This window comes from Patagioenas fasciata, chromosome 5 (assembly GCF_037038585.1).
Source record: "Patagioenas fasciata isolate bPatFas1 chromosome 5, bPatFas1.hap1, whole genome shotgun sequence".
Lineage (NCBI taxonomy): Eukaryota > Metazoa > Chordata > Aves > Columbiformes > Columbidae > Patagioenas > Patagioenas fasciata.
Genome location: NC_092524.1, coordinates 63,587,689 through 64,164,404, shown reverse-complemented (window position 1 = coordinate 64,164,404; position 576,716 = coordinate 63,587,689). Strand labels below are relative to the sequence as shown.

General features: G+C 41.5%; 7 protein-coding genes and 3 long non-coding RNA genes across 25 annotated transcripts; 3 read left to right on the top strand and 7 right to left on the bottom strand.

The window, feature by feature from the left end:
- The first annotated feature begins 8,958 nt into the window (after positions 1–8,958).
- RHOJ (ras homolog family member J) lies at positions 8,959–68,928 on the top strand. Its single transcript, XM_065840107.2, has 5 exons — positions 8,959–9,794; positions 55,382–55,440; positions 61,362–61,526; positions 62,779–62,874; positions 64,075–68,928. Exons 1-5 carry the CDS (start codon positions 9,617–9,619, stop codon positions 64,219–64,221), a joined length of 645 nt encoding a protein of 214 aa, XP_065696179.1. The 5' UTR covers positions 8,959–9,616; the 3' UTR covers positions 64,222–68,928.
- Positions 68,929–79,012: 10,084 nt separating this feature from the next.
- Positions 79,013–84,122, bottom strand: GPHB5 (glycoprotein hormone subunit beta 5). The gene is made up of 3 exons (XM_065840152.2): positions 84,103–84,122; positions 81,334–81,538; positions 79,013–79,456 (listed from the first exon to the last, which is right to left on the bottom strand). The coding sequence occupies exons 1-3, from the start codon at positions 84,120–84,122 to the stop codon at positions 79,268–79,270; spliced, it is 414 nt and encodes a 137-aa protein (XP_065696224.1). The 3' UTR covers positions 79,013–79,267.
- An 18,732-nt stretch (positions 84,123–102,854) lies between these two features.
- Positions 102,855–182,299, bottom strand: PPP2R5E (protein phosphatase 2 regulatory subunit B'epsilon). 4 transcript variants are annotated; one of them, XM_065838111.2, is made up of 14 exons: positions 181,697–182,299; positions 178,753–178,916; positions 137,825–138,021; positions 124,701–124,802; positions 122,538–122,630; positions 117,304–117,434; positions 117,160–117,219; positions 116,405–116,513; positions 115,627–115,680; positions 115,479–115,529; positions 114,585–114,704; positions 112,408–112,535; positions 109,936–110,037; positions 102,855–107,396 (listed from the first exon to the last, which is right to left on the bottom strand). In XM_065838111.2, exons 2-14 carry the CDS (start codon positions 178,907–178,909, stop codon positions 107,297–107,299), a joined length of 1,404 nt encoding a protein of 467 aa, XP_065694183.1. In that variant the 5' UTR covers positions 178,910–178,916; positions 181,697–182,299; the 3' UTR covers positions 102,855–107,296. The 4 variants fall into 4 exon arrangements, with proteins under 4 accessions (XP_065694183.1, XP_065694185.1, XP_065694184.1 ...); XM_065838113.2 differs by having other exon boundaries at positions 109,951–110,037; XM_065838112.2 differs by having other exon boundaries at positions 178,753–178,913.
- Positions 182,300–182,410: 111 nt separating this feature from the next.
- LOC139828145 (uncharacterized) lies at positions 182,411–184,084 on the top strand. Its single transcript, XR_011739454.1, has 2 exons — positions 182,411–182,571; positions 183,113–184,084. It is a non-coding gene; the product is annotated as an uncharacterized lncRNA (long non-coding RNA).
- A 27,942-nt stretch (positions 184,085–212,026) lies between these two features.
- On the bottom strand, positions 212,027–231,026 carry WDR89 (WD repeat domain 89). Of its 10 annotated transcripts, XM_071809737.1 has the most exons (8): positions 230,900–231,026; positions 230,541–230,624; positions 229,396–229,596; positions 225,176–225,285; positions 222,213–222,353; positions 220,526–220,689; positions 219,266–219,472; positions 212,027–213,680 (listed from the first exon to the last, which is right to left on the bottom strand). In XM_071809737.1, the coding sequence occupies exons 7-8, from the start codon at positions 219,310–219,312 to the stop codon at positions 212,480–212,482; spliced, it is 1,248 nt and encodes a 415-aa protein (XP_071665838.1). In that variant the 5' UTR covers positions 219,313–219,472; positions 220,526–220,689; positions 222,213–222,353; positions 225,176–225,285; positions 229,396–229,596; positions 230,541–230,624; positions 230,900–231,026; the 3' UTR covers positions 212,027–212,479. The 10 variants fall into 10 exon arrangements, with proteins under 10 accessions (XP_071665838.1, XP_071665831.1, XP_071665837.1 ...); XM_071809730.1 differs by having other exon boundaries at positions 229,396–230,624; XM_071809736.1 differs by lacking the exon at positions 230,541–230,624.
- Positions 231,027–240,141: 9,115 nt separating this feature from the next.
- SGPP1 (sphingosine-1-phosphate phosphatase 1) lies at positions 240,142–261,848 on the bottom strand. The gene is made up of 3 exons (XM_065838833.2): positions 260,960–261,848; positions 249,098–249,187; positions 240,142–246,493 (listed from the first exon to the last, which is right to left on the bottom strand). Exons 1-3 carry the CDS (start codon positions 261,575–261,577, stop codon positions 245,942–245,944), a joined length of 1,260 nt encoding a protein of 419 aa, XP_065694905.1. The 5' UTR covers positions 261,578–261,848; the 3' UTR covers positions 240,142–245,941.
- A 21,102-nt stretch (positions 261,849–282,950) lies between these two features.
- Positions 282,951–299,919, bottom strand: LOC139828143 (uncharacterized). Its single transcript, XR_011739452.1, has 3 exons — positions 299,454–299,919; positions 284,048–284,107; positions 282,951–283,088 (listed from the first exon to the last, which is right to left on the bottom strand). It is a non-coding gene; the product is annotated as an uncharacterized lncRNA (long non-coding RNA).
- On the bottom strand, positions 290,397–296,809 carry LOC139828144 (uncharacterized). Its single transcript, XR_011739453.1, has 2 exons — positions 296,264–296,809; positions 290,397–292,206 (listed from the first exon to the last, which is right to left on the bottom strand). It is a non-coding gene; the product is annotated as an uncharacterized lncRNA (long non-coding RNA).
- On the top strand, positions 299,171–495,923 carry SYNE2 (spectrin repeat containing nuclear envelope protein 2). Of its 3 annotated transcripts, XM_065838731.2 has the most exons (118): positions 299,171–299,287; positions 318,879–318,994; positions 329,329–329,390; positions 330,351–330,446; positions 330,715–330,792; positions 330,884–330,976; positions 332,180–332,361; positions 333,990–334,186; positions 334,657–334,757; positions 335,558–335,659; positions 336,411–336,548; positions 337,603–337,767; positions 339,642–339,754; positions 340,415–340,571; positions 342,267–342,363; positions 342,507–342,694; positions 342,857–343,021; positions 344,251–344,424; positions 346,198–346,347; positions 346,574–346,747; positions 347,420–347,554; positions 347,710–347,865; positions 349,044–349,255; positions 349,363–349,438; positions 350,723–350,841; positions 351,429–351,552; positions 352,390–352,547; positions 352,942–353,089; positions 354,278–354,876; positions 355,743–355,922; positions 356,937–357,087; positions 359,474–359,632; positions 360,330–360,491; positions 362,630–362,731; positions 364,042–364,242; positions 365,478–365,643; positions 366,381–366,493; positions 367,251–367,453; positions 367,787–367,906; positions 368,002–368,287; positions 368,982–369,151; positions 371,181–371,493; positions 372,246–372,410; positions 374,769–375,125; positions 375,612–375,746; positions 376,537–376,698; positions 378,059–378,205; positions 381,561–381,716; positions 382,099–382,364; positions 383,506–385,615; positions 387,037–387,359; positions 388,319–388,463; positions 389,175–389,390; positions 389,755–390,020; positions 390,801–390,957; positions 393,693–393,848; positions 396,545–396,685; positions 397,017–397,199; positions 397,516–397,653; positions 399,084–399,269; positions 400,841–400,963; positions 402,958–403,140; positions 406,864–406,989; positions 409,477–409,671; positions 410,250–410,324; positions 411,650–411,769; positions 412,421–412,528; positions 416,693–416,917; positions 418,765–418,932; positions 419,961–420,086; positions 421,028–421,140; positions 421,786–421,927; positions 422,783–422,914; positions 423,489–423,641; positions 423,899–424,108; positions 425,248–425,349; positions 426,192–426,311; positions 426,481–426,681; positions 428,449–428,622; positions 429,191–429,322; positions 431,363–431,559; positions 432,170–432,302; positions 433,181–433,363; positions 433,815–433,961; positions 436,456–436,632; positions 438,368–438,523; positions 440,102–440,251; positions 442,563–442,733; positions 444,530–444,663; positions 444,953–445,157; positions 447,185–447,364; positions 449,408–449,536; positions 450,081–450,235; positions 450,581–450,728; positions 451,909–452,003; positions 453,124–453,358; positions 454,766–454,960; positions 455,712–455,837; positions 457,577–457,732; positions 461,349–461,507; positions 462,916–463,082; positions 475,080–475,242; positions 478,565–478,752; positions 478,915–479,065; positions 479,547–479,729; positions 481,056–481,193; positions 482,102–482,296; positions 483,135–483,417; positions 483,777–483,845; positions 484,634–484,770; positions 485,673–485,799; positions 488,674–488,882; positions 491,598–491,798; positions 492,165–492,293; positions 492,803–492,979; positions 493,671–493,760; positions 493,978–494,024; positions 494,821–495,923. In XM_065838731.2, the coding sequence occupies exons 2-118, from the start codon at positions 318,916–318,918 to the stop codon at positions 495,044–495,046; spliced, it is 21,012 nt and encodes a 7,003-aa protein (XP_065694803.1). In that variant the 5' UTR covers positions 299,171–299,287; positions 318,879–318,915; the 3' UTR covers positions 495,047–495,923. The 3 variants fall into 3 exon arrangements, with proteins under 3 accessions (XP_065694803.1, XP_065694805.1, XP_065694806.1); XM_065838733.2 differs by lacking the exon at positions 483,777–483,845; XM_065838734.2 differs by lacking the exon at positions 492,803–492,979.
- A 1,861-nt stretch (positions 495,924–497,784) lies between these two features.
- ESR2 (estrogen receptor 2) lies at positions 497,785–535,538 on the bottom strand. 2 transcript variants are annotated; one of them, XM_071809726.1, is made up of 9 exons: positions 535,309–535,538; positions 531,474–531,943; positions 524,769–524,944; positions 521,953–522,069; positions 515,136–515,435; positions 509,475–509,613; positions 506,986–507,119; positions 504,522–504,696; positions 497,785–502,481 (listed from the first exon to the last, which is right to left on the bottom strand). In XM_071809726.1, the coding sequence occupies exons 1-9, from the start codon at positions 535,309–535,311 to the stop codon at positions 502,292–502,294; spliced, it is 1,704 nt and encodes a 567-aa protein (XP_071665827.1). In that variant the 5' UTR covers positions 535,312–535,538; the 3' UTR covers positions 497,785–502,291. The 2 variants fall into 2 exon arrangements, with proteins under 2 accessions (XP_071665827.1, XP_065696183.1); XM_065840111.2 differs by lacking the exon at positions 535,309–535,538 and adding an exon at positions 533,180–534,225.
- Between the last annotated feature and the right edge of the window lie 41,178 nt (positions 535,539–576,716).

Genomic DNA, 576,716 nt, shown 5'->3' with positions numbered 1-576,716 from the left:
TCAAATAATCAGGTCTGATGCCTGCAGGGTGCAGAGAGACAAGAAAGAGAATGGACCTCTCTGATTGCCTCCTAAATATGTGCTGTAACAAACAGCAACCTGGATCTATCACCAAATATGTCATGAAAACAGCAAAGAAATAATGTTGGAGTCAAGCTCAGTCAATAATATCAGTAGTTCACTGGGAACTGATCCCCATATTATTCACTGTAGCTGTAGTCTACATCACATTTTTTTTGACAGAAACAATTATATTAATGAGATTCTAATGACAGAAAAGTCATTGTTTCCATTGTGACTGGAGGGTTCTGTATGAGTTCTTAAAATGTGACACAGTGCTGGCCCTCAGCGGTGCCTGTGGGAAGAGGCATAAAAAATACATATGCATGGCACTTGAATGTACGTTGAGACAGAGGAAAAGGCCAAGCTGTGTGGTGTATCTGACCACAGAATCACAGAGCAGCTGAGGTTGGCAGGGACCTCCAGAGGCCATCTGGTCCAAACCCCCTGCTCAAGCAGAGCCTCCTAGAGCTGGTTGTCCAGGACTATGTCTGGACAACTTTTGAATATCTCCAAGGATCGACATTCCACAACCTCTCTGACACATTACAGGACCTTTGACTCCAATGAAGGCAAACAAAACTGGAGATTCTTAGGACTCAATTTTTCCTGCTAAATCTCTAGAGATATGACCATTGCAAAATACACTTAAGACAATATGATCTCAAGTGCTTCTGAACAAAGGAAAACAACCCGCAGGGAATCCTGCCATTTAACAGTAGACACTGGAAGCAAACCCAGACACGTCTGAGATGGTGGCAAATGCGCAGCCAGTTTCATTTTACATGAATGTGCCACTGTGGGAGAAGGGGGAGCAGAGAAAGGGAGCCCTGACCCTTAAAATCTCCATGGGGCTGCATCACTTGATCACAGGACAGTGCAGAACACAGCACCACACTGCAGTATTTAACAGTCACTGCTTCCGAATGATACACTATACCTAAATTCCACAAATGGCCAGTGCTAAATAAGCAGAGCTTCCTCCTGAGAGATGTCAGAGTCTCCTCAGAGGAGGAATGAGCCAGACAGAGATGAGAAAGAGGAGGCACAGATGTAATGGTTTCTAAATCAGCCTAGAGAGCCAGGAACGCCTACCATGGTATGTCTGCAAAGCTGTGACTGCAGCTTATGCCACAGACAAACCAAACACATTAGCACAGGCACATTAACAGCTGTGCTACCTGCAGCAGAAGCTTTGCTGAGCACTACAAAGCCCACTCAGATCTCTTGGAAAGCACTGGGGTGTATGCTGTAGAGAGCACAGAAACACATCTCCCCAACACAAGCTCAGCAAGCCCAGGCTGTGGAGCTCAGTGCAATTTGTAAACTCCTGAGAGGTCCCTGAGGAGGGATGCAGGGCTGTGCTAGTGTGACTGGTCAGTACCGTGAGCATCCATGGAGGAGAGGAACTGAACCACTGGGACCTGCTGACAGTGATGACACCCAGTTGTCCCCTCTGCAGGGAGCTCTGGAGAACCACTGCAACCACTCCCTGAAGTTCTCATCTGGCCCTCTCTGGCAGTTCAAGGTACTTGATAAGTGTCTGATGGCTTTTGACCACAAGAAAATCTTGGCATGCAGTTCCGTAGAGCAGAAAGATATCACCAGTCACTGAGCTGATTTATCAACCCATCCAGACACACACTCTCATCCCTCTTTCCCCCAGTGGTAAACTACTAAGAAGTCCCTTGCATTTGCTGTGGCTGCAAAAGTTACCTGCAAGTAGCCAGCAGACACTGGAAATTAAGACTTTGACTTTATTCCACCTCTCCCACCCCCTTCCATTGCATGTTCAGGTACTTGTAGGTCCTAAGACGTTGACCTAATGCTCTAACCTTAGGTCTCATGCCATTTTCGGCACACATTTCAGCAGCCTAGCTAGGGTGCCCACATTCCTCACTTATTTTACCACCACACTCAGGCACCTTTAAAGAAAGAGGATGATTTGGCGATGCAAATAAAACCTCCAATTGCTACAAAAGTAAGCTACTGCTGCCAGCACTCCTCCCGTAACTCTCTCACTGGTGGAAAGCCAAGCTGTCCCTATAATGATTTGGGGGACTTCAAACAGAGGAAAATCAACATGAAGGGGGGGAAAAAAAAAATGCAGAATCCTATGCATTTTCTCCTCTATGAAGCTCACTATGAGGTAAGGCCAAACACTTTATTGGTGATAATCAGCAAGTTAAGCTGGTTTAGCTCTGCCATGGACCCACACCCTTCGAACAATGCAGGAGTTGATTCCCTGCCCTGAAGATCAGCGGTATAAATAGACAGAAAAAAAATCCTATTTCACATAGGAGATAAGGGCATTACTTAAATTATCTTCTCTGCTTGTGCAAGTCTGAGCGGCAGGTTTGGGTGCTCCCGGGTCTCATTGCAGTGCCTTTACCACAAGGCGTTGCTGAGAATAGGCTCAGCAAGGAGACACTGCAGAAAACCCACCCATTGCAATCTTGACATCCCTTTGCTTTCCACCATGGTCTCCTCCCATCTGCCTGCTCTTGGAGTGTGGAGGCAGCACCAGCCTTCTGCTTATTTTTGAGCAGAGGCAGAAAGATCACATGAAGCACAAAAGCACATTCCCTCCTTGGAAGCAGCCCGCTCACTTCTTTCCAAGAGAGTAAAAACTCTGCATGAATGTTTTATGAATCAGCCATGTGTTCATTTCAACGAGAAAGCCAGCCTGGCTATTTGGCCTGAAAAGGGGGGAGCTGAAAACATACGTATTCCAACTGACACGTTTTTAGACATTAACTTTTTGCCCCCATTGGATACATTACATTTGGTCACATCTAACTCAAGGAACTTTCTCTGCTTTTAAAGAAACTGAAGATTCTGCCCCAAGCATTACTCAGAGTTGAACAAAACAGGTTTGTCCCTTTAATGACTTCACTGAGTGGATGCACGCATGGTGCTAACTGGCCACAATTTTGGTGCCCTCAGTGCAGCTTGATTTCCTGATTGCAGCCCTTTTATATTCCCAGCAGTTCACCATCTGCAGAAGCAAATTCCATTTCAAGATGCAGAAGAGGCATAGATGAGGTTCCCCCTTGTTTAACCTCCTGCTGTACTGTTCATCCTAAAATAAATGTAATTCAGAAAAAAAAAAAAATCCTCTATGGAAAATACAATGTGCGGGGCGAAGAAATTGCTTAAAGTGATATTTTTCCTGCTATGCTAATCCCATGCTGAACGTTTACCCAAGTCCACTTCCCTCCACCATCCTAAGGGGAGGGGTAAACAGCTTTTGAGAGTCATCAGCTCTATTCTAGGGACAGGAGAGCAGAGAGAGGAGAGAAGAGAGAGGAGAGAGTACAGAGAAGAGTAATGAGACAGCTGTGCAAAAACAAAACCAGAAAGTAGTGAAGGCAAAGGCAACAGCCAGCAATTTTCTGGAAGGAGAGAACCCTGATGCAAACAGAGGGATACAGCAATGTGCCAGATGCACAGAGTCTACCATCCAGAGACAGCTTTCCACACCTCCAAGGAAAACTCTGCCTCAAAGTCCAAAAATAAAATATTCATGAACAAAACAGCTGAAAATACAGACCCTGGACAAATACCTCCAGCTGTATGGATGGGTAAGAAACATGGCACTGTCTGCAGTCAGAGATGCAGAATGGACTGTAAGGTAACAAGCTGATCACCACCTCTCCTCGTTGAAAGCAGCCCTCCTCATTCACAAACACACAAATACACCATGTGCAATTCTCATTATATAGCAGCTGTCTCTGCGAAGCAAGAGGGTACTCTGATGGACAGGACATGAATCATCTTTTGCTTGACCTCAACTCTCAAAAGTCATTTGTTTTATAAACTTATCTTTCCAAAGGGAAACCAAATGACACTAATTGTATCTATGGCAGCAGCATGAAACAGGGAACCTCCTGCTTGTAGCATGGGCTACCATGGTGGTGGTGATGGTGGCAACATGACTGACAGTGTGTGGTGGCTGTAGAGAGGCTTTATCTCACTCAACAGGCCTCAAAGCAGAATGTCAGCACCTGCCCTTCAGCAAGCTACTTCTAAAAAGGCTTCACACAGAGAAATTCCATGCCTCCTGTGGTCACTGTCAAACTTATTTTTCCTCTGTCATTTGATGCTTCTGCTTTTCAATGTATCAAATTCACTTGAGGTCTCAATGATCATTTCACTGGGGTGGGGGACTGATGAATGGGGCTTCCAGCAAGGAAAGGGACGAGGGGATGGAAGGAATAAGGTTAAAGTGCCCTCATTTCAATAATTCTTAGCACAATGTGGAGGGCCATACAGACAACCCAAGAACGAAGAGGAGCCACCCCAAGGCTAATCTGTCTAGGATGAGAGATCCAGAAGGCTCATCTGATCTGGTGGTTGTAGGGAGGTCTTGAAGTCCCAAATTCCCTTAACTGAAAGGGTCTTTCTCTTACTGTATCACAGACCAGGGAAGGTCCTGAATCTGATAGCCAGTGAAACTTGGTTTTGAACAGCACAGTGAAAGGCTTAACATGGTCTGCTATGCTCATCCCAATATGCACACAATTCTTGCACTAAAAATCTCTGACAATCTAAACAGATTAGACAAAGGACAAGAAAAAATGTGAGAAAAATTTCCTGAAGTAAATTTACAGTTCAGTAGCAGTGCCAGAACCTCATTCTCACATCACTGGTAGGTGGAAGGTGGGAGGCTGGACAAGGCTGTTTCTGACAGCGAGAGGTGGAGAGGAAAGTTTCACAACATTACAGTCACCCTCAAAATCTTCCACTCCATGGACCTTCATCTTATGGGTAGAATGTAGTGACAGATCTGCTCAGTTTAGGGCAGGGGATGATGAAGGAGAGGGTTCAGGAGGACAAGACCTGAGGAAAGATGAGAGCCCTATCAAATACAGGTGGCCAAGTCTGGTTAATGAAGAAAATTCCTCTGGCTTCCAAGTTTTAAGTTCATAAGGTTGCCCAAAAGAAGACCACTGCATTATAGGAGGCACTGGGGAGAAATATGGGAGTGGCAGGGTGGGCCAAGTGAAGAGGAACGGTTTGCCAGAGAGGTGGTGGATGCCCCATCCCTGGAGACATCCCAGGCCAGGCTGGACGGGGCTCTAAGCAACCTAATCTGGGTGAAGATGTCACTAGTCATTGCAGGGGGTTGGACTGGATGAGTTTTGAAAGTCCCATCCAACCCAAACAATTGATTCTATGATTCTACAATTCTGTGATTCTATGAAGAGAGCAAGGAGAGTGTGATACATCATCATGGCATTTTTTTTCTCTCCACAAGCCTGCAGAGAAATATAGAGTTAATTGGCAAACATATTGCTTATTGCAGAACTAATTAACAAATTACAAAGTCCTTCTTCTCCTACAGATCTTCTCACCAAAATCTCTTACATCAGCCTTGAACTTGCTAGTCCCCCAAGGAAGCAGCTCCAGGGACCACCCTGTCAGACCTGCACTGCTGAAGATGAAGCTGATGCTTCCACACAGATGTGTGGGAGTTGGACATATTCTACAGTCCCTGGAATAGATCTACTGCCAGAGAATTTGTTAACTAACAAAAGGTCAGAGGAACTTCAGTTAGAGCAGAGCTCTTTGCTTGAGAGATGTTGCTAGAAAGTGCCTCAGGTGCCATCTTCACAGTGTTAATAGCACCTGCCTGTATCTATTATAGGTATTTAGCCTCCTTTCTTGACATGGCGGTCTTGGCTAGAAGCTTGTAAAATAAGTACAAAATAAACTGGGTTAGATACTGGAGAATGACCTGCATTTAAACAAGTTTTCCAACCATTCAGACTAGTTGGATTTACTTTTTTACTTCAGGCACCTCTTTCCAAATTTCATGGCTTGGAACCAACCTGCTCTTATTGGATTTGTGAGATGGGAAAGGCTGAGATCTTGTGAGGAAATCTGACCATTTCTAACCTGATTAGTGAAAAAGCAAAAAAGCCCTGGATCCAGATTAAATCACCAGACCTTCTGAGCTTTGTTAATCATCACTGATAACCCTGGGATTTCCACGCTGGGGCTTATAGGCAGCTCCATTGTGTAGAAGGAGTCTTAGGGGAGCTGAAACTTGCACAGCAACTGCAGAAGGGTCAGCTTAACCTAAAACATTGCCACTTGCAATTTGCAGGTTAAGAAATCTTTTGTAAAACCTAACAGGATTGTCTCAAACTCTCTTAGGCTGCTAGATCACAGGGCTGGCTGTTAATTCACACAGCAGATTCAAGGCCAGCTTTGCAAGTGAAAAGTACAATGCCGAAGTAGCAGAAGCGTTGATGGCATCTCAGTGAAAAGTGTAAAACAAAGTGATTATACTTTGTTGCAATTAAACCAGCTCTTAAGATGTTTTGATCCAGCTGATCTGAATGATGCCAAACCAAATTCAAGTAATGAGATTGAACAAAACACGGTTTTAGTCCAGATACAGGTCTTACTTTACAACTTTGTTATAACTCCTCTAAAGCTGTATGTATCATCTATATAAGTAAAGCAAAAAATGTAGCACCAAATTTGAGTTGTACAGGAAAGATGTCAGCTTTCCTCGCCTTCAAGATAAACTTATCCTGTTGTCATCTTCCAGGCAACTCTTTAGATAGGTTCTAATAGCGTAGCTGCACTGCCATTATGCATGCTAAGTGATGTAAGTTATTCTATTGATGCATCTTAACTAAAATTGATTCCCTACAAATCTTCCCATATATCAGAGCTTAGAATTGAAAGGATTTACAAAGACCCTCTGGTTCAGCCCCTTGGTAGTGTGAGCATCACAAAAGCTAAACCCTTTAAGCAATTTTGAAAGACTCTTGAAATCTGAAATACTTTAAAAAAAAAAAAAGGCAGAAAGGAGAATCAAGTATCTTAAAGCCTCAAGAGATACAGCAAAGGAATTTCGTTGTTTAAACTGTTGCAAAAATATTGCAGTGGACACTGTCATGCTGAGACTTGCCTGGCTTTATGGCCAGCGGGATTTTGTTGTAGGCCTAAATCTGGCCTAACTAGCATTAAGGCTTGCCTTAACGATGATATGTCTGATGTTGAAAAAGGTTGCAGGTAGATTATGCCTGTGTAAAATGTGAAGTGAGATAGCTGTTGCTTTTGTCTGATTGATGCAATGGGGAACTGAACTATGAATTATTGATTTTTTTTTTTGCTTCCTCAGCCTCTTTTGTTACCTTGCAACAGCATGCACTTATATATTTGGCAACGAGGTCACTGGGTTGATAAGCAAAGGCAGAAGGGGTATCGGTACATCTACTCAGCTATGTAATAACCAAAGAGAGGCATGAGCTTGAAGTTTGGCCCAATGCAACAAGAAAGAAGCTTAAAGAGCAAAACCCTGTAACACTTGATGCCCCCCAGGATGACCCCAGCTATGCTGCTAACGGTGGAAAAGATCAGCAGAGTGAATGCTTGGAGAACGGTGGTTTAGATACCCAGAGCTCACAGGTTTTCTTGGATAAACCTCAGCCTTGGGCTATAGTTTTGAAGCTAAGAGGATGCTCCCTGAACTCTAAACTGGTGAAACCCTTTAGTGGTGCCCTGTGACAGCAGGTGTGATGCTGGACCTAACACTGCCTACTAAAATCCCTGTTGTCAACAGGGAGGAGGACATGAAGGAGATTAAGATGGTGCATAAATTACCGAATGACCAAGACTCCTGATAAGCGATGGCAAATGGAGCCCTGGGGATCTCCAGGTAAACAGAAAAACCTTGTTCAACCTTGGTGACATGTTTTATCCATTTACCACCTCCTGGGGAGGTGTTGAGAGCTGATCCAATATACATCTATACCCCTGAAGAGCTCTGACACACACGAGGCTTGGCCTGTCCAGGCAAGACTGCAAATGGCTCTGCTGAGCCCTTACACTGCAAACATCAAAGGACATCCAGTTTAGGGCTAAGGAAGTTCATTATTAAGGCTGAGTTTGTCTTTATTCACACAGTTTGGGGCTAAGAGTTCATTTTTAAGGTTGTCTTGGTCTTTACACTTCCAGGTGTGCATCACTTTGAGCCTGCGTGTGCTTTGGGGAGTTTCTTTTCAGCCAGCCACAGTGGGGGATGCATTTAGCATCAACGTGCTTCCCCAGTTGTTTTCCCCCTTATTGTGGAAGGGAAGTGCAGCCATCAGGATGTGCTGTGCTGAGGTGCTGGGGTTTTTGTTGATGTCTGGCTCACTTCTGCTGGAAATTGCAAAACCTCTCCTGTGGAAGGAGCAGGGAGTTTGGCCCTTCATGTGAATATAGACTGTTACATATGCAAATTGAAAGAAGCCTTAGAAGTCATGTGAAACACCAGAACAAAACTGATGAGAAGGCAGGAATCATACAGTTCAAAGCTGTTTTTCCACAGACTGCTATGCAGTGGTTTTATTTATTTTTTTTCCATTTTTTAATTTCTCTAACTTTTAATTCATCTTTTTTTTTCCTCTATGTATCTCTGTCTGTGTTTACATATTTACATATTTACAGTAAGGCAGGGGGAAGTCCCTCTTTTTCATTTTTTGGGTGGATGGGGGGAAATTCAAGAGAGTGGAAATGCTTGAATTGAAAAAAAAAAATCAAAATTATTAAAAAATCAATTACTTATTATTCCTAGCGAAGTGCTTTGAAGAGCTATAGACACAGAGAAACTTGACATTAATCTCTACCTAACCACTACAGCTCCGGTCTGCATTTCCACCTCCCACCTTCCCCTCCCAAATGTAAGAAAATACCGATCCCGAGATCAGAGGAAATCGTGCCTGGGAACAACAGACAACCCTGACACACGGACACAGCTCGCAGCCTCCCTGGTCGTGTAGGTCCAACATCCGTGTCTTTCACGGTCTCCCCAAAATCCTCCTCGCCGGTCTCGGTGCCGGCAGCCCCGAGAGCAGCTCCAGCACAGGATGGAGCAAGAAGCCTAAAAACTTCATTCTGCAGAGAGACCTCTAGTGTTTTTCTTTCTCCACGTCCTGGCAGAGTTCCTCCAAAGTACAAATACACACAGAGCTCCCATTGTTTGCAGCCCTTCACAAGCCCACTGATCCTAATATGGAATTCAGCAGGAAACCCATGATTTCCTGACACACAGCAAGCTGGAGAAAGAAAGGAAAAACTCCATTAAAAACCTCCAGGCTCTCCTCCATGTTAGAAATGAAATGGAAAATGGAGTGGATTTAACAGGAATCCCTGATTCCTGCAGCCAGGCTGGAGGAAGGGAGACGCGAATCAAAGCCACAGGCTGCTGATATTTTTTAAGTCGCAATAAATACTGAGAACTCCAGGACAGGATGAGGATTTCCTGACTCGGACGAACAAGGACGGACAGATCGCACTTTTTTATTATATTCCTCTCTGTATATTTAATTTATTCACCTCGATGATCCTCTTGACTGATCTGGCAATTGTTAGAAGCAGCTGTGACAGCCTGGAAACATTAGTATGATTTCCTGAGTTTCAGATTTGCTGCACCACCATCCTTCCCCCCCCCACCTCCAAACTCAGGAAAAGTCAATACAATCGCACTTCATTTTTCCTTCATGTGCACTTGGAAGTCCTGGGAGCAGCAAGAGCAGCAGCAGCAGCAGCAAGAATGAACTGCAAGGAAGAAGATGACAACTGCACTGACGGGAGCAGCAATAACACGAAGAAGATGTTAAAATGTGTGGTGGTTGGGGATGGTGCCGTCGGGAAAACCTGTTTGCTGATGAGTTATGCCAATGATGCCTTCCCAGAGGAGTATGTGCCGACAGTGTTTGACCACTATGCAGGTAAGAAAGTGCTTTAAAAGGAATTTAATTGGGAGCTGCAGGAGACCCAGGTGGGAGGTAAAGGGAGATCAAGGAGAGGAGAGGACATTTCAAAGGGGATTCATGGGTTACTTCTTGTCCAGGAATGTGATTCAGGCCTGGATGGTAGCCAGGGCAGCTTAGATGGCAGCTCATACAATTGGGGCAATGCAGGATTTATTCAGAGAACTTATTTGTTTGCTTCTGATTTTTATTGTGGTTTTGGCGAATAAGCAGCATTAGGGATGCAATTAAATCCACTGGATTTTCGGGACAACAAATATAATTCAGCTTCCATTGGGTTATATTCAACTACTTAATTTGTTTTTGAAATTCTGAAGTTCTGAACTTTGCAGGCTGCAGTTATGATGGAGACTATATATATACACACACACATATATAAAAATATGTTATCAGTGATCTTGTGCTCCTTGGTGAATGATGCGTAAATTACAATATTTATATCCTAAGGAGTAATCTTTGAGAAAACCAGCATATTCTCTTTCAGTGCTTTCAGAATGTAACTCTCCTTTAAGAGGCATTTGTTACTGGTCTATAAATAGAATTCAATGCTATAACTTAATGGTATGGAAAGCAGAAGTGGTGACTGATTTGAATGCTTTATAGTGAAGGAATTTGTAGTATAAGAAAAAAAATACAAATATAATGAAGATCATTGGTGATGTTCACTGTGTCCTTGTGCAAAACAGACCCACCGATTAAGTATAATATTCACAGGCCTCTTTTTGTAGCGATTACTTACTCTACCCAGCTGTGTCCGAAGTTGTGACACAGATGGGTTGATAGGCTAAAACTGTTGCTCAAACTTCTTAAATTTTCCTGTCCTGGATTCTGCTGTTTTTTTCCTCTGCCTGCTCCTTTGGCTTATGGTTGTTATTGTTTATGAGATCCCTGAGAAACAGGTTCTAGAAGCACTGGAAAACTCATTGCTTATCTTGCAGCAGCAGTTGGAGTTTCCTTCATTCTCTCCCCACCTCCTTGAAAACTGAATTTTCATGGCGTGGCTTATCATAGATTTGGTATTCTGTAATGGGAAAATGTCTGTTTTCGTTCTGGCTTGGTGTCAGGTTTAGCAGATGAACTGGCCAAACAAGAAAGCTGTGTAATTGCAGAATCTGATCTGTGGAGATGTGAAGAACTTTTCCTCCACAAGAGTGGGCAGCGTCACTTCTAATGCAAGCAACACTCTCTTTTCGCCACTCTTCCCACCACACAGATTAAATGACCGCTTTAGAAAAAAACCTTTACCCTGACAAGATAAAAGAACAAACAGTGCGTGCTGTAAATATATGCTTCTATGAGCCAAAAATCTTAAGGAAGCCTCATTGCGTGAATTTATGCCTTATATTGCAACAGCAACCCCTTTTCCACGATAAGCTGAGATCTGCTCGCCCCCCAGCAACACGCAGGTCCCAGCACCCACCGCCCTTCTCTCCCTCTCCCATGCCCTGCAAATACCTCTGTGTACAGAAAAAGCCATATGACAGCAGGTATCAGAGCACATGCACATCAGCCCATGGGCTGGGGTATTTGGTGTGAGCGTGGGGGCACTTGTGTGTGCACAGGGGCTGTGGGCACACACAGGTGCTGATGCCAGCCGGGCTGGCACTCTGTCGGGACACCACACTGACTTTCTCTTCCCTGCCCCAGTGACTTGCTTTGATTTTGTTTCTTCTCTGTCAGAAGGGGTAGAAATGGCCAATGGGCTCAGAATTTACTGAGAGAGAGGAGGACTGGGAGAAAGAAGATGAAGAGTGGTCTTGTGTGATCCTTATTTCCTTAGGGCACCAGGTAAAAGCACTTTTAAATCAAGCCACATTTTCATGGTTTGAAGATTTAGACCTCTAAAATAACTACTGCTAATCTTATTTGTCTTCTTAACTATCTTAGCACATAAATGTAAACCAGGAATGTTTTCAACGAGAAAGTCCTGAAAGATAAGGGGAAAAATAGCTCTTTGTATTAACATGCTATTCTGAGACAAACCCTGTCCAGTGGCAGTGGTCAAAACTAGCATTGATCAAAAATGGAATTTCAGTTTTTTGAGAAAACCCATGATTTATAAAACCAATTTCACTACAAAACTGCACACAGGAGCAGTGGGAATGACTTCTGAAAGCAGAGTGCTGAAGAAAAACCAGCTCATATAACATGAAAATATTACACAACAGAAAGTATAACATAAACTTATTTAAAATACCATGGGGATTGACAGAGAAAAGAGATCACTTTGGGCAACCTTACCCCTGGGCTCACAGCCTTTAGGATATTCTGTGACAACAGCCCCTTCCACATCTATCTGCGTGGCAACCCGTGGGCAAGAGGAGAGGTGACACAGCAGGACCACAGGCATGGTGGTACCACAGGCATCACGGCATTCAGGGTGGCTTCACATGCAGACAGATCCTGCAGAATGGTTGAGGGTCTGCAAAATCCCACTTGAATTTACCCCAGGGAACTTGTTTTCTCTGCCCCTGCCCTTGCTGTGCCGAAACCAACTGTTTCAACTTTTCCTAACGAGCTGAAACCATTTGATTCAGTTCTCCTGTGCTGGAAATGCTCAAAAACAATTATTTGCTGCAGATTTTTGCAAAGCTGTACTTTCCATTGAAGGTTTTTCACCCAGGCATTATTACTCGTAGTGGTGTGTTAGCAAGTGCTTCCTCTTGCCTCACCAGGTCACAACCTGGTTGTGAGTCCCAGGGCATTTACCGATTTCCTTCTTTCTAATGGAAAGCATAGGAAGAGGGGGAAGCGTTAAAAAACAAGGATTCCAATGGTGATCTCAGAGCAGTTTCTCACTGCCACGACTCCAGCGACTCAGGGAGACAGTGATACTATCCAGCCCAGTGTTGGGAAAAGCTCCAGATGCACCAGAGCCGTGGCCAAGGCGTTAACTGTTCGTGGCCCCGCAGCACCAACCACGTTTACTTGCCCCGCTGCATTCTGTCTTTTTAGTTCCTTCCCTGGGCAGGATTTCATGGCACAGGTGAACGGAGTGACAAGGGTGGCCCAGAGGAAATAACCACCACTTCAAAGGGCTGAGCTACAACAGTATTATTAATACACGGTATTTATTTGGTGTCTTTCATATGACAGGGCTTGAATCCACTTTATAAAATTTGGGCCCAACCTGCCTCCAGGAAATCAAAGGCAATACATGGATTTCACCCTGGGAAGGAACAAGCTTCCTGCAGGTATCTCACACAGCATTTACAACTCAGATATGGTGGTGCCTGGGACAAAAGGCTGGTGGTGTTTCACCATGTATGCAGCTGCCCTGTAGGGAAGTCCAAACTACTTATTAGTTCTCCACTAGTAAAATTCTGTCACAGAATTCACCCGCAGTCCACAAAAATGAATTTTTTCAGGGCCTGTTGCCAGGGCTGAGATGTGATGGATGTAACGTAGGATCAGAGACAAAGCCACACAGAAATTTTTTACTTGTATATGAAAAGAATTTGTTTTGTTGGATGTGTGGCAGTTTACAAGTCTCTTATTTCTCAAGGTATTTTGAAGAGGGTTTGCTGAAGACCAGAGCCCCAGGTAGGTTTCCTCACCTTTGGTGATTTCCAGGTCCCACACTGAAAGGGTTTAGCCACAAGGTAAATTGCTATTTCTAGGGCAGGCAAACCAAAGTGCTACCCCAGTGACAAACAGGATATTACTGGTAATAACTGTAACAATAGGGACTGTTTGGATAGTGAGTAGATGCTTAAGCATACTGATTCCATTCTGTCTTTTGAACATCTAATGCTTATTTTCCATGCACAAAGGTCTCTCAGCCAGGGTGACTTGCATTGTGTCTAGCTATGTGAGTTTATAAATGTTTAATTAGGGCTGAGGTTGCACCAACAAAAAAAAAAAAAATCAATTAAACTACTAGCAAAGTTAGTTTATTAGTACCAAAATTAACTGGCTTGCTCTATGAAATACAGAAGGCAGAGATGTGTCATTTGTTATTTAGGCAGCCACTGAGCATCCCATTTGATATTCATGAACCCTAAAAACCCAGCAATTTTTAACGTGAAATTTATTTACCCAAAAATTTCTATTCAGGCTTCCTAGAGTGGTGGTTGATGCCTCAAGCCTGTCAGTGTTAAAGAGGCGTTTGGACAATGCGCTTAACAAGTTGCTTTGACTTTTGGTCAGCCCTGAAGTGGTCAGGCACTCAGACTAGATGATCATTGTAGGTCCTGTCCAGCTGGAACTATTCTATTCTATACTATTCTAAAAACCTCAACGACTGAGGAGTGGTACCAATGCCAAGAAACTAACGTGGCCCACTGTGTAAACAAAGGTGAATGGACTTAGATGGTTGAAGTCTAAGAAGAGGATGGTGAGTCTTAAACTCTCTGGTTCAGGCATAGCACATAGATGAATGTCATACGAATAGCTTTAGGAGCCGAAGTTGCATCTTTAATAGATGAGAGAGGTCAGTTCCTCCAAAGGAGATCTGAAAAGCATCTGCACTAAAGACATAATGTAGATGGCGTAATTATGTTCCTCCCTCCCCTCATGTGTCGGCACAAACTGGTGAGCATTTATAAATAGTGAATCCATTTGAAAGAAATTAGCAGTGGCATGTGATCAGCTAATGAACAGCATACAGAATAGTTCAGCCATGAGTAAAGCTCTGTAAATTAAAAGCAATGTAGAAGAAGACAGCTGCTAATCACTGTTAGGAGGCACATTTTTTGTTCTTTAGTGATGGTTTAATCTAATCTGTCTGATTTTACACTGAAGTGAGCTGGGGCACTCACTGGTCTTGCAGAGCAATGATCCCAACCTTGCTGGCCAGGCAAGCCATGTGGGAAGGAGGAGTCTTCTGCTCTGCCATTTTTATTAGCACTGAAACTGCACTGCTTTTCTTGCCCAGAGCACTCAGCTTGTACCTGTGCAAAGCCACAAATCTTTCATATCCTGCTCGTATACCACAGCGCTGACTCAAATTCCCGTTCCTCACGTCCTTCCACGAAAGAGAGAAGTTGGAAGTAAGCTGTCACTGACCATGGGTGGCCACTCTCAGTCCTGGGACAGGCAGGAGCACCCAAGGGAGACTGGGACCACCCTGACACTATCAACAGGCCATGCATTGAGGAGCTTTGCCTTGTAGCCTCTCCCCTTGGGGGAGGAACCACCAGCCAAGACATGGTAGAAACCAGATGGGAGCCATAACATCCCAAATTTCTCCAACTACAGGCACAAGAGCACATCTGTCCACACTTTTGCTGTGCCAGTTGTTTTTAACTGATTGCTGATGCGCACTGGCTTCGAACCATCTCTGCTTGCCTTGGTGTATATGCCATGGCTTAAACCCCACACCATCATGTTTTTTCCCCTGTTGAAACTTGATTAGACAGGAAGAGACTGCCCAAGGAGATCTGCAAATTCTGCATGGGTGCTGCCGTGGGAGTCTTCACACTATCACATTCTTGAGACAGTTGTCTCCCATAAACAGTCTGGGTAGCACATGAGAGAAATGCTTCATGAAATGTTTGGGGTCATTAAACTGAAAGAGCTATAAATAGCACTGAAAGAGAGCTGTGATGTTTATTTGCATGGATGTTTGCAAGTTGTTGGGGTTTTTTCCTTTTAATGTTCATCCAATTTTGATTGTACAGATTTGAACTTTATCCTCGAGACAAGAAAGCATTGACTCTTTTAAGATCTGACTCTTTAGACCAGCAGCCACAGAATAGATATGTTCATTTTGCCTCTCAGGAGCTAAAAGGACTTTTCTGCCAATTTTTCTGGTATCATCCAAAATAAACCAGGGATCTCAATAAAACCTTCAAGGTATGACACAACAGAAATCTACCAGTGCAATTCAAAGGTTTTCATGGCTGGCTTTTTTGAAGATAAATTTTACAGAGCCACTTAATTCTTAAACTCCCTATGAAAGGTTTAATTCTGTGTTCCTGTGTCACATAAGCCAGAGGAGATCTAGTGATACTCATGCTTTTTCACGTCCAGGAAGCCTAAACAGCCTTTATACCGAAAAGGTGCTTTTCGGCTGACTCACCGTGGTTATTCCACATGCAGATGAAACAGACACCACATACACCCCCCAAGCATCTTCAGATCTTTTCCTTCTGCAGATGTTTTATGGTATGTGAAGACTTGAGATAACTATCACTCATATCTCTCTTCCTCACTCACATCCCTGTATTGTCCTGCGGGTGCACAATCCACGTGAAGCTGATGGAGACAGAGGTGTGTGCATGCTCTGTGATCCTGTTCATGCAGGATGGATTACTTCTGCAGCAGTGCCTGAGAGCTGTGGTGACAAAGTCCCCATTGTCCCCTGGCTCTACTGAAAGGCAGCTGTGGCTGGGGAGGAGCCTGCAGCACCTGAGCTGCTTCTTACCTTTGCCTCTGGCTCTGTTATACAGCTTCTCTTGGTACTGTTGCCATTCCTAGTTTGATTTTACATGTACAAAATCTTTATGCTACAAAGAAACACAAAAGAGCCCTGCACCAATCCCTCCCATCCTCAACAGCATCTTGCTGAATCACCCAGAAGCTGCTGCAGCCCCTTGCAGAGAACTGATTTCTTCATCGAGTATCAGCAGTCAATGGATGTTCTTGTGCATCAAGCACAGCAGGGGACAATGCTGCACCATGAATAGCATTTAAAGCCTAAAAACTAGACACAGAGAATAAGCAAACTGCAACACACATCAACGATAGTGCCGGGAGTTAGAGAAGTAGATGAAGCATCCACCCTAAATTCCACCTAAGCCACTCTGTCTACTATTTCGTATGATCTTTGTGGTGTTTGAAGGGCAATAGGAAACATGAAGAATACTAAGCAAATAATTAGACAGTTTGAATGTGTATTGGTGGTTCAGAAGTGGAATGATGGGTTTTTTTAAGGTCAGGCACAATCTTGAGGGAATGAGTTGGAAATATGACAAAGTCAAATGGCTTAAATATTTCTTTGCATGATATGTAATTAACCCAAGGAACTTATCATTGTACGGAAGTTATAGAGGACAAAATTTTAACAAGGTTTGCAAAAAGAAAGGTTGGACCAGATATCAGGGAGATCGAGTGCTGCCATAAGCTGATGAAAAAGACTTCTGCAAGAGATAATAAAATCAGACCTGACACCACCTTCTGTTAGAGGCCAGGGTAAGACCTAAATTTGGTCTGATGAGTGGCAAATTATCTTAAATCTGCTCACTGCTACATCAGAGATGAAGACTTGACTCCTTGGGCTGTGAGTTTGACCCAATCCAGCACTCTGGTACTCAGTGCTGTAGAAAGGGACTTTTTGGAATTATTCTTCTCATGTATGGATAGGCAAATAGATTTTGAAATTTTGCTTATGCGGCAATGGACTGCTCCAAAGAGGCGTGGAGGGATTTGTCTGGAGCATGAAAAAGGTTAACAGTGGCAACGGTGAGAAAATGACCCTTCTCTTTTCCACTACTCCAAGACAGTCAGCCTTAGTCTTTCCCTCCCTTCCTAATCAGTGTAACATTGCAGGAGGTGACATCAGCTGAGGAAACCAAAAGTGAAACTGTGGCCCCTGGTCCCTGAAGGGCAATTTCTATGGCTTGAACTTGAATCATAGAATCATAGAATCATTTCAGTTGGAAGAGACCCTCAGGATCGAGTCCACCATGACCTAAGCTAACTCTAGCACTAAATCATGTCCCTGAGAACCTCATCTAAACACCTTATAAACCCCTCCAGGGATGGTGACTCCACCACTTCCCTGGGCAGCCTGTTCCAACACCTGACAACCCTTTCTGTGAAGAATTTTTTCCAAATATCCAATCTAAACCTCCCCAGGTACAACTTGAGGCTATTTCCTCCTGTCCTATCACTTGCTACTTGGAAGAAGAGACCAACACCCTCCATGCTACAACCTCCTTTCAGGTAGTTGTAGACAGCAATAAGGTCTCCTCTCAGCCTCCTTTTCTCCAGGCTGAACAGCCCCAGTTCCTTCAAGCGCTCCCCATCACACTTGTGCTCCAGGCCCCTCACCAGCTTTGTCGCCTCCTCTGCACTCTCTCTAGTATTTCAATGTCCCTCTTATGATGAGGCGCCCAAAACTGAACACAGTATTCAAGGTGCAGCCTCACCAGCACCAAGTACAGGGGAACAATCAATTCCCTAGTCCTGCTGGCCACACTACTCCTGATACAAGCCAGGACACTGTTAGCCTTTTTGGCCACCTGGGCATATGCTGGCTATATTCAGCCATCTGAAATCACATCCACTCTCTTAAAATCAATAGTTGACTCAGCGCATGTGGCCAGCCATCCACACCAGAGGTAAAACCACTTACAGGTGATGCTAGGCCAGGTGCATGTTGACAGACAGGCAGATGCTTCTCAACAGCAGATGCTCCACATGTAGAAAAGAAAAACAATAACTTTGCAAACTCTAAGCAACTAAGATTTTTAAACGTGTACAAACCTCTTCGTTTCGGCAGGATGTGGCAGTGTTTTTAGTAAGCCATCATTATGATGACTTAGTTACCGATTAAGCCAATGCAAAATAGCTGCACTGAAACTTTCTTCTCCCTTTGTGTTGTCTCGATAAACTATGATACCTTGATGTCTGTACTAGTAATACACATCATTGCTACCATGCATCACTGTGTATATTTTGCCCAGCAGTCAGTGTCTTTCCTATGTTCTAACTTTCCACTTGTTATGGCCAGATCTAATGACATCATGGAAATGGCAAGGGATGAGGAAGAGCAAACATATTTCCTTCAATTGTTCTGTTCAGACAAAGTCATTAAACAGTAATGACATCTCCTGTCAAATTATTATTTGTCTTTGCAAAGAAAAAAAATCCTAGTTATTATATTTCTAGTCTGCTTTTAAGAGTGATCACTCACCAGTCTTCTGTCAGATATATTTTGCTTGTATCCCAGGCTATTGATCTTCCAGCTACATCAGGGAATAAGTTACTGAAGAATGAAAGCTTCATGAATTGGCACCCCAAGTTTTATCCAAGAGCCACTGAATGAATGAATTCTAGACTGGATTTATAAACTGGTATTCAACTCTTTTCCCCAAATAAGATCAGAGAAAATGGACTTTAGAAGATGTCTAATAATTAAAAGCAAGAATTATTTGCATTCAAACTCAGCAGTTTCTCACCCAAGACCATGCTACCAGCAGCCGTGGCTGAATGTGGGGGCTAGACTTTACATGTAATTTCTACATGTGCTAAAATGCTCAAGCGTCATTCATCAGCCAATGACTTTTCCATGTAAAGTGAACAGGAAAGCTCTCCGAGATCAGAGAATGAATCATTACACCTCACTGTAATCCCAAGCACTATCCATCATGTCTCAGCAGTGAGCACACAGCCAGGTGAGCTGAGGAAGGACCCAATGACACAATCCAACCATGTGCTCACTACCACCTTTGTCTGAAACGGATGCAGATTTCATTATGCAGTGATGGCTTTTCCTTAGTATTTGTCCTGTAGCATATATATTCATTTATGACCAAGAACAAAACCTTCTTCTTAAACAGATATTGCTGTTGGCATGGAAAGTCATCACATGAGAGTAAGCAAGATGGCTTGGAAGGGTCCCAGGTGGCACAGTGCAATCTGCACCCTGTGGAGCTTGCTGGGAAATGGTGTCCCCAGCTAGTCCCCATAGACAAGTGGTGAATTTGGGATCCCAGTGAAGGGCAAGGCATGTAAGACCATGAGAGCTTGGTATTTCAGCTAGATAGTTCCCCAGATTTAGTGCTGGTCCAGTGCACCAGCAAATCCATCGGTGGGTAGGCCCATGTTTGCTTTTCTGCCTGGGGACTGGCACAGTAGTGAATCCATAAATATGTAACATGCCAACCAGCCTCAGGGGAAGAGAAGGCTGGAAAAACCATTCACCAACAGGAGAGACACTATTCCCAGGCACAGTGGCAGGGGAGGCACAGTCAGGAGGGTGATGTCTTGGCAGCAGGAGAGGAAGAGCAGCACAGTGCTGTACCGGGATCCTCACTCCTGCTTTAGGACAGTGTGGAAGTGTATCATGGAAATAGCAGTCCCAATGATGAGCATAGGAGCCAGGACTTCAGCATCTGAAAGAGTTAAGGAGACTGTGCAGAGGGGCTGGGCAGAAAGGTCCTGCCACAGTGCAGGAGGATGCCTGAGATGACTCACTAAAATGACTTTCCAGCCTCTGCAATTCTGAGGGGACAGAGGCCACGTATCTTATTAAAGACTCTTTGGCACAGACATCCTGCTATAACTTTGAAGTAATGATCTTAACAGTATCTGCTAAAGCTCGGCTTTTTGCAGACTTTAAGGAAAAAAACAGCTTCAGCAATGAGTGGGAAAACATACATGTTCAAACATAGCATTAATTTTTATCCCCTGGGAGATGGGACAAAAAGAGCATCTATTTACAATAATAATGCTGCTTTGCTGAGAACAGACCGTGAGGAAAATCCCATAAGGTTGGAAAATGTGTTTCAAGTTCACAAACTGTCTCATGCTCCAGCTCCAGAGCGGGCAGCCGTCCAGCTGCTGCGAGCAGTTCTGTCCTCAAAGGCCAGGCCCTCCCCATCTCGGACACTCTCTGCTTCTGAGCAATCTTCCCAGCTCCATTTCAGAACTGGTTAGCTTACGTCAGCATGTTTTCCTTCAATAACCATGCATTGAGTCAACATATTTTTCTAATTTTGGGGGGCCCAGTTGTTTGAGACCCTGTCCACGAGCAGCAGAAATGGAGAGTCCTGATTTTTCATTTAGAAGGTGAGGAGTTTCCACCAGGGAATCTCAGCCCTGGAACAAACTCACTCTGAAAATGCCTCCTGAGACCATCTATTTTATGCTACATATAGCAAGAAATGGCATGTGGAAGTAATGCCCAGGACTTTGTGTAGTCTATTCAAGCTGCTATTGACAGGTTGGGTTGTATGATTCTGCTTCCCAAATGGCTCCATATGGGCACATAAACTTCACTGAGGGCTCAGGGTCTATCTGCATATAGATGACTAAATACCTCTAGAGAGGTGCTTTGTAATTGCGTCTTTTATTTTTGTTTAGGTATAATTTCACAGAGACCTTTTCAGCTATATGAAGCGCAAAGGATAATGTAGAATTGCTTGTATCTAGTTTAATCCCATTATTGCTCTCTGAAAACTTGCCATTAGGATTTTCAGCAAAAGCATGAACAAAATTTAAGAGGACATTTGCATGCTCTTATTTAAGCTCTTAGAAAGACCCTTTACCTTCACAGTGCTGCTTTGCTTTGTTCTGTGTATGTAACCAGTAAATCTCAAAAATCTAGCACAAATTCCTTCATCTCATTGCCTTCTAGTTACTGCTCAGAATATTTTAAGCCTATTCCAGGAACACAAGGGAATAACAACTCTCATTAAAAATATATGTGAAACACAGCTTTAAGAAAGCCATTTTCCAGGAATACTGTCCATGAAAATGAGATCAAACTCAACATTAGAATAGAAGTTCATATTCCAAAAAAATTTTAGTTAGTCTGCCAGAAACCAGGCCTTACAGAAGAATGCCAAATTAGCTAAGCTAGTTCATTATAACATTAATATGGAGAATTTCCCTTGCCATGCGTAGAAATATTCTCTGATGGAGTTTCCCATTTGGAGATCTGCTAGGGATTTACCTAAACCATTCAGTTTGGTTCAAGTCCAGAAGGATGAGGTTACTGTGATTCTTGTTATTTTAATATTTGAGAGTGTTAAGTGTATTTTCTCCCTCTACTCTCCCTCCTGGGAAACTGCTAAAATGGTGGAATAATTCATTCTTCCATTATTTGAAGCGTAGTGCCCAATTTATTTATTTTCCTGTAAAGAGCGCTTCATAGCAATACCATAAGTCTCTTATGATGCTTGCAAGGAAGGAAGAAGCAAGGAGGAGTGTGAGTACAGAATGAGGTCCCCAATCTGAAGTAATGTTTGACAGCGGAAATCTGTGCCAAGAAAACAGTGCAAGAGGAATAACTTGTGTTGTCTCCATATGGTGCTCCCAATGGAGTTTCTCTCCTCCTGCCCTCTATTTAAATTCATGAACATGAGAGATTAAAAAAAAAAAAAAACAAAAAAAAAAAAACAAAAAAAAAAAAAAAACAAAAAAAAAAAAAAAACAAACAAACAAAAAAAAACCACAACAACAAAAAAAGAAGTCTTGTGACAATTTTGTGAGGAAAATGGTATTTTGAGACTAAGCCCAACAGGGTGGAAACTCCTGAGGACACAGAGAAACCTTGTCCCTGGCTGAGCGCATTCACAGTATGTCATGGTGAGGTGAATGAGGGAATTCATACAAAGACAGCATGACTAAAGAGCACCTTGCACCTTCCATCACATTAAGTCCTTCCAGTTCTGTATCCTCTTTCTGCAGTTCCCTCCATTAATATCTCCATTTCCTTTTCTTGCTATTTATTTTCCACATCGCCTTTTTTTTCTCAAAGAATAGGGTCTTCCCACCTGAAATGTTAGAGAAAAAAATGGTTTGTCTTTCCAAAGTGTGCCTGAGTGCAGCATGGGGCATGGAGCTGACCAGAACTAGATACAGGTCCTGCAGAACCATCTCTGAGCCAGCAAACCACAGACATTGCAGGCATAGCCGCTGCCCCACAAGCACTGGGTGATAATTATTACCGTGTGGCTCTTTGGATTTCATCAGGCGCTGCTGAGCTGGCAAGGACTACACACAGCTAGGGCATAAGAGCAGATGTTCTTGTCTCCTGACAGACGTCAACTCTGCCTGACGGAAAATGCCATCCGAGATGAATGAAAACCAACAAGCAGCCAGACAGGGCTTTGCAGGATGGTGGTGGGACCACCCCGCAGTGACCACTATCCGTTGCAGACACCATCCAGCAGACACCTCTTTCCTGGCAAACCACTGTCACAGCATACCAGAAAAGCACTATCTCAGCATTGCTTCTTGTGTGTAACCTAGGGAAGGTCTAAAAAGCCACGCAGCTGCATGAGAAACAAACAAACAAACAAATGCCCAAGAAAACAGGAGAGAAGAATTGAAGGAGGGTGGAAAACAAATATACGTTCTTAGAGGATGGAGGGGAAAGGTAGGTTTAAGAGAAGACAGTCAAGAAACAATCCATAAACCATAAAACAAGTGATTTGTAACAACTATGTTCTCAGGGATATGACTCATGATTTTGAACTTCTAGGGTTAGCAGAAGTTCTGGCCAGAGCATTTTTCAAGGACTATCCCACCAAGGAGAAAACGCTGATTCATGAAAGTTGAAGCATTTTTCAAATACTTGGAAGGACAAATTCTTGAGGTCCAGGGCCCTCTGGTTATTTCTGACAGTGCAGCAAGAAAGACCTAAATTGAAAACAAAATATCTGAAGGTTTTATTTTCATTCCATTGTAAAATAAAAACAAATTGTAAAACCTCAGAAGTTGTCACAATGCTGAATTATCATCCCCTGGCCAGTTCTAGTTTGTTACTCTTATTATCCATTTAACAGTTATTGTATTGTAATCATTATTACTCAAAGGCACACTTACTCCTACTTCCTCTAAAAGAAATATTTGTGCAACAAAGACCAAAATTTCCAAAGAAGATGCCTCAAATGGCAGGAGCTCAGGTGTGGTTTTGGGCTCTCTCGATATGAAGAGCTGTAATGGTTGTGGGGAGAGGTTGGCAATCTTTGTGAACCTTGGCAAACCTAATGGCAGGACCAGGCAAGCGCTTAGGAGAAAAGTCTTTGAACTGTGTCACTCTTTGTGTCTTTGATAGCTGTGGTACAGGGTACCTGCAGAGGGTTTTTTTCTCCTCCTTTGATGATTTTTCTCATCTCATTACTGTCTAATGAATCCACAATTCTAATTAATAAGACCATATAGGTTTGATTTCCAGAAGAAGTAAGTTATCTTGAGCACTTTCAAAGATTTTCAAAGTATGTCTTCCCTCTGTCAGACACAATCTTGCTCCAGTTAGTGGTCCCCAAAGTTAGTGATGCTGGGATAAGGACTTCAGATGTGATGCCCAGTGTGCCTGGGGGAGGTGTCTGGGGCCACATTCTAGTGATGCTGCTTGTAGATTATGGAGGAAATACACAGTAAAGGACCTGATGGGGATCTCATGCCATATTAAGTTAGAAAGGACACCACCATGGTTAGGGAAATTAGGTTGTGTGCAATTAATCTGAGCTTAAAATCCATTTTATATTCCAGCTCCTGAGATCATTTACTGTCAGGCCACTTTCAGGATCCCCCCCACCCTGCATGGCTGCATTTCAATTATCCGTCACAATAACAAACTAACTGCTTGATAGAAAGGATTCATTCCATTGGCAAGAAGTTAAAAAGGTCTATTCAGGAGCTTCTCAACAGAGGTTTCAAAATCTTGTCTTAATATGAATTACATCTGACCTAAGGAAGTTCATTTGCGGTGTATGAGGACCACCAAATTTCACATTTCCTATATGGGCAACCCTTTGTAATGTGCTCCTGCTGTGACCTGTCAGGCAAGAATAAAATCAGAGCCATCAGAGGCAATGAAAAGGCACTACCAGCAGTACCTAATGGATTTTCTTCTTTAAAAGAGCTGGAAGCAAAATCTGTAGCAACAGGTTTCATTTTCCAGTGAGCGTGGTGGGTGTGGACAGCTAAAATTAGATTTAGTCTCTCTTCGTTGTAAATATTTATGCCTATTACCATAATACAAAGCTTTTAGTCTGGTGATTTTCAGTACGAGGAAATCATGGTAAATACATTTTTATACTGAAAACTGAGGAAATAATAGATTTTTAGGCAATTCTTTTCCAAGTTAGCTATACTCACACAAATTGCTGGGTTCATCTGGTTTTGAAAGACTCACAGAGCTGAAGCCAAGCAAATCTAAGTCAGGAAACCCTTCAAATGAAGGAATGTGTGGCATACAATAAAAAGCCAACAAGCAGATGAATAAAATAAGTGATAGATGCAGATAATTTCCTTAATGCATTTCTGTGCAAACTGCTAAGCTCCCAGGAAATCAGAACAAAGATATGCATGACACAAAACAGAGAATTTCTCAAGAAGGAAGTATCAGTTTTCCCCTGATATATTTGCAGGAGATGTAAGGAAATGTTCATATAGTTGTGTGATTTTTTTTTTGTCAAATAAAGACGTATTAGATTACGAAGAAGCCATATGCTTGGGGCAAACTTTCTCATATTTTTTTTCTTTATTGTATTCATTTATATAAGTAGTTAGAGTAGTTCCTATAGTTTCCACTTCAGAAAATTTTTCTCCAAATCATTTGCACAGATGCCTCTTGCTAAGCAAAAACAACAGTCCTAATGTACTCACCATTTTACAGATGCAACCCCTGTTAATTATGGGGGCTAGTAAATGAGCTTTATTCTTCTACATGTTTTAATAGCATATAGAGAAAAAAAAAAAAAAGGAGATTGATCAGCAGGACAATACAGATGCCATCTTGTCACGGGGCAGGGCCACTTCAGTATTGGAAAATCTCCCAGATACCTGCTCATAGAAAGGCAAATCCACCATAATTCTGGTAAGGGCTGGAGTTCACCAGTAATAATAAAACAGTAACAGGAACCAGAAAGTCAGGGTAGATCAGGCAAAAAAAACACTAAGTTGAGAAAACATGCAAGGCCCAGAAGGAACTTGGACCTTGGCATTTGTGCTGTACAGCAGAGTGGTTTCTGGGGGAGAAAGAATGTATCTGGCTGGAAGACTCTTTTCTCTTGCTGGGGCACTTCGGGCTGTGGCCAGATGTGAGAGGATGGAAAGTATCTCTCTCTCACTCACTTATGAATACTTAAGTTGGAGGACCTCATTCAAATCCAATTTGAAAATAAGCATTTTGGGTTCCTTGGAAAACCCCCTCTTCTCATTTTAATTCTCAAGATGTTCAAATTCCCTTGTTTGTCTCCCTGAGCTGCTGAAAGTTCCTTGTTCCTTCGTTGCCCATGGTCTTGTTACAGGCATCAGGGTCTTCTCTGCAGGATGGCAGCAATCCCATCCCTCTGCACCCACCCTCTCAGTTTATAAAATGGCTCATTAAACCTTTGACTATGGAAACCCAAGCACTAAGTAGGGGTCTTGGTATCAGAGACTTGTAGTAGCTGTAGAAGAAGATGTTAGACATGTTGCAATTTTTGCAATCACACATTTGGAGGGAAGACCACGAATTCCCTTAGCTCAGCAAAAATATATGGTCACTGGGCGACGATCACTGACACTGGAAGTGCAATGGATAGGCTCCAGATGTCTCTTCAATGTCTACTGGGAGGTATATCCTCCCATTGACAGATGGGAAACTTCAGTTACAGAAAAAGAAAATCTATGGGCTGAGTTTACAGTAAGGTAGCCAAGACCAGAATTTCTCTCTATTTATCTGTCATGTTGCTATTTCTAGAAATACCTCTCTCTGCCCTCTTGAAACACCAGAGTGTATATTTCCCAGACATGGAGCTGGCTTGAAAGAAAAGAGATCTTAAACTAGGAACGAGTAATCCTATGGAGATCAATATGTCTGAAGGCACAGGGGTGGGGAAAACTCAGGAGAAAAATGTTTGTGAAGGAAAGCAAATTTGCTAAAAAATGACTTTGTGGCTTGCCATCACCCACATATCCTTGAGTAAGGAAATAGCTTTTTCGAAGTGAACACAGGTATACATCACAACACAGGCTGAAGGACTGTTCAAAAGGATGTGGCCCTGCCACTATTCTTGAAAGTATTGCGTCACCTTTTTGAAGAATTACAGAACAAGTAGACTCATAGAATAGCTACATATGTAGGGTAGACATTGGACTTGGAATCATAGAATCACAGAATAGTTTGGGTTGGAAGGGACCTTCAAAGCTCATCCAGTGCCACCCCTGCGATGAACAGGGACATCTTCGCCAGCTCAGGTTGCTCAGAGCCCCGTCCAGCCTGGCCTGGGATGTCTCCAGGGATGGGGCATCCACCACCTCTCTGGGCAACCTGGGCCATTGTCTCACCACCTTAATTGTAAAAAATTTCTTCTGCATGTCTAGCCCAAATTGTCCCTCTTTTGGTTTAAAACTATCACACCTTGTCCTGTTGCAACAGGCCCTGATAAGAAGTCTGTTCCCGTCTTTCTTACAGGCCCCTTTTAAGTATGGAAAGGTTGCAATAAGTCCTCCCCAGAGCCTTCTCTAGGCTGAACAACCCCAGGTCTCTCAGAATAGCAAACTTGTGATGATGAAATGCTACATAAGATCAAATTAACTTGTCCCCAGTGTTTCCCTGTGATTACAAGAAGCCATATATTTTTTTCCATAACCATCCCCCAGGTTACTTTAGCACTGAGTTTCTGAATACCAACCCATCGCTGACCAGGTATATCCTGTAAAGTGTCTAACTTATCAATCTCTTTGTTAAACAACAAGGAGTGTTCTCAGACACCCCAAGCTGCATTATGAACATAGCACTAACAATTTAGCATTTTAATGCAAGCAAAGGAGTTTGAAGACATGTGTAAGCATACGTTTCCTGGCAGTTTTCTCATCTTAATTTCTCCAGAGGGTTTCAGTAGTGGTAAAAGCATCCATTTTCCAGAATCTGGACCCAAACTGAAAGTCTGAAGATCCTGTGTGTACAGAGGAATGTTGCTGTTCAGAAAGGGCAGAGATTTTGAGAAACTGCTTTCACAGAATCACAGAGTGTCAGGGATTGGAAGGGACCTCAAGAGATCATCCAGTCCAATCCCCCTGCCGGAGCAGGAACACTTAGATGAGGCTACACAGGAGCCTTTGTTCTGAAATCCTCTTAAAATCAATCCAAACCATTTTCTTCGTGGTCCTCAGTGGTGTGGTATGCACGAGATTTAAGTCTCATGTATTTGCCATTTGCTCACTGCTTTCCTAATGGAAATGGCATCAGCTGGCCATTATTTCACACTCTGGAGGGTTCATCAGCTCTCTGATTCTGTGAGCTTACTTCACCAAGAGCAAGAGAGATTTCTCGGCTGTTTGGTCAAAAAAAAACACTTCATATATGACCACAGCATAACAATGCATACACTGCCTAATACTAAACAATTCATTGCAAACTATGAATGCTTAAAAATAAAATGAACCACTGTTATTTTAGATGATCTTGATCATTAAAGCCCTGCAGGTAGCAGGCACCACAGCAGTTAATAGTAACAATATTTAATATCAGGGAGTGGGATATATTAAGTAAAAATTTAGTTCAACCCATAAACAGTCTCTAGTATAAGCACAGTAATACATGAGAGCTCATGGGTTTTATGTAAAAGTAGGTTTGTGTCAATACTCGCAGTTTATTTGGAGGGAAATACTGGTATTGGGAGGGTCACACAGCTGCACGGCAGGAATCAAGGCCAAATCATCTGTGTCATGGACCAAAGCTTACCCAAAAGTTGCCCCCACTACCAGCTTCTTTTATTTTTTGCCTGGAAGAGTTCAAGGTTTAGGCCCCATTTCCTTTGCCAAAACACTTCCCAGCCAGCCATACACATCCTGATTGCTTCTTTCTTTGTTTCAACCTCTGTTCATACCCATGGATTGAAATCTGGTTTGCTGAAGGCGATGTGTCTATTGTCACAGATGGGACAGGGATTTCATCCTCTGCCCCAAAGCCTTTCCAACCGGGCAACCAGACTTTCTGTTTACTCCTCTTCAGGCTGTTTGTCACAGCCTGGCTATGTCCGTGTCCACACGAGGGATGCTGGAGACCACTCAAATCTGTCCTGAGGAAAGGAGCAGAAATACAGGTCAACAGACCACAGGCCATTGCAGATGCCTTCTGGCACCAACACCCACCTTTCATATCTACTTGTAAGATTTCATTCAGCCCCCGTGCAGTTGTAAGCATATGTTTGCCTCCACGCATCTCAGGAAACCCAAGCCTCACGAAAGTCCTTCCCGTAAGTGCGTGAACAGACATCTGGGCTTAAACACCAGTTCAAGATAAGCACACGCTGCTGTGTTTAGCTGAAACAACCCCAGAATGAGGAAAGTCTGAATTACGCAATATGAAAATAATACTCTCCATTTATTAAGCATGTCTTGACAGTACATAAAAAAATTCTGGAGCTTTCCTCTCGGCCAAATATTTCTCCCACTTCATACCATAGGTATTCTCCAATTGTGCTAGGAGCAGAATGGCAATATTATGACTCACTTTATATTGTAGGCTGGAAGCACCATATTTTGTTCCAGAAAGAAATAGATTGTAGGCATAGGATTTTAAAGGCAGTTTTTTCTAAACTATACTCCAGTATATTCTGGAGCACGTTTTGACCTTTACACCACCCAGTCCCTCTTCAGCTACAGCCCTGGCTGTACTTATTTTTAAATCTATAACTGTGCTGGGAATACAGCATGTCCAAATTAACTTCCAGTGGTAAGTGAGGAAGTTAAATGAATATTTTGTGTTTCCTTCCAGAGCAACTCTCGCGGCAGTAATTGTTGCCACATACTTTTACCGTCAATTCAAAGTTGTGTCTGTGCTGAAGCACTCAGGCACAGATGAAATGATGCTGTTCTTGTGTCTCATCAGGGCCCATTAAAGCGATCCAAACCTTTTTGTTTGTTGGCTATCAGGGAGTGGAAAAGATCATCCTCCCTATTTGGTTTTACACAAATTACACAAGGTTTGTCCACCAAGACTACCATGGACTGAAGGTTTAGACATAAGTTCATTTTGGTGATGGGGTGGAAGTGAAAAAAAAAATTCCTGGTGTTTAACAGGTGGTGCAAAATCCCTTTGCTGTTTGGTACCAGCAAGTTTCATCTGTAACAATGCAACCAGCAAGTTTCATTTGTAACAATGCAACCTCTGCATGGACTCAGGCACCACTTAACATCACTGGTCCCATCAGGCCTGACCCGGAAACTTCAGAAGGGCACATGGCAACTTCTAAAAATCATCTGCAGCATTAGAAACAAACCCTGGAAAACAGTATCGTGACTTGCAACTTCTCCCACTAGGACCAAAGATTTTTTGAATAGCAATGTCATGTCTCAAAATCAAAGGCGTGTGGACCGCTGTTAATGTTGACACTAGAAGTGTCCTAAGCACCAACTGTGTTTTCTACTTGTGACAGACAAAGACCATTGGCATGGCCTTGTGAGCCACAGCGGACAGATATGCTTTCTAGGGTTTGCCTTTTAAGGGACTGAATCAGCATACTCGTTTGGAGCTCAAATAAATAGTGTAAAATGTTGGAGGTTCCCATATAACAAGGCCCGGTGCCTGAAAAGTGTGTTTCCCTTTTGCAACTTTTTATACCTCTGGTTTGTGTTTAACCACCAAAACCCCAGACCACCCCCTGCACACCTCGGTGACCGTGACATACCAAACGAATGGGTGCAGGTAGGACAGTGCTGAGAGCCTCCAGCCTGCCTTGCCTTGGCTTCAAGCCATAAATCCTTCCACCCGCCTTGACCAACTCAGCCACTCATAAGCCCTGAGCTTTGCTGGGATCAGCTGCACCTGACGCTTTTGGATCAGGGCCGAGTTCCTCGAGGGAACTTGGAATCCCTGAAGGATCTACTCCAAGAAGATATTTTTTCCTCTTAGGAAACCAAAAGTGCAGGATACAGGAGACTTCCTTCAGAAGATATACATACAGATAAAACCTTAAAACTGTTGCTTATGTAGAAACAGTTGCATGGCAGACAGGGGCATTTTGCTTTTGGCGACAGCAACCTCACTAGTCCAGAAACAGCATCCCCCATCTGACTCTGCATGAGGAAGGACACTTCAGGGTTAAAAAGACAGGGTGTCAGGGTGGAAACATGTGTCCTGTAAGACCAGGTTGGAATTATTTCACTCAGTATAGAATCAGTGTTCTGAGGAACGCTCCTGAAATGGAGAATGTCCCAGAAGGTCATGAAAATAATAGAAATTTTGGAAAATAAGATCCATAGGAAGAAGCTTACAGTGTTGCAAATATGAAGGCTGCGGGTTGTGTGGAAAAAATAATACAGAGCAGTAAGGTAACAGTCCAGGAGGACTAATGAGGAACAGAGAATAGGAAGCTCAGGGCAGAAGAAAAGAACCCCTTTTTTTCAGGAGTCCGTACATACAAAATAGCCTAAATGAACTCCAACAGCCAAAAATTCCTAATATAGTTTTTTTTTTAGTAAAACATATACCCTAATATGTGGTCCAGTTGTAAAACTGAATAAACTGCACTGTGAAATTCATGTGGCAAAGTCATTGCGGTTACACTGTTCAGAGCAAGCCTGGCCAGGATCGAATGCTCGTCCACATGAACCAACAGCACGCCTTTACCTCCAAAAGTAATACTATCTGTATTCATTCTGTTTATCTGGTTTAATAAGAATCTACAATAATATCCAAAAAAAGCCATTATACCCTCAACATACTGTGATTGTTGGAGAGTGCACAGGCACAGTAAAACACCCTTCACAGCATCTCTCCATCCTGAATTCAGTGAAAGGCTCAAGTGGAAGGGCATGTCATTGATATCACATTTGCTGTTGTTATAGTCTCTGGTTTTAGGTTTTAAACCTTTTAATAGTGTAATAATGAGCTCTCCATTTCTTTGCTGACGTGGCTGATGCCTGCAGGCTATTGAGCTTAAAAGCCAAAACACACAGACATAGAAAATTTGCGTCAGGGTTGAAAAAATATATATCCTATTGGAAGGGTGGGACTTAATTGGCTTTTGTTCTCTTTAATCTCACATAAACAAGCACACTCAGACATCTCCCAGTACAAGGCAAGAGAAATCAAGAGTGCCTGTTCGAACTGGAATCTTACTAGTCCCTGGGGGGTGGCAGGAACATATGTGCAAGTTACAAGGCTTGAAATTTAGGACTTTCCTTCACAAAATGTCCACATGGATCAGATGAGAAATCACCACTCATTGAAAGAAATGTTGTGCATTGTGCCAGATCCTGACAGCTTTAATCACCTGGGCCAGGATTTGACTGTCCTGGGACTGCAGTTGTGTTTGTGGTCAGTTTGTGCATCAGGATGTGGCCTAAAGCTATTTTGGTCTTCAGCTGTATTATTTACCAGTGAGTTGTTCTCAACAAATATATAGCAACAACCTGCAGAGAGTGATGGGGAAAAAAAAAAAAAAAAAAGAAACTAAATAAAACAAGTAATTTCTAAATGCTGCAGTGAATAATGCTTTATGAGCCATGAAATAGCTGTAATTAAAAAAAATAAAGAGGATTAAAAGAGTTTCTAAAATAGTGATAATTATCCATATCACTACATTGTAACCATATGATTATACACATATTTTGCCTTTGCAAAACTTCTGGTGTCATTTCTCAGCCATTCAAAGCAGTCATTACATGATGCCAGGAAACAGTCCACATTGTCTGCTGTGTTGCCTACCTCCTCCCCCTCTGCTTTTGTGTTTTCTTCCTCTCTCCTTCTCTTCCTCCTCCTCCCAATCAGGTTCAGAACCATAAAATATCACAGCCTGCCTCAAACTGTGGAAACTGGGAGAAATTCCACCGAAATCAAACCTGGGGTAGGTGGATCTCTTCAAACAGTGAGCGACCCTCATGGTCAGAGAAGGGGTCAAAGCCAACTTATGGCAACAACCTCAGTGACTATGGCCCGTAAAGTGAGCACGGGAAAGTGTTGTTAATGATGCTGGTGAAAATGAGAAGAGAGTGCTGTAAGTCTGCAAAGTCTGTCTGTCTGTCTGAAAGCCTTTACGCGGATGTGAGTATGTGTGAGTCTATTAAATACCAGTAATTTTATAATGCTAATTATTGGTACAAATGAGACCGCATAAGAGCATCAACAAAATATGAGGATAACCAGATGCGTGGTAGATCCTACAGCAGATTCTGTTTTGCCATATTCAGGAGGAAACACAACAGGCATTCATATCTTCATGAGATGTTATACCTGTGAAAGATGTTAGACCTTGAATTACCTGTCAACACATCTGGAATGTGTCTGTCATCCGCCATTTTTCTGTTCCTGATGCCTTGCCTTCAACTGGCAGGTAAAAATGTGCTCAGGAGGCTTCCTGGGACCCTGTTTCTACTCTACTCCTTCTCATGTACATACCTGAAGTTCTCTTTCAGCCTCACATCGTTCTCTTTAGAGAACCCTGTTGTGCAAGCTAAGAGCTTTCTCAGTGTGGCACCAAAGGCATTTACTTTCATTTAAAGGTTATTAGTCAAAGGAACAAGGAGAAAAGATAATAATTAAATCTAAAGAGACAGGGAAGAGAGAGGAGAGCAAGTAAATTATGACAGCTTCCGCCCCTTCTTGTAAAAATATGTGCAAATCTCCTCCGTGAAAAACAATTTATATCTAAATATATATGGCCAGATGGGTATGGTAACTCATTGCTGCTTGAGTCACAGAAACATTACAAGAAAAAACATTATTAAAGCAGGCCTATCCAAGGACTGGTTTCTGATTTTGGTAGCTGTTTTAAATGATGTTCTGTTTTGCTTGATAACAGAGGATCAAAAGTACAATTGCATTTCCGAAGCAGCACTTACCTCTTAGCCAAAATAATGGAAAATTTTCAAAAATGCTTGGGGTTCATAGAAAAGCTCACCACAATGCTTTTGCTGTCATCACTCACTCTGTTTTCCTGGACAGCTGATGGAGGCCTGTTCCACTGGAGGTGGAATTTCAATGAAGGACTTAACATTTTAGTAAGTAGGGACTGTAAGAAAAAAATCGTGGAAACAAGACAGCCATATTCACCAGATTTATGAATTCGCATTCAGGCTGTGCCTGGAAAGGACAATGCAGTCTTTTTTATCAAATAGGGAAAGCTTGGCAAAACAAAGCCATTTTCCTAACTGTGTTGTACACAGTGGAAGCATTGGCTGGGTTACACATCGTGCAAAGTTCTGTCTTACTATACTCCACAGACACACTTCCCGTTATATTCCAGATGTAGTCGGTACAGCGTATAGTGCAGAGTCACCTCCTTTCTGAAGTGGAAATGAGTCTTTGCTTTCTCCAGCACTTAGTACTTCTGAAAGCTTCTTACTGAGGAGTGTTGGTTTTTTCCCTTTTCCCAGCTTCCTTCGGCCATATATATGGGATGAACAACATTTCTTGCACCTGGGCTGAAGCCAGCAAGATCAGCAGCAATCACCGTTATTCATCATTATGTGCAGCCTGTAAGCTCACTTTCAGAGCAAGGACAAACTCTGTCCTGGTGATCTGAGAGTTCAAAGCAATGTCCTAAACTTCAGCTGTCATTTGATGTTGGATCACACCAGCCATGTGCTACTTGAGAGTTAATTTCTATATAGCCACAGAAAAGGCATCAGCCCATGTCAGGCAGCTACCTAATGAGTATAAAGCTGCCATAATTTATTAAGGGGACTGAGCTCTGAAGGAGCATTTTTTCTGGTTTGGCTGACCTCAAGTACCAGTTCAAAACATCTGATGAGACTTATGAGGTTTTTTTCACATTCAAAGCGGCAGCTCTTAAACCTTCTGGGCAAAGTATCATTACTATCTGAATGAAGGATCTCCAAAACCAGAGCATAATGGAGTACAGAGGGAATATATACACATTCCCACTTTGCACACTGATTTCACTTGAAGAGTGACAGTTAACCCTCATTACTAGGCTGTTATTACCCCTCTAGTTGCATATGTTGTGAATTATATTTAGTGTCAAGTTTAGACTGGGAAGAGAGTCTTAAAAACCAGTTACTGCTTCTAATGCAGTCAACAGGACTTTTCCATTGAGTCACTGGGATTCAACCAAAGAGAGATTTCAGAATCACTGAAGAACAGAAAACATAACCGAAGTGATAGGCTGGATGACCTGGGCATATATACAAAGGTCGCTATAACAGGAGAAGAGCAGACATTAAATTTGGTAGCAAAGTTGATGGAATTTCTCTGTGTTTTTAAGCTTACACGGTGATGGAATAAAAATAAAATTAAGAAAAAAAAAAAGAAAATAAATTCACTTAAACTCAAAGTGTGCTGAACAGATTGTCCTACTGTTTGCTGACTTTTAAGATTTTCAGGTCTCTTGTTGAAGCATGACCTTGGAAAGCCTGGAAGGGAAGAGATCTTTTGGGAACAGACGTTTCTTGAGAGCACAGCTCCTACATGTATCACTGACTGAAGGACAAACAGCCTCTTTGGCAGGACAAACTTATCGGGCATTTTCTAGTAGCAGTATCTTTAAAAAAGAAGAGTGGTGTGTTCTCCTTTAAAATTCACTGTCACAAACCTTATAGGAAATGTGTTCACTCAGTTCTTGTTACTGCCAAGAAAAAAACTTGGGTGCATACACACACCACAGGTCCCAAAATCTGAAACTAAGTGTTCAGCTATTATTTTAATGCTTCATTTGCCATTAAAAAGATTTGAGTGAAAATCAAAATTCAGTTAAATGTAATTTTATTTTTAGAAAATTTATTTGATTTTGCATCCTGCAAGGTTCGCTGCATATGCAACACGCTTTTACAAACCCCATGATATCTGTGTATTTCCATGCAAGGCTAATCCTTCATCTGATCAATGTCTAGTTGGTTGAAGATGGGGGGGTTTATGTGAATAATTGAGAGCAAAATTCAGGCCCCCATGACTGGTAACAAGGTAGGATTTAGTGGGATGGAAGAGTGCAAATGTTTGGAGAAAAAAAAAGTGGAAAATTAGAAAGAATTAGGGAATATTTCTTAAATAATAGATTGGCATACAAGTATCAAAAGAGCCAAAGTCATTTGTGAAGTGTGGTTCTTAGTGAGAATGGGTGGCTTTGTACTCTTTAGTCATTCAGCTACTTTTCAAAATCCCTCAATAAGACCCTATCTAGCTAAAAACTCAAGGCAAATAGACTACTTAAACACCCGAGTCCTCTCCCGGCAGTCAGAGAGGCTCTGCAGGAGCACACGCATCTGCCCACACACATCCAACCACAAGATTAGGGCCGAAGTGCATATCAGTGGAACCTTACCAGAAATTTTTTTAGATCTGTTTGCATTAATGTCAACACTGGCTTCTAAGCTTTTCCACAACTTGACCCTAAGTGACATTTAAAGGGACAAAAGATCTTTTACAGAGAGTGCAACATGGCCAGTCACACAACTGTGAAGACTGTAGTGTAACCACGTGAATCCAGAGACGCAAGCACCGTATCCACTCAGATAAATGCTATCATCTCTTCAGTCTTGTGCAAGGAAAACACGTGCCTGTCAGATATGTTTCGCTGTCTTTTAACTCTCCTGTCAGCACAGTTCTAAAGTTTATGCCCGTAGAAGCAGTTTGCTGATGAACTGGGTTTGCACTGAGTCCACAGCCTGTGTCACAGGAGGATGAAAACGTTGTACATCTTCATCCGGGACCAAAAGATGTTCTTCCTTCCTTCTGAGGCATTGAGAAATTGTGCTAGCCACAACTCCCAACAGAACTGATTAAAAGCAGGCTTCTTTTTTCCTCCTATAATTTTATCCAATTTAGTGTTCTCCAAAGAACCACCTAAAACCCCCCCTTTATCTATCTTTAGGAAAGAGTAACCAACTTCACCTTTCAAATACAACACTCCCTTTTATAGACTTTCATTTAAAAGGAAATTTCATAGGAAATGGTCATTCTTTTTAAAGAACGTGTTATAAAAAGCAAGTGTAAGACACAGGGAAAGATTTTTTTTTGACCATTCATTTGCTGTGTTAGTTTTGGTGCTCCAGGAACCTTTTGGGTCAGAGGAACTTAGAAGAGACATTGCCTGAAGAGGATTGTATCAGACCAAGCCATATGCACATTAAACACCTCCCTGTTTTCCTCTCCCTTTTGCACACAACTCGGTCGAGGAAGCCCCGGAGTTATTCAGAGCACTTCAGCTGCAAGCTGCAATGACAAACAGCAAATCTGACTCATTGTTGATGTACCTCCATTAACAGTGTGTCTAATGAGCTGATATTTTATGGGTATTTCCTCAGCACTGTAACATGAGTCCTACAGATCCCCGTGCTGGAAGTTAGCCCACTGGTCCCTAAACACAAGCCTCTGTGTCACAAGCCAGCATGGAGCAGCGGAGTTTGACAAAGGCTGGGTTGCTGCCACGTGGGTGTGCAGCACGTAGATAAGCGTGGTGGAGCAGGACAGAGCTTTGCTCCATGTTGTTGAGTGTGGAGAGGATGCGATGAATGAGCAAAGCCCATTTCTGTTTCCATCTGGTCTCTCCAGTCCCACTGCCGGACTGACTCAGACACAGGAATTCTGTCCCTAGCAGGGAGGGGTGCAGGTCAGGGCGGTGGGAACCACCGGAGCAACATCAGTGCTGATGATGACCCCATAGGGAATTCGATGGGGGGAAATGAGACACCAGCATTTGAGGACAAACCTTCTCAGAAGGGATTTATCAGACCTTTCCTGGTAATGTTTTGAACTGGGAACAAGCCCAGGGGAAGTGTGTCCCCCTCCTCCTCTGTACCCACATCATGAGATCAGTCCCTCTGAGTGAGGATCCCAGAGCAGTGGTAGGATCTTTCCCCGGCCAACAGAAAGATGGCCTTTAAGTCACGATGCAGCAAGATTCCTGGAAGAAAAAAACTGCCACTGACTCAGAGAAACAATTGGCCTCTGGCCCTCAGCTGCCTTTCAAGCAGAGACATCTCAGCTCCTCTTCGAGCAGCTGCTTTGGATTCCCTGCAAGCACCAGGCACAGTCAGGGGCCAGCAGCAAAGTTCAACTATTAAATCATGCTGTTGACTCTTCATGGACCTGTGGAGCTGGATGATCTTCTAATAGCCAGATTAGAGGCATGTTACCTTTTTACATTAGGCAAGGGAAAAGACACAACAGTGAGAGTGTCCTAAAAATAGAGTGTATAGAAAACAGAACCAGAACACCTCGCCAGCATGTCCAGACACACAGAGTAACAGCAGGTTCCTGTTCTCCAGGCTGAACTGCTCCACAACTGTTTAGGATGGCAGGAGGGTTACCAATATGTCAATATCTAGGGCGAGGTGTTGTTCCTTTGCAATGGCACAGGCAGCACTGCCTTGCAGATATCTCACTGCATGTGGACTAGAGACGGAATTAAAAACAGCCAGCAAAGGGAGAAGTTTGGACAGTTAAGAGGGAAAGAATTCAAGAATATACACCAAGTGGCAGTGTTTGCCATATGAGGCCCAGCGGTGAGTTGTGTCATTTTGCATCAGACCAGACTCATCACTGACCATGCAGTTAAATTGCCAAAAATAGCACCATGTATCTCAGCTAGCGAGACAGCTCCATCCCTCCTGCTCCTATGCCAGGCTGCTCTGTTGTAAACCTGTGCCACATAGCTGCTCTCTCCTTTGGGTTCAGGTAGAGGGATTTCCACCCCTGCTTGTGATTCACGCTCCTCATGCTGCTTTTACAGTGATGCCACATGGTGCAGTTACACCAGCTGACAGGAGGAAATTCTGCAGTTCTAGAAGGCTGCAATCTTACCTGTGCTTTCTCTTCTCCGTCCTCATCCAAATCCTGATTCTGATTTACAAAGGATCCCTAATCCTTACATGTTTCAACAGTTACTTAATCAATTACTTAACATGGACATCTCTAGCTCAAATATAAGCTACCTCCAAGGATGAAACTGCCCAGAATGCCACTAGCACACTTCTGTGTCCAAATGATCAATCTCCAGGAAGATCAAGAAGCATTTCAGTCTCTCCACATTTATATTCACTGAAAGAGCTGCTCATTTGCACTAGAATCCCTCTAAGAACCATAGCAAAATGAAATTCAGCCCTGCCACTCTGGTATAAAAGTATGAGTGTCAAGACAGAGAAAGCCCTGCTCTCCATGAGTATTCTCAGTGTTATTTAATAACATAGGTATAGCTCCCAGATATTACAGCTTACTTTTTGGCTATGGTGATAAATGCTTCGAAAACAAACAACAAAGTGGCTGCATGCCAGAGGGGAAAGTGTTGAACAGCAAGTTTGATTTGTACAGTAGGAGAGGGCAGCAATTGCAGTGCATTTATTGCAGCACAGATTTGATTTATAGAGGAGATCAAATTGTTAGAAATGGGAGCTGTAAGCATATGAGGGGAAAAAAAAAGAAGAGCTTAGGGCTGAAACCACAGTTGTTCAAACAAACAGGCTAATGGCAGCCTCGTTACACACACATGCGCAGGTGCAGGCTGATCTCAGCCAGCATCTGTGGAAAATGTCACTTGGCAAAGGAGCACGTCACGCGAAAGCAAATGCTGCGTGTGCACGCTGCACCAGGAAAGGGTCCTCTCTGGTCTGCACTGCATGGTGGCTTCTCAAAAGGGCTGTGTGACGTGTTCACTGCTGGGCAGCGCTGGGTCAGTTCGGGTATGGACAGAGCTGGTTTACCTGACACACAGAGGGGCTCTGACTGATGGAAAGCCCTGAGGCTGAGCCTGGAATAAATGCCCAGAGCAGCACCTTCCTCACCCTTTTGCTCCATGCTCCCATGTTGCTGAGATTGCACAACTCTTTGCCTGCGTCTGCTCCCTGCATGGTTGTGTAAAATCTGCAGCAAAAATGTAGACACCATTCTATGTACTGGTTTTATTGTGCTTCTGTTGTTATTGTGGGAGCTCTGGACAACCACGATGTTAGAGGAAAAAGGTAGAAAGACAGAGAAAGAGCACCAGGTGAAAGCAACTGAAGTTTTTCTACCTTTGGCATTTGGTAGAGTGAAAATCTTTTATCCAATCTCCCTGTGACAAACGTTAGGTTGAAACAAGAACAGAAAAACATAGACAGAAGGAAAAGAGAAAAGATGCTTTGCTCAAAGCACTAAAAATATCAGCAATTAAAACAAAAATTATGCCTTTTTTTGTTTGTTTTTCTTTTAGCAGTGTCTTGAGGTTTTTGGACAAAGCTCCGTGGCCCACACTTGCTTCCTCTTTCCTTCCACTGTGTTTCACCACAAGCCATAACTGAGCACGTGAAGTGGTCACTAATTGCAGAGCAGAGCGCCCCATTGCATTAGAGCATTAGCAGGCAGCTGGGCAGACAGATTTACACATCCCAGAGGTACAGGTTGCTTTCCCCACCTCATGCAGGCTGCCTCCGAGAGGGTTTAAAACCATCATCACCCTCCCCCTTGCATTTCTCTCCCAATGCAGCTCGGTGGCAACTTTCCTTATATGGGTGAGTTTGAAGGCAGCCAAAGAGACATCCTTAATAGCACCAGTCTGTGGTGGCAGCAAAGAGCTCTGAAATCAAGCCTAAGCTTGGTACAGGAGAGCCCTGGCACCAATATGACCCATGCAACCGTGAGCTCCCTCCCTTGCAGCTCTGCTAAACCAGCGCTCGGCCCCAGAGCTTGTTCATGCCTGCCGGTGTGAGCGAGATGCGCAGCACAAAATGGGTAAACCCACCCAAGAATCTCACCATTTGCTTTTACCTGCCTTTATTTTGGTTTGTTGGGGGTTTTTTTTGTTTACTTGTTTGTTTTTTCCCCTGGTTTTACCGTAAGGATATTTATGGTCATGTCAAACGCTGCTCATCCACTCCTATAGGGAACTGACCTTATGAATTTGCACTTGCTCAGCCTGGTTTGCTTCTGCCCTTCAAACAGCCACTGGTTCTTTGCTAGACTGGGTCTGAAATGCAGTGTGCTACTTTGTTCATTCCCTTTTTTTGGCATCAAACAAGAGAGTTGAGTGTTTCTCAATGTTTTCTAAATTGTGGCTATGAGAATGCACAAAAATGTTCAAAACCCTTTTATACAACCAAAAATGTGCAAGAAAAAAGATGTTGTCCATTACTCAGCTTTTTTCCATGTGGAAGAGTCCACTTCAGCTGAGCTTAGAGATGACTGAGTTAATATCTGTTTTGCTTAATCTTGCAGCCTGATTTCTTGGTGGATGCACTTTCTGAATGAATTGCTGGGAATCGGTCAGACACATTACTCTGACAGGGAAGGAATTGGGAAAAAATGTTATCTGATGAGTTTGGCTCTGGATGAAGTCAGTGCAAGACACTCAGGTGCCTTTTTATACAAGCATCAGCACCGTTTCATTAAAAATCAATGCAAAATTACAGCACACCTGAAAACTCAGCAATGTCCCAGCCACTAAAGAGAAACAATCCCTGCCAGGCAGCTGCGGCTGAGACAAGTGCTTGCCCTGTTGATATTCAAAATCAATTTCCAGCGGTGGGGATGTTTAGCCACTCTAACCTCGTTGTCTGGGAAATCAGCTCAAATGAAATATCGCAGGCACTCTTGCTTTCCAAAACCACATGTTGGCAAAGCGCCCTGTTCTCTGCTGCTCTGTGCACCTGCAAGAGCAAAGGATCCGGGACTGTCCCCCAGGGATGAGCAGGACACCATGGCCAGGCTCTGAGCATCACCTGGGGGATGCAACAATGGCCAAACCCAAACACTTCTCTGTTTTGAGACACCGCTACAGGCCAAGGCTTGTGGGTTTTGTACCCAGGCTGTCTGACATGTCCCTGAAGAGCCATGTCCCCTCTGAGCACCTCGTTTCCCTTTGCTGCAGAACAGGAAATTTTCTTTCTCTACCTTCATTGTTGGCGTGTTTGCTCTGCAGAGCCGGTCTGGCCTCTGCCCGCCAGTTTGCACCGGCCTAATACAATGGAGCCATAATCCGAGGTGTTGCCATCGTAAAAATAGAAACGGAGAACAATGTCTTCCTTAAAAACAAGGCTTTTCATGTAACTGATTGTGCAAAATAGGCTGCTTAAATCCATTTGCTGTGCTAACCAGTAGCTCAAATCAAAGGCACAAGTCACATCATGTTTGGTAATCATTCGCAGGAAGTAACTGTGGATTTTCTACCTCAGTTCCTTTCTCCTTAGTTTGCAATATTCTGTGATTTTTCTTCAAAGTCTTTTTCCTCTGAAGTCAGATATGATCCCCGTTAGTGGCACTTCCATGTAGCTGAAGAAGTGTATCAACATTTTCTAATATAGATTAAAGCTCAAAAAAACAAGGGGGAATGAACTGCTTGGCTCTCGGGAGAGCAGTGTGAAGTAGAAAAAATTACCAGACATGATGTTTAAAACAATCTGTCCAGATGCCTCTTTTCAGAGCTGCGTGTTTCAGTCAATCATCAAGTAAATACAGCTTTAAATAAAGCTAGGTGGAAAACACATACTACTTCTGCTACTTAAACAAAAATTTGCAAAGATGCCCAACTTCATATTGGCTAATATTTTGATTTCATAATTCAGATATCTGCTGCTATCCTGTATTTTGCTGAGTAAGTTCCTTTCTTGCTTAAAGAAAGAAAGGAAATGTTATAAAAATAATAATTTCATCCTAAATTTCTGCTCTTCTGCAGTTGTAGTGACCGTTGCTTTTTAAGATCAAAACATTTTAACAGAAATATACATAGAAATAAACACTGTTTGTTTCAAAATTAGTTAACTTTTTTTTTCCAGCTACAAGACATTATGACAGATGTTTCTCCCACCCAAAAGTAATTCCTCTGAGCTCAGCAGAGCTGTCTGTAATGTTCACGAGGTGGAAGAAAAGCTGAATTAAACCTAAAAAATCTTTTCAAGAGCAAATATATTCTAAAAAGAGTCATAACTGATAGGGAGTGCAAGACATTCCTGGAAATTCAGCCAATTAGAACATTAGATTTGATGCAAAAATTGTATGATTAGGAATTGAATGATTAACGAAAAAGTTTAATTAATCCTAACCTAGGAGTTAGAAGTTTAAAGAGTTTTGGTTAGAGCAGAAACCCATCACAAATTCCTGTCCCTTGGAATAGCTACATATTTCAGAATTAATTTTCATAGTACACGGGAATGAAAGGTCAAAAATTATAACATTTTCATAAGAGCATACTTTCCGCAAATAAAAAAGTAAGGAAATGGATCTAGTGGAAAAACTCAACAGTTTCACTACAAAGCTTTTAAACCATAGTGGTGGTCACACTTCCCCATGCCAACCTTAGGTTTAATGCACTTGCAACAACCTGAAAATTTTGGACTCTACATAAAACCTTGTTTTCACCATGGTGAAAAGCAGCTGACAGACCAGATCCAGGTGCCTGCCTTTTGCTCCCTGTCCAGGCTGCGATGCCCATTGCCCAGCAAACGGTGCCCGCGGTGCCACCCCGGTGTCCTGGCTCTGTGTGGCTGCATCCCCCGCGGGGGTGACTCCTCCTGGTGCCGGAGTTAGGGCACACAGCACGCGTTACCATTGCACAAACTGTTCAGGTCTTTTCAACAAAGGCAACAGTTCAGATCAGGGTCAGTTATTTCACATCATTTCACTTCGTTTCTCCCAGTGGAAACATCTGAACTCTTCTGTTGAAAGCGACAGCTTCCCATGAAAACTTCTGATTCTGTAGAAATCACATTTTCTAACTGAAAATTCTTGTCCGGCTCTATACAGGAATTTGGATTTCTTTTTTTCTGTCCAAAGGAAAAAATACTCTGGCTTCAGCTCAACCAGGCACATAAGCACCACTTCTGTACATCCAGGGCTGGACTGCAGCCAACATGCAGCTCGCCTGCAAGACCCAACCTGCGCTGAAAAGGCCACCAGATCATCCTTTCTTAAATCACAGCAGCTGGATCATGCTCTGCTGCACGGGTGCAATGACGCTTGAATAAAGGATATCTTATGCTTAGGTTTGCACTCACCATCTCTCCCTTTACATGAACACACACAAACACACAGAGGGTTAAGAGCCGGCATTTCATCCGCCTGCAACTGCTGCTTTTTTCAACATTACAATCACTTCATTGTCTGCAGGGGCTGCCACACTGCAGAGGAAAGTGAAAGGTTTCTTAGCAGGACATTAAAGCATTAAGAGTGTTTAAAACCTTCATGTTAGCCAAGAAAAACCCTAACTTCAGAGTTGCTTATCAAAAAGTTTAAGTATTTCCAAGTTTTTTTGTTTAGAGTGTTTAATATTTCTGCTCCGTAAGTAATATACGCTTAGAGTTGCTGCACAAATGTTTGGGTAATCTCTGAAAGCTGCAGGGCAAACAGCAGCTGAGATTTGGTCCCGGTGCTAAGTACAATGGGTCTGATTCCGGTTTCGGGAAATGCAAAGCAGAGTTTCTGTCCTGGTCCTCCTTGGGGACAGGAACATGTACATTGTTTAAAAGCCTTTTTAAGCAATGCTTCATGGAGAAACATGGACAGGAAAATCAAGCATTAAGGTCAAACTTAAACAAGATGCAGACAAAGCGTCAGAGAGTCTGGTGTTGGAAGGTGCCTCAAAAAATCATTTAATCTTTCCTCTGTGCAAAACAGGATTGATGGTATGTACAATGTCAGCTATGGAAGCACTGGAGTTTGGACAAACCTCATGCTCCTGAACTCCCGCACTTACCTTAGCATGTCATGCAATGCAATAGGCTGGAGACAGCTAGATTCAGTTCAACGTGCCAAATGTGACCCTGCTTCAGTGGTTCACAGCTCAGAGGAGCAGATGCTATTTTAAGCTACGCTACCGTAACTCTGGAATGATGCCCAAGGCACCGCTTTGCTCTCGGATTCAGAGAGCCTGTCTGACTGTAAGTGTCTTGCTCAAATGCAGATGGCAGTGCCTGGGACGCACACACACGTATTCCATGGTCTGTGCCCAAATGCAGCACCCAAAACACCTCAGGCCATCACTAGCCATATCTTTCCATTAGATAGAGCAGCTAGCTCAGGGCAAATTTGGTCAGCTTGCCTGGCACCTTGATGCAAGCAATAGGAAACCTGGGCTCTTTGCAGAGATTGTAGCCAAGTTAGTGGCTGCTTTTTCAGTTTGTATCATATATCCCCTAATATCAGGCTGTTATAGAAAACACACTCCTGTCCCTTTCTGTGTACATCATAGGTAATTTTTTGCTCCTTTCTAGCTTTGACATCTGCACTTTTTGTTGAACATGCTGGTAAACAGATAATCCATTTCTCCTCTGAAGCACATCCAGCAGCAGTAGGATGTGCCATAGGGTGCTGCAAGCTGTAGCACTAATAATGCTGCTGGGGGAACATGTCTAGCCCCCCCCAGCCCAGTATCCAGGACAGGTCCATCTTAGCTCCATGCCCCTCATCCCTTGGCTGTTCTACCACAATTCCCAGTGCTGACTAATGTGGGGTGATACTGAGAACCAGCATGGCCAGCACAGACCATCTGCCCAAGAGGCCCCTTGGCCACTCTCAGCCAGTAACTCTTCAAGAACATGAGAAACAAAACCTCCCCAATTTGTCAGCCTCAAAATCCTCGAAGAATTCAGTCCACTGAAGTTGCAGCTGCTGAAGATTAAAATGCTCTTGCTGAAGCCTCTTTCTCACCAAGTACCTGGGACCACTGTAAAGTTGAGAGCATAGCATAGAAGTGTAAATCACTGTGAAACAGCTACTCCAGCAATTGAAGATCCACCCCGCAGTGAGGACAACCTGTCCACTGCAGAGCAGAGATTTCATGCCCCTCTATCAGCATTATGTCTTCCCACTGCAATCTAACCCAGACGAAGGCAGATCCCCACAGTTTTTAGGAAGACACTGTTACAGCAAAGAGCCAGTGCTGTTAGGCAGTACTACCTCTCCAGATTGCTTTCCTCTCTCTTCCAGGTTTAAAACAAGAACAAAAACAAACAAACAAACAAACAAAAATACAAGAACAAAACCAAAACAAACAAACCCCACAAACACACTAGCTCTGATCCCTGAACAGTGCAAAAAGAGAAGTAGCAGAGAGCTGCCTTAATTCTCCTCAACCATGCTGAGAACCTTGTGGATTGCCTGGACACATTTCAGTGAGATTTGTCTCATTTTGCCACTAATCTTTCATTTATTCTGATGCTATTAACCATGTCTCATGTTTCCTTGATAACCAGATGCTTGACATAACTTTGGAGATAGTCTTTTCCCCAGCACTCAGCTGTAGTTAGAGGAATGACTTGTTGCCTTACACGGACAGAAGAGGGGAGCTAGGCAGATGGTCAAAGGTGCCCTTTATTCCCACTTTTTTCTCCTTGTAGTAAAATTCACACTCCTTGATCTACCACGACCTCATCATCACTGTTAGGCAATTCCAACACATCCTTCATAGAAGTGGGTTTCAGCAAACAGGTGATGTGAAGAGCATTGACTGACTTTATTTGTGTTAAAATAAACTAAAAATGCCATAGCATTTAGCCTTTTGCAGGTCATGTCAGCACAGATAGTTAAAATACTGGTAAGATTACTTTAAATACCAGTTACGCTTTAATAATCTCAGGGCTCTACGAACTCTGCTGTTGACTTGAGCCCAGCTTTAGATAAACATATTCCTAGATACTGTGCTATGGTGATGGAAGCTTTAAAAATATTGAGAAGAGCTAAAAATATAGATAACAACCTACCTTCTGACTTTCATATTTTGGATAGGGTCACATTTCAGTCACAGTCAAATTTTTGTTCTTTCATTCATTTCAGTGTTACAAAAAAATACGTGGTCTCAAGAAAGGTGCTTCCCTTCCACCAGGATTAAGATTTCTAGTATTCTTCTTTGTTAAGGAACAATCCTAATATTTTAAATAATGTGATCAGCTTCTATCTATTTATATTACTTAATGCTACATTTGTTACTCTGTCTAGCTACTATTATACTTCCAGTAAAAAACCCTCAATTAGAGTATCATCGAAATGATACACATCAGAGTCTATTTGCCTACAGATTTAGTGCATTTGCCTAGGCAGTTATGATTAGTTTCTAACTCAGGAGCAGAACTGCCCTCCATGGGGGTAGCTGATGATGCACAGTGAGCTGAAACACTCAGGAAGCACCTTCTGCAGTGCCCACCCTCTATTTAAGACAGAATGAAACCTAAAAAAACCTTCTCTTAGACACAATGCCAATTGTTCTTCAATTCCCCAAGGACCATAATCATGTTAGCCTTTTCCATCTAGCACAGCTTTGCACAACGCTGAGGTCCCGAGAGGTCCCTCAGGACTGTATTGCTGGAGAAACTGGGCACAGAATCCTCGCAACCAGAGACCCCAATGTTCCTTGGACTCTGCTATTGGTGAAGTTGGATTTGTTCAGGGATTGAGAAGCACAGCAATAACTCACTGAAATGCAAGGAAATCCTCCAGTGCTGATTTTACAAACAATGAGGTCAATGATTCCAATCAATCAACTTCATTCATACTGTCTATAAATAAGTAATGTCCCAGACTGGGAAGAAGCTGGCTCATGTTTTTGTGTTGTGCTGGTTCCGAAAGCTTTGGGAACTTCCATTCTCTTTCATCCATTTCTGGACCAGATTCATTCTGCTTGATCTTCCTAATCCATCTCCACTGCTTTTGTGTTCTTTGTCATGTAAGCTGGCCAATGCTGAAGTCTGACTTCTCAATGCATTTTGAAGGATATACAGTATTTCATATCAGCTGCTTGAATAAAAATGACTGGTAGACTGGTACATCTCTTCTGTTTGCTGTCCCTGCATAGCAAATACCCAGCTGCGAAGAGCTGTAGCCTTTTTCCCCTCAAGACGTTCAAAAAACCACATAGTACAAGTCATGAATCTTCCTATAGGATGTCACTGTCTAGACAAATCTATTCCTGTTGCAGAAGGGGACAATAGAGCTGTCATTTTGTGTCTGCTTCCCCAGCATGGCTGTAACACAAGTCAGAGTTGGGCATTTTCCCACCAGTTCCACTGGAATCCTCAAACACACAGACGAGGCAGAGGGGAGGGGGTGCCCCTTGTCACACACTAGAAACAGGAGTCCACATTGAAGAGCAATCCCTATAGGCAGTGGAGGGATGTCTGGGAAGGAAACATGTTTAGAAATTGCTTCTCTGATGCCTCCAGAAATACCTGAAATGTCCTGCTGAAAAAGTTTATCCCTATATAGTCAATCTCAGGTTTCCAGAAGTCCTCAACATTGACTTCCATACCATGAGAGCACTGCAGGAGTGTGAGATGCCTGCAGTGAGTATTTCAGCTACAGTTCTGAATTTTCCATGCAACTTACAAATACAAAACCCAAGAATGACTTGACTTTGGCATTAAGAATAGCATAAAGTACTGCAAGACTCATTAAATTACAAGAATAATCAGCCAATGTGAGGTCCAGATGAGGCATGGAGGGATGACAGGTAAAAATAGGAAAGTCATGTTACCTCTGGCTAGATGGTTAATGAAACCATCACTAGACCACACTGTCTAATCCTAACGACTGCTTGAAAAATAATCTGGAAAAGACCTACAAGAATGATACAAGAATGAGAAAATATGCCTTGTAGGAAGACATTAGATAAGCTATTTAGAGCAGAATAAAGGATGCTATGAATCCTATCTGGCTTTAACATCACTACATATCTGTGGCCTAAAGACAAAGCAGCAAATTCCTCACCACCTCATTAGACCAAGAGCTCCACTGAGTGAAATCGGCTGAATCCCGGCCCCGGAGGCCTCTCTGTGCTCCCACCGCGGGGAGCAGACTGGAAATGTTTTCAGATATTGTAAATATCAGATGGGCAGAAGTATTTGCTCAACAGAACATAGATCTCCTCCGTTGATGAGGTGACAGAAAATTTACTCAGAGACCATCCTTTGAAAAGTGCTGGCTAACAGAGGCCTGTACCGGATAGTGATAGATTATTAGAGGAGCAATTAAAGAAAGGCTTATAGTACAATTTGCATCTGAAGTGAGGTATTTAGGCCATTTACACAGCCAAATAACACATTTTTGATTTTTCTTTCAGAAAAAATATAGTTAAGCTGCATGATAAGTCTGAGGTAGAAAATCAATTTGGCTGTACTCAAATCTTTTTTGTCATGAAGAAGGAAATGGGGGAACATGCTACAGCAATGTGTGACTCCATTTCCTGGAGATGACCCTCACATGTGGAAGTGAAGAGCCCAGACCTGAGTCACAGGGCACTTGCGGACCGTGGATGAGCCACAGGTCCTGTAACACCAGCTCTTATCTGCCCTGGGTGTGTTGGCCACACAATGTTGTAGCATTGCACCCAGTCAAATCGAAGGTAATATTTCCAAGGAGGAACACTACAGGGAGTGGCTAGAGCTCCACTGAGTGTAACATCTCCTGAAGATAGGTCCACAGTAGCTAAAATACAGTTCTCCAGACACTGACACAACCCAAATCAAAGCAGCATGTGAGAAATTAATCCCTGGCAGACCATACAGAAATATGACCCGAAGTAGGACTCATAAATGCACCTGAAGCACTTAGAGGGTGCTGCAAAAATGAACTGCCCACATTTACTTTGTTTTCATGTTGAATATTCAAAGTTTCTTAAAACCTCGGATATGTACTTGCAGTTCAGTTACTTAGATACTTGACCATTATGGGAACCAAAGCAAATTAGGGATCTAAATGTCTTTGAAGCATGTTTGAGTTTCACCCCTACTTGAAATGTATTAGGGATCTTAAAATTTAAGCTGTAGAGACCATTGATCAGGAGCTATGAGGTACAAAAAGAAGGCGATTTATAAAAAAAGATATTTTAAAATCGTTCTTCTTCAAACACGCTCCTACAAAAGGACTCCTGTCCTGCCAGAAAGGACCAGACAACTGTGAAGAGGAGGGGGATTTCCAGTTCTTTACAAAAGCTTTCACAAAACTACACTCAGGAAGGAAGAAAAATGTTATCCAGCAAGCAAGATATCAGCTGCTGGAGAACACAGCACATTCAGAATACCAATAACTTCACAGAGAGAATTCTGAAGGTGTCAGAGGAAGAAATTTAAGGTCCCTGAGACTCTCTGGCATTTTCTGCAGACCACAGACAATGCATTTGCTCTTGGAGAGATGGTCTTGAGTCATGCCTCACAAAGATGATCATCCTAATAAAACCCCTTGGGCAAATGATTGACTGGTTTCCCCTTCTGATGGGTTCAACTAAAACCTCAAATCTGTGACAAGGAAAGCACAAAAAACCCACAAAAAAACACCCTCTTAATTGCCGTTACACTCTATATGAATGACTTGGCAATTATGCTGGTAAAGGGCACAAAGAAAACTAGGAACGAATGGTTCTGGCATTGCTGAAAATGCTCTGATTTTATAGGTCAGTGTTGCAGCAGATTTAGGGCATACTCACAAGGGTTATCAGCTACTTCATAAACCAAAAGACCTGTGAAGAAGAAGATCAGTTCTCACCTCCTTGGGAGGTGCTCCAGTCCCTCAAGGTGACACTGTGGTTCCAATCCCTTGGACTGAGTATGGAGCCATTCACCCATTATTTTGTCAATAAGGTCTATGTCCCTTTGTGAATTTGAATCCTTCTCCTTTCCAAATGTCCTTGGCATGATTAGGCTGCCCCAAGTCAAGGCAAAATATTTCACTCTACAACTGAAAGTTTTGTTCAAGCAGAAACTGGAAAAATACATACATACATACATGTATTTTACATATATTAATAAGCGTGTGTGTGTGCACAATGTATTTTAAAGACAAAAATACTGCTTAGTTTATTTCTCGTTGCTGTCCCCTCTCCGTAGTACCAGAACTGTATTTAGCACTGATCAGAACCAGTTATAGTTTCATGTAGAGCTTCACCCAACAAATATTAATACATGCATGAACAAAGAAATTTGGTTTGAAATAGTGTTGTGAAATTGGGCACAAGCTGAAGCCGGGAGTTTAAAACAGTATTGGTCCCTCTTGAGTGAGGCCTGTATGAACAAACACCTTTGGAACTGAAAGAAAAGCTATGAGGCACATATGTAAAGAGCTTTCTATCTATCGTAGAAATGAGAAATTTGGCTGTCTACCCATCCCTCACAGCAGTAAGAACCCAAAATTTCCACCTAAACTCTACTGCAGCTGACCAAAAAGTGCTCTTTTGTCCATCTTCTGATTTTACCCTCTTTCCCAGCTATAAAAGAAACAGACTTGGGCATTTTTACTGCCAGCAGGGCAATGAGAATTGCAGTTGTTTTTATACTGGTGGCTATTAGTCTGTGTTAAGTAACATGCATCTGGTACATATAATAATGGTAAACAGACAAATGCACAAACTTAATAGTGAGAGTTTGCTGATAAGGGCAGAAGATGGCGCTTGTGAAAGTTTGAGGTTTGATGCAGATTAACTCGTCTCGAAAAATTAAAAAGCCCTTCCATCCAGGCAAGTGGTACTATCTCTGCTTGCTGTCATGCTCCTGGCATCTCTCTCCAAAGCAGCTGGACCTTAATTTGTTGGCAGGAAGGCACTAGAATAAATACATGTCTTCTCCCATGTGGTATCGCTTTAGACATTTCCTAAGCTATCGTGTATATTCTGGCTAGTGATTTTACAGTCATTTGGTTCTGCAAGCACTTCTTCACAGGCATGGAAAAATTCCCTGTGATGTGCACATTCACTCTCCTGTACCACAGCTAAGAGCATCCAAGCTATCACATCCTAGTCTGGTGTCAAACCAGAGACTTACGTGCTGCTTTGCGCTATTAATCAAGGATAATAGATTCTCGGAGGACAGCAAACAATTTACATCCCCTTTCTGTCAGTGCAGACTGTGCATGCTGCTGTTGTGAGGCTGAAGGGCTCTTCCAAGGGAAAATTCAGTCCACAAAATCAACAGAGCTTTGCTGTGAGCAAATTAAATACAAGGGGAAGAGTCTGGCAAAGACTGATCGTTGACAGGTGGATCTGGGGCGACCTGGGCAACAAGAATATCAACAAAAATTGTCATATATTCCCCAGGAACATAAACTAATCACTTATTTAAAAACAGAGCTTCCAGCTCGGACCTGGTGATGGTCCACAAACCAGATTCAGCCCACACAATAACTCCATTTAGCACCTTGTCTTTCTGCAGTGGCCTTCAAGCAGGACAGTGTGTTTCAGAGTTCTGTGTTGAAGCCCATTAACAAAACTCCAGGCACACAGACTTGCAACAAAGCCCTGGAGTCGTCCCAAAATAGTTACTCAAATTGTAGCAAGAAATAACCAGCCCATTTGTGATCTAACTAACATTTTAAAAGCAGTGTTTTACACATTCTGCATTTAGTCAAAACCATCCAGTGAAAGGAGGAAAACATCTACCCCATCGCATCATCTGCTACAACCCAGACTGGAGCCAAATGAGAACCAGGACTGCGCAAGCATTCAGCCACATTTTATTGCATTCCCTGCTGCACTTAGTGATAAAGGCCATGCCATTTCAGTATTTAATTAATATGTCAATATGGCCAGTAAATGGCAAGGAGAGTTTGTATTTATCTTGTTACTCCAAGACCGCTTATAAAGCCAAGTTCACAAGCCCATAAAGGAGCCTGCATAACCCCGACTGACTGGGAAGGAATTCTGTGTTGGCTTCCCATAGGCTTGGCCACTGAGAGAACAGGAAAAGATAGTAACAGGGTAAATAAAAGTAAACCGAGATAAAGCCAAAAGTAAGGCCTACAAATCTATCAAAGCAATCTCAGCTCATAAATACGACCTACCAAGTGGACACACCGAACAGCCATTTGCCTGACAGAGGCAGACTGATAAACTCTTCATATAAAAATACCATGATGTTGTCACAGGCAAAAGCCATTTGTTTTGACATTTGTTTTGCTAGCATGAAAGCGTGGTGGAAATTTCAGCACCAATACATTAATCTAGACATTGCTGTTTCAAGAGCCAGTGATTATTTGAATTGTCAGTGGGAGTCTTTTGGTCCGCTCTGCATCTGGAGCCAGGAATCCAAAGACAGCAGTTTGTCTGCTGCTGAAGTTAAACCAACAAGACAGTTTTGCTGGGATGGTGGATATGAACTTAGAGAGGTGATGCAGACAGGAAGGATATCTTCTGATGATGAAATAGATTAGAACAATCAGCAATGAGAAAGAAAACATAAAGGCTGATGGGGAAAAACATAGGAAAAGAAATTACTGATGCTACACAGAAATTCACAGCAGGACACATAGGAGGCAGGGTGCTATAAGGAGAATTAAAATCTAATGTGCAAGTTGGGTAGACTTAGGGTGTATTTTTCCAAAAAGAGTAATGGTAGTTCACCACCAGCCTCTTTTTTCCCCCTTTGCATTTCTCAGAGGTCACCAAGAGCCAAACCAAACTGCACAAACTATCGATAACTGTTCATTGTGTGTGGCTCCACATATCTCTTGCAATATATTCACCATGACTTCATGGACCACAAAGCACAGATAAGGGTTTAGGAGTTGTTGCAGCATATCCTTCTGGCAAAGCACGGTGCACCACAAACGGACTGAACCTCTGTCCAAACAGATTATCTCCAAAACATATTAACTACTGGAAAAAGACAGCAATTCGTACCTGCAGCAGGGCTTTTTGCAACTGTAGTTCTGTCTGTCAGATACCACCAAGATTTGGGCCAGCAAACCTTCACAGCAGCCTGAGCCTGGACAGAGTACATTTCAGAGTGACTTTTAAGTTTTTAAAACACTGAATATTTGAGCTGATATTTTGCAAGCAAGGGGCAGCTTAGTTTGCTGGTGCTCAGGATCAGCCAGCATGAGAGGTAAAGCTGGATAACTATGTTATTACTGACATATGGCAAATGTCTCTTTGTATTCATCACACACATTACATCACTTGCACCTCCACACACCCCGTGGTCACACAGCTGCTATATGAGAATTCTGCTTTGGATGTGCTCTGCAGACTCCATATAAATTCAACCAAGGACTGACAGTGCGACTCAAGCTCACGTGCAGTCTCAAACACCACCTCGGCCAGCTGAGCACTGCTGGAAGGCTGGAAAATTGCCTTCAGCTGAAGGGTACATCTTCCCACAGTCGATCCTTAGGCTGAGTAAAATCAGCAGAGCAGGTCTGGCTCCTGTGCAGTGGCAGGTTGAAGGCTGGCTAAGATTGCAACTGGAAAAAAACACTACACCTGGCTGCCTCCAGTAAGTTGTGCAGGAACATCTGTGGCCCCACTGCTTCTGAGAAACTGCATATTGTCAGCAGACTTCTACAGTTCTTGCCTCTACTGGGACATTTTGAGACTCTATACACCACAGAAAGTTCCAAACCAGGGCTCTGGGGAGGTTTCATTCAAATTAGTTTATTTAAGTCAGGTTGAAAGAAGGGGACGGGGCATCTGGACTGTCTTCTGTTTGCATTGATACCCATCTCCCCACTCTGGTACCTCTTCCCTGGGCTCTTCCGCCTATGGACATCCATACTCAACAGCTAGCCCCACGGGAGCTGCAATGTGTGTGAGCTACCTCCTGAACTGAGGAGCCAGAGAAGGGTTCTCAGCCCCTTCCCATCTCCTCTTTCCCCTGCACATCACAAGACAGCCCCAGCAGCGGGTGAGCATGGCCCATCCTGCTCTCATCAGCAAGTCTGGTCCTTGCTGAGCTGTTGTACTTTCAGGATGTCAGTTTTGTTCTGTTTATATGCTAGCAAAATTACCGTGTCACTTTGCAAGCAAGTAAAGCTGCTGAATAATCGGTCTGTCCAACCACACTGACAGAGACTTCAGGTCTAAGAGATTTCAAACAGGACATTGCTCCCCAGTGCAGGAGCTATTAACTTCTATAAACTGGTAGGTCTTTTTCTCCTACAAAAGTCTTATCACTTTAAAAAAAAATCAGCAAGAAAATGTGTGATGTTTTCAAGCCTCCTCTTTGCCAAAAGCAACTATTAATCTTCCTCAGCCCTCATTAACTGCAAGTTGTGATCAGCCGATGGGAATCAGTCTTAGCCCCCCTCTGCCCCAGCCACAGCTTTATGTTCATCCCAGTCGTTTGCCCTCATGCTTCAAAAAATTAATAGTCCACGGGCTGCAAGAATATCACTATTTTGAGCAAGATCCCTGATGAATGTTTGAAGTCTTCCTGTTGACTAAAGGGTGGAACTGGATTCCCACCCTTTCTTTCCAATTGAGTAGTAATGATTTAAGCAGATTAACTGGCTAACTGTCTTTAACACAGATCATATCCTTTATAGAAAATAATACTTGTTACAGTGATCAGTTAATAATGGGGTTCATCCAAAGGCAATGGGAAAACATTTTCATTAATGGGCTCAAAATTAAGTACACAGTGAATTCTACTAAAGGAGTAAATGTGCTGTGTGTGATCAATAAAATAAGCCATTCTTCCGTTCATTTGCAACAGAATCTGTTCAACAACTCTGCAAATACCGGTGCTCCTCTTCCTCCCTGTCCTTTGAAGCAGCCACTACAGAGCCCCATATATTAAGCGTGGCCACTTGACCTGCGATTGCATGACACAGGACAAGACAGGTTGCCCAAGAGGCAGCGCACCTCCACCAAGACCCATCGAACGTCAACCACTTCTGGATGCTTCATCATTTCACAGCCTGAAACAAACAAACAAGAATAATAAAAAACCTCTCTCAATGATCCATGACAAACCTATTCCAGTGCTCATGGTGGGGAGGCAGGAATCCTGTACTTTCAAGTCCCAGCATTTCATGGGGATCAGCTGGTGGCTGGGTCCTTGGTAGCAGCGGTGTGAGCAGTTTATCACTCTTGGCTGTCTGTGAAGAAATAAGAGCTTGGCATAAATAATTTGCTTTTGTTGTGACTTTAGCTTGCCTTCAATTTGGGTTGAACAGATGTGCTTGCTTTAGAGTGCACATTGTAAGACACGTGCTAATGTGTCTAGCACAGGTGTGTATTGGCATTTTAGGATTAAAACACATAAAAATCAGTCCACTGGCTTATGCATAAACATCTCTTGTTTCTTTCTTGCAGTAACTGTGACTGTGGGAGGACAACAACACTTGCTGGGACTTTATGACACTGCAGGGCAGGTAAATTACCACAAAATATTTATAAGTTTCCTTTCTCATGTTTTGCTTGTTACTATCACCTACTGGGCTTTATTGTTCAAGCTGTTTGTGAAGGTTTCTTTACAAATATTAACGATCAGTTGTGAGTTGTAATGGTTGAACTGTTGACCTTCTATTTTATTTTCTGCATAGAGACTTCATTCATGTTTAGCAAGTTCATCCCTAAGACTGAACTTTGTCTAAGCAAAACCCTAAAGCCTGATCAGGTTTTTCACCCTCCCGTGTATCCACCTCCTACTGCAAATATGATGTTTCATATAAACTCAATGTTTTCTTACATTTACCACATGGTGGCATTGAAGATAGAATAATTCCCATTTCCAAGATCAGAAAACTAATGTAATAACAGCACCAGCCTATTGATCACCAGCTATTGACTTTTTAAATTGTAACGCAGCCAGGCTGGCATCCAGCCTAACATCCTTCTCCCAGGACAAGGGTGTCCATTACAGGAGATGCTGTATCCCATACTTATTTACGTTATGTTTTTATTGTTTCCACTGTCTGCGGTCTGATACAGTGTGCTTGCACTAAAAGTTTGCAGAACAGCTCTGGTCTGTGGGCTCATTTCAGCTCCTGGAGATGAAGGGAAAATATTTCTCACAGCCTTATTCTGCCAGTAGAAGAGCAGAAAAGGGTTCAGGGAACAACAGCTTTTCATGGCGAAATTTCCCTCTCCTACCTCCAGAGGCCAGTGACTGGCAGACTAAAGAAAGGACCACAATCTGCACAGAAACCTTGCAGAAAATCAGCTGTGAGAGGGGAGGGAGCAGGTCCCAGGTCCCTCCCAGCCTGGGAAGGTTGGAGCCCACACCCACCGGTTGCTCCAGTCAGAGCTGCTACCTGGAGGCAGCAGGAAGGGAAAGCAGATTTGGGACCCTGCTTCACCCTCTGGCACAGAGGAGCTCTGGATACTGAGCTTTGCTTTCAGGAGGACTTGTTGGCTGTGGGCTTTTTTGACCATGACTGACTGCTATGAAATGCAAAAACAATGCACAAGGAGACTCTCCTGTCTGCAGAAGGCCACTTATTACAGAAAATACTTTGTGGCAGTATGCAAGAGGTCAAAAACCACATCAGGACAAACTGTCACCTCTGAACAACCTGTGCTCAGCAGGACTGGGGCTTTTATGCTTTGGGTCTCACTTTTTATTCATTTTATTCCTATCACACGTCTCCAGGAAGCAACATTCACTTCATAGCTAGTTTGGTGTCACAGTTCACCTAGCCTTTCTATTTACAAGGTACAAACAGACATCCAGAAATCAGTCCCAAAATATGACCCAAGTGCTTGTCTCTTGTTTAATGCAAGTTCAATTTTCTATTCTGTGCTCTCAAACACAGAGCTCGGAGCATGTCTGTCACAATCCGGCAGCACTGCAAGCCTTTGCTAATGAGACTGGAGTTATATTCCGTTCTCAGTCAGATTTTATCCAGTGCCTTAATACTTCCACTTGTTTTGTAGGGTTGACAGTTCCACCTGCCATCCACATCCTCTTAGTTGTTTTTTTTCCCAGCCCAGAAGAAACACAAACCAGCCTCTCTGGCAGAATTCACCCCTCCATCCACTCCTCCACAATCATTTTGCCATCTCCCACTTCCAGCTAGTCAGAGCACCAGGTGCCTTCAAGCACCATTTCTAACTCATCAGGCTCATTTCCCTTTCAGACCTTGGTCCAGAGGACGTGGCCATCTAGTCAAAACTCAGAGCATGAATAATTTCTTGATGACTAGATTGCATCTCAGTGGAGGCTGAAAGGATGATGCTTCCCACATGCTCAAGCTATAACAACACATCATCTGGGTTGTTTCCTCCCTCCTTCTCCTTGTGATGTGTGGCTTTCCAAAGGCATCGGTGTGAAGTCATAGCCAAAAATAGCACTTGACATTACGATGCTATAAAACATATGCTAATGAAATAACAATTGGAAAATGTACTCCTGCAGCAGGACCCTATGTCAGCCCGAAGGGAGAGCTGGCATAGACCCCAGGTCTGGGGTATCTGCTTTTCTGCATATCTGGTACTAACAGTGTTGAGAGGAAAAAAACAGTGGTCTTTTTTCCCCAGGTTGGACTCCTATGCAGAGTGCTTTAACAGGCTGACATGGCAGGGAGCGTACATGAGATCAGCATGGCAGTAACATAAAAAAATCAGGTTTTGCTGTACTTTCTGAGCCTGAGTGCTGCAAGCCTACTGGTGGCGAGAGAGCATGAAGGGACCAACACCCATCAATGCCTCTCAGCCCCAGCAAGCCACAGGCATGTAACCCAGCAAGGCAAGGTCTAGTGCTGGTGTTTCCATGCCAAGCCAGTGGCCAGGCAGTGTAACTGGAAAGCCTTGCACTCCCTAAATAAAAGGCAGCAAAATGCAAGCACAAGACAAGGAAACAAATTAATTATGATCTACAGCCCAACTCCATGAGGACTCACGTCCCTTCCCAAACACCACAGTCACTAGCTGCAGCACCTCTGGATGTACCCTGTACTCATGCAAATGTCCAGTTCCTTTTTAACTCTATTTATTTGCTTGGCTTCAACAACCAGCTGTCTCTGAATGAGAAAGGATCCCAGTGTGCCATATCTCATAATGGCCCACTGCAAGGTTGCTATAGCCCTCTCCTGGAGGCCAGGTATGAACAAAGACAGGATCCTTGTCTGATGTGGTCTGCAGGTTCCTGCCAGCCTGCAAAGACAGGGAAACATGGGAGAGCTGATTGCCTCTTACCCTCGACATTTGTGCTTGTGCTTTAACACATCCGTGCAAGCTTCTGTGTACCCTGACAGGAGATGAGACCTCTGCTACGTGATGCGTGGCTGTCCCTCCCTAGGGTTTATATAATGCTCTGTGCTGCTAACACAAACTGGGAACGGTCCTCCCGAAAAAGCATTTTCCAGGGGCCACAAAGATACAAACAAAATAAAATGAAATGCACAGCCCAGTTGCTGTCACTGCAAGGCAGCACGCTCATGGATTTTAGTTCATATTTTTAATGGTACAGTAAGTTCCAGACCCCTTAAATAGGCACATCTGGAATATTTAAACTGGTCATTTTTAGCCAGTTTCTTTCCAAAAATCCTAAATCACCATTCCTCGAGGGCTTGCTGCCACCACGTGGCTGTTTTAGGAGGCTGACTTGCAGCAATTAAACCGAAAACACACACACAAAAAAAGACCTTTGCCAAGCATCTAGTATCAGCCCATGTTGACTCTGGCACAATGTTGGAGAAGTCACCAGTTTTGATGTTCTGGGTTAAAATAATGTCACATAAACAGGTAGGCACCTGGCCAACACTCCCTCACCCACAGCATCTGCATAAACCTCAGCCATCTCTATAATGCATTTACTCCTTTGCTCCCACTGTGTTGGCATCCACTTTGTGTCTATTGACTCATCTGGTTCCATCCCCAGAACCTCCTATAAATCTCTTCCCAACGACTTCTTCATGGCCTGTATTGCTGATGTTTCCACAATGTCTTCGAGTTTCCTTTCCTGCCATTCCTTGAACAGGGTGAATCCACTCTTCCTTCACTTGCCATGTCCAAACACCCCTTCTTGTTATGTAAATCCTTCTTCAGGTCAGTACTATCTATGACAGTGGAAAAACACAGGTCAGTTGACAAATACTCTGGCTTTGCCCCAAATACTGGGGCTGTGGGACTGGAGATGCTAACTGGGCATTTATTCTTCCTGTTGAAGTGGGTTTGGGACAACGAACATTCGGTTAGACAAAACACTTCGTTTGTTGTTTAGGATGTTTCTTTAAACTTCTTTTTAATGAGAGCTAATTTTGGACTCATACTTCCTTTCAGAGTAAATAATTAAGGTTTTTGTTTAGAAAATGTTGGAGCAGCTTGTTTTTACATAATCCTTAAGTTTTTTACAGAAATGGGTGTCGATTCATAAGTAGTCTAGGTCATCTTATCATTGCATACTTAGTGAGCAAAAGACTTCGGAAAGAATATTTACCAGTCTCAACTCATAATTAAGCCCTGTCATTTGTTGACCCACCAAAGCAAGACAGATGTAAGGCTGAATTAAGACACCATCTAATCTGAGCATGCACTGATATAGTCCTGCATCAGTTTCTCCTGCAGGACAGACAGCAGCTGTATTGCTTCTGCCTCTAATGTGGGTTTTCCCTACCTCAAACAAGTGTTCTCAAGTCCAAGCAACAGCACCTGGATATCTTTTTTTTTTTTATAAATTTTCATTGAGTTATTAACTATTTCAGTATCTGTAAAGCAAAACTGCACCAGTTGAAGTTTCAGACAATTATAAGCAAAAAAAAAGAGACTGCAGAGATCTGAGGCTTGCCTAGAATGTAGAAACTGTACACTGAAGACTTAGGTCTCTATCAGGCTTGACAGCAACATGTATTATCATCTCCTATGCTACAACTTTGTGTTCCTTTCCCCTTTTTTAATTCTGGACCCTCCAAAAACATCATCCAGAACAGATGTATCCCCTCTACAAGCATCTGTTTTGTTTCACTGAGATTTTCTAACAGGTTTCATTGAAAAGTACCAACCAGACACAGCTACATACACTCTCACTACCACAAAGAGCCAACCTATCCCTTTCACACATCTTGCAAAACCTCTGCTCACTCTCAACATCTGAAGGATGAAAACAGACCCAAATTCTTCCTTGAAACTCAGCTATCAAAGCCAGATCACAACACGACACAGCTGCACTTTGAGCTGTTTGAAAATTCACCCTCTTCACAACTAGCACAAAGAGAAGACATCTCTCCTTCCCCAGTTCAGGGCCTGTGGAAACACTAATTCACCCCCAGTGATTTACCCAGCCACTGCAGGCTGGATTTAATCTGCTTTGTGTTCTCAAGACGTGTGTCTTCTGCTGACTGACACGTTGCTGCATACCATACATGACTGCAATGGCACCAAATAGCCTGGAGGCCCGTATTTGTTGTATATGGTCATGTCTATAATGTCTATTGGGGAAAAGAAAGCCCACAATATTAACAGAAAAGCCTCTAGACATGTGTGTCATCAGCAAATATCAGCTAGCAGTGACAGTAAAATACTTCCCAGGATAGTATCACATTGCTGGAGGGCTGAGGTAGATACATGCAGCCTCAAGATCAATTTTTATTACACCACCAGTGACGGCCACTGTTTAGCGTTGCCCACTACACCAGCATCACTATGGATAATACACACACAAACAAAATCATAGAATCATAGAATATTTGGGGTTGGAAGGGACCTTCAAAACTCATCTAGTGCAACCCCCCCTCCATGAGCAGGGACATCTTCACCCAGATCAGGTTGCTCAGAGCCCCGTCCAGCCTGGCCTGGGATGTCGCCAGGGATGGGGCATCCCCCACCTCTCTGGGCAACCTGGGCCAGGGTCTCACCACCTTCATTGTAGAAAACGTCATCCTCATTTCCAGCCTGATTCTCCCTCCTTTAGTTTGAAACTGTTTTCCCTTGTCCTGTGGCAACAGGCCCTGCAAAAAGTCTGTCCCCATCTTTCTTATAGGTCCTCTTTCAGTACTGAAAGGCCACAACAAGGTCTCCCAGGAGCTTCTCTTCTCCAGGCTGAACAACCCCAACTCTCTCAGCCTGTCCTCCCAGCAGAGCTGTTCCATCTCTCTGATCATTTTTGTGGCCTCCTCTGGACCCTCTCCAACAGGTCCATGTCTTTCCTGTACTGAGGAGCTCTTTTGAGTAGAGATGCTGATTGAACAGTATCCCTGGCCCATGAATCTTGGTTCCTCGCTCAGCAGCTGCCCGGAGGTTATAAGTGTTCATGAGCATGGAAGGACGGCATTCAACAGTTCATTGAGAGCCAACATGATGCCACATCATCATTTATCCCCCACCCTATAATGCATTTACTGTTTTCCCCTGGCAGGAGGACTACAACCAGCTGAGACCCCTGTCCTACCCCAACACAGACGTGTTCTTGATCTGCTTCTCCGTGGTGAACCCTGCCTCATACCACAACGTCCAGGAGGAGTGGGTGCCCGAGCTGAAAGTCTGCATGCCCAATGTGCCTTACGTCCTCATAGGAACACAGGTAGCACCCATCTGGGGCACCACATGGCCAGCAAGGGGGCTCCTGTTCCACCCCACGGGTGGCTGGAGGCTGAACTCTGTGGAAAAGGTTCCTATTTAACATCTTATGTGATATGAAGCCATTAGAGGAAAGCTCAGGGACTGGGAATGGAAACCAACATGCAGATGTCCCGTCATCCTAGTCCTGACTGGCAAAACTCATCCCATCTTTTCATTCAAATGTATATTAATGTGTTATCAAGGAATAAATACCTATAGGGGGAAAAGATTTCTGGCAGGCATTTGGTGAGCGGAAAAAAACATTAAAGTCTGTGGTTAGAGACAGAAGTCAAACTTCAAACTAAACGCTAAAAATGGGAATAATTAACCAAATGACTTAGTAAAATGGAAAGGAAATATCCTTCCTCATGTTTTACATCAATATTGCATTTAGTGACTCACCACCCTGCTTGTGTTAAAGTGGATGTTAGACTAAACAATCAAACCACTTTATTTTTGCCTTAAAATCTATGAATCTATCAATCAAATAAAAACGCCCTGAACATGGGGTTGCTTCCAAAGCACAGAGTGGCTAGACACGGTGAGAAGTAGGAATATGAGTCTGGACAATGTCCAAGCACTGGACAGTAACCTAAGCCAAGTTAGAGAAACAAATCAAAACCTGGTCAAAACCAAAATCTTCTTGCCATACGGAAGTCAAATCATGCAAACACTGGCTTTGTTTTCCACATTGGAATAATCTAAAATGCCGATTTTAAAATAGAACTATTATCCTTTGGATCACACACTCTGAAAATGGATGGGTTTAAAGTGCCAGAATGCTTCACGTTGAAGTTTTCCATGGAAATACAGGATTTTGTTTCAAGTCATTCAGACTGAGCTGTGTCTTTCTGGCCTGTCAGGGTGTTTTATAGGTGATGCAGTGCAGGGTTGCAGCAGCCTTCCCTTCCAGCGGGGCTCAGGCTTCCACCAGCACGTTACAGGACACATTGTGAGAGCCATTGAGAACCTCATCTTTACTGTACAGCAGCTATATCTGAGCTGTGGCCCAATAACCCACCAGTGAGAATTAAGTCACACTAAACAATAAGAAAAAAAAAGGGAAGGGAAAACACATGCAATTCATTTATGATGTATCATCTGAGGCTGGAAAGGCAGATGCTCATACAACAATATGACTGTGGGTTTGTAAACCTGTTTCAAGAATTACAGCAAGGTGTTACTGAGCACGGGTTGTCTGTATTTTCTATTAGATTGATCTCCGGGATGATCCCAAAACTTTGGCTCGGCTGCTTTACATGAAGGAGAAACCACTCACCTATGAGCATGGCGTGAAGCTAGCAAAGGAGGTAATAGCTTTTCCTGAGGTCCCACAAAATCAATTGATCACAGCTTTCCAATGGGTTTGTTTCATTCAAGGTGAACTCCTCTGGGGTGCATTGGTTGTTCCCAGCTAGAGATTAAAATCTCTGTTCAAACAAGCTAGACCCAAACAGACTGCAACTCCTGATCCTGCTGATCTGTTGCAATACCCAGTCGAGCTCCATGCAAAGCAGCAAGGCGCACAGGGCAGCATTTGGTAACTGGGCAGCAAAACAGATTTTTCTGCTTACTTTGCCTGAATCAAGGGTTTCTCGTTCAGGAGGTGCATGTGGCAAACTCCTCTTGTTCATGCTTCTGCCAGGGGGTGCATGTGGCAAACCCCTCACTGCAGTCACCTCCTGCCAAACTGGCCCCTATCCCTTACAAAAGTACAGACAACTTGGTTCTCACAGCCATTGCACTTCAAGCAGCATAGAAGGAGCTCCCAAGGCTTTCATGCTATTGTACTTGTCTCCTGAGAAAGTAGGGGGATAAAAGTCCTTTGCAAGCCCTGACATGTAGGTGTCTGGACCCCAGCCATTTCCACCTTATATGCTGCAGGTGCTGTTACAGGCTCTGGCAATTAGCCCAGGGGTGTCAAACTCATTTCACCGGGGGCCACATCAGCCTCGCTGTTGCCTTTAAAGGGCCGAATGTAATTTTAGGACTATATAAATGTAACTACTCCTACAGTCCTAAAATTACATTTAGCCCTTTGAAGGCCGATGTGGCCCCCAGTGAAAATGAGTTTTACACCCCTCCATTAGCAGAACAAGCTAAATAAGCCACAAGGTTGATGAAAAAGCTGAGGCTTCTTTCCTGGGCCACTGTGTGTGTTTGTGTCATATCAGCATCCCCAGGAGACTCTCGACAGGAGACCAAGCTTCTGGTCCAGCCCTCGAACATGGGTTCAGGTCCCCTCTCCCTCTGGATGGTCACACAGGGAATTCCTGCTTTCCATTAACCCACTGTGGTGAGATACTGGTGTTGATGCTCATCCTTGCCCCTTCACTCAGGATGGTCACCTGAGCTTGTCCCTTGATCTCACAGGGAAAGAGCTGATCCCTTTTCTGAAGATCTAGTCTTCCCTCTGTGGCAGGACACGTATGCATGTAGAATGATGGTGGAACAGGATCGCTCTGTCTCTCCCAGTAGTGGGTACTCATGTTTTCTCTCTTCTCTTTCAGATTGGAGCACAGTGCTATCTGGAGTGCTCAGCCCTCACACAGAAAGGCCTTAAGACTGTCTTTGATGAAGCAATCATGACCATTTTCCACCCCAAGAAGAAGAAGAAGCGTTGTGCAAAGTGCCACAGCTGCTGCACCCTTGTGTGACATCACTTGGAAAGAAAAGTGAGACGAGTTCAATGAAACCAAGCAGGTTAGAAAGGCAATGAAGGTCACATGCAACTGAAATGGGGAACATGACCAGAAAAGGGTCCTTCTTGCCCAAATGTAGGAGCCCTCCATTCTGTGAAGCCTCCAAGCTGTATCACACTAGGCCAACTCATGTCTATGTGCTTTCCTAACCCTCCAGAGCTGTTCCCACTCCTTCAGACTGCCCTGAGCCAACAGAAACCAGGATTCCTGCTCCTGCTTGACTCCTCTCCTTAGGAATAAGGTGAAGGTGCCATGTGGAAAAACAAAGAACTAAAGGTGGTAAAAGAAACAAGAGAAACTCCATTTGTGGCCTTAAGCAAGAATAGATCAAAATTAGGAATTTGCAGTACTTAGGAATTGAATCTGAATTGACTGAAAGCACATGGAGGTCTGTAGAAATCTAATATGTAAGATATACACTATAGGTAGGATGTACTTTTAAATTACTTTGCTTTTATAAGACTTGCTGGTTCAGGGTATACTTTAGTTTGTTCAAACCACATGGAAGCGAAGGTGGAGTGGTTCTAGTTTGTTTTCACTTGATGGTGAAACTTCACAGCATGAGAATCTTGCTGCACCCAAGCTATCAAAATGGATCAACATTTACCTCCAGACTTAAGGAATGTTCTTACAACAGAAAAATGCAAAAAAACTGTATTTTTACAGGGGAATGTTCAGGCTGAGCCACGTTTCCATAAGCTGGGAAAGGAAGAACAGAGTTGTAGCATTAATGTACTGAAACAAAGAAATTCTGCCACCAAAGAATATTGACCTAGACATGAAATAGCAGCGTGGAACAACCTCCCTTCCAAACTGAGAACATGAATGAGTCACATTGCCATGGCAACTGAAAATTTACCGTATAGATCAGCTGGATTTCCACATCTTACCCAGCAGACAAAAAAAATTTAAAAAAAAAAAAAGAAAAAGAAAAAGAAAAAAAAATAGCCAAAGGTCGTACTAACTTCAAGTGCTTTAAAGTGATCCACTTGCCTTAAGATTTTTTTTTTTAATGGAGTATCTCATATAAAAAAAAGGTCAAAGTGGAGTTGTACACATGTTGATTTGTTGTAGTCTCCCTCCTCCCATTCATTACTTCTTTCTTTGCTCCCATTTTTCCATCTTCATTACTGTGAGTGCTGTTTAAGTTGCAGTGTGGCTGCAGTCCTCAGAAGTGAACTTTCATACGAGTGGCAGATGATGGGCAGCAGCCGACAAAACAGAGATGGGATGTCCCGACCTTCGGAGAAGGTCTGATGCCTGTCAGCTCTTTTTGCTGTTGAAAACAAATGTGCCTTTTCACTAAAGCCTCTCTTGGGAGCCCGTACTTTTGCACATCACAACAACATGGATGCTCAGAGGTAAACTCAAAGGGCGTCTTGCTACTCGCATCTGCCATCGGGTACCCTGGCAATGCCAAGAGACTGTCTTGTTATGGATTTCATAGCCCAAGCAGAAAATCATGGTGCCAGCAAATATAGATTTCAAGATCTCTGATGGAATCCTTGCACAAGCAGTGTCTGTAGGCAGCATTTCCCAAATGCAAGGAATAGCAGTGCACCCTCCCAGCCCAGCGACACGTGCCCTGCACCCCCCGCACCCCACGCCAGGGGTCTGCTCATGTGCCGAGTACATACAACGACCAGAAAAACTCTTGTGATTAGCAGTGAATTATAGACCCTGTGTTACTCAGAGCAATTAGAAGTTTCAGCAGGGCCACCGGACCTGCACCATTGGTGCAGAGAAGGGAACAAGCGTGATGCACTGCCCAGTCCTGCAGTCACTGGGGGTCATGGATCCAAGCTCCTCCTTTAGCGCAAATTCAGTGTACCATGCACACCTACAAAACCGAGATCCGATGCCTCAGAATGTTTCCAGGTAGAAACCAACAATTCTCTCAGACAGAAGCGACCAAATTTGAGGCTAACGCCTTGTTGCTGTTACCCAGCTGGCTTTCACTCTCCATCTCTTTCCCGCTGCACACAAGCAGGGATGAAAACAAATTTGTGCTAAATCAAAGACAGCCAAAGGAAATATTTCCTCACTGCTAGCATTCTTTATGCCTATTTTATATTAGGTTTAGTTATGTCCCAGCCATTTGCTTCAAATGGACTGGCTGCTAAAGCACAGCTCGGAGTGAGGACAGTGCTGGAGGCTGGTGAAGGAGCTCTTGTCATGCCACAGAGGCTGTGTTGCCATCCCCAGGCAGAGCAGTGACTCGTTGCACAGCTGGGACAGTGGCAATCAGCCGAACTATAATGTATAAAGAGATATTAGGGGAGTACAAAGAAAACTATGAGTGGATTAAATATATTAAAATTTAGGGAATGTTTTGGCTTATGACATGACTCGAAGACCACTGAAACCAAGAAAAGAAAAAGAAAAAAGCTTTCAACAGGTTTCAGAGAAAATTAGTGCTTCACTGTGCTGCCCGTTACTTCAGTGGAAACAAAAATAGGATGATTACTTTGGTTTAGCTTATGTAGGTTGCTGTAGAGCGCTAACCTATATACAAGTGTCTGGTTAAAGTATGTGAAGTCTGTTTAGCTGAAGTGCAAAGCAAAAGCTCAGGTTGGATCTGCCAGATATTCTTGAAGCTTCACAAAATACCAAGGAAATAGAAATCCAGACTGACAGCTGAGCGTATCATAAAATAATGAGCACACTGGGAAACTGCAATATAGGATTCCCAGCGTGCACCAGAGAAAGCAACAAATAATCAAATGATATTTTTGTGTGCTACCGAGTATCAGGGGCATCTATTAATACTAATGGGATGGCATAGGATAGGTATATAAAATCAAAAAATCAAATAGGAAGTTGTAGCATTAATGTAACTGCACTGGTTTGAGGAAAATTACCTAAACCACCATCTGGTAATGTAGAAGCTAAAATGCTACTGTCTTAATGTATTAAACCACAGCACCCTGCACAAATCATTGCATAGCAGTGAAAGCAGATAGAAAAATATTAATATGCATACAAAAAAATGTTGAGACTAGAAAGGGTTTTATTTGCATTTAAAAAGCCAAGCACAACAAGTTTGTGAGGCAGTAAAATTTCAAATTTTTCAAGCTGGTTGTGACAAAATTTGACATCTGGGAGCTGCAAGGAAGGGGGAATGGTCACAATCCACTGAGAAAAAGCCTCTGCTCTCCTTTTATTTTTAATTTCTCTTCCAACAAAAATAAATGTTTTTAAAATAGCCCTGGTTAGTGCAGGTCCCATAAACATTATTCCTGCGTTAGGTTATCCATGCAACATGGCACTGACTCCAGGATCTGCCCTGTTACACCATTATTTTGAGGAGGCAGGAACAGTACAGGCAAACGGGCTTCAGAAAGGAATTGGAGGCAGATTAAGGAGACTCTATGTGGCAAGTCATACCTAATACCTTTACTAAAAGCCAACAGATGGTGTGTGAACAGGCGGCAAAGCTTATTTTCAGAAATAGCAAAACACCAGACTCAGTGCAAGCAGAGCCATAAGGCACCAGATAGAATCTTCAAGTTATTTTCAAGCACCATTAGTAACAAGAAAAGAAAATCGGTAAATGATTGCCAGGTGAAAGGAGACAGGTGTTCTCACTGTAAGGTGAGCTAGATAGAAATCAAACCCTGATTTAACCTTCAAAGGAACACCATTAGGAGAGTTGTAAAGGCTATAAACCATCCCAGGAACCTATTTGACAATGTGCTCTTAATGCAACAGATGTCAAAACCTTTCCTGACAGAGCTGCCTTTGCTAATAGTCCACTACCATTTCAAAAGGACTCACAGCTTACAAGAAATCTGCTGAACTCTGTAAAACTCATCTCCTTTGGCCTCTTCTCAAACCTTAATGTTCTTCCAGGAGTTGTTAACCTGAAGTTGTAGTTTCAAACATAGATCCCAAAGGGTTTTCATGCAAACTCCTGCAAGGTGATATTAGAGACGTTAGGTATTAGGGAGATATCTCAAGACATGGGAGAGTTGTTATCACATTAAAACAACCTAGAGAGGCCTCTCCCCTTCAGAGCGCTGCTAAAACAGCAGGCCAGTGGGACTGGGGCAATCCTGTGCTATATCGCCATTTCCAACACGAACTGAAGGAGGTCCCACAAAGACTTCCATAGTTTGGCTCTCAAAGCTCAAAAAAAGATAGCAAGAATGCAGAAATGAAGCTTCAACCCCCAGCAAGTCCATCCATGAGTATTTGTTGAACTAGGTGTAAGTCCTGTGTAGTTGCATACTGCAGGAGTAATGAGTGACAAGGAGCAGTTTTCAAGATGATCTCCCTTTGGCTGTCCTATTTGCCAAACACTCCCTGACCTTCTTTCTCTGCCCTGTAAAAACCTACTGCTGAAGCAGTATGCAGTTTATGAAAAAAAGCCAACTACAAGCTCTCGTCTTGCATTGCCTTGAATTAAGCATGATGTGGATCCCTTGACTTCCACATGGGCTAGACCTGACACTAATCTTCTTGACCATCAACATGCTGGGAGATGGCTGGACATGGAGGGTTAGTGTAGCAGAGAAAGGAGGCTCCTCTCACTGGCAGGAACTGCAGAATTCACTCAGAGTCCAGCATGACAATCAAAACAATCATTTCAGCAGCTGCCATTGATATTTCTTACCCTTTTTCTTTTTAAAGTATTGCCTCAGTTAAAAAAAAAACAAAACACAGGATTAAATATAGCTCTGCATCTTAATATGCGCTAAAAGTTATTCCAAATACTTTATGTAAGGGGCTGGATTTTGGCAATCTTCTTCATACTGAAGGGCATCTTACTTCACAAGGAATTGTCTCCAATTTCCTCACATCTCATTCAGTCCCAATGACACCACTCATGTAAATGAGGGGGTATGAGTATGACCATTGGTGACCTGCCCTTGTAGCTAACGTATAACAAAATCTCTTCTAGCTGCTGTAGTGTTTGTGGCCTGTGTCCTCAAAAAGAAGTGATTTCCCGTTCCCCACATGCTGTACAAATGACCTGGTGTCCTGTCATGCTCAGCACCACTATCTGTCTGGTATCTGCCATCTCTAAGGAAATGTGGTAGAGAAGAAACAAGAAATTAGTTGGGAAAGGAGTCAAGCTTCAGGCATGTTGCTATCCAAACAAAGCAGGACTCACCCAGAAACCATCACTGCAACGTAACATTAGGCAAGTGGGTAAAAACTCACCCTGAGAGTGGGAAAATCACAGTAGCAGAGAGGAACAGGGTACAAACACTTCACTACTGGTGACTGTCTGTTGACAAGGACGCAAGATCCCATCCAAGATCTTGTCCCAAGACTCCAGATATCCAATTTAAGAACCCTTTAGAGAAACTTGGGAAAGGTTACCGAAGTTCTTGAAAAAAATTTCTGTTGCTGCCACCCAACACACACAACAAACAATACAGTGGCCAATTACTCTGATTGACATGTGTCTAGCAGATGTATTTTCACCGTGCAAGCTGCCATGTCCTTTCAAAAATGTCTCTCTAATTCAGACATGAAAGTTGCCCATCTGCTTATGTAGCTTATTTACAGCCCATGACCTTTTTTGTACCTTTTTTGCCTCAGTGACACAACAAATGCTTCTCAATTCACTACACTGAAACTTCGGCTGGATTGAAAATAAATTGCAATGGCACCAATCCATTTCAAGCCAGGCTTCTTTAAAAGCACATTTGCCTTCTCCAGTGAAGCAATCAACATATGCTCATGTTTGCCTTGGGACCATTTGCTCAATAAACAGGTAGAATGCAGGAATCTGGCTGCACGTGCCTTCCTCCTTGTATTTTCCTTTTCCTGAGGATTTGTAATATATTTTATCCTACGTGAAAAAAAAAATATGGAAATAACAGAACCTTTTCTTGGTTCACAACTTGATAGAACTGGAGGAGCATCTGCTGTCACAGGAGGTGAGCATGGAGTGACCTACGTCAGAAAACTTCTAGACACACTTGAGCTCTACGTAAAAATGAAGACAAATCTGTACTATAAATGTTTATTTTCCTCTTAGTGAATAAAGACCCTCTGAAAGCAGGAAAAAGCCTCCCGCTGGTTTCAGTGGTGGCTTGTGATCCCAGCTGTCTTCACCTATCAAAACAAAACATGAATAGAAATATTTTTGTATCAAAAAGTTGGGACAAATACACCAATTAGAAGTAATAAAAGCCATAGAACAGCTTCTACACTTCTGGTTTGAAGGACAGCTGCAAAATCAGGGCTTAGAGCCACAATTAATTTGTTTGATTCTAAAACTTAAATTTCGTTTTAAGATGTTATGGGGACACTCATAACTAGGATGAAAAAAGGCCTCGAATTCTCTTTTCTTTGTTTCAGTTAAAGCTTTCAGAAACATGTGAACAATAATCTATTTTTCCTGGGCAGTTACAGGAACCCCACCAAAAGAGCAAAAGCCATTGTAAGAGGAAAATGAGCTCACAAACCTGTATTTCTCAGATCAAAAAGCAAAAATCATATGAATGGCTTTCAATGGTGAAAAATCTCTTTGATGTTGAAAATACACTAACAAAACTAACTCCGAGCATGATCCTCACTCCTCTTTCCAGAACGTGCAGACCATAATGCAGCGTTTGGCTGCTTCTTCTAACTGTAATTTTAGGGTGGGATTTTCAAAGATGCTGTATGTTGGCTTTGTTTCAATTCTCATGAAGACAATGGAAAATTTCAATGGGGTCCACACATGACTAATGTGGAAAGTATTTGAGAGTCTTTACATTTCCTCCTTTTCTGCCCTTTATTGTGTCTGCCCAAGCTTTGAGCACACAGATACACTGAGCCATGCCCAAGAATCTTTTATACCTTTTGGCTGCTGGTTGTGGACTCCCAAAAGAAGTTAGGCATCTGGAGACTTCGCTGATCTGATCTTTAGCTTGAGCTTTGGAGACTGGGTTTGTAACTCCTGTTTTCAACCACTACCGGGTCTGAGGATGAAAATGATTACACTAGCAGTGTAATATTCAAGACAAACAGGTATCTTTGCTGGGTTTGACATTGCACTCATTGCTGTCATTTAATTTCATCTCATCCCATTCAGGATGCCAGATTTAATTTCACATTTGGTTTTGCCAAAGGTCAGTGTGTGCTCTTGCTGATACCAACTCTGGCAAATTTTGACTTTGAGCGAAGGTTAACGAATTCAGAGGAAACAGCTGTCATCAGTCTACAGTTTCCAGATCTTCCAGCACAACATTTATTTGTACTGATAACATGTAGAAATTTTTGTCTGATGTCTGTCAAAGTAGTTTGGGTGTGAGCCATATCCATAGTATGACTGTCATATTGTCTCTCCCAACACTTTTCCCCAAAATAGGCAGCTGCTCCAACCGCGTTACAGAACTGACAGGCACTGAACTGCCTTGTCAGTATGGAGTAAATGAGCCCAAACTTTCCACAAACTTGTAAATATTAATTCATTAATAAGCAATAACACAAAGTCATGTAAGAGGGGAAAGACACTGATAAAGTCTTCACTCATGAGTAGAAGTGATTTAAGGTGGTGAGCCTAGCTTGCCAGGTGGGAAACGCTACAGAGCAAGGCATAACCTGGTGTCCATGGTTGCCCAGCAAGTGTGGCTTGAGCGTGGCCAAAGGGCTTGGAGGTGCCTCCGTGGAGCCATCTGGGGCTCAGCAGCACCTTGGGACTGGGAGGGCTTCAAAGGTGGCTGCAGAGAGGAGCAGGGAGATGGACCTGAACGGTCCTTGAGTGCAAGGAAAACTGAATACAGTTTAACCAGTTATGATGTTGATGCACTCGTCAAATACAAGCATTTCACTGCAAAGAGATTCTCTGCTTCCCTGAGAACTCGAAGACGAGAAAATTTCTTTCCTTTCTTTTTTGCATAGTACTTCAGCAATGCTTAAAGTAGCAGTGCAATGAGTGATTCTAACTGAATTTGTGAAGCAGGTGTAATGATTTCAGCGCAAATCAGGACCTAATACATCATCAGCCAGTTCTTAGCAAATGAAGAAAAAGAGTCATTTACTTTACTTGATGTTAACAACTGAATTTTTCTCTCTTGAAAGCTGCTTTGTGCAATATCACTGGACTATGGGGCTGGTAAAACCAAAGGATGAGTACTAAAACATTATGTTTGACTTTTGAGTGCTATGTCTTTTTTTTTCAGAGATTAACCAAATCTTCAAAATTCCTGTCAAAGCAATAAAATTTCAAACCAATAAAATTCAACTTTCCAGCAATTATGTTTTGCATACTTTACAAATCATGTAAACAGTATTAGTTTTCTATTTACAGCACATGATTCTGTACTCTTTCGCTTATCCTCTTTTAAACATGTAATTATTGTATATTGCAACTGCACATTAATATCATCTATTGTACATAGTTTATTTTAACAAAATAAATGTATTACTGAGTATTTTGGCAGTTTCATTTTGAGAAGGTGTGGTGCTCTGTTTATTTTCCCAGATGCTAATCACATATACCTTGCAGGACATTTCAGGTAGCAAAAACACATGCTAATATATAGGGCTGCTTATGGAACTGCCTGCACCTTCCAGTGTCCCCTGCAGAAAGTCAAACAGGAGGTGACACCGCAGAGGTTTGCTCATCTCAGGCATATTCCTTTTGGGAAACTGATGACTGGAAAGATGGGAGGGTGGTGATGGGGGACCTGCAGGTCTGGCTCCCTGCTGGCACTCAGTGTCCCATCTTTCACCAATATTAGGGTGGTTGGTTGGTTGCTCTTTCAGATAGAACTTCTTTTTTATTATACTTTTTAATAAGGGGTTATTGGTATTATTGGCTGCGGTCTCCACTGCAGTATCATAGCACCATAAAAGGATTTTTTTCTCCCGTGAGTGAATATTTAAAGTGTTTTGGAGAGAAGCCAGCATGCAGCAGCCTAGCAGGCACTGGGGCTTTCTTGGTAAAGCAGTTAGGAAAAGCATTATCCTGAGTATTAGGAGTTTTGAGGGGAGTTTGTTACTCCCTGATAAATCTAATACAAGGATAACAAAACTCTCTGACAATCCCTTACTGATGGCAAGGAGGATGATGAGCTGTGTAACCTTCGGTCCAGCAGCCAGGGCAGGGAGAGGCAGGGGAGAAAGTTTTCACTTTCTTAATGCTTAAAGTGCTGAACAAGTTATGAGGAAAGACAGCCCTTAAATGCTGGACTGGAATCAAGAATATGACTGGCTCCAGTCTTCCAGGGATCCAGTGTGGAGATGTAGATTTTATTAAAAAAAAAAAAAAAAAATTAAAGTTTAAAAATAACAACAACAAAAAAAGTGTCTTTGTTATGTATCTCTTCAGTATAATTGTTTTCAAGACAATCCCACTGACCAGCTGGTCTGGTCTTCAGATTAAGACTATAAATCTCACCATTCCTGAACAATGACTCTAATACAGATTGGACTACATTAATTTTCACCAGAGAAAGGATCTTCTCATGTTCCCACAGCTAGTGAACCTCAGCAGGCTTAACCAGCCCCTGCCTGGAGCACTTACTCTCAGAGCAATGATGAAAGGTGGCAAGGTCTCTTCCCAATAAAAAGGCACTGCACCCCAAATCCCTGGCTGCATCTTAGAACAGCTTGGGTTGGAAGGGACCTTCAAAGCTCATCCAGTGCCGCCCCTGCCATGAGCAGGGACATCTTCACCAGCTCAGGTTGCTCAGAGCCCCGTCCAGCCTGGCCTGGGATGTCTGCAGGGATGGTTCATCCACCACCTCTCTGGCCAACCTGGGCCATTGTCTTACCACCCTCAGTGTCAAAAATTTCTTCCTCATGTCCAGCCTGAATCTCTGCTCCTTTAGTTTAAAACCATTTCCCCTTGTCCTGTTGTAACAGATACATCTCCAGAGGAGCCAGGACAATTCAAGAGGTAACAGCATGTGGCCTGGAATATATTTGATTTACCTGGCCATGGAGGAAGTGGGTATTAGTCGCCAGACTTTATCTGGGAAGAAGCAGCATGGAGGACTCACACACCTGGGGTTAACAACAAGATGCTGAAATGCGTCCTCCAGAACAGAAACTTCCTACACTGCTGCCTGCTAAAGCTGGGTCGATATAGCCAAGGAAGAACACCTCTATACAGCCATGGTGCTTTTACTTTTCCGTGAGCATCCGCTGCTGGCTACTGTCAGCAGCAGGATATTGGGCGAGACAGCCCTTTGCTCTGACCCAGGGCAGCGGTTCCGATGTTTTCATGTGAGTACAATGAGAGCAGGAGGGAGCTGCCTGTCCCATCCCCAAACAGAAATTCAGGCAGTGCAGGAAACATGAGTCCAGGGAGGCTTCCTGCCCTCATCTCACTCAAACTCAGGTTTGAAGTCAGGGTAAAGTATACTGATTTCTGATTAGCTCAGTCTGGTTGGGCACATCAACTACAGCATGGGAATGAGGAGACCTGAACTTCAAAACACAGTGGACTTTTGGAACCATCCTATAACAGGAAAGTATTGTCAAAAATCAAAGCACTGCGTGACTGTGACTATTGCAGTTCAGGTTAAAAGAGCAACAACAAACCTGAGAAAGCGAGTGCCGCACAGGATGCAGATATAAGCCATCGCAAGGGCCTTACAGCCTATAAACTGCAAAACACACGAGGGAGGAAAAAGATCAGCTGTATCATCATCATTCCCAGTGGCCAGAGGGGAAACTGAGGCACAAAGAAATCCACTGATTTGCCTCTCCTCACCTGGCATGTTTATGGCAGAGTCAAGTACAGTCCCCAGTTCTCCACATCTGCACCTTCTCCTTCCTGAGCAGGCAGATGCCGTTGTCTCCCATCTTCCAGAAAGCCTTTTACTGCAGCAGATGTTTCCAGCTGGGGCTGCAGAGCTGTGAATAATTCAACTCTGAGGCTTTGTAAAGGAGTTTCTCCCTTGCTCCTTGCTTTCCAAGTACAGTTCTCCCAGGGAATTTGACACAGTCTCCTACAGCATCCTTACACCTAAACTGAGGGAGTGAGGTCTGGACATTGGTTACGGAGGTGGGCTGCGAACTGGCTGAAGGAAAGAAGCCAGAGAGTCCTGGTCAATGGGCAGAGTCCAGTTGGAGGCCTGTATCTACTGGAGTGCCTCAAGGGTCGATACTGGGACCAGTACTATTCAATATATTCATCAATGGTTTGGATGATGGAATAGAGTGCACTGTCAGCAAGTTTGCTAGTGACACCAAGCTGGGAGGAGTGGCTGACAGGCCAGAGGCTGTGCTGCCATCCAGAGACCTGGACAGGCTGGAGAGTTGGGTGGGGAAATATTTAATGAAATATAACAAGGGCACTTGTAGAGTCTTGCATCTGGGTAGGAACAACCCCAGGTTCCAGTATAAGCTGAGGAACGAGCTGTTAGAGAGCAGCGTAGGGGAAAGGGACCTGGGGTTCCCGGTGGACAGCAGGATGACCATGAGCCAGCACTGTGCCCTTGTGGCCAGGAAGTCCCATGGCATCCTGGGGTGTATTAGAAGGTGGGTAGTTAGTAGGTTGAGAGAGGTTTTCTTTCCCCTCTACTCTGCCCTGGTGATACCACATCTGGAATATTGTGTCCAGTTCTGGGCTCCTCAGTTCCAGAAGGACAGGGAACTGCTGGAAAGAGTCCAGTACAGAGCAACAAAGATGATGAAGGGAGTGGAGCATCTCCCTTATGAGGAAAGGCTGAGGGAGATGGGGCTCTTTAGCTTGGAGGAGAATGAGGGGTGACCTCATTCATGTTTATAAATATGTGAAGGGTGAGTGTCAGGAGGATGGAGCCAGGCTCTTCTCAGTGACAACCAATGATAGGACAAGGGGCAATGGGTGCAAACTGGAACACAGGAGGTTCCACTTAAATATGAGAAGAAATTTCTTCTCAGTGAGGGTGACAGAGCCTGGCCCAGGCTGCCCAGGGAAGTTGTGGAGTCTCTTTCTCTGGAAACATTCAAACCTGCCTGGACACCTTCCTATGTAACCTGATCTAGGTGTTCCTGCTCTGGTGTGGGGATTGGACTGGATGAGCTTTCGAGATCCCTTCCAATTCCTAACATTCTGTGATTATTCATGTAGAGCAAAACATTATTTCCCTTGGTTTTAGGTAGTGAAAGTCATGCCAGGTTAAATATGTGGTGGCAAATTACACTTTTAAGAGGTCCACACAGCAGTCTGGTCCTGATGGCCAGTGTCCAGGTGAAGGGGGTAACCAACGTGCTACAAAATAAGCAGTACAGGTTTTCATAGGAGAGATAACACATCAAATGTTACAGCCTCCATGGCAAATACTCCTTGTAAACTTCTACACTGAAGACCAAAGGGCTGTTTAAGTGCTTTGCATGGGTGGGAAGGTAAGATTTAAATCTGGGGCTTTAAGGAGCATTAAAGTGCTCTCAAGGAGATGAAGGTGGCCTGGGAAGGGGCTTCTCATGCTCTGAAATAAGTGGGATATTTTGACTGCCTGCAGATTCCGAGCAGGACATAACATCCCAGTTGCAGTATAAAGGATGTGAAAGTCAAAAGACCTGGCCACAAGTATCAAAATTATTGCAAATTCAACAGAATAAAGACATAGTAGTGTAAAAACTTCTGGAAAAAAAGCCCCAGATTTGCAATTAGCAGCAGCAGGAATGAAGCTGGCTCCTTGAAACTCACTGTGGTGCCTGCTTGTGGGAGCCGAACAGAGCTGGATGAAGACGTGTGTGCGCCAGCCAAATGTGTCAGTGGGCTGTGGTCTTGGCTGTACTTTTGTCACCCACAGCATCTTCATTCACTTTTGGTCTCCTTCTTAAAAGACTGTCTAGAAGTGTTAGCTTGCTTTCAGTCAATACATCCTTCCCACTCTTCCTTTTCCACCTCCCAGTCTGGCTGTGACTGCGTCAGTCAAAACCCTCCTTCACACCCCGCGGGGTTTCCATCTGAACCCTTGCTGAGGTTTCTACTGTCTCACCATATCTGGGTACAGCCTGTGTTTCCTGTTGGCTGCAAAGGAAGGAAGTTTGCCACTTTCTAACCCTACCTCTCATCCCGCGACGACAGCACAGCCAGACTCCGTGAGAGAAATCCAGGGAAGGAAATGACTTCACCTCAGCATTGAGGAGATGTTTTGCAGGTGTTCACAGCTCAGGCAAAGAGTTTGTAGGAGTTTATACATATTCTACACATCTACACATAAATAGAGGGACACATGCTTTCATACTACAATTTCGGGGTTTATTAAGGATACAATATAATTTGCAGGTTTCCCATAATAGTTGTGAGGCCAGTTAGGACAATAACAAGATCAGAGAGCCTGTGAGATGCAATTTGAAAAAGCACAAGGACTTTTTTTAATGGCAGTTAAACTTCCCATCAGCAGAAAGCTGCTCCTGCTGCTGTTTGACACAGCAGTCTCTATTCAGAAATACAGAAGACAGAGTGATAAAATCACCTCTTCCCTACTCAGCCACAGTGCAGATTTTACAGTTCCACAGACAAAAAGAAATGGCAGCAACTAATAAATTACAGCTTAAATTAAATCTGTCTCAGTGAGGACAGGACAGCTGGTGAAGTTTCAAGCATGCATCCCTAGAAATGAAGGTGTCTGCATCCAGAAGACAAGACACTTAACTGATGGGAAGGCAGGTGCAGATATTATTCTCAGCAGCAATTCTCTCTTAGTGAGTATCTGAGAATGTGTCTTTGTTTTGTAAGCTCCTATGAGCCTCTCCCACTTAGCAAATCTTCCTGCTTTCACATAATTTCCTATTTCATCCAGGGGAGAAATTAGGGATGAACATGGATCTCTCCCCCTCCAGGTGGCGACCAGAGGACAAAGGCACTTATGTGGCTGCGGTCACCAGGGGGCTGTTGCAGCAGCTCCCAGGTGTGCCCCAGTTTGTAAATAGTGGGTCTGAGAAGGTGTAAACCATTATTTCGCATGTCAGCTCTCTTTCCTGTCCTGAGTTTGTCTCGCCTACATTGGCCACATTGCTGGCCACTCCGCTGCTTTCCAGCGAGCACGTCTGGCTGCCCCCCAGCACTGTGAGCATCCTCAGAGGGGCAGGTCTCTGTGGGACCTCAACAATGCAGGGAAGTGTGGGAACACCCTTCATAGCCCCCTCTTTCCCACCAGCTCAGCCAGGGACTTGCTGAAACCAAACCACAATCGTTGTGTTTTGGCTTGGTCCCTCTAACTCTGGAAATTGTCAGGAGAGACTCCTTGGGCTCCGCAGAGTCTCGCTGATCTTACGTGAAGTCTGTTCCCCTTCTACTCCTGGATAAAAGCAGATGGGAAGACACGCACTTTTGTTTTTTCAGTTTTAATATGTTTCTCTCTTTTTTTCAATGAATTGTCTGTTATGAGGCTTTTTCTCTTCTCCAACAGAATAGCTCCAATTAAGTAAATCACTAAAATATGTCCTTAACTGTAGAAGCTCAACTGATATTAAGCAAAACAATCATGAGCCTAAGTACTTCACTGACTCAGGGCTGAGTACGCATTCACCCCAATTTCAAGGTAGCATTTTGGATACCTATTTCCATTTTATTGGCCTTAAGGCCTTTTCTTTGGCTGTTATTCCTGAGAGACGTCAGAGTAAGAAGAACTAATGGTGGTGACAAGGTGGCAGAAATGTTGGCAATTGCATTTACACTACTGGGAAGGCGCTTAAACCCAACGTGAATAATAAAGAGGCTGTGACATGGGCTGAAATGCCTCTGTGGCCTCTTTCCATCCCTCAGTGACTCTTTGGTCCCTTTGCGCTTTATGCATGAAGAAAGGTCACACAGTGTGAAAAGCCTGTATGGAAGGGAAACTGCATCGGTATTTATTTATTTATTTATTTATTTATTTTCCCACAGAATTTGTGATTATAAGACTGTGTACTACATTTCTACAGCAATAATGCCTTGAACATCATGGGGAGGGGGAATTAACATTTGTCTGCCTAGAAAAATCAATTATTTGGAGCCTTACAAAGTGAGATCAAACTCTGGACTGACTTGCACCCTCTATAATGTTGGAGGTACCAGGGGTGTGAAGTCAGGGAAGAATTTGGCCCCTCCTCGCCTGACCTGGGAAAGGAGAGCTCAGGCAGTCTCGCATTGGGTCGTGGCCGTGGAGCAGATGTCACAGTCGCAGCGAATGGCCACCGGGTAGGTGTAGAAGGGATTCACATTGGGGGCACACTTAGGGAGCTTCACCGTCATCATCTTAGTCTCATTGTAGGTGCAAACACGGTGGTAAGTCTCAATGTAAGGTGGTTTCAGCACTGGTCTCTGTGGGGGAGAAATACTGGCCTTAGGCAAGAAACAAGAGAAATATCTGGAGTCCCAGTTTCCTCAAGGGGACTTAGTCTAAATAGAAGAGCCAGTGGATCAGGTGGAAGGGGCCATGGAAATAATTTTTAGGTTGCATCCTTCAACACCTGCCTCTTGGAGCCCTGCCATGGAGGGGAGTGGGTGTACGTGCGTCTTTCTGTTTGTTTAAAGCATAAAGATCCAATTTAACCTGCTTGAAGGAAGTCAAAAGCCTATCCGAAAAAGCTGATTTTCAACAGTATGCTAGTGTTTCGACAGATGCATGTTTGCCAAAAGCAGCTGCTTTCATCCAAAAGCATTGACTTTCCATTAAAGAAAATGCATTCTGCTGGAAGCCCTTCCATGTGCACAAGCTGCCTAAGAGCACAGATGCCTCCAGGTGCCAAATGGCTGGGTTTTTTTCCCAGACAGACCAGTCTTCCCAGTCAGGCTGCATGTCCCTCAAAGCCCAATGGATGTACACATCACAGCAGCCAGCACAGCAGTCTGCAGTTCCTCATGAGAAAAACAGCTTGCCCAGAGACCCCAGCCAGCAGAAAGAGATGGGAGCCTGAAGGCCCTGAATCCCACACCCCCACGTGGTATTAGGGTGGCATTGCTTTTGCTGAAAAAGGGGGTATTTACTCGACATGAGTGCCTTTTTTCCAAAGATTGCAAGAAGGGGCAGCACAAACAGGAATGGGAACCCACCGTCATGCTCTCCCTTGTGCAGATAGGAAATAGCATAAGGTAACACACCCAGGAGACATTTTAATTTTTTTCTTTCTTTCCCCCTGTGCTGTGTAAAGAGCCATGCCCAAGTACCAAGAATGATGGCATGGAAAAGAACAGATGCAATGTTTCAGCAAGAAGATATCCAGACAGCCTTCCTCTTACCAACACCCCCATCTAAGTACATTGTGGTGCTTCCTCGAAGCTATTGAGCCTGCAACCAGATGCATTCAGCTTAACTACATCCCAGTGGTATTGCAGTACAGCAAGAGAGGCTGCAAGGTCAGTGCTGCCAGAGGAACTTTGGGGTGAGAGGAAGGAACAGGGCAACAAGAGGTTCCTTGAAGGAAACTTATTCCACCAGGAAAGCTGGCAACCTGTGGCCTTTCTCCTCATCCCACCACAAAGTGAAAGAGGGTGGTGAGAGCTGGGAAACAGACCCTGCCTCCTCCTCTGCTCCCTTATACAGAGCCCTTGTCTTAGTGTGTGCAAAATCCCTCTGGAGTTACTTGCAGCTTGAATAAATTAAACTGGGACTGGTCCCTTGAGCCTTCTAGTGGCAGAAAGAAGATGACAGTCAGAAGCTTGTTCTCTGAAGTGTGTGTAGACACATGTGCTCTTTCATCCTCCCCCTCTATTCCCCCAAAACATAACTACTTCACATTTATACAGGGCTGTGGTTTAAAACAGGATCAAATTAGAAACAGACGTTTTCTTTGGGATTTGCTTTTTGGAAGAAAATATTACCCATCAATTGGGAGCTCCATCCTAATCTCAAAAGAATTTTTCCATTAAATAATAAAGGCTTCCTCTCCTTAAGTGGTTAAGCTCTAAGAGGCTTTTAAATTGCATAATAAGAGTATTAAATAAGCGCTTCATTAATATCATCACACAATGTGCATCCCCCTTTGAGGCAGAGGAAAGAGGGAGGGAACAACTTATAGCAAAGTGACAGTGGTAGTGAGGGAGTCATGGAGTGGGACACAGACCTTGCCTGTTTTGTAGACAGCTGCAAGCTATTTAACATTTCTTTGGGTTTTTTTAGGGCTTTTCTTGGAGGAAGGAAGCATCACCCAGGGATGTGGGTGCCAGCCAGCCACCCGCAGCCCCAGGCACAGCCTCACCTCCCAGGTCTCGCAGCGTCCCCAGCACGCATCCGTCGTGATCCGCAGGGCCCTGCAGCCGCGTTTCCTGGCCAGGAAGGTGAACTCACGCACAGCGCAGCCGATGAAGGTCCGTAGGTCGATGGCAGAGGTCTTGGGTGCACCATCGCAGCTGGCCAGCAGCAGCAACAGGAGAGGCCCCAGGATCACACAGTGGAGCTTCATGCTGAGGCAGAAGGGAGAGAAGCAGAGGGCTGGGAGAGCCAGCACAGTCCAAGAGGAAAGAAGTCCAAGTGCACAGTGACAGCTCGAGCTGAGACAGCCCTTCCTCCCCACAGACACACTGGTCCCCATCCTCATTGACAACCAATGACAGGACAAGAGGTAATGGGTTCAAAATGGAACACAAGAGGTTCCACTTAAATTTGAGAAGGAACTTCTTCACAGTGGGGGTAACAGACACTGGAACAGGCTGCCTGGGGGGATTGTGGAGTCTCCTTCTCTGCAGACATTCAAACCCGCCTGGACACCTTCCTGTGTAGCCTCATCTGGGTGTTCCTGCTCCAGCAGGAGGATTGGACTGGATGAGCTTTTGAGGTTCCTTCCAATCCCTAACATTCTGTGATTCTGTGATTCATTCAGCCACAGAGAAGATGGCCAGATATACAAATGAGGGGTCATCTGCTCACAGAAGGGTAAAGTGAAAAGGTCTAACAGAAAGCAGCAGCATGGAGACTTTCCCTGCAGAGCAGTGGGGTTACCTGGAAGATAAAAAGTCACTCACCAGTGCCTCTGATCTCCTGGAATCTCTATATTGTGAGTTCACTTTGCAGTGAATGCCCTCCTACCACTTCAGCTGGGTTGCCCTGAGCTTGCACCATGCCAGCAGCTGGGTAGGCGTTTGGTTGCTCTCTCAGTGCACACATGCATTGTTGGCTGAAGTCCCTGACAGTATCGGCCCTGGCAGGGTCAGTCTGGAAGGGCTTTGTCTGTCTGCCTGTCATGTACAACTGTGGGAGGTGGCAGGTTCGCTACTGTGCTGCATGGGGAGAAAGCAGCACAGCTGCAGCTCCGTTCATTAAGCAGGGCTAGGTCTGCCAGTAACACCAGCATTTTGTTGAGAGCACTTAATCCTGGTTTTCTCCTACTTACCTTTTAGAAGCCAAGTGTCCCTGAATTTTTGCTATGATCTTTGGAAAGAGATCAGCATCTCCCAAAAGCGTTATTGGAATTGCCATTACCAACACCCTGAGCACTGGACTTGGGCTGCAGCCAGAGAGACAAATCATAGAATCATTTCAGTTGCCAGAGACCCTTCAGATCATCAAGTCCAACCATAATCTAAATCTACTACTAAACCATGTCCTTATGACCCACGTTTATACACCTTTTAAACCCCTCCGGGGGTGGCGACTCCACCACTTCCCTGGGCAGCCTGTTCCAAAGATTCGCAACCCTTTCTGTGAAGAAACATTTCCTAAAATTCAATCTGAAATTACCCTGGCACAACTTGAGACCATTTCCTCTTGTGCTATCACTTGTTACTTGGGACAAGAGACCAGCACCCTCCATGCTCCAATCTCCTTTCAGGTAGTTGCAGAGAGAGAGAAGGTGTCCGCTCAGCCTCGTTTTCTCCAGGCAACTCTTGGTTGTCCCTCTTACAAACTCTGGCCTACCAGCCAGCTCAGACCCAACCAAGCTGGGAGGAGTGGCTGACACTCCAGAAGGCTGTGCTGCCATCCAGCGAGACCTGGACAGGCTGGAGAGTTGGGCAGGGAAAAATTGAATGAAATATAACAAGGAAAGGTATAGAGTCTTGCATCTGGGTAGGAACAACCTCAGGTTCCAGTATAAGTTGGGGAATGACCTATTAAAGAGCAGCATAGGGGAAAGGGACCCGGGGGTCCTGGGTGACAGCAGGATGACCATGAGCCAGCACTGGGCCCTTGTGGCCAGGAAGGCCAATGGTACCTGGGGTGGATTAGAAGGGGGTGGTCAGTAGGTCAGAGAGATTCTCCTTCCCCTCTACTCTGCCCTGGTGAGACAACACCTGGAATATTGTGTCCAGCTGTGGCCCCTCAGTTCAAGAAGGACTGGGAACTGCTGGACAGAGTCCAGCGCAGGGCCACCAAGATGCTGAAGGGAGTGGAGCATCTCCCGTGTGAGGAAAGGCTGAGGGAGCTGGGGCTCTGGAGCTGGAGAAGAGGAGACTGAGGAGTGACCTCATTAATGTTTATAAATATATACAGGGTGAGTGTCAGGAGGATGGAGCCAGGCTCTTCTTGGTGACAACCAATGACAGGACAAGGGGTAATGGGTTCAAACTGGAACACAGGAGGTTCCACTTAAATATGAGAAGAAACTTCTTCACAGTGAGGGTGACAGAGCACTGGAACAGGCTGCCCAGGGAGGTTGTGGAGTCTCCTTCTCTGCAGACATTCAAACCCGCCTGGACACCTTCCTGTGGAACCTCAGCTGGGTGTTCCTGCTCCGGCAGGGGGATTGCACTGGATGAGCTTTTGAGGTGCCTTCCAGTCCCTGACATTCTGTGATTCTGTGAAGGCTGCTTAGCTGGCGAATGAAGTTGGTTAGACAAGGAGGAGCATGGCCAAGGTGACCATAGGAAGCTTGAACTCCTCACACCTTTGAAGCACCCCAGTATCAGCCAAGTCTCTCTGATACTTGCTGCTTTTCTGTCTCAGTGAAGAAAGCAATCAGACTCTCTGGAAAACTTCCTCTGTCAAAAAAGAGCTTGGAAAGTAGCTCTAAGCCACAAGATCCATTTTATACCTCACATGCTGGCACTGCATTTAAAAATGTCCACTTAGAAACCTCAGACTTGATATTTAACTTTTGAGAAAGTCAGCTACTGCATTGTGCACAGACCTGTGTGCACTGCACCGTGTCCTCTGCTGGATAGACTTCAGTTAAATTAACTTGGCCTGCCTTATGCCTGACTGATGGTTAAGTCTTTAGGCTCCTGTTAAACCAAATGCTTTAAACTTGATAAATCAGAATTTTAGATCAGCACATGAAGTTTGCCATAGTCAACCCCTCATATATGTTGCCATGAATACACTACAGTCTTATATGTGATTATATGAGTGCATGTGTATATATATGCTTCAACAGAGGAAAAAAACATGTATATATACGTATATATAACTCCTTATATTTAAAAGCAGACATTTGAGAGCAAAAGAGAGAAACCTCAGAACAAATTGAACATTTATTCTCTGCCACTTTAGCAAAACCTGATGCTTTATTCATGAGCCAGAGCCATGACACAGAGCAAACACAGAAGCACACTCACCTGACTTGCTGGAGTCAGATCTCCTTTTGCAGTTTTAACTTGCAGATGGTGTTTCAGAAGTCAGAATGAGCAGCAGGAGACCTGCACAGCAATCTTTGTCAGCTTTGTGCTCACCAGATCTCCCTAGAAGCTGCTACCGTGCTGCTTAATTGCTCAAATTTATAGAAGGAGTCTTGTCAATCAATGCAAGACAGAGGCAGATCCTTACTTGAACTACTCGAGGCATCAAAGTCATTGGCTGTAAAGCAACCCTCTCCTTTCCAACAGCAATTAGCTTAAAGTGTGTTGTTTCATAAGATCAGCCCTGAAATAAAAGGAATATCTTGGTGAGCGAAATAATGAGTGTACACTGAGGTAAAATGGATCTTCTTTTCCATAGCAGAATTTCAACACCTTTGTGAGGAGGTTGGAGGTTGGGTCCAAAATCATCATTATTTCCCTAATAATTAACAAGCCCAGAGTAAACACCCTGAAGGGAGACTTTTCAAATATTTGTGTGAATAAAACCCTGAATTTTTGTCAACAGCAAAAAACCTTTTTTTTACTTGATTGCTCTTTACAAGCAAGGGCAAGGGATGGCAGGAGGAGGAGGTGTGAGCTTGCAAGAAAAGTGAATGTTCTCTTGACAAGCCAGGCAGCTGTCAGACAGGTAAGCACCACTGCGCAAAGGAAATTTGGTAATTGTGTCCATTGCCTTCGCCACACAAACACAGGTTTCAGCTCTCGATAGGACAGAGAGAAACCAAAGAACCTCAGTGAAAAACTTGCTGGTCATTGAGTTCATAAAATATGAGCAGGTGAGAGAAGTGAAGCCATAAGCTCAAGCAGTGACCTGGTATTTTGTTAATTTGCTTTACAAATGTATATGTATACTTCTCATAGGTTTTATTCAGCCCTTCCACTACAGAAAGCAGCAAATAGTCATCGGGGAAATGTGGTATTGCAGCATTCAGGACAAAATGAGATATTTTACGTAGGTGCTCACCTGTTTTCAGGGTGGATAACCTACGTCTCAGGGCCCTTGTTTCACTTCCAAGGTCAATTGCACACACTTGGTGCAGCAGCAGGACTCATGCTGATTCCAACACCTCCCGGGAGCCCACAGAGCACTCACTGCACTTGCTTTTTTAGCTTGGAGCAGCCACTGCTCCACGTTTTTCTTTGCTAACTTGTGGCCCTGCTATTTCCCTGGTCAGAAAATCACACTAGTCACATGCACGTGAGCTGGCATGCAAAAGGCTGGTTATTCATCCTCAAGATTTGCCTTTTCTGTCTAAATTAGGAAAGGGTAATTGGAAGAAGTGAAAGAGGGAAGCAATTGTTTTGTCCACAGTCGAGCAAGACTTGCACTGACACCTCGGGACATTTTGCATAACCAAGAGCCACTGACTATTTAGAGATGACACAGGGCAGCAGAGCTTTATCTGAGCTTAGAAGTGCTTGTGTCCTAACTTTTCTCATCCTTTCACCTTTTTCCTCCCCAGGGTTTCTCCTCTTAACCACATACTTCTAATGTCCCTGCCAGGACTCAGGCTTTATCAGCCCTACAAGGACTCTGCCCTGAAGCCTGTGGTGAGGGCTCTAAGCCCTGCACACTGAGCTGGGAAGGGACCCAATTGCCTTCCCAAACACCTCCCAAAACACAGAAAAGCATCAGGCATTAAGTGCTATTACCCTCATGATGTAAGAAGCAACTGCTTCAAAAAAATTGTTAAACGTACCAGAAAACCAAGCCAAAACAAAACCTACCCAGCCTCTAAAAAAGAGGGGAAGGGAAAAACAAAGGAAGGAACAGATTTTTTTTACTAAAAATCTGAAAATTGTCCTGAAGTTGGGTGGGAGAGGATGTTTAAGATCATTCTCAGTATTCTCACTCATTATTACTCACAGTCTGGCTAGCAGCAGAGGAGTCCAGCTTAAGTGAAGACTTATTGGGTGGGATGTTAGAGGAGGAACGCTGAATGAAGATATCGTAATAGTCTCCAGAGACCTGATCACCAGACATGCCCTGCACATCTTTTTCTCCCATTGTAGCCCATGGGAAAAGCAGGAGATGCAAATCCAAATCAGATCACAGGGTGGTCAAGAGGAACAGCTGAAGTCTTGCCACTGATCTAAAAGTATCAGCAAATTTCCTTGAAATACACCCAAATCTTATGCTGTAATATTCACTGACCAAAAGCCAGAAAAGAAACCTTTAAAGGCTTTTGAATAAATGTATAGTTTAAAACTTCCTAACACGCAGAGATAGCAGGTAAAAGTGAAAATATTGGTCATAAGTTCCCTTTATTTAATTGTGGAAATGTGCCAGCAACCATCAGCCCAAGATTAGAGACAGGTACAGGAAATAGATGCCAGATGGCAGAAGAACCAGCTTCAACAGATCCCTTTTATTCTATGGATTAGAAAAACAGGTGCTGGACTTACAGTTTGTATAATTCAGTTTGGATTCACTGACTTCAGCTAACTGAGATTCTGTTCTCTTGTCTCCATTTGTACTGAATAACCTCATAAAGTAAAATGAAAGACAAATTGCAGACTCCGATTTATTTTCTCTTTTGAAAATCCCGTCTATTCATGGGACAGACACCAATTTCTGAAGGATTTGCCTCATGTCTCCTGAAAAGCATGAGAGTTGGCTTTTTCCCAGGCAGAGTTTTGTTGGCTTACTGTTCTGTGGGTGTTTCTTAATTGAAGTCAATTAATAAATATACCTCTTACATGTACACTTGGCCTTCAGTGTCAATCAGACGTTAAAAATATGCAGTTTTTTTTCTTTTCCTGGATCTTTTAAATTTATTTGAAACAAATGGCGACATACAGAAGTAATTCTAATGTATCCACCATTTATCTGTCTGCTCCCTTTTTGAGACGCACAGAAGGACAGAGAAACAGATTGACCAGGGGAGCACATCTCATGGGGATTGTGCATCCACTCATCCATTCAGGTTGGTGTGGCTTTTCTTCTGAATCCTGAACAGGCAGGACACCAAGTGTGATGTTCAGGGTGACAAGGTTATAAGCATAGATAACTTACGGCCTTGTCTGCTCCTCAAGTGAATCTCACAGGCTTTGCCCTGGAGCTGCTGCAGCCCTCCACCATGTGTAACATCAGTGGATATACGGTATTTGTGGGTTTAATCCAACTGATTCCCAGCAAATACTGAGAGGCCTGTGGGTTTCTCAGCTAATCCTGAGAGCTCCCCTTGGGCTCCCGGTGACTCCGGTTGCTCTTGGCAGGACAGCACCATTCCCAGGTGCATTCCTGGGAGGCTTGGCCAGCAGGGAGGATGCTTTGCTCCTGAGCTGGCCCCTTCCTGACCTGTCCTTGGCAGAGGACCCAACATACAGCCCGTGCACTCCAAGAAGTTTTCCGAAAAACAGCCTCTCTTGTTCAAAAGACCCCTGAGCTCTCAGCTTAAAAGACGGGTGACTCCATAGCTGCAAGAGACCTTGGACATGCATAGGTTCTTCACTACCTTCTGGATGTGGCTTCATGCTGTCTTTCCGTGTCTCCTCCCCCATGCACTGAAAACAGAACAACATCGGGTGCTGCTCACTTCAACACCACATAGAACTGCCAAATTAATATTACCCAGAGAGACTAAATAAGATGAACACCCAAATTTTCAGCCATACAGGGAATTTTTAATTCCCTCCTTGTCTTTCAATGATAAGCCTCTCAACTTCACACATGCCCTAATGTTCTTTTCCTAGTATTAACCATCTATGAGAACCATTTATGCTTCAAGATATTCCAGGTACTATGAGCATTCCATCTGTATCCTGATTAATTCACAACCCACAAAGAGGGAGAAACAAATGGGAGGAGGGGGAGAAGGTGAGAGCTCATACACAAGCAAAGCAATACTGAAAGTGATTGGGTTAGTGTTTTATGTAGCATTTGGAGCAGGTTAAAAACATATTAGCACTATTTAAAAGTAAAAAATAAAATAAAATCAATTTTTTTTAAATTAAAAAACCTCAATCGCCACACCTCTGTGTTTTCTGATGAAAAATTACTGCTTTTCGTATTAGATTTAGATTGAAAACACAGAGTTTGTTCGATGTTTTTTTCAATCTAGAATTAATGGGTTTGCCCCAGATACCTAGGTCTTTCTAGCACAAGTAAAATTTCTCACAAAATTTTGTGGAGGAATGAATAAAATGTTAAAAACATTTTGATGTCAGCTCAGTGCACCTGCTTCTTGTGAACATCAGCAACATCACTGAGTTTGGAGAAGGAACTGAAAAACAGTTTGTGGAGGTCTTACAAATGCTCTTCTCAAGATGCCCTCCAAGTAAAGGAATGGAAGAGAGCGTGGAGGGGAGAGGATCTCAGACGGCTGAGGTGACATTAGTGTGCAAGCAGAGGTTGGAGGAGGAAGACTATATAAGTAGACAAGGATGTACATTAAGGAATGGGGAGTTAATGAAGTTTGAATTAGACTGGTCATGAGAAAGCAGCTGACATGTGCTATCTAACAAGACAGACTGAGTGAAATAATAATAATGTTGAATAGTTGCACATAATAAGTTGTACAGTGAACCACATAGACAGCCAGTAGTCCAAGAAGAAACTGGTGGCCATTCAGGCAAGCAAAGACAATGATGGGACAGGAGATATTTAATGAACTGCACACAAGAGAGGTTGGGAGGGTGGCTGTAGGTTCACAAGTAACAGCAAAGGACAAATGGCTGAGGAAATGAGGCGGTATGGGTTTGCTGGCCAAGTTCAAAGGAGCTGGCATGCAAGAGATGTTAGGATTCAGGTTAGAACAGAGCAAGCTCTAAAACTATCAGGTAGGAGATGAAGCTATGTGTGCTTGATTAATTTGATGAACTTGTTGAAAAACTTAGCACCGGAGTCACTTTTCCCTATACAAGCTGACATCAGACTTTGCCTCTATAAGTTGTTTACTCTTTGCTGGTAGTTCTGAAAGATAATCTTTATGTCCTGAAAACAGCATTACAAACAAGTAACATTAAGATTCTTTAATCCATCCCCACAGCTGCTGCATTTTTTTTTTGGAGCGTGATTTTCTGTCATTTGCTAAATTTCTAAAGAATGTGAAGAATCCGTTTGGAAAGGGGCAAACAAAGTAGGTTTAACCTTGAAAGGCTGATCTGTAAACTAAAATCAAAGGAAGCAAGTAAAGCTCACAGAAACACTCTGACAGAAATACTGCGAACTGTAAGTACAGAAAGCACAATGCAGCAATCAGGAAATGTATTCTCAGATGGTAAATAGATAAACATGGACTTTCCCAGCTAACAATGGGACACCAGTCCTGGCTGAACGTCTCGGGCTAACAAAGCCACTCCTCCTGCTTTAGACTTTGTGCTCACTTTGCTTCCTGAGCTTAACACAACACAAACTGGCACCAGCTGAATGAACGCTGGGGTGAGATGAAGTCAGAAACGAGGGTTTGTTGAGGGTGCTGTGGAAGTAAATCACAGCACACTTAAGGAATCACACCTCTTGCCGAAAAGATAATTACTGCTTGCTGGTTTTGGGGGTACCTGTGTTACAAACCACAGAATGGTCCAGGAAGAGACCTGCAAAATATAACCTAGGGGATCCAAATTGCTGTGAAAAAGGACTGCGCTGACTGCAGCAATATCACAGCTGCTCCAGTGCAGACACTGCCTTACTGCATTGCTGTTGCACGAAAACTGTCAGACACTTTTCATCTCCTCCTTTTCCGTCCAGACTTGGACAATGAAGTCTAAGGGTGAGGTTTAGCAGTAAGAAAAAAACATCAGTCCACAGTTTGCTTGACACGTGTCTACCATGGTGAGATAAAACTATTCTGCTGAAAAAGGCCTGTAGCTATGATGCATTCCATCCAGGAGAGATGTACTGACCATGCTACAGGCACTAGAAGAGCTGGAGCTTCTAAACCTCGGTAGTGAGCATCTCTAATATACAGGTATTGCACCCAAACCAAGGGAATTCCAATAAAAATAAACCCATAGTAGAACTGAAGGTTCAGTTCAGCTTCTTGATCATAACATGATTTTATATAATAAGAACAAACAGTCTGTGTTATAGTCTGGATACACTTACTAAAATGTGTGGTTTATGTGTTTATTATGTATGTGGTACCTCAGAAAATGAATTTCTCAACACTGAAATTCTGAGCAAGATGTTTTGGAACAAAAACTCAGAAGAAAAAAAATGTAAAGGCAAATAGGAAGTTAATAACCTACATGGTCAAGCTTTCAACAAAATACACCCTGACCCAATGGTGCAAGGATAGCCTCAGCAGACCAGTTTGCCTGATATCTGTCCCAGTCTTAGTGCAAATATTGATTCAGAAGTCCCGCTCTGCAGTGTCAGTCACTAAGTTGCACATTTCAAAGACTAAGAGCTGTTTAAGACATATTTCTCAAAAACCAACTGCCAGGAAGAATTTACCTGGAGCAGGAACATACCTGGGGAGTTCCCTGAAGATTTAGGAATTGTAATACAGGGATATCAGGAAAAAAGAAAGCCGCATATCTGGAGTGGATGAGGAGAAGAGTAAAGGCACAACCTCAAGCCCAGTCTGTGGAACCCCTCAGTCATGGTCCTTAGGAACATAAGGAGACTCCTTTCTTAAGACTACTGTATCTTTGCTCTGGAAAGGTGTATTTGTCAAGCATAGTTTCGAGTAAAAAGGAATAAAATACTGCTAATTAGGGGGAAAGCAGATTGCTCTTCTTGTTTTGGCAATGCCAAAAACATTATATTATCAGATCTTGGGAAAAAAAAAAAATGAGGGAAAGGTATCAATTTAAGACTTGGAAAAAAAAAAACAAAAACAGGCTCTGAAAACAACAGCCACCACATAAACTTAAAATCAACCATGTCTGACTATCATGCCCTGAAATAATGCAAAAATGGGTATAATTAATGCAAAAGTCATTCTCAATACAGAGATGTGCAAACTTTCCAAGAGAACAGAGCCTTTCGCTTGGCATGAAGTCCTTGAGTTAATCCCTAGCTCCTGCCAAGTTTTGAGCCCTTCTGATATCTACAAGGCAAGGCAATAGGTGGCTGAGTGTGAAAATAAATGCCACCCTCTATATGACAGCTTCCAAGATTAGCATTCCTCTCTGTTTAACACTTCACCCTGTCTCAGGAGAAACTCAACCAGGAAAACAACCTGAGGAACACATGCAGAACTCCAGCCAAAGGAAGCCACCCAAAAAGGCAAAGCAACCGCTGAGATACACAACCATTGATGTGTCGTTACGATGCAGGAGGGGAAAAACATTAACTATCTTAAACCATTTTTAGCAAAAAGGGGTTTCTCTATGATCACCGAGACATGACATCTGTGCCTCTGTGTGTGTGTGTATCAAAACCAACACACGGGTCCCTCAAGGCTGGTAGGGGCTGCAACAGCAACGCAGCTCTTGCTCAGGAGGGCAGCAACATGGACATGTACCCACAATACTCATAACACCTGAAAAATGCTAAGTATTATCATTCTGTTAAATCTGCTATAAACAGCCAAGGAGGTTGGTAGAAATAAAAAGAACTAAGGTGAGTAGACTGATAGGTTGATATGCAATACACTTTTTTTTTTTAAGACAACTTTGACAAAGGGCTGTAATCAACAGAAGAGTAGACACTGACTCTGAGATGACAGCACTGTGTTTCACAAGCTTTAAGCACTGCAGCACTTTACTCCTGCACCTTGTTTTTGCCTTTATCAAACCTGTACTAATTAACCGACTGTTTATTGCACACTATGGGTAATGTGCTCCTCAGTTTTCACAGCCACTCTTGAAAGCATGTGTAGCTTTACACCATCGTCAACCGTGGCCTGTTAAACAGTTTGTTTATGGTGATGATGCTGATCACATTCAGCCCAGTGTAGTTCAAATCCAATGGAGTTGGCTAAACATTGATGTGAGTGAGAGCTGGTCTCCCTAATTGCACACCATGTAAGTGCCTGGGGATCTGCTCTGAGTTCATTACAACATGAAAAAGATTCTCTGATAACTACAGATGCTATGTAAACTATATGTGACCAACAATAACCAATTTAACTCAAATCACTTCTGCATCCCACAGCTTTCCTCTAACGGTCTTTTGAAAGGACATTTTAGGCTTTTATGACAGACTAGTGGGCAATGACATGGCTCCATTAATCCTGTCCTCTGTCCCCAGGAGTTGAACCTTCTTAATCAAAACTGCAAAAGGTCAGAGATACATTAGTTTAATTCATTAATTTCCCTATTGTTCATGTCCAGTGCCCTGGAAAAAAGACACCTCGCTTTGAGTGCTAATGTTGCATTTCCAACATTGCCTTGCTGATGAGTGAAGTTTAAGAATTAGACAAAGCTAGAAACGAAATATCGTGAAACAAAGCTACTGTCTCTTCCTCTGAATCTCTTAGAATAAACACATGGAACTATTGAACTAATCAAAATCCAGCCAGGAGGATAAATGTGATGAGAGTCCCAAACCCCAGAAAGGCACTTGGCCAAACCAAACCTCGGCACAGCATAGACCCAGAAAGTAACAGGCAAGAAGGTTCAGCAGCAGACAGAACCGAATCTTCCAGTCTGAACTCTTTTTATCCTCTGGGGAAATGTGGATCTCAGCCAACACTTAGGGTCCTCAGACTATTTCCAGTTTAAGTTCATCACCCTCTTCCCACTGATTTTAACAAGCTCCTTGTGGGCACAGAGTCATTCCGTGTCACGAGCCCAGCAGAGCCCACAGAAACACAAGGTTTCACAGAAAAATGGGTTCCAGCAGGCCTCTGAGAAACAAATCCTACCACCATACAGAGACAGCTTAGGTGACCATAGGGTTGCCAGTTTGCTGTTGTCTATTTTGGGTCACCAGCCTGTCGGCAACTGAAGAATTACATGGGGAGGAAGATGAGAAGAGTGTGAGATGACAAAGCAGCACATTTGAGCATCTATGAGCATCACTGCCACGGCCACATCATTCTGTAACTGTCCCATTGCAGTCATGTCCATGTCCTTTCTGCAAGGGTCTCTGTTTTAACTCTTCTGTAACAGATCTGGAGAGAGCTAAGCTTGTTCTTTGTGGAAGGAGACCATGGAGGCCATGCTGAGAGCGCATACAGCACCTCCTTTCTTACAGCTATCATCAAACAATCCTGAACACCATCTCTTAGTCACAATCCACCTGAAACCCACCAAGCCAACAGCAGGCACGCTGTTGCATAGCAAATCAGTCATGCTGTCACACATGCCATGAACTGGGAAATGCCACCTCCAGCAGGAACAAACAAGTGACTGAACTCTGGCACAGAACAAACATGGGAGGATGTTGGTACCTACAGGGCTTTCTGAAACACAGCTCTGCACCAGAGGCCTCTGCCATTGGGAACACACCACTCATTGTAATTTGTAACTTGTTCACAAATTCTGGTATCACAGTAGTAGCAATTCCGTACTTTAGCTGAAAGTTCAGGTCGTAGCCTGTAGTCTTCTGTAAACGGATTATTCGATATAGATTAACTGAAAGAGTACCACAAATTCAATTTCATGGTGCTATTGCTACACACCTCTGCTTTTCTTCATGCATGCTTTATATTCAGCAGTCTTTATAAGCTATGTCTACTTTAATTAGATTAGACAGATAAATCCTAACAAAACCAAAATGTTTTTGTCATTTAAAGACGCTTCTGAACCAGAAATTAATTTGTAAAGATCCGACAGTCTAATAAGACAGGTTTCATCCTCCACAGGGCTTCATGCTGTATTTGATTCTGACAAAGTCTGCTCTATCCTCTTATGCTCAAAGGTCAAATATATAAATCATGGCCCAGTATAATAATTTCTTGCTTTGCTGGTAGCAGATGCTGAAATCCAGCTGTTTAAATCCTTGATCAGCTATTTAATTTGAAACCCAGCAGTGAAACGACTAAAAGGTATGTTTTCAGAGTAGCGTGCCAAACTGTACCCCAGGGATTCCCACTCAACTTGAAATACTTAAAGAGTCTGAACCCCTTCGATATGTAAAGACTACAACATACAAATCACGCTTTGTAAGGAAAATGCATTACAAGTGACTCATAGATTAAGCTGGAAAGATAAGGAAATGTTGGGTTTGACCCTAAACATAAAGCTAGAAAATTAAAGTTAATGCTTATCTCTTTAATTAGTGTCAGTGATGACTGTATGAAGGGATCAGATTTACTACAGGCTCCAGTTGTATGGAACTGAATTTCTGAACCCATGGCCCTTTAGCATCATACACACTATAGATAAGTTGTCCAGAGTTCAGCAATGGCCAAACCTGCACTGGCACTGCAAGTGGAAAACTCTGCCAGCCTTCCTTTCAGAAACCGCACCCCACAGAGATCGCGCCCATGGTGCTGGAAAAGCATCAGTATTGGTACAGTCCAACACTATCAATTTTTCTGCTTCAAGTGATAACCTCTGCACAGTGTGGAGAACTGTGGTGGGACTAGGAATGTTCTCTAAAGAAATCGGTGAAAATGACAGCTTCTGTACATCACAGTTTCACAGGGTTTTTTTAACTGAGAAATCACCTCTTCTTTTTCCTATTTTTTTTTTTTTTCTTTTAATCCAAGGAACCACAGTATTGACAGACTGATTAGAATTGGATAATCTGTTCTTTTCCCCTAGTTCGGTTGTTGGATTGCACAGGGACTGTGTCCATGCAAAGGTTTCCCAGACCTCCGTTTAACACATAGCAGCAGGCAGTGACTCTAGACTGAGCAACAAAGATTTTTCCCACTGAGTCTCCCTGGCTGACCCAAGAACAACACCGGAATGACAAGGATTCTCCATGTCACAGGAATGTGGGGACTTCGAACCATGGCCAAGGAACCCTGCGGTGGGCTTTGGTCTTGTTATCACTGTTATCGAAGGTGTTTTATCACAGAAGCCATTGGGCACTGAATTTTCATATGTGCCTAAAGAAGGCTCGTGGCATTCCATCCACAGGTGGTTTTATTCAGCATCTCTCCTTTGGCTGATGGAAGCAGAAAATGTCTGGAGGTACTAAATACAGAACTAAATACTAAATACAGAACCTGTTTGGCTCATGGAAGCAGCAAATGTCTGGGTTCACTAAATACAGCTCCCCGATCTTTCTGTCACGTGGCCTTCAGCACCAAAAAGAAAGGCCCCAGCTTCTCTAAACCCCACACAGAGGCCAGCTTAAAAAAGTCATATTCAAGGACAGGTAACTTCTCAGGGTGCCCTACCTTCCAAATTCCTACCATATGCCGTGACATTTCATTAGGTTTACTGTTGGGGACATGCCAGATGCACTAACCCTGCATCAGCCAAGTGCTCATCCATAACCAAAAAATTGCTGTCCTGGGAGACAAATCGGTGGTGTCCAACAAGTGGAACAGCTCAGGCAGCCAAAGCAAAAGGTCCAGACTCAGCCTTTGACTGACACGGCTACAACAACCCTGTACTGACACATTGGGGCAATTGGAGTAAAGCATTGTCCTAGATGCAGATAGATTTGACATGTTCAAAAATGACTTGTTTCCCTAATTTCTTAGACATCTGATCATCCCTGAAGGAAGATGAATGTTGGAAATGATTTTGCCTCATCTTCGTTTTAACCTCATTTCACTCCCAATTACAGAACTACATTCCAAACTCACATTTTTCCCCAGCGTCCCTTCTCCTCTGCAGGTGTGGTTAGAGCAGTGTACTTCATGCAAACTGCCTTCTTCCATGGCCTACAAAATGCCAGTTCACTTCCATTCTGGGGTGCCAAACCAGGCAGTACACACTTTGCTTCTCAGCATCACACTGATGTTTACTGCAGCCTGTACAAAACACCTCTCCTGTGTGTGTTTGGTATTCTCTAGAGAAAGAAAGTGAAGCTACACTGCTTCATTTCCATCTTTTGTCACATCAGAGACTAGGCAAGCAGATTTTTCCCCAGACAGCATGTCTTCGGTAAGTGACAATAACGGGGAGTCTCTGAGGAGAAAAGACATTATCTTAGTAACACTGGTCATGAAATGACAACTGCACCAGCAAAGGGTAGTTCCCTGCCCTTGAAAGCAAAATAATCCCTTTCTATTTCCCCAGCAGCAGAATATCATCTTTTGAACAATGATGCCCTGTTCATAACCAAATTCTTTTGTAAGCAGACATTGTGTCTAGACAGTCTTAGAAAAACTGCCTCTACTTAACATCAAGGGCTTGGATTGTATGTGCTTAAGTGTTTAACTGCACGCTCCGTTCACAAATAATGCAGCATGAGTTTATTCAGCTTTTCCCTGGAGCTGATGGGCGCATCACCATAAGACCAGCAGGAAGCAAAGGGGGATAGCACATTCTCTCTGGAGCTCATATCCATAAAATCTTCCTAGAGGTCACTCAGTTAACATACACAAAAAAGTAGACGATATTCACAGGATAAATTTACTGCAGGAAGAGGAAATGAGCTCACATCACTCCTGTTAGTACTGACCAGTTTCCCGTATAGACACAGCAGATTTGTCCAATCTCCTCACAGATCTTTATTTTACTTTTGGTGACAGCAACAGGACTTCCATCATTGAGTCTGGCAGGAAGGGAATTAAGTCCTGCAGTTTACGGAAGAGCTGGACTTAATCTGTCTCATCATGTTTCCGTACTTAGAAGAGGGAAGATCTCCATCATTCAAGCAAGTGTGAGTGCAGCCAAGGTAAAAGAAATATAAAACATTCTAAAAAAAAAAACTCAAACAACAAACCAACCAACCAAAAAAACCCAACCCGTAGCCATAGATAGGAAAACATGGGGTTTCATTTTGAGATTAAAAGAGAATCCCCTCCTGCACAGGGCCAAATTCTGCTCCAGACTAACACAAACATTTTATTCTACACATTCTCCCCTCTAAGCATTGTATTGATTTTGGGTCATCGCTGGCTTGGTATGTCCAGGTGAGAGATGACGACCTGCCAGGGGGCCCCAAAGCATGATGCTATTGAGGGTATGAGCTCTGGAGGGCAGAAGGAGAAGGCTCAGAGAAAACATCTGGATCCTACATGAGCTCCAGGTCAGAGATGTAGTTTGGGCCCGCAGTGGATTTGGCAATAAGGAGTAAGAGTTACACCTTGAGGGAGAGGGAAGAGTTCAGGAGAGGAAGAAAGATGATCTCTGATAAGAAGAAGGAAAGGAAAACTGAATGAGGGAACACGGCAGGTTGGGGCAAGGAGGGATCAGAAGGTGTCTGGTCACTGAGACACACAGGGAAGGGACTGGGGATCCCATGGGGAGAGAGTAGGGGTTACCCCACAGCCCTCTCACCCCAGGATCCGGGGCAGGGAGGAACCAAACCCGTACAGAGCAAGTACGTCCTCCCTGCATTACTCACGCTCCATCCCACCAGCACGGGATGCCAGAAACCCTTCTGCTCCTCACCACCTGCCCAGCCCTCTTCTTGCAAGCACAAAGATAACCACCACAATTCTGCAAAGGGATGTTTCCAGACAGTAAGACATTGCTTGGAAAATGTATTATCATGAACAAACTGATGAGGATAATGGATGGGAATGAAAGAACGCAAACACACGGAAAAAAAATTCAAAGTTATACTAAAGGAAAATACATCTCAAAGATGTGTTTTGGGGACTTCAACCGCTGCCAAGTCAGGCAGCACAGACAGAGACAAGTCAGTATGGAAGTAAGGTCACGCAGTTTTAACAGACTGCTAGGATTTCCACAACAAGCTTGAAATCACTGCTTCTAAGCCTTACCTGTATTTTCCACATCCTGGCCACTCAAAAAGATTGTTGTAAGGGAAATGCATCCCTTTCATCTGATTTTTCTGTTTTTGTTCTGCTCGATAAAGCACTGAGATATAATACTTTTCCCAGTTCTGCCTTGCAACTATCCTACCATAATGAATGGAAGTTCATCAAACATCCCATGAAATCAAGCCTATGCAGAAACGACAGCTTAAGCATTGAAAACTGAGCTGTTATTTATTACTGCAAGGTCTGGATTTTACGCTAACACTCCCTGCTGCAATAATGATGCAACCAAACCAGAATATCCTACGTCAATGACTAATTGAAGCCCGGTCAAAATAAAATACCAGTATGACATTAAATGGCTTATTTATATGTTCTGTTTTCCTAGACAATGAATCCAAGCATTTACATTTAAATATTAGATTTCAAATCCAAATAATAGGTTGGATAGTGTCCCTTTAAGTTATGTACTGCATATATTTCGTTGCCAAGCATTTTAAACCAGTTTGGTAATTTAGAATAGGAAAAGAGAAAGCAGTTTAATGATGGTGGATTTAGCAGGGATATAAACTACACTTGATTGAAAGGGGAAAGAAGCAGGGGGCATGTCTTAACAGTCTAACTATTTTAGTTAATCTCTTTTTCTAGGCACTGAATTAATACATCAATGTACACACCTGATACCTGCTGCAGGATAGCGTGCTACTGCATTTAAATGCTATGGCTTCTTCTTAGTTTGGTCAAGTCTGAAACACTTGATATAAACCAGGGGGCTCTTGTTGGAATACCATTTCTCATAATCCAGGCAAGAAGCCTACTTATCCCTGTATGGTAAAGTTTCCTATGGAAATATGTTCTGTGCCATTGCCACATGCACCTGACCGCTGGCAGCTCCCCCCTCCACAGCTTCTGTCCCAGTTAAGTTCAACCCTGTGTTAGGCTTGACCTTTGTTGCTATAGTGCAATTGGGCCGCAGAAAAAGTGACTAACACACTCATTGTGACAAAAAACGAGGAAAATTCAGAGAAAAAAAGAAGTAAAAGAAGTTTAAAGTCGATGGACTAAAACGCCACCGGACAAACAGCCCCTTCTGCGCTCTCTAATTCTGACAGAAACCTGCAAATTGGCCAGAATTTGTGCTTGGCCTGTGTAAATGGTGTTAGCAGAGTAATCAAAAAGGCTTAGGCGGCCTGGGAGGATCTTTGCAGATATCGATCACAGATGCCCCGAAATTGAGGTGTTGCATCTCCAGGAGCTTTGGGGGACAACTGGACACTGATTTCCATGTGAAGATGGGGGCTTGAAGGAGGAGTGCTGGAGGTTGTGCTGTAAGGGGGACTTACATGGACCTGCTCTGGGAGCAGAGCTCTTCAAAGCAGCTCCTTTTCTCTCTCTTTTGGCTTCTGTGCTGCACATTTTCAAATTTACCATCAGCAGAATTAGCTCTAGAACGAGAGAAAACAGAAATAGGTCAGGTAGGGGAAAAAAAAGGGAAGGTTCTTACATCAGGGTGGCAAATCAAAGCCCTTATCCCCTGTACCTTTAGTTCTGCTGCATTGATGGCAGAAGGATTTCTAAATATTGGTGCAAATTTAGAGATTTCAACATTTTCCGAGTACTTTACCAACAAACTCTGAAAAATCAAGTAGATATCAAAGGGATTTGAAGCAGGGGAGGGGCTTCTTAATGATTCACGTTGGAAATATCAGGGGGATTTAATAGATTGAAGGTTGTTATGGAAATGGAATTTTGTCTGAAAAAAGCTTGAACAGAGTTTCTGCTAAAGCAGAGTTTCACTGTGAGGTCCAGTGAGGACCTCTCAAAAAAACACGTGGAAATCAATTTGCTTAGATAAGGTTAAAATACCGTCCGGTTCAACATCATCAATCCTGTCCCCCTTATGACAGTTTTGAATAGAACACCACATTTTGCCTAAATCCAGCCCATTGCAAGCCTTCACGCTCGTATTTGCAGGGCCTTGTTGCAGGAGGTTGCACAAGGAGAAAGGGGAATGGTGTGGGGCACCGCTCTACCGTAGGAAATATTCTTTCCTTTGTATCACTAGAGGCATTTTTGGCCAGAACTGACATTCATAATCTAGTGCATAATCACTAACCATGACAATTACTGTCTGCTGAGTGTCACGGACAGCAAACAGCGATAATATCCCTTCGAGTTTGTGAAATAGTCTGTGGACTAATAAACTAATTACCACATTTCCTTGCTCCAGAAATCAAGAGCGTGTTACGTCAACTTATAGTTGACTCTCTCAGCTACAGACTTCAACCTACTGCCTCCAAGATGCCTGAAATAGAAGACTATATAATGCAGATGCTCTTCTTGGTTTGCGATAGTTAAGTGTATGGTGTATTTTCCACTTATACACGTTATCTATATAGCCAAAGTAATTTCTGGAAAAGCATGGGAGTAATCAATATTCTTAGGAATGACAAACAAGCTGTAGTCCTACCCAGTATATTTCACAGAATTAATATTAGAAGATACCCAAACCTGAGCTGGACTGTTTGACCAGTTTGCTTACACAACTAAACCATGTTCGCTTCACCAGGAGGCGAAGATACAAAATTGACCCAAGGCTGTTCAGTTCACAAAAAGGTTTGCAGGTACCCTCTGCCTGCTGTTGCTGCAGGTTCTGCACACATCCTTCTACAAACACGACGTCTTTCCTTCCTTGCTGTCAGTGCTGTTTTAGTCAAGCTTCCTCCTGCTCTGGCTGCCAGATTGGCACCCGAATCCTCAGAGCACCACTCGCTCTGTAACTAACGCCCCTTGGGTTGTTGCTTTCTCTGTTGGTGATGTGCAGAGGCTTTGCGCACAAGCAAAAACCTGCCCCAGGTGATAGCAAAGGAAGAAATTCAAAAACAAGATTCAGAAGCTGGGTAGAATATCCTTTTCTCCCTCTCTTTTTGCAAGACCTTTCCAGATTCAGGGATGATGTGAGACAGGCTCCCAAAGACCTTCCAGTGTGTATCGAAGTTGTGAGCCACTGTCCAGCCATACAATATATATATACATTTAAATGTATCGCAAGCTTGCGGTCCTTCCAGAGTGACCACTATCTGTTCACACCTTGAGTGATTTGGGGGTGGGGGTTGGAAATACTGAATAGACAAAATTAAAGGGGGAGCCGGGGTGGGAGGGGCGCGAGGAAGCACACAGAAAAATAGTAAAAGAAAGTTTCAATACGACAACTTTTCATGTGATGGAGACTTCCAGAAAAGCCTGCACTCACTACTCACAGCGGGTTAGTACACTTTTTTCCAAGGTATTTACTAACAAATTCAGGATATCCGCTTTGCCTGCAGCATTTAATCTTTAAAACCATGCCAGCTCCAAACTCATAATGCAAGATCTCGTATCAGTTTCTAGTTTAATACCCAAGATATTGCTTTACTGTACATTGAAGCAATAATTGAACACAGATTCGAGAACAGCCTCTACCTGCGCACAAACTACTTGTGTAGGCCATGGACTTGCGATCTGGGGTCCAAGCTTAATGCAAGGTAAACTCAGCACTCGGCTATTATATAAGAAACCAAAACACTCCCGAGAAGGAAAGACAAAGATGAAAAATTAGCAAAGCAATTATCATTACCAGAAGTAGGAAACTAATTTTTCACTTTCAACCCTTTAAAGGCTGTTTTCTAACTTGCAAGTACTGAAGACAAATTCTACCCTGAAGGCTGACTTACTGTGTGTTCTCAATTTTTTAAGTTCTTTGGAAAACGCTTGCCTTGCAATAAGTAAAGAGACATGAGGTTGTTAAGCGATCCGAATATTGGCTTACAAGGACTTAAAGAGATTTGCGGTAATGAGTTTTTCTAACCAAGGCACGCGAGATCCAGCTGCTGAGAATCGAATTTGGAAAAAAATCAAAATGGAAAGATTTTTTAAGAATTAGGCTACTGGAATAACTCACATAGGAAACTGATACTTTAAAATCAGAAGTAGGTTCTTAATACATCTTGTCTCCGGTTTTATTGCAGTATCCCCATCTACTGCGCTTCTGCTAAAGCCGTTCAGCAGCATTGCCCCTTCCTGGGCTCCGTGTTCTCTCCACAGGGTGTTTTCCATCTACAGAACCATCTTAATCTTCCAAACCACAAGGCAGAGCAGCACGAGGAGCGAAACAGTCAAACGACGCTGTAAATGAAGTTATTTCACCAGCTGCAAAGTGTAATGCTCAATGGTTTATCTAACGCCTCTTTTCTGTGCCCACGGCTCTCTACCTCCCTCACGGGCATGGCTGGCGGCACTACGAGGATGCTCATCATCATGAGAAAACCTTTTAAAAATAAACTTAATGCAAAGTGAGCCTTTACTACGGTAATAATGGCAGAAACTTGAATTACCACCTCAATGTTGGGGTTTTTTCCTCAAACAAGTGTCCTTACATTTAACGCAGGCGAGTGGGTATTTGACGGCTGGCAGTTCACTGTTGAAAAGCTATGAAGTTTAGATGGGAGGAGGTGGAAAGAAAAGCCAAGCACCTGGAAAACACTTCATTGCTTCTTTATTTAGATGCACCCACAGTACAGAGCCTCTTGAGCATGTGCAAAAGAGGAAGGTTACACATTTATAGCTGGGAGCACCATTGAGTTCGAGTTTCTTTGATACCATTTTTAAGAAAGTAAACTGTTTCCAAAGAATGACATTTGAATCCAAGAGCTTAAGACCTGCTTGTACTTTCTCCAGAGGTGGAAGGTATTTTTCTTTTATTATTACTTTGATGTAGATTAGAAGACATTTTCACAGTCTGGTTGGACCAGTCTATGTATTTCCATATGCACCTTTTAATATATATAAAAAATGTTTCGTTTTTTTGCCCCCCCTTACCCACAGATAGTTAAATGCATCTAAGTTTAAAAACAGTAATGGACCAGAGCATTCCTATGGGGAAAAATGAACTTTTGCTGCCCTCTCCTGCTTAAACAATGAAATGCTAAAATATTAAGATCTATGAATCTAATGCTAACCTTGAAACAAAAAGCATGACAGGTCATTCGCTATACTACAATCAAAAATAGGACAACAACAAGAAATGTATCGGTACTATTTATATTTGAAAAGTTCCTCATGGTTACATGAGGTTATGAGTACAACATATTTACAGTAAGTGATCCAAATAACAAAAACTTGTATTCGGGGAGGTCATGGTAAGATGCGTGTGCTTCTGTGCATGGGAAGCAACACTCAGATGAAAGTTTTCAATCAAAATTAGTTCTGTTCCGTTTCAAGATATTGGTTCGTAGACTTCAAACTGAAAAACTGGGCTACACAAAATCTGCGGCACATATCAACTAGAAAAACTAACCCATGGCTCACTCCAGAGCTGCGAAGAGAAGCCGGCGAGCCGAAATTAAAAAGCCACATGTAAATCAAAACATTCTTCAATCTCACGCATCGTCACCTTTGTCTTGTTTACGGGCAACTGCTTTGGGAGGATGTTGTTACACAATTAAGAGAAAAGGCCAGCTTTGTTTGCCAAGGCAGAACTAAAAGCAAATTATATCGGCTTTATTTGGGGTGGGGGAATAATCTCGTCTTTCCCCCTCCTCACAAAACAATACAAAGGTTTTTAAAGCTCCTAATATATTTTCCTTTCTATAGATTAAGAGAGCCCGAGGCTGTACTTACACACCTATAATGTAAGTACAGCTGCTGCATTTCTTACTGAAGCAATTCTTGGCTCTAACATCCTCATTTTTTCCATGTGTAGGAGGAGATTAAAAAATAAATTAAACCCTTTCATTTATGCTAAGAAAACCAAGCTTAAATTTACTATAACCCCGCTAGTGAATGCTCCAAGGGCACTAGAATACTTTCACTTAGAGCATTCCAACCTTTGGAATAGAGACAAGAAACACTCAAAAGCAATGAAAGGAAAACAATAAGGGAGACTTGCAAGATGAAGAAAGCGTTGTGTGCTCAATTTGAAGTATATACGAGAGGAACTTTACTTTTATACTTGTTTATCCCCATGACCCGATGCAATGCCCTAGTATTGAAAATGCAGCTCTTCCCTTTCACCAGAGACCATTGGATCCTTCCTCCTGACACCAATATGGCCCAGGACACGAGCGACCACCCAACAACCGCTGTCCCAGCAGTTACTTAAAAACATTTACACACATAAAGGTAGTTTCTGGAACTCAAGAAGCAAACGAAAAGCATCATTAAATAGACGCACTGATCACACTTGGGCCCATGTGCTGCCTTCTTCTTTGCCTACAGCTCCGCCGATAGCGCCGGAGCTCTGCGGAGCGGCAGGACATCGCCTTGGGATTGCGGCAAACAGCGGGTCCCGGGGGGACGGTCGTATCTTTGCGGCAAGTGCTTCTTCACGGCTATCGCACAGCACGACCTAGTGCCCGATAAGCCTTTTAGAGTCAAGTGACTAATATCACAGCGTCTCATTCAAAGAAACGTTCCTTCTCGGAAGTGATAAATCATCTATAAACTTTAGATACTCCCCACTATCCCCACAGCAGAGGTAACATCAGAGGTTAACAAAATATTGCAACCCATCAGGTTCTCGTCAGTTTTGTATGATCAATACCAGAATGTCATGGCAAAACCAAAGATAGTTATGAACAAACAACATTCATCTAAACTCTAAGTACAGGACAAGGTGCTTTTTCTCATTTCACATTGTTGTGTTTTACTCCACCAGGTGGAAAACATGATTTTTTTTTCCTCCATTCTATCTCAGCTTTTCACAAATGAACAAAGTCTTTAAGTATGAGCTTAAGTCCACTCTCTTGTAAAGCATGATCATTTCGCACAGAAATCACACTAGCAGATATTTGTTGGTAACAGAAATAAAAGACTGTCAAAATCAAGGGGCTAAGGGACATGATTTGTTATAAATTTATTTAATCTTCAGTATTTCAGCTTGCACCTTTGCTTCAGCACTTCAAAATAAAATGTTTCAACTCCGACAGTAACTGCCTAATTTACATTGTGTCCCAGTCAGTGTTCTTAAAAGAAGCTCATATTAATCCCATTAAACTACGTTGTGTTTGGTGTTGCGTATGACTAATTCCACGTGTTTTTCCAGAATTAACAGTGTCGAGTTTTTACAAAATCCTTGAGTTTACAGCATTTGTGTGTGCAGACCCAGGAGTACAAACTGTGACCTGATAATCCTGAAACAGTCAGTAGTCTAGGAGGGAATTATTGTTTTACCTCTTTTCCGTGCCTGAAAACATGAAAACTTCAAATCCTACTGTATAGTTAAATGGTAGGAAGAAAAATATACAAGCTCGTATTTATACTGTATTTCTATCAATGGCAACAGGTCATAAATTCATGTTTGCAACTATCACAAAGACTCATGAACACCAATTCAGTTTTATACTGTAAATACTGCTGGATTGATGGTTTAGGATTATCAATTCACTGTTGTCATATGTCTATAACAGTTCAAAAGCATCCTGGAGAAAAATCCTGAAACACATACCTTTCGGTATATAATAATGCAACTGCATTAGCTAAATATTTACTGTACATAAGTCTTATCAGCATTTTACCTACCAAAGATGTAAGATTCCACTTTCAAATACAAAGCAGATAGCCAATAATGTATACTTATAATACAGCCCTCTTATTTGTTTTTGTATTTTTTTTTCTTTTGTTTTAAACAATTTGGTCACAATGCACCTTTGATATAAAAGCATTTTAAACTTTATTATTAATACTCAGAACATTAGGATTTCCAGAATTTTTTTCAGTAGCATTTGTAGAACCACTTTTGGTAACAAATACAGTAGTTAGGAATGAGCATCCAGATGAGAATGCAGAAGTAGATTATCCAGAATCCTTTCCAGCTAAGACCATAGGGCTGGTACTGTGATGAGTAATAGTACTAGAACCACAAAAACACTAGGGTATGTTTCTTAGAGGCTACATCCTCTTTTGCTGGAACACTTTATAAATACATATTAAAAAGTAAGGCAACAACTCCAAACAGTCCAAACTGCTACCTCCGCCCAGTTTCCAATCAGATCCATGCCCACTGGGGATCAATTTCATGCTTGCACTGTTTAGTGTTTGTCTATATTCTTTCAAAATGGTCCAATAAAAACATACTGTAATAATTTAGCAATTAGTATGTCTAAAACAACTCCAGTACGTGTGTCCAATGCTCTACCACTAATACTGCTTAGGTACCAAAGTCCAGGGTGTTACCATCGCCCGTTTTTAAAGGATTGTGGACACTAATTTGGGTTTGCAATAAATAGGTGCACGAATCCAAAGCTCCCTTTCCTACTATGTTTATCACCTACTTGTTTTTAAACTCCTAATGTTCAAATTAAGGAAGCACCAGAGACAGCCTGGTACTAAAAAAATGCTCACACCAGTAAACAAAACTTTTATTCAGGACCCATGTTTTTCATGGCCCTGATCTGAAAGGACATTCAACTTATGAAGATGTGCAAAAGGAAAAGAAGTCAAATTACAGTAAAGTTATCCAGAGAAGGAGGATGTTACACAAACTCATAAGGAAATGACAGTCTTTTTTCTCTTTTACTATAAATACACTTAACAGTTTAGCAGAAAGACAAGCTAAATTTTAAGATTGTTCACATTTGAAAGTTGTGTTATACTCTCTGCTAACGATAAATAAGGAACAGGTCCTGACAATGGAATTTGACATCGCAATTTTCATCAACAGATCTTTGAAGACTGGTTTTAAAGAAGGGTTAAAACAATGATTATGTTTGCAAAGTTCTGAGAAGTCCATCTGCTGTCCAAACTTTGGATTAAAGTCCTTATTTTTTTCCTTTACTTAGAGACAGGTATATACAGTGCTGTTGTAATAATGAAACAAATGTGAAATCTACTGTAAAGTTGCACAATACAGAAAACTGTTGCTCCATCTTCTACTACATAAATGTGTGACTCCACAGGTTAATAATGCGGTTTTGTTTTTGTGTTAAGTTGGGATTATTCCATCACGTCTAAGACCTCTCTTTAATTCCAAATCCTCCAGTTTTTTCCACAGTTCTTCACGCTCTTTCTCTTTCTTCTTCTCACTGACAGGTGAAATAAAACAAAGAGTTAGCAGGAGAGAAGACTCTACAATATTTATGCTAAATAATATATAGATGACATTAATTAGCAGCACTAATTTTGCTGAACGCAACTGCAATTTCCCTAACAGATATTTAATTAATTTTTTCTTTTCTTTTTGCTACCTACATAAGTATCACTAAACAAAGCAGTACAAGAAGAACATCAAATGTAAGCTGAACAAAGTGTTCATAGACACTAATTTGTAACGCTAAGGAAAGAAATGCATTGGACTTTTATTGTGGAACAAACATATCATGATTATAAAAATGAACATTTCAGGACTAACTCCCACGTAATTATTTTGAAGTTTCTTTATTTAAGCAAAGTATTTTTTAATCTTATGAGTATCAGCCACTTTTTAGAACAAGCATTCCCTTATTCTTTTAGAATGACTGTTCTCAATTACATTGACTGGTTCCTTCCATACAGCTTAGGCACCTGCCAAGGGAAACTTCAAGCTACAAGATGTGCCTTTTCTTCAGTGATTTACTCTTTTTCCTTACCAAATTCCTACAAGATCTATGCAGCATTTGCTTTAACAACCTGAACAGCTGATTCAGTGAAATGAAACAATTCACCTAACATCTACTTTACCTGCATTATTTGCTTTCTAAATTTCCTGTCTCTGCCACAGTTTTCTTTGAATACATCTCCTTGATATTGCAAGGTACAAAATGCTTCTAATTTCTACTAAATTACCCTGTAGATTCAGGTGAAATTGAAATCTAACAATTCAGATTCTCTGTTTCTCTGTCATTCATTAGAAACACTCCTACACATCTTGATTCGGTCAAAGTATCAACATCTGGCTCATTTATTTGAAGCTTTAATTTCCCAAGAGTATTTTAAACATATAAATAAAATACAAACAACTTTCAGATAAATCCCTGAAGAACACGGTTGGGCTTTCTTTTTGTTTTGTTTTAGAAAAACAGCTCACTGTTACTAGGAAGTATTCAAAATTAAATATAAGTGAAATAGCCTGACATTTTCAGGCTATTTACCAGCTTCTAATCGTTATGAAATATACGCCTGCTTACCTACAAGACTGTTAGAGGATGATCACCTCATCCAACTTACTCATGTGACCTATCACAGTCATTAATATTGAACATCTTTCTCCTGAAACTTTAATGATATCAAAGCGACCCTTTTGAAATGCAGTCGTATTAAGATGCTAAACATTTCCTGTAAACATTAAGGTAAATATCCCAGTTTATGCATGCAGGGATTTACGTGTTTGGAAATTATAAGTAGTAAATAAAAATGGTGAAACGGTTGGGACCAGCCTCGATAGGAGATACAACACCAGTAGGTACAAGAAAAATTCTTTGTGCAGTTCAGTCAATAAACCTCACCCATGACCCACACCCAGGACGTGCTACTGCAGTGCCTGGTTCTGTTCAGAGCAGAGTTCCTCGTCTTATGGGGCAAAGTGCAGCTGCAAAATTGATTTAAGGCACTGAGGTCCTTCAGTCAATGGCTGGATTAGAAGTCCAGTCCTAAAATTCTCTGCCTTTCCAGGCAGCGTTGTCTCAGCCGCCTGAGCACACACCTATCAAGAAGTCATTGAGCATCTTAGCTCAAATATAGATCTAAGTCTCTAAAAGCTAAATGCTGTATTAATCAGGCTGTTATTTTGTGTATAAAGCTCACACAATTAAAGAAGTTTGGCCTCCAAGAGCCTTTAGAGACTAGACAACCCTAACCAGCTCTGCTGACACCAGTTTGGCCTCCAAGAGCCTTTAGAGACTAGACAACCCTAACCAGCTCTGTGCTTTGCGTGGGGGACCCTGCATCACAGAACGGGTGTGACTTAAATGAAGTTGCAAACTGTTCAGAGTTTCTGAAGTTTCCTCATTTTTCTTCACCTGGTGCTTTGGATAAGATGGAACTTTTGAGAAAAGATGCCGCACTAAAATTGGAAAATGAAGATCAAGGAAAACAGGAGAAAAGACAAAAAGCACTTCACTGGGGTGGAACTAATGGTCGTATGAATGGTGTAAGTAGTGGATCCTGCATGCTAAAGACTCAGATACAGCACGAGCTCTGAATAAGAAAAAAAAGGATTGAGAGATGCTCTAGGACCACATCCAGCCTAAGAAAAGGAGTTTGGAAAAATCAGATCTTAGGGTTTTCCCTTCTATATCTTCCTAAACCTCAGTGAGACTTTTTCCAAGTCTTTAACCCTTGTTTTTCTTTTTATTATTGACGATCTTGATTTATTTAATCTTCAGGAATGTGGCATGAGAAGGAATTCCACAAGGAATGTGGATTCCCAAGTAAGGCAATGGATACTGTACTTCGTAAGGAGAAAAGAAGAACCTGTACATGATATTATCTCACATCTTGCAAAGAGAAGGCTAAGGAGCGTGCAGGGAGATAAATGAGTCACCTTGTCTATTATGTGTGAAATTATGCAATTGCACCTGAGTTCAAGGGAAAAACTAAACAGCAGGCCTTATGCACAGCTGACAAAAAAAAGCTTTAAAAAGTTACCGCTGACGATCTGACTTGTAAGTGGCTGTCAGCTCATCAAACATGGTGCTGTTCATTTCCATAAATGCCTTCAACACGTTGTAGACTAAAGCCACAATAGCCCTGTGAAACATGAAAAGAGAAGAAGAGAAAGGAGTCTATTAGTGACAGGTGAAATCAAACGTGAAATAAAAGTGTCTTCTCTTACCAGCATTTCTGCGACCAATTCTGCTTTTGCAAGTATGATAATGTAAATTCTTTGATTTCAGTGAAACTACTTTCAATTAACATATTTAAAGGTAAGAATCAGCTTTCATGTCTCTACTGACTACGTAAATGGAGCAAACCAAAACTCCAGGGTAAAAGGTAACAACAGAAAGCTATTACATATAACTACAGACTCTTCCCTTCATGCTGTGGAGCAATTCTGAGTGCAACTCCAGGGATTCAAACCGTGAATGCTGGCAGAAGGAATAGAATTTAAACACGAAATGGGAGTGATTCATACTTCTTTATGATTTTTCTATGAAGCTGAATATTCAGTGCATCTATGCAAAATACAAGGCTGTATTTCAAGAGCGATTTCCTTGTACTCATACGTTTCATATTCGTTTTCACTTGGGTACAAGCAAAAAACTCTTTGAAAACCCACAAATCCTTCAGACAAATGCCGCAGTATCTGTGTAAAACTGTGTGTGTATATATATATTAAATATATATATTATATACACATATAAAAATTACTAGTCTGTCTCTCTAACCTCTGCCTACTTTTCTTATTACTGTTCCTGACCTTACCCAAGAACCAATACACCACTGCTTATTTGATTTAGAGTTGCTTAATTGCATGAAACATGACAGGTATGATCTGTTCATACAGGAAGAAATTATGTAGAATAATACTAATCCTAATAATACTACTACTAATAATAATAATTTCAAAAAGGCTTCAAAGGCATCCTGTCCCACAAAGGTTAAAAAAGGTACAATCAGTTAACTTTCATCCAATTTGACTGGGTAACTAACATAGAATATACTAGAATTGCCAAAGTAAGATGGACCTGCTAATAGTCTGATTATCTGGAGGTTAAAATTCCTTTGTGGCAGAGTTGAAGATAAAGAAACAGCAAAGCAGCTGAAAAGGGCAAAGGGAAAGAACAAAATCTAAAAAACTTGCAAAGAATTTTGAGTATATTATCAATCAAGAGATCCCAGTTCCTGATGCTTGTCATATACAGGCATGGGGCTGCTCAAGAAACAGCTCTTCAGCCAGGAGGCAGCAAAATCAAGGTTACAGGTGCCAGGAACCTTTGGAGAAAACCTCTATAGCACACAAACTATGTGCCATTTCTCACACTTTACCCCAATCTATTATTCAACTCTCTTGATAAACTTTGTTGCCTGCATTTAAAAATGTTCTGATAAATATAAAAATTCTTTAAACACCTTATTCATTTTACATGTACCTTAGCCTGGCTTGTGTGTCAAAGGCACAACATTCCTGTGGGTATGAAAACTCTGAGAATGGGGATACTGGAGCACTCATTGCCAGAAGCATCCCAGTGCCCGCTATAAAAGGCTGGGCAGGTTGGAGCCTGGTAACACGTTACTATGCCACAGAAAATGTCTTTTTGTGACAAGTGTTAGTTCAGTTACAGAACCTTTCCAGTAGCATTAGATTCATCACAAAAAACACAAACTTTATGTTTGGCTACATACAGAACAAAAGGACTAATGTTTTTAAAGATGGAATGTTTCACAAATACTTGACAGGAAGGTCTTAAAGCAACTGAGACCTGAATGTAGCACAGATCATTAAAAATACTGGATTTACCAATCGGTGAACACTTTGACTTAGCTAAAGTTTAGAATACATGGCATCTAACAGTGTTTTCCATTAAATAACTCTCGAGAAGGTCATTCAGTTTAAGAATAAAAATTCCCAGTTAACAGGATATCAATATGAAGCAACCACTCCATTACTGTGTGTAATAGAGAACAGCTGTATTTCAGTAAATTTAGAAAAAACAATCCAACCTAAGAATATACTGATGTCTCTGTGCTTCACAGCTAGTACCAGAAGTATCAGTATCACCCATGATACTGCCACAGGGCTTTACCAACACCACAGGATATTATTCTAGACAATTTACAATCAGGTTGAAGACGTTAACCAGTTTATAAAAAACTGTGTAGGAGAAATGCCTGATGAGCAATGCTTTCTTCAATAACAATGTAACATCTAATTTCTCTTTTCTCCAACTTGTGAGAAGGTCTATTTTAATCCCGTAAGGTACTGATTTTTGTACACATACCAGATAATTAAAAACAAGTCAAGTACAGACTAATTCATATTGGCATTAATGCAGTTGCACCTGCTCTTGCCAGCGTTGAATTTGGATCTCTCCCGTTCGGATGTTCTTCAGCAGACATACCCTAAGTTTATCAGTGATACATCAAACGGTAAGATAAATAGTAATGGCAAAAACTTACGGATTCCAGTGTTCTTTAGAAATCCTATAAAGGCTGGAAAACATGATGGGAAGTATAACATTTGAATTCTCCTCTATCAAACTCATTATGTATTCGTTATTCCAATAATACAACGCCCTCTCGGCCACCTAAGAGTCAAAGGAATAAAATATTAACAGGAATTCAGATACCTATAATTCTGTCATTTTCTGAAGGAAAAACAAATCACTGGGAAATTTGACAATGATGAATTAACAGGAATCATTAATTTGGAAATAAAACTCTAATCAGCAGCACAACATGCATTGAGTGCACCCTTACTGAGTTTGCAGATGACACCAAATTGGGTGGGAGTGTTGATCTGCTCAGGGGTAGGAAGCCTCTACAGAGGGACCTGGACCAGCTGGATCTTTGGGCTGAGGCCAATTGTATCAGGTTCAACAAGGCCAAGCGCCAGGTCCTGCACTTGGGTCACAACAACCCCAGGCAGCGCTACAGGCTCGGGGAAGAGTGGCTGGAAAGTGCCTGGCAGAGAGGGATCTGGGGTTGTTGGTTGCCAGCATCTGATCATGAGCCAGCAGTGTGTCCAGGTGGCCAAAAAGGCCAACAGCATCCTGGCTTGCATCAGAAATAGTGTTGCCAGCAGGACCAGGGAACTGATTGTCCCCCTGTACTTGGTGCTGGTGAGGCCACACCTCGAAATCCTGTGTTTAGTTTCGGGCCCTTCATCATAAAGAAAGACACTGAGATACTAGAGAGGTGACGAAGCTGGTGAGGGGTCTGGAGCACAAGTCTGATGAGGAGCAGATGAGGGAACTGGGGCTGTTCAGCCTGGAAAAAAGGAGACTGAGAGGAGACCTTATCCCTGTCTACAACTACCTGGAAGGAGGTTGTAGCATGGAGGGTGTTGGTCTCTTCTCCCAAGTAGCAAGTGATAGGACAAGAGGAAATGGCCTTAAGTTGCACCAAGGGACGTTCAGATTGGATATTAGCAAAAAAACATTTCTGGAAAGGGTTGTCAGGCATTGGAACAGGCTGCCCAGGGCAGTGCTGGAGTCACCATTCCTGGAGGGGTTTAAAAGGCATTGAGACGAGGTTCCTAGGGACATGCTTTAGTGCTAGAGTTTGGGTTGGACTTGATGATCCTGAGGGTGTCTTCCAACCAAAATGATTCTATGATTAGCATAATGAAATTTTTATCCTATAATTCAGATCCCACAGCATCCACTCTTTCCCGAGCGTTATGCCTTTCCTCACTGAAGACCAGGTGCAGATGCCACATTAACGCTGCAGCTGTAGAGAGGATGGGGGACCAGCCAGTATCCCCATGGCCCCTGTCCCTCATTCCTGTGACTGCAGTCGAAAGGACAAGAGCAGCGCTGGGATACTGGAGGAAGGAGACAGGGAAAGGCCCAGCAGCTGGGCTGAATAGGGGAGATCTCAAGCGTGGGGAAGGTACCAATGATAATAATCACCTTGGGGAAGAGCTGGTGAGGGTGTAAGAGGGGAAAACACCGATCTAAATTATGCTAAAAACAAATGTAGTCCAAGGAATAGCCGAAAACAGTCACATCAGCTTTTGTGCCTATCTCCTCTTCACATGTGATTCAATTTAAATCCTGTTCATTCCCCTTCTTTCTGTTACGCCATGTGAAGAAAACAGGCTATGGGTTCTCCCACCTCTAACCAGACATCTCCTTACAGAATGAAGGAAATGGGAAAACAAGAATGCTGCACAATATTGTGCTAAAAAAGATAGCAAATAAACCCTAGGTGGCCTATCAGTCCACAGGCCATGTGGTGAGTACCCATCACCTGCAGTCAGAAGGGCTCAAAGTCTCAAAGTTTAAACCAGGGAGATCAAACTCAATTTCACCGGGGCTCACATAAGCCTCATGGTTGCCTTCAAAGGGCCAAATGTAATTTGTAAGAGTAGTTACATTTAGTAGTTACATTTATATATTTATCCTGGTTTAAGGCCTTATGGGGCTTAGAAAGGCAAGTTCTGTGCAGTAACCCCAGATACATCTAATAATTCATGGAGCTCAGAACTGAACTTCCACTGCAACTCTTCCATAGAAATCCAGAAGACAGGTATTTAAAATCACATAACATAAAATAATATTTACATTTGGGGGTGTGTTATGTTTGAAATTGAGACTATACATTCCTATACAACGATAACTTCTACCACTGACCTGAAAATGAGGGCTAGAGACACACTTGGCAATTTGTTTAAACAACGGTTCCTGGATTTTGACAAATTGTGATGGTTCGATTACATCCAAGATTTCCTCCAGCTCTCCTAGGAACATGACCTAAAGACAAGGAAGGAAGCATTCAATATAAAACCTCTGAATCACCTTGATCAGCAAAATGCTGATAACCCTCAAACCACTTGAGGGAAAACTGGAAACCTCACTAGCTCAGAAAGACCCTCTCGAAAATAGGATCAGTTCCACCCTTAGTGGTTTCTAGATTCAGGCTCCTTAAAGGAGGATGAGTGTGGGCAAAGGCTTTATTTAAAGCAACAAAATTTGGAACAGCACCGGTATATCCATGCTAAAATATCTCTTTATTTTACTTCATTTTTGGAAACAATATAGAAAACAACAGTTTTGTTTTGTCACAAAATCTCATTAGGGAAAGTCAGATTTGCATCAAGAATTTGAAATAAAAATGAAAAGGTGTAACTACATCATCTACATGCTTAGTGGGCAAATGCCAGACAATAAAGTATCTTTCATCCTCCCTGGAAAAATACTATCCTCACATATAAACTATTCCAAATCTGAAAGAGTTTCCAGTCTATCCTCAACTATGTTTATTTTCTCATTTATAAAACAAAAAGAAACTTCTCTGCAGAAAAAATGGTGCTTATTTTGTGAACAGGAAACGTGGTTATTAAACCTTTCATAGTAAAAACTGTCCAGAAACTCATAATTCAAATATGGAAAATCACCTATAAGAATTAATACCAAGATCCACCACAGCATGTGCTATCTACCTGGAAATATCTAAAGATTCCCTGCCTATTATATTGTAGAACAAAATAACACTTTTAAGTGTTGTTAACACTAGCTACCACTTACCTCTTTCTGACTGCATGTTTTTGGCCAGAATTTCATTAAACCTCTAATGACCTGGAATAGAAGGACAAAAAAAAGTTACATTTTTTACTTTTCTCTCAACAGGGTAGATAAGCTACTTATGATGCAAAAGTATGAAAGAAATAGTTACCGGCTCTGTGAGTGAGGGGTCCTTCTCCAGAAACTGTACTATGCAATACGCCAGCTGTGAAGAGGTAAAGATTTAAGAAAACAACGTTAGAACAATGTTTTGAAGCTTCTGTTACTCTCTGAAACTGTATTTTTCTACACATTTTTTACATCGTCACAATCAAACTCTCACAAGATGAGCCAACACAGCTAAAGCCTGGAATAACATTTAGAGAGCACAGCTTTATCAGAATAAGAAAGACTGCACCATGTGAAAATCAGAGAGAAAGGCAAAAGGTATCACTTATGGGAGGAAATATTACGTCATTAAAGCTAGATGTATAAAAAGATATATGAGAGCATAAATGCAGAAAGAAATCTGTGACTATGCAAAGATTAATCGAAGATGACACAAAAATGTGGGTATCCATATTGAGGAAACTGCCAGGATGAAGAAGAACCTTGACAGTACCAGACTAAGGAAACCCAAACGTCGTCTTGGGAGAGGGAACATGAGAGGCAAACTTGTGAGAATGGGAAAACAACAGAGAGGAAAAGCTAAAGAGAGAGTTTAACTACTAAACAAAATCCCCCAAATTAGAGATGTATGTCACACTTTAATTATCCAATCAGAAGACAATTATCATACAAACGACATTAAATTATTGCATTTTTTCCACATTTCAAAACCTTCCTTCCACCCTTTTTGTGCTACACAATTAAGTTTCCAAAGCAGCATTAAAAAAAAATTATCATTTTAAGTGAGTATAAAATACTGTTACAATGTTTATATCTTCTACCTGTGCATGGAAGAGTGATAAACTCCTGACAGTGTGTAAAGGGATCAGCACCTTCACCAGGAACTGTTTATGCTCTGCCTTGAGAGGTAAAGCAAAACCATTGATAATACTGGAAATTAAAAGAAAACATATTTGTTAGTGTTATCATCACAGAAAACATTGCTGAGGTCTGAACGAGCACTTTCCGGATTAATTTAGCTTAGCAGTCAGCACCTTTTTGCAAATAGCAGGCTTATGCCATTTGTAAACAGGTGCTGACTTTCGTCCTGCTTTATATTAGCTATGCAGTACATATGTAGGTAGCAATTCAGCTCCAACTTACGAATAATCATATAAACATCTGCACAAACCTGTTGCCAAACAGGTAAGACTTTGCCTATGTGGTCTGCAAATTCATGTGAGCAAGGTGTTCTTGAGTAATTAACTCACCAGAACTAGATTTACCCAAAATATTCACAGTGTTAGTGTGCTCAAAAAATATATATATTCTGCAGGATGTAAGGATGAAGTGCATAAAATGTAACAAGCACATACACAAAGACAAAATCAATCCAACGCTTTTGGCTGCAACTTGCAACCAGTTATATAGTCTTGGCAAAGATGTGGCAGAGATTTGCACGTGGCCTTAGAGAAGAGCACGCGTGCACATCTGTTTTCAGAATCAGGGCTTATAGTAATACTTTTTCTGAATCCAACACTATTCTGACGTGTCCAGAAGGAAGTTTGAGACAGATAATAAATAAAGACTGGTTTACCTTCCTAAAATTTCCAACAGCTCAGCTACGCCATTGAAGTGTTCAGTTTCATAAACAAATCTAAAAAAAGAAAAGTTAAATATAAGTAATATATCAGTTTCTTAAAATGTTCCTACGTGAAAAGTATCTTCTCCCACAACTTACCGTAGAAAAATATTATTAATCTGTTTTCGGATAAATGCTCTAAGACCCAGAAACTTGCCATAAATTCTGTGCAAGACTGTTTTTAGGTAGTCTCGTTCTCGAGGGTCTTCACTGTCAAACAGCTCCAACAGCTGTGTTTAAAAGAAAAAGAGAACTGAAACAGTAGACATTTGACAAGTATGACACACAGATTTCTATATAAAAATTAAATTCATGGAAGCACATGCACATAAGAATTCAATATCAATGTTAGCCAAGCTGTAGAAATAGAGTATTAAAAATAGCTGTTGTAACCTCAGCACAACATCATGAAACTCAGTTTATTAATTTTCACTTCTGACATAACAAAACTTTGGAAATCGTCAAAAACTAATAAACTTTTGATTAACTGGCTCCAAAATGCTGCCTTCCTTCTCCCCAGAAATAAATAAAATAAATAAATTCTTAGACGCTGTCATATCTACAAGATAAGACCGTTTGCCTCATACCATCCACCATCCCTTCACTCTGCAGAACTAAAAGGTCCTCATTTGCTCTAATATTTTGCTCTCACAACATGGTGTCAAGGTCACATTTTTCTAATTGCTTGTAATTTATATTATGAGCTCTTAAGCCTTGCCAGTGATTGCACGGCCTTCAGGCTCTGGAACGACTCGACAGTGAAGTCTATGCCAGCACTGGATCTGCTGTCACGGGATGAGCACACGAATCAAAGCATCGGGGGGAATTAATCTTCCAGGTTAAACAAAATGGTAAATTTAATATCCAGTTTAAAAACAAAACGAAACAAAAGCCACAAATGAAACCCTACAACAAACACAAACACACCCACCTTTACTAAGTAATTCTTAAATAAAACTTTAAAACAGCAAAACGATCATGTGGTACTTGTACTTCATCTTTTTTGGTGATGCAACACTGGCTATTCTGGCAGACTTTTGGAAAAAGTTAGAAGGTAAACTTTATTTAAAGCTAAAATCAACCAACTATAGCAACAAAAAACTACCAACCAAACAAAAACCAACCAAGCAACAACAAAAAAAACCCACAAACAAGCACAGGGCAACAAAGATGATGAAGTGAGTGGAGCATCTCCCTTATGAGGAAAGGCTGAGGGAGCTGGGGCTCTTTAGCTTGGAGAAGAGGAGGCTGAGGGGTGACCTCATTAATGTTTACAGATATATAAAGGGTGAGCATCAGGAGGATGGAGCCAGGCTCTTCTCGGTGACAACCAATGACAGGACAAGGGGTAATGGGTACAAACTGGAACACAAGAGGTTCCACTTAAATACGAGAAGAAACTTCTTCTCAGTGAGGGTGACCGAACACTGGACCAGGCTGCACTGGGAGGTTGTGGAGTCTCCTACTCTGCAGACATTCAAACCCGCCTGGACACCTTCCTGTGGAACCTCATCTGGGTGTTCCTGCTCCGGCGGGGGGATTGGACTGGATGAGCTTTTGAGGTCCCTTTCAATCTCTAACATTCTGTGATTCTGTGAAACACGTAGAAAATTGGAAAGTTTAAGGTATTAATCATAAGCAACCAGTAACTCTCTTGCATGAAAAAGAAAGCAACTGTCAACCAACTTGCAAAAGAAATGAAGAGTCTGCCAAAGGGGTCTAACAAACGTATAAGACGACGTCAGAAAATTATTATAGGAATGGTGGAAACCAAAACTATCTTGGATTCACAAACAGATAAATTGTAACTACCTATTATAAGCAGATACACCAGTGTATGTAAACTACCTGATCTCTGTTTAACTGCTACACAACTTCAAGGAGGTGAAAAAGAAAAAAAGACAGAAAAATATGATTAAAAGTGCTTAAATTGTCTGGGATTTTGCTTTCTAGCATCCAGGTTTAGGCCTGATGTACATATGCTACTTCATTGTTTTGAATGTTTCCATAGCTCGTAATGAGATCCCACTTCCTTCTCCTTGCAGTAAGAATCCATGGTGGGAATTTTCATGAGGAAATGATGAGGTTTGTGAGCTGCCCTCCGGAGGTCATAAACACATCGCTTTGTTCAATTAGTTCTACAGCTACATAAATAAATAGTCACCCCATCCTTCCCCAAATAGCAAATTTCACCCAAAGACAGCAAACAGCTGGAAACACTTATGTTTTTAAATTTTTTACTGGATTGCTTTTCGGAGCAAAATATTTATATTTCCAATTCTCTTATACTGATCCTCTATGGAAACATTGCTGAACTAAGACTCAGTCTCTCATTAAAAAAAGACAATTATTTTGGTATGTCCAATTTGTTATCAGGTTTCAACAATAAAGTCTTATTTTTAAGGATAAGCTGCAAGATGTCCATAATTTATTTGACTACTCTGACACTAAACATACATAGAAAAGGGAAATAAATTTTCCAAAATAGCAACCTACATAACACAGACACTTGTGGATATATTTTAATAGTATGTCTCTTAGCAACCACTGCCAACCATTTCAGACTGTATACAAGCTGGCTTTAGCAATGCACAGTTACACGCAAAACACACAGTGGAAAGCCAGAAACACAACAATATTCAGGAAACAAAAGCAAAAAGCAAACAAGAAAATGATGGGGAAATGCCCATTTAAAAAACAATTTTTTCATATAGGCATTCTTACTGCCAAGAAACACTTTATTATGGAGTTCCTCCAATCAAAATAAAATATAAAATCTTTTTTTTTAAAAAAAAAGGAGAGAAAACTGATTTCAAAGACTGTCACACTTGCGTGGTCAGTGTCATGAAACATCACTGAATCGACTGGGTTGGAAAAGACCTCAGAGATCATCAAGTCCAACTCCTGGTCCAACTCCAGTCCACTGACTAGATCATGGTACTAATGCCATGTCCAATCAAACATGTTTAAAGTTCCTAAGTCTCAAATTGGCTTCCAACCCTGTTTCCCCCAAAATAAAACCTACCCCGAAAATAAGCCCTACCACGATTTTTCAGGGTTTTTGAGGATGCTTGAAATATAAGCCCTAATCCAAAAATAAGCCCTAGTTACCGTTAATAAAAAGTAAATTTAAATAGCGTCCAAGCAGTAAAGAAGTAAGCAACTTTTGGAGCAAAAATTGTATAAGACCCTGTCATATTTTGGAGGAAACAGGGTATATTAGTGTCCGTAGTCACAGATACTTGGCTATTACTCTAGACACACAACAAAGACAATAAGAAGTGGAAGGACACCCCAGTTATACACACAGCAATGTATCTTCAACTGCATACATAAGGCTCAACAGAACTTTTTGTGGAAAAACATGAATTTTAAATTCACACACTGTGCATAGAAATATATAAAAACGCATCATCTAACCACGTGGCAAGAACTTAATGAATTCTTAGAATTCTTTTGAACTCTTATGTGTCCTGTCATACATTTTCAGATATGCAGGTTTCAAAGTCTCAGATTTCCCCTCTTCCAGTAGATATCATTCTTGCATGTAGTAGAATAGATTTATTAAAGATTAACACAATTAAGAATAATTTTTTTAAATCCTTGTTTTAGACCCATTCTCCTGTGTCAAACTGTAACAGGTTTGAATGCCTTGAGATGCGTGAGATGGCACCAGTCATGACCAAGTTCAGCAGCACATAAAATCTAGGAGCATCTAGGAATTACTTTCTCTAGATTTTGAAGCAGAACACAGCATTCATTCTAATGCAATCCTGCTATATCTAAAGAAAATAAAATCAGTCTGGAAAACCTGTCAAGAGTGATTATACCCCGCCCTGCATGTTCTTCCATCTCCACCAGGTACTGGATGATCAGATCAGTGTCCCTCCCTGTTCAAATTAATATTTAGATGAATAAAAAGGAAAACTCCACCACAGAGGTTTGATCCAGATGAAAAATGCTCTCAAAGTTAAAAGATGGATAAAACAAAAGCGTAATAATACTATCCCATTGCTTTTGTAGCGTGAAGAAAGTCTTGTGATATTAATAAGGAAACTGAAGTCCCTTCTTTAAATTTAAGGATAGAAATTGCTCTTTTAGCTATGTTTTTAGGTCTTCTTAATACAAATAACACACACGGACAATAAAAGCACTACTTTTCTTGTCCGATCACTGCAGAGAAAAATACAAGCTCCATGACAAAGGGGAAAGAGAAAAGTCTGCAGAAATGCTGAGTATCTCCTGCCACTTCTACTTTGGCTTTTCTTCAAGCCTCAGCCTGCAAGGAAACTCCCTTTTCTAACCAAGTAGGAATCTTTCTAAATTCCCCTGATTTCCCAAGCAAGCTATAGACAGCACTAAGCATGAAGTCTTTTCTGACTTTGCAGTTATACAAAAATTCATGATAGGAACAGAAAACCCAAGACAAGCTTTATTTCCGAAAGCTGAAGACAAAAGTCCTGCGTGTGGAGCGTCCTGGCTTCTCCCACAAAACATCTTCATTCAGCCATCTCTGTTGCGGGGTCTGTCAAGGCCTGGACAAAAATTCCTCAGCGGAGAAGATCAGCTACTGTATTTTCAAGCGAAATAACAAAGTACGAGAGAAACCAAGCTTGTAAGAGAGGAGGAGGAAGATGAAATATGTGGAAAATACCTGGCTACCAGCTGATCGAGTGACAGAGGCCATATCTGTTTAGCCGTAACGATGGCAAGCAAACTACACAAATAAAGCTACGCATTCTTTGGCAATGTTGCTTGTTATTGGTGCTACTACTTCTTCCATGCTTTTAATAGAGCTTGAACTTTATACGGCCTTTCAGTTTACTTCCTCCCCGACCACTATAGCGTCACTGTTTTCAGTATTGCACCGGGAATAGGTTTGTTAATGAACTTCTGCCCCTGTGGCCAGTTCTCCAGCAGAGACACAACGGAGAAATATTCTCCCCTTCCAACAGAAATATTTTAACAATATTAAGAGACATTCAAACTGGTGTTTGTCTCTCTAGATAGCAGCATTTTTGGACTACTTGATAGTAAACCTTTCATTTTTCAACAGTTACTGGTTTAGTTCCCTCCCATAACCAGTCAAATATTTTGATTAAGGTATCGAAACTGGAGCAAAGTCATCTATTGTATATATCTATAGCAACAGAGAGTGACATATAAACACACACACACCACTGCCTCTGCAGGCTGAAAACTTTAATTGTACATGTTTGTTTAGCCTTTTTCTGTTGCAAATAAAGTTACACTTTCAGATTCAACACAAAATCTTTTTAAAGGCACTTTTTTCAAAAGCAAAACAAAGTCTTACAGGAAACAGTTCAGCTTACCTGCAATACAAATTTCTGATCTATGTACTTTTTGGCAATGCTGGGCTGAAATTCTTGGCTTTCCAAAAATCGTATGAAAAACTCATATACAAGCTGTGGAAGGGGTAGAAAAAGAAAAAGTTAAGTTGATGACTTGATTACTCTTAATATTTTTAAGTATTTCCCTAAATCCTTTTGCTAGAAAATACTTATTTTTCCATGGAGCAAAACGTTAAAAAGATGAAAAAGACTCTTCTCCTTTATCAAATTGCTACCTTAGATTTAGAATTAATTACATGACCTTTTAAAGTCAGTTTTGTTCATTTCACTCCAGTCAAAGACATTTCATCACCAAGAACAGACAATGCCATGTTGTAACGCTTATTATCATCTTGTAAAGCTTCCTCGAGTAATTGGAAAGCCCATTTAAAGTGCCCTCTGAACTGCTGAAGTCACATCAAATACACACATTATGATTCTGAAAGGGCTGGTGAAACAGTTGGAAATATTTAAATTAAATTAGAAACTGCTTAGAGCAGCATTCTACTACAACTTGAAACGCAGAAGAAGAATACAAACTGGAATTTATTCAGAAGTTCCTAACTTACTGCAAAGATTAGCCTTGAGGCTGGAGAAAACCTGCTTATTTTCATGCAATTCCATCTCTGCCTAAACTATTCAGTGGGACAGCAACAGACTTTTCATGCAGTGGAGAAAAAGAAGAGTATAAAAACCAGGCAAAGGGGTAAGACAGCAGCTCTGATATATCCCTGATTAGATGAGGCACCAGCCAGCAATTGACTTTGCTGAACCTTTTCAAGAAGAGCATCCATTGAAAACTTGTTCCTTTCTGACTTCAGTGAGTGTGAATATTGATATACTGAAAGGAGAAAGGAAGCTAAAAATTACTGTTTAAAATAATTTTAAAGTTTTCCATGCAAACACTAATATTCTGCAAGACTGCTGCTGCTTTATGTCAGCGCTCTCTGACTTCTAAAAGGAAACAATAGGAAATCAAAAAGGGGGAGAGAGGTTTAGAACATGACATGGAAAAAGCGACAGCTTATATAACGAATATTAAATCATCAGGAAATCAATTCCATCAACTCTTGACAAATACTTTAGTGCCTTTCTTCCTGACAATGGTAAATCATCCACTGGCTAAGGAATTCCATCATTTCTATGTAAATCATGACTTCTAAAACTACAGTACTAGTGTCAATGAACATAACAAACGTGTATGCTTGTGCTGTTTCCAGGCAGGCAGAGCTGTTCAGAGCTGCCTTGAAGCTTTTAAGATTCTTATTTTTTGTGAAATTTAAATGTAAATGAGGGATGAAACCTACATTTCAACAGATTCTAAATCTGAGAGCACAAAAGAGTGAACCAAACTGCTCACAGGCAAGGAAGGACTGTAGACGCAATTGTCAAATAAAATCCTCATTTCAACCTGAGATCAACTGTGCTCCTTTGCTCACAGGAACTCCCAGACTCCACAAACTGTTACTCGTGCAAGCAGCTTCTAAATTTACTAGTGGTGTAAGTCATTGTCCTGACTCATACAGAGAGGATTTGCATCTATATTTTCTATAAAGGGACTTATGGCATTAGCATCAACGATGCTTTATCCAAAATTACTTTGTTCTTTGTTAAAAATACCTTGCGTTGACACTTGAGGTGCAGAGGAAGGGATGATACACGGTGATCATGCATCCTGCTACAAACACCTGGAAGCAAACCTCAACCCCTAGAGAGGAAGACTTAGAAAGGGATGTAGTTTCCCATTCATCTTTCTGATCAGCTGCCAACACTTTTGTACTTCTGTATCAAAACATTAACTACCCTTGGTAAAGCAAAACTGCTGGCAGTGTCATCCCCATGATACTCCTTTGAATTGCTGGGAAACACTCGTGAAGTGTGGAAAGCAAAATAATTTTTAAATTGACGAAAGAAAACAGGAATATCAGGGCTCCATCAATACAGCTTTGAAAGAAATCTTTAACATTTTGCAAATTTCACAAAGTACTCCCCCTTCTTTGTAGGTACTATATTATTGCCATGAACAAGATTAATAAACGTCAGTGTCTCGAGGGCTAGTTCCGACCCACAGATTGTAAAAACCTCAGAAAATTATTAGCTACATTAAGCACTGATAAGCATTTTTATAAGATAATGATCAAAAACCTGTAAATGTGGCCACGATGCCTCCAAGGTGGGCTCATCTTCTTCTGGATCAAATTCATTGCTGTCACTAGGTGGGAGAGTTCTGAAGATATTGCAAGATACCTGAAAAGTGAAAGAATAAACAATGAGATCTGTTTTTCAAATAGGTACTCGATTTCAGGACTCAGCATGTCTATTGCAACTCTGTCCTCCACCACATAACCAACATTCCTTTTGCCTGCTGTCTGACCAAGTTCTTTAGCGAGAGCACATGTGAAGAATGTGTCACTTTACAAACCACCAGCCTTAGCTTTCCCCTTCACCAGGTCTTTTTGTTTCTTCTTTCCACTGACATCCCAGCATTACCCAGTCTGCCACCATTTCTGGCCACCACGTTCCAGATGAGTCCACCAACATATAATTCCCAGTCCTCCTGGGAGCCACAACTGCTTTAGGAGTTGTGGGAAATGCCACCAACCAGTGTTTTCATACACCACCTGGGGATTTTCTTTTGCACAGGGAAAACATTAATATTACCTGCTTAAGGTCTCATCTGTTGGCACTTGTTAAGAGTTGCCAGCGCTATTCACACATTATATGCCTGGACACCTTGTGCCAAGAACAGATCTTGGTACTAAACGCAAGCAACAAATAGTATTTGCTCCACACTTAGCCTACTTTTTATTTCATGGTTGGTTCGCTTTGCTTAATCTTATTTAGAGGTATTTTGCTGAGACTGCCTGGCTTTGTGAGATTCATGCTATCAGCAAAGACTGAAGCAGAGTGCTTTCCTGGGTTAATTATAATGCTGAATGGAGTGTACAGCTTATTATGCAGCAAATCTGATAAACTGCAAACACGCTGTAGGGCCTTTTCTGCACTTTGAAGGCGATGTTGGGTCTTCTTTGCACTCTGCTACTGCGTTTGACCCATCTCTAAGCTGGTTAATCAAACAGCTGGGAAAAGCAGCATGTTATCTCCTAATCCCACCCGTACATGACCCCTTCATAGTAGTTCAGACAAATAAGCTGTTTTAAAAACAAAACTAGTATGTTCTTCAACATGCTTACTTATTTTTTCAGCCTTCTACTCCTGTAAAAGTGTTAAAAGATAGTCCATAAGACATGTTTTCAATACGCTTAGTATTGAAAGTATTAGTAAGTATTAGTATTGAAACTTAGTAAGAAAGGGCACTTTATAGCCAAGAGTTTAAAATACTGATAAAATCAGACAGAAACCGAGTGAAGTTTTAGAATTTGCAAGAAGAGCAGAACAGTTTCAGGTACTGTACAAACAGAAAGACGAACCAACAGAAAACTGTAGGAAAATGCATGTGGTGCATGGTAGTGAGGAATATGCACCGCACACAGGGAAAGACAGAGAAGTAAGAGCATAAGAAAGAGATCACATCACACGAGTTTCTGCTTGGACTTTTTCCTTCTTGCCACAAGAGGGTGTAATTCACTACAGTTCCAGTAAAACCACTGCTAAACAAGCCTTCACTGTACATGTCAGTCTCAGGTTTTCAACCTTAACAGCTACAGCACCTATTGCAGCCTGATAGACACACAGACAGACACAGAACTCTGCCTGCCCCGGATGCATTCCTGCCAAGCGATCACCAGCATCCATTAGGAGATTTCTTTTTCTTCCTTTTCCATCCTCCCCCCCCGCCCCAGACTCATTCACTTCTCCCAAGAGCCCTTCCATGAAAAGACTTGTCTGGTTGCATGAGGAGAAGTCAAATAACTGTTCCAGGAACACACACATGTTGTAGTTTGCCTTTCCTCGAGGATTCTTGAGATGCTCCTCCTATTAGCCCTGATAGGAAAAAGCAGGGAGAGGAGGAAAGGGATCAGAATTAGCAGGACAGAGTAGTTTGTGTATTAAAAAGCAGAGCAAAAAAGGGCAGACAGCCCAAAAGAATCCCAGGTAAAAGGGGGAAATGAACCCACTGGTGCCTCAGATCCAAACACCTGGGATTCTCCAATAGTTACTGAAGCATTTTTGGTTAATGCTTCACATTCAAAAATCCCAACTTTCTCAGGATTTGGACCAAAACAGGGAACTACCAAAACCAAAGGCATTCTGCAGCTATTTTTTTTTTCCTGCTTTAAACTTCATTTGAAACAAGAAAGGAATTTTTCTGCAAATTTAACCACACATAAAGAACTGAAACTTGCACCAACAGATCAGAGAAAACATAAATATTCATCAGTTGTTGTGTTTAGAAACTAGAACAAATATTGAATTATGGCACAAGCAAAACCTACAAGGAAAAGTACATGCTTTCAGAATGAAAAGTTAAACTAAGATAAATTCCTTCAAGATGTAAATTAAGTTAAACTAAGCCTCAAGCGGTTAGTGCCAGGGCCTTAACAACATGACAGAAGTGTGAAGGGTTCAGCAACAATCAGTTAAGTGCCAGTACTGACACCCAAATCTTGAGCTTGTAACAAACCCAGCACGATTTCTGGAGAGTGCCTATTAAAAAAGACCAGTCTCACAGCAACTTAAAAGCACGGGTTTTTTTTGCACAAGATAATTAACATGCGTGAATAAATGCAATGCACGTTAGAATAACATTCTAGTATACAGTCTGCTCTCTTTAATTTTCTTTTTTTTTTTTTTTGCTTTAGGAATAAAGATACGCTATCTGGAGCCAAAATGCAGAGATATTCTCCTGAGAAGAAGAGACAGAGCAGGTTATCTTTAAGTGATTTCCCCAGGTTATCATAATTTTAAAAGATAATGTGTGCCATTACAGTTACATTAATCACCACAACGCAGCACGATAGCTCATTTACATGCAGCGTCAATTCATAGCGTGTTTATCTAAATCAGTAGCCCATGGGTGGCTAATGGTTATAAGCCTCTAAGGGAAAACCAAAGGCAACAAGATCTTCCATGCATGGACTGCCCAGCTGTACATTAGAGACTCTGACAGCCACACAAAGATGGGAATAAGCCACATCAAATCTGGGAAGAATACTTTTTCTCAGATAGGCATAAGGTAGCTATTTAGTATTTCCCCCCGGGGCCGAGCAGCGTGCCAAAATTCCTTCAATTGGACAGCTGAATCATTTCTCTTCTGACCTCTGTTGGATCATCAAGCCAAAGGACATCCCTGCCAGCCTGCTGCTCCAGTCCCCGATGGTTCCGCTCCCATAGCCAACGCAAATGACTATTGATCAATCCTGACTTCCCTCTTCCACTGACTCGGAACACCGCCAAGCCCAGATGATATTTTTTGTAAAGCAAACCAGAACTCTAATATTCGAGAAAGTTGTATCATGAGAGATCTCCCCTATCACATCCTCAAAGACACCTGCACGCTGTCCCTTTCAGAAGCACGCACCAAACGGCGTGTAGAAAACCATCACTGCTCCCCTGCTACGTGGAAATTGAACATAAAATCTACCAATAGGCACTGAATCTAACATTTCCAAGATCAAGTCGGAAATGCTGAAATGATAGATTTTTAGATTGGAGATGCCCAGAAACCCCTAAGCTCCATGTCAGTGTGTCAGTCAGGCACAAGTCTGACCAGAAGCAAAATAAAAACACTTCCAGGCAATTACAAGTCAATGCCAATTCATCTAAAACAAACAAGAAGACAGTGAAGGCTGCTCTGATACCCCCACAAAGAATGAGCTGCAAGTTCTGAACAGATCTGCTGACTGGTGCCTGGCAATGCAGAACAAGGAAACTATGAAAACACAGTTAAAAGTAACAACCTTCAAGAAAGCTTCGTCACCACATCCATATTTGAAATAACTTTTAGAAAATCAAGTGCTAAGAGGATTAATTCTAAAGTCAGGACTAGTGTTCTGGGAAGACCTCTCTTTGTCCCTCACTGGAGCGCTATGACGATTCGGTAACAGAAACATTTCACGAATTCCATGTCAGTTCAGTGCTTCTACTCTGTGCTGTCCGAAACACAGATTTTTATTAGTAATAGTTTTCCTGAACGGAGCCTGAAATGAAAACAAACATACAAGCAGGGAAGCTTAATATATTAGCTATATAAAAACAGGAGAAGTGAATAACGGATTAACTCACAGGGAACACTTTTCTATTACAAATATGTGGAACCATGCAAACAAACATCATGTACATATGAAACTGAAACCGAGTATCTCTGCACACACAATGTTTAAACTACTGTGCATATTATTAATTTAAACAACATACAGCAACTATAAAATGTAATTAATCCATAACATAAAGCCATGCTAACTGAGAGACAACCATGGTCCCTGGAACAGGTACTCAACTTGTCCTTCTAAAATATATCTGCATATCTTTTTAAATATTGTTAACATATTTACATATTTTAGAGCCTCAAGTGACTTGGTGCAGTAACTCAGCTATAAACTCTCTATATAACCCACTGAATTGTTCCCAGAAGTTTGACCAAAGTACAGAAAGTAATCTCCAGTTTTCTCTTAGAAGATTACAAATGATTCCACCAGCTTTCTTCTAAAGTTTTACTACTAATTTAACTACAGCACTGCTTCTGATTTCAAGGTTGAATCTGCCTGATTCCCTGTTGGTTCTTGTTAAACCAGCAGATCTCTTCTAGATCTGTGTATATATATTTGCATAAGCAGTACGTATCTATTCATATATAGTGTTTATATAGATGTGACACATTTCAACCTCTGTGCTGCTAAATTGGGAGAGCTGCTGAAGCCAGACAGTTGTTGGTTTCTTTGGTTTTAATCCTGCAATTATTTTTGCTTCCTTCCTTTGAGCTCCCACCTGTGCACACCCAGTGAACTGGGTACGCATTAAAAGCCAGACCATCTCCCTCTTTTTTTCTGCACGTTGCTATTTTAATTTAGGAACATTCACTTATTTGAACAGTGCACTGTACCAGATACTCTATTAAGATATTTATGAAGGTAATCCACAATGCTCAGATCCTTTTCTGCACCACTTCTTGCCTGAATACAGTCTTTCAGGGCTTAATATTATACACGTTCTTTTTGGCTCAGTTGCCTTACTTTTGACCTGGCTGCATTAAAATGAACTACCTTGGACTGTGAACACAGTCAACATAACCTAGATCACAGGGTGGGGGAAAAACAGTGCTTCTCATCTTTTCTTGACCTTTAAGTCTTCTAAAAATTTCAATCAATAACCTGCAAGAATTTAGCTTTAGATCAGGGTTCCTAAACTTGTTAACTTACTTCACCCACTTCAGTGGTGGTAGCAGCTTCCATCCATAGGGATAAGCAAGAATCAGAACTGAGATGCACAGGCTGTGCTGCTGTTGGCAGAGAAACACAACAGTGGAAAGTTTGTAGAACTAAAGAGTCGGTGTTCAAGTGAGGGAGGCGATTCTGCCCCTCTGCTCCGCTTTGGTGAGACCCCACCTGGAGTTCCACATCCAGCTCTGGAGCCCTCAGCAGAGGACACAGATGGACCTGTTGGAGAGGGGCCAGAGGAGCCACAGGAATGATCCGAGGCTGGAACAGCTGGAGATGAGAAGGCTCTGGGGAGACCTCGTTGTGGCTTTTCAGTGCTTAAAAGGGGCCCATAAGAAAAACAGGGCCTGTTGCGTTAGGACAAGGGGTGATGATTTTAAAGTAGAGGGGAGATTCAGCCTGGACATGAGGAAGAAATTTTTGACACTGAGGGTGGTGAGAGCCTGGCACAAGTTGCCCAAAGAGGTGGTGGATGCCCCATCCCTGGAGACATCCCAGGCCAGGCTGGACGGGGCTCTGAGCAACACAGTCAGGTGAAGATGTCCCTGCTCATGGCAGGGGTTGGACTGGATGAGCTTTGAAGGTCCCTTCCAACCCAAACCATTCTGTGATTCTATGATTCCAAGTGCAAGGTCTGCCCTACATATGTTTGCAGGGAGAAGGTTCTTTTTAGTGATTTCTTGGATTGAAGCCCATTAGCAAGCTGGAAAGCACGAGGTACCCTCCTGGAGTAGACATTTTGTCCAAAAGGAACTGAATTTACATACCTAAGACTTCTCAATCACAAGCATCAAAGTGGAGTGAGAACAAACGGGAGAGCCACTTCAAGAGGACACTCACACCAGAGTCAGCAGGACCAGCACAAACACAACCCCAAGCAGCACTCCTGGGTGCACCTTCCGCTGCTGGAACCTGGAGCTCTGAAATCCCACTTGAGGTCACCTAGACCTGAACCATACAGGGTATCCTACCAGGAACAACCCCATTCATTGCCATCTCCACGTAACTATGTTTTGAGATGATCCAGCAGAATACTTATTTATTACATATGTGTCCAGCTAAATCTATACAATACAATCTAAAAAAAATCATAGTGGTAACTCGGGTGTCTTGGACACACTGAAGCACAGTCCCAGCAGAAAGAGCTCCTCATCTCTACGGCAGGCACTAGATGACGGGAAAGCCTGCCAGTCCATGAACATGAACTCTAGACAGCAGTCCAAAACTCGAACTGTTTCAGGCTCCAAACTGAGGAGCAACACAAAAAATTCAAAACCCAAGAAAACAATCACCCAGAAGAGTCACATTGTGCTTATCTACAGACACAACCCTCAAAAGGTAGTTAAGAAGATGACACAGCCAAAATAGGGGGTGGGAGTGGACACTTTAAAAAAAAAATAGCTACAGTTGACACAAGTAATTCTTGGAATAAAAATGTTTTACCAGTTTATATTTTGCTTTAGACCTAGTCACTGTACTATTATGCAGATGAAGTCTGTCAAATGAAAGGCCTATGTAACCAACAGGAGGAATAATGGATATGGGTAAATGTAATTACATACTGTCGGGTAAAATTATTAGGGACAACTACCGCAAGAGGAGTTGCCTCCAACTGATTTTTTGAGAGGAGTACAGAACAACAGAGCCTCTTCTTTTAATAAGCATTGTGGTCTTTGTATAAACTAGGTGTATAAAAAATGTGAATAATAAAAAGCATCTAAGAGAGGAATTTTGTAAATCAGGCATAAAAGGAACCAAAGTTACATTCTTTTCTTCTACAGAGTTGATAACCTTCACATTAAAGAAACAAGAACAGAATGTAAAATACAATGTGATTTTTACCTATTTCTTTTTTTTAAGTTTGATAGCATGCTTGCTCCATCATTGCTGCACCTACATGATCATTTCTAATCCAAGTCCATTCACAGAATCACAGAATGTCAGGGATCGGAAGGGACCTCAAAAGCTCATCCAGTCCAGTCCCCCCCTGGAGCAGGAACACCCAGCTGAGGTTCCACAGGAAGGTGTCCAGGCGGGTTTGAATGTCTGCAGAGAAGGAGACTCCACAACCTCCCTGGGCAGCCTGGGCCAGGCTCTGGCACCCTCACTGAGAAGAAGTTTCTTCTCAAATTTAAGTGGAACCTCTTGTGTCTCAGTTTGAACCCATTACCCCTTGTCCTATCATTGGTTGTCACCGAGAAGAGTCTGGCTCCATCCTCATGACACTTTCCCTTTATATATCTGTAAACACTAATGAGGTCACCCCTCAGTCTTCTCCAAGCTAAAGAGCCCCAGCTCCCTCAGCCTTTCCTCGTAAAGGAGATGCTCCACTCTCTTCAGCATCTTTGTTGCCTTTTGTTGGGGGGGCAAAGGGCACCGCATCTTCCTTTCAGCATTACAGATGGTTTCAAAACAGACTGTTCAACTTCTACTGATTCAAGCAAACTGTTAAGGTCTATTAATTCCTAATATTTTACAGAATTCCTGACATTATATAAAATTTATATTAGAAAAGAGACATTATCTGTCAACTCTTGTAAGAGTATATGACTTTGTTTATTTCTCTTAAACTCGAAATGACATTCCGTATTGTATTTTTAAATCTAATACAAGAACCAACAGGAACATATGCACAGGGCTTTTGTTAAACCAAAAAAGTAAGACTGAATATAGGTACATTTGCATAAAAATCTCTATCCAAGAACATATGAACATGGAAAACTCTAAACAGGATGAACACTTAGCAAGCAGGGTGGCACACTTAGTCATAAGCTATAGCTAAAGCTATACAAAATAAATTCATAATATCTATAAAGTCTAACAGCTAGCAAACGTCCTAAAAATAGATTACTTAACATGCTAAAAAACTCATTGCTTAACAAGATATTCTTTATATTTAAAAGGTCTATCATAAACAAACTCCTGATCAGACTCTGCTCTCACATCTGTTGAGACAAACCTACAGTAAAAGGAATTAAATCTCTCTAGGTTTATGTCAGAAAAAAAAAAAAAATCAAAATCAGAATCTGACCTTTCAAATGTAATTTTTGGTATTTATTTGGGTATTCATTTAACCAAGATTGTTTCACTGTGTTGCTCAACACAGCTTCTGAGCCACAAGACATTTAATATGATGTTTCATTTTGGCTACAGAGATCACAGTTTTATTTTACTTAATTTGTCATTACAGAAAAGATATAGACAACAACACAAGCACAAAGGCATTTCTGCACTTAGAAGAGAGACGACCAAAGTAATGTTATTCCATTCAAAACAGGTATAATCTCAAAAGGTTTCATTAGGCATTTCTTATGGGCTGACAACCATCCGCAGATGTTGCCTAAACATCATGGCAAATGTCAGGGGTTGGATTTGCAATTTTAGAAGCAGCAGGTAAAAGAGGTGAAATGTTGTTCACCAAAGATTGTTGCTCCAGATTTCTCAGTTTAACAGCTTGTCAATTTTTCCCATCCAATTTTTTAAATGAAAGAAATTAGCTTCCTCAATCTATGTCTCAATACCCAGGAAACACAAAAAGCTCGACTACATACACCCTTTAGGATACCACAGATAATAACAAACATTTATTTCACTCAACTACCATTGCTTAATCTACCAGCAAAATCAGCATCATTAGTTTAAGCCTCCACATTTTGCTCAGACAGGAACAAATTCCAGATTAAGTGTCCAATTATTGGCTCATAAAGTCACATTACTGGCATTTCCTTCTTAGTAGAGTGTGGTTTAATTGGCAAGGGCCTTTTTTTCCTAAGACCAACCTCATTCAAAAGAACGTCAGATGCCCTTCTGAACAACACATCAAACTGCGGGGGAAGCGCACTGAGCAAAACCCTCCTGAATAAATCTGGCCAGCTTATGGCCATTAACACAAATCCCAGCTGCTCTTCCCATCCGCTGACATTGATGACAGTGACGAGGTCACCGCAAGCTTGTTTGGGTGGCCATCAGTAAGTTCTATTTTCTTTTATTTTTTAAAGTAACCAATAATCAAGCTAAAGAGAGTGGTTCAAAGAAGCAGACATGCATGCAGGTTGACAAACAGCCAAGTGATTTCAAATTTAGCTACATACAGCATCATGCACTCAAGAGAACAAGACGAAAATGTGATATTATGGTTCGGGATTCACGATTTAATGGCATGAATTTAGGATGACTGGCAGTAAATATATCCAGGAGCTATTATGTTTGCTACCACAAATGACTTTCTCAAACCCTTAGATCATTACATCACATTTTAGAAGTAATTAAAATTTTGGAGTTTCTGAAGAATTTTACAGGCAACTTTTATCTATCTATCTATCTATCTATCTATCTATCTATCTATCTATCTATCTATCTATCTACCTACCTACCTACCTACCTACCTACCTACCTACCTACCTACCTACCTATCTATCTACCTATCAGTAAAAGGAAACTCCTTTTGGGTCATGAACAGAGAACACTAATATAAATATATGTTATAAAACTTTAAAACAAAAAAGGTACTTCCACAGATAGTACTTTGCTTGACACTTTAGATAATTAGGAAAGCACTTTAGCCATTATTCCCTCTTTATAAATATTAGTAACTTTTTAAATATCAGCTTCAGACTGCTACGCCTTTTTTTCTGCTCTCAAGTGATGCCAAAACTCACAAATCAGCTTCTTTCTTTTTCCCCTGTTTACAATACCTTCCTTCACCCCCAAATTACAGTAGCCCCAAAAGGCCAAGCAGGAAATATTAATTCCAGGATTCATAAACAGCAAACGTATCAGGGAGGACACTTTTCAAAGGGACAAAGAACACTTGTGCTCCACTTTGATCAGTTTTAAGATACTGGTTCTTTCAATCAAAACACTCCCTTGACAATTGTGACAAGCAGTCAACGGGGACACTAATTCGGTCAGGACATGGATGCTGTTCTTTTCTTCACTATCATGACAGGTCAGAGATTATCAACGTGACAACTCCTTCGTGAACACAGTTCAAGATCTAGACGAAAATTCTCAAAAGCAGTTGAAGGTGTCAGTTGCATCAAGCCAACTGTGTTTAGTTAAGTCTGCCTCAGTATACAAGAAGCACAATTTCGCTTGAAACAAGACCATGCACTTATTGCAAAGAACAAGTTGCACTAAACCAACATGCTTAAGGACAAAGTGACTAATGATGTCTCTTCACCAGGCAATATGTGCTAAAAACTTATATAATATTAGAAGTCTGTGTAAGAAGACTACATAACTGTCATCGAAAGTGATGGTGAAGTCTTGTTTTTATAGGCAAAGACCAGAAAGGAAAATAGCATTTTATCAGATACGCTACCTGTAAAGTACTAAACAACTGCAATGCACAAAAGCCCTGATGATGCGGTTTAGTAGAAACACTGCATTAGCATTTTTCTGTTTATCCTGGAGAAGAGAAGCTGAGAGGGGATCTCATCAATGTTTATAAATATCTCAAGGGTGGGTATCAAAAGGATGGACCAGACTCCTTTCAGTGGTGTCCAGTGATAGGATGAGGGGCAATGGGCACCAACTGAAACACAGGAGGTTCCATCTGAGTATGAGGAGAAACTTCTTTACTTGGAGGGTGGTAGAGCCCTGGATCAGGCTGCCCAGAGAGGTTGTGGAGTCTCCTTCTCTGGAGACATTCAAAACCCACCTGGACACATTCCTGTGCAATCTGCTCTGGTGAACCTGCGTTAGCAGGTGGGTTGGACTGGATGATCTCCAGAGGTCCCTTCAACCCCAACCACTCTGTGATTCTGTTGGGATGATCAAGACAAATCCATTGTGTGTGTGCCATGGATCCACCCACACAAATTCAATACCAGAGCACGGCATCCTGCTCACATGAAATACAACCACCACAGTGGTTTTCCGAGAGCACATGTACCACAAACACAGCTGGTTGCAACAGGCACAATTAGGGAACTCCAGCTTTCCAACACTTTACACCTTCTTCAAAGCACATGTGTCTCTTGCAGCCTAAGAGTTTCTTGTAAAATTTAAATATTACAACTTCCTCACAAAATTCTTTAGGGTGAGGAAACAAAAATCAAACCATGTCCACTTCACTAATTATTTAGGCAAGATGAAGAAGATGAAGATGAAGAAGGCTGTGATTGCAATGAAAGGGTCAGTAGAATACCGGAGAAAAGAAGATAGAACGGTTTTCCGTCAAAAATATCTGTGAAATCCACTGGAAAAATGCACACTGAATCTTTACTTCCAATGACGCCTTCATATTGTAGTTATATTTAGGAAAGTAACGTAAAAACATGCTTTTCAAACTATTTAGGCAAGGTCTCATTTCCTTAGGATAAAAACAGTTTGTGAACCAACATCAGTGACTGCAGGGACAGTAGGACATGCTGGCAAAGGGGATTTGCTTCATAGGTTATGATTTATGATTCAAATTGAACTTTACGAGCAGTTACTGATCAAATTCTTGCTTCTTGGGGTCCAACCTAACTTGCAGAGGCTTTATTCTACAAATGTTGCTGCAGTAAAACAACTACAGCCAAAGTCAATGCGAGAATATAACCTCAATAACAGAAACGCTAAAAAAAAATTACCAAATTCTCCCAGGAGGCGAGTTCGGAGGCATCTTCCACACACAGAAAAAGTACCCAATTTTATTGGAGTTATCTGTGCATCAGTGTCCTGTCTATACAAAGGGTACGAAATAATTTGCTTATCCCAAGGGATACAAGTAAGATTAAACTAACATTTGCAAACCATTTAGATGCTACAGTGCAGCACCAGCAGAAAAATTCAGCAAAGAACTAGTAATTCTATATTCAGAGAGGAATTTGTATGGTGCGTTAAGACCACATGCTGAACAAATCACACAACAGACTGAAAAGCAACTCATTCACAAGATTGGTCCTGTACAGAAGGGAGCAAGGGAGGGCAGGGGAGAAGGGGACAAACCTGATCACACAATTATAGGCTTTGTGACATTGCTTACACGCAAAGAAGCCACATTAAGATTTTTCCATGTACCCTTAGTTCTGTTTTTTCTTCACTATTAACTGCTTGATGATTCTGTGGCAATCTGCAGTTATTTTTAAATATTATACAAAAGAAACACAAGATATATGTGTGTCACAAAAGAAATAAGGAGCATATAGAATGCAATGTAAAATCTATTCATGTTTCTGTTCTTCCAGCAAAGAGCCAGTGGATTCCATGATCACACAGAACCATTAGGAAACCAACGTCACCAAATCTATATTTAACTAATTGCCTTCTCATTTAGGTAACATGTTATAAGGGGTCCGTATGGTAGCATAGAATAAGCATTTTAAACCAGTGATTGATTTTGCCAATTGCAATGAACGTTTTTCACCATATAGCCAGCATCTGGTACTGTTTCTATTTTTACATTGAAAACATTATATGGCTTTATAGTTCAGTAATCTTGCTCATTCTAATGGCAGCTTCTATGAATCCATATAATACAACCAGGAAATTTTCACACTGGTCCTATACAACATTTTTAGCATTTATTATTTCAAAATCATTATCCATGCATACTTTATCTCCACCTAAAGTACACACTCAAGAGGTTGGATAAAGTTTCAAAAAAGATAAGAAACTTGCAAAAATTATTCCATTATTTATACTGGGGGGGTGAGGGAGGGTAGGTGGGGGGGAATGTGAGTGACTGATTTTATCAGGAAACAAACCAGGTTTTCTTTCATACATTTGTGACACTATAATAATCATCATCTACTTGACTTTAATTAAACATATATAAAAGTTAATATTTTTGTCTTTGGAGAATTATCCCCCAAGTGATGTCTAGTAGAAAATACAAACCAAAGGCCTCATTTAATCCACCTACTCCGGGGTTCAATTTCGCCCACGATGTGTAACTGGATTTGCAAGTGGATTTAAAGAGACCATGAGAAAGAAGGAACTCACCATCCTAACTACTTCAGGGTAAGTCTGCTCTGTCAAACAGCCTCTGCTTATTGTAATGTAGTCCACCAGTTCATTAAGAGTGGAGCGCTTGTATTCTTTCATTTTAAGGTCTGAAAGCGTGTCCATGAAGTCAAAAATGACACAGCACTGTTGAAGTTTCTTTAGGAACAGTTCAGGCTGCTCTGAAGATGAAACGTCTGTGGAACAAGAAAGGAAATCTTTGTGAGTCTGGCATCTTATTATACAAAACAGGATTTCTTTTTGAAGATCAATTTCAAAGGAAACAGCATTCATATAATTTTTGTAAAAAAAGAGCTCAGATTAACAAACAAACCCCTTATAGGAATCACATTACTCTTGTGTGTTTGAGATCTTGAACAACATATTGTAGAAGTAATTTAATCAGCACCTGCCATTAAGAAAATACAGTTCACCAAGAAAGTCCAGGCTGAAGTGGTGGCTAAAAACACAACAGCATTCAATACTTAATTCTACAATACACGGCTCCTTTGATGGGAGGCTGACATTCACCGTTAACTCACACTCCAAAGAAGAATGGAAGAACTGTCAAACACATCAAGCTTGATTAATTTATATTTCTAAAAACACTGCATCATTTACAACTCTATATGAATACACATGAATATGTATAAAAATACACAGCAAGACTATAATTCTGCAAACAAGTTTTCGGATTCAATCATTACCTCCATGTTGACACTCTTCATAGCAAAATCGATTTTACTGAAACACAGGGAGGATTTTTTGCTGTGCTATGAACACATAACATGCATTAATAGGAACGTTTTCCCACAAAATAACGGTATGTGCTTGACCACTAGAGTAAGCAGAACGTACCACTTACTTAATTCTCAGCAGATAAAAGGCTTAAGAATAAAAGGAATGTCGACTTTTTAGTGGTTTGTTAGTTTACTAAGTGCATCAAAAGAGTACAGAGCTTAGTTTCTCGGATGGTCATGTACACAAGAGGCCAAAACCAGCAGAAAATTGCCAAAATAAAATACGCATTTTTACTCTGAAAGTATCCCCTCAGACTAGAGGGCACTTTGCTCATTTTGATCTGCTTTTGTTTTAAAAAGGCACAAACGTCTGTCAGCACCAGAATCCAGCAAATCACCTTCCAAAGCTACAATGTAACGTGTAAATGAAATAAATTTGCTGATTTCAAGCAGAAAAATTTGAATAGCACAGACCTGGTGTTTATTTCTTAAAACTTGGATATACCAGTAAAAAGCCAGCCTAAGATGGAACTTATTGCTGACACTAGAGTTAGGTCAAGTTAGGGAATACCTGGTAAACACTGGCAGCTGTTAGTAGTTGTATACTAGTTTTAAGAACGAAGTTTTAATTAAAGCCATGTACACAACAGTTACTGGTTTCAAGCTCGAAAGGCCTATGAAATATTCCAAGGTCACAATGTAGAGCTGCATAGTTTTAAAAAGTACTGATAGAGAAGCAAGGACCTCGAGGCACTTCATATCAACTCTGCATTGCTTAAACACTGAAAAGAAAATATATGGATTGCAGTACAAATAAAGGTGTTAGGCACTTTCTGACCTGACATGGTGAAGTAGAACAGTCTATTCAACCTTTTCAATAGGTTTGCAAACCTTGTCTCACCAAGAATAACCAAGATCTTGGTCAACCCTTAATTGATACCAGGCAGCACACACCGGTCTCATATTCATTAGGCTTGGGTAAGCTCCACAATAGCGGTGTCTGGAGCAAATTAAGGGGGAAAAGAAGTGGTGTGGTTATGACAGCATACTTTGTATCAACATAATTATTCACTCTGTGTTCCCACAGGCTTTATTCATCTGAGGCACAGAAGATGCAAGAAACACGGTCCTGCAAAACCCCAACAAGAAGAGCTAAGCAGGACAGTCCCAAAAAACACCTGAAGGTCCCAAAATCAGGTCACCAGGTGTCTCACAGAGTTCAGATGTCTCACAGCAGGAATGCTGAAACCTCAGATAAGCCAAGGGCTGAGAGAAAGTCATCAGACCGTTACAAAAATGACCACTAATATTAGCAACCTTTCTAAAGTTACAGCCTTGCAGGAGATAAAGGGCCTGAAGAAGCAATGTACTTGTGGCTGCTTTCCAAATTACCTGCCTTCAAATAATAGTAAAAATCAAAAATAAAAAATAAAAGGGAGATTGGACTTCAGAATTCAATGTTATAAACAAGCATGCAACCATTAATTGATTAACAATTGCTTCCAAAAGACACACTGTAAATACAGGCTGAAAACAAACAAATACAAAAAGATATAAAAGTGCAACTGGTTACTTTTGAAGAATGTTATAATTCTCACTTCCACTCTTTCTTTTGCTGTCTATAATTCCCCATACAACTTGAAGACATGTAAGTGTTATCAACAAAGTCTATGATGTTGCATAAACATAACAGGTTCTGGTTGCGTTGTTCTACTTGGCCTGCACGCTTGGCTGACAAGGACATCCCAGTCCAAGAGAAACAGAGGCTGAACTCAAATGGGAATCCATTAAGATACAATTCAGTGCAAGTTATAACCAGGCTCAAATCTCTACAAATAACACTCATTTTGAGGTAAGAAAAGTATTAAATAAAAAAATTAAAAATTACTAAAGCATTCAAATAACTAATAAAAGTTTATTTTCTCCTCCAGTTAAGTATCTGGAGGTGTGGGAACAAAATGAAAAAGATAATTAAGTTCTTCTCAGGAAAAACCACTCTAGAACACTACATGAACTTCATGCCAGCGTTACTATGCCAATGAGCCACGCAAACTATAGGGGCAAGCAACAAAACAACAAAACCAAACAAAACCCAAGACAAAAACAAAACAAAAAACCCCAACAAACCTACATCAAAACAAACAAAACCACCAAAGCCTCATTGAATAAAACCCCAAACCCCAATTGTTGTGGTCATATCTGCGTTTCTTTATTAAGCAAGTTGCTGTTCACGCTACAAAAGAAAATTGCAAGAAGTTTCATGCAATAATATCTTTCATTGTACTTGGGAATTCAAGCTGCTTTAGGAACAGGGTAACACTGCACGCTTAGGGGTTTTCTACTTGGAAAGCAGAAAAACATACAAGTTTAAATTTTAGGTGATCTTCGCATGTACAGCACAAGAAAAGGGCAGCAGAAAACAATAAAATTGGGGTTTCTTTGGTTTGTTGGTTTGGTTTTTCGAGGTATTTTCCCCAGCCACCCTCATGCCGATATCGGGGCAGGGAGCGCTCTGGTACCTGGGGTACAGAGCTACCGAGCTCCTTAATGCAGAGACATGAAATAACACACACAGTTCCTTCCAGACCTTCCCAGTTAGTTGATGAAAAACAACAAATCATTTTCTTCTCAGTAGACGCTCAGAGCTTTCAGTGAATTTTGCAACATTTTATTCCCGTGCTAACACGCAGCCAAATGTTTAGGTCCCAAACCTTAATAACCTGCAATATTACTGTTCTATCTACCTTCGGTTGAAACAACTGAAAATTGAGCAACTGAATGAATCTGTGTAAATACTCACAGCACTTTAATCATCTATAAGATAAAATCAAAATGACACTACTAAGTGGCACGTGTGATTTATGTCCAATGGCCAGGAGAGTATACATCAAAAAGATAAAGAAGATAAGCTTCCATCTGATGATGGTGAGAACTTTCTTCATTTTCAGAGGGTCTTTGCTACGAGTTGATTTTCAGACTTGTAAATTTTCTCTTTAGCCATTTAAAACTGTGCAAAGCTTTTGAAACTCACTGAGTATTCACAGATTGAAAGGAGACTGGCTTAGGGAACACAAGTACTAATACATCTCAACAACGATATTCGAGATAGAATTGGAGCCTGTAACAAAATCGAGTGTTTTATCAAGTTACCAGAAAAAATGACAAGTAGTACTGTATTTTTTTTTAGACATGGACCAACAATTGTTACCAGAAGGGCTGAAATTCTAATTCTAAAATGGCCAAAGCTATTCAGTTTCTCTTTCAATCGTCTTTTTCCAAAATAATACTAACCCAACCAGCCCATCCCTGCTCATCAGTCATCCCTGCAGTCTCTGCCTTCTGCATCCTTTTGTCAAATAAAGACATAAACACCTGATAACACACTTTCACCGCAAGTCTCTAACATATATAAAAACTATTCATGTTTATACTACATTCATATTTTAATTACAGCAATTTAAAAGTAACCCATTTTGAATCATAGCAAACTAAAACTATGCATCAGACCAGTAAAACTGCACCCAGAGAACTGGGCTATGGTTGTCCCCTCAGTGGTAGTGAAAAGCAAAAAGATGGGGAGATATTGAAGCCCTGGACCAGCTCCCCGATTCCCTTCAGCCTGCAGCTCTGCAATGAGGGGTATAATGGCAGGAGTGAAGAAGACGGGGAGGGATTTGAGCTGCTCAAACCAGCACAGCAACTGTGAGGAAAAAGTCACAGGACTGCAGACACAAGACAGTATAGGGCCTAGAATTAGAATAAAAGGAGACAAATAATGTATATTACATATCAAATACTAAGCAAAACTAGGATAGGCTCATCCGTGCTACCCTGCACTCACATATGTACTATCAGAACATTTATTAATAATTAAAATCAAAATGCGCTCAGAACAACTATTGCTCCCAGTATATCCATTACTGTTCTTAATGACCTTGAAGATGATGTTTGCATGAAGATTCAGTTTTGCAAGACGCTAACTTTCTAGTTTTTATTCAAATAAGACCAGCCTTTTGTTCTTCTTTGAGAAGTTCACTTCAAGAGGAGGTCTAGCGACACCCAGCTCAAAGCTTTGCTTACTCAAGGTCCTGTCGCACTCTGTTTCCCTGAAAATAAGACAGGGTCTTATATTAATTTTTGCTCCAAAAGATGCCTTTCTTTACATGTATAGCTGCCTGGACACTATTTAAATTGACTTTTTAAAAATGAACTGTAACTAGGGCTTATTTTGCGAGGAGGGCTTATATTTCAAGCATCCTCAAAAATCACGCTAGGACTTATTTTTGGGGAAACAGGGTACATATACCCCAGTACATAATGAGCCACATTTCTATAAGCCACTTCTCACAGTAGGATATTGGTCTTAAGACGCCAGGAAGTACAAATGTTTGCCCTCTCTTTCTTACACACACTTCTTGAGAAAAGTAATCACTATCCTGATTGCATTCATTTAATTTTCCTGACTGGCTGTCAATATTATGAATGTTTTGTGAAGTCAGTAATCATTCATTTATTAATAGGTGCTTTTTTCAAAGCTGTCTTCCCAACCCATTCTCTACACTTACTAATTATACAGCACGGCAGCAGTTAGGCATTGTGTTCTAAACACAAAAAGTCTAACCAGTACCAACACTATTCACACAGCAATCAACACAGTGCGACAAACTCAAGCTTTCACCAGTGAACACGCACAAAAAGAAAAGCACAACATTTAACATAGCATTAAATGCACGATTAGAAGCGTAACACAGGCCGTACTTCACCGCTTTTCCTGATAATCGGTGTCTCTTCAGATAATCAATCACAAAACTGAGAATTATTTCTCTGACCACAAATTTCTCCCTGATCAAACTTTAAAAGTTCTCACTAAGTGGGAGTCTCCTGGGTAGTTTTGCCGGTATCCTGGATATTGCAAATCCCTCCACTGCTTCCTAATACTCCCTGATCATTTAATAGTTTTTCAATAAACATCGTTTACTGGGATGAGTAGTCTGAAAGCAGCGTAGATGTAGCATTTGAGTGCCTTGAGTGCGTATGGAGTAGCATTATAAGCAACTGGGGATACTCCTTAATAGACGCACTCTTAGTCATATACACTGCCAAAATTTTATAGTGTAGGTATACTTTTAATATATTAATCAAAATTCTGCCTTTACTCACATATGTAAAATCTTAGGAGCTCCAGCCCCTTCATAGAACAGATGCATGGAGGGCTGTCACCTTCTTCATTGCAACACCAAGAATTAAAAACAAACTGACAATGAAAATAATTTCAATAAAGCATATTTTTAAAAAACATACTTTTAAAGTTTATGAAACTTCAGTTAAATTTTTTCTCTACTTCCACAGCAAGCATGGTGCAGGCAACAGTTTAAGTCTCCTCAATTTCCCCCATTTGGCTCAATTCAGAGCCAGGGCAGCCAAGGTTTCCATGAAAAGATTGCTTGAAACTACGCTTTGTTAATCTGGGACCAACACTTCACAGAATCACAGAATGTTAAGGATTGGAAGGGACCTCAAAAGATCATCTAGATTTGTTCATCCCACCACTGACTACACCAATGGTGTCCGTGCTGGCAACATCTCTCAGCTTAGAAGAAGGCAAAGATCACAAGTTTAGTCGTCAAAGCTACCGATGAGCCATAGCAAAACACAATTACAGCCATACTTGTTGCAAAAGGATGGTACTAGTGCAAATTAGCACCGGTTGTGTGTCACCCTCAAGTGACCCTTTCAGGGTGCCCTGAGTGTTACAAGGTTGGGTACTCCTACTCCTACTCATCACTAACATGATGAGTCTGCTGTGAAACAGATATATCAAACATCTGCGATAATAATAAGCAATCAAAGAAATACATAATGGACAGTGAGAAATCATGAGCAACTAATGGGAGACAAGATTAAAAAGATATTTGGGTGTATCAGTGGCTGTTTAAGGTCCCACAAAAATAGAGACTCACAAGATATTTGGTAGTACATAGTGTTTTAGGGCTAGAGTTGGGTTACAGTTGGACTCAGTGATCCTGATGGTCTCTTCCAACCAAAATGACAACATTAAAAAGTACTAAAAGACCAAGAGAAAGAGAATTAGTTAGAGCATGAGCAGAAGACTTGGAAAACACAGGGAGAAAAAACTGGTTGGGGAATAGGTAACACAATGAAAGTAGAATATTGTAAAAGGGAAAAATAGGAGTTTTAAGTGCTTAAGCAAAACAAGAATGAATGAGTTAGTAGTTAGGGGCTGGATTTGATTAAGCAGCTACATACCTGGAAGTTTCTGACATTGTGACATCTTTAATATATCCCTTTACATTATTTATGGCAAGTTAGTCCAGATATCAAACTAACACATTTTTTAGCCCCACGCTGATCACAGGTTTTGCAGGTTGCTTTCTCCCCCTCCCTCCCAAATTCTTATTCATATTTCAAAAACAATGATTAGCAATTTACTTCTTTAAGGGAAACAAGAAGGCTGGCAAAAATACACATACATATTACTTCAATTTCTTAAATTGAATACGTGGCATAAAATCCCAAAATAAGACAAAAATACTTCGCTGAAACACTTAAGTGTTATTGTGGCCAGTTTTCCTGGACTGACTCATGTTTCTTTTATGCTGGCTCAGAAAAATTATGCGACTTGTTTTAAGTAGCTTATGACTGAATTGCACTTTCAAAGTACCAGCCAACCTTCATTCCAAAGAGCTGGAGTCCTGGTTTGTTGAACGGTCACCACAAAGCTGCTGCCACCCAAGATCATTGACTGGGGTAGGGAAGAAATTATGAGGATGTCTTGGCCAAACACCTTCAGCCTAACCTTCTACCAGCAGATATTTTTTTTAAATTGTTGCTTTTCAAAGTCTTCTCCAAGAGGAAGGGAAAAAAAATTAGATGGAATTTTAACCTTCTTAAACATATATAAGATAAATAAATAAAAACCATCAAACACATACACTGTTCATCTGCTACTTTCTACATTTGTAGAAGTATAAGTCCAATTACAGGATTTGTGGTTGTTTGGGGGTTTTTTGTTGGTTGGTTCATTGGTGTTTTGTTTCTAGGCACTGACCTGTTAATTTACTCATTGTACAAAAAACAACCCAGTGCTACGCTGGGAGACAACACTAAAACCCAGGACAACCAGCTCATGCTTTGGAGCATCCAGAGCTGTGTTAGAACAACCTCCGTCTAAAAATCAAAATATCCATAAACAGAAAGATTTCTGAATTTTAACACCATACTCCATTATAAACACAAGAATGACTCTAGATGAAATAAATCTTTGCAGTTGGGTTTTTTGAGCCTCCAGGAGTAGTAAGTGTGCATTACTCCTTACACTTTGCTCAGTTCTAGCTGGTAATGCCTCCAGTGCTGAACCTTCCACTGGTTCCTTTCAGCTCTTACCAGGAGCTGCTGTACATCAGAATTAAAGTCAGGTTTTTCTGCAGATGTTTCAATAGTAAAAGTTACAAGTGGAGCAAATGCAAATCCAAAATAAGCCGAACTTACCTACTTGCTTAGCTCCTTTACCCTAAAACACATCACAAAGACCAGAGACAGGAACATCATGTAAACAGAGACATCAGTTTTCCAAGCAATTTCTCTCATTACAGATGCAGAGCAAAGCTAAACAAGAGTAACTTAGTGCTCCACTGGGTCACCCTACTGCCGCCTTCCTTTCCCTTCAAATCACTAACAGTCCCTCAGGTTGCTTTTAAGTGTATTCTTAATTGCCTGGTTGGTCCTTAGGACCCTTCCTAAGTTCTCAGCAGAGCGCTGGAATTCCAGATGTCAGCGGAGACACAAGTCTCAGCTCATTGTTTCAACTTCGTCATGCTATGCTCTTATCACCTCTATCTTTGGTTATTTTTAGAGAGAATCGTGGTTTACAGTGCAGCTTCCACTTTATCTTGCTACATCGTTTGCAGTTTATTTTTTTGTGTTGTAAATTATTGGCAAATATCAGAAAGTGGAAAGACTAGCAATTCATAATGAGCATTTCATGGTCTCCAGATTCCTTGGATGGCAAAAATCTAAAAACCAGAAAACTGTTTACAAGTTCCAGACAACTAAGAAACACCTTTGCAGAAAATAAAACCAAACAAGACTATGGCCTGCTGACCTAAGACAGAAGAATCCTTAAGAGGATTATTGTCTTCCTTTTGATAAGATTCTTATCAGATTACAATTTTTTTCTACATGACATTAGAAGCTTTTGCTCTGTAATGGTCATTAAATATAAAACACAAACACACCACAGCAATCTTGCAGTTACCTTTCACTCTAACTGCGGTCACAAGGCAGTTCAGGATTTGCACCAGAGTTTGTTTGATGCATTAAGTACCTAATGAAATCATGATAAAATTATACAGCTGTACATGCTTCCTGTACAAGAATTGCACACCTTGCTCAGTAAGTGCTCTGAAACTGCCAGGAGTCCAAATAAAAGCATGCAATATTCATTTTGCTCAAACTACAGAGTTGCTCTATGAAATTTATTCAGAAACACACGCTTGCAATAAAAAAAACCCTGAGCCAAGAGCATAGGAAACCCCAGACATAACTCTCAAGCAAATGAGCTCGGAACAAGTTGCTACTCTGCTAAATACTGACCCAGTAACTTATCCCAGAGGTCCCAAGAGAACTTCATTCTCCAGTGAAAGAATTGAGAGTTATTCTACATATACAACCCACTGCCTAAGAGCTCAGGTTTACATTTAAAAATATTTACATTCATTAACTTAAATAATATACATACATATAAAATATAGATTTCTATAACCCTGTTTATACATTTAGAAGAGTTTAATTGAACCATGAAAACACAACTTCCATTCCCCTCTCATTTGGTAGTATAAATTTAGTCAGAAACATATTGTACTCTTTGCTAATTTACAATAGACTCCCAGTATCTTCCAGTAATGCACTACGCAATCCAAGCATCCATCATGCGTTTGCTTCCTCATTCCCTCCATAGAGGGAGAACCATGTGTAAGAGTAAGAATTCGATGGAACCACACAGGTGTAAGATGCTACATTTGTGTAAGAAAAAGACAAGAATTAATAAACATACTCTAAAGTTATGATGTAAGATGTAGCAACAAGCTGGGAGCTCATTCTAAAGTCACCAAACAGAACCCCCTGAAAGTTCAACTTCTTACATACATTCCCTCTTTACTGCAGAAGCTCCAGCACGACAGAAGAATGAAATTACTGGGTTTGGCCTTTGTTATTCATTTAGTCTTCCAAATACTAGTTTTAGCACACTGACATCCTCCAACATCAGAATCGACACTTCAAGCTGAATCCAGTATTACACCAAAACCAAGCTGGGGCTGCAGGGGGAGATGCATCTGCAGCACTGTGTCCTTCAGGAACAGCAGCCCCGGGACTCATCGCTCACCTGCATTCCCGGAGCACAAGAACATCATCCCCACTACAGCCCGGCTGAGCCACAAGAAAACACGTGGGAAAACAAAACAAAACAAAACTAAACAAATTTTTTAAACCCCAAAACAAACAAACAAAAAATAAACAAACAAACAAACAAAAAACACACCAGGAAAAAACACAGGAAAACACAGTTCTGGGCTCCCCAGTTTAAAGAGGACAAAGAATTACTGGAGGGAGTCCAGTGGTGGGCCATGAAGATGATGAGGGGCCTGAAGCACCTTTCTTATGAGGAGATAATGAGAGAGCTGGGTCTATTCAGCCTGGAGAAGAGAAGCTGAGATGGTATCTTATCAATGTTTATAAATATCTCAAAGGGTGGGTGTCAAGAGGATGGACCAGACTCCTTTCAGTGGTGCCCAACAACAGGATGAGGGGCAACGGGCACAGACTGAAGCACAGGAGGTTCCATCTGAATATGAGGAGAAACTTCTTTACCGTGAGGTGCCAGAGCCTGGCCCAGGCTGCCCAGAGCAGTTGTGGAGTCTCCTTCTCTGGAGACATTCAAACCCGCCTGGACACCGTCCTGTGAGATCTGCTCTGGTGAACCTGCTTTAGCAGGTGGGTTGGACTGGATCTCCAGAGGTCCTTTCCAACCCCAACCACTCTGTGATTCTGTGAAAACCTGAAGGTACATCTTGGTCTACACACTGGGCTGACATTTCCTTGCCAACTGAGAAACTAGAAAGCATTGCTCAAAGGTGCTACGTGAGGACTTGGCGTCCACGTGCAATCCATGTGGTTTATTTGTCAAGAAAGGAGGTTACCACGTCATTCCCTCCTTCGAGACCTTTTCCTTGCATAAGACCTTCCAGTGCTTACGCTCAACCAGCTGCCTTGAGATATGGTCATCTGTGAGGCTCAGACCATGTTATTCAATAACATATGACAATAACTCATATTAGTCAAGCTGTTAGCTTAAGGGAACACCCTTTCTCATAATGCCAAGCCCAGTAGATCTGTCCAAATGACAGAAAATAAATCAATACATCTACTTGATTTTATTTTGCTTCTGCAATTGCTGTAGAGGTCTCCCACATTCCCTGTTACACAGACATATATCCTCATTTAGATAATTTATACAGCAACCTCTTGATCTTCAGGTTATTCAGGATGTGGAACAATTCACTGAGAGGGGAAAAACATGACATTCATATAATACTCCCCTATAAGCTGTGACATTAGTCTGTGTTACACCAGATATTTTATGTTATTTGTATTATCATGGCACATGCCTATGTAAAAATACCAGCTATCCTAATAAAAATAGGATCTTCTCCATCACAAAAAGGCAAGTCTCAAGTTATCAGTTTTAAAACAAAGTAAATGAAAGACTCGTTTACTAGTAATTATCATTCACATTTAGAGTTCACTGCTCTTGTTATACATAAATTGGATATTTTTGCTAAAACTTGAAAATCTAACTGACATAATGTATTAGGCCACTTTTCTCTCTTTCAAACAGTAACTTTTTTGTACTTTAATTCTAAATGGGATAAACATTTTATCTCCCAACACAAGGTTCTAGAGAGCAAAGACCTCCTTTCTGAATCTTTGTAACTGTCTAAAGAACAACCCTTATCATAGCCTTGCATTACCATAATTTGTGTGGACGTTTTCTCATTTAATTTTTACCTCTGACCTCTCCAAAAAACACTGAATGAAAAAAATGCAGTCTTCTTTGGGCAGAATTTATTTACCTGCTCACATGCTTATCAATCATAAGGAGTTTTTATCCCTCAGAAATGCCATTTGCTACTGCATAGACAAACCTATGTGATGATCACTGGGCCTTGGCACCTGAAGTGAATTTCACTAGACATTATTTAGCCCCTCTGCAATAGGACTATCAGTTTACGACAGTATATTACATTTAAAAATGAATATTTGGTCCATTACAAATAGAGTTTTGTATTAAGTTCTAAGGATCCATAAACAACTCCAAGGAAACTGAAAACTACACAGACAAGTTTACATCATGCAAATGATGCAACCAAAGGTATCGCTGTGCTACGCATCAAGTCACTTTGCAAAACTTCATTAGTTTAGACTGTTACAAATATTAACCAAACCTAATAGTTGAGGCATTAAATATAATTAAAACCTTTCCTCTGTGGTTATCAAACAATACCCTTCATCATCAATTCTACCCTCTCTACCTCTTCCAAAATCCTCGTTAGTTAAGGTGCATCTCTACTGAAGATGATAAACCCAACTTAGATTACCAACAATATTTATCCTCAGCTGTGCTGTGGTCACAAACTTCATCTTCAGTTGGCATCCTGGCCACACTGAAGTCAATGGGAGTGTTATGTCAGTTCAGTAGGACTGCAATTACACCTTTGCTCTAACTGACAGAAAGCTTAGTGCTTACTAATCAAGAAAATGAAAAGCAGCATAATCAGTTATATATTCCACAAAAAAAAAAAACAAAACAATACGAGAATAACTCAGCAGGGAAAGTGTGTATTTTGCAGGTTTATACATACATAGGTCAGTCTGAAAGCTCCTCTTCATAAGACAGGTGATTCAAATACTCTACTGGTGAATTAGCACAACTCTGAAAAGGCATTTTACAGTCTTTGCAGGTACAGATCACTGATCAAGAAAGAATGCATATTACTGCAAACATGCTTTGTATCTGCCATATGAAGACACAGATGATGCACTCTCCAGCTTGCCCACACCTTTTAGGTAGCAGCAGGCTCACTACCAGACCACTAGCAAGAACTCTTAACTTACACTCTTTGTATATTTAAAGATAGGGCTTCAGGTGCATCCTTATCTTGCCTTATTTTTCATGAAATGTCATTTAATAATGTATTAGTGAATTTGATAAGCGGAGCTTGCCATTTCCAATAAAAATGAGTATTTTATGTGATTACCTGCCCTGGAGTGAAGTTTATCAAGAGAAGGCAGGCAGTATTTTGTGTTCTCTTCACATTCAGGCTGTATCAGCGGGTACATATACAGGTGGCCCTTTACCAATCTAACAGCTAATGTGCAGTCAAAGTAGGTCAGTGAAAAACAAAAGAGTTTTAAACTATCCTAAGCCAGGGGCTGCAGTGTCCTACATAAATGAAAGAGAAGGACCCTCAAAACTGTTATGGTCACAGGCCAAAGTTGTAACTGTAAAGGCTAGAAAGCAAAATACCATTCCATGTCATCAAGTTCCCCTCCCTGTCCCTGGCATGTTATTAATGAGTTGTTCTCAGAGACTCCAGCATAGTCAACTAATCACCTTCAAGCGAACCTACTGAAGCAGCACTTGTGTGTGTCTCACTCCCTCCCCTGACAGAAGCATTAAAGTATCAATCCTTCACATAAGACCTAACAATCTAGTGAGCTTTACACCCACTCCTCTGGCTCCTGTCATTTTTGAGAGGATATTACAGCTTGTTTCATTTTAATATCAATGCCAACGTTCCCTCTCTTGTCAGAAGGGAGTGAAGAACCCAGTTCAGGCGTTCCTTCGGCAGCAGAAGCCCTTCAGTTTGAGTCCAATTTGGTCCATTTCTCTGGGCTGCTCCTACCTTCGCCTGTTCATGGAGTTTCTCACAATCATCTCTGTAATACCCCTTTCTGAAGCTTGTCTCTTTGTCTTGCTTTTCTCAGTCTTTTCTCAGACCTTCTCGAGAGCAGCCCCAGCTCCTCCAAATGCCATCTATTTTTACCCAGGCGCTGCTGCCGTCTCATTCCGGATGCTGCTAATTGGCCCCTTAGTCACAACTGGAAAAGTAACCTCGCTGAGTAACTCTTTCTGAGCTGCTGCGTTCAGGAATCCGTCTGCCTCACGCTCACATTAATTCTAACAAGGAAGCTTCCAGTACATTCGTTCCCATGCAAGATAAAGCCCAGAGTTTAACACAAATTAAGCAGATTTTAGCCTCTAAGACTCTATAGCAACCTCCTCGCATGCTTTTCTAAAAGCAACGACCTTCCCACACGAGAGTTTTATGCATTTAAAGTTCTAAATCCTGTAGGGAAACACCACATAAAACATGAAATCATTATAGCACTGGTGATCAACTGTACTCTATCTATTCACTGGTCTTGTTTCTTTTTTCACATAGGACAAGAGGAAACATTTCTTCATGGAAAGGGTTGTGAAGCATTGGAACAGGCTGCCCAGGGAAGTGGTGGAGTCACCATCCCTGGAGGGGTTTAAAAGGTGTTTAGACGAGGTTCTTAGGGAGATGGTTTAGTGCCAGAGTTAGGTTATGGTTGGACTTGATGATCCTGAGGGTCTCTTCTAATTGAAATGATTCTATGACTATCTAGACCAATCTGTGAGCTTGCAAGGATCTACTCAAAAGAAATGTCAGAAAACCCATGTAAAGTCAGATTTTTAAAGAGTAGAACAAGTGATGACAATACACACATACAAGCAACCTGTTCTGAAACAGGTGTTTTTCCACACAGACTTACTTCTTATATACAGGACACAAAGCAGCTGGGTTCACAATTACAAAATGATATTTCAGACAACTCAGTGAGCTCTGCTTGCTTCCTCATCATTTTGCTAATGAAAAGTTAATTTGAAGAAGCTTGACATTTCCTCCCAACCGTTCTGCTTCTGCATAGTTATCAATCAAATTGGTATAAACAGAAAAAGCAGATCATGAAACAGAGTAGTTAGGCAGCTTTTACTAGGAAAACACTGGGAAAAGTAAATAACCAAATGATCTAAATCCATTCTAAATTACTTTACAGTCATTGTAATACTTTATTATTCCACTAGAAAGGCAAATTTAAATGCCAAGTATTTAAAAACCATTACTTCAGAAATCTAGAACATGAGAAAATTACCATTTCATTAAAATAACCTGATTCATTTTCACTAATAAAGACCATGATCGTTAATACTAATATAATGAATCCCTTCTAGAAATTCTGAGATTGCCAGAAACAAACACAGCATGTGTCCTTGACAACATGAATGCAACTATCCGGTATCCTGAACATCATCAGTAAAGACTAAAAGCAGAGCTTTTCAACAAATTAGTAAGCCTGGATTCAGTTGAATACTGGCAGGATTAAGACTATTTCCTAGGCCGAAAGGAAGGTCCTGTTCCACCCCATAAAGACTACACAGGCTGCCAAGAGTAAAGGGAAGGGCCTTCAGCTGTAGATAATCAAGAAACAGCCATTTTTAATAAATGGGATGTTTTGGAGAGCACAGCCTCTGGTAAAACGGTGGGATATTTTTTCCATGTGGACTCAAAAGAACTTGAAATCATATATTCTGAAAATGAGAAACTAAATGCTTATATAATGGTTTGTTTTGCTGAGAAAAGAACTTCTTTTCACTAGAAATGAAGGCAAAAAGGATCTGCTCTAAATGCGATTCTGCTAAAAAGAATGAACACATCCAGCAGACTGCAAAATCCTTGCCCTGCAAACCACCACCACTGTCAACCCTGCACATCCCCACTTCCCACTCTCTGGTTTGGTTTGGGTTGGGTTGTATTTGTTTTCACAGAATCACAGAATGGTTGGGGTTGGAAGGGACCTCTGGAGACCATTTAGTCCAACCCACCTGCTAAAGCAGCTTCACCAGAGCAGATCACACAGGAAGGTGTCCAAGTGGGTCTTGAATGTCGCCAGAGAAGGAGACTCCACAACCTCCCTGGGCAGCCTGGTCCAGGGCTCTGGCACCTCACGGTAAAGAGTTTCTCCTCATATTCAGATGGAACCTCCTGTGTTTCAATCTGTGCCCGTTGCCCCTCATCCTGTTGTTGGGCACCACTGAAAGGCGTCTGGTCCATCCTCTTGATACCCACCCTTGAGATATTTATAGAAATTGATGAGAACCCCTCTCAGCTTCTCTGGGCTGAACAGCCCCAGCTCTCTCATTTTCTATACGGCTGTGTAAACTTTGGTCCAGACTGAGAACTCAAGTAATACAGCAAGAACTCAAGCTAGTTGTATGACAGAAAAGGCATGCACATCTATCTGGGTTCAAATGTATGGTGCTTCAAAACCAAAGAGGAATCTTTGCTGCCCATGACAGCACCACAAGTGACATTAAGTGTCTGGAGGGAGCGAGGGGTGAGCAGAGAACAGCAAATCCCATAGGACAAGCACAGCCCATCAGAGAAGCACCTGGGCCCTAGAACCCCAGCTCAAGAGCATCCCCCTCACTCTTCCTCCAACTCCCAAACCTCATGCTTGTTGATCCAAAACACTGGAAAAATGTAGGGGAGTTTCTAGCTGTGGGCACAACTGTGATGGGACAGGACACGGTTATTCCCAGTTACACACTCACATTCTCCATGGGATGTTCAGGCATGACTGAAACAGGTTTTGCACAGACCAAGTCCTGATGGTTGTTGATCATTTCACAGGAGGCTCCTCTCCTCCGATCTCGGAGGCAGATGTGGCAGGTGAGTCAGCCTCACATCTAAAATAATACGTGATGAGCCTAGAGACTCAAGGGATCTCTGATAGAACCCAGGGCCAATCACTCCCAGAGCCCTGGGCTGGGCTCAGCCGCAGGAGAGGACTTTCCATCCACCCAGCACGCTTCACTCCAGGCTTAGAACCACAGCATCACTTCAGTTGGAAGAGACCCTCAGGATCATCGAGTCCAACCATAACCTAACTCTGGCACTAAACCATGTCCCTAAGAACCTCATCTAAACACCTTTTAAACCCCTCCAGGGATGGTGATTCCACCACTGCCCTGGGCAGCCTGTTCCAACGCCTAACAGCCCTTTCCATGAAGAATTTTTAGACTCACAGGTCCCTACTGCCCATGAGGTTTTTCTGCCATTTCACTCTCACCTCCTGCACTCAACCAGGCCTACCAGAGATGGACAAGCTCTCCTGAGTTGTTTGTCCTCACCCAGATAAGGTGCAAAGAATAGTTCGGTTTGTCCTCTCTCACTAGTCACAGCCTTACCTGGACACACAGGTTTCCCTGGCCTGATGTGTTGTTTTGATCAGATACAGCAAGGCAGAGGAAATGAAAAAAGGCTGGTTGTGCAACCAAGAGGAAAACGGCAGGTTGTTCTGCTCTGGCCACTATTCTTCCCACTACAAGATAAGCCTTCCTTGAGGCATCAGCACCACCTTAGGGCACTCATCGTGTAAGTATTTACCCCCGGCCCTCCCTTCAATTGCTCACATAACCTGAAAAAAATAATAATACTCAAAAATGAAACCAGCTTGTAGACAGATGCAAGTTATGCATCAGTATTTTTGATTAAAGTACTTCTAAGGCAAATAAAACTGTAATATTTTACAATAATGTACTTCACCTGATTAGGAATAAAATTTTATTATCATCTCTCCACATCCTCACTATCTCCAAGTAACAGCATACAAAGTAATCCCTGCATTCTCCTCTTTTTCCAGTGTTCGGAAGTTGTCAAAGTTAAAAGAGTTGAGGGAAAAGAGGTTTAGATACTACAGCAAGCTCAGACACCACAAACAGCAGCCCTTCCCCCACCTCTTGCAGAAAAAAATCAGCTCAAGCAGAGTTGTCTCCGCTCCCCAGTACTCTGCCCTGTTCTGGTATTGGGGAGCTCCGATTCCACTGCCCTGCACCTGTTACAGCCCAAACTCCTCCAATCCAACAGGTCTGGCCGGTTCCTCTGCCGGTTCCTCTGCTGCCTCGCTCTGCCACCCAGCAACAACTTCCCTGGTTTTCCCCCTTCCCTGCTCATCCCACCTTTTCTTATCACCCCCCAGCAAGCCACCGTTAACCCTTTACACTTTTGGGTATATCTAAGATAACAATCACGGGGCAGTTTATCTCTCTGGACTTCCTGCACTTATTAAAAAAAGAAAGTTTTCTTCCTTAATATAAGCATTGAACTCATTGACATCAGTACTACGAAGAATTTTAGAATTATTTGATGACCAGAAGAAATGTATGAATTACAATAATTGAAACGCCTTCCACTTTCTACATGTTTAAAGGGTAGAATACACAGGCTAACAGGAGGCATACAAAATTCCTGCTGGACTGGTATTTTGAAATTAAGCTTCATTTTTATTATGCCTAATAAACAATGCCAGCCTCATTTCTTAAAGCAAACAGAAACACATATTTTTTCTCTCTATGGAAATATGTAAGAACACATGAAAACATATCAAACTTTCACATAAAAACTTGGAAAACTGGAATTCTAACTTGTCTTTAAAAGCCAATTTTACCTTTATTCTGCACATAATTCTCTACCTCCAAGTGGAGGAGAACCAACTCAGGCCCTGGCACGTTCAGTGACAACTTCAAAACTTGTCTTAATTTCAGCAAACGATGTGCAAAAAAATAAACTACACTGCAGTCTCTCTTTTGAATTAAAATACAAATACAGTCCCTTTTAACACAGAGATCAGCCCTTTCCTTGTTAGTGCTACCACAGAGCACACCAGCCAGAGTAACAGTGACATTAACACACATCTCCCTTTACTTGGCTGCCTTTTAAATATTGAACCTGATTCACCAATACTTAATTAGGTAAAGTGCTAATATAATCAAATTAGAGTTGTTTCTGAATGACACAAAAGCTGGTCTTAATTCTGAAACACAGGAAAAACTGTTAGAACATGGAGAGCGACCCTATGCTTCCTCACATCTTAGGGCTCTCAAGGCTGGAAGAATTCTGGATGTAGGATCAGGTTATAAGCTGATCCAATTTCCACTCACTGTCTCATAAAGCTCATCATACATCTGTAAATACAAGCGAAATAAAAATATCATTTAAAAAAATAAGGATCAGCTTTCCTCTGAGTCCACTGCTTTGCTACAGCATACACAGACAGAATATTTTAAAATTATACCCGTCAATGACAGTTTACAGCTGCTAAAGAAAGCACTCTCAGGTCATAAACCAAACCAAACAACGTGCTATTCAAAACTTAGAACATAAGCATAAACAATTAGAAAACGCAAACAACAAACCCAATAAAAAATCAAACCAAAAATCCTCTACACCTTGAGCTTTGATTACGCATCAAAATTTCACAAGCAGTCACTCGAAATAGTTTCTCAGGAAATCCACCTTTAAAGTACATAAGAAACTATCATGAAAAATAAAAATTCCTTATTTTTGAAGACATTGCCAACTTGTAGAACCTTACCTTCATTACATCCACAAGATGAACATTGCTCCTTTCCATCAACGGAGCACTCTCAACAACATCCCTTCTTCTAACGCGAGTGCTTACTGAAGGTACGTTTAAAAGTCCAGCACTAACCTATGGTCTAATTCACTTGCCTAACGAGTGAATTATATTCATAACTGGATGGTGATTAACACTAAACAACCCAATGCTCAGACAAACAGCACAGCAAATCATTCTTTACAAAGTGCCCATCGTTGAGGTCAAAACGTTCATGCTTTTAAGTCAAATTACAATCAACTTCCTCCCCACCCATTCTATTATTTCTTATTCATGCATTGACAAGAGTATGGAAACCGCTCCACAAAAAAAAAAAAAAATCACGGGTATTTTGGAAGAACCTACACTACTTAAAGATGAAACACCGTTTATAAACCAAGAGAAGGCAAAAGAAAACAAACTTATTTTCCCCTTTCATTTGTTTTAGATACTTCCTTTTATCCTCTCATCAGTTTATCTGTTCTAGTGCCCCCCAGCTACAACCACCTTCAGTATCGAGTCAAGCAACTGCCATCTATTCCAAAATTTAATAAAAAGGTCATCCAGCAATGCTGTGAATCACAGGCAACCCACAACATTCAGTGCCAGTCTGACAAAATGTTAGGTTTATATTTTAGAATTGTGGTCGTTAACAAAAAATTAAGGCAAAAAACCCAACCACTGGTTTTCTATTTTATTTGCCTTCAGATCCATGCTATAACCACTCTTTTTATTTCTAATCTATGTTAGCTTCCAAGAAACTGCTTATAAATAATTACAAATCAAGTATTTTCTCACGTTACAGACCTTCTTGAAATACTATTTTTAACAGCAGCAACAGCACACAAAACACAACATCGCTGACGACTTGTACGAGATCTCACAGCGGAAACTTCGAGCGCTCCCACTGACACGTTTCCGAGCCCCAGAGAGCCCTGGGTTCCTGCTCACCCGCCCTGGATCCCCGGGCAGCACGGGGCGCGGGACACGGCTCCGATCGCCGGCTCCTTCGCTCCGCTTCTCGTGGGGAAACACGCGCTGGCCGGGCCTTTCATTATCCGTGGAATCCCAGCCCCTTTGATTACTGGACTGTAACGCCGAGGGAGCTTTCGTTCCTGAATTATGGCCACACGGAACACGAGCGGGGGAGTGCCAAACAAGATGATTAAGCAGCAAAATATGACAAGGCATGAATTATATTATTAATGTTCCGGGGGGGCGGGGGGTGCACAGCCAACAGCAACTACGTGTAAAGAAAGCTCCTCCGCTTTGACACGCTTTCAAAATAAGAGCAGTTATTTATTTTGAGTAATTTTATTCTTGGGTTGCTTTGAGATTGAACTGTATTTTACAAATTACTTCCATTTTCAAAACAACCTTGGAGGAAGCCCTTCTTTTCAAAAGGCAGGCTCAAATTCCAATTCCTGATTTGCAGAGAATGAAAGCATAATCATTTTCAACAGTATACACTGAACAGCTTTCATTTCATCAATTCACTCCTTGTACTGAAGTATATATCCAATCTCGACAAATTTTGCATTCATCAGCATACTGTATTTCCCCAAATTCACAAGAATAAACCAAAACTCAAGTTTTAAGGAGGTTATGTAAAATAGTGAGGAAAAATCCTTTTCTTTATTTTTTTTTTTAATTTTTTTTTCAAATCACACCATCAGCACCTCTGAGGTTTCACTCATTTCTATAAGAGCAGCCATTCCATTCCCTTCTACTTTCAGTGATCTGCTTCACTACTTTTAAGACATTTGTTTGGAAACAGGAAGGCAGATGCCTAAGGAGGGCAAAAGTTAGTGTAAAGACATGTAACACATCACAATAAATTACTGCATGGTAGACCACAAAATCAGTGGAATAAACACACCGAAAATACACACATACATGAATGTTTTGGCGCTATAAAATATGACTAAACAGTATTAGGAGAAGTTATTCAAGATTCCCAAAGATTTTGACCTGAAAAAGGGAATAACAAGTGAACAGAAAAGGCGTTTGCCACAGAACTGTTTTCAGACAATAAAGATGGCAAATGCAGGTGGTACCTGAGTTGTCCCCATGGGGAAAGGGCAAACAGAGTTCTGCTCAGGGCAGGCAGAAGGAAGTGAGAAAATAGAAGAGCTTAAGAAGGATCAGAGTTTCAAACTATTTTAAATCTACAGCCCTACTTTAACCTGGCGAGGCTTGCTAAAATGTGCTAATGAGAAGAAATGGATCTGAAGAGGCAATAAAATAAATCCTGGATTTCAGTAAAAAATAGTGGAAAAACACTCAGCACAGTAGCCTTAGGAAGGAAAAATAATTTTGCATAAAGACATTATGCTTTATAATAATGAATTAAAAAATAATAATTCATTTAGAAGTTTTATTACTTTAAAAAAACACAACTGATTGGGATGGGACTTCACACTCAAGATGAGCCAATGAAGTGCCAGTGCTCCAGTCTGGATCATACCTGAATTTCACTGGTCTGCATCATTACCTTTAACCAAGACTTCTGAGAAAAGTTTATGACAGTCTGTGATTTTTGAAAACGAAACCAAAAACAATTCAATCAGATTTTTTTCTAATAAAATTAGAGCAATTTTTTAGTTACTTAGGTATAATAAAAGCAGTGCATCTTAAAGAGTTTGTATAACGTTTATTTGATTTTTATCTTGTTTTTCTCAAACCAAAGAAGAATAACATCTTTAAAGGCTGTCATATTTATGGGGCGTTCCTCACAAGATATTAATTTAAAAGAACACCGAGAAATAAAAATATTCCAATTAAAAGCATCCATTAATTTTCAAGGCCCAACCTGAGACATTCTGGATGTTTACTCAGCGCTGTGTAGTCTTCAGGACTAGTTCCCACCAAGTGCACTTGCATTTTGAGTCATCATCCCTTCTGTAAATCACAACCCGGTGTCTCAGGCTGAGCAGTAAAAAGCCCAAGCAGAGTATCATCCAAGGTACACAGAGCAAACAACAAAGTTTGATTCCTTCAAGGAAAGATTCAGCTTCTCTAACTCAAAGACTCACTTTGCTTCCCAAATTCTTTCCTGCCTTTCCTACAGACTTGCAAAGCTGCTGAAATGGGGAAAGCTGGGGATCTTACAGATAGTCTAACCTAAATGAAACAGTCCCTAAGCCTGCCTAACAAAGCAGCTCTCTGTGAAGTAAGTCTGGTAACTTGTGTTCAACCAAAACATAACTTTTCTAAAAGCTGTGACTCTTGATTTGGAAGCACACAAACAGAGAATTTAACATTCTCTGAGACAAAGAATTTAACATAAGAATTTAACATGCTCCTGGCAGCTCTTATTTTTCCTCATTAAATGCACGTCTAATTTATGGCTTTAGCCGACAGCATTAGTAGTTCTTGTATTTGACCAGTCTTTTCTGCCCATGTGACCCTGTGACCATATCTGCACTCAAGTTTTTTGATAAACTATTCAAAGAGATTACTTTTTTAAAAATTATATTGGGTAAGGCATTTTCTCAGCGTCTTCAATCATTTAATGGTTCTATATCTCTCTCGTTCTCCTATAGCTTCTTCAAGTAAGTCCCAGGCCCTGTGATCCATCCTAGTCTGATCTTACCAGAGCCACGAAGACAAGTGACATTGATGCCTCTGTGACAACTAAGAGGAAACAAATCATCCCCATCTGCTCTGTGAGGATGACACACGCACACTCCAGTTAATGACAGATGCTAAAAGCCTGATCATTCTTAATTATGATAACCCTATCTAGCTGTTGCACACAAAATAATCTTCTGCCATCTCAGAACTCTGCCAAATTTGGGCTGGTATTCACGGACAGAGCAAGAGGCTGATTCAGGGCACAAAAAACACCCTGATGAACAGTAAGGGACCACTAGAGAAGTTCTAAAGGAAACACCTGGCATAGCCAAAAGCACACTCTTTCAGAAATAATGTTTTTAGAAATTCTACAAGAAAATTTATGAAACTGTGTACTGAAATTTTAGCCATGTCATTGTATAGTGTAGTAACAAACAAAATAGTACGCGAGTGGCAAATAACGCACTTCTGAAAACTGAAAACCACTTCCTATTAAAAGCAAAACTAGTAGCCAAGATAGATCAACGCAGACCCTGTGAAAAAGCTCTTGCTATTTCTTTGCCTCACTTTAAAAGAGAAAAGCATTTTTTCTTTCAGATACATTGCAGAAATCTCCTAGGTTTTAGTTAAACTTGCCTACAATGAAATTATCATTTCTGGAATAATTAGACCATGGAAAACTGCATTTTCCATTTAGATTCAATCACGAGATTCTTGTTCTTTTTAATATTATTTTGCGGCTCTATGTGAAGTATGGGTGACACATACTGAAACAATTTTTTTTCTTCTCCAGTTTCTACAGCACCTGCTAGAAGCTTTAGGCACACAAAATTAAATCTATTCCAAAGGTACCCTGTTTCCCCAAAAATAAGCCCTACCCCAAAAATCAGCCCTAGCATGATTTTTCAGGATTTTTGAGGATGCTTAAATATAAGCACTACTCAAAAAATAAGCTCTAGTTACCATTCATAAAAAAAGGTCAATTTAAATAGTGTCCAGGCAGCTACACATGTGAAAAGTAAGCATCTTTTGGAGCAAAAACTAATACCAACCCTGTCTTATTTTCGGGAAAACAGTGTACAAAACATTAATCACCTCTTGACTGTTTTCCAGGTTAACTATCAAATGTGTTATACTAACATGTGTACAAAACTTGGCTTCTGAAACATCAATACCTCCCCTGATGTTAACTATTTAATAACCCTGCACAGAGATCCTGTAATCAACTCTCCCCATGGAACTGGTCATAAAGGGAACCGCACTTAGAAATGAATTAGAAGTTCATACTCCCCGCTTAAATTAACTACCCCGGTCCTGAGCAATAGCTTCCTTGGGACTTTTCTTCATGTTTAGTCACACAGCACAACAGCTTCACCCAACTTTTTAATCTCCCTTCTCCACCCGCCAAAAGGGAAAACAAACCAAAACTGCTGTGGTAGCTGATTTCACGCGTCCCACACAACATCCGACAGGTCAGAAATGATACGGCTAAAGAGTGTTTACAGTGCAGCTCAGCAACAAGGCGAGAAACCGGGCAGGGCAGCTCCCAGGACCATCCACCCTGCCAAGGAGGCCGGTGCGGGGATGAGGAAGGTGCAGATGAAGGAATCTTCCCCAGGTTCCAGTATAAGTTGGGGAACGACCTGTTGGACAGCAGTGTAGGGGAAAGGGACCTGGGGGTCCTGGGGGACAGCAGGATGACCATGAACCAGCACTGGGCCCTTGTGACCAGGAAGGCCAATGGTACCTGGAGTGTATTAGAAAGGGGGTGGTTAGTAGGTTGAGAGAGGTTCTCCTTTCCCTCTACTCTGCCCTGGTGAGACCACACCTGGAATATTGTGTCCAGTTCTGGGCTCCTCAGCTCCAGAAGGACAGGGAACTGCTGGAGAGAGTCCAGCACAGAGCAACAAAGATGATGAAGGGAGTGGAGCATCTCCCTTACGAGGAAAGGCTGAGGGAGCTGGGGCTCTTAGCTTGGAAGAGACTGAGGGGTGACCTCAATGTTTATAAAGGATGGAGCCAGGCTCTTCTCAGTGACAATCAATGATAGGACAAGGGGTAATGGGTACAAACTGGAACACAGGAGGTTCCACTTAAATTTGAGAAGAAACTTCTTCTCAGTGAGGGTGACAGAGCCTGGCCCAGGCTGCCCAGGGAGGTTGTGGAGTCTCCTACTCTGCAGACATTCAAACCCGCCTGGACACCTTCCTGTGGAACCTCAGCTGGGTGTTCCTGCTCCGGCAGGGGGATTGCACTGGATGAGCTTTTGAGGTCCCTTCCAATCCCTGACATTCTGTGATTTTGGGGAATCCACGCAGATCTGCACCCGGGAAAAATTCAGGCCTGGTCCCACCACTTTGCTTCTGGCCTCCTCATGGCGCTCTCAAAGGCTGCAGTGCAAAATAAACCCTTCAGGTGAATTTTCACAGCTTGGAAAAACATTACTAGCAGCAGATACACTGAGTTCCCTGAAAACTTCAGAAGACAACACTCCACAACTTTTGGTTTAACTTACATCATCAGAAAACAGATTACTCCCTTTGAAAATGAAAGCCAAAATGTTGCCTAAACTGACAGAGAAGAAGGGAAAGAAGGGCTTAGGGGGTTGGAATTTTTTCCCCTCACATCAACACCAGCAAAATATTTGTCGCTAAACTCTGCTTTTTTTTTTATTCAACATGAACAGCAAATTTTATTCAGACATGAAGTACATTTTCAAAACCAAAACTCCTCTGTCACATTTTTCTCAGCAATTCTTCTAGTCATTAAATGCTTTTTAGGCAAACCTACTGAACAGCTGCTTAATATTTTCAAGTAGTTTTGGTCCAGGTAGCATCTGCCAACCTCTTAGCTACATTTAGTATCCTCCCACAGCTGAAGCCTAACAGACTTCTCTATTGAGACTTAAATCAGCAGCCTCTTTGTCTCCATGCAACTGCTCTTTTGCTGAAAATGGTATGGCAGCACAGAAAGCACAATATGAATTTAAGCAGTGAAGCTGGTAGAAAACTTCTCGTTGTCTAGAAGGAAAAAACGCAAATTTCTGCTTATTTCCTCACTAGAAAAACACAACGCAGGCCTTTCCTCCCCGCAGCCACATGGACGCAAACGCAATGGCACATGCAGGTGCAAAACAGACACTTCAATTACTGTCAGTTACCAAAACATAGAGAAGCAACAGCAACTACTTGCATCTAGCATCTCAATCCTAATCTAATAAAATACTCTACCTGAAATTTATACACAAAAATAGAGGGTATAAATAAAGTTTGTCTGGAGTTAATTAAAAAAATCTTCTGAAATCTTGATGGCTGATTGTTGATGCCTGGTCTTTCCTTATTCTCCTACTTGAAAAATGCGGCTATTTTTTTCAGAAGATTTATTCCAATGGAGCAATCACAACAGCAGCTCTCTGTGCAATCCTTAACAAAACCAGCAAACCAGATTGTCAAAAACACAACTAAGCCATGCCAGGACATTCTCATTCTTTCACGAACACACTTCTAAACACGTGTGTGCACGGACACACACCCCCCTCTTGAACCCACACCTCAATTTGTTCCAGGTTATTTCATCCACTCAATCTCAAGTGCTCAGCACTAAGATACACGCACTCTGGTTTCTACCTTAGTCATGTATACCAAGGTAAACATTTTAAGTTCAATTCGACTTCACAAAATAACCATAAAGAATCAAAGGAAAATAAATCAATTCCTTTCCCTTAACGCTGTAGGAGATGTTTAAGATTAGCCAGGTGGTAAATTCCATCTTTCATTTTATCATATTTCCAGATATGAAATACTGTAAACCCTCTGTGTTACTTATGATTTGTTCACTCCACAGGAATGAAAATATGAATAGTATTTAGTTTTCTTAACTGGTCACTTCTTCTGTTATTTGCCAAAATATATCAACACTGACCTCAGAAATGGATCTAATCTTCCCAAACTTTATACCCTCGTATTCTATCTATCACACTATATTCTCCCCTTTTCCAAATATGTAGTTCTGTAGGAGATAAAGTGGATTAAAGACATGTAGAAGATTATAGATTATGTAGTTAGAACAAACATAGGCAAGTATTTCAAATAGCTGACCCTACAGAAAGGAATCACATTCTGTTCTCAAGATGATATACAAAAATAGAAAGTACATTCCACTAGGAAACTATTTACTTAATAATTTATCATTTAAGAACTACTACTGTACAAATTAAAGTACAAAGACAGCATATTGAAATCAATGTGAAGATACATACGCAATGATTACAATACAGCTTCAATTTTGGTTGTGATTGGATTTACGAAGTTTACTCCAGCATGAACCACACTTCTGTTTTCCCCAGGAGTCCTAAGTTTTAAAGCAATTCCAGCGTCTCTGGGTAGGAGAAGCTGAGAAACACAGTACTGCCAAAAAGTCTAGAAATAAGTGATAAAAATATCAAAGTATCCAACTGGAAAGAATTGCCAGTGAGATGTAAGAATCAATTTAGTCCAGACATTAATAACTTCCTTAATGATGTATATGATTAAAATAGCATATAGATAACATCTTCTGAGGATATTAAATAGGGAACTTTGAGTAGCAGTAAAGTCAGAAATAATACAAAGGAACCTAAGCAAATTCCTTACATGGCCAGAAAATAAAGTGAAATTCAATTTGGAAAAACACCAACTAATACATCTGGGGAAAATAATCCCAAATATAGATACTCAATATGGACAAGAAACCTGGGAAACAATAATGCAGAAAAACAGCATTAACCACAAATGCAACACAAGCTCAGGAGAGGGGGAGGCACTGCCGAGGCAGCCGCTGAACCTGGGAATGGGGAAAAGCTGAATTAACTTCCCTTTCACCCATTTGACTCCTCTCCCAAACAAAACTCATGTGGGTGGGCACTCAATTCAACTCTCTTTGCTGCAGCTCTGGACACGAGATAGGTCCTGTTGCTCGAGACATATAAGCTCCATGGGCAAAAATATTAGCAGGTACTGAATGCTTTATCTAAATAGACCAACTGTAATGAAAAAGTCTGCTTTATTATTGTATATTACGTGGTGGTGTAGAGCTTTTCTATTATATTTGAAGTATCAGGGGTTTTTTAATCTAGAAGTGCAACACTTATCCAAAACCAAATAAACATGAAAATATGTTCATTTCCAAACCATTTGCTTTTTATTGACCATGACATTTTCACACATTTGGCTACAAGTGGAAGAACTTTGAAGATGCTGGCTCTCAAATGAATTTTTGCTGCAGTGCAATGCCTGCTCCCGCTAGGATCAACTGTGTAAAACAAGGGGGCCCAACAGTGACACGGCCCCAAGCCTGACAGTGTTCAAGCTAAAACTGCACAGCACCCTCAGACACACGGTGTGAACTGTGGGGTTGTGCTGTGCAGGGACAGGAGTTGGACTTGATGGTCCTTGTGGGTCCCTTCCAACTCAGCACATCCTATGACTCTATGATTCTAACTTACTCGTGTCAAATGAGCTCACCTCAGAATCTATTCTGAAGTGCATTTCAATCCTCCTCTGCAAAATCCTTGATTAAGAAAGTTTCTGCAACAGGAATGACTGTTCCTTACCAAGCAGGAAATAAAAGAACTTGCTTAGAGATATTTCAAAACGTGCTTCTTGCCACTTTTGTTTCTAGATATTACGGCATTCCTTCATTAGGATAATATCTGGAAAACTTAAGAAAAATATTTTACATTTCTAATACAAATTAGAATCTCTCCAATTACCTTACAGTCACTCAGAACCAGCTCAGAAGCATATACAGAAATTCTAGCAATGATTTGGGGTTTGTGGGGTTTATTTTTTCTTTTGAAGAAGGGTTGCTTTGGTGTGCAGATGTTCCCCTCACGTGTGTTAGTTCATAGAACCATAGATGTCCTGAGTTGGAAGGGACCCACAAGGATCATCAAGTCCAACTCCCGTCCCTGCATAGGACAACCCCACAGTTCACACTGTGTGTCTGAGGGTGTTGTCCAGTCTCTTCTTGATAGCTGGTAGAATCTGTCCCACCTGAGATTTAGAGATACCTGAACCAAACATTAAACTTGGCCCCTCTTGCCCAAGACGCAAGGTGCTCCAAGTGCTGTTTGCTGAACTTGACTGTGCGCATCGTGGTAGTTTAGAGACAATGGGACACTTAAAGAACAGGAAGACGAACAGACTTGTCCTGGGAAATTCAACACACTTCTCCTGACTTTGGAATTTCCTCCTATTACAAGGAGACAAAATATTGAGATCACTGACTGTGGCTGTCTTTTTCTTACAAGGCTGCATCTACTTAATTTATGATTTCGGGCATTTATTTGTTATGTGGGTTTTCTTCCTGAAATTAAGGAAGAGTGAGAAATTTCACTCCATGACCTGAAATCTCACAGTTAATGAAAGGATGGTATAAACATAACCTCAAGCATTTTGTTCCTTTCTCCTTCCTTGCCAGAACTCCTTTTCACTCATCACAATGAAGTGTCTAGAATTTTTCCAGGAGCCTTTTCACCGCTCAGCTTACGCCGAACCCACAGTATGGATCCCATTTGCTCATTTCTCTAACACTAAGCGACTCGCTGCAGTTCTTTTTACTTGTGGCTAACAAGATTTCATCTGGCAGCTCAGATGATATTCTAAAGCAGTTTACAGCAACGGACTTTTTTCTGAGTTATGGTATCCAAAATATAGGCTAACAACCACCTTCATATGCTGTCTTTTCCTCAAAGTACATCTACAAAGCCCTGCATCCCAGCCCTCCCACATATCTAAGAGGTCTCCTCCCGTACCTTTGCCATCTAACCTGCCCTGTGACCATCTCACCGGTTTTCCAAGGGCCCAAGCCAGGTGCCAGAACTTCACCCACAATCTCCATCACTTAAGACAGATAATTCTGGAGCTATTCTTCTCGAAGGGCTAATAACCACTTCTCTCCATCACCCTTTCTAGTCCTAAAAACAAGAACTAGAGCGGCTTTTGATCTTGAGTAAAATATCTGTTAGTCTAGGTTTTGCCAAAAGTAGATACAGATTTCCACTAAGATGCTCTAATAGAGACAAATCACAGGGGTGGCTGTTTTCTTTCTCTTTGCATTGTCTTTTCACCCTTTTTGCACTTTTTAAAGATGAGTAGAAATTTCAGCCACTGCAGTTTCTCACCATTGGTGGGGAAGGAGGTTCTGTTGCTTCTAATGATAAGCAAGAGGGAAAAAAAGAAAACAAAAAATCGAAACAATCAAGAGAGTGCACAGAGGAGAAAGGACAAAGAAAATTATGGCATGAATACCAGAAAGGGAAAAGTGTCTTGCATTAAAGTTTGACTCCTGCAAAAGGGAGGACGGAGCTGGCAAGCTCTTCCCAGGGTGGATCTCCATCCTGATAGGTCCAGTCTTGTCTCCAGAAGTGCAGACAAACAACCACGGTCACACACTGATGGAGCTTAAGAAGATGAACAGATGATGTCTTTCTTTATCAATACGGCAAATTTTATTATAGCGAGATTTTCAATAACCTCTGCAACCCACTCCACCTGGAGTGCTTGTTTTCACATGTGTGAGTGAGTTTTATCACCCTCTTGTGGAAAAATAAGTGAATTGTATCCATCAGAGGTTCTAGGAAGAAGCAGAAAGTGGGACTAAGGAGGGCAGTGATAAAGAACAAGCAAAGAAGAAGAAATGAGAATTATGGGTTGGGTGGAATAAATGGACAGTGAAGGAGAACAAAGATGACTAGTAACTCAATACCACCTCAACCTCTTTAAAATGCTATCCCAAAAATGTTATTTGAAAATATCAACGATAACAAGCTGCCAAATTTACTCTCCCTTGGTAACACTGACAATATTCAACAAATAAGTTATGTTCTCTACAGTGATTCAAGTACTGTCTCAGTTGTAACTTCAGTCAGAAAACACTTGCTAGATACTTTCTCATTTAAAAACTCTGCATGTAACGTCTATGCCCTGCTGTTGGAATGTGAAAGTGCAGAGCACACAAACTAAGCTTGCAAAGAAAACTAATGGAAGTTTATGCATTCACATTACATCTTACTGGGTAACATGAAAAGAAAATCAGAATATTTAATTCCTCTAAAGTCTGGAATCACCCTTTCCTCAGTTTCTGACTATCCCCAATATCAATTCATAACATGAGAAGTTTAATTTGCAGTAGTCTACAACATAATCCATATGACAACGTATTTAAAACCTTGAAAGCAACAGACAAATTTACTGCCACTTGCACTTTAAAACCTGAAAATCCAAGTTTGCTACAAGCACACACACACAAAAAAAAAAAGCCAAGAATGTTGGGATAATTAAATCAAAATCAAGACACTGCACAGAGGCACAGAAATCCCAAACAAAGGGTCTACTCAGATCAGGAAGAGATCACAATTGTGGTGAAAAAATTAAGATATTTCACACAATGTATCCTGAAAATCTTTCAGGAGTCCCACAGCAAACAGCAGACTAAACCAAACACAAACCACAGTTATCTTAATGATACTAAACAATTTTTTCTAGTGCTCTTCAAAAGAGTTAGAAATCCATTAAAAAGAGCAATTTTAATGACAGATCTTCTTAACCTTATGATAACAGAATACCTAGAGAAACGCTTCCCTCCCATTACACAAACTACATTTATACCTAGCCCCTATCCACTCTGAAAATCATAAAATGGATCATTATGCAAGTTAGATTTATTTCATTGTTTTAATCAAAATTTGACAATAAAGCACCTCTCCAGACAACCTACAATTTCAGCTGTACCTTATTCACGAAGGTATTAGACTTTTCTGAATAAAAATTATTGTATCTAAGTACTTCAGCTCTATCTCCAACCGGGGAGCCAAGCCCTAAAATTAATACTTTTACCAGTAGATATGCATACCTATACTCATCATCCCTGAGATACCACCGGTAATTTACTTTAGCTTCTGCAAAATACCCATCAAGTAAGGAAGGTTAAGTCTGTGATTGATGTTTTGCGGCAGATATACCTTTTTAAATTCTTAAAAATCTTCCAAAAACCCTACTATGCACAAAGTTTTATAATCAAAATACCAAACTGCTTGCCTCCATCTCTCTTATAAATAGTTCAGTTCTGAAGTCCAACATGAAGTTATCAGAACAAGCTCATCAGATCAGGGAACACAAGAAGCTACTGTTACAACCTACCAATATGTCCAGTGATGTTCAACAGACTTTACAGCAATCTGATATTCTATTTCTTCTTTTAGGAAGCCATCCAGAAAGGATCCCTTTCTTACCTTCTGACCAGTTAACCAGGTACATCAACCCTGTTATACTCTGTCCCTTCTCTGCCCCAGACTCTTGTAAATGCTGGGGAAAGGACCATCTACTTTATATGCAAGGAAAACTACCACAGTTACGAACCTATCATGCAGATCAGAAAGGAAAAAATAGTTGTAACATTAATAAAGAGCATAAATGCTAAATAATGATTTTTATATAAAAATTTATTAAGAAAAACATCATAAGATGTTAAAGCATATTAAAATAAATTTCTTCAATTACATACTTGTTTTCAAGCCATACAACTTAATATAACAGAGTAAATATCAGACGTATTTTCTACAGGAGATTGAAAAATCATAGAATCACTTCAGTTGGAAGAGACCCTAAAGGTCATTGAGTCCAACCACAACCTAACTCTGGCACTAAACCACGTCCCTAAGAGTCCCATCTGAATGCCTTTTAAACCCCTCCAGGGATGGTGACTCCACCACTTCCCTGGGCAGCCTGTTCCAATGCTTCACAACCCTTCCTGTGAAGAATTTTTTCGTAATATCCAATCTGAACCCTCCCTAGTGCAACTTGAGGCCTTTTCCTCTCGTCCAATCACTTGCTACTTGGGAGAAGAGACCAACCTCCTCCATGCTCCAACCTCCTTTCAGGTAGTTGTAGACAGTGATAAGGTCTCCCCTCAGCCTCCTTTTCTCCAGGCTGAACCCCCCAGTTCCCTCAGCTGCTCCTCATCAGACTTATGCTCCAGACCCTTCACCAGCCTCATCACCATCCTCTGAACTCTCTCCATACATTGTTATATGAAATATACCTAAGATATACATTTTTGAAGTTAGGCACATGTTACTATTGATTAGAAGGGCCTACTGGTGAGAAACCTTCCATTACAGTATATCATTATTACTCCTGATCAAAACCGTAGCTTGACTTGAAGACTTTGCTCAAAACAGACAATTTTTTTCAATCAAGTGCAATAACTGAGTGCACAAAAGCATTTTACACCAGTTCTTTGGACAGCTGCCTTATCTTTCGAAAATGCTTGATGAAGATCCTCAGGTTGTAGCTGCAGTAATTTTTCTTTGCTTTTTTTTTTTAAGCAGAAAACCACACACACAGAAGCTACCAACCCTACGTAAAACTTGACGACCAGTTCAGTTCTGCTGAATCAACTGTTTCAGAGAACACAAAGATCAAGCACATCACTGAAATTAGGAGGAGGCAAAATGTTTTTCACAATGTAGTTTACGCTGTGGCCCCCCAGATTTGTCTCAGCACAAATGCAATGCTGTGCATGGCACTGGATGCATGGGAACTTCTCAAGGATTTGCCACCAGAAAAAACCCTTAAGTAATTGACACAACCAACCAGCGAGGTTTCAAACTAAAATAAGACTGCAGTATTTTTCTAACAGATTTTGCTTAATCTTTGATAATGTAACGTTTGCCTATTTGTTGATATTAATGAATTAAGACAGCTACCAAGATTACATGGTCACACCACCAACCCACAAATGCCCAACCCTACCAAAAGTCCCTGAACTCAGTGAGTCTTCTTGTCTGCTGCTTCTAAGGACTTTTGCCTGATTGAGTCAAAGAAACAGTAATAACTTGAATGAAAAAACTGTAGGTGAAAGGAAGTTACCCTGACCCTAAAAATAGTTTTGTGTCCTCCTCCCACTCCCCAGAAAACATAAATGAAAATGCTTTTTTCAGGGAGGCAGTAGCTTGGAATGGATGAACACAAAGGGACTGCTTCCTTACTATAAATCTTTACCGATGAACAGTACTGGTATCCCACTGTAAGTATTGCATTTTAAAAACAAAACAAAAACTAAATAAGCTCAAGACCTGAAATTTCTATATTATGTTAAATATACAACTTATTTATATACACAGATATAGATTATAAACATTTAATATATGCAGACACGGATTTTGTAAGTACACACATAATTCCAGAGATATGGAAAACACACCTTTCGCAAGAGTAAAGCTCCATATTGTAATCAATTATAAAGGCAGGACTATACTTCAATAATCATGTGTGCTCTACAGAAATAATGGCGTGGCTCAATCAGAATTTCTATTTGCCAAAGGTACTTTGGGAAAGGGATATAAAGGAGGTACTTATTACAGAAACAGGAGGTTCTATTACAGACCCACAGGGTTACACTTGGACATAGAAAATTCTAACATTATTAGAGAAATAAATAATACTGGGAAACATATCACAGAGACATACTGTACAAATACAGACTGAAAACAAAAGTTTCTGATGATGGTAAGGTCTAAAGATTCCTGCAGAAAATTATCAAGATTCTAGACTCAATCTTGTGAAGAGTACAGAAATATGTTTTACGGTGATTACAATTTACTTCATTTTAAAAATAAAACAAACAAAAAGAAAAGGAGGAGGTGGGCATAATCACCACTTAACACTTCCAGAAGATCGATTGAGAAATTCAGGGAGTAAAACAATTTATACTGAAGGCTTCAGGTTAAAAAACAGAACAAAACACAACAAACAAGAAAATGCCACCAGAGTGGCTATAGGAAAATCACCAGACCTAAAAAGACTTAGAAATAAAAGACAACAGAAACATTAGAAGCTCAGGGCTAAGCTGACAGCGTTTCTCTCCAACTCCAGTTTCACTAACACAGTTAAGATAAGGAGGTTTTCTTTTCCTATCACCTGAACTTCAAGTTAGTATTTCTACACGTGCCCATTCCATACAAATACAGCCCTACAAAACTGCATTCCACATTTGGAAGACAATAACAAGAGAGAGAAAATTCAAGACAGGATGTAATCACTGTAGGGTCCTTTCTAAACACCATTGAAAAAAATACTTTTTAGAAACACCCAGGAATCTTTGAGATGACGATGCTGAAAGAAATTTAAAAGAAAGTATATATTCAAAAAAACAACTGCCAAAAGCACAGGAGAAAGTGAAGGAATTAATTACATATTACAAGAACCCCATACATCTTAAGAAAAAACAATAAAAATAAATAGGATGAGTTCTTCTCCCATTTGGGGTTGTAGCCCTATTCCCCAATCTTACACAGAGATGGCCCATCATGTCCTGATTTATTTCAAGCAGAATGGGCACAAAATTCCTAGTAGTAGTTCCAAAGTTGATGCTGGATCCACTATTGATTATGTACAGCATAAACCAAGTTCCAGGTTTCTTATACACAATGAACACTGGATCAGGCTGCCCAGGGAGTTTGTGGAGTCTCCTACTCTGGAGGCATTCAAGACCTATCCGGACACCTTCCTGTGGAACCTCATCTGGGTGTTCCTGATCTGGCAGGGGGATTGGACTGGATGAGCTTTCAAGGTCCCTTCCAATCCCTGACATTCTGTGATTCTGTGAATGAATTAGGAGTCCTGGAATCTACTTCCAATAATGGAAATACAGTAAAATTTTATTTTGAAAAGCCACTATGACACTAAATTCCTGTTTATATATTCGGGTAAAGTATCTAACTTAGGTGCATTATTAACAGTTTCTTGATACCTGTAAAGCACTCCAAATTTCACAAATAGAGAGTAGCACAGAAAAGACAAGGAGTAAACCCCCAAGGAAGCAAACAGAAAAGAAAAGCTCTATCTTCCTTCTTCTACCACTCAAATCATAACTATTTCCCATATGTACAATTCTGAAGGCAGTATCCACAAGTTTGGAAAAAAACAGACTTTTCTATGATAAAGAATATATTTTTTAAAAAAATGAAAGTAACTGTATTTGAAAAAGAATGTGCACATCTAGCAGCTCTCAGTCAAAAATCTTTCAGAGCTGGAAGGATTTTTTGCTATTTCGGAAGTTCAGCATTTGACCTATAGATAGAATTCATAAGAAAAGCTTATATTATTTCCCTATAGTTGAGATTTCATTGTAATGATCAAAAGCAAATAGCAAGTAAAAAGATATTTTCTCTTTCTGACTATGCAATGCTCTTTTGTTGCCACTACAGCAATTCTTTAATGCCATGGAAACTATCTGATAAATGTACTAGAAGCTCAATAAATTTCATAATATTGAGGTAGAAAAGCAATTGGTATTGTTGACAGAGAACTTCTGTTCTGAGTGCCTATTTTAAGGCAGAAAAATTATCAAAAAAATAAAAATCATACTTTGGACTGGTTTCAATCAAAATATACAGGAGTCTTAGAAAATCTGAAAGTGAACTACACTAATTGTATGAGATCACTGGAAAATGGATGGGGAAAAAAACAGGCACACCTTGAAATTACAAAAATGCGATACATCGATTTAAAATTTAGCAATCTTACTTTTGGATGGTTCGCTTTACCTAACATGTATTTTTAATGAGGGTGAGGGGGGATGGGAGGAATACTGTGAATTACATGCAAGTTTTCTGTCCGGTTTCTCAAGATGCTAAACACGTATTCATAAAGCATATGATTTGCTTTATCATCTATACGTATGTCTTCATCCTCTGGACACTCCCCTACCAATACAGATATCAGTAGAAACACAAAGTAACTCCGCTTCCCCCTTTTACAAGTAATAATGAAATTACTCTGTTTTCACATGTTCACTGCGAAAATATGTATTTTTTTCCAACCTATTGCTCTCTAACATCACACTCCTACCAACCTGCCTCTAGATACTTCTACGTAAAAAGAGTCTCTATACAAAATGAAAGTAAACTAAGCCTCCAATAAATAATACACCTACCCAGTGCACACAAAATATTATCTTCCTCTACGGAACAAGCGTTATTTGAGGTATGGCGCAAACTGGGTTAACAAACTTGGGCTGGGTTTAAGTTGGGGTTCCACAGAGGTGGAACTACTCATTCCCAGAAAAGGGCCCTTCACCAGGACTGCTCTGCCACAAACCAGTTACTGGGGGGAGCTGCCGGCCTGGATGATACCCATGGCCTTTTTAAACATAAAGCCAAAATCAAAAGCCATAGTGCACTGCAGGAGACAGCAGGCAAGAGCAAAATGTTGAAAAATGTATGTGAGATTGAAACATATGAGTACACATATTGAAAATGCAAGACAATTTTATCACAACTCCCATATGCACTGCTCATCCCATTCCTCTACACTTGAAACAGAGGGGAAAAAGCTGGTTTAAAAGTGTTATATTGGACATTAGTCACACTAAAAAAAAGATAACTCCCAATTAGATTTAGTCACAACGCAATAAATAAAAATATAATTAAATTAATCAAAAGTTAACTGTTTACTGTAGGCAAACAGCAGCTTTTTGGCTTGTGGATTTTGAAAGTCTAAACTCAGCCCAAGAGAGCCTCAGAAGGCAGATCTTATTTTCTAAATACATTAAATGTTTGTTTACAAAAAGATACAACGCACACTTTTGTTAATTGAAAAAAAAGCCAAAACCAACCAACAGTAAAAACTTAATTTCTCCATACCTTTTTTTTCCTGGAATAAGCAATACTGAAAATTTCAGTTCTTATTACATTTCCTAAACGGTTGGTTATTCTTTAGACTTGTACATCGCATAAAAACATACTGTGTCTTCTACTTCTATTTCCTGAAACATTTTTATTACCAAATGAACAACAATGACGCTGACTTATCTGCTTTTGCAACGCAGGCATGTATGTTCACAGAAGGCAACAGCCTGCATTAAACCACTACCAAAACAAGCCATTTCACTAGATCTGACTCTGCCCCTGGGGAAAGGAATGAGAGCAGATAAGATGTGACAGATGTGTAGTCACGTCACTTAATACACTACTGGAAGGTGCTCAAATCATTATGGTGACAGGCGTAGTATAAAAACTTGCAAAGAATGGACTAAGCATTTATCTGGTTTTCTGTATACATGATTCGTGTCATCAAAAGGATACTGAAGTACATTAAAGTCCTATTTGAGAGAAGACAGTATGCAAATGTCAATATGCCATATAGTTATTAACAACAACAACAAAAAAGGAGGCACAGCATCTCTGTATTTGTCAACAAAGCCCCTTCACTGTGAATATGAAATAAGTCTAAGGTTCAAACTGAGGTCTGTCCTCTAAAACTTTCCTGTATTGAAATATTTCTGGAGGGGTTGAATTAAATTTGAAATTTAGGCAAAACAAAAATTTTAAATAAACTTAACAACTGCAGATCTCCAAACTGATCCCATTTTTCTGAGACTTTAAAAAGTTATTTTGCTGAAATCTCTGTTTTTGTTTGAAAGACACAAACAATAAGGATAAAATTGGAAATAATATGGTTACTGGACTGAAGTAACAGGACTAGTCACTTGTTTGAAGATAACTGTAAACCTAACAGTTTAAAAGATTAGGACTTTCAGGTAATTGGCCAATAAAAGTAAGAAAAATGCAGAAGAAAATTGTTCCCTCACTTCTTCCACGTTTAATAATCCTGAATATTAAAAATATTAATGTAGGACAATAATATTTCCAACCAGTAGCATGATTTTTAACTGGTAATGTCCCTTCAGCAGGGACCAACACCACTGCTGTTTAAGAACAATTCTTGGGCCTAAATCCTGCAAATAAATCTGCACAGGTAGATCCCTGTGCCTCCGGGAATCCGTATTAAGTCAAAGAGGGAAAACTAACTCACAGGATCAGATGCTTAATTTGAAGCTGGACCACTGTAACTCATTATGACACTAATCATAAATGTCTCACCAACACTCTCTGTTCCCCATCTGTTTGTTTTATCTTATTATAGTTTTATATCTCAGTCCATGGGACAAGCTGCAGTAGTCAAATTAAGCACCTGCATATGCCTGTGTTTCTGTAAGACCAGGTCCTCAGGCAAAGGCAAGGTTTTTTCTTATGCCTGTGCTCAAGCCTAGTTTATTCCCCGAATGGGACTAAACAATAGAATAATTATAACATAAATGTCTTCATTTTTACAAATACAAATCCCAATGCTTTCCAGTAATCTAGCCATTTAAACCAAAGAACAAACTTCATTAATCTTCTGAAGTGTATTTTTAAAGGAAATGACCTGCCCATCAAAATGACCTGCAGAAGTATTTAGCTGAGCTTTAACATTGTTTTAACAGAGCATTTGCTTTTTTATCATACTGTAACAAAACAAAAGGGAAAAACTCATAAAATAATACTCATCGTGGGCTACAAAGTCAAATCCAAGGGCAACAACAGACCCTAAATTGAGACAAGCTGAAGGGGGGGAGCATTCTGGTACAACACAGAAACATGCGTTGGGTTGGAAAAGACACTCAAAGCTCATCCAGTCCAACCCCTGTCATGAGCAGGGACATCTTCACCCAGCTCAGGTTGCTCAGAGCCCCGTCCAGCCTGGCCTGGGATGTCTCCAAAAATAGGGCATCCACCACCGCTCTGGTCAATCTGGGCCAGGCTCTCACCACCCTCAGTGTCAAAAATGTCTTACGTTTTGCCTGAATCATCACTCCTGGCCTCCTGCTCTTCTACTCTTCTCTATGCTTCCAGGTCGGTCACTGTCAGGCACGATGCAGTGTGGCAAGATGGACCTTATTCTTGACCATGCATGGCCATTTGTGCATTCTTACAGGTATCCCACAGAAGCAAGTCCCAAATCCTTTAATGACAACTCCACTAGAACTAATCTCAGAATCTTAGTTTTAATTAAAAGGCATATATGAAGGTGTGCAATTTTTTTTGCAACTTCTCTATTCCTATGAAGAAGCAGATTTAAGAACTAAACTGCAATTACACATTTATTACATATTTCAGTACTCTGATTAACAAATCTGTCAAACAGGTAGAGGAAGGAATGTTGGAAATATACTTGCCCACAAAGCAAAAATGGGACAGACATAATATTACATCTATTAAAGTTGCTATTTTCCAGAATTATCAGCACCAACCATGCTTGTTTCCACTACTTGTAACAAAACAGAAAAATGGCAATGAAAGAAATTCACAAAACCAAATAAACCATTGGAGAATTCAGTGTAAAAGAAACCCTTCTGGAAGACAATTCCCTCTTCCTCATCAGACAGCCATAATTCTGCGAGGTGCTTTTGGCCCCCGGATTTGTACTGAAATTCAGCGACAACTGGGATTTAGGGGAAGCATTCAAGATATTACAGAAATATTGGCATCTATTCCAGAGTAGTATGCTGGATCATAATTTTCTTTCCCAAATTAGAGGTTAAATCTGCCAGCAGAAACTCAACCAGAGCTGGGAAACGCAGGCTCTCAAAACAGTAGTGTCTTGCCTAAGACCTGACTGGCACCATCTCTCTTCTTGAGAGGCTACAGCTCATGGGACCTCTCAATTTCAAAACCCAGTAGAAGGCAGGAGCTGGGAGTTATCCATTCACAAATGCTACGGGAGAGGGTCCCATCTCCCCACTAATAACTTGCCACACGGCATTCAAAATATGCCTGTGGGCTGCATTGGGCATCACTGTCATAGGCTTGCAGATCCACACGTTACACGGCAAGACCCTAAAAACCAGTTTCCCTCTGCCCTTACCAAAATTATTGTTCATCTAGGTCAACTGTTGAAGATTCAGAAACTAAAATACTCACACATAGCCTGAGCGCCTTGAAAATTCAAGTCACAGTGCAGGTTAACATCAGCATTTAAAACTTTCAAAAGTATTGCAAACAAGTACCACACCCTCAAGTTACAGATAAAATATTTTGCAGAGCTTAAACACATACATTTCTGGCACAAAACATTTCTCATTGCTGGCAAAATTTCTCTCCAATTTCTGGCAATAGAATACTTTGAGTTTAGAAGTCAGCTGCAGAGTCAAATTGTATTACTTATCAAAAATCATCCTTGATCTTACCTTTTAGCAGAGGCAGGGGAGTTAACTCGATGGGCTTGCCCTGAGACCTGAACTGGGAGGAGCTTTGTGACCTCTTCTGTCTGGCTTTTCTGACGGACTTCCGAGAAAATCCGTCTACTTTATCCACTGATGGAGGAGTAGTTGGTGCTGAGGACATATCCCTACTGAAGGAAAACAAGTGTTACAAATGCATTCCAAATGGGTGTTATGCGTAAAGATTAACCTAAATTTTCCAAATATCTTCCTCTTTCAGCACCACTCTCCTGCTGACACCTCACCCAGATAGGCTGTTAAGAGAGCTAAACCACCAACACATGTACAAATTGTATGGAATAAACTTAATGGAACAGTGTAATAATTCTTCTTGGACGCTTTTTTATCTGTGTATCCCATTTGCCTAAAATCCTGCAACAAGAAAAATTCAGACCTAATGCTGACATCATTACGTCAATAGAACTTCATACACCTGTATATACACTTGACGTAGGATTGTAGCCTTAAACCATATGTTCTTTGGGACAAAGTAATTTCAAGTCATCCTGCAAGGCACCACGCATGCTAAAGAATGGGTATGCAAAAAGCTACAAGTAGTTTTTTTGGCATTAAAGTCATCAATATGCATAGGACAAAAAAAAGAGGATGGAGAAAAATACAGTTTATTTGCCACATCTACATAAAAGATTTTACAGAAATATAAGAAAGTACAGCAAAAAAGTATTGCTATGTTTCATGATTTCACTAAAACTGACAAAGTTTACATATTACTTCTTTATTCTCCATTTTAGAAATACTTAGTTCTTTTCTTGTGATTCTCCTTACATGTAGTTATTCCACATTCTGGCATTTCTGTAAGAATAGTAGTGTGGCAGCCATAAATGTTCTAAGGGCATAAGCCAGACAAGGTTTGCAGGGAAGAGGCAGAGAGCCAAAAAAGGTTTCTGCAAGCCAAAGTTTGTTTGTTTCCCAACTCTATCAGCTGGTCTAAGAAACAGGCATTGCTTCTTCCTATAACACTTGCCTTCATAATACTACTGTAGCTGACCCCATACTACTAAGAAATACCAAAAGGAAACATTTAAACAGTAAATTAATCCATCCAGTGATTGTATTTACCAGCCTTGTCCTGTCTGTTAAAGGCCCATCACATCTTAGTGAAATACATGAGTAATACTTCAGGGAAACAAGATAAGAGGAATTTAGGCCTACGTATTTCGGGCAGTTCTGTGTACAGTTAACTTCACCGGTGTGTGCACCTCTACGGAAATCAACAGAAGTATCTGCATTAATAACACAATCGGCAACAAGAGCAGCTCTGTTGATTCAGGAAGGCCACACGCTCATGCAGAGTTAAGCATCGGCATAAGCATTTGCAGGATCAGGGTCTTAGAACATGTCCTTGGAAAGCATTACTCATCCTCAATGTCTGTTGACTTCAATTACCAAAGCGACCGGTATGCTAAAAGAAGTTGATTCCACAATATACACGAGACTTTTGACTACTTGTTTTATTAAAATATTTGGTTACTCATCTCCTTCATAAATTATTAAATCCATTAAAACAGCTATTATTTGGGTTTGTCTTTTGTAAGACAAGCTTTAGAAAGTATGACTTCTTGCAACAGTGTAAACAAGTTCCAAAAGATAAGAACTGTTTAATACAAAATTACATATATATGCCCTAAATCTATCAAAAATGGAACTATAAACTCCATAGCTTCTTCGAGAGAGAGCATGTGCAGCACCCAGAAGCTGTACTGTGCAGCTGGCATTACAATAATGAAAAAATCTTATTCCATCTTTTTGATTTCTCCTGAGGTATTCTTTCACTATCAACTTATGCTTTCTAAATATAATATACTCTCAGCAACATGAACCTGTACCTTAAACTGGGTTGTTTATCATCTGGGGGAAGGAAAAAAATGCATCACCAAAGCATTCAGGCCCCAGTCAAGATTAATAAATAAAAAAGTCAGATAAACTGAAATAGAATGGCCTGTAGTTTAGCAACCCACTTCTAAGATTTCAACAGTCCACCAAAAACATACGAACATAAAGTTACCTGTTACATAAACCAAATTCTGGAAATACAGGCAAAAATACATTTGTAAAATGTGAATAGGCTGGCCCTATTTTCATCTCATCAAAAAGAATCCCCTCCTCATCACGTGCATCATTAAAGTGTAACCATCTCTGCAGAAACGTTTGCACGCTCTCTCAAAATTAAATTTGCAACAAAAATAAAATTTAAAAACAAAATGGACAGGGACTAAAGTAGATCACTTAAACTGCAGGATCATTGTGTCAGCAAGAAGCTTTACCGACACTTCTCTGCTGTAAATTTAGTAACAGTTTCCCTAACCTGCTTTATAAATTATTAAAATCTAATTCTAATTCAACAAGACTACATCCAGCCTAACAACCTTACAGTAAACACTGATCCTTTTTTCATCTCTCCAAATGAACATTCGCTCCCCCGAATACACTATCACGGGGCGGGGGAGGGGGGGGGAAGCAAGAGATTATTTATTGTGTGCGAGGGGGAACGCTGCAAATCCAAGCCACGGCTTCTCGTTCCTTTCAGCAGGGGATCTGGTTTTATTCCGTATTTTGGTAAATACGAAGCCACGCACACCAGATCTGCTGGTTCCCGGGAGTGGGGGGGCGAGTGGACGTGAAAATACCGACGGATCTCACCGGGGAAGGAGCCAGCGGCTCGCTCCCCGCCCGGGGAAGCTGAGATGTAATTAGCTGCCTCCCGCCTGCTGCTCTCGGCTGTCATTTCCAGAAGGGAGCCGCGGAGCACCGCAGCTGGAACATGTCCTCCCCGCAGCCCCTCACCGCCGCCCGGCCCCCCCCGCCCGCCTCGGCCCGCCCGCGCCTCCTCCCCGCACCGCCGCCGCCTCGCCGCTCCCCCGCCGAGCGACGGAGGGAGGGATGGAGTTACCTTGACCCTCCTGGTAGAGAAGCCGGAGACGGGAGGGAGGCGGCGACGGCCTGAGCCGGGCTTGGCGGAGCGCGGCCGATGCCTGGCGGCGGCGGCGGCCCGAGTGTGATACGCGCCGGGCTCGGTCCGTGCCGCGGCGGCGGCGCAGGAGCCTGTAGGCCTCGGCGGCGTTGGCGGCCTCCCCAGCGCAGGGCGGCGTTGGCGGCGGGTTCAGGAGCGGGCGGCTGCTCGGGCTCCGCTTAGTCCCATGCACTCGGCGCGGCCCCCTGCCTGCGATGGCTGCTGCCGCACTCACATTCCCGGCGGAGCCCTGCGGAGGGGCCCTGAGGAGGTGGGGGGGGACGCGGGGGGAGCCGAGTGCGGGCCGAGCCGAGGGGGAGCGGCGGGCGCGGTGCGGGCGGCCGCGGGGGGCAGGCCGGGCGGGCGGCGCGGCGGTGCTGCGAGGGGAGGGAAGGCCTCTTCCGCCGGCGGCTGGCTCAGGTGACAGGAGGGGTCCCGGTGGGCGTCGGGGTCGCGCTCCGGTTCGCTCCTATTGTCACTCTCAGCGGGCTCCGGCCATGGCACTCACTCACACACACTCACTCACAACCGAGCGTGCTGCCACCGCCCCCCGGCCCGCGGCCCGCCCCCCGCGCCCGCCCACTGGAGCTGCCGCCGGGACGCGCCGCCTCATTGGCGCCCGCCGCCGCCGCCGGGACAGCCGGGAAAGGGGAGCGCTGCCGGGGGAGGAGGTGGAGCCGGGGCCGGTCGGGGCTGCGCGCAGCGGCGGAGGCTGGCGGCTCGTCATCGCCATCGCCTTTCCCGTCCCTCTGCGGGGCGGAGGGGGGCGGGCGAGTGTGCGCCGGCCGCCACCAGAGCGAGGCCCGTCGGCTGAGGTAAAAAACCCGGCAGTGCTGAGGTAAAACCCCGCTAATACTGAGGTAAAACCCTGCTGATGCCGAGGTAGAGTCCCTGTCTCGCCGCACCGGGTTCTCTCAGCGGGGCCCAGCGCCCTCTTCCCGGGGAGGGCAGCGGGCGGGAGGGGCCTCGGGGCCGGCCTGGCTGTGCCCGGGGCCGCCGGGGGGACCGAACCGCTCCGGGTACGGCCCGCGGGTTCCTCACTTTGTAACAAGAGCCCCAAAGCAGTGGCTGACTTAGCGGCGACAAGGTTTCTGCAGCCCTGCACTCCTTGCACATGGGTTGCTTTAACAGTGTATGATTGCTGTCTGAATCATTTTGCCTTCTTTTTTTTTAATATGTATACATATCAGCCGGCACGAGTGCTTGGAAATAGAATTGTTAAATATCATAATTCTTGTTTAAATTTATTTACATGATGTACTGGTGGTTATTTTTTGTTTCGTTTTCCTAAAATATTACTATTATGCCTATTATGTTTGAAAATAACATCCACTGTCTGCCCTGTATTTCTGACAGAGAAGGAAAAAAAAAGCCTTATATGAGCAGCTCTTCTGTGTTGATAGGACCAAGACCTGCTGAGGTACTGTCATTTTTTTAGGAGATTAGTTCAAGGGCAGTTTGAGAGGTGGTTGCTCTGAGGAGTTGGCTGTGTACCCTGTTCATTCAGGTAGCGAGTGCTTGAACCCTCTGGACATCACTAATCCTATGAAGGATACCTGGTTTTTGTCCCACTCAGTTTACTCTCCAGATATGCAAGTACCCATCTTGGTATAATGGCGGGGATGGGACTGTGACAGACTTGATTTATAGCGATTTAAGATGTTGTGAAAATTCTTTCAAAATTGGTCATTTTCAGCCGGGTAAGTACACTGATCCAGCTCACATTGAGGAACGGGAACACTCTAGTTAAAATAAGAGCTCACTGCTACTGAAGTATAACTATAATGGACGTTTTTGCCTCTCGTCTATCAGTATGCCTCTTGCATATCATAAGAAATATGTCTCCCCTAATTTTTTCTATCTATAGACTAAACAATTCCACTTCGTTTCAATCCTTCCTTGTGTGTCATAGTTTTAAACCTCTCAAGATGCTCTTTTCTTCTCCCTGTGTTGTTTCAAAATCATTCGGATCTTTCTGGAACTACAGCACCCAAGACTGGCCACAGTACTACAATTAAGACCTCAACAACTCCATCATCTGCTGTCCTGCCTGTCACAGACTACATTCCTCTTTACACATGCCAGTAGGAATATTTCTGAGTCAGTATGATCTATTCACAATTTTGCTGACCTGTTTTACCCCCACATCCGCTTCTGCTGACCTCCCAAGCCTGTTATTTCTCCCTCAAGTAGACAGTAACGCTACTTGAGAAACGATTTACTGCAACTGCCCTAATGTTATCCCTTCACTTTGTTGCTGGACAGATGGACAATTAACAGTCAAGAGATCTCTTGAAATAAAAGTCAGCATGATTTTAAGCCAGAAAACTGCAGAGTTTGTCATCCTTTGTAGATCAATTGCATTTCTCAGAAGAGTTGTATTTAAAAAACAAAACTTAACTAAAATTGAACTTTGCCATAGTTACAGCATGGCTGTGTAACTTTAAATTTAGAAGGGAAACTAATACATATTTGTAAGTTTTTAAGCCTTTAAATTCACTTAAGCCATACCAACTAAAATAATCTACATGCAAGCAAGGGTTGATAACAGAGAATGTAGATCGGGCGGGGGAGTTAGAGCAATGGATGCTAAAATTGGGCAAAAACGGCGTAACTTGCAGATGCACGTTTTGCTTTGTTATATGTACTTAATTCTGCCAATTGTGTTTGTCAGTGACATGCTTCAATACTTAGATTTGTTTGCTCTCCTGTGTGCTGCTTTTGATCTGGATGGAGCAGTGCAATGAGCAGCTCATGGAGTGATTGCTGGAATACTCTGCAGAAGGGACGTTCTAGCACAGTCTGATGGCCAGACTGGCTTTTTAGGTGCAGCTGAGCATGTCATTTTACATGGTTGTGCTTTGGTCTTCCCAGTATGAAATTAAATCTGTCTTTGTAAAACACTAAAAATCTAAATCTGAAGCATGTGATGCAGGTATTTATTAAAATAACTGCCACAGAAGGGATAAAAAGACTCCTGTCCAGGTCCGCTGTCCTGTGCACACATGGTTTTTCTGCCTGTCATTCTGTCTTTGTGTAATAGCTGTAAAATTAGTCCTTCAGTATAGCTGAACAAACTGGTAATAAAGCATTCATCTAGTTCATTTCTTATACGAAAAATGCATCATGTGGTATGTGTTTTCTGTTTTGATTGTGTAAAGCATTTTTATGAAGTGTTTTACATCAGGTGATGTTTGTATGGTAACAATTCAAAAAAACACAGGTTTTATCAGTCAATAAACAGAAACTTACCTTCTCTTTATCACTTGGCCCCCAGAGTTTACAGAGTTGGCTTGCCTTTTATTTCTAAGTTGCTTTCTTTCTACTCTGATCAGTGTTGTCTCCATCTGTAGGGAGATTTAAGACCGCAATGTAAGACATGAATGTAAAACTGCTAGTATTTCAAAGGGACACTATTACTTGTCCCTCTCCTATTCTCTGTTTAGTCTGTATTTTGCAAAAATTTACTACTTTAAAAATGACTACATGAATTCCAAACAAAGATGGAGAAGAAGTATTACAGGTATTTTACAGGGAGTTGTATCTGTCTATATGTATGTATGTGTCTGTATAGATGCATATATATAATATCAATTTGCAAGAATAAAAATTGTCATCAGACAAAGTTCACATGGCCAACATATCACTTAAAAGTGTGTAGGCATATATATATATATATATATATATATATAAAAATATTCCTATGTTCAATACCTGCAAGCCCTCCTGAAGACCTACAAGCAATGAGTTCTTTTGGTCAGTGTTCCTCCACTGCTGTCAAAGGCAGAAAACAATCCTGTTCTTTTTAAAAGTTACACTGCCTTACTGTCCTACAAAAGGGATTTTTAAAAATGCCTTTCAAAGGAATTTTCAGCGCCAGCTTGTCACCAGTTAGGCAGTGTCCTTATTAGCACCCGAACAGTCAGAACAGCAGTCGAGAGTCCTCCAAAACAGAGATTTTTGTACCAGTGACTCAGATTTGTGCCACTTCACATTTTTTTGTGTGACTGGAGTTCCACTATAGCCCATCTGTTGTGGCCACCCAGGCAGGAATACAGAGCTCCCATCCACTTTGCAGTTCTGCTCTTTACACAGCAGTTCATGAAACAGGATTGCTACCTAGATACCATGGTGGAAGTCCTGCTCCGCTGAGTGAGAAACATAAATGAATCTGGCTGGGGCTTGTAAATGTTTGACACAGCCCATCTGACATGTATTTCTCTACAGTAAGGGTCACGTAATGCTCCATAAAGGATCTCCTGTATGTCAAAAGAAGCATTATCGGGGGTACCATGGGATTAGTTCAGACATTCGCTGTTCCAATACCAGTAAGCAAGAAAAGACTTGATCTCCCCGGAGAACTAATTATTCAGACCAGCAGGAAAAAGACCAGAAAGACAAAGTGTTATGGAGGAAGCAGAAGTGCTGTTTGAAGAGGCAAATCAACATGCGAACAAGGCTTTTCTGATAACATCTTTTAACAAAAATGAACACAGTGGAATACTGCATCAAAGTAACTGTCCTGCTCCATCCATTTGATTGAAACAACATAATTGGAGATTTTTTGTTTACTTTTGAATCAAATTCATGTGTAACAAAAAAAATCTGTTTAGTCTTTTTATCCTGCAGTTGACTTCTGATTCATATGTTTTACATTTTAGGGAAAATGGTATGTCCAGCTTTTGGGCCACATTTCTAATCGCAGCACCAAGTTTCTACAATAATAAGCAAGTGCTTGTTACTTGTTGCCTTCCGCTCCTCCTTGTACCAGCTCTGTGATAACACTGTCAGTGCCCTCGGGAAGCCAATTCCCAATGTGTGTGTGGGGTAAGCTTTTTAGGGTCATGGACACAGCCACCCGAGTGGGAACTAACCCTCCCTCTCTGTTTAGAGACACTTCGTCATTTGAAGTCTGTTTCTGGAGTCAACATGGCAAGATAAGCAGGAGCTCGCTGGCCTCTGCAGCTGCCCCCTCCTAGCACAGCGCTGCTTTCAGTTATTCCCCAATTCGCTTTTTTGTTGTGTTTTTGTTGAATCCTTCCCCTCCCCCAGGGTCTTAACTTGCCTTCAGGCCCCAGGCGCTCCTTTAAGCCCAGTTTTTTCCGAATATTTTGTTACCTTCTCTGTTTACCTCTGTGTTCTCTGGGCTTCACGGTGCCTTCCACAGCCAACCTCCTCTCTCCAACCGTCACTCCCCAACTGCCTCCCGAGGTTCCAGCCGCCCACGGGGCTGTCTCTGGGGCCCAAAACTGCACCTGGGGACACAGTGCCTGCCCGAGTGTTACTTTGTGCCCTGTGCCAAAGGGGCACGTGTGAATCCCAGGGGAAATAATAGGGTCTGTTCCGTTTCTTCACTTTGTGATCAAGTCTCCATGTTTCAGTTATCTCTGCATTTAATGCGTCGTAAGCCAATGTATACGAGCTTACGATCTCCCCGTATAAATCCATCCTCTTCAGATGAGCACCCTCTGCTGTGGCCCAGCTTTCCACATCATCACAAAGAAAATGAGTAAAACACCAGTGGGTGGTGAAAGTGTCCAGCAGTGCATGAACTGCTGCTCTCGTGATGCTTCCCACTTCTTCAGTGAAGGACCCACCAGCTCCCTCCCCAGCTTTGTGCCTCTCTCATGGTTAGAGCAGCGGTTGATAAACACTCGAGATTTTCCCCAAGTACAGAAACCCTGAGCGCAGAGTAGGCTCTCATAGAGGTATCATGTTCTCTTTGCTACAAAAGAGAACAAGCAAATATTTGTGTTGATTTTTTTTTTTAAGCTTGCTTTATCTTCTTTATGTCGTGGTACAGCTTTAGCTTACTAGATACTTTTAAATTTGAAGTTTTCAAATTCTGGCGAGTGAAAGTGTTTTTCTATAGCTTGTAAGAGCTCAGTTGTGGCAAGTGAAAGTGTTCTAGAGTCTGTATGAGCTCAGCATTGTAGGGAATGCTAAACATCAGGGGGATTCACAGTACTTAAGTTTAAAATACAAGTCCTGATGGGTTCCAAAGCCTGTGGTACAGAGCTGGGCAGGAGACGGGCTGTACAGGTGCCGAGGGCACTTCCACAAATCATAGAATCTTAGAATGCTAGGGATTGGAAGGGACCTGGAAAGCTCATCCAGTGCAATCCCCCTGCCGGAGCAGGAACACCCAGCTGAGGTTCCACAGGAAGGTGTCCAGGCGGGTTTGAATGTCTGCAGAGAAGGAGACTCCACAACCTCCCTGGGCAGCCTGGGCCAGGCTCTGTCACCCTCACTGAGAAGAAGTTTCTTCTCAAGTTTAAGTGGAACCTCTTATCTTCCAGTTTAAACCCATTACCCCTTGTCCTATCATTGGTTGTCACCAAGAAGAGCCTGGCTCCATCCTCCTGACACTCAACCCTTTGTATATTTGTAAATATTAATAAGGTCACCCCTCAGTCTCCTCTTCTCCAAACTAAAGAGACCCAGCTCCCTCATCCTTTTCTCACACGGGAGATGCTCCACTCCCTTAATCATCTTGGTTGCCCTATGCTGGACTCTTTCCAGCAGTTCCCTGTCCTTCTTGAACTGAGGAGCCCAGAACTGGACACGATATTCCAGATGTGGTCTCACCAGGGTAGAGTAGAGGAGAAGGAGAACCTCTCTCGACCTACTGACCACCTCCTTCTAATACACCCCAGGATGCCATTGGCCCTCTTGGCCACAAGGGCCCAGTGCTGGCTCATGGTCACCCTGCTGTCCACCAGGATCCCCAGGTCCCTCTCCCTCTCCCCACGAAGCTTTTGAACAACTTGTTAAGAGCCATCGGAAGCAAAGCTACTTGTAAAGAAGTGGCTGAGTGTTAGTCGCAGGTCTGAACACAAATCCTCCTGGGAGTCAGCTGCAGGAGCAAAAAACAAAGTCCTGATCTCCACGTTCCCTGGCTTCTGGATCCAGCAGGAGAGATGTTACTGCAGGGAACCACTGGAAGGGAATCTGTACAGATACTGCTGAAACAGGAACAGTAGGAAGAGAAAGGTTGTAAAAGCATATTCTAAAATCTTCCTGGATCCACCGTCAGGCTTAGACAAATAGGATCATTTCACTACTGGGAAAATTATGTGAATAAGGAGGCTTGTAGTTCTTTTATGACCATGTACAGGAATTACAGGTACCCTACAAGTGACTAGTAAGGCAGGACTTCGCATGAGACAGGAACTACAGTTTAAATCCAAAATACATAAATCCTAGAAAAAGACAGAAATTGATTAGAATTACACAGAAAATAGCAAAGAACCACCTATATTTCCTGACTAAGCAGACCCCACAAAAATTAACTGGAAAAAGAACAAAAACTGTTCTTCTGTGCAAGTGCTGGAAGTTTAAAAACTTAGTTGAAGAGATGAGAATGTCTCGCTTTAAAGGAGCACATTGATAGACCTGATTTTTAGGAAACGCTAAGAAGGAATGGCATGAAAACCTCCCCAGTCCTTGATGACAAAGACTAGAATGCTAAGTTTAGGAAAGGAAAAGCAAATCTAGCAGGAAACATCATTGCACCATTGTACAAATCCATCACGCATCCTGTCTTATCTTTAACTCTGTGTAATTTGGTATAGACTGTATTTAGGAAAGATAGTATAGACAAAGCCAGGAAATAGGATGGCTTGGTACCCTTCCCACAAAAGGAGAAGATTAATAGACTAGGGGTCTTGAGCTTGGAAGAAAAAGCTTCAGGCTGAATTTGCAAAGATCTGTGAAGGTCTTTGATGGAGCAGAGATGGGTGGATGAGTGACGTAGTTTTCAAAACCGCTTTGTATTATTTGCTCTTGTTTTATTTGGCAAGCTGGAACATTACAAGCTTTCACATCCTGTTATAGAGACAAAAGGTATGAACAGGTTCAAATACAACAACATTTTAAAAACCAGATGCCCAAAAGCAGCAAGGAGGTTGAATTTGCCTTGTATTTTAACAGGCTACCATAATTGCAACATACATTACATGTGCAGCACATTAATGAGTTTACGAACTTATTTGCCACTAAATAAAAATTAATCACTAGCAACTTTAAAAATCGGTTTTATAGAGAAGTCTGGACACCAGATTTAGGGTAAGATAACTCAGTAAATGTAGAGGAATTTGAGCCAATATAAAATCTGTGATATGTTATGGTAAGATTTGGCCCATTATCATTATTGAGTGGCTGCTTTGACATCCATGCTATCCAGTCCCCACACTTAGGGAATTTTCAACATTGTCAGGTGGGTTCTGGAAGAATTTATAGCAAGAATCAATACCAAAGACTTGAATGAGAGAAGATCAAAAATGGAGTTGAGATTTTCCTTTTTAAGAGGATACAAGGAGGAGATAAACACATGATTTGCTAAGACACCAAGCAGCACCACCAGACACCTCTGGAAAACTCATTTTAGGCTTTATTTAGTACATTCCAAGAAATCGTGGCTCCCACTTGAGCCATTTCAGCTCGAATACAGATGAAAAATAATCAGATCACATAGACTGTTCGCTCATCTTGAATAAATGAATGTTTAACAGAATCGTGCACTTCTGAGTCATGTTTAGTTCTAATATGTGTCTTTCTAGTTGAGCTCCTGCCTTTGAGAAGATTCATCTCTAACTGCAATTCTTTAAGTGTGCATCTGTGCTTCATGTGTTGAAGTCCATCAAAAATACACTGGACAATGAAATGCTAATATTGGAGCTTTTGATTACACAAATGACGAATGAGAGCCCTTCAAACAAGCTCTTCCTTGGAATCACAGAATCGACTGGGTTGGAAAAGACCTCAGAGATCATCAAGTCCAACCCTTTGTCCAACTTCAGTCCATTTACTACATCATGGCACTTAGTGCCAATCTCAGTTTAAAAACCTCCAGGGACGGTGAGTCCAGCACCTCCCTGGGCAGCCATTCCAATGCCTGATCACTGTAAAGAATTTGTTTCTAATATCCAGCCTCAATTTCCCCTGGCAGAGTTGAAGCCCATGCCCCGTTGTCCTATTGCTGACTGCAATATAGGAATAAGAACAGGAAGTTTGTTGTAGAATAATTCCGGTGTCTTGCAGTTACTGGGTTTTAATGATGGGCTGCTGGGACAATTATTTTAGTCCTGTAATCTTTGTAGGGCTTAGTTCTTGAAGTTTTGTTACCATTTTATAGCTTAAGTGTGCGGTACTCCTGAGCAACACTGTTCAATGCCTGCCTGGGTACCATTTTAAAATGTGATTTTATTTAATCTTTTCACTTATTTATATTTGTATCAAATTCATATTATGATCTTAGGTTCCTTTCTTGAAAACACACTGCAGCCTCATTTAGAACCTTAAAATCTTACTTAAGCCACATCCTGGAAAATATGAACATAAATTTTCCCCATCTTCTACACAAAACATCCTTTCTGAGTTACTGAACTTCCTTCCAAAATACACAATTTTGATCCCGAATTTCATGCCTTGACATTCAAACTGTTCTGATCCTGTCAAATGTAATTCCACACCCATCAAAACCCACCTCAGGCCTTTTGCCAATGTGATCCAGCTACTTTGGGGGGGCTGTTCTAGGAAATTACTCACTACCAGTCTGATACACAACACTGTTGAGATTTTTTAGATACTTTTTCATACTTCCTGATATCATTGCACTTAGCAAACTGGTTTGGCCCACATATGTAAGCAAATTAATTTGCCCCTTGTTCCCCACTATAACTCACTGCTTTGCTTTTAAAAAATTGATGGAATTATAACAAATATGCATAGCAAAGCTTTTGTATGGTACCATTGCCTATCGTCCCATTTGCATTGTTTCTTCGAGAGAATTACCATTTAGTGTCGGTCCTGCTGGTGATCATCTACAGGATATTTCAGCCAGAATGCCATGTATGCAGAATTCTTTATTTTAATTTAGTTGCTAAAATATTTGCCATCTGAAATGTTATCTGCTTATTCAAGCCATTAGACAGAAATATAAGTAAGGCAGTCTGCTTTCAACTGGGATTTACAAAAATAGTCATTACCTCCTGGGAAAAAAAATGGTAAAAGGCATTTGCAGAAAAAAGTAGGGCATCTATTGCTGCTACATGTTTAATTTTATTTGATTTACTATACTTAACTTTTTCCTTTGTTTGCAAAAACAACCTTGGCTGTTGCTAATGCTGTTTGCCAGCGTCTCCATCTGCATCTTTGGTTACTTCTTGGATTCGTTCTCATCGCATTTATTTGCAGAATTCCGCTTGCATCCTCCAAACTACTCTGGGAATTGTTCCCCCTTGGTGGTTCACGTTCACAGCGGCACGAAGTTATTCATGTTGTGGATGACATTTCCCTGTGGTCAAAGACACCTGAGCCCAGTTGTCCCTCCAGTTTCTCACATGGTCTCGGTGATGGCTGTCAATGACAAGGAACTGCCTCTGTCTCATGGTTCACACCATACGCACCCACATTTCAGTTCTGTCAGTAATGCCAAATTGCCTTTTGGAGAGTTTATCTAAACTAATCTCAGCTCATACTTTTGCCATGTAGGTTTATTTTGAAACTTGACCCTTCCTTACCTTGTTGTTTGTAGATTATTTCTTCTGGGAATGGTTTCCTTAAAGCACCTCAGAAAGCAGTCAGTGGAGTCTCAAAGTTAGTGCTCTATTTGTTCCAAATTTCTGTCTGTCCTGTTTTCTGCTGACCTTTCTTTAAATGATTATTTATATGCGTGTGTGCGTGTATATTTGTAATGCTTTCTGTCTTGCTCAAGTTCAATTTTACTACATAAACCAAGCTTTTTTCTTGACCATAATATCCCAGTTGTTTTATTAGTACTGTAACAAGTCTGCACATACAAGGCACATCCACTGCACATCTGAATAAAAGTAAACATCCTGTGTTTCTCAGCCTTCTATAAACCTCAACAGATGGCTGCTACTTTCACAAACTGTGCTGAGAAGGGTGGCTCACATTTCCCATGCAGCAGACTTATTTCTGGAATGCAAACCCAGGCTGCTTCTTACAGGTGGGAACACTGATCTCACCACAATGCAGTTTAGCCCAAATCAGTCCTGCGTGGAGACACTTCGTAGCTCAAAGGGGCATACCTTGTGTTGCCAATCCACCCAAATTTGGAGATAAAAGCTTCCACATGTAGGTCCTTGATCATGGAGCCTAAAGGTTCTTTGTGCAATACTTCTGGTTTTGTTAGAATCTGTGTGTGTTTATTTTCTCTCTGACAATAAGCTCTCTACACCTACCTGAAAGGAGGTTGGAGCATGGAGGGTGTTGGTCTCTTCTCTCAAGTAGCAAGTGATAGGACAAGGGGGAATGGCCTCAAGTTGTGCCAGGGGAGGTTTAGATTGGATATTAGAAAAAAATTCTTCATGGAAAGGGTTGTCAGGCATTGGAACAGGCTGCCCAGGGAAGTGGTGGAGTCACCATCCCTGGAGGGGTTTAAAAGGTGTTTAGACGAGGTTCTTAGGGAGATGGTTTAGTGCCAGAGTTAGGTTATGGTTGGAGTCAATGGTCCTGAGGGTCTCTTCCAACCAAAATGAGTACATGGTTCTATGATTCTATTTTTTTAGATAGATGGTATTTCTTAGAATGGCTGGATTTCACCTTAGTGCTCAGAGCCAGTCGCTGCTCAGGACAGTGCAGGATCTGCAGGAGATGGTGTGTGTTTGCTCCACCTCCGCCAGTGTTCCGGAGACACGATCCTTGGGCGTACATCTTCTCCTGATTTCCCTCCAGCAGCACTGCCCTGATATTCTCTGTGCTTAACCCCGTCTCTGGGATCACGGGCACTTCAGTGCCTGGGTGAATTAGCAGCAATGCCAACCTGAGGCTTGACCCTGCACGTGTTCGTGTTCAGGGACTCATTCCCACCTCAACTTCTTTCCTAAAAAGAAGCAACACAGGAGCTGTTTTGTCTGCCGAGTAATCTCTATTAAGTCTTAATGTTGAGGATGTTTTGTCCTGCGGGAGAGGCAGTTTGGGAGTGGGCTTCATCTTTTTTTGTTTAAAATTTTTCCCTGTGGAACAGGCTGGTCTCAGCTACTGATGTCCACTGCCCATTGCGTTAGAGCGCTGAGCATCAAAGGAAAAAGCTTTTGACAGACAACCTTGCGTCTTTTAGAACTTATGTACTAACTTTTTTTGCATGGATGGTTTCAACAGGCTACGCGTCTGTTTTGTTGCATTCAGAGGCTCTAAAAATGGCGGCATTTGTTTAAGAAGTAATTCTAAAGAATTAAGAAATTTCTGATGTTTCTCCTCCAAATATACCATTTACTAAAAAGCTGAGTGCAAGCTAGTCTAGCACTGGCTGTCCTTGTGTACCTTCATCAGCCAGAGCCTCTCTGATTCATGAAAACCTAATTACACACTAGGCCTATATAATGGGATATTTTCCTCTATCATACCAATGTAGAAAGTTCCCAGTGGCTCTCAAATGTGTATTTTCAGTACAGATCCAGTAGACTGGTCCCACTCCAAAACCCATCAAGTCTTTATTATTTCCTAAATCAAAGGTATTTACATTTCCAATTTCCTTCACATTTCATTGTTTTTTAATAAACTGGTGTTAAGCCCAGTTTCGTTGTATTTTGAGATATTTTGTACCATGTCCATTGCACTCTATCACTTTATCATTTGCCATTTTGCCCTTCCATTCACTATTTGGTCATTTCAGAGCAACCCAGGAAGCAAGAACTGTGAAACCAGAGAATTCACAGCATCCTGGTCAAAATGAGTGGGGTTTTTTATAACTCCCCATGATGGGAACATCATCTTGGAGTGGTTTTTGTCTGGGGTTAGACAGAATACACTGTTGGTCAAAAAATAGTTTGAGTAAGAGATGAGACTCTGTTCACTTGTCTCCCAACAGCAGCTTCTGTTCCCTTATGTCCATTTTGCCACTAATGCAACCAAGTGTCATTGGCTGGTGCGCACAGCCAAAGAGTTTCTTGAGATGATGGGTTTTTTTTACAAAAGGTTGTGCTCAGAAAAATCAGTATGATAGAAAAAACAAACAAAAACCCCCCAAAAATGCACAAAACCCCACAAACAAACAAACAAACAACCCCACTTATCAACATTCTCCATTATACGGAGAGCAGTTTCTATTTGCTTGATTTTATCATGTGTCCTGGCCACAGAAAGATAGGCATTGAAATCAAGTGGACTACCTGCGTTCATTGAATTCTGCCAATATTATGGTCAATGTTGCTAATTGCAATATTCCAGTTCTTGGTTCAGTTCTTTAATCCAGAAGAAAGATTTTAGGGCTGCTTGTACTGACCCCCTTGCAGGTGCTTTCAAATAAACTATGAACACGAAGTTGTATCTATTTCTTACCTCTTTCTTTTTTTGCAATTTTTAACCACAGCCACTTCAGCTTTTCCACTGAGGCTTTTGAACTCAACAAAATCATCCATGAACCATTTTCCCTACTACAGTAAGATGCATGTTTGGGCAAGTAGACTTCTCATCTGGGAAGCTGGACAATGATATAAACCAATGTACTACAAAACCAGACTAATTTTTCCACTTGTACAAAAAATTATGATTCTAGCACAAGTGTGCTTGAGTAAAAACATCAGGAGTGGTATCAGTGGTCAAATGAGACATCAAAATCACTTATTCCTCACACAGAACACTGGATTGAAGTGTAAACCAGGTCATGAGAACATATACCGTTTCTACTGATGTTTGCTTTATTAAGAAGCAACGGGCCACATCTACACAGAATCACAGAATGTCAGGGATTGGAAGGGACCTCAAAAGCTCATCCAGTCCAGTCCCCCTGCCGGAGTAGGAACACCCAGATGAGGTTCCACAGGAAGGTGTCCAGGCGGGTTTGAATGTCTGCAGAGAAGGAGACTCCACAACCTCCCTGGGCAGCCTGGGCCAGGCTCTGTCACCCTCACTGAGAAGAAATTTCTTCTCAAATTTAAGTGGAACCTCTTGTGTTCCAGTTTGAACCCATTGCCCCTTGTCCTATCATTGGTTGTCACAGAGAAGAGCCTGGCTTCATCCTCCTGACACTCACCCTTTATATATCTGTAAACATTAATGAGGTCACCCCTCAGCCTCCTCTTCTCCAAACTAAAGAGCCCCAGCTCCCTCAGCCTTTCCTCATAAGGGAGATGCTCCACTCCATTCAGCATCTTTGTTGCTGCACATGTACAGCCGTGCGGATTTTAAATGGGAGTGAAGCTTCATATGAAAATGCTCATTATAATCACAGCCTCAAACACGTGCTGCCAGAAACCTTTAGTAAACACACTCAGCCCCTCGCCTTCTTGCTCCAAACTCAGACCCTCCATGATATGTATCTCCTACATTTAGCTCACATTTTTTTTCCCTATTAATTTGTGACTCCTGTGCATGCCTTACAGCTGGCCAAAATATTTTCTACCCAGTCACAGACTACATCGCTGCTCAAAAGGATGAAATCAATGCCGAGCCCTTGGAGAAGGCAGCAACCTGCATGGCTGTTAAAGAAGGTTGCAGTGGGCTCCAACTGCTCAGGAAAGAAAAACAAATAACTCCTCATGAGCATAAATAAGGCGCATTCAAATGTGTTTAATTTTGTGTGCCTGTCTGAAAATCTGTCTCGTCATTCTTCGTTCTGTTTCTCATTCCGAGGGTCACTGGTGCCTGAAAGCACTGATACACCAAGGAAGCCCGTTCCTCGTGGGAGCGCGACTCTGCTCCACACAGGCATCTTCCCTTCTGTCACTTGGCATAATTCAGTGTGTGACTTGAAAATTCAAAACATAAACAAGAGAGAGGAACCAGGGCCAATAGCATTGCGAGCAGAACTCTAAAACCTTGAAATGAAAAATACCTCTCCTCTACAAATTCTCCATTCTTTTTAGCTTAACCAGAACTATTTCTTTGCAGCTCTTAACTTACGAGGAAATGGGGGCAAAAATACCATAGTCAAACATAAATGTATTAGACTGTAAAAACACACTGCTCAATGCCTGCACTGTGCAATACACGAATTTCTCTCCTCGTAATTCTCCTGTGAATTGCTTATTTCTTCTCACTTAATTTCTCAGCATCATTTTCTCCCATAACTTTGTCGTTCTTTAGCACCTTTTAAATATAGATATGAAATATAGAAGTATGTATTTAAATATATCTTTGTCCCTGCTGCTCTCATCTGTGTTACAAAAGTTAAAAACCTTCAGTGTATTTGAGCATCATTCTAAGGAGGAAAGAACTGTTCCCTATACTGTCCATCACTAGCTTCTCTCATTCCCATGTCCTGGGAAATACACAGTTGCTACAGCTTTGCGTGTTTTTCCTGAAAATTGATAAATTATATACCTGAGCTAAACAAATGGAAAATCCACCAAGAGCACAGACAGGCATATTTTGAAAGCTAAATTTGAGGTGTTACATTTCTTTTAGATCCCTGTTGAACCCACTGAGCGCTGACCCTCTCCCAGCATGGGGATGAACAGGAGCAGGCAGCAATGTTAAGGTGTCTCTGGAGTGGTTGCTGAAATAGAATAGTTTGGGTGTGAAGGGACCTTCCAAGCTCATCCAGTGCCACCCCTGCCATGAGCAGGGACATCTTCACCAGCTCAGGTTGCTCAGAGCCCCGTCCAGCCTGGCCTGGGATGTCTGCAGGGATGGGGCATCCACCACCTCTCTGGGCAACCTGGGCCAGGGTTTCACCACCCTTAGTGTCAAAAATGTCTTCCTCATGTCCAGCCTGAATCTCCCCTCTTCTAGCTTAAAACAATCACCCCTTGTCTTCTCATAACCTGATAATAATGATGAATCTTCTTTCTCCAGGTGAAGCACCTGGTTCTGCTCTGGAAGGTAAAAATGGGAAGTTTCTGCTTAGGGACAGAAAGTACCTGTGGAGATTCTTTAGTACCAGTTACGGCATCTTCCTCAGCCATCGCTTTGGTAATTGGAATCATAGAATCATTTTGGTTGGAAGAGACCCTTTAGATCAAGAGACCCTTAAGAGTCCAACGATTAACCTAAATCCAGCACTAAATTGCTCTTTTGGTACCCACCAAATCCCTCTGACATCCATTCAGAGCTTTTAACACTTTCACGACCTGCTGCTGTCAAGGCCACCAAGTGAACAGGGAAGCGGTTCCAAAAGCTCCTTGCTCCTTTGGCTCCTTCCTTTGTGCAGAGCAGCTCTTGCCCATGGTTTTATCATGGAAAGTACTCAAAAACTAAGACAAAGACACTAAACAAGTGCAACTCTTTTCAGTCACAGCATGGACCAAATCCACACAGTCCCGAAACAATCCCTTGTTGCTGATGGTGTAGAAAGAAGGTCAGGCTGGCACAGGCATCTTAAGGGAGATGGTTTCATCTTTTGAAGTGTTTGAAGTTCAAACATTTAATGCTTCAAATTAAGGAAAGCTGAGAATCTAAGGGAGCGTAGAGAACACAATGCCTTTAATAGACTTATTAAACTGAATTAACAAGAGGGACAATTTCTTAACTGGGGGGGAAGAGAAGGGACAAGAATTCAATGGAAGTTAATACTTCTGGCTAAAGAGTTAAAGGAATGATTGTCCTGCATTTTGTGGGTGAAATGAGTTTTCAGGAGAAAAAAGAAATATTTAGCAGTGTTTAAATGTGATGTTATAGTAAATAAGTAGTTGTCATTTCTTGTAAAGTAAATCCAGTGTTAATTTTAGTATTTCCATTGCCATGGTCCAGCAAGTTGCTAGAATGGCTCATTTTGGTGCCTGTGATTGTAACACACCTTATTTCTAATGAGTGATGTCAGCACCCAGGTGTGTTGATTATTGTAATAAAAGCCTATTATTACCAGATTTTCTTCCTACATGCAGTCATTAACTGAAGAGCAGAGTCTGTAGCACTCTCAGGCTGTTCAAGCAGGGAGATGCCGCCTCTTTCCAACCTCCTCTCTTCTTCCCCGTGGTTTTCTGCAGCACACAGGAGCGGTGAAGGACGACAGGGTCTTGTGGAGGAGAGGCCACAGTGTCGGGCTTGTGCTTCCTAGGGGATCATATTCAAATATAAGGTCCTGAAGTAGCACGTACCCCTCAGCACAGGGCAGACATCCAGTCTTTGGATGGCCAACACTCACCTGCGCTTTAGAGAGGCCATAAGCTTCCTATCGTTTTCATGTTACAGGGAAAATGATTCCAGAAAGGTTGAATTCTAGAATATACACATGTAAACCACAACGTGCTGGAAGGGAGACAGGGGTCACTTGTTTCTTCTCTACATTATGACCACTGCAAGGAAAATATTGATGAGTTTGGGCGCAGTCATCCCACCAAACCTGAATCCAGCAGTTCTCACAGGCATCTTGCAGTATTAGATGCTCACATTCTTGGCTGTTAATTGATTTTGCCACTAGTTCTAATTTATTCACAGAAGAATACATTACAATTTCTGTTCCAAAAGACATTTTAAATATGACTGAAGTCTGAATTTTATACATTTAACACTGGATATTTTTTAAATGTAATTAGATTTCAGTGGTATTCAAGCTCTATTATACATGGTACTTTAGTTCAAGTACCCTTAAGGTAGGGAAATGACAATTATTTGTAGAGTTCAGTCTGTTGTGTATATTTCTATGCTACTAACACAGGCTACGTTGCTATGCGCACATTTCAAGCCAACTAAGGATTTACAGCTTGCAGGTATGTGATGATATTGGCACTTACTCTTTGTTTCCTTATGGAGAAAGCAACAAATGTGAAAACTTCAATAAGAATGAAACAAGAGTAAAAGAAACATCAGGGAAGACATTGAAGTACATTTTTTTTACTCCAGATGTTTAGACAAAAGTCATGAACAAGTTGTCTAATTGAGCTAAGTTTAGATCTCAGTCAGGCTAAGTTAACTAAGGACAGGAAGAAATTGGGAAATCCTTAGTCCCAGATGAAAAACACATTAGGGAAGTTTATTTTACATGGTCAGTCTGCGAGTGTAAAATCCAGCCACAGATACCAGTACTGCACTTACAGAATGTCAAAAACTCCCTCAAAGCAACAGCATTGTTGTCACGATAAGCTGGTGTGAGGGGGGGTGTTTTGGTTTGGTTTCCTCGTTTGGTTGGTTGGTTTTTTGTGGTTTTGTTTTGCTTTGGTTCTGAGTTGTTTGTTGTTGGGGAGCGGGGAGGAGGTTGGTGGTTTTGTTTGTTTGTTTTAAATCAAAAGCACTTGTGTCCCACTGTGAGATCCGCCAGCTTGACCAACCCCATTTTATTTCTGGAAAGACTCATTATTTCATTTCCAGTGTCCCAGGACAAAGAGAACCCGTTTCAGTAAGCACATTTTGAAGCAGGATCATAGTGCCAGTGGTACAGTAACACCACCAGCTCCTTGTTTCACAGGCGAGTCTCCCACCACTCACCTTGCAAAGGGCCCCATCAAAACTGGCTCTGATGAAGGTGGCTGAAGCCCTTGGAATTTTACCAGCAGACTTTCGTCTCCTGATACACCCCCAAACACCCCAGAATATGATTTTGTTACAAAGCATTATAAACACAGAAGCACAGAATGTCAGGGACTGGAAGGGACCTCAAAAGCTCATCCAGTCCAATCCCCCCGCCGGAGCAGGAACACCCAGCTGAGGTTCCACAGGAAGGTGTCCAGGCGGGTTTGAATGTCTGCAGAGAAGGAGACTCCACAACCTCCCTGGGCAGCCTGGGCCAGGCTCTGCCACCCTCACTGAGAAGAAGTTTCTTCTCATATTTAAGTGGAACCTTTTGTGTTCCAGTTTGAACCCATTACCCCTTGTCCTATCATTGGTTGTCACTGAGAAGAGCCTGGCTCCATCCTCCTGACACTCACCCTTTACATATTTATAAACATTAATAAGGTCACCCCTCAGTCTCCCCTTCTCCAAGCTAAAGAGCCCCAGCTCCCTCAGCCTTTCCTCACACAGGAGATGCTCCACTCCCTTCATCATCTTTGTTGCCCTGCACTGGACTCTTTCCAGCAGTTCCCTGTCCTTCTGGAACTGAGGGGCCCAGAACTGGACACAATATTCCAGGTGTGGTCTCACCAGGGCAAAGTAGAGGGGCAGGAGAACCTCTCTGACCTACTGACCACCCACTTCTAATCCACCCCAAGGTACCATTGGCCCTCTTGGCCACAAGGGCACAGTGCTGGCTCATGGTCATCCTGCTGTCCACCAGGACGCCCAGGTCCCTTTCCCCTACGCTGCTCTCTAATAGGTCATTCCCCAACTTATACTGGAACCTGGGGTTGTTCCTACCCAGATGTAAGACTCTACACATGACTATAGTATAAATATCACAAAGCATTCAGAGCAGCGTTACACCAGGGGGGTTGTGCAATTTTCCACCTGAGAACCTCTCAAGAGGCGAGGTCTGCATTGGCGTGAGGAGGTTCCCCTGGGCTATTTAAGTATACAAGGGAGACAGGTGCAATATGCAACTTTGCTTCCAAGGCAAGATTTTTCAGAAGGTTTTAGGATTCGTTTCACATGTTTCAAAGCATTTGCAAAGCCTAAATATGTACTAAAATATATCTCCCACCTTCCCATGATGGAGGCTACGAGTGATCACAGCCACTTAAGACCTGCCCTGGTTTCTAAGCCTGACTTTAAATGGATTATCAGTGCCTTTAGTTGGTAAATACAACACTAAACTATTAGTATCTAAATAGACCCAGCAGGAAGGCTCATCTCCTTCCTATGTGTGCCCCACACTCACTGTTGATGCTCTTCCCTCTGGCTTTTTAAGGACAAAAGTACTTGTTGGAGCAAGTTCAGAGAAGAGCAATGAAGCTGGTAAGGAGTCTGGAGCACAAGTTTGATGAGGAGAAGCTGAGGGACCTGGGGCTGTTCAGCCTGGAGAAAAGAAGGCTGAGAGGAGACCTTATCGCTGCCTACAACTACCTGAAAGGAGGTTGGAGCATGGAGGGTGTTGGTCTCTGCTCCCAAGTAGCAAGTGATAGGACAGGAGGAAATGGACTCAAGTTGCACCAGAGGAAGTTCAGATTGGATAGTAGGAGAAATTTTTTCATGGAAATGGTTGTGAAGCACTGGAACAGGCTGCCCAGGGAAGTGGTGGAGTCACCATCCCTGGAGAGGTTTGGAAGATGCGTAGACGAGGTTCTTAGGGACATGGCTTAAAGGCGGACTTGGCAGTGCTAACAGTTGGACTCAATGATCTTAAAGGTCTCTTCCAACCAAAAAGATTCCATGATTCTAAATAAAAACCCAACAAGATTGCTTTAGTTTCAGCCATGGTAAAGAGCCTCCATTCAACTTTATCTCAGGTCTACTGCAATTAAATATTCTTTGCAACCTGTTGCAGCCCTGCATCAGTCACACAGGCAGGGCCATGTCTGCTGAGCTGCCTGGGGTTTAGATCAAGCAGATCCCACTTTGGGGTTCCCCAACTGTAAATTGCTGAACTGTGCAAAATAGGTGACTTGTGGCATTTGTGATGTGGGCTCAGAGGAGAGACAGCAGGACCAAGCTCTGCCATGTGTTACTGGGACAGTTTCTGCTCCAGCAACAAGACACGTGCACACAGGAGCAAAGTGTGAAGAGGCCTGAGGGTAGACCTTGGCAAAAATTCTTCCTTGGGGGAGAGAAGCTGAGCTAAGCACAAACATCAGCCCCGTGTCCCCTGTACCTGGCACAGCTGCCCGTGGGACTGGCACAAGCGGTTGCTTGTCCCTGCTCACCTTCCACCAGCACTTGTTAGCAGCTGAAACAAAGCTGGTTGAATAGAGCTGGCAGGAATCGTACCACCGCATTTGCTAAATGGATCTGTTAAAATATAAACGGAGATGACATCACAGGGCATCATCATGAAATACCGTGGGTGACAGCTGGTTCCCAAATAGCACCGTTTCCTCCTCCTCCATCCTGGTGCCTTTGACACTGCAGCCACCTTGCTGCTGCTCCTCTTCACATCTTGTCCGCAGTTATCTGCTTTTCCTTCTCTCTCTCCCAGTGGTTGCCCACTGGCTCCTTTGAAGGCTCCTCGTCACCCATCAGTCACCCACGGCACGGTGCTGCAGCCTCACACCCAGCAGAGCCGTCGCTCCGTCTCTGGCACATCTTTGGAGCTGTGCAATTTCTCCAAGTCTTTCTGCTTTAGGAAAATAGGACTCTGGAACTTTACTGTCCCCTTGCCGTGCTTACAGAAACCCTTGGGTTTGCAATTTAGCGTTGATGGAGCACAGGACAGGCCACACAGGTTACACCCGCCTTACTCCTGCCTTACTGATACACATCTAGTAGGAGCTCTTCTGACCTCTTTGACTTCCAAATGAATGCTTTCATGCTTTCTCCCCTGCTGCCACCCCTCACTCTTCCCAGAGGCTCTCAGGAAGCAACCACCAAACCATGACTTTGTTCTCATTCAAAAATTCTTTAAAACCTTGTGCACATTCCCCTCCCTGCCACCAGTGTCTAAAAAGCTTGGCAAAAATTGGCATGGAGCTGGGGAAAGGTCAGGGGTTTACAACTGTGACTGGGTGTTATCTCTTTACCCTACTGGTTTTGTTCATGTCTGGTTTATGCCCTCTGGTATATAGGGTGCATGCTCCTTGTCTCTCTGTCCTCTGGGGTTCTAGACTTCAACAGGGGCTCCAAAGCATTAAATTAAGTAAACAATCTCTGCAGGTAACATAATAAACCCCAGAAGAGGCCAAAGCAGCAGCAGCCCTGTGTCGTGCAGGAGAGAAGCAGGAATTCTCGGCTCTGGTCTGGTTCCGGCACAGATTTCTTACATGCAACTGTCTGTAAAATGAAAAACACAACATCCACTCCCTGACTGACTCATTTAAACTATAAACTCTGACAGGACAGTTCACTCTTTACCCGTACAGCACCACGTACAGGACATACAGAGCTATTGGTCTGCACAAAGAAGCCCTGGGCTCTGCTGGTGCCTCCAGCCACAATGAACTGAACAAGCAGGTAGAACACAGAGCAAGTAAATCAGTAGCACTCACTCAGGAGTTTCTTAGGGAAGATAAAGATAGATGCTGTTCTGTATCATTTTCTAAAAGCTGATATAATACATATAATGGTTTTCAAGACCTTGAAATGTATATAATGCTCTTGAAATGTATAATAATGAAACCATCTTGATGGAGCAGAATGGATATTATGTATTTGAAAAAGCTGCGCTTTTAGAAACCCAAATTCTGCTTGTGTTCCAAAGTTTAGAAGCTTTGATTTCACTCCTTGAGAATAACTGTCTAGCATCCCTTTAAAAATGAGCTGGTTTATTTTAGTTATACTGGAGATAATGGGGGGGAAGAAAGCTTAAATCCTGTCTAAAATCTGGGAAAAATCATCTTTGAATGACAGTTCTTCCAGCAGATTAGCAATAGTTTATTATTCCAAGTATATATTTAGACTATTCCACTTACACAGTTGCTTTAACATCAACCATATTAAAACCTTTCCGGTAGCTGATCACATTCCTCAGCGATTCCAAGCTCCTCCACGTGTTCCATTACACAAAGCACCATATTGGCAGGTGTGTGAACACACGAGGTCCCTTCGCGCATTTGGATAAGGTGGCTGCAACGCTCTGCACTTCCCACTCTTTTTTCAAGATACTGCATGAAAACCAGGAAGAAAAATGGTGCTTTTGGAGCACGAGCTCAAAAACATTCCTGCAGTTTGCGGAGTAAAAACATTTATTTTAAACCAGTACGTGTCCTGTTTCTCTGGTGCTGTCACTGTGCAGGACAGCTGGAAATCATCGTGGTAACCGTGGAGTTCAGCTTTGCCTAAAGAACGGGAATGGTCTGAGAATGAGAAAAGGCAGAGAACAAATACCTGGGGTTCTTAGAGAGAACTTTGGTAGCTCTTTCTCTTTTGTAGTAAGATGACCTGGGATTGCAGGGTACATTAAACCAATAAAAATAAATAAATATAAAATAAAATAAAAATAAAATAAAATAAAAATACAGGAAAAAGAAGGGAATGATGACACCAACACAGCAGTAACTGTTATTTCTAATTTCTGCTATAGGATAGTTACACACGCACGCTTTGTTCTCCGATACCTGGTATTTGAACTTGGCAGAACGCTCTGGTTTGCACCCACGTGAGCTGTCTGGAGCTGACCATGGCCTTTCTTCAAGGTTTTGTAGGAGGGTTCATGAACGTGGTACGCACGGAGACCTGCGATCGACAAGAAAAACCTGTGTTGTAGCTGAACTCGCCCAGCAGCGTGGAAAAAACGTTACAAACTTGAGGGTTTTTCTATTTTGCAAACAAAAGGAAGTTCATTTCCTCTGTTAGCTCACCGTGCAAAAACACGCCCGGAGCTCTTGAAATACCTTCACTTATTTCTGTATCTACCCAATTTATTTATAGAGCTATCTGGAAAACACTGGCTTTTCATTTATGAGATACTATGGAACTTTTCAAAATTGTTTCATAAACAAAGCTCTTTAAAAACACCCACACCTACAGAAATGTCAACTGTAATCAAGTCTCAGGACTTTTTTGTGTGTGTATTTGAGTATTGACAGGACAGTTAAAACTGCCATATTAATGCAATAACCAGGTAAACCTGCATGAGGTAACTTTACCATTTTAGTAAATATAGCCATCAGCAAATGTGTCTAATATATTAGACACCCCTGTAAGAAACCACAAATACTTCAGTTATTTTTCATTTTAAGACGTTGTGGGGGAATTCTAACAGTTTGCAAAATAAATGGGAGTAAACTCTTACATTAAATACAATAAACATGCAGGCTTAGAACATCCGGAACAAAAGAAAGGTGAAACATGAGTGTGCTGGGTGGCAGGTGAACACGTAAGGGAAGAGAAGCTCTCGCTGGCTGCACGTGTCACCGAGTGAGTTCATAGCCACCGAGGGTCACAGTTCCCTCACTGTCCAGGCACCCTGCAAAACAAACCCACACCAGCAACATTGAAATAACAACACAAATAAAAATCAATAAGGATTTGGGCTCATTTTAGCCAAGGCGTTTTAACCAAAAGTCACCATTTGTTCCTTGGCGTGTGGTGGGATGCCTGTGTGCTCCTGTTACATTCTTTAATTTCCTTCAGTTTTTCTACTATTGCAATAAATTCAATAAATTCAACCCAACTCTGAGAGTTGATTCCAACGATCATTTAATCTTCTTATTGCTCTAATGCCATATAGAGACAGAAGACTACACAAGATCTTCATGATTACCTTGTTAATGGGTCAAGATCTGGAGGTATTCCTTCTGATTCATGCACCATTGTATGTCTTCATTTAGCAGAATAAAATTATTCTAGAAAATGTTTATTTATTTCTAATATGCAGTAGGTTGTCTAGTATTGGCCTCAGCCAGACTGATTTTTGGGCTGTGAAGCAGAAATACCATCTTAGTTGATCCAAGACACCGTTGGCACCATGAGTATTGTCTCTGCAAGAATTGTAACGCACCATTTGAGATCTCCACGTATAAATAAGATTTCCCATCATCAATGTGTGTCATCCTCAATTACTTCCAAGACCCAGTGATCAGCTCACACACCACCCAGTACCCTCAGCAATTAATAAGCTGTGGCAGGAATAATTATACTTTAAGGTATTGTTACAAACACGTACTGGTTTAACTTTCTGCCTTCATCCTTCATATATCAAAGAAAAAAATCAGCACCACTGTACTGGATTCCTAGGCAGAGCTTTCCAGCACCTTCCAGAAGTCCCAGTAAAAGTTTAGTCACTTCCAGCTATTTTACCTGCTATTTGGGTATTCAGTATTTTTTAATCTAGATCTGCAGTAGTGAGTGTTGGCATCCATTGTACTCACAGGTACTTGATGTAGCTAGAAATTATGAATTTCTGTATTAAAACCACCCAGAAAAGTGAATTCTGGGTCTGTATCTATGCTTCAGCTTTAGTCTCATGTATTTCCCAGTATTAATAATACCAAGCACGCCTCCTGGGACATCATTGTCCTTTGGTGAGCCACTGTGTATTGTGGGCTCCCTGGACCTTCTTTTTTGTCCACTTTTATTAACTTCCTCAAATGATCACTGTAAATTAGCAGTGAGAACTCTCAGTATTTCTCACTGCCGGTGCTGAGGTCCTGGAGCAACAGGCTGCCCAAGTACCACCTTCGTGGCATTTTAGCAGCACCAAATCTTTATCCAGAACATGAGAGAATAAGACTGGAATTGATAAATTGAAAACATAGTCCCATAAAAATATCGGTGCCAAGATGTCAGCAGGAGTATATAGAATAGTATTTTCTGTCATTCAGTTTCCAGGAAAGTAGATATACTTTCAAAATAGAGATTCCAAAGGATCTAAAGGCACGAGGATGCGAGAGTTGAAGAAATGCATGTGAAGTTTGAGTAGGACAGAAGCCTAGAGCGGGAAGCTGAGGCCAAGCAGTCGCAGGCAGAACTGAAGTCACCTCCACTCCCATCCCAACCTGGGCCAGTTCACAAACTGGTGTAGAAACAGGAAACAAAACAAGAAGTTACCACAATTCAAGGCCAGGCTGGACAGGGCTCTGAGCAACCTGATCTGGGCATGTCATGTCATCCTGTTCCTGCTCATGGCAGGGGTTGGACTGGATGAGCTTTGAAGGTCCCTTCCAACCCGAATTACTCTGTGATCCTCACAATTCTGATAAGGACCCAAGGAACAGAGCTCTGTGCCATCACCTAACAGACAGCTGGAAGTTCACAGACTGAATTGTTGCTTTAGATGCCTTCTCCACATTCACTTTAGCTGTCCTTTTTTCCCATGGCACATGAAATCTCCAAATCTGCAGGTTCCTGCCAGGCAGAGGCAGCAGCCCTGGCTTGCCTGGTGGCTCTCGAACACCCAGCCCCTTTGAGCAAACACCTTCTGCCTCTCTTGCACGCTTCGCTGCCAAATTGTTCATCTCACAGACAAACAGGAACTGGCTTTCATGCTTGAAGGGTGTTTACGTCTTGCATAATTTATTTAAGGTCTTATCCTGCTTCCATCAAGCTCAAGAACAAGCCATTACACTTATTTCCAAGGTAGAGGGTCCGACTCCTTAGTCAAGGAGTTTCCCTGGACAGAGGGCTGGCAGGGGCCAACCTCACTTCTCCTCCCCATGTTTCCACCACCTGCTTGGTGTAATAAGAAGCGCAGAGGACAGGAGAGCTCACGGGGTGAAGGGACAGGGCTCATCCCCCTCCTGAAAAGCAGACATCAAGGCACAACTCTCTATTACCTGCCCAAAAAAAAGACGAAGAAGCCAAATAAGACCATTTTGAAGGGACGGCGAGACATCATTCCAAATTAACAACAGCACGTGCAAACGAGCTTTACGGGGTGGGACACAAGTGTTGGTTCTTTCAGGAGCATAAAAGCTCTGCTGAAAAACTGGCGCTGCCATTAAGTGCATCCTCACCGACCCCGTCAGGCTGGGGCCGGGCTCCATCCCAGACGGGGGTGTCCTGCCACAAAGCACGAGGTGCAGCTACGTAAGTGTGTAGGTACCACCTCCCAACACATTTAAAAGCCCATTTCCAAGTCAGCACTTCACATGACAATGTATATTGCTTCATATCAGGGTATGACCCCCAGGGCTACATAAGATCCTGGCCAAGAGAAAGCTGTCATTCAAAACCAGTATAAAACTTACACTTCATGTCTTTACAGTGTTTTGCTGTATCAGTGCGTTTGGTAATTAAGATGTTAATGTAGAGGTATGCAGTTATGTCCATTTCTATACATCGGACACATGCCATATATGATTTGGCCACAAAATGGCTTATGACTGACTACTGGCAAACTAAATTCCACCTAGAAATAAATTCACAGCTTTAGTTAGATTTGTCAAATAATTTTGCACGCAATCCCAAAGTGTGGGTAAAATCCTACACTTACTGAAATAATTGGTAAAATTACCCACCGACTACAGGATGTAATCCTGATCCACCTCTTACTTCAACAAAATGAAATACTAAACCAGCAATTCAGGAAGACGCAGCAAGGTTGTATGCACGGGGAACACACCTTCAACATGACGACTAAGTGTGCAAGTGTTGGATTTTACTTACAGAAGAAAGGAAAAAGAATCAAAGATGAAATTTAGGAATGTGTCGAACGCATGTTTATTTTCATATGTTCAGAGCCTTACATCTGGGTAGGAACAACCCCAGGTTCCAGTATAAGTTGGGGAATGACCTATTAGAGAGCAGCGTAGCAGAAAGGGACCTGGGGGTCCTGGAGGACAGCAGGATGGCCCTTGTGGCCAGGAAGGCCCATGGCATCCTGGGGTGTATTAGAAGGGGGGTGGTCAGTAGGTCCAGAGAGGTTCTCCTTCCCCTCTACTCTGCCCTGGTGAGGCTGCATCTGGAATATTGTGTCCAGTTCTGGGCCCCTCAGCTCCAGAAGGACAGGGAACTGCTGGAGAGAGTCCAGTGCAGGGCAACAAAGATGATGAAGGGAGTGGAGCATCTCCCTTATGAAGAAAGGCTGAGGGAGCTGGGTCTCTTTAGTTTGGGGGAGAGGAGACTGAGGGGTGACCTTATTAATGTTTACAGATATATAAAGGGTGAGTGTCAGGAGGATGGAGCCAGGCTCTTCTCATTGACAACCAATGACAGGACAAGGGGTAATGGGTACAAACTGGAACACAAGAGGTTCCACTTAAATTTGAGAAGAAATTTCTTCTCAGTGAGGGTGCCAGAGCCTGGCCCAGGCTGCCCAGGGAGGTTGTGGAGTCTCCTTCTCTGCAGACATTCAAACCCGCCTGGACACCTTCCTGTGGAACCTCAGCTGGGTGTTCCTGCTCCGGCAGGGGGATTGGACTGGATGAGCTTTTGAGGTCCCTTCCAATCCCTGATATCCTGTGATTCTGTGTGCTCAGAAATATTGTACGACAGGCTTACTATCTTCTCTGAATAAGGACGGACACTGTTGTCTCCACTTAGGTAGCCTATCTGGATTTTTGCTTTTCATTTACTGAAAAAAAATTTTATACTGTTCCCAGAATTAAAGCTTCCCTTGGGGTTAAACAATTCACACAGTGACAATATCTGAACGCCTGCTACTTGCACATCATTTCAATTACTTCAGTTTGATAAAGGCCAAATATGTTTCTTAGCAATGCTGAAGTGAACTTACAGACATCAAAACTAATCTATGAGATTAAATACAGTCCCACAAGTTAACCTGCCTAATTTCAAGTCTGTTATTATTTATATGATTACATACGTACTCTGCCCATGCTCTGTGGTCTACGAAATAGTGTTTGCAGTTTACAAAAGTAAGTGATGCTAATCACTCGTTAACATGTGGTTTCCATCTCTGTTTATGTGATGGATATTAACTTGACATTAATTCAACACAAAAGAAAAAAAATCAGGTATTTTCAGAGGTAACATGAGAGTGAGTCCCCTGACAGCTACTACACATTTTTACAATTTTAAGATACATATATATACTTTTCCCCTCCCATTGCTGTTGAAATTATGTATGTAAAAGAGAAAAAACAACTTTTCAGGGAAATGCATGGCTTTAGCTGTGATGGTTATCCATTTGTTATGTATCAAGCTAATTCAGAAACAAGATAAGAGATACAGATTGCAAGACTTCAAATTCTTTAGTACCAGAACTCCCACCTCTGCTGCTTTAATTCAGAGACAGTTGGCAGAACGCACCACAATCCCGCTCAGACACTTGCAAGCGAGCGGAGGCAACAGAAACCTCCCTCACTGTCTGTTTCTGTAGGCAGCACATAAACTCTCTTCAAGAAATCCAGCACCAGACAGGCCCGCTGACCTTACTGCAGGGAAAGAGTGGATAAACACCCAAAAATCATGTTACACATCACACTTGCAAGGCAACAGCCCTCAGAATAATCCTTTAGTTCCTCACCCACAACTACTGGCACTGAAACAAGCCAAGCCCGTAAGGGGACTGTGGTGAATTCAGAGGGGACTGAAGCTTTTGGGCCACTCAGTTATGAAACCATGAATTCCACAGAAATCAGCAATAGTGACCTGCGGGAATAAATCTTGAAAGGGTATATGATCCAGGTGCCTCATAGCCCTGATACTCACTGCCCCAGTGGTCTTAAAAGAGTACAAAGTAATTTGAGAAGCAACAAATAAGGATGTTGGGCATAACTTGATTTTGACACAAGTAATTAAAAAAAAAAAGTTGAGAGAAATGTGATTTTTAAATTGAAGCTGCACTTTTAAATAACCAGCAGTAAAAGCGAGTGAGTCATCTTAATTGTCACCCACAGGCAGACCCAAAACAACTACAGATGCGTAGTTGTGGCTGAAGGACTTTGACAGTTTGTAAAACACATCATGTGGAAACTCGATACTTCTGGTTGAATGGGATTTGTTTCTAGAGATGATTAAGACATCTTCAGCACAGCTGTAACTGTACATTAGAGATATCTGCTGTACTTCAGAAACCATTCCTGAACTCCAGTGTAATCCTCTAAACTTGACATTCAAACCTTGAAGGAACTACCTGCGAAAAAATAAGACCAACCCCTCTTAATTCCTTTGCCAACTGTTTTATAACATGGCAATTCTTAAATACTTTTGTGCTGTTTTCAGTTGTATCCACATATGTCAACTGCGGCTTAATTACCAAGCCCCGTGTGACGGTGACAGGCCTGGGAAGGCCGGAGGTAATCGTGTGTGCAGAGCCAGATGCGCAGATCATCGTCTGCCAGCGGAGCAGAAGCAGCACAAAGGCCCAACCGCTTTGGAAGCGCAGGGCAATTTTTGCAGCACTTAATAGGTATTTGATGAAGCACGGACACAAACCTGTCCTAGCGAGACGTCTAAGCTTAGAACCTCTCCGCAGAGAGACACATTTCTTAAAAGGACGCACGCTGACCTTTAAAAGGTCTTGTTAAAATCTCCGCGTGTTGGATTGTTACTCCACAACCACCGTCTCAGAAGGTGGGGCTCATTTTTAGCTTTAAACATTCTCACTTAGAATGTGATATGAGTTTATTTCAAATGCAGGATTTGGGATTTTAAGTATCACTGGTGTAATTAGACCTATTAATTTCTTTAACCCATCAAAGATCTCCCTGGTCTTCCAGATGCACTTACCCAGAGAGAATGAATTTGCTTGCAAAATTCTTGGATATTTCCACAAAGGAAATATGCCCTACATAATGCCAGTTTAACAGTTCTCATACACTCAAAACTTAGCTGCTTGGAATCATGTGTTCCTGTTTGGTTGAATACATTTGTATCTTTGCTGCAAAAACTGTGGCTCTATCAGCTGCTTCTTTAGGAGCTTGTTATAAACCAGTGATATGACAGTGCAAACCAGGACTCACGTTCAGCTTCATCAAGAAGTAATTCCTTCAGGCATTAAGATGTGACATAAAATCTTTTAATATACTGAGCGATTTCCTTAAGCTCTCTGTAAAGAAAGCAAAATACAGCATGAAATACAAAACCTTTTAAAACATGCCAGGGAATTTCAGTGGAAAGGTAACAAATTAGGCAAGCCACAGGCCTATATTACGCATTGAAAATGTTGGTTGAGACATTAAGCAACCACAGAAATGTTTTTATATAATGTGATTTAAGATCTATTGTTCAAGAACTTGAGAGCAAACATTTACTTTTTTCTGATTAATATCAGCAACTTGAAAAAATTAATTTAAAAAGGCATTCATCTGATGACTGCAATACATTCCCAGGTAGAATTCAAGCAGCGCGGCTTTCTCCTCCGAACAGAGCACAGCCACATATTGCCAGAGAGATTAAACTCCAGGAAAACTCTACACAGCAGAGATTCCCACTTTCAGATTCAGAATGTTACTTTTTCCTGCTTTTGAGGGAGCTGTTGTGAACTCTTACTCTCTTCTGCACAGAAGACGCAATCTTCAGAGATGTTTTCTTTGCGAGGGACCTTTCCACAGCTCCGGGTTTCCATAGCAACAGCTGAGCATCCTCTCCACCCGTCACCAGAGACTCATCTGCCGCGTTCCAGCAGAAGGAGCGAACGGTGGCAGAGTGTCCCCCACAAAGGGAACCCACCAGGCTCAGCCCATCGGTGCTGCAGCCCAGGAGGTGAATGTTTCCTGTGGATGTTCCCCCAAGAAGAAAGAGTTTGTCTGCCTTTTCGTGGTACAAGCCACCTACCAGGTAATTTAAGGTGTCGTTTTCAATGCAGACCGCATCTCTGACATCCAGAACGTGCGAAAGTGTTATTGATTCTTCAGTATCTAACTGAGCAATGTCCCACCAACAAAATCCCTCATCGTGTGTCACGCAGTAAACCTCTTTATAATCTTTCCCAGACCAGCCAATAAAACTTACTGATGAATCTGAGTTGCACGTTGATATCAAAGCATCATCTTCGTTATCCTTGTTAATGTCAAACACATTAACCAACCCATCCGTTGATCCAGAAGCCACTGAATTTGGTTTGACAGGATGAAAGCAAATTTTAGTGACATCATCATTGTGACTTTCCGAATAGACTCCCAAGGGTTCTCTAGTTGTGCTGGCACAGTTTGTAATGCCTCTTGCATCCCAAAACACCAGAAATGCGTCCTTCTCAACTTTTTCTGTTCCAGCACAAATTATGAGGTCATTGCAGCTGATATCAAAACTGATGAAAACGTTGGAAGGATACCCACTAAATACCTGCGCGGCTTGCTGAGTTGCTAAACGAATATCCCAACATCTCACCGTACCGTCGCTGCATGCTGAAAACAGCACGTTGTCACACGCGTGTGCAAATCTGACTCCATTAAGCACCCCAGGATGGCTACTGTACTCCCGCAGGAAGTTTAATGTTTCCCTGTTGTATACTCTAATTGACTTATTGGAACATGAAACTGCCACAAGGCGACTGCTTTCAGACTGAGTAGGGTTGGAAACGTCGACATCCAGTACGTAAGCAGGTTCCTCACTCAGCGCAGAACGTTTCGCTATGCGCAGGCTAGCGAGCTGCTCCTCTATCTTCTCCACCGCGGTCATCTCAGCCGCTGCTCCTGATGTTGTCACAAACCTGCAAGAAATAAAATCCAAGGTGAGTTTTAATTACAGCATTCTGAAATAATATTAGCTTTAAAAACTTGTGTGAAAAATGTCTTGCACGGGAGATGACACACAAAGTCAAAATTCAATTATCCTGATGTCCTGCCCACTGCAACTTCATTTACAGCTACAGAGAACTGGAAAGGGCTCCCTGAGTTAAGGAGTTCAGTCTTGTGTGACTCTAAATGCTACATGATATAATCCCCTTAAAAGATTAAATAGCCTGTTTGTGAATCCTGTGAAAGTCACGTAGCTAAATTTGCTTTATTATTTTTGTAAAGTAAATAGTAAAGTGATGTTCACCACGAGTGGAAAGAAAATGAAGTCATCACCACTACCCGAAGAGGAATACTTTTTGTTTTAAAAGGTTGCCAGCAGGCACAGCCCACAAATAGTTCCATCAGTACAACTGCAGGAGATCTGTCAGGTGAACTTTTCTGCTGGGGATGTGCAAAGGGCAGGCAGAGAACAAGACCAAAATTATGGAGAACTACAGCCTGAAATGGCCAGATGAGGTAAATGCTGCAAGTATTTAGGTGCCCAATGACACAGATAAACACCTGTCAGCACACCATGGACCACCAAAAGAGGCTACATGACATCAGTGGAATTCAATGGAATTAAGCACCTTTGCCTTTTCATCAATTCTCCTAAAAACCTAAATGGTTTTCGAGTCTCCTATAAAACCACATAACGCTGGCTCTTAGTGCAACCGATCAAAATCTTCCCTTCAGAAGCAATTCTTCCCTGGCACTGCTGAACCCTCCTAGAAACTTGTACAATTGCAGTGATGTACACAAGTTCAGATTTTACCAAGCAAAAACAACACTAAAAAATAGTCTCTCAATCCTCTCATACGTCGATTGTCTTCTAAAAAATGTCAAGTCCAGAAAAAAAATAGAGAGGAGACAGTTCTCCTTTCTATAACACAAAGGAAAATTCGATTGTGTAATTGCAGTAAAGCCTTTCATCAATTTAGAGTCAGACAAAGTACTGAAGCATTTCAGTGAGATATTTGCCATCATAAACAACACATCATTTTAGTGAGTTCACAAACTACAACCGTTTTTAAAAGAAAGATGTAGGTGGGGTACGTTAGGTAAACATAATAACCATCCACATGAATGACTTCTGTTTAAATTACAGGTTCAATCAGAGTACTCTTCTGTGTTTAAAACAAAACAAAACACAAACAAACACAGACCCCCAAACAATAAAAACAAACAAATATTGAGGGGTTTAGGGGGTCAACACGCCAGTGACTTCTCAATGGTACAGGCATTGCAGGTAACGCAAACAAGAGTAAAACAGTACTCAAAAATCTCCTTATTTCCTTAAGGACTAGGCCAGCACTCAATCCTAGTTATCTGTCCTGGTTTTGTTAAAAAACAAGTTTCTCTTTTAGTGAATTTGTCTTCGTATTAGCTGCATTTTCCTTGAGAACCAGATACATGTTTTGGTAAACATAGCAACGGAATGTGAAGTTCTTGATAAGCACGATGGACATCTCACGAGAGGGGCAACAAGAAACAGGTGACCAAGAAACTGACCAACTGTGTATAACATTCCATTCACGTGAATACTTCATATAAAAGTGGGAGATCACGAGGATCTCGTCCCTTTCCCTTTTTTCCTCTTCTTCTTTCCCTTTTCCTTATGGCCGACATTAGAAGAGGACCTTGCTAGTTGTCCCTGCGAACTGAGGCCTAGTGAGAGACTGAATCCGGCTCCGGTTGGCTGAACAGTCCAGTCCAGGACTTTGGGTACCAGCTTTGCAGTTGCTGAGACTTTCAAGATTGGTTTTGTATATTTTCTATTATTTTCTCTATTCTTATTAGTAGCATTAGTAAAACATTTTTAATTTTCCAACTCTCTTCTCTCTGTCCTTCTTTCCCTCCCGATCGCCTGTCCTGAGTGGGAAGGGGGAGAGGAGGCTAACAATACATCTGCCAGGGTTTTATTGTCACCGTGCAATCTAAACCCTCGACATTATCACATGCATGGAAGGACCACTTTGAAAAAAATGCACACAAAAATTGGGCAGCCCCAGAATGCAAGAAAATATTCTTATGCCTGTCTAGCTATCCTATCATATTTTTTTCTGGTAATTCTTCAGGTTGGATTTTTAGGGATGGAACGAGCAAGTTTCCAAGTATTACTTGGTTTAGGGTAATTATTTTAACGGTCTATGAGAGACCAGCAACAAAGGAAAAGCCACTAGGACAAAACCGCATTCAGCTTCTTTTTCTTTCTTCTTGGTGGTGTGTGTAGTTTCAGGGTTTTGTTTTCCCTCCTCTTATTTGGTACAGACAAATATTCGCGATGCCATGTGACAAACAAGAAAATTATTTAAACAAAACTTCAGCAGGCCACTCAAAATGCTTAATTCCCAAGTCACAAATAATCTCACTAAGCTATTTGCCTCCTGACAGTGAGGGCCCCAGGTTAATCTTCTACATCAAAGCAACGTTTCAGAGCACATCTACAAGTAATTTTTGCCATAAAATGCAGACATCCTGTGGAAACTCCTTTTCCCTCCAAAGAGAAGAAGTTCAACATGTTTTCTGGCATTAGCCTGTGTACAACCCAACCCACAGAGCTGCTCCTGACTTACTTTTCTGGGTATATCCTCAAAGGGAACCAGCTTTTACGAGAACTATTACATAAAGCGGACTGTTCTCAAACGCTGCTTGCTACTCTGCTCAAACACAAAACTATTCAACACCCATGCAAATTATTAATTTAAGAAAAAAAACACCATTATTAATAACTTCTACTTAATCCAATTTACTGAACTACCACCATTTCAGAATCACATGCTTACAGGTGGAGAAAGTTTTCATAAACCTGCTACCCTGTAGTGCTATGGTTACCAAAAAAAACTGGGTTCTCTGTAAACTTCTTGTAAGAAAAATGTAGTTTTCCAGACTGACCTGAATTTCAGGCTCTAAATATTCAGACTTTTTATACTCAAAAGGCCAAGTAAACTCAAACAGACATGTTCCTGACAAATGTCATCCATTTGGGAAGCGAGCTGCAGTTGTTTAAATATTACTGACTTTGATAGAGAATATTATTCAATGAGCAGTTTCTACAACACTCATGTCAGAGCTTTTACTGCTGGGGAGGGGAGAGCGAGGAGACTCTACAAGTACCCAGAAGTTGTAAAAAGCCAGAGTCTGCAAAAGCATGTTCATTCACATTTAATAATATTTTCTGGGAAATAAAATTAGCTCTTGAGCTTTCACCCCTGAATGACACAGGTACAGCTATTCTGAAATACCAAAAAAATGCCGTTCATTTTTCCAGACAGATGTGCAATTTATATCATCAGGAAGTTGGAGGGTACAGTTTTCAATTCTATTTCCACTGCAACAACTAAGAAGCCTTAACACAGCATCTGACTGCAGCCAGTGTTTGCTAAAAACTCAGTAAAATGTCTGCCCTAGTAAGAAAGTCTTCAGACTATTATGAAATTGCGATTGAAGGTTATATAAACAATTCATGTTCAAACTTCAGGGTGTAGCTGCCAGCCCTTCCTTTTCAGAAGGGGAAGTCACTGTTGTATTTTGATGGGAAAGTTTAAATGGCAGGAATAGGATCTGTGTTAAATTTATGAGACAAATAGGAAACAATGGTCTTCCAAACACAATGGAAGATAACTAAGCATTGGACTGCAGCCACCTACAAAGCACATGGAGCTCTGCACCGCAGAACTGAAGCACTTTTAGCTTAACTTCGACAAGACAGGTATCTGCTTGGTTATGGTCACCCAGAATCCTTTGGCAAAGTAACTATCTTTGAAACCTGACAGTCTGGATATGGCACAACAGCCGGCTGCGATGACCAGTGAGGAAAACTGCTCCTGCTGATGTGACAAACCATCTGACACAAAGACTTTGAAGGGGACAGACAATTTGCTCTTGAGCTGTCTCATTCTCAGGAGAAATGGCAGAGATAGCACTGGCCAAAAAAAATCTTTCCCCAAGGCACCTCCTTTGCTCAGAACATGAGGTAGTTAATTAAATTCAGGTTCTCCACTTATCCCAGCTCACAGCAGCCCATCCTCAGTGACCAGCTGTATGTTGCAGCTGCATCTCTCATCTGCATTCACATTTGCACCTTGAAACAAGGTAAAGCCACCTCTACAAACTAAGCCTGAAACTTCTGTGTTATGGTATCTAGTCCTCTGGAACTACCTTCAGAAATGAACTTTGCAGTTACAAGAACGCCCTGCACAACTCCTTCACATCACAGCTACCAGAAACAATAAGCTGCTTGAAGGACACTCAAAACTCATTACATCTTGAGAACTCAGAATTAATATAGTTCTCTGAAATAACCTAAAATATTTTGATCTGCAGGGCATCCCACAGGGCTCCTTTTACAAAACAAAACAAGCTTGATTTTTAGAGCAGAAGGCACGAAGCAGAAGGGATGCCAAAGAGGCAGGACCAGATTTTCAGATGCCTCCCTAATGGGGCGTGGAAACAACCATACAGCAAGACTAGAAGCAAACAGCCAGAGGTGCCCAAGCACCTTTCCAATGGCAGAGAAATGAAAGGTAAGCACCTATCAGCACAAACTAAACATTTACTATTCATAGAAGAGTTTGGGTTGGAAGGGACCTTCAAAGCTCATCCAGTCCAACCTGTGCCATGAGCAGGGACATCTTCACCAGCTCAGGTTGCTCAGAGCCCCATTGAGCCTGGCCTGGGATGTCTCCAGGGATGGTTCATCCACCACCTCTCTGGGCAACCTGGGCCAGTGTTTCACCAGCCTCAACGTAAAAAATTTCTTCCTCATGTCCAGCCTGAATCTCCCCTCTTTTAATTTAAAACGATCACCCCTTGTCCTATCACAACAGGCCCTGCTATAAAGTGCATCCCCGTCTTTCTTATCGGCCCCTTTTAAGCGTTGAAAGGCCACAATAAGGTCTCCCTGGAGCCTTCTCTTCCCCAGGCTGAACAACCCCAATCTCTCAGCCCCTCCTCCCAGCAGAGCTGTTCCAACCCTCTCACCATTTTTGTGGCCTCCTCTGGACCTTCAAGTACAAGCCTCAGCATATTCTGCTGGGCTCTTTGTTCACTGTTCTAAACATCGCAGTCTCAACTCCCGACGACAGGCTCACAAGTCCTCTTTAATCCAGCAAGTCATAAGTTATTTTCTTTCTCCTTTCAGTTGTATACACAAGATGCTGCCAAATGGCACAGTTCTCTTTTCCAAAAGGGAATGTTAGCTCAACAACATACAGAAACATAAAATTACCTCTGAAAAATATAGTGGAAAACATGGGATAAATGGAACTTTGCCTCAAAGATTTAATCAGTAACGTAAGAGTAACTTACAAGCAGGAGGGTAGAAACACGTAATAAAAATGAAAACAACCTGTAGTTTTGGCCATCATCTCCACAGAGGTCAAATACCAAAAATAGCAAGGGGCTTGAACAGCAGTAGATGAATCTTGTGCTGTTCTTTCCTACTATAAACAATGCAAACTGACCCTCCCTTTATTTTCACCATTATTAAAAGTTCAAGAACAAACTACGAACAAACCTGGAGCTCTGGGCAGTGGAAAGCAGTTCATGCATGCAACATGACATGTGGTTTGCATTTTAAAACAAACAAAAAAAGCGAAGCACGAGGTTGGTTGAGGAGAACGCATTAGTACGCTGCACTTCACTGATGCGAAATGTCTTTGGAGACCTCTCCTCACTGGCACCGCTTCACAGCAGAAGACAGATCAGCCAAATGATCTAAGCACTGAGGGGAAGCACAAAACACCCATCAGGCAGAATTTCTGAAGTATACAAACTCCTCTAGTCCATTTGGTTATTTTACCAAAGCAGAGAAATAAGGTGTTTTTCCAGCATTCCCACAAAGCCATTTTAAGGCAGAGAAAAAAGCGTTTTACTCTACCATACAAGAGGGGAATAAGATGCACGAGAGGCCACGGTGAAGCGCAGAGACAAGATGTAAACTGCCAAGAGAATTATTTCATCCTTTCAAATCAGCTACATCTAGTTTCCACACGTAAAGTGCAGCAAGAAAAAACATCATGTAATTCTGCATTTGCAGTACAGAGAAAAAATATTATATCAAGAGAGTAGAAAGGAGGAAAAAGGTAAAATACTGGCACGAGTGTCTATGGGATGAGCAAAAAAAATAAGTCTACCAAACCTCCATGAAATCAATTCCATCCTGCCCTCCCACCAGGACAGGCCTCGGGGGTACAACCAAGCAATGGAGAGAAGAGCTGTAGGTGGGACAGAGAGCCAGGGAAATGGCCTTAAACAATGGTAGAGGAAAATAATACAGTCAAAACGAGGAGAAAACAAAGGGAAAAAGTCCCAGGTGCTGGGTGCTTTGGTGTTCAATAATTTAAAAAAAGGGAAACCACAACTTTTGTGTACTCATCTTTTGGGAGTATAAGCAGGTGCTCATGTCAATACAGAAAGAAAACCTCTTTCTGAATATTATATCAGATATCCATAGAGACAGAACATAAAACCAATTTTTGTATTTGAGCACATGTAGCTTTAAATGCATAAATCACAAAAAAAAAAAAAAAACACCACACATATTGAATATTTTCATCAAAAGAAAACCCTTAAAAATAGTTTTTTGGTGCAAGATTTTGCATTCTAACTAGAAAGACCTATTCTGATTTTGCATCCGACACTGGAAAATATGGCAGAGGGAGGTCAAAACCACCAAAATCACACTCTGATGTGGAAAAAAAAAAAAAAAAACCACAAAAAAATTTAAAATAACCAAAATCACACTCTGACATGAAAAACTGGATCCAGAACTTACTTGTGAGGGGCAGGTTTTCCTAGCAGTGACCTCACCAGGTAGGAGGAGGTTGTTGCATGCAGGTATTGAGGTGGTCAGCCAATAAAGGAGACAGCAAAGTAATAAGAGGATAAGAGATGCTCTGTTTTACCCTCATGGCTATTCTCAGATCAGGCTGATAGAAACTGCAGCAGAAACAATCTTATTTTATAAAGGCAGATCTGAAAGATTCCCAGGCAAAGATTAAATTACCGAAGATACTGTAATGGGGACATTTATTTTCTAAATTCTATAAATTCTTCTTTATTTTGGAAATAAATACTGTATTTTAAAACCCCCTGCAAAAGGTATGCCTAAATTACACACTCACGGCCTCTGAACAGGTAAACAACAAACTGCACCCTCAGGTGGATTCTAGAGAGCAGGCAAGAGCTGCCAGGACATGGTTTATTGCTGGAGTTAGGTTGTGGTTGGAATTGATGATCTTGAGGGTCTCTTCCAACCAAAATGATTCTGTGATCTGTAACTGTTGCAGAGCTGGGCCTTGGCTTTGGCACTGGAGCAAGTCTGGGAGATGGGGGTCACAGATGAGGTTTGTACTTCCTGCTCCTCCCTTCTCCCGGGCCCAAAAAGTGCCAGACCTCAGCACACTAACAACACACAGGGTGAGGCATGCAGATCACCTTCTAAAGGAAGGGTGAGCACCGCCCAGGGGAGTCTCGGCCAGTTCTGTGACACTCACCCACTCTGTGACAAACACCTCCTCCTAGGAGGGGACCCAGGATATTGGTTAACACCCCCTCAAAGGACCGAAGGTGGACACTGCATGCACCCAACCGCTCCAGAAGGCTTCACTGTCCCAGTGCTATGCAAACATTCATGCTCACAACTCCAGCAGGTGCCAGACACCTCGCAGCTTCAGCACACAGCACCTTTGTGTCCCAGTGTCTGGCTGCCATATAACCGCAGCTATTCAGCCAACCTGCTGCAAGACTTGAAGAGAATCCAAGTCTCAGCCGTCTGCACTTGTGCTTATCTCATCAGACCACAGAAAAGTCATTTCCTTTCCCTTGTGAGCACCTCCCATCATAGACACCATATTGACATTACTTTTGTAACCACAAACATAAGAAAGAAGATAGAGAACTAATCAGCCTCTCAATTACGTACAGCCAGCAACTGCTGGAAATCAAACACACAGAGCACAACACTGTGTAGTATTAAGATTTTTCTCCATTCACATTTCCACATTATAATCATGAGCAGCTCTGAGAAGGTTCATATCTCTTGCTGAACTATTCCTCACACCCCTCCTGGCTAACAGCATTTTCTTTCGTTAAAAGGTCATACAGCTTGCTGTTTGACTTGGCGCTAGAGCTGTGCACCAAGATGGTCATCTCACAGGTAAGGAAGACAGAAATAAATCTATTCGTCTGAGGGGATTTGAACAAGACTCCGGCCTAGGAACACTTATGAGTCCTGGTTCTGGCAGAATGGCTTACTAAGTAATTCCCAGCAAGATGCAACATTCACTCTTTATTTTCTTAATCAGTGCAACAAAGACAATATTTGCCTAACTCATAATATTTGTGCACACAAACATTATTAAGCACAGTCATGAGCAGCCTTTTGAAAGAAAAAAAGCCTAGTTCTGAACATCTATAACACAAGATAAAAACGCAAAAGTTATAGTAGCGCTGCAACGCACCTGTGAGTTCCACCGTCAGAAAGTCCTCTGATGTCCTTTCAAGTCTGGGATTACAAGAAACGACTCCAAGAACGATGATTTTCAGGGCCATCTTAAGCTGAACAAAAGCACCACATGAATGGGCAACTCCAGTGTTCTACCCTAGAGAGAAAGGAAAAAATTACTTACGTAGCTGCAGGAATAATTTAGTGTCTGAAATAATACAATTAATTTCCTTCAATTTAGACATTGCCACTTGGTACCAACCTCCTCTAAGAAGATTCTTTCCAAATATTACTAAATTTTGGTGAAATCTCCCAAAAAATTTGTTTCTACACCACAGGAAGCCTGAGAAATTTCAGCCTAAATTTAGCAGCAACTGGAATAAAAGCATATAAAGAAACTTAGCTACAGCAGGAAAAATAGCTCCCACTACCACACGCTGGTGCCAAAATACCTATAATGAGATAAAATGTTCTATTTACCAGAATATTTTAGAAATTCTTTCACAACAGTAATTTAGCTTAAGTATACTTTGTTACCAGAGCTCATTCGTCAAAACACAAGACTATTATGTTTACAAGACTCTTTTCTTCCAAACTCAGGCTGAAATCAGCTACTATAGTTCTCATCTCCACTGGGGACGTTCCTGGTGAACAGATTAGAAGATATTCCCCTTCGTGTGCACTTGTGGCTCCAGGATTTTCCAAACACAACATTTGTGCGCTTGGCAATTTTTAACACTATGCAACCACCACTGCCTAAGCAACCCTGTGCAGTTCCAGATGTGCTGCACAAGCACAAACATCTGTCGAGCCTAAGCAGGGGAAGCAACTTCTCCTCATTTTCTTCCCCAGGAACATGGAGATCACTACGGTATCTTCACCAGTCACATCCTACAATAGCCTTTTTGATATTTAGATATTTTGATATTTAGCTCATCCAGAACATCACCAGGTTAATTTGTCAGACCCTCTCTAGTATCAAAGCAACAGGAGAAACAAGAGATCCTCATGTATCCCTGACAGTTCACAGACTATCCATTTCCAAAACATGCTCTTTGTGCACAGCCTGACAGCTGGAGGCTCTGCTGAATCATTATCATGCCCTAAGCTCAAGTTTCAATGCTTTGTAGCAGACAAAAGGAAAAAAATGTCATCTAAGTGACAACGGTAGGATAGAAGAGGCTAAAATAAAGCGGTTTAAAGCTATGTTGACTCTGTCCTGTTCAAGAGAATTTACCTTTCAATCTTCATAAAAGGTGCTGAAGCATCAAGGATGTGCACATTGTACCCATGCAAGGCACTCCCTTCAGCTCTTTGTTTTCAAGAGCCTTCAGACACTGTTTACACTTGAACCATCCTCAACACTCCAGCTTCATCCATGCCGTACACAGATTAAACAAACAAACCAACCAACCCCCAACATTTTTCACATTTTATAACATCCAAATGCACAGTGATTTCCACCATACTGCACTGGAAGTTCATGATCAATTTATTTTCCACTACAGAGTGATTTAGGACTCAGTCATAAGAAATCGAATGGTGAAAACGAGGGACAAAAGAGCAAGTATGTAGGTAATGATACTCTACCGCTTTCTGATCAAGACACCTACGGTATGCAGTACCACAGACGATCCCTGCTGACGAATCACAAGAACTATTACTATATGGTTTTGATAGCACCCATGAACCCCTAAGACCTGTGTGGGAAATGTATTTTTCTGAGATCCACAAAGACCTTTGCAACATCTGTGGCAGACAATGTTGCCCTTAAACAAGACGAGGATGAAAATCAAAGTTGAGAGCTTTAAGCATTTTAATAACCCTGCTCTCAAGCCATGTTTGTTCTCAATGCTTTAATCAATCCATATTTCGCAGGGTCATAGCAGGTTGCCAGTAGGGCCCTTTGCTGAAGCCAACCTCTTGATAACTAAACCATAATCAAGTGCAGAGGAGGATGGGTTAGATGATCCAGGGAATGGACTGTTTATTTTACAAGAAGTCGCTGGCATGCTTTGCCATGTATAGCTTGGCAAAGACAGCGACCAAGAGGGGATACGACTACTATCTACAAATACATCAAAGGAATAAATGCTGAGGAGGGAGGGGAGCTACTCAAGAACAATACTGGCACAACAGTTTGAGAGCATAAACTGACCATAAATAAAATCTAGAGCAGAAATTATAACATTTATATTTCAGAATAGTTTCCAGTTAGAACAGTGGAGGAAAAAACTTTGACTGTCTTCATCTACTTTTATAACCCCATCAGCCCAACACTGCCAACTGCACTCGCATGCAAAGAACACAAATAGGAAGGCAGACTGAAAAACAAGTAACTCCCTCATCTGGGGAGGAACAACTCCACGCACTAGTACAGGCTAGGGGCGGACATGCTGGAAAGCAGCTCTACAGAGAAGGACTTGGGAATCCTGTTGGACAACAGGTTGACCATGAGTCAACAATGAGCCCTTGTGGCTAAGAAGGCAAATGGTACCTGGGGTGCATTAAGAAGAGTGTGACCAGCAGGTCAAGGGAGGTTGTTCCTCCCCCTCTGCTCTGCCCTGGTGAGGCCACATCTGGAGTATCTGTGTCCAGTTCTTGGCTCCCCAGTTTAAGAAAGACAAGGAATTACTGGAGGGACTCCAGCAGTGGGCTATGAAGATGATGAGGGGCCTGGAGCACCTTTCTTATGAGGAGAGACTGAGACAGCTGGGTCTGTTCAGCCTGCAGAAGAGAAGCTGAGAGGGGATCTCACCAACATTTATGAATATCTCAAAGGTGAATGTCAAGAAGATGGGACCAGACTCCTTTCAGTGGTACCCAACAATAGGATGAGGGGTGATGGGCACAGACTGAAGCACAGGAGGTTCCATCTGAGTATGAGGAGAAACTTCTTTACTTTAGGGGTGCCAGAGCCTGGCCCAGGCTGCCCAGAGGGGCTGTGGAGTCTCCTTCTCTGGAGACGTTCAAACTCACCTGGACACATTCCTGTGCAATCTGCTCTGGTGAACCTGCTTTAGCAGGTGGGTTGGACTGGATGATCTCCAGAGGTCCCTTCCAACCCCAGCCACTCTGTGATTCTGTAACTACAAGATAAGCTGACTCATTATTTTTATCTAGAATATACCACATTGCCAGACAGACAACTGCAGGACACAGCACTTGCTTACTGCATAGTTTAAAAAGCAGTACTAAGGCTGTAGTAAGAGGGTATGAATGTGCACAGAGAGAACGTAACTTCTAGCTTAGGGTGGTTTCTTCTCTCCATGCCTCTGAAATTGTCAGGATAACAGCCTAAGGGCTTGAATGTGCCCCTCAAAGACTCACACCTTTGCAAAGGCTGGAAAACTCAATGCCTCCCTCTCAAGTTTGAATGTTCACCAGTCACTGCAAGGTGGAACCAAAGACTTTCTGTCCTGCAGTGACTGCATCCCTCTGTGCAACACAAATGTGACACCAGGGTAGCTGAGAGCACGTCGGTCAAGGAGACCCTGGGTGACAAGGGTGGCCCAGGGACAGCAGCTGTTATTCCATACTCAGCCCACTTGATGTCACCCGTGACCACCACTCCCAAGCAGAGCGATCGCTCAGAGGAGCTGCAGTCACAGACTGAGACCACTCCATTCCAAATGAGAGCACTTTTTTCCACATCTATATATTCCTCCACTAATTTTAATCAGTTACAATAAGTTGTCTCCTTAACAGAGTGGCATTCAAGGAAACAAAAACTGACAGTGCAGAACACAGTAAATAAGCCTAAAGCACCGTGAAGAACAGTATTAAGATACCAGCATTTATTTTTCCTTTTAAAAGCCTCAGATCCTCAAATCAGACTGTTAATCAAAAAATCTCAACAGTCACTTAGAACTGTCTACCACCAAAAACTGGAGAAGAAAAAACCACTCAAAATCAACAACACTGCAACTTTCTGATCTGTCGAAGAGTTTAACAATAAGTTACACACTCGTTTTTACATCTCATTTTTTCTGAATTCAGCTCAGAGCTTTTGATCTTTCAGACTTCATGACGCTGCAAGATGTGACTCTGGTATTTCTGTGCAATGCACACAGGGAACAACTGACTTTTGTGTTTGCTCTTCAAGCATTCAGCGAGTGTCAAGTCCAGAAACACCCACCACCACATTTTCTCAGGGAGGAGAGGGGAACAAACCCAATCCAACAACTAAGAAACCCTTCCTCTCTCAATCTGTTACACTCACGGATGGCTCTTAAGAACATTCCTGAAGCAGGAATGTTCAATACACATACATGGTAAATACTTACTTGAAACATTAAACCACTTGAATTCTTTTCTCCTTAACTATTTTTCCCCTTTTCAAAAGTGGGTCATGTACTTCCTTCAATATTTGACAGATATTGAGTAAACTAAAATCAACTTCACTCACCTCAAAAAAAATTCCTTCACAAACGGTATAAAAAAACTCTAATAAGTCAGGTTTGCTGGTAAAGAGCTGTATGTTTCTAAACAAGAACTCTTTTGCTTTCACAGCCATCTGCTTGTCCCTTCTGATTCCACAAGGGAACATTAACACTTAATTCCAGTTCTCTCAGCCATTCCCATAGTAACAAACATACACACCTGTTCCAGGTACTGCCAGCATTTAACTCTATCTAGCAAGCAGTTTGCCAATTTTAGTTAAATACTGTGTTGTCATTTACCACTTTAACTGCTTCCCAATTTTACAGTACTTCTACACCTTATTTTTAATTAGAAGTTGAGTAATAGTTTTGCCTAGAAATAACAGACATGGGAAAAAAGAAAGATCACAGTAGTTATAGTGAGCTGCAGAAAGGTGCAAGTGAAAAGCTATCAATTAAAAAATAATATAAATAAAATAGATTCTGCTGAAAAAAAATAATTGGCAGCAGTGGCTACAGATGTTAACAATATGCTCATTCATGCATCTAAAGGCAAAGTGAAATGGCAAGAAAAAAGTAATTGTACTTTAAAACTAACCTTTTTGAATCTGTTACTTTAATCCAGTATAAGAACTATGAGTGTTTCAACGCACCTGTTTTTCATAGACAAGATTCAGTTACTACATTAAACAAAGAATTTCCAGAACCCTTTAGTTTTGATTTTTCATTAAGTTTTCATTTAGCTGGAAAACCAGAGAATTAAAGAAAAATGGCAAGTGCCCTTATAAGCCCACAGGGAAGTCATATATAAAACAGTAAGTCTCAAAGAGCAAAAGAACGGGGACTACGAGGTTTTAAAATACTTTCATTCCTCTATCTGTTGTAACATTTAGTCTGGAACTAAACATTAAGATCACCTCGAAACAATTTTGACACTACAAATAGTGTAATAAAAAATAACAACAAAAATCTGAGAATGTTAACAGTCTGCAAGAAATGCCTCCTGATTAATATAAAAAGGGGAGATAAATATATGTATAAGTTTGTAAAGGGTATAAACAACAGTACAGCTGGTTTTCTTGCAAAGGAGATCAGACTAGATAATGCAATAGTCCTTCTGGACACCTGATAAAATGAAAGAGAATAAAAACATATCAGATTAAGGAGATTTTATGAAAAAATTAATGTGAACTTGTTAAAATGGACAGCGGTACAATATTTGCTTCTTATCACTACTTACAAACTATTTTGATTGTTGAAAACACTGAAATATCCTGTGGGGTCCAGAAACAGGCCAGAATACACATTATGTGCTGAAACCTTCAGAACAGCTGAATGAAACTTGTCGTGTAATTTGAGCATGATGTTTTCAGTGCTATAGGCTGCTATACTTTCTTTTTCCAGTGAGCTGCCCACCCCATCGCCTACTTGCTTCTCACTGAAATATTTTGTTGAAACTTGCATCAAAGTATCAGCTGAGGCAAAACCAGATCATAGAAACAATTCATCCAAACTACTGAAATTTAATCTGAAGGCAAGATTTCAGCATCAGCCGTCCTTCACTCCCATCTAAAGCTTTATCTACCAAAGCAACAATCTTCTATATACAATTTCACAATCCCTCCCATTTATTTTAGCAGCTAATACAACACAACCTGCTTGGTCACATCCATACACGAGTTAGGTCCACATCTGTTTAACTAACCAACCGTAAATTAAATGCTCTGAGCTCCTTTACAGACTGCATCAAATGTGTCCCATCTCTACACCAGCCCCACAAGTTAACAAAACATGAGGGGAAGAAAGAGGAAGGAAAAGGAGGTGGCAGGAGGAAAGAAGAGAGGACAATGCACCAGTATGGATTTATTTAGCACTTCTATTAAAGGAAGAGACAGTACAGAAACGTGAGAAGGGGAAGAGCTAAGGAAGAAGGGGATAGTGTGTCAAGCTAAAATCTGAAGAGGGCAAAAGCATGTTTGAAGTTGAACTTCCTAGCCCCAGGTGGCTATAGGCAACACGCTCTTTTCTTGCCTTTCTTACACCCTCCATTCCACCTGAACTACTCGCAAGCCACAAAACACACTCATGTCCAAAAAAAGGCCTTACCAAGTCTCCAATTCACAAGTCTTGAGACTTTTTTGACGTCTGGTGTAAAACCCACTAACAGGCTTGTCATGGCACAGAAGAAGCTGACTCACAAAGGTGTCTTTTCACTCACCAGATAAAACCAAACCCTAGAAATCTGCACAGGCAACTTTACATCAACACGGCTCATCGGCATGGTGGTGCCGATTTCCTTCTGCTTTGATTTTTTCCAGGAAAGCTCAGTAATCACATTATTTGTACAGTTACAGGAAAAGCGTGTCCAGGCTGCAGAATGCAGCTGGGAAATGCTGCCAGCACATAACGACAACAATCTGGTTTTACATGAGACCTCACACACAGTGGGATACAGACCAGACCCCACGGCTGCCTAGAAAAGGATCCTTGTCCTCAAGGCTGATGCAGTGAAAGAAAAATAAAAACCACCTTGTACTTAAGGCATTTAAAAAGACACCTCAACATCATCCATCATCCCATGTAGAGAAGAACTCTTACACAGCAAAAACAAAGAAAATTGTTTCCAAAAAGTCTGAGAACACACAAGAACCGACCAGGCCCCTTGTCACTGTCCATATAGGAGCCCTGGACCCACCTTCCCTACAGGGTTTTTCCCTGCATCCATAAAAAGACATTAGGAGGAAAACGCAAATAGATACATTAGCCTTTAACCCTAAACAAACAGAAATCAACATGTAAACTTCAGAGAAGCATTACCTAAATCAGCACCTAGAAAGCAATCCCTGGGATACACATCAACAGAAATCTTGTCAGTTACTCCGTTGACAATGACAGTTGGCTCAGAAGAACCGCTCAGCAAACACACTTCACCAAATCTGATAATTGTTCCTGTGCAAGGACAGGAGTTGGACTCGATGATCCTTGTGGGTCCCTTCCAACTCTGGACATTCTGTGATTCTATGAAATAAAAGGCATTAGCATAGCTTAGTTGTGAGAACAAAGTTTCTACAGAGCCAAAAAAAAAAACACAACAGTAAGAGAAGCCCTCGTGTTTCTGTGTTCTTCCAAATGTACAATGTATTTCTAGGGAAAATGAATTTGGAATTATACAATTATAAGCAATACACATCCTTAATATAGCACAGCATTAACAATTCCACTCCTCTAATCCATGAGGAAAAGTTCTCAAACACAGCACATTTTGAAATACATGGTTGTTACATAAAACATCATTTAAGGACGTGCGGTACTTTTAAGTATTTTTTTGTTCTTCAAAAACATTTTAAAAGTTTATTTTCACTTTTTCTCAATTGAAAGAAAAAAAGCAATCTAAAATAAAGAATTTATTTCTTCTCCTTCTGACTTCTCTAGATTTTCTGTTTCAGACTGTTAATATTTTTAAAAAAGATCCCCATCTTCACCAAACCTAGGCGAGGTCAGCTGGTTACCAGCGTAATTTCTTTAATAAACATATTTTATCTGCCAATACAGGTTCTAACTTTAACCCTGACAGCACATAAGCAGCCAGCCACAGCTCTAATCACATGTGCTTGCCCAAATGAGCAATATACTGATCCAACCAGAGGGTGCTGGACACTGGAACAGGCTCCCCAGGGAGGTGTCATGGCTCCAAGCCTCACAGTGTTCAAGAAGAGACTGGACAACACCCTCAGACACATGGTGTGAACTGTGGGGTTGTGCTGTGCAGGGACAGGAGTTGGACTCGATGATCCTTGTGGGTCCCTTCCAACTCAGGACATACTATGAATCCTCATTCCAGGCGCAACTCTAACTCACCATCAAAGCCAAGGAAGGGCGACCAGGCCAGTGTTAAACCCCCGCCAGCTCAGAGGCCTCTGAGGGAACAGCCCAGGCCTCCCTTAGTAATGGGGTCAACTCACTGTGTAAGCCGAGTTTTTATTCATGCTTCAGTAGTGCCACAGACAGCATCACTACCAGCAAAACAAGAGACACCGCAGTTCACACTAATGGTAAAAGACAAGGCAGTGGTGACAGAATTAAAGTTCAGGAGTCCCTTTTCTCCTCCCTACGGCACCGGGCACCACCCACCCCAATACACACCATACGGGGCAGCTCCAGGGTCAGGACAGCGGCACCGCCGGGCCAAACCACCCGCCGTGGGCCCCCCCCATCCTCCCCCAGCACCCCCTACCAAACCCACCGGACCCGCAGCCTCCACAGAGGAGAGGCCTCCCGCAAAAACGATCGCCCTCAGGGTCACCCCTCTCCCTGCCCTTACCCCGCTGCGGCCCCTCCAGGGCTCCGAACCGGCCCCTCAGAGCCGCCCCCTCCCGCCGGTGGCCGCCGCGTGCTCGTCGCCCCGCCCCAGCCATCCCATTGGCTGCCCCGGCCGCCTCGCCGGCAGCCATCTTCTCTCCCTGGCGGCGTGAGAAGGAAGCGACGCAGAGGAAGGGGATTGGTGCAGGCGGCGGAAGGGGGCGTGGCCGAGGAGCTCTATTGGCTGCCACGGGCGGCGCGTGCAAATCGGGGAGCCCCGCCCCCGTTGCCATGGTAGCGGGGCCTTCCCCGCCCGGCCACGCCGGCACCATTAACGGCCCTTAAAGGGGAAGGAGCGGGCGGCGCTGTGACAAAATTGCAATTTCTAGTACAAGGGTCGAATACGTACAGTTTACTAGAAGAAAGAAAAATAAGCAAATGTTATGTATGTTAAACTTTTTATTCAATATTGCCCAAAGTGTTGGAATTCAAACCTCCTGTTCTTAATTTACTGTTCTGAAGTTCGTTTGGCTGCAGTTGCAGTGTTTTGCATTAGTCTGTAATCCTAGATGGGTATTAATTCAGTGAGAAAAGTAATTTGTACCTTTATTTTTGTACCAGTTAAAATCAGATTTGTGCTCTTTTTCTGATAAATCCTGTAAATTGTGGTAAATAATTTTACCAGTATCACAGATAAATTATTTCAAGATGTATTTTTAAACACGGGAATGTTTTTGTCAGCTTAGTTCCCACTGCCATTTTTCAAGTTAAAATCTAAACATTTTAGCTGACTATATATTTTTCTAGGAAGATAAAAGGCCAGCTTTATCTAAACGGAATAATGTGGTCAAGTCATATGAACAATAACCACAGAACATTATAAAAACATAACTTGAACCTCAATTTAATGGTCTTAACTCTGACATCTAATGAAAGCAGAAAGTCAGTCAAAAGACACTTGAAAATACTGATAAATTCAGTTGCCTGCCACTCATAGTGTGCAAAATTTGAATTAATTTTACACGCTCCAGTAGTCCAGTATAATTACTGTCATTTTTATTACTGCAGTTATTTGCATGCCTACCAGCACAAGAATCTTTCTTTGAGTGAATACTCTTCTCTGGGATCACTCTGCAATACTGTGGCATGGTCACCTTGACTTGTATGTCACAGGTGTATTGATGATTCATGTACAGCTAAAAGTCTGCTCTCTAAATAGTTTATTAGGACCAGATATTAACGCAGCTCTTGGTATTTGTGAGGAGTCACAGGTGCACAGCTCACAGAAGCCCCTTAGCCAAGATGGTATCACAGGGGATGGACCAATTCATCAAATGTGCCAATTTTTGTTTATTTGTAATTGTTATAATTCTTAACAATTATTTTGGGGCCATTTTTTTCATGCATGGTGCACTGAAGATAGAAAAGTATCTAAGCAAATTATATCAAAGCACAAAGACTGACATGCTCATTGTTTTCACAGTAAATAGCTGCCTAGCATTTTTGTAGTGCCTGGTCCTGCTGAAGTCTATTGCCCAGCACTAACCACTGCTCAGATTGATTAGAGTTATTCTGAAAATGTCAATATATATTATTTCATTGGAAACAATATTGAATTTAACACAATATACATTATAATACTTAAGGCTGTAGTGTAAATATCAGCATTCCAGTGAGAAATATATTTAGTTAGTGTTTTTCATCCAAGTTTCCTGGGGTGGTTTGTATTGCTGCAAATTCAACAAATACCTTCTGTTCATTGTTCACGTAGTAAAAACAGCTGCAAGGTCAACTGGAATGACATCGTTATACAGGCATGGATTTGGTATTCAGTACTCCCAGATGAATCCAGCTATATTAACAGAAAGCACGATTTTCTTCATAGCACACCAACGCTGCTGAGTCACAGTATATATTGGGTAGAAATGCATCTGTGAAGTTCACACATTAATTGCCTGGCACTTGCTCCAGAGATCACCTGTAACTCTTGATAGTTTCTTTACAGACAAAACTAAAGATGTTTTTAGAAAGGAATCTTTATGATCTGAACCTTACAATAAAGTATAGTGGTCTAAACAAATCTGAGTTTCAGTTTAATGTACTTTAGGTCTAAGGTCAAGCACTCAAACAGCAAGTTCTCTAGGAGAAGAACTTTTTTCTGTGTATTTATATAATGCCACGATATATGTTGTGACACAACTGCCCAAGTACCACCAGCAACTTCTGGACATTATCATAACGCACCACAAATATTTCTTCTATCTTGCTTGCCTCTTTTTTTCCTCTCTTTTTTTTTTCACTTGGGCTGCATTGTGTCAGACTCAGGTCAGTGAGAAGTATTTCTTCTCCCAGCAAAGTTAAATTTTAAAAAAAGGGAAGGGGAATGAAAGCACCATTATTTTTAGAGTAATTTTATGTATATCATTCAAAGCAGAGAAAGAAATAAGAGTATCTAGATGTAGCTGGAATTACTTTAAGATGCCCTTTTGTAATTAACATTTGTAGGGCGTGATAATTCTGAATGTTGCTTGTTGCGGTTTTAATTGGAACTATTCAGGTAAGGCCTATCAAATCAAGTAGTTGTACTCTGATTACTTGGCTATCTATCTAGTATATCAAGGTTATTTATGTAGCAGTATATTTTGGCCACCTATGCCAACTTTTACAATAAAGTGATTTGTAATTAATTTGTATGTGCCTGTAGATGAAGTGTTATGTACCAGGGATCAATGAATGTAATTCTATCAGCAGATTCCTGCAGCTGAAGTAGAAGGTAACCTGATTTGGTGGAGAAAGAGGAGTTCATTCTGAACATCTTCAAGAGTTACAGCTCATTGGATTGTTTCACTTTTCAGTTCTCAGCTGTTTGTTGGAGGGGGAGAGCTGGCAAAGTGCTCTCCATCACTTTTTGCAATTCTACCTGCAGAACTTGGCACAAAGTGTAGAAATGAGACAAATGTATTATGACTGATGATTATCAAGTTCCTGGATTTATCGAAGGTACTTTAATACTTAATTGCCGCTTAGTGCTGAATAAGCACTTAATAAACCTAAATCAAATGTTGATTAAATAATATACTCTAATTATATAGTAAAAGGATCTTTTGATTGCAAAGTCAAGTTGTTGGATGAGGAGACCATTTTTTAGAAGTAATCTCAGAGCTGACAGCTTCAGAATTCAGAGAACCTAAGCTGACTTTCCACATCTCCAGTAAAAAAAGCTGTGTCCATCACCTCTGTTTTGAGGGAATTCATAGAATCATTTTCATTGGAAAAGACCCTCAAGATCATTGATTCCAACTGTTAACACTGTCACTAAACCGTGTCCCTAAGAACCTCGTCTACGCATCTTTTAAGCAGCTCCAGGGACGGCAATTCAAGCAATTCCCTGGGCAGCCTGTTTCAATGTTTGACAACCCCTTCTGTGAAGAAATTGTTCTTAATTTTAATAAGGCTACTATTGGTAACAATGCTTGCAATTTCTCATGACCTGCACAGAGTGCCACTGTATTTATATTTGACTTTGTTGAAAGCAGAAAATTAGGCCATGCACTCCGGGCTCCTCCTCAGTCTCCCCAGCTGTTCTCTGTAATTCTCCCTAAATGGCTGAGTGGATGTTTTAGATATAGTTCAGGTAGGGAGAACACTGCAGACAAGTATTTCTCATTTCCTGATCATCCTCTCTTTCTGAACACCCATGCTAGGGGTATACATGTTGAGATGTTGTTTGGTTTTGGTTTGTTTTGAGGTTGGTTATTTTTAATTGGCAATTTTGTTAATGGCAAGAACCCCTTATTCCTCCCTGAAGGAAAAAGATCAAACTGGACACTACAGCAGGACGTTTCCCTCTGAGTGGTGACAGAGGGCACACAAAGTACACCAGGAGCACTGTCAGTTCTTTTTGTATTTGTGCACAGACTAGACAGGACAGCCTTGCTTGAGCCTTTACCTTCTTCCTGGCTTTTTCCAAGAACCTCAGGATGAAGCCAACACATTAACGTGTGAGGTTCCCAAATACAGCGCAGGGCGGCATTATGAGGCAGCTCAAATCTGCCATCTATCGAGTTTTAGGGGGGGTAATTTCTTAAAAGCATGGATTTGTCAGATTCCATGTGCTGTACACTTTTTAATTGGGGCCGGCCCTCTAACTTGAGTTGAAATTGGTTGACATGGAGATCAGTTACAGAAGACTAGACCCACAAAGTTCAAGTTCAGGAGAGAGAGAATCGCTAGGCCATCAGACCAGATACATATTTCTGAACTGCTGTAGCAGAGACACAGTGTTTGTATAACTACTGAAGTACCTTGTGTATAAATTTTGTAATAGACATTTATTTACATTGACAAGAAAGAAATCTCAGCAACCAGATGTTTAAAAAATACCTGAGCATGCCTCTAAGTGAAAAGAGCCAAACCTGACCCCAAGAATTTTTTTAATATATTTTTCTTTCAACTATATATTGAGGTTAGTCAGCCTGAAGTCTAGACACAATACCAATACCGTCACAAGGCCGATGCATCAGAAAGAACGGAACTGCTGTTGCAAGGCCAAGCACAATGAAGTGCTAATTAGCACTGCTATAAAAAACGTTTGAATGCTAAACTGGTTGACTTTGTGCTTTTAGCTCTGTCTTAAAGATGTTGGCAACCTTTACTCCTTCAAACCTTATTAAAAATAACGGAGACGGCGCTATCAGACCATAGAAAATATTCTAAGTCTGAAAGCAGCAAATGTTGTTTTGAGTAATAGCTTTATTTAATTTATAGGTCCAGCATCTGCAACTGATCCACTACAGTCCACAGCAGTAAGTGCAAAGCAATTAGTAGCCATTCCAGCATGAATAATGCTGTGAACGGTAAATCACCAAAAATTAACATGTACAAAAGTACATGCTGTACACAGTGGAAGTGAAGGTAACAGCCTCTCCACATTTTCAGTTCAGAATCTTTACAGTTTAGTAGAAATCTGGGTCACCTTGTTCTGAAATGTAATCATTCTGTACAAGGCAAACATGATCACTTCCCATTGTTTAACAGCGTCAGATTGGCAATTGCAAAGTAACTCTTCATAACAGGCATTTTTTCTGGCTATCTTCCCAAGGCAGCTGTGAACTTGGTTAGCCACCAGAACTGAATTCTCAACAGCAGGAATTATCCAAATACAGCCACTGGCATATCAAAAGAGATGATAAAACGTGATGGATTAAATAATTCAGAGGATTTTTTTTGTCTTCAACTGGTACTTTAATATACTTTCTACTTATCACAGTATCACAGTATGTTTGGGATTGGAAGGGACCTCAAAAGCTCATCCAGTCCAATCCCCCTGCTGGAGCAGGAACGCCTAGGTGAGGTCGCACAGGAATGTGTCCAGGTGGGCTTTGAATGTCTCCAGGAAAGGAGACTCCACAACCTCCCTGGGCAGCCTGTTCCAGTGCTCTGTCACCCTCACTGAGAAGAAGTTCTTTCTCAAATTTAAGTGGAACCTCTTGTGTTCCAGCTTGATCCCATTGCCCCTTGTCCTATCATTGTTTGCCACTGAGAAGAGCCTGACTCCATCCTCATGGCACTCACCCTTTATATATTTATAAACATTAATAAGGTCACCCCTCAGTCTCCTCTTCTCCAAACTAAAGAGCCCCAGCTCCCTCAGCCTTTCTTCATAAGGGAGATGCTCCACTCCCTTAATCATCTTTGTTGCCCTACGCTGGACCCTCTCCAGCAGTTCCCTGTCCTTCTTGAGCTGAGGGGCCCAGAACTGGACACAATATTCCAGATGGGGTCTCACCAGGGCGGAGTAATGCTTGTTAAGCTATCATGTCACATTAGCCATATACATTTAAGGGGAAAAGAACTCTCAGAAAACAACTTGTTTGTTTGTCTTCAAGATTCTGAGGAGATTAACTGAATCCATCAACAAACTCAAATCTGAGACTACCTGGAATCAAACTGCATTAGAACCAGTACAGGCGATGGACCGTTCTCTAGCTACAACAGGTGACCACAACTCTTAGCCAATACAGCTCCTCACTCTCCAGCTTTGGGAAACTAACTAGTACCTTTTTGACTGTTAAGTAAAGCCAGATACAACTGCATAGCAGCTAGGGGAGGAAAAAAAAAGGAGGAGGTGGGAGGGCAAAAAAAGGAATTTTAAAAGTTATTAAAAGACTATGAACATGGAATATTTTTCCTAACCCCAAGGATATTCTGAAAAAGGCAAAGGATTTACAGCTCATCCCTTGTTTGCAACTCCCAATTTCTTCCACAGCCTACTGCTTCCCAACACCTCTCTTAATCCCTTATGTCCTCCCCTTACCCATTCCCACCTCCATATGCCAACCCGTTACCTCTGCTACACACAGGTTCCTCCCCAACTTTCTATTGCTTTTCATCTACAATTTTACTCTGTACAATTGTTCCTTTCCCACCCAGGAAAGGCTGATCAGAATCTAGTTGTAGGTAATTCCACCTACTGCAGACTTGGTGTTTTCTATCACCAATTGGTAGGGTTTTCTAGAGTAGAACAAATGGCTTCAGTTCTGTTGAACTCATGAGTTTAGGATAATATCCACAGAAACAAAATTCTCTTGTTGAGTTTGTCCATCAAAACTTAATTAATTTCATTATGAAGCATCTATTTTAGCAGCAGCTTTTCATGGATTTTTATGGCAGTGTAAAGAAGTTTGCAACTTTTCTCTTGAGATTAAGCAAACAAGTTTGGCTCCCCTACCTATTACTGCAATGTATGTGCACTTAGGGGAGGAAAAAAACCCAAACTCCACAGATTTGTAGCAGATGTAGAATCCTTTCTTGTACCTAAAAGAATTATTGTGTATTTTAAAAGATTTCTCTTTAGGATGTGATCCATGTTCAATAGCTGTGGGGACAGAAGAAAGTATTAGCCCCAGAATGGGGAGGGAAGGTCAGATCAGAGGTAAATAAAAGCAGCTGTACTGACAAAAGGCTGCTCCATATTGTACCAAACACACATCATCTCTAAACCAAAGATTTGCCACACCATCTAGAGAAATTATTGCACGTGGTCAGAATAAGTCACTTGTATAAAGCCAAAGCATTCAGTTAAGTCAATAATAAAGGGTGTAATAAATATTTGACAATTAAAGGAGCAAAAAGAAAATCCTTCAGAAAAGAAAAACAATTATTCTTCACAGACTAAGGTTAAAGCACAGGGAAAGCTGTATTACGAAACGTATAATGGAGGAGGGGACAATTCCCAGTGCGCCGCCGGTTTAAGCTTTCGGGCAGGAACTAACTACAAAATACTTTCTGCAAAGTAATTGGCAAGCAAAAGGTCAAATCAGACAATCTATACACCAGTCATGGCTAAACGTGTCAAAAGGCTGTTAAACATGCTTTGTATCTATAAAGGTTTATGCAGTTCTCCGTCTGGTCCACTCTTGTGGTCTAACAGTCTCACAGAAACAGCAACAAGCGCAATATATAAATGAGGAAGATACAAATCTCATGTCTATAGAGACTTAGTTACCAGTTCAGTAATACCTGGCCAGGATGGGCTGATCAAAAGGGTTCAAATTACACCTTTCTGGTTTCAGTTCTTGTAATAACTACAACTGCCACAAGTGTATCATTAAGCTCCATCAATTGTTGAAGCAGAGAAGGAATGCGCAGTCCAAATCCCTTCAAAATTATTTTGTTTAGAATGAAGAATTAGGAAGACCAAGGGCTTACAAGTCATTTTATGAAGCCAGGGACCAGAGCTTCGCTTTAGTAACAACTTAAGTCCTTATAATAAACCTTTGTTTCCCCAGCAAAGATCATAAACAGTCACAAACATCAGTGGAATGACAAATTAAAGATCTAGCCAAAGAGGTGTGATTTAAGTACATTTATTGAGGCTTTCATCATGTACTTTCTTTTTGAGTTTATCCTTTTTGGGTTTCTTCAAGTGTTTGTGTGTGTGTGTTGGTGACGGTGTTTTTACTCCTTTCTCTCAGCCTCTTTAAAAATAACTTGAAGCTTATAGAACAAACTAATAACCAAGAGATCATACATTTCTGTGGTCCTTGGAATTAACATCCTGGTTACCTCAAGTTTTGACAGCTCTAACAAAGGCCAAAAAGGCCTTGGTGGGACATAAAGCCAACAACAAACAAAAAACCAGCAATCTCAACAAGTTGTAGAAGACTTGCTTAGCATAAGAGTTCCTACCTTATGTACCAAGTAGAATTTTGTGCACTAGCTCCACATGAAGCAAAACAAGGAGCAACGCTGTACAGTGTTTCGAAATAGCATAGAAGTTTCCTTTTAAGGGGCAGTTCCCACTTCTTCTACTGTATTCTGCAATACTTTTCAGATACATTATTTAACCGCTCAAACCTTCTCACTGCGCATTGTACAACTGCAGGAAGAGAGGAAGCAAGAGTTATACTGGTATTTTTTTTTTGCTGTACTTCTCCAAGTAATTTAAGGCTACTTGTATATTACATTGCAGTTAAAACCCCTTGAGACCATGGTAAAGCAAAATTCACAGCATTTTAAATTAATAGTATTCTGCAATTAGTCTGCTTTACTACACGAAACTCATGCAAATATACTGCCTACATACATTCCATGAAAACCTGTAGATGTTCGTTTGTCTGGGAAAAAAAATACCTCCACTTGGCCAATTTTCAAAGCAGATTTGGGAGGTGAGCAAAGTTACTGGAAGGTGACCCAACAGGATATTCACTCACGTAGTGGTTTTCTCTGAGGATTCTGCTTACAGGTAAGGATTGAGCTGTCTCATTAAACTAAACTTGCAGCGTAAGTCCAAGCAGTCATCAGATAATCAGATATCAACTGGAAAACCAAACTGCAGGACTTGCAGAACTTGTGAAACTCTTTGTTCCCCACAACGGGCGCTTTCCTAGAAAGCGAGTTTCTTCTCAGAGTAAGAGCATGTTTCTATATTCATTTATCAGTGTGCAACAAGTGACAAAAGCTATAGAAAGATGCAACTTACATCTCTGATCAATAGCTTCTTTTATTATTTAGTACATGAAACAAAACAGTCCAGATTTTAAGGCAGTGGAAAAAGAAAAACCTAGTTTCAGTATTTCCTCATACTTTTTCCTAAACATTTGCATCTAAACCCCACACCTCCAAAGACAATATTGTTGTAACAATTACTGCTATACAGTAATGTGAATGTGAGTTTTCTTGTGATGAGTGTTTTACACTTGTGGTGTGTGCCCAACCACTTGTCCTGGAGCACTGGAAGGAATAAAGACGACAGAACGCACCTGAATCCAACAGTAGTTTATTACCCACTCGTTGCAGATGAAGTTAAGACACTTCAGTTACCAGTCATTATGAGTTTAAATATTAGTTGACAACTGCAGAAAGTGTACAATGAGTACAAAATCATTAACAATAATATAACAAAAAGATCTGATGTATTAATTATTAAGACATCAGTTGTACACTATTATACAGCAACCATTATATGATCCTCAATTAACTCAGTGCTTATATTTGAAAGTACCTTTTTTTCTTTTTAAATAAAGTAATCCAAGAGGTTGAGAGACCGGGGGTTACAACTGCATTGTTTCCCAAAATACTAACATACAGCCTTACCTTATACAGATAAAGCTGGTTTGTATTTTACAAACACTTGCTTTTATCAGGGAATGCAGTAACAATAAAAAAAATCTATACATTAAAAAATTAAACTCCAATACGCAATATATTATATATATGTATCTATATTGTACTACAGATTTCATATAAATCAAGTATAGGCCAAATTTTGGCATCATTTTTAAGTGCATTAATACAAAACCCCCTCAGATTTTGCTCTTGCTTTTCAGGTCACAAGCTCCTGAACTGATCTTTTGCAGTTACGATACTTTAGATATCTAGAATTGTCTTAAGATCTAATTTCCATTTTGGGAATACCACCGTTGTCTTTCATCGCACTTTCTAACAAAAATAAAGTTGTGGGAAAAACATAGTGACTAATTTAGTCAAAGTTGAGTGACTAACAAAATGCTCCAACTTGACAGGGCTTTTTATTTACATTTACCAGTCAATATCTTTAAGGTAATATTCCCCTACATACCCACTATTCTCCTTTGATCCTACGGGAACCATTACTAATTACACGCTACAAGCACATACTGCTTTGCTTCATTTTGTTAAATGGCCTCTTACCAACACACAAATTATTTCTGGTGCAGAATGGAGTGCAAATATTTTTTACTAATGCATAGTTAAATTTGTTTCAATTCCAGCATGTGATATTCACTTTTTAGAGAAATGAAAAGCCATATCAGCTCCACCACACTATATCACATTTTGTTTCCAAATTAAGCTTTGTTTGCCTTTGTTTCAAGAAGTATTACGGAAAGAAAACCAACTTTAGCGATGCAACTGATCTGTTAATTTGACAAATATGGTATTTACAGTAAATTTTAAAATAGGTTTCTCTATTGTTGCCAAAACAAAAGGCCACTTAAACTTTCCACTAGAATAAAGTCCTGGTATGGAGTCATTCAATGAGACCTCCTCCCACAGAAAAGTCAAAGTTTCTTCCAAGTCATTTGTAGAACGTAACAATAAATTATATAACCTAGCAACATTTTACATTAGACCAAAAATCCACCCAAGAATCAATTACAGCAAGTTGAGTCACTATACCTCAAGAATCAATTCTCCTGTCATCATTTTATCTCCTGACATTATTCTGGGATCTTGTCATTCAGCACAATTATGGTACAGAGGAGAAAGCATCAATTATACATTGCAAATGTACAGCCAGTTCCAGCTGCTGAGAAATGGCTTCCCAGTTAAGCCCTTGAAAAAAATCTTGTAAAAACTGAGCAAAGTACGACTTAAAAAAAAGAACAATCTCAGATCTCAAAAGGTGAGGCCATTCACAGCCACCGCTCGGATGCAGGTCCGAGCACGGACGTGACCTTCAGGATTCACTTTCAATACGATACAGAAGGAACTGGTGCAGAACTCCAGTAAAATTAACAGGAGTTAGACAGCAATGTCCCTTTATACCATTGAATTATTAAATATCTCATGTATTGTGTGGGGAAAAAAAAAAAAAATCACAATTTTATATTGAGAAAGCAAATACTGAAACAACTTTTAGCACAACAGATGTATTTACTTACAGCATGCAAGGTTTGGTTTTGTGTATTCGAGCAGCTAACTGCTATTAACAGCCCTTAATATTTACAAGTTCAAAATTACAATTGTCACATAAGTAGCAATTGCTTACAAAAAGTTCAGGACACTCCCTGGGAAATAAGCAAGAAATGGAGTAAAAAAACACCGAAAGCAGAAAACAAATCTAGTAGCAATGGAAAATGTAATAGCTTTAACAATCCAGACAATGTAACACTGTTCTGGTAAAACAAAACAAAAAACAACAGCAAAAACAACCCCCCCACACAAATACCACAAACACCACACATCACATTTTAAGAGAAACACTTCTTTTTTGTCTTTTTTTTTTTTTTTTTTTTTAAGGAGAAAAGCTGTACATAAACTCAAGAAGTAAATAAAAAAAAATACAGCTCCCTTTGGTTTGCCAATTTGTCTTAAAACAGCTTCTCCACCTCTCCCCATTTGCAATGTGCGTGGTAAGGCAAATGTGATCAGAGGCTGAAGAGCTTTATCGGTGATCGCACAGGACAAAGGTGCTTCAACCCCTCTTCATAGTATAGGAAGCAAAAGTAACAGCTTTTTTATAAACATGAAACCTTTTTTTTTTTTTTTAAACAGTAAATCCTAAAATTTACCCAAGATACAATAAAAATGTCAGCCCTGTTTGAGGGCCAGGTCAGAAACAAATCCTGCTGCTATGTTTAAGGCAGTCTAAGACTAATTCGAGTCTCTTCAGCCTCTTGGAAAACAGAATTTCATGCCAAATTCCACTTTACGTGACAGTTAGGTTCAGGTTTTATTTTATACAGTAATCAAATAAGACAAATTTAACTCGTAGCTTTTTGTAATACATGTGTATCTAGATCTGCTTCTATAAACTAGTATTTCTCTTTTTGGGACTATACAAACTGGAACTGAGGAAGTTCATTAGTGCTGACATATGAATGTGGTTTTGCACCACTGCATGAAAGGTGTCAATTGTGTTGTCCTTCTGAAAAGACATTTAACTACCTTTTAAAGCTATGTTAAATTTACTTATAAGTAATTTGGTACCAGCTGATGCTCATACTAGAAATGTTTTTCATGTTCAACTCTAGGAATAGCTTAGGGCAAAGAAAGTGCTCCAGTTTACCTGCTGTTTTGTTATGCCTGATTGGAAGGAATCTTAACTTATTATTAAACAAAAATATACTAAAATACACATATTTAAGTTGGATTTTTAAATTTTTGCATGTCTGCCATTCTTTATTCCATAGCAGTATTCATATTGCATGATATTTTGTGCTAAACTGCCCTATTGAGCCTAGGCCCTTATAAAACATGAAAACAGACCAGTAAAACTTTTTCCATGTAAACTTCAGTGAAGCAGCTGCAGTCTTAGAGACAGGGTTGTGAAGGTGCTATATAAACATTCTGATACACATTTTCCTGTGTACTAGACTATGTGATCTATGGAACACGACATTTTGAAGTTACCCAATGTAATGTATAAAAATAGAAAATATATATTTATGAGTAACAGTAGAATAAACTACAGTGCAATTATCCTTAGCCTATTGAAAGCCCTACCTGCATATGATTTTTTTCACCCATGCTAGATCTTCCACAGTAGTTTTTCTTCTCCATTATAAGCAAAACAGAGCAAGCACAGCTAGAAAAGGCAGCTTTAAAACTACTCTGATGCTGTAAACTTGCAGTTCCTAGAAGTCAAATATGTACCTTAAAAAATTAGTTTTGCTCACCTGTCCCTTCTATGCTAGAATTTAAACGTTCTTCGCTACAAGCTGTAAAGCCAGGATGTTTAAGGAGAATATGCCCTAAATTTCACAGGAAGTTATCCTATTATTTTCACCAGTCCTCAGACTAATTTAATATAATTGGAACTACCTCGCTGGCTTAGGTTTTAAGCATAAGGCATGTTGTGTACATTCCCCCCAGCTATTTATTTATTATCTTAGTGTGCAAAGCCAAACCAGCGGAAATCCCTCTACAAAACCTTGCACATCAATTTACATTTTACTGCACATTCAGCATAAAACTGCAAAAGAGCAGATTCTTAAAAATAAATCCAGAAATATGCACAGAAACAAGGTAACCATTTTCTTCTGAGTAAGGTCTTTTCTGTAGTTGTTTAACACGCTATCAATTCTGAATACATCAGTTTGAATACATTCATAGCAGTCCATTCTGAATGCACTGAAGAGATGCATCAGAAAAGTTCGCTTTTCACATCACCTAATGCCAGGGTACCACAACTTCCACTGCTTTGAGGAAAGAGACACAAAGTTAATTTTGTTAATTAACATATTACCACTTTGGAGATATAAACTCCAATACAAAAACCTTCCAACTCCAAATATTGTTTACAAACCTGTAAGTTTTGTCTTCCATCTAACCACTATACTTCCCTACCAAACTATGTTTTTCTGGAAAAAAATGTACAATATGAAACTGAATAATTCATGTCTGGCTGAACAATAAGACAGTTTTTGCTGCAGTATGACAGTTCCTGACGTAAGGAGGAACAGATTGGGCAACACATTAATACAGACAAAATGAAAGACAAGAGGGGCACATGAAATTACAGTTCAAGGGTCATATTCTACTCATCACTGGAAAAAGGATCATGAAAAGCTGAAAAGTGCATAATAATTCAGTAAAATTTAGATATGCACAAATCATTTATGCATTGACTGTACTGTCCTGACTTCTCACCACCTGCCCAGAGTGATTAAAAATGTAATTATTATTATACTGTCTTCTAGCTATCTAAATAGGGTAAAAGTGATTATCACCTTTAAATATAGTATGTTAATGCATAAAAATACATATATTTTCCCCAGGATAAGTATTATATTTTCTAACCAATACCTAAAACCAATGGTCTTTCTAAATTAGCTTGGAATAATAAATCAGGCCCATCTCTTTGCAGAATGGGGTAGTTTTATTGTTTATATGTTTATGTAATTAATTCTGAATATCTGTCCACTGTATAAACAATCTCCAGAAAAATAGATCCTCTTCCAGTAACTTACAATACACATTAAAAATATATACAAAAGGGATTCTTGTCCATTTACAACATCTTGAGCTAAAGGATGTGATTCTTGGGTCATTTCACTTATGCAATTTTGATCAGGCTAAACTGAATATTCCCATTTACTAGAACCGTGCCAGCAATGTGGACAATCTAACATTTAAAAATACCTGCCTAACCATGTAGTATTTTAAATAAAATCAGGCATTTTTACATCACAGTATATATGGCATTTCTTAATTTAGCAACAGAAAGGCACAGTTATTAAACCATAAAATACAGTACCTGAATCATATATACTCTAGTGATATCTACCAACGCCAATCCTGTAGAGGGGACTAAAGAAAAAGGCTTCTGTTTGTTTGTTTGTGTGTTTTTTTAGAAAAATTCAGCCTAGTTTGGTCCATTAGAAATGCCTATTAGCTGAAACATCCTGAAGCAGGGCTTTGGGAAATAAGAGGAAAGCAAATTTAGCAGTCTATGGTCCAACAACTTGAATACATTACTATGAAATGGCAAACAGATCGTGAATGGAGCTTTCTGATGAGCTGTCAGACATACCTGTTAAAATGTCAGTGTAGAGAGGTGCAGAATGACAGACATTCTAGATACATTCATTGCATCTCACATACACACAGACTGTTACAGCAGTAAGTCCAGACATGGCATTTATAGAGCTCAGCACTTCTCATGGACTGATATTTGACTTCTGGCCCCATACCATCCCCAAAGATGTGCAAAGTTCTTTAAATGCTTTGCCCGATACATATTGCTGTTAAAGTGAAGTCCCTGCTAAAGCCAAGCTCACTGGCCTTTCCTTAGCAAACTAGCGCACCTCGTCAAAAAGCAACTAGCTCTCCTCCTCCTATTTGAAGTGACAAAACTGCATCAAGAGAGACCAATAAAATGGAAAAGGCAAGGAACAATAAACATGAGGGAGAACCCAACCATTCCATAGGTAATATAGCGATAGGGAAGCTCAACTTCCATGCGTTGTCTTGCTTTCCGTACATCGGCATGTGGTATGCGAAATATCTTACATGCCAGTGGAATAGTGGCTTTTTTCATGGCTACTTTTGTTAACAGCAGAACTATTACTCCAATCAACAACCGCAATATGGCTTTTCCAAACACAGTCACAGTGAGAGAGGAAAGAGATAGCGGTAAGGTTTCAGGAGGAGGATCAAGCTGCAGACCCATCATGTAGTTAACATGAGAGCCACAGGCTACTCCAGCACCACAGCCCAGAATCTGAGCTGTGTCTCCTCGGGATGTGCTCCAGGTGTCCAGAGTAAAAGAGAAGATGCCCAGGGCTAAATGGAGACTTATGATAATTAAGGGTGCATATTTGTAAGTTAAGTTGAAGTTATCGATCTGGTCCACAATGGGATGGAAGACAACCAGGATAAGAATAGCATACAGAAATCCAGCAATAACATCCTGTTGAAGAGAGAGAGAAAGATACGATTTCAGTGTAATAACTATTTTAAAAAATAATTTAAGTTACATTAGCAAGCAGACAAGCCTAATTGCTCTGTTGCTAAAAGCTACTTGTGGATTAACATATTTTCTCATTTACTATACAATATTAAATCTTTTTTTATGTTAAAGTAAGGAATTGCATTTGATCCCCTACTAACAGGACACCTGCATCATAATCAGATCTAGAATATTCATGATCACAAATGAAGATATGATCAAATGATCTGTGATTGAACAAAATTGTAGATCTACAGACTTTTTAACAGGACCTGTTGCAATAGGTCAAGGGCTAATGGTTTTAAAATACAAGAGGGTACATTCAGACTAGATATAAGGAAGACATTTTTTTACACTGAGGGTGCTGAAGCACTGGCCCAGGTTGCCCAGAGAGGTGGTAGATGCCCCATCCCTGGGGACATCCCAGGCCAGGCTGGACGGGGCTCTGAGCAACCTGATCTGGGTGAAGATGTCCCTGCTCATGGCAGGGGTTGAACTGGATGAGCTTTGAAGGTCCCTTCCATCCCAAAATAATCTATGATTCTTCTGTGATTGTACCGGTTGGCAACAACAGTCCGTGTCCAGAACCAGGGCATTCCAGCCTACAGTCAGCACAAAGCTGGCCTGGCTAAATCAGTTCTGCCAGCTTAGTCTGCTGGAACAGCTCAACAGCAGATCCAAGTGCACGGGTGCCAACACGCAAGCACACTGGGAGCAGCAGCATGAGGACTGCTGCAGCTCAGCCTTAGAGCAGCTTAGTCACAGAATCACAGAATGTTGGGGATTGGAAGGGACCTCAAAAGATCATCCAGTGCAATCCCCCCGCTGGAGCAGGAACAGCCAGATGAGGTTAGACAGGAAGGTGTCCAGGTGAGTTTTGAATGTCTCCAGAGAAGGAGACTCCACAACCTCCCTGGGCAGCCTGTTCCAGTGTCTGTCACCCTCACCGTGAAGAAGTTTCTTCTCATATTTAAGTGGAACCTCTTGTGTTCCAGTGTGTACCCATTGCCCCTTGTCCTGTCATTGGTTGTCACTGAGAAGAGCCTGGCTCCATCCTCGTGACACTCACCCTTTACATATTTATAAACATTAATGAGGTCGAGTCTTTCCACTCCGGCTTCAGAATTAACAATACTGCAAGAATGGAGAACTATTTCCAACTACTAAAGGAGAGGAAGGGGTAACTTCTGTGGCTTCATATTTGGTTTTCAGTTTTATTGTTTTAAAATAGTCTTTTCTTAAAAGGTTACTCTTAATTATTTTTATATTCACTCAGTTGCACAGAATTATCTGAAGCTTTAGTCACCTTTAGCTGTTGAGAGGGAATTTCTTGAAAGCTTTCTAGAAATCCAAGCACTAGAAACCAGATCACCTTCATTCACGTACTTATCAATTTTTCCATATAAGCCAGGAGGTGGGACTTTTGTCAGCAGTATTTGTATTACTCCACCTTCAATGAATCATTTTTATTCACTTCCACTAATTGAATGCTTGATAAAAGCTAATACAATTGCCTGATATGAAAGTGAAGCTTGCTTATTTCAGAAGCAACCAATACAACCTTTTGCTATTTGCCACCCTACATGCCCCCATGTTAGGCACCAAGGTTGATTTATATTACAGGTTAACACATGGTTAATTGTATTCGCTCAAAAACTATAGAGAATTCAGATAGGAAAATGCTGAATAACCTCGTTGCATTGCTATTTGATGCGTGACTTTGTTCTACGACATTACCTGTCAGCTGAAATATCAGTTCATCCCATCGTCCTCCACCCAAGCGGCTCTGACTTGGGAAGCCACCATATCACTGATGCAAATGTGTCATTCAGCTTGTCTGAGCTGCCTCATTTTCACATGCTCCTTTTAGGCTGTGTTCGTCTACCAGCTGTGCTATTCACTTCCAGGCTTGCTGGTTTCTGTCTATCAGCTTTTCTTGAAGAAGTGATCCTCAAGAACCTCTTTAGCCATCTTTATTTGTGGTCTTACATTCCGGTTACCATTTTGTAGTGTTCTTGTTTTCCCATTTTTACACTGCATGCATTTGTGTTTGTTTGATTTTTTTCTTAATCCTTTTTAATAAAAAAAAAATCTGGTTTTCAAAGATGACAACTTTGTTATTTGGATCTTTATAAACTTTGGTAAGTGAAACCCTAGCATTTAGCATGGCACTCTGAAATGCAGATGCTTTGATTAGCTGACATGGAACCAACTGGACATTAACAGCCACTCTCTCATCCTGCAAAATTATTTGTACTCCATAGAAGAAAAGTTACTCTACACCTCAGTGCAGTCATCAATTTCCGCACTAAAACTGCTATTAAACATCAGCTAAATCTCAACTGTGGGCTGTGTTTGTGAAAGAAGAATATAAATTAACAGAAGATTAACATCCACTTTTAGCTATTGTATCAATTTCTCTGCTGAAGAAATATAAGTATTCTGTTCATATGAGAAATTAAAAAAAAAATCTATATACAATTAATGCACTGTAAAATCTTAAGTGTGATGGAAGTGTATGAAATCAGAACATCATTTAAAAGTTTAGTAGGAATATTTTCTTACCAAAATTGAATGCATTCCCATATAAATTCGACTACAGCAAACCAAAGAACACCAGCAGAATGCAAGGATCAGTCCAAACATAAGGGGATACTGTTAGGGGAAAAAGATGGAGAGATTATATTAGAATTTGGCAAACAAACAAACAAACAAAATCACTCTATAAGAATTCTACCATTAATTGCAATTAATGCAGCTTATGCTTAACACTTTCCTTGCCCTAGCCTACCCAAGCCTATTAGACCACCTTGAGTAAGTCCACTTTTCATAAAATCAGAACATTATTAAGTCAAACTTTTTCAACTATTCCCTTGTCCTCTTCCTTTACATTCAGGATATGTGAATTTCACGGCATTCGTCATATCTTTTCAGACAAAGCCATAAAAAGTCAATAGATCTCTGCAGCAGTTAAGTCTTGCCATGTTATGATATCCTATATTGGCAATATGGGCAGAGACAAGCCTCGTGGAACAGTTTACACTGAGTGAAGCAGCTACGTAATGTACTAGGATAGTTAACAATTATCCAGGCAGAATCTAGAAGCTTCACATTTCTCCTGAAAAGGAAGAATTCACAATTATTTACAAATCAATTCAATTCCTTACACACTGTTTTCAAGTTTCTGCAATCCTTGACTCAATCTGAGTATCAGTATGAAGCTCCTAAAATAGTAATCTTTTTTGTTCCCTACAAACTCATAAATTTCCTCTAACAATCCATGCTTATTAAACAAAAACATGAAATAATTCTTTCCGAGTACTTCCATCTTCTAGTAGATCTTTTATTAATAAGGACTGTTTACCAGGAGCAAACATAATACTTTGTTTTAATAAGCACATATCAGCATGTGCAACTTTTATAGGTTTCAAATGAAAGTATGCTAATTCACATCTTGCAGCACAGTAAGAAACACCTTCCCCACTACAATATTGCAAAATGTTGTACAAGGCAGGACACGACTTCCTTTTTTCAGTATTAAAAATAATTATTCTATAAAAGAAGCAGTCACAAGACAAAATGGCGCGTTTCCAAAACTGCTTCACTTCCTACACGCAGGCAATGATAAACATTTACAATATAAACAGGCAGTCTAGATGTACTTGAATCTCAGAATAAAAACTAAGGATTACAGGCAGTTTTTCTGCCCTTTCCCTTGCTCCTTATATAGGTACAATATCCAACAAATCAGAGAAAGTATCTTTAATCTGATTGGAGAAAGTTATATGTCCTCTGTGAAGGCCACTTAACAGATTGACAAGCTTCCAAATCAGTCTTTCAGTGGAAGGTCTTCTGCATTATTCCAACATTCTTTGAATTCTCAGCTCCAGGACCATGTTAACATGACAAACCTAAAATAATTTTCACTAGCAGAAAATCAGGAAGCTTATGTTTTACATAAGAAACAGATTTCACATTATAATCAATTCTAAATGCCTAGCTCACAGTTGTGTTATATCTAGTTTAAACTCTAATTCCCTTAGCGATATTTGTCTTTATTTTGACTACATTCATCTATAAATTGTACCTAAACAAAATTATGTACGTAATGATTCATTTCTAAATTAAATGATGAAGGAACCAATTCAGTTTCATGCCTTTCAGAATTATGGTAATAATGGGCAATACACCAGTAACTAGGTCATACTCAAGACACGACTGCAGAGCTATTGGATGCTGACATTGTTACAGTAGCCACAAAAACAACCCTTGCACCCCACGTTACACCCCCAGAACACAAGTGCAGCCCCATCATTCACACCCATTGTGCCTCTACCATCATTTCCATTGATCTCAAGGTAAAAGCAATGCCACCTGCACCAGAAGACACTCAAGCCACAGCCTCCCTGCCCAGTGCTGCTCCACTATTCCCCAGAGGGTGGCCCAAGCAGAAAGGTTGTGTATACAGGGACAGATACACCTGATATTCTCTGAAGAGGAGCTTCTAGCACTTCTTTACATACTCTGCAAGATGAAAGTCTGGGAAGATGGACTTCTTGTTTGTCAGAGATAGCGAGGAAGATTTACTATGCAAACATTTTGACCAGAAAATTCAATAGCATCACAATTACTGGGTGGCAGAATGTGCCTGTGTGTGTTTACGTGTGTGTCAAAAGTCTCAAATGATTTTGCCCATGACTCAATACCATACGTCCATTCTTGCTTCCTGGCACACATCTTTTGTGCTTCCAGGCTCCGGTCAGAATAAGGCTTTTCTTTAATACATAAAGACTTTTCCTGCATTTCTGCAATACCTGACAGAAATAGAAACTGGAGTTTTAGCAGGAAGATCACCAAAGTGCCAGGCTCTGCAGTTAAGGGTACTGTGGGTAAGAAGTGGGGATTGGGAGGGGGAAGAAGTTGGAGCAGCTGAAAAGCAAGGCCATAAGTACCAGGAGTACGACAGAAAAGGTGTATGTGAGGAGTCGTGTTGTAAGAGTCCTGGCCAGGTCATTGTAAACAGCAGGAAGAGTAGGATAAATTCTGGAAATTAAAAGAAATTCTTGCTCTCAGGAACTCTTAAGGGAGTTTGGGGAAGAAGAAAACTATTAGAGAAACGTCAGCTTTGAAGAAAATTTTGTAAACAATATTTGGTTCTGTCATATCTCCCTCTGTTTTTCATAGTATTGAGAATAAACACCCATTAAAACATCTGAAAACACTGGGTAGTTCAGCTCCTCTGTAGCAAAGCATCTGTATTCAAGAGCCCAAACACTTCCCTGTTGTGTCTCAAATAAAAAGCCAATTATACATTTAACCCTGATTCATATATTCTTAAAGTAATGAAGAATTTTTAATTTAAACCCAAATGATTCTTACTGAACAGCTTTAGCATGACCTGTCTACAAATGTGTCTGCAGTATCAGGCAAATGCTGATTTATGGTATTTTTAATGCATGATAATAATAATCACAGAAGTGCTAAACCCAGCTTCTTTACACCCAAGAGAGCTTATTCACTAAGTATACCTAGGTGTATTGTATTTAGTCCACTTTAAAAAAAAAATGGGAGATTGAAACAATTATTTTAATTTCCCCTGGAATAATATTCCACAACACAACAGTTAAACTGATTTTTGTGATTAGTTCCCATCCAAACCATTCTCCTTTATGATCCCACTATGTAATCAGCACACTTGGACAACTATCAGGTTATATTTGAAGCCTACTTATCAGTCAGTAAAATAACTATCAGTTCAGATAAATACATCTTTATGTAAACTACAGGAAATAAAATTTGATCTAAAGAAGGTTTTAACCTTCATCTGTCCTGGTTCCTTCTCAGGTTACATCCATACCTCCCTGCACTGCCCACATAACCAATCTGACTTTTTTCGCACAACGCCAGTATCCACCTGCAGAGCATCGTAAGGCTGCAGGTACCCTCTGGGGCTCATAGTTCACTGGCCTCCTTAGGCAGTAACAGAAATCAAGCAGAACAACCCCCCTACTTCAACAGAAATAAAGCACAACATCCTTCCGTCCCCTTTCCCGTTTTCACTCATACCTTTTAAAAGCAGCCACTGGGTTCGAGAATTCCTAGAACACCCAACTGGTAGCACTTGCTTTAAATCTGCCTTGAGGTGATAAAGCAACCACTTATTATGTCCTTACATGTAGGTATAAGTGTACAAGGTGACTAAGCCCTCCCACAGTCCCAGGTGACTAAACTCACTCCCACACACCTTGTAGCTCAGGAAGAAGACTGCTCAGCAGCATGCCAAGTTACAACACCAGAGGACATCACCTTGATCCTTATATAAAAAAAAAGGTTGATGCCACAAATTTAATTCCAAATTATTGTCTGAAAACAACGCCATATGGAGGCACCAGCGGGCATTTTCTAAATGCCTATATGTATTAGTATTTTGCATATATACAGTGGTAATACTGTGGCTGTAAGTATCCCTAACCTCCCACTGCTTACGCATACAAAACCTCCTTAAACACCAAAACATCTTCTATAATATCAGTATAGTGCCTTAAGACTATTAAAATTTGTTATCAGCCCTGCTTTACAATAGTGGATTTCACAAAACTTCCTTTCTGATCACAAATGAATCTTCAAACAAAAAACAAGAACCACAGACCAAACAAAAACGACAAGCAAACAAAACAACTAACAAACAGCTTTTACTATGTTTTCTACTTGAAACAGGCACATGTTATGAAAGATTAATGCAAAAACTTTAATATAAACTAATCTCAGGCTTTCACAGAAGAAAGCCATAAGCACTCATTATTTTTATGTTTGCTCTTATTTTGGAAAATACTGCATTCACAAATTTGAAAATTACCAGTTATCAATTACCTGTGAGTTATAAACTTTCAGATCTTTTCTATATAGTTGTATACAGACACACTGAGTCTGCACTTAAATGAAAGATACAAGAGCAAGACTGCTGAATTCCAGCAGCTTTAGACCCACAGCTGCTTGCATGCCAAATCAGACCCACACAGGCACAAAGGACACAAGATCACAAGTTCACTTCCACCCTCTTTCCCAAATTCATTGCTCTTCTTGCTCATTCAGGCATCAGAAGGCAGACTGGCATCTTATCTCCTCACAGATGAGGGTCTGAAAGGTCAGAGATCACAGCTGGCAGAGGTGAACATAAAAGCCAGATTTCATTCTCTCAGCTTGTTCTTTCTGATAACAGAATTTCCATATCTTCATTCTTGACCACACAGTCAGATATTTAGGAGCAGCCTGTTTTAGACAGAAGCATCTCAAATTCTCCCTCCTCGCCCTCAATTAAGAACATCCTATGTATAACCTGAAAAACTCACTATACCTCCATAGCTACCATGCCACCCCAATGATTTTGAGTATAGGGTGTATTTATTGAACTGCATACCTTTTTTTTTTTTCCCTCTAAATTAAAAACCACAAGTTGTGAATTCAAAATCTTAACTTTATACAAAAATACAGTCACATAGAACCCAATCTGCACTTCAAAATCACATGTTGACTCAAAACCAACATTAACCTGGCATTTTTCACCTTGAGAAAAGTACCTCACGTTCATACTAGATCAAATCATTGATATTCAGCTTGCACAAATATTTTTGCAAAGGCCAGAATAAAACTTTGATAATATGCATAAGCATGTAGTACAAACACAGTATTAGAAGCTGAAGCACAGGAAGATTGAACTGACAAGGCAGAGATTGAAGAGACAAATGCAACATATAGATGAAAAAGATACTTTTGTTGACTTCGTGGCTTTTAAATATTCGAATGAACGTGTTTCTTTGAAGGCATCATATCCATTAAGAAAAGTGTCCCAGTCTTGATCTATATGACTAAAGGACAGATCACCAAGCATGTTATTTAGGAAAACAAAAAAAAAAGGTTAATCTTGAATTCACGTATTAAGTTAAAGCTAGGAATAAAGCTGATTGAGTAGACTACTCATCTTCTCGCAGGTCTCAATTTTATTCCTGTATCCAGAATCAGTTTTAATCAATTAAACGGAATTAAATTGGTGACATTTGGAAAATCGCAGTGAAACTACTCCCAGTAAGTCTTTGGGAATTTGATGCCCTATATTTTTAATGGGAATTTCCCATTTTGTTCAATTACATCCTCCGAAACTGTCTTGCAAGCTTCTGACTGGATCACATAGAAAATGTTTCCCTCAAGTGCCTATACTCCTCTCTCCCCTTAATCTGACATTTTGCCAAGAGTCTTAATAATGTAACTATTGTTTAAAAATGCTCATAAGGAAACAATCTGTCCTAAAAGCTTTGACCTAGGTCAGAAAATTCTTTCATAATGGAACATCCTTAAAACACACTCTAGCTCCTCATTTATTTACTTTTTTAAAGCATATTCTACACTACAGAAATTTCCAGCATCCACAAATGGTTCCAAACTGATTTCCTAATATTTTCAGTGTCCTACAATATTACTCAATGATCTTTTTTTAATCACACAAAAACTCAGAAGTTCAGCTTGAGTTTAAGACAATTATTTTGGGCCAGAATTCACTGAAAGAATCCAAGCAGCACTTGCAGCATCATGCTTTTAGTAAGATATTTGGGCTAGGTATTGTCAATAATCATATGAAAAGCTATAATCAATGTTTACAGGAATACCTCTGAGACACTGCTTGGCCAGATGAGTATGAAAAGCACAGCATATAAATTACTTTATGGAAGGAGCAGAAGAGAGAAGAGGATAGAATGATTAAAAAGGAAAGAGCACTTATTCATCATTTTAGGAAAACTAAACAGACAAAAACCTGTCTTTCCAAAGAGGCCAAGTGGTAAATAACACCGGTTAAGCTACATTTATCAATTATTTCCTTCTTTCTTCCACTGACCAACCTCAACATCAAAAAGCATAAAAAATTTGAGTGCTACATATCATTACAAGAATTCCTTCTTTAAATCCCAAGATAATTATTTCAATGCCAACCCTGCAGGGAGTTAAAAAGTTTAATTTTCTACTACATACCATATGAAAAGAAATTAAATAGTTACAATAGGAACTCGAGTCTGTTACTTTGTTTCTTTGCAGTCATTACAAATAATAATAATCATAATAATAAAAATATCCCTCTCTCAACACACCCAACAAGAATCACCTACAGCTTGCTCAGCTTATGCCCCCGACACCTGAAAAATAGTTTCTGTGCAAACTGAAGTTTTCTCAGGTTTAATCATGACATCCTATTTGAAAGTATGAGGAGTGATTTACATGTGTTCAGTTCACTAAGAAAAGAATAATGCTTGAGAAGTACTTCTTTGAACTCATTCTTCATCAAAAATTCTGCATCTAACTGTATAGGATTTGTTCTTACATATTCCCCCAAGATCCTTTATATTAAATATTTGCTTATACAAAACTGAAAAAATATATTTAATGCCATTTTGATAGGACAGGCTGCTGCACACCCCTGGCAGAGATTCCCCAATGAGATTTGTAAGAACTGGATAAGCTCTTCTCAAACTGAGCACCTGAATCAAACAGGCCACAGACTTTTTCCAGCTTCCTTTTCAAATAAACTACAGGTATTTACAAGGAACACAAAGGTCACCTCACAACTCAAGGCCAGTGCTGACCCTCCAGATACCCATCTCTCTTTCTCAAGAGCTCTTCATTGTGTGGGCAATTCTAGGCTTTCAGATCAGCCCTTCAGCAATGCTTCTCATGTCAGAAGACTTTTCATTTAAGAAACACATGGAAGAAAACCAACTCAACAAGCACACATCTCTTTGCCTAAGTTTCTTCACAACTTTGATATTTCAGCCAAAACCCATTCGGACTTCTCTGAGGGACGAGGCGTCTCTTTCTGAAGGCAGTCAGTACTTGCTCTTACACACAGACTTTGTATATAAGAAATTGCCACCTATGTGTAGCTTCCAGTTTTATCATTACATATGTTTTACTTATATTGCAAGCTTTTCAACAAGGACAAACACTTAAAACTAGGATTTGCTCACTTTCTGTAAAATTCTTACTATAGTCGTGTTATGATTAGACTATTCATCCAATCCTGATAGCCAGTTATTCCCCATTCCCAGAGGAGATCTGAGACAAGCTAGCCTTTAGAAACGAAAGAGAAGGCAGGCAATTCTAGAGGTAATGTTTCATATTGGTCAATCAGAATCACAGAACGATGAAGTTTTCTCTGAAATCCTAACACAGGTCCTGTCAAACCCATCTCTTTTGATTAGATTCATCAGCTTTAGTTGATCAAAGTGATGGTGTGGATGGAAGACTTCAGGAAGGGTGTTTGACCTAGTACCACAGACCATTCTTACACAATCGGTACTATCAAGAATCAGTAGAGCACCAAAACTGAAAAATATTTTTAAGTGTGTCAGTCAAACAAGCGATTACAAAATAGATGCACTCCACTGCAGGTTTAGCAGTAGTGCTTATTAAGGTCGCTATTATCATCAGTGGGGTGGAAAGACAGTTGCTGATGACAGGATTTACATATAAAACATTGGCAGACAAGTACATAGGGAGGACAATGCTGCCGTATTTAGTGATTTAAACTGCTTCAGAAGATAAGCCCATTCAACCCACGTTGGTTAATGTAGTTACAGAGGCCAGTTACTCATCAATCAAGGCTCTGGGATCCTGCTGAATATCAACTTAAAGTCCCTCCACTGCCCTGCAGTGACAGTCAGCAGCTCCTGACTCAGCTCATTAATGCAGAGCTCAGGAAGGAGTGTGAACCCATCACATCCTAATCCAAACCAGTACTGCCAGAGTCAGGCTGCATCCTGGAGGAGCTCTGGGAGAAAAGCCCATTTTCTGTCTCCCTGACCAATCTTTTTTTCCCCTCCTCAAAATAAAACAGTAGGGTTATGACACATTCAGGTACCATCCTAACTCGAGCACCGTTTCTAATAAAATATGTGTTGATATCTATTTGAAATCAGCAGTTCAAAGTAACCAAATAAAATATTAAAAAAGACTTTTCCCTGTAGTCTCAGCTTTAGGCTTTTGCAGATTCTGTAGGTAATCAGCAGTTCATATCATCTCTTCCTCCCCGTTCGGGACACTATAAGCGCCAGCTTGGCTCAAACTGCCAATATTTCAAAAGAAAACAGTTTTTCCCCAATGTGATAATGGGATATGATGTGATACATCATATCAAGATCTATAACCTCACTGTCTTTTAAGTGTTTGTCCTCCTCTTTCAAGCATATCAGACCTTCAAAAGACAGACAGAAAAATACTAACATCTACAACACTCCTAAAACTCTCATGAGTCTTTGGGACAAGCTTTATAATTCAAGGTTACTGAAGTGTCTTTGAAATAAGTGGTTTTCCCTGCTGAGATTTAACAATAATAAATAAATACATAAAGATTATGCAAGTGCAATAGAAAGTTTCAGGCAAGCTTTCATAAGACCAGGAGAAAATGAAAAAAATATATTCTACAATGGACAGAACAGTTAGATAGGATGAAAATTATCTTAACATATAATTTGTTTCTGTCTGAAAGTCGATTGCATTGAGTATTCCCTATGTCCAAAGTCTCTAATTGTGAAAATTTGCCAAAATAATCTTTAATAAAAATACATCATCTCTGAAAACAATTTACTTGAACAATTTTGTTTATAAGCAAATATTCTAGCTTTAATACATATACACAAAAATACTTTTGAATACTATATGAAAGAAAAAACTGTAATAGGCTTGCTGATAAGCAGTGGAAACTAGTAAAGCACAGACTTAATTCAACAGGTTAAAAGCAAACCTAACTGAATTCATAATTTTTTCTTTTTGAAGGGGCAATTTGGGCCATACTTTGAAAAATAAGTGCAGATTTGCTCTGTTCTCTATGCTGTTCAAGGGCAAGACTCACAGATCGTCTTTGTTTAACAGAAAAGAACTATTACACAATAGAGGAAGTCATAGCCCAATGAAAGCAAACTCCAAATAAATTATACAGGAAAGTGATTCCTTTCTCACCGCAGTAACATCTTTTAGTGCAAGAGTGGCTTTCTGTGGTTTAGTATAAGCTTCAAAGTGGCAAACTCAATTAAATTCACCTGTATTCCAGAACAGAAGTCCCTACAGAGAGCTGTAGCTGTATCTGCTTAAATTCAAACTCAGTCTTGCTGTACTACGACTTTTCTGAACAAACAGCCCTAAGATGCAGACTCATTACGATCTGGGTCTGTGTAATGCTTGCTTATACTAAATATATAGAAAGACTGTATCCCAACATTTGCCAACGACTTTAAATCTAACCATCTGTATCTACTGATAAATAGGTACAATTTAAATAAAAAACAGTTTTTTCAAGCTCCTTTATAATCATTAGCTTTCAAAGAAGTTCTGAGGTCAGATTTTTTTAACACCATCTATTTCCAGTATAGCAGGACAAAAAGTTGTCATACAGATTCTACTTCCTTTCAACACTGGTAAAATGTAGAAAACAGAAGCATTAGATGAAAGCTTAAGTCTCTTTAGAGGCGAATCAAAAGATATTCAACATGCCTCAGGGTTAGCCTTTGATTAATACTGGGAAATAATTTTAAAATTAGAAAGGGTATTTTTTAAAATAACATTTTGAAATGGTAGAAGTTGATTTCAGAGAGGTCTGTTAGTCAAACTCATTTAATAGGAAAAAGGAATTAAAATCAAGACTCAAACTCTTTGTTTCTCCATTTCTTAAGCATGGTTCTAAATTAATAACAACAGGCTGCATGTTTAGGGTTTCTTGATATACATTCATTATAGATATATATATATATATGCTTAATCAGTTAGCACAGTATTTCACATACTACAGTTTCAGGGCTGGCAACTGAAATCAAACTTGGTTCACTGGCAAAAAACCCATTTCACACATTGTCAGTTTGCTGTTTCTATAAAAGCAATCAAGCCAAGTTCTCCTCTGTACACATGACATCAGCCTGTGCAAAGCTAATCGACTGATACTACTAAATGAGGTTCCTCACATGCAAAGAAACAGAAATCCAGTTCAGTCTTCCAACCGACATCAGCCCTACACACCTAACAAGTAATAATCAAATATTTATGCTGTAGTCAGTCATATAAAATGAAAACTTTAAGCATCTCAGTGACAGAACTCCAAATATTTATTTCAAACACTCACGAACCATGGCATTATCTGATGCCTGTACAACTCCAGCAGAACGATACTTCACATTTTCCTAGAAAAGAATATGAATCCCTTATAGCTTTATTCTGTGCATGCTATTATCACCTTGCAGAAGTAGATATATCAACTTTGATTAAAAGAGAGGCCAAATATAATCTCTAACCTTCAACTACCTCTTTCTGTTCAGGCACCCGTTCTATATGCTGAGATAGAGGCACACAGTGTCACACTGTGACAGCAGACAACTGCTGATTGTCAACACTAACTGGGAAGAGCTCAGCCCCTGAATAAAGCTTAAAAAGAAAGTTCAGCCTACTAAGATGCCATACATTTGGTTTAAATTAGGCAGGTATTATAATAAGAATTTGTAAACATTAACAACTTAAGAGTAGACTTGCTGGATAACTTCTTCAACATTACACACACAGCCCACAAAACCCAATACTGAATATTTTTGCCTGGGAAAGGCTTCTCATTTGCTACTGAAACTGGTGCAGTGATTTAGAGAGCTGAATACGTGTTGTATTTCCTTGGAGTTCTTATGTCGTCCATGCTGCCAATAGCAAACTCCAAAGCACATGCCACAGTTTGCATGAACCAGATGATCAACGGTGTTATTTTAACTCAATCTATTGACCCAAAAGAGCAATAGGCAGATTTTAAGATTTTGCTGAATGAAGGTGCTGAAAAGACCGGAGATTATCAGTTCCTGCTAATTATCACCACATTAATAGTTGTAAAACCATCTGAAAGGATACGTACTCCTCAAAAGAGAAATAATTTCCAGTTTGTGGGTAATGAAACTAAAAACAGTGTTAAAGAAAAAGCTAAAGCTGCAAAGTGACTCAAAGCAAAGAAGGATCAGCAAAAAGTCCCTGGCTCTCCACCAGATTATCAGTCAGTAAAACCAAACGCCTGTGAAAACATCAGATTCCTATCCAAACTTTGTGCAAAGCATTCACCGTACAAGTTAAAAAAAAAAAATACTGTATGATAAAGCAGACTTTTAATGTGTGCTGAACTATCCATGCACAAAGTCAGCAGAATTTCTATTCAAAAGACAGATTAAAGCAACTCTTGATACCTAAGCACTCGTTTGGATCGTATAAAAAATACATTTGTTTTAAAAGGAGGGGGGGGTGGCAAGGAAAAAAGGCATGGATTTCACATTTTAACCAAACTCAGCCCCTCTCTCTCCTCCCCCAAAAGAAACCAAGTCTGCCACAGGCTTACACTCCGGGGCTGGAAAACACACGGCGAAGTGTTACCTGCCAGCGGCCGTAGCTGAGCAGCAGGAGCGCCAGGGGGATGGCGGTGCCCGACATAGCGTGGGTGGAGGGCATGCTGTACTCCGAGTTGTAGAACACTTCCAGCTTCACCACGGGCGGGGAGGCGGGCCGCGGCCAGCGGATCACGTCCTTGGTGCACTGCCCCACGTACATCACCCACACCCAAATGATGATCAGCCTCCGGCCCAGCCAGGCGTCCAAGTTCCAGATGCAGAAGGGGAAAAAGAGGATGTAGAAGAGCTCGTTGCCCAACTCCGTGCCCAGGCTGAACAGATAGTAGAGGAAGCGGCTGCGGGTGGTGAACTCCTGGCTGCCGTCCTCCTCCGTGAGCGAGTTGCGCCGCGGCCTCCTCCTCCAGCGCTGCGGGGACCCCGCGCCCCCGGGCACCGTCCCGTTCCCGGCGGGATGCCTCTGCCCGCCCGCCTGCTCCGCGCCCGGGGGGGCGCCGTTAACCACCGCTCCTCGGCCCCCGGCTCGCTGCTCCGCGTCGGCCCAGCCCGAAGGCCCCTCCACCCCGCAGAGCCGCTGGAAGGCGGCCACTTTCCGCGGGTCCTGCAGGTGAGCGGCCAGCCGGGCCAGGCGGCGGCAGAGAGCCATGGCAGGAGAGGCGGGCTGGGGGCGGCGAGGCGCTGCCCGGAGAGCTGAGGGGGCTTCGCCTGAGGGGCGGCGGAAGGGATGGGGGCTCCTGTCCGCGCCGCGGGGAGGGGAAACGCTCTCTGAGGAGAAATCCGCTCGAGGATGAGGCGTCGCGGAGCGACGGACACCGCCCGGCTCCCCGCGGCTCGAGCCGCCGCCGCGCTCCGCTCAGCCCGGCTCCCGGCGCTCGCTCGCTCGCTCCCTCACGCGCGCACGCGCCCTCCGGCGTCCCGTCCCCGCCCCACTGTGCCGTGCCTGCGCACAGCGCCCGCGCGCACAGGCGGGGATCCCCCGGGAAAGCTCACCCCGGCGCGGATTGGCCGCGTCTCCTTGCAGGTCCCGCCCCCACTGGCGTGGGGAACCAATCAGGGCTTGGCGTTGCGCGGGGCGGCGGGCGGCGTGCCTCGGCCTCGAGCGTGAAGTGCGGAGGCGGCCGCGGGTGTCGGGGGGACGGCGGCTCTGGGCCTGCCTGGGGGCAGCGGAGGTGTGTAGGCTGCCTCTCGCTCGGCCCCGGCGAGCTACTTGCCCTTGTTCTAACTTAGGGTGAGGTACTGCCGACTTCACCTCAGCCACCACCCCTGGGGCCTGGCCCTGGCGGCCCCTGCCCTCCGCTGCTTCATCCTCTGCCCGGAGCGACCCCAGAGGCCTAAATCCGCTGGTGTAAACGTGAGAGGGAAAGCTGATTTCAAGCAGTGACTGTGAGTGGTCTCAGCCTCAGCAGTAACCTCAAAATTGTGCCAGACCAGAAAATTCACGATCAGGCACTTCGAAAGTCCTGGTTGCTGGAGTTTTCATCCCAAAATGCTTTAGAACTGCAAGCTTTGGTCGTCATTGTGCTCTGATCCTCCTGCGTGTCCGTCTGATGTATGGCCTGCTAATACTCCAGTGTATTTGTATCTTCCCTTAGAATCAGGAGATTAAGCAAGGGATAAACCTGCTGCTCTGTACTGTTTTTATTTATAGGAGCAATATGACCTGAATGACTACCCTGCTTCCCCAAAAATAAGACAGGGTCTTATATTAATTTTTGCTCCAAAATATGCGTTAAGGGGAATGTCTTATTTTTCTATGAACAACAATCGGCATTTATTCTTGAACAAAAAAATCAACATTTATTCAAATATAGTCATGCCTCCACATTCTGGAACTTCATCATGACTCCAAACCCTGAATTCCATAATGAATTTCTTGTGACTCTATTTCCTTTTTCCATGTACAACAATCTACATTTACCAATATTCATGAACAAAAATCAACATTTATTCAAATACAGTCATATCATCTGGAACATCATCATAATTTTCCAAACCCTATCTGTCCTGCTGCATTCTGTTGCCAATTAATTTTACTTTTTTACATGTATAGCTGCCTGGACACTATTTAAATTGACTCTTTTATGAGCTGTAACTAGGGCTTATTTTTGGAGTAGGGCTTATATTTCAAGCATCCTCAAAAATTCTGAAAAATCATGCTAGGGCTTATTTTAATGGAAACACAGTAGTTAGTTTAATAGCTATCCTTACCAAAATAAAAATCAGATGTGGAATCCAAATAATAAGAAGTTGAAATGGAGGAATACAATACAAGTCTACACAGTGTTTTAGGAGGAATATCTATTAATACTGTTTTGAGGAGGTTCTTGACTCAGACTTACTGCTGTGTGATATTGTCATTAAAATCAGGTGTATGCAGTGCCAATAAACCATGAGAATGGAGTATGCTGCCGGATGTCAAGAAGAAAAAGCCTATTAGAGAACTTAGTTGGAAGACATGGTGTCCAAAGATGTTCCAGTGGTAGGTTCTATGTTGTACTACATTTTTAGCAGTAATCTGGAAGCAGATCTAAACCTATTGCTGCAAAAATTCAGCTCTGGGATTAATAGACCCCTAAATAATGATGAGGACAGGGCACTGATCAGAATGGTTGGTAGAAGCATCCCATTCAAACTTAGGGAATTTTAATCCAGCCGAATATATAACTGACTATCTTGAAAACCAAGTGTGGAGGCTGTAACTGGAGAATAGAAGACTACAGCCTGAGAAGGTAATGACTTTGAGAAGGATTTAAGGGTCAGAATAAGTAAGCAATCAGATAAGGGCTCTCCTGTATGCTGCTATGGCAGAAAAGGATTAATCAATGTATAAACAAAGGAATTTTTAAAAGGTTTATTAAAAAAAAAATGTTTATTTTGGGAGGTGGCTCGATTGTAGTGTATAGGAACATTCCAGGTGGAAAATACAGGATATTAAAGGACTCTTTAATCTACTGAAGAAAGGCATAATAAGAAGTAATGGCCAGAGGCAAAAGCCAGACAAACTCAAATAGGAAATAACACACACATTTTTACATAGTTAACCACCAGAACACATTCCCAAGAGAAGCTGAGGATTTTCCATTGTTTTATGTCTTCTTTTGAAGATTAGATATATTTCTGGAAATTATTTTTTAGCTGAGAAGTTATGCTTTATTTTATTGCATGATTACAGGTTGAAACCTGATGGTCCATGATACACATAATGTCACATTAATCTAGTGGGACCATCATGGTTTAGATTTTAAATGGCAGAAGCAGACATTTCATTAATAACCATGAGCATTAGAATATTATTTTTCCTTGAAATATTTATGCTCCATAAAAAAGCTGATCTGAATTAACCTTTTGGCTGCAGAATATACTAAGTAAGACAATATCTAAAGATTTTGGCCTTTTGCTTCCTAAATTTAAAGTTTTAGGATCACTTGGAAAAATTTATTTGCATTTCCGTTTCTGAAGGAAATTTGCAAGAAAATTTCTTATAAAGTCTGGATAATAATCCTCGAAGAAATATTTCACAATGTGAATATCAATTATGTAAAATTGCCTCAAGGCCAAGATAATCAGAATGCACAAAATGAATCCTGAAAGATTTCCTGTGTTGTACATTATATATATATTTATGTGTTGCATATGTTTCCATTGTACAGTCTTAACCTCACTTGAGGCATTATCATAATATAAACAATTATATTGTCGATGGAGGAGCTGCTATTACTGAAAGAGGGATGAATGAAACATAAATAAGATTTCATATCAGCAGCTTGTCAAAGAAACCTGATAAAACCACCCCTGAAATGGTACATGATCAATTTTTCTGTCTTGAGAATGAAGGGTGTGCTGACATTTCTCTGCCTTTGGAGAAATGTGTGATGCTAATAATGCAAGATATATGTGCTTCCTAATTTACATTCTTCCCTTTTTCCTGGCTCTTGAGCAGAAAATGCAAAGATAAAAGCTGAAAAACAAGCTGTGCCTTCTTTTTTGCATTTTCCCAGAGTCAAGCCACAAACAATCTCCCCTTAAACACAGAACAAACTGAAACTTGTTAATTAACTTGGTGGTGAATTCTGGAATGAGATCTGAATAACTGTACGGGAAAAATAAATCACGGTGATTACAAAGGATGAAGCGAGGCTTGTCTGTATGGTATGTGCTTGGTGTTATAACTCTTAAAAATGCAGAAAGCATTTGTGTGTGTGGTTGAAACTTGTTTACTTTGAACTATTAGTGTGAAAATTACATTACATTAAAAGCGAAGTAGCTTTAATGCTGTGTGCATTGTGCGTTTAAAGTAAGTAACCATTGCAATGGGCACTCCAGGAATGCGCCCAGAAATTAACTTCTCCAGAAAAAGTGTTTCTTTGTACTATCTGCAACAGACGTCCCCAAAGCTGTTCTGAATACGCTTTGGCTTGCCACACAAGTGCCATCTGAGCAAGACAGCTGTGAGCATCCATGGCAAATGAGGTGCAGAACACATCACACCCGCAGCTGCTGCTGTCACCACCCTGCCTGAGTGACGGGAGCAGAACCAGGAGGCCCTTTTTGAAGCAGAACAACTTGCTTGGCATCCGTTTGTATGACCACTGGTTACAAAGTGTATTTAAGGTGCTGGTTCTGCCTTGTAAAGCTTTAAACAATCGGAGACCGGTGTATCTGAGTCACCGGCAGCTACTGTTTCTCTCTCCTAATATAACTGAAGAAGCAGGTGACAGGGCATTCTCCAGGATTGCGGAACTTGTTCTATCTCATATTCTGAAATAGCTTAAATCTGGCTATCTTTTTGTGCAAAAGACATCTGCTTGGTAGCATTTTGTGAAGAGAATTGAAATTATGTCCCAGCATGATGAAAGATGGAACGGAGTCTCTGTAGAGGTCTAAATGGCTAGTTTCCTGTTGAAATAATTATTCTAATTCTGCTAGGGTTTTTTATATTATTAATGATGTTAAAGTGCCTAGAGTCAGAGGAAGGCTTCATTTTAGACAGATTTGAATGTAAATTAATTAAATGTACTAATCGTACTAGGTTTATTTTCATTTTTTTAAGAAATTGGTGAGTTGAGTTCCCTGTTTTGAGAAAGCAAGAATATATTCATCACAAGATTTAGTATCGAAAAATATGTGGGAGAATAAGGAAATGTTTATTATTTCTAGTTAATACATCTTACTGTAAGTAAAAAACCCCAGAGAGTGCTTTAATTTGTTCTGGTGTATGAGCTGGTGCAGTAGCTCAGTGCAGAAGTGCTGGGGAAATGCGAACGTTCCATTAGAGCAGTGGAGGAAACGACATGCTGAAGGGTTTCCAGCTCACTTACGCTGTGCTGGGTCATTCCTGAGTTCTGCACTGTATTTTCTTAGTAAGCAATTTAAGGTATTAAAATATAGCTTATCTCCGTGCAAGTTACCACTCGTGAATTCCAGTGATAGCTTTTGCAATAGAACTTAAAAGAATGTAGCCATCTTTAGTAAAAATGTATTTACTGAACTAGTGTAGTGCTTCTCTTAGATAAGGTCTAACAACTATGTTATCTCCATGGGGAAAGAAAAAGTTAAGTACTTTGGAAAGAATAAGGCTTGGTTCGTGTCTATTTCTTGTTGGTATTCTGATTGCTGTGCTAAAAGTTTACCAACTGCAATAAAAAATGAGTTCAATGACTTTCTGCCATCCCCTGAATTCAGTTTAACCTGGTTAGGCATTTATTTCTGCAGGATAGTGCTCAAAGTTCATGTGTAAGAGTGACTTTTTGTTTGGTTTTATAACATTTTCCCTTCATTATATGCTTTTGTAAATTTGTTAGATTCTTTAGGCAAGTATCCTTGTTCACACAGAATTAAATTGGTAACAGTATTTGGATGTGGTAGGGAAAGGACATTGGTCACCTCCGAAACCTGGTCCGTTGGCAGACCAGATAAACTGAAACGTGAGGGCCCAAATAACATTAACTTAGCAATAGCACCTTCAGCAGCAAAAGCAGAACGTACAGGCTTTGTTTAAACAGAGGATGTTTTGCTGCAGAATTATAGGTCTGGATTTCCTAGGGTATGGAATTAGGTGGCTTTGGTGTGTCCCTGTTTTAGCACAGGGTGGCACAACAGCACACGTTCTCATGTCACACAATGTACTTTGTATTGTACTGCTGCCTCGTTCAGATGAGGGACGAGTGTGCCCCTCCAGTACAAAACTTGCCCAGCTGCTTGGATTGGTTTTTCTTTTATTTTGCTCTCTACGTGTCTATATCAGCACATAATCTTGGAGGGGCACAGAATTTTAGTGATAATTGAACGAAGATGCAAGGTGTACAGTGTTAATATTTGTTATAACACACAAGAATAGGAAAAAAAAAAGTAAATAAGTAACAAAAGAGACTGAGTGATAGGGTCTCCTCTGTAAAGTCACTCTGAGAATGCAGTTGTTACAGTTTTTTGTAGGTTTTTTTTTTAATAAGCTGAGGGAGCTGGGTCTCTTTAGCTTGGAGGTGACTGAGGGGTGACCTCATTAATGTTTACAGATATATAAAGGGTGAGTGTCAGGAGGATGGAGCCAGGCTCTTCTCGGTGACAACCAATGATGGGACAAGGGGTAATGGGTTCAAACTGGAACACAAGAGGTTCCACTTAAATTTGAGAAGAAACTTCTTCCCAGTGAGGGTGACAGAGCTTGGCCCAGGCTGTCCAAGGAGGTTGTGGAGTCTCCTACTCTGCAGACATTCAAACCCGCCTGGACACCTTCCTGTGGAACCTCATCTGGGTGTTCTTGCTCCGGCAGGGGGATTGGACTGGATGAGCTTTTGAGGTCCCTTCCAATCCCTGACATTCTGTGATTCTGTGATTCTGTGATTTTCATTATTCTGTGAACTTAAATCCACATGTTTAACCATGCCACCTGCCATTTCAAACATCATTCAGATAAGGTGGCATTAAGGAGCATTTCTATTATGTTAAAAATTAGATTATTCCATTTTTGACATTATCGTAGATTATTATATGTCCTCAATTGCAGCATGAAAAGATCTTAGAAGCATTAATTTGTAACTCTGCAGAACATCTCTATGAGGGAGTGTAGTGCGTACTTCCCGCCCCCTTCTTTTTAAACTGGGAAAGAGGTACAGATTTGGTAACAGTTTCATTATACTTCCATTTCCTTCACTTTCCCAGGCTCCTGTAGTTTTAATTTTCTAATTTTGTAATCTGCCGTCGGGATAGTAAGAAAATTGAGACTTTTTTTTTTTCTTGTGGTGTCTCAAAGAGACTAAAGCAGCAACAAACTCTTGGTCTTTTTGCCTCTTAGCCCTGGAATCTGGAATTGAAAACAATTAAATTTTGGAAGGCAGGGGAGAGGTTCATTCCTTTGTGAGTGGGGATTGTTTGCTCTTTTTTCAGAAACAACGAATCAAAAAAGAGAATGAGGTTTAGATTCCTGTTTTTTTGAAAGCTTGGCTTAATCATATCTACTTGTGGGTGTGAAACTGTCATTTCTGGAAGGTGTTTCTTCATACTGGCTACCAGGGATTAAATTGTAGACCTGCCTGTTTTTACTCAGAACTGCTGACTGTACCTTTTTTCTTTTTCCCGTGCTGTCCTTTATTATCCGCACCATTTACCTATGGAAGTGACAAGTTACTAACCCAGTGCATGCAGCTGTTTGGGTACCATCGCTGCGTTATTTTGTAGCTATAGTTTATTTCTAGCAAGACAGCTGAAGAGGGCTAGGAAACAAAAAATAATTTGAAAAAACAAATATAACTTGTGCATAGCTCTTCATCAACCTAGAGCCCAGAATCAGAGGCTTCCTTCTTCCATACATCTGAACTTTTATGGTTATACAATAATTGCAGCCTTTTTATCACCACAGTTTCCGCAGATCCTTGGAAGATATTTGTCCTTTAACAAAAGAATAAGCTCTTTCATGCTGACTTGCATCAACTGCAGTTATTGCCCGCTGGATGGAATTTTGTGTGCTGGAGTGGGAGTTACATCAGTGTCCACGAGCCAACTGTGCTGCAGGGCCAGAACTCTGGGCAGTGGGGCGGTTCTTGTTGGAGCACGTTGAGAGCACAGGGATCCAGCTCCCGCTTCCCCGGCGGCCGAACCTGCTCCCTGATGGACCAGTTCAAAGAACATATCCCAGGGATGAAAACAAATCTCTCCACAGGGCCTTGTGGAGTTGGGGGGCTGTCTAGGACTCCCGTCAGAGATGAGGTGATCACATCTTAGGAGTTACAGCTTCATTAAAAAGAAAAAAAGCCTTTTCATGAGGCTAGACCCATTCTGATTACTCAAACTCATCAAAAAAGATGCACCCCACACTAGTACCGATGGGAAGGAAATCATGGGAATCAACCTGAATAGCAGGAGTAGAAGGTTGACCATATGGCATCCTAGGACATGAAAGGGAGAAGAAAGGTGGCGTGTTCAGATCCTCTCGTCAGGCTCAAAAGTTCATGCTCAGGAAACCAGGCAAGGCATGTGCGTGCCAAATAAATCAGTAGGAAAGAGAGATGTGGTATGATAAGAGAATCAGAATACAAAGTATAAGATATACAGCAGATGGGAATTTGCATTAGCATGCACAGATGGATGTTTTAATCAGTTCTGGACTTTTTTCTTGGGAAATCCCAAATCGCCAAGATTATGAAATGGAGCCGATTCATGTTCAAGGGTGTGTCAAGTTACTCATCGTTAGAGTAGGAGGAGAGAAAGCTTCCCTGGGGTTCTTTCTGACGACATTTGTTCATGTTCCATTCAGAGGCAGAAAAGAAGCCAAAATTTAGGGAATATAATTAATACTAATCCTGAGTTCTCTCAGGTTTCAGGAGCATTATTTGTAACCATAGCTGTTATTACAAATGAGGTCATCCGTATTAAAACAAAGATCTGATCTGCAGCCAATAAAAAATGTGTGAGCATGTTAAACACTGTAGTATTTTCATTTTAACTCCTGACCTTCAAAGTACAACCTAGAGGCCAAAATCTAGCCCTTATGCTCCCCGTGCTATTCAATGGAAAGGGCAGATGCCTTGACAGACAGACCAGGAAGGCTCCAGGCTGATGAAAGACCTGTTTGGAGGTAGCTGAAAGCAAACCAAGTGCAACAAGGTGGCTCTGAAACCCCATCCCACACCTCTAGGCAGGGCGACAAGTGACACACCTTGAATTACATGTGATACAGGATCTACTGATGGTAGTCGGTTGTGAGTATTTTTATGAATAATTGGGTAGATCTCACTTTTTTACAGGATGGGATGCTCACTTTTGATGTAACTGCCTGATGTTTAGAGCCCTTGCCTGGGAAGGACGTTTCAAAGCCCTTTTGACAATATGACAGTCAATATTAATTCACTCTTCCTATGGTCCTTTTTGTGGCAGGTGAATTGAGAACATCCACAACATCCCCAGGAGCCTTCTCATTTCAATCTGCTGAAAATGCCAGTGAGACACTTCCCATGATCTTCCATCCTCAGGATATTTTATTCTCCCTGTCCTGGGAAGGGTCTCAGGGAAAGCCCAGATGTGCTCCACACACAGGATGATACTCAGAACTCTAATTTCTTCCCTTACCACTGCACGCTTTTCCAGGTAAGGCAAACCCAGGCATCCCAGGGCAATTCAGAACCTGTATGACAAGTCTTTTAAATATAACCGGTAGTTCTGCGGGCTCTTGCTCACAGGGTAGCACGAACATTGCTGCTTTTCTCAGTTATGCCGAAAGTGCTCAGAATTATGTAGGTGTCTGTGATGTTTCCTCACATGTAAACTAGCCCTTAAAATATCATAATGGGGGAAGTAATTAAAATTTTAGGGCTGGATGAGTTAAAATACATAGTGTTATATGACCTGCCCTCAGACAACCATGTCCTTAAAGAAGTGCATTGTCACGATGGATGGGTTCTATAGTTTTTAGTTTGGGCACCAGCAATGGGATTCAGGTGGATTCATTTGGCCAAATTCAAGAAAACTACCTATAAATCTGCTGTGGCAGCTGTCTGACCCTGGAGGCATGTAAAAATTCCTACTGCCTACTCATTTGTCCTGGCAGTTCCCCAAGTCACTAAGCTGGGCTGCCCATGACTGCACAGGTGGCAGTGACAGGTATCACAGTATCACAGTATGTTTGGGATTGGAAGGGACCTCGAAAGCTCATCCAGTCCAATCCCCCTGCTGGAGCAGGAACGCCTAGGTGAGGTTGCACAGGAATGTGTCCAGGTGGGCTTTGAATGTCTCCAGGGAAGGGGACTCCACAACCTCCCTGGGCAGCCTGTTCCAGTGCTCTGTCACCCTCACTGAGAAGAAGTTTTTTCTCAAATTTAAGTGGAACCTCTTGTGTTCCAGCTTGATCCCATTACTCCTTGTCCTATCATTGTTTGCCACTGAGAAGAGCCTGGTTCCATTCTCATGGCACTCACCCTTTATATATTTATAAACATTAATAAGGTCACTCCTCAGTCTCCTCTTCTCCAAACTAAAGAGACCCAGCTCCCTCAGCCTTTCTTCATAAGGGATGTGCTCCACTCCCTTAATCATCTTTGTAGCCCTACGCTGGACCCTCTCCAGCAGTTCCCTGTCCTTCTTGAGCTGAGGGGCCCAGAACTGGACACAATATTCCAGATGGGGTCTCACCAGGGTGGAGTAGAGGGGAAGGAGAACCTCTCTCGATCTACTGACCACCTTCCTTGTAATACACCCCAGGATGCCATTGGCCTTCCTGGCCACAAGGGCACAGTGCTGGCTCATGGTCATCCTGCTGTCCACCAGGACCCCCAGGTCCCTTTCCCCTACACTGCTCTCTAATATGTAATTTCCCAACCTATACTGGAACCTGGGGTTGTTCCTGCCCAGATGCAGGACTCTACACTTTCCCTTGTTAAATTTCATCAGATTATTCCCCGCCCAACTCTCCAGCCTGTCCAGGTCCCGCTGGATGGCAGCACAGCCTTCTGGCGTGTCAGCCACTCCTCCCAGCTTAGTGTCATCAGCAAACTTGCTGATAGTACACTCAATTCCCTTGTCCAAATCGTTAATGAATATATTGAATAATATTGGCCCCAGTACTAGATACTGGCCTCCAACTGGACTTCGCACCATTGACCACCACTCTCTGGCTTCTCTCTTTAAGCCAGTTTGCAACCCACCTCCTCAATTTAGCTGTGAGGATGCTGTGAGAGACTGTGTCAAAGGCTTTACTGAAGTCAAGGTAGACCACATCCACCGCTCTGCCATCATCCATCCACCTTGTTACATTCTCATAAAAGGCTATGAGGTTGGTCAAGCATTACTTACCCTTGGTAAAGCCATGCTGACTGCCCCTAATGATCCTCTTATCCCTGATATGCCTTGAGATGACACCAAGGATAAGCTGTTCCATTACTTTCCCAGGGACAGAGGTGAGGCTGACTGGTCCATAATTACCCATGTCCTCCTTCTTGGCCTTTTTGAAGACCGGAGTGACATTTGCTTTCCTCCAATCCTCGGGCACCTCTCCTGTTTCCCAAGACTTGGCAAAGATGATGGAGAGCGGTCTAGCAATGACTTCAGCCAGCTCCCTCAGCACTCGCGGATGCATCCCATCTGGACCCATGGATTTATGGATGTCCAGACTATTTAATTGCTCCCTAACCCAGTCCTCATCAACTAAAGCAAACTCCTCCATTGACCTGGCTTCATCCGGTGTCTCAGGGGTACAGGGCTCCCAGGACAGCCTCCAGCAGAGTAGACAGAGACAAAGAAGGCATTCATCATTTCTGCCTTCTCTGTGTCTTCCACCATCAGGGCACCCACCTCATTCATCAGTGGGCCTACATTGCCTCTGGTATTAGTTTTATCTGCTATGTATTTGAAAAAGTTCTTTTTGCTGTCCTTGACCCCTCTCGCCAGCTGTAATTCTAAGGAGGCCTTGGCTATCCTAGCTGCCTTCCTACATCCTCTAACAGCAGCTAGGGCCAGGCTCTTGGCTGAATCCTGTTCAAGAGCACAGCAAAAGCAAAAATGTGCCTGAATTCCACCTGAATGTCCAGAGAAGCCCACTGCGATGCATGCTTGGAGCCTTGTAGCGACGAGTCCTGCACTGTCCACAGAGAAACCACAGGTTTCTGTGAAAAAGATGAGGGAAGAGAAGCACCAGAACTTATGCTTCCCGTAACAGCTCAATAAATGTAGTTGACTAGGGAGTGGAAAATCTAAATTCAGTTTCAGCTTGGCCTGATGGTATGCAACCTACTCATGGCTCCGCAGACTGCTGTACTTACCAGGTAGTGCATAATCATGGCATTGCATCTTCCATCCCTCCTAAGCTTAGAACGTTTGCTGTAAAACACAGAGGGCTAGAAAGAGATCTAGCAAGACAGTGTGTGACTTACAGTTTGACGTCTGGGTTGTAGGAGATCCATGTTTCATAGGACCATAGAATGTCCTGAGTTGGAAGGAATCCACAAGGATCATCGAGTCTAACTCCTGTCCTTGCACAGGACAACCCCACAGTTCACACCATGTGTCCGAGGGCTTTGTCCAGTCTCTTCTTGAACACTGTCAGGCTTGGGGCCATGGCACCTCCCTGGGAAGCCTGTTCCAGTGTCCAGCACCCTCTGGGTGAAGAACCTTTTCCTAATGTCCAACCTGAACCTCCCCTGCACATCTTCCTGCCATTCCCTTGGGTTCTGTCATTGGTCAGTAAAGAGAAGAGTTCAGCACCTGCCCTTCCTCCTCCCCTTGTGATGAAGCTGTAACCACTATGAGGTCTCCCCTCGGTCTCCTCTTCTCCAGGCCGAACAAAACAAGTGACCTTAACCACTCCTCATACAGCTTCCTCTCCAAACCCTTCACTGACTTCGTAGCCTCTTCTGGACACTCTCTAGTAGCTTTAATATCTTTTTTTATACTGTGGTGCCCAGAACTGCACAAAATACTCCAGGTGATTGATGGAGCTTAAGTACTTTGGCTGAAAAGGGAGCAGGAGCACCAGATTAGGTGATCTGAATCAACAGGTACTGTGAGCTGCGATACTTCAATTAGAGGCCCCATTGCCCCTGAAGTTCAGTGAGATTAGTCAGTGCAACACAAGTTAAGCAGCTGTAGATTTGGAGTCAGGGTATGTAAATGGTAGAAGCTGGCCAAGAACACAAGACTGCTGATTCACAGAACTGTGGTGCAACCATGCTTAAAGTGTCACTTTGAGATGCAGGAGCTCTGTGCTAATTTGCCTGTACATCTTCTAATACCACCCTCGTGATCTGCTGTGGCTGCTGAAAAGCAAGCAATAAAATACGATGTATAGTAAGAGCAGCATTTTTTGAAGAGGTTACTAATTTTGGAGGTGGTAGGAGACTGCATATCTTTTTGATCATTCTATTTTAGAAAAAAAAAAAATTGTTTATAACCAAACATGACTGGAGGAACTTGCAATATGAGTTCATCAGTTAAGAGCCTGAGTGTTCCAAGGATTGTTTATTTTTACACCTTTATTGTGCTAGAAACTACATACTGCTGATGAAGGGGCTTTCGAAACCAGCTCAGCCAGACAATAAAGGAAGACAAAACACTATTCCTGAAGGGGTTGGAGTTGTCACATTTGCCTCATCTTAGTTTTTCTGGCTAATCAGATGATATTCTCTTTATTTCTTGCAGGCTGAAAATGCTCGCTTTCTGTAATGTGATTTTGCCTTATGGCTGTCCTGCTGTCCATGTCTGTACATGTAGATATAGATGTATATGTATGCATGTACACCTTTTTTTTAATACACCTTGTTATCATTAGCTCTATCTGCTTTCTCCCCTGCATTTGTTTGGTGGACACTTAACCCATGTGTGCAGTCAGGAGAGCTCTTAAAACTCTCTTTGGTTTTGTGTACACAGTGTGTCTGGCAGAGCTTCTGCAGCTGGAAACTGTACAACTGCTTTGGTCCTACTCTTTAATCCATATTTTTCTCACCATTTAAGTGCCAGCTGAAGAAAAGCACTGGCAGGGTCCTGACAATGACAATAACAAGGGCAACATTTAATTTGTTCTGAGAAAAAAGAAAAACAAACAGACAGAATCACTCCTTTAGTAGTCATTTATTTGTGGGATATGGCTTGTAAATCATGCCTAGGACAAGACTCTTCTTTCATTTTTCTAGTAAACTTGGACTTCGTTAAGAAACTGGAGAGACAAAGAGTGATGCAGTTGTTTGAGGACATGTCGTTTGACCTTGGATAAGGATGAAGAGAAGTATCTGATGTAGTTTATACAACCTAATCATAAACAAACCCTAACTAAAACATTAAAGCTTTGTAGATAGAATTGCAGGTTATTGTGTATTAGCCAGTCTGCAAAGAGAGCTTACCCTTCTGTCCTAGAGAAATTTCCAGCCTTTGAGTCCCCAAGATTTGACATTCATGCTAATAGCAGCTTGCTCTGTGTTGTGTCCAAAGAATGATGGAGAGAACAAGACAAATGTGGTGTAGCAGTGACTAACAGGTGTATTTCAGGTGCAGATTTAGTAAGAATAACTTCTTAGCTCAACAAAATCACCACACTCAACGAAAGCCTCACTAAAATGGGACCGGGACTTGTGTACCCAGAGAGAAATAGTGACTGTTCATCCTGCTGCTGTTGCATATCATGTTCAGTGAAATACTGGCAAATAGCACTTCACCCAAGTGGTGGATCCTATTGTTTAACTAAATGACAATGACCTGCAAGATTTTTAGTGAAATTGCATGAGTTTTCTCCGTAACTTAACAAGCTGGTTTGATTTTTGGAAACAAGTGCTTGGAAAAGCTGCATGACAGGCTCTCTTAACACGAGTTCAGTGTCTGTTGGGAGGCAGTTTCGCAGCACCCGACCAGCTGAGCAAAGCAGCCCTGTTGATGGCACCTGGGATCAGCTGCAGCCCAGCGATGGCCGGGCAAAGCCACAGCAAGGAGGTGGGACCGTGTCCAAGCCGGGAAGGAAAGTCAAGGAGGCAAGGGCAGGATCAGGCACGAGGCCTGAACACGGGCACCAAACCCCTCAGAGCAGGGAGAAGAGGTTACAGAGTGTGTTGGTGCACAAAGGACCCTGAGACTGTGAAAACTAAAATGTATTTGTCAGGGCATGCAAAATGCTTGCAAAAAAACCTGAAAGCAGCTTAAATCACAATTCTGAAACTCCTATCAGATTCAATGTAAGCCTGGCTGAGTTTTATGATCTGCGTCACTGAATCTGAGCCGTGTGTTCAACAAATCTGGCTTGATTTATATATTTTGGCTTAACTAGTTTAAAAACCTGACATTTAAAAGTTCGTATAAATATTCATTTATAGCCTGCTCGTTCCAGCTGCTTTTTTGGGCCACATACAGTTACTAAAATAAGTACTGTTTTCATGAAGAGATGGAGGAAGCCTGTATGCATGAACCTGGGTGGGATTTAAGAAAAGACTTTACTGGTTATTTCTTACAAGGCAGCCTGTGTGGGTTGTTAGTACAAAGCGGCCACACTATGCTCCCAAATGTGTGATTACAAAAAAAACCCCACCAAACCTCTTTGTAACACCTCACTATGAAACGTTTAATTTCCAGTGGAGAAATTGTTGTGCATCGTGCTCACACATCCCCTTGGGGTCCAGGGGGCTGCACTCAGTGCTGAAAGTTGAATGTGTCTGAGTCTTGGCAAGGTCATAAAATGTCCAAAATTAGTTTTGAGAAGCCTGTGGGATTACTGCTGATAAAATTAAGATGCAACTTCCCTTCTTAGTGTTGAAATACTCTCTGTAAAGACAATAAATAGATTGAAATGTAAAGAAGTTATTTAGGCCAAAGTTGATAGTTGCTGAAGGGGCCTCCAGGGCTCTCTTAACTCCAAATAGAATCAATAGGAGCCAGAATTCTTTAACACCTCTGCAAGACATTATGTTGTTAGCAGGCATAAACCTTATCAAAGTCAGTTTTCCTCTTTGCATTTCTGTTTCAGGGGAATAAGGACACTGATTTCCTTTGTAGATCAACTGATGAAAAGTGCCAGAAAAAGCTGTTATCAACAAATACCTGCATTTGTGAATCATTTGCATGTAACCTTTAAGATGCAGGAACCTTGGCACATATATACAAAACATTATTACATTGAATCCACTGATGTTTCCTTACCATGAACAATTAAAATATCAGGTATAAACTGCCAGCAGAATCTTTGATAAAACAAAATTGATTCTTTGCAAAAGCCGTTTCACACATTCTTCCTCTGTGCTGGTTTGACTGAAAGCGAGTTAATTTTCTTCAGGCAGTTAGAAACGTTTTTTCGTAGCTAGCACAGTCCTTGTTTGGATTTAGTTTGAGAACAAGAAGATAACACCCCAGGACAAAGTTAATGTTTTTCTTCAAGTAACTCTCCAGTGTTTTTGATTTGGAACAAAGAGAATGTAAGAACTTACTGTTATCTTAGTTGTTGTCTAGGAGACCAAGGTCTTTCTTCCATCTGCAGGTGTGAGGCAGGTGGGAAGCGGGACATGGACGGGACAGACCCTGACTGACATCCAGGCTGATCAGTAAGAATATTCCGTGCCATTAGTGTCATGTTTCATATTTAAGGAGAATCAGGTTTTCCAGCTAGGGAGATGGAGACCTGTTGTGGTTCTAATGCGTTTTGGTGGAGTTCTGTTTAGGAGTTCTTTTAGTTCCACCTCTTGCCACCCTGATGTTTTGCAGTGGCCTCTGGGCCTTTGTTAACCTGGGTTGATCTCTCTCTTCCCAGGACTGGCTGCTTGGCCTGGACAGCGTTCGTGAGGAATTGCATTGAGTATCTTTTATATTCTATTTTCCATTATATATATATATATTATTAGTGGTGGTATATTAGTATTATTTTGTTATTTTATTGAACTGTGTGTCTCTCAGTCCATGAGTTTCTCCCTTCCCTTCCAATTTGTTCCCATGTTTGGGGGGTGGGGAGTGACATAGCATGTGTGTGTCCCATGTTTAGCATAAAACTACTTCACAGAATGTTTTATTTCATAAAAACAAGATAATCCTGGAGATGACAAGAGAGAAGCTTTCAAGAAGAATATCTGACTAAAATACCAACTGCAAGCGTATCACATCCTTCCCATGACTGAGAGCCACAGGACTCTTCAGGTCTGTGAATAAAGCTCCATGAGGTAGAGAGGTGAAAAGAGAGCGTTTCACCTGAAAAAAAGTTAGATATAAAGAACAGAGCTGACAGAGGAGTACAATGTTTCATTTAACAAACAAACAAACAAATCCACAAAAACACAGGACAAAATTTACGGACTGTGGGCACAAGGGCAGAGGCTGCAAAATGTTCAGCTAAAAGAAGCCAGGAAAAAGACATGGAACTGTTTTTTAATTACTCTATCTGGGAAAAGATTATACAGAGATTAAGGGAAGGGCATGTTTGCAGAGATAATGCAGCTGGAGGGACAGCCAAGAGATCAGAGGTTGTCCTGAGCTTTACGAGTTGTTCGGTGCCGTTCAGCTGGTGAAGCCACATACGGCAGCATTTGCTGGCACCAGGATTTTACCTTCACACTATGTAGGTGCTTTAAGCTGTGCTGGACCAAAGCAAAGGCATAGATTATGGTAAAAGGACTCAAGTATAACAAAGCAAAACTTTGGGTTTTTTTGGTTAAGATTACTGTAATTTAAAGACCATGTTGTATTGCAGGTGGGTCTGGGTACGTCGGCCTGGCGTGTACTGAGATACCACAGACGGCTCTTTCCTCCATGCCCACCAAAAGCTGTGTGCCTGTGTTCGTGTCATGCCAAACCCCGGCAGAAAAGCGCCCTGGGAGCAGAGTATATTGACTATGAATCAGCACCAGACTAATGAGATAACATGGCTTTTAGTTGGCGGCTCAGGCAGAGCTCACTTGGGTCTGAGGGGATTACACCATGGATGGTTATGCTATATAAAGGCTGCTTGAAAGCTATTTGTGTGATGAAAAAACCCATTGTGTATTCCTGATTGCTTTATTTATTCAGCTATATTACTACCCTGTCTTACTGAGTGCCAGTTTGCTCCAGTAAATTTAACTATTACCTTCCTCTTCCCTCAGAAATCTGCTGTTAGTTCGGTGCTTCTGGGAGAGCTGCGTATCGAAAACCAGGTGGTGTGAAAAACTGGCGGCTGCAATGGATCAAAATGGTGCAAATCGGCACACGGCAATCAAGAGCGGGTAGTCCTGCATCAACAGAGACCAGATCCACGTGTGTTTTTCTCAGCCTCTCGCCAGCCTGGTCCATCTTTGCTGGTTATCTGGAGGTGGGAACCAGCTGTTACACAGGTAATCAAGGCCAAACGAGGCTCTCTGCTGTTTTCTAAAGAAGGAGCTTTCTCCAGCCTTTTCACAATGGCTGACTTTCCTCTTTGAAGCCATACCTGATGTGTGTAAAATTATTGCAGCATTAGCCCCTAAAATTTGGGTGTGCATCCCATGTGCTCTGCCTGAATGAGCTACTGATGCAGCTTTTCGTACCATTGAACGGTACTTGTCAGGATAGAGCTCTGTGGTTTCTCTCCAGTGAACATATAGCCATTTTTGTAATAGAAAACAAGAGTTAAATATGTGAAAGGAAAAAAATGTCTGAAGTGAATGAGAAATGCAGATCCTGAGTTCATCGGCCAAACTTCTGATATCTCTCAGATCTGTCCCTGGACAGCTCAGCTGTGTTGTGCTTCCAATAAAACACTTGCTACTCAACACAGCCAAACTTAGAGAAAACTTGGGGAGGGTGTGGTTTACTGTTTTCTTTTTCTTTTTTTTTTTTTAACACAGCTGTGGATTTTTGACCTTCATCCTTCCCCCCATACTGTTCGGTGACAACCAATGATAGGACAAGGGATAATGGGTTCAAACTGGAACACAAGAGGTTCCACTTAAATTTGAGAAGAAACTTCTTCTCAGCGAGGGTGGCAGAGCCTGGCCCAGGCTGCCCAGGGAGGTTGTGGAGTCTCCTTCTCTGCAGACATTCAAACCCGCCTGGACACCTTCCTGTGGAACCTCATCTGGGTGTTCCTGCTCCGGTGGGAGATTGGACTGGATGAGCTTTTGAGGTCCCTTCCAATCCCTGACATTCTGTGATTCTGTGTGATTCTGTTCTGTACTCCTCGCCTTTACTCAGTGACTCCCTCAGGGCTTTTCTTTTTGAAGAGAATTTGAGACATTGAGTGCTACTTGATAAAGATACTGTCACGAGCCAGACATTTGCAGTGTTTAGATCTGGTGTTAAAAAGATTAAGTTAAGTTAAAAAATGGAGTAAAATATCTGAAAAGGCAAACCTGGATTTACTCTTCCTGAAAAGATGGTGAGATGATGCATTTCATGAAATAGTACACATCCTTTTTTTCTGTATTACTAATTGGTTTATTCTGATGAACGATAAGAATGTCCATCATAATATTAGACACATGCACTACTTTGTGAAGTTTTATAGCTATGCAGAAATATATCTGAGCAGATACCTTATGCTACTCAAAATCTAGAAGTACACTAGCTAGCTGTAAGTAACTTGAAATAAAACATTAGAAGGACAGACAAAGGATGGGTAAAGATTTCACTCTAAAAGCATGGGGAATTAAAGAGTTCATCTGCTGAAGGATGTCTTAGCTTTCTTCTCTTGACACCAATTTGATGGTTGCCCTTATGAGCAGGTTTATTGTTCTTGTAGTGATTCAGAAGAGATACGAACTACTGGATGGAAAAGCCACCTAGTGGTAAATAGCAATGGTGCCAAGCAGGAGCAGGTACTTCTGAATTCCAAGGAAAGCTTTGTGTTGTGGCATGCCATGAAGGCTATTTGTTATTACTCCTGGGAGTCTGGAATGTGTATTACACACCAGCAGGAAACCCACAAACATATTAAATAAATTTTCCAAAGGGTAGCACCAAAAAACTTTATGTTGAATCATTGCCTGTTTTATATGTGCTGTGTAAACAATCAATTCTCCTTTAGAGCTGTTTCAGAGAATTAAAAGAGCATTTTTCTTTCCACCTGTCCAAAGAAATGCAAGAGTTGCTGGAAGTCTGGCTGCCCAGAACCCAGAAAGAGAAGAATGCTCATAGAGCATCTGTGCTATTTATTTTAAATAATCCTCATTATGTCATGGCTTTAAAGCACAACTTAATGGCTTTGCAGAGCTAAGGAAGAGCATTGGTTCAAAGCTGTATATCCATTGTGGATCACACTGGTTACTTTTTTGAGGATAGTTTCTGCATCTGTTGAAAAGAATTGGGAAAGTCATCCAATTTGGCAAAAGTAAAAATTCACCCCCTTAGGAAAAGGCTGCTGGGGGAGGCCGAGCAGGACAGTGCACGATCGTCATGTGAAAGCTGCTTCTTAGAAAGGGTTGAGAGGAGCTGGTGAATGGTCACAACAGCTCCATTCCTTCAGGACCCTTCACCTCAGCACAAGCAGCACAGAGTTATTGCAAGAATGAAGGCGTATCTCCTTTCGGCACATCAATGATTAAACCTGAGCCTTTGTAAAGAGCAATAAAATAGGTGGTGTGTTCTTATCTAAATAGTTGAAATGTGAAGTTACAACCCATATGCTAGAGCCTTGCTTTTCATAACATCAAGGTCTTTGCAGCTTTGTGCTTGAACCGTGGTGTTTTCTCGTTTGCAGATTCAGCTGTGGACACACAGATCGAGGAGATTTACAGACACGGAGGGATTAGCTCATACACGTGTGCAGATGCCCACGTTGCGTAGCCAGAGCTTGTGAGATTCTTCAGCCTCTGCTGGTTATTGAGTGGGGGCGGAGGGAGGGAGAAGGGGGCACATGCCAAGCTGCATCTGGGTTATATTTCTGCTAGAAATTGTGGGACTGTGCAAGCGGAGACACCTGCCTGCCTGTGACACCTGCGTCTGGCGCTGGGAGCGAAGCAGCCCTGGTGACCACCGACCTCTGTCACTCCACGAGAAAGGGGACATGGCAAAGTCCTCAGCTGTACCAGTGACAGGTATGAGCGAAGGGGACTATGAAGATTGAGCATTTTTAGGTAAATGAATTCCAGCTTCAGAATGGGAGGCTTAACAAGTCAAGCTAGGCAATTAGAGTAATTGCTCCTAAATGTTCAATGTGATAAATGCATCTGTATGTACGCACCAGACCTGAGGTTTACTACATGTAGTAAGTGCATAAATTGTGCAAATCTGTGCATCAAATCACAGCATTTATGAATGTGCACCAACAGTACTGCATCTGCTGAGCTAAAGGAGGAGCCAAGACGAGTAGGAAAATATTCAGAGGTCCCAGCATTGCCCCGGCTGGCGTGGAGCTTGGTAGCCAGGGTGGTCAGGATGCGGAGCTGGGAGCAAGGATAACCAACCCAACAACTGGCTTGTGCACACTGAGACCTGCTCCAAGTTGTGGAGTGTTGCTCAGGACACACTAATTTCTTTCTTCTTCCTGCAGCATTTGGCCACCGTAAACTTTTTAGGCATCCTTGAGGCAAGTATGGTGTGGGCAAAGAGAAACCTAAACCAGGGGGATAGAAATCTGTGGCAAAAAATAAAAGGAACCTGGGAAGGAAATTGTGGAAATGTGCCCCATTTGCACAGTTGTGAGGAGCAGCGTTCCCAGCTTGTGTGCACAAACATTACACATTGCTTGGAGTAAATTAGTCAGCTTTCCAGATGACAATAAAGAGAAACCTGTATGAGAAGGCATATATGAGCCTTTGGCTCTCTGTGCTGACTAAAGTGAATTAGAAAATTTTGGGGATGGATGTGAGGGGGGTGTCAGAATGCCTGAAAGTGCTAGGATTTCTAGATGGACTTGAGGCTCCCATATACCTGCTGCGTTTCTCTGGTTAAATCCTTTCTGTTCACTCAACATTTCCAGAGGTGCAGTGGCCGAAGTCTCGGTGGACTCACTCTGTGAGCACTTGCACGGGTCAAGAGATCCTGCACGACTGCAGAACCTGTGCACTGTGCAGCGGGTTCTCTGCTCTCCAGAAATCCTCAGCCACTGAGGGCACGTTCAGTCCAACTGTTTCATGCTCTTCCCAAAAACGTGGGATTTATAAGCAATTCTCACCCACATGGGCAGCACAGTCACACAGGAAATCTCACATAATGCTGAAGTAAGACTGTACAGGCAAAGCAGCTTCATCTGTCACCCATTTCCAGCCTTTAGAAAAGACGTGGGGAAGTCACTCTGGTTTGCAGTCCGTTTGCTTTGATGACTGTAAAGAGAAATGTGGAAACCTCATGAGCAAACACCCTCTGATGAAATTTCTGCAGCAGCTTTTCTTGGTATGCCCCGATTCCCAAATCCCTGCTCAGTGCAGCTCCCTCCTTTGAATGCATTTCGTGCATCTATCACCAAAAAAATGCAACCAGTAGAAATCTAACAGGCTCCTATTTACCTCAAGAAGGAGAAAAGAAACCAAAATCTTTTAGATCAGGCTGTTACCATCCCACTGCACGCTCTTTCAGTGAAGTTTCTTCCCCAGGGCAATCTCCCCAACCATTTACATCATTCCTCATGTGACATGAGGACTCACAGCTTTCGAACCTTCTCCTGACAACCTATAAGAAGTTATTGATCCATAATAAACTACTGTGAGCTTTGGGTAAGGATGGGTTAAAGGGGGCTCGTGTCCTGGTGCTGCACATCTGCCTTTTTCTATACAACCCTGAAAACACAGCTGGGAAATCAAGCCTTCTACTTTAATTGTTTCCCTACTTCTTGTGCACTGGTTTGTGCTTTATGGGCACACAGTGGGGACAAAAATAAGCCACCATTGTTAAATAAGTGAAAAAGGAGCACTGCTGCTTAGTCACCTTGAGCAGAGAGCAGGGGAGATTTCCCAAGTCTCAGCAATGAGTTTGGTTTTATCTGCGTGGGCAGCTCCTGTTGTGTGGAGGGAAGAGGAGCCCTGAGTTTGCACGGTGAGCGATAATGTTAATGGGAACAAGGGGTGGGACTGAAAGGCGTTTGATCAGTAACACTCAAGGTTGTGTGGAAGCTGATGGGAGCTCTGACACATCAGCTGGCACCCCTAAGATCATAGAATCATAGAATCATAGAGATCCTTAAGGTCGAGTCCAACCATAGCCTAAATCTGGCACTAAACCAAGTCCCTGTGAGAGGGCCTCAGTTTCACCACCCTCTGTACCCGTGCTAGGCAGAGGAACGTACCGCTGAACATCTGTTGTCGTCCATAAGCCCTCAGGTGGGCACTGGTGTGCCTGTCTACACCTTGAAAAGAGAAAATAAATACATAGTTATATATGGTGAGCCTGAAATACGGATGCTGTTCCGGGCAAAGAGGCAATGCTGGGAACTGGTTTTCAGTCTGTGGCATTTGAGACTGGAAAAGAATATTACAAGGCACTCTGATGCAGATGTGATCATGTGTTTGATTGTATTTCTATTTCCATGCCTTACTCTACTTATTTCCACTTTACTCTGCTCCGAGCAAACACAGCTCTGTGCTGGCAGGGATTACTTTTTGTCCTCTTCCAGCAGCTGCATCTTGGCTTTGTCTGTGAGTGGCTTTGCCAAGTTTCAAGTTAGGGTCCTGATAAAGCTTTAACAAAGCACTAAATTGCAAAGGCCAGAAAAAAAAGACATGGAAATGTAATGAGTAAAATAATGTAAATGTAATGGATAAAATAATGTTCTACAATTGCAAGAACTTGGGACACTGGGAAGTGCTCGTGAGGACAATTTGCTTTAAAAGAAGCTAGCGCGGTGGAAATAATTTTGGAAAAGCCGTCCTGTGTTTCTGTGGGCTGTCGGGGGTGGATGGGGGGATTCAGCATCCCGCTGCATCCAAATCTCTCTGCATCCAAATCCCTCTGCGTCCAAATCCCTCTGCGTCCAAATCCCTCTGCGTCCAAGCTCTGCCGCTCTCGGCAGGTCAGGCAGGGAGCCGGGCGGGTTCCTGCAGCAGCTGAAAGGGATATTGTGAGACACAAGACCCTTTATTTGGGGAGAAGCTTTATTGCCTATTAAATACACTCCCACAGCAGAAAACATGAGTCAAGTATTTACCTTGAGATTTAGGCTCAACACTACAGTAATCCTGAACAATCCCAGAGTTCTCTATTAGCATTAGGTTTTAATGAACAGGCCTAAACTGAGGAATGCTTTATCTTTCTGTGTAACTTGAACTCATTGTTTAAGGTCTTGATTAAATTTTTTTCTTTGTCAAAAAACAGGGCGTGTTTTGTAAATTTTCCTTGCAGCCATAGGAGTCCCTTCTTTTTTAAGAAATTTCCTTAGGTTGATCAAAACTAGACATTCTTTTTTACATAGTGCCTATCTGATTACAGGTTGTCCTGGTTTTGTTAAAAAACAAGTTTCTCTTTTAGTGAATTTGCCTGTCAGCTAAAGCCTTGATATTAGCTGCATTTTCCTGGAGAACCAGATATATGTTTTGGTAAACATAGCAATGGAATGTGAAGTTATTGGTAAGCATGGATGGACATCTCGCAAGAGGGGCAACGAGAAACAGGTGACCAAGAAACTGACCAATTGTGTATAACATTCCATAACGTGAATGCTTCATATAAAAGTGGGAGACCACAAGAATCTCGTCCCTTTTCCTTCTTTTCACTTTTGCTTATGGCCAGCATTAGGAGAGGACCTTGCTAGTGGTCCCTGCAAACTGAGGCCTAGTGAGAGACTGAATCCAGCTCCGGTTGGCTGCAGAGTCCAATCCAGGACTTCGGGTGCTGGCTCTGCAGTTGCTGAGACTTTCAAGATTGGTTTTGTATATTTTGTATTATTTTCTCTATTCTTATTAGTAAAACATTTTTAATTTTTCCAACTCTTCCCTTTCTGTCCTTCTTTTCCTCCCAATCGCCTGTCCTGAGTGGGAAGGGGGAGAGGGAGGGGCAGAAAGGGGAGAGTGAGGGGGTAGAGGAGGTTAACAATACATCTGCCAGGGTTTTATTGTCACCCTGCAATCCTAACCCTCGACACGGGTCTATTATCATTCAAGAGCGAAAAAGCAGAGTTTTCTCAGGCCATGCTCGTTGCACAGTTTGTGGGTCCGGCCAGCCCTGCCTCGCTGCCCCTCTCCTGGGGAGCCCCTGGCAGCCGCTTCTGCCTCCCTGTTCCTGCAGGAAACCTGGAGCTTGGAGGAAATTTAACCTGCAGAGTCTAAAAGCTTTGCCCTGACATGCAGTAGTATTTTCCAGACAGGATGCTTATGGGTAGACCTCATGCACTTTGAGTTAAACAGCAAAATAAACCTCGAACACACAGCTTTCTCCTGGTTTTCCAGCCTCTCCTTACTGGCTCTGCTGGTGGCAGGTTTTCCTGGGAGCCTGCTGTGGGTTCTCCCGCCTTAGTCTCACACTCATTTCTAAGCCATGGGAGGCTTATCATTCTCTTTCATATCTTTCTTCTTATCAGGACTATAAAACCAGCCATTGCCTTTTCTGGTTTCTGGGGAAAACCGCTCCTCCTTTAACTTCTCATCCAACTTGTTGGCAAACCAGCCTTTGAAAGCACAGAGAGGCATGGACTACAGGCATAAAAATTCCAATTTTTCAGGTTTTCACAGCTAATGTCAGGTATGGTTGCAGAGGAGCTATATATATATCATGTGCCTCCTGGGTGTTTACATAAGCAAGCAATGTTAATTCTGTAGTACAAAACTGGAAAAACGTAGATTTAAGCTCAATAGCAAGATCCCTTCCTTCTCCTGTTTTAACCTTTTAGTTTTAAGGCTGGAACAAGAAGGTTTCACCCCATGATGCTTAAAACAGCGTGAAGAACAACAGGGCTGCTCTCAGTGCTGGGTATCAGCTCTCGCCCAGAAATTCAGGGTCACTTAACATTTACAAATCACTGGGCCAGACATTCAAAACATCCGTTTTGGGGGCCTTTCCAACCACTAGCACGAGTGGTGGTAATTCCTTCTTGGAAAATTCCCTTCCAAATGCTCATTACCTGCTACCATTTCCCCCTCAGCGTGACTAATGCACTTCCCCACTAGATGTCATTGCTGCTTCTGCAAATCACAGGGGGCTGATTAAAAGCGTTTAATGAAGGTCCCTCATTTAGACAGGCCCTCACCGCGCTGGTGGGAAACTCCCCTCCCAGCCGGCACCTGGATGAAACACTTTGTGGAGGAGATTTGCACCAAAATGCTTCTGGCTTCATTAGGAAGGTTTATGGTGCTGATACGTGTCGCCAGAATCCCACGTACCACCCCAGCGCCGCTCTCCAAAAAACCACCAAGATCATTGGAGTTGCTTAATTGTATTTATTCCCTTGGATATTAAGCTATTTATAATTAAATATGACCCATGGCAGCCTCAGTTTAATGCAGCTGTAAAGTCACTGAAGGTCGCAGTGTCTGTCTCTGGTCTGAGGGTCCATGAGCCAAGGTCCTGGCTTTGATAAGCCTGCTCTGCAGGAGCAGGAAGAGTATTTCTTACAGGAAACTCTCCTTTCTTTAATAATCAGTACGCTTAATTTTTTAAAAAACATAAGATCTGCATCTTTTCCTTTATGTATTCAGGACAGTTAAGATATTTTGTACAGTAAAAATAAATTCTAAAGGACCTGATTACTCATTTTTAATTGCAACCCAACTTCCATCCAGTCTACACAAGTGGAAAATAATCTTGTAAAGAAAAAAAGCGTCATTCACCATTTCTAATAGGTTTATTAAAAGTATAATTAGGAATCTGAATAAATGTATATAAGATACAGACTCACTTGAATAAGTAAAAGCTACAGGTACCCTCCTAGTTAGTCACATCTATTTAATTCTGACATTTGCTGAAATCAGTCTTTCTTTAAAAACGGAAATAACTGTAGAGACCCAATGCAACAAGAAAATAAAAAATAGCAGATGGATTTTTAAAATTAAGATTTCCTGGTTGTTGAACTCTGCCATTGTTAAAATTAATCTTTTCAATCCATCCCTGGAATATACAGTTAATTGCCTTTTCTAAATACAGTGCACGGTAGGCAATTACCCTTTTGCAGCTACATCTCTGGATTTCGCGTTTTCATTATATTATAATTATAATGAATCTTCAAAGTTGTCATGAAAATGAAAGATTAGTAGCACTGAAAATGAAAGTTTAATGGCATGAACTAAACATCAGCTACAAGCAACTTCTCTGCATTTCAGCTCTGGCCTCTTACCCCATTCCCATTTCACTTTTGGACTTGCCTGAAGTGAATAAAGAGCACGGAGCCAAATTACACAGTGAACTTTGCTACTAAACCAGCATGGAGTAATACTATGAACTGGAGAGAGATTTACATTTTGTTTTAGTCCATGGTAACAGTGGAATAACAGCATCTCTGTGTCACTCAGAGCTTTCTCGGGGGCCCATCTGGAGTTGTTTCACTGCTCCAACAAGCACATGCTCTCCCACATCCAGTTTACCTTTCCTTGCACTAGCAAGAGTTGAGTTTTGTCCTGAAAGATGTGCTCTTTTACAGAAATACAGACTGCTTATGCACGTCTGTCTGCAGATTGTTTTGTATTGCCTGAAGAGACCTTGACCTGGCTTTTCACTCTGAGTCAGTGAAACATCTGGAGCACAGAGCTGCATCTTGCTACAGAAGAGTAAGCTGCCCCATGGCAGGATGGTGACTGCACATCTGGCTGTGAGCACCGGGCTCTGCCCGCTGGCTTGCACTGCGGCTCTTGCTGTGGTCCAGCTGCTGCAAGGTCACACTGCAGGGGGATGGCTTTTGGGTACAGCTCAGCTCCATCAAACTGCTGGCAAGTCCAGTCCCCCGATCCCTCGCTTCAGTGCTCACTGGCTCGGTGAGTCAGGGCGCCCAACCAGAAGCTATTTTTATCTTTTTGCAATGAGCTGTTGGTTGCTTCAGCTCCCTGAAGGGCGAGATAGCTGAGTGGTCAGTGGGTACCAGCGCTGCAATCCTGCTTGGTGACGAGTGCAATGGGGAGGGAAATGGGGACCTGGCAGTGTGCCTTGAGGGTTGTGGGCAGGTAAATGGGCTCAGTCGCATCACAAAACCACGTGTTTGAGATTCGTCCCTTTGCATCACACCTAGTGATGATAGGACCATGGGGTGGATGTGTATAGTAAGCTGATATGATTGATCAGAGGCATCCCAGAAAGTACCTCCATGAAAGAGTGGAGTGGAGTGGAGTGGAGTGGAGTGGAGTGGAGTGGAGTGGAGTGGAGTGGAATGGAATGGAATGGAATGGAATGGAATGGAATAGAGTAGAATAGAATAGAATAGAATAGAATAGAATAGAATAGAATAGAATAGAATAGAATAGAATAGAATAGAATAGAATAGAATAGAATAGAATAGAATAGAATAATAGAATAGAATATTTTCAGTTGGAAGGCACCTACAATGATCATCTAGTCCAACTGCCTGACCACTTCAGTGCTGATCAAAAGTCAAAGCATCTAATTAAGGGCATTTTCCAAATGCTTCTTAAACACTGACAGGCTTGGGGCATCTACCCCCTCTCGAGGAAGTCTGTTCCAGGGTCTTGCTACTCTCTTGGTAAAGAAAGGCTTCTGAGTAGTTTTCTGTTGGATCTGCTACTTGAGCTGACTCACCCTGTGGGCCTCTCATCACTAAAACTGGTGTAGGACAGAAGGAGGAGGCACAGCTGGGGTGGTTTGGGATCGGATCACCCTACCATGACTGCCCCATTTAGATCAGCTTAAACAAAGTGCTGGCTCATGCTGACCCACGGGGCAGAGCAGCCAGAAGCTGCAGCCTGTGCCCTGCCTGCTCCCCCAACTCTGATCAGTCAACCATGGACCCCATGCTGGGTCCAGCCAGACAACTGCAAACCAACCACATGCCTTTTTCCAGAGTGTTCTGTAACTGCTTTGGCTCATTTAAGCTGGAATTTATGGCTCCTCGAAGTGGCAGTCCCAATGTAGAGGAGATGTGAAGCCCATCTGGCTGGAGGAGGTGGCAAAGGACAGAAACACCTCTCGGAGCAGCGGCAAGGTCTCACGTTAGCCACTCTCCACCCAAGCCCTTGCCCTGCCAGGACTTCATCACTCTTCATGCCCACATTTCCCTCCTCTTTGGCCTGCACCTTCTCATCTGCATGAGCTGCTTCTCTGCCAGGGACTCCTTTGCTCTTATCTTCCTCTAGACACTCACCAGGACCAATTTGCTCCTTGCCCACCAAACCCTGAGGAGGCTCAAGCATCGGTTCAACCAGCTTAGGCTTGAACTGGTCCAACCTCTGCCTGCCTCCAGCAGGAATAAGCTCCTGCATGGGTACCCATAATGACTCCATTACCTCTGGCACCTCCAGGGCTGTGCACAGGCTTCTCTTATTCTGCCGGTGGCTGTGATATGTCCCTTTGCCATCGGAGAGGTCTGGATTTTATGTACTACAAACCCTAATAATAACAACTCCTGGAAGAACTGCAATCATCACAGAATTTCTGCTGTGTCTGCAAGGTGTACTTCTTTGACCTTGATTTTTCCAATGCAAGCAGTACATGACACATTATAATATATTGCACTGGCCTATGAATCAGTAGATATCCTCCAGAAATTAAAATTTGGAAAAAGCATTTATTTTTGCAGAATACAAGACAGCGATTCACTGCGTGGCCACCGGGAGATGTCTAGCAGCTTCCTCTGGTGCCCAAAGCTGACCCGGTCTTGGCAATATGTAGCTGAGTAAGAGATCTGGGACTTGACGCAGGACAAGCCCATGTCGGGAGCGATTTAGGAGTGACTGGCAGAGGGGACAAGGGTTATTGCTGCCCCCCAAGGCTGTGGAAGCCCAGTGCTGGCTGTGGGAGGTGGGACTGGCTGCCTCTGGCCGGGTGAGCTCACATTGACAGCTTGGCCATGGGGTGCAACATCCCCGGGGTGGGGAAGGCAGGTTGCAAGACTGTGGAGAGTTGTGAGGAGGATTGGGGTCATGGGTTTGCCTGTGGGGCTGGGGTGGGATGACGGAGCACTGCACCAATTCCTGCTGATTTAACCCCAGCTTTGTGGCTCTATGGGCTCTTCTTGTTGTCATTTTCCTTTGACTGCTGATTGCTGACATCTCAAACACCTCCGCAAATTGCAAGCAAGGTGTCACTCTGCAGTCAGCGCCAGGCAGTGGATGAGCAAGCAAACCTGGTAGCTGACTGGTACTGCTGGGTGGCTGGTGGCTGCCCACACATGATGTGGTGGTGGTACATGTCCTTCCACGGAGCAGAATCATATAATCATAGAATAGTTTGGGTTGGAAGGGACCTTCAAAGCTCATCCAGTGCCACCCCTGCCATGAGCAGGGACATCTTCACCCAGATCAGGTTGCTCAGAGCCCCGTCCAGCCTGGCCTGGGATGTCTCCAGGGATGGGGCATCCACCACCTCTATGGGCAACCTGTTCCAGAACTTTACCGCCCTCATTGTAAAAAATTTCTTCTTCATGCATAACCTGAATCTCCCCTCTTTCAGTTTAAAACCATCATGCCTCGTACTGTCACAACAAGCCCTGCTAAAAGTCTGTCCCCATCTTCCTTACAAGCCCCTTTCAAGCATTGGAAGGTCACAATAAGGTCTTCCTGGAGCCTTCTCTTCTCCAGGCTGAACAACCACAGCTCTCTCAGCCTGTCCTCGCAGCAGAGCTGTTCCAGCCTCTGATCATTTCTGTGGCTCCTCTGGCCCCTCTCCAACAGGTCCACGTCTGTCCTGTGCTGAGGGCTCCAGAGCCGGTTACAGAACTTCAGGTGGGGTCTCACCAGAGCAGAGCAGAGGGGCAGAATCACCTCCCTTGACCTGCTGGCCACGCTGCTTTTGATGCTGCCAGAAGGTCCTCCAGCACCCAGCACCACGGCCTTGATGGCCAAAAATATCTGGGCCTGTCGCAAGGAGGATGATACTGCCGGGGAGCTGGAGCCGCACTTCAAGGGGCCGTCTGTCATGCAGTCAGAAAACACAACAGCGTCCTATTTAGCATGCATTTCCCTTGGCTCTGGGATAACTATTTAGAAATAAATACCAAGTTGTTTGCTCAGGAGAAGAGGACTTGACTGAAATCCTGCCATGATGCTGCACAAGTGTTCGGCAGCTCAGGATCCTCACGGTGGCTTGAGGGGAGGGGATGTGTCCCCTAGCACTGCTTTTAAAATAGATCAGTGTGTAAATGAAAGAGCAATTTAAGGACTCCAGGCAATGCAGGACAGCGAATGTTTCTCAAAACATGGGAGCTGTCCCCACACAAATTATAACAGATGACAGTTTACTAAATATATCCGCAACACCAAAACAAACAGCACTAACTACCAAAACAAGAGGTCACTGCAGTCTGTTTGCCATGTGCCACTTTTCTTCCTGATCAGCAAGAGATTGTCGCCAGGAAAACTGTAAGATAAAGCAGAGAAGTAGAGTAAATGCGAGCATCTGCCAGGGAGACGGATTCCCAGTTTGGCAAACGCTATCAGTTGTGCCTTCAGCGGTCAGTGCAATATCTCATTGTAGTACCTACCTATCCTCTGTAACCAAAAATTTAGGGTCACACAGAAAATCTTACACTGAAGACAACGGCAACTCTCTACAGGTAAGGACTGAATGAGACTTGCAAGCTCGAGATGAGGATAAATTGGAGAAGAATAAGGGTAATGAAAAGTACCTCTTGCCATGAAGTACATTTTAAACATCACCTGCTTTTCAGGTGTGTGCATAAGTATGCATAATTCTGCATCTTTAATTGGAACTTGTATTCAACTCGGCTGTTTTTCTGCTGACAGCTCAGTGGAGATACACTGTTAATAAGCACAACAATTATTTCACGGTATTTACATTGTGATCCTGCTAAGAGATCTGAGCCACCCCCTAAGATTATAGAAACCTGGAAACAAAACATTTTCCCAGCCTAAGAACTGAAATCCAGTGATAAATGTTACACAGAAAAACAAAACAAAAACCCAACAAACACCGAAACCAAAACAAAAAAGCAAACAGAACAGCAACAGCAAAACAAAACAAAAATAACAGAGACCAACAAAAAATCAACCTTTTAGACTTTACACACTTATGAATATATCAGCCTAAGGGAATAATGAACTGAAATTTTTAGAAACCATAAATCTCCCTCAGTCCTTCTCAGCCAACTGAGCCATCAGTGAAGAAATAATCATTTTAGTGGGAGTCCCGAATAGCCCCCTGCACAGGTCCCATCCCAAGTGAGAACAGTACATGGAGTAGGGCCATATCCAGGCAGGTTCATGTTTGCCTGAGCTTTAATCTGCTTGCAGACAAAATCCTGAACTTGAATGCACGGAAAATTGCTGTTGCTAATCTTATTTTGCAGGAAAAAATAATGTACTTCAACCAGCATCTGGCAAGGTACAGGCTTTTAGCTTCTGATTTAGAAGAAACCTTGTATGCCTGTACACTTTGCTGGCTGGCAAAGCTTCTGGGATTATACTTTTTCCCTTAAATTCTGAAGACGCAAGAGCAGCCGGAATTCCCCTTGTCTGTGTTATGTCTCACTACACAGTGGCAGTGGGGCAGCAGGCATTTCATAGGCCATAAAACCAGAATGGGCTTAATCCTCTTCTCACACTAGATTTACATTTGTGTGACTGTTAGTAAAGTTGGCAGTAAAGATGTTGACAGAACTGAGGGCTGGCTGGGGCCCAAGGGCACTGATTTTTAAAGGTGCTGGTTGGGATTACCAAATCCTTCTTCCAAAGAAGCCTCAGCCCCACTTCCTTCTCTCGAGAGCTTTTTTGTTCTCCATTGAATCAGGGCTGAAAATGGGCTGTAACCGCCCAAGACATGTAGGTCTTGCAGTGGAAGCAGAAGCAAATCAAATCGCTGCTGCTCGAGAGCTGCCCCGGGGGTGCCTGGCCCTGATGTGGAGGTGTGAGAAGGGTCCCTGGTACAATATGAACAAGAGGCGAGCGCTGATGTTGTTTCTGCAGTTTTCAGCCCAGGTGTGTCCTGGAACTATCAAGACCTGCAACTAGAGAGAAAGGGCCTTTCCCTGGAGGTGACAGGGAAGGGAAAGGCTCCCAAGAGATTTAAACAGTTGCTGCTCAAAGTGAAACTACTTCAAGTCTTGACCAAGCCTCAGAGAAAGGGCTTCAGGGGTGAGAGGAGGCCATCAAATGAAAAATGAAAAAGCCCTTGGGTGCCTTCTGCTGCCCAGTTTGGCTTTACAAGCACCTGGAGCTCGCAGATGGCCCATTGGAGCTATTTTGCAAAGAAGCTGCTTGCCCAGCCGCTATTATTTACTAATATGTCCTGCAGGTTCCTGAATCCAGAGCTGGCATTTGACCACTACGCTGTATTTCTCCAGCTTCTCCTACGGTTGGCTGGATACAGTTTCTCAGCGGGTTTCTCCCACCCAGCTTTTGAAAAATAAAGCCCAAACTGAGTTTCCAAACTGCTGGTGGGATGCGGTGTGCTTGGGAGGCACCAGCCAACCTTGGAGCACGAGGGTAAAGCTGATAGGACCAGTGTGGTCTCGATTGCAGGCTCGTTACAGTGCTCTTACAAATCACACTGCAGTACAGGGGCTGCAGCAGCACCAGTCTAAGGATAGAAGGGGTTGTATTTTTTATTAGATTGACTAATGTGAGTGACAAAAGTGGATAAAGTGGTAAGGGGATTCTGAGCCCAAAACCTTGCCTGAGTTTAATGATGAGATTGGGTCAAAGTCCTACGGATTCCTAAATGTCTAACAGACTCCTAAAACAGTCTGCTAAGCCCACTAAGCCCATCAGGAATGCAAGGCTTCAAGTGCAATCCAAAAAATCACTTAAATACCTGGAGCAGGACTTGGACAGGTCTGAGGTACCTCAGTGAAAACCTGCGATCCAAAGACTCCACTCAGCTGGTGTTGGGAGCTGGGGTGTACTCACCCCTGATTTTTAGTTTTCAGGGTGGAACCTGAAATTAACATCTCTCTTCTTAACAAACCCACCGCACCTGTAACAAAGAAGCTGGTGTGCGTTGGGAGGTGACAAAACTTTAACTGGAAACCTTTGTTCATGCACAGCGCCTGCATTATAAATGGAGCAAACCGAGCCCTGCTCAATTCAAATTGCAGGTGCCTGTCCTCAGGAGACAAATCTGGGCTGTGCCTCCATATGAGTGGAGCCTGGCACCTCTGCTCTGAAAAATTTGGGAGTTCACACCAAACTGTGTTCAGCATCAGTTACCTTAAGACAGCTACCCCCTCAGAACACCTCACTCATGCAATGCTGTATAAGGAAGATTTAAGTGCACAGTGAAGGCTCCTGGATCCTGCTAAGAGGTTCAGGCACTAAACTTTAAGAAGTCTTCAGTCTGGCCTGTCTTTAGCCAGGAACCATAGTCCACAGGCAAAATTGGGGGAAAAAGGGAACTGAAGAAAAGGTGAGGATATTTACTTTGAGGAGTGTAGCTTTACTAATTATTAACCTATTCCAGCAGATTTCCTAGTGTTATTAACCTGTTTTTTTCTCTTTCGGAGTTGTAGTTCTCTGTCCTTAAATTAGCTCATGACCCAACAAAGCATTTAAGCATGTGCAACTTTAACCATCTAAGTGTTTCCACTGACATCAGCAGGAAGAGTCAGGTGTTAAAGGCAGCGTCCACGCCTAAGTGCTCTGCTGGATTGCCATCTTACACGCTGGGGCTAGTGTCATACATAATGCTTGGATTAAATGGGAGGGGAAAAAGGAGCATTTCTAACATGATTACAGTCAGATTTCCTTTTATGTTTTGCAGAGGAAAATAGTATGCAAATGCTGCGCGTGCCTACACGGATTCAACCTTTCTTTCCTCTTTTTTGATCTCCCTAATTCTGACAAACAAGTTGCTCACAATCACTGAAGAGAAACTCTTGCCGAGGCATTGGGCCATGGGCATTATTTTTGAGGGGCACTGTGGATTTAGGCAGACCCCTGTTCACCTGCTTCTGGCTACACTTTCCCACTCCAACGCGCTTCCTCAAGTTGCACCTCGGTGGAAACGTGGTGAATCGTTCCTGGGAACTGAGCCAGGGTAAAAATAACTGAGGTGGGGAGGGTGCTGCTTTTTTATAAGCAGTCTCCTGCTGTGTTTGACGACACAACCGCACAAAAAGCTGCAGCAGCACAACGGAGGGAGCGTAACCCAACCACTCCATCAAAGTGCTGCCACCAAAGATAATGTCTGCAAAACTGCCTTATTTCCTCAACATTGCTGTGCCAGCAGGGCGGAAGGTTGGAAAGTCCAAAGGTGAGTTTCTGCTCTAACTCTCTCCCCTTGTCCAATCCTCTCTCCGGCAAAGGACGGGGCGAGCAGAGAGCAGCTGGGCGCAGAGGTTTCTGGCATGGTGCTAGTCCCTTGTTCTCTCGCCGTATCATCTTGTTCCCAGCTCCAGCTTGTGCTGTGCGTTCCCATCTCTGTGCTGGATCCTGCTGCCCCCTCAGTTGTGCTAACATACCTCTTTGTGCATCCACACCACAATCAAGTCCTGGGAACAATCCAACTGAAAACAAAGTATTCTTCTGGGACAATTTTCCTCTGATTCCCAGCTGCAGCTCCAGTGCGCACACCATGCCAGCACGGCACAGGGGGTTGCATGCAGAGGAAGGAGGAGGGTCACCAGACCAAAGGTTTGCTCTGGCAGACTACGGAGCAAACATGAATTGGAGTATCCAAACAAACTTAGTTTACACAACCATCACTATCCTTCAGAGTTAACACTTTATCCAGCAGCGCTGGGGAATTTCATCTACCCCCAATACTGGAACCTAGTCATGCAAATTCTGCATCATAAAAGGGATGTTCTATGGTGAACCTCATGCTGTTCACCCGCGTGGGACCTCCAAATGTGAAACACTTGGACGACTTGTACGAGAGACATCCTGCAGCATCCAGCTCTGCGAGTTTGCTGTTCAGAGTGCTGTGGGAATGTGGGGGCAAGACACGCTGCTGAAATGATCCTACATTTGTTCAGAAGGTACATGAGATTTGTAAGGGCTTCTCATCCCTGCTACGGTTACCTTCTCCATTGCTGGTTGTAGCCTGCAGAGCTGCTCTGCCCGCCTTTTCCCCAGGGCCCAGTGCATCCATCCAGGCAGCTCACTTTGGACACCTGTGGGCAGTATCACCCTGCTCACGTAGCTTCCCGCCGCTCTCCTTCCATAAAGACTGATGCACAGCAGTCGCTTGCTGCCCTCGCTGGCTGCACCTGTGTGCCTGTCAAAGCATTAGTCTGAGCACAGGGCTTTAGCAGTTCCTAGCTGGAAGGGCTGTGTATAAAAATAGAGATGAAAGCATAATTTCAGAGTGTCAGGCTGTACTGAGTAATCACCCAATGGAAGACTCATATATGAAGTAGGCATATATGACTTAATTCTACCTTTGTGTCCTGCACTGTTTTTTTATGGTATTGCTATTTAATTGCTCGCATTATGCTTGTCCAATAATACCATTTAGTATTAATAATACTCAGTGTCATATCTTCAAAGTGCTTTACAAGCTAATTATGAAATGGATCATTTAAGTGAAAACAAGCACCTTGGGCTGGGACCTGTGCTTGTGTTTGACAAACCTGGCATGTGCCTGCAGTGCTGTGTGTGCTGGAACAAGGAGCTGTGTGATTCACGGTGGGGTTAAGCCAGCAAGAAGAACATGGAGTGATAATGCAGGATGGTGTTGTCCAGGGCACAAAAGGTCAAGACTCCATGAGACTTTTTCTGATGAATTTGATGTCATGTGGAGGAGTCTCAAAGTGATCAAGAGGGGTTTTGAAATAATTCTTCAAGTAACGGAGCTTGGGGTTGATACTGCATCTTCTTCTTTCCTTAGTTAAACCCAAGACTGAAATCTGGCAGCCAGAAGTAGCTAAGTCAGTCAGAAATGCTTGTTTCACTTTGAGGATATGTGTTATAGAGCCACAATACAGAACTCAGGAAACTACAGCCCAGGCTGAATGCAGCCCTTTGCCTTCAGCTGTGTCCATGGAGTATCAAAACAACTGTGTCACTGTACAAACACTAACTAATCCTCAACACAACAAGTAAAAAGTACACAAAGAGCACTCATGGGTTGATTTGTTGCAAGGACAGCATGAACTGGAGAAGGTGTTTGTCAAGGCAGGGCAGTCAAGTCGTAACCAACCAGCTTGGACTGATCACAAGTCATTGTGTTCTTGGGCTCCAGCTGAAATAGCACTCAAAAAGGCGCAGAAATCACTTTTGACTTACAGAAAATCAGGGCTCCAAATCAGTCAAAGCTTATTCAGACACATTTGTGGATATAAAGAGAAGGCTGATTAAGTAGGTACATTTGGCTTTGTAGCCTTCAACTACAGGACCTCGCTTGTTTCTACTTTTTAAGTTGGATGATCAGCACAGATCGAGGAGAAGCCCAATGTATTGGCACTGGCAGGAAGTGGACTTTTAGGAAGTTAACATTTTGTTTGTATATCCAGCTGACCTCTGCGTGTGTTAAGCAAATTTCAATCTCATTGTTTATATCTTCTCACTTTGTGAAATCTACAGCCAAAAGCGAACCAGTATCAAATGGAACAACTCTCATTCCTTCCTCTTCCCCCTCCGAAAACCTTCTTAGAAGTTCTAAACAAGCCCAAAATTTGCTCCACGTTCACATAACTGGCCCCCATTTACCCTTTCAGAGTTCTGGCTGGGCAAGGCCAGGTGATGGTGAGGAAAAAGCCTGGATCTGAAAGAAAGGGGAACGTGGCTCATATATGGGATCTGTGTGTGAGGTAAAGGGAGCTGAGTTTGGGGAGAGCTGTGTAGGAACCTGAGAGCTCTCCAATGTTTGTCTGCTTCTATTTCTGATCTTCTAATTTTTATCCAAGGGTGCTGCAGGACTGTGACAACACAAAAGCATTTTATTTCTTTGTATCACCTGTGACCTCAGATTTTGCCAGACCGGAATGTGCTTCTTATCAATACACAAGTTTTCTTAGCCACTTCCAAAACACATCTTCACCCAAAGCACACGGACAGATACAGCCTTTGGGCGGCTGTTTTCAAAAGCGATGGGAGGGGAAAACAACGGGAAACCCCAAGTAAGAAAATGAAGCCTGGTGAGGGCAGGAGTGCGTGGGGAGCAGGGAACCGTCCCCTTGCTCTCGCTGGGGCACCCCACGGAACACGCACAGTCGCGGGGACACCCGGGGTGTTCCGGCGGGGAACTGCAAAGCGACGGCAGCTCCTGCCCCGGGCAGACATCACACGCGTGTCCCCCAGCTGCGGGGGACATAGACGGCTCCGGGAGGCCCCCCCACCGCCGGCACGCCGGGCCCTCCCGCCGCGGCGGGGGGAGGCGGAGCGCCGGCCGGGCCGGGCTGCGGGGGCCGCGCCGCCTTCCCGCCCGCTCGCTCTCTTGGCAGCGGCCGGGGCGGGGAGCGGCCGGTCCCTCCTCCTCCTCCCGCCCGCCCTCGCCGCCACCACCCGCGCCCGCCGCCGCCGATGCCGGGACTGCGCCCGCGGTGAGTCTGCCCCGCCGGGACCCGCCCGCGGGAAGTTGCGGCGCGGCCCGTCCGCGCCTTTGTGCGGGGAGCAGCGGCTCTGCCCGACCCGGCCCCAGCCGCCCCGACCCCTGGCCCCGCCGGTGCCGCCGCCGCCCCGCCCGGCCCCGCTCCGCCGCTCCGGTACCTGCCGCTCTTTGTTCCCCGCCGCCTTTGTTCCCTCGGTGCCGGCTTCACCTTCGGCACCGCCCGCGGGACGCCGCTGCACAGAGGGGCGCGTTGAGACCCCGCTCCCGGAGCGGGTTCCCCCCGTCTCGCAGCCGTTTTGCCGGGGAAGAGGTGAAAACACAACTGCGGGGCAGCGGCGGGAGTTCGTTCGGCGGAGCGGGGGCAGCGCGGCGGGGCACGGCCAGCGGCGGGAGCCGCGTTTTGTGGGAACTGCCGCCCCCGCCGGGCCCTGCCCGCCCCGCAGCGATGTCCGGCCCGCAGCGCTGCCGCCTCTTTCCCCGGCGGGTGGCCGGAGGCGGCTTGTGTTGAGGCGGGGGCGAGAGAGCCCAGGGAGAAGGAGCGCACGGGGGGGTGCGTGCAGGTAAACGGCGCTTCCCCGCAACTCCGTGTCTTGCGTGAGTGCGTGGGTTATCACTTGAAAGTCGTTGTCTCTTGGGTTGTGTGTTTGGAAACTGATGGGGTATACTTATTCGGGCAAAGTTCTCGGGAAAGGGAGTGACTACTTTCCTGCGAAGGCCACGGGAGATACAGGCATTTCTTCAGTGTCTGTGTTATCACTGCCAGGTCACTGCCACTGCCCTGGATAAAACATTGCTTGCAGAGGGCTCGCACTTTCTGTGCTTCCCATGGGCTTCCTTCTCGTCCCTGCCTTGCATGCCATTCTCCCTCCTGCCTTCCCTCCCTCCCACATTTCAAGGACACTTGCCAGCCTCTGATTTCCACTCTGGGCAGTTATTAGAGATCTGTGTTACTGTGCCCCATGGGATGCAGCACGTGGGGTGTCTGTAACTTGGTGCTGACTTCGTGTCAGGTGTTGTGTGTGTGGATTTAAGGGAGGGCTCTCTGCCCTCCTTTCACCTCAGTCCTCTCCCTGTCCCCCAAAAATGGAGTCATTTTTCTTCTCTTTTTTTTTGCCTGAGAGCTGCTGGAGGAATTGGGAGATAGAGCAGGTGCACGAAACTTGTGTTATTCAAAATGTATGGAAAAAAACTTTGAGCAAGTTTGAGAGTTTCTCACAATCTTTGTTAGGTCAGTAACTGTGTTCCTCACGCCTCTGCTTCTCTCTTTCAGGATGCCTTGTATCCTGTCTCTTCTATCCCCGCTTTTTCCATCATTCTCTCTTCTTCCTCGCTTTCAGCTTTCAACCTTTCAGCGTGATCTCCCATCACAAGACAGACAGACAAAGACGTATGTGCCACGTGCAGGATCTTGGCTGGTTATTGCGACTGTTGGCCAAGCTAACAAAACTGCAGCTTGGCGGGTGCGTCTGTTTATACCTCTGGTTGAAATGCAAAACCTGCAGAAGGGACACACGTGGCCTCCGGCGCCTGGGTAGCTGAGTCATGGGCTTTGGCCACTTGTGGGGTGGTTTTATGGTTCTGACAAGGAGCACGGTGGTGGCTGCTAACGCTGCCCACAGGCACACACACAGCCACCTCGCCTTGAAATCAGGGCAGCTTAAATAATTGATATCTAAAGCAGAATGCGGCATGTCGTAGCAGGAGGGGACAGGGTGGTGTGGACTGAGCGTGAGGTGACGGGGAACAGCGGCCCTGGCACCTGCTGGTGAAGGTGATGGGGATGAGGTGAAGCAGAGAGGGATGGACAGTGACACAGGGGCGTGACAAAATAAACAGCAGTGACCACAAGGAGTGTATCGACTGTACTGATGTGTACCATGGCAGTGTTTTGACCCCCCTTGTGCGAGATGCTGTACAAACGTATTCAGAAGTGTACAAATGATGTTTGTTCATCCCTTCTTCATGATGAAGGGTAATGAATGAAAATTGCCTTTTTAATGTGGTTATCTATAAAAACATACAGCAAAGTTCCTTTATTTAAACAGTTCTCTGCAAATAACCTCAGGAAACAGTATTACAAGGGCTGTTAATGTCATAACTTATTAAGAAGTGAACATGATGGTTTAAGAGGAGTAAAGGAAATATTCTTCTTAAAATCTGATCAAAAGTTTGTTAAAGTAAATGAGATCTTTATTGGTGTTAGTAGCACTCAGTCAGTCCCATAGTGTGCAAGCTATTTTTCACTTATTTGTCAGGCAAAGATTTTAACCATAGACACAATGAAGTAATTCAAGAAGTGGCATGCATTACTCTCTAATGATCTAATAGGTTGAAAATGCTTTATCTCCCTAGTTGTTAATTGTGAGTTTTATGGTATAAGGGAAAATAACAAAAGAAAAAATTGTTACTTTTGTTCCTTTGCAGTTTTTGACTGGGTTTTATGTTATTTCTTCTGATAGGTTTTTGAGCAAAGTTGCTTCTTGTTTCAGGAGAAAAATGCTTTGTTTCAGGGGAAAAATAGGCCACAGTTTAGCCCTTTTACTGAGTTCATTATATGCATCGTAAAACCCCTTTACCAGTAATTAATTCCATAAAGAGTGAGTTCAGCTCCGCTCAGTTTTCTCGCCGTCTGAATATAGAAATGAATTAAAGAGGAAATCCCAAAGAGAGAATGAAGAAGCACAGCTTGGAGGATCAGGTATAAAGAGCCTCATTCATTTTGGTTTATCTGTAGTACAGGGATATGCCCTTACTCCATGAATCATCTCCTGACATCTGTTTGCAGCGCTGTTTTCTTAGCAACTGGGGCTCTGTTTTGGATCTGTACTCTCAATGGCCGGGTTTGTATGGAGAGATGTGGAGAGATGATCCAAGCTCTTGCTAGCAAAGCTCTGCCTTTCAGCCCACTTACTCAATTTATTTTCTTCCCCGGGGCACAATAAATACTGGTTTTAAAAGTCTACCAGCTGAGATGCTTTCTCTGTGTATATGCAGAGAGATGCTTATCTGTTGCTCACCACAACTGAAGTGTTTCCCCAACGTGATGTGGCAGCGTGGGAGAGCACCTCTCAGGTTGCGATGGGCTGCGTTGCTTCTCATGGTGAAGGAATGAGCCGTGTGTTCTACCACGCTTGCCCAGGCTTTCCCGCGGTTTATTTTGAACCGTCGCGGGACTTTTAGATGTGGGAGAGGACGTGGTTTTGGAGGAATGCTGGAAAAGTAGGCATTGTTGTCAACAATCCACTCCTAGCAACGTGCCTGTTTGAACAAGTAGTTGGATTAGGTGGTGGGATTATACGTGCGGAGCACTGTATGAGTAACACTTTGGGACTGAATCTATAAGCTGTGATTAAGGAGAAGGTGACATTTCATATACCTCACTTAATCTTCCCTTACCTGAATTTCATCCCTGGCTACTGTGGGTGGAAGACTCCTGGAACTGAGGCAGGTGGCCACGGAGCTGCTGGAAGTTCAGGCTGATCTGATTTTGCCAGCTGTGCTCAGTGGGGAGGGGACTGGCACCCGGCTTGGGTCTGGGGGAGCTTTTTACTTTAGCTGATGTGGCTGACTTGGTGTGGAGCATAAATATATGTAATATGTCTGGGAAAACAAGTGGTATGTCCATGCTAAGGGACAGGTTATGATCACCTCAGTCCCTCCTGTGCAGATGTGCAGCTTCCCCAGGAGGGGCAGGAGATTATACCTACTGGTCTATGAATCGAGAAAGATGGTGTATGTTACCCCATAGGACATGGATTTGACTGCCTACCTTTCCTGGACTGACTTGTGTCCTGTGGTTGCTGTGAAAGATGAACGTATTTTGGCTTGGGATAATGTTGAGAGGGGAAAGACCCCCAATGTCTGCAGTGTTTTGTCTGTGAAGGGATTGCGAAGTAGAGATGGGAAGGCTAAACACAGTGTCTCTGAATCCTGGCCAGCTTGTTCGACCTTCATGGTTTGCTCACAAGTCCCATTGTTGTTGAGGATATGAAGAAGACAACCTTTATAGATCACCTAAATCACAGTTCACAGCAGGAGATGAAGCCAGTCGCTTCTGCGGAGATGCTGAAGGGCTAGGACAGGGGCAGAAGAGGGAGTGGGGATAAAACTTCTGTTTAGCTCATCTGTGCAAACAGGAGGGGAGCAGAAAACTGCGCTGGGGAAAAGGGCTGGTGCAGAATAGGCTGTTATCTCCCCACAGGAGGGGAAGTGGGGCAGAGCTTTGACTCTGGGCTTAACTTCGGTCTGTGGTCTCTTGTAGGGAGGCATGTTTGCTTTTGAACCTTCCTGCAGCCTGCTGATAACTCCCTACACAATGCAGCCGCACAGATTGGCTCGAGAGGTTTTTAAGGAACTGCTGACCCTGATACAAGCAATACTGTTTGTGGCCAGGGATGGGAAAGAAGAGAAAAGAATGGTATTAGTTACTTGAGCTTTAAAACTCAGGCTGCAAGTTCTATCAAAGGAAATGACCATTAAGATGGAAAACAAAGCCCTTGTAATTACTTTCATGGAAGTGTAGGGAGGAGGGAAAATGTGGGTTTCACAGGAAGAAGTTTTGCTTTCTGAATCATTTGACCTGTTGTTTGCTAGGGGAAAGACAAGAACTTAGTGAATGATGGAGCGAAACAGTGAGGCAGAGAAAGGGGAATGAATACGCTGCTCAACATGCCTTGTTGGTCTGCGGAGAATGGCCCACATACAACTGGTCACGAAGTGACTGTCAAGACACTTCAGAAATGAGTTCGGTTCAGTTTGCATTACTGAGACTTCTTGGTTTTTGCTGTTACTGACCACCTAAATGATGCTGAGAGAGAAATGAAAGCTGCCTCACCAGAGACGCGTCCTGTTTCTTGGAGTCTCTCATGTAGTGAGCAACACGGAGCTTTGATTGTAGGCGTATCTGATGAAAGCTTCAAGTTCAACAACTAAATGAAGTTCTTCTAGCAAAGCCCTCTCAGTGAAGGTGGTCGAACATTGTCTAGTTACAAGATGTTTATGAGGGTTAGAAGCACGTAGCACTTGCACAATGTGTCTCTGTTGGAGATACTCTTTTTCACTTACATGTAAACCAGTGGAGGTGCTGCTTTGCTCACTTCCTTTCCCCCGATTTAAAAGGGTGAGATTCATCTTACCAAACCACAGCATAACTATCTGCATGAGAGACAATTGTCCAAACTCCTTTCATAGTCACTGAAAAGAAGCAAGCACTTTTGGGCCGTGATTCATCTACATTGCATTGGACATCTAAAAATACATTGGACAAACTGCCCTAAAAGTGCCTGTTTCTCTCCATTGTGTCTGCAGAGTTCAAACAATGGACGCGCTCGGAGGCATCTCTCTCGTAGCTGGTTAATGTCAGGAGAGCTGAATCTCAGCCAAAGTGTCTCATGTCTCAGCAGAGATTCTAGGAGGGCTCCTAGTGTCCTCATTTCTGCCAGGCTCGGCGTCCGCATAGGTTGTGCGGTGGAAGGCAGTGTGCCTGGAGGGCTTTGCACGAAAGCGGACAGCAATGTCCAGGTCAAAGCCTTCCACCTCCCTTGGTCAGTCATTGGATTCAGAAAAGCTTTGGGCTGGACCCACAGCGCCAGACAATCTTCTGCTATAAATAAGAGGCCGAAGGGGATTTGCGCGGTGGCTTTTTCAAGGTCGCACATCATGTTAGTGGCAGAGGTGGAGGTGATGAGGATGACCGCGGGCTGCCAGAGGTGCGATCCTGCTCCCGCTCCTTGCGGTTGCTGTGCAATCTGTTGCTGTCCCCGGGGCGACACTGGCTGCCTGGCTCTTGGCGGCAGGCGGCACCTGGTAGGTACTCGTTTCCTTTTTGTGAAGACTTTCTGCAAAATTTAATAGTCTGTCAGTCATCCTCCTTTCCCTGTCCTTTCTCTTCGAAAAATCTTGACTTCGGGCATATAGCTGGCTTATTGTGTGTGGATGATTGTGTGTGTGCTCTCAATCTCAAATGGCTAAACCTGGGAGTAAATGTCCTACAGTTCAGGCTTGTAGTGGCCTTGGACAGCGTGTGTGATTGCTCAGTGGTGTTCAGATGATGTGTGGAAACTCTTTAGGCAGACATACTTAAACCTTGCAATGCGTATCTAAATGCAAATTGTTTTGGAGCCACACAGGGAGCTGTGACCTGGCCTACCCCAAAGTGTCACTGCCACTGTTGTTATTTAGCAGAATGGAAAAAAGAAATCACGAGCTCTTCTGGAAAAAGCCGAAGTATCTGTGTAGGTAGACCAGGGAGGTTAAGGATAAAATTCCTCCTGTGTGAAGTAGTAGTTTATAGCAAAAAGACTTCTTATATTGAATGAGCTGAGTTTCTAGGGGGAGAATCTGTTGAAGGAATTTGCTTGTATAGCAGAGATAAGAAGTACAGGCAAGTACTGAGTATTAAACAGATTCTGTGTACTTCTGATTTCAGACAAATACCACAGCGTTCTCCTATCTTTTTTTTGATATGTGAGAAATAATACGATAGTAGTGAAATAGAAAGAATGTGTTGTCTGAGCCAGGATTTGATTCCTGAAGTTCTGCTTAGGGGGTCCATGGTGAACTCCTAGAGGTGAAACAAATTGCAATTTGATCCCAGAGAGAACAACTGGGGAGAGGAGGGAAAGAGCAAACTATTAAATAAGAGCTGGGAGAAAAGCCAGCCTCCAGAAATAAACATAGGAGATCAGTTCCAGGTATTTCCTAGTATTGTCATCCTTGCTTCATCAACCTCTTAGACTGTAACAAGTGGTTTCACAGTTAGCACACTGGCAGGTTTAGGGTTGTTTGTTTGTTTTTAAAGAAAAAAAGGTATCTGTTAGATTGTTCGCAGCGTTGTTTCTTACGCAGGACTGGGTGGGATGTTGGTGATGAAATACCCCTGGGATGGGGAAAGCAGAGCTTGTTGTTGTAAGAGGGAGGTAACAGCAGAGCTGGCTGTGTTTTGGGGGAGTGAAGAATCTGGATTTTCTTCCCAGTTATGTGCCCAGGGCACCTCAGCAGTTTCTACGGGGGAGGAAGCAGATACTTGTGCAACGTAGGCATGAGTAAACACTGTTCCTGCAGAGCAGTTGTGCCTTACTGCCTCTGTAGGTAGACTTGTAATGGCTTTAAGGATAACATTTGCGAGTGAAAGCTTCACTTTTGAAAATCTTGGAGGTTACTCGGAACATGTTTCTTCTTGCAAAACTTCTCCAAAAAGCCAGTCCAGGAGTTTACTGTACTGAAAGCCAGTGCGTGGATTGTAAGGAAATTGAGGCACATCCTGTTCCAAGGACTTGCGTCGGCAATCACGACAGCTCAGTGCCAGAATTTTGTCCGGGATGGTGACTCGGAGAGACACGTCTCTGTGCAGAAACACGCCTGGGTGGGCTGGGGCTGGCTCGGGTGGCCAGACGTGGCTCGTGGCTCCTCTCACCCGCTGGGCCGTGGTCCTGCCGCGGCTGCCGGGCCCTGGGGAGGATGGTACAGCCGCGCTGCTTACGCAACACGCGCTCACTGTTGCTTGACTGAACTTGTCTATACGTAACTTTTGTGTTAGTAATATTGCTGCCTCTGAGCAGGGGAGCTGCACAGGGCTCACGGGCATTTGTTCTGTTTTATTTCCGTTGCAAGAAATCCTGATTTTCACCAAAAGCAGCTAGGACAGCTCTGTGATTCAGGCACTGATGAGGAGACTCTGTCGTCCTGCATATGCAGAAGGGGAATACATGAAATAAGTAAGACATCCTTTAGTCTGGGCTATTTCTAATTTGGAGTCCTCGGTTTTGCAACTGCAACTGTTGTTTGTTTTTTTTTTTTATATATTATACAGTGGGAACAGTTTATTCTAGCAGGTTATATGTAACACGAAGTTTATTGTCTTGGGTTGTCTATGTGCAGTAGGTTTGGCTGTTTGCTTCTCTCTGGCAACAGTACTGGTAAGAATAATAGTGTTTGGCCTGGTTTTCATTGCACACAAAAAGTTATTCTACAGGCTTGAAACTATGCTGTGAATCAGAGATTTAGGTGTGTGTGTGTGTGTTTTTTTATTTTCCTAAAGCAACTAATTATTTGAAAGCAAAAAGAAAGACGTTTTATTTGTCTTAAGCAGTAAACAAAAGTGCTTTACTTTGCGGAGCAGGGCAGAGGCTCTGCTGAGTCGTCCCAGCAAAACGCTGATTTTCTACCACAACGGAGGGTCCCACAAAGTCGGCGTGTGGGGCAGCACCATCAAAAGGCACTTTTCATGTGTGCAGAACTGGCACAGACTTGCAAATGGAAAGGCTATTTTGCCAACAAAACCTTGAAGTGTGTGAGGTGGAAAACCAAACAAATAAACAAGACCCTGACTAGCATTTTAGGGGGAATTTTCAGCTGAAAGAATTATGTGGACTTGAAAAAAACCTCACTTTTTGGAGAGGCAGCCCTTCTAGGTCAGAGCAGAGGTGTGCTAGGGGAAGAGTAGTGGTTTGCGTTGCTGTGCTGTCAATGGGACGTGCTTGAGAGAGCAGCTGATGAATTCACAGCTGCCAGGATAGGATTTATCATTTAAATTGTAATTTGCCCTTCAAATTTTGGCAAGCTTCGTTTGCCGTTTGCTTGACAAATCTCTCTTTTGTGTTCTCCTTCTGCCTGCGTGAAACAGCAAGCGCTGCCAGAGACAGCTACTTGCAGTAGATTCCTTTTCTCTGCTATATTTAGTGATCAAAACAAGTTTGTGATCTTTATAGGAATACTGCCAAAGCAGATAGGTTTAATGTGAGACATGCCCTTTCTCTTTTGGTTCCTGTCGAGGGTTAAGATTGCGGGGTGACAATCAAACCCTGGCAGATGTATCGTTAACCCCCTCTCCCCCCGGCTTCCCCCTTTTGCCCCTCCCTCTCCCCCCTTCCCACTCAGGACAGGCGATCGGGAGGGAAAGAAGGACAGAGAGAAGAGAGTTGGAAAAGTTAAAGATGTTTTACTAATGCTACTAATAAGAATAGAGAAAATAGTACAAAATATACAAAACCAATCTTATAAGTCTCAGCAACTGCAGAGCCAGCACCCAAAGTCCTGGATTAGACTCTGTAGCCAACCGGAGCTGGATTCAGTCTGTCACTAGGCCTCAGTTCGCAGGGATGACCAGCAAGGTCCTCTCCTAATGTCAGCCATGAGGAAAAAAGGGAAAAGGGCTGAGATGCTCGTGATCTCCCACTTTTATATGAAGTATTCACGTGAATGGAATGTTATACACCATTGGTCAGTCTCTCGATCATCAGTTTCTCGTTGCCCCTCTCGCAAGATGTCCATCCGTGCTTATCAATAAGTTTGCATTCCATTACTAGGTTTAACCAAAACATGTGTTGGGTTCTCCAGGAAAATGCAGCTAACATGAAGGCTTTAGCTGACAGGTAAATTCACTAAAAGAGAAACTTGTTAACAAAACCAGGACATTCCACCCCTTATAATATGACATTCACTGAATACTTAAACCTTATCAGTACAATCTATCGATACAATCTAATTAATCACTACTACTATGTATATATATATATACACACAGGAGTAATTAATCAGTGGACCATCCTTTGAAAAGTTCATTAAGTTCATTTTGTCACAACAGTCTCCCAGGGCAGGGAAAATGGTACAAGTGCATCTCATGACCACTGTTTGTGGGTTAAGGACACCAACTTCGAAGAAGGTGTCGGGCGCCACTCGAAGAAGCTAGCTCTAGTTTCATCACCATTGTCTTGATCTGAAAGACACTTATTAAACATTGTTAGTGCGGCAATTCACATCATACAGTTCAGCATTGCATATTTTCACCTAAAATCAAATCCCCTTGAGGTGCACACCGAACTTCTCCATCCTTAAACATCACCCACCAGGTGCTGCCAGGTCCCTGGGCAAAAACAATCCCACGAATAGGTTTGCCTTTGCCTGAGGCAGGAGTAACCCAGACTGCCTTTCCTAAGATATTTTTCATGTGTACTACAGGGACTTTATCTCCTTCTACAGTCCGTAGAATTTCTGATTGGGCAGGCCCGGCTCGATTGGTTGATCCCCTAGTGTTGACCAACCAAGTGGCTTTTGCTAAATGTGAATCCCAGTTTTTAAAGGTTCCACCACCAAGTGCCTTTAGTGTAGTTTTTAACAAACCATTGTACCTTTCAGTTTTCCCAGAGGCTGGTGCATGATATGGAATATGATATATCCACTCAATACCATGTTCTTTGGCCCAATTATCTATAATACTGTTTTTGAAATGAGTACCATTGTCTGATTCAATTCTTTCTGGCGTACCGTGCCGCCAAAGGACTTGCTTCTCAAGGCCCAAGATAGTATTTCGGGCTGTAGCATGAGGCACGGCATATGTTTCCAACCATCCAGTGGTTGCTTCCACCACTGTAAGTACATAACGCTTACCTTGACGTGTTTGTGGAAGTGTAATATAATCAATCTGCCAAGCTTCTCCATACTTTAACCATTGCCCCCCATACCATACAGGTTTTAACCGTTTTGCTTGTTTGATTTCGGCGCAAGTTTCACATTCATGAATAACCTGTGAAATAGTGTCCATAGTTAAATCCACCCCTTGATCACGAGCCCATTTGTATGTTGCATCTCTACCTTGATGCCCTGAAGCATCATGGGCCCACCGAGCTAGGAAAAGTTCGCCTTTATGTTGCCAGTCCAAGTCCACCTCAGCTACTTTAATCTTAGCAGCTTGATCTACTTGTTGGTTGTTTAGATGTTCCTCGGTGGCTCGACTTTTAGACACATGAACATCTACATGACGAACTTTCACAGGCAGGCTCTCTAGCCGAGCAGCAATGTCTTGCCACAGTGCATTTCACTTTCCTCCCCTTACCTGACACCATCAATGGCTCTGTCTGCGGAGATCTGTTGTGCAAACATTGCACCGCCGCTTCCAGTGATTTTGCTCTGTAAAAATGAGTCCCTGCTATAGCGAAAACTCCTGCATTTAGATCACTGCTATCCCTACCTTTCCCTTTTCTTAATTTCCTGAAAGAGCAGGTAACTGCTCTTCAGGAAGATATTTCTCAACAAGAACAGCCTTATGATTTAATTGAGAAACTCCAGGCCTTTTACTGCCTAGGCGAGCTTCACTCAATAGAATAATGTTTGCTAACCATCTGACTGTTTCCTTTATTTGGGGAAAAAGGGAATTAGGAAGGCAGTGGAAAGGAAACGTTTGTATTCCTTCAAAGGCAGAATATTACTAGGAGCCTGATTCTCATTAGTATCATGTCATTAATACAAAGCAGGTGTAGTTTTCATATACTGCTGTTTCAAATCCCTTTTACACCATATAAAGTGGCTCCAGTGATAATGGCTGTGAATCTCTATTGAAACAGCAACCAAAGAATTTCAGTTGCAATCCAGGGGAAAGAAATGTTTGTAAATAAAGGAATGGGCTTCTTGCAATACTTCTTGCTTGGTTAAACAGGCAGCGTTGTCCAGTTTGTCCTGATCGGGCAGTCCCCTGCGTGAGAGTTAAGCTGGGTCTGATTGCAGGCGATTCCCTCCCCCTTCCCTTCTCAGTTGTAAAACCTGACTCTGGGCCAGGAACTGCCGAGGAAGGGCTATGATGAGCTGTGCTCAGTTCTTTGCTTTCGTGATGGGAACTACATGCCTGAAGGCCAAAGGTCTGTCTGCTGGGATTGCTATGGCCACGCTGCACTTTTCCCTTTGCCAAAAGGTGGCCATGCGGCGTGTGGCTGTGCTTGGCTACCAGCCTCACCTGAGCCCAGGTAGCCGGGGAAAGGGGGTCAGATTGGGGAAGCTTTTGCGTGATAATGGAGAAGGGCTTGTAGAAGTGAAACAACAGGAATTGTTCATCTTGTTGCCTGCTTTTCTGGTGAACCAAGCGGGAAGGGAGAGGTCGTGTTTATGCACTGGGTGTAATTCCAAAGTACAGCACAGTGTGCTTCTCTTGTTTTTATGATAACCCTTCCCTGCAGCCCCGTTATCTGTGGGAAGCGGCCTTGGGACTTCGGCACTGCTGGCATGCCGGGCAGGGAGGTGTGCGAACGACCACTGCTTTGGAAAAGCTTTTTCCATTCTGGCCCTGTGGCGATGCACTGTGCAAATGACATGGCTTTTTGCACAAAATCAGAGGCTTCCGAGCATTGCACAGGTAGATTTGGGGTGGGACATGCTTATGGATTATGTGTTTCGGATATTGAATTGTTGTCCAAACCCTCGACTTCAATGAAGTCATCAAATCACCATTGTATTTTTGGCATCAGCCTTCTGAGCCTCCAGGTGTTCGTTGCTCTCTCTTTCTACGTTAACAACTGTGATTTTGAGTTCTGAGCAGTTCTTGTTGTTATTAACGATGTGGGAAAACTTGGAAACCAGTTGAAAACGGAATGTTTTCTCCAACTTCAGTAAGTATGCTTCAGCATTGCATTTCCACTTGGGAGTAGGTGAATGTGAGACAGGCTGTTGTTCTGAGGGCAGATAAATGTATCGTGCATCTTCACTGGTCGGCTTTTGTGACTGCGTGAACAAGGCGTAGCTCTGTTAATAAAGGCATTTGTGTTTTTGTGTGTGAAAACCAGCATGGAGTTAGTGTAGTTTCCAAACTGTAATTGTACCAGGATGACTGATAACATACCACGCCCCCCCAAAAAAAGAAAAGGTCAAGAAAGACACTTTCCTAACCACATTTTTAAATTGATTATAGCAATGAGAGGATCCATTGTGCTTCTGTAACAGGAAGTATTACTGATGTGTAAATCAAAGACAAACCAGCAATGTTTGCTGGCCTTAAAAAGTGCTGTGGCTTTTGTATATTCATATGCTTGTCCTGGCATGTTTTCAAGAATTATAAATAGATCACTGGGAAGTCCCTGGATAACAAAACTGTACTGCTGTGGCTTGTCATAAATAAACTAATAAGAGATGTCTTGGTCTTGCAGTTCTTACTCTTTGGAGGGGTCCTTACTTGTGCATATAGTTTCAGTGTGTCAGTTCACATAAGGCGAGACTATTTGTGTTACAGTGGGGTGTAGCTTTGTGTCCGTCTGCATCTCTTGCAGATCTAATGCTCACTGGGCTTGGTTCTTTCTGCTCAGAGTTGTTCAGACTTTTCCCTTTTCAATTCCTTCATCTCTAGCTTTTGATAGCTTTGGGAGACCCAAGGCCAGACTTGCTTCAGCAATATCCCAGGCAGTGCAGTGTCTCTTTAATGCCGCATATTCTAATACCACTTATTAAAGGACTGGCTGATACCTGTCTGACTGTGGTAAGGTATTATGTAGGATCAGAAAGCTATAGCCTCTTTTCCCTATCACCTTCAAAGTGATGGAAACCTAATGGAAGCCCTTCCTCCAGGAAAGTGCAGAGGATGTGCCATTATTACTTACTGGATGATGGCAAATATGTTTTTTTCTGCCAGATAGAGAGAAGTTGTCAGATTCTCAAGTGGGGGAAGTCAAGGTAGATCTGTCAATGGTGCTGCTCTGATTTTTTTCTACCTCAGGATCTGGCTCTGAAGGGAAGAAGATCAGTATGATTGCTGTGTGATCCCCTTCCAGCTGTGGGCTTGTATACAGTCTGAGATCACTCACAGAGCAAGGTTGGCAAGCATTTTAAATGTCGAAGGGATGAACTGCAATCTGGAGTGGGACCTTAAGAAAAGAGAGTATTTTAGTGTAAAGGTCTTGGAAAATTCATGCTTTAAACAGACCTTCCTCCCCACCTCCATCACTAGATGAAAAAAATGGTGAAACTGTTGTAAATGAAGTGTCAAGGAGAAAGCATGACCATCAAACTTCAGTGCTGTGTGAACTGCTCTGACTTAACAAAATCATTTGTACATTAGAAGTGAGGGGAAAAGAAGGTACTGTAAAAAAGCAAAAACCCAAACGACGTAAGGGATTTTCCATGATAATTCTTTAGGTCGTATTATCATGATTTGAATCCAGATGGTTTGCCTTTAGGGAGGCTGTGACAGATTTGCAGAAAACCAGTGTAACAAAAGAAGGTGGCTTAGTAGTATGATACTTTGCGAGGCTCAAGACTTGTACTTTTGAATGTTTCTGCTTCTCTCTGAATGTATCATAAACTGAGATCTCTGTTCATAAGCAGAAAGGAAAAGTCTTCAGTCAGTCTGCATTGTGGAGCTCTGCTTCCTTTGGACTAGTTCACCCGAGATAAAAATCTGCCATTTCTGTTCACGGCGTTGGCTCGACTGAACACATGAGTAATAATAATCTGTTGCTAGGAACAGACTCCAGTTTACATGTAGAGGCCTCTATGGAGGGAAAGTCTTTTGAATCCCTGAGTGGGTCATAAATAATCAGTGGCACTTCAAAGGAGGAAGAGTAAAAACAAGCGGTTGGAGATGCCATGCAAAGATGTCTGTAATTCCTATTGCAACACCAGTGGAAACCATGTAGCCGACATAATTGGGAAAATATGGGGCATGTGTCTGCAAAGGCAAAACCAACGAGGCAGGGATTTACTAACAGTGGGTTATAATATTCAGCCACCTCTTGCTGGGCTTATTTGCAAGGTGTCTGTTGTTTTCAGCTTTAGGGAGTGCACACCTGAGCTAATTGCATGCCATATGATTTTTGAAGGTGGGCTCCTGGTGAGGGGACTGGGGTACATCTGTGTGGCACAGTGTGGGGGCACGTGGGAGTTGGCTGTAAACTCACAGCCTGCAAATGGGCTTACCTGGGACAGTATGGAAATCACACCAAGTACTTTACTTTGCTTCCTAATTAGTGTGGACAGCTGTTTTATAGAAGTGACCTTACATAATGAAATACACATTTACATTTTAACTGTACTTATATACTGTGTAACTGCTGATTTTTTTTCTTACAATGAAATCTTACAGTGCTTGATACTTGAAACAGCTGAAAGACAAGGTTTGCAAAGCACCCCAATCCAAACTGTAACATCAAGGCTATGAAATCCTTATTAATGAATCCTCCAAATCCCTCTGAAACTTTTTCTCCTCCCTTTCTTCTGAGACAAGAATGTCCTTATAAAGACTCTGCTTAAGAAGAGCATCTCTTAGTTCTCACTGGAACTTAAGCCTCACTGGAGACATGGTATTTAAATTAGTGTTGTTTATTGTTATGATCGTGGAATGTAAGGCTTGGGTATGGTTATTTTCAAGTTAGTTCCTTGAGATTTCCCGTCTGCTACCTGCTCTTAGGTTTCTTGCTGTTCGTGTGCCTGTGTCAGTATGTTAATACTCAGGTTGTTTGTTTTCACTTTGCTGGCTAATTTCAGCTGATCTTGGGAAAGAGGGATTCCAAGGAAGCTAAGCTGAAGTTATGTGACATGACTGTGCTGATCTAATTTCCACCTATGTTTTTAGGTGCCCATTGTGGGAACAGCTGGGGAGGTAAGGGAAGAACTCTACCCACTAGAGGAAAGCCTGGGTTTGAGTCTTGTGAGTGCCCTTGTCACGGGAAAAGCTTTTGTTGATGGTTGAACCCTTTGAGCTGGAGATTGAGCCCATGGGGTCGAGAATTTGCTCCTTTGGAGAACACCACGGAATGCTTTTCTCTGAAAGAGGACATTCGTAATGCACCTTTCTTGTGGGACTTCTCCCATGCTGAACAAAAGATGAGCTTGCACAGCAGCTCTGTGCAATTAAGTTAACCAACAGGGAACAAATCCATTGGAAACAAGGTCCAACAGTTCTTGGAACTGTCTCTTTGGCTCTGCGATACTTCACGGGTTATCCCCAGGTGTAAGCACTTAATGCTTTCCTGTGTTAATGCGAAACTCTCCAGAAAGAAGGAAGAACAAGGTCATTCTCTTCCCTTTCAGTTTTATCCCTACTGAAAATGCATGGTGTCGTTTGAAACCCTTTGATTTCTTTTCCACACTGTGTGTATTTATTTCCTAGTTGTCCAGCATTTAATGGAAATGAAGGATTTGGTTTAGCTCTGCAGTTCGTTGAGTTGTTACGAAACAGAATAATGGACTTAAATATAAAGTAGAAAAGATGATTGTTCCTACCACTAGGGAAAGCATCGCTAAGCAATCTTACCAATAACTTGATGGTTTTAGACTTCTCAGAGGTTGGTGTGATACAGTTACACTTAATATGCTTTATTTGAATGAAATTCAGAGGCGGGGGGGAAGGCAAAGGGACTAACGTATTGTACTTGTGTAATCCCTTCTCAGACAATCTGTACCTTGTACCTTTTAAAGAATATTAATCCTTGCAGGTATGTCCTCCAAGAGTCTGTGTGTCTCCCTCTCAAAGCAGCTGTGGAGTTGTCTCTTGGGGCAGGGCAGGAACCTGCACTGTGGATTTGTCGAGCAGCTTTCTGCATTTAAAAACATCCCATCCTTTTGTGAAGGACGCTTTGATTTGCCCTTAGAAGAAAACAGAAACATATGCTTTTTTTTCGTTCATACACGTTCTGTGATCATGTGCCATAATTTCAATTAATTAATTAATAAATCAAATAACTTAATAAAGTTAATTCATGCTTTAAAACTCAACACACCTTCTGTTTTACAATCCTGAATGTTTTATTAAGTTCAACTACTTTCATGCTTAGAGATCTGAGGGGTCCCATCATGTGAAGTGCAGTGCAAGCACAGGAGAGGTGACACCATGTGCTGTGTGGTTGCTGTAGCTGGCGAGGGATGGGGACAGAGAGGGGACAGTCACAGAAAGGTTAAAAATCCATTTTGTTTTGTTTATGAAGCTTTCATCAATGTTGTTCATGGGTCTTGCATCTTTCCTTATTATCCTAGAGAGATCCTGTTCCCCTTCTCTGGGCTATGCTCCAAATGACTTCAACATCGTGCAAGTTAGGTGAACATGACATGGCTTCACCTACATAACCATCTCAAATCTGGATGCGTGAAGGTTGAGCAGGCATATATGTTTGCACTGCTTGGGGATTGTGTGCTGCTTTTGTGCCTTTAAAAGAAAACCCTCAAATAGTGTTTATTTTAAAATAAAATGAAAAAAATGACAATAAACTTGGGTTAAAGAGAAGAAGAGCACGCACTGTCACTGATGTTGAGTGCATGCCCCAGAACCACAGGAACGTACACACATACGTAGTTTTGGGGTCATCTTGCGTGTAGATTATGCTGATGTAGCAATGGTGGGTGTCTATATGTGTACTTCTAGTCCTATTCTTCTTCCTTTACATGGACACCCAATCCGAGTTATAACCTTAGGTCCAAATTCAGGTAGGCTCATTGATTTCACCTGTGGATTCACTGTTGCACAGGACTTACTATTTCTTAAATATCTCTGAAAGCCTACAATTGGCAACTGGAAAATTGAAGGTGTGGGGAATGCAGGTAACTAACCCTGTGTCCTGCGAGCACAAAAGCACCAGATGTGATGATGTGGTTTGGATTTTGCTTACACACTCCCCATTTGCGTCTTGCTTAGTAGCCTTCAAGATGGTGACCACAAAATCAAATCCAAGACATACAGTGATACCAAAAAGATGTTAAGGACCCCTGATATATTTGCATTTTTAGATTTTAATTTTGTATTGCTTGATTGCGAGAGAAAAAGGAAGGAGTTTCCCAGGAAAGATTGGATCTCCTGAGGCAGCGCTGCTGGGAGAACTGGATTTTCACTTCTCCAAGGTGCTGGCCCTGGCTCCGAAACCCCAGTTTTTATCAGTGTCAGATAACTGTGTGGTTATTTTGTGGTTGTCTGACTTGAGACTCATAGCTCAGGAACAGAAGACTTCTGAGAGCTCTTCGGGGTTGGACGTCCAAGTGTCCTTTCATAAAAGCAACCACTTCATATTGTCTATTTCTGAACAGCTTTTAAATCACATAAAGCTTTTATGTCTGTTGCCTGTATTGGGAGGCTTTGTTAGGAACCAGTATTTAGAAGTCGTCTTCTGATTTCGATCCTAACCTCAAGGCGTGGCTTATCTACATAATTTGTTCTCGTGCCTGCCAAAGATCAAATACTCCTTTTCCTCCTCTTTTTTTCTAGGCTCGGCAAGTTAAACTCTTGTAAAATATTTTTTTCCTTTTCTCTGGTTGTCTAGATAGGTCTTATCTTTACCTGCCCCAGCAAGAACTCCCTTTCTTCTGGTGCCTCGAGGTTTGGTTTTAAGTTGTTGGTGACTTGCAGAAATGCTGCGTGCTCGCCGCAGCAGGTGGAATGAGTGCTTTGGCCATATGAACTAATATCTGTTTCTCTGGAAAACCAGAGTCAAATTAGCAACTTTTTATTTCACCCTTTATTCTTTCCGTGCCTTTTCTTGTCATTGGTAAAATGATGTCCCATGATGGGGAAGTTGGACTAGATGAGCTTTAAATGTCCCTCCCATCCCAAACTGTTCTGTGATTCTAAACGTGGGCAGTAACCCCTGACCTCATGCAGATGCTTTAAATGTGAATTGATTGATGTTTTTGAAGTGTTCAGATGCTGCAGTGATGAGTGCCTTAGGAAATCTTGTGAGGAACTTGCTAATCCTGTCATCAGAGCAGCTCTTGGATAAAGCTCAAGGACACACATTGTGCAGGGTGAGGAAAACAAAATATTGAATAGCTCCTCATTAAACGCATTTTGTCCTTTCTGTGCAGTGAGGAGGCCGAGAGTGAGGAAAAGTAGTGTACAGTAGAGTAAACAAAGGCTGCCTCATGATTCATGTGACTGAATGTAAAAAAATTATCTGGCGTTCTTTAATGTCCTATTTCCTTACTCATCTATTCACGCCCTTTATTTTGACATATACTTGGTTGATGAGTTATTAATACATGGTGTGTAAATCCTAGTACTTCTTATGGAAAGGTTAGATTTATTTAAGTAACAAAGCTTGTTTAAGGTGATCCCTTATTTAATTTTCAGCTTAATTTCTTTTCGAATTTGTTTAACTTTTAAGTTCTTGGTAAAAATGAGTCTGTATCTAAGTATCCAGTTTTTCCTATGGGGGCAATTTGAACAATATAGCTACTGCAGGAACAGAAACAGTGTTAGACTTCGAAGAAATATAACGTATCGTTCACTAAAGTTGCATTAGAGATAGGGGAGGTATTCAGGGAGAGGAGAATGGAGGAGTTGGACAAAGAAACTCCTTCATGGGAGATGAGGAGTAACAAAGGTACCAGACAGAAACAGCAGTTGTGATTATTCTCATGTGATAAGCGCTACTTTTTCACTTCACCTTAATCTTTGCAGATTCTGCCTAAATTGTTTCCATTCTGCAACAATTATCCAAACAGGAGGAGATATCTGAAAAGTACAAAGATGTAAAGAAAACCTTTGAGGTTTGGCGGCAACAAATCTGTGGAAGGCACTGTGAACCTTTCTCAACCTGGCTTTCTCAAAGAAAGCAACTGCGTTTGCATTTTCCTGATCCTAGTGCTTTTGTTTTCATGGCGAGACAAGCCATGGTTTGTGTTGTGGGCTACTTGATGGCCACTGGTAAAAATCAGTCAAGGGTCCAAAACTTGGATTCATGCAGTAACAACAGTTGCTTTATTCTGTGTGGGCTAAGGAAACAGCCTACCAAGGGAAGAAAACCCAAAACCAAATGCCTGTCTCAGCGCCGCACACTTGAACGTCTTCGGTAGAATCAGTTTTAAAGTAAATGTGTACTGATCTTTTTTTGTTTTTTAACTTTCAGTTTGGATATTGATTAAAAAATCTCCATAGAATTAAAGATGGCATCCCAGCAGTCATCTCCCTCAACGGAGGAGCAGGCTTCCTCCGAAATAGATGATCTCCATCTATCACTGCAAGGTAAGTTACGATAGCTTTCTGCCTTTTTAATGTAGATTTTTGGCAAAAATCTGTGACTGTACACAAGTTGAAGGGAATTCGGAGAAACCTATTACAACCAACATTATTAGCAGTGTAGTTAGTTCATGTCTGTGCTTCTTTGCAGATGGTTCTGTGTTTTATGAGATGCTTCAGGAGTTAAATGAAATATAACAGCTCTGGTAGTACTTTCTCGTGGTATTTTCAGAGCTGTTGCCTTTTTTGGTTGCTTTGCTATTTGGAATACATGCTACTGTAAACTGTTTGCAAGGCAATTGCCCACATGAAAACAGTTAGGCCGTTTCATTAGTTTCCTTGTTTTCAATTTGCTGACAATTAGTTGGTTGCATTAAGCTGTCTTAATAAGGCTATTAAATAAAGTTATTATTATTATTATTATTATTAGTAGTAGTAGTAGTAGTAGTAGTAGCAGTATTGTTTTTCTGTGCTTACTGCTATATCCCCTGCACATGTAGAAAGATAACTTGTGGCCAAAACAACTGGAAAATTTTTGTGGCTTCTAGACAAATTTCTCTCAGGTCAGAGTCTTTCATCCTTTCTTGCAATGAGTTATAGCTTGCTGATTTTTAATTGTTCCATTTTAATGGCAGCTGCATGGACAGATAAGCAATAGTCAGTGACCTCTCAGACAGGTTCTTGAATTGAACAGGCGTGTTGAATTTTCCTCTATAAGAATTTCCTGGAAAGACTGATTTTCCTCTAAATGTCTTTGTGAAAATACTAATGTTGGCTACCAAGGAGGCAGCAGGATTAGCACTGATGGAAAGCCCGTTTCCGATGTGTTTCGGACCTGGTTTTTCTAGGACAGCTCAACTAAGTCATATTCCCACAGCACTATTTCCTTTTAGCTCACTTGCAATGAAACTAATATGGTGCTTAGTGGAGAGAAAATATGTTTAAAACAGACGGTGCGAAAGAATATTCTGCCAAGTCACTTTTACGATCCATATTTGCATTAATATTTTCGTTGAAGCCGTGTGTTTTGATGAGTGAGTGTTAACAGTGCTCTAAAGCCAAATGTATTTATGGGTGAAGTTTCTTCCGTTTTGCTCCAGTATCATGTTTTGAGGAGATGGAGCGAAAACGAGCAGAGAGGAGCTGGTCTGGCTGTTGCACCGAGCACAGCTTGTCAGACACACATTTGTTGTGCCAGTCAAACTCAGCCTTCGGTAGGAAGAACGAGGTGGTTGTTGTAATGAAATGGGTCTGGAGAACACTATCCAGCTTTAAGGTAGAAGGTGCTGAATTAAAGTTACATGGGATTTTTGGGATAGGGTTTTGTTTTGAAATAATCATACTGTTTTCTGAAAAGTCATCTTGCTGTTTATGTTTGAATAACAGTAAGGTTTTTTGGTCAATATCTCAGTGAAACCACCCTGCTTATTAAAATAGAAATGACTAAATTATATTTCTTTGCTGTAATAATTGGAGCTCTTAGGTTATGCTGAAATGAACACACTGCAAATCTGAGGCCAAGCTGTATTTTCTTGACAGTTGTAAAACATCCAGAGACATCCCTCAGAAGTGACGTAGGCAGTTTTTGTAATCATTAAAGATGCAGCAAATGGTACAGACGTGTCCTGTGTATGGAACTGTGACACTGCGGCATCTGCTCTGGGTCAAATAAGCAAATGGCGACACAGTTGTGATGAAGCACCCTGACATGACAGATGGAAACCATTAGTAAATCTTCCTGCAGATCTGTGGTGGCAAAGGTCAAATAAGAATAATAGGATCACTCAAGGAAAAGGGCTTTTTCAATAATAGGAATCTGGAGATGAGATTTGCAAAGCAGCCAGCAACTTGGATTACTTTAAATCTTCAGGTTCACCTGGAGAAGTTTTAGAGAAATCTCAGATTCAAGGAATGGCTGCATATAACTATTAGAAAAGCAGCTTACTTTTTGGGTGACTAAAAATGGATGTAAAACTAGTTGTGATTTGATTTTCAAATTGTTAAGGTAAAGCATCAAAGAGTATGTCCAGTGTTGTATAATACACAACATAACAGAAGACACACGTGAATAGTTGGTGCAGAAGAAAAAAGCATGAGTGAGATCCAGGCTGGATTGCTCATATTTTATTCTAGATTTAAATTCTTAGTGATCCAATCTTCTATTGTTCCTGAAAGGCATCCATTGTCTAGTCTTGTTAATTAGGGCAAGATCAACTTAAACCCATATATATATATATCTATATATCTTTACAGTTTTATATATTGATCTTTAACCTTTACCAGTTTTCAAATTGATTGCCAGAAACAAAAGAGTAATAGTTAACCCCTCCTGCTCTGCCAAGAAAATTGAAATTGCTGTGAAATTGTGTGATGTCAGGACTTGGGCTCCTTCTTTTCTGTCCTTTTTTCTTTCCCTCTGTCCTAGATGTTATAATAAAATCAAATCAGATTAGTATTGACATTATCTGTGCCCTGTCCTCCAGCACCTCTGCTTTTCTGATGCAGCACAACTTAGAGTTGCTGCAAAGCTGTTTTATGTCCTTGCACACCCACCTAAAAGTGCAGGTAAAAAGCCTGAAACTGGACCCATGGTGGATATATCCTATGGGGAAATATTTAAGAGAAGAGTTTCTCCTGCTGCCAACGTTTTGGTGAACAGAGGATGCTTGCCTGGGAGATGCTCTGTTGTGGCACATGGGCCATCTCTGAAACCTGAAGTCACTTCTGCTGCAGCTACAGAAGGAGCAGGAAGGAGCTCAGGGCTTAACTGGCAATGAGCACGGGAGGAATCATTCGGGAGCCCTGTCCTATGCTGCCTCCTCCCAGAGCTTCCCTCCCAGCACTGCATTATGGGCTGGCCCTGTAGAAATGTCCAGCCTGGCACTTGGCTTTCTGTAAATGGAAGAGGCACAGTTGGGGTCCAAAATTGTTTTCAGCTGCCTGAAATGAGGAGGCATGTCATAGAATCATTTTGGTTGGAGGAAGCTGTTAAGATCGAGTCCAACCATAATCTAAATCTAACACTAAACTATGTCCCTAAGAGCCTCATCGACACGTCTTTTAAACCCCTCCAGGGATGGCGACTCCACCACTGCCCTGAGCAGCCTGTTCTAATGCTTCACAACCCTTTCCATGGAGAAATTTTTCATAATATCCAATCTAAACTTTCCCTGCTGCAACTTGAGGCCATTTCCTCTCATCCTATCACTTGCTGCCTGGGACAAGAGACCAACACCCTCCATGCTACAACCTCCTTTCAGGTAGTTGTAGACAGCGATAAGGTCCCTCCTCAGCCTCTATTTCTCCAGGCTAAACAGCCCCAGTTCCCTCAACTACTCCTCATCAGACTTGTGCTCCAGGCCCCTCACCAGCTTTGTTGCCCTTCTCTGAACTGTCCAGTACGTCAGTGTCTTTGTAGTGAGGGGTTCCTTCCTTTGCTGGTGAAGGGCTTCATGGTGATGTTTTGAGAGCTGGTGGAGATATGACTACGCTTTACCAATGAGCCCGAGTGCAGGACCTCAGTGGAGGGAATGTGCAGCCACTTGCAGATGGATGGTCACAGCAGAATGGTGTTTGTGGCGCTCTGGAGCGGGAATATTTTTTGCTTTCAGGATCTAAATCTGTTTACCTGGGAGAGGATCCAACGTCCACTTTCCCTCCCATGCACAAATCCTTCCCCTTTCTTCCGCAGGACAGCAAATGGAGCCTGTGTATGGTATTTCCCACCAAGTCTGTGCAGAACTCAGTTTTCCCTGTTCTTTCTGTGCTTGCTGAACTAATTCAGACACAAGAGAGGATGTTTTAGCTCTTGGAGTTTAGGGCATGTACTTACTCTTTCCCTGTTTAATTAACTGTAGGAGTCCTAATTTTTGGCTCTGCTTGTTAATCCATGTGCATGTTACTGTTTATTACTGTAACCCAATGGATGATCATATAAGAATGTGGCTGCTAAAACTGTCTTTGAAGAGTGTTTAATGATATAAGTGAATTAGGCTATTCTCATGCACTTGTGTCTAATCCCTTATGAACGATTTATTTCCAAGTGAAATTGAAAATACAGTGATATTGATACATACAGATAGATTTTGTTGTGCAGTTTATAGTAGATTGTACTCATCTCCAAGTAAAAGAGGATATCTCTCTGAGACCTGCTTAATTCACACAGAGGTCACAAAGACTACTAATTCGTACCCAGCAATTGTTTTTTTTTTCTAGCTGTATGCCTCATTTGTTTGGTTTGATATGTTATTACAGCTACACATTTTTTTTTTTCCCCCCTTTAACCATAATGATCAAAAAAGCCTATTAAATGTTTATTATGAATTTTCAAGGGTGACTTTTGCAAACTGAAAAGCTCCCATAGGAGCTGCACTGCAATCTGTGCCCTGCTCATGCTGCCTGCTGCCTGGGCGAGGAGCTGGGCTGCAGTTCCTTGACTTTGTGGCTTTATGGCATGTGACGGGGCTGGTGGCACTGGAGAGGCAAAGGACACATGAGACTGCCTAAAAAAAGCCCAGCCATGGGTATTTTTGTCTGTTTTACATGCCTAGGTTTAAAAAATAGGTTATATAGTTGTATAAATGTGTTCCCTGCTAGATCAATTTCAATTTGTTAAAGGCATTATCAGGTACGTAACCGTTTAAAAACACGCATTGAAATGCTTAATCAGTAGATGGCTTCTGAGTCACCTGTATAGGGCACTGAAGGCCACTTGTGTTCAAAGTCCTGCTTCACTGTGGATTTTCTTTAGTGTTAGAAAAGCCACTTACGCCCTTATCTTCAAAAGTATGTTGATATCTAAATGATGTGACTTAGTACCCTTAAGAATTTAATCTGTCTGTGCCCTCAAGTGCTGCAGTGCCTCATGGGTCATGGGCTCTTGGGGCAGTAAAGATGGGCGTGATTTAAAGCTGAGATGCCCCTGGATCCTAGCAAGGAGGAGAGCGAAAGTGTTTGAGAAAGCCGGGAGGGCAAAACTCAGTGTGAACATGCTCCCCGAGTTAGCAGCACTTTTGGTAAATTGGATAATTTGCTTTCAAAAGGAAAAGGAGGTTGAATGGAAAAGTGTAGTAAGTTCTCACTATACAGGCATGGTGGTAGTTAACTAGGTGATATTTATACAATATTTGGATTTGAAAAAATCCATTCCTGTAGAAATATTTTCGTTACCTTCATTGGGCTTTGGATAAACTTCTTAATCTTAACAAAAAATACTGTGTTTGTTTTTAGTTGCTTAACATGGTGTTGCTGAACGTAAATGCTGGAAGTAACTGTTTCCCCCAGCTTTCCTGTCTGCAAAAAATGGAACTGATACTGGTTGGGAGTGAAAGGACTGTACAAAGGGGTTGGGGTGAATTGCTCTCCCTCTACCTGGGCTGGCAAGTTCTTAATGGTTCTTCTGGTAGTTCCTGTCATTTACAGTGTGTACCTGCTTGGTGTTTTAGTCCTTACCAGCAGCGCTGTCTTGATGGAGCTCTCCCAGTTCCCCCTGCTGACCATGCTTTGGTTCGTTTTGCTCAGCTGTCAGGGAGTGTGGAAATAGTTATTATGGATGAAATTGAAATAAATGCCCCAAGAAAGTACTGTAGTTGTCTGCAGGCGTTCGGGCTAGAGCTAGTCCAACACAACCTTTCTTCCCTACATACATGGTGGGTACACTACGTCCTGAACACCAGCGCTTTTTGTCTGCTGCTCTGTTCCTGATGAGCTGCGCTGCTTGCTACTGTAGATATAGCCTCAGCTGACCTGAACAGTAAAAGGAAGCTGTAAAAATATCATACACAAGAGGTAATTCCTTCTGGTGAAACAGAGGTGAGAAGATGACAGACAGGCTTGCGCTCATTAATTTTAAATAATTGTTTTAAAAAGTTAAAAAAAAAAAAAGAAAAAAAGCCACAGAGTTGTAAATGGTTCCCTGACAGTGATGGACTGGTCCTTGCAACAGAAGAAAACCTCTCTGCTGTTTGGTGATGATGTTTGATAAGCGTTGACAGACTGGCTACATCTGTTCTGCTGTGGTTTGCTTCCCCCAGCTCCCTGCCGAAGGAGGAGATGGTGCTTTCCTCTGAGCTGCCATCTCCGACCGTGGGAAGGGAAGCACGAAAGGCAGCAGAAGAGATTAATTTTAAGTCTGGCTTTTCTATATTGCTGTTAAATGAAGGCTGAGAGTAAAACCATGGCTGGCAGCGCTCCTGCCCTCCCCTCCTCTTCTTTCTGGGAGAGTTTGGCATGGACATGGTCCCTGCCATGTCCCCATGCTCCAGCGCTTAATGATTAGTCTGATTTGTTACACTTGTTAGTAGCTCATTGCTGGTTAAAACAGTCATAGGCCAACAGTGTGTATTGATTTTTTGGCTAGCCTACGTGACAGGCTATTTCTATGTGTTATTGCTCCCTAAAGAGTTGTTCTGAAGATTAGCTTTAAAACACAGGGTGAAATGTCATAGATATTGTCTTCAGATAGATAGATATAGTCTTCAGATTAACAGGTTCTTATTTTGTTCTCTCAGATCCACTTTTTGCTTCAGCGAGTTTTGGCCCGAAGTAAAGGAAATGATCAGTTTTTTCTGATAGCTTCATATTCTGGGTCAGTGACATTTTGAAAACTAGGGCAAGAGAAAACCAAGGTCACTTAGAGTCGTATAAAAAGGCCTAACAAAGAATCCATTCATCCTCATAAAAATAAAAATCCGTATTAATTAACCACGTGGTAGAGATAAGAATTTGAGAGCTTGATTAAATCATTAGCGCCTCTGAGCAGGAGAGTTGGGGGGAGCCAGGAGGGAAAACGCAGCCTGAAAATTGCACTACAACTGCTTGCCGTGGTGCCAGAGGCACATCTGTACTGAGCTGTGTGTTGTATGGCCTGGAAGGGAACAGAGTGACTGCTGCACTACAGTCGTGGGAGATATTGGCAAGCATGGAGTTTTGCTACTAATTGACAATGAGATTTTTTTCATTATTATTATTTATTTGGGTAAGAAGATAAGCCACGTTGCAGCTGGGGCTGTGGCTTCTTGGAAGGCAGCCTGGTGGGTTGCACTAGGCAGTGACTGTAGCTTGAGGAGGGTGTAAGTTGTGCTTAGGTGTGTGCAGTGAAATAACCACCTTGTACTTTCACCAGGTGAGACATTTGCCTGGGAGCTGCCCACGTGAATCAACACTTGCAGTATGTAGCTCACATTGCATAATGCTTCTTCACATTAATATGGAGAGGTTCAATGAAAACAAGACCAAACATCCTCATTCTAACCATCTTTCTGTGACTGACCCCAAAACCAAGTTCTGCAAATCAGTAGCAGTAGCGTGTGTTTGGAAAGAGCTAGAGCTGGAAGAGTCACTGGCGTCAGGCAGAGTAGTTAATATTTGCTTTCCGTCCCTTTTCAAGTGCCAGGAATACCAGCCTTGCCTGCCTGATAAAATTGAGTGTAGCTACTCAATAATTGCTCATTAGGTAACTGGAATGACTCCTGTATGGATATTCATCCAGAGGGTGTGGTTGGGTCCTGTGCTAACATGAAGCAATAGCTCCATGCTATTTATGTCCTCCTTGTGAGTGTTGCGACGTTGATTGGTCTATGTGGCATGCTTGCACTTATTTTCTGTATTCCAAACAAAACAGAGTTCTGAGATTGCATTTTTGTCCATGTCTTTAAGACTGCCCTTATCTTACTGTTCATCATGATCTTGGTGATGTTTAAAAAGAAGCATAAGACAATCCAGCAAGCAGGGGAAATCGACTGTTTCATGCTCTGACAAGATCGTAGTATTGCAGATTAGAGGACTGTTGAAAGACACGTTGGCTACAGGATGCAAACCAGCCCTTGATGCACGTAATGAGTGAATGTTTTTCTTGCGGCTTGCCCGCCTGGTGAAGCAGAAGGAGGTTTGTGGGTTGGATGGTGGGGTTAGGAGCTGGAGGCTGCGTTATCCTTAAGCTGCTTGCTGCGCTCCATAAGCTGGTGAAGCTCTGTGTGGCGAGCCCTTTGGGCCATCTTGGATGATGAAAAGTCACCCAGGACTGGGGTTTGTGTTTGCCAGATTCTCAAAGTGAAATAAAGTGTGGGACATTTTCTTCTGAATGGCATTTTCATGAGCAGAGCAGTCAGATTTTTATTTTTCCCCAAGGGCTTGATGTTTTTTGTTATATTTCATCCTGCCCAGTCTACAAAAACATACATAACTACTGCTGAGTAGCCCTCGACTTGCCTTCTGATATCAACTTGCCTTCATAATCAATCTTTTGTGCAAGAGCATCCTTTCAGAGGCAGATGAGATCACCCTCTCCCACCCCATCTCCCAGATTTGTCTCTTCTTGCGAAGCCGTGGCCTGTTCAGGGTCTGTTGCTGCCAATCCCATGAGGCAAGAGCATTTACCCCAGCTGGGATGTGGGCAGCAAGTGCCCCCTCAGCCTCCTTGCTTGCCATCTCTGCCAGAGAGGTGGTGGATGCCCCATCCTTGGAGACAGTCAAGGCCAGGCTGGATGGGACTCTGAGCAACATGATCTAGTTGAAGATGTCCCTGCTTATTGCATTGGGTTGAACTAGAAGGCCTTTGAAGGTCCCTTCTGTGATTCTATGATTTCCCTCCAGGCCTGGGCTGTGCTCACTGCCCTGAAACCCACTGATGCCATGGTGGAGAATACGCACCATCCTCTCCTGTCCTCCTGGCAGAGTGTTGGGCCAGCATCCCATCCCATCTGCTTCCCCACATGCAGGGGCTTGGGGACTCCGTGTCGCCATGACCCCAGTACCCAAAGCCCCTTGCCCGCAGCCATGCATGCAGGGGCTGGCATCCACCTCAGCCCTCAGAGGGAAGGGCTTGGATGGCCATGCAGATGGCACAGGCCAAAGATGGTGGTTTGGGCAACCAAAACCTCAACTTTTCTAACTGTATAATCTTGCCCTCCCTCAGTTAATTGTTTGTTGTGCTTTGTAATGTCTGAGCTATTAAAAAACAATGAGGCCTTTTGGGTTTTTGTTCAAATGGGGAAGAGGGAGGGTGTGACTGCCCTTCCACAGCTCCAGGCAGGCTCCTTGGTGGGGGGGATGCTGCTTTTTGGCCTGTTTATTGGGGAAGACAACCTCAACTCTTTCAGTCAAAACTGATGCAGAAAGGGAAGGAAGAAGGGGTTTGTGTTCATGCCTGCTCCCACAAGCTGTTGGGATGGCCACCAGCAGCAACACCTCTGCAGTGGTGAGGCCCAAAAGGCCATAAACTCAGGAGCCAACACCTCCTGCTGTTCCCTCACATCTGTATACAGATGATCAGCGAGGATGTATGGTTTTGGTGGTGGTGTGTCTTGGGAACGGGGTGTTTTTTTGGGAGGGAGCATGGGCTTGGAAATCACATAATCCGCTGGCCATGACAGGGACGGGGCTGGGGAGCTGGTCTGGTCTGCGTCTGCTGCTCCTGCTCTGCTTCATCTTTCCGGAGAACTAGCCTTTTCCTCTTTTCTGCTGCCCACAAGCCATGAAGAAAGGCTTTCCCTTATCTTGACCTCTACTCTGATGTGATAAATTATTAAAATATTCCGATTTTTGAAATGTGGGCTTAAACAATTTCCCATCTCCCTTCACAACTGCTGGTTATCGATCACTGCATGCCAGCCTGTGGGACCTGGGTGAAGAGCTGGAGCTCTGTGTGACCAGGTTCTGCTTTGAGTCCCATTTCACCATTTTTTACTGAGGCACAAGTTCAAGCCCTTCCTTCTTCCTCCCTCTTATTTGAAGACCCTCTGTGCCCCTGTTTGGCTGGGTCATTGGTCTGTGTACCTCAGGGAGGGTCCAATGCTGAAAGTGTTGCTGTTAGAGGATATATCCCCTGATGACAGCCTAATAACTCTTCCCAGCCCTTCGGTTAGCCAAGACATTGTGTGGCTTCACCTACAGATTTGCGTTTATCACCTAACTCCAGCCTCCTTCCTGGTCTCATCACCCAATCCCGTGCACAGACTTTCCTGAATTTCAGTAGTGGATCTTGTACTGATGATGGCCTTGAGTCTTTCAAGGAGCATTTAGGAATGGCTGGACTTATGTCAGATGTATGATGTGTTCATGCCACCATTTGCATTTGCTAAGCTTTTGAGAAAACCTTTATTAGCTGCTCTTTGCTGCATCCAGTAGAAGTACGTTTGATGGTTGTAGAGGTCCTTGCAGTATCAAGTATTCAAAAGAATATCAGCTCTAAAATAAGAATTGAGAAAGTCTAATATTTATTTGTGTTCTAATATGTGGAAGAACAGACCTTAGATTTGAGATGAGCACCATGTATCTTTTTGAGAAAAAGAAATAACACCAGATAATTTGTTCCATAAACTTTTTTTTTGTTTTTCTCCCAGTGCAGCGAGAGTTTACACAGAAGAAAACCTTCACTAGCTGGATAAATTCAATATTGGCAAAGGTAAGAAAGGAATTCCTTAGGGAAGGCATGCTTTTTGCCTTTTTGATTTACCTGCACTGTATGGAGATGAAATTTTTTAGGAGTAAATGAATTTAAGATAAGATTTTAGGTACTGTCTGGGAAAAGTAGCCTCTGGAAAGCATTTGTTTAATAGGTGTAGTAGCATTGTATTGGTGATGGTGCGTAGACATTTTTAAGAGACAGTTTATAAGCAGGTGACAGTATCTTACTTGCTGATGTGCTAAAACATACTTGTACTGAATTGTGGCACATGTCTCAGGGCTTTATGAGGTTCTGTATTTATGATTTGTTTTACTGTGTTTAGGTAAGTAGTATTCTATTATGCAATCCAAGAACATGAGTTTAATGGGATGACCTGAGTCACTGCTAAGTATTAAGACAAACCACATAGTAATGTAGCTGCTCTTTAAACTTTCACAGCAGCTCGTGCAGCATGTGCTGGGGTTCTGATTTACTTGTGTGAAAAAAATAATCTTGTTTTGGTTTCCCCTTGAGCAGAAGCTGCTGAACTCACGGTAGGTTTGTTGTCCACAACTGGGTGAAAAGAGTGAGGATTTGTTCAGCTGTGTATTCAAATTTGTACGTGGGGTACAGTGATTAAGAGGACAAAATATGAATTAACTGCTTCTCAACTTCCCCTTTTTCAAAGTTGTGGGTTTTGTTTGTTTGTTTTTCCTCCACATGCCTCCTTGAAAAGTGTAAATACTTGGAAATGAGGGGTAAAATTACCCTTATGAAACTCAGAGGCAGGGCAAAGGGGAGTGCAATACAAACATAATAGTGGGTTAAAAGAAGAAGAATATGGCCAATTAAATGCAGGATTTATTGAAAAATAAAGGATCTAAGTATTTTTTAACAGAGTAATAAGTGATATTTTGTGGTGTGTTGAATTCAACATGACAAAAGGTGGTTTGACAAGCACTGAAATTTATTTTGCAGCACACACCTCCTTCTGTTATCTCGGACCTATATACAGACATACAGCAAGGACATTTGCTTTTGGATCTGTTGGAAGTGCTTTCAGGTCAACATCTGGTAAGACAGAGTAATAAAAATATTACCTCAATGCTTCATCAAATCTAGCGAAGATTTCTGGATATGCTTAATTGTAAGCATATGAATGATTCCTCTGGAATCATAGAGCTGTTTGAGAGTAACTTGTTCTTACACCACTGAAACTTCTTTCGACGTGTTTCAGTGTATCTGAAGTAATTTGTGAATCTTTGTAGGACTTCCTGTAGCAAAATATAAAATAAAAATAATTTTTACGCTGAGGGTGTAATCTGTTCTTTTTGCTTCACAGCCGCGGGAAAAAGGATGTAATACCTTCCAGTGCAGAAGCAACATAGAAAATGCTTTGACATTTTTAAAGAGCAGATCAGTGAGTATTAACTTCAAAACTTACAACTAAAGCCAGTTTAGCTGGTGGAAAATTTTCTTTGTTAACAATGATCCTTTTTTTTTTCCCCTAGCTCAAGCTCATAAATATTCATGTTGCTGACATTATTGAAGGAAAACCTTCCATTGTGCTTGGCTTGATTTGGACAATTATATTTCATTTTCATGTAAGTATTTCAGCAATGTAAGAGAGTTTTATTAGAGGGAAAAAGCACAAAAACGTGTTGACTTACGTGGCTGCCAAATGAGATGAATTAGTACAAAGCAGAAGATTATTTTCTGACGTGCCGAAGTGACAGCTCAGGGAGGAGATGCACCAGTGAGTCTTGCCCGTGTCTCCGAGCTGCTTTACCAATGCAATGGTGGCATTACAGCCTGATGAACAGTACCTAGATGCAAATGGTAGTAAGTAAAGATATCGAGAATTCTTTTTTTTAAGTAACCAGTTAAAAAATAGGCTAAACTTTGCCTGGCTGTATAAGGCCTGTAATAAATAAGCTCCAAATAGTGCAAAGTGGCTCGTGTGCATCTCCCCCAGAGACAGCCCCCTTTTCAGTGTTGGCTGTGCTCACAGTGTATAATTCTTGCTATTATTTTTTTCAATAGCAGGTGCCTGAAATAACATGAAGACTGTCATACTGATGTTTCTTATGCAAGATATTGAGCATGTTTCTTGCATGACATGAGGTTATGGGAGGAGGGGTGTTTGAAAGCTCAGGGTCTTGCTTTGATCGTGTTGTAGGACTGTATAGGATGATGGAGACAAACTGTCTTCCAGCAAGAACCCAGCAGTGAATTAACATATGGGCACTGGGGCTAAACTGGTGACTGAGGCTCAGGAGAGAGCCAAGAAGCAAAGTTCTTGAACAGTTTTAGGTGTAGCCCTCATTTTTCTTGGTAAAGGTACTTTGGTGCTGAAGGTTCTTGTGCTGCACATAGCTGTATTCAGTATATTTTTACCTAAACTAAGCTTCTCTAACCAACAGTAGATCTCTGAGGTCTATTGAGTAGATAGAGGCAAAACTCTGAGCATGCCTAATTCAGGACACTGTTCAGTAGAAAACACAGCTGCCACCACTAGTAGGAGGAGTAGGAAAGTGCATTAAGTGACAAGAGTGCTTGATGCCAGTGCTGGTACCCACAGTATAACTTTAATTCTTTAGGTGAATGTTTCCTGCCAAAAAACGACCTAAAGATGGGAATTCAGCATGAAATAGTTCAGCTTGAATGTATAAAAACACCTGATCTGATCTTTGGGAGCAGGGGAATTACAGCTGTGATTGTGTCTTTTCTAATTCTGTTTTTCTGCCATAGATGTTCTTGGTAATTTTTCACTGAATCCTGATTAACTCTCCCATCATCTCTGATAGATTGAAGAACTTGCCAGGACACTTGCTTGTACCTACAATCAGCCTTCACTTGATTCTTCAAGTGCTGTCGATTCCTCTCCAAAGGCGAGCCGATCAGCTAAAAAAAGTGCTAAAATTAAGGAACGGTGGAAGATGTCAGCTACAAAGGCTCTTTTGTTGTGGGCAAAAGAACAGTGTTCACTGTAAGTTCCATCAAAGACTTATAAATAATGTGTTATACATTATATTTACTACTTTCCTCTAAATGGGGTGATGTTTTTCCCCTGGTGGTTTGTTTTTGTTTTGCTGTTTTTTGGATTTTTTTACATAACTTAGTGACAGTTTAGCAGAAAATCCTTTGATTTCCAATGATGTTACTGGTACTTTTAGCATCAATCAGGCTCTGAATGTTTTGACACGAGCCTTTTAAATATAATAGAGTGAAGCTAGTCCTACTAATAAATACCACCATGTAAATTGAGTTGTTTGGCTTTTCTCTTCTAGGGGCTTCTTTGTGATAAGTCTAATGGAATGTTTACGTGATCTGCTAGTTTTAATCCTTGTGCTTGGCACTGGTTAACAAAGTTTCAATGAATGTTTTTTTAATGGAAAATGTAGGATTTCTGGGATTCCTACATGTCATGTTTTTTTTTTTTTTGTCAAAACACTGCGTGATCCCCAAGAAGGACCCTAGTGAATGTAAGAGCTCCCAGTCCCCAGTTCTGACAAGTTGTTTTCTTATGCTTGATGTACAGATAGCTCTGCTGATGTCAGTGGGGATATTCACAACATATAATCTAGAACAGACACAGATATTTCTTGCAAGGGAATGGCTTTACATTTTCTTCAAGGGCTACTGCTTCACCCCAGGTTGTTTCAAATATGTTTTACAGTAATGGCAGCTCTTTCTCTCCAGCTGTGTGGTTGCTGAAAGAATGTTTTCATGCACTGAAGTTTCCCTTCTAGCTGTGTTTTATCAGGACAAGATTGATTGGCATGTAAAAACCAGCTCTCTGTCCATTTAAGCTTCCTCTTTCCTTTGCTTGTTTTTCTTTTTCAGCAATATTGTTGTCTGTTTTATAGCATCCTTTCTGAACTGTGATCATGTTGAGTCATTTTGTTATCAGTGGATCCTATAGTTTTTGGTAAAAGAACAAATCTAAGTCCTGGCCTCTTGTTTTGTAACTAACTTTGATCACCTGAAACCCCCCATGTTTTCCATGCTGTAACATTCTCCTAATACATGAACTGTTTCTGGAGAGTTGTCTCAGAATTTACCATGGTTCACAGAGCTCTCTGGACACCTCACAACACTGTTCAGGCACCGCTTCATAGAAGACGTTTAAAGGACACTAACTGAATAAGAGAAAAAAAATCTCTTTCTTGCAGTGGTAGGTCTGTTTTAAGGTCTGGATTTTCTAAAATGCCAGAGGCGATTCCAATACTCTGTGTCCTTACGGACAAATACTTGCGTGCTCTTCAGTGCTTTGCTTGTTTTTTTTCTGTCCCATAGAACACACAGGTATTGAACACAAAAGTGATATTCAGAAAGGATATTGGATCAGCAGGGCTTTATCTTCAGAATGCAACATAAGACAAAAACATTGAGTCATTTTGTGAAAATAGTAAAAATACATGTAACAGTGTTTGGTGGTACCGGCTGTATTGTCTGACCCAGCTTCTCCAGAAATTCAATGGCATGGTGCTCTATAACTCCTTAAGTTTGGCTCATACCCCATTTTACTGAATTTATATTTTATTTCTAAGTTTGTACTTAGGACATCTGAGGAAACAGGCTGTGACATTTTGTTTCTAATAATTTTTGGGACAGGCACGGCTCTATCAATGTGACCGATTTCAAGTCAAGCTGGCGAAGCGGTCTGCCTTTTTTAGCCATCATCCAAACCTTACGACCAGGTCTAGTTGATTTGGAGAAGGCAAAATGTAGAAGCAATAAAGAAAACCTGAAAGAGGCTTTCCGAATTGCAGAACTGGAGCTGAATATTCCACGACTTCTTGAACCTGAAGGTAAATTATCTTCTATTTTTTGTCTTTGTTGTCAGGAGTGTGATCAATGTAATCCTATATGTGTTGACTTGTAATACAGGAAGTAAGGCTGTGCTTAAGGTTGAAATGGAACGTTGATCTTTACTGTAATGCTCAGAGCTGAGATTCTTTATTTTATAACACTGACTGTACTTAGGATTTGTAGGATTTTTGAATTGGCAGCAAATGCAGGAACAATATGCAGAAGAAAGAACATGAGACTTTCCTCTTCGTGGGAAAAACTTTTTCATTGGTGCATCGTGCTGTATTAAAATATTCCCAAGGAAAAAATATTCGTTACATATTAATTTCTGGCAATGGTATGTTAACTGAGCTGCTGCAAAATAAATATGTTTATGGTAATGTGTTTTAATAACTGTAGTATAGCGTGTAATTATGTGATCAGGCTTAGAAGCTGCATGATTATGTAAATGGTGTGTTGGCTCTCGTAGATGTTGACATTGTGAACCCAGATGAAAAATCGATCATGACTTATGTGGCTCAGTTTTTGCAATACTCCAGGAATTTGCATGAGTCTGAAGAAGACATGCAGGTATGTCATATGTTATGTGGTTTATCACTGAGTTGTTTTTAAATGAATGTGCATCATGGATGCCAAGAATATCAGTGCTTTCTTTGCCCACTATATAACCTGACTCAGTAACAGTTAGAGGGTAGATCCTCTGGTTCAGCTACTGACAGGGCGAATTGGTTGGAACCTTCTGATGCTCCTCTGTGGTAATCAAGACTAAACATGAAAGATTTTTGATGATACAACTGAAATTGCTGTGCAGGTTGTCTTGTTTTTTTTTTCATTTAACTGTTACAGAGGACATTTTCAAATCTGGTTGTTTTCATGTGTGCTCTGAAGTTTGTATGTAAATGTTGGGGTAGAGGCAGAGAGATTTGCAAATGTGCAGAACAACCAGCTTTCAATTTAATAGCTGACATGTAAACTGGGTAGAAGTCATCACTCACAGATCATACCGGTTGGAAAACCAAGTTTTCTGTTCTCTATATTATCTTATGGGAGTTTATGTATTAATTAGTTATTCACATATCTGCATACTGATAATCTCCTTTCAGTAGGACTGCTATCAGGCTTTTCGTTTAAGATGCGTTCGTATATCCAGATGCCTTTGTGTATCCAGACGCCAGCTTTGAAACTTTGACCTTGCTTTATAATAGTGGCTGACACAAAACTCATTAGAGTCACCGGGAATTATTACTTGCTTTTCAATAGCTTTGAACAGGGTTTATCATATGCTCACTGTGTGTTGTTTTATGGCACAATGTAAATTAAAAACAAGGCTTGCAAAATGGAAAAATGAAATTTTCTGCTCTAATTACCAGGAAAAAGTAAGCGAGGCCATGAGCTGGTTGGCTGCACAGGAGGAGAAGTTTGCAGAGTTGCTGATCAACACGGAGAATGAAACATATTACCAGAAGTACAAAGTAAGTTGCATTTTGTATTTAACTGCTTTTGCAAAAAGAAATATTAAAAATATTCCCAGAAACATAGCTTTTAATCTTTGTTGCCTAAACTGAAGTGTTAAATAAACTTTTAAACAAGAGCTGGAAATCTGACAATGAATTTGCTAAATGCCCTTAGATGATTAAGGGAGGGTTAGGCTGAAATACTTTCTGTTAGAAAACAAGCCTTATATATCTGTTTCCTGAGCAGAGCAAAGTTTTTTGGAAAGAGTAAAGAATGTCTTTTAATTAATTGACATAGTGGAAAACTTAGGCAAGATTCAAGCACATATGCCCTTTACAGGGTCACATTTGCCATAAGAGTAGGTTTTATGCAACTAATGTTGTAGAGGAGTAATTGAAATATGGGCTATAGATTGTGCCTGAAGTAAAATTTCCTTTGGTTTATATTGTAGCCAGCTGTAATAAAATGGCCCATGGGGGACTGTGAGAGGAATAATTTTCCCTTTCTCTTGCTGGGAGGGGAGAATCATGCTCTGACTGCACTAAGATTATGTTAAATACAGATTTTGCTAGTGAATGGCACCTGTAATTTCAGACCCAAACACTGCCTGGAGACAAGTATGCCTCTTGCCTGCTCTCTTGCCTTTCTGTGCATCACAGTCTTTGAAGTTAATGGAAGTCGTATTGACGTGTTCAAAGTCAGTACTTGGCTCCATGAGCTTCCATCTGAAGTCATCTTCTGTGAATCACTCTTCCTTTTTATCTCTAGGAAATGATGTCATTTATGGAAGCATTTAACCGAGAAAAAAAACCCTTTCTGCCTGTGTTGTCATCAAAAAGAAGCGGAGCTGAGCTGAGTGAAGACCGGCAGCAGACAAGAGAAAAGTGGGATAAACTGGTCTCTCAGGTCAGAGGCATTTCTAGTTCACCTCCTTACCAGTGTGAGCATGTTTGATGAAGAAGCCTAAGTCTACCCCAGGAACTCACACGGAAAAGTGGGGAAGTGATACTGTTACTTGGATTGATAAAAGAAGTATTGACCCTGAACTTGTGGTCCAGACAAACTGAGTGGTATACAGTGCCCAAGAAAAGGCAGAAGGTGTCTGTGTTACCCTCTGCCTCCTGAGCCTCAGGACTGTGAGACGTCTGCGAAAAATGGCCTGTATCTGATTATTTTTGAGCACTCTTCTGATCAAAATTTTTTTAATATGCTTCAGACAGGGATGTCAAACTCATTTTCACCAGGGACCACATGAGTGAATGTAATTTTAGGACTGTATAAATGTAACTACTCCTACATTAATGCAGTCTTAAAATTACATTTGTCCCTTTGAAGGTGACCGCGAGGCTGCTGTGGCCCCAGGTGAAAATGAGTTTGGCACCCCTGTCTTAAGAGATTCTTTTGGGACATAATTATGGCTCAGATAATGATGCAGCTGGGAGAAGTGTGTTGATATATGCTTTCCCATGGCATGGATAGTGATACAGTGAGGTCTGGTTAGTCAGTCCTTTGCGATGAGGTTGGTTGTGTCGTCTCCCTCTGCCGCAAGTGGGGATGTATTGAGCCTTGCTGGTAGTTGCTCTTTGTGGAAGAGGTGTTCCCCTGCCAACCCCATGAGGGAAAGCTGTCCAGAGCATCCCTGTGTCCTCTCTATTTTGTAACTAGTTTACTATAAACTTCCCTGTTGCTGGGCCTCAAGATGGTCACCAGCCAAGGGCAATAACTGCCAAATTCTCTGTAGTGTTACAGAGATTGCAGGCTGGGGAGCAAACCTGGGGCTCAGGTAAACGTAGCTGATTTGCAGCTGACTGCACTGGGAGCTCCTTATCTGAATGGTGAATGGTGGTTTTTTGTTTTTCTGGGATGTCTAGAACATCAGCTTATGGGGCTAATGTCAGTATCTTGGGGGTGGGGAAGAAAATAATAGTGAGAAATGTAATCACTTGTTTTCCTCTTTAAGATTAATGAATGGAAAGCAAAGCTGGACCAGATGTTACCCTCCCCTCTGGATAGCATTGAGGCTTGGCTTCAGGAGGTAGAACATCTGCAGGCAGAAGATTTGCCGGATTTGCAGGACCCGTTTAAAGCAATGCTTGTCTTCCGAGAAAAAATTGTGACATTTAAGGTATGCTGATCAGAAATGAACATTCTACTTCAGTCTGACCTAACAAAACACTTGTTACGGAATTGCTATTTGACATTTTGGGAAGTGGTGTGGATATATTTATCTTCTGAAGATTAAAAGCTCTTTTGAACATACCTTTGAACAATAATGAGTTTAATTAAATAACTGCATTGATCTATAAGGAAGGTTTCTGACTTCATTGGGGTGAGATTAAATTTGAGTACTCTCTGAATGAATAAATTATGGTATTCTTTTTTTATGTGGTTCCTGCAACTTATTTGTTTGTTAAGTAATAACAGAGGGTAATTGCATCCTTATCTTTAAATCTCTACTTAATGCATACCTATTCAGGAAAGCACTTGGGCTCAGGATTACATTCCAGTGAGTTCACCAAAGTTTGTGTGTTTGAAGTTAAGTATTTGCTGAATCACTCTGTAATCCCATTCAAAGCAATGGGAGCTATTTTGATACCTCATTACCATGCAAGTTGTGTATTCTGATCTTGAAATCTTTACACTGATAACAGTTTAAAGGTCCCTTGAGTTTGAAAACTCTGAAAAGAGTAAATGTTTTGATGCTTGGTTGATCATCATCATGCTGTACTTGATTTTTTTATGAACAATGGAGAAGTTGGATGTTTTTGTAACGTGACCTTGAAGAGAATGTGAAAGAATGAGAAACAGAAGTTCTAGTGAATGGCTTGATAACACCACTTTTTTGGGCCATTGCTAGTCAGTTCCTGAAATGAGAGATTTTTTTTTAGCTGGTAGCAACTTTGCCAGACTTTAACCATTTGATCTATGTTTTTTGTTGTTCAGCCTAAGTAGTTAAACCATTTTTAAGAATGAGATAGAGATATGTCTTTGCTTTAGGGGTTTCTTTTTTCCCATTGAACATGTAGATAAAATAATTAAGCTTCTTAAGAAGAAGAAACCCAAGATACTTAATTTCTCTCAAATCCACTTTACCTGATGGAAGACATTCTGCTCCTTCCTCTAGTCGGTCCTTTTAGTGCGTCTCGTGTAGGGATCTTGTTGCCAAGGTGGTGCCTTACAATGGAAATTTTACTTTCTCTTAAAATCTGCAAAGTTTCCCACCAATGCTTGTAACTGCCTGATTGGAATAGTATTAAGGTTACAAAATCAAGTGTTTAAAATCTGTGCACTATTTTGGGGGTTGAGGGCTGCCCTAGGATTTAGCCATTTCCATTAACATGCTTTGTGGAAGGTTTTATTCCATGGAAATGAACTTTTAGCATATTTCTTCATATGCCACTTATGAATATGCTTATATTCTGTGCAATGCATTTTATATCTTATTTTTACCTAGGGAGTTTGGTGCTGAAACACATGTCCATAAAATATTCGCCAATTACGTGATACTGGCCATCAGAAGGTTAATGTAATATGCTGTCAGCATGGGTTAGATGGAAATTCATTGAGCAGTCAAATGAAGTATTAAGCAAGCCTGATAAAATAGGTTTATTCAACTGGTTTTGCTGTCAGTCTTTGCTAATACATAGCAAGAAACAACTTAATATCCCCGAACTGTTACAACAACACTTTTTTTTGTCCCAAAGATGATAGTGAAAATGCAGAAAAAACTTATAGTATGGGTAGTGTAAATTCATGTTCCTTACGTTTATCTAGATGCACAGTGATAAGATAAATCAGGTAGTACTGCACTAAATATGCACTTTAGAAGGTGATGAAATAAATATTTTCATTGCACTTTAATGGGTAAAGACACTGGAAAGTTGTCTTGTGATGACTAGTTCTTCATAGCTCTCACCCTTATGGCAGGTGACTTGTAGATTCCCAGATGAAATACTCTAGAATTAAAATAAATGTCTTACTATGTCTTTTTCTCCCCAGGGTTTGATGGATTGTTTTGATTCTCACTTGGACACCCTCCAGTCATTTAAGAATGAAGATGAGAAGAATATGCCCCTAGTCTTGCCTGAAAAGTTAGAAGAAATGAAAAGAAGGTTGTGATCCTCAAATTCCTCTCTTTTGACTATGTTGTATTCTAGCTTTGCTATTGACTTGCTCTGCTATTCTGAATAAAGCACATAATTTATCCAGGCCTTGCAGAAAAAGTGCATTTTCCACCTAACCACAAATTGACTGTCAAGTGAAGCAGGCAGCTTTACTCAATGGTCCAATTAATGTCTAATTTTGTGTACAAAGTGGAGTTCATTAACAGGATCTTTTCAGATACCCTTTTCTGGTGTAGGCAGGAAACATGAAAATTTTGAATGTAAAAAATTCTCTGGGGGTGGGGATTCTTTAATTTTTAATTTCTACCTTATAAAATCACTGAGATGTACAGGTTATGTAATCCCATGTATCTGCTGAAGGATATTTTCAAAAATGACCAGTGAATCTATGTCCATAACCTGAGATGCCTTGACATACAGATGGCAGGTTCCCCTTTCCTGGCATTTAAGGTTGAGCAGTCAACATTGACTCAAAGTCGTTACTACTTAAAATTTTGTTGTTATCTTAAAATTTACTACTGTCGTAACAAAAAAATATTTTTATGTAATAGATGTAATTCTGAGTTTTTAGACTAAAAACTGTATACGTTAATGCCTTCTACATCTAATGATTTTGAGTTAATTTTTGCCACATTTCACTGTTTGCAGATTCAGCAATATCCCTTTCACAAACTCCAGCACCTTCCTTGACTACCACTGTGGACTCTGCACAGCTCTTGCCAATGAGGTGGTGTTAAAGCTAAATATCTGGGACATGAAGTACGGGGCAAAAGAGTCCGTGGAATCACTGCTGGAAAGTTGGAATGTAAGTTGGAATATGTGTATCACACCCTGACAAATAATTCTTCCCTGCTTCTCTTTGATTCAAGCTTGTGTCTGTCCTCATCTGAGGGTACTATGATAGTTGATAGAAGTGTGGTAGACTTGGGAGATCTGGGATTTATGCAAAGAACAGATAAATTTCCATAGAAGCTTTCTTTCCCCACCACATCTTCCTGTTTTGCTCTGAGAGTTCTTTCTTCAGTTTGGAGAAACAGAGTGAGCTGTGACTGTTTATAATTTTCTCTGTGCCCTTTTTTATTCTTTATTGGGAAGATTTCTTTATTTCTAGACTACAGAACCAGCAGTAGCAGCCCTTCCCTAGCTCAAATCCACACAGACCTCTCTGGAGTAGCTCATTAGTTGCTGAGTTCAAAAACAACCATTACCCAGGGTGCTGGCTTGGCTGCCTTTTGCTGTTGCCTCTTTGTTTTCCCAGCTTCCTTACCTCCTTATGTGTCATGGTGAATATGAATTGTCTTGTTTTGTGATATTTTCTGCTTAGCTCAGCTTCTGGGCTCAAGTTACTGAAATGCCACATGTAGTCTTGTAGGAGGAGATGGATTACCCCACCCCAAATACCAACAAAGAATACTGCATCAAGAATAGAGGCAGAGAGATGAAAATGGTGATACCATAATTTTGCCTCATTGCCAGTTAATGAGACTCCTTGTGAATTCCATCCTTGTGGACTTTCTCATAAGCTTTCCAGACTAACAAATACCTAGTTAAATTAATAGGAATTTCACGAGCCTCAGACCTGTGGAAGAAGGCAACAAAAAGTTGTATAAAATACCAGGTTTTATGAGTGGTATCAACCTTAACCCGTGGTGAGATGGGAGTACAGAGTTAATCTGTGCTGAGATTCTTGATTCAGTTGGGTTCTTAAATACTTATTATCATGTTATTTCTACAGTTGTGGTTCATGTTTTTCTCAAGCAGATAGAATATAGAGCTTTCTCTGGGAGTTTTAGGCTTGTTCCTGTCTCTCCTTCTGGTCGCATGATGTGCAGTCCTGGCTGAGTGGTGGCCCAGGTTTGTCATGGCCACAGGAGAGGTTGTTTTGTAGCCTACTAGATAGGATGTTTGTAGGAGTGGGGAGCTTTGGGGAGAGATGCAGCTCAGATACAGAAGGGCTGAGAATCAAGTGCCTCATTCCCTGTGTATATGTTCAAAGCATGTCCCTTCCTTTGCTTCCATTTCTTCCTCTCTCACCCCTTCCATCCCCAGTTTGGATCTTACTTGATTTGTGGCAGGAACTATGCATGTTGATATTAATATTTCTGTTCATGTAAGGAAATCCACCTTTCACTTTCATCACTTTTTTGACTTTTTTTGTGACTAAATTCTGTCTGACTTGTTCTAGATGTGATTTTTCAATATTGCCTTAGGGCTGTAATTTTTTGAAATAAGCAGTCCGGAGTCATGCAGGGCTGTGACTCAGACAACTGTGTTCAGGAATTAATACTCCTATTTAAGTTACTCTCTGCATGGGCAGAAAAAAGAACAGGTTAATTTCAGACTAAAGGGTGCAGATGAATTGCTGAATGGGTTTTTCTCAGATTATGTTTAACCTGCAGGTTACAAGCTCATATTTAAAGAAATGTATCCCAAGCTGCATTTTTTACCTGGTTTATGTGTGTTAGTGTTACCCATGCCAACTACTTTTCCTTTTGGGCAGAATTTCATTGAAGAAAAAAGACTTGAAACTCTACTGGAAATGGCTACTCATATCTGTGAAGACTTGAAAACCAAAAACATAAGCAGTCCTGACTTAGGTAAGTTTGTGCACAGAAACTGGTAGGAAGACCTCTGTTTTGAACTGTTGTGCTATCACCAGTTTTTATTCCCACTTATGTTTTGTGTAAAATAACCTCTTTGTTTCCAAGTGTATGATAATATTCTCTATTTGATGTCCTAGCTGGAGATCCTCAAGAAATTAGCAAACTTCTTAAGACAGTGGAGTCAAAGATTTCCATGTGCAGAGACTATATTTCCAATGTAAATACCACCCTACAGAAAGTCCGGTCTTCCTGGAGTAATTATACAGAAAATATCCACTTACTAAAGACTTGGCTGGAAGAAAAACGTAATGAGCATCCGAAAGAGGTATGTGGTTGCATTTCTTTTTGTAATGACAGAGGTATTTGGAAGCCTCCTGGGAGGAAACCATTGTACATGACAGGGGTTGTTGTTGCTTCTCTGTTCCTCATTTTGGAAATAAACTTTTGGCAGGGTTCTGCTTTAAATGATTTCATTGCTTCTGTCTAGATCCCTGCTGAGATCCTGGCAAAGTGGAATTCAGTTCACGGTTCCTTAAATGAAGCTGGAAACTATCTCATCGAAGTCAGCAAAGAGCAAGTTGGATCAAATATTGCCAAAGAACTGAAGAAACTGAATAGGAGGTGGGCTAAGTTCATCAAGAGGACACACTTTGTAAGTTATTAGTTTCATATGACTCTCTTGCTATGTAGCCTTCAAAATAATATTTTCTAGACTTACCAGCTTGCTAATTGGACATTAATAAATTTCACAGTCAACTCATAGTTGCCAGTTTTTAAGCAGGAGGAACGAAAAATTCACGGAAGAATCCCATTCTCGAGTCTTTGTGACTGAGTTAAATGCTTTTTATGACGCAATGGAAAAAGTTTGATTTTTTTTTTTAAACTGAAGATTTAAAACCACTTATAAAAGGAAATCTTATTGCAGGATGAAGTTCTTTATTCAGTTCTAGAGATGGAAGTAATCAATTTCTTAAGAGCTTGTGAGCCTTTACTAAATTGTATAATCTCTGCCTTAACTAGTAGAAAGTAATTACTGCTCCATAGATATTTCTAATGTTGTGCAACTTTAAACCAGCTCACTTGACAGGTGTTGAGGCTCCTGTAAATTCTTATACAACCTGCTTAATGTTGCAAATATTACATTTCCTACAATGCTTTCACAAGAATGACGTTTTTGCTCTGCCTGGGACTATTAGAGCTCTTACTTTTCTAAGTTGAGCCTTTCATTGACATTCATTAAAGGTACTGCTGTGACCATAAATGGTGGCAAAAAAATTACATCATTTTTGTAGATGAGGTTAATGAGAATGCAAGAAGATCAAAGGAAACTTGTTCCCAAGAGTGAGGGAAATCCAGATTTTCATAGAAAAACCCATAGCAAACCATGTTTTTAGGACATATATTCAGGAAGCAGAGATAAAGAGGTCTCTTGCACCCTTACAAAGGCTTAAGGAGTTCAGGAGTTATTTTTTTGGCATTGCTTTGGACATTATGACTATAATATAGACAATATTTATTTTTATATATAAAAAGGCAAGGGCAAATGCTTGAACTCTGGCCTGTAACTGGCAGTACCACTAAACTGTCAGCATGGTCCCTGATGTGGATTTGACCAACACCAGCTATCGTTCTCTTGGACTGTTCCCTGGCAGGAGGGGGGATGGACCATATGGGCACAGGTTGTCCTGTCACACCTGCTCTCAGGGTTAAAAACCTGAGCCTCACATGATATATGTTTGCAATTTATTTCTCCTTCAATCCCTGTTGGGTGCAAAAGCTGGAAAGCAACCGAAGTGATGACTGTGTTGTTGCAGGAGGGTAGTTGAGAGACCCAAGAACTGATGAAGGGTGTGAACATCTTACCCTGCTCTTTGTTTATAGCTTGGTGAAGAGAGCCCAGACACTGCTGAAAAGACCAGGGAGCTTCCAGGGAACTTGGAGAAAATTGAAGAGCTCCTTGGAGGGGTGGAGAGCTGGGCAGCAGAGACTGGACAACTGCTTGGCGAGATCAGTCATGAGGGGCCTGTGGAACCTGAGACAAAGGAACATTTGCAGGTGAAAATGGAAATACACTGCTTAAAATACTTGTTGATCAAATTAATTGCTGGCGTAAAATGAGCCATCACCAGTGAAGCAGAAGTTATTGTGGATTTTGTGCTGTAACACTGGTAAAAAGCCAAGTCAGTGATAATGTTTTGATATTATTTCCTAGGATCAATCCCAAATAAACTATCAGTGAATCTTCTAGCATCAGTGTGTCCAGATGACAGGCAGGTGCCAATGAAGTGCTGGTGGTACCACTGATGAGCAGCTTGCTCGAGTAATCTTAATTACTCCCTGTCCAGCCCAGCATTTGCAGCAGACTAAAACTTTGCAAGGTGCTGAATTGAGAATTTCCCCTGGTCGTACAGTGCTTTCTGTCATCTACCCTGCAGTGCAGGGAGGAGGTTTGGGACATCTTGGCTGTATCCAAGACTTACTTGTCAAAATCCGAAATACTTGAAGTATTTTCAGCAGCATGCTGGGTAATTTGTGCATCTCGGCTTACAGGCAGTTGCTCTAAACATCCACAATGAGCACTCATGAATTTCTTGTTACTATTACTAGTCTCTATTATTTCCCATGTCTCTCAGACAGGGATCACTGTTTCCCCCCCCAGCAGATGGCAGGTGGAAATACATAAATGTCACTCAGCACCTTCAGTACAAAGTCTGATTGCTTTTCTTCACCTGCCAGGGAAGGTGAGACTGAACACAGATGCCAAGGTTTGCACTGGAGAAGCTGAAGTGCTTTCTTATGTTGTCTTTTGCTATTTCTGCAACAGAGCCAGTATAATCTAATGGCAGCAAGGTGACCACCAGAAGGAGATTTCATTGGAATTCTTCTGTTTAAGGGCTAAAATTAAACAGAGATCTTTGGTGGGACATTAAATCCACTGCAATAACTGTGAATGAGAATTAATACTGGTTTACTTTTGATTTATGCCGTTTTGCACTGTGTTAAGTTGACGGTATTAGGAGTGTGAGCCTATGAAAAGAATCTATTTATCTTTTTGTAATTGTGGGCTTATGTTTATAAAATAAGTCTAATTTTGCAGTGTGACACCAGTTTGTTAAAAACAGGAAAGTAACAAAAGACACCCTGAAATACAGCCTGCAAAAAGGTGACTGGGATTGTATCTCCATGTCGGTGAACAGAAGAGCACAGGTTGCTTATCACCTGTAGTACAATAGGTCGAGATCCAGAATAAAGCACTAATTATCATTAGAAGAATACTAATTGACGACTTCAAACAGGAAAATGTGTTGAATATTCATAGATCAAAACCGCTCTAATAACGACATTTCATGATAAATATTCAAATACACCACACTACTTTTGCATGCAAAATGCCCAGCTGCTTCCTGCCTTTTGGTACTGAATACCACCAGAAAATCTGAGCCTTGAGATGTGCTTACTGTTGGATGACTTCATGATTAGATGATGCATATCCAAATGTGTGGTTTGTACATTCATTTAGAAAGCTGTTCGGATGGGAGAGCGTGTTTAAAAAATACTTTTAATTAGCTCTAAGGCAAAGACATGAGAGGTATCACATTGACAGAAAGACTATTTCAGCAAACAGAATCCCCTGTGGATGGCAGCAGATTTCTTTCTCTGTACATAGAGATTTTGCAGTGCAATACACTGACCATAATTGGAACATAAGATTTTTCCTTGACCAGATATTGACCATCCATGACCAAGACTGGCATTTTTTTTCAGTTTCTTTAAAAAAAACCAAAACACAAATACTGTGCAGGCTTCTAATGCATTTCGTTCAACCAGAGCTTGGCTGCAAGGGGGACCTCATGCCAAAATCAGCTTGTGGAAGCAGAAGAGATATTGCAATCCCTGACGCAAAATGTGTCAAGTCCGGTGTCCCAACAGCATTCTGGGCTGCAGGCACGAGTTAAAGAAGCCAGAGACAAAATAGAGGTACTCTTTTTTATTTTTATTGTACTTAATATGCACAGGCATCTCTAATTTTAGCATTATGTGATAAGGAAGACTCCATTTATGTATTGGAATCAAGTCTCCTAGACTCCTGCTGAGGCAAAGATCAGTATCTCAACTTGAAAAACTTGAGTGATATTATGAAACAATAACTTTATGGAATTACTGACACTCAGGCATGTTCTTCAAAGAGTCTCTTTCTTCCAAGGCTGTCATGGGTGACATGAACAACATCTTGCCCAAATCTGAGAAGAGACCTGCAGAGCAGGAGACTTTGCTCAATTTTGAAGAATCCCAGAAAGAACTTGAGGCCTCTATTTCAAAGGCTGTGCAACTTGTCAGTCAAAAATTAAGTCTTGGAGAATGTATTTCAAGATATGAGGTGGGTTTATTTTCTGAATCAGCTGAATTTGAGTATTTCTTTGTACTGTTTAGTATCTAAAAGGCCAAGACACCACAGTGAGAAAAATACCAGAATAGGTTTTTTGTAGCTATTAATGCTTTTCTCAACTTTTTCGTTTAGCACTGTTAGCATATATTAGCTTGGCAGATGGCTGAATGAAGAAATGTAAATCAGTACGGCAGTTTATTCAGTACCCTGTCTTCATTTAAGTTTCTCCATCATCCCATCAGAACTCATCATGTTCTGAACTACAGCCATCTTTTTTGCCTGATTAATAATTAAGATTCCCATCAAGAATCACACACCTGGATTCTTGGACAGGTTTTTAGAGCATGATTGTAAATAGAGAATCTCCACATGACCATGTGTATTCCCTAGAAATTTGGTCCCAAATTTGCCCCTAAAGGGGAGTTACAAGAACAACATCTGCATTTCTCCGAAGCATACACACTGATGTTGTCTGCATCCTTTTTGCAGGTATGCAAGGGTAGAGAATGCCCTCATACTCACCCATGCAATAGCCATCACAGCCCATATGTGCCATGTATACATGCTTTATGCATGGTTTTTGTATTCTACTGATGTAATTTTATTAGGTAAATAAACTATATTCAATTCAGTTTGTTTTTCATTATGATGCTTCTCTTGCAGGAAGCTGTTAATGCTCTGGACAATAAAGTTCTCGACAAATTTTTGAAAGCAGCTGAACAACTGAAAAATGTTTCATCTGATCATGAAAAGCTGGTAGTGGAAGAAAAGAGCAATGATGTTCGTAAAAGATGGGAGGTGAGATAATATGGGAAGGAAAATCTGCTCTGTGTTCTCATTAGGCCTGGCATCTTTGAAAAAGAGTTTTTTGTCACAATATGTTCTGAGGTTTTTATTTGCTTTGTAATATTGTCTCACCATCTCACAGGGATAATGTGTTTTGAATTTTGCAGGCAGTTCATCATGAAATTATATCCTGTGTCCAGCTTGTAGTAGAAAGAGAAAAAAAGAAATTTAACGCAACTTTCAAAAAAATCAATAAGCAGTTAGGCAAAGAGAAGAAACTCCTAAGTATGGATAAAACCAAAGGGCTCCTCAAGGAACATGAGGTACCTGGCACGCTCCTTTTCTGCTCACCTGCCTCTCTTTGCGAATGCTTTGTCTGTCCTTCTTGCTTGTTTTTTAGGTACTTTATTGCAACCCCTGTTTGTGGAATGGGACCCCTACACTCAATGTTATGTAAACACAGAACAAAGGGGCCACCCAGATTATTTCTTTCCCTCTTCTGACTGCAGATATTAGCCTCCTTGCAGACTGTAAGAATTACCTCCCTCTCATATGGATGGTATCTTTTTATTGTTGATTTTTTTTTAATTGAAAAAAAGGCCTTGAAGCATTAAAATGAATTTAGCTGTGCAGAGTATAAAAATAAGAAATTATTACATATTCTGTGAATCCCCTGATTTGTTACAGTTGCATAGCTGGTGTTAGGTGCCTTCAGATGAATCTTCTCACAGTGCAATAGCTGCACTTTGCCTCCATGTTTGTGCTATCTATAAATCAACCACAGAGGCAGACTAAGACTTGCCCGGGTGTGTCATGCTGAATCTTATGTATTCCATAAGCAACGGGTTTTATGCTTCATTGGTTCTAGTAATTTCCTTCATCCTACTCTTTGAAATGCATTAATGTTGCCAGTTTACCACCTATAAGGGTAAGAAATTGCTTTCCTGATGAAATTTTGGTCTTTGTCGAATTCAGTGGAGGCTTTGCTTCTCATGGGTTCATCTTCAGCAAATGTTACATATGCAAGAGTAAAGAGAAAGAAGCATTCTCAGGTGTATTCCTTCTGCTCATATTTTTGTTAGATTTTTAGTATATCTTTATTTCACCCTATAAAGTCTGATTATTGATGGGGAATATTCTAAATAAATTTTCTATTTCTATTTTTTCAGTAGTCAATGGGAGATGTATTTCTGATGTCAGTGTGAAGAAGACTTGGGACCAAAAGTAACAAAAACTGTAGTAGCATAATGAATTTAAAAATCAAGCAAGAGTCAGTGTAGTCTTGTGAATGCAGCTGGGGAACATGTTGCCAGAAATCCTTATTTCTTTCCTGGATCTGTTTGAAAAAGAATTGAGAGAAAATAAATGTTTCTCTCCTGGTTTGACAGCTCATGCTTTAAGTGCACTCGTCCAAGAAGACAATGGAAATAGGAAAGTCTGAGAATAATTGCAACTCTTTATGACTTAATAGGAATGTATTATATGTTTTTTCTCTGTTTAGGCCTTTTTTTCACACGAAGGCTGCCTGAGGGAACTTAGCAAGTCATTAGAAGACCTTAAAATATTGGGAAGACTATCAGAAGAAACTGTGCCAGGCATAGAGACACTGACTGCAGACTGTGAACAAAAGCTAGAAAAGCTTCAACAAATTGTGCAAGATACTTACACAGCCTTGCTGTCTCGCGCTGGAAAAGGACACTCGTCTAAGAAAGAGTGGGTGACTGAGAGCATGATGTGTTGTAGATTCATTTGCCAGGATTCCTTTTTTTCCCTTTGTATTTCATATTTGTTCTTAAGCTGAAATTTCTTTTAAACTGTAGGAGCTCCATTGTTGCTTCTGAGAATGGAGAAAAGCCCAGTTCTTCTCAAGAAATTGATATCCTTTCGGTCCAGGAGGTAAGAAGTCCATGCTTACTGTTACAAAACAGTTTAGGGGAGATCATTGGCAAAAGGAAAACCAGATTATTTCCATTATTATTCTGATTGTGGTAGGACCTTAGGACTCTGGTCAGACCTCAAAACCCATTGTGCTTGGAAACGCAGACTAAGTAAATATTAAAAAGAGGCATGCAACACACAACACTAGGCATCCTGGGGAGATGTGATTCTCCAGCCTTGTGTTATGTTTTGCTAAAGAGTGGGTTTCAGCTGGAAGAGTCATGTGTGAAGTTATGTTCAAGTGCAAATCCTCTAGAGTGTCCCAGTAATTTGAAAAAGTTTCAGAGGACACAAAGAGGAAGAATAATGAAGATTTGGAGGCGTTTGCTTTAGAAAAATATAGGGAAAACCAGAACATGGAACTTCTTAGAGATAATTTTTGAGAGACAAGATACTGCCATTCATCATTTGGATGCCACAGAAGATGTCTTGTTTAGGATAAACATTAGAGATTCATAGAATCATTTTGATTGGAAGAGATCCTCGGGATCATCGAGTCCAACCATAACCTAACTCTAGCACTAAACCATGTCCCTAAGAACCTCGTCTAAATGCCTTTTAAACACCGCCAGGGATGGTGACTCCACCACTGCCCTGGGCAGCCAGTTCGATTCCATTCATGCAAGTCAGGCTGCAGACAGCTCATCAGCCAACCTGCAGGCTGGTGATTTAAAGGAAGGGACCCATTGGATTTACATGAAGTTCGAAGGTGTGTAGGAATTGGCTATTTTCAAGGGTGATCTCTTGTAAGGTAACTAATATTATTCCTGATACAAACATGAAATACGTTCTCTCATGGATAATCCAAGTATGAATTGTATAACTTAACATCAGCCAGCCTCAAATGGAGGGAGCAGAATATATCCTGGGATCAAGGGTGAGAGGCATGCAAAGGCATCTGGTATAAGCAGCCTGACAAAAACTGTAGAAGACAGTGCATTGTGGTTGCCCAAGGTTGTCCGTGGAGCTGCAGCAGAGATTCACACAAGTGGAAAGTGCTTGCCAAAGGCCCAGCATCTGTGGAAGGAACGAATGAATGGGCTACAAGTATACAAAAATTTGCTCTTTTGGTTCATGACTGAGTTTAAACATATCTTGTATTGACGAATGGTATCTCTCATCTCCTTTGGGACGCATGAAGCAATTGCTTCTTTCTGGAGTTCGTAGGTGTCTGTTAGTCTTCACTATGTATTGACAAAACATGATGCAGAGCTCATTGTTACCTTTTTTTATTTTTATTAGACCTCAGGACCTGCTGCAGACGTAGTTTTGGAACCAGATGTGAAACATCACAATGGAGAAAGCTGTGCAAAGAAATTTGAGGAAGATGGTGATTATTCCATACCAGCTTTATTAGAGAGGTAATTTTTAAAGGATAAATTGCATGTATATTGAGATGATACTATGCTAGATACGCATAAATTAATTGAATGTACTGAACATAGGGTGCGCTTTTGCTATGCAGAATTCTGTTCTTGTTCTACTACAGTTTACTTAATACTGCCCTGTAATTGATAAGGAAGCACTATAACAGCTAAATACCTCAAACATTAGGATTTTGTAGCAAGAACACTTAGAGTTAGAAAGCTTCTGCTCTTTTCTCGGGACAGAAAAATCTGTATCTGCCTTACTAATAACGCCACATATTGCACAGTTAAGATAAATGTATCAAGTTTTAAAGAACTGACATTTTTACATTCATAAAATTGAATTTAGAGAATGCAGGCAGGCGTTCAGACTTGAAAATTAGCCAGGTGAGCAGTTTCTCTTTTTTTTTATGTGCTGCTCGTTTATACCCATTCGTTTGGCACTTAGATAAAAATATGCATTTGCGATAGACTGTGCTTATTTTCCGTGGTAATCTGTAGGTCAGCAAGTCCCAGTCCCTGCCACATTCAACTAAATTAGAAGTGATATTCTCTCTGAAAGTGATTGCATATTTTTTTAGCTATAACACACAAAGAAGTAACCTGGAGGAACTTTTGCAAATCAGCAGAGAAAAAGTAGCATCTGGCTTTACTGATGAAATAAAAGGCACTTCATGCCTTCACAATAAGCTGCTTGAACTACAGGTAAGTATTCATCTTTTAAAAACATACTTGGTGCCTAAATTGTTATTTTCTTATGTAGAGCCCTCACCTCTCTGTGTTATGTCTGTTGCCAAGGGAAAAGGAGCATCCTTACCACCAGGTTTATTAGAAGGGAAATCAAGGGTTTAGCATTCAGCAGAACTGTATTTCCTCCTTAGCAGCAACACTTGCAAAACTGCACTGAAAGAAGAAATCGGTGGCTCTCAGTTTGTGGCCTACAGGCTGAAATAGGCCTGATGGAAAAAATAACTACAGAAAGGAGCTCTTTTCTGTCAGCTGGAGTGGTGGGTGATGGACTCTGGTCAGGCTGGAGGAGTCACCAGAGTTGAACGATTAAATGTCAGTGGTGTATGTGCAGAATAAAACTGTTGCAGGACTTACAACTTGATCAGGTTTGTGACAACCTTTAGGAAGATGATAAAAGGCACATAACCAATGTTGGAGAATTTACTATTGCAGTTTTCAAGTCTTTGCTTGAAAGGAGTACAAAGTTTGTCTAGCATCTCAGAACTTGGTTCAGTTCTGCATTTGTTTTTTATTCTTTTAAACATAACTAAGTTATTTTCCATTCATTCTTGTAGTAAAAATGGCTGAATGTTTATTAAACCTTTTATAAAATATAACCAAGACATTATCTGACATGGAAATTTTCATGATAAAAAGTTGGTAGAGAATTGTGTACAACAATAGATACTCCTACTTTCAGGTGATGTTTTCACCTTTTCTGCAAAGACTCTTGTGACTGTAATTTTATGAATTGTCCAATCCATTGAGAAATATGGTATCATATTAGTGCAATTAATGCCACATATCTTTTAGGTGATAGAGAGTGAAATCAATTCTGGTTGGACACAATTGGAAAACATCTCGTCTTCCTTAGAAAGTCTTGTGGATGAAGTGCAGCAGGCTACTATCTCTGAGATGAGAAGCAAACTAAAAGGAGAATGGAAAGAGCTTCAGGATATTATAAGTACCAGGTAAAAATCAACATTTCATTATATTAGCTAAGGAATAGTTTATTGTGACTAATGTGTGGATTGTGAAGGGAATAGTGTGTGTGCATTACATACATACATTAGATACATTAGATAGTGTGAATCTCTCCAGTTTGCGCAGAGCAAATGTTTGTAACATCACTATGCAGCAATCCCAAGTTTACTGTTATTTCCTTCAGCCTTTTAGTTAAATTCACTGGGATTCACACTGCATTTCTTATTAATGAATGGAAAAACTCCTTTGACCTCAGGAGGAGGAAGGTTATATCTGTTAGACAATCAACTACATTATATTTGTTGCTTTTTGTGTTGTAAAACATTGAGTGTATTTCCTTGCTTGCTTTCCCAGTTCACATTTTTGTTACCTTTCTTGTAGAACAAACTCTGTAAGGACTGCTTTGGAAATTGTTTTACCAATAGAAAACGAATCCAATCTTCTATGTGAATTAGATCAGCAGCTGAAGAAAAAGGACATCCAGCAGTTTAATCTGATGAATAGCGATCTTGCTTATAGGGAACTAAAGGTAAGGGAAAATGCAGAGACCACACCTTAGCCAGAATGGTGTTTAGTATATCTAGGAATTAGAGAACTTCATGGGATTTTCACTCAGGAGTTTGGGACCACTCACAAGGATTCTCAAACCTTCTGAAGTCTATAAGAGCATTTTACTCTCTTTGCTTTAAATGTCATTGTTCCTGTAGAGCCAGCCAGGGAAACTCTAAAGGCTCTCCTATAAAAAACATGGTCATGAACATTTCATCTGAAGTCAGGACTTTCCTTTGATCCAGATTTACACTGTTCCCACCTGGCTTTGTGTAACTTTGTGGAGTCATACACATAATGTGGTGGTAATTGAGCTAAGCTGAGCTGCCTTGTACCGCATGTGAGCACAGTCCAGGATGGTTTTGGGAGCTCTGCATGTACGCAATAACTTGTTCACCTGCTATCAGTGTCTTATGCCTGGGCTCTGGTCTGGCTGTTGGGCAGGGTGAATATTGTTTGTTCTTGATGTGTGTTCTGAGCTGAACACTCTGACTGCTACACAGAACTCGAAGTTTCATTTCTCTGCCCTTGGCTTACCGGCTAAGTAGGGTTTAGGTCTCTCAAGCTGTAGGGCAGATAGCATGGGCACTCTCTACCTAAGATGACTCTTTTTGGTCGGAAGGGCCCTGCATTTTTTCTCGGCTCTCTGCGCGTTTGCAGTTTCACAACACTGACACGCTGCTGTTTGTCTAAGGGGTGTAAGCCAACAGCACACAGACCTCACCAAGAGGTTTTGATTTGTGTGTAAGTCTCCTCCAGAAGTATAGCATAAAGAACTTAAAAGGTGGCAGAGTAACAAACATCTATAATATGTGCCCACCTGTGCTCTGAGTGATCTCCCACTTCCAGAGCCTGCTGGTTTCAGTCCCTAGACTCTCATCATCTTTCTATCCTTCTTATCTGATTGCTGGAAAGAGGCTTGAGCTTTCTATAATGCTGACCAAATTCCCTGTTTGTGGAATACCATTTTATTTGATTGTTCTTCTTTTTTCCTTCCCTCCACCAAAGTCCCAAGTAGGAAAAAAGAAGCTTGTTTCCTTAACCACCCGGTTTAACATACTTATTTTATTGCAACTGTAATTTTTTTTTTCGTCATAGGTTCAACTTGTATGCAGGATACAGGTTTTCTTTCACTTGCTAACGCTGTTGGTTGTTCTCTCAATTTCAGGAGCTGCAAAGATCCATATTAAATCAGATTGAAGTGTGCAAACAATTGGAACACCTAGATAGTTCAGCAAGAGATGAATTTAATCCAATAGATCTGCAAGCTGCAAGTAAAATTATGATTTACTATCAAAACCAGCTTGAAGAAATGAGCCATAAAATGCAAATCCGTGAGACAGTCCTTAAAGATCTGGAAGCTTTTATGGCCTCACTGAGGAAGATTCAGTCTTCCATCAAATGTCTCTCAGATTCCTCAGGTCACCCTGAAATACAGGGAAAAACATTGAGAGATGCTGCACAAGAGGTTTCTCATATGGCAGAAGAAGCTAAATGTTTGGATGAACGCTTGAAAACAGTTGATATCTGTTTGGAAGATGCTGAATGTGGGAGAAAGACTTGCTGTGAAAACCTTGTTCTGACTTTATCTGAAGAACTAAATGCGACTTATGATCCCTCAAGTGAACAGACACTTCCAGAGGAAAAAGACTTGTACAAGACTTTTTCCACAAAAAACAGTGAACTCCTTAAAAACATTCAGGATCTACGTGACAGAATTAGCAAAGTAGGCTTGAAGGATCCAACAATTCCAGCTATTCAACAAAGGTGAATTCTTTTTTAAAGCTCTTTTAATTTCATTATTTCAGTGAACTCAGAGGGCCCTTGGCAGCAGAGCCCTGAAACCTGAATGTTTCTTGAAGCATCTGTGGGGCATTGAAAGAAGCTGTGAACTTTAGGGTTTTTTGTTCCACCACAACGTAAATAAGGAAGCTTTGTCCTTTTTTTCTTTTAAACTCCTATGTATATGTTTGTTTGAAACAGCACTGATGAAGAGAAAATAGGAGATATTGATTGTTTATGATCTTAGTTTTCAGTAAGAAAACTGTCAAACAGGGAGATGGGTCTGATCTCTGATCCAAGTGATCTGAAACTCTGCGGTGTGGAAGCCTTGTGTTATTTTACCAGACCCTGAGAAAGCCACTAACATTATTTGTATGTCTCTGATGCTGTTTCAAAGGAGCTCTCTGCAGCCTTGCAAAGGATGAATAAACAATTCATTACTGTTTATGCAGAGGGAAAAGGGTAGGGGAGAGTAGCTTATAAAATGCAACCATTTTTTAGGTTGTGAAATCTCATGCTGTGGTATAGCTTGCTTTCTTAGACCATATTTTAAGGTAGCCAGAATGCACTTATCTTTTAATACAAAATTATTCACTGTGTTCATACAGACCCTTCTGGATTTCAGGATTTTGAATTACTTTCTCAAAGGGCTTTGGTCAGCATAACTCTTCTTAAGGACTATGTCAAATTACATGAGCTGAAGATCAAATTAGACTTTCGATGATGTTATTTTATATAGTCAGTATGTGCAGCTCAGGATGAATTTCTAGGGAACTCAATAAGTACACTGGGAAAAATAATCAACGACTTACTTTAATATAAGTTTGTATTTAATTTTTTTTTTAATAAAGGGTAAAATCATTAATGGAATTGGACAAGGAATTGGATTGTGCTGCTGTTGAAATGAAACCTATGAGAGAAATTGCTAATAGGCTCCTACATATCAAAGAGGAAAAAGCAGAGGAAGCAAATGAACTGTGCAGAGTTACGGAGAGGTTATGGGAGGATACAAAACTCTTGGTTGCTGAATGGTAAGGAGAAAAACTACATTTTAAAGTAGCATTGTACGAGTAAGAAGCTTGCTTGTAAATTGAAACAGCAAAAATCCTTAGACCATACTTTAAAGTAAATGAAATACTGATACAGTAGCAAATGTTACTATTATGATGCTGTAAACTGTCATAAAGCCAAGAATTTCACATAGAAATTTGCAGCCAAAGGTCATGAATTTTACATATTTTTAGAACATCACAGTCCCATAATTTAACAGGTATGCAGTGATGTGTTGGACTTAACTGGTATTAAAAAAAAAATAAAATTGGTATCCAAAAGAAAAGCCTGTCTACTGGTGGGAATGATATATATTTACTGTGAATTTCATGCCAGCACATTCAAAATAGAAAAGTCAAACAAATGGCAGAGGACAGCTGTGAAAACTGGAAGCCTTTTATGCAGGAAAAGACCAAAGGAACTTGGTTTGATAAGCCTGAGAGGGTGATGGGAGAGGTGATGATTGATAACCCAGGGCATCCGTCATTCTCCCATGGTTATTAAAGGTGCCTTTATGGTTTGCATGGACTGGCGCAGTGCTCGTTAATCCTCCTGGCCTGCACAGGGGTTGGAGGGAGAAATCTGTTTTCGTATCTTGCTGCAGGCTGGGCTGAGTCTGTATTTCCCACTGTCCAATACCCCAGCTCTTGTGATACCTGCTACACATTGTATTTCAGTTTACTGGTGACTGAGCTCACCTTTCAGGTGGAGAGTATCATACAAACCTGAACTGCTCAGCTCACATCATAGTTAAATATGAATCAGAGGCATATGATGTTGAAGGGTATTTCTGATTCTGAAAACTGGCCAAATATCACAGCAGGTATCACACAGTAGTGCAGAGTTTGTGGCTGGTACTGTTTACCCCACTTTTCTCTCTCCCAAACACAGTAGTCCAACTGCTCACGTTTCTGAATGTAGTAGAAGGAAGCAGACAAGAGGTCGAGGCTGCTGTTTTATGCTCAGGCCATAAATAATACATCTCTTTTTAATAGCCAGGAGCAGTGTGCAAGAGCTCTGGAGCTCTTGAAGCAATATCAAAGTTGCAAAACTAGTCTGACCAGCATCATCCAGAAACAGGAGATTGTGCTTTCGCAGCAAACTTCTTATATCGGGAAGGAGAATTTGAACAGACTAATAACAAAGGTGAGTAACAAGAACTTACTGAAAAGGTAAGAAAAGCCTTTCCTGGGAGTGTTTGGGTGTAGGGTTGCCCTTGCACACCCAGCCTTCAGGGCAGACATTAAGACCTTGCTTTCAGTTTGGCTTCCAAAAATGTATTTAAGGACCATATATTGGTTTTGTTTTGAGATGGTGTCTAATTTTGCTTAGTGAATTAAGGTCTTCTTAAAGGATTAAAAAAACAAACCAAAGAAAAAAAAAGCTGGAAAAACTGTGCTCTAGTATGAAAGATGAAATCCTATCCTACCAAAACACATGTTGACATCAACTACATTCACCCATACCCTTTAGAATATTTCTGTGTTTTCTACGAAGTTAAAAAACCTTACAGTGGGCAGTTTGTATATATATACCAAAATTGCAAATTCATTTGTTACTACTAAGATACTTAACAATGTTGTACTGCTTAAAGCAAAAATAATATTATAGATAATGCAACTCCTTGGGGCTGGTAGTTTCTCTGCTATTGCTGTAGCTTATAACCAAGAATGTAGATCTGTATCCTCTCCTTGCTTGTGTCGATGAGTCTCAGGCAAGGCTGTGGAGTTTGCACTGTTGAGGCTGTGTCAGAATGGCACGTCTGATCAGAGACTGGACCACGGCAGGTCTGTCCTGCTTCCGAAGCTGGAGCTTGTGTACCTCGATGTACATCATTGCCACTGTGCTCAGAGACAGCTTGGGGATCACCAGCATGGTGCTGCCTTGGGATGTGGACTTCTGGAGGCCAAAATGGTTTTAACTGGGCTGATGATACAGCATTTCCTTGAGCTGGTTACCTTTGCAGCGTGAATCTTTGCCTCACACTGTGTTGCAGTTGGAAGCCATAACAACATGGTTCAGTATTTCTGCTCTAGCTTCTCCTGTGTTACAAACCTATTTAGAAGACAGACCTTCTTTATAGGAGCCTTGGCCTCTGTAACCGATGTTTGCTCCATTCTGTCTTTGGTAGCAGTTAAACATTAGCAGTAGCTTTTACTGATGAGAAAGAATGAGCGGGTGTTGATGGACACTCCCTCATTTAGCTTAACACTTACTACTTCTTCAGAGAAGAATTTAAAAGCCAGCTGAGTTCTTGATGGCTTAATGAGTGCAACAACTGGACATAATTGTCATGGCCAATGGATTAGGAAATAGCAGCATGTCCATTGTGACCATTTTACTGTCGCCATTTCAGGTTTAGGCTTTCTGATGAGGCATCATCCATATCAGTCAGGAACACTTGCCCTCAGGCAGTGCCTAGGATGGTTAAATTAAAGAAGGAATGTAAACAGTGCAACAGAAGGATGTCCCTGTGTGTCACCAGCTGAGGCAGGGTCTTTTCTGGGTGTCACCAGTGAGAGCTCTGGCACCTTTTATCACCTGGGCTCCTGCTGTGGGGAGATCACCTGCCGTACCCTGGCCCCTGCTTGTATGGAGACCCCTCGCTCTGTTAATAACCCTTCCTCCTCACCTTGAGTTTTGCAACTCCCACCCTCAGCATTGCAGTCCACAATATCTGTAGCATAATACAAGGCATGTCCTTGAGTGCTGATTATTTGTTATTTAGAATTTTAGAATCACAGAATCATTTTGATTGGAAAAGACCTTTAAGATCATTGAGTCCACCTGTTAACCTAACACTGTCAAGTCCAGCTCTAAACCATGTCTAAACCTAATCTATGCAATAAAGAAGATTCTCTGCCTTGTTCTGGTTTGTGAGTGCTGCTCTGCTGTCCCTCCCCTTATCTCAGCAGCTGGCAGTATCCATGTGAGAAAATGTGATGCTTGTCTCTGGGCAATAAGGATAGCTTTTAATAACAAATCTCCTAACACTAGAGGTCAGTGTTTCTTTTCCAGCAAACTTCCATGTTGTTTGTAAACATTGACATTACAATTAAGCACAAAGAAACAGCCTAGTGTTTAAATAGAAAGTGGGAAAAGGGGACATTTCAGTTTCTGGCAATGGGATATTTGACAATGGCTATGTTTAAGTAGGATTTAAGCTTTTTTTTTAAAAAAAAAGTAATTCAAAGCCTGGGGATCAAAATGGCAGGTTATATTTTTTAAAATGGTAATAGCATCTCAGATGATTATTACATTATTACATTATCCATAGTTCTCACTCAGCTGTTGTACAGCCAAACCTGAATAATACGGATTTCTAACAGAGAAATGTTCCTATCAGCATGACAAGGGTATAACAACACAGGATACAATCCTAGTCTCATTGTATTAAATAAAACAGATTATTTTGTGTAATACTGTTGTTTCTCTAAACTAAAAAGAACAACACATCGGTTTAAAATTGTTTTGTTGAATAAACAGCCATAAGTAAACACAATTGTAAATATCCGTCTGGTCCTTTTCACAGATCGAAGAGGCAAAAGAGGAATTTAATGATCACTCTGAAGATGTAGACAAAATAAATCAGATCTGCAAAAACCTGCAATTCCAGCTCAACAAAATGAGAAGCTTTGAGGAGCCCCCGTTTGAGAATGAGGCTAACATTATTGTGGACAGATGGCTGGATGTATGTAAAAAGTAAATTATCAGGGTGGTCTTATCTGTTATGCATTATAGTAATTGATTCTGACGCGTGTGTAATATTTGGAATAAATTAAGTGCAATATGGCAAAGATCCTTAAGAGATAAATCCAAGTGTTTACCGGAGCAAAGCTTGCGGAGTGTCTATTGGTGTAATGTTTCTGAGCTTTCAGGTAGGTTATATCATGGCTACTCCTTGGCAGTAAATAATTCTAGGAAATGCAGAAAGACAATACTTGTGCTTTCTGCACAAATCTGTAAGCTTCCATAACAACTTATGTGGATTTAGACTTTGGAGGCAATCTGGAGAATTACAATGCTGGTGCTTTTGGTGAGAAATGATTGCCACTGTCGATCTAAGCAGTGCATCAATACTGAGATTAGATGGTATTTACTGAGAGTAGATAAACATTAATGAGTAAGGCTGCTTCCTAAACCTGCCTTAAACTGGCAAGCTGCCGTTGTGATTGGTATGTTTGGCGACATGTGTGGCAGGGATTTAAATATCTTCTCCGTGACCAGTTCACTGTGAAGACACATGAGATTTTTTTCCCCTGCCGCACTTGTTGTTTTTGTGGGTGGTTTCATATTGCTCAGATTTTATTATGTTGTGTTTGCTTTTAGAATACACCTTAACATTTTTGAAATCTGTGTGTGTTTTCTGTATATAAATCTAATGGTAGATCAATGAGAAGACTGAAAACTACTGTGATAATTTGGGAAGAGCTCAGGCTTTGTGGGACAAACTTCTTAGTTTATCTGGCACAATCGATGCTTGGGCAAATGAAGAACTTAAGAACGCAGAAGGCCATTGTCTGACTGAAGAGGAGCTTACACAGTTGAAGGTAAGTTGAATGAAAATTTTTTACCCTTAACTTATACTGTAGTGATATGGACTTTGAACTATAAACATGCCCGTTACATAAAAATATCAGCAGTGCAGAGAAAGTTGTACATTTGCAATTGTATCTGCATGTATAGTTTTGCTGAAGATATTCCTTAATGTATTGGGTATATACGTTTTGGAAACTAGTGAATAGATAGCATATATTTATACTAAGTTGTTTAAAATTAATTCAGTACTGCAAATGCTACTTTAGACTACAAAAGGCCCCTCATTCCTTTGTGCTGTGCAAACATATAGCAAAGAGAAGGCATGGGAAGCCTGTAGTCTGGAGTATGGTGGTGGACATATTTCCTGTGCCTGGGGAAGAAAGGGAAGAGAGTGTGTATAGGCTAATGATTAGTTTTCTGGTTAGAAATTGCCTATCAATGAAGATGCAGGATCCTCAGAAACGTCTGGGCAATGCACAGGTCAGGAAGACGTTGCCAAGGTGGCTGATTTGCCTCTGTGATCCTTGTCCCGGTGTGCTCCCCGATGTAACTTAACACAGCCTTAATAGTGGCTGGATGCTGAGGAGCTCCGGGAGCTGCAAACTAAATAAAAATAATTTCCTGCTTGACTGAGGTTGAGACATAAAGAAGAGGATATGGGTTATATTTGAAAATATGCAGGCAGGTGTTTTTTTCTCAGTGTTTATACACTACAAATGCCCTGTTTTTTATTATGCTTATTTGCAGCGTTACTGCTGTTGTTAGCCCTGCTCATTTTTTTTAATTTCCAGAGCAATAAAAAAACCAAGGTGTTCTTTGTTTATAGATCTTCCCATTAAACAGTAGTACACGTGCTGTGCAGAGGCGGGTGTTTTGTCACATTATTATTGCCTTAACCATTGTGTTGTTAGAATTTACCTGGGGTAGTTCAGGTCCCTGAGGGCTCCAGTAAAAATGCACCAGCTGGCAACTGCATCTTAAGAGCCATTTTGTTACCTGGAAACTGCTCAGGGCCGGCATGATGTGACCGAGCCCCTGACCAATGTGCCTTTATTGGTGCTTGGGAAAGGCTGTGCTGGGGGTGGCTGTGCTAAGGTGACTCCGCTGCTCCTGTGTCACAGGATAATTCTCAAAAGAAAGGGGAGGAGAGGGCAAGGGGGAGAGAAATCAGATTTCCCATGAGCAACTCTAAAAGTGGAATAGAAAGGAGAGAAAATTGAACTCAGTGCATTGGTATTTTTGTAAAACGTTTTAAAGCACAGAGGGTGCCAGGCTCATTTATCAATTTATTGTTATTTCTTTTGTTGTTGATCCTGAAACATCTCTACAGTAATATTAATTACAAAAAAACCCCCAACTGTTGCAATGTGTATCACGTTACATAGGGTTGAAACCCAGGGTCCTTTGTGACCAGCCAGCAGAACACCAGTGCGTGTGCTTTCAAGAAGCCTGACAAAAGAACAAAGTAATGAGTTATTTGAGTGCATATTTAAAGATAATTTCAGTATAAATACTGTGAGAAAGTTCTGCTTTCCCCTGTAGCCAGCATGCAAATGGAACTTTTTTAAGGGCTGTGGCACATCAATGGGTTTTGAATACTTTGTCTTGAGGGAGTTTGGAATATTGATTTAGGAATATGAGACAATGTGACCATTTTAGATATATCCTGTTTCATAAGTTGAAGCTGTTATTTTACTTACACATTACTGACTTGATCCAAATTCCATTCAAATGAGCAGAGGTCTTTTCATATACAAAGGATTTACATTAAAAAAGTGCTTACAGCATGTGTTGTATCTTATCACATCCCTATGAAAGTGTATCATCGGGATGCCAATTCTAGACTTTGAGTCTATAACATCTGAGAATATCCCTTTCAAATAGAAGCAGCAAGAAAAAAAATACAAAATTAAGATTATTTTCCTGCAAATTTACTTGACTTAATATAGAAGTAAAATAATTAACATTGTTAAATTTATGCTACATTGCAACAACTACTCTGCCTGAGAAACATAGAGGGTTTCTGACTCTAATAAAAAAAAGTTCAAAAATTGCTAACATGAAAATTAGTAATGTAATTTTCTAACAGTAACATGGAGATTTAATTTGGGAAGAAACACAGTTACAGATGTGTTTTTTCCACCTTTAGGCATGCTTACGAGTGCAAGAACAGAAACTCCAGAAATTTGACAACACGGTGGCTGAAATAGAAGAGCTTCTGAACAGTAATGAACCTCCACTGGAGCTACAGGTACAAAGAAGCTTCTTGAGTTAATACACCAGTACTGATTAGTACAGCCCTGATTCTAGTACTGTCTTTGCCACAGTCATTTCTTGGTTTAACTGAAGTCTCCCCAAAGAGAACTGAAGTCGTCTTGTTGGCTATTGGCAGTGACATTTCATTTATTGTCTTTCTCAAGTTGTTAGAACCAGACCTGTCATTTTAAACACAAAGGCCTCTCTTAGTCATGTGCCTTTTAGGGGCTTAGACCTGACCCAACTGTTTTCAAGGCCTGCTGGAAGGGACCCGTATAAGTGATATCTGGCTTTTAGCTACTGGCCAAATAACCAGGCACAGTGGATTTTGTCATCCCTTTGGGGATCCCAGCAACTCAGCATCCTGACTGTCTGTTTTAAACTGTACCTTTTCCTGAACATGACTTAATGTAGCCTGGTAGTGTGTAGCTATGTGCATAGAGTGGTGGTTACTGTGATGTTTTCCTTTGGAATATCACAAGGAAATCAACTCCACACAGCGATGAATAAACCCTTCTCCACTGTTTGAGGCCACCTTATACCTTAATCCTCTACCAGTTCCCTCAGCGTCCCCTTCCGGTGTCTGTCAGATGCACTTCGAGCTTGACCTGGTTTGGCTATTTGTGTGTTTATCCTCAGGCAGTGAACTCAGAGGAGTTTCACTGGGTGAGGTGACCTAAGGAGCTTAGGAAAGAACTCATTGACCTTGCACTGTGCACCCTACGCTCCTCCAGAGCACCAGACGCCCTGAGCCCCCTGAGGTTGTGTTTCACCATGTGGCCATGATCCCATTGAGTTGCTGTCTCAGCAAATCTACAGAAGCCTTAAGATAAGGTTAAGGACCTGTTGCTTCATAGTGAGTAGTGTCAAGCCAGAGCTCCCCACCGCTCTACTGTCCTTGCCTGTTTTTTGGATGGGTGTAGGGAATTTGCCCCAGTGGGATCACTTCAGGCAGGTGTGTACAGACATAGCCGGCAAGCTCTTTTTCCTGGTAGCTGAAGCACTTGTATGACCTTTAGCCAGTAGACACTGGAGTAGACTGACAAATAAATCTGTTAATAAAGCAGCACCAGCAAATTAATTTTTAATAAAGATGAACCGAGCTCATTCCTCCTTGGAAAAGCAGAGCTTAAATACTACTTTTCTTAATTTGTGGAGTGGGAGGGAAATAAACTGGATCAAACTGTCATTGAAACGTCTAGGCTTCAGATCATTTCATTGCTTTTCATGTCTATCGTGGAGTTCTAATATTCTAGGAAATCAATGCAGTATAATTTCTTACGTATGTTTATTTCCAATTTTAAGGTCATCAGATCAGCTGTTGTGCAAAAAATGGAGCTAATAAAAGAGCTCTTGTCAACGAAGCAGGGGACCAGTGAACACAGTGTGAATACAGCAGAACTAAAAGGAGACCTTGATCTGGCCAAGACACAGATTGGAATGACCGAATCACTTTTAAAAGCTTTGTCTCCTTCTGACACCTTAGAGATCTTTACTAAATTAGAGGTAACATGCCAAAAATTACGCATATTTTATCATTTTTTCATTATTTTTCTCCTGGGCAAGTTTCATAAGTGTTTCATCTGTAGATGTTGTAAACTGCTAGAATAACTCAGGTGAAGAGCCTGGCTTGACTATCCCCTTAAGCTGCCAGGAAGAAAAACGTGTTTTCACTGATTGTTACCAGATGTAGTTAGTTACCCCTTGCAGCTATTGGAAATGGTTAGTGGTAGGCGCGACAAACAGTATACTGCCCAAGGTATGTTAGAGTCACAGAACAGAATCTTGGAGTCATTATAGTTGGAAGAGAACCTTAAGATCATCAAGTCCAACCACAACCTAACTCTAGCACTAAACCATGTCCTTAAGAACCTCATCTAAGCATCTTTTAAACACCTCCAGGGGTGGTGACGCAACCACTGCCCTGGGCAGCCTGTTCCAATGCCTGAAAACCCTTTCCGTGGATAAATATTTCCTAATATCCAATCTGAACCTTCCCTCAGGCAACTTGAGGCCATTTGAAGCAGTAATGGGGGTACTGGGTTGTATCTTTTCCAAGAGTGGGCAATATACAGAGCTTGTCTTTGTGCCATCTGAGCCTGCCTGCAAGGGGAGTTCCCAGTAGGCAATTTCAGCCAACTTGCCATCTTGGCACCAGGGAGAAAGGTGAGAAAAGTGTTGTGCCCTGCTTGGAGGTTCAAGGCTGGGAAGATTTAAACCTCCTGTTGAGCACCGAGTGGATTATGCACATTCTGGGTGTTAGACCGCTAGTGTTTGGGACAGTGAAATCACAAGCATTGGCAGAAAGATACAGCTTTTAATTAATTCTCCCAGCTCCCTTTAAGTTGTCTTTCAACCCACAGGAAGTTGACATACACAGTAAGGTATTAGAGGGTGGAATAGTGCCTATGGCATCTAAGAGACTATAGTTTCTAGGTATTAGATGCTCTGGAACGCACTGTATTACTGTGCAATTCGCATACCGATTCTGTGTGATGCCAAAGTGTACGTGAGTATGAGTACAGATGATAATACTTATGTATACACACTGCTCAAGTTGCGTTCAGTGCTTATATTGATTGTCTTGTTAATGTCAGTGTAAGTTAAGAAATTATTTTGCCATATAGGCAGGACTAAATCCTTTTGGAAAACTCTGCTATGTACTAAAGCAGCTCTGTACAGTGAAATTCTTGCACTTCCAACTTTTCTTTTTAACAGTTGTCCTTTTTCAAAAACTGTAGGAGATACACCAGAAAATTCTGCAACAAGAACGCCACGTGACATTACTCCAAGAAGAGACAGACTGTCCTGATGTGGATGAATTAAATAAGCAGCTTAAATGTGTCACTGAATTATTTAATAAGAAGAAACATGTATTTCAAGATCACTTTATCGGTGTTTTGGACCGTAAGCAAACACATTTCACATTTATGTAGCTTTATAGGTTTGTATTGATCATCGTAATCACTTGAAGGTTGTGTATTTAATTTATTTTTGGTTGGTATCTGAAACTGCTTTGCTATCTCAAACTACTTCAGGGTTCTGAACAAGATAACGATTTGGATAAAAACGGCTCTTGAGTCCAACCAACCACTCAATCTGAGTCAAAGCATTTTGTTTCTTATTTTTACATTATAAAAAAAAAAAAGAAGTATAAAGCATAATTCAGGAACAAATGCCAGAACATTTTGTTATAAAATGCAGAAATCAAACGCTTTTCTTTTTTCCAGTAATTTTTAATTTAATCTTAGTTACAATAATGAATTATAAGTTAATTTTTGTTATGGGCAGACACAGGATCATGCAAGTGTCAAATTAGGCCCAAATAGTTTTTGAGTAGTATTTGTTTGTGTGGTAATGAGAAAAGTTGCCAATAGGCCAATCCAGGTCTTGTGTACTGAAGCTGCGATGTGTAGCAGACTGTTCCTCCCAAGCGAACAGCTGTGTTTGTTGCCAGTTAATATTAGGTAAAAGAAAAAATATGAGCTGCGGCATTTTCTGTTACATGGTCTGTAGCGAAAAGCAACCTTTGACAGTAGCACTGATAAATTTAATTACAAATGGTCTTGAAATATTAATGTTAAATAGGGTTTTCTTTTACAGAATACAATTAATGAAGAAAATTGGAATGTATCTTTTTTCAGGTCAGTGCAAGAATTTTAATGACTGGTTCAGCAGCACTCAGCTGTCTTTGAAGGACTGCTTTGACCCCTCAGAAACAAAACCGATACTGGAAGAAAGACTGCAGAGGCTAAAGGTAAAGTATTAAAACGTTCTCATTTCTATAGCTGATTGTTCTTGAAGTTTGTCTTTTTTTACACAGGAGACTATTCTTGGAAATGTGTTCACCTACAGAGAGTTTGTAGCTTGAGGCTGAAAGAACATTCCATGTAACTTAAAGCATTAAGATAATAAGTGGAAAGAAAATAAAATGTTAAAGTGGAGTATCAGTATTCAAGTTCAGACATAGTTGTGCAAGTGAGAGACAGGACAGCAGTTAATGAAAGGCCATGGACTTCGATGAAGTATTTCAGTGTGCAAAGATGCAGAAAGTCGAATATGTAGACAGTAAAGTAAAATTCTGATCCCCAGTGGACTCAAACGTGAAAAATTTGCATTCACTTTGTAGTAGCCAAATTTTCAGGCAGAATGAAGAGAAAAGAGATGGAAAAACTGCAACATCTGCAAGAGGCAATGACAATTGCACAGCAGCAGTGATGTCAGCGCTAGATTTGAATGCTACTTTTCTCTTTCTTTTCTGTGTATTTGTGCTGTAGAGAAGAAAGTCCAAACCATCCACTTAACTTTCTCCTTACTTTACAAACAGCAACTTTCCCATTTACAAGTGGGATAGTCAGCAAACTGTGAATTAACACGTATTCCTTTTCAGGAACTGGAATTGCTGTAGAAAATGTTGGTGGAGATAACAGGAGTTGAGAAACTCTTGTAACATAAATATCTATTATACAACAGCAAATTTGACAAATGCATCTTGTGTTTGTGCTCTTATTCAGCACTTCCTAACATCTGAAGGCAAAGACAGAGATATCCAGGAGGTTAAAACTTTATTGAATAAAGTGAAGAATTACTTGCCCAAAGCAAGCATTAACCACCTTACCAACCGTGTGAGAGATCAGGAGGCAGAGCTGCAGAGATTGATTTCCAAATGTCAGAAACGGGAAAAGGAACTTGGTGCTTCTCTCCAGCAGCTCAGCAGGTAGGGAACTAATGTAGTTTCTGACATTTTAATCACAAGTGATAGAAAATGATTCATTACCAAACAGCTATAGTGAATGGCAAACAACCCTGCTTTTTATTAAAGATGGTATTTTAATAAAGGGTAGCGAGTGTTTTGTGTGCTTCATATTTTTTTACACTTTGTAGCAGACTCAGTGTAAAAAAGAAATAGTAAAAATGACGCTTGTGCCTAAAACTTTGCTTGATCAGGGACATGATATTTATGTTACTTTTTTTGGCAAAACACTGCTGTCATGAAGTCTTGGTCATGTAATGCCTCTCATTTTGACCTGTGTCTTTATACTTTCTTTAGTCTTGTAGAAAGCAGCAGAGTCTTGGAAGAGTGGCTCACTGCTCAGGAAGTAAAACTAGAAGAGATCAAAAAAGATGAGACAAAACTTGAAAACTTCAATAAAACAGTATTAATGCAGAGGTATCATGTTCTTTGGTCTCTAAGAATTGTCTTCTAAAGAAGATTTCTCTGTCGTTGCAACAAATAGATGCTTATTAATTTTTTGTGTTTTTCAGAAAACCGTTTGACTCCATGGTTCAGCTGGCCAATTCCTTGAGGGAGACTGGGCTGACAGATGAAACCATTTCAGAAGCCAGTGACCTTATTAATAGATACCAGACACTGATAACACATGTAAGCGAAATGACAGGGAATACTGAGAGACTCCCAGTGGAAGGACAAAATTTTGAAGAACTTGCCCAGGATGTTTCTTGCTGGATCAAAAAGCTCGAGGAGGCTGTTAATAACCTGAATTCACAGGACAGTGAGTTGTCATCAGACGAAAGGATTAATCAGATAAAGGTATTATGTTAAATGTATTCCTTTTCCACTTCACAACTCATGCTAACATCAGGGGAATGCTTGATGAGTCAATACTTCGTAAAAGATACTGTCACTGCTGAGTGCCTGTGCTTTTGTGGCCTATTTGATGTGCGCAGGGTATTTGGTGGTGTTTTTTTTGCTGTTTTTGCATGGTTTATCAGGCTGCTCCATCGTCTGGGTGGTTCTCTCAGGCCTCAATGGTGTCTCCTTTCTGACTGCTTAGGAGGCCTCCTAACCGAGTAGGCACAAATGAGGATGCACGGATTTGCATGTTTCATTCTGTGGAAGGAGTAGTATTGGGACAAATGTGTCTTCCTGAGATTTGGAGATTTTTTTTATTTGTCAGCACAATGTTGGTTTTGTTATGTAGAGAATAATTAATAAATCAGCTTCATTACCCCAGGCTTTCTAAAACTGGATGATCATGGTATAAATTTTGAGTTGGTCATATGCAGGGACCGGAGTTGGACTTGGTGATCCGTGTGGTTCCTTTTCAACTCACACATTCTATGATTATATCCATTCATGAATCAGTTATTTGATATATTGGAAGGAATTATTTTGTCTTGAGCAGCAGTGTACAAAGTATGAAAAAAACCTCATTGGTAATACCTTTTATTTTGTAACCAAAAATAGCTGTATATGTACTGCGTCTGCTTCTTGTTTAATACAGGAAATCACAGCTCTAAGAGAAGCAGGAGGGGCCAAAATACAGAAGATGGTAGCTCTAGGAGAAACTTTAATGGGAGATGAGAAAAATAAGAAGCCACTGGTTCAGCAAACTGTTTCTGAGCTCCAGAACAAGTGGGAAAGCACTTGTCGGCTAGCGACTGAATGTACAAGGTAATGTGGAATTTGCAAAGAGGAAGTACGGATCACTTACTGCTACATAGACTTTCTTCTCTTCTTCTTGCACCAGTTCCATTGAGTTCATGTTCCTTCAGGGCAGGACAAGATACCTACAAATATGCTTGCATTTCTGCAGTATTGTGGAGGGGAAGGTCACAGTTTGCATTGAATGGTCAAGTAGGGGCTGTAGCCAAGAGGCGTAAGGGGGGTGGCAGGACACATAATGGGGTTTGTCCAGCTCACCTCAGACTCCCTCTTAATAGTGAAGTAGCTCAGCCACTCTTCTTTAAATTTAAAGAAAGAAGGTGCACCCAATGCTCCTTGTTTTATTAGACTGTGCAGTGAGGATGCACTGATTTAACACCGCGGTGTGAGGATGCACAGATTGAACACTGTGGTGGCCCTTTGCTGCAATGTAACCTGAACTCTGAGTCCCAGACATAGCCCCCCAGCAGAGGTGGAATCTACCCTTGCACAGATTCGTACTGCTTTGGAAGAGAGTTTGGGGTAAATCCAGCAAGATGTGATTTCTAAAGTAGAGTTTTTAAAGCCTGGTTTATTCTGGCTCTGTAAGAGGCTTTCTTGGCTGTGACAGCTGGTATTTTTAAGTCAGCAAAGGCACTTCAGTGTTGTTGGCACTCTGGCAACTGTGTCTGAGAGCCAAATTGATCCTTTAAACACGTCAGGTGATTCCAGGTGTGTTGTGTAAACACAAACTGAAGCTCTTATTTTGCACACGCAGATACTTTCAAGATATTAGTCTGCTGTAATGTCATTGAACTGACTTTGAGTAAAACCCCTGGGAACTTTGCTGTTGAGAACACTGGAAGCTAAAGTAGGCCTACTGTATACTTTAAAAAATGTCTAGGCAATGATTTATTAAAAATAAGTGGTTTTGAGAATATGCAGTTGTCTTCTCTTATCACTGTGAACTCAGCACAAGCAATGCAAGTGATATTCAGAAAGAGAGAGCATTGGCTATATTGGATTCAATACAGCAGAATGCTGAACACCCTCTTCACGGTACGTTGAGGAGATGAGATGCTCAGCACATCTGAAGAGATGCTCAGGACCTTGCAGGATCAGGCCAGTGAAAAACAGATGTGACACAGTAACAGCAGCAGCGTGAAGCTGGAATGGGGAACTTGAAGCAAGAGTACTTAACATATGTGAGGCTGTGCTGTATTTGTCATCTGCCAAAAAGTACGAATCTTGAGGGGCAGAAAACAAAACACTTAAGCTTTGCTTTTGTCCTTATTTATCCTGCTGTACTTTACAGAATTATCACCAGACTTTATTTATTTGGATTTGTTTGTGTGGGATTATATTTTGAAATGTTGGCATTTAAGTTCCATCTGGAAAATATCTGAGCTTCATCACTAAACGCGAACATACAAATGTTACTTTTGTCTCACTGATCATAGTTTCGTATTTCCTGTGGACAAATGCAACCTGTTCACCTGCTGCAGATCAGCACGTGTGCTTATAAAGCACACACATGGAAATCCAGTGTCAAGGCAGGAAAGCAGTCACTGGATTGTGCTAACATGGCCCTTATTGCATATGCTGGTTTTGCTGTCTGTATCTGAAACATTTCCCCATCCTCATTGCAACCAATGCAATGCGTATCTTCTGCAGAACATTCCCTTTCAGGAGGCTGTCATAAGAAGTTGTCAAGGAAAATAGTTGTAGTTTTTAAACAGAACTTCTGCTGTAATAAAAAGCAGAAGAGTACAGAGCATGAGCATCACATCTCAGATGCTAGAAACTATGGACTTATAGGTTCAGGTTTAAGATTCACTTGTCCTGCATTCATGTCCCATTCAACAATAATAAATTCAGTGTTTTACATTTCCCTCACCCTGAAAATTCCAGTCTAAAGCTGATCAGTAATTTAAAACCTGAAGAAAAGTATTCAGTATGCTCCAGTTCATTCTAATGGTTGACTTGTTCACAATTTGACATTTTCTAGGTAATGAATAAACAAATTTTTAATACTATTAAATGGAATATTTTTTCTTAGCCCTCAAGAGCAACTTCAGTTCAACAGGGAGCAATATGAGCAAAGCAAAGAAGATCTGAGACTGGCTCTAACTGAACTGGAAAAACAGCAACAGGAGATGGGTTTTGCCCTTCAGCCTGGTTTGCAGGAGAAACAAGCTCAGCTGACAAACTACACCAACCTCCTGCAGAAAGCAGAAGACTTAACTTCCCGATTTAATGAATTGGAAAGCCAGGAAGGTCACCTAAAGGGTCGCACCGGGGATCCCTGCTTCACAGAGGCTGAATGGTTGGAATTAAAGCACCGACATGAAAATCTCCTCAGCCAGCTACAGGTTGGAACCTCACTCTGTTACCTTGCAAGATTATTGGGATGGCTGTTGATTGCGGTTCTCACTGTGTGCCTGTAGTGTTATTCCCCTATGGGTAAAACTGGGAGTGGTGGAAGGACCTTTGTAGAAGGGCAGGGGATTCCTCTCTCTCTCACTTTCTCTCTTACTGTTGAAAAAAGCACCAGAAACTCAGATTTTTCACTACCTTGTGCTTTGCAGAGGGATAAATCTTTAAACAAATGAGACTAAGGTGTGAAGAACATTTTTTTACCTGTATAAACCGATTCAGATAGCTATAATAGGAAGTATTTGTTCCTATCATCTCCAAGCCACAGTAGTTTCGTGTGGGTTTTTTCTTTCTTTTTTTCCTTATGGAAGCATGAATGGCTTTTCTTGGATCTTGTTTGTTATTGGTTCCAGCCAATTTAGTGCAAATTGCATTTACACTGTATGTGGCATTCTGCATCAAATCTTTCATCCATTTTGAATAGAAAACATCCCTTTTAGAAGTATATTCTTATGGAATGCAAAGTCTTTTGCTTCCTGCTACTAATGAAGATTTTGTTCATGGTGGAGCCCCTGATGTGCTGGGAAGAGGGCAAGATATTTTTGTGCATCTGTGGTTAGCTGAATAGTTTATGGGAAACAAGCGATTTTTTGGTGCTGAGGTCCTGGAAAAGTTGCAACAGTCTGTGGATGAGTTCCGTTTGTTTGGGTTAATGGTGGACTAATTCTAGAAACTCCTTGCTTTCTAGACCATAGTGCAGACACTGGAAAGTCACGTTCAAGAACACCTGCAGTTTCAGGATATGGTAACAGACCTGAGCACTGAGCTGAAAACTATCTCTGAGAAGCTTGCTGATAGTGAAGGTCGAGCAATGGAACAACCATCAGCTGAGCAAAACCAGTTGAAATCACAGGTATGTTGCAGATTTTGCATCATGGAGAAAGTGGGTCCATGCCATGGGGGCTTGTAGGGACCATCACATTTATAAAAGAGAACTGCTAATGGTGTGAAACTGAAAAACTAAGAAATCTTTCTAAAATATAAAGTATATATGATGTTACTTTTATCAAGATAACTGTAGGCCTAAAACCACTCTTGATGAACTGAGTGGACCTTTACTGCCAGCTGAACTGAAGGTAGAATTGTCCTAGCTCAAGCACGCAGGCTTCTTCACAGAATCACAGAATGTCAGGGATTGAAAGGGACCTTCAAAGCTCTTCCAGTCCAATTCCTCTGCCAGAGCAGAAATACCTAGATGTGTTTACACAGGAAGGCATCCAAGCAGGTTTTGAATGTCTCCAGGGAAGAAGACTCCACAACTGCCCTGGGCAGCCTATTACAGTGTTCTGTTACCCTTACTGAGAATAAGTTTCTTCTCAAATTTAAGTGGAACCTCTTGTGTTCCAGTTTGAACCCGTTACCCCTTGTCCTACCATTGGTTGTCACCGAGAAGAGCCTGGCTCCATTCTCGTGACACATGTAAACATTAATGAAGTCACCCCTCAGTCTCCTCTTCTCCAAGCTAAAGAAACCCAGCTCTCTCAGCCTTTCCTCGCACAGGAGATGCTCCCCTCCCTTCATCATCTTTGTTGCCCTACACTGGACTCTCTCCAGCAGTTCCCTGTCTTTCTGGAACTGAGGACACAATATTCCAGATGTGGTCTCACCAGGGCAGAGTAGAGGGGGAGGAGAACCTCTCTCGACCTACTAACCACCCCCCTTCTAATACACCCCAGGATGCCATTTGCCTTCTTGGCCACAAGGGCACAGTGCTGGCTCATGGTCATCCTGCTGTCCTCCAGGACCCCCAGGTCCCTTTCCCCTTGCTGCTCTCTACTAGGTCGTTCCCCAACTTATACTGGAACCTGGAGTTGTTCTTCCCCAGATGCAATACTCTACACTTGCCCTTGTTATATTTCATTCAATTTTTCCCTGCCCAACTCTCCAGCCTGTCCAGGTCCCGCTGGATGGCAGCACAGCCTTCTGGAGTGTCAACCACTCCTCCCAGCTTGGTGTCATCAGCAAACTTGCTGATAGTACACTCTATTCTCTCATCCAAATCATTGATGAATATATTGAATAATACAGATCCCAGTACTGACCCCTGAGGCACTCCACTAATTACAGGCCTCCAACTGGACTCTGCCCCATTGACTACGACTCTCTGGCTTCTTTCCTTCAGCCAATTCGCAGTCCACCTCACTACCTGATCAGTCCAGACCGCACTCCCTCAGTTTAGCTGTAAGGATGCTGTGGGAGACTGTCAAATGCTTTACTGAAGTCAAGGTAGACCACATCCACTGCTCTGCCATCATCCATCCACCTTGTTATGTCCTCATAAAAGTCAATGAGGTTGGTCAAGCATGACTTCCCCTTGGTGAAGCCATGTTAACTGCCCCTAATGACCCTCTTATCCCTGATATGCCTTGAGGTGGCACCAAGGATAAGTCGTTCCATCAGTTTCCCAGGGATGGAGGTGAGGCTGACAGGTCTATAGTTACCCGGGTTGTCCTTCTTGCCCTTTTTGAAGACTGGAGTGACATTAGCTTTCCTCCAGTCCTCAGACACCTGTCCCATTTCCCAAGACTTGGCAAAGATGATGGAAAGCAGTCCAGCAATGACCTCAGCCAGCTCCCTCAGCACCCGCGGGTGCTTCACTTTGTTTGTTCATCTATTTTTTTTCCCTGGGCATAAGGAGTAAAAAGATCACTAAGTTTGGTGTTGGTAAGTGTCTTTAAGTTAACCAGAGTGGAAAGCTTAGGAAAATGTCAATGAGTCAAGTTCAGTTTTAAGAAGTATCCTTCATGCATAGCTAGGCATTCTTTTGCATTTTGGAAGAATGGGTAACAGTCTTGTAGCTGTGAGCGTAGAGAGCTGCTAAAAGCTGAAGCTATAGCTCAGATGTGGATCACTGCAATTCCCTTTCTCCAGAACTTGCTATACCTCTAACAAGTAAAAAGGAACAGGAGAGGGAAGTGGTCACCTGTTCAGAACTTGGAAAGATCACCACACACCTCACAGCATACTATCTGGTTATTTTATTGTTGTCGTAATACTCATATCTTCAGATGTTCTCTTTTCATAAAAATGGCTGACTAAAATCACTGGTTTAGTTTTTGACTTTCTACAACAAATAGGTCTGTATGTACTTTTCAGCACAGTTTGTTGTTCACAACAAATATTTGTTATTTTAGTGATTGAGTTTAGATCTTAGCATTAAGTATATTGACTGAAGATACTTTTCAATAAAATGTTTTCTTTGTGTTTAAAGGAACAACAAGGACCTCTTAGTCAATGCGAAGACACGTTAAAGAAGATTTTGATTTTAGCAGAAACTGTCAAACAAAACACCTCTTCACCAGGACAGAAGTTTATTAAGGATGAGATTGAAACACTTGAAAGTGAACACAAGAGTCTGGAAGAAAGACTTGAAAATGTCAAGCAAAAGGATGAAAATATTTTCAGTAAAGCCCTTGAGTTGAAAGATGAGTTTGGTAATGAAATAAAAAAGGAAGATAAGGCAGATACAATGCTGAAGAGAGAGATAGAGATCACTTCTGATACTCCTGTTGCTGCAGAAGAGAGCCCTACAGCAGTGGAGTTAAAGGAGCCTTTGGAAATGCATGATGTGAGTGTATTTGTTGACAGTAATGACAGTGGAAGACTGGTTAAAGAGGCATCTGTCTCTCAAATGCCTTTTGTATATTGCATCCTTAATTTCCTTGAAATTAAGACTTCTGTAAATATATATGTACAAATCAAACATGTGAGAATTCCCTTAACTTGTTATGACAAGTCCATAACAAGTCAATAATGTCTGTTCAAAACTGCTGTTTTCCATTTAAACACAACCTGCGTATAATTTTGCGTGCATGTAGTTAGAGCAGGTATCCTTGATCAGGGAGAAGGTGTATAGATGAGAAAATTGCAGATACACCTCTGCCAAAGAACTTTGAGAGTTTCTCTTAAACCGATAAGACTCGTTTACAACTGTAGCACCATATTTGTCCTGTTTGTTTTCATAGATAATAATTTTTGCTGTTCAAATATTTAGTGTTAAAATACAGTGTTTATGGTCACGCAAGCAGGTTTTCTTTTATATAACTTCTCTTAGGTTCAAGATGTCAATGGAAATATGTCGGAGAAAGAGAAGCCAAATGATCCACTTTTGGAGGAAAGCAGTGCATTGTCAGACAGCCCATTACAGGGTGCCAGTCAACGCGAGGACAGATTGGAGCGGACTGTTCAGGTGCCTCACAAATACGTTTGGATACATGTCTGTTTGTGTGTCTGTTCACTAGAAATGCATATATAATTGCTTAAAATTGGTAGTCTTACAGAGATACAAGTTCCTTATCTGATGAAAGCAGTGATAAATTATGTTCTTCAAAACATCCCCTCAGCCTTGCACATGTGAAGTGTGCAGGAGATCAGTCTGATCTCTACAAGCCCTCAGGGCTTGGTTCTACCTTCTCCATGATGCAAAACCTGCAACATAGCTGTGATTTCAACAGGTTTTGTCACCTGCACGCACAAAGTAGGTAGTAGAGATTACTGACCTGGAACTACTGATCTTTAGGGGACTTCAGGACGTTCACGCTGTAAATGACTTCACATACGCAAAGCTGAGGGAATGATTTGGAGAGTTCCCTCATTGATCTGAACGTTGAGTAGCTGGTAGAGATGACCATAAAAATATCAGAGTGGAAACGATCTGTACTGGGATTTCTGGAGAAGGAACCAGATCAATAGTTAAGAATGGCCAGATGTGTCTCAGCAGAAACTTCTGTGACAGTATTAAAAATCATGTAAGCTCTTATTCCTCTTTGGTTTATCCTGAAACTGTTTCATAGTGGTTAAGGTCCCAATACAGCAAACTATCTGAGCAGGGAGTTCCAAGAGACTCTGAATTTGAGTTACCTCAACCTTTACCTTCATTCATTAAGCTAAACCGAAGATAGAGCTTCTGGAGTGTGATATTCCTTAGATTTTTGACAATGACTTTACTGGCTGTAAACATTTTGTGTTTTTCAAATCAGGGTGAGGCTGATAAAGGGAGCCCAGGTACAGACAAACATGAGAGGGTCCAAGAGGATGTTCTGGACAATGCAGTTCAGGGCGGTGAAGCACAAGTGGAAAGGCATCAGGATGGTGTTGGTATCGAAGGTGATGAAACAAGAACGGAAACCCATCTGGCAGAGGTAACTGGACATGAGATTACACAAGAGTGATTGAAGTTGAGGGTATATGTAGATAGTTTAGCTGCAGTGAGGAGGATACTACTAATAAATAAATACTAAAAACCTCAAGTTACACTGAGCTGTTTTGGTCTGATGTGCTGTATGCTTAGTATGTGTTAATTCTCTGAATCCTTTTCCATACATTTAAAATTAGTAGGGAGGCAATTTTTTGCTTTTCATTAGTGGTTTGCCGAGCACACTGCATTCCAAGTCACCTGGACATATTGTGAAGTCTTCTTACCGTTTTGCTTGAATACTATTATTTTGCTTGAGTTTCTTTCATTTATTTGGATTTCTTATTTATGTATTTACTTTCCATGTGTGAGACTGCATTTGAAATGCTGTGTCCTGTTTGGTGGACCCTGATACAAGGGGAATTTTAACAATCTAGAGCAGTGTTTAGGTGCTGGAGCCAAAACGAGTAGGAAGAGGCTCAGTTCTTGTTGGAGATGAGGAGGCTCACAGGGGTCTTGTTGCTGTCATACCCTCTCCGAAGGGGTGTTATAGAGAAGACTTTCCTTGGACTTTCAGTTTTAACAAACTGTGTGAGATGTTGAAAGCAGCATATTTGTGACAAGATGGAGCGCAGTGTGCACTCATGGGCTTGCTGAGAATTGGGGTAAATTTGTTCATTCCAGATTGCGAGTGGGCTACTTTCATTCTTTATCCTATCTGACTTGCAACCACTAGCTCAGGTATCCATACAGCACAGATAGGTCCCCAGTGCTATTCTCTGCACCATGGTCATGCTGTAAGGATTTGCTATTCTTTATCTTGTGTAGGTGGCTGTTTTATTTCATCTGTCCTCAGATGATAAACAAACTCAGGCAGAACTTAGAGTCAGCAAATACCTGAACATGTACATACAGCAAATCCCTGGGCTGCCCAGAGGAATATCCTGCTTGATAATCAATTGACTGGGTGTCTAACCACAGACTCTCTGTCTACGGTATAAGATTGGAGCCTCAGGAAAAAGCTAAACTTTTAAAAGCATGCATTCAAAACTGCATCTAGGGGGTACACAGTTCACGGTCCTTGCTTAGAATAATGAAACATGAACAGTGTAGGTCAGAGAAAGAACTCTTGTGATTCGCAATTTTTCTAAAAATTTATAACAAAATTACAAGACTACTTTTTCTAAATGTTTTCCTTGACCATAAACTTGCCCACAATAAATTATGAGATGTAATTGTGGTTTTTCTCATCTACCTATAATTATGGGCTTCATAACTTTGTCATCTCAAGCACTGTAATTACTACTCAGCAGGCTTGATTAGGGCTTTTTGATTACTTGTTTCTTTTATTTTTCTTGCACCAAAAGGAGAAACCTAGTGATGTGAAGAATCAGTCATATAGAGAAGATGTGGAGCAGGTTCAACAAAGCGTGTGCCAGAAGAGTCGAGTCCCGAAATCCGCAGCATCTGAGGAAGATGGTTTGGAATCAAATCCCCCAGTTTCTGCACATGAGGTAACCCACATTCAGTCATTTCAAGCTAAAGTTGTCAGTCACTGAATTTTTGTTTCCACATGGGCTTCAGCTGAAGTTCTGTTATAAAAGAAGAGGCAATTCCTGTCACATCAAAATAAGACCATTGTGTATAGTTCTGCTTTATATCCATGGTAGTTTTCAGCTTTATCCGAAGTGCAAGCGACATCATCTTTTTCAATGGATCTGCTCAAAAGAGCAATACTGGGTTTCAGAGCCAGCATAATTGGTATTTATTTTATGATATTTAGAGTTTCTCATTAAATTGTTAATCAATACAACTTCTTTCCATGTTATTACAGTTAGCTGTGATAGTCTCTGCTATCGTAAGGCAGGCAGATCGGAAAACTGAAATCCGAGGGTGATCCACCATAGGAAAATAAAATAGTAAAAGCAGAAGGAATTCAAGCTGAAAGAATAACAAGGCACATTATTAAATGACATTACTAGGTCTATTCTTCTATAAGAATTAGGGTGTTTTATCGCAAGTGCTCTGGGACTGCTGATCCTTGATCACCACATTCTTAAATTGAAGGTAGGACCAGATCTAATCTTCACAGTTAAATCTATAGGCAGGTCCACAGCTGGCCTGTCCGTTGGCAGGTCTTACTTGGGACTTGCACATCTGCTCTAACCGGAAACCCCAACAAAACCTCTCAAAGGTCTTGGTAGTCTGCAGAGGTCCTTGCTGACTGGAAGCCAGCCAACGTTATTCCAATTTACAAGGAAAGGGTGAGGGCAGACCCAGGAAACTACAGACCTGTTAGTCTAACCTCAGTTTCTGGAGAAATTATGGAGAAGATCATACTGGATATTATTGAAAAGCATTTAAAGAACAGTATAATCATCGTAGAATCATTTAGGTTGGAAAAAGACCTTTAAGATCATCAAGTCCAACTGTAAACCTAACAGTGCAAAGTCCACCACTAAACCATGTCCTTAAGTGCCACATCTACCTCAGGGATGGCAACTCTAGTGCTTCCCTGGGCAGCCTATTCCAATACCTGACAACCCTTCCAGGGAAGAAATTTTTCCTAATATCCAGTCTAAACTTCCCCTGGCATGACTTAAAGCCATTTCTTATCCTACCACTTGCTACTTGGGAGAAGAGACCAACACCCTCTATGCTACAACCTCCTTTCAGGTAGTTGTGGACAGCAGTAAGGTCTTCTCTCAGCCTCCTGTTCTCCAGACTAAACAATTCCATTTTCCTCGGTGCTCCAGACACTTCAAGAGTTTTATTGCTCTTCTTTGGACATGCTCCAGCATTTCATTGTCTTTCCTGTAGTGAGGGGCCCAAAGCTGAAGAAAATGTTCAAGGTGTGGCCTCACCAGTGCTGAGTACAGGGACACGATCACTTCTCTAGTCCTGCTGGCCACACTGTTCCTGATACAAGCCAGGATGCTGTTGGCCTTTTTGGCCACCTGGGCACACTGCTGGCTCGTGATCAGCAGCTGTCGATCAACATCCCAGATCCTTCTCCACCAGGCAGCTTTCCAGCCACTCTTCCCCGAGCCTGTAGCACTGCCTAGGGTTGTTGTGACCCAAGTGCAGAATGCGGCACTTGGCCTAGTTAAACCTTGTTAAACCTCATACAATTGGCCTCAGCCCAACTATCCAGCCGGTCCAGATCCCTCTGTAGAGCCTTCCTACCTCTGAGCAGATCAACACTCCCACCCAATTTGGTGTCTTCTGCAAACTTATTGAGGGTGCACTCCAACCCCTCATCCAGATCCTTGATCAGGATTTTAATCTTTAAGTGTTTGTATTCAATCGATTTATAGCTTGCAAAGGAAAGGGGAAGTAGATTCTGCTGATTTCCTGAGGAAGGTGTTGGTTAAGAAAGGATTTAGACTGTGGACTATACTGTGGACCTCTTTGTGTCAGGACACTTACTTTTCTGTGCGTTTTGATGTGTTTGTATTTCAATCTGGTAAAGTGGATTTCCTCCTCACTCTGTGATAGCTTAGCTGAGTTTTTCTGCTTATTTCGGTTCTATGGCACTCCAAAGTCTCTTAAGATTAAATCTTATGTCTGAATTGATGCAACCGCTACAGATGTGTACAGAGAGAAGTGGAAAAGTTCTCTGATTGACTGTTTCATGAGTGGTCCACTTCAGTCTTGACTGAAAATAACCAAAAGAGTTCAAATAAATAGAATTATTCTTTTCTGATAATGTTTACAATGGGCTACGTTTCCCACTTGTGGGAGCAGATATATTTTGGATAGGTCATGACCCACAGAGAGACAGATGACAGTTACACCTTGCGAATAATATGGCTGAAGGGACAGCTGTCTGCTTCCTAGTAAATAGCATCTGAAGTAGCAATCCGGTAAGTTTATCAAACAATAATATTTTATTGTTGCTCATTTTATGTGGTGGTACCATGGAGAAGCTCACACTGTAGTCATATCTATATATTTGTATGCATTTGCTCCCATGAAGTCTACATGCGGAACAGATCCCAGTTTACACCAGATATAGACAGGTACTGTGAGAAGGGAGATGCAGAAAGACTTCTAAGTTATTGCCTTGTGATCCAATAAGCCTATGACATTTCATTTATGCTGTTGTCTGCAGTAGCTGAAGGTGATTCAGAGGATTTTGAACTGGGGCTGGCTGAGAGCATCCACTTGGGCAGTGACCTCAGCTGATGGGCTGTTAAACCTGACCACATCCAAGTGACTTGTCTTTTTGTCCGTGTGGGAATGATGGCCATGCCAGGGACTGGCTCTGGAGCCCCCCATTCCCTTTCTCCGCACTCCGATTGAGACATGGCTCCCTTAATGCTCTCGTCTTACCCTGATCTTTGATAGCACTTGTGGTGGTAGCAGCTGTGGCTTTGTATCACAGCCAAGATGCTTCATGCATGAGCTGCTCTGTGAAGAACAGTTGAAGAGATGGTCCTGGTGAAGGACACAGCAGTATATCAAGGCAGGTGCTGAGCAGAAGGAATGTGGATGTGAGAAAAGGTTAAAGGTCCATGGCTCTGTAAGGAGGAGGGGGAAAAGACAGTACAGACCTGTGAATTTCTCAGTAGCAGAGATGGGTGCGGGGAAGATGTTTTTTGAAGGTGGGGATGTCAGAGTTTCAAACTTAAAATGATGGGCAGAGATTTCATAGCTATCTGAGCAGTGCTGGCAAGCCATGGTGACTGCAGAGGTGGAGGGTGGTGATGGAGATTCCAACATCTGGGTCCTGTTTGACCTACAGAGGTTGGAGGGGAAGCCACAGCAGGATTCAGGCACAGCTTAAATATGCAAAGCCAAGTGTTGCAGTCAGAAAACCTGTTGGTTTAGGACCTTCAGAAATAAAAATCCTGTTTTGCATTGTAGGACACAGTTGCAGAAGTGGTTGTCCAGAAGGAACTATTTCCTGGAGTGCAAGTAAATACTGAATATTTTGAAGAGGAACAAAAGGTCAATGAGCTGAAAAATGAAGTGGCTGAACTGGATATCGTGCTCATAAATGAACAACTAAAAGAGCTAGAGGTATGGAAATTGCAAAGCCATTCCTCATTGTTAATGTAGTGACACACCTACAGAATTATGATTCACTTGAACAGAACAAAACTGTTGCATATAGTGTTATCTAAGGTTTGACTGCATGATTCGTCAGGTAATCTATGAACACTGTGCCTTAATGCAAATATGCCCATGTGCATACCATATTTTGTACTGCTGCTCCTGAGTGCAGTTGTACATACACCTGTGATTGTGTGTGTGCTTCCATGATGTGCACAGGCTCGTGTATTCATTTGTGTGTGACTGAGCAAGCGTATGCTGGTAGATATATCAGCATATAACTGTATTTTGTGCTGAAAGTGTTTAAGATCCTCTTTTAATCCTATCTCTGCGGTGGACTTGCTTGTAGAAATTGCAAACTGAACTGGAAACATGGAAAGCGAAATCTTTGTGTCACAGTCAGGAAGTGTTTCCCGATGCAACAGGATCAAACAGAGCAGAGCTGCAAAGCCCCGAGCCTGCGGTGCCCTGCTGGGACAGGCTGCTTCAAGAGCTCGATGCTCTTAAGGCAGTGAAGCAACAACAGTACTGTTTAGTTAACGAGTACCAGAAGAATCTTTCTGCTGCACAGTCCTCAATGAAAAATTTGTCAACAGAGAAAGATAACATAAAAATGTAAGTAAAGTTGTGAGTTTCTGTTAATAGGTTGCAGCACAAATATGGTTCTAGGCTGAATTTCTTACCATAATGCTCAGACAAGAATATGATGTTTATCCATCTCATTAACATTATGTAGCAAGAGAAGTCTCATAGGTTTGTAAGTTTAACCAGCCTTAAACAGAAGCATTTCTGGTGATTTGCTGCTATCCTTGAGCGACATCTACTCTTTTTTGTCAAACCAAAGAAATAGTTGCTGTGCTAAAAACCTATACAAAAAACTTAATAAAATATATTTTGCAAAAATATGGCAGATTTCAATTAGTACTTCAATACTAATTTTTCTTCAAGGATTCATCAGTTTTATTTTATTTTTTTTTTTCTGGGGGAAATATCTTATTATTCTGAAAATTAACCTGATTTGATAGGAAGAATTCTGTGGCAATAGATAGATCTACAGTACCAATTCAGAGGTAACCAATATGTAGTGCCTTTTATGAATTTCCATTCAAAACATGGAACTAGCAGATTGGTTACAACAATCTATCACAATAATTTGAAAATCTTTAAAATAATTTATAAAAATGTTAATTTATAACAAAGAGATTGAAAAAAATAATAAGAATCTAGCTTCTAAATATGTTTTAGGTGTGAATTTCAATATACTTCTGGAAATAAGAGATGAGTAGATAAACTTCTCCAAATTAATCGTGAATTAATGGTATTTTTTGAAGTTTTTCTTATAACTTTTATCTTCATTGTAAATCTGAAATAGCCATAAAGTGTTGTAGATTCCCTTAGACATGATATAGTACTATAGTAGATTTTTACAATTTTATTTATTGTAACTTTAAAGGGAGACTACATTCTTTTAGGAAATAAGACATTCTATATTAGTATATACTACAGTTTTAGAGAGTTTAGATTAGAATATACGTTTTCTGTAGAGATAGATAGAAATAACTTGTGCTGTACGGATAAGCAGGAAATAATAATACTGCAGCAGTCGTTTGGAAATTTGTGAGAGAACATTGGGAGATACATGTGAATAAAGTGAGTGAATATTTTTTTTACACAGTGAAACTCTCTTTTAAAAATATGTCTAGTCCATGTTTTAGGATAATCTTTGTTTTAAACACTACTCATGTTTTTTTTGTAGGGGTCCTATGAACAATACGGTTCTTCTGGAGAAAATTAAGGCATGCATAGAGTCCTTACGAAAAGAAAGAGATGTCTTAAACCAGTTGAAAACTCAGCAAGAAGGTTTATCTCAGCATTTAACATGCATGGATAAAGTGTTAACCGAAAGCCAGATGAGACGACTGGAGCAATGGTGGCAACACATGGAACAGACAGTGCAGAAGAAACATGATCAAGTTGTGGCAGAAATCGACGAATTTAACTTGCTTATGAATAAAGCACAGGATATTCAGAGACTGATACAAGAACAGTATTTACAAGCAGAGTTACGTTCCTCAGCTGAAGGAAAAGCCAGATGCCCTGTACTTTGGACCACGGAGGTACAGGACATTAAACATGGCCTTTCTCTATTAAAAAGAAGGAGTGAACTGCAGATGAAAAGAATTTGGAGTGATCAAGAGAAGGCAGCTTTGGAGAACTCTATATATGATTTGCAGAGCAAATTGGAAGCATTATCCGTGCAACAAACTCCTCAAGAAGATGTTCAGATCACCGGTACTGCTCTCATGAAACATGAAATGATGAAGAGGCTGAAAGAAAATATTTCATGGGTCAAAGATTCCCTCTCTTCTCTTGATCAGAAAGCAGCACTTTTCCCCAGTGATGTTAAATCACAGATCAAAAGTTGTCAGCTTATGAGAGATGATGTTCTAAATAGAGAGCCTGAAATTGTATCACTGGATCATGGTCTCCAGCAGATTGCTCCCAACTTGAAGCCAGAGGAGATCTCTGATATGACCTCCCTTTTACAAGCGTTGCAGAATTCATACAAGGCTCTTGTTCTAAAATCAGCTCAAAGATTACAGCACCTAGAGCTCCAACTGGAGGAGAGACAAAGACTTATTGCGGAAATAGAGAAGGTTCACTGTCAGCTTCGAAATGCTGAGATGCTTGCCAGGCCTGACATGAACCAAACCAGCACATGGTCAGAATTAATCAATCAACATGACCTTTTGAAAGAGATTTTAAAGGATGTACAGGAAATAGAAGGCCTTATCTCATCCCACTGTAAAGAGAGTCAGGTCACAGCTGGGGAACTGAGCCTGTCTGAACAACTATTTTTGATTGATCAATTAAGAAGTCTGAAGAACAGAGCAAAGAAGACACAGAGGCAAATTCAGGGTAAACTTCGTGAAGTAGAAAAAAAGATAGGTGTCTACAGAGAGTTTGCTGAAGGAATAACTTCACTGCAGCAAGATCTTAATGTTCTACACTTTGATGAAATAAACCTGGAAGAAGATGATATATTAGGTGCCAAGCAGGAAGTGAGGGATAAATGCAAAGCACTGAGAGAAAAAGTATTAGCTTTTCAGTCCAATTTGTCACAAATAATGAAGTACAAAGAAATCTTTGAATGTGTAGGTCTAGAATGGGACTCACAGGAGGTGGATGAATTGCAAACTAAATTTTTTAAAATTAAAAATAAGATTAAAGGGAAGATAATACGCCTCGATAATGTTGTTAGGGAATGTGATAAGATTCAGACATTGCTAAATAAAATCCAGACTGCAACATCCACCATAAGAAAAGAAGCTAACATCATAAAAGATAGCTCTAGCTCGTCTCCTGCTGAGAATCTTATAGCTGCACAGATTCTGCGTCAGACAGTTCAACAAATCTTGTGCTTAACCCAGGAGGCAGCAAATCAAATAAACAAAAATGAGATCTTTGATACACCACTGAAAGAATCTAAGAGGCAAGAAATAAAGACCCTGGAGAAAGATGTTGAGGAATTGAATCAGTTTCTTCAAAACTTGGTCTCTGGTCTCCAGGATGTAAACAAGGAAGATATCCAGAATGAAGTAGAACATATATTCCACATCATAAAGCATATTCAGTTACAGCTCCAGCAGCCACTTCTGTTAGACTTAAAAATGATGCAGTACGAAAAGATGCGATGGGAGGCAATTCAGAATATGATGCAAGCAAAGTTTTCTGCTATTAAATGTATAATGGAAAAAGAGAGGGAAAACCAAGAAGAAAAATCTCTTACTGCTGGTATAGAAACAAAATTAGAGACACTGCAAGATCATGAAATACAACTGAAGACGGACATTGCTGCCCGTGTTGTAAGTATATTTAATAAAAGTAAGGTATAGCCATACATCTTTTCCCCATAATTAGATTAGATGTATATGACTGTAGTGTTTATATTTTCATGACTTATATCCTCCTTTTGTTCTAATAACTGAACTGGCCCATCATCATCTCTGTATTGGGGGATATGATGGGAATCATGATAAGAAACTAAGGAGACAATGAAGTTAGTCGTATTAAGTTGGATTATAATCAAGCAGTGGGGATTAGCGCAAGAAAAGAAAGATAAAGGGGAGGAAGGAGAAGGTTCTGTTGAAATATTGGGGCTTGGTGCAGTTGTGCCTTTTTTTTTTTTTTTGCTATAAAGAAAAAGCTTACCAGCTGGGAATGATCAAAGAGAGTAAAGCACAGGTCAGACCGATGTGGAGAGTGAGCAGAGGAAAGGCAACCAGGATCCAAGGCATTGATAAAGCATCACTGGAGGATTGACCTGATTCCTGATGCCTTTGTCAGGAGGGGTCCACTGAAACTGGAACAAATTCTGTTAGAGGGATGAGGAGAGTTGAGTGAAGTTAATAAAACTGAATTTGCTCAACCTGGTAAGCTGAGGGCAAGTGGGAAATTTAATTGAGAAATATAACAAGGCTGGAGGTAGACTTAATGGATGGAAAAGGACAGTGTTAATACAAGGAGAAAGAGTGAATAAATTTATGTTAGAAACCAGAAGAGTGGTAACCTTCACAGCAGAGAGGTTCTGGAACTGTGTTCCAATCAAGAAGACCTGTGTCCTGACTGACTGCCCAAGAGATCAGTGGGTACAAACAAGGAAATATGAGGTAGTAGCTAATAACAGGGGGAGGGACTCAGGATCCCTGGTGGGCTTATGGTCCTGCTACTGGATTTCCTGGTTTGTTGTACTTCATCTTCACTGGTTGGTTATTGTGTGGTAAGTACAACACCAAAGTTTCTCTACCCTGTGGGAATCCAAGAGCTGGCAAAGCCACACATCATTCTGTGTATAGATCCATACAAAAAGAGGGTTTAGCAAGAAGCAGTTTGGCAAGTCGTAGTGGAGATATCCCCTGGCATAGAATAAAGCATCAATGTGTGGGCTTCCCTTGTCTGAACAGGACATATACTGCAATGTTCATCAGAGATATCACGGCTCTTGTGTCTTGCCATCCTTCTCTCTGGACTTTTTCAGTATTGGCAGTTCCCTCATAATCCCCGTTCCTATGGTTGGGGGCAATCAGTCCATAGGTGACAGCACTGAGCTGTGACTGCCTGGGTAGTAGAGTGCATTTGCCATGTGTCCTACCTCAACTCCTCAGGCAACTTCCGGGAGCATTGGTCTCAAAGACAACAGGTTTGAAATCCTGAGAAGACCATCTGGTGATCTAGAGGAGCACAGCAGCCTTTCTTGATTGTTCCTTTGTCTTTTTAACACTTCCAGAGTGCTCTGGAGGAGGCGTGTAAGACTGGTGAGCTTTATACCGAGGCTGTTCAGAGGGCTGCCAGGTTCCTTGAGGACTATGAAGCTCAAGTCAAGTCTGCCCCAGCAAAGCTCAGTAGCTCAGAGGAGGTTTGTCGAACCCCACAATGGAAACAAGAAGAGTTCAACTCTGCAAAAGCTAACATAGAAAACCTGGACTCCAAGCTGAAAAATCTTGTGAAACCAGAAGACAAAATATGTCTGGAAAATACTTTAACTGAACTAGTCAGTAAGGCTTTGACATTAAGGGAGAAGGCCCAAAGGAAGGAAGCTGATGAACAGAGGTAGGTTTAAGAGATCCTCCTAGATTGTGTTCCTGTTACAAGAAACTGGACTGATAAACACAGTGTTCTTTCTGCTCTGATAGAACCAGGTAATTCAGCAGAAAGAACTGTAAGAACTTCTGTTGTTCCCAGATGTGATTGTAATGGAAGGAAAATTACCAGACAATAAGCATATTGCTGATAATCTACAATGCGATTGTTTTTAGTATATTCCAAAAAGTATGTATGGGGCTTGACTGAGTGTGTCATATGGTGCCAGAATCGGAAGAAAGCACATTTCCACAGTCTCCAGTGCTGGTACAGGTTATAGTAGTTTTCAGAGGACCCCTAATGCGTGTCTTCCATAGGCTGTTCTGATGGCTTGAGAAACTAAAGACCAAACAAGATGCAGGCCATAGTTTCCTTCCTTCAAATACAGGTACAGAAGAGATCTGAAGGACCTTCAGATACATATGCAGGAAAAGTTTGGGAGATAAAGGTTTTTGAAATTGCTTGCTCGTAATCCAGTGCTTCTGATTCTGTCAAGCATAACCTTAAAATCTGCTTTTATAAACAAAGAATTGGATGACTTTAAAGGCTTTGGTAATAGAAACGATAAGATAGAAATAAGAAATCGGAATTCTACAGACTACACATCATAGTGACAAACAGAATGTGTGCTGCAAACTAGGAACTTATTTTTGGGAATGTATGAGGAGGATGGAGACTTGGATCCAGACATATAATTCTTTTGGGCAGTTCCATGGCTGATACATGGATGTACATACTTATATTTCTTACCTCTGGGACATTTGTACCTGCATCTCTAAAGTATCTCAGATACCAGACTTGAAGTGTATAACAAATGCTAGTTGAAGATAACTAGCAAAAGAGTAAGGACTACTAGCTCAGAAGGTTTGTTGTTTATTCTAGTGGACATTATGGTTGGTTTTAATTGGTCTATAAATTGTTTCATACAGGTACTTTGAAAAATACAAAAGCTACCTGAAAACCAAAGACAAGGTGTGTGATAATCTTAACAAACTGGAAAAGATGCTTAGACAGTCTTTGTCTCAAATACCAATGTCTTATAAAGAAGCTTTGGAGTACTTAGAAGAAAGCAAGGTAAGAGGAGCTCTGAAGAACTTGAAAAGGTCACACAAAAGTGTGATGTAGCAGCCATGCACACCATATGATCTTATAGTAGAAAGAAGTGAAGTTCTTTATCCTGTATTTATGTATCTATAAAACCACGTAATATATTTTACAGAACACCACAGATTATAATAGACCATGTAAAACGAGTACATCTTATTGCTGTAGAAATGAAATGTTATCTGTGCTCAAGATAGTGTTGCATTTCTGTTCAGTTGCCTCTTGTCTTTGCAGGACCATGGCTGATCAAATTTCTAACATTGCTCTCGCTTTCCCTCAGAAGTGAAAATCAGAATTTCCAGTTTCCCCACCCAGCCTCCCCACCAGACCTCTACTATAATCAGCCTCTTTGCTGCCTTCTCCTTTAGTGCTCATCCTGTTACAGGCTCATCGTTTTGTATATCTGTAAAATCTACTAATTTCTCTTCCCTTCCAAATAACCAGAAAGAAGAACAACCTAATTGCCTGGGCACATTGTTCTTCTGTTTGGTTTGTTTGTTTTATTTACCCCATCATTCTCTACAGTCTTAGCCAGCAAAGTTCTCTCATTACAACCATATTTAAGCAGCTCAGTAGAGTGACTGCCATTTTATTAGAGGATCCTAATTATGTCACTGAATGCTTCATTAACACTCCTGACTGTATCGTTCTGTTTATTTACTTGTTAATTTTTCCTATAAGATTTTAGTCTCCAACATTGACTCGGCTGAAGATGATCTTGTCAAGCTGAGGCAGATCGCTGGAGAGCTGATGAGATTGTGCAAGGGACGTGACAGGGCACTGGGCAGGACTGTAACAGTGCTGTGGGAAAATTGGCTGGGTTTGCTTGAGGCAGCAAAAGGGCTGGAAATTAACTGTGAAGAACTGAAGCAGGAATGGAAATTCATCAATGAAGAGGTGAGTTGCTCAACAGTTTTGGGGAACACACTAGGGATGGGGCCCACAGTAATATGACATGTAAAGGGCTGAGATCAGTGCAGAACATCATTTCACACCCACTGATCAGCCAGTTATCCCCAGCCTTTCTTGAACCTGAAGTCAAAATATTTCTAGTACAAATTCTCTGACAACAGAACAACTGTGTGTGTTTATGTGCTTTGTTAGAGCAAACTCAAATGTCTTGGCACACCTCAGAGGTTCAAGCTCTCTGGCTATGTAATTCCCAGTACTTAGTCATGCATATAAGTAAATGAACAATGTAACTTAACGTGATGGAATAAAAAAGCACTTTGTCTCATGGTTTGACGTGCTGTTTACTTAGCTGGAACGAGAAACAATAATTCTCGATAAGCTCCAGGAAGAACAGCCAGAAAGTCTTAAAGAGAAAGAGAAGGCCACCAGAGAGGAACTGGTAGAATTACTAGATTTTGTGAGCTCATTTGAAGAAAACATCAACCAGCAACAGCTCCTGTTACTCTTACTTCTTCACCGAATAAGAAACATCCTGAATACATCTGAAAACAGTGAGGCAGAAGCTGCCCTTCCCGCCTTATGTGAGATAAAGGCAATGCAGGATCGCTGTAAAAAGTAAGTGGTGTGAAATTTCTGTTGGAGATATGACATAGGACTACTTATAAACACAGCATTTTATTTTTGTTATTAAAGAGCTTTAAGGCACTTAAAAAGATAGTGAATGCCCTACTGGAACAGACCAATGCTCCATCTCACCCACCTGCTGTTTCCAGCATTGGCATTGGGAGATAGTGGTTATTGAGAAGACCTGAGCCTTGGCCATGTCGGGTGTGGGCTGCAATTTGTGTTCTAGTGTAGAAGATATCAGAAGTGATGAAGGTCAACTTGGAGACTCGAAGCTCTTGTGAACTTGAACGAGATATGTGGGTCTTCCACTCTTAGGAAAATCAGACCTTGGTCTTTTTGCAACAATGCAATTTTTGCCTTTCTAAATGAGTGCCACTATTTAAAATTTGTCTCACAAATCTGTGATTGTACTCACCATTCTCCATGCCTGCTTTTTGACATGGAGATCTCTGTGAAAGTCTTCTGCTCTGCCAGCATCTTATGACTTTGAGAACCTGAGCTCTGTTTGCTGTTTAAATATGCATGCTATCTTATTTGAACTAGCAAAGATACTTTGTTTAGCAATATCTGAAGACTAGTTTTTGAGTAAACTGAGACAATAAAGGGCATAAACTCAGAGATTTAGTTACAGAAAATAATACCAACATACAGACAGATGCAGTTCTACATATGTATTTTGGAAATATCTATGTTAAGCCTGCTCTTTGACTACTTCTATATAGTATAGAGTCTAAGAGTTAATGTATTCTTGCTGGGAATCTTTCGTAGGTTGTATGAAAAGACTCAAGACCATAAGGATTCTGTACAAGCTGAGATTCAAGAGAGGAACAAGATCACTGAAGAAATAAATGCTGTGACAAATGCATTACAGAATGCTGCATCTGTGTTGTTACAAGATGCTGGTGGCAAGGCAGGACAACTTGAGGTTGGTAACGGCTTTGTTATTGTGTGGGGATATTTGGAATATGTTCTATGTTGAACTTTCTCCAAATAAAATTAGTTGCCAAGTGTACACACATGCACATTGACTTAAAGATAATTATTCTGGTTCAGCAGAATATGAGTGGCCCTACCACGTCAGTGATTTGTGTTCCTCTCCCTTTACGGTGTCCAGTTATCAGGCATGGGAGTCTTTCCAGATTGGAGGGAGATTCCCAGCCCGTTGCGTGCCTTTTGGGAAGGAACGTTTAATGTACATCCTGTGCTCCATCCCCATCTGCATACCCAGACAAAGCAGCTTCAGATGCTCTGGATTTTAAGTCCCACATCAGAAGGTTAACCTGGTAAATGCATTTTAGAAATCAAATTGTGTTCAAGACCACAGCAACCAGCACTCTGCAGCATCCTGGTCTATACGTTTCTATCATTTCAGTGTATTTTTGTTACACTTCTTTGAATTCTTGACTTTATGAAATGCTGTTATTCCTAACACTGTGGGTTTATATATTTATTATTTTAATTATATTTGTTTCAGTTTAGTCTTATTGTGTTTGCATTACTATCATAAATTTTAAATTTGATTAAAAAAATTATTTCTAATTGTATTTAATTATCTTTTAACTATAGTACTTTAACTATTCTAGCCTACTGAGTTCTATGACAAATTTGGGCTCTTTTTGCTAAGTCTTGTGTAAAAACTAGTTGAGGGTACCGAACATGTATTTTCTTTAGAAGGTGGATGCTTGAAGCTGGTAAAGGGCCAGATAAAATTACAGAAGCCAAAGACCATGGTGGCAGATATGAGCATTTTCCTGTCAGTTAGCATGAGAGAGAAAGGTGAACTACATCGTTAGGAAGTTCTGAAAAACTTTGAGCCAGCCTTACCGTGGTGAAACCTTGTAGATTTGTCTGAAAGGACTGCTTTTCTATTTAAAATTATTTAGAATTAGCGTTTAGAGTTGGGTCTGCTCTTTTACTGAGTTCGTTGTATCCAGGAGGAAATGTTACCACTGCAAGTGCTTGATACCTGCTCTTTTTCCTCACATTGAAACTGTGCTACTCCGAGCACTTAAACTCACCCAAAAGTGAGTTTAGACCTTGTTGCTGTTCCTGATAGCAATCAGCACGAGCAAATGTTAGCAGCAAGCTCATCGAATGGTTTCTTTGTAGTAGAATGTCACAGCGGTCCTGTTCCTTTTGAGAAGATTGAGCTGCAAGGATTGAGAAATTCCGTTGTTTTACCCAATACAAACACCAGTAAGCCAAAATCACAGGGCAATTTAATCCCTGCTTCCAAAGAAAACCTAGTTTCCATAAAACCTATAGCATTATTTGGGGCTCCATTGCATTTGTTGAATCGAAATGCCTGTTTCACTTCCAAATGACAAATCCAGGTTAACTCACCAATATAGATGAATGTGTAAATAGGAAGTGACATCATCTAGTCCCCTAAGAAAATAATTGGGACAGTTTTGACAGACATCTGCTTTCCAGCTAAATAAGATGTGAAATGTAAACATGCATTTGTATACAGAAACCAGTTTGCAGAGACAAGCTTTGTTTTGGAGACTAATGTTGTAACTGATTCTTTCAAACTCAAGTCAGGGAATCTCTAAACTCCTGCAAATCCTGGCACAACTTTAACTGGGCCATTTGACAACAACAGCCTTCTCTATGGTAGAAGGAGGCACACAGCTGTTTGTGGTTTTGAGTTTTCTAATATTGGACCCAGTTGTCGTGGGACGACAGGAAATAAATCAATCTCAGCCTTTTACATATTTTTACATATTTCTTCTGTGTACTGTATTTGTGTGAGGGAAAATATTCCCAAGGGAAGACTAGGAGTTCATGGATTACCATTACCCCGACCGAAAAAGCAAAGTATTTTAATTTTAGTGTCTTTCATTGCCTGATAGGAGCTTTAGATCTTTTTCCCCAATAACCTGAGTTAACATTTGAGTTTCTCAAACAGCTGAGCATTGGGAAAAGGAACCATAAAGCAACCAAACAGAACTTTCCAGCTTGAAATTCTAGAAAAGCTTCAAAACAAATGAGTTTCTTCATACTTTCTGCAAGAGGAATTGGATCAGATTTTATTTCTAGGCCACAGGCTGTAGACAGTTGTTCAAGTTTCTTTTATCTCATAAAACCGACATTCTTTGTGCAGAACTGGAAACCACTGTTTTGAAAGGAGCCTGCTGTGCTGCTCTGCATAATTGCCTGAAAGCAGACACTTCAGCTTGAAACCTGTTGCTTTCTGTGGCCTTTGTGTTGTTTATAATAATGACGGAATAAACGTTGGCTATTAAACATCTTTCAAAGAGAAAATGCACTTTTGGCAAAAGGGAGAGCACAAAGGTTAAGATTTAATTACAGGAACACTTCAAATGATTTGCTATACCTGTCAATAAACATCAGTGCGTCAGTTGCCTGACATGGGGCAGTATCAAGTTTAATTAATTCTGACAAAAAGATTGAAAAGCATCATTTGATTAAATGAGTGTTTCTCAAAGCTTAATCTGCTTGCAGACGTAATCAAATTAGGTTTGATATCACGAAAACAACTTTTCCAAATCATAATTGTGGTAGGAAATATAGAACACAATATGTATGTGTGTATATATATATATATACATATACACACATATTTATGTATACACACATGCAGATGCACTCAGTAAAAACTGGGTAAAACTGCTGAAGTTGTTCTTAATTTTGTAGGAGGTTCAGACTGTGATTGATAGAGAAAGTCAAGCTCTAAAGGATATCATGGAGAAACTGCGGATCAAGTATTCTGAAATGTATACAATAGTTCCTGCAGAGATCGAAACGCAGCTGGAGGACTGCAAGAAAGTACTGCAAGGCCTGGAAGAGAAGGTAACTGTCTATGTACTTTTCATATTTACCTTTTTGTAATGTATAGATAAGTACAGCGATATTTAATGACTTGTAACTATGAATTTCAACTTGAAACATTGATTATTTTCATTGTGTTTTCCTTTTGGTGAAAATGTATGCATGAAGAAGGATTCCTCCTGTTAACTGTCTCCTTTTAGAATAACTTTGCAGTAAGCAGTGTTCTGTTAAAAGAAGACAGGGCAGAACCAGTAGCAATAAAGCCTCGGGTATGATATGGATCCTGCCTTCTATCCAGCCTGATTCTCAAACTGAACTAGTAGTCAAAGTTGATTGGAAAGTTTTTATAGCTTAACTGAGAAGAAATTTTCAAAATTGTGTTAAAAGAGGAATTTGAAACCGGCTTTTTTTAATCTAATTTGCACAGGTGGTAGCGTATTGTGGCGTGGTTCTTTTACCACCCCTTGAGACATGGTTGCGTTCCATTAAACATAGTCGGGGAATTTAAATAACTAAATAACACTGCCTTGGCTTTTTGCAGCTATAAACAGTTAACTGAAGGTGAAGTTATAGGAAAATGGGGTAATACTGTAAGTTTGAGGTCAGATTTTAGCATGGTGCAATTATTATTGATATTTATTCATTTATGTTACTTTTAAAATAAGAAAAAGCTTTCCATTCTCTTATTTCAGAAATAATAAGGTTTAATGCTAATTTTAAAGGCTAAATCTCTGTTAATTTGATAAACCTAGAAAGTTTAATAAAACAATTTTGAAATCCAGTTACTTGTTACTGTCTATCAGATCATTCGTTTTATGTTGCATTAAATATTTGAAGACATATTCATTACAGCTTATTAGTTTTAATTTGCTTAACTTTGTGGTTTCTGTTTCAAAATGGAATCAGTGTTTCGGATGAGAGAGAAAAGGAGAAGGGAAGTAAAAAGTGTTTATGCTTTGGGGCTTCTTTTTTTGCTGTTTACTGTTTCATTCACTGAGATAAAAGGTTATCCCAATGCACACATTACATGTTAGAGTGGAAGAACTGGTCCTGAAAACTAGATAACATTTACTTTTCACACTTAGATAATAGAAAACAATATAAATTATCTTAGAATGTTTAAAACTGCTTTTAGGAAACAAAAGAAATACTAATGGAACTGAAGATGAATTTAGTTATATAGTAGGAGATACCAGCATGTGTTAAATTTAGTGGCATTCTGCTTTCTTTTAAATCTACTAACCTAAAAGTGAAACTGAATTGTACTTTTGATGCAATGCTTCTTTATGTTAAAAATATAATAAATTTGTCCGAATGAGGCGGCTTGAAATTAAAATCCCACCCGACTGATGACCAGAGCATTGACAGATACTGAATTTTTTCTGAGGAAAGATATGAAATCAGTGCTTGGTCTGCTTTCTCGTTTCCAACCATATCACATAATTCATACATTATTCTCTTCTGGCTTGGAAACTAGCACTATAAACATCAATAGTTTTTAATGTTTGGTGTATTCCAGGATAGTAGTGATGGTCAAGTCTTTAGTGGACAGACTGGGCTTCATAGTTTTTTTTGTATAAGCATGAGAATTTGAGAGGAGCACTGTAATTCTTTTTGCTAGGTATTTATTTTGATTAATGCACTTTTATCAGTACAGAACCTTACTAGGGGTATTATATTGGTCTGACACTACATGTTGCAATCTATAAATAATAAATAATGTTAATGAAATTAAGAATTAAACATGGATAAATAGTTTATTAACTAAATAGTGATCTTAATTCCTACTCCCACAAAAAGGATAAAGTATTTCAGTGTAAGAAGCTTCAAACCAGAATAACTACTAAACTAGAAATCTTTTGCATCAATGCAGCATGGAGCTGTGCAATGTGCATATGCCCAATAAACCCCATGTCTGCAGCACACAAAGAATTTACCATGATTTAACAGTTTCCTGGTGCTTGACTGATCATAAAAGTGAGCAGAGTTTAGTAAGAAAAGATGTCCCTTTGGGCTAAGAGCAAGGACTTTCTCACTCCTTGCACTTCACCTAGTCCATCATAACTTGGTACTTTGAATGTGTTGCTCAGTTCTGTGCTCATGCAGTTACTAAACTTCAGCTTTATGGAATATTTTTCTCTTTACATAGAAAATCAGGACCTCCAGTGTACCAATTTTTTTTAAATTTATTTCTGTGGAGTTCTGCAGAGTCACATTAAGTTCCACATACTTTATGGGGCTCAGAGCCTTTTATTTTCATGATAAAACTCTAAATTTACATTTAGAAGTCCGCTATATATGTTGATGCACTTCCGTATTCCTTCCGTATGCCAGCTGAGACATAAAGGTGTCATTCCAGGTTTCTTACAGCACGAATCCAAATGTGACCCTTTCCCTGGTGTAACACAATCAGCCTGTGTCACAGACTGGAACGGGGCAGCTGAAGTGAAGCTCCCAGGGAGCTGCGGTGTCTCATGGTTTTTTCAGGGGTTGCCTTTCTTTACTTGTTTCTAAGTGAGAGGAAATTATTGACCAACATGCAAAAGTTGAACCTGCTCGCGTTAATGCTTCTCCCTGCAAATGTAACTCCATTCCTGTGGTTTTAAGTGATTCATCAAGAGAAACATAAAAATAATTTTAATATTTTTGGGGAGGTGGTGCACAGAAACAAGCAAATCTTTGTAATCTCCCCTATTGTTCTCTCTTTACTCTGACAGGTTAGTTTCGAAATCTTGCAGAGATCTCCTCAGTATGTGCTGAAAAGAAAAGCAGAAACTATCAACAACGGCCTTCAAGCTATTGAAAAGATGTTGCAACAGAAGAGCGAAAACATTGCAAAAGCCAAAGAAGTTCAGAAGGTAATCTTCCCCCAAAATTTTGTGGGTGTTAAAGATTTTTGGTTGTTCCTACAAAGTCTGTTTTAGCAGGAGTGTAAATTGGCCTCCATTCATTCTATGTCTGTAGAAGTACAAGCAAGCATTTAACTTGTGAATATTTCCCAATTCTTTCTCACAGGAAAATATGTGCTTTTTTCAACTGTGAATCACACTGGTAGCTGCAGAGTGTTCTGTTCTCAAGATATCAGTTCCAAAATCTTTGCAATTCCACAGACCAACGTGAAGAACAAATAACTCTGCTGTTATCTTTGAGCCTGACCTTATATTTCATTTCCCCTCTCTCCACATGCAGCAAATCTGGGATATGCTGGACCTTTGGCATTACAAACTTAATGAACTAGATGCAGAAGTGCATGATATAGTGGAGCAGGACTCCTGCCACGCACAGGAGCTGATGGATATCTTAGTGACCCCCCTTCAGCAGTACCAACAGGTCTCGCAACTCGCCGAGCGCAGAACTGCCATTTTAAACAAGGTACATGAAAATGTATTATTTTTTTAAAGTTATATCTTATAAACCAAAACAAAACAAAAACAACCAAGCAAACAAAAAAGCCCCACCAAAATAAAGGCTTTAGATAAAACATCATCAAAGACTGTGAAATGCGTAGAGAGTCCAAAGCCTGCTGTACGAGTGTTGGCTTTTTGTAGCTTTATTTCACCATACTAATTTAACTGACCTCGATGGAAGTGCATCTAGTTTTCTTTTAATCTTGTCCATAGATGCATTTATCCTATACGGTGAATAGAAATGCATTTGTGCCTTTTGGTAAAATCCTGTCATTCCCTAGGCTGCCAACAAGATGGAGGAATATGATGAACTCTTGAAGAATGTGAAAGTTTGGATAGAAAACACCAACTGCTTGCTGAGAGCGGATGCTCAACATGACTCTGCAAAAAGCTTACGCAAACATGCTGATGACCTTCAGGTAAGTGCTAATGCAGATATATGGACTTGTTAGAACCACTTGGTCTGTACAGACAGAATTTTGCATTCTTAAGTCTTACTGATGAAAAGAATTTACTGTTTTCAGTAAATCCTTAAAGTGAAATATAGTTATAGCTGACATTAAATATAGATACTTTCTGAGGCTGGACATATCTATCTTGTCAAAGTGCTGAACTATAATACATCCATCTTCCAAAAGTTTGTGGTTGTCTTCTGTTACCGTACTGTATGGCTATAATCAGTTTCAATTACGTGAATATATTCGGTACTATCTGTATTGTGTATTTTACCCAAAAAGGGTAAAATGGTATTTTGATGCCTGTATGATAGGTGGAAACTTTGAAGTAAATTGCAGTTTGGAAGGCAGCTCTTATGTGTCTGGTAATTGTGGCTGGTAATTTCAAGAATCAGCTGTTTGTAATATTACAGGGAAGATCAGGGCCAGGCAAGTACCAAGACAATTTCTGGCAATTTCATATTTGAAATTCGAGTTTTCTATACAGCCACTTCTTGGCTTATGCCAGGAGAGAAAGATGGTGCTCTGAACATAGATTTTTGTATTAAAACTAATAAGAGTTCTTTACAAGAGTTAGCTGACTGTTGTGGACTGATATGTTACAGAGCATGTAGCCCCAATGGGGAGACTGTGATTTCTAAAATCTTTGAATGTTTTTGTGACAAAAAGCTTATTGTCTCCTGTGTTGGTGATTTGAAGTGTTTTATGTGTTCTGGGCTGGGAAACTAGTGAATTTGGCAATGCACCTAAGGTTTGCATTAGTGCTGACACGCGCATTCAGTCCTTTCCTTTGTACACCACAGAGGCAAGTGGATCACATGTATTTCTTGCAACTCTTACTGTTCTTCATAAAGACATTTGCTGTAGTTAATCCAAAAGCTTATCCCATTAGCTGCAGGAGGTGGGAACAATCTTCCCATCGTGCACAGCTGGCCAGATATTTTCTGGAGCATTTTGTTACATCTGCGGTCTGCAGACTGATGTGCAGAAAACCCTTTTTGGGTGTCTAATGTGTCCTGTTCTTGTACTTGGGGTCAGCCTGACCATGACACAGGAGCTGGAGAGGAATCTCCTCCAGGATCTCATACTTTTCTTATTTTTTTGGGTGGGACCTCTCTGAGTTTGCAGTCTTCCCCTCCATGCTTTTCATCATGCTCATGCGGACCTATTTTATCTAACTGATTCCTTAAAATAATAGCATCAGCCTCTCAGTTTTCTGCCTGCAGGATGCAGCTGTCCATTATGAGTGAAGTGTTTTAGTCTGAACTGAGCTTTTTGGAATATATGCAATGCTCAATGACATACAGGATATTAAAACTGATTCCTTCTGGTCTTCCATGAAACTTTCATGTTCACTATTGATGGATCAAACTAAGCTCATATTTTGTCTCCAGATGGTTTTGGAAGACTCAGAGCAAAAGCAAAATCTTCTACACAGTTTTTACTTGGAGCTGGAGGAGCTAGCACCGGTCTTTGAAACAGATCATGTAATGCAACAGCTAAATGAATTAGATGATCAAGTGGCAACTTTACAGCACGAGATAGCAGAGATCCTTCCACAGATCCAGAATGTGGCTGATGTAAGTCTGGGTGATATATAAGTGCCTTATATCAGAGCTTCATCATACATTATGCAATACAGCTTATGTTGCCTGCGTAGAAAAAAGTTGTGTTGGTTTTAGTAGGTGTGCCAAGTGACGAAATTAGTTGTTTGGAAACAAACCATCAGAAGGTGTTTGGTATCTAATTAAGCTGTAAAGTTCAGGAGTATTGATGAAACTTCTTATTTATGAGGAGAAATGCAGGGCTTGTTGGCAGACAAATGAACAGGGCTGGAGGGCAGGGCTGCTGTTCAGAGGCACCTGGACAAGCTGGAGAGATGGGCTGACAGAAGCATCTTGAAGTTCAATAGAGGCAAATGCAAAGTCCTGCACCCAGGAGGGAACATAACCAAACACTGATCCAGGCTGGGGGGCGACCAGTTAGAAAGCAGCTTTGCCAAAAGGACTGGTGATTCTGGGGCACAGCAGGTTGACCATGACACAGCAGCATGGCCTGGCAACAGGAAGGCCAACAGCATCCTGGCCTGCCTGGGCAAGAGTGGTGCTGTGCTCAGTATTACCCCTTTTCCCTGAAAATCAGACAGGGTCTTATGTTAATTTTTGCTGCAAAACTTACTTTTTTACAGGCATGGCTGCCTGGACACTATTTAAATTGGCTTTTTTAATGAAATGTGACTAAGGCTTATTTTTGGAGTAGGGCTTATATTTCAAGCATCCTGAAAAATCATGCTAGGCCTTTTTTTCGGGGTAGGTTTTCCAGTGTAAGAAAGACGCAGACAAACCTGTGGTGAGTCCAGGAAGGCCTCCAAGGTAGTCAGGAAGCTGTAGCACACAATGTAGGAGGAAAGGCTGGGAAACCTGGGTCAGTTCAGCCTGGAGAAGAAACGGTTTGTGGGTGGGAGGGTGGGTATTGCTGCTGTCTGCTGCTACATAATGGCACACTGTAGAAAAGATAGAGCCAGACTCTTCTTGAGGTGTGCAGAGGTAAGATTAGCAATAACAGGCACAAATTATAATGAAGGAAATTCCAGCTACATATTAGGAAGGATTTTTTTTAGGACATAGCTAAATCTCAACAGGATCGAGCCCCAAACAACCTGCTCTGATGGGCACCAGACACCTCCAAAGGTCCTTTCCAACCTAATTTATTCTGTGACTCTCTCCGTGGGAGTTCACAAGCAGCTGTATTGTATACGGATCCATTTTCCATTTGACATAGGACTTTTCATATAGGAAGCTACAACAGTGTAATTAGACCTGTTTCTTATGCTGGTAGCTATCATCACTGGAAAAGTGTCTTGTCACTACTGGTAATTTATAATGTGATTTTTTTAAAGGATTAGTTCCATATTCAGGGTTTAAAACAGACCAGGTGACCTTAGATACTTAATTCCTCCAGAAGTTATGATGATATATCATTTATAATAACTAGCCTTTTGCTTGGTAGCATCCATTAACATATGCTGCATATGGTACACTTGTTTTTCAATATTATTAATATTTCTTTTTAAAGTTAAGTGAAAGGCAGAATTTCAAGCTGGCTTTGGTATTTGTACTATCTACAAACATTCTTTCTTCCCAAACTCTAGGAACTGGATGCTATTGAATCTCATGTGAAAGTCTTTGAGAAGGACATGGCCGAAATGAAGACAATCCTGTCATCAGAAGATCTGTTAGAATTTTCTCCTAAAGACCAACTGAAACATGGGCAGGTCTGTGAAAACTGCTATATAGGTTTTTCCCCCTATATATTTACGCCTAAATGAACATAAATATGCTTTCAAAAGCATAAGGCTGTTTTGTGACTGCAACCCACCATGAACAAATTTTTAGTGTATGACTTTGAAATGTTACTGTCACACGAATTCTGACTCTTAGATCAAAGATTAAAAGTGTTATTTCAGTCATGATTTTGGCTACATGTTTCTACAGTAGCAAGCAGTGCAATCCAACAGGAACACATTGCTAGGGCAAAACACTTGGTGTAGAGGACCTGCTATCTGTGTTGTGTGTGCCTTGGGCGCTTACCTTGGACTGATCCTGTACAACAGGCATCTGTTAGTGGCTGCGTGTCTTCAGAGGCTCTTCTAGAGTGTATCTTCTGCTTCAGTTTCATTTGAAAGGAATCCAGTTTGCATGGTCCAAGACAACTGCTCAATTTAAACCCTAAGGTGAGACTTTTAGGAGAACTCTTCAAAAAGCACAGTCATGGTTTGAACAAAACCATTTGAAATTGAAGTACTGCTGAGAACACGCTCATAGAGAGCTCCACTATGGAACTTAAGCACACGTTGTCAGACATACCTACCATATTTGAGTATCTCCATTTTTGGAAAGTCTATGGCTTGACTATGAGACACTTGCTGCAGATCATTGTGCTTAGCATCAAACAGTAAGTAATCTGAAAGTCTGAAAATCAGGCCCTATTTTTCCAAAAATGGAGGCAAAATTTAGCAGATGTTTCTGGAAACGAAGGCTGGACTGACTTACCATAAAACCATTTCATCATGCAGGAGCTTGACTGCAAAGATACCTTGGGCAGATGGTTTTCCTTTCTCTGCTTGAGCAAAGCATTATGGTATCTTTTCTTTCATACCATATACAGTCCACACTATTAGCTGACTGAAATGCAAAAAGCATGGGTTCAGTTTCAGTGTATGTATTTATATAGCATGTATATATATAATTGTACCTCTCATGGCTCTGTTATCTAGAGAACGATTTTGTAATGGCCACATTCTATGGAGAAACTAAGTAATATTTATTCTGGAAAATAACGTTCAACTACTTCCTGATTTTTAAATTAAAGCCTGGATAGTACGCTAATAACAAAAAAAATCCTGAATGAATAAAAGAATAAGCATCTCTATTCCAATTGGTGCCTTTTAAAATTAGATCTTCTTGAGAGGGAATTCAGCAAGAATATTAGTAATGAAAAGGCCCAGAGGTGCTTTGTATTTATATTTTTTTCTTCTGAAGTTCTCAGCTGGATGTGGCCTCAGTGGGACTTCATATTTCTTTCAGAGAACTGAAGTTACGAGTCTGTTTTTTCTTAGTTGATCACTGAGTCTTCCATAAAACACGTACTGTGGTATGAAACTGCACATTTCTGTTGATCCAAAACTGATAAAGGTGATTGTAAACTGCATCTGCTTGGGCCATTGTGATATGGTCTTTGAGAGGAGAGCCATCTTCAGAGATTTCTCTTGGCTTCCATCCCAGTTCATCATTTCGGCTGTGTTGATAAGACCATTCATAGGACCATCATAAAATGCCTAGCTTTAACATAGGACACTTCATGGCTGGTTTGCATCACAAAAAAGGAAAAGCAAAGTAAGCTAAAGTCACATCAGAGGGTTCACACCAGTTTTTTAACTGTCTTCAGTGCTAAAAATGTGCTACTTTGAAATGACACACTTAGTAAACAGTAACCAATCTGATTGTGACCCTTTCTTTGTCACTATGCAAACTTTATGTATGTGGATGCGAAAAAAGCAAAATTGTAAATGTAAGTTATATCTTCCTCTTGCTTTAGACAGCCTGACCATGGATTTTCACTTATTTGTTCCAAGATTAAAATATTCTTCTTTCTCAAATGAGAATCTCACGAAATAGAACCTGTGCACATCATGACAGTAGTATACATTTTTGAGGTTGGTTTTTCGAACTCAGTATCACATCCATCATCTGTTCTCTATCCTAATAGGTTATACTTGACCACGTTGGTCCCATGCAGAAGACCATTGTTCACATACAGTCCTATGAAGAATTACTTCAGCTACCAGGGGTGAAAACGCAACCTTTTTCCGTCTTCCAGAGAGCAAGACAACTCTTGAGAGAATTGAAGAAATTGGAAAAAATTACTAAGGAACAAAATGACCTACTGGAGGTATTTGATTTTTTTTCTTCTCTTTGCTATCACCTAAACGATCTTTATTTTATAATAATTTTGATCACTAGACAATATTGTTTTTACAGGTATATAGTATACCTACTTTGTCTTCCATGTAAAGGTTTGGGGGATTCTTTTGGTTCTGTTTTTTTCCTGTGTAATTTGATACTATAACGAGGCACACTGGATAGTCTTGAAATCCATTTCAGTTTTCCAATTTAGTCAAAACTGACACCGTGTGTTTTAGCATATTGTAGAAGAAATTAAGGCCTAAGTGTCTTATAGCCAGGTTTGCACAACTGGTGATTGAAGTCCAGTGTTATATGCAGATTCTCACAATGGCAACGTTCAAGTCCTCAAACTTATCTTGAACATGGATGTTCTTTGTTGAAAGCCATGAGACAGAAATTGCTGGGAAGTCTGTTCCTGAAGATGATATTCTCAGATCAGCGAGCCAGGAAAGTGACCATTTTCTGCCACTGTCACTTGATTAATTAATTAATGTTTTGAGGCAGGCCAACTCCTGCCCTCAGAAGGTCCCATGCAAGGATGTGTCTGCATAAGTGAACGTGTGACAGGGGGCTTGGAGATGCTGTTGGCTGGACCAGGTTTGGAAACGGAAGTAATGTAACAGCATTGGCATGACCCATGGCTGCAGGAGAAGGCAGTGCTGGGGGGCCAGTGGGTGTTAACTCGTGGGCAATAAGGGTTATGAATCAGCAATGCTGACTGCAAACCTGCAATAGTGTCTCTGCAGCACTTCACTGAGCAATGTGGTTGTACCAGCTCGGGAAGGTTTTAATTCAGAGATATTTGCATCACGCTCCGTTGCCCAGGGTACATATACTTGGAGGCAATCTGGAGTTCAGTTACGTGTGTTCTCACGTCAGCAGAGATACGAGAATTCCCACGTGACCCATCTATTTCTCAGCAGGATGACTGCAGCACCTGGAAAAACAGTGCAGTATCTTTGTTGATTTGATTTTCCAAACCAATGACAATAAAGCAGAATTCTTTAAAATGCGTAACTTCCTGCTGGGAATTTTCCGAGGACAAGCAGACTCAAGTGGCAGCTAAAACATGGATGTTCATCTTTGATTTTCAGTTTGTGAAATTAAGGGCACCACACCAAAACTAGAACTCAAACCTGCTACATGACTAATGCACACTTGGACTTCAGAAAGAAGGAATGACTATATGAGGTCCATATGACCCTTACAATCTTTTTTTTTATTAGTCCATAAAATTTATGTCTGAAAAATGGATGTGGTAAAAAAAAACCATACATGTTTCAAAGAGCTAACAGGTTAAATACTCAAGAATTTTCAAAACACTTTGAAAACATCAGAAACAGGATTCTTTGCAATTACAGAGTGTTATCATGAGGCTTCTAGCTGGTTTATATGGAGTATTAGGTCAAGGTTTAGATTTTTCTCCTTTTTGAAACAGCTGTAACCTTTTTTTGCTCAGCATTTGCCTTTGTCTTATAGGCATCCAACAATCTGCTGAGTGAAATTTCTTTGTGAGAAAACAGATTGGAAAAATTGCAATTCTTGGCAGCTGGGACATCAAACTGTGCAAAAAAGATCTTGCAATCCTGTTGAATGGGTTGAAAGCGGCAGTAGCACAATACAAGTCTAGCACCAGCTAAGGCATAACAAAGGATAAAGCTGTTAAAGGATGCATTTTGAGTGCTGCCTTAGAAAGGTAGTAAGGATCCTGTTAGACAGGAAAACTAATGGGGGGAAAGATTCATGTACAAATATATACATAGTTTTTTTTTTTCTTGAGGATTAGTTTTGAAATGTTGGTGTTTGGATGTGTTTGCTCCTGTTTTGCTATCGGTGATGCAATAGGATATCGTGTTACTAACTTGTATAATTAAGTTGCAGCGCAACACCTGAAAAAGTATAATGAAAAGAAAACCTGTAATAGGTAACAGAAATGCTTTGGGGCAGGATTTTAGCTGACTTAGATCCGTATGGAGTGTTGCCCTCTGTTTTTTATTATGGCCTGTCAAGTACCACACCTATCGCTACCGAAATAACATCATCAGGAAGAGGAGCTGGAAGCCACAGCTGCTCCTACCGGTTTTCTGTGCAAGAGACTGGCGGTATTTGCATATCTGATGAGTTACTGTGCTCATTTTTAGTAAGCTCTTCCATAGCAAACACAATGCCTGCCTGCACGAGCGCTACGGGCAGGTGGGCCTTTTCTTCTAGCATTACCACAATATGAAAAGTAAGGAGCAGATGTTAAGCAGGAAATAACTCAAAAGAGAGGCAATGCTTCTTGGAAGAGATTCAGTCCCACATATATGGCATAATTTATGTTATATTAGGAAAAGGATAAAATGAGATTTTTTTTTTTTTTGGAGCCTCAGTGGAAAGCAGCAAATAGATGAGTTATTTTCAGGCAAGTGGCTCAATTCACATATTGGCCTGTGACAGAATAAATTAGAGTCTACATACAAAATATTAATAATCTTTAGTTAGTCAAGGAAGTAAAGGTATTATGATGCATTTTGCCTGTTAATAAACCCTCCTGTTCATGTGTAAGTGAAGGTATGGGTAAGAGAATCTCCCTTTTAGTTTCTCATTAAAACTGAACAGAAGGCCTACTAGTTTTTTCCTCTGATTCTTCAGCTACAGCATTAAGTTTACAGGCCACAATTAAATATCTTCCTCTACAATTTGGCTTTTTTTTTTTTTTTAGAGTGGGAAAAATAGTTTTTTCTTCCTTTTAAAACCTGTTAGGAAAAAAAAAAATTGTTTAGAACCTTCTGCTGCTGTCGGCAGAGTAAGTTCAAGCCTGTTGACAATAGGCCGCATTTTCTTTGTCACCTTTTGCAGACACCCGAGGAATAATCCTTTGATATTCTTTGGTTCTCAGCTCACAGGTCGGAAAACACAGAGCCACCACACGTTCTGCAAATTGAATGTTTTCACAAAATATTGTGATTTGTAGATGTATCAATTTCTTAAATACCTGAGACATCGTGAAAGGCTGTGGCTGACAAACATGAGCAATGTGTGCGGAGATTGCTGATTTCTGCATGGGGGGGTTGATGACATTTTGCTCTCACTGTCCAATGAATAGAAGTGAATTTGGCCGTTTATAACACAGAATATGTTTTCCTACAAGTCATGTAAGAAGAGGAAACTCACACAAAGTGGAAATACTTATCGTTTTTATAGGAAGTATTCAAATTGTCAGGTACTGTGGTTGGCTTATACTCTGAGCTGCAGTGTCTGCCTGGTGTACAGCACAGTTCAGTTTTGCTCAGTGCAGAACTAGCTGGCAATAAAGACCTGAGCACCAATAAAAACCAGGTAGGCTTTCTAACTTGATATGAAACCCTGTGATTTCTTTTTTTTTCTTTTTTTCCAACCAATTCTTAATTGTAGTGAATGTGTTTGAACATGCTGCATTTTCATTTTACAGCCAAATTCATAGCTCTATTCTGCAGTAAGCAAGGATGTGCTCCCAGGCACAATACTGCACCGTACTTTGACTTACGGATAGAGCAGTTTGTTTGTCTTTAGCAACTGAGTAATAAACTTAACGAAGGTAGGGTTGTGCAAAGTTAGTCAAACAAACACAGTTTCTCTTACATTTGACTACAGCTGCAAGAGAGGCTTCAGTACAAGTTTGTTGCATTACTGATTAGTTTGTTTCTGTACTACTTCAAAATTATTTATGAGGGTTACTATTTCACAGGAAGCTGTAAAGAAAACAGAAGAATGTGAGCAAGAAATTGAAAAGTCGAAACAATTCTTAAAGAACCACTTGGTTGAAATATCACATGAAGATCAGCCACTGGCTGAGAAGGCTCATTGTCCAGAGGTGGGTTTCGTTGTTTTCTCTCTCACATCTGTTACTTGTGCTGGCTAATACTGATCATGATGATGGAGAACACCGAGAAATAGCAGCATGTTTCCCCTCCCCGCCACAGCCAAGGAGGCAACTGAATGCCACAGTGTGACTATGCATACGTAAGCTGACATATACCAAGAGATATTAGAATTAATATCAGTTTGCCAGTTGGGTATATCTTCCATAATATACTTCTTGTTGACCTGGATGTGTGATTCATACCGATATCAAATTCTAAGGGAAATTTATAGTGCTCATTTCATGGCAGCTGACAGTTTTCTCATGAGAAAATAGGCAACACTGATAGCTCAGCATCTTGCTAATGCTGCTGAGGGAACAGCTTGGGATAGTGCCTAAGGGGAGAACTGAGTCCGTTTCTGATCGCTGACCATGCAGTGGTACTTTTGGTGATTCTGGTTAGGATTAGATTCTTTGGACTCCTTTCCTCGTCCTCACTGCCACACTGTGTTTTCATCAACTGATAAACATATGTTGCTTTTCTCCCCGCAGTCAGCTGCTTTCTGTAGAGGATGAATTGATTATTTACTGGAAAATAAGATGTGTTTTAAGAACAGCACTCCAAAAGTCAAGAAATTACCAATTAAGTGTAATAACTGTAAAGTGCCTCTGAAATGCTCAGCTTTTTGCAGGCAATCACAATAAAGTTAATACACATACATTGTACTTGCCTAATAACTATAATCACTTGGTAGGTTCCTAAGTACATAGCTGCTCTGCTTTCAGGTGGTTGGATGTTGGTGGCTTGATGCTAGTACTAAGCATGACTCATTTCCTGATTCTCACTTGTTTTTGTCTTCGAATGCAGGGCTTTCTGTTTAAAAGCTCTTTTTTCGGAAGAAAACCTGTTTCACTATTGTAGCATTTCAAGAATAGAAGCGGGCAATGGAATTGCCCATCTTATTGAGGGGCTTCAGATGAACTGATGTTAACAAAGATTTGGTTTCTGAGAAGGTTTTTGGCTGGTAACTGGTAAACGTATGCTGTGAAGTCTCGTCCTACAACGAAATAAATAGAAATGCTGTTCTTAGTGGACATTTATAAAAATATGCCACAGGGGACTTTTTCTTTCCTCTACCTTTGGAAGATTTTACGTTGTGTTTTTGAGTATACAAAAGGAAAAAAACACCTTATCTGAGCAGAGTTGCCATGTTCTTTGAAAATTCACTGGGGTTCCTACCTCCACCTTCCCCGTCAGGCAGCCACACAAATGTTATTAACAGAAGCAGCTGTAGTCAAGACAGAACCAGCAGTCTCACTGCTTTCATCTGTCACAGGTTATTACCTGCATGGCATTATTCATACCATGATAGAGCATGGTGTGGAATCAATACTGTTATTATTTCAAGCCTAGCATCAAAGCTTGCTCTGATGTACTGAACCTAGTGTGCAATGGGATACTTTGCCACTTTTTGGTTTTATGAGCAAGCAACAATGCTTCAAAGAGCTTTAGGACTTTCAGTAATGAAGTGAGTGGTGCATTTTATTCCCCACCCTGTCTTACTCTGTTAGTTGTGCTTCCTTTGCTCACCTGGAGACTGGGTGGTAAGAAAAGCACTCGCCGAAAGCTCTAAGGGCAGAGCACTGGCTAGAACAATGCCATGGCCAGGGAGGAGACCAAGACAGATTTATTTTCCCCTTTGTTAGTGCAGAGTTACTTGGGTTATTGTTTAATCCTCATACTCAGATGGAACCTCCTGTGCTTCAGTCGGTGCCCATTGCCCCTCATCCTGTCACTGGGCACCACTGAAAGGAGTCTGGTCTGTCCTCTTGACACCCACCCATGAGATATTTATAAACATTGATGAGGTCTCCTCTCAACTTCTCTTCTCCAGGCTGAACAGACCCAGTACTCTGTTGGGGGCCATTTATCCCTATATAACATTCAAAGACATGGGATAATTTTGTCCCTTGCCATGTCACTAAAACCCACTGAATGGTTTGTGTTTCATTCTTTTAGGCCAGAATCAGCAAAGACTCAACCCTGAGCTACCCTCATTGCTGTCTTTGCCCTCATCAAGGCTATCCCAAGTGTTTTGTGTCAGGTTTCCAGAGAAGGTAGTCGGAAGCAACATCACCTGCTGTGACACACAGAGTAATGTCACCTAGCTGCATTCCCTCTGTCCCAAAGGAAACTAGTATTCCCATGGCTATGTAGGACCTAGTCAGAGTTAGTTATCCAGCCTTTCCCATTTCCTTCCAGACTACCAACTTCTGCATTACAGGTGGCAAGTGCTGTCCTGAGCTGAATCTGCTGCTGCTGTTTTGCATGTATCTGGACATCTCGTGCAGTGGCAATGGGGAACTGTCCCAATGCCCACAAAAAGGAAAAAAGTCAAATACCCCCAGTCCCAGTAAGATGTGCCGCTGATATCATCTGTTACATTCCTGTTTGGTTAAGTAAAAAAATAGATGCTTACAGATGTTATTGCTCCTTAGGGAGACATGGAAGCTGTAAAAGAAGAAATTATAAAGCTGTGCCAAAGAAAGGAAGATATCCTTACCGGGATGAAGAATTCAATGGCTGAGCTTCACCAGCGCTTACAGCAAGAAGTGCCTGAATCAGGAGACGAACCCACAGCTTCTGCATTGGAACACAGTGACTTGATTGGGACTGATGTTTCTGGTCAGCAGGTAAGTGGAGCATCATGTTGTAATCACTGAGAGCTGAAGAGGGAAGGTAAGTAACCTTTCTTCCTCCAGGAGGAGTGGCTGTGAGAGAGGAGCACCCCTGCAGCTGTGAATCAATACTGCTCCTCCTCCCCTGTGTGTTTCAGAATGGTCCCAAAAGGACTGAGTGTGATGCGTGTCTAGGAGAAGGCAGGAGAGAAGTTTGCCTCTGCTTATTTTTAGCAGAAGCGGATCCAACATGAAGTTCGCATTAAGCAATCAACAGCAAATTTCTCGATGTGTAGTGTTGTTGATAATGAGTTTTTCTGGGATTTTCAGTAAACTATTTTCATGGAGCAAAATGAAATTTATTGCAATGATAGCTGTGATATTGAAATACTACAGCATAGAGAAAAGTCCCAGTTTTCAGAGCTGCTTAGTACCTGCAGCTTTCAATTACTTTAATGTAGGGTGGCAGATGTTCAGTGCTTCTCCAAAAGTGGGACCACAAGTGGTAACTTTCTTTTGGTTTACAAGCATTAGAGTCTTTTACTGTTGTTGTCACTTATAATTGGGTTGTCTCTCTGTGTGTACTTTTGTAGCTGAAAAAAAGAGGAATTATGTCTCTTCTGCCTTCCTTAGATGAAGAATCAGAAGACTCTTCATTCCGCAGCAAGGTGAGTTCAGTATATCTTATGTATACAGCTGTTTATGTAAGATGAAAGATTTTGCTACAGGACAAATTATGAAAAATGTGTAAATCCAAAATACTTCAGAACAAGTTGAAGTATCTATTATCACTCTAGGATACTAATTGAAGAAATTGCACTGGAGCCAGCCTACCAATATTACTAAACCAGTATTACACAGCACCTCATTCTGTTATCCTGCTTGTAGAGTAACAGCTACTTCATGGAAGTGTTAGTAGAAAAACATGAGCCTAAATGCCAAAGTTTATATGCGGGGGTGGGGTTCAGACAGAATTAGACAGCCTCTGGAGCGCTAAAACTTTAAAGAAACAACCAAAATTATTTGTGCATTTGAGCTTAGGGAAAAAAGGGCATGATCAGACTATTGGGAATGCAGTTAAAATCGGAGAGATTCTGGGAGAATGGGACAAACTTGGAGACATGACTCAGCAGATTGTTCTGAATCTGGGGAGTGTGAATTCCCAGGTGAGCCGCAGGGGAGGAAAATTTCATAACAAAGTTAATAGCTTTTGGAAAAAGAGGAAAAAAAAATCCATGAAACTTTCTGCACACTGTACTGCAACCTACAGATCAAACAAGATGAATGGAATCAGGAATGTGCAGAAGTGCTGGTGAGCACAGCTTGCCCAGCAGGTCACAGACTGCCTGGGCTGGTGGTGACCAGCTGCTGTCATCTGCATCTCCTGCGAGGGACTGTGGCCTCAACCAAGTTTTGAAGAATTTCTGTTTCTCTGACATCATTGCTATGGATATTAATTACCCTTTTTGCTACATCATTGCAACAATAATCAAAAGGAAATGTGGCGAAGAGGTGATAGAGTATTGGAGGGGTTGCCTTAGGCTAGGCAAGGATGAAACTCCATGGCTAGACAGTGTGAAGAAGTCCAAACATCCTGGCTACAGGTGATGTCTTAGTACTCTGATCAAAGCACTTCAGTTTCAAGGTTTCTGATTGTTCACCTTCATTGGTGCAGTTTTCTTTACATACAGGACTTTTCAGGGAACAGGACTGGAGAAAGATGGGGTTTTTTTTTCTGTTGTTTTTTTATGTTTTCAAATAGTGTAAAAAAATGAGATACTCTGAGGTTGGTAGAGAAAACTATCAATGTCATCCAGCTGCTATTCATCTTGCAGCAGAGCTATACAGCCAGGGAAAAGGTGGGATTTGGAAAACACAATATAGATAAACAAGGCAGAAGGAGAGCAAAGTACTTTGCAGTCCTTTACATTGCCCGATGGAATATCTGAGCTTCTGTTCACAAGCTAATGCTGAGCTGTTGCTGCTTTCAAAGGGAAGTGCAGCTACAGAGCAAGATGCGAGCTTCTGGCCTTCAGAAAGAGATGATGAAAGGCACAAGGAAGACAGCACAACCTCCTGGTCTTCTGGTACCTTGTCAGATGGCGTTGTTCAGGTAATGCAATCAGGTTTATCTCCATGAAAATGGGAACTCATCTTTGTGGAGAAGGTCTGTGGAAGTCCTAGGTATTGCTGAAGTCTGCAAAGCAAGATTACTGTAGAAATGCAGGACATGACAGTCTTATTCAGATCCTCCGTCTTCCATATCACACTTGCCATTTAAAATCTGTTTTCCTGTTGCACATATTGGTTGGACTCAGTGAGATTAAGTGTCTTTTCAAGCCAAAATTATTCTATGATTATATATATTAATTTTTTCTAGCCTGACAAAAACCCTGTAGATAGAAATGCACATTTGGTAGCAGCAATTTATTTCACTAATTGCTGGAAAGGCTGTAAAATGTGCATTTTGTTTGGGGATGATTTGTGAAAGAACTTCTCTTTGTACATGAGATCGGCATCTAACACACTAAATCGGCTACAATTTTGGTGGCATTCCGCTCTCTTCACGGTGTCTCAATAATGTTGTGATAGCTCAATTGTTAGTTTCTATATAACAATGTTAGAGGTGTAAGAGAACTTCTCTCTGTGAATACTCTTGGGCCAGGACCGTTATAGGTTGAGTGATTGCTGCTCTTTGAGGCTTCTCTAGCATAATAAGGCAATAATGATACAAATGCTTCCACTGTTGCCTCTCTCTGTACAGGATGTGGATGAGATAATGCAATCACACAGTAAACATGGTGAAGAAACACCTATGCAGACTTTGCAGAGCTCTGAAGGCCCTTGCACGTGTGATGGCAGTCAGGCTACGGTGAGTTTGAAGGCTTGAGGTAGGCTGAACCAGCCTACCTTCTGTAACCTACCTCATGGGCACAGGTCCTGTTTCATTATGGTTATGCTACTGGAGTTTGTTGCAATGTTTGTGATAGGGTAGGATACCTACAACCCTTTGTAGGCCTCTTCATATTGCTGCTTTGGGTGATAATAAATGCATTTTGATTTGCTCATTGGAAATGCAATTTGCAAGGGAAAAAATTAGTATTTTCAGGAAATAAGATGCTGGCATTCACGCAGGCATGAATGAAGGGGTTCAAGTGATGTAAACATACATCAACTATGGGATTTTTAAGTGGCAGTTAAAGGAGAAATTAAGGAGATCGACACTCCTATGTGTTGATGCTTTGTTGAAGATATGCACAAGCTGAGGGAGGAGTGGGCAGCAGCCTATAGGTTAAATACAAAAGAGTGTATGGAGAGACACCAGGATGCTCTGGGAAGGCCAGGAGCAGCAGACTGGGAGCAGAGCAGCCTCAGCTCTTCCTGGGTTTAGAACGTGGAAGAACAGAAACTGTCATTGCCTGGGGCAGGAGCAGGCCCCCAGGTCACTTTGTCTCCCATTCACCCTGATTCCTTCCATCATGCTTAACCTTTAATTCATTGGAAAAACAGAGCGAACTATTAAAACCCAGCCAGCAGCAAAAGATATTCTATATTGGTATTAAAAAATAGCCTCCTGTGAATGTATTATAGATGATGTAATTGTATGTATGATCTCTCTGTGTTTTTATTCTCTGCTGTGCTGCGGTTGGTCTCTGCATGTGCAGGACATGTCTAAGCTGCCTTTGCGGCTGCAGGAGATGGAGTCACTGCAGTAGCCAAGCAGAGTGAGCAGTTCAGCTGAGCTCACACTTCTTATCTGTGTTAGGCTGAGCCAAACTCCTGGCTGCACTGAGTAAAACTCCATTGAGTCCAGTAGGGATTTAGACACCTGTATTCAAGAGGCTTAATCTCCAGCGGAACTTTTTGGCTTTCCAGGAGCCTTACGAGACATCATACGCCCTCCTGGCACCTCTGTGCATCACCGCTGTATTTTGTCAGTGTCTTGCCTTCAGCGACACCCAGAGCCTGTTGGACACAGTGATATAAAAGTTCAGTGGAGCAGTTTCTTGAGCCAGACCTGGTGGTTCTGTGGTCTGTGGAGAGAGAGCGGTCAGGCTGTGAGCCAGGGTCCTTCTCTACTAGACAGGTTTTTTTAGAGAAAGCCTTCTTTCTCAGACCATAGCAGACAGCTTTTTTGCTTGCAACATCTTTTCCACTTAAGTATTTAGCTACACTGTGACATTTCCATATGCTACACAGCTCCCTGTAGTGAGTGAATTTTTTTGTTTTTGTTAAATGGTTTGTTTACAAGATCAATTACTATTTGGAGATGGGAAGACATTTCTTTTTATAAATGTTATATCTGTTTATTTTCCCTAGAGATGTGTGCATGTATAGAGATTTATGCAGTTGATTATATTTATGTTCTCCATTTAGAGATTAATTGCGTGCTAAAATTAAATAATTCCATCTTAGTGATTGCTACATGATACCGTTTCCTCTCTCTGGCATGTTGTCCCTCCCATGCAAACATACCTGCTTCCAAATTCAGTTATAGCAACCTAAAACACAATTTAGGATTCAGAAAAAAAAATTTGAATTACTGGGCAAGGAAGAAAAGATGAGTTATAGTTGTAGGTGACTCCCTTCTGAGGGAAACAGAGCCCAATATGCTGGACAGACCCTCCTCTTAGGCAGGTCTGCTGCCTCCCTGGCGGCTGAGTTAAGGACATCACCAGGAAACTTCCCAGCCTGGTACAGCCCTCAGATTGTTACCCATTACTGATATTCCGTGTGGGTGGTGATGAAGCCATGATGTGTAGTCCATGGGCAATCAAAGGAGACTTCCGGGCCTTGGGACTCTTAGGGAATCTGGAGCACAAGTAATTTTTTTCTTCTGTCCTTCCAGTTGCAGGAAGCGACATAGGAAGAAACAGATGAGGGGTGACCTCATTAATGTTTACAGATATATAAAGGGTGAGTGTCAGGAGGATGGAGCCAGGCTCTTCTCGGTGACAACCAATGCTAGGACAAGGGGTAATGGGTACAAACTGGAACACAAGAGGTTCCACTTAAATTTGAGAAGAAACTTCTTCTCAGTGAGGGTGACAGAGCCTGGCCCAGGCTGCCCAGGGAGGTTGTGGAGTCTCCTTCTCTGCAGACATTCAAACCCGCCTGGACACCTTCCTGTGGAACCTCATCTGGGTGTTCCTGCTCCGGCGGGGGAATTGGACTGGATGAGCTATCGAGGTCCCTTCCAATCCCTGACATTCTGTGATTCTGTGCTCTGGTGAGATTCTGTGATTCTGTGGAATCATCTGGAGTCCTGCATCCAGCTCTGGGGTCCTCAACACAGCATGGACCTGTTGGAGAGGGGTCAGAGGAGCCACAGAAATGATCAGAGGGTTGAAGCACCTCTCCAGTGAGAACAGGCTGAGAGAATTAGAGTTGTTCAGCCTGGAGAAGAGAAGGTTACAGGGAGACCTTATTGTGGCCTTTCTGTACTTAAAAAGGGCCTATAAGAAAATTGGGGAGAGACTTTTTAGCAGGGCTTGTTGTGACAGGACAAGGGGTAATACTTTTAAGCTAAAAGAGGGTAAATTTAGGTGAGCTATAAGGAAGAAGTTTTTCACTGTGAGAGTGGTGAAACACTGGCCCAGGTTGTCCAGAGAGGTGGTAGATGTCCCATTCCTGGAGACATTCAAGGCCAGGCTGGACGGGGCTCTGAGCAACTTGATCTGGTGAAGATGTCCCTGCTCATGAATGAGCTTAGATCTCTCCCAACCCAAACCATTATATGATTCTTCTGTGATTCCACTGTCTGACAATTGAGCCATGGTAACTGTTCCATTCCATGGCATCGCTCTTGGCACACAAATGCGTGATGGACACATAAACACCTCTGCAGACAACACAGGTTTGTTTTATTCCGCTGATTTGGCTACATATCGGAGTTTCTAGTTCTGTAGAGGAAGGGGATAAAGTTTACTGCAGTAACAATGTCTAACTGGGAAGGGGCAGAGCATACCATAAGTATAATCTGAATGCTTGTGTACACATATGTGTGTGACGAAAGGGAGTCATACGTAATATTATTCATGTGTAATGTTTTATTATTTAAATGAATGAACTAAAACAGGCTTAGAACTAGAGCGGGAAATTTCAGGTGAAGTAACCTTGTATTTTTTTGTTTCTTCAGTCACATATAGCTCAACAGACATATTTAGACTGTTCTGGAATCTGTATACTCAGATTTACTTTCTGTGTTTAATGGCACTGTCCCATACTATCTCAGAGGCAAACAAGATCAGTAATGATTAATGAAAGACATTGATAGCTGAAATAATGCTTTTTTTGCTCTCTGATTTTAACTTGGTGCTTGCACACTGCCACTGACTGTCTTGAATACCTGAATATTTGCTCTAGAGCCGTGGGAATCTACAGGTAGTTTTGTTCTTGTGGTGTTTGGCTTGATGTACTTTCTAAGTACCAGTATTTGCATGTGTGGAGGTATATACATACCTGTACAGCCTTCCAAACAACTGCTGATATTTCCAAGTACTTTAGACTTCTCCTTATTACAGACGTGAGCAATATTGCTCCTTAAAGCAGGGCAAACAAGACATGCACTGTTTTTTTTTCTATGTGACCTAGAGCCTGAATAAAGCATATTTTTCTGTTGGAAGTAAACATGCAAGTAGTTTATAAATGTTACCCAACAGCTTGCTTTGCAGCTTTATACTACGTGGCTTTTACATCTAAGTCGCACAGAAAAACATCTCTCCTCAGGGGAGCACTGGTTACCCGTGAGTCATCCCGCTTCCTGTGTGCTCAGGTAAACCTGTGCAAGGGCAGATCCCGTCCCTGCCTGGAAACCTGTTACACCAGATCCCGGATCTCCTGCCTGCCGACTTTCCCTTTCCCTTTCTTTTTCGCTTTTCCTTTTTTTTTTATTTTCAATCTGGGAACACGGTGGCCGAGTGGTGTGAGTGTGCAAGTTAAACATTTCCCACTGGAAAGGGGAGGGGAAGGAAAGAAAGAAAGAAAGAAGAAAACCAGATACATAACCATGTTTCTTTCATGTGCTTTGCTTCAGAGCGACACGCCGCCTCCTGTCCCCAACGCCACCTGGGGCTCTCGAGGGAAAGCAGAGGACGCAGTGGATGGCGGCAGGCCTGAGCCAGAAACGATCCTCCAGGTGTGCCAGGCCCAAGTTGCCGAGCTGGAGCAATGGCTAGACAAAACTAAAGTGTCCCTAGGGTCAGACCACCGGACCCCCAAAATGCAGCAGATGGTGGAACTACAGCTTGCTGATTACCAGGTAAGATGGAGCGGTCAGTTTGCTGCTGCCATCCACACAAATTGCCCTTCCCTGGAGTGTGTGTCTGCAGAAAAGCTGTGCTTACTGCTTCTTGGCTTAACCGACTTCATTACACTGTGCAGAAAACAGGTAACCACTTGGCCTCACTTTCAGGTGCAGCTTTCCAAGGGTTTAGTTAAAATACCTGATTTTAGAGTTGAGAACTTTTGCATCTGGGGGATTTAGGTAGAACTCTTGAGTATTTTTAAAGCTTTGTTTTTCTTTAGATTATTTTGAGGAACATGGCTCAGTATAGTTTGAATCCTCTATTAAAAGACAATTTTTCATTGGTCTCAATCATGATAGATCAGCTAGAAAAAAAGGGGTTTTGAGATTGGTTTGTTTGTTTTTGTCTTTAGCCATTTTCACTTCCTATTTTTGTCAGAGTCATTTAAAAGACTGGTATAAGGTAGCTGGTAAATTCTTGCAATAAGCTGACAGTATAGGTAGAAAGATGGGGGCTTTTCCCCTTCCCTCTGTGAGCAGTGATGATGTTTGGACCTCCTGTCATATTTCTAAGGCAGCCTCTTGCCCTGGATGGCAGTGGAAGGAAACGAGTGGGTGGTACCTGTTGATGAAAATGGGTGGAGGAAAACAGGGCTGGCATGAGAAGCTGGGGTGGGAGGGAGTCCTGGCACACAGCTTTTTTCTGTGGTATGCAGATTAAAGGAAAACCTGCAGGCGTGATGCTTTGAAGCTCCCCGCAGTGTCTGTCTGGTGGACCAGTTTCCTTCAAGCACTGAGTCTACCTAAAGCAACGAACTTCACTCATCGTAAAGGAGCCGATATCAATATGTCCCTGTTTTAAAATAAATACTAGGAGACATTTCCAGCTGTTTTGTTGTTGTTGGGTGGGTTTTTTTAATAGGAACTGAGTGTGTGCCAAGAAGCGCCTCTGAGTTTAGGCTGTGATTCTGCTGAGGGCTGGGGTGCTGAACTCTGTGGTAATTAGGAACCTGATTGCACCCAAGTAGCTGGCTGTGTGTGGATCCCATTCGGGGTTTGTGTCAGCATAGGCTTTGACAGAGCAGTTCCAAGCAGTAAAAACAAGCAGCCTTCAGGAAGCTGTAAGGGCTGCTGAATTCCTTTTGGCTTTTAGCAGCTTGATTCCAAGTTTAGAAGTGAACTTGGTGGCAAGGAAGGCTTTTCTAACCTAGTGAAGATCTACACAGAAAAATACACATCGTGTGAAGCAGAAGCAGTCTCTAGAGACGGACGTATGATGTAAAGCAGTTAATTTATTGCAGTTAATTACTTTGCAGCTGAGCCATGGTACCTGTCTCCACACTCACCTTAAAAACATGAGTTTAAAGTAATGCAGAGATGCACTTTGATTCACAGCAGTTCGAATCAAAAACCAGATGCCAACGGTTTACAATGGCCTGGCTGACACATGGTAACATTACTACGTTTTGGTAATTCAGCATCATTTCTCCCAAAGGGTGATGTGGTTAATCTGTGCACTGCCTCCTCCTCATTGCAGTGTTGTCATCTTGCTTGCATCCAAATGGAGTCTTATCATTTTTGCTCTCCTCTTTTATTACTCCATAACTGAGTTAATATAACTTCTCGCAGAGGCCGTTATTTGAAATGGTTTTAAGACTAAGTTTGTATAAAATGTATTTAATTGTTCTGAATAAAAAGCAACTATATTGGAGAAAATCTAGGGGGTTTGCAGATGTTTCTCTTTTTGCTTGTATGTTTCTATTCTTTTCAGACCAGGAAAGTGTGAGCCTTGGCTTCAAAATGTTATCAGGAAAGGAGACTTGTGCTTCTAAGAATGAATAATTGACTGCTGTCCCTTCTAGGTGATGTTGTCAGAGATCGAACAAAAGGTCCTTTCTTTACTGGAAGATTGTGGACATAGTGCAGATTACCAACAACAGACAGAGGCTCTCTCCTTGAAGTTGAATGAAGTGAAGTGCAATTTGGAAAAAGTTCAGACAATGCTCCAAGACACATACAATGATGAGCAGGTAAAGCATATGAATGCTGTGCAGACCAAGAATGAGGGAGTCATATGCTTTAATGTGCTATAGCTGCAGAAGAACAGCTACAGCTTGCCATGTGAATCAAGGAAGGGAGAAAAGTCGATCAGAAATGTCAGTCCTGCTATTATTCTACTTTATAGTGCTGTATAGTTATTCGTAGTTTGTGTCAAGTAGTGGATTTTTAATGAGTCTGAACAACATCTTTTCTGCTTTAAGTGTTCAGTGACAGAGGTCAAGATTTTGCAAGGAGTACAGGAAAAGGATAAAAAGTTTTGTTTTGTTTTAAATACTTTTGAAGTTCCATGATATTTCTCTGTGACAATATCACAGCAGAGGGACCTTTAAGCAGTACATTTCTCTTTGAAGAATACATAAATGGCAAGGGCAGTGACTGCCAGCTCTCCTGCACCACAGCTGCACGCTCTTTGCTGAGTTTCCCAATGGCTGAGGCAGTAACTCCCAGCTTCAAAGCTAATTCCCGCTCTGCTGTACAAGGGACCAGAGAAGCGCACCTGACATGTTTGTGTAAAAGCAGCCACAGTCTCTCCAGTTCTGTCAAAGCACAGTGTAAAAGGGAGCTTGCATGGCCCAGGAGAGAATTAACCCTGGTAAAGGCTCCTGTTGAAATATCCCTGTGAGCACAAGCAGATAGAAAATCCAGCTGCGTGACCAAATTTATTAGCATAAATTTCACATCCCTATAATTTGGTCAAACAAAAAGAACGGAGGGTTAGCATCAATTAATTAGCTAACAGGAAAAAGAAAACAAGCCTTGTCACTGTCAGGGAGAGAAATGTGAGTACTTTAGCAGCAGGTTAGAATGCATCAGACTTTCAGTAAATTGAACTGGACAGAAACGTTTGCAAGAGTAGCAACTGTGTTTCCTGCACTGCTGATTGTATATATAGTAAGTCTGAGACAGCTCCACTTTTGCCGTTTCCCCAAACTGTGCTTGTGGGTTCTGCTCTCTTGTCTCGTTTGGAAGCCTCCCCACAATGGGTCTCCCTTTACAGATTCACAACAGGGAGAGGATCGACCCAGAGCCCTTTGACATCCTACACTCAGACGGCTCCAGCACATCCCAGCCTGCTCTTGCTGAGCAGCCGCACGTGTGGCACAATGGTTTCCAGCACCCACAGGTAATTCTCCTACTGCCCAGGAGCCCGGCTTCTCCGCATCCCCTGTGGGTGTGGGGGACAGCTGCATTTATCACCCGCTGTGATTTTTGCTGTGGAATCAATTCCGTCAAGCATAGGTTTCAGACACCCTTCTCCTGCAGGAGTTTGTCAGGATGGAAAAAGACCTCACCCCTAAAATTCCAGGTCCAAAAGATTTAGTAATTCTACAAAGCTGGATGGTACCCTCCACTTGCCTTGTATCATAATGATTCAGGTGGCATCACCCATCCCTCCAATCTCCTGTCTTTGAAGCACTGATGTATTATGAAATCTGAATCCATATATCGACATTGCTTTTGAAGATGAATTTGAAGCTAAAGCTTTGTGAATGTTTTCCCATGGGCTAATTCACAATGACTTTAATGTTGTCATTAACACAATTTAAAAAAATCCTGTAATGTTCTGTGCTCTGTAAACTATTTCTGTTTTGCTAACTAAAAATTAGCTTTCCATGCTGTTAGAAAAGAGTTGAAGAAAATGATCCAGCCTGAGCCACTAAAATTACTCACTTTTCACTTGCAACTCACTCTCTTTTTAACTAAAGGAACTCAACCTCATATTTGAGCAAGTCCTGATTTTCCCTTGCCTTTTTCTCTATATAAGGATGACAGTTGATGACCTTTAGATTTCCATATGTGCATAATTTGTTTCTGACTGATGGCTTTGCTTTTAAAACTTTAGCTCAGGAAAAAATCTGTCCCATAAAAATATACATTTTCACAAATGCTTTGTTCGGTAAATTCATGTTTACATATAAACTGCATTTTATTCTGATAGATGTGTTCTTAATTTCTTTGCTAAATGAATTAATGTAAAATGTGATTGGGAAAGCTCAATCATAATTTCAGATTAATACAGTGCAGACAACTGATTTTACTGTTCACGCTGTTCTGTGTACACAGGATATGAAAGCAAAAACAGCTGAGCAGAAGAGCCTCATTGACTTCATTGAATCGTGCGTGGAAAAAATGCAGCCACAGTTTGAGGACAGCATGACTCAGAAATTGAAATCAAGGTACAAAATACATCACTGATTCTGATAACTGATTTTTGTAAAACTGCCTAAACCTGCTGAAATTTTGCAGTGGCACCATTGGTTCTGTGTAGGGGTGTGTGTCTTTGGAAGAAAAATTATAGAAGCTGGGAGATTTCTTAAACAATCTAGAGAAATGGAGTTTCATTTATGTGACAACCTCTTTGATATTGGGCTGAGTCCAGTGTTTAAAGTCAGTCTTGGTATCAGGCAGGACTGACACCTGCCACAAACTAAAGCAGGTTCATCCAGAGGCAAAGTTTGGTGTCTCTGTTCACAGCCTTTGCTGTGCAAATGCACAGAGATACCCAGCCAGGTTTAAAGGCTTTGAAGAGGGGCCATTTGGATCATGCACCTTCCAGCGTGGAACCAAGACATGCTCCAGGACCGTGCTCCCTGTACTGTCATTTCAGAGACAGAGACTGCCAGCAGGCCCCTAGGGAGTTTCATGGGAAAAGAAAAGCCCAAAGAAATGTATCAACCTTGAATTAAAGATATTGCACTTGGTTTCACTCTGGTTTGGGGGCAGGAGCTATAGAAACTAATCTTATAAAAGAAGTCTTGCAAATGTAATTATGCATATTCTGCTTTAGTATTTTCCATTCTAACAATATTTTCTCAATACAGCGATGGAGAATCTGATCCAAAGAGCGAACAAGCTAATCCCACTTTAGCTCCAAAGGACCGAACGGGTAATAAATGGCAATTTTTACAACAAGAGCTATCATCAAAGATGAAGTCTCCTCTCTGCCAGCTTGTGGAACCTCAGGTCTGTTTAAGTTCAGTGAAGCACTTTCTGCAGGCGGTTGTTTGTGGTAAAGATCGCAATTGGCGTATCTTCCTGCATCATGTCTTTTCATCAGATAACTGAAATCTGTGCAAGCATCTCCAAGGAAATAGTTACTGCATGCTGTTTTCATGATTGTCTTTTAATTTTATTTTGAGGTAAATAAACTACCTGAAGTGGTGACTACTAAGCAGAGTGCGGCAGCAAAAAGATGTATACTTGTAGTTCGTATTCTTTCATAGACAGTTAGCCAGCAAGCTCCCAGCTGAATTTCATGGTCAACCCAAATCTCACGCTGAAATTTTGTTCTGCCATTTACCATTGTGTTCTCTCATGTCGAATGCAGAGTTTGGACTGCAACAAGAGAACGCTATGTATTTATTCTGAACAGACTACGGAATTTTGTGGCTTGAACAGCACATACTTTCTGTTATTACCAGTTTTGTTCACATTCAATTAGAATGACTAGATTCCCTGTTCTCTGAAATTACTGCATTACATGGAATAATAACAGTCCTGTAAAAAATGAATGTCAGCTGTTTTTCAGGCAAGACTTAGACTGCAGTGAGCAGCAGGACTGCCTTAACACAGACCACAACTTGTAGCCCTTAAACCTGGCAATGAGATGCTCCTTTTGCAGTCAATCTCCCATCAGGGCATAGCCTACCCAACAAATTTTTGCCAATACAAATGAAACCTTGATATCCAGGCACTTTGTATTAATTCATTGAAACTTTAATTTTAATGCTTTTTGAGAGGACTGTTATGTAGTTGCCCATAGCCCTGTCTTCGTTTGAGCTGTTCACCTAATTGCAATGTTCTTTTTCCAAATGTTAGATTACAACAAAGATGCACATGCTTCCCCGAAGCACATTCGCTACTGCAGGAACCCCAACTGTGGAAGAACTGAAAACTTACACTGTCCAGCTGGGAGATCTAAGCGAAGAAGCAAACGTGGTACATGCACAGGTAAAAATGGTTTGTCTTAGCATTGCAAAAAATACCAGGGATTCTAGACACAAGGCACTGTTTGGGCACTAGGAGGTATAGCCCATAATCATATTATTGCAGATGGCGTTCACTGTAGTGTTGCTTTTGCGTCAGGTATAGACAATAATGTAGAAATCAGCTTAGGATTTTGAGAGGAAACATTTCAAGTTTCAGTTACAATATTTCTGCTACCTGAATCCAAAGATTTGCTAGTGTGGGTGAAATTCCTCGAACTGTATAAAGCGAGGATCCTGTGAATGATTTCAGTGAATCTGCAGTACTGGAGTTGACAAGACAAATTGTGTTGAACCCATTCCATAGATCAGGGAACTCTAAGACCACAACCACTCCCAATATGTCAAGGGTCGTTGTCTCAGCTTTGGCAGCTCCAAATATTGCATGTATATACCCGTCTTGTCCAAGTTTGACCCTCAGTATTTCCTTAATTCCATCTTATTCTTAGCTGACTGAACATCTAACCTTATGCGAATGAATAAATCTTAACCATGCCTTGCATGAAAATACTGAAAACTTCTGATTTGCTTTTACCCAGGATAATGTGGCAGAGGAAGTCTCTTCCAATTTGGACAGAAAATTGTTTGAGCTGCTTCTGGCAATCAGCAGATGTTTGAATAACATGGAGGAGATGTTAAACACCTCAGTCCTCTCCACCGAAGAGGCAGCTGTGCAGCAGGCTCTCTATGAGGTAACTGTCCTAGAACATCCAGGGAAGGAGAAACCCCAGTGGATTTCTGTTATAACAGAATATATATGGCCTGGTATTTCCTCTCTGGTTTACTGGTATTATTGAGGAATAGCAGCACCAAAGTATTTGGTGTTGCACAGATTTGGGCCTATGGCTTTCAAGAGCAATTATCAACTTGAGTCCTACTGCCTTCTACAGGCAAGACTCTTTGGACAGAGACCATTTTCACTCATGTTTTGTTTCTTTCAACCCTTTAGACTCTTTCTGTTGAGCTGCAAAAACTTCACGCTTATCTGAGTGATAAAAAGGATGATCTTGTAAAGTCTATTAGCTGTGCTGGTGGGAGCACGGATGTGTTCTGCGAGTGCTTTAACAACTTGCAGGCGCGACTGGAACAAACTCAAGCTGCCACCGCTTCAAGGAGCAGCTCAATGAAAGCTGGGCTGGATCATAATAGCAATTACCAGGTACTCCACTGCTAAATGCACATCTTGTTTCACAGCATCTGTTAGACTTGTCAGTGTTAATGCATTTGGGTTACAGATGAGCCATCTGTAATGGGCTTCCTTTTTTTTTTTGGGTACTAAACAAACTTGTCTTGGCCTCTCAAGAGGCAAATTAATTTTGCTGTTTGCAGTGCTGTTTGCAGTGCGGACTACCTTAGAGGCCTTGGTCACGGTAGAAAATTTGCATGCAGAAAGGGTGGAAGTAACCTGGGATCCTGTGCATGCGGAGCTACAGGCTAAAGCTAGTTTCTATGTGTACAGATTAAGTCAAGGAGGGTTTTGTATATTCTGTATTCTGTATATTCTGCTGCTATGTGGACTCAGGAGGGTCAGGCTTCTTCCCTTTTGGTGCCATGTCTGGCACTGAGCTACTTTTAGCTATGTATTGGAGGTTGATTTGACCCTTTGTATTTACTGTTCCTTTAGATTTTTTGCCACAGTATCAGAAGCCGTAGTTTTGTAAATCTGCTTTTTTGTTTGTTTATTCTTGAAAAGCAGATAATAAGAAACTTTCCTATAGATTCTCTTGATGGTCTAAATCTACTCACTCTTGTTGGAAAATATTCAGATCAGGTACTTAGGCTGAAGAAAGAAAAGAAAAGCTTAGTCTTTGAAATACAGTTTCCAATGTCCGGCAAAACTCCAGTGTGCTTCTCATCTGCAAGTCAGCCTAACTCTTTACTGCTGAATAATAAAAGAGTTCCTTTGAAGAACATTGGGATGTTGTCTCCAAACAGTAGCAGGACTGGTCTTGCAACGTTTACTTACACAGAATCCATGGAGCTCCATCAGTCACCAGTAATGGGCTCATTTTCTCATTTTCAGAAGAGAAGAATGTTTCTCTATAAGTTTCGCATATTTTTGCAGCCACAAAGGATAATTGTGACAGGATAATCTGCTTTCTTACACTACACAGACTACAGAATTTCCCTCTCTAAATTACTACTTCTAGCCTATAAGGCACATGCTCTATTTTGTTTTTTTAAATAGGTAAAAAGTTCTACTGTAAGAGAGAACCATTTTGTTTGCTTTGTAATTTTGTCTGGTCATTACTATATTCCTGATACGTGATATACTTCTGATGTTTGTGTCTTTTGCAGAATGAAACCAGGCTGCTCTATGATCAGTTAACTGAGAAAAAAGCTACTCTGCAACAGTACTTGAATGCAATACGTGGACATAATGTTTCTGAACAGCTTCAGGTAATTTCATTTCAAGGAGAGTAGAAGCTCTCAGCATTAGCTATTATTTCCAGTTTTCTGCTATCTATTAATTTTCATATTTTCTAAAGTTTGAGTCTCACTTAAGTTTTAGGAACGGGGGAAGGAGAGAGTTCAGTATTTGCTACCTTTTTTTTTTTTTGACTACACCTTAATCCATAGTCAGACCTAATTCCAGCCCTTTTAATAACTCGAGTGGAGGAACCAGTCTCTCCACAACCTCTCAGAGCAAATACAGCCTACGCAACAGCAGGGAAGAAAAAGAGCACTTCACACGTTACGTCTTTTTATATGCAAAGCTAGCCTTTCTTTGTGGGAATAGGACTCCAGTATTTATATCGGTTCATTCAGCATGTATGAGTACTTTATCATATGACATTTGATCAGTTAAGCTATTTTCTTCAACCTTCATAGGGATTAGCTTAGAATTAAAAATTAATATACTTCATATCCTCCCCAGGGTGGTCATCGGCCATCTATGTGTGTGTTGGTGAAGCAAAAAAGGGTGTCCCAAAACTTTTTTGTTACAGGCTCATAACCTTGTTTACAGACATAACTTTCTGCCAGACCAAAAGCTACATTCAGAACTGCTGCATCCCCTAGCAGGGTCTGCTGCCTTAGATATATTCTCTCAAGTAACCATTCTTGGAAAAGGAACATCAGAAGTACATAACTTCCCTTCCTTCAGAGAGAACCTGTCTCAATCCAGCCCTGACTGTGTCTTTCTGATTCATAAGAGAAGACGGTATTTTCTGAGCCTAGTTTAATGTTAAAGTTTAATGGAACAGAACTCTTCCTAATAGCTTCTTTTGTCCTTAACTTAGAAAACTGATGCCTGCGCTTTGGAGCTGCAAAACTTTGAAAACCAAGTAGCAAAACTGAGAGGCCATGGGGAAAGATTGCGGTTACCTATCACCTTAATCCAGGAAGCTTATAAATTAGAGGTAAGAGCACAGTACAGCTTCCACTTACTCAGCAAGGTCTGGTTTTTCTAAGCAAGGTATTTTTAGCATCGAAAGGCTGATGGCTATTTTGCATTCTAGGGATGTGTGTGTGGGTTTGTAGGGTTAATATCTGTCCTTCATGAATAACTAAACTGTGCTTACATTATAGGATGTTTTGGACGACATGTGGGGGATTCTGAAAGCAAAGTACATGGAGCTGAACTCTCCTTCCATCAGTGAGAGCCAGTATGAGGACTTACTTCATGGATTTGCAGAGCTGGTAGCTATTGGACGAGAGAAGATTGCACAAGATCCAAAGCAGCTAACAAAAAGCAGAGCAGCTCTACAGTCTCACCTGGAAAATCACAAGGTATAAGATGCTTATCACAGCACTGCTCAGATCTGCATAGCAGGAGTGCTGTTTTCTGTGACTGGTTTCTCTCCAGTGTTTTGGAGAAGAATAAATAGCTCATAGCCTAGGGGAGGGGCTGGAGTAAGAGCAGAAAGCCAAGCAAAGTTTTTCAGTAGACCAGAGTAGGACCCGCTAAAAAATACAGAAGAGAGATTTTTATTTCAGCTACAGTTTTGGTTATAAATTAAGATCAGGATTTCAGTTTTATCAGTCCAACACTACTTTGGCTTACCTCAGAGCATTGATATGTGAGAAAAACACATCCTTCTAATTACTGGTTATAAATCCATAGTGAGGTTCTTGAAATTGCTGTCTTGCAACTGGGAGCTGAGCCTTTGCTTTCAGCATTCTGTGCCATCGTGATCTAGTGGAGGAAACTTACCTATAACAGCTCCTTTTCTGAAAACAGGATAGCTTAGATCCCCTCTTTGGTAGCCGAATGTCCCCTGTACCCAGTTGCTACCTGCTTGATGGGACATGGCTGAGAATGCACCTGCAAGAAGCCCTGGCGAGTGCTGGTGACCTGAAGATGTTTCTGTCATGTCAACACCTTGGTTTAACTGCTCCATGTAGATCAAACTCCCTTAAGAATTGCTTCAGGATGCCAAGCACTGCAAACCACTACTCCAGAGTCATAGAAATAATGTCTGTCACTCAGAAATTGGTCTTAGCAAAGCAAAATGTTAGGGATTTATTTCCAAAGGAAAGCATATAATGTATCTCCAGTGCAAATATTGATTTACGAAAGCAAAATAAAACTGCAAAAGCCATTTTCGCTACAGTGGTTATCAAGAATTATCAGGATGCTCATACAACCTGTGGCTGGGGTCTGGTCATTAAGTGAAATTCTTGCACTAGATGTTAGTTCTTAGTGAAGAACATCTTGATTGGAGAGTGTGATCTTAAACCCTCAAAGCTTTTTTTGTAGAGGAAAGTGTTATATTGAGATTCAGATGTTTCACAAGAGGTCAGCTGAGCCATAACTAAATCAAACTGTTACCATAGTTATGCCAAAGGATAACTGTGCCCTACCTACTACTTAGGCCTTAGAACTGCTAATACCCTTGGTTCTTGAGGTCACCTGTCATCCATGTGAAACAAACTGGATAATGACTATCTGGTGGTAACTACCTCATGCTAAAATATGAATTTATGTACAGTTAAACTCTTCCTTGCATAAACTTCCTACAGCATCTTTGTATTTCATATGAACTCAAAGTATAAATGCAGATCTTTTTCTTTAGAAATGTATAAATGAAAATAGCGTATGCAACTCATGTATGCCAGGGGAGGTTTAGACTGGTCATTAGGAAACATTTCTTTACTGAGAGGGTGATCAAATGCTGGAACGGGCTTCCTAGAGAGGTGGTTGATGCCCCAAGCCTGTCAGTGTTTGAGGTATTTGGACAATGCCCTTAACAATGTACTTGAACTTTTGGTCAGCCCTAATGTGGTCAGGCAGTTGGACTAGATGATCATTGTAGGTCCCTTCCAACTGAAAATATCCTATTGTATCACTGATTCTTGACTGTAAGAGGATCAGTAACTGCCCATCTTGTGGTGATGCGGAATTTGGGTAGAAGTCTCCTGGCTTCAGCTATGAGAGACCCTGAAACTGGCTGCTCTTCTCAGTGAGTCTTCTCTGTCTTCTCCATACTCCTGCTGTGGGTGTGTGATCTCTCTTAAAGAGCAAGCTTTAACTTGGTTTTTGGGGTTTCTTTTCAGGACTTTTTCCACAACCTCATGACCCACATGGCTTTCATGCAAACATTTTCCAAGAAAGTGGCTCCCTCTGTCTTTCAAAAGAAAGAGGAATTCTGGAGAGAGCTGGTGAATGAAGTCAAGTCACTGGAGGAGAAGGCCTGCCAGTATGGTATACACCTAGAGACCCTGTTAAAGGTAACGAGTCTAAAGAAGCCCAGAGTAAAAGCTGGAGGGGAAAAAAGAGAAGAATTGCCTCTAGGGGAACCCCGTTCTCACAAGTGATTCTTTGGCTAGTAGTTGTCCTTTCCTATCTCCATTGGATGGCAACAGTCTATTACTTGTTTTATGTGTCAGTTAGCTGGCTTTTTCCTTAAAAACCTCTGAAAATGGACAACGCGACCCATTCCTCTGACATGGGTGGGACTTTATGACTTGTTGCAGTAATTTCTGAGTGCCTGGACTGAAAGAGGAACCCTTAAAGGCTCAAAAATACCAGCATCACTTTAAAATAAAACCTAAACTTTGATTTTTTAAACACCCCTAGAGAATAAAAAAATTGAAGTATACCATTTTAATATAAGAAATTTTGATGATATTAAAGAATGAACGAGTTAATTCATCTCTGGTGAAATGTCTCACTCTAATATTTCCATATTATTCACCTATTTTCATATTCTGTTTCATTAAAGCAAAGGCTCAGTCTGGAATAGTAAAGTTGCAGAGATAGATGTGTGCTATATTAATGATGCAATATGTCTTTTAGGAATGGGTGGAATTTGATGATGAATGCCTAGCTTTCAATAAGGAGTTAGAGACCCTTACCTCTATGTTGCCTTCTGTGAATTTGGTTGAAGAAACAGAAGAAAGGTTGATGGAGAGGATTGCACTTCTACAGGTATTTATGTCTCTGTCTCCCTTTCTTTGTGGATCTGTAGAGCTGGCAATAAGATTAGTTAGAACGTGAGGAGATGCTAGCTTGCGGGGCACTGTTTTATTTGTGTCCTTGTCTGTGTGCAGATGTGTGCTGAAAACTTCCATGTTACATTAAACAGTAGCACAGCATCAGGCTGCTAATTTTAGCCAGGGGTTACAAGTTGATCTAAGTGGGAGTAACGACTACAGCTACTTTAGAACTTGGGTCTTCAAATGCAAATACTTGGGAGAAGGTGTTGCACAGACTACATGGATCCCAAGGACAGCAGGGAGCCTTGGGGTGAATACAGAGCCACTGCTATGTAATTCAGCAAAGATTTTCATGCCATGGTGTAAAAGTTGGGGAGGAGGAGAATCCAACCCAGTGCCTTCAAATATCTGAGCCCCTGGTTCCAGCCTTCTTGCTTACCTTCTGTTGCAATGGGTAGAAGGTGAACATTCTACAGGTTTGCTAGCACCTTTTAAAATCCTGAGAATTCAGAGTGAGATGGCCTAATATCTATCTGGCCAAAGAGAATAAAATTCCTTTTGTGTAAAATGGCAAATAGGCTCCTAGTTTGTTCCCAGCTTCATCTCTATTGGCAGAGCTACACCTTTATTTAGAACATGAAATCCAGTTGGAAACATTTGTCTATGTTTTGAACACATACAAGTATAAGGATATAAAAGAAGCCTTTCTGGTTGTTTTATAAAATTAGGAAGAAATAGTGTTCAATATACTAGTGATGTGTCCTCAGAGAGCACTCTGCGTTCCTCACAGATTTGCCCTTTCTCAGTCTTCAGAGGATGCACTCTATTAGAAATGTTGGAATTAATGAGTCTTCAGGTCTATATTGAGCCCAGTTTGATATTTAGATTCGTAGACTATAAAGGCAAAAAGGACTACTGTGATTTAATCTAGCTAACTGCATGAAAGAGATCACTGAGTGTTTCCAGAAAATTCTGAGCTTCAGTAAAGCTTTTGAGGAAAATCAACAGTAGATATTTACAATCGCAGCGACCCGCTGCTGCTTTTGATGCCTGTTGCGCTGTGACAAGAGATGTGCAATATTTGCATAGCCATTGATTGTGAAGTTGCCTGTGTTCCTTTGTTTTTTTGAGTTCTTAACTAGCTCTTTGCTCCTAAGTCTTTATTTGTCTTTAAAGACATCAGAAAGAAAATAGTAAGGCTTTAGAAGATGCTTTTGGGGTAAGTCCAAGCACTGGAGCTTCACAGATTCAAGGACAGAGCAGAATAAAATTCTCTGGGCCTTAATTCCTGTGAGAGAAATATACCTATTAATAATAAATAGTGCACAAGCTCCTCCTACCTGGAGAGAAGTGAGATACTTGCACATCACAAAATTTCTCAATTCAGCCTTCAACTTGGGACTGATTTGCTTCCTGTTTGTTTGGGGTGTTTTTTTGGTATTTTCTCTATTGTCATTTTGAACTTCTAGTGAAGTGTAACAAAGGTAAAATGATGCTTTGTTTTTATTAATGTCTAAGCAAACCAGACCACTGCTGTGTCTTCTGCTTAATGTCTTCACTGTTCTTCCTCCCTGCTACTATTATTCAGTAATTAACACAACGGCTTCCTTTAAGATACTGGTAACATTTTTAAAATAGGACAGAGCCAGAAGGCCATCTAAGGACAGGAGGGCAATAGCTTTCTGCTGGGGAAAGTCATGTGTTTGGACAATGAAGCTAGATCTGATAGGGAGTGTTCATCCATAGCCTGAAGCTTATGTGTCAAAAAAAGGCCATAAAATCGTAACAGAGTCATTCTGATAATGCATGAAATTATGTCGATATCTGTCTTGATCTGTCCAGAGGAAACAACAAAAATAATAATGTGTGTCCCTTCTGCATGTAGTAAAGTACAAGTTCCATTTGTTTGGGAAATAAAACACATGACAGAGGAAATTTGAGGTTAAGATGTTAGAATAAATGATATATGTTTTGCTACCTGTGTTTTCAGTTTTTAAAATATTTTTTTTGCAAACTTCTGATTTTTTGATAGCAAATCAAAAGCAGTGTTGACGAAAAGCATGCCAGGCTGTACCAGATGGTGAAAGAAGGGAAGAAATTGCTGACTGCTGTGAGCTGTCCAGAAATAAGAAGCCAGGTTAGGAAGATGGAAGAGCAGTGGTTGTCCTTAACCAAAAAAGTTGGCCATGAACTACACAGACTTCAAACATTACTCAAACTGTTGGTCAGGTGAGTGTAACTCTCCAAAGGGGAAGGACCCAAACATGCTCAAGGCTTTCACGTGGCCCAGGCCAACTGTCAGTGCAGTCCTGGCAGCTCAGGTGAAGGTGGTTTGGGGCTCTACAGCCCGGTCCAGCAGCCGATGGAGCAAACTCAGCTCTCCCTGCAGCTGCTTTGTGTGCTCTGAGCTCAGGCTGGCTGGACCCAGAGTGTGGACAGAGTGTGCCAGTGTTTGTTGGTGTTTACCCCTGCAGTGTATTCTGCACTTACATCTTGCAGTGTGCACTGTCTCCTCTGGTGGTTTTACCCTTCAGCAAAGCTCTTTTCCCCCATGTGAGCTTGTTCTGGCAACTGCTGGGTGAACACAGAAAGAGGATGTTTTCAGGGAGAGCAGACCAGCTGAAAGAGCTGATAGGAGCAGTCTTGTATGTACCTCCAACAGAACTGTGTCGCACATCAATCTATGCTGTAGCTGTGCTTTGGCAGGGTTATGTGACAGAATAGGTGCCAGAATAGCAAATACCTCCTCACAGGGAGCAAGGCAGCTTGTAAGGGTGAGAAATGTATTCTAGACTCAGCTGGGAGATACATCTTTGTGTGTTTCGTTTTCTCCTTGTAGCTACAATAGAGACTCGGAGGAACTAATGAAATGGCTGGATTCTGCTCAGCAGAGAATGAATTTTTGGAAGGAGCAGTCTCTCAGTGTGTCACAAGATCTTGCCACCATCAGGGATAACATCAACAGCTTGTTTGTAAGTAATTTCTCCTGCCAGGTTTAGATAAAACATTGTGACTTCCAGTAAAAATGAGCCTTTTGAATGTTTTTTGTATTTGTCATGACTCAGAAACTGCCCACATAATATAGCACTGAATGGCTGTGTGCCTCAAACCCACCTGATTTTCTCTGTGGGGTGCCATGAGGATGGGAGGCCACCAAAACTGTTCCTTCAGATTGCAAGGCCAACCAGAATGCATAAATCATAATAGAATCCCCTTGTAATAAGCTCCCAACTGCAATACATCACAGCCCAGCCAAGATTTTTTGCGCACCTGCAGCATAATTGCCTGCTTTCTCTCGTGCTCCTGTTGCCAAATACCAAATACATCAGTTCAGCCAAGCTGATGGGCCACTTACCATCTGCATCTGGAGTATGGGCTCAGGGAGGGAGCAGATGTGGAGACAGCGGGGCGGTGAAGATGGTGAGCCAAAGTCAGGGAAGAGAAGCATGCTGAATTGCATTTCATGTCTTTGCTGCCCACCATGTCCTGTGCTCCCCTCTTGTGACTAGCCAGGAGGTTCAGCCCCAATGACAGAGAGAGTCTTGTGCAGTTGGAAAGCAAAGCATCATGAAGGTTGGACTGGTAGGTGTGAGCTGGCCAGAGACTCAAGGGCTCAAGGACTGCAGTGTGAAGTGGGGATGGGGATATTCTCAGTCCCTGTGGAGCAAAATGTGATATTCAGCATTGTATCAAGCTGGGCAGAAAAAGGTCATACCTGCTGCCAGAACATGCTGAGTTTAGGTTTTCTGAACTTTTCATCCTATGACTGAAAATGCAGTTTGTCTTATTTATTTAAATAGATAGATACATAAATATTGACTCTCTCTTAAATTTCTCCTGTGCACCTCAGACATTCTCTAAGGAAGTTGATGACAAATCCTCCTTGAAGTCCTTTGTGGTGAGCACTGCCAACCAACTTTTTCACTTGAAGCAAGCCGATACTGCAGTGCTTCGGTCATCTCTGGCAAAGTTTGAGCAAAAATGGGGAGAACTGATTATACAGCTCCCGGCCATCCAAGAAAAACTTCACCAGGTGAGGAGAAACTCTGCTGCCATCTCTCAGTTCAAGCTAAATAATTACTTTAAAATGTTGCTGCTGGGATTCAGGCAGCTGCTGTATAAGGCCCACAAAGCACCTCTTTCCTAATGAGCTGTCTGTCTTGCTTTCAGAATATCCCCAATATTGTACTGCAGTTTAATTATTGCAGTGTTCTTCCTGGGCTGTTTTACATGTATCTTTCATCTTTACAGTTTTATCTGAAAGTCTGTTACAATTAGAAAGAATTTCATTTCAAATGTCTGAATTCTTGAAATTCTCTTTAATTTAAGTCATATGGCCCCCTGGAGCACAGGGCTCACTTTCAAGTTCATACCCTGATAATTGCAATTATAGTGCCTGAGCCTTTCTAAAAATACAGCTGTCACCTTTCTTGATATTTCTAACAAGCAGAGTGTAGAGGATTCATTATATGCTTTACCCCCAGCTTCAGATGGAAAAACTTTCATCACGGGAAGCTATTGCTGAACTAATGACCTGGCTGGACCATGTGGAACAACAGCAGGGACATGAGGAGCCAATAAATGCACAATGCAGTGCTGCCCAAGTCAGAAGCCTCCTTCAGAAGTACAAGGTAAATGGGAAGCTGCAAGTCCAGGCCTTCTGCATGGTGTCTGTAACAAGGATGGAAACAGCCTACAGGCACTGTCATATCCTTCCCCTTGCTCTCAGGAGGGTTCCTCAAACAGTCTCAAATGTGCCTTAACATCTTCCTTTATGAAAACCTTTCACTTCCATGCTGAAAAAAACACTGCCTACCCTGCAATACAGCTACTGCCTGCTGTGCTATCATCTTTTCCTCATGCTGTCCCATCTGTCTTGCTTGTTCTCTCTCTCTTGCATTTAGATTATAAGATGTGTTGAGCAGGAAAGCTTTGCTTCCTTAGGAAGAAAGACTCTGTGTTTGTGCTGTGTTTTAGTCTGCCTTTTCAACAAGGAATACCTCATAATGGAGCTCCATAACCAGCATCCATTTAACTAGAGAACAGGGGTTTTGAATATAATATTTCATCAAAAGAGATAACATGCTAGGAAAGAGGGACAAGATGAACATCCCTGCAGAGCGAGAGGCTGCAGCAGACTCTTGTCTCTGTTCAGATGCTAAAGCACCAGTGGCAGAGGCTGATTGCCCCAGGCACAGGAAGGATTCAAGCCATGCTTTTACCTCTGTAGATGCCAGGAAGCCCAACCTCAGGCCACAAATCCCTGCAGAGCCATATTTTGCTCTGCCCTTGCAGAGCTACCGAGCAGTGCCCCAGGCCCAGGCAGGACAGCAGTTCTCAGTCTGCAGCTCCAGTTCTCAGGCACTTTGGTACTGCATGTAAGGCAATGCCAATGTAAGTATTTATTTCAAAGTGCCTTAGTGTAGCAGATATATAACATTTGAGTCTGTATCAGTTGGGTTTGAAAGTTGGAACATGTAGGTGAGGTGCTCTTTTTAACTCTTTGGGGATTTAGAGGTCAGTTTGCAGGTGTGCCTTGTGCACTTGTCAGCAATTTGGGGATGTTTATCCTGAGAAGAAAGCTGGGATGAGGATCAGGAATTCCTATGGGGAAGCAGCTATGGCTTTAATACCTCTGCTGTGGTATTTCCTGGGGGCTTTTTTCTGAGTGTTACTAGGTACATTGAGGAGCCCTTTCCTCCCTTCTTCCTGTAAGACCTTCTGAAATATAAAGGCATCCAGGGTTCAGTATTGAGGCCAGTTCTCTTTAAAATCTTTATCAATGATCTGGATGAGGGGATTGAGTACATACAGTAAGTTTGCAGATGACACCAAATTGGGTGGGAGTGTTGATCTGCTCAAAGGTAGGAAGACTCTACAGAGGGATCTGGACCGGCTGGATCGTTGGGCTGAGGCCAATTGTGTGAGGTTTAACAAGGTTTAACAAGGCCGAGTGCCGGGTCCTGCACTTGAGTCACAGCAACATCCTGGTATGCATCAAGAACAGTGTGGCCAGCAGGACCAGGGAAGTGATCGTCCCCTGTACTCAGTGCTGGTGAGACCCCACCTTGAATTCTGTGTTCAGTTTTGGGCTGCTCACTACAGGAAAGACATTGAGGTACTGGAGAGGGTTCAGAGGAGGGTGACAAGGCTGGTGAAGGGTATGGAGCACAAGTCTGATGAGGAGCAGTGGAAAGAATTGGGGCTGTTTAGCCTGGAGAAAAGGAGGCTGAGGGGAGACCTTATCACTGTCTACAACTACCTGAAAGGAGGCTGTAGCATGGAGGGTGTTGATCTCTTCTCTCAGGTAGCAAGTGGTAGGATGAGAAGAAATGGCCTTGAGTTATGCCAGGGGAGGTTTAAATTGGATATTAGGAAAAATTTCTTCACGAAAGGGTTGTCAGGCATTGGAACAGGCTGCCCAGGGAAGTGGTGGAGTCGTCATGCCTGAAGGGGTTTAAAAGACATATAGATGAGGCTCTTAGGGACATGGTTTAGTGGTATATTTAGGTTATGGTTGGACTCGATGATCTTAAGGGTTTCTTCCAGCCAAAATGATTCTATGATTTTATGATTCTGTGTCATTCTCACTTTGCACGTAGTTTCTCATTCATCTCTGTGGGCAAGGACACTGGTGCTGGAGGATACTTTTTCCTCCCAGGTATTCTAATATTCTATTCTGATACCAAAATTTTGGTAAAGGAACACAAGCTCTTGTCTGCACTTGTCTGTGAGTCACAGGAGTGTGGGAAGGCCTCGGTCTCAGCCTAATCTGGGCCCATGGCTGTGTGATGGTATTGTCCAATGGATAAAATACTGGTCTGGTACCCCAGGTTATATTCCCTGCTCCGGCACTAGCCTGTCCTTACCTTTAGCTACCCACCCAATGACAGTGATTTTCTGCAGAAGCTTCAGTGAATGGAAATAGCTGCACAGATACAGAATGGTAGAAATTGAGAATTATTCCTACAGCCAGGTCTCTCTCAGAAAAATGTTTTAGGCCATGTTTCAGAAAAAGCCGTGAATGTCCCATGACTCTGCCTTGAAGCATCATTGGAACTGATTGGATTAAAAGTGCCAAACTAATTTTTTTACATTTTTCTTCTTCTTTCCCTCCCCCTCCAGGAATATATGATGGAAATGAACTTTAAACAGTCAACGGTAGACTTTGTTAACCAGTCACTCTTGCAGATGAGCACTTGTGATGTGAAAAGCAAGCGGTATGAAAGGACAGAATTTGCAGAGTGTCTTGGAGAAATGAACCTGCGGTGGCACAGGCTGCAGGCGTCTCTGAACAGAAAGGTTTGATTGAGTTCTCTTTGCTTTCTCATTGACTGCTAGTGCTTTGTACTTTGCAAGCAGCCACTCTCCCTGAGACTGCAAACACTGTTGAACGCAGTGAGATTCCCCGAGCTCTGCTCTCTGTCCATGGGGTGGTCTTGCAGCACATAAGCCATCAGGTGTTGTGCAGGCATCCACGCTTCAGCAAGGTCTGGGAGGTTAAATTCTCCTGTAAGCTGCAGGGAGGGAAAATAGAGAAATTCTGCTCTTCGTTGACAGCCTGGGATTTACCCTAGTTGACTGTATGAGAAGGAAAATAATAAGATTCCTCATGAAGAAAATACAGTTAGGGACATGGCAACAAAGACAACCTATATTGACAAAGCTGAAAAAGGATGAATTCAGGGTAGTATCTGCAGGGGAACCTGTTAGTGAAATCTGTTGAAGCTTTGCATGCCATGGAAGTTAAGGCATTTAAAACGTAATGGAGAAAATGCTGGATGGTTTGTGGGAAAGAGGAGGTGCTGCATTGCTTGGTATAAATAGCCAGGCCCTGCTCAGCAAACACAGCGCCAAAAAGTAAACAGCCCCTCCACATGCCATATGATGGGAATGAGGAATAGGGATATATTAAGCTACCACCCGTTTTCCTGTTGTAGCAGTTGGATTTGCCAAAAAAGTAATTATTAAGTAAGTAATGTTGACAGCCGTATTCAGATGGGGACATATGACCCTGCTGGAAAAGACACAGCAAGGATTGGTTCCCAGCCCTGCTACAGCTCTCCTGGATTGGTGGAAATGAGTTTCTCTGTGTCTGTGTCCTCCTTCTGCAGTAATTAAATATGCTTTCCCAATGGAGTGCTTTGAAGATCAGCAGCTAACAGGCAAATTCTACATGTAGACTAACTATACCAGCACATCATCTGTGTTTCTCTGTAGAAAATCTGTTGACAGTGCCTCAAAATTACTTTATTCTAGTGATACTGGAAATAATCCATGCATCCAGAATTAGCTGTCACTCCTGTGTGCCCCAGCACCCAGCAAAGCTAGTGTGATTCATGTGATATGGAAAAGACCAGGGGAAGGTTCGGATACCAAAATGCAAACAGGAGGCCGCTGGAACGAATCTCTCTGCCGTCACATTCTTCTTTTTTCTCTGTTTCTCTCCTGAACTTACAGGGCTTTGGGATAAGCTGCCCTCCCTGAATCCAGATACAGAGACTGATGATCAAACAGAAAATTCCCCAATTTTCCTGACTTATAAGTCTTCCAGAAAAATTTCAAGTGGAAAATTCAGTTCATGTGCAATTGAAAATTTCCATGATGAGATTTCAGTTTGGCGGGGAGTTATCTTCTTTAACCATTTTCAAGAGACGGCATTCTAGGATTTAACAGATCCTCATGGCCAAGAATGAAGATAGGAGACTTGAGGTCCTTATTAGTAACTTTGTTGGTGGGTTTTATGGAGAATGAGGTTTTCAGACTCTGTATGAATGTGTCCATGTAGCCCAGGGTACCCCAACTTGCAAGGTCGGCAGGCTGCCAGCTCCAGAACCCACCCTGCCTTGTTTCCTTCCCAGGGAAAAGAGCAGATCCTAAAGAACCAGTAAAACTTCTTAGCTTTCCCTTTAAAAATATTTTCTCTAACTAGTACTTTCAATGTAAATATTGTAATCTCAAATTTTGACATGGAGGGGTGCCCTGCTTCTGCCCACCTCTAGGTTTAAGTAAGCTAAACTAGTTCTGTAACTTTCAGATACAAGACCTGGAAAACCTTTTGGAGGATATTACTGAAAATGAGAACAAAGCACAGACTCTACGCAACTGGCTGGAAGCTCAAAGTGATCGACTGAGATCTTTACAAACCCCGGCAAGTCTGATCTCTGCACAGAACACATTAGATGATTGCAAGGTAAATCATTATATGTGTGATATTGTAAAAAACATTTAGCAATTTGCTGAATTCAGACTAAACAGCTGCACAGATTTTAATAGGAAAATAATGTAAAGAAAATTACCATTTCCTAGAAGAATACTATAATGAAATTTTAATTAAAGCGTGTTAAATTCAGGTGATAAACAGCCACTTTTAATAGTGGGTTACTATTTTATGGGTTTTTTTTCTCCTACTGAAGAAGCATCTGCTGTTGTTCTGTGGTATTTGGAGTGTTGTGCAACAATACTGTGAATCTTATTCTGAGATGCCTACAAAAGAAGTAGTTTTTAAGTTCAACACAGCCATGCCAAAAGCTACCGATTCCATTAGTTTGAAGAGCTCTGTGGTACAAATGTTGAGGAAACTGCACAGTCCCATTTGGAAAAATAGCAACTCTCTCTGTTCCTGCCGTAGAATGTAATCTCTCTAGACCAGCCTCAATAATCTGGGTGTCCTTTGGTTTTGTGGTGTATTTCTAGGCAGCAGCTCCCTCAAAATTAGTACAGGTGCAGCCAGCTAATAATTGGCTCCTATTACTCTGACAGTCTGCTGTTTTCATTCAGTACAGTGTTCTCTCTCTGCTTTTTTAATGTGGAATATTTGTTCTTTCATTGCCATGGTTACGTGTCTCTCTCCTGTAGTAGGCTGCTTTTATTGCCTAGAGTGCTCTGTTACACACTGAGTTGCTTGGCTTTCTGAAGCACTCTGAAATGTGTTGAGGGGCCGGAATGGAAGAAAGACACAGGGTATCTTTGACTAAAACATTAACCTGCTCACAGCAAGGTACAGTGCTAGGATGCAGGTGGCTAAAATGTTTCATTAGAATTGATTTGCTCAATAAAAACAAGGTCCAAATTTGCAAATGTTTTAGGGACAGTAAGTGGGGGAAATAAAGTTCGTGACTTTTCAGTGTAGTATTATAAGAAAATGTTACAGCCCATTGGGTGTATGGACGTTTACTCATGTTGTGAAGAAATTATTGCTGAGCTTTCCCCAGCATGTCAAGACTAGTTTATAATCTTGCTGATTGTGTTAGGTGAGAAGTTATTCTCCCAGGCATCTCATTGATTTCAGTGGGGTTTCTCCCATGGGAGAAAGCCTCTGACTAAGAGGACAAGCAGGATGTCGGGGACTCTCATATTACAAAATCAGTTCCTATCTTACCTTTGTCTGCTGGAGCAGAGGAGGACCCAAATGCTAGCCTGCCCGGGAAGTTCAGCTGCATTAATAGAAAAGCTCTTGCATCTGGTACCAAAAGACCTTCATGGCGGCTGAGGAATTAGCTCCTGATGATTTCCTTCCCAAGCATGATGTCCAGTGTTCATGCTGTCACTAAATGGGCTGATTTTAGCTCTACTGCAGAAGACTACCTAAAGCAGCCGCTGTCATTCAAACAGTGGTGATGGTATTTCATGGCTTACATAGAATTGGTTTTAAAGAAGGAAGGTTTGTCTAAGCTCCTCACACGGAAGGTTTTTCCTATGTTCTCATTAAAAGACCATATTTAGCCTTCTTTTTTGGGTGGTTTTTTTTTTTTTCCCATTTTTAATTTAGGAGCTAGAAAATCAACTCGCAACTAAATCCGAAACTCTTGATGAGCTCAAACAGAGTTTGGCTTTGAATAGTGGTGTGGAACAAACCCCAGAAGCCCTGTCTGTCAGGGTAGCAGAGCTCCGTGAAATGATGGACAGCATTGCAAGCCAGGTAAAAGCTCTTTTTGTGTTCAAATTTTCTTCTCTACATATTCTTAACCACTGGTGTTATTAATCTTCTTCATGGGATGGCGAAGTATTCCTAATTCTTAATCGTAACCTTCCTAAGGGCTTCCTTTTAAGTCTTTAATGTAAATTAAGGTATTTCCAAGGCTGATTGACAAAAAAAAGTCTGATCTTGAAGCACTTTGAATACAGGAGAGGAGGGACAGCCCCCCATCTGCAGCTTAAGAAAACAAAGAAATAGCACTGCTGTTTTTCTGTCAAGTTGAAAATGAAAACCTTAAACTCTCTTTCTTGATCTGCTTCTCTTTCAATAGTCATTCTTCCCTGTAGGACACTGGTGGAAGCTGCCTGCTCCTGTCCTGTTCTCACTGCAGCTTTTCCATCTCCCAGTTGCTCTTCCATCCACACACCTGGATGGCTTTTGCAGTCCTCACATCCCATGTAGGTTCCAGTAGCTTCAGGAAGAGTCTGGCAGAATGGTTTCCCATGCACATTGACTCCCAGAAGTTTGCATTTATAATTATGTTATCTTTATACTTGGAACTGATCTTTTTCATCTAGATGTAATTGTTAGGCACAGAAAATATGAGTATGTTAATGGATTTAAATTTGTGACAACAAATAACCATATACTGAAGAGGATTATATGTGATGCAGTGATTGTGTTTACAGTAAAGATTCCCTTACACTGTTTGTTATAAATGCCTTGCTCTTGTTCCTTAAAACCTTGTGAAACCTGAACCCTTTTGCTTGAACTCTTCCACATGAGGTGTCAGTCCAGGGTGGGTCTGCTGCTTCTTGGTTTAAGTTTCAACAGAAATGATGTGGCTGTTTCTTAGCAAGAAAGCAGAGAAATTTCTCTGTGTGTACTTGATGAAGTTTTTGCTTCCACTGTGGAGCTGGGGATATAAATTTGTAGGATTGACAGCCTCGTGTTTTTTCTTCTTACAGTCACCATGGTTCATATTAATTTTAGTATTTTCATGACCTAAGCATCAAACTTACAAACTGCAGAGTGTTCTTATAGCTTCATCATCTGCATGTGCAATGAAACACCGAGTGCAGCTTTCTTCGTACGAGTGACTGCTCTCAGCAGAGCTAGGCTGGGATTTCAAATATAGGTCTGAGGAGCTGTGATACCATGATCGTGTTGTCCGTAGGTTGATCTCAAGACTGTGAGTCTGTGGCCCAGAGACATTTCATGAGCACGATGTCTTTCCATCTTCCTTGTGTGGGCAGTAATTAGCTACAGGCTACGAAAAGCAATCAGAGATTCCTCCCACCTATACCATGATTCAAATGAGAACAGGGATGATTAATCCATCAGCTCCTGTGCGCCTGGAACTAGGATACAATGATCTATGCAGTCTGTTTAGGGTGAACTATGGTGCATAAAAGTTTTCATCTTCCATTGTGTGGATGCGTAGTCAGAGATGGAATCTGGCATCTGGTTTTGCCAAGTCCCATGGAGAGATGCTTGTTTCTTTGCCTAGTTTTCATGCTTTTCTCGAAGCATCAGGAACTGGCGTGACTGAAAATAGATATTGAACTACATGAACCCAGGATACGCCTTATGTACTTAACTGATGCACAAGGATAAAAGTGACAAATCACACTGAAGGAGGACTGTGGGGTTTTGTTTGCAATGTCTAGGAGTATGTGGCAAACAGAAACCACGCTTGCCCCCATATAGGTTAAATGGCTGTAATAATAAAAAAAGATACAGAAAACAAAAAGGACCTCCATGATTTAATTTCATAAGAGAATCGTGAAGTTCCTAGACTGTGATTCAGGTGGGCCTGCATTATTACAGCACAATGTCATAAAAGGGACGATAGCTCTCCAGGTTGTTGTAGTGGCCTCTTTTCCATACAAAACAATTTCTGTTCAAATTTTCTTTAAAATGAAACTTGATCTGTGGATCAAACTATCTGCTTCCTAGGAAGATCAACTTCTTCCCACTTCAGGTGGATTTTGGCAGGAAGGAATAAGGAGTTCATTTTTTCAGTACTCTCTTGTTTTTGGGGTGCTCTGGAGTTGTGGCTGACAGAATTGTGCTATCTTGAACTCTGGTTGAATTTTTATTTCCAGTAAATTCTTATACTTTATTCTAAATACTGTTAAACTGCTTGGTTTGAAACCTACACAATTCCTTACCCAGTAGGAAAATACTCTAACTTGTAAAATTCTTGTGGATTATCACAGAGTGAGCACTGAGCTTAGATTTTTACATCGATTTAAAGGTAATTTTTGTCAGGACTACCCAAGAAATAGTAACAAATGTGATTTGTTTACAGGTTTCAGAGCTCAAGACCTCAATGCAGTCAATACTGGAGCAGTGGAGAGTATATGACGAAGTTTATGCAGAAGTCAGCGTGATGACGACAAGATATTTGTACTGCATAGAGCAGTGCAAACCTTCTGTGATGTCATTGGAAGCTTTGAAAAAACAGGTCAAAACTCTCCAGGTAACTCTACTGAAGTTGTCTTATTTCTGTCCTTCCTTCCGTGCCTTTTAACAAACTCCACTGCAAAAAAAGACAGAAAAATGTATCTGAGCAACTTGCTCTTTAGTTTAGTGCTGTTGAGCTCAGTGGAATATATGTATATTTTTTTATCTCTGGAGGCACTAAGGACTATTTTTAGACTTTTTACTTTATTTAGTGCATAAGTTCAACTTCGGTGCAATTTAGGTACCAAAGTTCAAGAGATGAGTACAACTGCGACCATGTCTGCTTTTCTGTGGGTTAGCAGAGCCTCCATTTCAGGGTTGCAAAGATCCCTTGACGTTTTAGTTTTCTGCACATGCACCCTCATATGAAGCACCAGGTCCTCATGGTCCCTTACCCTACAAAGTCCAGATGGACATGTCCACTCCACCACCATCCTTCATGCTAATGTCTCCTCAGTCCATGTCTAATCCACAAGGACAGCGGGAAGTTTGGCTGAAAATACAACTGGTAAAGGAAAACCTAATGTCATCTCCGGATGTGTTTGCTTAAAGGTTACTCACCGTTCAAGTGAAAGATGTTGGTTCTCTGCTCATTGTTTAAAAGGAAATTTGCCCCTTCTCTTGCTCTTCCCAGGAAAATGTCCTGCCATAAGGCTGTGCCATAACCTAGAAGGAGATGCCTGTGCATCAATGCTGGGACTTGGTGCAGAAATGAAGGGGACCCAGGAGAAAATTGGTGAAGGGACCATGTCTTTAAGTCTGTGATTTAAACACTCCCCTTGGGGTCCTGTGGCCCAGCCACTGTACTGACACATTTTGCATCAAAGTGATATTTGCATAAAGGATCTTTCCATATATAAATGGCACCGGATAAAAGGTCCAGGGCCCAGGATTCCCCTTCCCAAAAGCTGTGGCTTGGGTTTGGTGGATGCAGCAGCCCCGAGGAAGAGCAGGGGAATGCCCAGGCCTGGTGTTTCTGATTCGTCCAGCACCAAGTAAGCTCTTCAGTTGCCCTTCAGAGAGCTGGAGTTCTCTGTGCAGCTTGGCTTTACAGGGCCTGAGTGGGGAATCTAGAGCAGGCTGCCAGGCTGATCCCACGTTGCAACATTTTTACAGATATGGCTAAAATCACCTTAGCTGGCTTTAAACAGGTGTTGAAAGGCTGTGTAAACACTCCCTGTTTCAGTGTAAATAAGGTCTGGTTTATGTTCAAGTTATATCAAAAGTGGTGCAGGCCAGACTGAGGCTGTGAATCCTGGGTGCGTGTCTCTTGGCAGTAAAACCTGCATAAGCGTTTTCTACCCTCACATGGGGCATGTAATAAATTGATGGTACTGGGCACCTTCTGAACTCCTTCTTTCCATCACCCTCTGTATTTCTAATGTGGATCAGGGTTCTGCAACTGCCTGTTTCAGGACAGGGAACATACAGCCAGGCACAGGAGCTGTCAAGCCAGCTTTACTGCCAATACAGATTTCCCTGAAACCGCGGCTTAAAATAAGAACATTTTTGGTTTCTAGTGAATTAATTCATTCAGTTCAAAGCTGTGGGTTTGTTAAATGTGCTGTTTCTTTAAGAGTAAATAAACGACCAGTTTAAAATAGGCCTTCTGAATGTTTTTTTTTTAAACTTGAACAATTTCACTTTTCTTTTAGCTTCCTAAGTTTTAGAATCAAGTGTTATATTTTTCACAAATATTTTAATCTGTGCTGCAAACGTGGCATTATTGCTACCGTATTCCTACCAATCTATAGAGAAAGCTCTACTTAGGTCATTAATCTCCACAACTAATTGTAATAATCCATGTTGCAGTCTCTTCAAGATGAATCAGAGAACAGTGAAGAAAGTTGGGCGAAGCTCCAGGTTGCTGCCAGTAACCTGAAGAAGAGCTGCTCCCCCTCCTTTGCAGAGATTATTGAACAGAAGTGCACAGAGGCACAGACTAGGTAAGCTTGCAAAAAAAATCACAAAAAACTTACTGAGGCAGGACTTGAAAGACTGTTAGATTTTTAAATCTATATTAATACGACTCACTTGTCTAAGGGTACCTGTGTGGGGAGTAGCTGATACCACCTTTTTTGTGATGGACCACAGAGCACAAAATGGTGCTGTGTCAGCGGGCTTTCTGTAACATGGGTATGAATGCAAAGAAGCTCCCACAGGAATCCTACACCAAATCATATTCTGGAGGAGAATCTACTAGGAAAATACCCTTATCCTTTGATGTGTTGGCAGGTGGAACTTGGTAAATGAAGATATCACAGATCAACTGCGGGCAGCACAAGCAACCCTACAGCTTTGGGAGCCCTTTGATACTTCATGCACTGAGGCAGCAGCCAAGTTAGAACAGCACAAAGAGCAGTGCGCTCAGCTCTTGGATGCTCACGTGCCTGAGGATAACGTGATAGAAACCCTGGAGCAAAGGATACAGGATATAAAGGTACATTAATATGTTTCTGTTACCTGCTACAAACCAGGATTTGTTTTTTGAGAATCAAATCAAAAGAACACTTTTTTCCCCTCTCCTCCCCAAAATTCAGTCAGTGGAAAACATAAAATCTGTGGGATTTTGCGATTAACAGGCACCTTTGTATTTCCTTTAAATACTTTGCCCAGAACCTGAGACCAAAGCAGACTAGAATTAGCATAGGATGAGAAGAGAGCAGAAGGGAGCAATCATAGCCCATCTCTGCCCCTGTCTGGTCAATACAAAGAATGAGGTCTGTCTTGTAGTTAAACCAACACAGCCTGTTTTGGAAGGAATCATTAAACCAAAAATTATTTACTTTATGGGACACTGCTTGGGAGGAGAGATAGTATCTACTAGAACAATAGCTGGGGAAAAAAGACCAGTTTTCCAGAACACAGAACCATCTTGAAGTCCTCTACAGGCTTCAAATTGGTTTCATTTGGATTTGGTACTTTTTTTTTTTGGCCTCTCTGATAAGTTCACAGATTTCCGAGCTTATTAGATTATTCTAAATGCTTCTGACTTTAGGCAAATGAGATCTCATGCTGAGACCACAAGGGTACATTTGACTCTCTAGACAGCAGAGCTGTCGTTAGGTTCTGACACTTTTGGTTTATTCAGACTGCAATGAAGAAATATAATAATCCTTATTTCAGGACAGAGCAATGATTCATCATGCTTTATGAACCTCTAGCCACATGGGAAGGAGCCCAAAGTGCTCTATTTTGCATGTGGCCAGTTAAGAAACTTTACATTATGGGAAAGAGAGCTCATGTATTTCTTCACGTGTCAAAGAAAACTGACAGCAGCAAAACTTAGACCCAAACATTTTCACTTTCTTCTGATCTATTAATGACTGTGACATTAATTCATCAGTATGTCAGCAAAAAGGCATCACATTTTCTGGAAGTTTTGGGGAAGTGTTTTGTACCTAGTAAGCAAGGCATGGACACTAGAGTGCCATTAGCACCATAGGTCCTGTCTTGGTATGTGCAAGTAGGACACACGGAATTTATTGTGTTTTTTGAAAGTGGTGAGTTAGAAGAACGGGGATCAGTGGTATGGCATTTGAATTACGTGTGTTTGAAAATAGATGTGCATTACAAAACTGTATTTTAATCACTCTGATCTTTTCCTGTAGGGTTTTATAGAACCTGATTATGGTTTTATGGAACTCTGTTGCCACATTAAATTAAAGTCCTGTGTAGAGAGTAAGAAACCAAATTGGATTTTTTACTAAATGGCTGAAGCGGCAGTTTACAATATGATCCATTCCAAAGACAGGGGTCAGGAACAAAGAGCTATTTTGCTTTTTAGGGAAACGTGTCTGTTCTTTGCTGTCAATCACAAGTCTTTGTTCATTAATCACGGAAAAGACAATATACAGTGACAAATCCAGGGAGTTTCATGGCTAGAAGTAATTGACAGTTCTAGAAATAGGTACATTTCAAGATGCTATTCCTTGTCCAGGTCAAAACATTGAACAAATATAAAATTACTCCCTTTATTCTTGTACTGCCTTTAGAGTTTAAATATAGCATCATTTCTGTAGTAAAGGGGAATAAATAAAACCAAACCCATCGTCCTCAGTCACTAAGGGATCCAAAGTACTGGAATGTGTGTAACAACAATAGCATTTCTTATCTGATAGCATGGCCCAGTTTCTCCATCTGCCAGTGCAAATCCATTCTGTAGAGAGGGATATTCTGATTTCCCTCCCTGATCTGCTCTGTAGCAGTAGTACCCTGCTGCCCAAAGTCACTGGTGTTCCATTGAACTTCGAACTGTGCTTTCCCAGCACTGGAGTCAGTGGATGCGATTCCCATTATCCTCTGAGTAAGAGACTGAAGCTTTCACCATAGCTGAATTAGGCTCCCGGAGGAGATCAACAAAAAGAGCTTAGTTACAGCAACAAAAGATACTAAATGAAAGTGGCACATGAATGATGATCTGATTCTTTTGCTGACTTCTTTTTTTCTTTCTCCTTCTCTCATCAGAATTTACAGCATGGCCTTCAAAACATAGCAGGATGCCATGCCCAGATGTCTTTGCTGGCTGATCAGATAAAACAGCAGGCTGGGACAGCTGCACAAGCCATTCTGTTGGAGAAGCTGCAGCCACTCCAGAGAGCACACTATTTGGAAAAGATGTTGCAGAGGAAGTTAGATGAACTTGAGGTATTTTTTAAAATATTAAATTAGCTGTCAGTGTGAGGTAACTTGTTCACTAGAACCCTGTCGTTCTTGAATTGAAATGTAATTTCAGTAAAATAAAGCTGAACAGTATGATCAACTGTGTAAAAAAAATAATGCATGAAGCCAGAGGGACAGATGAAGGAAGGGTTTCATCCTTCTTACCTCTTTGTGTTGCTCTAACAAGCCTTTGTAAGTGGACCTAATACAGTCAGGCAGTACAGAACCCTCAGATGATTACAGGTTAGAAAACGTATTCCATGTACTTAAAAGTAAGTTGTAAACTTCCACAGCTCTGCTTTGGATAAAAAACTGAGGGCTTCAGTTTGCTTTGATAAGAGTGCACAGTATCACAGTATGTTTGGGATTGGAAGGGACCTCAGAATATAATCCAGTCCAATCCCCCTGCCAGAGCAGGAACGCCTAGGTGAGGTCACACAGGAACATGTCCAGGTGGGTTTTGAATGTCTCCAGGGAAGGAGACTCCACAACCTCCCTGGGCAGCCTGGGCCAGTGCTCTGTCACCCTCACTGAGAAGAAGTTTCTTCTCAAATTTAAGTGGAACCTCTTGTGTTCCAGCTTGATCCCATTACCCCTTGTCCTGTCATTGTTACCGAGAAGAGCCTGGCTCCATCCTCATGGCACTCACCTTTTATATACTTATAGATGTTAATAAGGTCCCCCCTTAGTCTCCTTTTCTCCAAACTAAAGAGACCCAGCTCCCTCAGCCTTTCTTCATAAGGGAGATGCTCCACTCCCTTAATCATCTTTGTTGCCCTACGCTGGACTCTCTCCAGCAGTTCCCTGTCCTTCTGGAACTGAGGGGCCCAGAACTGGACACAATATTTCAGATGAGGCCTCACCAGGGCGGAGTAGAGGGGAAGGAGAACCTCTCTCAATCTACTGACCACCCCCCTTGTAATACACCCCAGGATGCCATGTGCCTTCCTGGCCACAAGGGCACAGTGCTGGCCCAAAACCAAGCAAAAACTGTTGTAATTTGATGTAATTTTGAAGACCAGATTTACATGCCTGTTTGGGCAGAGTAAGGAGGGACCTGGATCCAGGTTTCCCCCTATGATGCTCCGCTCACAGGAGAGCTGTGGGATTGACTTCCCCTCTGTGCAGGTATTCCTGAGAAAGCTACCAAGCAAATGTACTGCTCTACATTTACTTACGTAAAACAAATCTGTTCCTGTGAAAAAGTCTGGTTTAAATGAATTGTTCTGTTCTAAAGTAAATTCATCAAGAAATTTTCAGCCAGCTCTATTTATGACTCCATCTACCAACACAATGCAATGGCTGGAAGCCAGATCTTTATGAAGATAACAATTTTCTCATATTCCCTGTGAACTTCTCACTCTGTGAAAAATTTCATTTCTGCGTAATCATTTTCTCTGGTGTAACCCTGCAGCATTACCACAGAACTGTCTCTCTCCCCAAACCAATTTTTGCTATTCATTCCTTATGATTTTTTTGCTGTTTCAGTGTTCTTAGAGATGTGTAGTTTAATTTTTGTTCTTCTCCCTGACCCAAAGAAACCAACATAGTGAATAAAGAATTTGAAATCCAGCCCCAGTTATTTTTCTGCACGGAGCTGATGCAACCTGCACCGCCTGAGCTGTAGGCACATGGGAGCAGCCCCTGCATGCAGCTCAAGGGAAGCTCATTTTCACAAGTTCCTTCGCTCTGATAAATTAAGTTCTGTCTTTCCAATTTCACAATAAATCAAACAGCCCAAGGCTACAAAAAGGTATCACAGATGCCCCTATTCCATCCAGATAGAGGAGTCTCTCAGGATTTAGAGATTAAATTTCTTGTTCTCTGCTTCGGCTTAAATTTTCCCCTTATCCAGTGCACAAACTGAAAAAGTTCAATTGCCGAGTTATGAATACATTGGAATTTGGATTTAATGTCTGTTTGTTTTCCTGATGATAACCCCTTATTGCTCTTTTTTTTTGTATACTGGATGTATATATGGCTGAATAATAAATCGTAATTAATGTAAATATGCAATATTCACTCTAGTTCAATCTTTCACAACTGGAGGATTTCAAGAAGTGCCTGGAAACGCTGGAGGATCACGTCAAGAATTGCACAGACACCTTCGATAGTCTCTGTCTAGAGGGAGAAACAGACAACTCGGAATTGCTCTTGGTATGTTTGAATTCCCAAGTACAAAACGATACATACTCAGGATTTAAGTGTCTGTAGGATACCAACTCTCACCTATTTCAAACAATTTCTGTCCTAAGAATCATAGTTACAGAGTAACTATAATCTCATCCAAAACACAAAAAGCAGTGATTTAAGTTCATAAAAATTCTAGGTGTGCATAGCAGGCCAAATGTCTGCCTGGGGGGGAGGAAGCTCACGTAGATCTGGGGTTGATGGGAGATCTTTTCCCCCAGCTTTGCTCTGGAGCTGCCCTGTTTCCCTCAACATAGGCTACAAGGTAAATCTGCACATACCAGCTCTTGAGTATCTGTTCAGTACTGTTGGAAAATTAGGCCCTATGTAAGGGAATTGTGACCTTTTTGTTTCCTATATTCTTTGAAGTTAGCAGAGAAATGTTGGGGTTTTTTGGGTTAGCATTTTGGATGCATAACATTCAGATGCTTCCTACAGAAGAGGCTTCTTTATTGCTTTGAACGGAAAGAAAGGCTGTAAATTTTTTGCAATTTTTTTTTTTTACTTCCAGAATCACACACTGGAGCTTGCTGCACTTTCTCCCAGCATAGAGAGTTTGAATGAAGCAAGCATTAAACTGCCGCTCAGTGACTTCACCCTGAAGAAGATGCAGAGCCTGACTCGGCAGTGGAGTCAGAAAACAGCAGCTGCTCTGGAACGCTGCAGGTCTGCGATGCAAACCAAATACCACTACTAACCATTGGCTTTTCTGTGAGGAAAATCCAAACCAAATTAAAGCACGGGAAGCCTTGCAGTCTGTTCTCAGCTTTCTCAGGGGGTTTCCAAGTTGAATTCCTGCCCTTTCAATTTACTCCAAGTTATTCAGTGGCTATTTGTATTCCAAGTCACTTGAAGAAAAACCTGGATGTTCACAGGGGAAGAAGGTAGCAAAGTGCCAAGCAAAACCCTGTTATGTTAGTATTACTAACCACCACGTTAGACCATATGCAAACACACCCAGAAAAACAAGCACCAACACAACAGTATCTGATGACTTCTTTTGTTTTACAGTATACTTGAGGGAGCTCAAAATGATGAAAAGAAATTCTTTCAGAAATGTGAAAACTGGATGAAATTCCTAGAAAAAATGAAAGAAGCCTTAAAAACAAATATTCCAGGACGGTTTGAAGAACTACAGGAGCAACAGAGAGTGTATGAGGTAAAGCTAACTAAAGATTGAAGCATCTTCTTGAATGATGAAGGTGGGGGAAAACATCTAGAAAATACTATGCCTTTTGAAAGTAGATCTGACAGAGTTTTACAGAGCATTTCACTCTTGAAATGTGGCCTTGTACTTATTCAGAGGAAAATAGTGAAATGTGAAATCCTCTTCCAAAATGGATGGATCCCTTTTTGTAGGGATCAAACCTTTAGGAGTGCATCCTCAAGTGTTGTGTCGTTGAAGTTCTGGATTTCTCCAACCCTGAGGTTACTCACCTGAAGACGTGGCAACTAGCTGGGCAGTTTGCTGGTGATCTGACAGGGACCTTACCAGTTTCTAAAAGAAATGTATTTAAAACAAAACGTTTTCACAGCATATTTCCATTTTGACCAGTTGTTAAATTTTGGTGGAAATCTGTTTCACTGGTATTTTCCAAACTCTTACTGTTTGTTAGAGACGGTGCTTCACACACGCATGACAGCATCCATCCAGAGGAGAAGGCACGTTGCATGCGAGCAGTAGCATGTGGATGCAATTCTAAGCAAAGTGTCTCTCTGTAGACTTTGTCCTGGTGGTTGGGGGATGGAAAACCAACCAAAATACAGAAAAAAAAATCAAGTGGTAAATGCTAAACATCTGTTAGGGTGAGCTTTGTGCTGCCACAGTGGACCAGAGCTTCACACTACCTGAGGTACTGCTGCCAGTTCCACAGGGGGTTAAGTCCCTGCATGTCAGTGATATTCGTTAGGATCCATAGAAAGCTATTTTCTCTCTTTTACTTAGACCTCTCCATTCATTGCAATGAAATTATTTATAGAATAAACTTTTGCTCATTGTGATAGAGTAAATTCACCCTTATATGTAGCTTTTTTATACCTTTTCAATGGGTTTCTGTCTAGATTTTGTTTCTCATGAATGAGTCCCACAAACTTCAGGCTTCAGATTACCTGCAACATACAGCTCCTGGTGGGTTCTGTCATCACATATGTGCAAGTTCCTTCTGGTATCCAAAAAGTGTAGAATCTTTTAGAATGTATTTGACACTAGCACTTGAAAATAATAGAGCTTTCAGTATTTAAAACTAAATACATCTGTCACTTGAGAGGAGCAGAACCAGCTTTCATAGCAAAAATTGTTCAGTGAATAGTTAAAACTTTTGTTCTCATGGTATTTTCAGATGCTGCAAACTGAGATTTCCATAAATCAGCAGATATTTAATTCTATCATAGCAAAAGTTCTACTCTCCTTGGAAACTGGAGAAGCAGAGAAAAGGTAATTATTTGTTTTTCTCCCTAAGATCCTGATAATTCAGTGAATGTGCTCCCTTATTTGGAGATGGTATGAATCTTTGCTGTCATGAGGACATAAACACAAATTCTTGACTGGGTTCACTCTTTAAATAACCCTCTGGTTCATTTTGCAAAAGTGTGAGGAGGTGCAATGAGAAAGAAACACAGATGTCCTGGCCAGATTGCATTTTGGATAGTAACTGGATGCTCTACCTAACAAAAATAATTGCTCCTGAACAGGAGGCTTCCGTATCTACTGCTTCCCTGCAGTTGTGGAAACTGTAACTGTGACGGAGAAGCCCCCCTCTTACAGAGGGTAATACAGATGCTGCATATGAAGAATCTTTTCTCTCTTCCTAAATCTCTCTACTTTTTAAACTGCAGAGGTGTGAGACTGTTCATGTTGCCCCTGGCACACACAGCAGGGCATTGAGTCATCAGCCACACAAAACATATGGGAGCTAAACCTGTTCTTTATCAGTATCATCTTATACTTTTCTCTTAATCATGTAGAGTGAGAAGCAGCAATATTTGTGAGCAGAGGTTCAACTGCCTCAGGCACTTGTGCTGCAAGGACATTGCCCCTCTCTGCCAGAGTTGGCGTAACCACTCCAGCTAGATCTGCTGGATCACCCAACCATGTTGTAGGAGGGGCCAAAAACTGCTTGAATGGGTTCAATAACAACACAGAGCCTTTTCACTTTGCAGTTAGGTCCCACTGCTGTAATATACGATGATGGTAAAAGCACAGATCAATTTTGCAGAGAATTGGAGATCTTGTCTCACTTGCATCGACCACCTTCTTCTTCAGATAAATGTTTAGTGCATATTGTTTCTGTGATTGCTGTGCTATATATGCTGCTCTACCACAACAGCAAGAAAGACGCAGCATTATCCATTCTTGTGTCATGTAAAAGTGTTTTTTTGATTACTTGAAAGATGGAATACAGGAAGGAGGGCTGAGTTTAGAGCTGCATAGGGCTTTTTGTGTAGTTGGGTGTTGTAATTGGAGCACAATATTGCAAATGGGAATCCATCACAATTATTGTAAAATATAGCCTCGGGGTCAAAATATATTAACACTCAACACTTGCCATCCTCAGAACAGAGTTTATTTCAAAGCTCACATTGCTGAAAGAGCAGTGGCAGAATGTTATCCGGATGGTTCAGCAGAGGAAGAAAGATATCGACGGACTTGTGAGTCAATGGCAGCTCTTCAGGAGTTCCCTGCGGAGCCTCAGCAGATTTCTTGCTGATACAAACAGCTTCCTCGCACCTGTGAAGAGCCAGGACTGCTACAGCCTTTACCAGCTTAGAAATCTAATTCATGATTTCAAGGTACTGTTGTTTATTTTTCATAAATCTAAAATCTTTGTTTTTTCTCAGACAGAAACAAGTTCTGTCCAGTAAGGTAAAAAGCTTTAAAATCACATGCTTTTGGGGGGAAAAAAAAAACTGCTGACATTTTTTCGTAAAGCTGAGCACAAGTGAGAAAATGAGAAAACAAGTGACACTGTGAAGAGCTCGTTATAGTCGGTAACTTCCTGGTCAACATTGTCATTTAGTAGCCTTCTATGCTTTAAAAATATCACTGAAGTGAACACGGAAATGCGGGGTGCCAGGGAGATTCAGCAGGAACCCTGGTCAGCAGGTACCTCTAGGTCTGTGTGCACCTTATTGCCGTGGCTGCTGAACGCAGGACTCGCAGTTTGCCTGAAGGAAACCGCCGCAGATGTGGCAAGATGGGCCACCTGGGTCCTGCGTGCACAGGGATGGGCTGAAGGTGCCAGGAGGGAGGATAATAAGGCATATGCAAGGGGGTCTGTCCTTGGAGCCACCGCTCAAGGACACGCAGACCTGGGCAGCAAGTTCTGCATTTTACTGCAGTGGAAAAAAATATTTTCCTTTGTTAATTTTGGGTATCTTAGTTTTCCAATTAATTATGCACCTTTTTGTTTTATAAGAAAGCAAAAGCAAGCAGTGAACATGAAGGTTGCTCAAGGCAATCTAAATCCTTTCAAAAATACATTCTTGAACATTATTCACATGGTCCAAGATTTATTGTGTTCCTACACACCTAATGTTGATGGATTAACACATTACCAGTATTCTATTTGGCACTTGCTCAGTTTATTTCATCTTTTTTTTTACCTGCTGTGTAAAGCTGATTTTCAGTAGATTTTAAGTTAGTGCTCATGATTTTCCTTAGTGTGAAAAGACAGAAAGTCTTCTCCCTCCTAGTCCAAGTTGCCCTTCCCTCCTGTTGTTGTTTTACAGAAAGAAACAATGATCATATCTGCTTTTGTTATAGACCAGTTTGTGTTGTAGGCAAATTATTACTGATGGCTTACTTCACTTGGAGTATATAATAATTAACAGAGCTGTTATCTCTGCAAGATTTGTCTTAGTTGTTGATGCTAGAGGTGCTAACAGAATTTGAACAGGGTTTTTTTTGATTCAGAATAACTCAGACAACTGAATTTCCATTTTTTTGTAACTGCTGCACTTTCACTCTATGGATTCAATCTGTGAAAAGCCATTGTAGAGTTATATAGATCAGAAGATGAGATTTCTCTGAAATTAAAAAAGCAGATAGATCTATTCATGACTCTTCCATGAATGTGAGCAAACTAGTGCCTTGTGACTCCCTTTGTGAGTTTTTACTGCTTTCCCAGTGAAATGCTAAGAGTATACTTCTAAAACTTGCTAAGAACAACTTAAACTTAATTTTTTTTTCTTTTAAAGAGTAAGGCAGTGATTTTTCAGAGGTGGCAAGCCATGTACTCCTTAATCATTGATGTCGGGGAGAAGTTACGCACTGTCTCCGATCCCAAGACGAGCGCTTTTCTCCAGGAGGAGCTCAGCCAGTTACAGCAGAGCTGGGGGGACACCCAGGCCCAGCTGGAGAAGGAGAAGATGCAGCTCAGCAGCACTGTCCAGGTAGATGCTGCCCTCAGGGAGCAGCAGCACCTGCTTCTCTGGCGTTGGGTCTCCAGAGCTTCCCCGCCCTACCGTTCCCAGCACTGAGCTCTGTACCAACAAGGCAAATGCTGAGCTGCTGCTCGCTGCAGGGGACTTGGAGGGAAATGCCTGTCACCTGCCATCAGGGCGTGTGGGAAGCTCAAACTGGTCCCCAGTTTCTCCAAAGGAAACTGGGGCTGGCATACAGTTGTTGCTACAATGGATGTTCCCACTCTGATTGTCCTCATGCTCCCCATGGCCTGGAGCCCCTCTCCTGCTTCAGGCTGTGAAGCCGGAGCTGAAATTTAGCTTAGAAGGAGTTAAGATGACTTGTTGCTCCTCCTGTTGTTGCACATCTAAAAAAAAAGGGGAAGCTATATTTATTTCCTTAGAGGAATGAATTTGCTTTCATGGCTAGACAGCATGTCTTAAAATTCAATACTGTCATTGATACAATCCCCAGCCCAAAAACTGTGCTTAAAGCCTCTCATGTTAGAGAAAACAAAATGAGCAGAAGTGTTCTGCAAGGCAAACCTTAAGTATAAGAGAGGGTTCTTCGGTGAATCCATACACCAAATTCTTGTGGGTGGTCCTATGTATCAAAAAGAAAATCCAAATAACCAGAGGACTTGATTATTTCCTTCTGTGGGTTGTAACATATCCATATGGTTCAATATGTCGTTATAAAGTATCTTAACCTTTTATAACTTCCTTGCATCTCTTTGAGCAGAGTTGGGACTGCTGTGAAAAGCAAACCAACGAATTAAAAAGCAGACTGCAAGAGCTGAAGGAGAAAGTAAAAGATCCACTTCCAGTTGAACATGAAGAGCTCTACAAAGCCAAGGAGCACATTAAGGTATTGAACAGCCATACTGTATTTAAATAGATGGAGTCTTTGCACAATACCTGATCTCTTTAAAATCAGTTTTCCCACTTACCTGCCCTTCAGTGATTGCTGCCAGTTGGCAAAGTCCAGCCAACCAAGAAGATTACAAGGAGTAGTTGCGTTTTGGATTCTTTTTCCTGCTTCTGCTCCCTTTCCACAGTCCGAATTTCTAAAAGAAGTAGTTCCTCAAACAAACAGGAAAAATCTCCCTGGTCTCAGCTCAATTGGCTGCTGTCCTAATGGCTGAATGGCTTTTTGTTTTCCAATCCATTTTGGACTGGGAGCTCCTCAGGCAAGAGACCTTATAAGTCTGCAAAGCACCATGCACACCTGCGGGATCTGAGAATAATTAAAGAGAAGGAAAATTAAGAGTAAGGGAGTGGTAAAAGCCCTTGCAGCCCATAGTGCACTAGGAAAATTAAATGGCAAGGAAAGCAACTCCAGTGGATAGGAGACATTCTGTCTGGACTGGTCAGTCTTTCATCATCCTTTTATGAAGTGAATTGTTGACCTATGTAGTGGGAACAAATAAGCTTATTAACAAGCCAAGGCTTTGAACTCATTATCAGCTGTCTGAAATCTTCTTTGTGAGTGCTGGCTGCCTTTCCCACGACAGTGGCCTTGCTGTAGCCCTGGATTATTTGTGAGATGGCAGCACACAGCTCCTGCCTCTTATTCCAGTAAGAGAAATTCAGCCACAGAGGTGTCAGGGTCCGTCGTTAGCTACATTATTGCAGGGATTTGACTGTTGTTAGGATACATAAATGCATGTGTGCACATCTATAGGGCGTAATTTATTTGGAGCTCAGGTAAATTTTAGTCTCAGGTTTGTTTGGTTATTTTTTCCTCCACATTTTTTTTTTTTATGATTTAGATAAGTTACTGGGTCAAAAGACCTGTGACAATGCACAGGGCTTAGACCCAACACATTTCTGACACAAACACAATTTTTTTCCCTTTAAAATGAGACCAATTGGATGCTCTGGAAGAGGGTGCTTTTTTTGTTAGAGGAGCCAATGACACTGCCCAGCAACCGCCTTGCAAAATGGGACATATAGTACCTCATGTGGAATATCCTGTTTCCCAGTGTGTGCAGTGGTGTCTCTGCTTTTTACATGACAATTTTAACACTGATTGGGACAATGCATGACCTTGTTATAAAGGAAAAGGGGATTTGAGGGCATGAAGCAGGAAAGAATGTGTTTGTGTGAATGAGCAGTTTAAAAGCTCCAGGTTTCTGAGAAATCTAATGAAGCGCCTGTGAAATAATTCATTAGAGAGGGGAACAAATTTTCTTTTTTTAGCTTTTAAGTAAATAACCTGAGATTGCAACAAATGGAGGTGGAAAGCAACCTGACCAAAATAATAATTAAAAAAAAAAAGAAGTGGGCATGTTCCTTCCTGGACGTGAAACTCCAAACGCTGCCCTGGAGCTTGGGGAGCTGCAGGGGGTCAGGCAGTGTTTCGGCCCTTTCAGAGGTTCCTGCTGCCCCAGTTGATGAGAAGCAGCTCAGCTCTGGGCTCCAGTGGGCTCCCAGTTGGGCGCTGAGCCAAATTCCAGGGGGGACCCTGTCCACTCCAGCCGGGGAGCGCTGCACAGGCTGCTGCACATTCCCCTCCTCCCCCACCGCCCAGGCAGGGGATTAAGCAGCAGGTTTAGAAAGCAAGAGCTTAGTGCCAAGGCTTGTGCTGGGTGCGCTTCCATGCAGGAGCTGGAGCAGTCGCTGGCGGACTGGGCCCACAACATGAAGGAGCTGCGGGCCATGAAGGTGGAGCTGGCTCACTGCATCCTCAGCGAGGACGTGATGGTGCTCAAGGAGCAAGTTGAACATTTGCACAGGCAGTGGGAAGAGCTCTGCTTGCGGGTAAGTGTTCTGCATCCTCTGGGGCTTTATAATGAGGTGTTCGTGGAACAGAAAACGAGGAGGGGGACAGCAGGCTCACTTTTGCAGCCTTGGGTGGGGGGTTCTCCTGGTGCAGCTGGCCAGGGGTGAAGTTTGTCCTTTGTTTCCTGCAAACAGACTGATGAGATTAAAAAAAAAAATAAAAAAGGCAAAAAAAACCCACAAACAAACCCACACAACCAAAACCTTTTTAACTAGTGAGTGCCTGAACTGCACAGAGCAAAAATGCAGCTGTTTACTAAAATAGCTGGCTTTGTTCTGGGCTGCCAAAGGGAAGGAGGGGGCGAGAGGGATAAACACAGGAATTGCCCGAGGGCATGAAGCAGGGAAGGAAAGGGGGAGGTCTTTGCAATCTGATGTTAAAAAAAATGCCAGCAGAGTTGATAAAGAAAACTTAACTGTGTTTAACCACGGACTTCTTGGGTGTAAACACATGAAGAACTGACTTTTCCGTAGCAGTAAAATACTGTGAAACATTTGCATTCTTTGTGGATTCTTGCAACATTACACTTAATTTAGTGCTGCCTGTAAGATTACTGGGGAACATTTACCAGCAAAGTCACATGAACTTGATTCATTAGGTTATTATGCAGATTGAATGTGTGTTTACTTTGCTCTGTTAACAGGATTGGAAGAAGTCAAATACTTGGGGGTCTTAAGTTACTCTGGATGGCTCTGTATGCTTGCAAGCCAAACTCTTGTCTATCCTTACTCACAAGTCAATAGCTTTTCTCTTACATTTTGTAAAGAAGTATTGAAACAAGTTAGTATTTTGTGCCTAACCCTTACTCAGGCAAAGGTAAAGCAATCCTGGTGGGAATATTGCCAGAGTAATGAACAGCTATGCTTATTTCACAAACTTTGGTGTGATGAAATAGTTATTTTGGGTTTATTTTTTTTTGCGTTGCAACATGAAAGAAGAATTTAATATCTTTGCCTTAGACTGAATAGTTAATATACAACCAGTGTTTTCTCTGTTATTGTTTCTGAACTCTGAAAATAATTCCAGAGACACTCTCCCTCCTCCTGAGAAATATAGGCCGTTATTTTTAAATCAAAATGCCTGAACCATTTTCCTAATGGAAATCTGTAGTTAAGCCTATAAATGAGAGAACTTTGTTTTTCCTTTTCTGGTGAACTGCTGATACCTACTGTTTGAACTGTTGTGAACAGCCCAGAAAATTAAGCTATCTTCTGCGTGTACCCCACTACAGTTTATCCAAGTAGCAATTTCCCATAGTAATTTACTTAGATTGTATTCAAAATTTCTATTTTAATTTCCTGAGGGGACAGCGTTTAGGTTCTTTATCTGAGAGAGAAGGAAGGGGTGCCGTTAATGTGACTGGGTTAGGCACACAAAAATGTGTAACGGGAGGAATCTGTACTGAAATGTTTACACAGCCCTAATGTGTCTCCAGAGAGCCCGCAGGGATGCTCAGCCCTGGACACCGGGATAAGAAAGCAGGATTGTATCCGTTCTGCTGCTGGCACGACTGCTTTGTTTTGGCTAGCAAATTAGAGGACTGTATTGTGTGAAAAGAAATCTGCTGCATAAATGCGGAGAGGTGAAAGCCTTTGAGAGCGAGAGGCGGCTGCAGCTGTCACGGCCACGGGAGCGGGACAGCCAGACGCCTGTGCCGGCCTAGGCAGGGACACGAACACACTGAGTGAGCAGATGCGCTCAAGGGATTAGCATTGACATAGCTGCCTGTGCAAGGTACATGTAGGTCAGACATTTTAACTATTCGCATCAGCAAGTGTCCTGTCCTAACGAATGGGCTGGATGCCTGGGCCTTGATGTTCTTTCAGCCTCCCTTGGGAATGGCCAGATTGCCCCTGCATCACGCTGGGGATGCAGAACTGGAGCTGGTACTGGGACAGCTGGGCTAAGGAGAAAATGCTCAAAGCAAGGCCTGGCTTGAAGAGCTCATGTTCCTAGAAGCTTGTCTGGGAATTTTTGGCTCATTCCTGTTTCACCCCGATCTGTATTGCTTAGCCAGCTCAAAGTTGCTTCCTGCTCTTAAAATCCTGCCTTGACCCGTGCTTAACGCACAAAAAGGGAGTCAGGATCATTGCAGGGTTTAACAGTGGTTTTGCTGATGTGCATAGTCTCTTCTTCCATGGACCAAGTTAACTTGCCTCTGCACATGGAAGATGCTGCAAGTGGTGGAAGAAAGGTGAGAGGTTTACCCCTCTTAGCTTTGAGACTGAGAGTGGGAAGGAGCATCCCAGAACAGAACCCTCATAAGGAGACTTTCTGAGGTCTCTGGGGTCCCCAGGAGACTTCTTCCCAGTGAGAACTTTAGAGATTGTTTCCACGTGTCTCAAGACAGTGCTTTTGGCCTCATCTCTTTGATTAGAGCATCATGAAAGATTTAGAAATCACTTTCACCTGCCCATCCCCTCCTCAAAAAAAAAAAAATAAAAATTTTAAAGGACAAAAGCAACATAGTGCTATATGGTGCTTCCTGTTTTGATCTTGGTGTTAGGTGGAGCTGGTTTTGCTTCTGCACTACACGCTTAAACTTCACTCTAAGGTAAAAAATACTATTAGAGATTAGTCTAGGAGGATCTGTAATGGCATTTTGAAGAGTCATATACTATATAAGGTGCATGTTACATGTGAAGAAGGAACATGTCCTGCCCTGGGGTGATGCTTAGAGTGACCATTCGCAGCTAAGGCAAGAAAAATATTGTGCTCAGTCTTCTTTACACAAGGGTTTTTGCTGAGGGGTTAGTTGTTTGTCTTGTTTTGTTTTAGTAGAACTTGTGCCCTTTTTCACTTCTTCTGTCCCATATATCTTAGCACAGAAATCCGTCAAAGTAGACAAATGAATACAAATACATATATATGGTCCCTAGGCTAGAAATAAGTATTGTTAGCTAGTAGAAGAGTGACCTTGCTTCTTTATGTCATGATGGAGCAGTGGTATTAGCTTTGCTGGATCAGGCAGCATCAGACCTTAATTTCATTGTCTAGATAATTTGTTTATCTGTCCTGGCAAATGTAATTTTGAGGGAAAAAAATCCATAGTTTTCAATAAAAAGGATAGATTCTTGATACTGGTTTTCTTTTTGGAAATTCTCCAAGAACTGGTGAACAAATGGAAAGTAAAGAGGGAGGTTTTTATAGAGATAAAATACTTGCAGTCAGTAGTTGCAAAGTTTCTCTTACAGTTGCAGAAAAATAAGAACTTACCTATGTGTTATTTCTCTTGTGTTATATATAAGACTGTACTAAACATTATGTAGTAATTATATGTGTTATATTCTTTCTTTGTTTGGCATTTTCAGGTTTTCACTGAGTAATATTTAAATTGTTATATAAACTCATTATTTATAAAGCTGTAATTCAGTTTAATTCTTCTGAGGGAGAGGATCTGGTGTTTGCTAGTCAACTTTTGGCCCCGCTGTCCAAAATAAGATGTAGTAACAATCTGCTTGCTGGCTTTGAAACGTGAGCTAGAGATATTTAATAAGTGATCAAACACAGACTAGAAATTAAAGGGCTCATAATTGCTGGTGTCCTTCCTGAGGAAGACGTTGCCAGCAGTTAACGTGTGTGCTTTATCCATAGGTGTCTCTGCGAAAGCAGGAGATCGAGGACAGGCTCAACGCCTGGATTGTGTTCAATGAAAAGAATAAGGAGCTGTGCTCCTGGCTGGTACAAATGGAAAGCAAAGTGTTACAGACTGCGGATGTTAGCATTGAAGACATGATAGACAAATTGCAGAAGGTAAGTAGTAATGCCACTTTTCTTCAATTGCAGCCTGATAGCTCGTTATAGAGACACCATTCCTCATTTCTTCCTTGCCTCTCAGAAGTGATACGTGATATAAAAACAGCATGTACAGGCTTTTGTGAGAAGATGAGCTTTTTTAGCCTCAGCTCTTATTCTTCCACTTGGTGTTCAGACTTGGAGCATAAGGCAATGAAGCTGGTGAGGAGTCCAGAGAACCAGTTTTATGAGGAGCGGTTGAGGGAACTGGGGCTGTTCAGCCTGGAGAAACAGGGGCTCAGGGGAGACCTTATCACTGTCTAGAACTACCTGAAAGGAGGTTGGAGCATGGAGGGGGTTGGTTTCTTCTCTCAAGTAGCAAGTGATAGGACAAAAGGAAATGGCCTCAACTTGCACCAGAGGAGGTTTAGGTTGAATATTATGAGAAATTTCTTCACAAGAGGGTTGTCAAACATTGGAACAGTCTGCCCAGGGAAATGGTGGAGTCACCATCCCTGGAGGTGTTTAAAAGATGCGCAGAGAAGTTTCTTAGGTACATGGTTCATTACCAAGTTATGGTTGGACTTGATGATCTTGAGGGTCTCTTCTAACCACAGTTATTCTATTATTCTATTCTATAATGCAAAACAGAAATGCCACCTGGCTGCATTTAGGCATGGAGTGTGATGTGAGTTGCGGTGGCGGGGGGTCTGGGCTGTTGGGGTTGTGGGGCACACGTACACATCCAGCATTGCTCAGAGCTTTCCCTGCAGGGATCAGTGGTGACCTGGCAGCCACTTGCTGCTCTCACCACCTCCACCTCCATCACCAGTTGCAGAACCGGTAGTCAGAGAGCAAAGAGAAGATTAAAGGATGGGTAGGTCTCATGTCAGGCAAACAAGAAGTTACCGCAACCAAAAAATAGAACCTAATTCTGCTCCTTCTCCTTGGTAGTCAATGCAGTTAGTGCTTTCTAATACTTTTGTATTAACTTCATTTGAAATAGGACCATTATTTTGCTGCAGTGTTCCGTCTCATGGCTTAAAGGTCTCGGTGTCTAATACAGATCTCTGGTTAAGAACACCAGCAAAATAAAGCCATCGTAGACATGAATTTGGATTCTTTTGAGGTAGTTTGATTAAAAAATTATGTTAAATCAGGAAAACAGAGACAAATTTAGGACATCCAACTGCTTATTTTTTCATAGTGGCTTCATTGTGAGAGTGCTTTTCCATTGAGGGTTTTTTTTGTTTTGGTTTGGTTTAAGTGAGAGAGTTCTACATGCTAATGTAGAAACCTCAGCCACTGCAACCTAAACCTGACTTCAGTCACAGATGTGGGAAAAGAAAGAGATAATTTTGTTTTGGTTTTCTTGTTTTGTTTTTTTTTACTCAGGAATTAAGCAATGTTTGTCTATATTTATCAGGATTGCATGGAAGAAATAAACCTGTTCAGTGAAAATAAGCTTCACTTGAAACAAATGGGCGATCAGCTAATCAAGGCTAGCAACAAGAGCAGAGTTGCAGAAATAGATGATAAACTCAACAAAATCAATGATCGCTGGCAGCATCTCTTTGATGTCATTGGAGCACGGTAAGAAAATGATTTTCAGTATTTTATATGACATAAAAGTCAGAGGCTCGTGTCCTTGACCGTCAGAAACAGACTAATGTGATTTTTCAGTTCTGTTGAAATTCATTATTGAAAGTCAAATTAAAGTGAAGCTAATGCTTTTTTTGTTAAGACTTGTTACTGTATTATGACACCAAATGTCTTAATTTATCTAATGGCAGAGGGCAGGGTCTAAGAATTCATGTGAAATATAATTTGAAACGAGTGATTTTTCTGTTTCATGTGTTGAATTAGAACTTAAGTTTTAAGGCAGTATGGTAGGAGTGTGTTTGGGCTCTTTAGGAAAGCCTCCTGTTTTAAGACAAGCTTTTATTTTACCCTGTATCTGAATGCACAGAATTTGGGAATAAATTCCCAGCCTGTCTCTGTAGACAGTCAGATTTATACAATGATAATGTTCCTTTTTCACATTCAAAAGTGTATGAAATTACATTTCCTATTAGTGCTATTTCTTTACTCAGTCTCTTTCCTAAAAACAAGTGGAAGACCATACCATGAGTTTATTTTTTAAATTCTGGAGGTTCTGCATGATGGTGAAATGGAAAATACTATCAGTTGAAATTAAAACATAAACCTGCAACGTCTAGGCAAGGACTTCTTCTTAGAAGATTAAACACCTTTATTATACTTGACAGAGTTAAGAACATCATGACCATTTTAGTATTAGCCTTACTGAGACGATCCCATTTCACTGTTATCTGAGTTTCTACCACAGCTTGGGAGGAGGGTGCTGGGCTGCTCTCACTGCCTGTCCAAGTTTATTAGTAATCCAGGAATAATAAGGCTAATGCCAAGTTAGTATTGGTCTAAACTTCTCTCCCAGGTTTTGTCTCACCTGTACCCCTCTCTCTGGGACGGCAGCTCAGTTAACACTTGGGACACATAAGGCAGGTGGTTACGCTGCGAAAACGTAACTCTACCTGTGCTGGGTCTTAATCAGGAATGAGATCTGAATTCATGGTGACACATGAGCTGTGAATGATTAAGCAGAAGCTGCCTTCTTAAGATCTACCACTTTGCAGATATTCCTGGAATGGTTCTTCTCACAGTGTCTTTGTGTTTGATCTGGTGTAGGAAAGAAAGCTTCACTTTTATAACAGCACTTTTTCTGTTCTCATCCTACAGTAAGATAGAACTTTTAAAACACTTCAATGATAATTTGTGTTCTGCTATGTGTTAGTTTTGAATTGCAGCAATTTTTTAAATGCAGATTAAAACGCACTATTTTAAAATTGTGGTAAATATAGCACATTTCTAGTTGATATTTAAGAAAATGTGCCAAAGAACTGATGTGATATGAGATCTGGCAGTCTTATTCAAGTAGTTTGTGACAACACAGCACTTGTTTGTCTACCTGTGATGTCTTAAATCTTTATCTTCAGACAAGTGTATGGTGGTGCTTCGAGGTACGTTAATGCAGATTTGCCTAGAGCATGAATGTGGCTCCCAGAACTGGATATCCAGGTGGATATTGCAGCTACCAGGGGGGTTGGTATGATGCTTTGTGACCATTCCTGTGTTATTACCCTAAAAGGTCTGGAACATACCAGCGTTAACATGCCGTTTCCATAGACTTCATGTTCAGAACCAGGGTAATGGACTGGGAAGACCTGACAAAACAGGGTTGTAAGCAGCTCCCTTGGTGGTCCAAGGTTATCAGGCAGCCCAGTGGGCTCTGCTGGCCCTCTTGGACTTGATGCTAATGAAGGTCCAGTATATTGCAGCGTTTTGCAGCTCCAGTGCATCACATCTCCTCCCTCATCTAATCTACCTTGCCTGGGCTTGGATTGCAGCTCAGCTGTTCTTGGCTGCTCAGTGATAGATATTAGTAATAGATAACTACCAGACTAGAGACTCACAACAGTGTGGTCCTAAGAGTTTATTTTGCCCTGTTTACAACCTTCCAACTTTCAAGATCACTCCTATAGTGCTGGCTTGCCGCTGACATTTGAATTCTGAAGGAATTAAATTAGACTTCAACCGACTGAAATTTTCACCTCACTCAAATATGCTTCGAGGTGCTCAACAGGAGGCTCCTCCTGTGCTTTTGGGAAGCCTCTCTTAAGCTTAGGAGATGAGGAGGAGGCAGCAGTTCTACCAATCACAGGTGTGACACAAATTGGACTTCTTTGGAGGAGCAGAGCAGAATGAGGAGCCTTGGGCTGGAGTCGAGATGACCTGTGAGTGTGGGTTGCAATGCCCCATGCTGGTAGACCGTCTCCTTCCTTTTCAGTTTAGTTTTGCTAAAAACCTTTTGGAAAAAAGCATGTTTAAGCCGTGTTGAAGGAGCGCATGAAATAGAGTGGTGGCGAAATTCGTGTCGGCTGTGTTGTGTGAAGTCATCACAGTCCAGACATCTTCACAGGATCTCAAACATCTGCTGTCACCAGTTCCATTCAATGGGCAGGATGGTTTGGCTCCAGGGAGTTGGAGCCCATAGGACATGGTCCAGGGGCTGTGAGGAGAGACTCCAGAGCTGCACAACTGCTGCCCATGACCTGGACAAAGCCCTTTGTATTGGCACTGCTTCAATTCTTGGCAAAGATTAAAAGGATGGAGGAAAAGCTTGAGGGCAAGATGGCCAGAGGGCGTTGGAAGGTTTGGTGATGGAGGGAGGAGAATGCTGCCTGGAGGGAAAGGATTAATTTCAACCGGAAGACAATCTTGTCTTACTCCTGAAAAAGCTACTTGTAGGAACTTATTTTCATGAAATGTGCAAGTGGTTTTGCTCTTGGCTTTTCAAATCGGTAGCTGTGACAAGTTGAATGAAGTGAAAATTTTCTTAGTTTTTGGGTGCTGAATCTCTGACCACTTGAAGATTGTTACAACTTTCGCACTTTCTGTTAAACACAAAGCCAGCATCTCCCTCTATTTGCACTTGCGGGTGCACTACAGATCGCAGCCTGGCTTCTCTGGCCCCCAGTGACTCTGCATCACAGGGACAAGGGCCAGATCTCACTCTGTCTTCATGGCAAGCTAAGAATTGGACAGTAAGTAGAATACAGAGCCATACACTGAGTAGGCAGAGAAAATGTACATTGAATAGGTTCTACATCTAATAGGTGTGTACTCGAAGCCAATCCTCCATTCTGGGTGCTGAACCTTTGTGATCCTGTGGTTAAAGAGTATAAAATAACCTGTATCCACAAAGGGGTCTAATTGAGATTATTTATAGCCAATTTCAGTTCTGTGGTTTCTTATGTCTCCATAGCTGACCCCGCAACCTGAGTAATGTTTTATCTTTTCTGTAGTGCAGTGTATGGCTGTGTGATTGCAACATGAAACCAAACGGGTCTCAGGCCAATGTATCAATACAAAACAGTCTTCCTGATAGCTTGTTTCACCTTTTTAAACCAATAAATGTCCTGGGACAGATGGGCAAATTAGGTGAGCTCTCCATTTAGCCCTTGAAGTGATTCTCTTAGTTCATGGTGACAAGCTCAGATTTGCCATATGGCTGCACTTGCAGGACTTAATGCTTTCATTATATGCCTGTGCTTGGCTCGTGTGGTGACAAAAGCTTTGCTTTGTGTGTTGCAGCCGGAGGGTGGCTTGGTGCAAACCTGGAAAAGCCTCAAAATGTTAATTTTCATGGGATAAAGTAACCATCAAGATATTAGTATTCTTGGAAAGGAGAACAAATGAATTTCTGTTCAGCTCAGGAGATACTCTTACCAGGGGAGGTTCTTGTGCTGAAGTATCTGTTGATAGATGGGGAATACAAACATACTAACAGGCTGAAAGGGAGTGTTGTGCTGACTGTAAAAATGGACACAGAAAATCTCTTGCTTCAGTTCTCTTGTCACCAGCCTGATAGCAGCACTCTGCCAGAAGAAATCACTGCATTCTTGCACATGCACCCAGGTGAAGGCCTGAAACAGGAGGAGAGGGAGCACACGGGCTGCACACAGGGAGTATGCGACCAAAAGCCTCTGGAGTGGGATTTACATCCCCTGCGTGTTCTGGAGCAGCACTCCCTGGCAATGCATTAACTGTCAGGAATTGCCAAGGAACTGTGTTGTGCGCAGCCACGTCCCTTGTTGTCCTTCCCTGGCCCATCCACCACCAATACTAACTCTTTGCTTCCCAGCCCAGTGGGGAAGCGTTTGCCTTTGCCTGTTTGCATAGTGTTGATGACTGATTTGTCTCGGGAGGGGTGTCTGCCCTGCCTGGGGTTGTGCAAAGCATTTGGACCATGCTTGAGCCTTCATTAAAACCACCAGCTTCATCAGGGGCTGCCTCCAGCATTTTTGGGTCTGCAAACCAGTCTCTACAGTAAGAAATGCTTATTTCTGTATGTCTGGGCATCCCGCTGCCACTGAGCTGTGGAAGGAGGATGCCATTTCTCAACTGCTCTGGCTTTGGGCACACTGTGATGTGTTTCCTTCCTTGGTGGGTCTGGCCCATGTTTTCAGCCTTGTGGAAAAAGGCACGTTTTTGGTATATATTGCAGGAATGGGTTCAAATGACTGTGACTTTGAGTGAAAGCATGAAATTACAGGGAAGCCAGCAAGGCCAAATGTGCCTTCTCATTTTTGTAAATGTGAATCCTTGGTGGCAAGGTCCTTTCCCGTTGTTCACCAGCTGACCACCCTCATTGCAGGGTCCATGACTCTTCAGCTGCCACAACCAAAGTCAGCCCCTTCCTTCCCATATCAAACTTGGGAGATTCAAGCTGTTTTCAGCTGGTTTCCTGCACACCCCACCTGAAATTACCAAACAGCCTGAAACTGCTCAGGTTGCAGTAAAATAGGAGAGTGTTGAAGCTCTCCAGGGACACCACCTTGTGCTGTGCAGGGATTCTGTGGAGGTTTTATTGGGGAGCTCCAGTGAACCCCTTCTTCCCTGCAGCTTCACTGCGATGGGCTGCCCTGATAGCCGCTCCGGCAGCAGTGTGTCCCAGCTTGGTAGGTGTGGGGAGCAAGGGCGTTCATACCACCTCCTAGCTGGTATCTGTTTATTCTATTTTGCACCATGTCGCTTAACCTTTGGCAGGGCAGGCAGTCAAGAACCACGTGTTGGTGTTGCAGCTGTGGCCAGGCAGCCCTCAGTTGCTGTGGGTGCACTCCCAAGTTCAAAGGTCTTTTGAAATTGCTGCAGATCAGTATTGCATGGGAAGGGAAGCAAAAATATGCTGCTGGGAGGCTCCTGAGTAAATGATACAGTCAAGTTCAGCAGAATTATACTGGTGGTTTGTGGCAGTACCACTGTAAGACCTCATTCTTGTAATTATCTTGGTGCAAAAAAAAAATCTGGACAGTGGAAATGTCACTTGCAAAGTGCCTGCTTGCTTTCCATGTTCTCCAGGCTCCTTTTCCTTTAGGGATTATGCTTCTCTTCAGGGCAAAAGCTGTGACAGAAGTCATTATCGTATCAGGCAGGATGGTTGGGTTTATTTTGGTTATGCAATGTGTGCCGAGGTGTGCCGGGAGCGGGGGGAGCCGCTGGTGCAAGGGGAGTCCTTGTCCTCTGAGCACTGTCGCCGTTCCTGGTGTCTGCCTGTCAAGCTTTGTGGGTTATTTCCCTGTTTTCTCAGACTTATGATTTCAAATGGATTTTTGAACCTCCCTGGACCGTGATCAGGTTAAACTGTCAAGGTGACTGGGCATGACTTACCTGTGCAGATGTCTGAAGCTCTCCCAGGATGTGCAATGTCTTCTTTTTATCCTGCTATGTGTTGAATGTGGGCAATGGGCAAGCCAATACAGGTCTGAGGAAGATTACCTGAATACTGAAAAACCTTTGATTTCAAAATCATTCCTTGCATTTTTGCTGGGATTATCATAACTTTTTTTTTCCTGATATTGGCTGGGTGGGGAGTGACTTTTAATCCGAGGTTCTCCGACTTCCGCCTTTTTTCCCCACTCCGTGATCTCTGCCAGTCATAACACAGAGAAGTCATGGCGGCGTGTTTTTCCACAAACGAATGATATCATAAATGAAGATCAGGGGTTATTTTGTCCTCCAGTGTAACACGCTCCTTGCTCTGGAGGCCTTCCGCCTGCACTGGAAGGTTAGAGAGGACAAGTTAAGTGTGTGGGAGATTTAATTCGTACTTAAACACCTGGGACATAATGGCAAAGGCAAGAAGGAAGAACGCAGGGGAAGTAAGGATACATCTGTGTGCGTGGTGCCTGTGCGTGGATGTACGTTTTCTTGTTTTTTCGGGTTTGCTTCCAATTGAGTCTGCTGCAAATCATCCGGGGCTGAGGCTGCAATCCCTCTTTCGCACCAGAAATGAGCACCGCATCCACCTGTTTCAGTGCCGAAGCCTCCAGCCTGCAACCTTTTTGTCACCAGCCGCTGGCAGCCGCTCGGCGTGTGCTCCTTCGCGTGCTAATTCTCTTGTGTCAGAATAAAGCTCTGGTGGTTTTGTTCTGAGGAGGGATGCGGCCATTTGCCAGGTAAAATACCGACCCAAAACGTAGGGGTTAAAACAGGGGAGAGCTGTAGTGGCTCCCCAGCTCGGGGGGTTGGGGAAGAGGACAGCTGAGCCTCCCCCCCTCCACACGGGATGCTAAATCAGATGCTAAATCGGCGAATAAATAGGGCATCTGTGGAGGAGGGGTTTCCTCTTCCATGCCTGCCGTGGTCGCGCAGACGGGTCCCCCTCGCAGCTTGGGATTCGCAGGCTGAGGAATGGTTTTTTCTTGCGAACCGTAAGTGCCATGTTGGTCAGCGGCCGGGGGTTTGGTGGCGGTGGGTTTGGTGGGAGCCGGTGGCGCAGCCGGGCGGCCTTGGGCAGGGGGAAGGGCATGGCAGCGCCCGTGGCTCCCGCAGGCGGGCAGGTGGATGACGAATAGCGCTCAGGGGCCTCTCGCTTAATAAAATCAGCTGTGTGTTGGGGGGGTTTGCACCCGAGAGGGTGGAGGTCTGCGACAACGACCCTTGGGTAACGTGAGAGAAGGTTCCTCCGGCCGCCGGCCCTGCGCACTGCGCTCGCACAGCCCTGACACGGGGGGTGCCCGTAACTGCGCCAGGGCCGGCTGCTGTTCAGAAAAATCTCCTTGCATTTTATACACGAAGGCCTAAAATTTGCCTTTGACATCACCTCTGCAAATGGGGTCTTTTGTCCCTCAGCTCTCCCCCTGCGATGGGCTGAACAAAGGTTTCCTGGGCTGTGCATCTCATTTGCCTCACCGGGTTGTAAACAATCCTGTCAGCTGGCAGGGCCGTCTCAGCTCCTCCTTGCTTAAAAAGAAATGCATGTGCTATCTTTTTCTGATGACATTTGGGCTTGTGAAGGAGAGTTTGGAATATATGTCAGGATGTTTTTCATTCTTCCAGACACTAAAATTTGAATGTTATTTATTACCTTATTTGAGCTCCCTGTACCTTTTCCCTGCAGCATTTTGACAGCTAATACAATACAATTGACAGGCATTTTGCTGTTCTTTACATTTGTGTGAATACATTTCATTCTACCTCTAAGTACCTTCTGCTGCTAGATACTACAAAATACAAAATAGCTTTTTGTGGGGCTATGTAGTGATTCAGCCTGAAACAGCTTAATGCTTTTCTCTTGTAACCCAGCACTGACACCTTCATTGGGGGTATTAAGACCCAAATCCAATCTCAAGTCAGGTCAGTTAGTCCTGCTGTTCACTTTTGCAGCCAGCTTTTAGTGATAATCTACTAGTTTTGTTCTTTCTCTGACACTTCTATTTTGGTGTAAAGATTAAGATATTTAGAAACTGGCTTTGTTTGGCTTATCCCAGGCATTTTATGCATGTGTCTAAGCACTCTTTTAAATCAGGATATCTTTTAAGCTGGGCCCATTGCACAAGAGATGTTTGATTTTTGTTTAGTTTTTTAAGATGAGTTGTGATATTTGTTGGATTATTTATTATTATTATTATTTATTATTACTATTTTTTGGTTTCTGGGGCCATGTTGAATAGTGGCAGATGAGTTCTCTTTGGGAAGTGAACAATGGATAGGTTGGCCTTTATTTAGTAAATAGTAAATTTTGCCTGTTTGACTAAATCACTTGAGAATGACACTTTGTAGAGGAAGAATTCAATCAACAGCGGTGACAGGCTCTTCCACCCTCTGGGTAACTGGGAGGAGCTCCTTTCTTCTGCTGCACTTGAAGGTCTGTTGCTGTTAATTCACTGTGTGTTGGGTGATTTGTCACCTGGATGTGGGGAAGCTTTTGCCCCCAGGCTCAGTGGATTGCACTGTGCACCCCCAACCAGCTCCCAGGAGTCCTGTCTTTCCAAATAGTCCCTTCAGGATGCATCTCAACAGAGTTCATGAAGTTTATTTCATGCAAAGAGCGGATAGTTTCCAAAAATACTTGCAGCATGCAGAAATGCATCAGAGAATGGTTGTTGCAAGTGTAGGACTTTTATGGATATAATGAGTCGATTTTATGTTTTCCTTTGAGCTGTAGCCAGAGAAAAGGCAGTACCTTGTGACTGGCGTGCAAGTTGAGGGTGCTCAAGGAGGATCCCCAATTTTTGTTTTCATTTAACCTGTTTCATCAGTGTAGACCCGTACCCTTTACCTTGGGCTGTGTGTCTGCTGCCTTCCTATTTAGACAATGCACTGATGTGAACATCTGTTAAATTTTTATTCTCTGACTACTTAGCTCAAGTTTGAGATTAATGACTTAGAACATCAAGGGTGGTAAAATGACTGACAGATGCCATATTCTGTCCAGGATATGTAACAGATTACATAATTACAATGGTGTGTCTGTAACAGCAATTGCTAGAAAGTAAATACAAGCTCACGGTACCATGTTCATACTGTGCTTGAGTGATTTCTGAGCCAAAATAATATTCTTTGGGGTTTTTGTGGTGCAAAAAACCCCACTTGGATTTTAAAACTGTTGGATTTCAAATTTGTTGAATGTGCTGACAGTCATTGGGACATTTACTTATAATCTAATATCGCTTGGTTTTGCTTTGGACTTCCTTGGCTATGTTATTCAATATGCAGACTGAAGAAAGATGTCTTGCAACCCATGAATTTTTCTGTAATGCAACTTCAGGATGGGAAACAGAGGGGTACAGACAGAGAAGGGAGTCCAGGGAAGCAGAGATGACAGTGAGCAACACAGCGAGCCGTGGTCTCAGCAGGTCAGCTATGGCATCAGATGGTCTCAACATGTGCATCTCTTGCAAGTCGCCAGAGACGCATTCCTAGAGCACCAGTGGAGAACATCATCGAATATGCAGAGAATTAATTGCCACTGGATACACTCAGGGACAGTGCAGCGACCGAGCATTGCTTTCCTCCCAACCAGCTTGAAATCATGCAGAGTTAATGCAACAGCATAGATGTTTGGCTCAGACTCTTCCTCAGGCCTGGCTCTTCTAGCAGTTCTTCCCTTCGGTGCTCTACACAATGTCTATATTGTCCCATTCCTCCAGGGAGGAGGGTTCCGGAGTCACCTGTCTCCAGTGGACCGCGTGCCCTGGGGAGTCACATGCCCTGCTGAGCATCATAACCAACTGGATCCAAATTGACTGTTGGGACAGTAGCAGGGAATAGGCTGGAGAAATAATTAGGTAAATTACTACCCAGCATAGCACAAGAAGATGGTGCACAGTTACACTGAGTGCCACTTAACAGAAGCAGAAACAGGAGCAGGAAGATTTACATAGCAGCTGTTTGCTTTGAAGCCAGATGCCTTCTGCATACAGGGTTGAACCTGGGAGCAGAGCTCTGAAAAGAGCTTGTTAAGGAAAGTGAGAGCAGCCAAATACTTCTGTCACCTGCTGGCTTCCTCTCCATCAGCGGCAGCAGTGGAAAGGGGCAGAGGCAACCTCTTTGCACCAGTATTGGTGTCTTTGTGAGTGCAAGCCAGGAACAAGGTGAACCATGGACTTGGGCCAGATCCTTCAGGCTGCCTTTCAGGGCTGCATCAAGACTAATACTATGTTTTGCAGAATTGCTAAATACCTGCCAGTAGTCCCAATGTAGAACTGTGCTCTTCTCACCCTCCTTGTAGAAGAACTGAAAGTACTTCCTGGTGCTTCTGGGACAAGGTGCTACCCGTCCTGCTACTATGAGACCTCACAGCTGCTGGCCGTGCACTGTACCTTCACAGTAACCAACAGGACTGAACAAATCCAGCAGGGTCATTCCCACATTTTCTCCATAAGTGCTTTACCTTAAATCAAGTGCCTAGCGGGCATGCATAACCTCTTTGAATACCTTAAGGTTGCTAATAAGATCAGTTGTTGCTTACAGGGTGACATATTCATTATGGATTAGCTCTCCTGCATATCTTCTGTCATTGTATCATATGGTGCGACAGACAATTGCAAAAGCCACTGGGTTACAGGCAGTTTTGATCCCTCTCATCTAAAACTTGCTAGGGTAGTTTGGCAGCAGGCAGGACAGTGGGCCAGGAAACTCCTAATTTTTTTTACAAGGAGGAGCAGGTCCATCCAGGTACCCTGTCAGGGCACTTCTTGCATTGGTATAACCTGTCCCTGCTTGCCCTAGATGAGGTTTCACCATCCTCAACCCTGCCCCACTCCTAGCTTGCACATCACTGGTGTTCCCAAGTACATTGGGGTTCATCTCCGACCCCTCAACAGTCCCCTGCATTTTGGGACATGCAGTGATCCCCTTGTACAAGCTGCTCTTCCAGTCCCAGCTGCTGGTTTTGTTTAGCGGGTGACAGTTCCCAGATATGGTGGCTAATGAAAGGGTCCAAAAATCCATCCCAAGGCAGAAGGACAGAACCAGACATCAGAGGGACGCGAGCAGCCAGGAGGGCAGCACAGGGAAGCAGTACTGCCTAAGAAGTGGGTTCTCCCTAGGACAGAGTTGGATTGATTTCGCCTGACTTTAGCACCTGCAGTACTATAAAGTACTGCACAGTAGACCATTGCAGTTCATGGAGAGAAGTACATGCTTTTTGGTACATCTCATCTTGTGATCTGGATGTTTCAGACAGGTCTCAAAAAATCATGATCTAGATTAATTTCTTTTTCTCATTAACTTTCAGGGTCTAGCTGGCAAGGTGTGATATCAATCTGAAATCAGGAGATATAAATGTCTCCCTGGTTTTGGGCTTTTTAGTAATTTTTGTTGGGCACTGCAATAAATGAGGATGTCAAGGAAAGACTGAGAGCAGTGAGGTAGTTTAACAGTTATTCCTCCAACACATAGGGACAAATTTGCCAGAATGTATAGACACGCTACTTGGATAATTTGAGGGGCTGATAAGTTTTGACATGGGAATATGCTGTAAGGACTGGAAATAGAAGTTTGTCTGCAGTTTGAGAGCTGTGCTACAAACAGCTGTAAGAAAAGTCAGTGGTCTGGATGGTTCATTTGCTTGTCTGCTGCACAGTTTTCTCTAGCTGTTGGATATGTTTTCACCCACCAACAGAGTCTGGCACATCTCCTTGCATTTCAGTGTGTTGTTTAGAAGAGATTTTAGTGTCGTGGAGCTCTAGGTTGGACAGTGGCCATTGTTTACACCTTCTCCCTTCGGCATCCAGGGCCAGCCCAGAGTGTTGGACCTGTGCTTTGGGCAAATTCTGCCTCGGTTGTTGAAGTGGTACCTTGCTGGTTAGGGTGGACCTGTTGTTTGCTAAAGAAGACGCTGAACGTAATTCACAGCAGGAAAATCACACCGTAGATACCCATTTTAGTTTAACTGCGGCATATTACACTACAAACTCACACTTAGACAAAGGTCCAAGAGCTGACTGAAGAGCTCCTCAGTAGCAGGTGAATGAGGCTACAAAACTTCCCTCTCCTCATATAGTTTCATTAAAGAACTCACACAAGACTTTCCTGAAGCTGTAGAGCAGAGGCCTGCTGAGCCAATTTAGGTAGGTTTTGACTAAAACGTGGCTCTGATTTACAGGCAACAGCTTGGTGCGACAGTAAGTGCTTCATAAAGCCGTGCCTGTCATCACCTTCTGCTAACATCATTTCCACTGATTGCGGATCTTTGTAACAAAATGTTCTTCCTGGTTTGCTTAGGGTGAAGAAGCTGAAGGAAACATTTGGTTTTATACAAGTATTGGACAAAAATATGAGTAACCTTCGCACCTGGTTGGCCCGGATTGAGTCTGAGCTTTCCAAGCCTGTTGTTTATGACATCTGTGATGACCAAGAAATCCAGAAGAGACTGGCAGAACAGCAGGTGGGAAATAGCAGCAGGCAGAGTAAATGAGCTAAAATGCTGCTGATTACAACTGGTCCTGGTTTAAAAATCACCTCTTTTTTCTTTTTTTCTTTTTTCTTTTTCTTTAGCAAGGCCTTCTAACTGTTTGCTTTTCACGGCATGTTCCTGCCAAGATGTGTTAAATGGAAAATCTTTATTTGCTTGCTGTAATTTCAGTATTGTATTGACTTACCCCCACTTTTTCCCTTCCCTCCTCCACCCAAAGAAAACATGCAAATACAAACAAAAGCATTTTTACATTTGATCGCTTGCTCAGTTAAATGCAGCAGGCATCCTGACAGTGGGCAAAATCCATGAGGATGACTTAGGCTGACAAGGCATGAATGCCGGGTCTCCTGCAAACTGGCTGTGACAGTTTCCAGTGCTGTGACTTGATGTGTTGTCCTCTCTAGCTCAGTTCACTTCCCCTCCTTGCAGACAGCACAGCAAGCTTGGATGAGAGAAGGATGTTTGAGCTTTGCAGGGTGGACTTGTGCAAACACACCTTTGGCCGAGGCCTGACCCAGTAGGCAGGCTCTGAAGATCCCCTCAGAGCTGGGTGAGATGGTGCGTGAAATCTGCTGAGGCATAAGTGTCAACCAACCCAGAACGCTAGGGTGCTGGTTGAGTGCGTGCAGGTATTTATCCGAGACAGTGGCTTACCAGGGGGATCTTAGGGTTTTATACTGTTTTTTAAGGATTGAGCACAGCTAAATGTGCCAGCTGTCCCAACCAAGTGGAAGTGTGAGATGAATTGGATAGTCCTGGAGTAAATTTCTCTCTCCAACAGCCAGGGAAGGAAAAAGAACTTCTCCAAAGCACAGACCTGCTGATGGAGTCAGTCTTTGCTCAGGGCTGTGCTATGAGTCTGCCCAGGTTCAAACTACCTCCCTGGGAAGGCTGAGAATGACCACAGCTATTGTATGGCCTTTGTGTTAAACGAGAGTATTTGCCCTAAAGCTCAGGATCAAGAATAAATGAGCCAAGCGTGGAAGCTTTATGGCATCTGCCTTTAAGAACACCTATGGATGCTCTTCCCATCCTTCCCATCTTCTCTGTCTCTGGCTTCTGCTTTCTAAGGAAGGATCCCTGAGTGTCCCAGACCTGAGGGCTGTGTTCTCTGCTGGTTGGTGTGGCTCTCCATCCACTCGTGTCCCAGACATCGCAGGAAGAGCCGGTTCCCCTGTGATGGGAGTGAGGGCGGCTCAGTCACCAGAGCCTTGTCCCAGCACCTCTCATGGTTTCATCTGCATTGTGAATGGTCAAGTAAACAAGGAAATATTTTCTCCCATCCAAACATTTTGCATTCTCAAAGGGTGTGAGAAATTGCCAGGCAGAGAAGAACGTGAGGCACAGAGGAATTTGTTTCCAAACTAGTTTATTTTTATTGTGAGCATTCAGGCTTCAGCTATCTGAATGTGACAAGCAAAAAGATCTTTTCCTGGTTCTATTTGAACAATTCTTTCAGCAAGAGCAGAGTGATGATGAAAAATATGCCCTAGAGGCTTTCTTGTATTTAACATCCATGACTGGAAAAGCTTTACCTGTTCAGTCTTGAATAATGACATTTAAAAGCATTGTGCATCCACAGAGATGTTTTATGGTGTGTTTCTACAATTAAAGGATGAAGATTAAAATTTGAATAACATTGCTTTTAAGATTTCTAAGCTGTTTCGCTAATGCGGAAGTCTAGCAGTGTGTAGCCTTTATAAGGTCTCTGGGCAATGCTGTTTGGAGTTGAAGGAAAAGGACCTTTTTGGCCCAGAGTATGCTCCTGGCCCCATTACTCTGTCGGTTTTGTCTCACCCTAATATATTCAGATCATTTGGAATAACAGCTTGGAAAACAGCAAGGAACCTGCCCAAGGTTATTCCATGAACTCAGGCAAAAGTAATGAGATCATCTTAGCAACATTACCATGCTGCGAGTAGAGTGGTCTAAATTCTCATTTTCACTAATACAGATGTAAATCCAGTGTAATTTAATGAATTCAGAAGAGTCTTTCCAGGTACCAGGAGTGGGGTAGAACCTCCTCTCAGACCCTGAGCCTGTGTTAAAAAGACAGCACTGCCTCTTGCTCAGCAAACAGCTGTGAATCCTTAAGAACCTGCCAAAAATTATGTTGGGTGTGCTTCTGCCAGTCTGTCATCTATGTAGAGATTTTGGCTTCTACATTCCTTAAAATTGTACATTACCACAGATCCCACAAGCCAAATTTTGACCATGGAACACCACTGAAGAGTGTCGCTGGGTGGTACTCGACTTCTTGCAGCTTGTTGACTTCTGGGAAGATCTTCTTCAACTGTTTCTGTATTTACTACACGCTGTGTCTGGTTTGGGTTGTTTTGTTTGTTTTATTTTGGTTTGGTTTTATAAGTCTAAAGCAAAACCAATTCTGCTTCATCTGTTTACTGAAATCAGCAATACCATTTCATGAGAGTTCCTGCTCACTGTTGTCAGTAAAATATTCGGTTGTGTTTGTTGTTCTAGTGCTATTCAAGTAAAAGTCTCCATATCCTTCATTAGAAAAGCCAGAAACCAGTTGAAAAAATGGAAATGTAGTAGACATAGTAATTTGATTAATATTTACAATTGGTACCATTGTACAGAGCTGCCTTTTCAATTAAAAAAACAAAACCAGTTAAGGCATCCTTTTTGACTTTAGGAGTAGTTTTAGGTACAGAATGAGAGTCCAGACTATGATGGAGATGCAGGCTCTGGAGAAAAAAACCTGTAGTGTAGGTTAGATAGAGAGTCTTTGCCAAACCCTTTAAAATAGTCTGTCAAAACAGGAGCTCTCCACGAGGAAATGGGAAAAGTAGTGTAACAGCAGCTACTTGTGTGCTGTGTTTCTGTGTTTGGTGATATCAGCCTGTCATCACAAAGTCACTAAAGTACACGAACTGTACTATGGGTTGTCTGTCAAGGCTTACAGTGCAGTAAGCTGATATGAGACACCGTCATCTTGTACTGTCAAAATTAATAAGTATGTGTTTATGGTATGTGTACAGTTTGGATTTTGAACTCGCATTAAAATTGTCCAGACTGTTAATGAGATGATGGAGCTTTCCCTGCGAAACCAAAACTGGGCAATCCTTTTGTGTGAGTGACAGTTCTGTCCTGGCCTGTCAGCCTGTCATCTGCACAGCTCATCTCGCAAGTCTGTTTTCTAAAGCTAAATAAGCTTTTCCTAACACACAAATTGCTCTTTCCCCATCCTCTGCAGCATTTTGAAAGGCTGTGTCTGAAGTCTAGCCATGTGCGTTTCCTTCTACTCAAGCTATTCTTTTGCCAATGGCAGGATCTGCAACGAGACATAGAGCAACACACTGCAGGGGTGGAATCGGTGTTTAATATTTGTGAAGTCCTGCTACACGATTCGGATGCGTGTGCTAATGAGACAGAGTGTGACTCCATCCAGCAGACTACCAGGAGTTTGGACAGACGGTGGAGGAACATCTGTGCCATGTCTATGGAAAGGCGAATGAAGTAAGTATCTTTTTATTACCTCTTCTAAAGAAACCCGTGGCAACGTTTTGAAGAAATGCTGTGGCTTTTGCCACAGACTGAATTTTGAAAAAGAAAAAAAAATATCCAAAATCAATAGTTATTTTGTGATGGAACCTCTGAATTTTTGCATGTCCTTCTCAGAATCGAGGAAACCTGGCGCCTATGGCAGAGGTTTTTGGATGACTATTCTCGATTTGAAGATTGGCTGAAATCATCTGAATTGATGGCAGCTAAGCCTAATTCTTCAGAGGTTTTGTACACCCATGCAAAGGAGGAGCTGAAGAAATTTGAGGTGAATTTTTTAACTTAATTTTTCTATGCTCAGCAGCAGGCTGGATGATCAGACTACTAAATTCTTATTGTCTGCGTGAAATGCCTGGATCACTGAAAAACATCAGTTCAGTGGTGGTGGTATAGAGTACATAAATAATTTGACCAGTATGTGGTTGCTAGGTACCTGGGTGATTTGTCTCCAGAGTGCTTTTTGATGTGGAGAATCCAGTGCTCTGAACTGACAAGATCCTGCTTGTAAGTTAAAGATTTACTTTTTATAGACAGGAGACCTTTGCAGGTTGATTTTTTTCTTTCTTCCTTTTCCTAAGGAGCTAAGTCTGAGCAGATTATTTAAAATATGCATCCTTCTCTGGATTTAATTTTGCAATTGGAAGGTCTGTTTTTAAAGGGAGGGCATAATCGTCTCTCTTGATGAATAGTATCATCCAAATACTTTCTCATCTCAGCAAGGGAACTGAGTTCTTTCATTTGCCTTGCAGGCATTCCAACGGCAAATTCATGAACGCCTCACCCAGCTGGAGCTGATCAATAAACAGTACAGGCGCCTTGCCCGTGAGAACCGCACGGACTCTGCCAGCAAGTTGAAGCAGATGGTCCATGAAGGCAACCAGCGCTGGGATAATCTCCAGAAACGAGTTGCTGCTATTCTGAGGAGACTCAAAGTAAGTGCATGGTGGGGTGAGAGTGAGGAGCACTTGCAGGTTTCTGTAGGAATTACCCAAGGGCAAAACATACTGGAGCAACTCTCTCGTGTTGGTTTGTGTTTTAATTTACCTTGGTGTAAGAGAGCAGCTCTGGAAAGGTCACCAAGTACATGGCATAAACATGTTCTTGGTAATTAAAAAGCATAAGGGAAGAATGGGTGCAAATTTGGAAGGTGTGTTGCAGGCCTTACTGCTTCTATCCAGCTCTCCTCTTATCCAATTCTGTCATGGGTGGATGCATTCATGCATTTGCACCTTTCCATAGATAAGAGGCAGAGACAAAAGGGTTCCAGCGCAGATATAATTTGGAATTTACAACACAGCTCTAGCTGATGCCAAGTTATGATTCACCTACAAGGCTTTAAACGTGGAGATGTGATGGGGAGCCATGGTGCTGTCACCACCTTCTGCTGTGCTCTCTGCCTGGTGGAGGAATGTTGTCCAATAGAGTATTTGTGACACTTCAAGGAAGTGTCCTGCTTATCAAGTTAAACTGATCTCTGGGCAGTTATTCTGTGCTGTGCGCTGGGGGAAACTTGTCACTGCCTAATTTTTAAATACAGCGGTGCTGCAAGCAGTTGGCGGGGAAAACTATTAGATCCCAAAAGTCAGTGGATGAGCCTATGGGTGCTTTGATGGAGTCTGAGCTGTGCAGTTAGGAGGTGTTGTGTTTGGGATGTTACATGATCCCCTCCCTGAACATTAAATGCGCCAAGGAGGACTGAGGTACCACGAGCTGCAGGTCTGTTAGCAGCTTCTGTGGGAGGTAGCAGCACAGAGAGCTCCTCCTGCTTTCCACACCAAATGATGCATTAATTACACTGGTGTGGTTGTCCATGATCCAACTTCTTCATTGTTCTACTGATTTTAATGTCACAGTTTTAATTAATTAGAGATAGGGCCTCCTTCCTTTGTCTGTCTTTCTTCTATAATTTAGAACAAATTAGATGTTAAACCCGAGTCCGAATAGCTGTTATACCGGTATAATGATTTGAGAGAACGTATACAGTGTGGAAGCAAGAATGTAACTTTATAGAAGCACCTCACACTGCTGAAGTTTTATTCTGTCTCCCATATGAATAGTGTACTAACATAGGACACTTTGTTCCAGCATCTCTACGGGAAGGGGACAGTTTTTATCCACAGCATGCTGCCATTTGTGCCTCGAAGGCCTTTAAGGTGACCAACAGTTTTGAAGCAAAACACTGGTTTTCTGAGGGCTCCTGTGACCATCGTTTTTCGTAGCTGAAGTCTAATAACACTGGCTCCCTTCTTCCTATTCAGCACTTCACCAATCGGAGAGATGAGTTTGAGGGGATGAGGGAAAGCATCCTGGTTTGGCTCACAGAAATGGACCTCCAGCTGACAAACGTGGAGCACTTCTCAAAAAGTAACTTTGATGACAAGATGCGCCAGTTAAATGTACGTATCCTTATAAAGCAGTTGTTTAATAAACCCAGCTGATCCTGTTGGGCTGCCCTATCTTGACAGAATTGTCTGCTTTTGTGGAACTTGAACAATAGCCAACAGATCTCTGTAGGACTATATTTGTTTTAAGACACCAGTAAATTTTTAAGACTTATCCTTAGAATCAAGGTGAAACTGTACAGTACTTAAATTCAGATTCAGTGTTCAAGCTCAGTTCTATCCTGCCATTTTCTCTTAATATCGAGTTCCAGTGACAGTGATACCTGGCCTGGAAAGGAGCACACACAGGTTAACAGTAAAAGCTGTGTTCCTAAATTCAACTGGTTTTTTTTCTGGTGAGAATATTTTTGAATTGGCATTAAGATAAGAACTCTTCTCCGAGTGCACTGCTTTTATCTGGGACTTTGAAACAGAAATAAGACAACAAGCATGTGCAATGATTCTAAAGAACATACTAGGTCTTTGCTACCCGCTTATGCACTCATTTCTCCTTTCTCCCTGCACTGTTAATTGTTTCGGGATGTAGATTTGCTGTTGTGTACGCTGGAGGCCCAAACAGCCAAAAAAACTTCTTTGCTACTGAGAAAAATATTGTGTATACCCAACAGAAAAATAACCTCTGATTAGCTGAACTATTGTATCATGATCCCCTGCAGGCTCAGGACACTGCAGTCATATTGATGTACACATGGGTGTAAAGTGCCACTTTGTTTGGAACTATAATGTTGCTAATAAAATAAACCTCTGAACCTCTTGAGTGAAAAGATATTTGCCAAATGAAATTAGACAACAATGTCAATTGCTGCTTTTCTTTCACAGCAGTGAACAGGAAAATAAGGACAAAGCTTAGACTAGAAGGGGATGTTGCAGAAGTAATTATTTTTCTTGTATGTTCCAAATAGGGTTTCCAGCAGGAAATAACACTAAACACCAATAAGATTGACCAGCTAATCGTTTTTGGGGAGCAGTTGATTCAGAAGAGTGAGCCTTTGGATGCTACCTTGATTGAAGACGAATTGGAAGAACTTCATCGATACTGTCAGGAAGTCTTTGGGCGAGTTGCCCGGTTCCATCAAAGACTGACTTCAAGGCATCCTGTAAGAAGCAACAGTTGGTTTGATTTTGGTGTTTGAACTGTGGTGCTCATTGCTTATCTCTAGCAGCTTGACTGAGTGGTTTGAGCTCAAAGAGGTCAGGAACTCCTCAGTAGTTGTGTCAGCTTTGCTAAATATTTGTCACCAGTCTTGTCTTCTCACACCACTCCTGTTGGGACTCCATCTGCAGAATCTGGATAATAGCATGGAAGTAACCCACAGGGTTAATGTTTAGATAGTAGTGGTTTGAGGGCTTCAAAAGGTTTTTTAGTGTTTTTAATATAACTTTGTCTTCTTTAGTTTCAATAACATGCTTAGAATATCTCTTTATGGATTGTTTGTGAGGCTCCATCTGTCCGCTTTCTTGTGAGAGACCTGAGTGGGGAAAAGCACCCTCCATGCTTTTCACTGGGAACATTTAGATGATTCTTAGTTCGCTTTGGCTCAAAAAGAAAGAACATCTCTTAAAACGCCAGGCAGAGGAAGTAACATGAACATCTACAAGTAGCTGCTCACCTCAACGAAGCATCATTTCGTTACTGACCTGTGTGGTTCATTTGGAACTGGGTATCCCTCCCTGCAAACTAGAGAGAGATGTTATGGTGGTGGTTGAGTGTCTTGAAGAAAGGACGGTAGCTGCTGATGTGAAGATTGTTTTGGCAAAAGAGGAAGGAGGCAGAAATTAAGCTTCCCTTTACTTCTAGGCACCTGGTCTTTGATTCCTGCAGCTGACCACAAAACAGTCCCCAGTAATACTGTGCAGTTCAATCATTAGCTTATTAAGCAGTGCAGATCTATTGTAAATCGTATTAATATACGATTATTGTTATTTATTTTTTAGGGGTTGGATGATGAAAAAGATACCTCTGAAAATGAGGCAGATCCAGAAGACTCCAGAGAAATCCAAAATGATCCCTGGCATAAGAAGGCCATCAGTGAGGGGCCCTCTTCATCACAGTCCCTTTGCCACCTTATGCCCCCTACTCAAGGTCATGAAAGATCAGGCTGTGAAACCCCTGTCAGCGTTGACTCCATCCCACTCGAGTGGGATCACACAGGTGATGTGGGAGGTTCTTCCTCTCATGAAGACGAAGAAGAAGCAACATATTACAGTGCTCTGTCAGGTGAGAACCAGTCACCAGCTGTTTGTTTTGACAAGGACAACTACAGGATGTCCCTGTGTCGGGAGGGAGGGGGACTGGCATCTTCCTGCAGCATTGTTGGTTGGCTTTCAAGTGCTATTAATAGGTGTGAGCAATCTCATCTCTTAGATGTCTTGATGAAGGGAATAGTAATGTCTAAACCAAGCTTATATTTTCAGAAACCTAAGGTTTTTAGAAACCTTCCTTTTTCAGAATGTTTGATAAGAATAGTACCAACAGCTTATTATTTTCTTTGTCTTTGCTGTCCCTCATTGTTTCAGTTGTTTTTAATAGTTGGCAAATATTGAATAGTGAGGAAAATGACATTATTCTTTTTTCAGATGTAGAAATCACTGAAAATCCTGAGGCATATCTTAAAATGACCACAAAAACTTTGAAAGCATCTTCTGGTAGGCACCTGCTAATGCATGTGTCTGAACATGGCAATCTCCCTGTGCTGCACGCTATATTCCTCAACCTCTCTCATACATAATGTCTGACTTCCTGCCTTGTGTGGACACCATGTCTCATCCCGTCATGGTGTTCTTACGCTGCAGTATTCATGTCTACATTACAAAGCACTCAAAAGCATACCATTTAGATTCTGCCTGGTAAATGCCAAGGTGGTTAACGTGCATTTCATTGTATTGATCCAAAGCCTTTTGGTACTTTCTACGTGGTTTACTCTGGGTAGTATCACTTTTTGGGTTGTTTCTAATTTTGATTGCATAATTACTGAAGGCAACAGTTCCAACTCTGCAAGTATTTTTTGTGTTTTGTGCATGACAGAACCATGTGTGTCCTGTCCATTAAATCCAGAACAAACATCAGGACATATTTGTCCCCACTGAAGTGCATTGCAGATGTGTGATAGTATTGTTAAGATGCAAACTTCCCAAAACCAAAGTGCAGCCTTTTTATTTTATTTTTTGAATACTCATACCTGTATTCAAGCATTTTCCAGAAGAAAACAGAATGTCCCATAACTGCATGACTCTCATCTCATTACCTTTGAAACACTGTTGATGTTTTGCAAATGTGCATGCTTTGCAAGGAAAGCTGCAGAACTGTCATTTTTATGCCATAACTTGATGCCATTTTATTCAGAGCGCTTTCTAACTTAATACAAAGCAACAGCTTCCTTGTGAAGATGAGATTTTGCACTCATGGCATATGGTCGTGGTTTTATTTCTTTCAGGAAAGTCTGTTTCAGAAGCTCATCCTTGGCATTCTCCAGGTAGCTCCGTCTGCAGGAATCACCGATACAACCAGGCAGAGATGGTTGGAAATGTGTTGTCTGGTCCAGAGACAAGTACTCCCTATAAGCCAGACTATGTGAGTTGGAGGCTCTGTGGACACTGAACCTTTACTGCACAGCCTGTTTGTTGTTGCCCTGTAACTCCATCCTCTTCCCCCCTCCAGCATGAAGGAAAAGATGAGTTGCATGGAAATATTCACTCTATGCAAATTTAGATATTATTTCTGGTGGGTCAGGTAACCAGCTAGAAAAGATACTTCAAATAAATTCAGAACAATCATGTTAGGTTCCTGATCAGAGCCAGTGTCTGGAGGAAGTTACTTCCTCTGTTGTCGTAGGAAAAGTCCCAGGGAATTTAACCCCCCAAGAAGGGAGTGTGAATACCCTCCCTTCATACTTACTGACATAGCTCCCTTTCCCAAGCAGACCGATTTGCAGGATCCTTTTCTGGCATGCAACCCACCATTTAATGTGCTTCTGGGCACTAAAAATTATGCCAAAAATGGCTATTATTCATTGATACCTCAGCCTTGGTGGCTGGTTGCCAGCTGTGGCTTTGCCAGCAGCAGCCAGGCTCAGTGGATCTGGACCAGTTGTCAGCACTCTTCCAGGCACAGGACAGCACTGGTATCTGGCTGCTTTCATCATCATTAATCCAGTCTTAGAGCCTCAGAGTCAATATTGCCAAGAATCCAACAAAGAGCTTCAGCAATTGTACACTCTCTGGTACATGTAGTGCAGAAGCAATTAATTTGCCATGTTCTGTCTTGTAATAATTAGCATCACTGTGGTGTATGTTTGTTAACTGAGAAGGTACAGAGAAACAGTATAAATGGTCCGCAAATATGCAGAAGCCCAATGCTAAATCCGACATGCAAGAGTTCAACAGCAGCCCAGCCACCCCTAAGTAACACAAATGAAGCTTGGCCTCTGATGGCTTGTTAACCGTCAAGGCTCACACACCAAAATGTCATTCCAGGTGAAGCAGCTCAGCTCCGCGAGCAGCAGCAGCATCAAGGATAAAAATCCATCTGCTAACATGAGTGATGAAGAACCCCAAGATGACCAAGAACTTGTGAATATAGCAGCTGCAGAAAAGCCATCAGGTACAGAGCATCAGGAGTGGCTTTGGTGCTGTGGTGTTTGTCCTGTGACTGGGGGAGACAAAGAGCAAGTTCAGAGAAGGTCAACAAAACTGATGAAGGATCTGGAGCACAACTCTTCTGAGGAGAAGCTGAGGGAACTGGGGCTGTTCAGCCTGGAGAATAGGAGGCTGAGAGGAGACCTTATTGCTGTCTACAACTACCTGGAAGGAGGTTGTAGCATGGAGGGTGTTGGTCTCTTCTCCCAAGTAGCAAGTGATAGGATGAGAGGAAATGGCCTCAAGTTGCACCAGCGAAGGCTTAGATTAGGTATTAGGAAAATTTCTTCCACCAAAGGGTTGTCAGGTATTGGAACAGGCTGCCCAGGGAAGTGGTGGAGTCACCATCCCTGGAAGTGTTTAAGAGACATGTAGATATGGTGTTTGGGAACATGGTTTAGTGGTGGACTTGGCAGTGTTAGGGTAGCGATTGGACTTGATGATTTTAGAGGTCTTTTCCAACTTAAACGATTCTATGATTCTACAATTCTATGAAGGGATTGAGGGCAGCTCTGTGGAGAAAGACATGAGGGTACCTGTGAATGAAAAGTGGACGGGAGACGACAAGGTGCACTCACAACCCAAACACCAACCGTATCCTGGGCTGCATCAAAAGAAGTGTGGCCAGCAGGTCAAGGGAGGGTATTCTTCCCCTCTACTCTGCTCTGGTGAGATTCTGTGATTCTATGGAATCATCTGGAGTCCTGCATCCAGCTCTGGGGTCCTTAACACAGTTGGAGAGGGGCCAGAGGAGCCACAGAAATGATCAGAGGGGTGAAACACCTCTCCAGTGAGAACAGGCTGAGAGAATTAGGGTTGTTCAGCCTGGAGAAGAGAAGGTTCCGGGGAGACCTTATTGTGGCCTTTCCGTACTTAAAAAGGGCCTATCAGAAAAATGGGGAGAGACTTTTTAGCAGGGCTTGTTGTGACAGGACAAGGGATAATAGTTTTAAGCTAAAAGAGGGTAAATTTAGGCGAACTATAAGGAAGAAGTTTTTCACTATGAGTGTGGTGAAACACTGGCCCAGGTTGCCCAGAGAGGTGGTAGATGTCCCATTCCTGGAGACATTTAAGGCCAGGCTGGACAGGGCTCTGAGCAACCTGATCTGGGTGAAGATGTCCCTGCTCATGGCAGGGGTTGGACTGGGTGAGCTTAGAAGATCTTTCCCAGCCCAAACCATTATATGATTCTTCTGTGATTCCACTGTCTGACAATTGAGCCATGGTAACTCTCCATTCCATGGAGTCTTCATGGTGTCATTCTTGGCACACAAATGCATGGTGGACACGTGAACCCTGTGCAGACAACACAGGTTTGTTTTATTTCACTGATTTGGCTACATATCAGAGTTTCTAGTTCTGTAGAGGAAGGGGGGGTGCAGAGCATGCCATAAATGTAATCTAAATATCTGTGTACACATACATATGTGACAGAAGGGAGTCATGGATGGTATTATACATGTGTAATGTAAATTAGGCCAGGGGAGGTTTAGATTGGATTGTAGGTGAAATTTCTTCATGGAAAGGGTTATCAAGCATTGGAACAGGCTGCCCAGGGAAATGGTGGAGTCACAATCCCTGGAGGGTTTTAAAGATGCGTAGATGAGATTCTTAGGGACATGGTTTAGAGGTGGACTCATCAGTGTTTGGTTAATGATTGGACTCAGTGATCTTAAAGGTCTTTTCCAACCAAATGATCCTGTGATTCTGTGAAAGCAGAGATGGCACAAAGACACCACTTTTGCCTTGGGAACAAAATAGAAGTAAACTGCTATCCTCTAAATTAATGTATTTTGCTAATATTCACTGAGCTGCCTTCTCACCTGATACTATCTAACCAGTGTTTCCTGTTTTAAACTTTTACATTTTCTGCCAGAATTGAGGTTTTTATCACTCATATTATACTTCAGACTCTTTGCTGGTTGGAACGAATGGGAACAATTTCACTTTTGTGTGATACTGAATACTTCAGAGACTTTTAATCAGATTTCAAGCCAAAGAAGTGTGTCTTTTTGTCTAAGATAAGATTGCTATAGTCCGTGTTCTCAGTTATTGGTACTCCATATAACAAGATGCTACAGTTCCCATTTACAGAAACATTTTGTCAGAGCTGGTAATGTATTCTGTTCTTCACTGTCTTCAGTGTGGTCCCTTCTTCCAAATAGACCAACAAGCTGGTTCCTCTTAACCTTTTAGGACCCCATTCATGGTTTCAGGTGCTTGAGATTGTAATAAGAACACATCTGTACTGCAATCCTAAGTGAATCGAGTAATAAAAAGAAGATTGCAGCTGTATACACCAGCTGACTTCGTTTGTCTCTGGTCTCACAAATGGACCAGAGTTGAGTCCCAAACGTGGGATAAATGGGAAAAGCTCTGAGAAGGGCTTAGATGTGTTTCCAGAAACAGTGTTAGTGATCGCACAGGTCGCATCTCCATCTCCTTTTAGCACTGAGCTGATGAATCATAAACCCAAATTCAAACTGCTGGATCATACTTTGTTCCATGGTGAATTTTGGTGTCTACCAAATCACAACTGGGCTCACTGAATTCTGTCTCCTTAGATTTGCTGTGTGATTCTGGTTGAATTAAAACATCTTCAATTAATGTAATTAAAACCCTGAGTAGCATTACTATGTGGAGAACTTGACCAATAATATGAAACTGAAGGACTGCAGAATCTCAGGAAAAAATGTGTCTGGATAACAGCAGTACGTTGTAGCAATTATTTGGCCTTGAGTAAATTGGCAAATAATTGACTTGTAGAACTCCTTGCATCTGTTCTATGAGCTCTTCACCTTACCAAAGATTTAAACATTTGTTGTTTTATCATTTGTAGGCATTACAGATAGGTGGGAGCTCATCCAAGCTCAAGACCTCAGAGATACACTTTTGATGAAACAGAAACAGCAGCAGTGGCAGCAGCTGAACTCAGATCTCAGCGACATCTCTGCTTGGCTTGATAAAACTGAACAAGAGCTGGAAGAGCTGCAAGTGAAGCATCCGACCAGCATGCAGGCATTGGAACAAAGGGTCAAGAAACTGAAAGTAAGTAATGGCCTCCTGAGAAGTGGAATTTCAAGATGCTCATGCTCTTGATCATTGTCTTTGCGCTCCTAGGATCTGTCCCTGGCACGAATGCGAATATCGGTGTGGGTACAGCACAGGGGAGGGCAGTGAAGCAATGTGCTTCTGTCTTCCTGTGCAGAGATTTGCAGGTGATATGCCTGGGTACAACAGGCAGCCAGGCTAAAACAAAAACCTCTCCCTTTCTGTTTTCTTGCAAAGACACTTTGTTCTCTCTCAAAGCATTCATCCCCAAACTTCTCTTTTTAGACCTTTTGTTTTAGAAAACAAGCATAGGATAAAGGTAACTAATGAAGGCTTAGACTCCGCAGATGCCGCGAGTCAGGCCTCGTCTTAAAGGGCTGGGTGTTCTGAGTGGTGATACTGGCATTTTTTTCCTTCTTCTGTGCCATTTTCCTCTATGCAAACCAGAAAGGCATTGAAAATCAGCTGGGTCTACAGGCTACAAAGTCTAAGCTGATTTTTTTTTTAATTGAATTAATGGAAGGGGGACAGGGTCATAGGGAGACAGAAAGATCTGCTCTAAAGCTGTGGTTTTTAGCAATATGGTGTTTGCAAGACGTCTTAGCTCTAAATAGCACCTTTGTTCTATAGTTGAAGGATACATCATTTCAAAACGTGCCTTTGCATTTTTTCGCTTTGCAAATGCAGATTTCTCGTCAAATAGAATGTATTAGTTAAAAATTGAAAACAAAATAATTCAGTCTCTGCTAATCTTCAGCCAAGTAGTAGAACAGTTAGAGCAGGGGTGTCAAACTCATTTTCACTGGAGGCCACATCAGCCTCACAGTCGCCTTCAAAGGGCCAAATGTAATTTTAGGACTGTATAAATGTAGGAGTAGTTACATTTATGTAAGTGCTCGGTCCGTAGGACTTGGGGAAATAAATGTCTCAAGCTGAACTCTGAGAAAGCAAGTGTTCCTAAGGCTTGTGCAGGTACAAAATCCCAGTGTGCTCACCCTTCTGCCAACAGCCTCCTATGGAGTCACACAAGGCTACTGGTCAATTTGGCATCACGCATAGGATGATGCCCATGAGGAAGATTCGCTGCAGGACAGAGGAGGGATTGCTTAGGCATGTTGAGAGTATGCTTAAGCCTACATGTAAACGAGGTTCCTAGGGACATGGTTTAGTGCTAGAGTTAGGTTATGGTTGGACTCGATGATCCTGAGGGTCTCTTCCAACTGAAATGGTTCTATGATTCTATGTCCTTGAGGAGTCGTTAGACCAAGGAGAATGACTCTGCACTCCAGTGTGACTGCAGTAAGAATCACTCTGATCCCAGCAGCCAGTCTGGCTTCGGCACCAAGTACCAGGAAAGGTTTGGTGATGCCTTGCGGATGGCAGGAGATGCTTCCCCTCAGGCTGGAATTGGGTGTCTGACCTCTTCAGGGAGCAGAGCTTCCCTTCTCTCTTCTGCATTTTCTTAAGAGGAGTCCAGCTGGCTGTAAATCCCCTTTTCAGACAGCTCGGCTTTTTATGGGTGTCTAAAAGAGCCAGCACTCTCTTAAGATGTGAACTTCATGAGATGTCACGACATCACAATTGCTCTGGATAAGGATAAAGCCAGTCTAGCTGATTTGCCAGTGTTTAGAAATCTGTGATGGACCATTTGTATTGTCTGATACTGAAAGAAACTTTGTTGCTTGAAGGAGGGAGACGAGGTTCTTTGTTGGGCAAAATGTAATTTAGACCAGCAGTTTTCAACAAGCGGGATGGAGATCTTGAGAATAGATCGACACTCTCAGTTACCAAGGGTGCTAAGAAAAGCAATCTGAGCTGTGCTGATTGCAGGACTCATCCTGCAGATCTTCCTTTTCTACTGCAAGAGCCCACAGCTTGAAAAAGGCTGAGTACCCTTGATTCAAACTGTAAACTACTTGAGGGTACAAGGTTTGGCATTCATCTTTTTAAAAAAACTTTAAAAATGCAGGCTCTGCCTCAACATAAAGGTGGTTAGATGATACAGCCATGACTTTGCAAATTCCTTATTATTTCCCCTTGTGGTTTTAAGGGAGGGGAGGAAAGCAGGCAGGGCTGCCACTCAGGGGGACCTTGACTAGTCAGAGGACAAGAACTCTGACTAGAGAGAAGAAGAAGAATTTCTCACAATGGGGTGGCCTGATGTGGGACCTGGGACCCAAAGGGATGGGGAATCTGGGTCCTGCAAGATACCCAAAATTCAACTGGATGAGGCCCTGAGCAGCCTGCTCTGAGATTGAATTTGGCCCTACCTGGAGCAGGAGGGTGGAGTACTGACCTCCTAATGTCCCTTTCGGCAATATTCTAGAATTCTCAGGTGGCAGAACATTTATAAATCAAGGGGAAATACCATGTGATGACCTATGGGAATATTTGTCCAAATGTCAGGGAAAGAGACAGCTCAGGGGAATGAAGGGCAGATGTGGATTAAGCCGTAATGCCTGTGACTTAGGGAGAAGCACAGGCACAAGCAGCTTTGTTTTCTTCGAAGTAAAGGTTTTTGCTTTAAAAAGAAATAAAATAATTTTTTAAAGGCCACCTACCTTAGTATGTTCCTGAGCAGTATCTGAAAAGCCAACAGATTCAAACAGCTTTTCTCAATACCTGTGGTTCTTTTGGGGGCACAGTTTTGTTGTAAATAAATAACGTGTTTTTCATCATTCATAGAAGCTCATAATCCTCTTTTTCTTACAGGACATGCTTAAAGCACTTGATAACTATAAGGCAGTGGTGCTTTCTGTTAACCGGAGCAGCAAAGAATTCCAGAAAGCGGATAGCACGGAGTTCAAAGAACTTCAGAACAGGCTTCGGAAGGTGAACTTGCGCTGGGAGCAAGTGACTCGCATGCTGGACCACTGGAGGAAAGATTTACGAGAAGCCCTGCTGCATTGCCAGGTGCACACCACATGCCAGCATCTAAAACTCCTCGAGGGAGCTACTGAGGGGCAGATAAGGGGAGAGGGCAGAGGGGTAATTCCTGTGCATCAGTGGAATGGCTGCTCAGAATCCAACACGCTTAATTTTCTTTTAAAATTGACTCTGGTTTAAAGGGATTGGTGAAAATATCTTTGCATTGAGTAATAATACCTCTTATTACATAGGTAGAATAGCTTAAGTAGGTTACTGTAGCCTCACTAATTGTGAATCTGTTGTTGGCTCTGCCTAATCTGAGCTGGATATTTTGTTTATAGGCAAAGCCAGGTGAAAGCACTGCAAAAGTGGAGTTTTTTTCTCTTATGTCCAAATGTTTTATTTCTCTAGGAATTCCATGATGAGAGCCAAAAACTAATCCTGTGGTTAGCGAACGCTGACAGCCGAAGGAATGCAGCACAAATCACAGATCCAAATGCTGACCTCGATACAGTACTGGCGTGCCAGAAGGAGCTCATGGTGAGTGTGGTCTCCACTATAGCACCTCAGCTCTTCCTGTGAGTCAGTAGTTCTCACTACAAAATGAAGAGCAATATGTTGACTTCTCAGGAGGTCTGCAACCTGTCCTCAAACTTGCTGTATTCAGGCATGTGGATGGTTTCTGAAATGGACTAATGCTTGAATGAGGCATTTTATCCATAATTATGCATCATGATTAAGTTCCTTATGAACAGCCTTTATGCTGGAGTAAGACTTCCAATTTCCAAGATTTAGTGTGTTTTCCATATGGATTAATTTCTGCTAGAACTGTTTCTAAACGTTAGTTCAAGCAGGTGCAACCAGTCTCTTCAAGAGAACTTCATTTCGTGTGTGGCTGTAATAGCCATTCCTATGTATTGCGAATTCTCAGGCAGGTTGAGTTGTTCTTCAAAGCCTTCCGGAGTTCTTCCTGTTTTGAGAACATCCTTAAAGTTGAGAGTGACAGTCTATTGCACTGTTTGATTTTTTTGTTGTTTGTTTGTTCTAAGCAACTGGAGAAAGAGCTGCTGGAACAACAGCTTAAAGTAAACTCACTTCAAGAACTCACTGCTTACCTGCTGCTTAAATCAGATAGTGATTACACAACTGCAGATGTAGTTGGAAGTGAACTGAAACAGCTTAATGAACAAGTTTCACGTGACTTAAAAAAAATACAAGGAAATCTGGTGAGTCAGAGTTTAAATACGTGTTCGTGGGTCTTTCTCACTGAAAAGTAATAACATATTAAGAGTAAAGGTATCTATAAAAGACTGACTTAAAACTTGAGTACTTCCACCTGCATAAGCTGAAAAAAGAATAATTAAGTCTGCCTGTAAAGAATTAAATTTCAGCACCACAAGGCTTGTACAGTATAGAAACAGATTACCCAGAGAGGTTGCACAGTCTCCATCCCTGAAGGTTTGAAGAGCAGACAGGATAAAACCTTGAGTAAGGCTTTTGGTCTGGTCTCATAGGTGACCTTGCTTTGAGCAGGAGGTTGGACTGGATGGTTCTGAGGCCCCTTCCAACGTGAATTATCCTACAGTCCACACCAAGTATCAGGCTGGGAGTGTGTAACAAGCACATAGGAGCTGTAATTCACAGCAGTACGTTGCTCATCCCAAAAGCTATCAGATAGTGAGATTTTCAAGTTAATACCTTCTACATGCCCAGTCCATCATAATTCCTTTGTGTTGTGCATAGTGAAACATTTAGTTATGCCAGAGAGCTGGAGCATCTGTTTACCAGTGGTTCTGCACATCTAAAGAGACAAAGGGCTGTGCCCCTACAGAGAGGCAGTGAAAGCTGGCTCTGTGCACTTCATTGCTTGTGAGTCTGAATGTGCATCTTAAACAAGAAGGTCTGTTTGCCTTTTAGGGTTCCAGAGCATTCCTGATGGTTCCAGATGTCTTGGACTCAGGCAGCTATAATCCAGGCGCAGTGAAATCCAGCCCTGCTGTGAAGGCGGCAAGTATTATTTTTCTAATATTTTGCTATCAGTGTAAAACATATCTTGACATATCTAGCCTGAGATTTCCTCACAGGTAATCATTTTACCTTTTTATGCATGTACCTTATTACAAAATTTACAACAGGACTTTAAAGTCTGCACTTATTTTTTCTGAAAAGAGAAATTCCTTGTAGTTTCTGAAACCTGGATACTAAAAGCCGTTTCTCTCAACAGATCACCAGAAGGAGATCGGCAGATGGCAGAAACGGCAGCAGCACAAGGTATTATTTCATATTAGTCTGATTTCTTGAAGGACAGTGAAAATGGTAGAGGTGAGCTGAGTGCCTGCAGAAGCCTGGGCAGCTGTTCCTCAGAGGTTGATGTGCAGGTGGAGGTGATTTCTGCCAACCTGTAGTGTCTCCTCCACCAACCAGAGCTGCACCTCGGTCCATGGTTCCCATCCCCTCTCCTGCTCCTAGACCTCTGCACTGACGTGCAACTGTAACTTGTGAGGAAATACTTTTTGTGTCAAATGGGGGGATATTTTAGTTTTGAAGCTTCCTTTAATTCCACAAGAATACCTGGACAAAGAAACTCACAGGTTAGAGCCACAAATAGACCAAGAAGGACAAAGGGAGAACTTCACCCCCGATACACTAGCGTCTATTCAAAGGATACAGCTCAGTAATGCCACAGCAGAGAAGACCCTGACCAGTCTGAATGGTGGCTGTCCTTGATACTTCAGCATGTGTTTAGAATGGTTCGTTTGCCTCCTGGGAAAACTTAAGTTTGCATCTGAAAACAGAACAAAAAACCACTGATCTAAGCTATTACACAGAAATGTTTCTTCTTTAGTAATAAGGACCGTAAATCCAAGCCAGCAGCTGGCTTTGCGCAGAGCAGCCTTCACATTTTTAAGTTACAGTTAAAGTGTTTCACGTGTAGTGCATTTCCCTGTAGATGCGCAGCCCTGTATCTTGGAAGGGTAGTGTGAACACTAGAGAGGGAGTTAAAACAACTTGTTTAATTCAAACTCTAAAGTGCCTGTTTGTTTTCCTATTTTCTTCTCCTTTTCAGATGTGAATGCCATCCACAACCTATCCAAACAACTCCTCAGTCTCCCTGCTTCTTTTACCGTGTATTACGAGCAGCTTTACTTTTTCAGTTGTTCTTCCTACTGCTTTTATTTCTGGCTTCCATGATTCCGTTATCTGAGGAAGACTACAGCTGCACCCAGGCAAACAACTTCGCCCGTTCTTTCCACCCCATGCTGCGATACACCAAGGGGCCTCCACCGACTTAGAAAGCAGCTCGTGAATCTTCAGTTATACCAAAACACACTCTCTGCGGTGCTCACGTTTATAACCTCCTTTCCCTGTCGCAGGGAATGTATTAAAGTTCGCATCTCAAAATGTATATCTTGACAGGACTTCAGCATTTTTGTACGGAAAACAAACTTTTTCTATAGATTTTTAAACTGTAAGCGAGACACTTTATACATTGAGGCAATAGATACACTATTTTATAGGTGCAGTGCTCTTAAGTTTGCAAGGTGATTGAACACTGAGTTATTAGTTGCAGAAACTATATCACAGTCATCTTAAACACAGCAGTCTGGCTCGGATTAGCACGACAAACAAGCAGTTAAAGAGGCACTAGTATTATTCCTGCGCGCACTTCACGTTACCTGTATCTTTTGGTACTGTAGTCACCTGGGAGAAACAACAAAAAGATCTACATCTTGAATCTTTGTTATTGTGTTCTGTTCATCTAACACATTCAATAAAAGGATGCACATTTGCTGCTTTGTTCTACACATAGTGTTGTAGTGGTTAGGGCTGCTGTGTTGTCTCTTTATACCACCTTTGAAATATGAAGTTGTTGCATTGCATGGAAATGGTTTATAATGCACATATTTTGTAGATTAACATGATTATGTAGATGATCCCTGATGTATACAAGTAATGTAATGACTTTTTTAATGAAAGATTTTTTTTCAGTTTTTAACCTGCTGCATAGTGTACAGTATCTTGGGGGACAATTGTGCATTTTTATAAGCTTCATCTTTACAATGAATCTGCCACTTAGGCAGTGGCTGGAGAAACACTGTGTACAGGCAGCATTGCCGTTGCTTCTTGGTTGTACAGTTTGAGTACTGTCATTAAAATTTTGCCAACGTTTGCAGGGATTATTGGTGTGTCTGGTGAGGGGCAACCAGCCCTATCTGCTCCTCGATAAGTCATCTTCATGGCGTGCTAACACGGCATTGTCAAAAGCAGCATAACCACTCACTTGTCAGAGCAAGAGATTAAAAATTTGGAAGTGGAGGCTGTGTTTGGCCATCAGTTTCTTTCCTTTGCAACTGACTGTGGTTTCCTGGAGAAAGGATACGAAGTTGAACCAACTAATTAGTTCAAAATGCTGAACTACTTCTCCACCCTGGAACTGACTTTCTGAACCGGGAATTATGGTGGTATTGCAGAGGGGTAAGTGCACATTGAGAGAAATTCAGTGTGGTATTAAGGGGTTTGGTTGAACACTAAGAAAACTTTTGTGTTTGGGTGTTGTGAAAATCACTGAGGAATTAGCCAATTTCTGTGATGCTTACCTGTAGAAAATGGGATTTGTGATCAGCCTGTGATAATTCTCCCACCTTTTCTGCAGTTGTCACCACTGCTGACTGTGTACACCCCATTCAGGACATGCCAGGCTGGACGGGGCTCTGAGCAAGCTGGTCTGGGTGAAGATGTCCCTGCTCATGGCAGGGGTTGGACTGGATGAGCTTGGAAGGTCCCTTCCAACCCAAACTATTCTGTGACTTATGATCTTCTGGCTGGGGATTTATGAGTTGAGTTGCTTCCCAACCTGGAGCCCTGGCAGCCCGCACACCACTCCAGGTACCTCTGTCCCTGGAACCAAACTTGTGCTCCCGATTGCGCAGCTGCAGCTCTGCCAGTAGTGCCGGATCCAGAGATAAACGATGGATCCTCCTCACCACACACAGACACGCTCTCCTCTCTCCCTCTGCCATCATTTTGTATTTTGAAAGCAATTACTTTCAGATAGAGCTCATTTAAGTATCTGTCTCTCTAGAAGTCAGCCAACTCTAACCATTATTTCATTGCCAAGTTGTCACAAACGCCCATGCAAACCTTTCTGCCAAGAACTAATAGTCAGTTGCTGACATGATATTCAGTTCTTCTGCCATTAAAGAACCTATGCAGGGGAAAAAAAATTGAACAATGTTAAAAGGTCTAAAGAAAATTTCATAGCCTGCAATTTCCTTGCATTATGTACAGTTATATCAAATTGTTGAGCTGATGTAATATATAAAAATGAGGAGCTTTCATGAAATTATCTCAAAATGTCACAAAAAAAAAAAAAAAGTCTGGGAAAATAGCTTAAATTTTTTCCCCCAAACCCGTATTTTAAATAGTTTTACTTCCAATTGATTATAAACCACTGCACTGTAGGCTGACACTGAAGGCTGCTTCAAGCAAGTCATTACATAGACTCACCGATTTCTTAGTGTCAGCCTCTGTGTTGTTAGCATCCAGTGAAGGAAAAAAAAATTTAGAGTAAGAGTGATAGTGAAAGCAAGTACACATGTGCGTGCTTTTGTGTGTGCGTTGTATGTAGGAGTAGAACCAGACCAAAACCAGGTTTGAGTTGGTCTTACCCATTCGGCAGAGAGATGAGGCCTCAATCTCTTTTCAGCTCTGCCTGCATCCACCCAACACAGTCAACAGCGATTCTGAGAGCATGGGCAGCAGAGGATGGTTCATTTATCATGCCTTGCTCCTCCTGTTGTTAAATTTGCCAGTCCCTGAAACACCAGAGCACAACCAGCATCTTCTGCAGTCACTTGGTGCTGGAAAATGTCTGAAGAACTCAAGTACCTGATGAAGTCAGTCAACCTACAGTTTGTGGAGTGGCTGCGGTGGTGGATGAGACTCACTCACAGCCACCCTGAGCATGCACATTGAATGCTCATGAAACCAGGCTGAGTTCAGCTACAGGAAAGAAATAACTGAAAAAGCATTTTTAGTTTTCACAATACCAGTTTATTCAGCCACAACAATCTACAGCTGAATGAAATGCACAACACTAGAGCAAAACTGAAAACTCACACAACTGAAGAGCAGCTGAACAAAAGGGGGGCATTGGGCAGGTTTTGTGTTAATATAACATACATAAAGTACTTTAAAAGGCACCAGCTTCAGTCCTAAACCCATTTCCATTACGAACTTGTAGTGAGGAGCTAAAACCACATACAAAGTAGGAGTCAGAACAGAAAATTCTGGGGAAAAGAGATGTAGGAAATGTGTGGTAACCACTCTTAATGACTATGCCAGCTCCTTAGTAAGTGACATTGTGAGGAATGCAGGTTTTGCCTGTTGAGGTTCTACCAACCAGCAGAAGTTGGCAGTTTTAGGCCATAGCAGTATTCTTTTCTTCATGTGCTTACTGAAATTGAAATGGCTGACACTCAACAGTGCATGAGGAGTGCAGGTGACTCCTATGTATGAAGATTGAAAGAGTTTAAAAAACAAGTCCAGATCATAACTAAAATGAAGTCCTAGTGTGCCGTTTAACTCGCCACACTTCAGTAGTAAAACACTGTGAAAAATTGAATGTAAATAACATTTTTCATATTTTAGCAAACCACTCGCTTTGTATATTCCTGTTTCTAACACACTTTTTAGTATTGGTTTGGGCACTGGGTGAGCAGAACAGACAACCACATCCTTAACTGCTTTGCTGAATCACGATCTCATGGGACATCTTGTCGAAACAATTTTTTCTGAGATGCATGGTGATGATACCAAAGGGGTTTCCATGACTTCCAGCCCTGAGTATATAGAGGGAGCACAGGACTGTGCACCTTTGTAAGAAATGGTGCAGAATTCAGCTGGGCTGAGACTAAAGCAGCTGCATTGGTGGTGACTGTCCTTGCTTACAGCAGCCAGGAACAGGGATTATAGTCTACTCTGCCATCCAAAGAACTGGACAGAATATGTTGATGTATATATATTCAATATATATTCATCCCTATAAAACAGTAATTCCTCTGACAGGCCCTTAGGCTGTGCTCACTTCAGGACACCTCAGGCAAAGCCAGACAAATCCATGCTTGAAGTTCATCTCCAAGGTAAGAGCAGCCTGTCTCCCCCGGACACTTGTCTGGGTGGCGAAGGGCAGGAAGGCAACAAGTGCCGTCTGTCTTTGCCGTGTGCTCGCTGGGCTGAGATCGATATAGACCCATAATCACAACCACATTTTTGATATCTGTGGGTTAAAGCACATACTAGCGAAGAGCAGCTATTTCATCAGGGCACAACTATTTTCCATTATTCGGACAAAGGAACAGCCTTGGCTGCACAAAAGCAGCCTCTCTGGGCCAGCTTTGAAAAGTCATTTGGGTCCAGCTTAATGGGAAAAGCTCAGGCTTGTTTTCCATACAGTTAGGCTCCAAAGCCATCAGAGCAGACAATGTTCCAACACATCTTTTCCCCATATTCTCCTCTCTGACTGGCAACACAACAGCACTAAAACCAGGTAATTTACAAGAAGACAGAGGTGTGGAAAAGGTCTCATGTTCCTGGAACCAAAGCATTTCACCTGCCTGTAATGCTCCAAGATTCATCACATTCCTTTAAAAAAAAATAAAAAAATCAATATTCTAGTTGCAGGCTTGAGAGGATGTTTTAACAATACACATAAGAAAAAGGTTGGGTTTGTTTCTTCTTTTTTAAATCCATGGCAACTTCATGACCCACGTTCGCTCACCTCTGCGAATATCCCATAGCTGCAGCACCATTTTCTCAAGCAGAAACTTCCACCTCTGGGCAGGTCCCGGCTCGGCAGCAGACGCTGATGTTCGGGTGAGCGGTGAAGGAAAGCGATGACCAGTGCACTCTCCTCCCCACCTCACAGCTCCTCAGCCCTCGGTTCTTTCATGCTGAAACTAGAAAAGCCCCCAAATACCTCAACTGAACCACAGCAGCCGCTCTGCTCAGCCTGGCAGGGACACGGACGTGCTGCACACCAGGGCTGCAGCATCAGAGTCTGTGCGACACAGACCCAGGACAAACCCGACATCTCTCTGAAGAGACAAAGGCAACTCGTGTTCATTCTATCACACAGCTCCCTGTTTATAAACTGTGCTGTTTTAGAGACATACACCTTCTCTTTATCCAGAGATGAACGCAGCTACACGAATCCAGAGAGTCGACAGCTATTGGCTTTTGCCTGGTTTAAAACACTAGTAATAACTTCTAATAAAATTATGTTCAACAAGACAAAATATCTGTCAAGACCACATCATTTTCCTAGTTGCACCGTGCTAGTAACAGCATATATGAAACACAACACATGGCACAAATCCGCAGCATCGCCCTTCTACAGAGTCAATCCAGAGCAAATTTCCATTTATAAGTTAGTGTTAACGATGTACACCCGTTCTTTCCCGTGTTCAGAGAGGTTTGTTTCAACATTGCACGTAAACTCATCACTTCTGAAGCAAAAACAAAACAAAAAAATTATCACTTTTAAGCATTTCTTTGAAAAACTGTATTAAACAAAAAGATTACACAGGATAAGGAAAAATCAGAGATAGAACAACACAACAGACACCGAGGCCAGAACGTGATCAAGCCCAAGAAACACTGAAAAACGTCTGTTTCACAGCAAAACTTCCCTCAAAATCAATGTACCGATGAATTCCAAACTGTACTCGCATTTTCCCCTTCTTTGTAGTACATATTACACTTATTTCACAGGGCACTGCTATGTTACAGTTTCTTAAAAACAATAAAAAGGTAGCTAGTAAAAATTTAGACCATCAGCAGCATCTGGTATAGTACAAGATCAAAACAGGACAATAGATTTGTGTAACTCACTGAAAACTCTTCATGTCCCTCCTATAAAAAATATTGTCCTTGGCTTTAAAAAAACATCCAAGATCAAAAGTTCGACTAATATTCAAAATATGTAAATGGCACACTAATCAAAGTCCCTAATCCAAAAGACTTACGGGCTCAAAAGAGACTTTTGGTGTGATCCAAATTTAATTTCACAGTTGCTGAAATGCCCAGCACGTGCATGTATCATATTTAAACATATCTATTCAGAATAACTGCAGTTCTGGCTGACATCAAAATGCAACATTGGCAGTTGCCAGAATGAATGGTGTCATCCTGCTCCTCGCTGAGGTCACCAGCCAGAGTAATCCCTCTGGTTTTGTTGGGGTTTTTTTGTTGTTGTGTTTTTTCACTCAGTGCAGCTTAAACACATGCAGAGCTCAGCACAACATTGGGGTTTAAACCTGCGCCTTCAGTGAAATTCAAACAAGTCAGCAAATTTGCGAAGCAAAGGAAGTGCCAGAGCCATCACCCACCCTGCTCTTTGGGGGATCCTACACAAGATTTGAGGACCACAGCAGAAGGTGCCGTGCACTTCAAAAACAAACCAGCAGCAAACCTGAGGGCAGCTGACATAAGCAGGCCCCAGCTCAGGTCCCCGTCCCCTGCAAGACAGCAGCAAGTGGTTTTGGGTGGGCAGGACGTAATTCTACACGCGCGTCAAAAGGGGAGGGAAGGTGGTTTGTTTGTAGCTGATTTCACAAGCCCTGATTAGCAGATCATATACAAACAGTTAATATTCACGGAGCAACCTCTTGTACCTAAATATGGTAACAGATTTAACATCACTAATAAATATATACAACAACATTAATCTCACAGACAAAAACACGTTTTGAAGGTCAGCATTGACTGAAATATCCAGGCGGTTTGGTCATTGTTTAAAGCACTGAAGAGTTATACACACATAATAATGTGAGTGTTAAGAACAGACTCACAAAATACAGACTTTAAGCTCGATTTAACATTTCTGAAGAGGTTCTGAACGGGTCCTACAAGCTATTCTGAGTGGTCTTCAAATGAAGGCCCTTGTAGCCATTGCATATTTGAGAAAAGAATGAACTCCTTTACACAGTACATATCTTGGCACTTTATCTAGACCAGCTGCAGAGCAGGCGTTCCCCATGGACCAGAACACACAGGTTAGCAGATCGGTCCCAAATGATGCTGCTCTACCTTTCGAACATTCTTACTCTGAAAGAGGAGATTGCTTAGTCAGGGCTTAAAAGCCATGGTCCAGGAGAAGGAGACCAAGGTGCTCACTCCTAGACCTGACACAGACGACTTTGTCACCTTAAACCAGGCTCTTGCTCTCTCCTTCTCAGTCCACCTGCCTCTAAACCAGGAGAGGCAGCAATTCCTGTCTCGCAGTGCTGCTCTGAGGCTTAGTTTCATAAGGTGCTTTTGAAGAGTCTTGGAAAAGGCACTACGAAAGTGCAGCTGTTGTAATGTCAGAAACACGGACAAAGGCACGTGTCCTACCGGCCTTTCCCAAGATGCCCATGTGCAAATCTAGACGGGATGAGGCCTCGCACTCGGTCACACTTCGGCAGTCCCATCACAGTAGCTTTGATTTTTCTCCCCATAGCTTTGAACAAGTTGCACATTTCCAGGTCTCGGTAGAATTACTGGGCTGCCCCGGCTCGCAGGCTGTCTCCAGTCTCCATTTGTTCAAACGGGCCAAATTCGGGATGTGTGATCGGAGACTTCCTTTGCCCTCGCAGAGTGTGGGCGTTCAGCATCTCCAGCAGCAAGTCATACACTGGGACCACATTTTTACACTTCATGCTGAGGAGATGCTCCATTCCCTTGTTGCTGCAAAGAAGAACAGAAAATAAGTCAGCGATCTGGGTCTGACAATGCAGAGAAAGAAGACACGCTCGTGGCTTCAAGAACGTCCTTTTTTATTAGGAGTTAAGAGGATTTAGCTGCTGTAGTCCCTGAGATCACTTACCACTATCAACAGTAACAACTTCCCAATACTTTAAAGCTGAGTGTTTTACTATTTAGAGAACCAAGGTTTGTTTTACACCACACAAACTGATTTCAGGAAATGTCAGATGTACTGACACTATTGAAATAAAAGAGAAAACGTTTGCTTTTATGCTGAAAATGCGGGAGGTGGACGCTTTATACAAAAGGGGAATCTACAATGTGCCTCTCTACAACCTGCCTCTCCTGCCTGGCTGAGTGGGAAGACCAAACTACCCTGGCTGACTTTGAGCAGTGTGTTTCCTCCCTGTGTGTCCAGTGTCAAATCCTGCAGATGGCTACAGGCTTTAAAAGTGATTTTTTTGTTATGCACCAAGGTACAATGACACCTTCTTAGCTTGAACACTCCATGGCTGTATTGTGATCTGGGTTAACAGGAGATGGCTATTGCCCTTGCAGTTGCACATACAGATACTTCAGATGCATTTAATGTTTTGGGGTTGAAATCAGAGTGTGGTTGCTCAACATCGAATTTATCACAGTGGAAACAGCAGCAGACAGACAGCGCATAGATGACCCGCTGGATTGGGCTGGAAGGGAAGCAATGCTTCCATAAAAGTGAGGTTCTGCTACAATTCAAGAGTTATAAATACATCAATGGCACAGAAGAAATTACGTCCCCCCTCCTACAGCCAGCTCTTGAGAGTCCTGCATCACTTGGTAATCAAAACTGAGAGCATCAATTATTTCCAGTACTAAGTATAATTGACTGACCAGTGCTAAGCAACGTAAAGGAGACAGCTCACAAGTAGCCTCCAGACTTAGGCTGATGCAGACACAGCATAAAAGCTCTTGTTTTAACAAGAAAACATAAAAAAATTTGCAAGGATCACAGAGTTTATTCATCCCATGCCAGAACAAGGTGTCCTGCGATGCTGTGACGTGGTGTCACACCATGGTGGGCAACCCAGGTGACAGCAGTGCTTCAGAGCCATGAGTCGGGTTCAGCTCTGGCTGGTGCTGTAGGGCCAGCTTTCAAATTTACCCCCAGTTCACAAGCTGGCTGTTAAAAGCTGCTTTTTGGCACAGTCGGGTCCCTGCTGCTGCCACCTGCTCTCCCAGGAAACCGATTGCAAAGGTGGCCATCCCTCTTCCAGGGTTCCTACACAAAGTGAGATACGCCCATCTTTCCTTTGCCTGGTCCCAGGACCATCTTCCCGGGACGCATACTCCACGGCCAAGACATAAAACAGCTTTATGAATAGCTGGTCTCTGGGTAATAATTTTAAATTACAAGCAACCTGAAAATTAAACCATCTGTTCGCAGGGCTCTGCATTTGAGTCTGATGTACCACAAGCAAAGAAGAACAGCTCAAGTTGGTCTAGGAACTGTCCAGGAGCAGAGGAGCTGCTTCCCACAGGGAAAGCAGGAGCTGTAGCACAAGTCACTTGGCAAAAATGCTGTGGTTCCAAATAAAAGAGCTAATGGTTGTTCCTGGGACACACAATTAATTTGTCCTGGGACAAATGTGGCACTCAAGGTGCAATTTGCCCCACCAAAGCCCATACTGTAGATTGGTTTTGGAAGAGGTTTTTATTTTGGACAGAAGAGTTGTGGGTTTTTTTGAAAGGCTGAATTCGTGTTACTATTGTTAAACATTTCGGGCAGATACATAATGAGCAATTTAATGTAATAACAGTTCAGACAGCTTTTTAACATCAACACAAGTTTTTCAAGTGCTAGCAAGCACTTGAGTCCATTGCCATTTTAGTTGTGCTAGGCAGGAAAGCCTCACAATGAACAGAGATGAGAAGCGGTACCAGGATTCCCTCAGGAGTGCTCCAGAGTTCAAGCCTTGCTTTGTTGCTATAATAAACAAACACTGAACACCTCACGCCTTACACACATTCTGTAAAATTTACCTTGCGTGTCTGACGTGGGAGAGGAGCATCAGCAAATTGGCCAGGCGAGTTGTCTGCTGCTGCGAGGGGATTCCGCTCTTGGCGATGACCCACACCAGAGCATCGGTGACTACGTTCAGCAGGTGATGCAGTTTCCTGTTGCTTTCAGGCTCTTCTGCTGACAAGGGAAACATGCCTAGCCAGAGAAGACAAATAAATACTCCCTGCTCATGTGGAAGATAAAAAAAAAGCAATGACTGGACTTTTTTTCTGACATAATATTTTCAAGAGGATTAGAGAAGATGCCCACCCCCCAAGATGGTACAAACGATGCTCCATGTGCCACATGGAGCTTCAACTTACATTCCTTTGCCAAAATTCGATGACCACATCATTTGCAAACTGAGTAATTCTCCCAAATTCTCTCAAGGCAACACACTGAACCCTTCAGTCCAGAGAATGGACATGCTCTCCATTGTCCAGGTGTTTTTTTTTTTCCTTTGAATCAGTCTCTACCTTGCAGTTTAGTGACTATCATGAATTATAGCATTATGCTTGCTCTAATTCCTTCTTGCTGAAAAAAACCTCTTTTCTCTCTGAGTATATCATATTGGGTACAGAGTGGCTGGAGAGCAGTCAGGCAGAAAGGGACCTGGGGGTACTAATTGACAGGAAGCTCAACATGAGCCAACCGTGTGCCCAGGTGGCCAAGAAGGCCAATGGTATCCTGTCCTGTATAGCGTGGTCAACAGGACAAGGGCAGTGATCCTTCCCCTGTACTCTGCATTGGGGAGGTCACACCTGGAGTATTGTGTTCAGTTCTGGGCCCCTCAGTTCAGGAAAGAGATTGAAGTGCTGGAGCGGGTCCAGAGAAGAGCAACAAGACTGGTGAAGGGACTTGAACACAAGAGCTATGGGGAGAGGCTGAGGGAGCTGGGCTTGTTTAGTCTGGAGAAGAGGAGGCTTAGAGGTGACCTCATCACCCTCTAGAACTACCTGAAGGGAAGTTATGGCCAGGTGGGGATTGGTCTCTTCTCCCAGGCAGTCAGCAATAGGACAAGGGGGCATGGGCTTCAACTCTGCCAGGGGAAATTTCGGCTGGATATTAGAAAGAAATTTTTTACGGAGAGAGTGGTCAGGCATTGGAATGGCTGCCCAGGGAGGTGGTGGGTTCATCATCTCCGGAGGTTTTTAAACTGAGATTGGACATGGTACTTAGTGCCATGATCTGGTCAATGGACTGGAGTTGGACCAAGGGTTGGACTTCATGATCTCTGAGGTCTTTTCCAACCCAGTCGATTCTGCGATTCTATATGGAGGGAGGAGAACATGGTGAGAGACACCACTGCTCGCAGTCCCAACGTGCCATGGTCTCCTTGCAGCTCACTAAAGGTGCCATTATACAGCATTTGCCTACAGTGAGAAACCTTAAAAGTCAGTAAAGGCACAAAACACGAGGTTGGGAGTACGGAGAGGAGAGAGAAGAAATCACCACTAGGAAGACCTGGAAACATGCAATACCATTATTGATGGAGAAGAAGAGACCTGGGGAAAAAAAAGTTATATCCTCCCAAAGGTACTTATGGAAGGACAGGGCTCCAGAACACTTTGAAAATTAAAATATTAACTTTGAGAAGAAAGGAGAGCAGGGAGAGGTGAGAGATTTTTTGAGAGGTAAGGCATTGAAGCAAATATGACTGGTGAACACATTCTTTTGTTGGATATTTTGGTTGGTCGGTTTTTCTTTTTTAAGAAAAAAAAAGAACAAAACAACTTTTGTTGTCTATTGCAATAATTATATCCATCTATAAACATGTAGGATAACAGCTGGACACTCCCCTTCAGAACTGGGCTGAGAATTATGCAGCAGCTCCTTGCTGAAAGCACTAGATGTAAATAGTTCACTGTTATTTTGTTGCTGGATCTTTTTGATAACATTAATTACAAAATGTTCTGGGGAATAAAATTATTTTACCACAGACTATCCTGAAACTCATCGTGCAGAGCTGTTGAGTGCTTTCAATAATTTCTACCAATTAATTACCGTTAAATAGGAACATTTAAGCCGAATTGATCATAATGCAGTTGAGTAACTAGTTTTACTAGAATTAAGATTTAAGGATGGGTTTGTAAAGCTGTTCAGCAAGTTGACACATGACCAGGATGCACAGAGACAGGAGCAAAGGTTCTCACTGATAAGGATACCCACAGCCTGGGCCATGAGCCCCAACTTGTGAGAGGCTTTCAGACATTGGGTCCATGTCTTTCATGCAGTTCTTACAACAGGACATAGACCCTAAATCCAACAAATGATACAGGCCAGAAGTTTTTTTGGGCACAAATCCTCGCAATCTGACCATTAGAAGTCTTTTTCTATTCTTCCGTTTCAACGACATTGTCTCATTTGATATTTTGCCATTTTTATAGGCTGATGTCCCAGCCACCCTCGAAATAAAAAGGGCAATTTGGTCGACTTCATACTCACTGGAATTGAGGAGAATCATTGCCTTGACACACAGATACTCCTTGTGCTGTAGCTTCAGCTCTCGGAACCTCGAGGTCATGGCCAGGAGCATATCAAAGATCTCCAAAATTCCCTCTACACATTTTCCCTCGTCCCTATGGAAACACATTTAAAATGTTACTGAAAAAGCAGAATTAAGGAACTCTGACTCAGCCAGAGAGAAGTCAAGGCACAAAGGAGGCCGTAAAAGGCCTATCCTCTCATCTTTGGGAGAATTCAAAAGGTTCTATCATGAAATCTAAATTGAAAATTACACTGGTATAAAAGCAACTCTATGAAACTGATTTTTCTCTTTAAAACGCATGCAGGGTTGACCACAGGTAAGTAGGATCATATTTCTGTAAGAGGTTTTAACATCACAGCCAGTATAATTCTGGATAATCAGTTTGAAATTCTACTGCAGGACACAGTACCGCCTCAAATCATTTTCCAGATTTGTTTCATGAGAAGTTAATATCACAACTGGTAGCATCACTATTTGTACCTGACAGAGGACTTGCTGAATAAGATTGACCCCCTAAAGGAAGCTTATTGGAACAAAAAGATATGTTTAAAGAATAAAACCACCTCTATCCCAATCCCACAACCCTTTTTCTTTGAAGGTATTTAAAAAAAAAATATTTATTTTGTGAGTTTGTGATATGATTATTTTTATGTTTGCAAGTGTTTACTGAATGCATTCATCCATCTGGGATATTAGAAACAATCCCATTTTCTGATCTGAAGAAAAAACCCAAGCAATCCTAAGCCGTTTCAATGAGTTTAATACAAAGCAGCTGCAAACTTCAAACCCCTGATGTTACGATCCAGGGCTTTTTTGTTTCGTTTTGTTTGTTTGTTTTGGTTTTGTTGTTGTTTTTGTTGAAGGAGAGGGGGCTTGTTTGGTTATTTTTTGGTTGGGTGGTTGGTTGTTTTTTTTTTAATTGTACAGGACTAAAAAAGCTATTAAGCATTATGACACAATATCCAAAGGGATGCTTCTTATACTAACTGTAATATGAGACTTTTCTCTGCAGTGTTTTCAAGATGAGACAGACTTAAGCAGAGCAGTGCAGGAGGATTGGAGAACTTTGCTCCTCTACTGGATCCCAGGAGGAAGGTGCTGAGCCTTCAGGCTGCAAGGCAGGCACAGGCAGACAACACTAACAATATTCAGCTGCTTGAATATTGCCCAGTTTCCCATGGTCCTCATAGCAAAGGAGAATTCTAAGCTTTGGAGAAGGGCAGGCAGCTGCCTGTTTCAAAACAAAGACACCAGCCTTGTCTGCAAAGATTATGTAGGAAATGTATCTGAAGTTCAGCTAAGGTAAAAACAATCCCGTTGCAAAGCAGTTTCATATATGCATGTCTTAAAGAAATAGAATTACAGCACGCCCGGGTGCTTGCTGGCTCCCACTCTGCTGTGTCTCGCGGAGAGGAAGGCATCAAATAAGCTCACTCTATCCAGCACGTATCAGCTCCTGAGGAACTAAATGTATCATACAATTTCAGCAATTTCTTATCATTGCACTGAACAACACAGCGTGTCCTTGCATTGAATTTTAGATGGTCCAATAATTTTTTTTGTATCTTTTATAAATTTAATTTATTTCTCTTACTAACTCATTTTGCTTTCCATACCTACGATGATGAGTATTATTGAGCTCAAGCCACAGAACTGGTACAGATCTGAATTTCCCCAGGTCAAAAAGGTTAAGAGGCATTTTAAACCTACCCAAGAGAATAGATTGTTTCCCTGACTTTCTACCAATGTGAAGCCCAGGTCAAATGCTTCTAAGGTCCTGTAGAAAAACACCATTACTAATCCATATTCTTCCCTGCTGGTACAAGATATTATGGAGAAATAACTTTTAATCTTGCAAATACTCCGCTGTAGCTTGAAAAAAATACTTTCAGTATTAAAAAGCAAGCTAGGGTTTTTTTAATCCCTTTTGACTAGTGCTGCAATATTTATTATTATAGCTATTTATGAAGTCTGTGCTAGGGGCAGGAAGAAAAACAGGGAGAAAAGCTACATAGAATAATTAAAATATGACCTGATATTATGTCTGCTTTTTTTTGAATGGTGAGGGTAAAAGAAAAAAATCTATCAGTTGGAAGAAACTGATTGACAATGTAGCGCGTTCTGATGATGTATCTACAGTTTCAGCATCTAGCAACACAGATCAAAAGGAACAAAACCAACAAAAGATGTTGAAAAACACAGAGAAACTTCACACTGTCACGTGCTACAGGAATTAAGGAACTGGCAAGTTCAACAACAGTGTTCATGCTTCGCATTCCTTAAGCCCCTGTGGAACCTCAAGACATTATTGTTACAAATAGAAGTAAATGATATTGTTAGATACACTATTAATAGCATTTCCTGTACATAATGCTCCTCTTCTTGCCATTCACCCGCCTCCAAACACGCTAATGTGAAGTGCTCTCAAGAAGGTTATTTCTCCTACCTGTCTAGTACAAGGTCTGGTGCAAATATTAGTTTCCCGGGATGGTCGATTGATCTCCACATCAAACCAATCATTAAAACTTCCATCCAGCAGCTCTCCAAGAGTCTCACTTGGTCATAGAGGCTGAGATCAATGAAGCCTAAAATGATAAAAATATCACAAAATAATGCCATCTGTTTTTTTCTCTGTTTTGGTAAAGAAGACTGAGTACATGAGAAATCATTATGGGTTGTGAAGAAAGCCAGAAAAGGGAGCACTGCCGTCAGAAGGACTATGCAGCCACCTCAAATAGGAACATAAATATTTGTTATTATAGTTGCCAAATCTTCCACACAACATTTGAAATAAAGCAGAGTGATGTTGAAGTGCAATTACTCCCATACAGCTGGTGAAACTCAAGTGCGTGCACTTATGCTTGGCCATCTCTTTCAATGATGGTCCCACAGCCTCTAAGAGGTACCAGGAAATCACTTGGGAAATTCACATTTCTTGGAGATTACTGTGTTTCACTGCATAGGACTCCTAAGAAAACAGCCTGTTCTTTGCCCAGAATGCATATGGTTGTTGCTTGCAGGGTTTTTTTATCTCATAAGACAGGCATGTTTCTGGGTTTGTTGGGTAACTGCGAAAGAACCCACATCTTGATGCCTCCGTGTCATCATTCCCTTTGTAAATTACGTGTTGACTCCAGCCCATCCCTTTTCTGCCAACCCCTACCCCAAAACTGAGATAAACCAGAAAAAAAAAAGGACAATGGTAGTTGGTAAAGGTATTAGTGTCTCCATTGCCTCCACTCACGGCATCCTAGAACCAAGAACAAAATTAATGTGATCATGCATAAACCTGATCCAGCATTTCATTGTCTCCAGAAGTTACAGCAAGGCATCAGATAGCACTGCAGCACAGCCAGAAGGGAGAGAGAATCATTCTATCCCCTTTCCCTTCTCCTGAAAAAGGATTGGGGGAAAGAAAGACACAAAGAAGCCAAATAAAAAAGAAATAAAATTAACCTACATGCAAAAAAACCAAACCAAACCAACAACTAAAAAGATAACAAAAAATAATAATAATAAAAAGCAAACAACAAAGCAAACAAACCCAACCAACCAACCATCAACAAACCCCACAAAACACAGAAAACATCACAAATGTGAATTATCAACCTAGAAGTGGGAAAGCAGACTGCTCAGTCAAGGAGTAAAATGCAGATGATGACCAGTTCAGTGGTCAAACCGCACCTGTGTGCAAAACCAAGACCAGCTCACAGTTTTCAAAGCTGAGCTGCTTTAGACCAGGCTCTTAGCAAAGGCGCTTTGTTTTCAGATGGGCTGGGATCTTCAGCTCTGCACAGTGGAAGGACATTACACAGCCTGGCCATGGGAAATGAGGTTTCCCTACACTCTTCCCAGTTGTCTGAGGTATTAAAATAGACACAGTATGTTCACGCTGTCAGAGAGTCTTCTGTCAGTAATTTATACAAATGCTGCATGTATTTTAACCTTATTAAACTACTAGGCTGGAAGACAGTTGGTGACAGCCCTGGGTAAAGCACATTCTCTCTCATCATGGCTAAAAGTGCTGCCTCTTGAATTTGATAGCTTTGCTCCTTAATTAGTAAGAAGGGTAAACAGGAGCCTGGGAGTGGTACCTTCCCTCCTGGATTTCTCTGTCACTTAATTTACTACAGAATTTACAACCAACAACAGATTACCTGCCACACACCCATAATTTTGAAAGTGCTTTTAGAAAAGTAATCATAGAAGTGTGAATAGTATAAACTGACCATGGCAGTTTCCTGGGAAACAACAGCCCAAAGACATTCCAGAAGTTTATTTAAATAATCATGCACACAGGAGTGCACTGATTTCTCTAACATAAACAACCAGTTATTTGGTTTTAAAACTATCTCAGTTGAGAGAGATGTCAGACAAAGTCCCAGTGTTCAATGTATAGATCCTGAAAGATCCAGATTTATCCCAGACGTCATGTGCTAAGTTCACATTATCAGTATGAGCAACATGATTTATGGCCATTGAGCACAGCTGTTAGGAGGACTATACTTCTCCTTTTCCTAATGATCTTACGCTTTAACGATCGAGGACAGCAGAGCTTCCACCACAGTGTCACAAGTCCCATTTCATTTGTTGCAGACCACATCAAGCTGCTTATTTTTCTATGGCTGCACTACACATCCTTTAATTCATATGCTCTATACCTAATCATTTAATTATAAATTACTAAGAGAGACAAGAAAAAACTTGTGCTGGATGTGTAGTAACTTGCAAAAGACACACAGCCCTGACCAGCAACACATTAGGTTGCATAATAAATCCAAATTTCATATATTATGACATTCTATTGATTAGCATTACAGGTTAAGCTATGAACCACATTGAACTCTCTTAGACTAGGTCAACAAAGTAAAAAGCAATTATGGAAGTTACGTTCTAACGTCTTGACAACTGAGAATTAAAATACTTGGAATTCAGAAGGAAAAATATCCAGGTGTCAGTTTCTACTTTACTGAGCAACATGAAAAATACAATCCATAAAGCTGAAAGTACAGACAAAAATACAGTCACAGAGTAAAACTCATGAAAAAAGTCATTAAATATTAACTACAAAAAAAAATATTTATCTTTCCTATTTAGGTAAAAAGTTACTGCTAACATAAGCATCTATAAAGAAAAATATAAATGTTTTCTTTCACTTTTGGTGTCAAAGTAAAATCCAATAATAACTTAGAGGTGAAAATGGGCTTCTAACCCAGGCACACAAACGCAAATATTCAGCTTAATGAAAAGTAAAACTACTGGGTCTCTTTAGCTTGGAGAAGAGGAGGCTGAGGGGTGACCTCATTAATGTTTATAAATATATAAAGGGTGAGCGTCAGAACGATGGAGCCAGGCTCTTCTTGGTGACAACCAATGGTAGGACAAGGGGTGATGGGTTCAAACTGGAACACAAAAGGTTCCACTTAAATTTGAGAAGAAACTTCTTCTCAGAGAGGGTGACAGAGCCTGGCCCAGGCTGCCCAGGGAGGTTGTGGAGTCCCCTTCTCTGCAGACATTCAAACCCGCCTGGACACCTTCCTGTGGAACCTCAGCTGGGTGTTCCTGCTCCGGCAGGGGGATTGGACTGGATGAGCTATCGAGGTCCCTTCCAATCCCTGACATTCTGGGATTCTGCTCAGTGGGTCAAGAATCCTGTATTGTTTTTCCTAAGACCCTACCTCCAGAAAGCAGGCATGGATCTAGATTATAAAATTCAGGCAAGAATTCTTGCAAACTGAAAATCTATGTCTTGAGCTTTAGTTATCACAGTTATTTCAATGGAAAAAAAGTAAATAAATCCACATTGAAGTGAATGCTCTAACTGCCACGTGATATGGCAACATTACTGATAATTAGGTACATATTAACCATCACATCTATTTTTGGCATTCTTCTAAAATGGTGTTTGTTTCTCTTCTGTGTAACAGAAGTGAACAGAAAAATAAGAAACAAAAGATAAAAAACAAACACACATGATGAAGTGTCAGCGTTCCCAGGAACTGTTTTGAAGGGGGTTGATTGCTTCAGTGGGTTTTCTTCACATAGTCCTCTTATTGCCAAGAAAAAGTCTTTGTTTCTCACGTGTGTTAAAAGTAAACTAAAAGTGATCAATGTCAAAAGTGGGGTTGGTTCAGAAACCCCAATCAAATATTGCTTAAAATGAGGTTGTTTTCCAGGACTTCCCTCGTTTTCCTTCGTAATTCACTTTCTACCAGATTAATATAACTATACGGAGTCCTCTGAAATGATACCTTTTAATCAAGTTTTTCTGATTAGACAAGAAATTATAGCAACAGACACCACTTAATCCTTTACGGTTCCTTACTTCACAGTTATTTTCAGAGTTTCTTAAATCAGCGAAAATAAGGATTAAGGATTTGGGCTGTCTGTTTAAAAAGTTCCACATGAACAGTGAAAACACCGTCACTTTGCAAAAGCCCAGCAAGGCTGGAGATGCTGATGCTGTGCAAGCGTCTCCTCCCCAGCAGCTCAGCAGCTGACCTGGAATTTTCACACCCTAAAACCATCACACCTGAACCCTCCAACACAGCAGCAGAGCCGTGGAGACCGTAACCTGCAACTCGGAGATGTGGTCCAGCAGATGGAGCTGGGAACACCTTCAGCCCCTCCACCTAGTTCTAAAATAGGATACGCTTCCCTTAGCCTAAATTCTCACTTTAAGGATTGTACAAAATATTGTCCACCAATATTGTTTCCTATACTGTCTACACAGTTTATTTCTGGAGATCAGGATTACAGTCCTGCCTTCCTCTGTGTGTATTCAAGCAGCAGCAATTGCTGTTTCTAGTGCACAAGCATGTCAAGACCAGGACATGCACCACCATGCTCTGGTTGCCTTCAGCACAAAAGCCAAGAGAGGAACCGTGTGTGCTGGCTCCTTGGTCCTGATAGACCTGGGGTCAGGACTACCAGATGCAGTAGCCATGTGAGGTAAGCAAAGTATAATACATGAAGGATAAAGGATTAAGCCCCATGCTGCTAGACACAGAATCATATTATCATTTTGACCCTTCAGATCATCAAGTTCAACCTCAACCTAATTCCGGCAATAAACCACATCCCTAAGAACATAATCCATACATCTTTTAAATACCTCCAGGGATGATGACTCCACCACTTCCCTGGACATCCTGTTCCAGTGCTTCAACAAGACTTTCCACAAAGAAATTTTTCCTAATATCCAATCTGAACCTTCCCTCACACATCTATCAAAACATCTATCAATGATTCAATGCTTCTTTCAGCTCACTATTATTTGTTGGTCACCTTAAGGTCTCGCTAAAAGGCCACAGTCTGAGGCTTAAGCTGTGCCAGACAGCAAGTTTTTCTGCACAACTTTGCCAACTGTCTTCTCCACATGCTGGCTGCTTTTATTCTGACTGTCTTAATTATGGGCACTTCATGGAGAAGGAGTTGCAAATGCTCACCATTTCTAGTGTTCAAGAAGTGAAATGGTACATTAGCACAATGCTGTGGTCGCACTTGAGACATTCAAGGCAATAATGCATGTAGTCATACTTCAGTGCACGTTCTTTGTGTTGCCAACAACCAAAAGCACCCTTATTGATTTTTGTTTTGGAGGTAAGCGCACAATTATTCCGGTGTCGATACTACGTGCCACTTGTGTAGTAACTATGTCAAACGAAGCAATTGCAGACACTCAACACTTGGACACACTTCAGTGTTCATCAGTGTTACTGGAAACCTTCCATCAGGATTCAAGGGAAGAATTTGCTCTCGAACTCTTTTTATAGCTGTCTTGTTAATCCTCTTAAATCAGATTAGTCAGGTATTTATAGTAGATGAGGCAGAAATTACATGCAACACCAACTATGTTTTTTAGTAAAATGAACAAATATTTGAGTAACAACAGATAGCAAATTATAGGCTATATCCCTGTCTAAATCAAAATACATCCAGGTGAATTACTGAGTGCAATAAATTTTCCATTACTTTATAGGATAAAAAGCTTAAGATGTTAATACCACACATTTACTGTGCTGTGTTATTATTTCACAGTAAAGAACAATACATTGATGGTAAAACCATTGATTGAAATAAACAAAAACAAGATTGAATTTCTTACCAGGAATTTTTTTGGCCCAGCCAATCATGTGAACCAGCTCTTTGTCTGCCAGTTTTGTCAAGGACATCATCATGGAGGCCTCCGTGAATGGTTTGCTGGGACGACTCACCAACACGTTAGGAGGCTCCGCTTCGAGTAGCGTTAAAACAAACTGCTCCGGGCTGACTGTGCTGAGCAGGATCTCCTTTACACGGGTTGCTGTCTCAATGTATTTCTTAGCTTTGCCAATGCAATGCACCTGATCTTCTGAGTTACGGTGGCGACGCAGGATCCGATATCCACAACGTTCTCTTCTTGAGCCTGGCACGAGAGGCACATGATTGCATTGAAGTGTTTTTCTCTCAGTGTTGCATTATGTAAATCCAAATGTTTGGGGATACGGGCAAAAACCCCTTCAATATTGGAGACATTCAAAACCTGCCTGGATACGTTCCTGTGTGATCTGCTCTGGTGAACCTGCTTCAGCAGGTGGGTTGGACTGGATGATCTCCAGAGGTCCCTTCCAACCCCAACCATTCTGTGATCCTGTGATTGGATGCTCTAATGTTGAACATCAAGTTTCAGAATTTCTAGAGCATTCACCATTAACTTTGTTCCCGCTGATTTCAACTGAAGCTTTTTTTTATTCTACTAAACAAAAAATAACATTAAATGTTTATTTTTGAACTTAAATTAATTTGTTTTAAAGTCCATGGGAAATGACCCATTGACATAAAAAACAGATAAATGAGATTTTTTCAATGTAAATAAGGATAGCTATTTGTAAGTTTTAACTGTGAACTGGAGGAAGAAAAGACTTCTGAAAGTCTGGGCCATGATACAGAGTAAAAAGCCCATCTGGGCCTCACTGCTGAGTGTTCAGCTGGGGACTTACTGGGATGCAACCCATTCTCTCCTTGCGTCCCATTTAGTCAGCAGGAGTTCCTCGAAGTGGATTCAGATATCTGCAACTAGAAGGAGCAAGTTCCCTGTTCGGAGTCCTGCATGCAGAAGAGCACATCCTTTAAATCTCTGGAATTAATCTATTGTTTATCTGCCAACTCTGAACATTCTCTAGTTCTCTGTCAGTGTTATTGATGAGACCCACTGTTATCTGTTCTCGTGTAGCTGCCATGAAAAGAGTCTAAACAGTGTGCTGAGTCTCTGGAACACAAGTACAACTGCAAACAGGTGAGGAAATGCCCAGATGTCAGGGTGATCTACCCACAGAGAGATCCATGACTGATTTCCCTTTGAATGTGCATGGTAGAGACCGTAAACACCAGAAGAGAACTGAACAGAAGCAAGAAGCAACATCTCGCATCACTTCCACTATTTAGAAAGCTGAAGTATATTGAGCATGGCCATCTTGAAGGACAGAACAAGAAAAATAGCACAGAGGAACCAAAAGCCATAGGGAGATGCAGGAGACGTATACTTAGGCTAAAAAAATATATAGTTGGTGACAAAGAAAGAGTAGGAAAAACACACAAACAAAACACCAAACCAACCAGATTCTGAATTATTGTTTGTATTTTTTTAATCACTATATTTTGCCAAAGCCGGTGAAGGCTGATTCACCGAGCAGTGTGCATAAAACACAGCTCATCAGTGATTAAGAGAGATATAATTAATTTCTACACTAAAATTTATTCTGTTTATATTGAAAAAACGTAAATAATAAAGGAAAGAGTGCATTGTAAGATTACACAATTAAGAAAACAACATTGAAGCTTTCTAGTCAATTGACACATCAGAAAGTAGCAGCCTTTCCAATTAAAACAACGTTTCAATACATAAAGGAACGTATGTACTTTTTATTCAAATCCAAAGTTTAGGCAGGACTGAGAAATTTTACCTGTACATCTATTTGCATCCAACAGGAATCTGTAAGTGCTTATAAAACGATATAAACAATTCTAGATCAATTTGATGTTTGGCTTAACTAGACACAGAGATGTGGGTCAATCTGTGTAAACGTACAGCATTAAAATACTTACAGCTTCCCAGGTTAGGGACTATTTCCAACTTTACCACAAACTCCCTGACTATACTTACTAGCTAATATTCATTCATACATAGGTAATTTGGGCAACTGAAGAAGTGCACAAGATGATCAAACCCCTTATTTTTCATACAGCACTTTCCTTATTTAAAGCTATTCTTTGCACAAGAAAATAGCTATGTTCAGCTGAGAATGCTGGACCGGTGGCAGGATCCTACGGGTAAATGATCTCAAGAACATAAGAAATAAAACACATTGAAAAACTCATTAAAATGAGCCTGCTGTTCACTCACCCATGAACCAGCCACAACAGGTATTCTTGGAAGTGAAACCCTTTATTTTTAAAGCAGCTCCTGCTTTATAAGTTCTTTGAAAATTGCAGATGAGTCTGCTGCCTGATACGGTGAGCAGTAATATGGCATATGGCTCTCAATATTGATTTTGGACCCTGGCAACTGCTTATGTAAGTAACCAGTTCAGCAGCAACTGCAGATTCTACCATTAAATATATATTATAACCAGTTTTTGTAAGTGTTGGAGCTTAAAACTTGCTCAAGTATGCCTTAGTAAATCATTAGCACTCCAGTCACCTTTGAAAGTAAACGCAAATGTTCTGGTGAGTACGCCTGTATTCACAGAACAGACCTGCTGACAAAGAAGCTGCCGTCTGCCATACACACGAGAACATGAGCTCAAATTACAGTAATTTCTATAATAGCTAAAATACAATTAATACATCTGGTGTCCAGAGAATACCATAAAACATTTTTCCCCACTTACTTTCAATGCAAAAAGTAATTTTGCAGTATTTCAAAGTGCTATCTAGAAACTGAACACAGCAGCCAAGCACGGGGGAAGAAGAGAGACAAACCCTGAACCGTATCAGCCCCAGAGAACTCTGGTTTTCTTTCTGCAAACTTGCTGAATGATGCCAGTATTCAAGGGCAGTATCTTTTTGGTATGGCCCCGCAGCCTTCTCATTTGGGACAGGGAGGGGGTCTAAAGGAGGTTTATCTCTGGAACATTTTCAACAAATTGAGAACTGACACACAGGGAAAAAAGACACAGGAGTGGGCCAGGGAGGGGATGAAATATAAGATAAGTCTAGCCCTACAGGGAAACTGAAAACTCCTTATGGGAGAAGGTCTATTTGAGCCTCAGGAAGCAAAAAAGAAAAGATTGAGCATAGCTGCTCCCAGAGTGGCTATAGCTCAGTGGTGGAGCAACTCCTGTCTTCTTCACAGCCTTTGGCAAATGGCACAGCCCCTTTCAGGCTCCCCAGGTAAACAAAGCTCCAAGAGAAGATCAGTTTTATCCTGATCTGTTTTATTCAAGTTTGCTGGGTAGGGTTTACTGCAGTATTTCCGTCTTCCTTGTTCCCGGTGACAGCGCTTTGCAATTATTTTTCTGTCATTGCTGGTAGTTCCAGTGCCAAAATTTAGCAGCAGCTTTCTCGGTTGGAACAGGAGGCACCACAGATTTCCCACAGAGCAATTTGCAGGCACTGTGTCTCAGACCCTCATTGTGCTTTTGGCAACGATGGTATATTTTGTAAGAAAATCCGTTGTCACCTTAATACAAAGCACCCCCAAGCTAGTCTCCACTGAAATACCTGTGGCTTGCTGGGTTGACTTCTCAACATTTATGAATGTAATGACATCCAAGAGGATTTCAGACAGGGAGACTCCAAAGCAACACTTTCCTACTGCCTCCTACTCTTTTAAAGGCGGCATGTACTGCCCAGTCACATTTACATACAGAAATGAATGCTATAGATACACACAGAGGTATATGTGTATTTTTTTCAAGGTGTCAATTGATAATATACAAAATGAGGATTTAAAAATTTGGCGCAAACAGTGCAGAGCTTTTATGAGGAGCCTTCGTAAACTACAAAGTGGCAATCAAGGTTATTTTATTACTTCTGCTGGACAACAACTCTCCAACAAGCAAAAACGCACTTACAAACCATTCTATCCTATCCAGGGTTTCAGCAGATGTGAGCCAATGCATTCACTAAGTGACCAGGGAAAGGAGCAGAGATGGGGAAAACCCTACATTAAAAAGAAAACTTAGTCTTTTATGGTTTTCTACAGTAAAAAACTGGCATTAAAGCACTGCTCTAACAAGAAAACATTGGAAAGATAATCACTTTGGTCTGCAGGGAATGTCATTTTTGTTTCATGCAAGGAATAGTCTTAAAATCTGTCTGGTTTAAATGTCTGTCACTATGTGTCCATGAATCAGCTTTACACACAGGTGCCTCAACTCAGACAATTCTGAGTAATTTTCATACTCCTTTTCCTCCAATTAAGTTGTTAAGATTCTGAAATTAAATTCTCAGGAGTCCCGAATTTCAGTGTTGCTATCTAAAAAACTAATAAAATATAAACTAAAAAAAAAAAAAAAAAAACAAACCACACAACCAAATTCTGTTATTTTACTGTTTTAGTTTCAAAGTGTCATTTTTGTTCTGGCACAGTCTTTGATGTCCTATAAACATTCATTATTGTTGAAAAATATATTTATGAATATGTGACAAGATTAAAAGGAACACAGGCTAAGACACGAGTACATGTTATTATTTATTATTTGTAATACCATAGTGCCTATGAGGTCTAATCACAAACCAGGACTTTCGGGACAATTAGAACACAAGGATTCATTTAAGTATTGTGGAATACCACCTTATAAACTCATAGTGGAATTAATCTTTACAAAAACTCTCCAACTCCAGAATGGGGGCTTGATAAAAAACATTGTTGGAAAACCTTTGAGTAAAATTCTCAGTCATAAAGGTGAGCAAAAGACAGTGACACCATTCAGAAAGTAAGGTTTAAAAAGACTCTCATTTGCAAGTGTGAGGTTTTCCTTTTCAGAGGCCAGAAGGTAGCTAAGACCATATTAACGAAAAACACTAATGAAGTTGAGATGTATCAGTAGTGCTGAAGAAGACAGGAGCTTCGTATAGAAAGAACTAGCTGGTTTGAGCAACAGAAACCAAATGTACTTCAGGAGTACAAAAATAATACAAGAAACGATTGAAATTGTAGCTCTAATCTGGGAGTTATCAGCTAGAAATGAACAGGGAGTCTGCGGTCATAACAGATTTGGAATGACTATGAACCGCCTGCGTGAGGCAAATAGGATCCTTGGTTGTATGCAGAGAAAAGCTCCTGCAGAAACAGAAATGTATTAGTGCTGCTATAGTGAGGAGAGTTCCTAGGAACAACCGTCCATAATTCTGGCCACACAAGTGCAAAGTGGATTATTTCTACCTGGAGCAGATTGAGAGACAAGCTATGCTGATGGCTTCTAGATTCCATCTGCTTTCCTGTTTTGCAAGAGGAGATTTCTTGGTTTATTTAGTCTAATAAAGCAAAGGTTGTGAGGGGAGATGATGTCACCCATAAATACAAACAGACTGATAACAATAAAGAGAAGCCTCTAAGCTACAAGACAACATTGCCACAAGAACAAATGGGCATTAATTGCACAGCAATAAATGCAGGCTGGAATTCTAAAGAATATCCCTAATGAAAGAAATTATGTTCTGCAAACAGCCTTCAGATCACAGCAGTGGGAGGACAAAAACACTGCCTAGCCTAGAAATAGAACAGAAATATGTATCTACACTAAATGGGATGAACCGAAGTGCACGCCTGCAGATCACGGAGCACCAAGCACAGTGACCTGCTCTCCACTCCCATGTTCCTTTCTGATGTTTTCCGAGCCTATTTCTGTCATGTACATTGGGGAATATATAAGAAGCAACAAGAAACCCTGACTGTGCAAGTACATTAGATATCAAAATATCTTTTAAGTTATATTCTTCTTTAAAGTAACCTTTAAAATACCATCTATAAATGTATAACTAAAGTGAAGTCACATCACTGTAGGTATTATACAAGACAGGAATAAGTGAAAAGGCTGGGTAATTCTGAGTGGCAAAGTGACAAACAGGGGTTGTCCACTAATACTTCTGATGAAAAAGCTGGAGGGTATCATCTGAAAATAGCCTGTTCAAAAAAAGAACAGCACACCCATCACCTTCCCCTCACTGCCCCACCTAAGCCCCACAAAAAAGCGTGGCAGCCAGAGAGCTGGTTCTTCCCATGGTGGGTGGTCAAGCTGCAGAACTCCTTGCTACGGGATGATGTAGATGCTAAGACTTTACAGGATTAAAAAGAGAAACAATGGAAAAGTCGCCATTCTATTAATATATTAAGACCTATCAAATGGAAGAAACCTCTTCTAGACCAGAAGTCTCCAACTGCTAATTTCTGGAAGCTGAGAGCTGTCAGGAATAGTTTCATTTACATGCTAGTCTCACTCTTAGGCTCCTCCTGAGGAGGAGCCACTCTCAGCACTGCTGGAGGCAGGATATGGGGTTAATTAACTGTTTTGATGTGGCCCTGCTGGTCTTGCATCCCAGCAGCAGAGCACAGCACAGGCTCATTTGCCCTGTATTAGAGGGGATTTCAGTTTGGTTTGCCGCTCAGGCAGCAGCAGGTCTTGGGTTCCCATTCTGCAGAACATGGTATGTGAATGAACTGCCTTCCTGGAGCTCTGCAGAGGTACCGTGGTTTTCACATGCTCAACATACACTTTTCTCCTCTCCACGGGTTTTCTTTTGAAAACAACAAGTTTCTTCTGCTTTAAAATTTGGTACATTCCTTCCTATAAAACCAGCTTAAACCTTGCTCGAATTGCTTGATGTGCCTTTTTAGAATTAAGGGGCGGGGGTGGGGGGGCAAGCACTATACAGAATTGAGTAAAGAAAAACAAAAGTCAGCAAAACCCAAGCAAACAGCACAGAGCTGCAAAACTCACCACATTTCATCATTCCCACTTCGTAACATTTCCGTAGCCGGCATGCCTGGCAGCTTTTGCGTCTGTTTTTGTCTATCGTGCATTGATTGGTAGCTGGGCAGATGTAATCATTATGTCCTGCAGCAGAGTAAGAAGAGAATATTTAACATCTCCAACAGTCTCTCTTGGTCATTTCCCAAATCAGGACCTTCCTATTTTAAGCAACTCAATTTTTTCATATGCATATACCTAAGCTGCATTAATTTAACTGATGCAAAAATGCATATTTATCCTACGCTGAAAACATAAACCTATGGCCTCAAAATGTAACCAGACAACATAGACCAGATTTTACTGATGAGTATTAGATAACCAACTGATTTTTGAAAATGGGACATATGCTCTTGTGGAAATTTGCTCCCAGCTTCCAATTTCTTACTGTACATTGGGAGTCTACAGATGGCAGATAGTAGATTTTGTTTCTTCCTCAGCAGCAGAGTGGAAAACAGCAATACACACACAGTCCTGAAATGTTTTAAGTAAATTACATCCCTGTTTACTGAACTCTCTGATGGGGTGAGTTCCAGGAATGAAGAAACCTTTGGAGGATTGACCCTGGACCAAAGTTAAAAAAAAACAAAACAGCCCAAGAGAGAAAGAAAACTAGTATAAAATAATGCATACTGTAGAGTACAAAGAAAAGCACAAGCAGCAGGTATAACTCTTAGATATTGTGGACAAGTGTTTCTCTTATTTTCATCAATTTCCACCATAGCCTCTTCTACTGCCTTCTCTTTCCCACTTCCTCACCCTCACCCAAACCCATTTGCACAATTGCATTTCATTAATCAATAATCTGGTCCAAAGGTTTATTACTATAAACTGGACTTGAGTATGCTCTTGGTGTAAATACAGTCAAATAATCTCCTGTCTGACACTCAAAATCTCTCTTGCAGTAGTTACCAATGGATGCAATAAGTATGCACTCATTTACATTTCTTAATGTCTTTTCTCTCATGTTATTTAAGATATTTTTTCAAACTTTCAATATGTCAGGTAAAGATACAGCTACTAGAGGTTTGTTGGGTTTTTTTAATACTTGATGCAAGTCCAAGAGTTCATGTCCCCAAGAGCAATTATTTAACTGAACCATTGTGACTATTTCCTTGCAAAATTAAAATAATTTTAACCTTGAATTTTTGAACCGATGATTTTAAAAAGAAGAGATCAGGTTACAGTTTGTCCCATTTCCTACTGGCAGATATGACTGAAAAACAAATTACTGTTTATCACTCTTCACACAACATCGGGGGAAAGGAGGAGGAAGCTCTCTGCTGCACTATAACCCAAGCACACTGAAGTATAAAGTGGTTTAAAACTCCTGTGGCCTTGGGATAATTTAGCTTCCAGGCAGATGTTCAGCAATGTGGGAAGAATACTGTACACTACAAATTTGGACAAGCAGAGGAGACCACACACAGTCATACCATTTAATTTTAATTAGATATTAGCCCAACATTTTGGTCTATGTTAGGCCTAGCTTTCTATTTTTATAAGTAATATCCTTCATAACAACAGTTGCAACTGAGTGCTTGATAAAGTTTTATTCCAAGAACTTACTTCCATTTATTTGAATTAAAAATGTTACCTGACAGGGTACATTAAGGTGTGCAGAAGCCCACAATGGGTAACTTGTTCATGGTCAAAGCACATGCGAGCAACGCAGAATAGACAAATAATTTTCCTGACAGAAAACACTTTGAGATCAAATTCAGTCTCCATTTATGACAAATGTAAAGTTCTCTTCAATTATTTTAGAAATCAAAAGAACTTGCACCAGTTTATAGAAATTGTTATTCACCCATGAAGAACTTGCACAATAAATTGAAAAGGCAAACAAGTTTTGAATTAAAATTTATTCTAATGGTGACACCAACTCTGCCATATTGATCCAAAAGGAAATATCTCAAGATCGCTAAAGGCTTTGTGTGCAGAAGAGAAAGGGAACATCACAGACTGAAAAATGACAGGATTTTCTGTGTTAGTACCCACATGTAGTATCCAATGTCAATTCAATTGAGGCCAAAGAACATGATAACTAGAGCCAAGGTTAAAGACATGAAGTGGTCCAAAGCTGCAATATGATGTATAAGTCACTGCCCATAGGCTGTGATAACAAACATGGAGACCTACATTTACTTCACGAGGCAGCCACTTAGCAAATTTGAACTAAATACCAAGCATTTAAGAATTTAAAAACTGAAGTGGAAATCTTAGCGAGAGAGATCTGTCAGAGTAAGAAATACTGCAATGTAGGCTGTGGGGGGTGGAGAGCTGAGAAATAACAATAAAGAGGTTTGTACCTAATACTTGCTAAACATGTTTTTATATCATACATACTGCGTAGATGTTATATGCTATGACTCCACAGCTCCAGGCAACATACTCTTGTCAAGAATAGCTCCTGGCAAGCAAAGTCTCCAGACAATTACCAACTCTGATTGTATTTATTCTAACAAATTCACAATTACTGTGTCTACTTTGGGACACAAACTGCAATCAGATCCGCAGGTCGCAGTGCCACCCCACCGAGGCCTTTGTTTCAGGCCCTTGCCATGCTACATATTCCACTTCTCTAAAGAAATCAATTGTTCACTTTGTAATGTTTCCAGATCTTGATAACATAAAAGCCAAAAGATAAAGCAGTCATGTTTTGCTCTGTTTTCAGCACCATACACCAGGATTTTAAATCTACTCATTGCTAGATCGACCTCTGCAGCCGCTGATCATAGAAAACAACTTATTTGAGCAGAGTTATCAAAAGCTGATTCTCCTACCTTGAATACTCCTTTTGAAGAACGCTTTGCAGCCTTCACACGACCAGACCCCATAGTGGTATCCTGAAGCATAGTCACTGCAGACTGCACAGAAGTGGGCATCCCTTTTTGAGCCAGGATTATTTGCAATGGGGCTTGTACAGTCGTTGCCGTGAGTTTTTCTTTTTAACGTTTCTCTGATAGAAAAGAAAAACATCTGTTATAAAAGTGGAAAAAAATATATACATTGCAAAGAGTGTCATTATTTTCAATTGTCTTCTATTCTCTCTCTACAGAGTCTTCTTATTACTGAACACAGGATAGTGTGAAACACTGTTAAGCTTTTTTTCTGATAAGGTTACTTAAAGCATATAGTCTGATCCCAGAGCTTCCAGTGATGACAGACTATAAAGTTCTAAAATACTCAAAGGCATAAACTGGACTGCTGATGTGTTATTCACACAAACTCTGGGAAAATCATGTGGATGCTGATAGACCTTGAAGAATTCTTGGAAATGTACAAGTCCATGAATTTGTGAACCAAGTGGACTTTGCCTTTGGGAGGTTTTGCGTGGAAAATGTGAACTCAGATAGCTCAGACTGACATGATAAACACCACCACAAACAGAGCTGCAGTTGCTTTGTAGTGTTAGCGAGGTAAAATTCTAGATGGAGCAATACACATCCAGTCTCAAGCGTTTCATCCTTTAAACAAGGCTTTATTCATTCAATGAGACACTGGAGACAGATATCTTGAGATGTGAATCTCAGCCTACATAACCAACTCACAATGTTATGCAAAGTTTTCTGTTCAAGGTGACAATCCACATTTATCACCCTAATACTAAATAAAAGGAAGTCTGAATGCAAGAAGAATGGAGAAACAAAAATAATAAAATACTTTTGTACATTAAAAAAAATCCTCCATATAAATTAGTAAGATATACATATCCCTGAAGTGCTGCAAATAGTTCCAGCTTGCTGGAACTTGTCTTAGTGACTGGATTAAAATGAAAATTAGAACAGGATAAAACTATGAAATAACAGCCAATTCCTGACACCAAGATCCTGTAAACAAACAGCAAGAGGAAAGGAACTTAGATTATCAGTAAAGTGGTTTTTAGGTATAGGAAGCACATCCATTGTGCACTTTTTCTCTGGACCTCATTTTCTTGGTGGTTTTAGCATGTGTTTTCTTCCATGGTCAATACCATTTCTAGGCAGAGATAAAATAGTGTCACATGCAAACTCTCAGCAGCAGTTTGACAAGAGGAAACCTGTACAGTGAGCTTATAGATATAAACTTAAGCACAGAGGCAGAAGTTAGAAACTGTAGAATTTTCCTCATTCCATCTTCCAGAAGGATGAGGGAAGAAAAGAAATATCAGTTGGGACAAAACAGCATGGAGCACGGTTTATGACTTCTAAAGAACACGGATACATTGCCAGGGCAGAAGAAATCTGTTCACGAGTGAAGGTTTAAGCAGAACAGTAGAAACATGCTGAAATTGCTGTCAGAGAGGTTCTAACTAACGTATTAAAGGTAGACTTTGTGCTGGTCTCATGACAGGAGGTAAGGACAAACACACCCACATGCCAACTAGAAATCATCAAGTTTTAAGTATTTGAGGAGGAAGTGCTTCAATTTCCTAGCAGAAAATTTGGAAAGGAAAGAAGGTAGTTCTTTGGGCAAATTCCAGAACAGAAAGATTAAGGTGTTTGTCGTACAATTAAGTTACTGCAAGCTTTTAAAAAAATGTTAATTCATTCATATATTGCAGGGCATAAGGGTGTTTAGATGTTCAATGAGCCCGGTCTTTGATTACAAGTATACCCCATTAATGCATTGCAGAATCACTAATTCCCCTTCTGACATGCTGGGAAGACCAGTGTGGGGAACTCTCCCTTAGAATAAAGGGACTGCATCACACACACCTAATATGCTGCTAACACAAGGAGGAGAAAGCAGTGGTGCTCCTTCCTGTTTCCCTGTATTTGGAAGAAAAAGTTAATTTGGTATTTCACATTAGTAGAAGAGGTATATTTTAAATTTCTGCTTGGGAATCATGATCCAATTGTAAGAGTCAGAGGAGAATAAAAAAATCAGCTAGAGAGTATCTCAGTGAGTGATTGATTTGCTGTAGAGAGTGATTTTATTGCCCTCATTAAAGCACCGAGATGTTATGGACGAAAATAAAGAAAAAGTACACACTGTGACATCTCGCTGAGGAGTGTTGGTTTTTACCTTCTGGCCATGACGTGTGTTTTAAAAAACACTTCTTTCCCTGCTTAAAAGTTTAACAACAGCTGCCCTGCCTGAATTCTGCAGGCTGTGGCAAACAGCTTGCACACAGAGCCACAATCTGGAACAAATCCCTCCTGCGAGATCAACGGGCATCAAATCTGCTCGTCTGCGATAGCTGCAGCAGTTTCAAACAGTGTGTTCCTGTTGTCTTTAAGGACAACAGAACTGGGGAATAGTGGAGAGCTTTAAGGTGCATGTTCCTCACCCTGAGAACCTCACCAGCAGACGGTGCATCCGCACAAAGAGCAAATGGGAGCGGGCAGCCGCATGTGTGGTTAGAAACCACCTCCCAGGTCTCCGGTGCTCTCCAGCAGGCTTGGGAGATAAATGAGCTGCCAGGTGCTCCAGAAGAACTGGCTGGGTGCCCACAAAGCTCCCGCACTGAAGGATGCAGGAAAATGGGGGATGTTCCCTGGCTGCTACCGAGGAACCACACAGACAAAGATTTATCGCTTTAAAACATCTAATACTCCTCTATTTTTTATGATCATGGTTTCTACACAGAAATATTATGTTTCCATAAAAAGAATAAAGATTTTTTTCAAATAACAAGTCAGTGATTTCCTACTAGTCATCAACAGTGACAAGATGATTATCCTACAGGAGAAGGAATTAGCAAGACTATTTAAGTTATTCAATACCTGTTTTGTAGGTATTACCTCTAGCTTTGCCACAGCGAGTGTTTGATGCATATATCACACCTGGAAAACTTGAACCCAAATTCAATTTGTTATTAAAAATGAAGGATTTGACCTAGAAACCAGCAATATTTGCTCATGGCATTTGTTGTCTGACAGATGTTTTTAGAACCTAAACTATTGCACATTATAAAAGGAAAGAGAGAGAAGAAAAAAGGTGGAGGAGGGGAAGAGAATCCATTAAGTCAAAAATTAACTATCCAGATTTTATAATTTCTTATATTAATATCTCTTCCCTCCCTCCCACAGGCTACCGGCTCATTCAGTGTCTGGAGATAATTCAATCCCATACAAGCCAAAGATGTAGGAAGAAGAAGACTCTTCTCTCCCAGAATGTGTTCTCTCCCATAACTTCTGGAATTGTTAATACCACACAACTGTCAAGGTTTATAATGCCAAAGCACAGGTTCTGCTATGCTCCAAACATTGAATAATCTGCTGAAAACCATGTCATAGATATCCCAAAATTTGAAGATACATTTTTGCCTGATCTCTGTAACTATTCCATCATAAAATGGAGATGCCAACCCATTACCTCAAAAATATTTCAAGATATGTTTAAGTGCTCTACAAAATGAGCACAATAAAAAAGTGTAGGTGAATAATGCAAATAATTATGGCTTCAGAGCAGAGTTTCAGCAATGTATAAATACGATATCAGCGCAAACTGAAGACGATGACATTACTAAATAATTTCCAATTAAGCAAGCATTGCCAGCCTGTGCACCCAAAAACGTTTACTTACATGCTCCACCTGCAATTAGTCAGAAGGACATGGAAAATACTAGAAATAAAGAATAAGTTAAGTTCCAGAAACATCACTCTGGCAACTTCATTAGAGTTTCATAGTGCTTTTTAGAAAGTAATATATCTGTTAATTTTGAAAATAAGCCTCTTGTTTCTTTAATTAAAATCCTTTTATTTAGGGGATGAAGACAGAAATCTATTTCAGATTACTTTAAAATATAATTACATGGTCACATTCCTTTTCTCTTCATGTCATTTTAATATAAATTGAGTGAATCTGCACCAACAACATTTATTGAGACTATTTCTATTGTCTTCACTAGGTACAGGACTTCTAATACAAATAGATATAGCAGAGTCTTTATCACCAAATTATTGTCATTTTTGTACAAAAAAAATGGAACTCTAAAAATTCACATATTTTTTACATGGAATATAATTAATTTTTGTTGAACTGCTGGTGCAAAGTAACACTATGCTGCATAACATTTGAATTTAACAAAGTTAAATTTCTTCTGTATTCATTTAATGAACCTATTTGTGAGGAAAAGTAATGCCAAGAATTCAGGCTCCTTATTTTAAGCTGATCTACAAGGAGATCCAAATTACAGCTTTAGCAAAGTGGACCACATTAGTTTAGCTAATTTACACCCAGGGAGAATAAACTCTCACTGTGAGACTCCAGCTTTATTTTGAAAGGTAAAATAAACTGTGTAACAGACCAAAATATGTAGTAATTCTTTCTTACTCATCTTTCAAACAAAATCCCTTTTCTAAAACTACAATGGTGTTTAAAATTACTTGCACTTTACAACATCAGTCTCTCCCTTCCCCCAGATCTATTCCTTTAAGTTTAAATCCCAAGAACTCTTCCTTCAAGGTATAATCTTTGAAGCCGTAGTGTCACAGGCATTGTTCCCATGGCAATAAATATAATGCCCATGACATTAATTCAAGACCTCACCAAAGGATAAAGCAAAAGGAAACACAGGGCTTTTTTTTTTTTTTTACTTTACAGCTTTATTTCAGGACAGATATCCACAATAAGGAAATTACAGCTCTTTCCTTTTGCGTTTCCGTGTCAAATTATTATTTTTTTCTTTTTTACAACTTGTGCACACAAAGGAGGGGTTGCAATGCACCATGCTGAGACAAACGGAACAGTGAGAAGGTCCAGCTACCAAGCAACCCAGTAGTTACGCATTGCTGAACAAAAAAGATTATCCACAAATTTACACTCCAGATTTCATTTCTCCTCTCTAAGTTAGGTTGTAATCAACTACAGGAGCAATAGTCTGCATGAATCTATACAAACAGCAGAAGACTCATTTACTTAAACTCCAGTATCACAGGTTTGGCTTCCCTTCTCTCTATGTAGAGAGCTCATCACAGAGTATCCGGTGGAGGGGGAAGTGGAGGTTTAGATTGGATATTAGGAAAATTTTCTTCATGGAAAGGATTATCAAGCACCGCAACAGGCTGCCCAGGGACGTGGTTGAGTCACCATCCCTGGAGGTGTTTAAAAGACATGTAGATGAAGTTCTTAGGGACATGATTTAGCGCCAGAGTTAGGTTAATGGTTGGACTTGATGATCTTGACAGTCCCTTCCAACCAAAATGATTCTATGGGGTGCTCCTGCTCTTGGGTTATTCCAGCTGCTGTTCCATCACCTGGAGAGCTTCCAACATTGACCCACAGCAGCCTTCAGCCTACAGCAAGGCTGTCAAAGTCTTGAAACATTAACCAAAGAGGGAAGAGTTTGGATGTTAGCCCTATTCACATTAGACCTGCTTGGGGGATTCTGTATGTAAGCACTACCCAAACAGCCTCTCCCAATCCACACTCCTACACTTAAAGTAGATTTGTGCTCCAGAACTGCCTGCTACTCACTGCCAACTCCAAATAGAGACCTGCCAGGTTGCGGGGTGAAGATCTGCACAGCCCACAAGTCAGAAGCAGATGTAGATCTCACATCTTAGCCCTGCACAGTCAACATAAGGTGCACCCATTGCAGAAGGAGTGTGGGTAGTCTCAAAAATAGCACAAATCCTTTATTAACAATTGAACTAAAACTGTTGCCAGGACACACTATTTTTCATACTGACAATGACTGCTGAAGTTAAATAAGGAGCCCTATGAATAAACATACAGCTGCTAAAACAGGAACAGCACCTGCAATGCCCTGAGCTTTTATCCATCCAACAGCTGTCATGCCCATGAATGGAGTAATTTCATCAGCTGACAATCTACACACTCGCTGTGGTTTGTAACACGAGTAAACACGCAGAATGGGAACATGTTTTTGCACATACAGTTTCTTTAAAGCTGAAAATTTAGCCCATGAATCTGCTGTTCACAACACCTTTGTAAAGTCAGTTGAGAACAGCAAAAGGAAACTATCAGACTTTTCAGTGGCAGCACCCTTTTGAACGTGATGCATGCTGTTAATATTAAAACCAAAGAAAATATTTCCCTTGAATTCTAAGTTCACAAAAAGCCTTCACAACTATTAGACGCAGTTAAAAAAAAATACAGATAAAATGGAATTCAAACTACATTGGATGAAAAGGAAAAATGAATGAACATTTAATTCTTTCACTCAAAGGACTTAATTAGCTAGCACAAAATGAATTTTTGTTACACAAAGCAATACCTAGGAGCCTCGAACTTTTATTTATACATACTAAACATTTCCTACACTGAAGGCATTTGCAGTGCTTTGTGTTGGTGTATAGCTCTTTAAGGGGCTATTAAAAGAAATCCTATTTCAGAAGTTACATTTAAAAAATACAAAACGCAGAGCTGGTTTGGTGGAGGTTTTTTAGGTTTGTTTTTTGGGTTTTTTTTTGTACTTTTTTTTTTCAGACACACCAACCAATAGAAGTCAAAAGTTAGAAAGAAAGAAAGAAAAGACTTAGAAGAACTAAACAAGCTGCAACTTTCAGCAAAGTTTTAAAGAAATGAGTAGTACTGACCTGGTGACAGGCAGCACGGGCTCCATGGGTCTTGCTTCGCACCATGGACTCTTTGGCTGCTCGGCGTACAGAAGCGACGACTGACAGTGCAGTGTCAGAGGGGAGAGGTGGCCAGGGGCAGACCAGATCACACTGGGGCTCGATGTCTGCCTCACGGATGCGCTCTCCGAATCACCAAAATTGCTGGTAATGTTGTAATTCATCATAGCAGAGCTGCAGAAAGCCATTGCAGAATATTCATGTCTGTTTTCCATGTAAGAGGAGGGGATATAGACTGGACTGTGTTCTGCTGTCAACGTGGACTGGTTACAGCTGGGAACTGGAGAGATGATACTAGCAGGTGAGTTTTTGATTTCTGTTTTATTACATCCAATATCTTGAAGTGGCAGCAACTGAGAAAAGTCCTTGTGAGAAGATGCACACAGAGACATTTTGAAGCAAGACTGAGGATCGATCTTCAAATATTCATCCTAAGATGGTAAGGTATAAAAAAAAAAGTTGAATTAAAAAGGAAGTTCTGTCTTTTCTATTAAAAAAAACGAATTGGCTAAACAGAAAATTAAAGAAAATATCCTGTTGAGACAGATTCCACACCAAATGCACTTAAACAGTCAATGTAGAAAATTAAGAAAAAGAAAGCTCTGTAAAGCTTCCTCAAAAATAAAGGCCAAGACACATGTTGAGTTCAAACTCCCTTGAAAAATAATAACAACAAAAGAAAAAAATCACTTGAAGTCCAAAACAAAGCTGCACATGACAACATGGATCCTCGCAAAAGTAACTCATTACAAACAGGGCAAAACCGCTTTGTGTCAGAGGCAAAATGGGTCACAACTTCAGAATGAGCGCCCTGAAAAATCAATTCTCTTTATAAAAACTCCCCACCTCCTGCTCCTGCTGTTAGTGTGCTACTTCAGCCTTCCCTCTAGCAACACAAGCGTGTAACAGCAGATATTTTGAACACACACACACACACACACACACACACACACACACACACACACACACATCATCAAAGCCAGAATTCCACTGCACATCCCTCTCTCCAATCAAGGAAGATGCAACAGATGTCAGTAGCAATGCAGCTTCATCACTGAGAGCTGGATACAGCACTTCTAAACAGAGCCACTATAAAAGCAGAAGTCACAAAATGCAGATATTTCCAAAGCTGACATGACAGAACTTGAGCGATTTTATAAGGTCTGGAAGTTTTATAATTTCCTGCCTCTCTCCATCCCATTGCAACTATTCTTTGTTCTTCCTCCTATCTGAATCAACTATCAAAACAGAGAGCTTAATTTGCCCAAGTAAAAGCTCTTTGTCAGATTTAGGTATATCCAAATTATTTGAGAAAAAAAATCTGAAAAGAAAAGCCCACCGAAGTCATCCTTCTAAGATGTAACCTCTGTCCTGTAGGCATTACTTTCACAGTAGCATTTAAACATATTTCTTTTTTATTCTTTACTGAGACTTTCATCTGCTGTTAATTCCAGCTTTGAAGACAGACATGCAGCCCCCTTATAGCTTGCAATCCAAAACAATTCTGTTTCCAAAATAACAAGTTCCAGCCCCTAGAACTGATATCGTAGTGTACTTTTAGAGACTGTAATAAGATCTTAACATGAAAAATCACAGGACAATTAAAAACTCACCCACAGTTTTTCTGTTCCAGAAGTGGCCAAAGTATTGATGCTTAATATTCTTACCTTTTTTCACCTCATGTGACCACAAAGCAAGATGAGGAAGATTCAAACACAGGTTTGTTGAAGTACCAGCAACCTCCCTGTCCCAAAAATTCTCAGCCAAACGGCATTTCTATTGTGCCATCTTGGGGCATTGACACTTTTTTTTCCTCTAGGGCCAGGACTGAAAGTAGAAGCATTAACAAAAAATGTAAGAAGCAGTCTTCTTGTATAAAACGGATAGTTTAAGGTCTGTCCTTCCTTCTCAGTTTGCATTCTGTTGATGAAACTCAAGATATCTGTAGAAATAACCAGGAACTCACTTAAATCATCTCGGTCATTTCAGTCCCAGCTGCTGTTTTTTCCTTTGTGGGAAACAGGAAAATGAGCTATCTCAGCAGCTGTTTATGGCCAGCAGTTCTTGTCCTGGAACTCTGATGCAGCCAAAGCAGGAGAATCTGACCTCACTCCTCAGACAAGCCACACACTCCATTTGCCCCAGCCAGACGCTTCGCTCTCCTCTACGAGAAACCGAGCATCTTTCAATTTATACTGCAAAATCACTGAAAATCTCAAAGGCGTTTTCACACCCAGATTACGGCGTATCCCAAATAAATTTTAAGCAGCAAATAATGGAACTAAGAAATTATTTTAACACTGTTTTCACTGGTTACTGTGAATGGGCCAGGTGAGTATGCTGAATTCAATGTGCATGTGAAGCTTCTGTGCAGGTAGAGATAATAAAGCTGTATACCATTTGCCATCTCGGAGGCTGCAGGTATTCACGGTGTGTGTGAACGCTCTGTAGGAGCTTCTGGAATGTCCCGCAAGCACTGATGGCACTAACTGCATCCCTCTGCTTCCCTGCAAAGGGCACATGGTGCAGGGTAACCTCAAACCCTGCTGAGAGCAGGACCTGAAAGGCATTACAGTGATATTTCTGTTCTAGTCAGCTAGAGACATTCTGGTATGATACTTCCATATTTTTTTTTGCAGCAGGCAGCTGGTTGTGTAGTTTCCCGCAGGCATTTGGAAAATATACACACGTATGCTATAGAGGCAGAGAGAACACTGAGCTGGTAATACACAGCTCCACAAACTGAATTCAGCTGAGCTTAAAATAATCACAGAATGTTAGGGATTGGTTTTTCTGGAGAGGTTATCTTCTAGAGCAGTATGCAGGACAACTGTCTATTTAGCAGAAGGACATATCTCCAAATGGCAGCACACAGTCTTTCAAAGCATGCACAGAAGTTATGAGAAGCAAGAGTGAAATTTGTTTTAGAAGGAGGAGTCCACAGAAGCATGAAAAATCAGTACAGCCTTCCTCAAAAACAGACTGCTTATGACTTATTTACAAGAGAAGGGACTCTGGGTTCCAGGAGGTTAAAGAAAACTGTACTCACAGTCTTCAGCAGACTGCAATACAGTGAAAAAATAACAGCAGTGGCTTAAGATAATTAACTTGGGTCATAGAAACAGTTTAGGCACAGTAGACTATGGATCTACATGAGATCACGTTGTTCACGTTTTTGTATACCTAGAGAATTTTGAACGGGAAGCCAAGAGCCTCACAAATAAAGAGAAGCTGCTGAAATCATCCAGTATTGCTCAGAAGGCCCTAAAAGCTGACTGTGAAGTTCTCAGGGCTGTGAAGTTGAAGAAGGACTGCAGATTCAGGGAACCAGATCTTAAGACTTAAGGCTAGAGAAAACAAACTCTACTAACACCAATACCTCAGAAGGAAGCATGACCATATTTAAGCCAAGGATACCAATAAGTAGTGTAACAGGCTAATGAATTTGTTCCATCCTGATATAATGTCCTCATACCTTAAGCACTATGCATTAAACAGCAAACTCCTACGTAGAGTGAACTCCCATTCCAACATCTCCTCATCCTCTGAAGAAAGATTTCAAAAGCATGATTCAGTATTAAAGTACCTTATTTAGATCTAATCTATCAGCACTGTGCTAGATCTGCACCAAACGCAGAAACAAAACAGGTATCTGTTATTTTTACCCTGCAGTCTTCTGGGAGACTGAAAATGTTTCAGTCTGTCTAAGTCAACGAAGCTTAGCAAGTTACCCAACAACTGAAATGACATTATTAAGTAGATAGCCATTTTGTCCAGTTCCTTGAGTAACACTTACCATTCACAAATGTAAGTCACTAAGGGCAGGTTTCACGTCTGGCATAAGAGAAAAAAGTTCCATTGGCTCAAGCACATGGAGAATGATACTGCCATCCATGGGGATGTAGGAACAAAAACGTGATGTTATCAACGTTCGCCACAAAACAAAAACAACACCAAAAAAGGTTCTGGTCTTTAAACAGCTCTACATATTGAACACGATGTATCCTGAGAGTCACCACGCAAGACACACCAGATCAGGCACAAAAATTGGTTTAGATGTGATAGTCAAACAGATACATGGGTAAATAATTAAGCCATCTGACCTGTTTGAACAAACTCAAAAGCCAGTTATTGCACATTACCTATACCAAGTATATTTTTTTAAGTCTTGTATGAAATATATAAATTTTTTTGTTTGTTTAGTTTTGGAAAGGGGAAAAATTAGGTAGAGGGGGCAGGCTGCCATGTTTTAGTGCCTGCTTGGAAATATAATACGATACCTTTTCTTAGAAAACTGCAACAGTCTGCAAAAAGCAATAGAGTGATGGATGATCTCAGGCACCATTCCATCAACATACATTACGATATGCTTAGAATTTTATAGACAAGTCATATATTTGAGCAAAGGTGGGTTTTTTTTGCAATAGAGAATTAAGATGACCTTTTTCTCTGCTAGGCTTAAAGTGCAATCATTCTTCCTTTCATTTTAATAGAGGTGAATCAGCAAGCATGTATTCCACTACGCCACAGCCTAAACCCCTCAGTCATCTCGCAAAGCGTTCTATTAATATTCTGCTAAGTTAAACTTTACACAGCTCACCACAACAATGAAATGAATCATTATCTCAACAACTGATCATTACAGGAAAGTCATTCCTGATGCATAAAATGGCACTTGTGTTTCATGTTTTGTGAAAAACTTATCACCCATTAAACACAGCAGTGCCAGATACTGCCAACAGGAGGCTTGTAAGTAAACAAGTTTATTATTACCTGAGAAGGACTAGATGCAACAAGTAGGTGACAGATAGGGAAGCAAAATGAAAATAAAGCTATTTGTCCAAATCTCAGGTGTTGTACTCATTCCTGCAAAATTAATAGCTTGTTCTCAACGAGATCAAGACCTGTTCTGAAGAAAATATTGCGGATTAAAAGCACACAGGCAGGAATACTTCAAAATGTTTCAGCAAAATGAGCACTGTCTTTGGCATATCTTATGTTACTGAAGACACAACTTCTAGGTTGTTCTAAACATTCATAAATATATTTCAAAGCTCAATGCATATTGACACTCATGGAGGCACCACAGGAAACAGGTTCATTCCACCAGAGGAACACAAGGCTGCAGAAAGGCCTAACTGCGGTCTTCTACTCCGTGGAGTCACAAGGACAACAAATCCAGATTCTTCTCCGAAAAAGTGTACAAGCCAGGACAAGAGATTATAGTCACAAGTCGGTGCAAGGGAAATTCCAGTTGGACATGTGAAAAAATTCACCACAGCAAGAATTAAGTACAGGAGCAGGATACCCAGAAAGGCTGTGAAATCTCTATCTTTGCAAATACATTAAAAAAAGACTGAAATAGGTCCTAATCAACCTGATCTGACCTTGAGCATGATGCTGGATTAATTGCTTTCTAGATGCCCCTTCCCACTAGAATTTTTTATGACTATGTTCATCCCCTACTGGAGGCATTCATAGCAGAGGAAATTCCATTTTACCTGTGCTGGAAAGAGCGAAGCATATCAAAAGGATCATTGACCATCCCAGACACCGGACACCTTGTCAACTTTGTTCAAGAAGGTAAGAGCTGTGGGTCTTGTCCAAAGATGACCAACATTAAACACTTCATGGCACATAAAAACAGCTGTCTTGCATATATTTCAATAAGACTAATTCACTACAATGTATGCAGACAATTGGAAAAGATTTTCAGATCTCAGTTCAAAGTACAGTTAAGATTGTCTACAGTAGTTTTTAGCCTTTCAATTTGTATAGCCTTTAAGTGTTACCAGACCTCAGACTGGATTTAAGCTATGATTTGAATTTCTTAGATACATTTCATTGACTTAAGCACCCAAGGTCAGAAATGGAAAGCCACCGTGCTGCTCAAGAATACAAATGCAAACAGAGAATTCAGCTCCTTTACCCTCCGTGTCGTTACTTCAAAGTACAGTGTGGACACTCAGTACGTATTCCATCAAAAAGAACATTTGAATTTCAGTGCGAGAATTTCAGCATGTTCCATTAGAAAAGAAACATCCATTAAAACTATGACACAAGTAGCAATTACAAGGATCTATTAGAATATTTTGTAATCACACTTCTACCCAGAGCAGTATCGTGGCAGAAGACAGTACATGGAATATCACTTTTGCCCAATAAGAACTTTGTTATGAAAAGAAAGCATCTGCCTCTGATGCAGGAAGGGCAGGGGAGAGTGGTACAGGCTGGTCTACACCTGGGACTCATGGTTTTCATGGAGCTGGAATGTGCATCTGCATCCAGCACCTCTGAAGCACTCTTGGGTCTCTCAGCACATGCTGATTAATTAAGATAACTCTTAAGAAGCTAATTCTGAGAAGTTAATTCTTGGATTGATGAACAGAACATCCATCCCAACAGCAGGAAATATACCAGTTCCTTGGATCCAGGAGGAATTAATTCCTTCAGCCACCATTTCCTCACTTAATGACAGTGCCCTAGAATGAGCATATAGGAGTCTTCCTCCACCCCATTACTTTTTAGTCATTAGAAAAGCCTATATTGAGGGACATCTTCAATTTGTATGACTCTGCTGAGAAACAGAGTCCCATGCTCAATCATCTGGCATCAAAAAGGACAAATATAAACGGATAAATAGCCTCATTTTACCCAGTAGGACTTTTACACAGCTTGGAGGGCTACTGAATAACTGTCTCTTAGTTATTGGCATGGTGTAGACCTGAGCTGGCACAGGAGCTGAGATTCTTTGATTCAAGTCAACTTCTGCTTAGTGTTATAATAATTCAGCATCTCCCGTATTAGAAATAAACAAACTTGAGACTGAAAATCCCACTGTTTATTTATGTGTATTTGTTCCCTGTTCCCACAGCAGCTCCCCCAGGCAAGTCTGTGAGGATACACAGCAGGCACACACAGCGCACTGCCAGCAGCAATGCACTCGTGTCAGACAGAAATTTAAGAGAGAAAAGGGAGTGGAAAAAAAAAAGTCAATATTTTAAAAAATAAAAGGTAAATCAGGCAATAGGACTAGGGAAGGAACTGAAACTTTCTGTTTTCTCAGGTAGACTGTCTGTCTTACTTTCTGAAGAAAGCAAAGATGAGAGATTTTTCCCTGGCAGCAGCTGTCCATCACTAGCCATAAAAACCTGTGATGAGATTAAGAGCCCTTTGGCCAATGGACAGTAGAGTAAGGTCATAACTACCCCTAAAACCCAGACCCCCTGGCAACCTATAGGCATTAAGATTAGATAGGTGGGTAGACAAACAGGACACACCCCCAAATGACAAGAAGTAATTTATTTCTGCAGCACATGTTATGCCACCTGCGGAGCTGACCTGCCCATAGCTCCAAATCACAGGGAGGGAGTTTCTGTTTGGCCTGTGTGTCAGTGAATGCAGAATTTAATTTCTCCTGGCTAAGCAGACATGATGCTTTCGTTGTGTGAGCACGCCATGCCTCAGGGTCCTCAAATGACCTCTTGCTTTATGAGGCTGAGAAGGAGCAGCGATAACCATAGTTGCCTGTGGCATAAGAAAATCCTCCTTGCAAACATGCTGTCAGGGAATCATTTCTTCAGATCTAGGGGACCTGAAGAGTGGAGAAAAAGCAGCAGACTTTCTCCTGTCAGGCCAATGTGCAATATCCCTTATTTCACTCTCTTCTCCCCCAGATAAAACCATCTTATTTAGTGTGGTTTTTCCAGACAGCATCTTTACTATGCAAATTACTTATGCTGTAGGATTAATTTACGTAAGGAAAGAAGCTGTTTCACCAGTGGTCTTATTAAGTGATGAGCCCAAAGCATCTTCAACTCACAGCACTTGTCAGCATCATTTTCAAGACAGCCCATTGTGTCTGACCAAGAAAAACACACCACATGCAAGATGCCTTTTCCATGCCCGCCACTCTGGCAGCCACTAAAGCCTCAGAGTTGAACTGTGCTTTGGGAGACACAGAGACACCGGCTTCGTTTGTGTGGCTGTAAGAGCACCGAGTGCCCAGTTTACATCTTGCTCTACTCACCATTCAAACAACGCACTTCGTAAATACGTAGCTGCCTTCTCTAATACATGGGTGACTTAGGTTTACTGCACAAAGCAAATTTTTGTGGTTTTAGTCATAACGCTTGAACAAACAGCCTTTTCTATAATTGGATAAAAAATAAAAATCTACATACAAATATGTGGGAAATGACAGCTAGAACTGTACTGCAATATTTTTTCCTTATTGATATTTTGTAAACCACTATTTCACCCGTTTTGATGTTGCTATGCATCTCTACATTAACAGAAAATTCAAGACTGAATATTTTTACCCCTGCAATTTTAATCTAACATCTGTAAAAAAAAAAAAAGGTTTTGCAACGTAGTTATTTGATACCTGATTTTGATGAGTTACGAGTCTTACAACTGCCTGACAAATTAGTAATTATGCCGTAACTTTTCCCTTATCATCACTAATTGACTGAAATAACACAGAAAGCAAGGTATTCCTTATTCTTGCCTTTCAAGCTGTTCTTCACTGTCATAATGCTGCACGAAATCCCAGATAAGAGATACTTAACATCATCCACAGGTAACGAAAGTTTGTGTGTAAGTTTTAGCCCCTTAAATATAAAAAAAGCTGTTCTAGATTTATCTCATCATTAACATGGTCGTGGAAACCTGCCTTGTACTGTGGGGAAAATCCTGTCTTGTCTGAGTTACTTAGATTTTTGTTGTTGATTCACACAGGTGGAGATTTGTCTAATATATTAATCGAGACAAAATTTGAATGTCCTCTTAGTCTTATTAAAATGAAATATGAGCAATTTTTCTGGGATGTCTGTTTTCTGAGCTTCTTATTTCCTGTCTCTGGAGGAATGGACCAGCAAACTCATCTGTGTGGGTATTTCTTGCTGCTAGCAAAAGCATGTTGCAGATAACTGAAGACGAGCACAATAACAGTGGATATAAAATCTATTCAGCCTCCTGGATCACTATCCCTTTTCACTGTAAGTTCTTTACTACTTGTACCTTTAGGTCAATATTCAAGAACAAAAACTAAAGCTAAGAGCATTTAAAAAGATCATATATTTACATGGATCTGTAGTAGTTTTAATACATTTTAATCCATTTGTTATCAGAACATCATCATAGACACAGTGACTCTTACTGAAGGCAATTCTGCAATTGCAACATTTTGAGATCATCTCTAAAACTATGCGTATTTTCTTCCTGTGATATTTTATGTTTATCAGGTTACCAACAAACAAATTCACTGGGAAATCAAATAATTTTTGTTATTCCCTTTTCACCAGCAATACTTGAGGCTCTGTTAACTGATTCTCATAATCTACAGCACTTAAGAGATCAGCTGTAAAGAAGCGTCAGATTTAGTCCATCCCTTCAGGTCTAAGATTTATATTGTTATTTTTCCTTTGAAAGTCTGAGGAAGCTGAACTGTTCCCTCACACATGCACAGTCACCAGGCTGAGAAAGGAGACACTACAGCCGTCTTTCCCTACCAGCGTGGTACAGTCACTGTGCCTGCAAAACGTAAGTTACATCTTATTTAAAAAGATACAGGAAAGTTAAGAAAGCAAAGCAAAAATGAGGACAGATGCAGGGGTGATTCTATGTTTAAACTTTGCTCACAAACATGAAGAGGAATTTTGATAAAGTTATGAAATAGCGAATGAAAGTTCTAAAGCTTTAAATTAGAAAGACAAAATGTATTTGTAGCTTCAGTAAAGGCACTACACTTTCGTCTTAGATTTCTCCCCCTCTTGGGGGAACAACACAGAGCAAGGAATTTCAAGGATACAGATGAGGAAACAGATTGCTAGTAATACTGAGCACAGTCAAATCCTAAATGACTTGATGTTCAAAAGCAGTTTCTCATGCAACTCATAACCATATCAAAACTTTCTCTGCACATAAATAGTAATTGTGCATCATTCTCCATATGACAAGGCTGAACCCTTTCCCAAAAAGAAATAGCACATTTGCCACCCATTCCAAGGTCTAAATTGCATAATTTGCTGTTTATCCTGTCCTCTCTCCAGATTGAAATTTATTTTCTCTAATAAAACCTCACTTATAAAACCACTGAGATAAAAAGACTAGATCATTTTTGTCATTGCTAGCCAAAAATCTTTATTAGCATTCAGGCAGAGGTCCTGAGGCATTTGATAAAGATTTATGCATATACTGTCCAACCTTTAGTTATTGTTAAATATACCTTTTAGCACTGCCAAACACAAATTTAAGAAACAGGCTTGTATCCTCTTGTCTAATCAGGAAGAGCCTTTTCAAAACTAAAGTTCTCATTAAAAGAATGTAAACCTATATCACTGACTTGAATATGGGAAAACTACCTAGGTAGACACAGCAACTGTAAGAACAAAAACCCGAAACATTTATCAGCATGAGACCTGGAATTTGAAAAGACAGATCCAAAGTCCAGTCAAGTCAATGAGGAAACTTCCAGTAACTCCGATTTGCTTTTGATCAGGTCCTAAAAAAATACTATGTTGCTAAAATGTGGCTTTTACCTTTTATTAGCATAGTCATTCATGCAGTTTTCAAAAAACCTTAAAAAAGCCAAACCCCTAATGTATGTCCAAAAATACCCCTTCTGCTTCTAGTGCAGCAATCCTGTTCTAATTAGATTCTTAAGCCAAAGTCCTAAAATATAGCGAACTTCCACTATTTTCTCTGAATCCTCAAAGAATTTTTAAAACACAAACCTGTTGAAAGATCATTCCATCTCCACAAACTGTTAGACTTTAAGAACAAATTTGCATTGGAACCAAACCAAAAACTCACAATAATTTTACTATCTCATTTCATTTATAGAGGTTATTGTTTGTAAATCCGGAGACTATCAATCGCAGAGCTCTGGCAACATTTAAAATAATAAATATTTCATTCAATATAGCACGTACCTGATTGACACTGAATAGGGTTTCTGCTCTTTATAAGTGTTCTGACAGCATTACATGTCAGCAAGGTTTTCACATAGCAATTCTGGATTTGTTTTCCTTCTTTCCTTTATCTCTGATTCTAAAGCAGCTGTGCCCACCACCACTTAGTCATCAGATCTCAAATATGAATATTATCAAAGCAACGTGATGCCCGCTCACCAGTGCAAGATTACACAGATACTATCAGTGTTTCCTTTCCCTGGGAAGGCAAGACCTAAACACAAGTTCCTCCTCCTCCTTTCTGACATAACAAGCTTCTGAGTTTGTCGTTCACTGCAGTTAAAGCTCTTACATGATTGAATCATTTTATAAGCCAAGCATTCTATTTAGCACAGAAATATGAATGACTAACTAACCAGCAATTCTGGAAAGCAAATACTGAGATTTTTAAAAGCTAAATCAAACTTTTGCTATCTTTGTCACAGGAAAACCTGCAACATAATTAACATTTGCTCTGAAACAGCAATATACTCATTTTAGATATTTTGGGCAACGTAATTAATAAACTACTTTGGCACTGTTTTTAAACACCAGATGCATAAACACAGACAAGGAGGGATTTTTTAATGTAACTACATTTAAAAAAAAAAAAAACAAAGCAAATTAGTTGGAAACCATTTCAAGTAATATCTTTATTTTACTGAGTTAATATTTATTTTTTTAAAAATGAAGACATGCAGCAAGGTCCAATTCTCAATTATGCATTAGGATTGCTTTCAAAATGCTTGATTAGATGCACAGCATTAACCTAATTTACTTAGAGAAGCTGTCATGCTTGGATAAAGTCTCCTGTTATTCATTCTTGCATTTTAGACGCAAAAATACCTCCAAGTCTACACTTCCTCTGGAAATTTCTTGTATGAATTAGGAGATCTGACTGTTGTCAACCCATACAACTGAAGCAGTCCTGCCCCCTTCGCTACCAAAAGCTTCACTGCAAGCACAGCCAGGACCAAACCAAAGCACTATTGCTATCCACACATTTAGCCAGTCCCATCATTACTTGATGCTAATGCAATTTCGCTCAGCATCAGATTTACCTTTCTACCTTGTTTCTGTGTTCTTTTCCTCAAGCCTCCCCATCTCCTCTCACTACTGTTTCATAGGTCCAAACACCGCTGCTTTTTAAGCTGAAATTCCTTTTGTTTTAACAGACTTCTGCAAGCTACAGGGTATTTAAGTCCCTACTGCCAGCACTTTTTGGTGGTTAGTTCTTAAACGGGCTTGAACCTGCACCTATCCAATCCTATTTATGCCTGTGGTAACCCTTAAACACTGTTCAAGGCCAAGGTCACATACCCTACCATCCTCAATAACAGAGGGATAAGAACGTAAAGATTTACTGCTACATATTACAGAAGCGCACCTTAGCTGTTTGCATATGTAAAGGTTGCTTTCCCTTCACATCCTGGTATAGCCCTAAACCATCTGTACCAGCTCTTGATCCTGAAAGTACCTTTACTCTAAATATCTGACCCTTGCCAAAGCTCTCCTCTATTTTTAGCAACTGTCCTCCTGCCCCTTTCTCAAGGCGACAAGAGAGACTCTACTGCAAAAAAAGCCACTTATATGCCACAAATGGATGGCAAAAGCTTTCAAAACCAGGAAGGACAGAGGAGATGGTACCCATAGCCATCAGCAGAAGTCAGACTTGGGAGGACATCAGTGGGACCAAGAGATCCTTATGGTTGTCTTCTCTCCATGAAATCTGGGGGGAGTCAACTAGCAAAAGAGATATCTGCCATTTTGGGGGTAAATTTATCAGAAACTACAATAGCCTATGTCAACAGTCACATTACACCACACTGCCTTCTGCAGAAGAAAACTGTTCTTCATTTGATCTTCAATAACTTCAAGATATTTGACCTTAAATAACTTCAAGATGTGTTGCCACAGACATATCTGAGAGCCAATGTACATGTTCCTCCTGAGAGACTGCCCTGACTGAGATTAGAATAATACATGTGCACCTTCTCAGAAGTGTCCACAAAATGCAGATCTAAGAAGGGAAGGGGGAACAAGGACAATACCAAACAAGCATTAGGAGCAGCAGTAAGTAGTTACTTGTGAATTGTACCTTTCCTCTCCATTCAGATCTTCTCTCAGTTCGGAGCCACAGCTATTTTGGGTAATATAAGCAAAAACCTTCAATCAAGGCAAATCAAGATTGTATTAAAGATTTTATGTGCTAGATAGCCAGATGGAATAAACAGTAACCAGATAAATGGTCAGGAACATGTTGGCAGTAGACAAAGAAAAATAAGTCAAGTTCACTTCTCTCTCTTTTATAAGCGTGTGTGTATACACACACATACATATATACATATAATACATAGTAATGTTTCCTAAAACAATATAAAATGAGGCAGCCTTTAATTAATTTATTTTCTTCATAGGTTTTTTTGAGGGGTGAGCATCAAGACAGGAGTTTCCGTGCATAGAAAAGGATGATTAGACTCCAGGCTACAGCAGATTATAGCTGGAGCAGCACCTGTCTAACAGACACATGAAACAGCTACAAGGAGCCTTGAGACAATACACAAGACAAAAATAATCCAGATAAGATGTAGCTCAGTATTGTACACTCCCCTGTGTGTACAAGTGCATGAAGAAGAATATATTAGTGTCAACAGACTGAAAAAGCATTTCCTTTAGACAAAGGTGTTATAGTGAATAAAATCAGTAAATATACCTACTTGACAACCCAGGCCCATCACTGATGGATGGATAAATTTTGTCTTGTCCCAGAGACAAAGAGTTACTTATATCATTGTTACCTAAAATTATTCAAGGCTGAGCAGCTTCTGGGACCACAGGATTCACCATACCATTTATATGGTGCATACTCTCTATATACTCCCTGAGTAAAGCACCAAGTTTTCCTCTCAGCATTCCCACTACGTTTAGCACCCCCGGTCTCACAGTCATGACTTGGCTTTCTAGCAGATAGCACTATATAAGCAACTTGAAGAATGGTTTAACTTGAGGATTCACCTAAGAAACAACCTTTTTAATACCTCCCACAAAATTTAAAGGTGTTATAGTTAAAGGAGCACACTGAAGGGAAGAATGAAGAAAAAGGGCCAGAACAGAAGAGGGAAACTTTTTGGACAATGTTCTTCAGTGGTTATATGATCATGCAACCCTGTTATTAAATTGCTGTGAAATTACATAATTTCATCCCAGTATACCACATATCCATAAAAAGAAGCAAACTTTAAGGGAAAGAATTTTATGCCTGAAAGAATTTGAAGGAAACTATCTGTCCTTGTATTATCTTGGGCAAAGGCATATTCTCCTCATCACCTCTGAATATCCTGTGGGTGAATACCTTAATTTGTTACCACAGCTTCCGCTCCAGCACCATACACTTTATTCCCTAGCTATTGCCAAAATGAAATATCAGTATCACAAAGGCAGGCTTATTCCCACTCCACACAGAAAAGCTTCTGTGAGAAATTACCAACTTTAAACGTAGTCACCTGGTTCAAAGCACCTCTAAATCTGATAAAGTTTTCAGCCATCACACTACACCCTCTCCTTCGTGCTCATAGTTTCAAGCTGAGCATGGACACATGCGGATGCTGCGATAGATTTAGATTTCATGCAATGCTAAATGCAGGTCCTGAAGGTCCAGCCTTTTGAAGCTCACCTGTAGTGATAAGCAGCTCTGCCATTGCAGGGAGAAAACAATAAACATATGGTATTCACACTGCTAAGGATTCATTCTTGCATACATTCCAAAGAGCTCCTATCTTTCCATTTTTATCCAGGTCTCTTGTCTGGCAGGCTGGAATTAAAGGAAACCATTTCTTTAAATGTTAACTATTACATTATTGTAACTTACATGAGGATTCAAGATTGCTGTGATATTTTATTCTGTTTTCAGTTAGTTGCAGTCTTGGCAGCAGGCAACTGAGGTCAAAGGCTGAAAGTCACTGGCTGAGGACGTGGAACTTGTGTCTCTTGATTCTGTGCAGGAGATAATTCTTTCTTCTTCTAAATTACCTCATCCAATACAGGTTCAACAAAAGTGATTTTGAACTTGATTTCATTTCTGAATGTAGGAAACCTGGGTTTCCACATACTCAACATTGACCCAAGACTTTTATATAAACCATACATGAAAAAACAAGCATTCTCCACATTACACATACAGTGTAAGATATCACTATAATAAATAGGAGATTTGGTCTACTGAGTCCAAAGGATTCCCTCTACTGCCACAGCTCAAACTCCCTTCTACCCTCATTCAAGTCATTCCAGATGGAGCTCTCAGCCCTGGCTCATGGTTTTGCAGCATGTTCTTGTATCTTTCCTCAGACCTCTCGGTCTTGAATATGCTGCTATAGTAGAACATGTCCTTTAGGACTCATATGTCCTGGAGTAGCAATTAAGCTATTATAAATCAATATTATAAATATCAATTATTACCAACTTACTGACTGTTCCCCCAAATTCAAAAATAGAGCTTGTTTCTCAAGCATTTCTGCTTCCAGAGAAGTTGGCCTCTAGAGATGACAGAAACAAAGTCCTTTCCATAGCCTGAGCTCTTCCTTCCCAATACACGACCATGTCCAGCTCACAGGTGAGGATTTTGTTTCTTGCTGTCCTGAATGTAAATGTCCATTTCCCTCTTCTCCTTTTCACCTATCTCCTATGCTTTCCAGGGCCCCAACCTGCCACTTTTCTTCCCTAAAGGAATTCTTCCCTATGCACTGCAAGGCTAAAGTCAATGGATTCATTTTCCATCTACTCTACAGTTATACTAAAAATTATCTTTTGAGGAAGGTCTTAGCAATTCCTCTTCATTCAGTCTACTAGGCAAGTTCAGAAAACAAACGCACAACAAAAACCAGACATGCAATCATTATAGCGTGGGAACCCTCAGAGAAAGCTGCTTCCATTAAGCCACAAAGAATAAGCAGGGTTACCTACCTTACATACAGTGGGCAGCTAATACAAAATATGAACCATTCAGTTACAGAATGTAACAACTGCTATGAAGGGCATGATTGATGTCATACACCTGTTTATTAGTTCTACTGAACCTAAGCTTGCAAGTGATTGCTTCCTCCTTTTTTGCTATGATTTTCTGAGAAAGGAGGCAATGGGAGGGGGAAGAATAGTTGGGCAAGATAGAGAAGGCCTGCCAGCTCCAATCAACTGCTAATGAAGTGCCTTTGGTATGGAGATGACATGTAATTGGTCACACCCACTGCTCTTCAATAGTTTTTCAACAGACATCAAGAGCAGCTGATCTCAATTCAGAGTCCCTCTTACAATAGAACTAATATACTGAAGCAAACTGAAATATAGTTTCTTTCCTCAGCAGACAACCTGAATCTAACTAGCAAAGCAAAGTTCAAGATGCAGAAAATAATGCCAACAGAAGAACAAGAGAAGAGAGACAGTTACAAAGACACCTGAAGTGGCTGAAAGATTCCCAAAGTATTTACAACAATTGAAGCAACTGAGCTTTATTCTTTGATCTATGCAGACACTTAAAAACAACTTGCCCTTTAAGGAGCTTATTTAAAAAGAAATCAAACCACCATGAACACAACAGTGGTGAGAACTCCTGTTTCTCTTTTCAGTGCCACCACAAAGAAGTAGATACAAAGAAAAAAGCCAGTGACTCTTCCCACATAACTTTTTAATTCGCAGCTTTGTGAATCAGACCTCATTTTGCAGCAAGTTTAGTTCAGCTTCCCCTTCAAAAATAATCAGTCTCCAATGACAGCAGCTACTGGCTGAGGTCATGTTGGGTCTTCTCTGTCTGACTGCTCACTGCCATCACCCGCAGTGCTTCTCCAAGGACTGTGTGGTCCCTCCCTGTTCCTTGTGCTGGCTTTGGAGCTCACCTGACCCAGGAGAAGTCACCTCAGCCTGCAAAATTTGCAGAAAACTATTGCAGCAAAAGGAGAGGGAAGGAGAAAGGGAGTTTGGGTTCTTTTCTTTCATTTTTTACCTCACTGGTGGGCTAGTAAGGTGAATCTGCTCCTTGAGAGGTCAGACAACTGGCAAACCAAGAGAAAGGCAGGGCTGCACAAGCGGGAGTGGGGGAGGAAAGACTGTTCCTTTGCCTGACTGCAAATTCTTAGACCAGATCATTTCTTTTCTTCCTGCAAGGAGGACTTCTAGTTACAGCTGGGGCACTGACTAGATAAAATTAGAGGATAAAATCAGATTCAAGTCAGGCCACACATCCTGTATGCACTCCTCTTACCCCATCCTCCCACGCTGTGGAGGAGTCAGCGCCCTGTCCAAACTCAGCGAGAACCATCGGGTACCCCTCTTCCCCTTGCTCCCCAAGCAAACCCTCCTCTGCCTCCCAGGGAAGTAAAGCTACAAATAAGATCAAGCAAGCAGAATGACGGGTGACATCAACAGCCTGAGGTGTCACAAAACCACCATGAGGGTATTCTCTGGAGGTTGGAAGGTCCTGTTGCCACACTGTGGTGGTGGGTTGTTCTCCCACTCACTTCAGTTTCAGTCTACACCAGCCTTCTCCCACTTCTCAAGCCACATCACTTTCCTACCTTTCTAGCCATCCTATCCATGCCCTATATCTACCCTCCCAGAAGAAGTGCCTGCGTCCTTTTGTTCCCATCGCCTCATAGCACAGAGAAGGAATCCAGATTAAAATTTACATGGTGGGAAAAAATCAAACACAACAAACAAAAAAAGCCACCACTTTCTCAACAAAACCAACAAATAGAAGAATTCTAACCTAAGCCAATTCTCCATAATAGACACATATAGACACATATAAACACAATATTCAGAGGAATCATGAAACAGCAGTATCTTATGCACATTGCTGTTTTACTGAGAAGCTTTAGAGCCCTGATACAGACACAGAACATTTTAGGGACAGGACTTCTGCATTCTCCCAGGACAGCAGCTCCAGATTTTCAACCAGGACAACTCTTGAGGAATGGAGGACCTAATATGTTCCAAAACTGCTCTTCATCCAGAATCACTAGGGATTTGGAAACATCTCATATACAAGTAGGCTTTAAATGTAAAAGAAGTTTAAAGAAAAATCTACTGCCAGTATATTGGCACAGAATGTGTTATTTTCACCCATTACCTTGCTAAGGCAAATGTAGTGGGGGAAAGAGAAGTAGCAGAGTCTAATTTGCTTGAACTGCTGAAAAAATAAACCCTCAAAACATAAAAAGCTATAATCTCAAAGCTGTCTGGCTATCCAGTCGAGAGGATCAACAAGGACAATCAGCTGGGTCACTCGCTGGGGTTTCACGCTTGCTCTGTTGAACTCTGCCCTGTCTGTTACCTGGTTTCTCAAAGCTCGAAGAACTGGACTTAGGTTCCCTACTAGAGCGGGGATAGCAATACAGAAAAAGAGTAGCAGATAAGCAACTGGGCCACTCCATTTTTAAAAATTGCCTAGCACTACAAAATACATTGGCAGAAGGAGTAATTTGTTTTAACTCTTATCCTTTTTTTACTATTATTTTTTTCTTTTTCCTCTAGAAGTAGCCTGTTTCTTATGCTTCAGCCCATTAACTCAGTAAGGTGTGAGGCCAGACGCGCAAGGGAACTGCATCTTTCAGCTCTCCTCCTGTGTTCAGCCCTGGAGCACAGCTCAGAGAGAAGGCTGTGTGGCTCAGTACAGCATTAGGGAGTTAAACACAGAAGATATAGAGCACCTGAGTGAAGATTGTCATGGTGAGCTCAGCTGCAGGACTTCCAAACTACCACACACCTCATATTTTTAATCTAAATGCTAATTAGCATTGTTGTGTTTGTGGTCAATCTCTCTTCTAAACCCATGCTTTCATATGATGTGGGGTCTGCAGTCATTTCTCTTGGATTATTCTTTTGCAGAATACATATAAAACACTGCTTCTCCAATCAGGGGAGCCATCAATCAGAAGTTCTTTTTACTCTTCTTGAAATATTCTCCACGAAAAGCTCCAAGCAATTTTTGTTTTTCTCACAAGTTTGGACTAGAAGCATTTGTCATTTTAGTTGCTTCTTTCCTTCTTACTTTTAAACACACCCACCCACGAGCAGATCAAAACCTCCCAGCTCGTACTTGAATTCAGAATGGTCTCAGAAGTAGCTTCCCATGTTCCAATTATCGCTAAACAAAGCAGCATATCATTGTTCCCTCTTTCAGCCAGAATGGAAAGTAACTAGCACACCCATCAGCTTCACGGAGGTTTTTACCCAGTCTTGAAGGATGTGAAAAGCAAGAAGCAACAATGGTTAGTTTTCAAAGGGCAGTTTCCATCTAGAAGTCCAATAATGCAGAGTGCACTTGAAAGGGTCGGGGCCTGGACACATAAAATCAGCACCCAAAATTGAGAGAAACCTGACATTTTAACCTTAATCTCTTTCTGTCCATTTCCTCATCTACAAGATGAAGTACAGAGCACTGAGAGATCCTTGCACGAAACCAGGAGTCAGGAAGAAAGACAGGAAATGGACATTCACAAAATCCACAGGATTGTGAGCACTGAGAACAGCAGAGACAGAAATCACTTACTTCTGCGTTCAGTTATGAATGTAATAAAGAGGGTGTTAGAGACTAGCAACAGTGTCTGTAGTTGAGTGCAAACAGCATTTTTATCTCTCAAAGCTACATTATCTTGGATAGCCAAAAGATTCACGTACATTAGAGACATTTCACCAATCAATTTCCTATTTTATCAATCTCTGCTTGGGCAGCATTATGAAGGATTGTTGTAATAGTGATAGTAGGAATTAGGATGTGAAGGGGTTTCGTTAGAAGGAGATATGTTGTTGAATTAGTCAGGCCCAAAGGAATCTCAAGGCCACTTCGAGAAGCTGAGAACAGAATCTGCTGTGAGAAAGAGGGGCGTTTCTTCATTAACAGGGCCTCAGCATGGCGTGAGTCGTCGGACCTATCATCGGTGGGGCTCCAGCATGTGGACTGCCCATGATACTCATTTAGCGAATCCATGCTTGGAGCGTGGATTCGTGATTAGAGAATAGTTGCGTATATAAGGAGACATGTTTCTGTAATAAATGGCTTTTGCGTGATTCACATTGAATCGGAGTGCTGAGTCCTTTATCGTTCCAACATTAGGAAAGAACAGAACAGGCCTCTCAATAGAGGTCCATGCCTGAACAAATTAAAATAATGCCTATTCAGTTATTGCATACAGGTGAAACCTTCGTAACATGCCAACATTTGGCTAGTTCATCTCTTCCGAGAAGTTTACACGAGAAAGTCAGAAGTGGACTTGATGATCTCTGAGGTCTTTCCCAACCCAGTCGATTCTGTGATTCTGTGTGTATATACGGAGACATAGTCAAAAGAAACAAGATACAAGATCCAGTCTAGGGCTAACAGGAAAATTGCCAAGAAGACAATACTAGAGTTCACTGCCCAAAGATGAAAGAAAAACATCAGAAATGGATTAGGAAGAGAAATTTAGGGATGAAAGGCACAGATATTCAGCAAGTTGCTTTTATTTATTTATTTGTTTGTGACTCGGTGCATGAACTAGAGAACAAAACTGTCTTTACTTCTCCTGTCTCCTTACTTCCAACCTGCAGCATCTTCAAATTTGTTCCAAAATCTCTAGTTATATATATGGATTTTGAACGGTTTCTGGCAACATTTCAATCTAGTGAGCACTGAACAGACTCAAAAGAGCCCCACAACCATTAAATGTCCAAGCATATTTAGAATTTAGCACATAATCCCAGCTTGCTTTACATTAGAAAAAACCTTTAGGCTTCTGCTCAGCTCTCCTAACTTCCTTATTCCACTGAGAGAAAATGATTTCACGCAATTGCAGTCCCACTGGAGGAGAGCACACCATCAAGCAGATGAAAGCTTCAACCATTCTTACAAGGATGGTCCATGTGAGATGAGAGCAAAGGATAATTTTATCTTCTCAGCAAGAAGAAAAGGCACAGAAGGATCTGCATTTCACCATCTCTCCCGTCAGTTTCTCATCACATCTCTCGTAGGATGATGCTAGAGGGGCACCATTTAGGGATCAATATTTATAAGTGCTCATAAGTTTTTTTGAGAAGTTAAACTTGAATACAATAGGTCTTTAAACTATTGGAAGTGCATATACTAAAAATAGCTCCTAGTAGCTGTAAAGCTTTAAAAGTGATGGCATTTAGGACAACTGAAGTAGATTTACAGAGAAGAAGGAGACTGGAGGGAAACTATTCTCTCTTATGCTCTGCATTACTTTTCATGTTATAGAACTCAAGAGCAGGGCAGCTACCGGTGTGTCTGTAAGCGACAGTCACCTGTCCCCTGGAACCACAAATAAAATCTAGAAATAAAAGTAGTCTGTGTCTTGCTGCATCTTTACCATGGTGGTTTCTATTTCAAGCAAACAGCATCAGCGAGTTGCTGAGATGCAAACACAAGAGTGCTTTATTCCATCTCTGTTTTGCCTCTGTGTTCACTACTGAAACTTCAGCAGGTGCATGAACCAGGAGATCTTCCTGGGGCACTTGTTGAATTGCTGTTGTTGGTGGGTAATACATTAATCACAAATCCCAACATGAATCCACACCAGGGCTGGCGTGCCTCAAGAAGAGTCTCACAGGCCAAGGCAGCAGACCTGGCCTAGGATGCTTTGAAGACATAAGCCTGTCTTTGGCAGCCACCCCTCAAGGCCAATGACTGTTGTGGAAGTACCAGGAGGAATTGACTGCATACTGCTGGTTAATCCACCCTCTTCCAAATGTTAAACTAGATTTTCTTTTTAAGTGTGTTCAGCACTAAAATAAGAGCCCATAATTCTGAAGTAGACAGATTTCTATACAACGTATTTGCGACATTTAAATTATTTCTACCAATGCCTTCTGCAGTCTTGGAAGAAAGAGAAAGCCAGCACAATGAAGGATGCTTTTGTATAATTTACATAGTTAGTTTCTGGTTGATATTTAAACTATTTCTTGCACATGCATTGTATATTCTGCATTGCTGATCAGCAAATTGCATTCAGCATCTAATTTGTTAAATGGTTTCCTCTGTCAGGAGAATGTTCCCACTGTAATAGTGATATTTTATCCTGTCAAAAGAATGATTAGGCTAAAACATCTTAGTAAATACCATAAACTACCCAATAACATCAAAAATTGAAGGTGTACAAAGGCTATTCAATTACTCAGGAAACTTTCAAATTTCCAGGTAACAGAACTCATTTTCTGCTTGAATGAGTAATCAAGGAAATATAATTTTCTTTTATATTGATCATGGTATAAGGTACAGTCTAAGGACAGGAGCATAAAATTGTCTATTACATTTTCTTTATTAGTGTTAGAAAATCATTTTCAAAACTATTTCACCAATTTTTTTTCTGGGAAAGGAACCTCCTTTCTTGATATTTTTTGTGCCCTGTCTCCAAATCCTTATCTGTATGAAACTGCTGCTGGCAGAATGGCATGGTCTCTCCGAGCAGTTCTGTCCTTGCTGAAGTCAGTGGAAGTTCTGCCATTTAATTCACCAGGGCCAGGTTCTGTACTTCCATATAGGATGCAACTGCAGGAATTATCTCCTGACTCTAAATTGCACTTATTTTGATTTTGGCTTCATTTTACTTCCCATCAGTTCCCCATACTGTGAAAAGTAGATTCAGCTACTAATACAATTCATACAAACTCCATTGGAAAAACACACTGGAAATACTTTCCATGAGATGAAATGTTTAATCTAGATACAAGTTTGTTTAAATGACTTTCTAAACTGTAGAGTGTTGGCTTGCTTAATCCTAAAATATTCTATACAGTTTGTAATCCTTAGGTTTCTCTCATGAGAAGCCAAAGGCATGCTCCTTAATACAAATGAATTTCCAGTGGACAAGAAGGTAATAGGTGTCATAATGAGAATCTGTCCATAGTCTAACACTCCCGCTCCTTCCTTCCTTCCTTCCTTCCTTCCTTCCTTCCTTCCTTCCTTCCTTCCTTCCTTCCTTCCTTCCTTCCTTCCTTCCTTCCTTCCTTCCTTCCTCCCTTCCTCCCTTCCTCCCTTCCTCCCTTCCTCCCTTCCTCCCTTCCTCCCTTCCTCCCTTCCTTCCTTCCTTCCCTCCCTCCCTCCTTCCTTCCTTCCCTCCCTCCTTCCCTCCTTCCTTCCTTCCTCCCTTCCTCCCTTCCTTCCTTCCTTCCTTCCTTCCTTCCTTCCTTCCTTCCTTCCTTCCTTCCTTCCTTCCTTCCTTCCTTCTCTCCTTCCCTCCTTCCTTCCCTCCTTCCCTCCTTCCTTCCTTCCTTCCCTCCTTCCTTCCTTCCCTCCTTCCCTCCCTCCCTCCTTCCCTCCCTCCTTCTTTTTTCTTCTACTAGTAAAATATTTGAAGTTCCTTGGTACATTTACAATTACAGTAACGGGATGTTTTTCATCCAACAGGTCAAGTTCCCAGGAGTATCACAAAGATCAGTGAAGCAGAGATAAGAAAGATGTTGAACATTTTATTTCTTACAATGAGAAAGAAAATATTGCTCCTGAACACTTGTAACAACTTTGCATCTCTCACAATCATTATCCAGATGCACCCAACTTAACAATAACATTGCTTAAAGCATAAAACTAAACATACATATTATACACATATATAAACATATATATATTTTTTTTACTTTCTTCTACATATAGTTCAATACATAATTCTAAGTATAGTTCTGCAAAAACAAAAGATGCTTCTCAGAGTTTCTGGATTGGCAACTGGCTGCTTGTAATAATTTCTTCTTCCTTTACCTCCTGTTCAGACACAGTGGACTGGGAGTCATGAAAATGTGCAGATAAATAGGCAAGAGGAGGAGAGCTTTTTGTTTTGAATACTGCTTACTTTTTTTAACATCCAGCCTCCCAAAGGAAGGATGGTAGTGTAAGAACTCAATAAGGGGACAAAATGCAATGATCAAGTAAGTAAAAGGAGTGCACTTCAAAATAAATCTCTGAATCTACATCTAGATGACATTAGCTTTGCAATTGTAAAAGTGCTATCAAGCAACCAGCCATCCCTTTTACATGTTGTACTTCAAATGGCTTAAGGAAAATAAATATTCTGATTTTGTCATATGCTTTGAATTAGATATTTTTAAATTTGTCACACATGGAAATAATGCAAATATTAATGAATGCATTACATTAAGCCAGAGTACTGGACTAAGTCTATCAGGAACTGCTAAAAGTCCAAAGGTTATCCATTCATTAAATTCAAAGCATGAGAAAAATATATGTAGTTCTTTACCGCTTATATGACGGAAAGCTTACCAAGCATAAGTTCTCTGATGAAATTTGATATTCACTTGCTTATACTACCCTGGATCAAAATAATCCAATCACAAAAATACACAAGAAGAACTAACAAAGAGTTCCTATACTATGATTTATGTTAACCACCATTGCAGATATTATTGGCATATACCCTGACACCTCAGAAATGCCTGATTTGGTCCAAGTATTTGAGCCAGAGGCCACAGAACTGAGTGCACCTAAAATATGTCTCTAAGATGGGCATGCAGCAGAATTGTAGGATTTTTTCAAGACAACTGCTCAGTGAAAGTGTCAGAAAGTTAATTGGAATGTAATCAGAACTCAGAGTTCCTGATGTTAATTTCTCACTTTAGGGCTTACATACATTCTTCACCAGCTTTAAACAATAAGAACATATGGGATTAAATTAACCACTTTAAGAGCTGTTCTGGCACATACTCTTTTTTTTTCCCCTCTATGAGGTATGCAGATTCAACTGCAATAGCAATGAACACCACTGACTCCCTGGCAATTCTAAAGAAAGCTGTTAGACTTTGAGAAGATGTTGATGGGGATCATAATATCCCTGCTGGTGGTACCTGCGGCTTAAGGTCTTTCTCAAAAATTAGACCTCATCATTCAGACAGAAGGAAAAGTGTAGCACAAGAAAAGGTGGCACAATGACTTCATTTCCTGGGTTTTCAGTTAGCTTCTCTGTTTTATTCCCTAAAATATTTCCTCTGACCAGATCCACAACTGCACCTGTTTGTTTTATTGTATCTTTTCTGTAGGTTTACTTCCTTGACCGTGCTCACAAGCTATTTTAATTCCCCTATATGTCGTGAGAAGGATGAATGTTAGAAATATGTCATAGCAATAGGCGCTAGTATAAAAAAATCATAAGACTGAAGTGGGGCAGAACAATGAGAATTAGAGAGTTGTTTAAGATAAAGAAACATCATTTATGGAGACATTCTAATAATCCTGCTCATAAGATCTACCTATTTCCTCAACCTTTCGTCAGTCTTAATCTCTCCACATTCCATAGGAAAAGAACCTGTTTTCTCTTTAGCTTAAAATGTCCACAATATTTTAAACATCTGCAGTCTCAACATAAATAAATAGAAAGGCAACAAGAGAGCTGCTCTGTGTATTGCAAATAAGAGTAAGGTCAGACACTGAATCCAACCTCATCTTTTGATCACTCAAAACTACTGCATATATCACCCTAGTTCTGATTTTACTGAACATATTTCCTGACATCCATGTTTCTCCAATGTTAAAACAAAAAGAACAACAAAACCAAACCAAAACCAAAGCCAAACAAAAAAACTACAAACAAAAGGACACAACCAGCAGTTTCAACAGTTTGAAAGTTCTAATTTATTCTTTAAGTAACCTCAACAGTTATCCTATTTATCAAACGTTTACATTTGATAAAATCAATGCATTTATATTAAAGCACATTATCTGCATGACGTATTCAGTGAAGCCAGCAAGCTGTAGTGAACCAGTGAATGTGGTTACTTTCACAGCAATGTGCTGATGTTGAAATGTATGAAAGCAATAAGACTGTTACTGGAATGATTTTTAGGATAAAAGATAAAGATTGTTTTTAATTAGATGCCTAAAATTGTTCTTTGTTCATTTTTTAAAACTCTGGATAAACCAACTCCTGATTGTCTTTTAAAGGAAGAATGCCGTTCTTGTGGCTCCTTTCTTACAAACAGTACTTTTCTTCTGCAATACATTGTATCTCTCTTTGTGACAAAAATCATTTTTTCAGGTTGGTGAAGAAGTCTCTTAAAACCTCCTTAAGCTGCCATCATATGAACAGAGAGTCGACTTGTATTAGCTAGAGCACCCAAAACCCGTTTAATAAGATCTAAAGAGTCTCTTAAGAGAACTTAATGATTTGCTTTAATAGCAATCTTGCTATTTCTTCAAGTGCTCTTTTGGCTGAGTGCAGCTCATTAGCGACTACTTCCACCTTATGCGGTCTTCATCTTTCTCTATTTCATAGTCTGTGGAGACTTGTTCTGTTTTCAAACTGACCACCTTTCCAGACACTTCTTTTTCTTTAGTCTTCTAAATTTCTTCCAAAACATTTGAAGTTCTGTTGTGATTTTTTTTTTTTTCCAAAATATATTCCATAAAGACAGGAAATAAATCAGAAATCGCACTTGAATATTCAAATTGTGAACAAGGAGCTGAATTCCCCAAACTAGTGGCTTTGTCAGACACATCTTTGGAGTAATTAATCCAATAAACAGTTTAAAGTGGGAAGAATAAGATGGGGCAAATCTTCAAATTATTAGCTAAATTCTGAGAAATATGGAGCTGCTAGAAGAAACAGTCATTTGCATGAAGCACCTGTAGTCAAATGGAGACTTCTTGTTCCAGCAGATACAGATTTGGGTTGAAACATTAAAATTGCTTTTGCTCGCTGCTGTAACTCGGGTAACATTGTGCTCACTTCTCTGACTTGAAAAGTGCTGCCTAAAATTGTCTGCCTTGGTCTTCTACCTGGTCAGTAAAATAGGATCACTGTACTTAATGTTCAGATTGTAAATTGAGCTGGTAGGTGTTGATTTGGCACCTTCCTTTCACTGAGCTATTCCTGAAGTTTCTCAGCACCATTGAGAGTTTTGGGGTTCTGAGAAACCTTCAGCATTCAAACAAACTTGTTACTCCTTGTCTTTCTCAGAGCGCTTAAATCTCCTCTTGTATTTGTTTATCTGCTGTTCTGCACAATGATTTCCCCTCCTTTGAAAACAGTATCCATATTACAAGAATAAATTTTATACAGCATATGGTATGAAAAACTTGAATTCTTCCTGTTAACATTTCATATCTCTAAAACAAAGACAACCTGATGAAGAGGTTTCAATGAAAGGGCAGGATGAAACAGTTGCTTCTCAACCTACTTGTATTATTATTCCAAAGTGTTTTCATGTATTTATGAATTTACTCTTTTAGTAACAGTTAATGGCTTATATGATATTTGGGAAGTAAACTAGAATTGTTTCTTAGTGCTGAATTTGTCCTAGTGCTCTACCAGTCTCTGAAGGAGAAAAGCAGACTGTTCCTTTTGTAAAGAACAGGAAGACTCAACTTTGCTCCGTGATGAGGCACACCAGGAAAACCATTGCCAAAGGTGAGATTCATGTATCATGTGCTCCCTGTCTACTCTCAGATTACCAAAGACAGTGCCTCTTTTCAACTTTACTGACCAGACCTTTCATATGGAATTTGCTTCAAGAAAACTTACCTTAATCATTGAATGGTTTGGGTTGGAAGGACCTTCAAAGCTCATCCAGTGCCACCCCTGCCATGAGCAGGGACATCTTCACCAGCTCAGGTTGCTCAGAGCCCCGTCTGGCCTGGCCTGGGATGTCTCCAGAACATATTGTTTCCTTTTTAGCAGTCATTTGAAGTAATGCAGATTAAAGTTATAGTTTTCTATACCCTGTATGAAGGGTTTGTAGTTGAAAGGCGAATATATTTTTGTGGTTTTAATTTTAACTAATGAGTATTCATTACATTCATAATCCAGTTCTCAATCTCATCCAGTTCCTACATGGTTTCCCATGGAATCACAGCAACAGACACGAGACTACTGCAGCCTGGCAATATTGATTCACCACCCTAACACAGGAGGCAGGAATCAATCAGACTGGATTTTGCTTGTGAAACTGAAAATTTACACTGACTTTCCCTGTAGGTTAGATGTGTAATTTGTACTAACAGAGATAGTCTGGTCTTGTCCATTGAGCTGCTCCGCTTTTCCCAAGAATGCAATAGCAATCCAGATTTCTGTTAAACTAAACTCCTGTGTTTTCAGCATCTACCACCTTTCTTGATAAGATGTCAGAGCGGTTATTGCCAAAATTAGACAGTGGCTTTAATAAGGTCCACTATCCTTTGTTTTGAATCTTGTTCTCTCTGTAGGTAAACTTTCCTACTCAAGTTTTCTTTTCCAAGTGTTTTAAAATTTTAAAGTACATCTCTGTAAAAGTTTTCTCAGAGCCTTGTGATAGGGATCTCACTGGTATTCTAAACAAAAGGTTAGTGACGGAATTTTTTTAGGATAACTGAATAATTCAGATCATCTCGTCCAACTCCACTGCTCAAAGCAGTGTCCTCTGTACTTAAATTATGTTGCTCAGGGAAGTCAAATTCTGAGTATCTCCAAGGACTAAGGTTCCAGAACCCTTCTGTGCCACTTGTACCAGTATTGGTTCAGTCTCATAGTGAGGATTTTTTTCTCCTTGTATCTCACTGGGATTCTTCTTGCTGCGATTTACTTCTATTGCTTCTTGTCCGTGCATTGTTCACATGAATGGAGAGTCTGGCTCTGTTTTCGAGTGGGTGTTTATAGAGGTATTTGAATTAGAATAATTAGATCATCTTTTTCTCTTTTTCAAGTCACCTTCTCCTTGTGTGTCATTTGCTCCATCTCTCTAATAATCCTGGTGGCCATTTTCCAGACTCAATGTAAGGTGGCTGAAAGGCTACCACAATTAACCAGTTCTTTCTGGTACTGGACACAAGGTTTCCTTCTTGGCATCTCTCATTCAGGCAGTTCACCTCTAAGAGCACTGGCAGACCATCTTCTTTGCAAACAAATACATGCAGGAGGAGCAGAGGGCAGCAAGAGCTATCATGGCAGCTCTTTGACGCCAGAGAAAATGTTCCAACAGGGTTGTGCAACGTACAGTCTGCAGAAGGGTATGCCCATGTGTCTTACACAATCAGAGAGCTCAGTGATCAAGGAATTGCAACACTTGCCAGCTAATTCATCATTCCCCACTTGAGACAATATTACATCATGAGTAGCCATTTGCTTCCAGGCTCTCAGTTAACAGCAAAGACAGAATACTGCCCTGAAAATACACTAGATAAAAGAGCTGTGCTCTGCCTTCATAAATCTGCATTTGCTGTGCTGGGAAGTAAATATCCAGAGTGCTCCTATGTTGCTCCTGAAGTCAAGGAGCTCAGGAACAGTGGACTGCAGTAGTCAGGGAAATCAATGACCCATTTTGTTACTCATTCTGCCTCCTTTCGGAACACTCAACACTATCAAATAGCATGTACAGTAGAGATATTCACAAATAGCTTTATGAAGTGTAAGTGCTAGGAGCATCTAACTGTGACAACTTGGTGTTTCATATGGCCTTCATTTCTCTACCAAGAAGTTCTTACCTCTGCTGGTTGATTTCCAGTAAGTCTATGTGAAGTTGCCATCTGCCATGTAGACAAACACTGAGGAAAATAAAAGCATTCAGAATGTTTCAGCCTAGCTGTCCAATATTCAAGAGTATGGCCAGTATCTTCCTGGCTACCAGCAGCTTACATTGTGAATTCTGAACATTGCATCATTCTTTTTAATTAATTGACAGCAGATGCTATGTTAATTTGTGTAGGAGTGCATTTTGTTTTAAAATTTCACATAAAACTGCACATGAGTTTGTTTTTAATTTGAAATTTTTGAGAAGGAGAGTAAATGTAATAGATTAAATGCCAAAAATACTGCTAAGTGTCTTACTAGCTCTAGTACAGTTCCACCAAAATTATATTACATAATTACTCATCTCCTTCTTTTATAATAAAATGGAGAAGAGTAGACAAAAAACCCTCCAAAAATCATTGAGAAAAACGTTATTTAAGTACTCTCAGGAACAATATAGCTAATGAAGAGATCTTTTCACAATCTGATAGAACTAAAATAAAATCCATGATAGTTTAACAGCTTTGAACTTTATTATTCTAGACACAAAGTAAAATATTCTTTAAAAAACACATTTGTAATTTAAAGCAAAGTGATCCCATTACATGCTTATGTCTATTGCTTCCCTTATGTAGGGAATTTGTTATTTCGAGAGCAAACGTTGAATCTGTACTGACCCTATGATCACATCCCACAAACTGTTTGCAGTCCAAGAACTACAAGGAAAGGGGATAAGATTTTTTTTTGAGGACGCTACAGGAAAGACTGATGGTGGGAAGGGAGAGAAAGGAAATTTCCTGACTTCCAGGAAGAAGTAGGAATATAAATGGCTTCCTGTGGAGGAGCAAAGTGATGACATTCAGAAGATCATGGGCGGGACCATGAAGAAGCGTGTATTATGACCTGAGTTGGTGGTGCACCTTGCTACTACACTGGCCATAGTAATCAGCATTCTTTCTTGGGAAGCAGGCCTGTTGCAGGTGGTATAAGGGTGGGAAAAGGAATAAGCATCCTTCCAGCCAGAAAACCCATAGTGCCCTGGCAACTGGGCAAGAGCAAAAGCTAGATTTTCAGCCCTTCACTTCCTCACCCCTTCCAGGAATGAGTGCCCCTGGGACTGGTCTTTGCCATCAGGATGAAGCTGGTTGCTCATACAGCAAATTTAGGGAGGAGTTATAAGGCTGGCAAGGACTACCCGTGCAAGTGGTGTGCACAGCAGAAGGGCCTGGCAAGAAGTAGTGTCGTAACTGTGTGGGACAGCAGGCTTGTGGGACACACTCCTATCAAAGCACAGTGTGGGGACAGCCAGTGGTAAGACAAGGGGTAATGGGTTCAAACTGGAACACAAGAGGTTCCACTTAAATTTGAGAAGAAACTTCTCAGTGAGGGTGACAGAACACTGGACCAGGCTGCCCAGGGAGGTTGTGGAGTCTCCTACTCTGGAGACATTCAAACCCGCTTGGACACCTTCCTGTGGAACCTCATCTGGGTGTCCCTCCTCTGGCAGGGGGATTGGACTGGATGAGCTTTGAGGTCCCTTCCAATCCCTGACATTCTGTGATTCTGCGATTCTGTGACCAGAGGCAAGGAACAGAATGGACACAGCTGGTTGAACTATTTGGTTCTGTGAACCCATAGCCAAGTTTGGGCTCAGTTACTGAAGAGAGTAGAAAGGGATCCTACAGTTCTCCAGTGCAGATCAAAAAAATACTTGGGCTCAGAAAAATACTCTTACTCTTCTGTCTGCTGGAAGCACCTACCAATGAAAAGAGAACATCTTCAAAACAAGACCTCTTCCCATAACACAGCTAACTTACACAAAAATAATAACTGCCAGAGGCCACAAATGTCTGTGGAAATTTTGTTTTAACACTTCGCTATAAATTGAATTGGTTTGGGTTTTTTGGCTGTTTCTAAAATAGAGATAGTGGAGGTATATGTCCAAATAACACTGATTTACTGTAATAATTTTAGCAAGAGTTTTTCAGGGAAAATTCATCCATGTTACCTTCTCTTCATAATCCGTGAAGTTTCACTATAGATGAGTTTAGCCCATTGTCATTCTGGGTTATTCCAAAAACTAACAGAGCAGACATTTGGAGACCAAGCATTTTTCAACACAGTCGTAGATCACACAGGATAATTGCTTTCACATTTATCAGAAAGGCTGAAAATCAGCAGGGATGTCTGCCACAGCTATGCAAAGTCATTATGTTCAATCTGAATCTCACATGTGAAGAAAAAGTAAATAGCAGAAGCTCTGTAGCAGGTATAAGGGAAGACTGAAAAGGAAGAAAGCTTCACTGAAATAAACCTCACATATCTATTCAAACCCTCCCTTTAGTTTTGCTGAAAAGCACAGGGCTACGAAACAGTCTCAATCTGTCCGAATTGTGGATTTTCATGCTGATGGAGTGAAGCAGAAAATAGAAACAAGGACTTTTTTGAAAAATACTTGTGGCTCTCTATGCCATATTTTGCCAACTGATATAACTGCAGTATTTCAAATCCTTCTGGTGGAAATAACACGAACTGCAGAACTGCAGAAAAGTAACGTACTCACTGTTAAAATGGAGGATACAAAGCTCTATATTTGAAGACCTACTACAAAGCCTAAAGAAAAAAGCTATTTAAATTAGATCTATCTTGCACGTTTCTGGAGTCTTCATTGCCACAGATTTATGATATCATTCTTTGGTTGGTTTTGCCGCAGTCAGTCATGCAGCTGTTGCTCAGGAGTGCAGCCAACCGAGGTAGGCTCTGGGTAGTTTTACTCTTGTCCTTGGAGGCAAACAGAGTTTGAACTTAGTGCTTTTTTTCCTCTTTATGCGGAAGTTTGTGGAATTAGACCTTGGCTGTCTTTAAGAAAATATTATTGTTCTTTCCAGTATTTTGCATGGTCAGTATAGCCTCACTTCTCTCAACAGTACCAAATTACATCAAGGCATTTCTTCTCAGACTACAAAGATGGTCACAATCAACTAACAACAACCTTGCTCAGAAAATCGGTCATCATTTTCTTCAGCCTATTAAACAGTGTATGTTACTGCTGTTTTCTAAGAGAAAAACTGTGATTTTGTTGGATTTTTTCCTAAATCTTTTTACAACTCCTAAATACGCCAGTATTTCCATAATGCAATTTTTGTAGGAAGGTGCTCCCATAATGCAATTTCTGTAGGAAGATACTCCCTTTCCTTGCAAGTTATACATCTCTAAAAAGGATTAAAACTTTCATATTTCACTACCCTTTATTTTTTTGCTTTATAGGAGAAAACCAGAATATTTTGTTCATACCTGAGGCATATGCTCTTTACTGCAGAACTACCTTCAGGATCCTCCTGCATCATCCAGTATCCCCATAACTTTGTAAACAGAAAATATCCGGGCCCTAAAGCCCAGCAGCAAGGGAAAGTGACCTACCACTAAACCTGAGAGCAGCAAGTACTATGCCCTGGATAAATACTTTCTTTAGCATCAACAGGTAGCAGCCTGAGGTACATCAAGTAACACTACCCTTCTCACAAGGTAAAAAGGGCGTGTTGCTTTCCTTTTTAGCCAAATAGTGCAGCTCTTCACAGCAATGCTGCCAATGGATAGTTATCAGGAGAGGTAAATAAGAATTTCCTACCTTTTCTTGGTATCACTTGTTCAATGAAGCCAGCTGCTGCTGCTTGTTCCCTTTACTGTATTTCTCAAAGTAGAGTCACTTTAGCTTCCTTATTAAGTCCTGAGCAGTCAATGCCTTTTCAAGAGTGCAGTGCTGGTCCTTCCCAGTCAATGCTCTTCCAAGGTAGAGTGAATCATACAGTTAAAAAAGGCAGATGCCCAAAGAAAGTGCTACATTTTGCTGTCCTGCTTAAGGCTCAAGTCAGGGAATGAAAGTAATATTGAACAGCACATAATGCAATATGGGAACACCAGTGTCATTTATCAACACTTTTCATTATTTATGCAAACATTTAATGTACTTGTGGATAGCTCATGTGCATGGCAGGTCAATATATGAGTTATTTTGCACCTCTGAGATACCATTGATTACTCTGACCTGGAGCAACTGGTGAGGATGTTTTTTCTAGAGACATTTCACTAGCTGGAAATTGCTGCATAGGAACGTGTTGGCTACAGTGAGGAATCCAAGTTCATTTCTTCAGAGAGAGCACCAGCTCTCCCTAGAACCTTTTCTTTCAGAATAAACATATGCACAATGGATGCTCTGCCATCACCTCAGGCAGGAATGGAGAAAGACAAACTGCTCCACATTTATACAGGAGATACTACTGGTTTCTCTTCGAGGAGCTGTTGACTCTCACCACATCCACTGAGGTCTTGGCTCCAGAGACAGCACGTGTGCTGATATACGGAGTGTACACACAGATTTGTTATGCTAGCCCACAGCTAAATCCAATTGTGTACTTTTAGAAAGTACTGGTCTCAGGTGGGAGTTGGTAGTAATAGTTGAGAAATGATTAGGAGCATCTTTTTACATTTCCACTCAGCTGTTACTGATTATGGATATATTTATTGAGCACCAGTACAAAGCTGGAACACGAGACTTTAAATTTACCTTTGACTTTACATGAACATCACTCACACTTGGGTATCACAACTTACCTCCTTAATAGCTAAGCCACTAGACTTCACAACCACACAGCACGGAGCGTGTGCTCAGTCTCTGCCATCCTGAAGGACTACTATTTCAGCTGAGAGTCAGCTGCATCCAGTGACACAGAAATATGCTCCACACATGCCAGAGTTTCTGAGCTGGGCACAAAAGCTCCCTCACCACCTCCTATTAGATCAGTGCTGGTGGATCTGACCAGAGACAAAAACAAAAGCAAGTGTCCCCTCCGGAGAGAGTTTGATAACAGACAAAAGATTCTTTCCTTTGGCAGCATGAAGGAATGTAGCCATGAAATCTGTACCATGGCAAGTCACTGCGATGATTCCCCTCATATTTTTGCAAATGAAAAGGGAGCTGAATACTCTTACCTTTATTAGTGGAAATCCCAGCAGATCCTCTTGCCATTGATGTCATATATGAGGACAACCTGTCTCTGGCCTCTCAGATTCTTCTCTAGGCTCTTGTTGCTCTTCTTTCGCACCCTCTATAGAGACATATGGAATAAAACATTAATGAGCACTCTTCAGAACAAAATTGTCTGAAACTGGTATCTAGGAATAAGCAAATATCAAGCAAGTTAAGACTGTACATATCTCTTGGATGTTTCTTGGCTTCTCAGGGGTAAGAAAGCTGGTTTAGATTAGGAAAACTTTTCAAAGAATAGTTACTTTTGTTTATAAAAAGCTGCAGCATAGCCTATGTGTGACAGCTGCACTATCTTTCCAGTTATATTTTCGATAAGACAATGAATGCTCTTATAAATGGGATACAGGACTACAAAGGACAGTCCACAATAGTTTGGGTTTTAATTAAAATATTTGAAAATGCATTTTAAGACATAGCTTCAGTGTAGTGTCAGGATTTTAACATGGTTGTTCAAATTACATCTCCTTTAGAGGAAGCAGTAAATTACATCATTCACACACTGTCCTCACAGTCATTACTACTAGGGAGAAGTAATCCATAGATATAATATCTGGTAGCATCATACTTCTTAAATGCACATGCTAACAATCAATACCAAAAATCATGAGGTATCCATACTCTGATGGTATTTGATGGAGTATTCGTGTATACCACTTGTGCTGCCTTCCATTGCTTAGCCTGACTCTAGACACAGAATGACAGAATGAATCACAGAATGGTTGGGGTTGGAAGGGACCTCTGGAGATCATCCAGTCCAACCCACCTGCTAAAGCAGGTTCACCAGAGCAGATCTCACAGGAATGTGTCCAGGTGGGTTCTGAATGTCTCCAGAGAAGGAGACTCCACAGCTTCTCTGGGCAGCCTGTTCCAGGGCTCTGGCACCTCAAAGGAAAGAAGTTTCTCCTCATATTCAGATGGAACCTCCTGTGCTTCAGCCTGTGTCTGTTGCCCCTCATCCTGTCATTGGGCACCACTGAAAGGAGTCTGGTCCCATCCTCTCGACACCCATCCTTGAGGTATTTATAAGCATCGATAAGATCCCTTCTCCGACGTCTCTTCTCCAGGCTGAACAGACCCAGTCAGTACTACCCTGTCATACCGTCTCTTCACATGTCCTGCTGTGCAGAGGATGCCAGCATTATCGGTGTTGAGCCATCACTCCAGGATTAGAGAAGTGGGAAAGAGTAGCTGTGATCAGGTAAAGAATTCTGTACCGTGAGGAGAATGAGAGAGTTAGAGTGCCCCCAGTCCTACCTCATTGTGCAACCTCCAATGCAGAATGAAGTCCCCAGCAAGAGTTCCAGATTCCTACTGAAAATTACCCTCCAACCCACCCTCATCTGCTCTGAAACCCCACTGAAACCCGCCTAGTGGCACTGTGACACTCTTGATCATGAAACAATAAAAACGTCACTGATTATAATTATTACTCATAGCATTCAAGTCAGTAATCACAGGAAAAGTCTGGATGATCCACATCTCCTGGGGTAGCAATACTCCAAATCCCACCACCCTGCACATCCCTTAGCCACACTGTGCAGTCCTGGAACAAATGCACTGCGGCTGAGTGATGCCTGAACTCTGTCCTAACCCCTGGCAGCAACACACCACACACCACGGGTGTGCTGGATCCAGACAGGCTATCACGGTTCCCTTTCATTTACAGCATCACGTGTCACCACTGTTACAGTCAAATTGTTAATGACCATAATAGCTGTAAAACCGACAGTTTTGAAAAGGATCTGGAATTCTACTTCAGACACTTCTTCAATTCTCAGATTCTTTCACTTAGTTCTCCCTACTGAGTATATAAATACTGGTATTTGACTGTGACTCTACAGTGGTTACAGAGGCAGCAATTTCTTTCAGCTACTTGACATGAGCTTTCAAGGATGAGCTCTCAAGGACTGAATGTGAGATGATTGCCAAGAATGATCTTTTTTTGTAGATTCCTAATTCTGACTTCATTCCTTGCAAAGGTGACTCTTTGGTTACCAGCTGGCTTTGGAGAAGCCACACCACAGAAACAAAGTGATAGAAAAAGAGTAGAAGGACCTGTACTTGCAAGAGACAGAATCACAGAATGGTTGAGGCTCGAAGGGACCTCTGGAGATCATCTAATCCAGCCCCCCTGCTCAAAGTAAGATCAGCTAGAGCAGGTTGCTCACAGCAGTGGCCAGTTGGGTGTTGAGTATCTCCAGGGACAGTGACTCTGCAAGCTCTCTGAGCAACCTTTTCCAGTGTTTGACCACTTTCACAGTAAAAAAGGTTTTTTTTATGTTTAAGTGGAATTGCCTGTATCTCAGGTTGTGCCCATTGTCTCTTGACTTTCCACAGGGCACCACTGCGAAGTGTCTGGCTCTGTCATTACATCCTCCCATCTGGTATTTATATACATTGATAAGATTCCCCTTGAGCCTTTTCTTGACAATGCTAAACAGTCCCAGCTCTCTCAGCCTTCCCTCATGTGGCAGATGCTCCATTCCCCTTCAGTGGGCTCAGTCCATTATGTCCATGTCTCTCCAGTGCTAGGGTGCCCAGCACTGGCTCAGAACTCCAGATGTTGCCTCACCAGTGCTGAGGCAAAGGGTCACCTTCCTTGATCTGCTGGCATTAGACAACCTAAGGCAGCTCAGAGTGATGTTGGCCTTTTTTGCTTAAGGAGCACACTTCTGGCTCATGGTCAACTTGTTGCCCACCAAGACCAGTAGGGCTTCTCCTGTAAAGCTGCTTTCCAGCCAAGTGGCCCCTGGATTGTACTGGTGTGTGGGTTTTATCTTCACCAGGTGCAGGACTTTGCATTGTCCTTTGTTGAATTTCATGAGGTTGCTGTTTGCCCATTTCTCCAGGCTGTTGAGATCCCTTTCAATAGTGGCACGACCACCTCCCAGTTTTTAACAACTGCAAATTTGCTGAGGATGCACTCTGTCCCATCATCCAGGTCATTAGCAAAGATGTTACACAGAACTGGGCCCAGTATTGACCCTTGGAATACACCAGCAATCACTGGTTCAGCTGGACTTTGTGTCATTGTTCACAATTTTTGAGACCAGAAGTTCAGTCCGCAATCTACTTTACAGTCTATTTATCTAACCTGTATTTCATCAGTTTGTCTATGAGGATCTTATGGCAGACAATGTCAAAAGCCTTGCTAAAGTCCAAATAAACAACACTCACTGCTCTCCTCTTATTCACCAAGCTTGTCATTTCACCATAGAAGGTTATCATGTTGGCCAGCCCTTTGCTGTACCTGTAGAAGTCCTTCTTGCTATCTTTCACTTCCCCAAACAAATTCAATTTCAGGTGGGCTTTGGCTTTCTTAACCCTATTTCTGTACTACTTGACCGTGTCACTGTATTCTTCCCAGGTCACCTGTCTCTGCTTCCATCTCTTTATGTACCCCTTCTATGTCTGAGTTTACCCAGGAGCTGCTTGTTCAGCTGTGCTGGGCTCCTGCCACCTTTGCTTGATTCCCTGCACATGTGGATGGACCATTTTTGGTATTCTTGAAAATCAGCCATTTCTTCTGGGCCCTCCTTCTTTCCAGGATCAAATGCTATGGGAGTCTTTCAAGCAAATCCCCTGAATGGGCCAAAATCTGCCCTTCAGAAGCCCAGAGCTATGATCCCCTTATTTACCTTGTTCCCTTCTCACAGAATGCTGAGCTCCATCATCTTATGGTCAACTCCACACAATATCTGTAATCTGAAAAGGCAGCTCAGAAATGATAAACTTACTCTGTTGGATATTGCTGTGTTTGTGTGATGCTGACTGAAAAAATGGCAGCAAGATTACACCCTGATTATATGTGACAGCTACAAAACTCAGTAAGTTTTTAATAACTTCTGTAGTGGCTAAAGTAAAGTGGTCTGAAAGAACTTGTAGACAAAACTGAGAAGTTCAGTGGCCTTCCAATGCTACAGCACACTTATAGTCCAGTACTTCCCAAATCCTCAAATGTAAGTAGGAACTATTTTAGAACACACTGCAAAAGTAAGTTAATCAATTGTTTAGTTCTCTACATAATCATTGCCCAGGTTCTGGCTCAAGCCAAAGAATTTATGTCTGGAATAAAGCTCTTTTAGCTTGCTCACAGCCATCTGCTTTTGGTGTGAGGAGTCCACAGGACACATAACCACAGTCAAAGCACAAAAGCAAGATCCTCTGATAAAACTTAATGTGTTGATCTCCCAGGTGGAAAGGGAGCACAGAGTAGGAATGACATCCCTCATGAGGTACTGTGTCCTTCTTCCTCCTCTCTGCTCTGCCCTCTGCCCCTTGCCAAGCTCTCTTCTACTGAAACTGAGGACTTGGTCCCTGGGATTATATCTTGCAAAGCTGTGCTTTGCTTAACTAGAATCCCCAGGTGCAAATAAGCAGAATACTTAATTCTTGCAATTATTGTACCATTTCTTAACAGGATACTTAGTGTTAGTTGTGGGATATGCCTGGCAGTTAACATAAGGAATTATCTGTGAACCATTTCCTATGTCCTTAGTTTGCAAAAATCTCCCTGCATTAAAACATTACGTTCTTCAATGTTGTGCTGACAGGTCCCTTGCTCACACACACATACATACACGTTCTAATTGCTTGTAAAGATGAAAAATACTGAAATAGGAAAATTCAGGTAACTGTTGGTTGGCCATTAAGGCCTTCAAATATACCATTCTGTACTAAACTACTTATATCGAATTTCTTATTAAGTGGCCTAGTATATAACATCATCCCTGAGAACTAGTAGGAGAAAAACAGGAGCAATATTTCATTTTACTTGACATACTAGAAGTGCATTTGCTTTGTGATCAAGAGAAGGTCAGGAACATTTTATTATTGTAAGAAATTGCATCAATTACAATCTATCCAACCTCTCCCTGCAAAAGCAACGTGCACATGAGTTCCCTGCAGCCTTCAGGCATTGTTCCTTGTTTTCTTATGGGATTTTCCTTTGGGGGGAAAAAAAAAAGGTGCCTTTAGATAGGCTCAGCACAGTTAACTAAATACTGTTGAACATGGAATGCAACAGCTTACTGAAGAAAGAGCTTAAGAAAACATTGCACAAGTACCTGTATCCAGATACAAGAAAAAGAGTTTTATACCTTCACACTTAGATTACTGATTGCCAGGAGCAGTCATATCAAAGAAGGATCACTCCATACATGAGCCTTTCCTTATACTTTTCCCTAGACATAATTATTGACCAGTATCAGAAATGAGATATTGTTCTAAGTAGAACTTTTTTCCTAAACTATATATCAATAAATCATAATTTATGTTTTTTAATACACTTTCTGGATGAAGGAATGGTCTGCATTTCTTCAGAGAAAGAGTCAATTTGTGGAAGAAGTAGGAAGCTGTCATACTTGGTCCAGGGCTGCTCACAGTTACATTTTTGCAAATATTTAGAGATTTTGCAGTTTATAATTGAAGTTGAAATCAGGTGAGACTGATGGTTTGATGCGGTATCTGTAGCTGTAGTCACTGAGGTTTTGCTTGCCTCTTAGGTTTATGGTTTTTCTGCCCATGACTAAAATAATAGATTATTTAAATATGACTGCACAAATGGCCGCACCTCCATTCTACATGAAAGACATCTGAACAACAGCTTCCCCAGAAGTATAAGACTCCATCACGCTCATTATGTTCCCTTCCAGATTTTACAGTATTGCCCAACTAAATTGGAATTCATGCCTGAATTTTTCATCGCAAAACAATTCCAGTCCAAGAAAATATTTAGGCAAATCACACGGAAAACTAAGACTGTTCTTTGTATCTCACTCCAAATAAATATGTGATTCAGTAACACATATAAAGATGTTTTGCTAGCACATATTAAAATTAGATGTAATGGAATGCCATTGAGGAAAGGATGTGATAGAAGGCAAATAAGTGCTTATCAGACAGTTTTGCAGGCACAGAATAATACATTCATGAGGTTACACCTAGTTTCTCTTTTCCAAGCCTCATGTTATTAGCTGCTTAACAGGTGCAGTTTTTCAAAGCAAAATTTACTTCTTACTAATCATTTATCTTCAAATTGAAAATAGCCTTTTTGTTAAAAAACAACAGTAATATTAGCTGTAAGGAGATCCCAAAAGTATATTAAGGGATTTTAAAACACCATAAAACCTTCCTCTTCTGATAACACTATGCTGATTGGTCCTAATGCTTGTATATGTGATATCTGCAGGTTGCTGCGTCTCTACAACGAACAAGAACTCCGATGACGTGATTTCTAGCTGCTGCTCCTGTTCTCATGGAAACAGGTGTCAGAAGTAGGTACTTTAAATTAACCACAGTTTCATTTTTAAAAGTCCTTTGAGAAACCATGATTAGGCATGAGTGTCCCCCTTCTTTTTTTAAAAAATATGATCTTTGATAGATATTTTCCCTACCATCAATTATTTGCTATTCTCTTGGTGCAGTCATGGGAGTGAGAGTTAACGAGTTCCAATCTGTGCATATTTGTGGTGCCTGGTGCAGTCTCCAGGTAACAAAGTACCAGTTCTTACCATATCTATTTTACAACTAATGTAGTATGAATCTGCTAGCACTACTGCAATTAGTTTGAAATGTTAATCTATTTTAGTACATTGCTGAATCCATAATCCAATCAGTCATTCCCACTTATTTCCCAACTGCTTTTTTGAATAAAGTTGACCAGTGTCATACCACAACAGAGTGGCTTTCGTCATTTCCTAAGCATCCAAAAGTTATTACTATTTTTGTATCAGGTCTGGCTGAGTTGCACCAGTCTGGTAACATCTTTCAGGAAGCACTTGCCAGTGGAAAGAAGAGCAGCTGCGGATGATCCATGACCTTTTTTGTCTAAAAAGCAACATTGGTCTCTCAGCTTACAAAAGCTCCCAGTTTCAAAAACAAACCTGCTACACTGTAGGACCTTTAAAAATAAACTGATCTGACAGAGGAGCCAATCAATTAGCCAGAAAGAAAACCAGTGACATTTTGACCTAAGCAATGATATACAGATTTCATCTGGGAGACTGGGGATTTTAGGTTGTCCATCTGACCTTAATGTATCTACATATCTCTCAAGAGCATGATTAGATTGCAGAACAGCCAAAATCATAAGGTGAAATGAAGCATCTGACTTAGCAGACAGGTGCAATGCATGTAACAGGAACAAGCAATCATGGCTTAACGTCAGAAACAAGAGGTGTGTTACTAGAAACGCAGGAGATCTAAAACAGAGAGGACACAAACAACTTTATTCAAATGTAGAATTCTTATTTGCCAGAAGAACTAACCAGGTTTTAATGCAGATACCACTGTCTCCCTACCTGCTACCACAATACTCGTCAGATCACGCAATTGGACCTGACAAATTGTGAGGATTGTCAGACCCACAGGAAAATGTCAGTGACATAGCTGTGATGAAGACAGTTCTAACCAACCAACAAACCATCACATCTTGTTGATTACATGCTCTAGACTTGTATTTTACAGACAAAACTCTTTGGTGATGGTGACACCCTTATACTGAGTAGCATCTTCCTAAAAAACCTGGACAGTCAGAGAAGTACCACTGGGCAAACTGGAGCATTGTAACATAGAAGATAACAGCAATTGTGTAAGTTTGCAGCCAAAATTCAAACTGGGATGATTATAAGATTTGGACAGAAAATGTAGAACAAGAAAAGTTGTTGGGATTTTTGGTTTGTTGTTGTTGTCTGGGTTTGGTTTGGTTTGTTTTGGGCTTGGTTTGTTTGTTTGTTTTTTCTCAAGCTCAAGCCACTCCACGATGCAAATGTACAGCACAGGAGCAACCAACAAATGATCTGTCATACCAAGAGGTAAAACAGATAATATCTTGCTCAGACAAACTTCTCCAGATGCTGTACAGTGCAAAGGTATCATAAATAAAATAAACTATCTTTTGGGTGTAAATGAGGAAACAATTCTTGCCATCCCTGCTGCAGCCAGGGAAAGGCTGCAATGCAGGCTGTAGAGCTTTAAAAACTCTCGTTATGCCATGACAAAAATCCAGATGAACCATGATTAATAATCAGAGTTTTCACTTACAGAAATCCCAAGTGATATTTTTTTCTTCTACTTCATCATGTCTCTGAATAATCTATAATCCACAATGCAGCATAACATTTATTTTATATATCTCAGTATGAAGGCAGTATGTTTTCACCTGCAGGGCTGACTGTTCATTCTGTGCTGTGTTGGTGGCTTTTCTGCAGTGAATGCAGGACCCTGTCCCCATGGGGAGGCTGCTGTCAGTGCACTAAAGCCTTAACAGCCCTGACCATCAAATACTTCAGCCCCTGCCTCAGCTGTGTTATACACAAATCTGTCTCCAGTCCTGTCTCAGGCCGTGCCTTGGGTTGCTGATCTCCTGGATGGACCCAGTGGATGTACATTGTAGCGTGTCTCCTGCTTGTCTTTGTCCCTGTCTCCTGGATGGACTTTGGACCCATGTAGTAGCCCTGTCTATGATCCTGTCTCCATTTGCTCCTGACTCCCTGTTTGGACCCTGGATCTGGTTCATCGCTTGCCTGGTCTGGGACTGTTGATAGCCCCTGTTACCACCATTCAGCTCTGGCCACCATGTTCAGATGGGTCACAGCCATCCATTGGTGAGGGCACTGCTCAAGCTGCGGTTGCTCTCAGCTCCTCGCTCATCTTCCCTTAGGGAGCGACCAGCCCTTGCTGCTCCCTGACAATTATTTTGCAACCCCCCAAAATTTACGCTTAGTCTTAATTTCCTCTGCCTTTATCCTGCCCAGAAGAAAACAAAAAATTATTAACAAAATAATAGTATTTTTTTTCCTTTGTTAATAATAGAACAGATTTTTTTAGAAGGGTGTGTTGTGACAGGACAAGGGGTGATTGGTTTTAAACTAAAGGAAGGGAGATTCAGGTTAGACATGAGGAAGAGATTTTTTACAATGAGGGTGCTGAAGCACTGGCCCAGGTTGCCCAGAGAGGTGGTGGATGCCCCATCCCTGGAGACATCCCAGGCCAGGCTGGACGGGGCTCTAAGCAACCTGATCTGGGTGAAGATGTCCCTGCTCATGGCAGGGGTTGGACTGGATGAGCTTTGAAGGTCCTTTCAACCCAACCTATCCTATTAAAATATCAGGTGCAATACATGAGATCATCTTACAGCAGAGGATCTTGCTTTCAGATAAAGCATGTAGCTGGTTTTTTATACTAGGCACAAACCAAGGGGTCGTATGGAATGAACTGATTTGTAGCCAGTAGAACTGTGGCTGAAACCTAAAAGATTAGAAAGGCAAAAGGAAAGCTTTTGTCTTCAGCCAGACAAGGAGGAGTTCAGTAACAAAGCGGCACACGCAGTTATTTCACTGGCTGTATGAGCTGTAGCTGCCTGCATGAAAAGAGGTCAACGCTACAAGCAGCCTTACATCATCTTTTCCTGTTCAGTGTCCACAGCACATGCCCGGCAAGTTTCTCTTCTCTGTTACAAGCGCTCCGCTTAGTGTCAAATTTGTGAATTACAGCTTCAGCTGCACAATGTGTTTGAGCTCTATGTTGAGCCCGGTCTTCCAGATTCTGGAATCCAAGAGCCATACGGTCACTGAACTCAGTGTACAGTGGAGCATATTTATTACATGTTGGAATGAAAATGCAGTATCGAAATACTTAGCTGGAAATGTGTGTAACCTATTCCAGTTTTACATCTGCAGGAGGAGTTCTGAGGGGAAAACCATGGGCAGGTCAATTTTAGCAAGAAAAATCACTCTACTATCTGTTCTCACCCTACCGATCCCACACCAGGTGCTATGAAACTGCTTTGTCTTTTAGTATTTTTTATTTTAGCAGATTTATTCCAGGAATGGCTTTGGTACTAGGAAAAATGGCAGTATACACAATTAAAAAGTTCTCGTTCAAGTTAATGATTAACTGTGAATATTCACAAAACAGACCTGAGTCATCGGCCTGTGCCAAATTCATAGGCTGTTGAGTTCACAGGACTCTCCAACAAAGCCATAGGATATCTGGGCTTTTCCAAGAGAGACTTTTGACTATATCACCACTTGCAGGACATGGCACTGCCTATACATTTATTGAAAAGCTGGTGGTTTCCAGGGAAGAGACTGATCGAGGAGAACTCACATTGCTTTTCTATAACTACCTGGCTCCCTCCAACTAGAACTGGGAGAATGGAAAGGCCTTGGGGTGAAATGCTGCCTGGCCCAGCCAGCTCTGCTCCTGAAGCTCAGGGGAACATCTGCTTTCCTGGGGACATTGCCACCCTCTGAATGCGTTCAGCATGTGCTATCACTGCTCCTCATCAGGAGAGGGTGGGGGAAACATTCAGTTCATACCAACTGAGTCCTTCAGGATTATTTAAACACAGCTCTTGGGGTTTCGTGTGGCTTAAAATGTCCCTTCTGCTCTGTGCAGCATTTCATCTTGTGCTCTCCTCCACCGACATAGGATGCAGTAGCTGCCATAACTGGTACAGTGTCAGGGTTGTATCCAGAAAGCCTAAAAACACATCTGAAGTGATCGCTTTTGGCTGGCCCCTTGGCTTTCAGAGGGCTCAGCCCACAGGGAGCAGCATGTCTAAGGACACAGCTGCTAGACCTCACATCTAGACCTCACAAGCTAATATTAAAGAAGTTCTTTGTGAAATCTGTATTTCTACAGCACTGAGGAAAGAAGAACTGATTTCTACTCTTGCTGTGTGAGGAGAACTTAGTTTAAACTTCTGCTATAGCCACAATGTTTCTCACTG

What these genes read in the sequence shown, in the direction of transcription:
- RHOJ (XM_065840107.2), top strand. Translation starts at nt 9,617, where the DNA reads ATGAACTGCAAGGAAGAAGATGACAACTGCACTGACGGGAGCAGCAAT. An exon ending in TTTATGACACTGCAGGGCAG is followed by an intron (nt 55,441 to 61,361) that starts GTAAATTACCAC and finishes TTCCCCTGGCAG; the next exon opens with GAGGACTACAACCAGCTGAG. An exon ending in GCGTGAAGCTAGCAAAGGAG is followed by an intron (nt 62,875 to 64,074) that starts GTAATAGCTTTT and finishes CTTCTCTTTCAG; the next exon opens with ATTGGAGCACAGTGCTATCT.
- GPHB5 (XM_065840152.2), bottom strand. Translation starts at nt 84,122, where the DNA reads ATGCAGTGCCAGCATGTGAG. An exon ending in ATGCAGTGCCAGCATGTGAG is followed by an intron (nt 81,539 to 84,102) that starts GTATAAAATGGA and finishes CTTCTGCCTCAG; the next exon opens with CATGAAGCTCCACTGTGTGA. An exon ending in GACGCTGCGAGACCTGGGAG is followed by an intron (nt 79,457 to 81,333) that starts GTGAGGCTGTGC and finishes TCTCCCCCACAG; the next exon opens with AGACCAGTGCTGAAACCACC.
- PPP2R5E (XM_065838111.2), bottom strand. Translation starts at nt 178,909, where the DNA reads ATGTCCTCAGCACCAACTACTCCTCCATCAGTGGATAAAGTAGACGGA. An exon ending in ATTAATAATATTTTTCTACG is followed by an intron (nt 117,220 to 117,303) that starts GTAAGTTGTGGG and finishes TTCTTTTTTTAG; the next exon opens with ATTTGTTTATGAAACTGAAC. An exon ending in TCTAAAGAACACTGGAATCC is followed by an intron (nt 110,038 to 112,407) that starts GTAAGTTTTTGC and finishes CATGTTTCACAG; the next exon opens with GGCTATTGTGGCTTTAGTCT.
- WDR89 (XM_071809730.1), bottom strand. Translation starts at nt 219,312, where the DNA reads ATGTCATGTTGCATGCATGAACTGCTTTCCACTGCCCAGAGCTCCAG. An exon ending in TCCACTGCCCAGAGCTCCAG is followed by an intron (nt 213,681 to 219,265) that starts GTTTGTTCGTAG and finishes TATTTCTTGCAG; the next exon opens with GTTTGTGACAACATCAGGAG.
- SGPP1 (XM_065838833.2), bottom strand. Translation starts at nt 261,577, where the DNA reads ATGGCTCTCTGCCGCCGCCTGGCCCGGCTGGCCGCTCACCTGCAGGAC. An exon ending in TCAGCTACGGCCGCTGGCAG is followed by an intron (nt 249,188 to 260,959) that starts GTAACACTTCGC and finishes TTCCCCTAACAG; the next exon opens with TATCCCCTTATGTTTGGACT. An exon ending in TGGGAATGCATTCAATTTTG is followed by an intron (nt 246,494 to 249,097) that starts GTAAGAAAATAT and finishes TCTCTTCAACAG; the next exon opens with GATGTTATTGCTGGATTTCT.
- SYNE2 (XM_065838731.2), top strand. Translation starts at nt 318,916, where the DNA reads ATGGCATCCCAGCAGTCATCTCCCTCAACGGAGGAGCAGGCTTCCTCC. An exon ending in AACAGGTCAAAACTCTCCAG is followed by an intron (nt 442,734 to 444,529) that starts GTAACTCTACTG and finishes TCCATGTTGCAG; the next exon opens with TCTCTTCAAGATGAATCAGA. An exon ending in AGCTCAGCAGCACTGTCCAG is followed by an intron (nt 454,961 to 455,711) that starts GTAGATGCTGCC and finishes CTCTTTGAGCAG; the next exon opens with AGTTGGGACTGCTGTGAAAA.
- ESR2 (XM_071809726.1), bottom strand. An exon ending in AGTGGGAATGATGAAATGTG is followed by an intron (nt 515,436 to 521,952) that starts GTGAGTTTTGCA and finishes CTCTCGTGCCAG; the next exon opens with GCTCAAGAAGAGAACGTTGT. An exon ending in CCAGACCTTGTACTAGACAG is followed by an intron (nt 507,120 to 509,474) that starts GTAGGAGAAATA and finishes GTGTTTCCATAG; the next exon opens with GGACGAGGGAAAATGTGTAG.